We start from the raw sequence: 576,716 nt of genomic DNA, 5'->3' as shown, positions 1-576,716 counted from the left end.
ATTTTTTTTAAGTTATTTTCCTTTTATGCTTGTGGTGATGATGGTGCACAGGATTCATAAATTTGGCACAAAATCAAAAATGTTTTTATTTCCTGTTTTGAACTGATTTTGCAACTTTTGGTAACAAAAAGTCCCAAAAATTGTGTCAAAATTTGAGGAGTACTTGAAAATATGCCAGGGCAGGACTTTCGTTAAAAGATGTATTCAAGACTTTATAGAAAAATAAAAAATGTGCCTAAACTCTTGCAATTTAATAAAGAAAAATGGTCTGCATTCATAAAAGGAGGCGAGGTGCTGGAGGAGTGGATTGTAATCCCCCAAACATCTAGGACTGTTCACCGCAGTCTCAAAATTCAATTTTGCAAGATGATTATCTTAAAAATAATTTTATTCAATAGTGTATATACATTAAAGCAAGATGAATCAGAACAATAGGCAACAAAAATAATAATGTTTCGACCAATCCCGGCTCTTTGATAAAGGTCACAGAATATCTAAAATATAAAATGAAAATACAAATACCAAATACCGTATATACTTGTGTATAAGTTGACCCGAGTATAAGCCGAGGCACCTAATTTTGTCATGAAAAACTAGGAAAAAGTATTGACTCAAGTATAAGCCAGGTATGCATTGTCCCTGCATCCCCATCCTGGTATGCATGGTCCCTCATCCCTATCCTTGTATGCATGGCTCCTCATCTCTCTCCTGGTATGCATGGTCCTTATTTCCATCCTTGTATGATGGCTCCTTATCCCCATCCTTGTCTGCATGGCTCCTTATTCCTGTCCTGGTATGCATGACTCCTCATCCCTATCCTTGCATGCATGGTTTATCAGGGTGGTAAGGGGCCATTGATAACAGACTTTATTCTGGCTGTGTCTTTAGTTAACATGTAATTATAGGATTATTAATGGATAGGTGTCTTATAGACGCTTCTCCATTACTAAACTGTGAGCTTAATGTCACCTTACAAAACAAAGGTGACATCAACCCCACAAATATTACCCCACTTGCCACCACTACAAGGCAAGTGGGAAGAGCCAGGCAAAGTGCCCAAATTGGTGCATCTAATAGCTGTACCTTTTGTGGGCAGCTGCAGGCTGCTATTTTTAGGCTGGGGGTCAATATCCATGGCCCCTTACCAGCCTGAGAATATCAGCTCCCAGCTGTGAGCTTTACCAAAGCTGGTTGTCAATAATGGGGGGGACCCAAGCCATTTTTTAAAATTGTTTATTTAAATAATTAAAAAAACAGCATGGGGACCCCTCTATTCTTGATAACCAGCCTTGCTGAAGCTGAAGAGCTGAGGGTTCCAGCCCCCAGCTGTGAGTTTTGTCTGGCTGGTTATAAAAATAGGGGGGAACCCATGCCATTTTTTTTAATTACCCCATTTATTTACAGCGCAGCAGCAGCAGCAGATGAATACTTCCATTCACCGCTTCTGTTGTCACTGTTATTAGCGGCAGCAGAGGTAGGCTGATGGGAGTAATAGTCCCATCAGCCGCCACCTACTGTCTCTTTTATTACTTTATTCTCACCTACTCGCGCCGATTGCCGGCAGAGCAGGGGAGAATAATGACAGCCATGTTCAGCACCCAGCGCCGGGGAACAGCGCTTACTGTAACGCTTCATCCAGCAACTTCACTGAGTCGTGCATGTGTCCAACCTCTATCATTCATCTTTGCAGCAAATATAATGGTATTTAACTATTTCCAGCAACTTCACTGAGTCCTGCATGTGTCCAACCTCTATCATTCATCTTTGTAGCATATATAATGGTATATAGTTATTTCAACTCACCCTGCTTGCCCTCTTATGCTATTGAGTAGAGCTGAGCGAAACGGGTCGAAAAAATTCAAAAGTCGCCGACTTTTGGCAAAGTCGGGTTTCTTGAAACGAAACCCGACCCTAGGATGAGGTCGGCCACGAGGTCGGAGACTTACGCGCCAAAGTCGCGTTTCAAAAGTTTGTTTTGTGCTCTTTTTCAGCCAATCAGGATCCACGGACACTGTGGGCAACGTGATGACATAGGCACGGGTCACCACCATCTTTCAGAAGGGCATGCAAGTGATTGGCTTGCTTTGGTGGGCGTTACAGGGGGTATAAAAGGGCGTGCACGCCGACCGCCATCTTACTTCTGCCGATCTTAGTATAGGGAGAGGTTGCTGCTGATTCTGTAGGGAGAGCGTTAGGCAGGGAAGAAGACAAAAAAACTGCTTCTGCTGCTAGCGATTTGGCCTGCACAACACACAAGTCACTGTGTGTGCAGTGCAAGGGGAGGCTATATTGTGGTGTATCAGTGGTGTTGGTTGTTGGGCTGCCTTTTAAGGCTTCCTGACACGCTGGCATTGCTGTTTACCCACTGCTCCGCAAACTGCTTTTTTAAAAGCAATCCAATCTCCCTTATCCTCTCGTCACTTTGGTCACAGGCAGCTGTGCCATCGAGCGTGTCACATAGCGCTCAGATATCAGTGGGCCTCACACCATCCACAAGTGTCCAGTGTCCAAAAGTGTACGCAGAGATTCAAAATCTCCATTATCCTCTCGTCACTTTGGTCACAGGCAGCTGTGCCATCGAGCGTGTCACATAGCGCTCAGATATCAGTGGGCCTCACACCATCCACAAGTGTCCAGTGTCCAAAAGTGTACGCAGAGATTCAAAATCTCCATTATCCTCTCGTCACTTTGGTCACAGGCAGCTGTGCCATCGAGCGTGTCACATAGCGCTCAGATATCAGTGGGCCTCACACCATCCACAAGTGTCCAGTGTCCAAAAGTGTACGCAGAGATTCAAAATCTCCATTATCCTCTCGTCACTTTGGTCACAGGCAGCTGTGCCATCGAGCGTGTCACATAGCGCTCAGATATCAGTGGGCCTCACACCATCCACAAGTGTCCAGTGTCCAAAAGTGTACGCAGAGATTCAAAATCTCCATTATCCTCTCGTCACTTTGGTCACAGGCAGCTGTGCCATCGAGCGTGTCACATAGCGCTCAGATATCAGTGGGCCTCACACCATCCACAAGTGTCCAGTGTCCAAAAGTGTACGCAGAGATTCAAAATCTCCATTATCCTCTCGTCACTTTGGTCACAGGCAGCTTTGCCATCGAGCGTGTCACATAGCGCTCAGATATCAGTGGGCCTCACACCATCCACAAGTGTCCAGTGTCCAAAAGTGTACGCAGAGATTCGAAATCTCCATTATCCTCTCGTCACTTTGGTCACAGGCAGCTGTGCCATCGAGCGTGTCACATAGCGCTCAGATATCAGTGGGCCTCACACCATCCACAAGTGTCCAGTGTCCAAAAGTGTACGCAGAGATTCAAAATCTCCATTATCCTCTCGTCACTTTGGTCACAGGCAGCTGTGCCATCGAGCGTGTCACATAGCGCTCAGATATCAGTGGGCCTCACACAATCCACAAGTGTCCAATGTCCAAAAGTGTACGCAGAGATTCAAAATCTCCATTATCCTCTCGTCACTTTGGTCACAGGCAGCTGTGCCATCGAGCGTGTCACATAGCGCTCAGATATCAGTGGGCCTCACACAATCCACAAGTGTCCAGTGTCCAAAAGTGTACGCAGAGATTCAAAATCTCCATTATCCTCTCGTCACTTTGGTCACAGGCAGCTGTGCCATCGAGCGTGTCACATAGCGCTCAGATATCAGTGGGCCTCACACCATCCACAAGTGTCCAGTGTCCAAAAGTGTACGCAGAGATTCAAAATCTCCATTATCCTCTCGTCACTTTGGTCACAGGCAGCTGTGCCATCGAGCGTGTCACATAGCGCTCAGATATCAGTGGGCCTCACACCATCCACAAGTGTCCAGTGTCCAAAAGTGTACGCAGAGATTCAAAATCTCCATTATCCTCTCGTCACTTTGGTCACAGGCAGCTGTGCCATCGAGCGTGTCACATAGCGCTCAGATATCAGTGGGCCTCACACCATCCACAAGTGTCCAGTGTCCAAAAGTGTACGCAGAGATTCAAAATCTCCATTATCCTCTCGTCACTTTGGTCACAGGCAGCTGTGCCATCGAGCGTGTCACATAGCGCTCAGATATCAGTGGGCCTCACACCATGCACAAGTGTCCAGTGTCCAAAAGTGTACGCAGAGATTCAAAATCTCCATTATCCTCTCGTCACTTTGGTCACAGGCAGCTGTGCCATCGAGCGTGTCACATAGCGCTCAGATATCAGTGGGCCTCACACCATCCACAAGTGTCCAGTGTCCAAAAGTGTATGCAGAGATTCAAAATCTCCATTATCCTCTCGTCACTTTGGTCACAGGCAGCTGTGCCATCGAGCGTGTCACATAGCGCTCAGATATCAGTGGGCCTCACACCATCCACAAGTGTCCAGTGTCCAAAAGTGTACGCAGAGATTCAAAATCTCCATTATCCTCTCGTCACTTTGGTCACAGGCAGCTGTGCCATCGAGCGTGTCACATAGTGCTCAGATATCAGTGGGCCTCACACAATCCACAAGTGTCCAGTGTCCAAAAGTGTACGCAGAGATTCAAAATCTCCATTATCCTCTCGTCACTTTGGTCACAGGCAGCTGTGCCATCGAGCGTGTCACATAGCGCTCAGACATCAGTGGGCCTCACACCATCCACAAGTGTCCAGTGTCCAAAAGTGTACGCAGAGATTCAAAATCTCCATTATCCTCTCGTCACTTTGGTCACAGGCAGCTGTGCCATCGAGCGTGTCACATAGCGCTCAGATATCAGTGGGCCTCACACCATCCACAAGTGTCCAGTGTTCAAAAGTGTACGCAGAGATTCAAAATCTCCATTATCCTCTCGTCACTTTGGTCACAGGCAGCTGTGCCATCGAGCGTGTCACATAGCGCTCAGATATCAGTGGGCCTCACACCATCCACAAGTGTCCAGTGTCCAAAAGTGTACGCAGAGATTCAAAATCTCCATTATCCTCTCGTCACTTTAGTCACAGGCAGCTGTGCCATCGAGCGTGTCACATAGCGCTCAGATATCAGTGGGCCTCACACCATCCACAAGTGTCCAGTGTCCAAAAGTGTACGCAGTGATTCAAAATCTCCATTATCCTCTCGTCACTTTGGTCACAGGCAGCTGTGCCATCGAGCGTGTCACATAGCGCTCAGATATCAGTGGGCCTCACACCATCCACAAGTGTCCAGTGTCCAAAAGTGTACGCAGAGATTCAAAATCTCCATTATCCTCTCGTCACTTTGGTCACAGGCAGCTGTGCCATCGAGCATGTCACATAGCGCTCAGATATCAGTGGGCCTCACACCATCCACAAGTGTCCAGTGTCCAAAAGTGTACGCAGAGATTCAAAATCTCCATTATCCTCTCGTCACTTTGGTCACAGGCAGCTGTGCCATCGAGCGTGTCACATAGCGCTCAGATATCAGTGGGCCTCACACCATCCACAAGTGTCCAGTGTCCAAAAGTGTACGCAGAGATTCAAAATCTCCATTATCCTCTCGTCACTTTGGTCACAGGCAGCTGTGCCATCGAGCGTGTCACATAGCGCTCAGATATCAGTGGGCCTCACACAATCCACAAGTGTCCAGTGTCCAAAAGTGTACGCAGAGATTCAAAATCTCCATTATCCTCTCGTCACTTTGGTCACAGGCAGCTGTGCCATCGAGCGTGTCACATAGCGCTCAGATATCAGTGGGCCTCACACCATCCACAAGTGTCCAGTGTCCAAAAGTGTACGCAGAGATTCAAAATCTCCATTATCCTCTCGTCACTTTGGTCACAGGCAGCTGTGCCATCGAGCGTGTCACATAGCGCTCAGATATCAGTGGGCCTCACACCATCCACAAGTGTCCAGTGTCCAAAAGTGTACGCAGAGATTCAAAATCTCCATTATCCTCTCGTCACTTTGGTCACAGGCAGCTGTGCCATCGAGCGTGTCACATAGCGCTCAGATATCAGTGGGCCTCACACCATCCACAAGTGTCCAGTGTCCAAAAGTGTACGCAGAGATTCAAAATCTCCATTATCCTCTCGTCACTTTGGTCACAGGCAGCTGTGCCATCGAGCGTGTCACATAGCGCTCAGATATCAGTGGGCCTCACACCATCCACAAGTGTCCAGTGTCCAAAAGTGTACGCAGAGATTCAAAATCTCCATTATCCTCTCGTCACTTTGGTCACAGGCAGCTGTGCCATCGAGCGTGTCACATAGCGCTCAGATATCAGTGGGCCTCACACCATCCACAAGTGTCCAGTGTCCAAAAGTGTACGCAGAGATTCAAAATCTCCATTATCCTCTCGTCACTTTGGGCACAGGCAGCTGTGCCATCGAGCGTGTCACATAGCGCTCAGATATCAGTGGGCCTCACACAATCCACAAGTGTCCAGTGTCCAAAAGTGTACGCAGAGATTCAACATCTCCATTATCCTCTCGTCACTTTGGTCACAGGCAGCTGTGCCATCGAGCGTGTCACATAGCGCTCAGATATCAGTGGGCCTCACACCATCCACAAGTGTCCAGTGTCCAAAAGTGTACGCAGAGATTCAAAATCTCCATTATCCTCTCGTCACTTTGGTCACAGGCAGCTGTGCCATCGAGCGTGTCACATAGCGCTCAGATATCAGTGGGCCTCACACCATCCACAAGTGTCCAGTGTCCAAAAGTGTACGCAGAGATTCAAAATCTCCATTATCCTCTCATCACTTTGGTCACAGGCAGCTGTGCCATCGAGCGTGTCACATAGCGCTCAGATATCAGTGGGCCTCACACAATCCACAAGTGTCCAGTGTCCAAAAGTGTACGCAGAGATTCAAAATCTCCATTATCCTCTCGTCACTTTGGTCACAGGCAGCTGTGCCATCGAGCGTGTCACATAGCGCTCAGATATCAGTGGGCCTCACACAATCCACAAGTGTCCAGTGTCCAAAAGTGTACGCAGAGATTCAAAATCTCCATTATCCTCTCGTCACTTTGGTCACAGGCAGCTGTGCCATCGAGCGTGTCACATAGCGCTCAGATATCAGTGGGCCTCACACCATCCACAAGTGTCCAGTGTCCAAAAGTGTACGCAGAGATTCAAAATCTCCATTATCCTCTCGTCACTTTGGTCACAGGCAGCTGTGCCATCGAGCGTGTCACATAGCGCTCAGATATCAGTGGGCCTCACACCATCCACAAGTGTCCAGTGTCCAAAAGTGTACGCAGAGATTCAAAATCTCCATTATCCTCTCGTCACTTTGGTCACAGGCAGCTGTGCCATCGAGCATGTCACATAGCGCTCAGATATCAGTGGGCCTCACACCATCCACAAGTGTCCAGTGTCCAAAAGTGTACGCAGAGATTCAAAATCTCCATTATCCTCTCGTCACTTTGGTCACAGGCAGCTGTGCCATCGAGCGTGTCACATAGCGCTCAGATATCAGTGGGCCTCACACCATGCACAAGTGTCCAGTGTCCAAAAGTGTACGCAGAGATTCAAAATCTCCATTATCCTCTCGTCACTTTGGTCACAGGCAGCTGTGCCATCGAGCGTGTCACATAGCGCTCAGATATCAGTGGGCCTCACACCATCCACAAGTGTCCAGTGTCCAAAAGTGTATGCAGAGATTCAAAATCTCCATTATCCTCTCGTCACTTTGGTCACAGGCAGCTGTGCCATCGAGCGTGTCACATAGCGCTCAGATATCAGTGGGCCTCACACCATCCACAAGTGTCCAGTGTCCAAAAGTGTACGCAGAGATTCAAAATCTCCATTATCCTCTCGTCACTTTGGTCACAGGCAGCTGTGCCATCGAGCGTGTCACATAGTGCTCAGATATCAGTGGGCCTCACACAATCCACAAGTGTCCAGTGTCCAAAAGTGTACGCAGAGATTCAAAATCTCCATTATCCTCTCGTCACTTTGGTCACAGGCAGCTGTGCCATCGAGCGTGTCACATAGCGCTCAGACATCAGTGGGCCTCACACCATCCACAAGTGTCCAGTGTCCAAAAGTGTACGCAGAGATTCAAAATCTCCATTATCCTCTCGTCACTTTGGTCACAGGCAGCTGTGCCATCGAGCGTGTCACATAGCGCTCAGATATCAGTGGGCCTCACACCATCCACAAGTGTCCAGTGTTCAAAAGTGTACGCAGAGATTCAAAATCTCCATTATCCTCTCGTCACTTTGGTCACAGGCAGCTGTGCCATCGAGCGTGTCACATAGCGCTCAGATATCAGTGGGCCTCACACCATCCACAAGTGTCCAGTGTCCAAAAGTGTACGCAGAGATTCAAAATCTCCATTATCCTGTCGTCACTTTAGTCACAGGCAGCTGTGCCATCGAGCGTGTCACATAGCGCTCAGATATCAGTGGGCCTCACACCATCCACAAGTGTCCAGTGTCCAAAAGTGTACGCAGTGATTCAAAATCTCCATTATCCTCTCGTCACTTTGGTCACAGGCAGCTGTGCCATCGAGCGTGTCACATAGCGCTCAGATATCAGTGGGCCTCACACCATCCACAAGTGTCCAGTGTCCAAAAGTGTACGCAGAGATTCAAAATCTCCATTATCCTCTCGTCACTTTGGTCACAGGCAGCTGTGCCATCGAGCATGTCACATAGCGCTCAGATATCAGTGGGCCTCACACCATCCACAAGTGTCCAGTGTCCAAAAGTGTACGCAGAGATTCAAAATCTCCATTATCCTCTCGTCACTTTGGTCACAGGCAGCTGTGCCATCGAGCGTGTCACATAGCGCTCAGATATCAGTGGGCCTCACACCATCCACAAGTGTCCAGTGTCCAAAAGTGTACGCAGAGATTCAAAATCTCCATTATCCTCTCGTCACTTTGGTCACAGGCAGCTGTGCCATCGAGCGTGTCACATAGCGCTCAGATATCAGTGGGCCTCACACAATCCACAAGTGTCCAGTGTCCAAAAGTGTACGCAGAGATTCAAAATCTCCATTATCCTCTCGTCACTTTGGTCACAGGCAGCTGTGCCATCGAGCGTGTCACATAGCGCTCAGATATCAGTGGGCCTCACACCATCCACAAGTGTCCAGTGTCCAAAAGTGTACGCAGAGATTCAAAATCTCCATTATCCTCTCGTCACTTTGGTCACAGGCAGCTGTGCCATCGAGCGTGTCACATAGCGCTCAGATATCAGTGGGCCTCACACCATCCACAAGTGTCCAGTGTCCAAAAGTGTACGCAGAGATTCAAAATCTCCATTATCCTCTCGTCACTTTGGTCACAGGCAGCTGTGCCATCGAGCGTGTCACATAGCGCTCAGATATCAGTGGGCCTCACACCATCCACAAGTGTCCAGTGTCCAAAAGTGTACGCAGAGATTCAAAATCTCCATTATCCTCTCGTCACTTTGGTCACAGGCAGCTGTGCCATCGAGCGTGTCACATAGCGCTCAGATATCAGTGGGCCTCACACCATCCACAAGTGTCCAGTGTCCAAAAGTGTACGCAGAGATTCAAAATCTCCATTATCCTCTCGTCACTTTGGTCACAGGCAGCTGTGCCATCGAGCGTGTCACATAGCGCTCAGATATCAGTGGGCCTCACACCATCCACAAGTGTCCAGTGTCCAAAAGTGTACGCAGAGATTCAAAATCTCCATTATCCTCTCGTCACTTTGGGCACAGGCAGCTGTGCCATCGAGCGTGTCACATAGCGCTCAGATATCAGTGGGCCTCACACAATCCACAAGTGTCCAGTGTCCAAAAGTGTACGCAGAGATTCAACATCTCCATTATCCTCTCGTCACTTTGGTCACAGGCAGCTGTGCCATCGAGCGTGTCACATAGCGCTCAGATATCAGTGGGCCTCACACCATCCACAAGTGTCCAGTGTCCAAAAGTGTACGCAGAGATTCAAAATCTCCATTATCCTCTCGTCACTTTGGTCACAGGCAGCTGTGCCATCGAGCGTGTCACATAGCGCTCAGATATCAGTGGGCCTCACACCATCCACAAGTGTCCAGTGTCCAAAAGTGTACGCAGAGATTCAAAATCTCCATTATCCTCTCATCACTTTGGTCACAGGCAGCTGTGCCATCGAGCGTGTCACATAGCGCTCAGATATCAGTGGGCCTCACACAATCCACAAGTGTCCAGTGTCCAAAAGTGTACGCAGAGATTCAAAATCTCCATTATCCTCTCGTCACTTTGGTCACAGGCAGCTGTGCCATCGAGCGTGTCACATAGCGCTCAGATATCAGTGGGCCTCACACAATCCACAAGTGTCCACTGTCCACAAGTGTGTGCAGAAATTCTAAAACTCCCCTGTCCTATAGACACCTTGTACCTTGTTTTACATTACTATATAGTTTGTTGGATTTTGTCTACATTTCTACCAAAAATGAGGAAGGCTGGTGGAAGAGGCCGTGGAATTGGGTGGGGGTTGGCAGCTGGTAATGATGGTGTTCGTGGTGGATCTGATGGTAGTGGCAAGAGCAAAATAGGACCGAATGCAGGAGGTGCTGACCCTGCGTCATCGTCTGGCTACATAAGGCCTCGAACGCTTAGTTTTCTAGGAGTTGGCAAACCGCTTTTAAAGGCAGAGCATCAGGAAAAAGTTTTGTCCTACATTGCTGACTCAGCCTCCAGCTCTATCGCCTCCTCTTCTTCAGTTGTAAAAAGTAAAAGCACTGAGTCGTCATTGGAGGCTCATGTTCATGAACCACACCTTTCCTTGTGTCCTTCACCCCAACCAAGATTGAAGGATGACGCAGGCCATACTACTGATTACTCCATGGAGCTGTTTTCACATACCATGCCTGGATTATCAAGTGAAATGGTGAATTACCCAGGCCAAGATGAATCTGACATGGAGTGCACTGATGCACAGCCGCTGATGGATGATTCTGCTGGTACATTCACTCAGAGCACTACATTGTCCTCGCAGTGTACAGAGCCAGATTCTGACCCTGATGAGACTCAGGTGCCCCTTCCCGCACACTATACCACCATACACGGTGACACAGAGGAAGGTGCACATGACATAGAAGAGGAGGTGATGGATGACCCAGTTGTTGACCCAGATTGGCATCCATTGGGGGAAGAGGGTGCTGCTTCCAATAGCTCAGATGAGGAGCATCCACAGCAGACATCGACATCGCAACAGCTGTTATCTGGCAGGCCCGGAGCACTCCAAAGACAGGTTCCAAACATCAAAAGAGTTGCTGGACAGCTTGTCCAGAGGGTCAAAAGATCACAGCGTGCTAGGCCGCAAAATGTCTGCCAAAGTAGGAAGAGTGCAGTGTGGCACTTTTTTGAACAAATCCTCATGATCAGGCCAAGGTTATCTGTAAGAAGTGCGCAAAGACCTTTAGCCGAGGGAAAAATCTGAAAAATTTGAATACCAGTTGCATGCTTAGACATTTAACCAGCATGCACTTGCAAGCGTGGACACAACACCAAACCTCAAGTGCCACATGTGCAACTGATCACAACGAAGGTAGTCAGCAACGCTACATTGTTTCCCCCACTGTAAGCCCACCGGTTAGCACAGCAGCAAATGTTGAGGTGTCGTTGCAAGGCCACAGCAGTCAGGGAATCCCACTGTTATATCAACGAAAGACTGATTCTAGGCCATCAGAAAGAACACCAACTCCATCACCATCATCAACCCTCTCTCAGTCCGCCCTGTCCACCGCTACTTCCACCATATGCAGCTCTCAAGTCCAGCTCACCCTCCCAGACACTATGAGTAGGTCAAGAAAGTACTCAGTCTCTCATCCGCGTACACTGGGTTTGAACGCCCACATTGCCAAACTAATCTCGTTTGAGATGATGCCCTTTCGGTTGGTGGAAAGCACAGCTTTCCGCGAACTCATGGCCTATGCAGTACCACGCTATGACCTACCCAGTCGCCACTTCTTCTCTCGCAAAGCCATCCCAGCCCTCCACCATCATGTGAAAGACCGCATTGTCCATGCACTCAAGCAGTCAGTGAGCGGAAAGGTGCACCTCACAACTGATGCATGGTCGAGTCGGCATGGCCAGGGCCGTTACGTGTCCATCACTGCGCACTGGGTTAATGTGGTGGATGCAGGGTCCACAGGGGACATCGGTGGTGGGACAGTGCTGCCTAGCCCACGGTATAGGAAACAGTTGGCTGTAGGCGTTCGACCCTCCTCCTCCTCCTCCTGAAGCGAAAGCTCGTCCACAGAGCGCAGTCGTATGAGCACTCTATCTGCAGCTGCCACTGTTGCACACGATGTGTCCCCCTATCGAGCAGCTAGTGGAAAGCGTCAGCAGGCTGTGTTGCAGATGATGTGTTTGGGCGACAGACACACTGCCGAGGTGCTGGCCGAGTACTTGAAGCGACAAACTGAGTCATGGCTGGGCAGTGTACATCTTGAGGCAGGCAAGGTAGTTAGTGATAACGGCCGTAATTTTGTGGCAGCCATAGCCCTTTCAAAACTCAGCCACATACCTTGCTTGGCTCACACCTTGAACCTGGTGGTGCAGTGCTTCCTCAAAAATTATCCGGAGTTAACAGCCCTGCTCCAGAAGGTGCGAAGACTGTGCGCGCACATCCGCCGGTCGCCTGTACACTCCGTTCGTATGCAGAAGCTGCAGCGATTGCTCCACCTTCCCAACCACCACCTCATTATCAACATTGCAACAAGATGGAACTCCACCCTGCACATGGTGGAGCGGCTGTGCGAGCAGAGGCAGGCCATAATGCATTTGTGGGAGGATACACGGCCAGGCACTTTGAGAGCAGACATGGAGTTGACAGGCGTGCAGTGGTCGAAGCTGAAAGACCTTTGTAAAGTCCTTCAGTGTTTTGAGGAATGCACACGGCTGGTAAGCGCAGACGACGCCATCCTAAGCATGAGCATCCCACTTATGCGTCTGCTCATGCAAACTTTGACGCACCTTAAGGAGCAGGCGTCTGCAGCCAATGTTGATGAGGAGGAAGAGGAGGAGGGAATCCTTGATGACATTCAGCCATTGTCTGCTCAGGGACCTCTCCTGGAAGAGGTGGAGGAAGAAGAGGAGGAGGAGGAGGAGGATGATGGGGATGATTACTTAGGGGAGGAGGATGCATCTCGTGGGGCAAGTGAAAATGTTGGCGTGGCAAGGTCTGGTACAGGGTTTGTGCGTGACTGGAGGGATGTGGATTTGCCAGAAAGTGCTCTCCACCCAGCACTCGCAGTGCATCATTGACACCGGGAACATTGGCCCACATGTCAGAATATGCCTTGCGGATCCTAAAAAGGGACCCCCGCATTGCCAAAATGATGAACGATGACGACTACTGGTTGGCCAGCATCCTGGATCCACGCTATAAAGGCAAATTACAAAACATCATGCCACAGGAGAACCTTGACCTAATATTGGCTAATAAACAAGCAACTCTGGTAAATCGGTTGCTTGAGGCATTCCCAGCACACAGCAGCGGGGATGGTTCTCACAAGAGCCGTACGGGCCGGGGGCAGCTTGGCAGAGGTGTTCGTGGTGCACACAGCAGAAGTGGCGTTGGAGACAGGGGTTTCATGACAATGTTGTGGACTGATTTTTCAAATACCGCTCACACAACTGGTAATACTGCATCGATGGAAAGTGACAGGAGACAGCAGTTGTCAACTATGGTTACAAACTACTTTTCCTCCCATATCGATGTTCTCCCACATAGGTCATTCCCCTTTGACTATTGGGCCGCTAAACTGGACACCTGGCCTGAATTGGCCCAATATGCCTTACAGGAGCTCGCTTGCCCAGCTGCAAGTGTGCTATCGGAAAGAGTCTTCAGTGCAGCTGGATCAATCCTGACAGAAAAAAGGACCCGTCTGTCAACCCAAAATGTGGATGATCTAACCTTCATTAAAATGAACCACGCATGGGTTTCCAAGGATTTTGTCCCACCTTCCCCTGATGACACATAGGGTGACAGAAAAATGGCTTGCTTTGGTCCACCTCTTCCTGGTACTTCACCTATTTCGCCTTTTGCATCAGCTGAATGTCCAACATCAACATATGCCACTTTCTAAAACTCCATAACTGTGCTGCCTCCCCCCCCATGGCCGGGGTCACCACCTACCGCACGACACCGTGCGAGTGCCGTTGCCCTGGACAGGTGGGTAGGCCGACTCTTGGGCGCGGGCACTGGCAAAGGGTCCCTCATACTGCAATCAAGTGTCTCTGACGGTGGTGGTGCACACCCGCCGTCAGACACACCGCTGTACTATGAGGGGCCCAGTGCCAGTACCGACGCCCACGAGTGGGCCCCCCTTGCTTGGCCAGGGCCCCAGCATTTGCAATCTTTACCTCTCCCTGCTCCTCCGCTGTGTAATCTGGGCCGTCAAATCCATACTGTGCCTGACACCGTCTGAGCCTGCCTCCTGAGACATATATTTTTTTTGAATGTGTACGCTATCCATACATGTTATCCAGGGATACGGTACCCTTTCTAACCTTTGTGCAATGACGTGCAATCCATACTGGGCCTAACACCGTCTGAGCCTGCCTCATGCTGTATAGACATATATTTTGAATGTGTACGCTATCCATACATGTTATCCGGGGATACGGTACCCCTTCTAACCTTTGTGCAATGACGTGCAATCCATACTGGGCCTAACACCGTCTGAGCCTGCCTCATGCTGTATAGACATATATTTTGAATGTGTACGCTATCCATACATGTTATCCGGGGATACGGTACCCCTTCTAACCTTTGTGCAATGACGTGCAATCCATACTGGGCCTAACACCGTCTGAGCCTGCCTCATGCTGTATAGACATATATTTTGAATGTGTACGCTATCCATACATGTTATCCGGGGATACGGTACCCTTTCTAACCTTTGTGCAATGACGTGCAATCCATACTGGGCCTAACACCGTCTGAGCCTGCCTCATGCTGTATAGACATATATTTTGAATGTGTACGCTATCCAAACATGTTATCCGGGGATACGGTACCCTTTCTAACCTTTGTGCAATGACGTGCAATCCATACTGGGCCTAACACCGTCTGAGCCTGCCTCATGCTGTATAGACATATATTTTGAATGTGTACGCTATCCATACATGTTATCCGGGGATACGGTACCCTTTCTAACCTTTGTGCAATGACGTGCTATCCATACTGGGCCTAACACCGTCTGAGCCTGCCTCATGCTGTATAGACATATATTTTGAATGTGTACGCTATCCATACATGTTATCCGGGGATACGGTACCCTTTCTAACCTTTGTGCAATGACGTGCGATCCATACTGGGCCTAACACCGTCTGAGCCTGCCTCATGCTGTATAGACATATATTTTGAATGTGTACGCTATCCATACATGTTATCCGGGGATACGGTACCCCTTCTAACCTTTGTGCAATGACGTGCAATCCATACTGGGCCTAACACCGTCTGAGCCTGCCTCATGCTGTATAGACATATATTTTGAATGTGTACGCTATCCATACATGTTATCCGGGGATACGGTACCCTTTCTAACCTTTGTGCAATTACGTGCAATCCATACTGGGCCTAACACCGTCTGAGCCTGCCTCATGCTGTATAGACATATATTTTGAATGTGTACGCTATCCATACATGTTATCCGGGGATACGGTACCCTTTCTAACCTTTGTGCAATGACGTGCAATCCATACTGGGCCTAACACTGTCTGAGCCTGCCTCATGCTGTATAGACATATATTTTGAATGTGTACGCTATCCATACATGTTATCCGGGGATACGGTACCCCTTCTAACCTTTGTGCAAAGACGTGCAATCCATACTGGGCCTAACACCGTCTGAGCCTGCCTCATGCTGTATAGACATATATTTTGAATGTGTACGCTATCCATACATGTTATCCGGGGGTACGGTACCCCTTCTAACCTTTGTGCAATGACGTGCAATCCATACTGGGCCTAACACCGTCTGAGCCTGCCTCATGCTGTATAGACATATATTTTGAATGTGTACGCTATCCATACATGTTATCCGGGGATACGGTACCGCTTCTAACCTTTGTGCAATGACGTGCAATCCATACTGGGCCTAACACCGTCTGAGCCTGCCTCATGCTGTATAGACATATATTTTGAATGTGTACGCTATCCATACATGTTATCCGGGGATACGGTACCCTTTCTAACCTTTGTGCAATGACGTGCAATCCATACTGGGCCTAACACCGTCTGAGCCTGCCTCATGCTGTATAGACATATATTTTGAATGTGTACGCTATCCATACATGTTATCCGGGGATACGGTACCCTTTCTAACCTTTGTGCAATGACGTGCAATCCATACTGGGCCTAACACCGTCTGAGCTTGCCTCATGCTGTATAGACATATATTTTGAATGTGTACGCTATCCATACATGTTATCCGGGGATACGGTACCCTTTCTAACCTTTGTTCAATGACGTGCAATCCATACTGGGCCTAACACCGTCTGAGCCTGCCTCATGCTGTATAGACATATATTTTGAATGTGTACGCTATCCATACATGTTATCCGGGGATACGGTACCCTTTCTAACCTTTGTGCAATGACGTGCAATCCATACTGGGCCTAACACCGTCTGAGCCTGCCTCATGTTGTATAGACATATATTTTGAATGTGTACGCTATCCATATATGTTATCCGGGGATACGGTACCCTTTCTAACCTTTGTGCAATGGCGTGCAATCCATACTGGGCCTAACACCATCTGAGCCTGCCTCATGCTGTATAGACATATATTTTGAATGTGTACGCTATCCATACATGTTATCCGGGGATACGGTACCCTTTCTAACCTTTGTGCAATGACGTGCTATCCATACTGGGCCTAACACCGTCTGAGCCTGCCTCATGCTGTATAGACATATATTTTGAATGTGTACGCTATCCATACATGTTATCCAGGGATACGGTACCCTTTCTAACCTTTGTGCAATCACGTGCAATCCATACTGGGCGTGAGAACGGCTGGCGAGCTGTTAAGCAAGCTACAGCACCTGTCCAGACAAGTACAGGGATTCCCTAGCGAGGAGACTTATTTGATTGCTTTCAATGTTGGGACAGCAATTTTTGGGGAGCACTATACTCTGGAGAATGATAGATGGGGCCCACCATACACTGGAACATTCCAAAGGTGGACATCAGACACTGGAGCAGCATTTACAGGGCCCATTATACACTAGAGCATTAGAAATGGGGCCCATTATGTTTGGAGCATTATTTGGGCCCATAAGACAGTGGAGCTTCATCCATGGGGACCAACATATACTGTAGCATTATGTGAAGCTCATCATATACTGTTTCAAACATTATATGGGACCAATGATTTTGTATGGAGAAATAGATGGGCCTCGTCATGAGATGTAAAAAGTGAGGTATTTTTCATTGTACTATACCGCTATTTCTCTGCCGTATCGGAGCATGATGAGTTGTGGTATGTGTTAAAGGGGCGCTCTTTCGCCCAGGGCACATGAAAACCTGCAGCCAGCCCTCCCCCCCACAAATTTAGCCAAATAACCCCCATTTTTCAGTGCGTAACTTGTATTATGAAGTTAATTAAGGTTGACAAGCTTAAGTAAGAAGAATTGATGCTTTTGGCATTCAAATGGGCACTGTAGGTGTGTTTCCTGTCCTCCTCTCACTGCCGACTTTTATTCCCCATTGACTTACATTGGGTTTCGTGTTTCGGGACGACCCCGACTTTTCCCTATAATCGGACGATCTTGCTCGACCCGACTTTTGGAAAAGTCGGGTTTCACGAAACGAAACGCGACCCTAAAAAACCAAAAGTCGCTCAACTCTACTATTGAGGTCAAGTAACTTTTCAAAGTGGTTTATGATCCATGTAGGTCTGGACACTTGTTTATCTGCTAAATACATTTATTGTGTCCTGCTGTCCTAACTTAGTTTGATTGATTGCTAACGAGTAAGGAGAGAAAAAAAAAAAGGAAGATCTTAGAACTGGCCTTCTATAAATTCAGAGCTAGCCCGGGGAAGGCATTTATGCAGGGGGGCATTTATGTACATGTAATCGAAGTACATGTATCAAAGTACGCTGGCATTTATAACATGGCAGTTAGACAGGGCAGGAGACAGGTAAGACAAATAAATAAATCTACTCCCTGTACATTTGGACTACTACAAATACTTACCATATGCACTTGTATGATTTATATCCTGGCCGCTGCATTTACACACATCCACCGCCCTGGCATTAACTCTCTACACTCCTTCCATATTGGCCCCTCACTCCTTTCCTCTCCTATGTATAGCACTCACGCTCTTTTCACATTGCTAAATTGCACAGATCTTTTCAGTCCCACCATTCAACATAAGAGATGCTCTCACAAATCACTTAACCATCTGCTCACTCTTTCTATCCTCCTCCTAGTCGCAGGAGACATTGCTCCCAACCCTGGCCCCCCATGTTATAGAAAGTCAAACCCCCCAACTGCTACACTCAGAAATCCCTCTAATCTTTTTAATATTCCCTGCCTGCCATCTGTCTATCTTAATTGTGCCCTTTGGAATTCTCGCTCAGTGTGTAACAAACTCTCCTTCATCCATGACTTTTTCCTTTCTAATTCTCTTAACCTTCTGGCTCTTACTGAAACCTGGATCCAGCAGTCAGACACTACTGCTGCTGCTGCTCTTTCATATGGTGGACTACACTTTTCTCATACCCCAAGATTAGACAATAGAGCAGGTGGAGGCGTTGGTCTGCTCTTATCACCAAAATGTGTCTTTCAGGTTATCCCTCAACTACCCTCACTTGTCTTCCCACCTTTTGAGGTCCATGCCATCAGACTCTATACCCCCTTCTCCATGCGAGTGGCGGTGGTATATCGTCATCCCGGCCTCTCCCATCAGTTCCTGGATCATTTTGCCACTTGGCTTCCACATTTTCTCTCCTGTGACATCCCTACCCTCATCATGGGCGATTTCAACATCCCCATTGCTCTTCCCCTCTCCCCATCTGCTACTCAGGTTTTATCTCTAACCTCCTCATTTGGCCTTTTGCAGCTTACTAATTCTCCAACGCATGAAGACGGAAACTCGCTCGACTTGGTCTTCTCTCGGCTTTGTGCAGTGGATGATTTTGCAAACTCCCCTCTCCCGCTCTCTGACCACAACCTTCTTTCATTCTCTATCAAGAACTGCCAGGCTGCTCAGGTCACCCCCACTGTCCAAATTTATAGAAACATACAGGCCATTAACACCCAGAAACTTATGAAGAACTTGCAGTTTTCATTGGCCCCTATCTCCTCCCTCCTCCCTCTCATGTCCTGATTCTGCATTGAAGCATTACAAAGAAACACTTCAAAGTGCCCTGGATGAATTTACACCTCTTTTACATAGAGCACCACAACACAGATGGCGACAACCCTGGCACACCCTGAAAACACGCTTCCTGCAGCGGTGCTCCAGGTGCGCTGAACGTCTGTGGAGAAAATCCAACCTACCCGAAGATTTCATCCATTATAAGTTTATGCTTCGAACATATAATACTGCCCTTCACCTCCCAAAACAAACCTATTTCAACACCCTCATCACCTCACTGTCCAATAACCCTAAACATCTCTTTGACACTTTTTATTCTCTACTCAACCCAAGAGTACAGGCCCCAACCACGGAGCTTCGAGCTGATGATCTGGCCAGTTACTTCAAAGAAAAAATTGACCAGATCCGACAGGAAATTATCTTCCAATCACCTCATACAATGGACTGTCCTCCCTCCCCCACTGCATCTAGCTCAATCTCTGATTTTGAACCAGTCATAGAAGAAGTAAGCAGGCTCCTTGCATCTTCTCACCCAACCACTTGCACCAGTGATCCATTTCCATCACATCTCCTCCAGTCCCTTACTCCTGCTGTCACCACTCACCTAACTACAATATTTAACCTCTCTCTCTCTCTTCTGGTATCTTTCCCTCCTCATTTAAGCATGCCATCATACATCCACTACTTAAGAAACATCCCTCGACCAAAACTGTGCCGCTAACTATAGACCTGTCTCTAATCTTCCCTTCATCTCTAAACTCCTGGAACGCCTGGTCCAATCCCGTCTTATCCGCTATCTCTTTGATAACTCTCTTCTTGACCCTCTCCAATCCGGTTTCCGCTCTTTACACTCTACTGAAACTGCCCTCACTAAAGTCTCTAATGATCTACTAATAGCTAAATCAAATGGTCATTACTCCATGCTAATTCTCTAGGATCTCTCTGCAGCATTCGACAGTGTGGATCATCAGCTCCTCCTCACTATACTCCGTTCCTTTGGCCTCAAGTACACCGTACTCTCCTGGTTCTCCTCCTATCTCTCTGACCGCTCCTTTACTGTATCTTTTGCTGGCTCCTCCTCCTCTCATATTCCCCTTACTGTTGGGTTTCCTCAAGGATCAGTCCTAGGCTCCCTCCTCTTCTCTTTGTACACTGCCCCTATTGGTCAAACAATCAGTAGATTTGGTTTCCAGTACCATCTCTATGCTGATGACACCCAATTATATGCTTCCTCTCCTGACATCACGCCTGCCTTTCTAGAAAACACCAGCGATTGTCTAAACGCTGTGTCTAACATCATGACCTCACTATATCTGAAACTGAACGTGCCAAAGACTGAACTCCTTGTGTTTTCTCCCGCTACTAATGTACCTATATTTGACATTGCCATTTCCGTGTGTGTTTCCACTTTTACTCCCCAGCAACATGCCCGCTGTCTTGGGGTCATACTTGACTCCGAGCTTTCCTTTGTCCCCCACATGCGATCACTGGCTCGCTCTTGTTATCTGCACCTCAAAAACATATCTAGAATTCGACCTTTTCTTACTTTTGACTCCGCAAAAACTCTTACTGTTTCTCTTATTCATTATCATCTCGACTACTGTAACTCTTTTCTAATTGGTCTCCCTCTTACCAAACTCTCCCTCCTCCAATCTGTCTTGAATGCTGCTGCCAGGATCATAATGTTAGGCGTCGGATTCCTGGCACTGCACAGCGGGAATCCAGAGCCAGACATCCTGCGGTCTCCCATTCTCCTCCGACCGCTCAGACTCCTGCTCAGCAATCTCGGCGAACCAGGCATTCCCCGCAGACTCGTTCTGTGAGCCTGGATGTTGCTGCCACCTCTGGTGCAGCAATGATAGCGCAACCTGCTTTGCAGGGAACTGCTCCTGAGGCTAAGTCCTCGTGCCGTGCTACTGGGCATGCCCGCAGCTTGTCCTCTCAGTGGAGAGCAGGGGTCACATGTGCAGGTCCTATGTCGGATCTGATTGGTCCTTCCTATAGTACTGGAAGGTCCCGGAAGCGCATGGCTATAAAAAGCCCGCATGGCGGCTCGGCCATGCGCTAGTGTAGCATATTATGCTGTGTGTGTATGGTGATGGATGCATGGACTGGTGTCTGACTTATTATGAAACCCCTTCCCTTGGATATTACGAATGGTGACTGTATGATGGGTTAGTCAGCTCCAGATTGTGGCAAGCTACACGCCACTGAGCCTTCCTCACCTTCACTAGCGTCCGTCGGCGCCCGGCTCCTCCGGCACCGTCGCTTAGCGGCTTCAGTTACGGTCGCGCTGCAGTAGCAGCAGCTTTTGGTGTTCGCGGCTGCGACGCCACACGTCGGCTGACCTGTGCAGCTAACAGGTTCAGCCTTCACATCTATTGTATATTCAGGCGTCTCTGTGACTCAACAGAGTCCGCCCTCAGGCTCTCGGGTGACGTTAACCCGAGCGCTGTATCGCACTCCTAGCGTATCTGCCATTGTCCAGCAGCGGTCTTGTCACCTACCGCACGGTGGACCCCGGGCGGCGAACGCGCCTCCTATTATTTATATCTGGTGCGTTCCTCCGACCCTAACATTACACTAGCGCCAGGGTCTGGCTGGCAATGGCAGACGTGCAGCAGCTGCAGCGCTACATTCGGCAGCTGGAGAGCTGGTTGGTGGCTATTGAGAGCACCAACTCAGCTGCGAATGCTGCGCTGGCTGCTGCTCAGACAGTCGCTGAGGCTGTCTCACGTGCGCCCACACTTTTGCCCCTGCCGACAATGTCTCGCCTCCCACTTCCCGATAAGTTTTCGGGTGATAGTGCCTCCTGTAGGGGATTCGTTAGTCAGTGCTCCATTCAGCTGGAGTTGCTGGCTGCACGGTTTCCTACGGAGCGGGCTAAGGTGGGATTTATTGTCTCTCTGTTGTCTGGCCGGGCACTACAGTGGGCCACGCCATTGTGGGAACGTGATGATCCCGTAGTACAGGGGGCTGCTCAGTTCCTCGTGGCTCTGAAGCAAGTCTTCTTGGGACCACGGGTCACACACGATACGGCTCTCCAACTCTTATCCTTAACACAAGAGTCACTTTCGGTTAGCCATCATGCTGTCCAGTTTCGGACACTGGCTTCCGAGTTAGAGTGGCCGGACAAAGTGTTGGTCCCGGTGTTTTGGAGAGGCCTGGCTGAGCACGTAAAAGATGCTCTAGCTACTAGGGAAATTCCCACCAGTCTGGAGGAGTTGGTCGCCGTTTCCACCCGCATTGACCTCCGCTTCACGGAGCGCGGGATGGAAAGAGCGCAATCCAGACGCAGGGTTAATTTGGCTCCCACCTTTACTGAGCCGCTGATATATCCCGCACAGGAGCTCCCTGCCTCTGAGCCTATGGAGGTGTCTCGCACCGGCACTAAGTCGCGTCCGATGCAGAGCTTTGTGCGCTGTTATCAGTGCCGACAGTTCGGCCACTCGGCTGGCACATGCCCTCAGCGGCCGAAAAGGCGACCACGTTCAGTAGCCGTAGGTGGTGGTCAGTCCAAGGTGGGACCCTTTTCACCAAAACCAGTGTTCCGGGGTACATTACATAGTGGGTCCTCCTCCTGGGAGGCAGAGGTCACCCTGGATTCCGGGGCCGAGGGGAACTTTATGTCCTCGACTTTTGCCCAGAGACACGCTATCCCTCTGGTGTTACTCTCCCAACCTCTGACCATCAGGGTGGTAAATGGGGCACCGTTACCATCTCAGGTGACCCATCAGACAGTCCCACTCGGACTCTCTATTTCACCCTCACACCAGGAGACTCTGTCCCTGCTAATTATGCCCAATGGCATCAATCAGGTGCTCCTCGGAGTTCCCTGGCTTCGTTGCCACTCCCCTCATATTGACTGGGCTTCGGGGAGGATACTGGGCTGGGGCAAGGACTGTGAGGGAAGGTGCCTAAGGGGCAGCATTCAGGTGGCTTCCACAGAAGTGCCTGCGGATCTCTCTGCGCTCCCCAAACCCTACCACCAGTACGCGGACGTCTTCTCTAAGAAGTCTGCGGAGACACTCCCGCCGCACCATTCCTATGATTGCCCGATTGATCTCCTGCCAGGCACAGAGCCTCCCCGAGGCTGTGTTTACCCCTTATCACTCCCTGAGACGGAGGCTATGTCCCAGTATATCCGGGAGAACCTGGCTAGGGGTTTCATCAGAAAATCGGTGTCACCAGCTGGTGCCGGGTTCTTCTTCGTACAGAAGAAGAACGGAGAGCTACGCCCCTGCATCGACTACCGAGGTCTCAATGCCATCACGGTTAAAAACAAATACCCCCTACCGTTGATCTCTGAGTTATTTGACAGGTTGCGGGGGGCCCGGATCTTTACTAAATTAGATCTGCGGGGTGCATACAACCTGATCCGCATTCGCGAGGGAGACGAATGGAAGACAGCTTTTAATACCAGGGATGGCCATTACGAATACCTGGTTATGCCCTTTGGTCTTTGTAATGCGCCAGCTGTCTTCCAAGATTTTGTCAACGACATCTTCCGCGACATGCTCTCTACCTCGGTGGTGGTCTATCTGGATGACATACTCATCTTTTCGCCAGATTTGACCACCCACCGGAGAGATGTCTGCAGGGTCTTTGACCGTCTGCGGGCGAACTCGTTATTTGCCAAGCTGGAGAAGTGCCAGTTTGAGCAGGAGTCCTTGCCGTTCCTGGGCTATATCATCTCGGCCCAGGGGCTGGCCATGGATCCGGCCAAACTACAGGCGGTAATGGACTTGCAGGAACCCCATTCCCTCAAAGCGGTGCAGCGCTTTTTGGGGTTCGTAAATTACTACCGCCAGTTCATACCACACTTTTCCACACTGGTGGCTCCTTTGGTTGCTCTCACCAAGAAAGGAGCTAACCCCAATGCTTGGTCAGAACAAGTCTCAAAGGCCTTCTCGGCTGTAAAATCACATTTTGCTGGCGCTCCCATATTACACCGTCCCGATGTGGAAAAGCCGTTTATCCTTGAGGTAGATGCTTCTTCCGTCGGTGCAGGAGCAGTCCTTTATCAAAAGGATGCTCAAGGTCGGAAGCACCCCTGCTTCTTCTATTCCAAGACCTTCTCACCGGCGAAGAAAAATTACTCCATCGGTGACAGGGAGCTGCTAGCCATGAAGTTGGCCTTCTCTGAGTGGAGACATCTCCTGGAGGGAGCCCGGTTTCCCTTTCTGGTATACACGGACCATAAAAACCTGGTCTATCTACAGACGGCCCAACGCCTGAATTCCCGTCAGGCCAGGTGGTCGCTCTTCTTCTCACGATTCCGCTTCACTCTCCACTACCTCTCTGGAGAGAAGAACGTCCGTGCAGATGCTCTCTCACGTTCAGTGGTCTCAGCGGAAGAAGGAGAAGCTGAGCCTCGGTTAATTCTCCCGCCGGAGAGTTTTACAACCGTGGCTCCAGTTGCCCTCGAGGTGGTACCACCGGGCAAGACCTTGGTGCCTCCTCAGCTACGGCTGGAGGTCCTTGCCTGGGCACATGCCTCCAGAGTGGGTGGCCATTTTGGTAAAAACGGACTGCCGAACTCCTGGCAAGGTCATATTGGTGGCCACATATGGCTCGAGATGTCAAAGAGTACGTGCAAGCGTGTGTTTCGTGTGCTCGGAACAGACCCTCTAGACAGAGGCCGGCGGGGCTGTTGTTCCCCCTGCCAGTGGCGGATAGACCTTGGGAGATGGTTGGCATGGACTTCATAGTTGGCCTGCCCAAGTCTGGTGGCAGTACGGTCATCTGGGTGGTCACCGACCATTTTTCCAAAATGGTGCATCTGGTGCCACTCGCACACCTGCCTTCCGCTCGAGGTCTGGCTACCTTGTTCATTAAACACGTATTCCGTTTGCATGGCATGCCGGACAAAATCGTGAGTGACCGCGGTCCCCAGTTTGCATCTCGATTTTGGAGAGAGCTCTGCAGTTTACTCAGCATCGAGCTAAATCTATCCTCCGCTTACCATCCCGAGACGAATGGCTTGGTCGAGAGAGCCAATCAGACCTTGGTCACCTATTTACGGCATTTTGTCTCTGCCAGGCAGGATGACTGGGCATCCTTGCTACCTTGGGCTGAATTTGCCCTAAACAATGCGGTGGCCGATTCCACTGGTCAGACGCCCTTTCTTCTAAACTATGGTCAACATCCACGTGTCCCTGTCCCGATGCCAGTGTCCTCCACCGACTCCAGGGTGGTAGACTGGGCAGTGGAGGCCCGGGACATTTGGGATCGCACTCAGGATGCTATCTGGGCATCTAAAGAAAGGATGAGGGCGTCCGCCAACACGCATCGGCGGCCCGCGCCAAGTTTCTCCCCTGGCGACGTGGTATGGCCCTCCACCCGAAACATTAAACTGCGGGTTGAGTCTCCCAAGTTTGCACCGCGATACATTGGACCATTCAAGGTCCTCGAGCGACTTAGCTCGGTGGTCTACCGCCTGGCTCTTCCTCCACATTTGGCCATTTCGGACGTGTTCCATGTGTCCCTCCTCAAACCAGTTCACATGGTCCAGTTTTCTGAGTCATCTGCCAGGTCATCAGACTTATCGTCTGATGAGTTTGAGGTTAACGCCATCGTGGGGCGCAGGTTTGTCCGTGGCAAAAAATTTTATTTGGTGGACTGGAAGGGTCATGGGCCCGAGGCTCGGACCTGGGAGCTGGTGGAAAACATTCATGCACCGCTCCTGATCGCGGCCTTTGAGCGCAGTGAGTCTCGGAGGGGGGGCCCTAGGAGGGGGGGTAATGTTAGGCGTCGGATTCCTGGCACTGCACAGCGGGAATCCAGAAAAGACATCCTGCGGTCTCCCATTCTCCTCCGACCGCTCGGACTTCTGCTCAGCAATCTCGGCGAACCAGGCATTCCCTGCAGACTCGTTCTGTGAGCCTGAATGTTGCTGCCACCTCTGGTGCAGCAATGATAGCGCAACCTGCTTTGCAGGGAACTGCTTCTGAGGCTAAGTCCTCGTGCCGTGCTACTGGGCATGCCCGCAACTTGTCCTCTCAGTGGAGAGCAGGGGTCACATGTGCAGGTCCTATGTCGGATCTGATTGGTCCTTCCTATAGTACTGGAAGGTCCCGGAAGCGCATGGCTATAAAAAGCCCGCATGGCGGCTCGGCCATGCGCTAGTGTAGCATATTATGCTGTGTGTATGGTGATGGATGCATGGACTGGTGTCTGACTTATTATGAAACCCATTCCCTTGGATATTACGAATGGTGACTGTATGCTGGGTTAGTCAGCTCCAGATTGTGGCAAGCTACACGCCACTGAGCCTTCCTCACCTTCACTAGCGTCCGTCGGCGCACGGCTCCTCCGGCACCGTCGCTTAGCGGCTTCAGTTACGGCCGCGCTGCAGTAGCAGCAGCTTTTGGTGTTCGCGGCTGCGACGCCACACGTTGGCTGACCTGTGCAGCTAACAGGTTCAGCCTTCACATCTATTGTATATTCAGGCGTCTCTGTGACTCAACAGAGTCCGCCCTCAGGCTCTCGGGTGACGTTAACCCGAGCGCTGTATCGCACTCCTAGCGTATCTGCCATTGTCCAGCAGCGGTCTTGTCACCTACCGCACGGTGGACCCCGGGCAGCGAACGCGCCTCCTATTATTTATATCTGGTGCGTTCCGCCGACCCTAACACATATTCCTCGCCAATCGTTACACCAATGCCTCTACCATGTGCCAGTCATTACACTGGCTACCTATTCACTCCAGAATCCAGTACAAACTTCTTACCCTCACCCACAAAGCTCTTCATGGCTCAGCACCACCCTACATCTCCTCCCTTGTTTCAGTATACCATCCAACCTGCGCCCTCCGTTCTACTGATGACCTGAGGTTAACATCCACAATAATCAGAACCTCCCACTCCCGTCTCCAAGACTATACACATGCTGCACCAATTCTTTGGAATGCACTTCCCAGGTCAATACGATTAGTCCCCAATCCCCACAATTTTAAGCGTGCCCTGAAAACTCATTTATTCAGACTGGCCTACCGCCTCAACACATTAGCCTAATCTATCCCTGGGTGGCACAGCCAAAAGTTTTACCATAACCAGGTTCCCCGTATCATGTTCCCACATGCTTTATGCATCCATTAGCCCTCTGTGTCTGTACTGTTACACACTTAACATTATGGCTGGTCCATACAATCAGGGCAACTGTTACCACCCACCTTTCGTGTCTCCCATTTTTTCCTGATAGATTGTAAGCTTGCGAGCAGGGCCCTCATTCTCTTGGTATCTGTTATGAGCTATGTGATTATTGTTATGCTGTAATGTCTATTGTCTGTACAAGTCCCCTCTGAAATGTAAAGTGCTGTGGAATATGTCGGCGCTATAGAAATAAAATTTATTATTATTATTCTTCCCTGGTGCTATCCATGGAAGTATTACACACATGGACACTGATGTCTCTGGTACAGAAAATAACAGGATGTGTGGAAGAGGCCTATAGCGGGTTTTTATGTTTGGCTGCTGTCACACACTAAAAGACACTTTTTATTGCAAAAAATGGTTTTTGCATCACCACATTTTGAGAGCTATAATTTTTCCATATTTTGGCCCACAGTCATGTGAGGTCTTGTTTTTTGCGAGATGACTTGACGGTTTTATTGGTACCATTTTCAGGCACATGACATTTTTTGATCACTTTCTATTCTGATTTTTGGGAAACAGAATGAACAAAAACCAGCAATTCATGAATTTCTATTGGGGGGCGTTTATACCATTCCATGTGTGGTAAAATCGATAAAGCAGTTTTATTCTTCAAGTCAGTACGATTACAGAGATACCTCATTTATATTTTTGTTATGGTTTGGCGATTTTATACAATAAAAACTATTTTATATAAAAAATAATAATTTTTGCATCACTTTATTCTGAGAGTTATAACTTTTTTGTTTTTCAGCTGATGATGCTGTATGGCAGCTTGTTTTTTGCTGGACAAGATGACGTTTTCAGCTGTACCATGCTTATTTATTCCACTTTTTGTTCGGCAGTATGATGATAAAGTATTGTTTTTTGCCATGTTTTTTTTTCATGGTATTAACTAAAGGGGTTAACTAGTGGGACAGTTTTATAGGTCAGGTCTTTGTGGACGCGGCCATACCAAATATGTGTACTTTTATTGTTTAGATTTTTTTTCATTCAAATATTTATTTAGTGATAGAATATATATTGATTTTTTATTATTATTTTTGATTTTTTTAAATATTTGTACAATTATTTAAAAAATTAAATGGGACTATAATTTTTTTGCAGGCTGATCGCTTCTATATCATGCAGATGAAACAGCATCTGCATGCCATAGAAGCTGTCATGGCTGCACTGATAGGGAGACTTGCTGATCATGCATTGCGCATGATCAATAAGTTTCCTAGCTCTGGTGACCTAGATGTCCTCATAGCGACATCGGGTCACCATGGCATCGATTGGGACCCCGCATCACGCCATGGGGTCTCCAATCCAAAGGCAGAGGGACTGTCAGCCCTGTGCCGGTTTCCAGAATGCTGCGATCATGTTCGATTACAGCATTTCGGGGGTTAACGTGCCGGGAGCTGTCTATGACCGCTCCTGGCACCTAGTGCTGGGTGTCTGCTGTGAGAATCAGCTGACACCCGGCAGCGATCACCCGCGCACCCCCCGTGTGCGCAGCATATTGCGATGGTGTAATGATCCATCCATGGTCAAAAAGACCCAGGTCACATGGACGGATCATTACGTCAGATGTCAGAAAGGGATAAAATGATTATTCCACTGCAGAGTGGACTGAAATAGGAACACTGCTAGGGGAATAAAGTTCATTCTCTTCTCACAGTGTTTGGGTAAGTTACCCCATATCTTCAGGTAAATTTTTTCAGGTGACAGACTCCTATTAAATTACTTCCATTAAAAGCTTTATTCTCAAAATATTTTGCAGTCATAGTATTATATAGCACTGTGTATTTACAATAGATCATTTTTCCTTTCTACCTAGTTTATTTTTTTCTTTCCCATTAGGTCTACTACATCATGTGATTAAAAACAGACTAGCTGAATCCTTCTAAGCTCTATTTAGAAAGAGAAAATCTCTTTTCCTTCCATGAGTCATCATTAGAGCTACAATTTTATGTCAGTGCAAAATCATTGGCAAGGGGAAGGAGCTGGGTCAGGAGTTGAAGAGGGGGATGATTTATACAGGGACAAGAGACTTCATGTTTCTTCATAGAGCTTAGGAGAATTCAGCAAGTCAGTTTTCAATCATGTGACATCATAAATGGATGGAAAACAGAAAAATTAACTTGGTAGAAATGCAAAATGAGCAATTGGAATACACAGTGCCATATAATATGATTTTAATATATTAGGAGGATACAAACTTTGATGGGAGTGCTTCTTTAAATATTATGTCATTATGTGTTTATTCTATGTGCACATAGTCTCGTTCTCCTTATCTCAATGATATATTAATATCAATGTGCCTATTTAACAGTATCGGCAGATTTGACTCCATTTTTAAAGCATTTCTAACAAAGTATTAATATTTTACTAAGGTTTTTTCTCTAGAAATTTAACAACATAGTTAGCCTGAAAAATAATTTAAGGTGGTCACATATGACGTACTGGAATTTCCTAAATATTTCATAAATTACTTATTCAGCATTCTGAGTAAGTCCAGCAGCAGTACACTAGACGCAAATCAGGTGTTACATATTCAAGATGCAAAAATGGAATTCATAACCCTTGGCTACAAACTCTTAAAGCAAATATACAAAGGTATTCGCATTGCATTAATCATTTATCTACAAACGTTTTACCATCATCTCAATTAATGCTTTTTTTTCGGAAGACCTGGAGCGGTGGGTATAGCTCTCAGAAAAACTAAATTCAAATAGTCATTCATCCACACAGTAACATGTAGAGATGCAGCTTTTTCCTCTTAGCTGACCTTGCTCCTTCAACTCAGCAACAAAATGAGCAGATCGGTTAATTAATCCAGTGTTCCTGAAGCTGCTAGACATGATAATGTAGCTCTAGCTCCAGGTTAGCTTGGAACGCCGCACCGGTTCACAGTGTTCAGACTCCAGCCTGATAAATTATACTGACACTGACAGAGTCTGCCTGCTTATTAAGAATGAATTTAACAATGCTAGTATTCTTATTTATCACAATTTATGGTATTGTTTGCATATAATCTGTTCTTTTTTCTACTCTTAATGAAAAAGAACACTATTTTCTTTGCCGGGCAGACTAATAATTTGCACACATAAAATAGGAAATAATATATACATGGAAGGAAATTACGGTAAATCCATTGAAGGAAAACCAGATCCAATGGTATTGCATGCTATTAGGAATGTTTTACCACTTAATGCTATATGACAGCTATAACCGCCTTGAGGATTGGAAAATTTATGCTCCAGGAGAGACATAGCTGGCATGCTGATCAGGCAGATACTCCTCATTGTTAACCACCCCATCACCTTGTAGGAGTAAAATGAGACATGGCCCATAGGTTTTTTAAAAAAAAATTTTATTTTAACATTGCTGTACACAGAGCCTGTGCTGAGTGTCTGTTCTCATGGGTCCACGCAGGGCCATATTTATAACTGGGCACATGATGACACTTGCCTAGAGCAGCTGGAAAGATGAGGTGGCATTTTACAGGGAAACTAAACATTCATTTTTGTTTTACTGTTTTGATTCTAAAGAGGCAATGACTTCTCAACGAGAAAAAAATATTCCTTTTTTGTGGTCCACAACTGATTTGTTAATCACAAAAATATGCCTTTATTTCAGGAGTGAAAGCAATGTCACTGTTTTGAACATGAAGAAGTTTCGGCTCGTTGTCATTAAGCTTTTTCAAAAATTAGCCCTATTTTCAATGCTGTTTCTTAAGGGTTCACAAACATGAGAGTAAAGGTTTCACTGCACAAGTAATACCGTCAAGCACTATGAAACACAGTGGGCAGCCAGATGTGTGACTGCAGTGGCTGTTCAGTGGCTGCAGCAGGAGCAGCATGGTGGAGACTTAAAGAAGCCCTCCCATTAACATTTTAAAACTATTAATACATTGCAGTCATCAATGTTAATTTGATGGTTTAATGGTTAGCACTGTAGTCTTGCAGCGCTCTGGAGTCCTGGGTTCAAATCCCACCAAGGACAACATCTGCATGTACACTGCTCAAAAAAATAAAGGGAACACTCAAATAACACATCCTAGATCTGAATGAATGAAATATTCTCATTGAATACTTTTTATCTGGGCATTGCTGCCCTTACTCCAGGGCCCTGTTGGACGTGGGCCCCCAGTCTCACTAGCTTCCCTCCGGGCCCTGTTGAATGCGGCCAGGCCCCCAGTCACCACTCGCTTCTCCCTGGGCCAGGGGGAGACTAGTGGTGACTGGGGAAAATGGAGTACAGGTCCAAAAATTTAAAATAAAATCATATTTTATTGCATCAAAAAGGCTCAAGAATATACAAATAAATATATCAAAAAAACAACAAGGACTTAATGAAAAAAGGAGGGGAAGGGTAAATGCAGAATAATGTGTCATCTTGGGGTTCAATGTAGATATACAGAGGTGAGGGAGCAGTGAAAAATATAAATATATATGAATATAGCACAAATTACTTTGTACCATATAAGGTGCATATGCATCAATTCAAAGTAAAAAAAAAAATATAGCAAAAAATGCCTATTAATATACGATCAGTATGCAGAACTTCATAATAATCTCAGCACCGTTCTCTAAGGTTCAAATGTAAAAGGGATAATCAAAATTGCTCTTACCCATAGAACCTCTCTGAAGACATGCAGAGCACACAGCCCCAACGCGCGTTTTGCTTTGGCTTCTTCGAGGGATCGTGTCTGAAGTGTGACTTAATTGTCTGTGGCAATTACAACGGTCATCTCAAGTGTGTCGGTGATAACATCACATCCGGCAGTCCATGACGATGCAGATCACGCGGATTGCCATAGACTGCCGGATGTGACTTTATTGCCGGTGCACTTGTGACGACACATGTGCCATTGTAATTGCCACAGATGCGCACAATTTTACTGGGTCTATTTAAGACTAGCATGGACACACTTCAGACACGACCCTCCGAAGAAGCCAACGCGAAACACGCATTGGGGCTGTGTGCTCTGCGTGTCTTTAGAGAGATTCTATGGATAAGAGCAATTTTGATTATCCCTTTTACATTTGAACCTTAGAGAATGGTGCTGAGATTATTATGAAGTTCTGGATACTGATCGTATATTAATAGGCATTTTTTTGCTGTTTTTTTACTTTTGACTTTGAATTGAAGCATATGCACCTTATATGGTACAAAGTAATTTGTGCCATATGTACAGTATATATATATATATCTTTTTTTTTTTCACTTCTCCCTCACCTCTGTATATCTACATTGAACACCCAGATAACACATTATTCTGCATTTACCCCTCCCCTCCTTTTTTCATTATGTCCTTGTTGTTTTTTTTATATATTTATTTGTATATTCATGAGCCTTTTTAGTGCAATAAATTGTGATTTTATTTTAATTTCTTGGACTTGTACTGCACTTTCTTTTTGTGTACTATTATGTTGGGAGTGTCCTTGGAGACTTTTTCCAGGTCCTATTAATGAGGCTGAGGACTGTAATCGATATGGTTTAAAATGTATTCTGTTCTTATTTTCCATGTATTTTAGTTGTGACTGGGGGCCTGGCCGCATCCATCCGTTCCCAGGGGGAAGGCTAGTGGGAACTGGGGGCCCTCATCCAACTGTGCACAGGGGGAGGCTAGTGGGGACTGGGGGCCGCGTCCAACAAGGTCCAGGGGGAGTCTCCACTAGCCTCCCCCTGGGCCCTGTTGGACCCGGCTGGGCCCCCAGTCCCAATTAGCCTTCCCCTGGGAACAGAGATAATCACCACAGGAGCATGGCTAGGTAAGAGGAAAGGGGTTTTTTTTATAATTTTTAGTGAAAGTGGCAATCTGCACTACGTCTCACTGTCAGGATGGAGACACATGGACCATGCATCTCCATCCTGCTCGAGGCAGAATGGAAACATAGGGGCAGGATTGAAGACACGGGGGCAGGATTGGAGACAAGGGTCTTAATGGAGACAGGGGGCAGAATGGAGACACGGGGGCAGGATGGGAGACACGAAGGCAGGATGGGAGACATGGAGGCAGGATGGGAGACAAGGGGGCAGAATTGAGACACAGGGGCAGGATGGGAGACATGGAGGCAGGATGGGAGACAAGGGGCAGAATGGAGACATGGGGCAGATGGGAGACACAGGGGCAGATGGGAGACACAGGGGCAGATGGAGACACAGGGCAGGATAGGAGACATGGGTGCAGGATGGGAGACACGGGGGCAGGATTGTAGACATGGGATAGGATTGGAGACACAGGGGCAGGATGGAGAAATGGTGCAGGATGGAGACATGGTGCAGGATAGAGACATGGTGCAGGATAGAGACATGGTGAAGAATAGAGACATGGTACAGGATGGAGACAGAATGGGCAGGAATATGGTGCAGGAGGGAGACAGATGGGGCAGGATGGAGACAGATGGGACAGGATAATAGGGCAGGATGGAGACAGATAGTGCAGGATCATGGGATGGGACAGGATAATAGGGCAGGATGGAGACAGATGATGCAGGATCATGGGTCAGAATAGATACGATGGAGACATATGGGGCAGGATAGAGACAGATGGTGTATGATCATGGGGCAGGATGGATACGATGGAGACAGATGGGGCAGGATCATGGGGCAGATGGGCAGGATCATGGGACAGATGGGGCAGGATCATGGGACAGATGGGGAAGGATGGTTAGATCATATGGCACAGGATGGGACATCACATGGGGGCAGGATAGGAGAACATATGGCTAGAGCCAGGAATGAAACACACAGGGGCCAGGATAGGGAATGTTATTACCATAGGGGCTAATTAAGGCATATTGAGTATTAACGATTTAAAGGGCTCTCATCCCATCAGATCAGTTCAACGTAAGCCTGAGTTGTCACATAGGCCACGAATGACGTATGGCAATATTTCCTTTTTAGGTAATATGTACATGGTAAGATTTTCCAAATAAGAGTCTCCCTTGTAAAAAACATAATTGTATGGAGCCATTTACATGTCCCGTCACTCGTGGTTATGGATCTGCGACCTACGTTCAAAGTCTCCCTCTATGGCATCCATCACTTGTGTCTGCAGTGATGTATTTATTTTTTGAGGATACTGTTTTAAATGGGGGAGCTGTTCTGTTACTGTGCAGAGCAACACTGTCGCCTTTTTTTCTTCATCTGGTGTAGTTTAGAATTTGGGAAAAAAATGGATTGTGTTTTGCAAGTGGTGCTATAGATAACTGTGTTATTTCCTGGCTGGAAGAAGTGATGGCAGTCTGTGCTGGATGAAGATTAAAAACAAAGATAAAGGACTTCACCTAGAGATGTCACTGGTAAGTCAGTGTGTTATCTGTACATTGACACTATACACTCTATACTATATACAGCGGTCCTGTGTACAATGTCACCAGTGATCACTGTATTACCTTTACATTACACACTATATACAGAACTCCAGTGTAAAATGTCACCGGTGATCACTGTATTACCTGTACACTATGCACATTATACAGAGCTCCTGTGTATAATGTTACCAGTGATCACTGTATTACCTGTACACAGACACTGCATGCTAAGTACAGATCTCCTGTGTATAATGGCACTTATGGTGATATTGTGGTTTTTTTTATTACTGATCAGTATTGTAGTATTTAGCCACTATGTGGTGGTAATATGTTGTCCAGCCATGGTGTGGCAGCATTTGTTCCTTGTATGTGCTATTATTTGGTCACGATATGGTGGTAATATGTGGTCTAGTCATGGTGTGGTTGTATTTGTTCCTTGTATGTGGTATTATTGTTCACCATGTGGTGGTAATATGTGGTCTGTCCTTGGTGTGGTGGTATTATTGGTCACCATGTGGTGGTAATATGTGGTCTGGCCATGGTATGGTGGTATTATAGGTCACCATGTAGTAATATGTGGTCTGGTCATGGTGTGGTAGTATTTGTTCCTTGTATGTGGCATTATTGGTCATCATATGGTGGTAATATGTGGACTGGACATGGTGTGGTGGGATTTGATCCTTGTATGTGCTTCTATTTGGTCACTATGTGGTGGTAATATAGTGTCTGGTCATGGTGCGGTGGTATTTGTCCCCTGTATGTGATATTATTGGTCATTTTAAAAATTGAAAAATAAATAAAAATATACCTAAATTGTATTGGATATTTTAACAAATGTTTAATAGGTTAGAGTAGAGTAGGTCCTGGCCAAAAGAGTCTACCTTGCCGTGGTGGCGGCTTAAAAAATCTCTTGACTGTTGCAGTTTGAGGGGTGGAGGCAGGGCTGGGGTGGAGCCTGGTCGGAGTCTCAAGGGAGGCCCTGAAAATTTTGCCAGTATGGGGCCCAGAAATTCCTAGTGGCAGCCCTGCTTTGTTCTGTAAAAAGTTGAATGTGCTGACAACAAAATCACACAAAAATCATCAATGGAAATCAAATTTATTAACCAAGGGAGGCCTGGATTTGGAGTCACACACAAAATTAAAGTGGAATGTAATGTCATTAAAACAGGTCAAAATGAGGCTCAGTATTATGTGTGGCCGCCACGTTCCTGTATGACTTCCCTACTGTACAACGCCTGGGCATGCTCCTGATGAGGCGGCGGACGGTCTCCTGAGGGATCTCCTCCCAGACCTGGACTAAAGCATCCACCAACTCCTGGACAGTCTGTGGTGGAACATGATGTTGGTGGATGGAGCGAGACATGATGTCCCAGATGTGCTCAATTGGATTCAGGTCTGAGGAACGGGCGGGCCAGTCCATTGCTTCAAAGCCTTCATCTTGCAGGAACTACTGACACACTCCAGCCACATGAGATCTGGCATTGTCCATCATTAGGAGAAACCCAGGGCCAACCGCACCAGCATATGGTCTCACAAGGTGTCTGAGAATCTCATCTCTGTACCTATTGACTGTCAGGCTACCTCTGGCGAGCACATGGAGGGCTGTGCGCCCTCCAAAGAAATGCCACCCCACACCATTACTGACCCATTGCCATCCGGTCATGCTGAAGGATGTTGCAGGCAGCAGATCACTCTCCAAGGGGTCTCTAGACTCTGTCACATATGCTCAGTGTGAACCTGCTTTCATCTGTGAAGAGCACAGGGCGCCATTGGCGAATTTGCCAATCCTGGTGTTCTGTGGCAAAATGCCAAGCATCCTGCATGGTGTTGGGCTGTGAGCACAACCCCCATCTGTGGACATCGGGCCCTCAAACCATCCTCATGGAGTCGGTTTCTAACCGTTTGTGCAGACACATGCACATTTGTGGCCTGCTGGAGGTCATTTTGCAGGGCTTTGGCAGTGCTCCTCCTGTTCCTCCTTGCACAAAGGCAGAGGTAGCGGTCCTGTTGCTGGGTTGTTGCCCTCCTACGGCCCCCTCCACATCTCCTGGTGTACTGGCCTGTCTCCTGGTAGCGCCTCCAGCCTCTGGACACTACGCTGACAGACACAGCAAACCTTCTTGCCTCATCTCGCATTCATGTGCCATCCTGGATGAGCTGCACTACCTGAGCCACTTGTGTGGGTTGTAGAGTCTGTCTCATGCTACCACAAGTGTGAAAGCACAACCAACATTCAAAAGTATCCAAAACAAACAGAAGCTAAGTCTAAAATTGTAAATCTTTATTGCAAAAATTGTTCATAAAAACATGAAACATATAAAATGGAGGACATGACAAATAGGTCACCGCACCATAGGGTGAATAGCAGAGTCAGCAATGCATGTTAAATGGATATATCTATGGAGATATATTATAAATTAATCATATGCATTATACAAAGCGATCAAAAATGCATCATAATTTAGGCCATAAAAATATGTAAACATGTGCCAATAATTATTATGTGATTAATGTACATATGTACAAGATGAATCAATAATAAACTCCATTGAAAAACAGTGAAATGAATGTCTATCATATAACCAACCAGGGGTAACTAGTATCCATAGCTACATAAGAATAATTACATGCCAGTGCAGATAGTGATAGGATATATAGTTAAATAAACTCCGAGGCTGGAGATGGGGAAAGACATTGATGTATAGTCATGGCATATTTACCTTAGGTGCGGGCAGGAGGACCCCGACGCGCGTTTTGCGGTAGCTTTATCAAGGGGCGTGCAATAGAATTGTTTTGCGCCCTTTTTATATAGTAATGGAGTATGGAGAGCAAGCAATGTGGAGCTCTTCCGGTAGGCGGTTCTGTTCATTGCCGTCATGGACCGGCATCATGCAAGCCGCGCCTCCTCCCAGCCTGACGCTGAAAAATGAATAAAAACAAAATTAAAATACATAAAGGAAAAAACAGAGTTATAGAAATCAAAACGTATAAAAAAGGGGCGAAACTGATAACCTCATTGAGACCATTTGGCTGTGTGGATCCTATTTTGGAGATCCATCGCGCCTCTAATTGTGCCAACGCTTTTCTCCAATTCCCACCTCTGACATCAATATGTATTTTATCTATGCCAAAGGCCTTTAGAAGGTCCGCATTACAATTATGTGCCAATTTGAAGTGCCGTGGTATCGGTTTTAGGGAGGAGATGTCTTGTATTTCTGCGGCATTAATGATGTCGCGATAATGCTCTCTAATTCTGGTCTTAAGCGATCTCGAGGTTAAACCCACGTAGATTTTGGAGCATGGACAATAGGCATAGTAAACCACTCCAATTGAGTCACAAGTAATATGCTGTGTGATTGAAAAATTCTTGCCACTGCTGGATTGAAAAGTCATAGTTCGTATCATGTTGGTGCATGCAATACAATTCCCACAGGGAAAAAAGCCCCAAGTAGGACCCTTGGATCCAAAAGCCTTGTCTAATTGGAGTCCTGGATAGTAACTGCGAACAATATGATTTTTTAAGTTGGGAGATTTCCTATATGTAATGGATGGATAATCCAGCAAGTATTTCGCCAGACCTCTGTCCTCCTGCAGAATGGGCCAAAATTTTTTCAAAGAGTTTTGCATCCCACTCCAATTGGCGCTGAAGGTGGTGATAAATCTTACGTTAGAATCTTGTGCAGGCTTAGACTGCGGTTTTAAAAGTTCAATACGATCCGCTTTTTCGGCTGCCTGTAACCCTTTCTTAATACATCTCTGTGAGTATCCCCTTTCCTGAAACCTGTAGGATAAATCATCTGCTTGTTCAATAAAGTTCTTCTCATTGGAGCAGATTCGCTTAAATCTAAGGAATTGCCCCTTAGGTATACTTTTTATCAATGATTGGGGATGGGAAGATGTTGCGTGCAAGAGCGAGTTAACGGAAGTTTCTTTGCGAAAGATGTTAGTTTCTAAGAAGCCACCAGGAGGATTAGTAATTTGAATATCGAGAAAGTCGATAGAGGTCTGGCTGTACTTGCAAGTGAGCTTGATGTTTAGCTTGTTATCATTGAGGATCCCAACAAAATTGAGGAGGTCCTGCTCCGAGCCCTGCCACACCATGAGTATATCATCGATGTAGCGGGCCCAGAACAGGACTCCCTCGATGTGTGCTATGGGCCTAGTGAGAAAGATTTCTCGTTCCCACATGCCCATGAAAAGATTCGCATATGCGGATGCAAAAGCTGCACCCATTGCGGTCCCCTGTTGTTGTAAATAGATGGTCTGCTTGAAAATGAAAAAGTTGCGCTCCAGGGCAAATTTCAACAGCAAAAGCAAAAATTCAATAAAATCAGGACATTGCTGAGACATGTACAAAAAGGTTTTGGCAGTCAAGATACCATCTCAATGCTGGATGGATGTGTACAGGGCTTCCACATCCATGGTGACCAGCCACATATCCTTCTCAAGAGGGATGCCGTCAATTTTTCTCAATACATCCCCAGAATCTTTCACGTAAGAGGGGAGATCGGATACCAACGGTTTCAAATGAAAATCCAAGAATTTTGAAATAATTTCACAAAGACTCCCATTGCCCAAGACAATTGGGCGCCCAGGTGGAATAGAGGCATTTTTGTGTATTTTGGGTATGAAATAAATACATGCCATTTTCGGGTAAAGGGGTGCCAAATGGTCTCTGAGATCTTTAGTAATGAGGCCGTGATCAAAAGCTCGATCAAGAATATCCTGCAATTCACCCTTGAATTTGAGAGTGCGATTAAATGTTAGTTTCTTATAACAGGTCTCATTCCTCAACTGTCGAAAGGCTTCCCTTTCGTACTTTGAGACTGGCCATACCACTACATTGCCCCCTTTGTCTGTCTGTTTCAAGACGACCTCTTTAAGATTTTTTAATTCATTTAAAGCCTTCCTTTGTTGGAAGGTTAAATTATCCCTAGAATCTGATCGTTTTAATTTTTCAAATTCCTTGGTCATGAGTTTGACAAAGAGTCGATGTGAGGGTAGAGATTAAGAGGCGGAAATTTTTTAGGGATGGGGGGATGAAATTTATCATTACCTGCATTGCCTGTAGTATGCTGATTGTCTCCCAACTCTTCAAGAATAGAAATGGCACGTAGTTCATCCTCACTCCAATTTTCCCCTGTTTTGGGTTTATCGTGTAATTTTTTCAGAACTACTTTACGGGCAAAGAGTTGGAGGTCTTTGGTAGCTAAAAATGGGTCAAATTGAGATATTGGTGCTAAAGATAGGCCTAAACTTAAAACCTCCAGCTGTGAGGGAGTCAAGTAGATGGAAGACAAATTAATTACCTGCATTTTTTGTAGAGGTTTGAGCGGGGCGTTCATGCGATTTTGTAGGAGTATTACCTCTTCTGAGATTATCACTTCTCCTTAAATTATACGAGGGGCGAACCAAAAGTAATGATAATCAATAATAAACACAATGAATATAGTAAAAAAAAAATTTATTTCTCTACATAGTCTCCTAACAAGTCTATACATTTAGCCCATCTCTTTTCTAAACTTAGAATTCCCTTCGAAAAAAATTCTTGATCTTGACCCTCAAAAAACTCCCCAACAGCAGTTATCACTTCGCTATTGTCGTCAAATTTCTTGCCCCGGAGGTGTTCCTTGAGCCGAGGAAAGAGAAAGAAGTCACTGGGGGCTAGATCAGGCAAATAGGGGGGGGTGTTCCACCAGTTCAAAGCCCGCTTCTTGAATGGTAGCCATGGCAACTGCAGCTTTGTGAGCTGGTGCATTATCTTGGTGAAACAGCACTCCGGCCCACAGTTTGCCGCGCCTTTTCTCCTTGATAGCCTCCCGCAATCTTCTTATTTGTTCTGCGTAGTAGAAGCCCGTAATAGTGGCTCCCTTCTCCAAATAGTCCACCATAATAATTCCTTCAGCGTTCCAAAAAACGAACGCCATAACCTTCCCTGCTGAGCATGACACTTTGAATTTCTTCGGCTTCGATCAGATTCTAGGGATAATTTAACCTTCCAACAAAGGAAGGCTTTAAATGAATTAAAAAATCTTAAAGAGGTCGTCGGTCGGTTCGTCGGCTCGTTTCCATGTCATCAATTGTTGTTTAGTTTCGGGATCAAAGTGGTGGATCCAGGTCTCATCCATGGTCAATAAACATGACAAAAAATTCTCTTTGTCTGCTTGGAACTTTCGAGATTTGCTATTATAATGTCAACTCGTTTCTTCTTTTGTTCGTCGGTTAACATTTTTGGCACCCAACGCGCAGAGACCATTCTCATATGCAATTCTTTTGCAAGGATTCTTTGAATACTGCCATATGAGATCCCTGTGACCTCAGCTACATGCCTGCTAGTCACTCTTCGATCTGCCAACACAACTTCTTCAATTTTTTTCACGTTTTCTTCATTGAGGGACGTGGATGGGCGTCCTTCGCGATGTTCATCTTCCGTCGATGTTCTTCCCAGCTTAAATTCCTTGGCCCAGCATGCAACTGTGGAATATGGAGGAGAAGAGCCCCCAATGTTTCCACCAAGTCATTGTGTATGTCTTTGGTAGACATTTTTTTCAAGCAGAGGTATTTGATGACAGCTATGAGCTCGTTTTTTTCCATTTTGATGTTCACTACTTGGCAGTTCATATTCAAATGAATGTAGCTCCCGGGAATCGTGGCCTATTTAAGTGATTTTTTTTCCTGGACTAGTGGGTACCTAAGAGAGAACAAAACATTTTATTTTAATTTCTGTGTGCAATAAAAATAACCGATTATCATTACTTTTGGATTGCTCCTCGTAGGTATGTTTTTGTGTTCCATTGCTCTCTCTTGTGGTAAAACAGCTGAAAAAGAAAGAGCGCAATAGGGTCTTACCCGAGTAGAGTTTGATATCAAATCAATTCATTATACTCACCTTATACAGGGGAGATTCAGACACATGGAAGTAGGTAATCCACTAAATGTCCACAATATTGAAAGAATGGCACTTCCATACAATTGCACAAAAAACAATGGAGGCAGCTATTCAAACTGACATCCAAAAAGGAGAAGAGAACCATAAATATGACAAACAATTTTGTTTATTAAACAGTAAAAATATTTAAAAAAGCTACCAATTATTTTAATCCAAACATGTACCCCTGGGGGACAGCACCAACTATAGCATATGTAGATTTACAATATAGTCTTTATATGATAATATCGCTCAATAAACATAAGAGCACAATATTATAAGCACACCATTTATAGCAATAATAAGTGTGTAATAAGAGGATGGCAAAAAGGAATCCAATTAAACCGAGCCACAGTCATGCATACTCACTATGTACCTCAATGTCATATACCTCCAATTATCCTACTCCATGCCCAATAGATAAATGCTATATGCATGAGTATACCCAAATATAATGGTGTACTTACTTAAAATATAAGCAAGGATATGTGCCGTTTGTGATGCTGTCCCCGCGCCCCGACGCGCGTTTCGCCCGCTTGCTTCTTCCGGGGACGCGGCCACGGCGTGGCCCTTTGGATGTGCAGCAGGCTGACTACCTACTTCCATGTACAAAAAACAATGGAGGCAGCTATTCAAACCGACATCCAAAATTGGAGAAGAGAACCATAAATATGACAAACAATTTTGTTTATTAAACAGTAAAAATATTTACTAGGATGGCAAAATTATGTTTTTTCTTAAATGAAGATTTTTGTGGGTCACAATACTAGATATATTTCTGTATAATTGAATTCTCACTATTCATATAGATATTTTTTATATGCTCTAACATTTAGCTTCAATTTTACATCTTATTATATTGGCACTTTTTGTGCACATATACTAATTTGCACATTTAGTCACTTACTTCATTAACATCCCTACTTTTTATGCATTATGCGAACACACCTATTGTCCTTAAATTAATTCACTTATTCACTCATTCATTCACTTATTTAGTATCGATCCCTTTCATGTTGTGCCCAATGAAATTAATATATTGTTCCTCCCTTCCAAGGCAGCAGGACGCGCTCTTGATGTTGTTCGGCCCCCAGCGTCGTCATGGCGATGCATCTCTATGCCGCCGCTTCCTCCTTCCTGCTCTGACGCGTCAGGCTGAGAGGAGGCGCGGCTTGCATGACGCCGGTCCGTGATGGCAATGACCCGAACCGCCTACCGGAAGCTTCTCCACATTGCTTGCTCTCCATACTCCATTACTATATAAAAAGGGCGCAAAACAATTCTATTGCACGCCCCTTGATAAAGCTACCGCGAAACACGCGTCAGGGTCCTCCTGCCCGCACCTAAGGTAAATATGCCATGACTATACATCAATATCTCTCTCCATCTCCAGCCTCGGAGTTTATTTAACTATATATCCTATCACTATCTGCACTGGCATGTAATTATTCTTATGTAGCTCTGGATACTAGTTACCCCTGGTTGGTTATATGATAGACATTCATTTCACTGTTTTTCAATGGAGTTTATTACTGATTCATCTTGTACATATGTACATTAATCACATAATAATTATTGGCACATGTTTACATATTTTTATGGCCAAAATTATGGTGCATTTTTGATCGCTTTGTATAATGCATATTAGAGTTGAGCGACTTTTGGTTTTTTAGGGTCGCATTTCGTTTCGTGAAACCCGACTTTTCCAAAAGTCGGGTCGAGCAAGATCGTCCGATTATAGGGAAAAGTCGGGGTCGTCCCGAAACACGAAACCCAATGTAAGTCAATGGGGAATAAAAGTCGGCAGTGAGAGGAGGACAGGAAACACACCAACAGTGCCCATTTGAATGCCAAAAGCATCAATTCTTCTTACTTAAGCTTGTCAACCTTAATTAACTTCATAATACAAGTTACGCACTGAAAAATGGGGGTTATTTGGCTACAGACTGTGGGGGGGGAGGGCTGGCTCCAGGTTTTCATGTGCCCTGGGCGAAAGAGCGCCCATTTAACACATACCACAACTCATCATGCTCCGATACGGCAGAGAAATAGCGGTATAGTACAATGAAAAATACTTCACTTTTTACATCTCATGACAAGGCCCATCTATTTCTCCATACAGAATCATTGGTCCCATATAATGTTTGAAACAGTATATGATGAGCTCCACATAATGCTACAGTATATGTTGGTCCCCATGGATGAAGCTCCACTGTCTTATGGGCCCAAATAATGCTCCAAACATAATGGGCCCCATTTCTAATGCTCTAGTGTATAATGGGCCCTGTAAATGCTGCTCCAGTGTCTGATGTCCACCTTTGGAACGTTCCAGTGTATGGTGGGCCCCATCTATCATTCTCCAGAGTATAGTGCTCCCCAAAAATTGCTGTCCCAACATTGAAAACAATCAAATAAGTCTCCTCGCTAGGGAATCCCTGTACTTGTCTGGACTCCTCGTCGTCCCCATCTTCCATCTCACTGCACAGTATTTCAACTTTGCAAGTGCTGTGATCCTGAGCAAGCAGGGGGGGCCCACTCGTTGGCGACGGCACTGGCACAGGGCCCCTGATAGTACGGTGGTGTGTCTGATGGCGGGTGGGCCGAACCTGCACTTTCATCTGCAGCTTCCTCTGTCACCGTGTAAGATGGAACTGTATATGGGAAGGGTAACCTGAGTTTCATCAGGGTCAGATTCAGGCCGTGTAGCGTGCGAGGGGAATGTAGTGGTCTGGGTCAATGTACCAGCAGATTCATCGAGCAGTGGCTGGGCATCAGTGCACTTGTGTCACCCCCAGGAGTACGGTCGCCACAGTGGCATTACCTTCTTCCTAGGGAGTGTGATGTCATGCTTGGGAGCAACGAACGATCTCTCTAGCAGGTTAACTGATTGGGAGGCGTTATTCCCACGAGTCATGACCCTCCAAACAGCGTTCATGAAGGCAAAGTGTTTGTTTTACATGGGCAGTATGGTTGCAAAGCTGAACCTTAAAGGAATGTCCAGAAGGGCACCACCAGGAGTGGAGCCTACGGTTAAATTCGACTCCACCTGGGAAACCTCAACCATGCCAGCTACAGAACAGATGCACACATTGCAAGCTTAATTCCGTTAACGATCGAGACTCCGTCATGCCCCGCGGTCCGAGTCCGGCTTACTAGAGTGACACGTGAGGCTCTGGTACATGAGATTGGCCAATAACTGGTGTGTCATGCCCTTACATGTCCGTGGCTGCATGTGCTCTACACTGAAAAGGCCAGCGTTTGTCGCTTACAGGTGCAGATAACCCGCTGAGCAACGTTAGTGATGGGGATCACTGATTACAATTATTACCCGCGAACAATGATTTCCCAGTAAGTGCAGGTCAACCGCAGTTCCGGAATTAGGCCTAACCGTCAATCCTGAAAAAATGAAAAACTTAGGTGTGCAAACCACAGGTGCTGTAGCTTGCTTAACAGCTCGCCAGCCGTTCTCACGCCCAGTATGGATTACACGTGATTGCACAAAGGTGAGAAAGGGTACCGTATCCCCAGATAACATGTATGGATAGCGTACACATTCAAAATATATGTCTATACATCAGGAGGCAGGCTCAGACGGTGTTAGGCCCAGTATGGATTGCACGTGATTGCACAAAGGTTAGAAAGGGTACCGTATCCCCGGATAACATGTATGGATAGCGTACACATTCAAAATATATGTCTATACATCAGGAGGCAGGCTCAGACGGTGTTAGGCCCAGTATGGATTGCACGTGATTGCACAAAGGTTAGAAAGGGTACCGTATCCCCGGATAACATGTATGGATAGCGTACACATTCAAAATATATGTCTATACATCAGGAGGCAGGCTCAGACGGTGTTAGGCCCAGTATGGATTGCACGTGATTGCACAAAGGTTAGAAAGGGTACCGTATCCCCGGATAACATGTATGGATAGCGTACACATTCAAAATATATGTCTATACATCAGGAGGCAGGCTCAGACGGTGTTAGGTCCAGTATGGATTGCACGTGATTGCACAAAGGTTAGACAGGGTACCGTATCCCCGGATAACATGTATGGATAGCGTACACATTCAAAATATATGTCTATACATCAGGAGGCAGGCTCAGACGGTGTTAGGCCCAGTATGGATTGCACGTGATTGCACAAAGGTTAGAAAGGGTACCGTATCCCCGGATAACATGTATGGATAGCGTACACATTCAAAATATATGTCTATACATCAGGAGGCAGGCTCAGACGGTGTTAGGCCCAGTATGGATTGCACGTGATTGCACAAAGGTTAGAAAGGGTACCGTATCCCCGGATAACATGTATGGATAGCGTACACATTCAAAATATATGTCTATACATCAGGAGGCAGGCTCAGACGGTGTTAGGCCCAGTATGGATTGCACGTGATTGCACAAAGGTTAGAAAGGGTACCGTATCCCCGGATAACATGTATGGATAGCGTACACATTCAAAATATATGTCTACACATCAGGAGGCAGGCTCAGACGGTGTTAGGCCCAGTATGGATTGCACGTGATTGCATAAAGGTTAGAAAGGGTACCGTATCCCCGGATAACATGTATGGATAGCGTACACATTCAAAATATATGTCTATACATCAGGAGGCAGGCTCAGACGGTGTTAGGCCCAGTATGGATTGCACGTGATTGCACAAAGGTTAGAAAGGGTACCGTATCCCCGGATAACATGTATGGATAGCGTACACATTCAAAATATATGTCTACACATCAGGAGGCAGGCTCAGACGGTGTTAGGCCCAGTATGGATTGCACGTGATTGCACAAAGGTTAGAAAGGGTACCGTATCCCCGGATAACATGTATGGATAGCGTACACATTCAAAATATATGTCTATACATCAGGAGGCAGGCTCAGATGGTGTTAGGCCCAGTATGGATTGCACGTGATTGCACAAAGGTTAGAAAGGGTACCGTATCCCCGGATAACATGTATGGATAGCGTACACATTCAAAATATATGTCTATACATCAGGAGGCAGGCTCAGATGGTGTTAGGCCCAGTATGGATTGCACGTGATTGCACAAAGGTTAGAAAGGGTACCGTATCCCCGGATAACATGTATGGATAGCGTACACATTCAAAATATATGTCTATACATCAGGAGGCAGGCTCAAACGGTGTCAGGCACAGTATGGATTTGACGGCCCAGACTACACAGCGGAGGAGCAGGGAGAGGTAAAGATTGCAAATGCTGGGGCCCTGCCCAAGCAAGGGGGGCCCACTCGTGGGCGTCGGTACTGGCACTGGGTCCCTCATAGTACGGCGGTGTGTCTGACGGCGGGTGTGCACCATCACCGTCAAAGACACTTGATTGCACTATGAGGGACCCTGTGCCAGTGCCCGCGCCGAAGAGTCGGCCTACCCACCTGTCCAGGGCAACGGCACTCGCACGGTGTCGTGCGCTAGGTGGTGACCCCGGCCATGGGTTGTGGAGGCAGCACAGTTAGGGAGTTTTAGAAAGTGGCATATGTTGATGTTGGACATTCAGCTGATGCAAAAGGTGAAATAGGTCAAGTCCCAGGAAGAGGTGGACCAAAGCAAGTCATTTTTCTGTCACACTATGTGTCATCAGGGGAAGGTGGGACAAAATCCTTGGAAACCCATGCGTGGTTCATTTTAATGAAGGTTAGACCATCAACATTTTGGGTTGACAGACGGGTCCTTTTTTCTGTCAGGATTGATCCAGCTGCACTGAAGACTCTTTCCGATAGCACACTTGCAGCTGGGCAAGCGAGCTCCTGTAAGGCATATTGTGCCAATTCAGGCCAGGTGTCCAGTTTAGCAGCCCAATAGTCAAAGGGGAATGACCTGTGTGGGAGAACATTGATATGGGAGGAAAAGTAGTTTGTAACCATAGTTGACAACTGCTGTCTCCTGTCACTTTCCATCGATGCAGTATTACCAGTTGTGTGAGCGGTATTTGAAAAATCAGTCCACAACATTGTCATGAAACCCCTGTCTCCAACGCCACTTCTGCTGTGTGCACCACGAACACCTCTGCCAAGCTGACCCCGGCCCGTACGGCTCGTGTGAGAACCATCACCGCTGCTGTGTGCTGGGAATGCCTGAAGCAACCGATTTACCAGAGTTGCTTGTTTATTAGCCAATATTAGGTCAAGGTTCTCCTGTGGCATGATGTTTTGTAATTTGCCTTTATAGCGTGGATCCGGGATGCTGGTCAACCAGTAGTCGTCATCGTTTTGGCAATGCGGGGGTCCCTTTTTAGGCTCTGCAAGGCATAATCTGACATGTGGGCCAATGTTCCCGGTGTCAATGATGCACTGCGAGTGCTGGGTGGAGGAGCACTTTCTGGCAAATCCACATCCCTCCAGTCACGCACAAACCCTGTACCAGACCTTGCCATGCCAACATTTTCACTTGCCCCACGAGATGCATCCTCCTCCCCTAAATAATCATCCCCATCATCCTCCTCCTCCTCCTCCTCTTCCTCCACCTCGTCCAGGAGAGGTCCCTGAGCAGACAATGGCTGAATGTCATCAAGGATTCCCTCCTCCTCTTCCTCCTCATCAACATTGGCTGCAGACGCCTGCTCCTTAAGGTGCGTCAAATTTTGCATGAGCAGACGCATAAGTGGGATGCTCATGCTTAGGATGGCGTCGTCTGCGCTTACCAGCCGTGTGCATTCCTCAAAACACTGAATGACTTTACAGAGGTCTTTCAGCTTCGACCACTGCACACCTGTCAACTCCATGTCTGCTCTCAAAGTGCCTGGCCGTGTATCCTCCCACAAATGCATTATGGCCTGCCTCTGCTCGCACAGCCGCTCCACCATGTGCAGGGTGGAGTTCCACCTTGTTGCAATGTCGATAATGAGGCGGTGGTTGGGAAGGTGGAGCAATCGCTGCAGCTTCTGCATACGAACGGAGTGTACAGGCGACCGGCGGATGTGCGTGCACAGTCTTCGCACCTTCTGGAGCAGGGCTGTTAACTCCGGATAATTTTTGAGGAAGCACTGCACCACCAGGTTCAAGGTGTGAGCCAAGCAAGGTATGTGGCTGAGTTTTGAAAGGGCTATGGCTGCCACAAAATTACGGCCGTTATCACTAACTACCTTGCCTGCCTCAAGATGTACACTGCCCAGCCATGACTCAGTTTGTCGCTGAAAGTACTCGGCCAGCACCTCGGTGGTGTGTCTGTCGCCCAAACACATCATCTGCAACACAGCCTGCTGACGCTTTCCACTAGCTGCTCGATAGGGGGACACCTCGTGTGCAACAGTGGCAGCTGCAGATGGAGTGCTCGTACGACTGCGCTCTGTGGACGAGCTTTCGCTTCTGGAGGAGGAGGAGGAGGAGGAGGAGGGTCGAACGCCTACAGCCAACTGTTTCCTATACCGTGGGCTAGGCAGCACTGTCCCACCACCGCTGTCCCCTGTGGACCCTGCATCCACCACATTAACCCAGTGATGGACACGTAACGGCCCTGGCCATGCCGACTGGACCATGCATCAGTTGTGAGGTGCACCTTTCCGCTCACTGACTGCTTGAGTGCATGGACAATGCGGTCTTTCACATTATAGTGGAGGGCTGGGATGGCTTTGCGAGAGAAGAAGTGGCGACTGGGTAGGTCATAGCGTGGTACTGCATAGGCCATGAGTTCGCGGAAAGCTGCGCTTTCCACCAACCGAAAGGGCATCATCTCCAACGAGATTAGTTTGGCAATGTGGGCGTTCAAACCCAGTGTACGCGGATGAGAGACTGAGTACTTTCTTGACCTACTCATAGTGTCTGGGAGGGTGAGCTGGACTTGAGAGCTGCATATGGTGGAAGCAGCGATGGACAGGGCGGACTGAGAGAGGGTTGATGATGGTGATGGAGTTGGTGTTCTTTCTGATGGCCTAGAATCAGTCTTTCGTTGATATAACAGTGAGATTCCCTGACTGCTGTGGCCTTGCAACGACACCTCAACATTTGCTGCTGTGCTAACTGGTGGGCTTACAGTGGGGGAAACAATGTAGCATTGCTGACTACCTTCGTTGTGATCAGTTGCACATGTGGCACTTGAGGTTTGGTGTTGAGTCCACGCTTGCAAGTGCATGCTGGTTAAATGTCTAAGCATGCAACTGGTATTCAAATTTTTCAGATTTTTCCCTCGGCTAAAGGTCTTTGCGCACTTCTTACAGATAACCTTGGCCTGATCATGAGGATTTTGTTCAAAAAAGTGCCACACTGCACTCTTCCCACTTTGGCAGACATTTTGCGGCCTAGCACGCTGTGATGTTTTGACCCTCTGGACAAGCTGTCCAGCAACTCTTTTGATTTTTGGAACCTGTCTTTGGAGTGCTCCGGGCCTGCCAGATAACAGCTGTTGCGATGTCGATGTCTGCTGTGGATGCTCCTCATCTGAGCTATTGGAAGCAGCACCCTCTTCCCCCAATGGATGCCAATCTGGGTCAACAACTGGGTCATCCATCACCTCCTCTTCAATGTCATGTGCACCTTCCTCTGTGTCACCGTGTATGGTGGTATAGTGTGCGGGAAGGGGCACCTGAGTCTCATCAGGGTCAGAATCTGGCTCTGTACACTGCGAGGACAATGTAGTGCTCTGAGTGAATGTACCAGCAGAATCATCCATCAGCGGCTGTGCATCAGTGCACTCCATGTCAGATTCATCTTGGCCTGGGTAATTCACCATTTGACTTGATAATCCAGGCATGGTATGTGAAAACAGCTCCATGGAGTAATTAGTAGTATGGCCTGCGTCATCCTTCAATCTTGGTTGGGGTGAAGAACACAAGGAAAGGTGTGGTTCATGAACATGAGCCTCCAATGACGACTCTGTGCTTTTACTTTTTACAACTGAAGAAGAGGAGGCGATAGAGCTGGAGGCTGAGTCAGCAATGTAAGACAAAACTTTTTCCTGATGCTCTGGCTTTAAAAGCGGTTTGCCAACTCCTAGAAAACTAAGCCTTCGAAGCCTTATGGAGTCAGACGATGACGCAGGCTCAACACCTCCTGCATTCGGTCCTATTTTGCTCTTGCCACTACCATCAGATCCACCACCAACACCATCATTACCAGCTGACAACCCCCACCCAATTCCACGGCCTCTTCCACCAGCCTTCCTCATTTTTGGTAGAAATGTAGACAAAATCCAACAAACTATATAGTAATGTAAAACAAGGTACAAGGTGTCTATAGGACAGGGGAGATTTTGAATTTCTGCTCACACTAGTGGACACTGGACACTTTTGGATTGTGTGAGGCCCACTGAATATCTGAGCTCTATGTCACAGGCTCGATGGCACAGCTGTGACCAAAGTGACTAGAGGATAAGGGAGATTTTGAATTTCTGCAGACACTTGTGGACACTGGACACTTTTGGATTGTGTGAGGCCCACTGAATATCTGAGCGCTATGTCACAGGCTCGATGGCACAGCTGTGACCAAAGTGACTAGAGGATAAGTGAGATTTTGAATTTCTGCAGACACTGGACACTTTTGGATTGTGTGAGGCCCACTGAATATCTGAGCGCTATGTCACAGGCTCGATGGCACAGCTGTGACCAAAGTGACTAGAGGATAAGGGAGATTTTGAATTTCTGCAGACACTTGTGGACACTGGACACTTTTGGATTGTGTGAGGCCCACTGAATATCTGAGCGCTATGTCACAGGCTCGATGGCACAGCTGTGACCAAAGTAACTAGAGGATAAGTGAGATTTTGAATTTCTGCTCACACTAGTGGACACTGGACACTTTTGGATTGTGTGAGGCCCACTGAATATCTGAGCGCTATGTCACAGGCTCGATGGCACAGCTGTGACCAAAGTGACTAGAGGATAAGGGAGATTTTGAATTTCTGCAGACACTTGTGGACACTGGACACTTTTGGATTGTGTGAGGCCCACTGAATATCTGAGCGCTATGTCACAGGCTCGATGGCACAGCTGTGACCAAAGTGACTAGAGGATAAGTGAGATTTTGAATTTCTGCAGACACTGGACACTTTTGGATTGTGTGAGGCCCACTGAATATCTGAGCGCTATGTCACAGGCTCGATGGCACAGCTGTGACCAAAGTGACTAGAGGATAAGTGAGATTTTGAATTTCTGCAGACACTTGTGGACACTGGACACTTTTGGATTGTGTGAGGCCCACTGAATATCTGAGCGCTATGTCACAGGCTCGATGGCACAGCTGTGACCAAAGTAACTAGAGGATAAGTGAGATTTTGAATTTCTGCTCATACTAGTGGACACTGGACACTTTTGGATTGTGTGAGGCCCACTGAATATCTGAGCGCTATGTCACAGGCTCGATGGCACAGCTGTGACCAAAGTGACTAGAGGATAAGGGAGATTTTGAATTTCTGCAGACACTTGTGGACACTGGACACTTTTGGATTGTGTGAGGCCCACTGAATATCTGAGCGCTATGTCACAGGCTCGATGGCACAGCTGTGACCAAAGTGACTAGAGGATAAGTGAGATTTTGAATTTCTGCAGACACTGGACACTTTTGGATTGTGTGAGACCCACTGAATATCTGAGCGCTATGTCACAGGCTCGATGGCACAGCTGTGACCAAAGTGACTAGAGGATAAGGGAGATTTTGAATTTCTGCAGACACTTGTGGACACTGGACACTTTTGGATTGTGTGAGGCCCACTGAATATCACAGCGCTATGTCACAGGCAGAAATTGGCTAGTGTATCACAAACTATAAGGTGTATGTAGAATTGGGCAGAGTAGGAATCTCCCTAGAGTGCAGGTCTGTAAGAACGGAACATGTCCTCGACGTATTCTCACAGAGTGACACAGATAGCTTCACTGTGGCTGTGATAACAGCCGTTACACGGTACTGTGTGAGGAGAGTACACCGCTGTATGGTGTGAAAAAATGCACGCTCAGTACCTCAGCAGGACAAAAAAAAAATTGGGATTGCTTTTAAAAAAGCAGTTTGCAGCTCAGTACCTCAGCAGGACAAAAAAAAAAAAATTGGGATTGCTTTTAAAAAAGCAGTTTGCAGAGCAGTGGGTAAACAGCAATGCAGCTGTCAGGAAGCCTTAGAAGGCAGCCCAACAACCAACACCACTGATACACCACAATATAGCCTCCCCTTGCACTGCACACACAGTGACTGGTGTGTTGTAAAGGCACAATCGCTAGCAGCAGAAGCAGTTTTTTTTTCTTCTTCCCTGCCTAACGCTCTCCCTACAGAATCAGCAGCAACCTCTCCCTATGCTAAGATCGGCAGAAGTAAGATGGCGGTCGGCGTGCACGCCCTTTTATACCCCCTGTGACACCCACCAAAGCAAGCCAATCACTTGCATGCCCTTCTGAAAGATGGTGGTGACCCGTGCCTATGTCATCACGTTGCCCACAGTGTCCATGGATCCTGATTGGCTGAAAAAGAGCGCAAAACAAACTTTTGAAACACGACTTTGGCGCGTAAGTCGCCGACCTCGTGGCCGACCTCATCCTAGGGTCGGGTTTCGTTTCATGAAACACGACTTTGCCAAAAGTCGGCGACTTTTGAAATTTTTCGACCCGTTTCGCTCAACTCTATTAACCACTTCTCTAGGCCTCTCACAGCTCGCAACCTCTGAAACACACAAAGACGGCAACACCCTGGACCTGGTTTTCGCCCGGCTCTGCTCAATCTCCTACCTAGATAACTCACCGCTTCCCCTCTCTGACCACAACATTCTCTCCTTTACACTCACAAATCCTCGCTCACCCCAGCACCCTCCTACCTACCATTCAGTCAGAAATCTACAAGCCATTAACCCTCATACACTTTCAGACTCCCTACACTCATCATTGTCCCCAATCTCTTCTTTATCCTGTCCTGATCTAGCTGTACATCACTTCAATGACACTCTTAGAAGCACCCTTGACCAAGTAGCTCCCCTCTCCCTCAGAACCTCCAAACACAGAGTGAAACAGCCCTGGCTCACATCACAAACCCGATTTCTCCAGCGATGCTCTAGGTGTGCTGAACGCTTATGGAGGAAAACACGCACACCAGAAGACTTCATACACTTCAAATTCATGTTAAGGACATATAACTCTGCCCTTCACCTCGCCAAACAGACCTACTTCACCACCTGATCTCCTCACTATCCAACAACCCCAAGAAACTTTTTGACACCTTTCACTCCCTACTCAGGCCAAAAGCACAAGCCCCTATCACAGACATTTGTGCTGATGACCTGGCCTCCCACATTATAGAGAAAATAGACAATATCCGCCAGGAAATCCGCTCCCAATCACCAAGTTCAGTGACTCCCATCCCTCCCTGCATTTCCCCTGGCTCACTCTCCACATTCGATCCCATCACAGAAGAAGAAGTCTCCAGGCTCCTCTCCTCTTCTCGTCCAACTACATGCACAACCGACCCCATTCCCTCACATCTCCTCCAGTCGTCACAACTCACCTAACTACAATCTTTAATCTCTCCCTCTCCTCTGGCATTTTCCCCTCCTCCTTCAAACACTCTATCATTACTCCATTACTAAAGAAACCCACCCTCGACCCATCCTGCACAAACAACTACAGACCAGTCTCCAATCTCCCCTTCATCTCTATACTCTTGGAGCGCCTGATATACTCCCGCCTTACCCGTTGCCTCTCCACTCACTCCCTCCTAGACCCTTCACAGTCCGGTTTCCGCCCCCTACATTCGACAGAAACTGCATTCATCAAAGTGACCAATGACCTTCTGACAGCAAAACGTAACGGTGACAACTCTCTGCTCATTCTTCTCGACCTTTCTGCAGCTTTCGACACTGTTGACCACCCTCTCCTACTCTCTAGGCTCCAGTCACTAGGCATTAAGGACACTGCTCTCTCCTGGTTCTCCTCCTATCTTTCTGACCGCTCCTTCAGTGTTCTGTTCTCTGGCTCCACTTCATCTCCTCTTTCTCACTGTCGGGGTACGTCAGGGCTCAGTCCTTGGCCCCTTCTCTTCTCTCTCTACACAGCCCCAATTGGACAGACCATCAGCAGATTTGGCTTTCGGTACCATCTTTATGCTGATGACACACAACTATACACATCATCCCCTGACCTTACCCCCGCTGTACTACAGAATGCCACTGACTGTTTGTCTGCAATCTCCAACATCATGTCTGCTCTCTATCTGAAACTCAACCTTTCCAAAACTGAACTTCTTCTGCTCCCGCCATCTACTAACCTCCCTAAATCTGACATTTCCCTCTCTGTGGGTGGCACCATAATAACACCCCTACAGCAGGTGCGCTGTCTGGGCGTTATGTTTGACTCCGATCTCTCCTTCACCTCCCATATACAATCTCTTGCCCGCTCGTGCCGCTTACAACTAAAGAACATCTCTAGAATCCGCCCTTTTCTCACCATGAAAACAACAAAAACCCTCACTGTCGCCCTGATCCACTCCCGCCTGGACTACTGTAATGCTCTATTAATTGGCCTCCCCCTCACTCGACTCTCCTCTCTCCAGTCCATCCTTAATGCAGCAGCCAGGGTTGTCCATCTGGCTAATTGTTTCTCTGATGCGTCCGCTCTTCGCCAGTCGTTACACTGGCTGCCCATTCATTACAGGATACAATTCAAAGTACTTGTTCTCACCCACAAAGCTATCCACAGTGCGGCACCCCCTTACATCTCCTTCCTCATTTCTGTCTATCAGCCTAACCGACCACTGCGCTCTGCAAATGACTTTCAACTAACCTCTGCCCTAATCCGTACCTCCCACTCCCGACTCCAAGACTTCTCCCGTGCTGTGCCAATCCTCTGGAATGCTCTACCCCAAGATATTAGGACCATCCACAATTTGCATAGTTTCAGGCACTCGCTCAAAACACATTTGTTCAGAGCGGCCTATCACATTCAGTAATCAAAGTCATTTTATGCTTGTGTGTGTGTAGCCCATTCACTATCTCCATCTATCCCCCACCCCCTGAAGATGGCTGGACCATCATTGTAAATACATCATTGTAAATGCAAACCTGTGCTTTGTATCGCCCCCACCTCATTGTAGATTGCAAGCTCCCACGAGCAGGGTCGTCTTATTTCGCTTTAATTATTGTATTGTTAACGTTATTTCTTATGACTGTTGTGTTTGAAAATGTTCAACTGTAAAGCGCTGTGGAATATGCTGGCGCTATATAAATAAAGATTATTATTATTCTCTGATTTTGAACCAGTCACAGAAGAAGAAGTAAGCAGGCTCCTTGCATCTTCTCGCCCAACCACTTGCACCAGTGACCCATTTCCGTCACATCTCCTTCAGTTCCGTTCCCCTGCTTTCACCACTTACCTAACTAAAATATTTAACCTCTCTCTCGTTTCTTGTATCTTTCCCTCCTCATTTAAGCATGCCATCATACATCCACTACTTAAACCAAAACTGTGCCACTAACTATAGACCTGTCTCTAATCTTCCCTTCATCTCCAAACTCCTGGAACGCCTGGTCCACTCCCGTCTGATCCGCTATCTCTCAGATAACTCTCTTCTCGACCCTCTCCAATCCGGTTTCCACTCTTTACACTCTACTGAAACTGCCTTCACTAAAGTCTCTAATGATCTTCTAACAGCTAAATCTAATGGTCACTACTCCATGCTAATTCTCTAGGATCTCTCTGCAGCATTCGACACTGTGGATCATCAGCTCCTCCACTATGCTCGGCTCCATCGGCATCAAGGACACCATTCTCTCCTGGTTCTCCTCCTATCTCTCTGAACGCTCCTTTACTGTATATTTTGCTGGTTCCTCCTCCTCTCATCTTCTCCTTACTGTAGGGGTTCCTCAAGGATCAGTCCTAGGCCCCCTCCTCTTCTATTTGTATACTGCCCCTATTGGTCAAACAATCAGTAGATTTGGTTTCCAGTACCATCTCTATGCTGATGACACTCAATTATAAACTTCTTCTCCTGACATCACCCCTGCCTTTTTAGAAAACACCAGCGATTGTCTAAACGCTGTGTCTAACATCATGTCCTCACTATATATGAAACTCAACCTGTCAAAGACCGAACTCCTTGTGTTTCCTCCCTCTACTAAGGTACCTATATCCGACATTGCCATTTCTGTGGGTGGTTCCACTATTAGTCCCCTGCAACATGCCCACTGTCTTGGGGTCATACTTGACTTCGAGCTTTCCTATGCCCCCCACATCTGATCACTGGCTTGCTCTTGTTATCTGCACCTCAAAAACATTTCTAGAATTCGACCTTTTCTTACTTTTGACTCCGCAAAAACTCTTACTGTTTCTCTTATTTATTCTCGTCTTGACTATTGTAACTCTCTTCTAATCAGTCTCCCTCTTACCAAACTCTCCCCCCTCCAATCTGTCTTGAATGCTGCAGCCAGGATCATGCTCCTTGCCAATCATTACACCGATGCCTCCACCTTGTGCCAGTCATTACACTGGCTACCCATCCATTCCAGAATCCAGTACAAACTTATGACCCTCACTACAAAGCTCTCCATGGCTCAGCACCACCCTACATCTCCTCCTCCTCATTTCATTCTACCACCCTACCCGTGCCCTCCATTCTGCTGATGACCTGAGGATAGCATCATCAATAATGAGAACCTCCCACTCCTGTCTCCAAGACTATACACGTGCTGCGCCAATTCTTTGGAATGCACTTCCCAGGTCTATACGATTAGTCCCCAATCCCTACAATTTTAAGCGTGCCCTGGAAATGCATTTATTCAGACTGGCCTTCTGCCTCAACACATTAACCTAACTATCCCTGTGTGGCACAGTCAAAAATTTACCAAAACCAGGTTCCCTGCATCATGTTCCCACATGCTTAGGCATCTATTAGCCCCCTGTGTCTGTACTGTTACACACTTAACATTATGGTTGGTCCAAACAATCAGGGCAATTGTTACCACTCACCTTTCGTGTCTACCTTTTTTTCCTCATAGATTGTAAGCTTGCGAGCAGGGCACTCATTCCTCTTGGTATCTGTTATGATCTATGTGATTATTGTTATGCTGTAATGTCTATCGTCTGTACAAGTCCCCTCTGAAATTTACAGTAAAGTGCTGCGGAATATGTCGGCGCTATTGAAATAAAATGTATTATTATTATTATATCGCACCTTGTGTGCACCTTCTCCACTCTCACCTGCTCCTTCTTCTCCTCCTCTTCTTCCTCCAAATCCTGCATGCGACATAGATCTTCAGGGTCCCCAACAGACACATGGGGAAGGATGCAAATTGGTGTTCTTCCACCATCAACTTTTGCATGCTCATAAGCGTATTTTCCAGGATGAATACATACTTGAAGAATTACATATCTGATTCCACATGCAATTCCATAGGTAATAGACATCCCTCATTTGCTGCCAACATCAGATATCAAAGTAACACCTGCTCCAGTTTGACTGCTGTAACATATACAACATCTCATTCCAACGGGTTGTGATTGTCATGATCCCAGTGCAGGTTGTTGAGATTAATGTTAATGTCTGGAGCTCAGTGCAGGTTTTGACCTGCACACCTGGGGTTAATGATTGTGGCCTCTCTTTGGTTCTGGGAGAGCTTCTTAAACCCCTGAGAAGCTCCAATCCCTGTCAGTTATACTTTTGCCTTTGGCCGAGTGTGGTGACCTCTGTGTGCCTGTGCCTGTTCGTTGTTATAGCTTGTTTATATGGTTCTGACCCGGTTCTGTTCCCCATTGTGAGTTTGCCTACTGCACTATCCTCTCTGTGTATGACTCATTGTCTGTGATCTGACTACTCTCTGCTCGCTCCTCTTGTACCTTGCAGCTATCTCTGTGTATGACTCATTGGCTACGTCCTGACTATCCTCCCTGTCTATGCCCCTTGGTAACTTTGTCTCGCAGTTACCCTGCTAGGAGTTCTCTTGCAGCTCCTAGCTCTCTGGAGTTTAGGCCACACACCCCAGCAGTCACATGCTTCAGGTCCTGCTGTTCTGAAGTACGCACCTACTCGGCTGCTGCCCCCTCCACAGGTATCTTTGAGCACAGTTCGCTTTACTCAGGACACGCACACTGGCTCAGTGAGCAAGTTTAGTGCGGTGTTCCTGACAGTGATTTTGCAAACCAGGTAGTGCTCTGGAAGCCATTATTTTTATTTGCAAAGTTAGGAGAATGAGATTTTCCACTTATGGCTTATTGAAATGGGCTGACATTTTTCTGGCCATAGCCACCACCTTTCTCATGCATGCATACTTGTAAATGGAATCTTCCGCTGTTAAATTCAGGGTGTGGGCCATGCATGTGTGGTGCCCCTGAGGGTTCAGTCGCCACAGAGGTACTGCACTCCTCCTGAGGTGTGGTACCCCATCATTCAGGTAAGGTGGAGACACCTGACCACACTCCAACACCTGCATCCCACACAACATAGTAGTGTAGCAAAGCACCATTGGTGGCTCCCTGCTTGGGACACAAAGAGTGCTGGGAGGTGGGTGGAGCTTAGACTGCACAAGAGAGCGGGAGATTATTAGGACTAGGTCAGTCTGTGAGAGAAGATCCCCTGAGTGGGATGGATGGAAGGAGGTGCTGCAGCAGTCTCCTGTGACCTGGAGCTGCTGGCACGGGAAAGAGATATAGAAAGCCTGATTCTCCATAAGGAAGAAAGATTTGTACGGAACGTGAGGAGAAGAAGAGAACTAAGGACTAGGGTCAGAGCAGGGCCCTTCCTTAAGTTCTAAGCGCATGGACGGGGTCCGGTCCCCGAAGTTGTATGGATACTAATGGTCCTGCAGCAGATACCGGAGGAATAGAAGTTGTCACCACTTTATTTCCACACAAGACTTGGGGGCACAACAGCAACGTGAGTGAGCCGGGACTTGGTAGCAAGGAGTCCCCGAAGCAGGCTACAGCTGTCTGCCGTACAAGTAGAGTTCAAAGGAACATCTTAAAGGAGGAACTTGGGTTTAACACACAACCACAAGTACTTCATTACAAGTGCTAAAAAGGAGACTTTCAGAGAAGGCATATGTTGGCGGAGTGTTGGAACGGAGTACTTCATCTTGCCTGGAGGTTGGCTGAGCCCGTGACCTAGAGGACACAGCTCAGAGGCGGGCACCTGTACGCACAACAGACTGTGAGTAAAGCTTTGGAACTACATGCCCTGGTGTCCTCCGCTTATTCCTGCGCCAACCCACCGAGCACTGCTACATCTCTGTGCTTAACACTGCACCATTACGCTCTCCTCACTAGCTCTTCATCTACTCAGCCCTGGGACTACGGCCCTACCTGTGGAGGGCCACAACATCGTAGCTGCACCGCACCATCTGTCCCAGAGGATCTGTCTGCAGCGTCGGCTTAACACTTTCATTGCCGAACACCACAGGTGGCGTCACGAATCATCCACTTATAAACTTTAATCAGCCACGCTTAACACCATTCCTTTTACATGGGCGCCCAGGGCCACGGACCGGGTCACCACTACTGTGACACCTCCCTCTGAGATACCGGCCCGGTACCGAGTACCCCAGGGCCCTGGCAGGCGACCCACATGCAGATTGGGTTATTGTGCCTGAGTGTAAGTCAACCAGAATGTCGTTTACAACAATTCCAAGTTGCAGTTCATGGACAGTTAGGCAGTGAGCTAGTTGTTTTTTGGTGCACAGCAGCAATGCTTCCTCCTTGTGGCCTTTCTCCCCCAGGCTTTCAAGCTGTAAACTACTTGGCAGCACATTTCCTTGCATGAGTGAATATAATGAGGGAGCTGTGTGGAAGCAATGATTGGTATTTGTTGGAGATCAAGTCAGGTTGGTTGGGCAAGAACTGGAGAAGGTGTAGGAGGAGACAGATAGCCGCTACCTGGAGTGCTGCATGAGTGTGTCTGGTGTTACAAAGCTACATTTCATGGAATTTATCAAGAATTCACGGATATACAATTCTATATTGCAAGGGAAAATGATACTATCACTTTGTGCCCTTGATAGATATGCACTTTTCCAGTATGACAGTGATCTAAAACACATCAGTTGCATTTCTGAACAACAGGATAAGAGTGATTCAGTGATAAAGTATGTCTACTGATCTGAACCCACCCAAAACACCTATGGGGAACTGGGAAGCGAAGAGTTGATCATCACTCTCCATATAGGAACCAGGCTTGAAGAATAGAAAAAGATAGATGCTGCAATATGCCTCTAACTTGATCACTCCATGTCTACAAGATTTAGTGTTATCCTTAAAAATATGAGAGGTTATACAAAATTCTAGACATAGTAATTTTTGATTTGGGGTGTATTAATTTTTTAATCAACTAGTTTGAGTAAAACTGTAGATTTTGTAATAAAATTTACCATATTTTTCGCTTTATAAGACATACCTGATTCTAAGACGCACCTAGTTTTAGAGGAGGAAAATACGAAAAAAAAATTTTTTGCGCTAAATCGTGTGCTAAAACAATTGTGGGATCTGTGAATAGCGCACTGTTATGTGTGATGTGTAGATGATGCACTGTTATGTGGGATCTGTGGATGACATACTTATGGGGGATTAGTGAATGATGCAATGTTATGTGAGCTCTATGGATGAGACACTGTTACAGGGGATCTGGGGATAACACACTGTTATGGGGATCTGTGGATGATGCACTTTTATGTGGGATCTGCGGATGACACACTTATAGGGGATTTATGGATGACGCACTGTCATGTAGGATCTATGGATGACACACTGTTACAGGGGGTCTGCAGATGAAGCACTGTTATGGGGAATCTGTATATTACTCACTGTTATTTGGGATCTGCGGATGACATACTTATGGGTGATCTGTGGATGACGCACTGTTATGAGTGATCTGTGGATGATGCACTATTATGGGGGATCTGTGAATGACACACTGTTATGGGGAATACAGTGCTTGGACAATGTTTACGGTATATTAAATGTGACTAAGGCCCTCATCATCCTTCAGAATACACCTACCGTAAGTACTGCTTCGTCTGGATGCATTCTTAAGGATGACTGGGGTTATTGTCACATTACAATACAGTAAACATTATGACCTATTACCCTAAAGTACACAGCAGGGGCACATTTATAAGATTATCTTAACACAAGGACATTTGTTTTAATTACATCCAATTGTGGAGCTTATTTTTACTCCAAGATCTAGTGAATAAAATGAACTTTTGTTCATGGAAAAATCCCTTTAACCCCTTTCTGACATCAGACGTACTATCCCGTCCATGGGACCCGGGCCCCTATGCCCATGGACGAGATAATACGTCTAGCGCGGTCAGCAGCGCTCACGTGGTGAGCGCTGCTGATCGTGGCCGGGTGTCAGCTGATTATCACAGCTGACACCCGGCACAATGTGTCAGGGGCAGTCACGGACCGCCCCCGACATGTTATCCCCTTGCACACCGCGATCAAACACGATCGCGGTGTACCAGGGGTTAAAGGGAAGCATCGGCAGGGAGGGGGCTCCCTCCGTGCTTCCCTTAGCCCCCCACAGCAGCGCAATGTGCAGCACTGCTGCGGGGGGCTCCATCCCTGCAGGTCCCCAAATCCAAGATGGCGACGGGGACCTTCGGGGGCCTGCAAGGACCTGGCTTCCTCAGTGCCTGTAAAGCGCAGGCACGAGGAAGCCAAGTGCAGTGCCTGTGACAGATCGCTGATCTGTCACAGTGATCTGTGATGTGACAGATGAGCGATCTGTCACATGACAGTTATGTCCCCCCTGGGACAATGTAAAAAAAGTTAAAAAAAAAAGTGTAAAAATAATTTAAAAAAAATTGCTAAATAAATTAAAAAAAAATATTCCCTAATAAAATCATTTTTTGGAAATAAAAAAAAACAATAAAAGTACACATATTTGGTATCGCCGAGTCCGTAAAGACCCGCCCTTTAAAACTGTCCCATTAGTTAACCCCTTTAGCGAACCCCTTAAAAAATAAAAAAAAGAAGCAAAAAATAATGATTTATTATCATACTACCGAACAAAAAGTGCAATAATGTGCGATCAAAAAGACGCATATAAATACCCATGGTACCACTGAAAACGTCATCTTGTCCCGCAAAAAACGAGCCGTGATACAGCATCATCAGCAAAAAAATTTAAAAGTTATAGCTCGCAGAATAAAGCGATGCAAAAATAATTATTTTTTATATAAAATTGTTTTCTTTGCATAAAAGCGCCAAAACTTAAAAAAAGACCTAAATGAGGTATCGCTGTAACCGTACCTACCCGAAGAATAAAACCGTCTTATCAATTTCACCGCACGCGGAACAGTGTAAACGCACCCCCAAAAGAAATTCATGAAACGCTGGTTTTTGTTCATTCTGCGTCACAAAAATCGGAATAAAAAGCGATCAAAAGATGTCACGTGCCCGAAAATGATACCAATAAAAACATCAACTCGTCCCGCAAAAAATAAGACCTCACATGACTCGGTGGGTCAAAATATGGAAAAACTATAGCTCTCAAAATGTGGTGATGCAAAAACTATTTTTACAATAAAAAGCGTCTTTTAGCGTGCGACAGCTGCCAAACATAAAAACCGCCATAAATAGTAAATCAAACCCCCCATTATCACCCCCTTAGTTAGGGAAAAATAATAAAATTAAAAAAATGTATTTATTTCCATTTTCCCATTAGGGCTAGGGTTAGAGCTAGGGCTGAGATTAGGGTTAGGGGTGTGTTGGGGTTAGGGTTGGAGTTATAATTGGGGGGTTTCCACTGTTTGGGCACATCAGGTGCTCTCCAAATGCAACATGATGTCTGATCTCAATTCCAGCCAAATCAGCGTTGAAAAAGTGAAATGGTGCTCCTTCCCTTCCAAGCTCTGCCATGCGCCCAAACAGTGTTTTACCCCCACATATAGGGTATCAGCCTACTCAGAACAAATTGCAAAACAACTTTTGGGGTCCAATTTCTCCTGTTACACATAGGAAAATAAAAAATTGGGGGCAAAAATATCATTTTTGTGGAAAAAAATGATTTTTTTATTTTCACGCCTGGGCGTTATAAACTTCTGTGAAGCACTTGGGGGTTCAAAGTGCTCACCACACATCTAGATAAGTTCCTTGGGGGGTCTAGTTTCCAAAATGGGGTCACTTGTGGGGAGTTTCAATAGTTTAGGTACATCAGGGGCTCTCCAAACGCACATGACACCCGCAGACCATTCCATCAAAGTCTGCATTCCAAAATGTCACTACTTCCCTTCCGAGCCCTGACGTGTGCCCACACAGTAGCTTTCTCCCACATATGAGGTATTAGCGTACTCAGGACAAATTGGACAACAACTTTTGGGGTCCATTTTCTCCTGATACCCTTGGGAAAATAAAAAAATTGGGGACTAAATGATCATGTTTGTGGAAAAAATACGATTTTTTTATTTTCATGCCCGGGCATTATAAACTTCTGTGAAGCCCTTGGGGGTTCAAAGTGCTCACCACACATCTAGATAAGTTCCTTAGGGGGTCTAGTTTCCAAAATGGTGTCATTTGTGGGGGGTTTCCACTGTTTAGGTACATTAGGGGCTCTCCAAATGCAACATGACACCCGCAGAGCATTCCATCATAGTCTGCATTCCAAAACGTCACTACTTCCCTTCCGAGCCCCGACGTGTGCCGATACAGTAGTTTTCTCCCAAATATGGGGTATCAGCGTACTCAGGACAAATTGGACAACAACTTTTGGGGTCCAATTTCTCCTGTTACCCTTGGAAAAATAAAAAAATGGGGACTAAAAGATCTTGTTTGTTGAAAAAATACGATTTTTTTATTTTCACGCCCGGGCGTTATAAACTTCTGTGAAGCACTGGGGGGTTCAAAGTGCTCACCACACATCTAGGTAAGTTTCTTGGGGTGTCTAGTTTCCAAAATGGTGTCGTTTGTGGGGGGTTTTCACTGTTTTGGTACATCAGGGGCATTCCAAACGCGACATGGTGTCCGATCTCAATTCCAGCCAAAAACGTAAAATGGCGCTGCTTGCCTTCCGAGCTCTACCATGCGCCCAAATAGTGGTTTACCCCCACATGTGGGGTTTTATCATACTCAGGACAAATTGCACAATAACTTTTAGGGTCCTGTTACCCTTGGAAAAATAAGAATTGAGGGTGAAAAGATCATTTTTGTGGAAAAAATATGATTTTTTAATTGTACGGCTGTACGTTATAAAATTCTGTGAAGCCCTTGGGGGTTCAAAGTGCTCACCACACATCTAGATAAGTTCCTTGGGGGGTCTAGTTTCCAAAATGGTGTCATTTGTGGGGGGTTTTCACTGTTTAGGTACATCAGGGGCTCTCCAAACGTGACATGGCGTCCGATCTGAATTCCAGCCAATTTTGCATTGAAAAAGTCAAACGGCGCTCCTTCCCTTCTGAGCTCTGCCATGCGCCGAAACAGTGGTTCCCCCCCACATATCAGGTATCAGCGTACTCAGGACAAATTGCACAATAACTTTTGCAGTCCTATTTCTCCTGTTACCCTTGGTAAAATAAAAAAAATTGAACCTGAAGTTTTTTAAATATTCAAAAAATTCCTGTGATGCACCTGAAGGGTTAATAAACTTCTTGAATGTGGTTTTGAGCACTTTAAGGGGTGCAGTTTTTAGAATGGTGTCACTTTTGGGTATTTTCTATCATATAGACCCCTCAATGTGGGTTCAAATGTGATGTGGTCCGTAAAAATAAAATGGTGTTGCAAAAATGAGAAATCGCTGGTCAACTTTTAACCCTTATAACTTCCTAACAAAAAAAAAATTTGTTTCAAAATTGTGCTGATGTAAAGTAAACATGTGGGAAATGTTACTTATTAAGTTTTTTGTGTGCCGTATCTCTGTGATTTAAGGGCATATAAATTCAAAGTTGGAAAATTGCGAAATTTTCAACATTTTCACCAAATTTCTGCTTTTTTCACAAATAAACGCAAGTTATTTTAATGAAATTTTACCATTAACATGAAGTACAATATGTCTCGAGAAAACAATGTCAGAATCACCGGGATCCATGGAAACATTTCAGAGTTATTACCTCATAAAGGGACAGTGGTCAGAATTGTAAAAATTGGCCCGATCATGAGCGTGCAAACCACCCTTGGGGGTGAAGGGGTTAAGGTTAACATTGATTGCCACATCTTTATTTTAACATCCTGAAGTTTACTATTGTTTTTCAACATGATAATGCAAGATCATGTGTTGCACATGCTACTGAGAGCAAGCTGCATAGCCTAAATGTGCTATGACAGCCTGTGGTATCTAAGGACTTGTCTCCATTGAAAACATCTTGAACATCGTTGATCTGTGATTGCAAAAGAAGCTGCCAGCAGATCCTGATTATTTGCATTGATAACTACATTCACCGAGGGACAACATTCCTCAGGCAACCATTAATAACCCCAATGTTAGCATTCCAAGATGTATAAGTGCATGTATTTCAGCCTGTGGCACTTTTACTCAACAGTGAATAAAATGAACTAACAAAAAATGGTTGACGAATACTGTGTAAATACAAAAAACTAGCATGAAAAAACCCTATTAAAAAGATTTATATTTTATTAATATCAATTAAAAGTACACCCAAGAGATAGGCAAAACAAAAGGATATAATGTAATCTGATGAGATATGCTTTCCTGCCTACAGAATGCCCTACCTAGTCACAGAGGTTGGCACCCTAATGAGACCAATGAAGACAGGCGCCCCCTTCTCACCCACGACTATACTGGAAAACCCTAGGGTACCCTAACAATCAAAACATGTGAAAGACAGACTTCGTAAATGGATAAACATCTCATAAAAAATAAGTGTATTTCTGCCGCAAAACACATCAATCCTATTGCAAATGTATATATGTCAGAGCAGACGATCAGATTCACTAATAAACACACAATTTCAAGGGTTCCAACACTTTTGCTTGGCCATGACTGTATATATAAAAAGTTTAAAATACCCCCTTTCCTCAACCCAAAAGTAAAAAAAGATCTAAAAAAATCATATTTAGACTTGCTTCATTACTAAAAGTCCAAATATGAAGTTAATTAATCAACAAGTAAGCGGCAAAAGAGAAAGAATTGAAATACAAGAACTGACATCTTTTGGTCACCACACTGGCAAAAAAAATGCAATACAAATAATCAAAACATCACACGTACCCTAAAAATGATCACAATACAAACTATTGTTTCCAATGCAAAAAAAAAATAGTCTCTCAGACAGCTCCATTGACAAAATAAAAAAAACTATACATTTGGAATAAAAGTAGCCATACTGACTGGTAATATCATATTTCTAGGTCATCTATACAACACATTGCATGCTGGATAAACAACCCTAAAGAACTGCATTTATTCACCATTTTACCCTACTTTTTTATTTTTCTCATGTGTTTTTTTAGTATATTATATGGCAACGTAATTGATATAATTCAAAACTAAAAGTTATCCTATAAAAAACAAGCACTCATACAAGTATGTTGACACAAAAATAAAACTTGTTCCTCTTGGAAAAATGGGAAAAAATTTAGAGGGAAAGAATAGGAGTTGTTTTATATTGTTTACCCATAAATCAGTAGTACAAGTGAAGACTAAGATAAGATACTTTGTAATTTATGTTATCAGAGAAATATGATTTTTTTTCTCTACTTGGACTGATCATTTACTTTATGTTCACTGGAAAACCTGTATTGGGTGAAGACAGATTTTCACTTCACTAAGGCTAGGTTCACGTTTGCGTTTGATTCCGCAGCGTATCATCTGCATACCCAAACACATGTTTACACAGCACTTTTATCCGCATCATCTTACGCATGGCGCCAAAAAAACGCTTAGTTTGCATGCGTTTGTATGCATTTTAGCATGCGTTTGCGTTGTTTATGCTCATGAGTTCGATATGACATCAGACAAAAATGGGCATGTCTCATGGGATTTCATGCATTCCCATAGACAGTAATGCGATTATTTGACGCACTCATCCGCATGAATGCGCATATTTGACGGATTTTTGCCGCTTCCAAAAATCCAACATGATGCGTTCGCCGGACCCCGCCGCACACCGAAAAATGATGCATGCGTATGAAGACGCATGCGAACTGATGCAAATGCATACCCCTGCGTATACCATGTAAATGATAGGGAAACATGATGCATACGGATTGCTGTGGATGAAACGCTGCGCAAACAGACGCAAATGTGAAACCAGCCTAAGTTATAAGATGACAGTTAGTTGCTGTAAACTGTCTGGAGGGAGAAGGGAGGAGGAAGACCTGAAAGCAATCTAAGATCTCATTCAGATGTCCATTGCTATATGTGTTTTTCACGTTATAACGCATACCTATTGTAATCTATAGGACTGGCTTTTCACATGTCTGTGTTCTTTTGCCGACCATGTGTCCGCAAAAAATTCACAGAGACAAATCTGTTTTTGATACAAATCATGGCTCAAAATTATCTCTACGAATCTAGGGACAGCACATGAATGCTATCACTGTGAAATTTGTGTGCTGTTCATGACATTTCGTAGATTCACTGTACCATCCATGTGTGTGCGGCTGTGGTGGGAGACTTTACTGTAAACTACTGGAGCTACTGCTCCAAGCTACTGGAGCTGTAGTTACTGTGGATGCTGTCACCAGATGTGCCCTCCAATAGATTCTCTTTAAAGGATTTAGCCACTCATTCCAATTACAGAGCCTCTAAATTGTCATCTCTTTCAACATGAACTGCTGATTCAGTTGAGGAGTGGTTAATTTTCTTGACTGCTGCCTGCTTTGGATGTGGTAACCATTTATCAGGCTGCCTCTCCAGATTAAAAACCTGGTTCACTGTACTCCAAGGATACCAGCAAGTAATGGAACCCGTACGGTACAGGAGGGTGGTCGAAAGGAAGGGCGTCTCGTTGTGTGAGCGGGCAGGTCCAGAAGCGGCAGGAAGAGAGAAAATACCCCTTGCATGGTGAAGGTGAGGTGAATGGTCTAAAGAGGACACCACGGCTGCCCTGACTCATCAACCAATGTACAAGAGCCAATGCACAGGGTCACTCGGGAAAGGAAAAGAGGGCGTTGAGCCCAATGTGGCGTCACGCTTTCCATGCATTCCTGAAATGGATCAGAATTTTACTGCAATCTGTAACCAAAACTTCAAAGAATGTAATCCAAATTGACTGATTGAATGACCATTCGCAGTTTCACCGTACCATCTGTGTGTATGCATCCGTTGTGGTATAGGGCCTCATGTTCAAAAATGTTTTTAATCCAATCCACCTCACAAACTTTTTAGATTCATCTCAACATTTTTCATTTTAAGGGGAATTCTATATTATTGTAAGTCATTACCTATTCAAATTTGTTTGCAGTGTACTTGTTCTGCTTTTACCCACATTTCGCTTGCTTTTGCAGGCCCCTACCCTTTACTATGACCATTTTACAGCCATTTTAAAGCACAGAAGTTCATGTCGCTATTAACTTTTATTGGGTTCAGATTTGAGGTCAAGTTTGGGGTTATATTCATATACTGAACTGAACTTTCAACTTTTGTTCGGTCGATCCCGAACATCGACGGGTCCGCTCATTGCTATAGGTGACATGAGCAAGCAAGTGATTGGATGAAGGGGGAGAATGAAACATCTGAATCAAGAGTGACCCCAAGACAGAGGGCATGTTGCTGGAGAGTAATGGTAGAATCACATATGGAAACAAAAATATTGGGCGTAGGTAGATTACGGAGGGAGGAAACACAAAGAGTTCAGTTTTTGACAGACTCAGTTTTAGATAGAGTAAGGACATAATGTTAGACACAGTGGAAAGACAATCACTGGTATTTTGTAGGAATGCAGGGATGTGTCAGGAGATGATGTGTATAATTAGGTTTTTTCTGCAGAAATACAGTACTGAAAACCAAATCTACTGATGGTTTGTCCAATAGGGGCAGCATATAAGGAGAAGAGGAGGTGGCCTAGAAGTAACTTTTGTTGAACCCCGACAGTAAGGGTAAGAGGAGCCAGCAAAAGATACAGTCAAGGAGCAGTCAGAGAGGTAGGAGGAGAACCAGGAGAGAATGGTATCTTTGAAACAGATAGAGTGGAGCATAGTGAAGAGGAGCTGGTGATCTACAGTGTCAAAAGCTGCAGAGAGATCGAGGAGAATCAGCAGCGAGTAGATACCATTAGATTTAGCTGTTAGTAGATCATTGGAGACTTTAGTAAGGGCAGTTTCAGTAGATTGCAAAGAGTGGAAACCAGTTTGTAAAGGGTCAAGAAGATAGTTATCTGGGAGATATGGGATTAGACAGGACCAAGTATTCCTGGAGTTTAGAAATGAAAGGAATATTAGAGACAGGTCTGTAGTTAGCAGCACAGTTCTGGTCGAGGGACATTTTTTAAGAAACAGGTGTATACTGACATTGTCACTACAGATGAGCGACTTTGCCTTTTTTAGAGTCGAGTCGGGTTTCATGAAACCCGGCTTTCTCAAAAGTCGAGTCGACCGAAATTGGCCGACTATAGGGAAAAGTCGTGAAAAGTCGTGAAACATGAAACCCAATGCAAGTCAATGGGGAGAAAAGTTGGCAGTGAGTGGAGGACTGTAAACACACCTGGCATGAATTTTAACCCCAGAGGCGGCGAAATCTCTCTCTTTCTCTTCTCTCTCTCTCTTCTCTCTCTCCCTCTCTCTCTCTCCCACTCCCACTCCAGCTACGCTCCCGCACCGCTTCTCTCGTTGGCTGAAAAAAGTTACATGCAAGCATTCGGCGAAACCCGACTTTGACGCTTGGGTCGCCGACTGCATGGCCAACTTCACACTGTGGTCGGGTTTCGTTTGATGAAACTTGACTTTGGCGAAAGTCGGCGACTTTTGAATCTGACCGACCTGTTTCGCTCAACTCTAGTTGTCACAACTCTGTTGTCGGATGTCCCTGGACCAGGGGCTCCTTCCCTGTCCCTAATGCTAAGTGACACCCTAGCTCGCCCTGTTCCCCAAGTTACTTCTGAAGGTGAACATGCTGAGGCCATGTAACTTGCCTTAGCTTCTGAATCTGCCCTCAGTCTCTACCCTCCCCTGTCAGATATGGTCAATTTTTTTTTTTAAATAATTGGCCAGATTGTCAGCGCTGAGGTCGGTGGTGAGGTCCTACACTCTTGGATTGAGGAAAGAATGAAAAGTATCAGAGAGTCATTTAGGATTGTTTGATAGTGCAGTAATAAGGGTGTTGAAGTAGGTTTGTTTGGAGAGATGTCGGACAGTGTTGTATGTTTAAGCATAAACTTATAATGAATGAAATCTTCGGTCAGATTGGATTTTTTCCACAGATGTTCAGCGCACCTGGAGCATTGCTGGAGAAAACTAGTGTGTAACGTACTAACCTTCCCCTCCTTTTTTGTCTACAATGTTTGCTCTTTTCTCCTTGATTTATGGAATTTTTTCCTTTCCAGGTGCCACTGTTCACACAGGTCCGACCATTGATCCAGCTCACTACTTGTAACTTACTGCACAGCAAGGACCAGGATGATCTGTTCTTTGAGGTATGAAGCACAGTAGTGTTTCCAACAGGGATTCCAAGGGGGTTTTCATTGTGATTATCAGGATACAGTCCTTTTTCATGTGTGTATTGCCTGTGGCTATGGTTACTAACTTATCATCTTTTCGCACCTCGCCAATTCAACTTATGCAAATCTCATTTTCACTTTTTCATACATGCTTTACCAGAATTTATTGCAGATACCGCTCATATGCCTATTGCTGTTTTAGTAAAAATGTGCAATAGTTATAGGAGCATGTGCAGTTGTGTTAAGATTGCTAAAAACCCTCCAATTATAATTATTATTCAAATATTGTTCTCATTTGTCTATTGCATCTTTATGGAATTCTGAGTTACATATTCCCTCTCTCTTATATCTGATCTTTGTTGTTTTTTCTGGGTGAGGTCATATGGACAGATACATTTCTATACAATTAATGATTGGCCCATGTGTAATTGCATCATGTGCTTGATTTGTTCCTTCCTCTTCCTGTTGGCTATATATGCAATGGATTTGGACACATTGATTGTCAGGACTAAGAGCCCTAAACTTGAAATGCATAGACATGTGTCCCCCTTTAAATCCCACACTTGTTCGGTCCCCTCTTTTACTTCCCCAATTTATCACTATGTTTCTGTTCTTACCATTTTCATCTTCATTATTAAAAATCATGTTTTATTTTAAACATTAAGGTAGATGCTGGAACCCCTTCCTCTTTCCTTTTGTGGTCAAGAGAGCATGAGAGGGGAGTAAAATCATGCACTGAGCAGAGCCAGGAAAAGATCAGATCCAGAGTCTTCTCATCTTCATGCAAAAGAGTTAGTAAGCTGTGAAAGGCTGAAAATAGAAGATAGAGATAAAAAGTGAGTGGCAGATGGGGAGAGGGGATCACCAATGGGGATGGTAAAATCTATATGAACTACTCCATTCACATTCATTGGTCAGTCTTAAACCAATCCATTCATTTCCACCATACAACACAAGAGACACTCTCACAAATCACAATCTGCTCACTCTCTCCATTATTCTTCTCCTTGTCGGAGGAGATATCTCGCCCAACTGTGGCCCTTATTCTAATAGTAAGTTCTACCTCTAAGCTACTACACTCAGAAACCCAGCAAATCTCTTTAATGTTCCTTACATGCCTTTTGTCTCGTTTAACTGTGCACTCTGGATCCATGTCAGCATGTAACAAACTATTATACATCCATTACTTTTTGCTTTCAAATTCCTTCTAGCTCTTACTAAAACCTGGATCCAGCAGTCGGACAGCACCGTCGCTCCTGCTCTCTCATATGGTGGCCTACATTTGTCACATACCTCCAGATCTGACAACAGACTAGGAGGAAGTGTTGATCTGCTCCTTTCAGAAAAATGTACATTTCAGGTTATCCCCAAGTACCATCACTAATCATCCTTTCTTTTGAGGTTCACGTAGTCAGACTCTACTGACCCTTCTCCCTGTGAGTGGCAGTTGTGCATTGTCCTCTAGGCCCATCCCATCAGTTCTTGGATCACTTTGCCACCTGGCTCCCACAGTTCCTACCCTGTGACATCCCCACCCTCAATTCTCATCATTTTTACACATGGACCAATGGTCTGATTGGAAAAATCTTGCAACATGTACTTGTGTTATCTGATTTCTACTTCAGATTTGCCAATTAAAAGTCAATCTGAGCATAGAAAACCAATCACAAGAGGATTACCATCTGTATTTTTTACAGATCCATTACAACTATTTAGATAGGAAACTGTGTTTGACCAATTATTGTTTATTCAATTTATTAACTGCCTTTCTCAATGGAATACTTTTTGATCACTATTAGTGAATTGCACTGTTATGCATTCTACAGACAGAGCCAGGGTGGTATACTGGATAATACCTGTGGTGCATTTTATGTTAAGGGTGTACTAGGGTCACAAGGAAAAGGTGCCATACCACAGTAACTTAAGGTGCCAGCCTCCGCAGGGAGGCAGGGAATCCATTAGCGAATTCTAGGGCTTATTAGTCTGTACACATTGTGATCTTTTGTTATTTTTTTAAGGTCCTTATGTTTTATTTTTGTATTGTATGTATATCTTACTAATAGACTTGCAAGGTCATCTGTTTTAACTTTCTAATTAAATGTTACATTTTAGGGGTCTATACGTTTGTGTTTTTTTTGCTCTTGATTCGGACTTCAAACCTTTAAGTGTTTTCTAGTTAATCAAGTTGGAATTTGACAAGAATGGTGGTTAATGTTGTTAGGATCTTAAACGAATCTATGAAAAACCTTCCCAGATATTAAGAAAAATATATAAAAAAATTTCACAGATAGTTTCAATCAAATGCTGTAAATCAGGTGCAATTTTCAAGGAAGGTCTAAATAGCTGCACTTACATCTTCACATAGGACTATTACAATTTATTTTCTGTTGTGAAAGTTTTATAATATTTTCAGCGTGGCAGATAAAAAGCTATAATAATATTATCTTGGGACTCGGTAAGATAAAATATTTCCTTTATTAGATTGCAGTGTACGATGTGAAGTGTCTGAAAATAAAGTGTATTGGTTATACATGATGATTTAAATACAATCTGCAGAAATACTTGACCCAAGGGAAAGTTCTCCGTTCTCAGTTTCACTAAGTAAGAACTTAGCTGCCAGTCATGTCCCCAGAAGGTTTATACGGCTGAAATGCAAAGAAGTATGTAAACTGTTGGTTATCTTTAAAATGTATTCTAAGGGCAAGATTACTTCTGCTTTCATAAAACAAAACCAGCAGCTTTCTAGATGGATTTTACCTATTTCCAGATCGAATATGAACCTATTATTTAATTTGCCAGCATATGTGAACTAAAGCGGTCTTGTTTTAATATGAACACACACTGTTGTAATAGGTCATTTTCCCACAGAACGTTTTTTCCGCTCCGTTATTTTGTGTAGAAAATCATTTGCATTTAAGACTTCAAGCAAAGGGGATGTGATTTAACAGCTTATGCGCACTGTGCGTTTACAGATGTAATTGAACTGTGCAGTTTTTCTGCTTTTTTTTCCCTATGGGCAGAGACACACTGGCAAATTTTTCATCCGAGAATCAGATCGTAAAACTTGCCCTGGCCGGCACCACTCCTGACCTGAACTTGACAGCTGCATAGTAATCCATCACGCTGTCATGCTCAGGTCAGGAGAGTTGCCGGCCAGGGCAAGTTTTATGATCCGATTCTCGGACGAAAAATTTGCCAGTGTGTCTCTGCCCTTATAGTTTCTATAGGGAGCTTGAATGCAAAGCATAAAAAAAGTTGCATTCCCAAGTAAAAAATTCCAGCGTTTCTCCACTAAAAATGCAAAAAAAGTATAATATACACCAAAAATGCAATAATAAGAGCAGATAGTTTTGGAACTTTGCTTTTAGAATTTTGCATACTGACAGCCAAGCGATGCCGATGTTGTCTTTTCCATTTATATATGTGGTGAGGGAGGAGAATCCAAGAGCATAATCTGAAAATCTCCAAAGACCATTGGTGCTGTAAAGTGCATTTTATTTTTGGTGTATTCCCTACCTGCTGTTTCTCCTCAATGCTACATATAATTATAAATGTGGGTAATGTACTTCAGGCTTTGTACTGAAATATTACAATGTTGTACATGAATAAGCCTGTTGCTGAGCAGGAGCTCAAATAAATTAAAATTCACTACCTGAATGGAGGTGATATCTGCTTATTCTCAAAGCTAGAAGAACAATAAATGTGTAAGTAATTTTATTTTGTAATGTCTGCATTTATAAAAAATATACAAGGTCTATCAGAAGATTAGCTTGATAGATAACTGCAGCTGCAGTGTAGCAATACACCAAAAAGGAAGGGAAGGGACAAAAAATGAGCCCACAATTGAAAACAATATCTAAAAAAAATAAACTTTATGATGAAAGTAAATCACCATAAAACAGGAGTACAACAGTAAGAGACGTGTCATAAACAGCAGGAGAGGACAATAAAGGTATAAAAAAATGTATACCAGGTAGCCGCAATCCACAATACCATATAGTGCACGTATGTAAAAATCAGGGCATGCAATATCAAATAATGTGCAAAATAAGGCCATGTTTGGTCAGTAATTTACAGCAGTATTTATAAGCCAAAATCAGAATAAAAGTATAATAGAAACATAAGCACTATGTCTGTATTTTTCGCCCACTCCTGCTTTTGGATTACAATTATTGATGTAAAAATTTGAAAACAAATACTGAAGGTGTCAAGGCTAAGTAGTGAGTGGGATCAAATCCATAAAAGTCCTCTCCTGCTGGAATGACAGCTGACAGCACTGTGAGATGGGAGCTGGAAATGACTAGACACTAGCAATGAACAGAAGTGAACAGCACAGCTTCACTCAATGTGAAGTGGCTATTGCCAGGTAATGCTCCTGTTCAAAAATGATGTCAAGTAAAAGAAGAATCAGGAATGATAAACTTCAACAACCTCTTTGTTCTTTTCTGAAATAATCGATTCAGAGGTGTTTAGCTATGATTTTCATCAAAAACATAGGCAAGCTTATATTGTTATTAGAGATGATTGAATCTTTTGAAGTTCAAATTTGCCCACAAAATTTTGATTTGTGGCAAATAAATTTTCACAAATTTCAATACTGGAGAGCTTATAATTGCCAGTAATTGCTCATAAAATACAAATGGGAGAGAGAGAAAACCTTGCACACCATAAAAGGATTATATTTTACAGGTGAGAAAAAGTGGACCCTGTTGAGCAAAAGAGCTTACACTCTACAGAAGACGGAGACTTATCTAGTGACTCTGGAGATAGAAAACGACTCTGTCATGCAACTGTGCTCCATTGGGAACCACTAATCTGTGATGGCCGAGGTACTGAAGACCGCTGAACAAGGTATGATAATCTGTAAGGTGTCATGGCTGAAGGCTATTATAGGGAGGCACGCTTAGTAATGTAAAATGATGTTGCCTGCTCACTGATCCTTCATTACAGTGTGAAATATTGTTAGGTAATTTTTATTTTTTATTTTTGTGAACTGCAAATCAAATATCAAAATGTTTGAATTCTCGTGAAATGGAATTTCAAGAAATTAGATTTGAATTCGATCCCTCACAAATCAATCCACTCATCTATAATTGTTTCATTAGAAAATGGCTTCTGTGACACTTTCACATTACCTTTTAAATGCCTTTTTCTTGCATGATCTCCAGACCAATCTGTCTTGTTCTTCACCATGATAATCTTTGAGAGCAGTGGCAGGATGTCAATGGAACACCAATAGTTAGACTTCTGGCTCTTTACCAAGTGTTGTGGAAGCACATTCCAATGGTTTGTGTAAACTCCTTATGCTTGTCATGAGTTGTTTTGAATCTTGAAGGGATTTCACTCAGGCCAGTTTCACACGTCAGTGGCTCCGGTACGTGTAGTGACAGTTTTCTCACGTACCGGAGACACTGACACACGTAGACAAATTCTAATGAATGTGTGCAAAATACGCTGACATGTCCGTTTTTGTGCAACAGCACGGATCACACGGACCCATACAAGTCAATGGGTCCATGTAAACACGTACCGCACACGGATGGCGTCCATGTGTCATCCGTGTGCCGTCCGTGTGCGTTTTTAGGAGTCATAGCCCATAGGGTTAACATTGAAACCAATTTTTTCAATACACGGACAGCACACGGACAGCATACGTATCACACATGGATGGTACACACGGACATACGGATAGCACACAGATCACACACGGATGGCCTACGTATCCACACGGACACACAGACACGGATAGCTCCGGTATCGGTTTTTCCGGTCCCTGAATTATCTGGATGTGTGAAACTGCCCTTAACTAGAATCAATTCAGAGTCATGTGAGGTAACAGCTTTCAGGCATGCAGCTACATCACTGTTCCAGGCAGAGGTTTATCATAAAGTTAATCAAGCTTCATTCCATCACACAGAGTCACTTCTCTTTATACAATGCTCCCCAGGGGTGGACACTGACAGCTTGGGGCCTCTGTGCAAGAAATGTGTCTGGGCTCCCTCCTTTTTTGGAGACAAAGCTACATATATATAAATGTATACTGTGTGTATATATATATATATATATATCCACACACATACATGTATATATTACATAGTCTTCTTTATTATGTATATTGCTGTCCCTTATTCAGTGCCCTCTCTTGCTATGTACAGCGCCATGTGTGTGTGTATGTCCGGGATTGGCATCCGCACCATTGCAGCTACAGCCACAAAATTTGTCACAGTCACACGTCTGGACCCCGAGAGTGTCATAGGATATGTTGTGAGGTGAAATTTTAACCCCATGCGTTCCAATTCACCAAACAATTTTGCCCCTATCTACATAATGGGGAAAAAGTGTATGTATGTATTGGCATCTGCACCGTCATAGCTACAGCCACAAAATTTTGCACAGTCACATGTCTGGACCCCGAGAGCGTCATAGGCTATGCTGTGAGGCAACATTTTAACCCCGTGCATTCCAATTCATCAAACAATTTTGCCCCTATCTACATAATGGGGAAAAAGTGTATGTACTGGCATCTGCACCGTCGTAGCTACAGCCACAAAATTTTGTACAGTCACATGTCTGGACCCCGAGAACGTCATAGCCTATGTTGTGAGGTGAAATTTTAACCCCGCGCATTCCAATTCACCAAACAATTTTGCCCCTATCTACATAATGGGGAAAAAGTGAAAGGAAAACTGGTGGAGGCAAATTGACAGCTGCCAGATGTGAACAAGGGGGACTGAAAGAATGAGAGCGATGGCGCCAAAGAGCATATACCGTACAGTTGCTAAGGTGGGGCCCTGACATGGGATACTCACCACACACGAGGATATGAACACACACACACAAAATGCGCCACACACTACCGCGTGCTTCAACACATATACCACCCTCAGCACACATTTCACCACACATACACCAACCTCGCCACATAAAAGTCGAAACACAAAAGTCACCATTCAAAACTCGCCACGCTGTCCCAGAGCTGTTTAAAAGATGAAAAATGAGCTGTGATTGGTTGCTATCAGCAACAGTTTTCTTTGTAGACAGTTGTGGTAACTGAGGCCTATTATTCTTATTTCTATAGTGCTATCGTCCTTCTGTAAAGCTGGAAATAACACAATTTATTACCGTGCCAACACAGACCACCCTCTGACACAGACTGCAGGGGGAGCCCAGTATCACAGAGGATAGGATTAGATACACGGCTCAGCAGTCAGTATCACACAGGATAGGATTAGATACACAGCTCAGCAGTCAGTATCACACAGGATAGGATTAGATACACAGCTCAGCAGACAGTATCACACAGGATAGGATTAGATACACAGCTCAGCAGTCAGTGTCACACAGGATAGGATTAGATACACAGGTCAGCAGTCAGTATCACACAGGATAGGATTAGATACACAGCTCAGCAGTCAGTATCACACAGGATAGGATTAGATACGCAGCTCAGCACACAGTATCACACAAAATAGTATTAGATACATGGCTCAGCAGACAGTATCACACAGGATAGGATTAGATACACAGCTCAGCAGTCAGTGTCACGCAGGATAGGATTAGATACACAGCTCAGCATTCAGTGTCACACAGGATAGGATTAGATACATGGCTCAGCAGGCAGTATCACACAGGATAGGATTAGATACACAGCTCAGCAGTCGGTGTCACACAGGATAGGATTAGATACACAGCTCAGCAGTCAGTATCACACAGGATAGGATTAGATACACAGCTCAGCAATCAGTATCACACAGGATAGGATTAGATACACAGTTCAGCAGTCAGTATCACACAGGATAGGATTAGATACACAGCTCAGCAGTCAATGTCACACAGGATAGGATTAGATACATGGCTCAGCAGTCAGTATCACACAGGATAGGATTATATACACAGCTCAGCAGTCAGTGTCACACAGGATAGGATTAGATACACAGCTCAGCAGTCAGTATCACACAGGATAGGAATAGATACACGGCTCAGCAGACACTATCACACAGGATGGGATTGGATACGCAGCTCAGCACACAGTATCACACAGAATAGTATTAGTTACACGGCTCAGCAGACAGTATCACACAGGATAGGATTAGATACACAGCTCAGCAATCAGTATCACACAGGATAGGATTAGATACACAGTTCAGCAGTCAGTATCACACAGGATAGGATTAGATACACAGCTCAGCAGTCAATGTCACACAGGATAGGATTAGATACATGGATCAGCAGTCAGTATCACACAGGATAGGATTATATACACAGCTCAGCAGTCAGTGTCACACAGGATAGGATTAGATACACAGCTCAGCAGTCAGTATCACACAGGATAGGAATAGATACACGGCTCAGCAGACACTATCACACAGGATGGGATTGGATACGCAGCTCAGCACACAGTATCACACAGAATAGTATTAGTTACACGGCTCAGCAGACAGTATCACACAGGATAGGATTAGATACACAGCTCAGCAATCAGTATCACACAGGATAGGATTAGATACACAGTTCAGCAGTCAGTATCACACAGGATAGGATTAGATACACAGCTCAGCAGTCAATGTCACACAGGATAGGATTAGATACACGGCTCAGCAGTCAGTATCACACAGGATAGGATTATATACACAGCTCAGCAGTCAGTGTCACACAGGATAGGATTAGATACACAGCTCAGCAGTCAGTATCACACAGGATAGGAATAGATACACGGCTCAGCAGACACTATCACACAGGATGGGATTGGATACGTAGCTCAGCACACAGTATCACACAGAATAGCATTAGTTACACGGCTCAGCAGACAGTATCACACAGAATAGGATTAGATACATGGTTCAGCAGTCAGTATCACACAGGATAGGATTAGGTGCACGGTTTTTATGTGCAATATAATCATTATAATTTGTTATAACTAACCACAGTTGGTTACTATGCCCAGGCAACACCGGGCTCTTCAGCTAGTTACAGTCATATGTAAAAGTTTGGGCACCCCTATTAATGTTAACCTTTTTTCTTTATAACAATTTTGGTTTTTGCAACAGCTATTTCAGTTTCATATATCTAATAACTGATGGACTCAGTTATATTTCTGGATTCAAATGAGGTTTATTGTACTAACAGAAAATGTGCAATCTGCATTTAAACAAAATTTGACCGGTGCAAAAGTATGGGCACCCTTATCATTTTCTTGATTTGAACACTCCTAACTACTTTTTACTGACTTCCTGAAGCACTAAATTGGTTTTGTAACCTCATTGAGCTTTGAACTTCATAGCCAGGTGTATCAAATCATGAGAAAAGGTATTTAAGATGGCCACTTGCAAGTAGTTCTCCTATTTGATTCTCCTATGAAGAGTGGCATCATGGGCTCCTCAAAACAACTCTCAAATGATCTGAAAACAAAGATTATTCAACATAGCTTTTCAGGGGAAGGATACAAAAAGTTGTCTCAGAGATTTAACCTGTCAGTTTCCACTGTGAAGAGCATAGTAAGGAAATGGAAGAACACAGGTACAGTTCTTGTTAAGCCCAGAAGTGGCAGGCCAAGAAAAATATCAGAAAGGCAGAGAAGAAGAATGGTGAGAACAGTCAAGGACAATCCACAGACCACCTCCAAAGACCTGCAGCATCATCTTGCTGCAGATGGTGTCACTGTGCATCGGTCAACAATACAGCGCACTTTGCACAAGGAGAAGCTGTATGGGAGAGTGATGCGAAAGAAGCCGTTTCTGCAAGCACGCCACAAACAGCATCGCCTGAGGTATGCAAAAGCACATTTGGACAAGCCAGTTACATTTTGGAAGAAGGTCCTGTGAACTGATGAAACAAAGATTGAGTTGTTTGGTCATACAAAAAGGCGTTATGCATGCGCTGTATTGTTGACCGATGCACAGTGACACCATCTGCAGCAAGATGATGCTGCAGGTCTTTGGCGGTGGTCTGTGGATGATGCTTGACTGTTCTCACCATTCTTCTTCTCTGCCTTTCTGATATTTTTCTTGGCCTGCCACTTCTGGGCTTAACAAGAACTGTACCTGTGTTCTTCCATTTCCTTACTATGTTCCTCACAGTGGAAACTGACTGGTTAAATCTCTGAGACAACTTTTTGTATCCTTCCCCTGAAAAGCTATGTTGAATAATCTTTGTTTTCAGATCATTTGAGAGTTGTTTTGAGGAGCCCATGATGCCACTCTTCATAGGAGAATCAAATAGGAGAACTACTTGCAAGTGGCCATCTTAAATACCTTTTCTCATGATTTGATACACCTGGCTATGAAGTTCAAAGCTCAATGAGGTTACAAAACCAATTTAGTGCTTCAGGAAGTCAGTAAAAAGTAGTTAGGAGTGTTCAAATCAAGAAAATGATAAGGGTGCCCATACTTTTGCACCGGTCAAATTTTGTTTATATGCAGATTGCACATTTTCTGTTAGTACAATAAACCTCATTTGAATCCAGAAATATAACTGAGTCCATCAGTTATTAGATATATGAAACTGAAATAGCTGCTGCAAGAAACAAAATTGTTATAAAGATAAAAGGTTAACATTAATAGGGGTGCCCAAACTTTTACATATGACTGTAGATATATAATGCAATGATGTCAGAAGGAGCATGGGAAAGCTTCTTTTATAATGGAGGAGATGATGAACTGGTAGTCTGCTCACCGGCTCCTTCATCAGCAGTCATTTTATATCTAACAAGAGAGCGGACTATGTAATAAATGAGTAATAAAAAACTGCAAGGGACTCAGAAAACAATAAATTCATAGACGGTGCACAAGTAGGGTGTCCGGCCCGTTACATAGAATAATAATAAACTTGGCACTCAAATTAGTGAAAAAACGATAGTTCCATTTTATTGGCATCCAATTAAAGTGTTACTATAAATGTTTTCGGCCAAACATCAGGCCTTCATCAGAGAATTTCTTAAAGATTGCTGTTAGAACATATACAAAAGAAAAAAGACATAATTATAATCAAATATCAATTGATGCCCAAAAAGGAAAAAAAGGAAAAAAGAAAGAGAAGAGACAACACAAAACATTATACGTCTAATCAGCGTTTTTCTATACAACTTGGACTCTGGAGTCTGATCCCAAGGAATCCGTATCTATAACTCTCTCTCTGAGTGGTATGTATAAAAAACAGTATTAAGGAAAAAACAACCATATTCATATTAGTGTGGACACGTAATATTCATATATAGGAGACGTATATAGAACTTATACAAGGTGGAGAAAGGATATAGAGTGCTCCGGAATATTCAGTGTATTCAGTGAAGATCGTGACAGGATCTATGAGCTCTAAGGTCGTGCTTATTGTGGATTTTGTGCGTTGGTCCTCCTGAGAGGAAAAAAACAACATTAGGAAATATATTCTAGGCACTTGTTAGTTACAGTCATATGTTAAAGTTTGGGCACCCCTATTAATGTTAACCTTTTTTCTTTATAACAATTTTGGTTTTTGCAACAGCTATTTCAGTTTCATATATCTAATAACTCATGGACTCAGTTATATTTCTGCATTCAAATGAGGTTTATTGTACTAACAGAAAATGTGCAATCTGCATTTAAACAAAATTTGACCGGTGCAAAAGTATGGGCACCCTTATCATTTTCTTGATTTGAACACTCCTAACTACTTTTTACTGACTTCCTGAAGCACTAAATTGGTTTTGTAACCTCATTGAGCTTTGAACTTCATAGCCAGGTGTATCAAATCATGAGAAAAGGTATTTAAGATGGCCACTTGCAAGTAGTTCTCCTATTTGATTCTCCTATGAAGAGTGGCATCATGGGCTCCTCAAAACAACTCTCAAATGATCTGAAAACAAAGATTATTCAACATAGCTTTTCAGGGGAAGGATACAAAAAGTTGTCTCCGAGATTTAACCTGTCAGTTTCCACTGTGAGGAACATAGTAAGGAAATGGAAGAACACAGGTCCGGTTCTTGTTAAGCCCAGAAGTGGCAGGCCAAGAAAAATATCAGAAAGGCAGAGAAGAAGAATGGTGAGAACAGTCAAGGACAATCCACAGACCACCTCCAAAGACCTGCATCATCATCTTGCTGCAGATGGTGTCACTGTGCATCAGTCAACAATACAGCGCACTTTGTACAAGGAGAAGCTGTATGGGAGAGTGATGTGAAAGAAGCCGTTTCTGCAAGCACGCCACAAACAGAGTCGCCTGAGATATGCAAAAGCACATTTGGACAAGCCAGTTACATTTTGGAAGAAGGTCCTGTGGACTGATGAAACAAAGATTGAGTTGTTTGGTCATACAAAAAGGCGTTATGCATGGAGGCTAAAAAACACAGCATTCCAAGAAAAACACTTGCTACCCACAGTAAAATTTGGTGGAGGTTCCATCATGCTTTGGGGCTGTGTGGCCAATGCCGGCACCGGGAATCTTGTTAAAGTTGAGGGTCGCATGAATTCAACTCAGTATCAGCAGATTCTTGACAATAATGTGCAAGAATCAGTAACGAAGTTGAAGTTACACAGGGGATGGATATTTCAGCAAGACAATGATCTAAAACACCGCTCCAAATCTACTCAGGCATTCATGCAGAGGAACAATTGCAATGTTCTGGAATGGCCATCCCAGTCCCCAGACCTGAATATCATTGAACATTTGTGGGATGATTTGAAGCGGGCTGTCCATGCTCGGCGACCATCAAAATTTACTGAACTGGAATTGTTTTGTAAACAGGAATGGTCACAAATACATTCATCCAGGATCCAGGAACTCATTAATAGCTACAGGAAGCGACTAGAGGCTGTTATTTTTGCAAAAGGAGGATCTACGAAATATTAATGTCACTTTTATGTTGAGGTGCCCATACTTTTGCACCGGTCAAATTTTGTTTAAATGCAGATTGCACATTTTCTGTTAGTACAATAAACCTCATTTGAATCCAGAAATATAACTGAGTCCATCAATTATTAGATATATGAAACTGAAATAGCTGTTGCAAAAACCAAAATTGTTATAAAGAAAAAAGGTTAACATTAATAGGGGTGCCCAAACTTTAACATATGACTGTATATAAATAAATATAAATAGGTATACACCCCCAAAAAGGCAAGTGGGGTATGCATCACTCTAAATCCAATATTGCCATTAAGGGCGAAATAGTGGCCACTTTAGATAACAAAGTCCCAAATAGATGGAAAGTTATAGTGTAGTTAATACTCTACCATAAAAAACAGGGGTGCCCGGGGTGGAGTTAGAGAGTGGATTTAGCGATTCTATTGATGAGAGAGATAACAATCAGTTAGTAAGCATATCGGAATAACAATAGCAACATGCTAATAAAAAGCAAATCACTTATTGCTACATTATGGGGTCACCCCGGATCTCATAGAAAACTCAATATATCATAGACTCTATTTAGTCCCTTCGGTTCCAGTGTCTGGAGAGTAAAAATCCAGTAGGCCTCCCTTCTTTTGAGGGTTTTAGTCCTGTTTTGGCCTCTTCTGCCAGGTTCAATTTGTTCCAAAACCTGGAATTTAAGCTGAGAAACGCTATGCCCCTTGTCATGGAAATGATGTGGTAGAAGAAGATGAGTTTTCTTACACTTGATATTCGATTTTTGCTGGGAAATTCTATCCTTTATCATCTGTGTTGTTTCTCCCACGTAAGCCAGACCACATGGACACTTTATCAAATAAACAACGTGTGTAGATTCACACGTGTAAAATCCTTTGACCGGAATAGCTTGCCCCATTTGAGGGTGAAAAACTTGACTACCTTTCTGTATGTTATTGCATTGTAGACATGCTAGGCATGGAAAAGTTCCCAATCTCTGTGTCCGTAAGAATGTTTGTCTTGGTACAAGTGTACTTGAGCCTGCATCGGCCCTGACTAACCTGTCCCTCAAATTTTTTGGTCTACGATAACATAGAAGAAGGTGTTGTTGGAATTCCGGTATTTCTGGATAACTGTTGGATAGTATATTCCAGTGTCTATTTATGGTGGCCTTTATTTTCCTAGAATATGGATGGTACGTATTAACAAAGGGTATTCGTTTATTAGAATTGGTAGTGCTTGGGGCTCGATTAGATCTAGATTCTATTAAAAGCCCACGGGGATAACCTCTCTCAATAAATTTCTTTGTCATCTCTCCAAGTCTCCGTTCCTTGGTATCCTCATTTGTGACAATCCTCTCGACCCTGCAATATTGGGATCTAGGGATTGATTTCTTAACGGCTGGGGAGTGAAAACTCTCATAATGTAGAATGCTGTTCCTATCTGTTGGTTTGAAATATAGGTCAACTGATAAATCTCCCTTCTCATTCTTACAGACCAATGTATCGAGGAAGCTCATTTTCTCGGTATTGTATTGTAGACTAAACTTCAATTCGGGCCAGATGTTATTGATATGAGCATCAAACTGTAGTAATGAGTCAGTAGGGCCATTCCAAATACAAAAGATATCGTCGATAAATCTAACCCAAACCTTGGAGTATTGTATGAACAATGGGTTCATGCCATGTGGCATCCGTGGTGCCGGACAAAAAACAGACTTGTCTCTGTGTGGATCGCACGGACATGCATGTGATCCACATGAACACATGCTCTGTGGCAAAACACATTTATGTGAAGGAGGCTATTGATTAGTAGTGTACGTATGAAAGAAAGATGAGAAAGAAAGAATGAACAGAGAGAGAACAAAAAGAGGGAAAGAAAGAAAAGGAAAGAAAGAACAGAGAAAGAATGAAAGAACAAAGAGAAAGAAAGGAAGAACAGAGAGATAGAAAGAAAGAAAGATTAGAGAGAGAAAGAAAGAGGGGAACAAAAGAAAGAACAGAGCAAAAGAAAGAACAGAGAAACAGAAAGAAAGAGGGGAAAGAAAGAAGAAAGAAAGAAAGAAATAACAGAGAGGGGGAAAGAAAGAAATAAAGAAATAACAGAGAGAAAGAAAGAGTGGACAGAAAAAAAGAACACAGAGAAAAAGAGGGAAAAAGAACAGTGAGGGAGAGAAAGAAAGAGGGGAAAGAAATAAAGAACAGAGAAAGGAAGAACAGAGAGACAAAGAAAGAAAGAGGGGAAAAAAGAATAGAGAGGGAGAGAGAAAGAAAGAGGGGAAAGAAATAAAGAACAGAGAAAGAAAGAGTGGACAGAAAATACAACAGAGAGAGAAAAAGAAAGAGGAGAAAGAAAGAAAGAAAGAACAGAGTGGTAGAGAGAAAGAAAAAGGGGAAGGAACAGAGAGAGAAAGAGGGGAAAGAAAGAAAGAACAGAGAAAGAAAGTGGGGAAAGAAAGAAAGAACAGAGAGAGAGAAAGAAAGATGGGAAAGAAAGAAAGAAAGAACAGAGAGAGAGAGAAAGAAAGAACAGAGAGAGAGAAAGAGAGGAATGAAAGAACAGGGAGAGAGAGAAAGAACAGACAGAAAGAAAGAAAGAAAGAAAGAAAGAAAGAAGGGCAAATAAAGAGAACAGAGAGAGAAAGAAAGAACAGAGAGAGAGAAAGAAAGAGCAGAGAGAGAAAGAAATATTCTATAAAGATACCATAGCAGCCCAGCTCCGATTGTAGTGCCCACCTGAGCAGGGCATATCATGATCCGCTCACATGGTCGGCATCCCCGATTCCAAGGCGATCCTGCTTTTCGCGCTGTCGGAGGAGGACAAAGTGATGGATCTGAAGCATTCCCTGAAGTGCCTCCATGGTTCCATCAAAATCTCCTCATTTCCAGCACGTCACTTCCAGTAGAACATCACGTGCGAGTTTTAAAGTGCTCCTTGGTGCTTCGTCGTTTATTCCTGTGTCCCCGGGAAAAGTAAGCTCCCAGCTGGGGCAGTCTCTCTCTCAAAATCAAGACTGTCCCGCTGAATCCGGGATGGTTGGGAGGTATGAATGCTCCCCACCATATACCTCGTACACGCACAGCTCCACACACCTCATACTCATACACACACAGTTCCGGTTTGTATGCCTTGTACACACACGCTCCTCTCCGTACACCTTGTACACTCACAGCTCTGCTCTGTACACACACAGCTCTGCTCCATACACACGCGTCTTCACTCCGTACACCCCGTACACACCCGTCTCTGCTCCGCTCCGTAATTACACGGCTCAGTTCCTACACTTTGTACACACAGGGTTCCGTTCCGTACACCTCGTACACACACGGCTCTGCTTCGTACACCTCGTATACACATGCTGAACTCCGTACACCTCGTACACACGTGGCTCCGCTCCGTACACCACGTACACACGTGGCTCCGCTCCGTACACCTTGTACACACATGGCTCTGCTCCGTACACCTCGTACACACACGGCTGCGCTCCGTACACCTCGTACACACGTGGCTCCGCTCCGTACACCTCATATACATGCGGCTCCGCTCCGTACACCTCGTACACACGTGGCTCCGCTCCGTACACCTCGTACACACACGGCTGCGTTCCGTACACCTCGTACACACGCGGCTGCGTTCCATACACCTCGTACACACACGGCTCCACTCCGGTACACCTCGTACACACGCGGCACCGCTCCGTACACCTCGTACACCTCATACACACACGGCTCTGCTCCGTACACACACAGCTCTGCTACGTACACACACAGCTCTGCTACATCCACCCTGTAAACCCCTCCTGACCCCACACAGAAACTTTACCTCATCCAGCACCATGACAACCAGCACAGCAGAGTCCTGCAGACATTGAGGCTTCTGATCATGTGACCCCTGACTCCTCCCCTTCTGTGACCTCATCACAGGTCCTGTGCCAGGAGATAACAGCCCAGCAGCGATGACTCCTTGCTGGCTGCGATGGGGTGCATGGTATCCCAGATAGCGTGAGTGGGCCCCCCATCTCACCAGGGCCCCGGCACTTGCCCGGGTGCGCCTGGTGCTGACGCCGGCCCTGACTTGGTCCATCAGTTCGGCATGACAAACACGGGTGGCCCGTATGCTGCGAAATAGTGAGATCACAGACGTCCATGCATGCACCGTGTGACCCACATTACACAATTCTGGAATGGTCGCTCGAAAAAAGGTGAAGAAGCCTCAACTTCAATATCGTCATAAGAAGCGTTGGTTCAAGTTTGCAAAAAAAAGTACAAAAAGTGGACAGTAAAAGATTGGAAATGGTGATTTGGAGTGATGATGCGTATATCAATAGACTAGAATCCAATGGATACAAATGGGTCTTGGAGAAACAAGGGAAAAAGGGGTAATGGATCAAGAAGTTGAAGAAACTGTCAAGTTCCTTGGAGGAAGCCTGCTGATATGGGGTTGTTTCAGAGCTAAAGGTATTGGGTACTTGACCAGGATCAATTGTGGTCTCAATGCTGAGCTATATGTGAGTAAACTACAAGACAAGTCAGTTCGTACACTCCAGCACCATAGGTATGAAAAAGGACGACATAGTGTTCCAGGAGGACAACGACCTGAAGCATATGTTGAGATTGGTGAACAAATGGTTCAATAACAATGAAGTAGAGGTGTTGGCTTGGTCCCCACAGTTTCTAGATCTTAACCCAATCAAACACTTGTGGGTAGAATTGAAGAAAACGCTGTACACATACCCAAGTGAGTCGATCAGCATGCCTTAACTTTGGGACCGTGTAGACGAGAGCTGTCATCATATTTTGGTTGATACATGTTTGAATCTGATAGAGATCATGCCCAGAAGGATTCAGGTTATGTTGAAGGCCAAAGATAGATTTACAAAATACTAACAAAAATGAAAAATTTAGATTTTGAGGAGCAAAACTGTAACAGTGCAGTGACATGACAGGAATCTGTTTAACTAATCATATGCTAAATAGTTGCAAGTCAAATTTATGTATGAGATAGCAAAGATGATTGTCTATAAAATGACGGTAGTCACATGTTCAAAGCAAGAGTGGATAATGAGATATGGAGCATGAAAGTCAAACGTTCAAAACATTGTTACCCTTTTGCTCATCAGTGTAACTTGTTATAGGTGTTTACCAGTGATTTACTCCCCTGTTTCATTGAAAACACAAACAGGCTAGTGTTGGACTGAGTGTACATATTGTAACTAGCTAGGGTGTTGTAGGGCATCATGGCAGTGACATAGACAGTCCATATAAGGAAAATGTGGGGCTTTATTTTCAGCTAAAAGGTAACAAAGAATAAAGAAACCAAAAACAACTGTTACTTGCTCGGATAGGCATACCATATCTCTTACTCACGATACCAGGGATGTATGAGGGCTTGGCTCTCCAGTCACTCAGCATTTAGCACATTTTATCCTCCTCAGGAACACATCACATCAGTCCGGAGTCTGTGACACTGTGACGCTTTTCCCTCAGCCTTTTCTGTGTCAGTAATGTGAACTAGCATAAATAAAATGGCTCAGCACTTAAGCTGCTGCACCAACTAGTACTACCCGGTTTTAATATCTCTCTCATCTTAATTTTCTGGGTGGGGTATCCACTCCGTCCAGTATCTTTCCTGTCGGCCGCCTACAATGTGTATGGGTCCCGTTTCACTTAGCGACGCACCAGCGATCCCGACAACGATACGACCTGGTAGGGATCGCTGGTGAGTTGCTAAATGATCGCTAGTAAGCTGCCAAGCAGGCAGATCTCTTCAGCGATGCAGCAACGATCCAGCGATCAAACACAGAGATGCATGCTGGCCAGCGGGATGCCTACGATGAAAAAATGGCCCAGGACATTCCTGCACATTCAACGATATCTAGCAGGGGGGCCGGTCGCTGCTGCGTGTCACATGTAGTGAGATCGCAGGCGAGATCGCTGTTGCGTCACAGAATCGGTGACGCATTGCGATCTCGCTATGTGAGACGGGGCCATATGTGTAGGTCAGGAGGGAACACTATTTTCCACTCACCAAGTGACAGTATTTAGGCATCTTTAAAGGCATTGTCCACCATTAAGACAATAATAAAGATGAGGAGGGCACCACCAACAATAAATACTGGGATACACCAATAGTCAGTACAGATAAATGATACAGTAGAAGAAGAAGAAAGCTACTGACCAAACACTGGGATTGCCACAATAAATCACTGAATATATAAATTTTCTTAAATTTCAAACAGACCAAAACACAGTTTAAAAACATTAAAAAAGTCACTCCATGACAATTACAGTACAATTACAGACAATTACAGTAGACCCAAGGGGTTAATAATGTTACCCTGTAAGACTCCCCTATCACCTTTGTACAGTAAGATAAAGACAAATAGCTGGTCAATGTTTTAAATAAATGACAAGATCATGTCAAAAATATCATATACATATGCATTTGAATAAATCCCTTTATCCTTGACAGTAAGGCAAAGAAAAATAGCTGGTCAATATATTGGATAAATGACACGATCATGTTATGTCGAAAATATCATATACATATGCATTTGAATAGAACCCAAGTGGGAACACTAAAAGACCAGAATAAATATGCTACTATATAGTAAAGAAATGCACCAATAACCTAGTTTCCCTATAAATCAGAGAGAAGACATAATACGGAGGTAGAAAACAAAAAGTGCATCTGAGCCCTGATTGCATTAGTTCAGAACCAGGTGACCATCCTCCAAAATAGCGCATACCATGAGCGCTAGGTGCATATCAACAATACCATACCAAAGATGGGGGGAGCCTGTGGAAATGCCCGACGCGTGTCGCTACCGCAAGGTAGCTTTGTCAGGGGCTAGAAGTAAGGTCTGAAAGACGTAGAATATTTATGCTATATAAAGTACAAAATAAGAGACAGCTGCGGTGAATACCTGCACAGTCGCATGTAGAGAGAGGCGGAGTCTAGTAACCAGTCTCGGCCCAGGGGCACCCACAAGCCTCAATTCCTGCGGAAGAAGGTCATTTGAAACGCTGTGGCCGAAATCGGCTAGTGCGCCTGCGCAGAGGAATTTCTGTTATATGTACACAGTTAACTCCCTAAGAGGAAGAAGGTCACTTCACCCATTCAGCTAGTGGCGATGTTACATTGCTGCGCATACATAAAGATAGTGTCATAGGGAGAGAATCATTCTCCCACTGAGTTGATAACGGTACCACATTATTACATATACATCCGCACATAAAAATATATTAAGCGATACCGCATTACTGCGCATGCATCTATACACAGGAAAAGTATCATAGGAAGATAATCATTACTCGTATTGAGTTTGTAGCGATACCGCATTGTTAGACATGCGTCCAAGCACAAAAGTTTTAAGGAAATGTCATACATACAGAGTAATCAAATATATACCTCCCTAAGGAGGGACGCCAATCACACAAATGTGCAGATGGTCAAAAATGCGGCATAAACGTCCACGCAATATATTTATTGAGGCAAAGTATTTCAACTAAATACAAGTAATAAAAAATGCATGACAGACCACTACACAGAGAATGGAGTATACCCTAGGACATGCATGGCATGTACATATGAAAGGGTTACAGAGATATAATCATATAATTACTGCGCATGTGTCCACACACAAACATTGTGCCCTAAGAAGAGAATCATTTCCCCCCCATCAGGTTTATAGCGATACGGCATTATTACGCATGCGTCCGTGCATAGAAATGTTAAGGTAGTGTTAAAAAGTACAAAAGATCATCAAATACATACCTTCCTAGAGAGGAACGCTAATCACACAAAAAATAATATGCAAAAATAATGTGCAAAAAAATGCAGCCTGAAAATCCACGCAATGCATTTGTAAAGGCATAGTCTAGAGACTAAATGCCGATGATATATATGCATAGTAAAACACTACATAGACAGAAATGCGCAAGCACAAGTGTTAAAGTTGTGGAAATATAATTACCACCAACATTTGCAAACTGCCAATATAGCACCTAAGCTACAGTTGTATAATGGTAGTGCAAAAATAATTTACGCTGAATATCAAGGGGCTACAATCATGAAAGCGTATTATGTACCAATTATTCATCCTCTGAGAACTCAGAGACAAAAAATGGAGATATTATACGCTACAACCCAAATAAATGGGAAGAACTACCCAGAGTGATCCCGAACCCATAAAGGGTTCCAAGTCACTATCAATATCCACAGGATCCACCCTCAATGGCATATAGAAATAGTATGGACATAAATAATGTCCCCCATACACCCAACATGATGGAGAAATAATTATATTCAAGCTGTTGACTCGAAACCAGCAGTACTGGACATCCAACGGTGATGTAGGAATCTCCAATCACTACCGGTGCCGACCAGCACACCACGTATTGAGAACAAAAGTAAGTGTATCCCACCCATAAGCGGGTACCTGATGTCTACACTTGCTGACCAACTCAAATCGATATTGTGGGCATATTAAATGGTTATAAAATTGCTCAACATAAAAGAAACAATCCACATTCCAACAGGAGGGCGAGAAGCCAAGGGCACTCTCACATTCCTATTGGGCCGCGGACAGTGGAGATTGTCCACAGGCTCCACCCCAAAGAATATGAGGTGGAATGACCAAAAGAAAGCGGTGGCTCCTATGAACCCAAATCAATGTAGAGAACAAATATTTTTTAAAACTCAAACTGTAGAATTGGACAACATGCAGCTACAAAAGGGGTGTACTGATCTCTACTTTTGGCAGAAGGTATATTATACATAGTGTACAAACAATTCAATAAGTCCACCAATATCAACCATAAAGAGAGTCACAAGTTATTCATCGTCCAAGATATATCAATAGATCTTTATCATCGGCCAATGTCACTAAAAAGATCCAAGATGGATTCGATAACTGTAAGATTATAATGGAAGGAAAGCTAGATGATGAAACCATTATTATACATCAGGAATCCAGCAAAATCAGGTAATGTCCAAAGTTGATAAATGGAACAATAAGATAATGGATCCAAACGATGTCCACAGTTGGTCCAATATTCACTTGTTCATCAATTAAGAAAGGAGGACCATGTATCAAAGGATCTAATAAAGCAGCATAATCTTGAAGAGCATGTTCCACAGTCGGAAATCAATCCGGTTGAAAATTGAAAGATTCTGTAAATAAAAAACACACAAATAAAGATCAGAGATTATCTCACACCTGTTTATAAAAACCGGTGAAGAGAAGATCTTCATTTAATCCCAGTGGTGTCTGGCTCCTGAGATTGAAAATCCATTTAGACTCTCGTTTCAAGAGTTCTAGAGAGATATTCCCTCCACGGATGTCTGGTGATATTGATTCCAGACCCATGACCCGTATACCGGTACAGCAGCTGTTATGATCGCGTAAAAAATGCAAAGCAACTGAACTCAGGGTTTTACCTTTTTCTTTATCGGCTCTCGCCGTGTTAATATTAGAAAGATGTTGCTGAATTCTTTTGCGAAGTTCCTGTGTAGTTTGACCAATATAGATCTTGGGACAGCCAGGGCATACACCAAATTCCTAGACCTACAATTAAAATAGGTTTTAGAAAAAACTGGCGATTTCAGGAAAGGGAGAGTAACCCCTTCTCTACCCACTGTAAGGTGACAAATATTACACCCACCACAGGCAAAAGTACCCACCACTAGACTCCGCCTCTCTCTACACGCAACTGTGCAGGTATTCACCGCAGCTGTCTCTTATTTTGTACTTTATATAGCATATATATTCTACGTCTTTCAGACCTTACCTCTAGTCCCTGACGAAGCTACCTTGCGGTAGCGACACGCGTCGGGCATTTCCATAGGCTGCCCCCATCTTTGGTATGGTATTGTTGATATGCACCTAGCGCTCATGGTATGCGCTATTTTGGAGGATGGTCACCTGGTTCTGAACTAATGCAATCAGGACTCAGATGCACTTTTTGTTTTCTACCTCCGTATTATGTCTTCTCTCTGATTTAAAGGGAATCTAGGTTATTGGTGCATTTCTTTACTATATAGTAGCATATTTATTCTGGTCTTTTAGTGTTCCCACTTGGGTTCTATTCAAATGCGTATGTATAGGATATTTTCGACATAACATGATCATGTCATTTATCCCATATATTGAACAGCTATTTTTCTTTGCCTTACTGTCAAGGATAAAGGGCTTTATTCAAATGCATATGTATATGATATTTTTGACATGATCTTGTCATTTATTTAATACATTGACCAGCTATTTGTCTTTATCTTACTGTACAAAGGTGATAGGGGAGTCTTACAGGGTTACATTATTAACCCCTTGGGTCTACTGTAATTGTCATGGAGTGACTTTTTTAATGTTTTTAAGGCTGGTTTCACATTTGCGTTTTTTTGCGCTGGAAAAAAACGCATACGTGCGCATGCGCTTTTTTCCCCTATATTTAACATGGGCGCGCATACGTGCGCATTGGCATGCGCATGTATGCGTTTTTCGTGCTCTGTGTTTTTTTGTGGTGTGCGATTTTATTTTCCAGACGCTACATGTTGCATATTTTGGTCCGCCCAACCACTTCAAAAAAGCGCATGCGCACATATGCGCACGTTTTGTGCTAAAAAAGGCCATTATGGCCTATGGATGCGCATACGTGCGCACTGGCATGCGCATGTATGCGTTTTTTTAGCGCTGCGGTTTTTTTTGGTGTCCACTATTTAGACAAGTTATAAAATTCAAAAGTAAAAAAAAAAAAAGTCTATATAAAGGAGGTGTCTGCCAACACTGTACCACAACTACAGTGACAGATTGGAGAGCAGACATTCAGCAACGAACCCATCTTCTATCAGCGTCAAGAATGTGAGTATTATTACATCATATGCCTGTCCTTTTAAATTGTGTATGTACTAATGATTTTTATTATTTTTACATGCAGCATGTCTTCGGAATCATAATATTCCCTTTCGCGGCAGGAGTTGGTGCAAGCAGACCGGGAGGTGATTATTTTCTTGCATCTGGTAAGTATATCTGCTGCTACTCCAAATCTCTTACTTTTTTTTTTTTAAGACATCGTCATCTTCTGCGGACGGGACTACTGAGGGCGAAGAGCAGGAGCAGCGAAGCCAAGTCCCGGTGGTGATATAGAATGTATGTATCAAATGATTTGTAATGTTCTTTATTTTTTATCTTCTATTTTTCATCTTTTCTGTATTTTTTTTTTTGTAACTTTTTATTCAATTTAAATTTGATTATAATGAATGTGCTTTGTCTAGGTTCCACAACGGGATGAAGACGTCTACCTGGATAATGAGCAGCTCATCAGCCTGGTCCAGGAGCATGCCCCGTTGTGGGACAGCCGTGACCGGCTGTACAAGGACAATGTGGTGACCCGGCGGCTATGGAATGAGGTGGCCGCAGCGTTGATGGATGGCTGGGACAGCGCCACTGCATCCTCCAAAAAGGCGTTTAGTAAGTATTTCCCTGCTCTGTATTGTGCCGCAGTGACTGTCACTGTTGGGTTTCGTGCTAGATATATTCTAGCAGGAAACCCAACAGTGTCATCGGGCTCTACAGTGACTGCTTTGAGTATTGTATTGCTGTATTGTGCCGCAGTGACTGTTGTCCTTGATGTCACTGTTGGGTTTCCTGCTAGATATATTCTAGCAAGAAACCCAACAGTGTCATCGGGCTCTACAGTGACTGCTTTGAGTATTGTATTGCTGTATTGTGCCGCAGTGACTGTTGTCCTTGATGTCACTGTTGGGTTTCGTGCTAGATATATTCTAGCAGGAAACCCAACAGTGTCATCGGGCTCTACAGTGACTGCTTTGAGTATTGTATTTGCTGTATTGTGCCGCAGTGACTGTTGTCCTTGATGTCACAGTTGGGTTTCCTGCTAGATATATTCTAGCAGGAAACCCAACAGTGTCATCGGGCTCTACAGTGACTGCTTTGAGTATTGTATTGCTGTATTGTGCCGCAGTGACTTTTGTCCTTGATGTCACTGTTGGGTTTCGTGTGAGATATATTCTAGCAGGAAACCCAACAGTGTCATCGGGCTCTACAGTGACTGCTTTGAGTATTGTATTGCTGTCTTGTGCCGCAGTGACTATTGTCCTTGATGGCACTGTTGGGTTTAGTGATAGCATATGTCGTGCATCAAAAACACAAGTGACATGTTGTTGTTTTTTTTTCCCAACAGTGGACAAAGTCCAAACATGTTGGCGCTCGATCAAGGACCGCTTCAACAGTGATGTTCGTGCTGAGGGCCAGGTTCGCAGTGGATCTGCGTCAAGGACAAGAACTAGATATCGTCACTATCACGCGTTGCAGTTCCTAAGACCGGTCCTTGCCACCAGATCGTAAGTATTATAAATTTTGGGTTTTTATTTTTATTAATCTGTGTTTTTCTAATCCACAGCTGATGCTTCTTGTAAAGGCATGGTAGTAATGATTTTCCTTTCTTCCACAGCACCTGGAGCAGCACCCTGCAACCTGGCCCTGGAGCGGTCCTTCCTCGGACGTCCTCTGACCCGTCCCAGTCATCCGACAGCCAGGAAGCACCTTGCAGGTCAGCCACAGAGACAGCTGGTGACCAGGAAGCTGGTCCATTACGTGTTCCCCTGTCCCAGGTCTCTGCCACTGGTTATGCGGGCACTACCCACCAGCGGCAGAGGGCCTTGGACAGGAATGTCTTGCCTGAGTTTATACACTTGAGCGAGGCCTTTAATCCAGCCTCAAGTCGCTGTCCGACAGAGTGGAAAGCGGTTTTGCACTCATGGAACGTGGTTTTAACCACATGGAACACCGCTTCCTTTCTGTCAAACAGCGCCTTGACCGTCTGGAGGCCGACCTCAACAGATCAGCGCACCATTTTTTTAGTAAGATTGAAACCGGCATGGCGGAACACCTTAGTCCTGAGCAACAGCTGAATGTGCTGCAGGCCTGCAACAATGCTTTCTTGCAGGCTATGCAGCATAATCGGTATGGGCAGCAGTCAGTAGTGTCATTTCCACCTGTGCCACCATTGACTCGCTTCACCTCACTACCGACTTGTGCTGCATATCACTACACGGACAACTCTAGTCAAAGCCAGGGACACCCACCGTTACACCACCACAAGTCAGAGTGCAGCTGGTCACTTCACCAAAACCACCATGGCAAGCGCTGCTCCTGTCTGGAGCACCACCGCCACCCCCATGTATGCGTGGAGCACAGCCACCACTAGTTAAACGTGGAACAGCCCTGCCGCTACAACAACATGTAGTAGCCCTGCCACCACCACTCCGCAAACCTGGACCATCACTGCCGCCACCAGTCCTCCTGCAAGGACGAGCACTGCCAACACAGAGCAGCAGCAGCATCCACAGCAGCAACAGCCACCGCAGCAGCAGCCACAGCAGCAGCAGCAGCCACAGCAGCACCAGCCACAGCAGCAGCAGCAGCCACAGCAGCAGACGGGGGACCTACATTCAATATTTGTCCCAAGTTCAAGGCGAAATCAATCAAGGTGGGCATTGGGCCCAAGTAGGTCCAGGCAGACAAGCTTACGGCGACATGCACTTAGAACAAATGTACCTGAACCTATTTCCTCTCCACCAAGTGTTTCGAGTTTAATTCCCTTAACTGGACTACCTTCCCCCACAAGTTTTGTTGCCCCTTCCCCTCAAACACCTTCTTCAACTGTAAGTGTTGCATCTTCCCTGCACACCCCCAAATTGCAACCATTTTCCCCCAAACGCAGAACAAAATAAAGTTTTTTTTAATTTTTGTGGTTAAAAATAAATTTACATTTGTGGTTCACCATAACAAAGTTTGATTAATGTTTTTGGCGCCGCTCACACACACTGCGCCGTACACAAGGCCTAGTATAGTCATATGTTAAATACCAAGGCCTAGTATAATAAATACCAAGGCCTAGTATAATCATGTGTTAAATACCAAGGACTAGTATAGTCATATGTGAAATACCAAGGCCTAGTATAGTTATATGACTATACTAGGCATTTGTATTAAACATATGTTAAATACCAAGGCCTAGTATAGTCATATGTGAAATAACAAGGCCTAGTATAGTCATATTTTAAATACCAAGGCCTAGTATAATCATGTGTTAAATACCAAGGACTAGTATAGTCATATGTTAAATACCAAGGCCTAGTATAGTCATATGACTATACTAGGCATTTGTATTTAACATGTTAAATACAAAGGCCAAGTATAGTCATATGTGAAATAACAAGGCCTAGTATAGTCATATGACTATACTAGGCATTTGTATTTAACATGTTAAATACAAAGGCCTAGTATAGTCATTTGTGAAATAACAAGGCCTTGTATAGTCATATGTTAAATACCAAGGCCTAGTATAATAACTCAATCATGGCCTGGTACACATCAGATTTAACCTGCAGCTTTGCTTACGTTCCAATATATTTCACGCAGACTAGCAATGCTGCATTTTAACTCATATGTGTATTTACCTGCCCAGGTGTGAGAATATCAAAAAATTCACAGGTATACATGGGAAGTTTTTTATTTAATTGGAGTGTAAAAAATATAGTGCACTCAGTAATGGTATCAAATAAGGTTTTTTATTACCATAAACAAACGAAAACATTCTTACAACATTTCATCTTGCCAGTGCACCTGTCCTACATCAGAAATAAAGTAGGCCGCAAATTGGTCCCTCATTTGGCCAACTTCAACGGATGACCTGAGAGGGTGCTGAGTGAATTCAGGCAATGGGTTAGGAGCATCATCGTCCAGTTCAAAGGTCGGGTGCTCTTTAGCCATCACAAAATTATGTAGAACCACACACGCCTTCACCACCTCATCGACCGTTTGAAGTTTAAGATTTATGGCTGTGCCGAGAATTCGCCATCTTGAGACAAGAATCCCAAAAGCACACTCGACAGTTCTTCTGGCCCTGGTCAGCCTGTAATTAAATATTTTTTTGGTGTGGTCCAAGTCCTGGCTGGAGTAGGGTTTCAGTAAGTTTGCACACATTTGAAAAGCCTCATCTCCAACCATTACAAAGGGCAGTGGCGGAGCTTCGGTGTGAGGAAGAGGCCGTGGCATAGGGAAATTAAATTGGTTGCCATACAACCTCCGGCCCATGTCTGAGTTTTTAAAAGCCTGTGAGTTATTACCACGGCCAAATGCTCCAATGTCCACTGCTACAAACATACATCCGGCATCCTCAATGGCCATGAGTACTATTGAAAAGTACTTTTTGTAATTATAGTACTCAGATCCTGTTCTTTTGGGTTTGATGATCCGTATGTGTTTACCATCAACAGCTCCCAAACAGTTGGGGAAATTGCATACTGTCCAGAATTTGTCACCAATTTCCATCCACTTTTCAGCGGTGGGCAGGGGCATAAATTCTGGACAAAGAACATTCCAGAGAGCCCGGCAGGTGTCTGCAACAATTCCAGACAAGGTAGAGATTCCAATACGGTACTGGAAGTGTAGTGAAGATAGGGTTTCTCCAGTTGCCAGGAATCTGTGAACAGAGAAAGAAGTAAAATTAATATTTCTGTATATTATTTTGTAAAACTATAAAATAAAATATTAGTACATTCACGAAAACTAATTACCCAAGGTTTTGAATACTACATTTAAAAAAAACCCATCAGACCGCACCCCTTGGTTTTTAAATGTTACGTACCGTAATGTCACCAGTAGCCGTTCCTCAGGAGGAATCGCACGACGGAGCTGTGTGTCCTGTCTCCGGATGGATTGTTGGACACGAGCAAGCAAATCCCTGAAGCTTTCTTGGGACATCCGGATATAATCTGTAAATTTCTCCGGGTTTGCCTGTAGCTCACTGTAGAGGGTGTGGTAAGCCCCACGGCTCTCCCGGAGTTCAACAATCGGATGTATCCACATACGACGCCGCTGCCGTCTTCGCTGCCTCTCTCTCTTCCTTTGTTCATGGCAAGCAACTGCATACGCCTGAGCCATCACGATGTCCAAATCCAAGTTGAAGTGAAAACTCTTCCAGCGCATATCCATGTTGACACGAGAAGACTCAAGCAAATCTGAAGAATAGTGTAGACAGGGTCTATATATTAACATACCACACCGACATTGACGTCCCATTGGTCTTGTGTGTTGTTGAATGGTTTTTTTGTTTTTTTTTGGGTGTGGACCAAAAATGTGTAAAAAAACGCAAACGCACTAAAAACGCATACAAACGCATAAAAACGCTGCGTTTTTTCCTGCATGCGCATAAAAATGCTTGAAAAAAACGCAGCGCTTGTATGCATTTGTATGCGTTTTTTCTATGCGTTTTTTTGCGCTAAAAATGCGCTGCAAAAAAAAGCAAGTGTGAAATTAGCCTAAACTGTGTTTTGGTCTGTTTGAAATTTAATAAAATTTATATATTCAGTGATTTATTTTGGCTATCCCAGTGTTTGGTCAGTAGCTTTCTTCTTCTTCTACTTCACCATTAAGACAACACGTTCTCATTCCTCCTGTTTGGCCCCGTTAAAATAAAAACACCTATACTCACCTCCAATGTTGGCGCAGATCCAGCACTGAATGGCGCAGGGCTTGTGTGACGTCACAACTAGTGTTGAGCGATACCATCCGATATCGTGAAATATCGGATCGGATTGGATCGAACCGATACCCAAAAGGTATCGGATATCGCCGATTCCAATACCGGAAACCAATGCAAGTCAATGGGACAGAAATATCGGAATTAAAATAAACCCTTTCTTTCCTTGCAGGTTAATTCTACATGAAGAAAAATAACTAATAATAATAATGTAGAATGTATTGAGGGAGGTGGAGGAGACATTAAAGGCATAGAGGTTTAGCCCAATCAAATGGAATAGCAGGAATACTTTTTTTTTTTAAGGATGTTCGGAGTTACAAAGATATTGACTATGTTAACCTTTTTTATATTTTGTCAGATATGTATGTTTCACTACTTCCATGCTCTTCACCTTCTTTTTTACTTCTCCCACACTTTCTCCTTCATGATCCTCAGCAGCAGCATCTTTTTCTTCAACTTCTTCTTCACCTTATTCATCTTCTTCTTCTTCACCTTCTTCCTATTATTCTTTTTTTTTACATTCTTCATATTCTTCTTATTCAACTATTATTCTTCTTCATATTCTACTTCTTCATCTTCTTCCTATTCTTCTTCTTCATCATATTCTTATTTGTGACAGGCATTCCTGTAGTTGTTATCTATAAAAGTTTGAAGATTACATCTTCCGTTCTGCCTGTCACAAAAGATGTACAACAGGATTTGTCCACGTTCAGTTTGGCCTGCAGCAGCAGGCATTTTCCAGGGGCACCACGAGGAGGAACGGACTCACCGCCATATACTGCTTAGTCTTCTTCTGCTTATAATTTAGATAATATCTTTTGCTCTGATTTTTAGTCTTACGCTTAATGTTCTGCTTTTTGTTCGTCTGCTTCTTGGTCTTCTGCTTCTTGGTCTTCTGTCTCTTGTTGTTCTGTATCTTGGTGGTTGTCTTCATGTTCTTTGTCCTCTTGGTCATCTTCTTCAGGGTCATCTTTTTGGTCTTCTTCGGGGTGGTCTTCCGGGTCGTCGTCTTCAGGGTCATCGTTTTCGTGGTCGTCGTCTTCTTCGGGGTGGTCTTCAGGGTCGTAGTCTTCAGGGTCATCGTCAGGGAGATCCAGAATGATAACCAAAAACCATTTCCAAAAGCTTGAACTTGGAAATGTAGCAGAAGGTACAAGAAGGCTGAGGAACTGCTGAGAACCAGCTGACGGTACTGGAACCCAGATGGGTAGCAGAAGGAACAAGAGCCAATGGCACTACCGAGGACCAGCTGATGGTACTGGAGCCCAGTTACTAAGCAGGAGGTACCTGTGCTAGAAAGCACTACGAAGGACCAGCAGACGTTGCTGGAACTCGGATACCAAGAAGGAGGCACCTAAGCCAAAGGCACTGCCGAGAACCAGCTGACGGTGCTGGAACCCGGATGGGTAGCAGAAGCTGCAAGAGCCAATGGAACTAGCGAGGACCAGCTGACGGTGCTGGAACCCGGAGGGGCAGCAGAAGGAACAAGAGCCAATGGCACTACCGAGGACCAGCTGACGGTGCTGGAACCCGGTTACTAAGCAGGAGGTACCTGTGCTAGAAAGCACTACCAAGGACCAGCAGACGTTGCTGGAACTCGGATACCGAGAAGAAGGCACCTAAGCCAAAGGCACTGCCGAGAACCAGCTGACGGTGCTGGAACCCGGATGGGTAGCAGAAGCTGCAAGAGCCAATGGAACTAGCGAGGACCAGCTGACGGTGCTGGAACCCGGAGGGGCAGCAGAAGGAACAAGAGCCAATGGCACTACCGAGGACCAGCTGACGGTGCTGGAACCCGGTTACTAAGCAGGAGGTACCTGTGCTAGAAAGCACTGCCAAGGACCAGCAGACGTTGCTGGAACTCGGATACCAACAAGGAGGCACCTCAGCCAAAGGCATTGCCGAGAACCAGCTGACGGTGCTGGAACCTGTATGGGTAGCAGAAGGTACCCATGAAAAACAAAGTTGCAAGGCCGCGAGCCGGCCGCAGTTACCGAAACCCACAGTCCTACAGGGGGTGCTTGTCCTATTGGCACTACGGAACCAGCCTTTGTTGCCAGATCCCGCAGCCCACATAGGAAGCCCCTAAACTGCAGGCACCATAGACTCGGCTAACCCGACCGCAACACGACAGGACAATATATTGGTGGCAAAGTGACATTGACACTACCAGGAAACAGCAGACGTGCTGGAACCAGGCTGGGCAGGAGGGAGTACCTGTGCCAAAGACAATGCCGGGAAACAGCTGGTGGTGCTGGAACCCAGGGAAAATACTACAAACAGAGTGGAGACAGAGGCCTAATTGGAGCAAGTTTAAAATCTGTAGTTGTGTGAGTGTAGACAGAGCAGGAGAAATTGCTGGACACACAGCTGGGGATCAGATGACATTTCTGAACCCCAATAACACTGGAGCATATGTTGACTGTGCAGACGGTACTTCTGAGCAGCAACTGGCGATGTTGGAGCCCAGGGTCAATCAGGGTGTAGGCTGAGGCCTAATTTCATCAAGTTTAATATTTGTTGTAGACTACTACTGATTTTAAACGTGCTCCAATTAGGCCTCTGGCTCCACTATGTCTCTAGTATTTACCGTGGCCTCTAACACCGCCAGTTGCTACTCAGAAGTGCCATCTGCACAATCAACAACAAGTGCTGATTGTGCAGATGGCACTTCTGAGCAGCAACTGGCGGTGTTGGAAGCCATGGTAAATACTAGAGACAGAGTGGAGCCAGAGGCCTAATTGGAGCAAGTTTGAAATCAGTAGTAGTGTGAATGTGGAGGCAGCAGTAGACATTGCCGGACACACAGCAGGGGAGCAGCTGGCGTTACTGAACCCCACTAACACAGGAGCTAGTGTTTTTCTCTGTGCAGATGGCACATCTGAGCAGCAACTGGCGGTGTTGGAGCCCAGGTTCAATCAGGGTTTAGGCTGAGGCCTAATTGGAGCAAGTTTTATATCTGATGTGGTTTGAATGTGGAGGCAGCAGGAGACTTTACCGGACACACAGCAGGGGAGCAGCTGGCATTACTGAACCCCACTAACACTGGAGCATGTGTTTTTCTCTGTGCAGACAGCACTTCTGAGCAACAACTGGCGGTGTTGGAGCCCAGGGTCATTCATGGACTAGGCTAAGGCCGAATTAGAGCAAGTTTAATATCTGATCTTGGGATGAATGTGGAGGCAGCGGGAGACTTTGCCGGACACACAGCAGGGGAGCAGCTGGCGTTACTGAACCCCATTAAAGGCTACTTTCACACTTGCGTTTTTTTGCTGTGCGTTTTTTGCGCACACAAACGCATGAAAAAAAGTGTCATGCATTCGTGTGCGTTTTTTTGTGGGTTTTGGTGCGTTTTTTTGCGCATACGTGCGCATTACAATGCGCACGTATGCGCACCCATAGACTATAATGGATGTTTTGCTGTAAAAAAACGCATTGCGTGCGCATGCGGTTTTTTTGGGCAAGTCGGACGCACAAAAAATGCAACAGGATGCATTTTGTGCGCCCGAGAGCACACTGCAAAAAACGCATGCGCATACAAACGCATGTGTATGCGCACCTATGCGCACCCATGTAAAAGATAGGGGGAAAAACGCAAGTGTGAAACCAGCCTAACACTGGAGCATGTGTTTTTCTCTGTGCAGACGGCACTTCTGAGCAACAACTGGTGGTGTTGGAGCCCAGGGTCATTCATGGAGTAGGCTAAGGCCGAATTGGAGCAAGTTTAATATCTGATGTTGGGATGAATGTGGAGGCAGCAGGAGACTTTGCCGGACACACAGCAGGGGAGCAGCTGGCGTTATTGAACCCCACTAACACAGGAGCATGTGTTTTTCTCTGTGCAGATGGCACTTCTGAGCAACAACTGGCGGTGTTGGAGCCCAGGGTCATTCATGGAGTAGGCTAAGGCCGGATTGGAGCAAGTTTAATATCTGATGTTGGGATGAATGTGGAGGCAGCAGGAGACTTTGCCGGACACACAGCAGGGGAGCAGCTGGCGTTACTGAACCCCACTAAAACAGGAGCTAGTGTTTTTCTCTGTGCAGACGGCACTTCTGAGCAGCAACTGGCGGTGTTGGAGCCCAGGGTCATTCATGGAGTAGGCTAAGGCCGAATTGGAGCAAGTTTAATATCTGATGTTGGGATGAATGTGGAGGGAGCAGGAGATATTGCCGGACACACAGCAGGGGAGCAGCTGGCGTTACTGAACCCCACTAACACTGGAGCATGTGTTTTTCTCTGTGCAGACGGCACTTCTGAGCAATAACTGGCAGTGTTGGAGCCCAGGGATTACAGTTCAGGTGGTAGAAACATGAACACAACAGGAGACCTGGGTACTGTTGCCAACCAATTATTTATTCTGGAAGAGGACTGGCAAATTCCGGCGAGATCCAGGCCTTGTTCATTTTCAGAAAAGTAAGCCGGTCAACGTTATCGGAAGATATTCGCGTGCGACGGTCTGTTAGTACACCACCTGCGGCTCTAAAGACACGTTCTGATAATACACTAGCAGCAGGGCAAGCCAGCACCTTCAATGCATACTGGCTAAGCTCTGGCCATGTATCCAGCTTAGAGACCCAAAACTTGAAGGGGGAAGAGCAGTCTTGGTGTACACTGAGAGGGCAAGACATGTAGTCTGTCACCATCTGACGGAAACGTTGCCTCCTGCTGGCTGGAGCCGTCTGTGATGGTGTAGACATTTGTGGTGGGCACACAAAACTTTGCCTCATTTGGGCCTTACTGGTCTTGCCTTGTGCTGAGGCACTGCCTCTGCTCCCTCTTTGTGCAGAGCTTCCTCCCCTGCCTCGACGCACAGAGCTGCTATGTAAAGCACTAGCAGCACTGCTCTCGGGTGGAATGGAGAACATGATGGAATGCACCAGTGTGTCTTGGTACTCCCGCATTTTACGCTCCCGGTTCAACGGTGTTATGAGGCTTTGTAAGTTGTCCCGGTAGCGAGAATCTAGGAGGGTGTACACCCAATAATCAGCTGTGTTGAGAATGTGGGTGATGTGGCGGTCGTTTCTCAGGCACTGCAGCATGAAATCAACCAAGTGCTGCAGACTCCCAACTGCCCAAGAAACGCTGTCCCCTGCTTGAGACGTCATCTCTGCCTGCTCTGCATCACCCCACCCTCACTCTAAATACTGACTACTAGAACGTTGTGTACCTCCCTCCTCTGGAGAGATGTCTTCCTCCTCCATTGACTCCTTCTCATCCTCCTCACAAAGTGTCCCCTGCCTAGACCTTTGTGAGGAACCACGTTGCGCAGACTGTCCAGAAGCAGATGGCATTTGTGACTCCTCATCCTCCACCTCTTCCAAAACCTCCTCCCTTAGTGCTTGCAGTGTTTTTTGATGCAGGCAGATAAGGGGGACAGTCATGCTGACTAGTGCATCATCTGCACTCGCCATCCACGTGGAATCATCAAAGGCATGCAAAACGTGGCAGATGTCCTTCATAGAGGCCCACTCAGTGGTGCTGAAGTGTGACCGATGCACAGTGCGACTTGTTTGCGCCTCATGCAGCTGGTACTCCATTACTGTTGCCTGCTGCTCACACAACCACTCCAACATATGTAACATTGAATTCCACCTGGTGGGTAGGTCACATATGATGTGATGTTCCGGAAGGTGGAATCGGCGATGCAGAGCTGCAATGCGCGATCTTGCCATGCTGGAACGCCGCAAGTGAGCGCACTCTATGTGGACCTTGTGCAGCAGTGCATCAAGATCCGGATAGTCCCTCAGAAAGCTCTGCATGACCAAGTTGAGCACATGTTCCAGACATGGAATGTGAGTGAGGTTGCCTAGGCCCAGAGCTGCCACCAGATTTTGGCCATTGTCACACACTACCAAGCCTGGCTGGAGATTCGCTGGCACAAACCACACGTCGCTCTCCTGCTTGATGGCATTCCAGAGCTCCTGCGCTGTGTGGCTTCGATTCCCCAAAGAAATTAATTTCAGTACGGCCTGATGACATTTGGCCACAGCTGTGCTCATATCGGGTAAGCGTTCACGGGTCCATGTGGAGGTAGACCGTGACGGCTCCTGCAGCGCTGATTCTGAGGAACTGGAGTATGAGGAGGAGTCAATGTGTACAGACTGGATTCTTGCAATCCTTGGAGTTGGCAGAACACGTACAGCGCCACTCTCAAGATCTGTACCCGGCTCCACAACATTGACCCAATGGGCAGTGAGGGAAAGGTATCGTCCCTGTCCATGGTTACTGGTCCACGCATCGGTGGTCAGGTGGACCTTGCTACTGACGGCGTTTAGTAGCACATGTTTAATTTTTCCCTCCACATGCTTTTGCAGGGCAGGGACTGCTTGCCTGCTGAAATAAATGCAGCTGGGCACGGTGTATTGTGGGACTGCCAATGCCATGAAGTTACGGAAGGTGTCGGTCTCCACCAGACTGAATGAGAGCATTTCAAGGGCCAGTAGTAGAGTTGAGCGAAACGGGTCGAAAAAATTCAAAAGTCGCCGACTTTTGGCAAAGTCGGGTTTCATGAAACGAAACCCGACCCTAGGATGAGGTCGGCCACGAGGTCGGCGACTTACGCGCCAAAGTCGCGTTTCAAAAGTTTGTTTTGCGCTCTTTTTCAGCCAATCAGGATCCACGGACACTGTGGGCAACGTGATGACATAGGCACGGGTCACCACCATCTTTCAGAAGGGCATGCAAGTGATTGGCTTGCTTTGGTGGGCGTCACAGGGGGTATAAAAGGGCGTGCACTCCGACCGCCATCTTACTTCTGCCGATCTTAGTATAGGGAGAGGTTGCTGCTGATTCTGTAGGGAGAGCGTTAGGCAGGGAAGAAGACAAAAAAACTGCTTCTGCTGCTAGCGATTTGGCCTGCACAACACACAAGTCACTGTGTGTGCAGTGCAAGGGGAGGCTATATTGTGGTGTATCAGTGGTGTTGGTTGTTGGGCTGCCTTCTAAGGCTTCCTGACACGCTGGCATTGCTGTTTACCCACTGCTCCGCAAACTTCTTTTTTAAAAGCAATCCAATCTCCCTTATCCTCTCGTCACTTTGGTCACAGGCAGCTGTGCCATCGAGCGTGTCACATAGCGCTCAGATATCAGTGGGCCGCACACAATCCACAAGTGTCCAGTGTCCAAAAGTGTACGCAGAGATTCAAAATCTCCATTATCCTCTCGTCACTTTGGTCACAGGCAGCTGTGCCATCGAGCGTGTCACATAGCGCTCAGATATCAGTGGGCCGCACACAATCCACAAGTGTCCACTGTCCACAAGTGTACGCAGAGATTCAAAATCTCCATTATCCTCTCGTCACTTTGGTCACAGGCAGCTGTTCCATCGAGCGTGTCACATAGCGCTCAGATATCAGTGGGCCGCACACAATCCACAAGTGTCCAGTGTCCAAAAGTGTACGCAGAGATTCAAAATCTCCATTATCCTCTCGTCACTTTGGTCACAGGCAGCTGTGCCATCGAGCGTGTCACATAGCGCTCAGATATCAGTGGGCTGCACACAATCCACAAGTGTCCAGTGTCCAAAAGTGTACGCAGAGATTCAAAATCTCCATTATCCTCTCGTCACTTTGGTCACAGGCAGCTGTGCCATCGAGCGTGTCACATAGCGCTCAGATATCAGTGGGCCGCACACAATCCACAAGTGTCCACTGTCCACAAGTGTACGCAGAGATTCAAAATCTCCATTATCCCCTCGTCACTTTGGTCACAGGCAGCTGTGCCATCGAGCGTGTCACATAGCGCTCAGATATCAGTGGGCCGCACACAATCCACAAGTGTCCACTGTCCACAAGTGTACGCAGAGATTCAAAATCTCCATTATCCTCTCGTCACTTTGGTCACAGGCAGCTGTGCCATCGAGCGTGTCACATAGCGCTCAGATATCAGTGGGCCGCACACAATCCACAAGTGTCCAGTGTCCAAAAGTGTACGCAGAGATTCAAAATCTCCATTATCCTCTCGTCACTTTGGTCACAGGCAGCTGTGCCATCGAGCGTGTCACATAGCGCTCAGATATCAGTGGGCCGCACACAATCCACAAGTGTCCAGTGTCCAAAAGTGTACGCAGAGATTCAAAATCTCCATTATCCTCTCGTCACTTTGGTCACAGGCAGCTGTGCCATCGGGCGTGTCACATAGCGCTCAGATATCAGTGGGCCGCACACAATCCACAAGTGTCCACTGTCCACAAGTGTATGCAGAGATTCAAAATCTCCATTATCCTCTCGTCACTTTGGTCACAGGCAGCTGTGCCATCGAGCGTGTCACATAGCGCTCAGATATCAGTGGGCCGGACACAATCCACAAGTGTCCAGTGTCCAAAAGTGTACGCAGAGATTCAAAATCTACATTATCCTCTCGTCACTTTGGTCACAGGCAGCTGTGCCATCGAGCGTGTCACACAGCGCTCAGATATCAGTGGGCCGCACACAATCCACAAGTGTCCAGTGTCCAAAAGTGTACGCAGAGATTCAAAATCTCCATTATCCTCTCGTCACTTTGGTCACAGGCAGCTGTGCCATCGAGCGTGTCACATAGCGCTCAGATATCAGTGGGCCGCACACAATCCACAAGTGTCCACTGTCCACAAGTGTACGCAGAGATTCAAAATCTCCATTATCCTCTCGTCACTTTGGTCACAGGCAGCTGTGCCATCGAGCGTGTCACATAGCACTCAGATACCAGTGGGCCGCACACAATCCACAAGTGTCCACTGTCCACAAGTGTACGCAGAGATTCAAAATCTCCATTATCCTCTCGTCACTTTGGTCACAGGCAGCTGTGCCATCGAATGTGTCACATAGCGCTCAGATATCAATGGGCCGCACACAATCCACAAGTGTCCACTGTCCACAAGTGTACGCAGAGATTCAAAATCTCCATTATCCTCTCGTCACTTTGGTCACAGGCAGCTGTGCCATCGAGCATGTCACATAGCGCTCAGATATCAGTGGGCCGCACACAATCCACAAGTGTCCAGTGTCCAAAAGTGTACGCAGAGATTCAAAATCTCCATTATCCTCTCGTCACTTTGGTCACAGGCAGCTGTGCCATCGAGCGTGTCACATAGCGCTCAGATATCAGTGGGCCGCACACAACCACAAGTGTCCAGTGTCCAAAAGTGTACGCAGAGATTCAAAATCTCCATTATCCTCTCGTCACTTTGGTCACAGGCAGCTGTGCCATCGAGCGTGTCACATAGCGCTCAGATATCAGTGGGCCGCACACAATCCACAAGTGTCCACTGTCCACAAGTGTACGCAGAGATTCAAAATCTCCATTATCCTCTCGTCACTTTGGTCACAGGCAGCTGTGCCATCGAGCGTGTCACATAGCGCTCAGATATCAGTGGGCCGCACACAATCCACAAGTGTCCACTGTCCAAAAGTGTACGCAGAGATTCAAAATCTCCATTATCCTCTCGTCACTTTGGTCACAGGCAGCTGTGCCATCGAGCGTGTCACATAGCGCTCAGATATCAGTGGGCCGCACACAATCCACAAGTGTCCACTGTCCACAAGTGTACGCAGAGATTCAAAATCTCCATTATCCTCTCGTCACTTTGGTCACAGGCAGCTGTGCCATCGAGCGTGTCACATAGCGCTCAGATATCAGTGGGCCGCACACAATCCACAAGTGTCCACTGTCCACAAGTGTACGCAGAGATTCAAAATCTCCATTATCCTCTCGTCACTTTGGTCACAGGCAGCTGTGCCATCGAGCGTGTCACATAGCGCTCAGATATCAGTGGGCCGCACACAATCCACAAGTGTCCAGTGTCCAAAAGTGTACGCAGAGATTCAAAATCTCCATTATCCTCTCGTCACTTTGGTCACAGGCAGCTGTGCCATCGAGCGTGTCACATAGCGCTCAGATATCAGTGGGCCGCACACAATCCACAAGTGTCCAGTGTCCAAAAGTGTACGCAGAGATTCAAAATCTCCATTATCCTCTCGTCACTTTGGTCACAGGCAGCTGTGCCATCGAGCTTGTCACATAGCGCTCAGATATCAGTGGGCCGCACACAATCCACAAGTGTCCACTGTCCACAAGTGTACGCAGAGATTCAAAATCTCCATTATCCTCTCGTCACTTTGGTCACAGGCAGCTGTGCCATCGAGCGTGTCACATAGCGCTCAGATATCAGTGGGCCGCACACAATCCACAAGTGTCCACTGTCCACAAGTGTACGCAGAGATTCAAAATCTCCATTATCCTCTCGTCACTTTGGTCACAGGCAGCTGTGCCATCGAGCGTGTCACATAGCGCTCAGATATCAGTGGGCCGCACACAATCCACAAGTGTCCAGTGTCCAAAAGTGTACGCAGAGATTCAAAATCTCCATTATCCTCTCGTCACTTTGGTCACAGGCAGCTGTGCCATCGAGCGTGTCACATAGCGCTCAGATATCAGTGGGCCGCACACAATCCACAAGTGTCCAGTGTCCAAAAGTGTACGCAGAGATTCAAAATCTTCATTATCCTCTCGTCACTTTGGTCACAGGCAGCTGTGCCATCGAGCGTGTCACATAGCGCTCAGATATCAGTGGGCCGCACACAATCCACAAGTGTCCAGTGTCCAAAAGTGTACGCAGAGATTCAAAATCTCCATTATCCTCTCGTCACTTTGGTCACAGGCAGCTGTGCCATCGAGCGTGTCACATAGTGCTCAGATATCAGTGGGCCGCACACAATCCACAAGTGTCCACTGTCCACAAGTGTACGCAGAGATTCAAAATCTCCATTATCCTCTCGTCACTTTGGTCACAGGCAGCTGTGCCATCGAGCGTGTCACATAGCGCTCAGATATCAGTGGGCCGCACACAATCCACAAGTGTCCACTGTCCACAAGTGTACGCAGATATTCAAAATCTCCATTATCCTCTCGTCACTTTGGTCACAGGCAGCTGTGCCATCGAGCGTGTCACATAGCGCTCAGATATCAGTGGGCCGCACACAATCCACAAGTGTCCACTGTTCACAAGTGTGTGCAGAAATTCTAAAACTCCCCTGTCCTATAGACACCTTGTACCTTGTTTTACATTACTATATAGTTTGTTGGATTTTGTCTACATTTCTACCAAAAATGAGGAAGGCTGGTGGAAGAGGCCGTGGAATTGGGCGGGGGTTGGCAGCTGGTAATGATGGTGTTGGTGGTGGATCTGATGGTAGTGGCAAGAGCAAAATAGGACCAAATGCAGGAGGTGCTGACCCTGCGTCATCGTCTGTCTACATAAGGCCTCGAACGCTTAGTTTTCAAGGAGTTGGCAAACCGCTTTTAAAGGCAGAACATCAGGAAAAAGTTTTGTCTTACATTGCTGACTCAGCCTCCAGCTCTATCGCCTCCTCTTCTTCAGTTGTAAAAAGTAAAAGCACTGAGTCGTCATTGGAGGCTCATGTTCATGAACCACACCTTTCCTTGTGTCATTCACCCCAACCAAGATTGAAGGATGACGCAGGCCATACTACTGATTACTCCATGGAGCTGTTTTCACATACCATGCCTGGATTATCAAGTCAAATGGTGAATTACCCAGGCCAAGATGAATCTGACATGGAGTGCACTGATGCACAGCCGCTGATGGATGATTCTGCTGGTACATTCACTCAGAGCACTACATTGTCCTCGCAGTGTACAGAGCCAGATTTTGACCCTGATGAGACTCAGGTGCCCCTTCCCGCACACTATACCACCATACACGGTGACACAGAGAAAGGTGCACATGACATAGAAGAGGAGGTGATGGATGACCCAGTTGTTGACCCAGATTGGCATCCATTGGGGGAAGAGGGTGCTGCTTCCAATAGCTCAGATGAGGAGCATCCACAGCAGACATCGACATCGCAACAGCTGTTATCTGGCAGGCCCGGAGCACTCCAAAGACAGGTTCCAAACATCAAAAGAGTTGCTGGACCAGAGGGTCAAAAGATCACAGCGTGCTAGGCCGCAAAATGTCTGCCGAAGTAGGAAGAGTGCAGTGTGGCAGTTTTTTGAACAAAATCCTCATGATCAGGCCAAGGTTATCTGTAAGAAGTGCGCAAAGACCTTTAGCCGAGGGAAAAATCTGAAAAATTTGAATACCAGTTGCATGCTTAGACATTTAACCAGCATGCACTTGCAAGCGTGGACACAACACCAAACCTCAAGTGCCACATGTGCAACTGATCACAACGAAGGTAGTCAGCAACGCTACATTGTTTCCCCCACTGTAAGCACACCGGTTAGCACAGCAGCAAATGTTGAGGTGTCGTTGCAAGGCCACAGCAGTCAGGGAATCCCACTGTTATATCAACGAAAGACTGATTCTAGGCCATCAGAAAGAACACCAACTCCATCACCATCATCAACCCTCTCTCAGTCCGCCCTGTCCACTGCTACTTCCACCATATGCAGCTCTCAAGTCCAGCTCACCCTCCCAGACACTATGAGTAGGTCAAGAAAGTACTCAGTCTCTCATCCGCGTACACTGGGTTTGAACGCCCACATTGCCAAACTAATCTCGTTTGAGATGATGCCCTTTGGGTTGGTGGAAAGCACAGCTTTCCGCGAACTCATGGCCTATGCAGTACCACGCTATGACCTACCCAGTCGCCACTTCTTCTCTCGCAAAGCCATCCCAGCCCTCCACCATCATGTGAAAGACCGCATTGTCCATGCACTCAAGCAGTCAGTGAGCGGAAAGGTGCACCTCACAACTGATGCATGGTCCAGTCGGCATGGCCAGGGCCGTTACGTGTCCATCACTGCGCACTGGGTTAATGTGGTGGATGCAGGGTCCACAGGGGACAGCGGTGGTGGGACAGTGCTGCCTAGCCCACGGTCTAGGAATCAGTTGGCTGTAGGCGTTCGACCCTCCTCCTCCTCCTCCAGAAGCGACAGCTCGTCCACAGAGCGCAGTCGTACGAGCACTCCATCTGCAGCTGCCACTGTTGCACACGATGTGTCCCCCTATCGAGCAGCTAGTGGAAAGCGTCAGCAGGCTGTGTTGCAGATGATGTGTTTGGGCGACAGACACACCGCCGAGGTGCTGGCCGAGTACTTGAAGCGACAAACTGAGTCATGGCTGGGCAGTGTACATCTTGAGGCAGGCAAGGTAGTTAGTGATAACGGCCGTAATTTTGTGGCAGCCATAGCCCTTTCAAAACTCAGCCACATACCTTGCTTGGCTCACACCTTGAACCTGGTGGTGCAGTGCTTCCTCAAAAATTATCCGGAGTTAACAGCCCTGCTCCAGAAGGTGCGAAGACTGTGCGCGCACATCCGCCGGTCGCCTGTACACTCCGTTCGTATGCAGAAGCTGCAGCGATTGCTCCACCTTCCCAACCACCGCCTCATTATCGACATTGCAACAAGGTGGAACTCCACCCTGCACATGGTGGAGCGGCTGTGCGAGCAGAGGCAGGCCATAATGCATTTGTGGGAGGATACACGGCCAGGCACTTTGAGAGCAGACATGGAGTTGACAGGCGTGCAGTGGTCGAAGCTGAAAGACCTTTGTAAAGTCCTTCAGTGTTTTGAGGAATGCACACGGCTGGTAAGCGCAGACGACGCCATCCTAAGCATGAGTATCCCACTTATGCGTCTGCTCATGCAAACTTTGACGCACCTTAAGGAGCAGGTGTCTGCAGCCAATGTTGATGAGGAGGAAGAGGAGGAGGGAATCCTTGATGACATTCAGCCATTGTCTGCTCAGGGACCTCTCCTGGACGAGGTGGAGGAAGAAGAGGAGGAGGAGGATGATGGGGATGATTACTTAGGGGAGGAGGATGCATCTCGTGGGGCAAGTGAAAATGTTGGCGTGGCAAGGTCTGGTACAGGGTTTGTGCGTGACTGGAAGGATGTGGATTTGCCAGAAAGTGCTCCTCCACCCAGCACTCGCAGTGCATCGACACCGGGAACATTGGCCCACATGTCAGATTATGCCTTGCGGATCCTAAAAAGGGACCCCCGCATTGCCAAAATGATGAACGATGATGACTACTGGTTGGCCAGCATCCTGGATCCACGCTATAAAGGCAAATTACAAAACATCATGCCACAGGAGAACCTTGACCTAATATTGGCTAATAAACAAGCAACTCTGGTAAATCGGTTGCTTGAGGCATTCCCAGCACACAGCAGCGGTGATGGTTCTCACACGAGCCGTACGGGCCGGGGGCAGCTTGGCAGAGGTGTTCGTGGTGCACACAGCAGAAGTGGCGTTGGAGACAGGGGTTTCATGACAATGTTGTGGACTGATTTTTCAAATACCGCTCACACAACTGGTAATACTGCATCGATGGAAAGTGACAGGAGACAGCAGTTGTCAACTATGGTTACAAACTACTTTTCCTCCCATATCGATGTTCTCCCACACAGGTCATTCCCCTTTGACTATTGGGCCGCTAAACTGGACACCTGGCCTGAATTGGCCCAATATGCCTTACAAGAGCTCGCTTGCCCAGCTGCAAGTGTGCTATCGGAAAGAGTCTTCAGTGCAGCTGGATCAATAATAATAATAATAATAATAATAATCTTTATTTTTTATATAGCGCTAACATATTCCGCAGCGCTTTACAGTTTGCACACACATCATCACTGTCCCCCGATGGGGCTCACAATCTAAATTCCCTATTAGTATGTCTTTAGAATCAATCCTGACAGAAAAAAGGACCCGTCTGTCAACCCAAAATGTGGATGATCTAACCTTCATTAAAATGAACCACGCATGGGTTTCCAAGGATTTTGTCCCACCTTCCCCTGATGACACATAGGGTGACAGAAAAATGGCTTGCTTTGGTCCACCTCTTCCTGGTACTTCACCTATTTCGCCTTTTGCATCAGTTGAATGTCCAACATCAACATATGCCACTTTCTAAAACTCCCTAACTGTGCTGCCTCCCCCCCCATGGCCGGGGTCACCACCTAGCGCACGACACCGTGTGAGTGCCGTTGCCCTGGACAGGTGGGTAGCCCGACTCTTGGGCGCGGGCACTGGCACAGGGTCCCTCATAGTGCAATCAAGTGTCTCTGACGGTGGTGGTGCACACCCGCCGTCAGACACACCGCTGTACTATGAGGGGCCCAGTGCCAGTACCGACGCCCACGAGTGGGCCCCCCTTGCTTGGCCAGGGCCCCAGCATTTGCAATCTTTACCTCTCCCTGCTCCTCCGCTGTGTAATCTGGGCCGTCAAATCCATACTGTGCCTGACACCGTCTGAGCCTGCCTCCTGATGTATAGACATATATTTTGAATGTGTACGCTATCCATACATGTTATCCGGGGATACGTTACCCCTTCTAAACTTTGTGCAATGACGTGCAATCCATACTGGGCCTAACACCGTCTGAGCCTACCTCATGCTGTATAGACATATATTTTGAATGTGTACGCTATCCATGCATGTTATCCGGGGATACGGTACCCCTTCTAACCTTTGTGCAATGACGTGCAATCCATACTGGGCCTAACACCGTCTGAACCTGCCTCATGCTGTATAGACATATATTTTGAATGTGTACGCTATCCATACATGTTATCCAGGGATACGGTACCCTTTCTAACCTTTGTGCAATGACGTGCAATTCATACTGGGCCTAACACCGTCTGAGCCTGCCTCATGCTGTATAGACATATATTTTGAATGTGTACGCTATCCATACATGTTATCCGGGGATACGGTACCCCTTCTAACCTTTGTGCAATGACGTGCAATCCATACTGGGCCTAACACCGTCTGAGCCTGCCTCATGCTGTATAGACATATATTTTGAATGTGTACGCTATCCATACATGTTATCCAGGGATACGGTACCCTTTCTAACCTTTGTGCAATCACGTGCAATCCATACTGGGCCTAACACCGTCTGAGCCTGCCTCATACTGTACAGACATATATTTTGAATGTGTATGCTATCCATACATGTTATCCGGGGATACGGTACCCCTTCTAACCTTTGTGCAATGACGTGCAATCCATACTGGGCCTAACACCGTCTGAGCCTGCCTCATGCTGTATAGACATATATTTTGAATGTGTACGCTATCCATACATGTTATCCATGGATACGGTACCCTTTCTAACCTTTGTGCAATGACGTGCAATCCATACTGGGCCTAACACCGTCTGAGCCTGCCTCATGCTGTATAGACATATATTTTGAATGTGTACGCTATCCATACATGTTATCCAGGGATACGGTACCCTTTCTAACCTTTGTGCAATGACGTGCAATCCATACTGGGCCTAACACCGTCTGAGCCTGCCTCATGCTGTATAGACATATATTTTGAATGTGTACGCTATCCATACATGTTATCCGGGGATACGGTACCCCTTCTAACCTTTGTGCAATGACGTGCAATCCATACTGGGCCTAACACCGTCTGAGCCTGCCTCATGCTGTATAGACATATATTTTGAATGTGTACGCTATCCATACATGTTATCCAGGGATACGGTACCCTTTCTAACCTTTGTGCAATGACGTGCAATCCATACTGGGCCTAACACCGTCTGAGCCTGCCTCATGCTGTATAGACATATATTTTGAATGTGTACGCTATCCATACATGTTATCCAGGGATACGGTACCCTTTCTAACCTTTGTGCAATGATGTGCAATCCATACTGGGCCTAACACCGTCTGAGCCTGCCTCATGCTGTATAGACATATATTTTGAATGTGTACGCTATCCATACATGTTATCCGGGGATACGGTACCCCTTCTAACCTTTGTGCAATGACGTGCAATCCATACTGGGCCTAACACCGTCTGAGCCTGCCTCATACTGTATAGACATATATTTTGAATGTGTACGCTATCCATACATGTTATCCGGGGATACGGTACCCCTTCTAACCTTTGTGCAATGACGTGCAATCCATACTGGGCCTAACACCGTCTGAGCCTGCCTCATGCTGTATAGACATATATTTTGAATGTGTACGCTATCCATACATGTTATCCGGGGATACGGTACCCTTTCTAACCTTTGTGCAATGACGTGCAATCCATACTGGGCCTAACACCGTCTGAGCCTGCCTCATGCTGTATAGACATATATTTTGAATGTGTACGCTATCCATACATGTTATCCGGGGATATGGTACCCCTTCTAACCTTTGTGCAATGACGTGCAATCCATACTGGGCCTAACACCGTCTGAGCCTGCCTCATGCTGTATAGACATATATTTTGAATGTGTACGCTATCCATACATGTTATCCGGGGATACGGTACCCCTTCTAACCTTTGTGCAATGACGTGCAATCCATACTGGGCCTAACACCATCTGAGCCTGCCTCATGCTGTATAGACATATATTTTGAATGTGTACGCTATCCATACATGTTATCCGGTGATACGGTACCCCTTCTAACCTTTGTGCAATGACGTGCAATCCATACTGGGCCTAACACCGTCTGAGCCTGCCTCATGCTGTATAGACATATATTTTGAATGTGTACGCTATCCATACATGTTATCCGGGGATACGGAACCCCTTCTAACCTTTGTGCAATGACGTGCAATCCATACTGGGCCTAACACCGTCTGAGCCTGCCTCATGCTGTATAGACATATATTTTGAATGTGTACGCTATCCATACATGTTATCCAGGGATACGGTACCCTTTCTAACCTTTGTGCAATGACGTGCAATCCATACTGGGCCTAACACCGTCTGAGCCTGCCTCATGCTGTATAGACATATATTTTGAATGTGTACGCTATCCATACATGCTATCCGGGGATACGGTACCCCTTCTAACCTTTGTGCAATGACGTGCAATCCATACTGGGCCTAACACCGTCTGAGCCTGCCTCATGCTGTATAGACATATATTTTGAATGTGTACGCTATCCATACATGTTATCCGGGGATACGGTACCCCTTCTAACCTTTGTGCAATGACGTGCAATCCATACTGGGCCTAACACCGTCTGAGCCTGCCTCATGCTGTATAGACATATATTTTGAATGTGTACACTATCCATACATGTTATCCAGGGATACGGTACCCTTTCTAACCTTTGTGCAATCACGTGCAATCCATACTGGGCGTGAGAACGGCTGGCGAGCTGTTAAGCAAGCTACAGCACCTGTCCAGACAAGTACAGGGATTCCCTAGCGAGGAGACTTATTTGATTGTTTTATATGTTGGGACAGCAATTTTTGGGGAGCACTATACTCTGGAGAATGATAGATGGGGCCCACCATACACTGGAACATTCCAAAGGTGGACATCAGACACTGGAGCAGCATTTACAGGGCCCATTATACACTAGAGCATTAGAAATGGGGCCCATTATGTTTGGAGCATTATTTGGGCCCATAAGACAGTGGAGCTTCATCCATGGGGACCAACATATAATGTAGCATTATGTGGAGCTCATCATATACTGTTTCAAACATTATATGGGACCAATGATTTTGTATGGAGAAATAGATGGGCCTCGTCATGAGATGTAAAAAGTGAGGTATTTTTCATTGTACTATACCGCTATTTCTCTGCCGTATCGGAGCATGATGAGTTGTGGTATGTGTTAAAGGGGCGCTCTTTCGCCCAGGGCACATGAAAACCTGCAGCCAGCCCTCCCCCCCACAAATTTAGCCAAATAACCCCCATTTTTCAGTGCGTAACTTGTATTATGAAGTTAATTAAGGTTGACAAGCTTAAGTAAGAAGAATTGATGCTTTTGGCATTCAAATGGGCACTGTAGGTGTGTTTTCTGTCCTCCTCTCACTGCCGACTTTTATTCTCCATTGACTTACATTGGGTTTCGTGTTTCGGGACGACCCCGACTTTTCCCTATAATCGGACGATCTTGCTCGACCCGACTTTTGGAAAAGTCGGGTTTCACGAAACGAAACGCGACCCTAAAAAAGCAAAAGTCGCTCAACTCTAGCCAGTAGTTTTGCAATTCCAGCATTCAGAGCCTGTGCTCGGGGATGGTTTGCCGAGTATGGCTGCCTTTTCTCCCATGCCTGTGCTACCGATGGCTGTAGAGTGGCCTGGGTGTGTGAGGATGACAGGGAATGTGGTGCTGTGCGTGGAATGTCACTGGGTCTCTGGACAACAGTGCCAGAGGTTCTTTCATGGTGATCCTGTGAGGAAGCCGAACCAGCTGTGTGTGAGCTGGAGGAAGAGGCTACAACACGAGTTGAAGAGGTGGTAGGTGGTGCTGTAGGTTGGCCTATGTCTTCAGAGTGTCTTTGTAACTTCACCACGTGCTTGGTCCGCACATGTTTCCACATATTTGTGGTATTCAGGTTGCTGACACTTTTCCCTCTTTTGACTTTCTGATTACACAGCTTCCATTTGACAAAGCAAATGTCATCTGCAGCTGTGTCAAAAAAGGACCACGCACTGCAAGTCCTGGAAGCGCCCGTTTTGGGTTTTGGAAGAGGAATGCTCCTAACGGGTGCCGAAGTGGAGGCTACAGGCAACCAAGTCTGCCCCCTCCCTCTCCCTCCTGTTTTGGCCGTTCGGGGAATCTCTTCCTCAGAGCTGCTCCCACAACCTTCCTGTTCCTCACGCCATGATGGGTCAAGGACCTCATCATCTACACTCCCCTCTTCAAACACCTGCTTCTCCTGGGTAGTCTCTCCAGCACAGTACGCACCAGAAAGTGGCACCTGAGTCTCATCATCTGATGCGTACTGAGGTGTGCTGACCATAGGCACTGGCCCACCCGCCTCTTCAGATTCAGACGGACAAAGCAGTTGCGCATCACTGCATACTCCCTCTTCTTCACATCCTAGAATGCTGCTTAGCTGGCCCCCTGCTTCCAAGCCAAGAGATTCAGAGAACAGAAGTAGAGATGGCTCCTGTCCAGGGCTCTCTGACTGCCTGGGCAATTTGGCAGGTGGTGAAGAGACAGATGGTTGCTCTTCAGTGCTCTGGCCCTGAGAGGATGTGGAAGTCATTGAAGTCGATGCGTTAGCTGCCATCCATCCGACAATGGCTTCAATTTGTTCGTCCCGCAGTAGTGGGGTACGGCGAGGTCCTCTAAAGCTGCGCATAAAGGACTGTTGCCTGGTAAAACTGGGGGATGCTGAGTCACTGGTGCCCGCAGCAGGCACACAATCCCCACGTCGTCGCCCTGCTGAAACTCCACGCCCACGACCACGTGCCTTACTCCCTGCCTTCTTCATCTTGGTAGACTGATAAAGATAGGCAGAAAAGTACAAAGGGGGGCTTATTGTGCTTATTCCTGAACAGCTGCTAAAAGGTATAAGAAACACTAATTTTATAAAGTGTGTGGACTACACTTTAATATGAGCTAATGTGGCCTACACAACTGTCAAGTGGAGTTTGGTGAACTTTATTTACGTGTTTTTTTCAAAAAATCAAAAAGGATGTGACCAAAGATGTGAAAGCGATAGTATCACAAACTTTTTGGAGCTATTACAATGCAGGAAGGTAACCTACAATGCAACAGATGAGGCTCCAAAAAATAGGCTAATACTAGTCTGGCTGCGGCTGCAGGACACAAGCCAGAAAAAAAGCTCCTCTATCTACTCCTATATAGTGTTTGCAACCAACCAATGTAGATGGATACGGATGGAAGCACACTGATAGGAGAAAAAAAATCAGGAAAAATGAGCTGCAATAAAACAAAAAAAGGACTATGTATGAGGCAGTGACACACGCTGAGCGGACTACAACCAGAGGTGGCTGGAGAACACACTACAACGTGAGCTGCACTCACACACAGAGACCTCACAAACAGCCGTGAACAGTGCAGAGAGCTGGGCACTAGCACTGAAAGGCTGCAGAAAGGCTCCGCTGTCTACTCCTATAGTGTTTGCAACCAATGTAGATGGATATGGATGGATGCACACTAATAGGAGAGTTAATGAAAAATGAGAAGCAATAAAGCAAAAATAAATATGTATGAGGCAGTGACGCACGCTGAGCGGCCTACAACCAGAGGTGGCTGCAGGACACACTACAGCATGAGCTGCACTCACACAGACCTTGCAGACAGCTGTGAGCAGTGCTGCAAGGCAAAAGAAAGCTACAGTGATTGATAATGTAGCCTGGGTAAAGCACAATATTATATAGCAAGTCGCTATCTCTAACTGTCCCTCAGAGTCTAGAACAGCAGCCTGTCCCTAACTGAATTCACAGCAGAGTGACCCCTAAATGGCGGCAGCGGCTTTTATAGTGCATCATGACATAATTTCAGCAGCCAATCACAGCCATGCCATTAGTTAACATGCCTACATGCCTAACAGGATGTGCCCACACTTCTGAGGATTCCTCATTGGCTGAATCAAATCAAACTGGCTCATAGCATTATGGGAACTTCCGATTCTGGTGTTCGATATGCAAAAAGTATCGGAACTCAGTATTGGAATTCCGATACCGCGAATATCGGCCGATACCCGATATTTGCGGTATCGGAATGCTCAACACTAGTCACAACCTCATGTGAGCCCCGGGAATGTGAGTGATGACATAATTGCAATGGTACGGGTTTTTATTTTAGCCGGCCATACAAGAGAAATGAGAAGGAGTTGTCCAAGTAGTAGACAATCCCTTTAAGGTAATGATACTGCATGCTGGAAGTGTATGTTTCTGATAGATAAGAATATTTCAGAAAGCAATTAAATTGGTCTCAGTTCCCTTTTGTGTTATTTAATTTTCGGCAGATTAGCTTTGCTCTTTCACAGCTAGTATACCTTTTTACATTGGTTAATTTTTATTACTAATCTTTACTGTATGCATAACATTTTCAAATACAAATGTAACAATGAAGCCATAGTTTATGTATTTACACAGAAATCCTGGTAGAGATCCAATTGATAATTAATCAAGTTTATTGATTGCTTCAGCATTATCTCCTTTTCTACAGACAGCATCAGTAAAAGTGTTTGCCGATTAACTGTGGAAGGTCACCAGGTCACGTAATTCATTTTTAAGCAAATCTGATAAGGAACTGCTGATCACTTGACTGCAAATGTAAAGGTACTGTCACACTTAGCGATGCACCAGCGATCCCGACAACGATATGGATCGCTGGTACATCGCTAAGTGGTTGCTAGTGAACTGCCACACAGGCAGATCTCACCAGCGACATTGCAGCGGTTGGGGGTCATTTCTTTCCTGTCAGACGAGGCGATCCTGACGTTCTCCCGCCCGCGTCCACGCGTCGCTCGTCGTCGCCACAGGTAGCCCAGCAGGAAGCTGACGACGAGAAACGGCCCAGGCCATTCTCGCGCGATCAGCGATAATCAGCGGGGGAGCCGGTCGGAGGTAAGTATCAGACATAGCGATATCGCTAGCAATATCGCTGCTGCATCACAAAACCAGTGACGTTACAACGATATTGCTAGTGATATCGCTTAGGGCCTTTAGCATAGCTTTTTTATGCTATCTTTTTTAGTACAAATAAAACCTATTAATATTCAAATAATGTATACTATGTATAAATTAATTTACTAGAGTGAAAACATGTATAATGCATGGCACATTCATTGACTTAGCAAATTTCTTGGGAGGATTATTTTCATTCTCAACTAGGGATTGTGCTGATGTTATTTGTAATTTATGCATAAATAAAAAATATTTAAAAAATAAAAATTAATGCAAACAATAAATATAGTGCATGCAATGGAATTACAAATATGAAAAATAGTTAAAATAGCAGCATTAGAAAATACTTAAAAACCAGTGAAACAAATGTGACAAATGTGCTGCAGCTGCTCTGTGTCCGGTGCTGCCACTGCCCTGTCTCCATCTGCACATGCGCCACACCCCGGCGTCCATTTTCCCAGAGTCCACTGCACAGGAGACCATAGAACTGCCTGGGGCTCTGGCCTTTCACAAAATGTTGGCAGAGCCCCCCACAGCTCCACCACCACACACAGGGCAGCGGCAGCATGGGACACAGGGCAGCGGCAGCATGGGATACAGGGCAGTGGCAGCACGGGACACAGGGCAGCGGCAGCACTGGACACAGGGCAGTGGCAGCACCGGACACAAGGCAGCGGCAGCACCAGACACACCGCAGAGACAGCATCAGACACACCACAGCGGCAGTACCGGACATCGGAACACCCCCTCATCCCAGTCTGCAGCAACGCTCAACTCTTATCTCCTCCAGCAGCGACCCTGGGACCCCACTTCACCGCAGCCACCACCCCCAGTAAGCAATAAGACGCATGGATTATAAGAAGCACCACCATTTTGTTAAAAAAAAAGTTTTCTCCCTATTTTTCTCCTCAAAATTTGGGGTGCATTTTATAATCCGGAGAATCTTACAATCTGCAAAATATGGTATATTTTGTATATTTTTTATATATGCACTCATATGGACATATCTGTCTCCTTTAATTTGTAAGGTTCCCAAGCACCAATGATAATTAGACTGACACATTATAATTTGCGCTACCTATTTTATGTGAGGACATGATTGGAAGCTTTCTACAGCCAAAATAACATCAGTGTTTCATGAAATTCCTTATTCTCTTTTTCGTTATATGTCCTTACCTGTTATAACTTGAAGGTAGAAAGGACTTGGATGCAGAAGTAAAACAAATCAATTGAAATACCTTCTTGCTTTTTGAATAAGACGCCTAAGTATTTGTACAACTTTCACTGTTTCCATGGCAGCCAAATGCTGGAGCATTCAGTCAACATTTAAGACTGTTTGTAAACTATTCTACATGCAGAGAAATTGCTCATCCGGAGAGTGCGCCTTTGATCCAAAATTATGTTAATTGTGCCACAATATGCTCTCATTTCAGAGGTACGGAAGAGAAGACATTTCAGCGTCTGGTTACATAGTGACATAAAAATGGGATAATTATTTATAGAGTATGTTAATGAAAATACAGCATAGTAGAATAAAGAAATAATTCCGAACCCGCAAATATTACCGAAAGTCTATGATTTAACCCTTTAATGTCCGTCATTGGATGCCTCGCCATGTTTGCTGCGGGCTCCGGCGATGATCATCTGATCAGCTGACATGTGCCCGGAACAACCGCAGGTGGAATCGCAATTCACCCATGGCAGCGGCATTTAACTTGCACGTGCAGGAAGTGCGTCATTACTTCCTCTCATCGGCGCCCATGTCACACGACCATGGGTCACCGATGGGTTGGCATGACAACCTGGGGACAGCAGGAGACCCATGTGGTTGTCATAGCCGGATAGCTATGAGTGCTGCCCTACTCTATGCAACACAAGTGATCGGAAAAGTGCAGCTTCTAGTCTCCCATGGGGACTATTGAAGCAAGTAAAAAGTAAAAAAAAAAAAAAAAAAGTTCAAATCACCCCCTTTTCACCCCATTCAAAATAAAACAAAAAAAATCAAATATACTCATATTTAGTATCGCCGTGTTGAGAATCGCCCGATATATCAATATATAAAAATAATTAATCCAATCGGTAAACGGCGTAGCAAGAAAAAGATTGAAACGCCAGAATTACGTTTTTTTGGTTGCTGCAACTTTGCAATAAAATGCAACAATGGGCTTTTGAAAGATCGTATACACACCAAAATGATATCAATAGAAACATCAGATCGGTGCACAAAAAATAAGCCCAGCCCCAGATCACGAAAAATGGAGATGCTACAGGTCTCGGAAAATGGCAATTTTTTTTTTATACAAACTTTGGAATTTTTTTTCACCACTTAAATAAAAAATAACCTAGAAATGTTTGATGTCTGTGAACTCGTAATGACTTGGAGAATCATAATTGCAGGTCAGCATTTAGTGAACATTGTAAAAAAAAATCCAAAAAGCAATTGTGGAATTGCACGTTTTGATATTTCACTGCATTTGGAATTTTTTCCCCATTTTCTAGTACATGATATGGTAAAATCAAAGGTGCCATTCAAAAGTACAACTCGTCCCGCAAAAACAAGCCCTTAAATGGCAATATTTATGGAAAAATAAAAAAGTTATGGCCATGGGAAGAAGGGAAGCAAAAAATGGAAATGCAAATATTGAAATACTCCTGGTCCTTAAGGGGTTAAGTAATGTTTCTATTGTCTGGCCAATGTGTATGTTTGTGTGTAGCTAATTTGCTCCAAAAACTGAGCACCATAAAAATTACTGTATTTAAGGGACTATAAGATGCACCAGGTATCAGAAAACAGGAAAAACAGATTTCCTTCTATTTAAAAGAGCAGTGGAGGTGTCAAAACCAATAATTGTAATGCACTAGGGAGATAAAAGATCTATTGTTAGTTATTTTCTGCACTACGCATATCCTACTCATACAGCCTTAGAACATGCACATTATGTTCATTCTCAGCAGGACAGGTATACACAACACTGCAGCATGCCCAGTAAATGCACACTAGCTCCACTGAATATTGTACATACCCACACACTCACAACTGTGCAACATACACACAAACAGTTCTGCTACACACATACACTTTCCTTCTACATACACACTACATATATATGTAGTGTGTGTATATACTGTATATACAGTATATATATATATATATATACTGTGCATGTATATACACACACATAAAGCTCTGACACACACACGCACCTGTATGTATATACAGTTGTGTGAAATAGTGTTTGTCCTTTCCTGATTTCCTATTCTTTTGCATGTTTGTCACAGTTAAATGTTTTAGATCACCAAGCAAATTTAAATATTAGACAAATATAACATAAGAAAACACATAAATGCAGTTTTTAAATGAAAGTCTTTATTATTAAGGGAAAAAGAAATCCAAACCTACAGGGCCCTGTGTGAAAAAGTGATTGCACCTTAAACCTAGTAACTGGTTGGTTCACCCTTTGCAGCAGCAATTGCAATCATGCATTTGCAATCACTGCAATGAGTCTTTTACCATGCTCTGGAGGAATTTTGTCCCAACTCATCTTTGCAGAATTGTTGTAATTCAGTCACATTGGAGGGGTTCCGAGCATGAACCGCCTTTTTAAGGTCATGTCACAGTATCTCAATCGGATTCCTGTGAGGACTTTGACTAGGCCACTCCGAAGTCTTAATATTGTTTTTCTTAAGCCATTCAGAGGTGGGCTTGCTGTGTGTTTTGGATCATTGTCCTGCTGCATAATCCAAGTGCGCTTCAGCTTGAGGTCACAAAAATACGGCTGGATGTTCTCCTTCAGGATTTTTTGGAAGAAGGCAGAATTCATACCATGCACCTATCAGACTAATAAATGTCAGCAGGAGTGGAAAGATCTTGGCCACAGGATATATCTCTCAATAATCAGGAAGGATATTTGTCAGCATCAGTATTCTCCTTGATCATAGGAAGCCATCTCCTGGCTAAAAGGCGCATACACATTTTAGCAAGATTTTTTTCTTGCTAAAAGGTGTGTATTAATGTCACAACATAATTAATTCTCAACAGTGTGAAAATGGCTTCCCAAGAAACAAATACATCTCATAATAAGCAAAATCCTAAATAGCCTAATTTTGCCCGAAATGCTTGTTGTGTCAAGAAGGGTTCATCACTGTTGTAAATAAAAATGACTGTTGTCCTAGCATAGTCTGAGAAACCAGTCCTAGAATGTAACAAGTCTGCCTCTGAGACTGGAGGAAAATGGAGAGGGAATATTCCACATTAGAATTGATAAAAAAGATTTGCATAGCTCCCAAGCATCCCGATTCCCGCGGGACAGTCCCGATTTCGGGTCAGTATCCCGCCGTCCCGGCCGGGACGCTTTCTTTCCCGCGATCACGGTCAGATGACCGCAAAATACAAGCAGTCTGACTCTGAGTCACACATCACGTTCCACTGGAAGTGACGTGCTGTAAGCTGACCGCCAGAAAAGGCTGCTGACCTCATTTCCGGCGGTCAGCTTACAGCACGTCAGGAGGAGGTAATTGTTCGGGACTCCGGGAGGACAGAACCGGCGGCCGCGGCAGCGCATTCAGCGCTCCAGTACCACCCGGCTCTCACTCTACTCCATATGATCCCAGGTCCTGCCTGTCTCTCTCTGTCACATGCTGTCGCGGCGCAGCATGGAGCGGCAGCGTTTGAAAGCGAGACAGGCAGGATCTGGGATCATATGGAGTAGAGTGAGAGCCGGGTGCTGTATGGAGCGCTCACTGGGGAGGGATTGTTGTTGACTCATAGACTGCCGGAAGTGTATGAGCTGGTGTCCATGACGATGCATGATTCCCTCTCTCCTCCTGCCGCTGCTCTGTCAGGTTTAACCCTTTTGTTACTTTCCCTCACAGAGACTGGAATGGCCAAAAACTGACAAGAAACTGTCCTGTGCCAGCTATATACGAACCGTCCACACACTGTGCCAGCTATATACGACTGTCCACGCACTGTGCCAGCTATATACGACTGTCCACACACTGGAGCAATGAAGAGATCAGATGAAAAGTAAATGACCAGGTGGAAGTGATTACTGGACAGTTCCAAAATGTGTCGATTAACGAACCTTTTTGGCCACAGTTACGCCAGCAGAGTTGAGTAGAAGAGGGGAACAGAGAGTGAAGCCTCATTGGGGTGTAATACCATCTTAAAACTGTTTTCAAATAGGACTCAAGATAAGCGGCACATTTGAAGGTGTGAGCTGCAAAGACTAGTGAGCTTGTCCATTCACTGCTCGAGAATGTTTTATTCAATTCTTTTTCCCACGATAAAAAGGCTGTCAACTTTATAAAAACATTTTTCATGTCTATTAAATTACAGTATATATGGGGTTTAGGCGCCCTTTATTGGATGAAACATTTGAAAGAATCACTATTAATCCTGAGTTAACCGTTCCCTCTGATATTGGAAAATGTTGCAATGTGTGCCGAATTCGGAGATATTTATAGAACTCTTTATTGGGAATTAAGAAATGATTATGTAAAAAAGCAGAAGAGAGGAGGTTAGAACCTTCATACAAATCTTTCACTAGTACAATACCTCATTTTGTCTAGTCTTTAATATTAAGATCTGGTATTAACTTCTGACAACATGTCTCCTAATTTATGAGCAATAAATTTTGATTTTTTTTTCTGAAAAGGAGAAATGGTCAAAATTAAAAAAAAACATAGTGCTTGCAGACCTCAAATAATGCAAAGAAAACAAGTTCATAATCATTTAGAAACAAAAATACTAATGTTTTCACTCAGGAAGAGTTCAGAAATCAATATTTTGTGGAATAACCATGATTTTTAATCACAGCTTTCATGCCACCCGTCTTTTACACTGCTTCTGGTGCAATCATTTAAGCAGTTCTTCTTTGTTTGATGGCTTGTGACTATCCATCATCTTCTTGATTACATTCAAGAGGTTTTCAATGGGGTTCAGATCTGGAGAATGGGCTGCCCATGACAGGGTTTTGATGTGGTGGTCTCTTAGTTTTTGCCAGAGCTGTATATACAGTGTATATATATATATATATATATATATATATACAGTACAGACCAAAAGTTTGGACACACCTTCTCATTCACACAGTTTTCTTTATTTTCATGACTATGAAAATTGTAGATTCACTCTGAAGGCATCAAAACTATGAATTAACACATGTGGAATTATATAATTAACAAAAAAGTGTGAAGCAACTGAAAATATATCTTATATTCTAGGTTCTTCAAAGTAGCCACTTTTTCCTTTGATTACTGCTTAGCACAACCTTGGCATTCTCTTGATGAGCTTCAAGAGGTAGTCACCGGAAATGGTCTTCCAACTGTCTTGAAGGAGTTCCCAGAGATGCTTAGCACTTATTGGCCCTTTTGCCTTCACTCTGCAGTCCAGTTCCCCCCAAACCATCTCGATTGGGTTCAGGTCTGGTGACTGTGGAGGCCAGGTCATCTGGCATAGCACCCCATCACTCTCCTTCTTGGTCAAATAGCCATGAAACAGCCTGTAGGTGTGCTTGGGGTCATTGTCCTGTTGAAAAATAAATGATGGTCCAACTAAATGCAATCCGGATGGAATAGCATGCCGCTGCAAGATGCTGTGGTAGCCATGCTGGTTAAGTATGCCTTAAATTTTGAATAAATCCCCAACAGTGTCACCAGCAAAGCACCCCCACACCATCACACCTCCTCCTCCATGCTTCACGGTGGGAACCAGGCATGTAGAGTCCATCCGTTCACCTTTTCTGCGTCGCACAAAGACACGGTCGTTGGAACCAAAGATCTCAAATTTGGACTCATCAGACCAAAGCACAGATTTCCACTGGTCTAATGTCCATTCCTTGTGTTCTTTGATAGCCACTCATTTTTCTTTACTTAGCTGCTTTTTTCTTGCCATAATACAAATTCTAACAGTTTATTCAGTAGGACTATGAGCTGTGTATCCACCAGACTTCTACACAACACAACTGATGGTCCCAACCCCATTTATAAGGCAAGAAATCCCACTTATTAAACCTGACGGGGCACATCTGTGAAATGAAAACCATTTCCGGTGACTACCTCTTGAAGCTCATCAAGAGAATGCCAAGAGTGTGCAAAGCAGTAATCAAATCAAAAGGTGGCTACTTTGAAAAACCCAGAATATAAGACATATTTTCAGTCGTTTCACACTTTTTTTTTAATTATATAATTCCACATGTGTTAATTCATAGTTTTGATGCCTTGAAAGTGAATCTACAATTTTCATATTCATGAAAATAAAGAAAACTCTTTGAATGAGAAGGTGTGTCCAAACTGTTAGTCTGTACTGTATATAAATATATATATATATATATATATATATATATATATATACTGTATATATAAACATGTATTATAAAGATATATACTGTATTTCACTGGAAAAATTAGTATATCTTCACACCAGTGAGGATCCTGTTTTTCTAATCTAGTACTGAAAATACTAGGAGTACAGAGGAAAAAACAGATTGCTCACACTGCTGTCCACCCTGTCTTTCTACTCTAATACTGGAGATAGCAGGAGTACTGCAGTAAAAGGAGACTGTTCACACCGTCAAGTGCACAGTTCACAGCAGCACAGGTTCCTATCGTCCATGATCACATTGTACCTGTCTTATTAGCATTCTATGACAGATTTCTATTAGTCTAACAAGACAACAGCCACTTTGATTGGCAATAGTGATTAGCTCTCAAGACAAAACAATTGTGAAAATAAATGTAAGGGTATTTAGGAATTTATTTCTGATTTTTTTCCTTTAACTGACACTATAGCAGTAAGTATAACCTTTTTCTGGGATTTTATTTATATGTATTCGTATTATTTTACAATAGTATCCTATTATTTTATGCAGTGTATACTGAATAAACATTTTTTGAAAATAAAGGTTTTGTAAACTATTAATTGCTTTTTTAACAGTTATTTCATTTTTTCCCCTTGAAATGTAACGTAATAGCATAACCTTATTTTATGTCTCTGTAGAGTAATGGGCTGTCCCCATTATGCCAGCTCTGTCAACTGGGGATTGAAATTGATGATAATGCAATTGTTATATCAATTTAATCTTTTAGGTGATTCCATACAACACAATTGTGTTAAGGTTTTCAAATGGACTAGATGTGTGCCTGATGCTATCACATCGTGAGGGCAGCAACATCATGATGGGGCAGCTTTGTGGCACTGGGGGTGGCAGCCCACCCACTTCCGTGCAGTCACAACCGGCAGGAAAGACGGTGTTTTGTGGCCTGTGCTGGAGATGGTGTGCAGCGCCACCAGAGGGTGGCCACACCCAATCTCCAGCACAGGCCTGAAGCCGCGGTCTGTCCTGCTGGCTGTGACTGCACGGAGGTGTGTGGGCAGGCAGCGGCGGGATCTGGCGCGTGTAGACAGGCGGTGGGTACTGGTGGGGGTCCTTCGGCGGCATCCCTCTCATTACTCCCCCCTCATTACACCCTCTCATTAAACCCCCCTTCATTACACCCCTCTCGTTATACCCCCTTGTTACACCTCTTTCACAGCCTCGTGATCGCAGCGGCGGCCTGAATCCGAGCAGCAGCTTGGATCCGAGCGGTGGCGGGGATCCAAGTGGCGGCCGGGATCCCAGCGGTGGTCGGGATCGCAGCAGCTGTCGGGATTGCAGTGGCAGCCTGGATCCGAGTGGCAACTGGGATCCCAGCGGCATTTGGGATCGCAGCGGTGGCCTGGATCTCAGCGGCGTTCGGGATCGCAGTTGCGCTCTGGATCCGAGCGGCATCACTTGGGTGTTCCAAAATGGCGGTCGGCGTACTTCCGGTACGGCGCGGTGGATTGTGGGATGAGGGGACATCCAGACGGAAGTGGATGACGGACAATTTAAGACAATTATGTATATAGATAATTATATTTGGAGGGTAGTAATTGATCCGGCTGCAATTGACACCTAACTCCAGATGCGGTAAAGGATAATTGTGGTATTTTCTAGTATTCAGTTACAGAATTGATCTGGGGTAGCTGGAGAAATCAGTCAAGCTATACTTTTATATTGAAAGTGAGGCTGATAGAAAGTGCAGCACATATTAGAACATTAATGTTCATGCCACGATGTTATGGACAAATAGTTACTGTGCATTCATAGCTTACAGCCTAAAGCTGACTATAGGAAATGCTACTTGGCACTCGATTGATCATACAAGCCACTGGGAAAATATGCAGAACAATGTGACAACAGAATTTTTTGCCAACTATGCTTCACCACTTTCTATTGTGGGCTGTCAGCACCGACAGAAAGCTTTGATATAGTTTCTTCAGAATACATGCCTGACTTTAGTGTGCAGCTCAATATATGCAGCCCAGACAAGCCAGGCTATTTATTCATTCTCTTTCAATCCGTGAGCTAAAACTGCAAAATACCAATTCCATGATAATAAAGCTATTCATTTTTCCTCATGCTCTCTCTGCCACTAGATGGTTAGACAGCAAAGGCTTCATCACTACTAAGTAAATTGTATTATTCTAAGACCATATACAGAATTTGCCTGACTGATGTCACTGTACCCTGACACAGGCAAGATATACAGTATCTGACTGGCAGACTGGCAACATAACAAAGATAAATATATCTTACTGGAAGGCTGGGCAGCCTTAGTAGCCACAGGACATTAAGGCGGAAGGCATGTACGTCTACATAGATGACTATATGGCTGGCTGGCTGGGCATTTGTACATGAACAGCCAATGTAAGACTGGCACACAAGACTGTTTGGTCATAGCAGTTCTCGATCAGACATAAGATGCTGTGAATGTGATAACAAAGCGAATAAAAAGAGGACAAAATATGGCTTTGAAGGAAAATATAATTAATTATTGACAAAATGGATAGAACCCCATATAGAAAAGCCTCTCTATTAAGCCATAATACTTATTCTTATTTATGTTTAAAATGCAGAGAGGGTATTAAAATATATTAGTAGAAACAAGGATTCAGCTCACCATAGTAGACATCCCGGTTTGTGGAGCATTGAACTGTTATGTCAAAACGTGGAACAATCAAAGCATAAAGATCCAGCTCAAACAAAACTAGTTCACCAGAAACGCGTCAATATCGCATTTCTACTTAATTGTTCTTGCTGATGTCTTTATCCTCCACTGGAAATCTTTAAAAGTGAATAAAAAAAAGAATTTTTTTATTATTTCGATGAGCTGGATCTTTATGCTTGGATTAAATATTTTCCCTAGTCTGCCAATATCATTCTGTTAAAATAACCATTTATATATTCATCTGATGGCACCCCAGGGTGTCACCATTAATGGCTGAATAGGACAATTGTTTAAAAAAGCACACGTTCCCCCAACATGTTTCACCGCATATGTGGCGTCTTCAGGGGATGGGACACTGGAATGAATGGTTGCCAGTCAGACAGACCTTCCATATATAACTTTTGTGTATATCATACAGCCAATGTAAGTACACCTGACAAATTGTGGGGCATGACTTCAAACATAGTGCTACCAATAGTATCTATCAAAAGATCAAACCAATCAAATTGGATGATGACCTGATATAAAAAGCCTGGTGGTACATTACAATGATACACATCATACTGTTTTGCAAAAAGATATACCAGCAATAATCTTGATCAGATACCCATATTAAATGGCGACTCAAATACAGCAATGAAAAAAAGGAGAAACAATGAGTATATGTTGCCACAATTGTATCAAAAAAATCTATAATTTATTAACAAAATGTTATTCAACAATTCATGATTTAATATATATCACAATGATTACATGGGTTTATCTTCCAATATCGTGACTAAAGCCCCGTCACACACAGCGAGATCTTTGCGAGATTGCTGCTGAGTCACAAGTTTTGTGACGCAACAGTGACCTTACAAGGGATCTCGCTGTGAGATCGCTGGTCGTTTAGGAATAGTCTGGATATTTTTTTGGTCGTTGAGGCCCCGCTGGGTAGTATGCATCGTTCTGCTTGACACCTAACCAACGACCTCGCTAGTGACTTGAAACGAGAAACATAGGCGTGTTTAAGCTGTGCCTTTTCCACGCCCCTCAGCTCCGATTGGTGGTCACTACTGCGATCTGATTGGCGTCCTTGCCCTTAAAGAAGCCAACACAGTGGCGCTTTTCTTCTTTGGTCCTGACCCCGTGAAGAAGGCAGCATAGCAGCGTTTGTGTTCTTTGTCCCTTCTTGTTGGTTACAGATTGAATTAGCGTTCTCCGGCTGCGATTCCACACTGATTTTTCTATTCATCAACGGTTCCTCTGACCACAGTAGGTATCATTTGGGGTCGCAACTGCATTTCCATTTTCACAAATTTATAGAACAGCTACCAATTATCTGCTTTCATTGCTCTGGTTGGAGGGAGGGTGTGGTTTCTTTGTCGGAGAGTATGTTTAATGCCTGGTCAGCCATTTTAGTTGTTCTTGTGTGCATGCACCAAACCCCCAACCACACAACTATTGTAACTTTTTTTTTGTTTTGTTTCAGTTTGCACCATCATGAATAATGCGTAGTGTGCTGTCATGGTTGCAGCTTAACTTGTTGAGGAAGCTCAGTGCTAAGAAGAGTCACGGATGCAGGAGAGGTTTTCAAAAAGAAAGCGTCGCATGTGGACAAGGGAATGACTGCAGAAGAGGTCTGAATTGTACCACATGCAGGTGGTGAAAGAGCTTCAGGATAATAATCCTCATGATTTCCGCAATTATCTGCGGATGTCTGAGGAGTCATTCACATTTTTACTTGAAAAAATTACTCCACTCATCGAACGCAAGGATACAGTGATGTGTGCTGCCATCCCAGCAGATGAAAGATTGACAGTCATGCTTCGATTCCTGGCCACCGGATGCTCCTTGCAAGATTTGCATTTTTCTTCCACCATTTCAAGGCCACTGCTGAACGTTCTCATTCCGGAAACGTGTAAGGCGATTTTTAGTTGTCTTCGGAGCTACATTGAGTTTACCACCACGGAGGCGGAATGGAGCAATATCGCCAACGATTTTGATCAGCTGTGGCAGTTCCCAGACTGTGGTGGGGCTTTGGACGGTAAACATGTCCGTATAACTCAACCACCTAACAGCGGATCATATTTCTTCAACTACAAGGGCTATTTCAGCATCATCCTGATGGCCCTTGTAAACGCAAACTACGAATTCATTTATATCGACGTTGGAATGAACAGAAGGGTTTCCGATGGTGGAGTTTTGGAGAATACGTTTTTGGAGAGCGTTTGTATAACTCTGAACTTCACTTGTCTCCCAACTCAAACACTAGAGGAAACCTGAACTTTGTTTTATTGGCGATGAGGCCTTCCCGTTTCATCCCAATCTTATAAAACCTTTCCCTCAAAAAACTCTCACACCGGAACGGAGAAGTTATAATTACCATTTATCAAGGGCATGTTGTGTTGTCGAAAATGCCTTTAGAATCATGGCTAATCGCTTTCGGGTTTTGCACACACCCATTAACATGAAACTTGAGTCTACTGACTCTGTTGTTTTGACCTGTTGTGTGCTTCACAATTTTCTTCGCCGGCGGGATTCTGTTTCATACTGTCCTTCTGGCTTTGTGGACTCTGTGAACCAGAGTAGCGGAGAAGTTCAGCTCGGCGAATGGCGGGCAAACAAACATGCAATTGCTGGCCTTCGACCTTTGGGACCCTCGAAGAAACACACAGGATGCGAAGACCTGCAGAGACAATTACTGTTATTATTTTAACGGTCCTGGTCCTGTTAATTGGCAGCACCAGAGCTTATAGTGGACTACTACTGATATAGTTAACAGTACTTTCATTTTTGTACATATTTGGATAATATAATGTGTTTTTTGCTTATGGATAATTATGTTTCTCTTCAGTTTTTTTACATTTTTCTAATGCTTTGTCTAATAAACTTTGTTTTTTACATAACAAAACCTTGGTTTCTCATTGTTTCTTTTTGTAAGGACCCTTATTATTATTATTATCATTGGCATAGACGTGGTACTGGAATCTGTGGGACTTTCTGTGTCGCCCCAGGCCAAGTGTATAGATTGTGAATATTAGGGGTCCTAGAACAGAGCCTTGGGGGACTCCAACAGAGAGAGGGTGGGATGAGATAGTAGTGTGGGAGTGGGACATGCTGAATGTGCGGTTGGAAAGGGTGAGGTTTTTAATGCCAAAGGAGGAGAGGATTTGTATTAGGAGGCAGTGGTCAACTATCAATTTTGTAAAGTGGTCAATTTTGGTCAGGGCTGTCTCAGTGGAGTGATGGGGGCGGAAACCATATTGTATATTGTAGATTGTCAAAGAGCATGTTAGATGAGAGATGGGAGGAAAGTTCAGCGTGGACATGCTGCTCTTAAACCTATGTATCCTCAATTGTATACCAATATATACATAAAAACATACATATTCCTATACATACACATCTACATGCATATATACAAACACACATATACACACACCCACATATACACATTCAAACTTACAGACATACATGTATGCATACATACATAGTCATATGGATATATGTATATTTAGAAAAAGAGATATATATCCATTCACTAAACATCCTTCATACAGCATCCCAGTGTTATTTTATGACCTCAGAAGGTATATACATGAAGCATCAATTTCAGGACACAATTGCGTCGCAGTAATGAAAGCGAACTCACAGGCAAGTCTTTAGGGAACGCATAAGTGTTCTCTAAGAGCCGCCGAACGTCAATAACACTTATGCGTCATGGGCGTGTCTTAGAATGCTATTGCGGCCTAGTATGTTTACAGAGGCGGCCAGGCGACGTGCATCACAGTGGGGGGAGGCTGAGGTGCGTTACCTCATTGAGGAAATGACTGCCCGAGACTATGAGTGTGCAGAACACTGTGATCATCCGGTTCTGCACAACCAGGATGTGCTGCGCAGGATTAAGCGTGGCCTGGCAGCACAGTTCGGGATTCACCGCTCCACCATGCAGATACGCAAAAAGCTGGCAGATCTGCGTTACAGATCGCATGACCGCCTTGCCAGCATATGCTCACAGAGCGCATCCCATCGTGGTGAGTGTTGTTATAAATAGCCATCATAAGTTTGCCTCCATCAGCAGCACTCACTGCACTTGTGAGATATAAATGGCAGAGGCCTTGTGCTGCGCTTGTCACATCGCTGATCTGACACATCGCTATGCGATGTGCGAGATCGGCGATCTGACACATGCCATCGATGCCCCCCCTCCCCCCTGGACAATGTAATAATAAATTTAAAAAAAAAGGGAATAATGTAAAAAATAAAAAAAACGCCTAACAAACATAAAGAAAAAAAATTGAAAACCTCCCTAATAACAGAATATTTTGGAAAAAAGAAAAAACAGAAAAACATATTTTGTAATGACACGTTCGTAACTTCCCGAAGCATATCTGTTCCTCAACTGATAAATTTGAATCACAGGCCATGGATTTGAAAACTAGATTCAAAGCAAGGGGATTCAGTAATAGATGCATTAAGAGAGACTATTTAAGAGCAAAATATCAATCAAGAGATGATCTGTTACGTCCACACCCAAAAGTAGACAATGAAAATGAAACAATCCGGTTCATTTCAACATACAATGGAGAATGGGCCACAATGAGAAACATTGGGGCATTCTTCTGATGGACCCAACACTTTCCAAATATTTGACCAAATATCCTGCAATGACATCAAGAAGAAGTAAAAATCTTAAAGATTTATTAGTATCCAGTCATTATGTCCCAACATCTAAGCAGAATGTCTTTAGATCTCGTGGTCCACCCAAGGGGTGCTTTATGTGTGGTAACTGCATTTCTTGCACTAATATCTGTGATACCATGGAATTTACATCTACTGATGGTAAAAAGATTTTTCCTATAAAGTCCCACATTGCTTGTGGAACAACTCAGGTTATATATTATGCAAGGTGCAGTTGTCCAAAAGTATATATTGGGTTGACATCGAGACGTTTAAGCACACGAACAAGTGAACATGTGTATGACATGATGGCAGCTGAAAATGTGACAGATGTGACACAATTGAAAACTTTACCTCATCACTTCCTGCAGTTCCACAAGTGTAATCCTAAATTCCTCTTGGTTAGGGGGATTGATCGTGTCCAGTGTGGTATTAGAGGGGGTGACATTAAACGCCTACTTGCACAGAGGGAGTGCAAATGGATTACAACACTGGGCATGATGACCCCTATGGGGCTCCATGAAACTCAGGGATTTTCCTCTTTTTTATAGTATCATATACTTTTACTTAGGGTACTAGTTTTGTTTCTAACTTGTACTATTAGTATTTTAATTTGTGTATTAGTCTTTGTTTTTATTTTTATTTGTTAATGTGCGATGGATGCGTACATTTACAGTTCGAACAATGGCTGAGGGGATTTCTCGTTGATGGGAAGACTGATAAGAACTGAGAAAAACATATGGCTGTGAAGATTGTTAATACCCTGGCTATTGAATGTTTTTTACTGTATAATAATGATGTAAAATAATATTTATATGTGAAATTTAGTTCACTTTGCAATGTGGGAATATACAGCTATAAACCTTATATTATATGTTCTCCCGGTATTTTGCTCTAACTGTCCAATTTATGGTGTCCAATGCATATTTGTTTTTTACTCTTTTTTGGATGGCAATATAGTTGAATCTTCTGTATATACATTCCATATTTTTGTGGAAAATATACTCATATAAATTTTTATGTACTTATTTATATTAATGTAATATTCTCTTTGGATATATTGATGTATGCATTTATGAAATTTATAATATTTATTCACACGGTGCACTTATGGTAATTTTTTCTCAATTTTGTCACTTGTATATAGAATCGCAGATGTGCAGTCTCATTTTTTTCACGCCCGGTGTGATGCCGCACCTGTGTTGCGTGGTGGTGTGCTTCGTGCCGGCCCCCTCACATGAGCGGGATTTGTGTGCTGAAACTGAGGCTTGAATTGGATGAGTGAGGCATTTCCGCGTTTCACGCATGCGCATTTTTTATTTCACTTGCGGTCATGTGACCGGAACGGATCACTATATATATCGGACTGAGGCCCAGATTAGGCCACGCTCCCTGAGGAAGCGACATCTTGTGTACGTGAAACGCGCGTCGGGGTATGTGACCTGCGTAAAGACGGGACCTCCTAACACTTATGGGTAATTACTCTTTGTTAACCCTTTCCTTTACATTCCATATTGTTTATATGGAGCAGCATAGTGTTTAGCAGACAAGCGATAGTCTCTGCACTGGAAAGTTTTCTCCCTTTTTTTCACTATATCTGTTGGCACATGTTTTCAACTATGGAGATATATAAAATCTGTATGTAATGGCAACATTTAATCATATGTTCCATTTGCAATTTTATCCTGTCTTGTATCCTTTGGTCATTTAAACCTATGGATTTAGTCACGATATTGGAAGATAAACCCATGTAATCATTGTGGTATATATTAAATCATGAATTGTTGTATAACATTTTGTTAATAAACTATATATTTTTTGATACAATTGTGGCAACATATACTCATTGTTTCTCCTTTTTTGTACATCATACTTTTTTGTACCCATGGAAAAAGTATCCAATACCGTGGTTTGTTCTCTCCCACACTCCAATCAGACACGAGCACATCACCACACTCGCCATATCGACGTTGTGCGATTTAATTGGTTCTCACCCATTCTCCAATCAGACACAAGTTTACTGTATATTCACACTCGTCATATCGACGTGGTGCGATTTAATTTGTTATGTATGCAACTGTGTCATAATGACATCTAGCTCTCTAATTGACTGAAATCACACTCTCGTCATCGAGATGTCTAACTCACTGCTATTGGATAAAGTGGTGTAGTGTCATCAAACCTTATTGTAACCATTTAAAGTGAGTGCAACGAAGTGGTTTAGTTGGTTAAGGTAATGACCATGTAATAGTGATGTCTTGCTCTCTGACTGAATGAAGAAACAACCACGACATCACGATGTCTAGCTTGTCACTATTGGATAGAATAGCGTCGCATCATGCTGCTATATACCGTATATACTTGAACATAAGCTGAGATTTTCAGCCCATTTTTTTTGGACTGAAAGTCCCCCTCTCGGCTTATATTCGAGCCATATATGCCAGGGGGTCAGAAGGTGAGGGGGAGCAGGTGTGTCAGGTCATACTTACCCCTCCTGATGCTGTCTTTGCAGCCCCCCTACTTGTCCCACAGTCTCCCTTCCTTCCTTCAGTGGTCACATGGTACCGCTCATTAAACTCATGAATATGCTCATATTCATGAGTTTAATGAGTGGTACCATGTGACCACTGAAGGCAGGAAGGAAGACAGTGGGAGAACGGAGCTGCAGAGACCGCGCTAGGACGGGTTAAGTATAGACTATATTCACCTGTCCCCGCTCCATCACTGCTTGCTGCTGTCTTATGTGTCCTCTGTCAGTGACATTCAGACAACAGAGGGCACGGTGATGTGGTTAGTGCGCGCCATGCCCTCTGCTGCCTGAACGTCATTGACAGATGACATGGCAGATAGCGGTGAGCAGCAGTGATGGACACAGGACTAGTGAATGTCTCAGGTGCTGGGTCCTGAGCCAGCAGCAACACCGGCACATGACACCCAGCGCCGGAGAGGTGAGTATGTCATTTTTTTTATTTTTATTTGCAGCGGCAGTGGCAGCATATGGGAGCATAATGTATGGAGCATCTTATGGGGGCAGCATATGGGGCATGATTTATGGAGCATCTTATGAGGGCAGCATATGGGGGCATAATAAATGGAGCAGCATATGAGGGCATAATATATGGAGCAGCATATGGGGGCATAATATATAGAGCAGCATATGGGGATATAATGTATGGAGCATCTTATGGGGGCAGCATATGGGGCATAATAAATGGAGCAGCATATGGGGGCATAATCCATGGAGCTGAATATGGGAGCAGCATATGGGGCATAATAAATGGAGCAGCATATGGGGGCACAATCCAAGGTGCATCTTATGGGGGCAGCATATGGGGCATAATAAATGGAGCAGCATATGGGGGCATAATCCATGGAGCAGCATATGAGAGCAGCATATGGGGGCATAATCGATGGAGCATCTTATGGGGGCAGCATATGGGGCATAATAAATGGAGCAGCATATGGGGGCATTATCCATGGAGCAGCATATGGGAGCAGCATATGGGGCATAATCTATGGATCATCTTATGGGGGCAGCATATGGGGTCATAATCTATGGAGCATCTTATGGGGTCATAATCTATGGAGCATCTTATGGGGGCATAATCTATGGAGCATTTTATATGGCTATAACCTTTATGGAGCAGCATATGAAGCATATTATTCTAGGAAGCATCTTATGGGACCATTATTAACCTTTGTGCAGCATTATATGGGGTGTATTTTGTATGGAGCATCTTATGGGGCCCATCATGATCTGTATGGAGCATTATATGGGGCTCCTGATTCAATATGGCTAATCAAAAACATTTATCCTAATGATGTCTCAATTAATTTTACTTTTATTGGTATCTATTTTTATTTTTGAAATTTTCCAGTAGCTGCTGCATTTTCCACCCTAGGCTTATACGTGAGTCAATACGCTTTCCCAGTTTTTTGTGGCAGAATTAGGGGGGTCGGCTTATACTCGGTCGGCTTATACTCGAGTATACACGGTAATTCCCTAATTAAAATTACAAGCAATCATATCATGATGATGTTAAACTCTTGAGTTACTGTAAACATACACTGTATTTTTCATTCTAATAGGTACACACAAATTTCTTAATTTTCTCATCAGTTGTAAACTACTGATAAGCAATTGGTTTATAAATCTGTCATTATCTGACCATTTGCCTAGATTATTCATTCTTACAGTATTAAATACAAATAGCTCATCAGTATGCTTACAACAATATAAGTATTTAGAAAATATACATTCCCAAATGTGTATATACAAAGGCAACATTAAGAATTATGATGCTTAATTAAAACAATAAAACCAAATACCCATTAGATTGCATGCAATTTTATTTCATTCTCAAAATCTCCCTAATTTTATATTATTAACTAATAGACTGTGAATTTAACTCTCTATCTATAAAAAAGCACCACATAAGAATCCCTCATTCAGACCATCTGGACTTTGAGTTTTAAGACGTTATATCCACTTTGCTTCCTCTTTTAGCAAGAATTGGTCAAGATTACCTTTCCTCTGTTTGAGAGTATATTTTTGGATACTCCAAAATTGTAAAGCCAGATTGTTTTAACTATGATGAAATCTCATATGGCGTGACACCGGAGTATCACAACTATTTCTTAAAAAGTGTCTCTTCAGAGAGGAAGAGGACTAGAACTCTAGTGCCACCTATAGGTGAGTACAACTGTATTTGTTATTTATTTTTAACCCCTTAATGACCGGAGCTTTTTTTTATTTTTTGTTTTCGTTTTTTACTCCCCTTCTTTCCAGAGCCATAACTTTTTTATTTTTCTGTCAATATGGCCATGTGAGGGCTTATTTTTTGTGGGACAAGTTGTACTCTTGAAAAACACCATTGGTTTTACCATGTAGAGTACTCGAAAATGGGAAAAAAATTCCAAGTGAGGTGAGATTGCAAAAAAGTGCAATCCCACACTTGTTTTTTGTTTGGCTTTTTTGCTAGGTTCACTAAATGCTAAAACTGACCTGCCATTATGATTCTACAGGTCATTACGAGTTCATAGACACAAAACATGTCTAGCTTCTCTTTTATCTAAGTGGTGAAAAAAATTCCAAAGTTTGCTAAAAGAAAAAAAAAACATTTTTCGTGATCTCGGGTCGTGAACTTGGGTCGAACTGATGTTTTTAATGATACCACTTTTGTGCAGATACGTTCTTTTGATTGCCCATTATTGCATTTTAATACAATGTCGCAGCAACCAAAAAAATGTAATTCTGGCGGTTTGATTTTTTTACTCGCTATGCCGTTTAGCGATCAGGTTAATTCTTTTTTTATTGATGGATTGGGCGATTCTGAATGCGGAGATACCACATATGTGTAGGTTTGATTTTTTTTTATTGTTTTATTTTGATTGGGGCGAAAGGGGGGTGATATAAACTTTTATGTTTTTTTTATTTTTTATATTTTTAAACACTTTTTTTTTACTTTTGGCATGCTTCAATAGCCTCCATAGGAGGCTAGAAGCCGCCATAGCACGATCTGCTTTGCTACATAGAGGCGATGCTCAGATCGCCTCTATGTAGTAGAATCACAGCATTGCTATGAACGCCGACCACAGGGTGGCACTCATAGCAATCTGCCATCAATCACCATAGAGGTCTCGAAGAGACCTCAGGTTGCTATGGCAATGCGTCGCTGACCCCCAATTACATGACGGGGGTCGGCCATGAGCTCATTTCCGGCCGCACGCCGGAAGTTTTAGTTAAATGCCCGCTGTCAGCGTTTGACAGCAGAATTTAACTAGTTAATAGGAGCAGGCAGATTGCGATTCCACTCTCGGCTATTGCGGGTGCATGTCAGCTGTTTAAAACAGCTGACATGTCGCGGCTTTGAGGTGTGCTCACCACTGGTGCCCACCTCAAAACGGGGGATACTGACTGCTGATGTACTATCCCGTCAGCGGTTAGTAAGGAGTTAAATAAAAAAAGGAAAAGTGTGTTTTGTTTTTATTTCAAATAAAAGACTTTATACTGGCTATGTGTTTACTTGTAATATAACTAGAAATGGTAATGGATAGGCGTTTTATAGATGCCTCTCCATTACTAATCCGTGGGCTTGATGTCACTGGATAACACAAAGATGAAATCAACCACACAAATATGAACCCGACTTTCTACCACTACAGGGCAAATGGGAGGAGTCTGGCAAAGCACCAAGATTGGCGTATCTAACAGATGTGCCTTTTCTGGGCGGCTGTGAGCTACTATTTTAGGCTGGGGGGCAAATATCCATGGTCCCTTACCAGTTTGAGAATACCAGCCCAGCTGTCTGCTTTTGCAAGGCTGGTTGTCAAAAATGAGGGGACCCCACATGCTTTTTTTAAATATGTATTTAACTTAAAAAAACAACAACATGCAGACCCCTCTATTGTTGATAACCAGCCTTGCTGAAACTGGCAGCTGAGGGTTGCAGCCGCCAGCTGTGAGTTTTGCATGGCTGGTTATTAAAAATGCAGGGGAACCCACTCTGTTTTTTTTTCTTTAATTATTTATTTAGAATGCTGGTGCTGGCTGATGAATACTCCCATAAGCCGCTCCTGCTCTCACTGTTATTAGTGGCAGCAGGCGTTGGCTGCAGTCCCATCAGCCGACACCAGTGAATGGAGATAAACTTTATACCTCCGATAATAGCTGCGGGCTCATTTGACAGTGTGGAAACTGCGGCTGTCTGACCGGCGGTAATAATTTTACCATCAATTAGAAGCAGTGTTTGCCCTACTGTCATACTGATGAATACTCCAATAAGTCGCTCCTGCTCTCACTGTTATTAGCGGCAGCAAGCGTTGGCTATAGTACCATCAGCCGAAACCAGTGAATGGAGATAAACTGTATACCTCCAATAATAGCTGTGGGCTCATTTGACAGTGTGGAAACTGCGGCTGTCTGACCGGCGGTAATGATTTTACCACCAATCAGAAGCAGTGTTTGCCCTACTGTCATGTTCATGACAGCATGGCAAACAATGGATGTTTGGGCTCTGGTCCGGGTTTGGGTTCAGGTCGGGGTATTGTTCTGATACCCAAACCCAAACTTTTTTTTAACTGTTCAGCTGAACCTGCCAGACCCTAACATCTAGGGGTCCGCCCATCTCTAACCAGAACACTACTTTAAAAAATCCTCATCTCTCAAGCAATTTCATCTCACTCTCTATACCAATGGAGAAGACTATTAGTTGGGGTCTCCTTTCTGTAGATCTTAGTCTGAATATTTTTGGAGTCAATCCAGATGGTGAGATCCAAGAAATTAATAGATCTAGCATTTATTTCTTTGGTAAATTTCAAATCTAGTTTGTTATTATTAGTATGTGGACAAAATAAAAAAAAAATAGTGATTTAGGTCCTTCCCAAAAGATCAAAATATCAATTTGATTGATTTGTTCTTTTGATAGCTGCTATTGGTAGCACTATGTTTGAAGTCATGCCCTGCAATTTGTTAGATGTACTCACATTGTCTGTAAGGTATACACAAAGGCCATATATAGGAGGTATTTCTGTGAATTTTGTGAAGTCCCATGAAGACTGTGTACCGGGGTGGTTTCCCCAGGATACAGCAGGCCATGGACAAAGAATATGATCAGACAACTATTTTTTAATGCAAAACAGAGTCAGAATTCCTCCAACAACACAAATGAAAACAAAGTAAAGTTTCACACACACCTAATCAGAGTCGACTAAGACCCCGTGTGCTGCACAACCTATAGGCCCAGAATGTTCCATAAAATGTACTATAATTTGCCTCACCTATGATTCTGCCTAATGTTGGAGCTAAGGAGTTAACCAAAGAAAACAATGAAATTAGGGGAGTGCAAGGGGTCGACTTAGTGGTGCAGCAAAAGAGTTCACAAACTTAACAATTTACTAACCAACCCTTTACTCCCACCCACAGGTGATTCTATCTGGGGAGGTTTTGCTCAGTGTATGTGTATATGTTTCTCTCTAACAGTGTATGCAACTAACTCAAGTTCATACAGTTCTGTTAGCAAACAATCTCTCTTTCTAAGAATCTACGTTTGGTGCCAAACTCCCTCTCTAGTTCTGCATGCACGCTCCCACCATAATCACTGTGGTGGGGCCTGAGCTCATAACTTACCAGCCATAACTTGGTCGCTGAGATGGCTGGCTGGTCGTCCATTCAGCATTTAGATGGGAGGCTGAGAAGTGGATGGTGGACTTGTTGCATGAAGCGTGGTTTAGACCAGTAAACTTGCAGAAGGCTATCCACGTAACAGTAAATGGTTTTGGAGAATCCAACTGCATCCAAGCATAGCCATCCCCCCCAAAGTAAATATCTACAGCTACAGTAACAGGCATCACAGGAATAGGCACACGTTTCTTTATCTTTGGTAGTCTGGACAGTTTTGAAACACTATGAAGTCTGAGCTCCAAGGATGGCAGTGGATCTCCCCCACACCTATCCACCTCCTGCCAGCTATCTCCTGGTTCTGAAAAACACTATGTCTGCAACAGAGTCTATCCAAGAGGCGACAGTGACCTCTTGTGGCTGGAGACCTATACTGCAAGTTCATACACCGCCATCTCACACCCATTCAATAGAACCCCCAGGTTTGTGCATCCTCCAGTGCTCCTGTTGGGGAAATATATGCATATATTAAGCACAGTGTATGTCCACCACATTTTTCTCCATCCTTCAGTTCCCCTTGTTCTCACTGTAAGGCCGGAGTTACACTAGTGTATCACATACGATGCGTGAGCATCGGATGCGATATGCTAATGGCAGTAGCCGAATGTCAGTGCACTGTGTTCCGATCCTCTTACATGAGGGGATCCCACCACAGCTGTGGAGGAGACAAAGAAATTAAATTCTCCATCTCCTCTGCTGCCAGCATAGGCAGGAATCGCACTGCACTCTGGTGATACCCGAGTGCAGTGCAAGGATTCACGCGCACCCATAGACTTATATGGGTGCGTGCGATCTGAATTTTAGCCTAAGAGCTAAACTAAACTGAGTGAACCCCTTGTTTAAATTCAAATTGTGAAATAAACAGACAGATAACAGCTTCTCTGTGGAATGCATGCATTTGCCACAGCTTTATTAATGTTCACTAAGGCTAGTTTCACACTAGCATTTGGCCGAGCTGCGGAGGGCTGTAGACATCCTCCGTGAAGCTCTGCCCACTGCCGCACCACCTCCGGTAAGCTCCACCTATGTCTGCATGCGGCCTGCATACCTATCTTTAACATTGGGTATGCAGGCCCTGCGGATGGACGAGAATGCATTTGCATGCGTCGTTTTTATGATGGGGTGATCTCAACAAATTTCAACATGTTGCATTCGACGCAGGTCGCCACATCGTCAAAACGATGCATGCAGAGGCTTCCGCATACATCCGCATGGCCTGTGTACCCAATGTCAAAGATAGGTATGCAGGTCGCATGCAGATGCAGGCGGAGCTGACCGGAGGAGGTGCGGTAGTGGGCGGAACTTCACGGAGGAAGTCCACAGCCCTCCGCAGCTCAGCTGAAAGCAAATGTGAAGCCGGCCTAAGAGAGTCTTTAAAATATGAAACAAAATATGATCATACCAACCACCTGAGCGATGGGCATGCCCCCATATTCAATCAGATGGAATTTATTTACAAGCATAGCTCCTTTTCCATCTGTTGTTACATCACATTAAAATAATGTTGACAAACTTTTTGAATAGTGAATATAAAAAACATAACATTATATAATATTAACGTGAGAAGGCGGGCACAATATCACGAGTAAAGTTGGTTGAAGTAATGCAGAAGGGGTGGCCATTTTATAAATTCTGATTTATGACTGCCACTGATAATGCATCATACTAAGCCTAGGAAAAAGGGGGTTCCCTCCCCTCTATCCAATCTAATATCCAGCCCACTCTGTCAAACAGTGCCTGTATGATCCTACGATTTTGCAGGCCAGCCAAGCGCCTAAGTGGTGGGCATGCATTTGGTGCTCAATCAGATGTTATTTATTTACAAACACGGTTCCCTGTTCACCACAAGCAGTTTCTGTACCATTATAACAAACTCCAACCAACTTCTCTATCAATGCCATCTTGCAAACCAGGCAGAAAGATATTGAGCCCAATAAAATGAAATGGCTGCCATTTCTGGTTATCACCCTGCAAATAACATCAAAAGACAACCACTCTTTCTTTGGCTGTAGCAAATCTAGAATTTATTTGGCGGCAGACCCTCTCAATTGCTGCTGTATTACATACACTATTACTTAGTACTGGATACAATGTATGACCACGTGAGTATGAGGTAGGGGAGAAAGGCTTTGAAGTGAACAATGCCTGACTGAATAATGAACAATATATACTGTGTGCCGTGCCAATTTATACTTGGTGCTTCAGGCCATTAAATGAACAAATGAACACCATCAACGATATACAAGTCGATCGGACCTCCTTGTCAAATTGCTTTTTAACTATTTCTTACAAATCACAGCACAACTGTAAACATATAATCAGAATTTGCTGAATGCAGAATGATATACCCAAGAGAAGTCATTAATGAGGATTTTTACTTCATATCTCCTAGAGTAGAGGTTTAGCAACAGATGCATCATAGTAACACTAACTGGCATCCTCATTCTTGGCTAAAATGTTGGGATATTACTTTAGTTCACCTACCATAAAATGTCTTCTAATCCATTGCCTTCTTTGACTTAAAACCCCATTAGGTCATTCAAGAAGGCTTTGCTTTTGAGGTTTTGACAGCTAAACAGAGAGATTATTTAATTGTGGAACATCCTTCTTTGCCTTCCATGTACAGTCTACCCAAGGTACAAAAAAACTGTGGACCCTCCCCATATGAGACCAATTGTCTCTGACATTGGGTCAGTTACAGAACATCTGGGAGAGTGGTTAGACTATCTTTTATAACCCTGGTACAGAGAACACCAGTATTTTTGAAGGCTTCAAGGGATGTCCTCGATCAATTGTCACATGTAAAATGGTGTCCTAATTTTGTATGGTTGAGTTGTGATGTCATAGCACTATACACATGTATTCCATATGAAATTGCTCTACAGGCATTGGAATTTCACATGTCTCATTTCAGTGCCTATAAAGCTGATTTAATATTTTTCATCTTGCATGTTATACATTTCCTCATAAACAATAATATTTTCATATATGAGGGTAACTTTTTTCTCCAAAGAAAAGGCATCTCCATAGGTGCTAACTTTTCTCATTCTGTCGCCAGTCTAGTTATGTCTTTCTGGGAGACAAAATAGCTGTATTTTTCCTCTAATCCATTTTTGTCAGATTTCTTCCGGTATGGCAGTTACATTGATGACCTCCTATTCATTTGAGGGGCTGATGTATTTACCATACTGGAATTTGTATTCTATATCAATGATAATTTTTGTGGTCTCAATTTTACCTCTGCTTTTCATCCATTTTGCATTTCCTTTCTAAACCTCAAACTGGGGGGGATCTGAACATGGTATTGTTACCTCTACTTTCTCTAAATCTTTATTTTGGAATACAATTCTGCATGCCTTCAGTAGCCATCCCAGGCACACTATTAAGGCTATTCCGGTTGATAAGTTTACATGTCTTAATCAGAATTGAAGCGATAATAGTAAACTAGAAGGTGAATTGCAGGTTTGCAGTTCTAAATTAAAAAAAGGATATCCTGTTTGGACTTTTGACAGAGCTAAAAGCATTATGCAGACTAAACAGCGCTCTAATCTTATTTCTGACGCTTATAAGAATAAGACGCAAGTCAGCTCCAAACCAGTTTTAGCCATCTGTTACAGTTCCCAACTTAATGAAATCAAAAATATTATGTTAAAGTATCTTCCTTTATGGGAAAAAGATCTCACTTTATCTAAAAGTTTAGCCCTGGGCTGTGTAGTGGTTGCTAAGAGGTCTAAAACTGGTGTAGAATGTGTCGATATGCCATGATCACCAAACAATTCTGCAATGGTGATAATTCCCAGAGCCACCCCATTAATCACTACATCAATTGCAGCAGTGACAATGTTCTATATGTCATCATCTGTACAGTATATTATGAAACAAAATGTATGTAGGCTGTACTACCAGGAGACTTAAAAAGCGTATTTCCGAACATCTTACGGATATCTGCAGTACCTCTGACACTAACCATTCCATGTCTCATGCTGCTAGGCATTTTGTCCAGTCACATCATCGCGAAACATCTGTGTTTCAGACCTATGCAATAGAAAAGGTTTCTTCCACATTGAAAAGCGGGGACACTGGAAAGCAGCTTAGAGATTGTGCGGCATATTGTATGTACCATCTAGATACCTGCAGCCCGAAAAGTCTGAACACTCGCAAAGAACTAATGTTCCACTATTGAAAAAAAATATTATTTTATTTGTTTTATTCATCTCCTTGTGTCATAATGGTGTCATATACTTGCATGGGGGCTTTATTCAGTGATTTGCCTTTTTTGTATTTTATTCACACCTGATGATTATGCTGCTTTTAAGTCGATCATGTGATGTTCTATGATGTTCTATATGTGAGTCTATTGGTGGATGACTAGTAAAATGTTTATGTGATCAGTTAGATTGCAGCTCTGACACCATGTGCATTTGAAACACATTGCTGCTATGCTGTCTTTTTATTAGCACTCTCCATACTTTTACATCTTCTCCAATGAATTTAGCAAAATCACTGGAAGCTGGATCAATCTCTTTGATCTGCATTGGATCACATCTAATCTCATGGATTCCGTGCCTCCAAACACCTAGGGCGTGGGTAAGCTGGTGTTTTTTCTAATTTTATCCTCATTCTTATAGGTAACAGAAAGCTTGAGGGAAGACTTTTACCTCTTGAAACTGAGAAAGTTTGTGACTAAATTATTCATCATACCTCCATCAAGTTGGACCGTTGTGTAACTTATGAGCCGAATAATTTGTATCAAGTTATACAAATAAATCCAGAAGACACTCCACATTTTCTAAAACTAAAAAGATTAGAGCTAGTAATCAGACTGTTTCAAGATCTTTACTTCTCTTCTAATAACTTTTTAAAATTCTCTCCCCTTATTTGTTATTTGGTCAGGAGCCATAAAGGACTATATTTCAAAGTAGTCATTTTTGTGTCATTTGTGTAGTGTTTTGCTTTTGTGTTGTGTTTGGTAGACTATGTTAGATATGTGCATATCTGAAAATACCACACTTCAAAAATAAGCATCCCTAAAAAGCATTTCTGTCAGCATTTGGGCCAATACCACTATAAACCAAATGGGGGAGTCATCAGACACAGCTACCATTACCAGTAGTAGCAGCAGGATTGAGTGAGTGCTTTAACCTAGGGATGGGCGAATCCTGCAATACTCGGAATCGCTAGACTCTAACGAGTCCGACTCGGAAACTCGCTATTCGTTGCGAGTCTAGCGATTCCAATGTTAATGAATGGGGATGCGAGTATTGCAGCGATTCCTGTGCTGCCATTTTTTTTGTTCCGCTTACTTCCCGCATGTGGCTGTGCACACCATGCGGAAAGTAAGCAGAACAATTGCGGATGGTACCCACGGTCCGGAGGAGAGGAGACTGTCCTCCGGGCTTTGGGTACCATATCCCTGTAAAAAATAGAATTTAAAAATAAAAAATATTGTTATTCTCACCCTCCGACGTCCCGCGCAGCCTTCCCGCCTCTCCACGCATCCGTTCCCAGTAGTCCTTTGCGAAAATGCCCGCGATGGCGTCCATTCTCGCGGGATCGCGAAGTCTCGCGGTCATTCGCGCGACGTCATCGCGAATTACCGCGAGACATCGCGATCCCGCGAGAACGGACGTCATCGCGGGCATTTTCGCAAAGGATTACTGGGAACGGATGCGTGGAGAGGCGGGAAGGCTACGCGGGACGTCGGAGGGTAAGAATAACAATATTTTTTATTTTTTTTACATTTTATCTTTTACTACTGAAGCCGCATAGGCGGCCTCAGTAGTAAAAAGTTGGTCACACTGGTCAAACACTATGTTTGACGAGTGTGACCAACCTGTCAATCAGTTCTCCAAGCGATGCTACAGATCGCTTGGAAAACGCTAGCATTTTGCAAGCTAATTACGCTTGCAAAATGCTAGTTTTTCCGCGTGAAAATCGCAGGAAATTAAAATGCGATTTTCCTGCGGAATGGAATTCCGTAATTCTTGCGGTAATTTCCGCGAGAGTTCCGGTACGTGTGCACTTAGCCTTATTTGCATTGGACTCGTTACTGTGCGAGTAATCGCTTGGAAACTCGCAGAGTACCGACTCCTGCGAGTCCCCTACTACTCACAGAGTAACGAGTCCTAACGAGTAGATTCGCCCATCCCTACTTTAACCTCTAGAACAGTAAGTCTGCAATTAAACTCTTCATCATATCTCCACCAAGTTATACCCCTGGATGATTAATAAGCAGAATAATTTGTATTGACTTTCAAAAATAAATTCAAACCACATTCAAGTCTCTTTAAAAGTAAGCATCTACTAAAAGACCTGGAGCTTATAACGCAATATTTTTGTGACTCTTCTTTTTATGGTTGCTTTTTTCAAATTTTCTCTCATTACACTGCGCTAGAGTTGAGCGACTTTGGTCGGATCGGGCTTCATGAAACAAAATTTGTTTCAGATGAAACTGGTCCGACTAGGGCAAAAAAAGTCGGAGTTTTGTCCGAAACCTGACCCCAATGCAAGTCAATGGGAAATAAAAGATGAATGTAATCCGCTCAATGCCGACTTTTACTTCCCATTGACTTGCATTGGGGTCGGGTTTCGGACGAAACTCCGACTTTTTTTGCAATAGTAAGACCAGTTTCATCTGAAATAAATTTTGTTTCATGAAACCCGATCCGACCAAAGTCGCTCAACTCTACACTGCGTAAAAAATTTCAGGGAAGTTCTTGTCCCCTGTGAAAATGTTATTGTATCTTATAGATTTTGACGTGCTGAACACGAATATGTGCTCCAAAAGTCTGTATAACGTAAGGTTTTTAAGAAACAACAGTTTATAGTCTACATTATGATGTCCGAGACACTACATACATGTGCATCAATGTCAGTAGCAAAAGCAATTGTTCAAAAGTGTTTTGCAGATGACTTTCGTTTATAATCCATGTAAGATGCTTCTCGCATAAGATTCCAGCAATAGTCAGCCAGCAGTGACGTACTCCACTTTTCCTGGAACTTTTTCTCCATCAGTGCAATGTCTTGGTGAAATCTTTCACCATGTTCATCGCTAACGGCACTAAGATTCGCTGGAAAAAAGTCCAAGTAAGAATGTAGAAAATGCATTTTTTGTGGCATATTGCATTTCATCAAATGATATGCTGTGAGCATGCTGTCCAGGAGTTGTTCAAAGTTCAGTGCCCTGCTGTTGCCAAGGAAATTGAAGGTCACATCTTTAAAGGCTCTCCATGCCACTTGTTCAGCATGTTGCAAAAGACCATCAAAGCTGCTGTCATTCATTATATCTCTGATCTGTGGGCCAATAAAAATACCTTCTTTAATGTTTGCATCACTTATTCTTGGAAATTTCTGTCGCAAGTTAGAAAAGGCTTCTGATTCTTTGTTCAGTGCTTCGACAAAATTCTTCATAAGCCCAAGTGTAATATGCAAGGGAGGGAGAAATATCTTTGCTGGATCAACAAGAGGATTATGCTTAACATTCTTCGGTCCAGCAACCAGGTTTTCACGAAGTGGCCAGTCCTTTCTGAAATAGTGCATTTCTTGTGAACGACTGTCCCATTCACAAATAAAACAACAATACTTGGTATATCCACGCTGCAGTCCAAGAAGTGCAACAACTTTTAGATCACCACATATGTTCCAGTTATAGTTTCTATAATTAATGTGGGTCAACAGTATCTCCATATTCTCATATGTTTCTTTCATGTGTACGGGATGTCCAATAGGTATAGAAAGAGAGATCTTTCCTTTGTGTAGTAAAACAGCCTTCAAACTTAAAACTGACGAGTCAATGAACAGTCGCCATTCCTTCAGTTCATGTTTGCATTGAAGAGCAGCAAGCAACCCCAAGATGTCGTTGCAAAAGGTTAAACTGTCGACATGGTTGAAAAATTGATTAAAGTCTTCTTGACGACTGCAAAAAACAGAAACTCTTGTTCCTGGTAATAAGAGATTCCGTTCTTGTAGCCTGATGGCAATAATTCTGCCTGCCTCTTTGACAATTTCAAATCTCTGACCAAATCACTCAGATCAGCTTGACTGAACAAATGTGGATTAGATGTAGAAGGCTCAAAGTCTGGATCTGCAGCAGTTTCATTTTCCACTGACATTGTTAGTTCTTCTTCGTCGTCCTTCTTTGTCCATACTTTGGGAGGCTTTGGAACATGAAGACTTTCATCGTGTGGCACTTGTTCTTTGCTGAATATCCTGTTACATTTGTAAGGCAGAAGTAGCAATCTGTTACATGATTTCACTGCTCTCTTCATATCTTTGGGACAGCGAACGGCATTGAACATCGTGATACATTCAGCCATGCTCTAAGTGTTAGGGATTGCGCAATGCACTAAATATTAAATAACGTAAAGTGCGTTCACTTCCCGGGGTCCACAGTGCAGAAGGTGTAAACACTGCTGCTAGATAATGGCAGACGTGTAATAAGGCGATATAACGCACGCGGGTTAGACGTCACGGTGCGCTGAGCGATCTCTGCTTATTCACAAACACAAATGGCTGAGCCAGTTAATGTCACAGGTCTCAGAGGAGTGCACAGACGGTATATGGTCACAGGAGCTGGGCCCTAGGCAGAGGGTCAGAGTCCGTCTAGACCTACCGTGCGTGCGGCGTCGCAACTGCGGACGCCAAGAGGAGCTGCAGACTGCAGCGCAGTGACAGACACTGCTGCTAATCGACAATGCCCGGTAGCAGGCTCACTGTCGGACGCTGGCACTGTGGAGGATGCTAATGTGGCTAGTAGCTTGCCACTGGCTGGCGCTGACTCTAAAGCTAAGTCCCTATACACACTCGTAATATCAGAGGGAAGGGATCTTCATGAGTCATTCGCAGGTTCATGCATCCATCATCATTCACACAGTAAACAACTAGAGACTATACTAGCACATGGCCGAGCGGCCATGCAAACCTTTTATAGCCGGGACCTTCCAGAAGCTTCTAGATCCCTGAGATGGACCAATCAGATCACAAGAAGGACCTGGGCATGTGACTCCCGATCTCCAATGGGAGATAGTCTCGTGAGCATGCCCAGTAGAGCGACGGAGGGACTTAGCCTCTGGAGCGATTTGCTGCTCAGCTGCCTGCATTGCTATTGCTGACCCAAAGGTGGCAGCAACTGCCAGACCCTCAGAGCAGAGTATAGGAGTAACCCCGGCACACTAATAACATGAAAGTAAAGTCTTCTCAACGACAGTCTTTAATTGTTGTGATTTTATTGATTGTGAAAAAAAAGGGTGGTGTTACAATCCAAAAAAGGGTGGTGTTACAATCCAACGTTTCAGCTCTACATCTCGAGCTTTCATCAGGGATATGACTAGATCCTTGGTTTTGAGGTGTGTGTATAAGTGGTATAGGTTTGCCTTTGTAGTCCAGCTGCTGGAACAGTACCTATAGTAACCACGATGTGTAGGGTCAGCACGTGACTCCCGTCCTTGAGGCCTCCTCCACACCTGACTAGATTTAGGACACAAGGACGGGAGTCACGTGCTGACCCTACACATCGTGGTTACTATAGGTACTGTTCCAGCAGCTGGACTACAAAGGCAAACCTATACCACTTATACACACACCTCAAAACCAAGGATCTAGTCATATCCCTGATGAAAGCTCGAGATATAGAGCTGAAACGTTGGATTGTAACACCACCCTTTTTTGGATTGTAACACCACCCTTTTTTTTCACAATCAATAAAATCACAACAATTAAAGACTGTCGTTGAGAAGACTTTACTTTCATGTTATTAGTGTGCCGGGGTTACTCCTATACTTTAGTCTTGTTTTTTCCCAGAGCACCTAAGTTGGGGTTTGAGCCTGTCATATCTACTTTATATTAGACCCTCAGAGCAGGACTGGGCAGAGCATCTGGGACGCCGGGACTGCTGAGCAATCTCCTCTGCGGTCGATAGATAATGGGAGACCGCAGAATATGAGGCTCTGGATTCCTGTTGAGCCACTGCAGGAACCCGACGCCTAACTCTAAGTATGTCAGTATTGTCTTTTGATTCCTCCCTTGTCCACACATGGACAGCAGAATAATTCACTGTGTCTGAGCAGAATTCGCATAATAAGTGCTTGCATATGTGTAGATCAGTGATTTATGTTATTTCATTGGAAAATTCAGAATATACTGTTTCAGAAAAAGTTCATATATATGAGTTTTTAGAATTATAACAGAATATTATAATGTTTCATATCATTTCTCAAAAACCTTACATGATAGGAAAAATCTGAAGTCATTTCTGAAATCTGCATGAAAAAATCTATCAGGAACACTCAAAATTGTCTGAGGGACAAAACCTTGGTAACACAGTGGTATTAACTATTAATTGTTGGGTGACAACAAATACCTTATGTTTGATAGTAGTTTTAATGTATTTTTTCCCACACTTCACTGTATACATATGTACCCAAAGGTGCCATTCCTGACAACATTTGTGCCTATCTCCACCTGGAGAGTCAACAAACATTGCTCACTTGTCCAGTTTAGCTAGTACATTTTTAAGAACTGTAAGAATCTCACCTTCAAAATTAACCTGGTTAACGGAAAATGCATTGGCACATAACTCATCAGACATTGCAGCTTGAAGAGTAAGTGGACCAAGTGTCGAGTCTGGTAGACGGGGGCAGTGAGCTCCTGAAAAAAACTTCTGCCTCCGGTTGAGCATCCTGTACCTCTTTCCTTTGCCTGACATTCCATTTTTTGCTCACATTGTCATCTAATGGAGCAATCAGGGTCATTAATAGATATCATAAAGGATGAAGAGTACGACTAAGCCCTGTCATGTTGGGACTTCTAGAAATGCTTTCTGTGTTTCCTCTTGTCATGATTAATTGATGGGCTGTGCTTGTAGTATCTAGCAGAATCTAAATGTGTGGAACCATGGCATCTTTTGTGATTGTTGTCATATCACCCATTGTCTGACTCCCACTGGTCAGCACAAAAAAATCATCAGCAAAGGTAATATATCTGTTTTATGGAGTTTGATGTGCTGATTACAAAATATGCTTAGTTTTGCTCTATCACATAAGGTTACTGAGATAGAAGTATTTTTGTTATTTCGTTATTTCTGCATTTTCAGTGTATGTGGTTTTTCCTATGTTATTCCCATTTCTTTGCTTGTCTTACTTAATTGTGAATTTTCTTACAGGGACAACATTAGTGAAGGTTTTAGTGAGTTTTATGGGAAGGAGTATTGACAGTACAGTCAACCAATGACTGTTTCTCGGAAAGTCACATGTCATGGGGAGGAGCTAACTGTTATGAGGTGGTAAGATTTGAGTCAGTCAGAAAAGGATGGTGATGGCAGCAAGGACTGGTATGTGAGACTCTGACAGGAGACTGGCCTCTACAAGGATCTGAGAAGGGAAGGCAGCGGACAGCCGCCATTGTAAGAGGATTTTCTCTGCATTTCTTGGATGGCAAGTTGCCTCAGAGGGAAGAAAACAGCTCAGCCACTGAGGTGTAACTGAGTGAGTGTCTCTACAGAGAGAGAGCCTGAAAGCAGCTAATATCACACTGAGAAACTGCCTGTCTGTAAATGTTCATCTGTAAGGAATAGGCTGACCCGTTCACCTCACAGCTGTATATAGTTATCTACCAGATTACCTTCAGTAAAATCAGTTGTAAATACAAGCTGCCTCTGTCATCTCTGGGGAAATATCTACATGTAGTCAGTCGGATCATCACATTTTTTTTGAGTTTGTCACCACCATTGAACTGAACTTACTTTACTGTTTGATCTGATTTAAAGGAGAAAAATACCCCAACAGTGTATCAATCATCCAAACAGATTCTGCTATGTGTGTGGTTCTTTTACATTCAAAAGTCCAAGTATGTTCAATTACTCATGATATTAAAAAGATATACCATATTGTATGTAATGCTGTCTGCAGAACCGGCAGGGCACAAAACAGATTATCTAAAGCTGACAATGAATTGAGGCTTGCAAGAGATGTCAAAAGCAATAATAAAGGATTTTGGGGATATGTCAAAAGTAAAAGAAAAGTCAAAGATGCTATAGGATTTTTACAGGATGAAAATGATGAAATGGTAAGACAGGATGTTGAGAAGGCCGAACTTTTAAATTCCTATTTTGCATCTGTTTTCTCTCAGAAAGGGAATGTAACATCAACTGTTCTTCACTGTCCTATTAAGGGAATAGAAGAATCCAGGATATCTATAAACAGAAAGATAGTGAGGAAACACTTAGCTAACCTAAATGAATTCAAGTCTCCAGGTCCAGATGAACTACAAGAAATTTTTGAACCCCTCTCCATAATCTTTGAAAATTCTTGGAGAACAGGAGAAGTCCCAGAAGACTGGAGAAGAGCAAATGTTGTTCCTATCTTCAAAAAGGGGAAGAAGGTGGACCCAGGCAACTATAGGCAGGTGAGTCTGACTTCTATACCAGGAAAGATCTTTGAACAAATTATTAAACAACATGTATGTCAGTACCTGGATAAGAATGAAGTGATTAAACAGAGTCAGCATGGGTTTGTAACTAATAAGTCATGTCAGACTAACTTAATTTCCTTCTATGACGGAATCACTGATTGGGTGGATCAAGGAAATGCTGTAGATATAGTATATCTTGACTTCAGCAAAGCATTTGACAAAGTATCTCATACAATCCTTATTGAAAAAATGACTAAGTATGGAATGGACAAGGCAACTGTTAGGTGGATTCATAACTGGCTTAGTGATCGGACCCAAAGAGTGGTCATAAATGGCTGCACATCCAGTTGGAAGAATGTCTCAAGTGGGGTACCACAGGGCTCTGTCCTGGGCCCTGTATTGTTCAACATCTTTATCAATGATTTAGATGAAGGAATTGAGGGTAAACTGATTAAATTTGCTGATGACACAAAGCTAGGAGGGATAGCTAATACTAGAGAAGAGAGAGAGAGGATTCAAAAAGATATAAATAAACTGGAGAAGTGGGCAGCAACTAACAGAATGGTTTTTAACAGGGAAAAATGCAAAGTACTACATCTGGGCAATAAAAATGAAAAAAGCATATACAGAATGGGAGGAATAGGCCTAAGCAACAGCACATGTGAAAAAGACTTGGGTATACTAATAGATCACAGACTGAATATGAGTCAACAGTGTGATGCAGCAGCAAAAAAGGCAAATGCAATTCTAGGATGTATTAACAGAAGCATACAGTCTAGATCACGTGAAGTCATTATTTCCCTCTACTCCTCTTTGGTCAGACCTCATCTGGAATATTGTGTCCAGTTTTGGGCACCACATTTTAAAAAAGACATCAACAAACTGGAGCAAGTTCAGAAAAGAGCAACCAGAATGGTGAACGGTCTGCAAACCCTGTCTTATGAGGAAAGGTTGCAGGATCTGGGATTGTTTAGTTTGCAAAAGAGGAGACTTAATAGCTGTCTACAAATATCTAAAGGGCTGTCACATTGTAGAAGGATCAACTTTATTCTCATTTGCACAAGGAAAGACTAGAAGCAATGGGATGAAACTGAATGGGAGGAGACACAGATTAGATATTAGAGATAAACTTTTTGACAGAGTGATCAATGAGTGGAACAAGCTGCCACGAGAAGTGGTGAGTTCTCCTTCAATGGAAGTCTTCAAACAGAGGCTGGACAGACATCTGACTGGGATGATTTAGCGAATCCTGCTTTGAGCAGGGGGTTGGACCAGATGGCCCAGGAGGTCCCTTCATACTCTACGATTCTATGATTCTATAATTCTACTTTAAGTGTCCACTTGGCGATCAAGACAAAAGCTGGGCCCCTCATGTGATATGCTCAACTTGTTCAAATGGTCTTTGTGACTGGTTTACTATGAGGAAAGTGGCTATGCCATTTGCTGTTCCCATGATTTGGAGAGAACCCAAAAATCATAGTGATAACTGCTACTTTTGTTTTGTCAAACTGAAGGGCTTTTCTACAAAGAACAAACATAAGATTAATTACCCTGAATTTGAATCTGCGATTAGACCAGTTCCACATGATGGTACCTTGCCAGTTCCTGTACCACTGTTGTCAGGTTTGGATGCAAATGAAGTAGAATATGAAGACTATTGAGCTGATGCTACTGACATAGAGACCTCTAGTCAAGATGAGTATGTACCTGATGGAGCAGCCAGAACACTTTACTCAACATGAATTAAATGATGTAATCAGAGACCTTTCATTGTCAAAAGATAAAGCTGAACTTCTTGCATCTAGGTTGAAACAGAAGAATCTTCTTCATGATGATGTCAAAGTTTGTTATTACCGAAACAGAAGTAACACTTTAACACAATTTTTCACAGTTGATGGACCAATGGTGTACTGTAACAATGTTAATGGCCTCTTTGAAGAACTGAATCAAGAGTATTTTGTTGCAGATTGGCGATTGTTTATTGACTCATCCCAGAGAACTTTGAAAGCAGTGTTGCTTCACAATGAAAATATGAAACCATCAATCCCAATTGTTGAAAATCTGTCAGTTGTTTTGGATGCTATACAATATAAGCATCATCAATGGAATATCTGTGGAGATTTGAAAGTGATTGGTCTGCTAATGGGAATGCAAGGAGGTTTCACAAAATATTGTTGCTTCTTGTGTTTATGGGACAGTAGAAATACAGTGGAGCATTATGTTCATCGTGATTGGGGACAGAGAAACATCTATGCTCCAGGTAGAGACAATGTTCAGCATAATCCTTTAGTTGCTCCAACAAAAATTCTTGTTCCTCCACTACATATAAAGTTGGGATTATTTAAAAACTTTGTGAAAGCCATGGCAAATACAAATTCACAAGGGTTCCAGTACATTTCACAGAAATTCTCCAGAATTTCACCAGCAAAACTGAAGGAAGGGGTATTTGTTGGTCCTCAGATCAGAGAGCTTATGAGAGATGATGTGTTTGAAGGAACTCTAAATGATAAGGAATTGAGATCTTAGAAAAGCTTCAAGTGGATCTGTGAAAACTTCTTAGGAAAACAAAAATCTCCAGAATATGTTGAAGGTGTTGAGGAACTCCTAAATGCATGCCAGTGTCTTGGATGTCACGTCTCTGAAAATGCACTTTTTGCATTCACATTTAGATTTCTTCCCTCAAAATCTTGGGGATGTAAGCGATGAACAAGGCGAGCGGTTTCACCAGGATATTAAAGTAATGGAACACCACTACCAAGGTTTTTGGAATGACTCAATGATGGCAGATTACTGCTGGATGTTATCAGGCCCAGATTGGTAATATAACCAACCAGGCATTTTCCCGCTTGGCCGCTGTCATGTGGGCTGCGGGCGGCAGCACCAGATCATCTGGCCGCTTGCCAGCTGATGCGGCCACTGGCCTGGCTGTTGCTCCTGCCACCGTGCCCGCAGGCACGGCGGTTATAGTTTCCAACCCTCCCGCACTGCAGGGAGATAAGCCGCCATGCCCCCCCATGCACCCCATCCTCGCCGTAGCATGACACCTCCCCCCCGCAGCCACTCACAGCGTTGCTTGCCTGCTCTCTTCTCTGTTCACAGGACCTGTGATGAGGTCACAGGAGGGGAGGAGTCAGGGGTCACATGATCTTGTGACCCCTGAATCCACCCCTCCTGTGACCTCATCACAGGTCCTGTGCGCTCAGCCTTGCTTCTTGATGTCTGCAAGACTCTGCTGTGCTGTTGTCATGGTGCTGGATGAGGTAAGTATGTGTGGGGTCAGGAGGGGTTTACAGGGTAGATGTAACAGAGCTGTGTGTGTATGAGGTGTACGGAGTGGAGCCGTATGTGTACGAGGTGTACGGAGAGGAGCCGTGTGTGTACGAGGTGTACGGAGCGGAGCTGTGTGTGTATGAGGTGTACGGAACAGAGCCACGTGTATGAGGTGTACGGAGCGGAGCCGTGTGTTTGAGGTGAACGGAACAGAGCCGTGTGTACGAGGTGTACGGAGCAGAGCCGTATGTGTACGAGGTGTACAGAGCGGAGCCGTGTGTGTACGGAGCGGAGTCGTGTGTGTATGAGGTGTACGGAGCGGAGCCGCGCGTGTACGAGGTGTACGGAGCGGAGCCGCGCGTGTACGAGGTGTACGGAGCGGAGCCGCACGTGTATGAGGTGTACGGAGCGGAGCCGTGTGTGTATGAGGTGTACGGAGCGGAGCTGTGTGTGTACGGAGCGGAGCCGTGTGTGTACCAGGTGTACGGAGCGGAGCCGTGTGTGTACGAAGTGGGATTATTTAAAAACTTTGTGAAAGCCATGGCAAATACAAATTCACAAGGGTTCCAGTACATTTCACAGAAGTTCTCCAGAATTTCACCAGCAAAACTGAAGGAAGGGGTATTTGTTGGTCCTCAGATCAGAGAGCTTATAAGAGATGATGTGTTTGAAGGAACTCTAAATGATAAGGAATTGAGATCTTGGAAAAGCTTCAAGTGGATCTGTGAAAACTTCTTAGGAAAACAAAAATCTCCAGAATATGTTGAAGGTGTTGAGGAACTCCTAAATGCATGCCAGTGTCTTGGATGTCACATCTCTGAAAATGCACTTTTTGCTTTCACATTTAGATTTCTTCCCTCAATATCTTGGGGATGTAAGCGATGAACAAGGCGAGCGGTTTCACCAGGATATTAAAGTAATGGAACATCACTACCAAGGTTTTTGGAATGACTCAATGATGGCAGATTACTGCTGGATGTTATCAGGCCTGGATTGGTAATATAACCAAAGGGGCATTTTCCCGCTGGGCCGCTGTTATGTGGGCCGCGGGCGGCAGCACCAGATCATCTGGCCGCTTGCCAGCTGATGCGACCACTGGCCTGGCTGTTGCACCTGCCGCCGTGCCCGCAGGCACGGCGGTTATAGTTTCCAACCCTGCCGCACTGCAGGGAGATAAGCCGCCACGCCCCCCCCACGCACCCCATCCTCGCCGTAGCATGACACCTCCCCCCCCGCAGCCACTCACAGCGTTGCTTACCTGCTCTCTTCTCTGTTCACAGGACCTGTGATGAGGTCACAGGAGGGGAGGAGTCAGGGGGTCACATGATCATGTGACCCCTGATTCCGCCCCTCCTGTGACCTCATCACAGGTCCTGTGCGCTCAGCCTTGCCTCTTGGTGTCTGCAAGACTCTGCTGTGCTGTTGTCATGGTGCCGGATGAGGTAAGTATGTGTGGGGTCAGGAGGGGTTTACAGGGTAGATGTAGCAGAGCTGTGTGTGTATGAGGTGTACGGAGCAGAGCCGTGTGTGTACGAGGTGAACGGAGTGGAGCCGTATGTGTACGAGGTGTACGGAGAGGGGCCGTGTGTACGAGGTGTACGGAGCGAGCCGCGTGTGTATGAGGTGTACGGAACAGAGCCGCGTGTACGAGGTGTACAGAGCGGAGCCGTGTGTGTATGGAGTGGAGCCGTGTGTGTATGAGGTGTATGGAGCGGAGCCGCGCGTGTACGAGGTGTACGGAGCGGAGCTGCGCGTGTACGAGGTGTACGGAGCGGAGCCGCGCGTGTATGAGGTTACGGAGTGGAGCCGTGTGTGTATGAGGTGTACGGAGCGGAGCTGTGTGTGTACGGAGCGGAGCCGTGTGTGTACCAGGTGTACGGAGCGGAGCCGTGTGTGTACGAAGTGTATGGAGAGGAGCCGTGTTATGAATGGGTCACCGAGGAGAAAAATGCACAACAAGCTAAGTCACAGAAAACCAGAGAGGTTGGTAACTATGCAGATTGCAGATCCCTGACCTTACAACACAACTAGCAGTAGCCGTGGAGCGTGCCTACGATGTTCCTAGACGCATCGTCACGGCCGGCGGACTAAAGCAAGAAAAGGGAAAACTAACTGCCCCAGAGCAGACACCAAAGGAATAGATAGCCCCCACACATGTATTGATGGTGAAACAAGATGAAGGCACAAACACAGGCAGGAAAATAGGCTGAGCAAATGATGGGGCCCAAACTAACAGGAAAGGAAAGGAAAGACACTGTCTGCAACCTGCAAAAAAACCCTACAAAAATCATGTCCAACACTTCTGATAGCAAAATTAACCCTGAAGTCACTAGACTTCTCCCACTATATCAGCACTCTGAAATATTCTGAGACAGAGCAAAAAGAGACCGAACTAGTAAGGGACAAAAAGCCAATTGGCAAAATACTGATAAATAAGAGTGGAAATTCAGCACAGCTCCCAGCAAGGGCTGGCTGACCACACCAAAAAACTGAATCAACAAAATCAAGTGTGAACATTAGCAGAAAAACTTAGCTTTAGATGACTGGAACAGAGCTGAAAACCAAGAGCTGACAAGCCAGAAGGAATCACCAGCAACTGAATAGGGCGTTGGCTGTCTTAAATCCAATCTGAGACTCCTGAGATCCAATCGTCATCCTCATTCTCAGGTGGCAGATTTCCACCGATCAAATCAGCCTCTCTACCTCCTGGTACCACCAGAGGGAGTCTGGAAGGAGAACTCACAACTGGTGAACCAGAGAATGAACTCACAACAGTACCCCCCCTTGAGGAGGGGTCACTGAACCCTCATCCATGCCACCCAGCCAATCAGGATGGGCCCGGTGAAAGGCATGAACCAATCTATTGGCATGAATATCGGAAGCAGAGACCCAAGAATTATCCTCCTGACCATAACCCTTCCATTTGACCAAATACTGGAGTCTCCGTCTAACCAAACGAGAATCCAATATTTTCTCTACCTCATATTCCACATTGCCTTCAACCAACACAGGGTCAGGAGGTGCTGCCATAGGAACCACTGGCTCAACAAACCTCTTCAACAGAGATTTGTGAAACATGTTATGGATCTTGAACGTAACTGGAAGAGCCAATCGAAACGAAACAGGATTAAAAATTTCCAAAATCTTATAAGGACCAAAAAATCTTGGCTTAAATTTAGGAGATGCAACCTTCATAGGAATATTCCTAGACGACAACCAAACCATATCACCCACTTTGAACCGGGGACCAATTGTCCTATGCCGGTTGGAAAATCGCTGGGCCTTTTCCTGAGAGAGTGACAACTTATCCACCACTTGGTCCCATATCTGATGCATTCTCTTAACCACAGTGTCCACACCTGGGCAGGACAAAGATTCCACTTGCCCTGAAGAGAATCGAGGATGAAACCCAAAATTACAGATAAAGGGTGACATCAAAGTGGCAGAACTAGCTCTATTGTTCAGTGCGAATTCGGCCAAGGGCAAAAATGAGACCCAATCATCCTGATCAGCAGATATAAAACATCTCAAATAAGACTCCAAGGTCTGGTTTGTTCTCTCAGTCTGTCCATTGGTCTGGGGATGAAACGCGGAGGAGAAGGATAACTGAATTCCCAGATTGGAACAAAATGGCTTTCCAGAATCTGGAAACAAACTGGACTCCTCTGTCGGACACAATATTCTCAGGAATCCCATGTAACCGAACCACCTGTTGTAAAAACAAGGGCACCAACTCAGCGGAAGATGGCAACTTTGGGAGTGCTACAAGATGGACTATCTTCGAAAATCTATCACAAATCACCCAGACAACAGTCATTCTCTAAGAGACAGGAAGATCAGAAATAAAATCCATTGAGATATGGGTCCATGGCCTCTTGAGCACCGGCAAGGGCATCAGCAACCCACTGGAGTAGCATCAATACCCCTCAAAGGAATAGGCGTCCGCAGCGGCGTCATGGAAAAACCACAACGTTTAGCAAAGTCCAAATCCATCAGATTCAACGCTGCTCCTGAATCCACAAAAGCCTTCGTGGAAAACGTGGATAAGGAGCAGATCAGAGTAATTGCCTAAAGAAACTTAGGTTGTATACTGCCCACAGCAAATGTGTGTGCAAAACGTTTCTCTCATTTTGGGCAGACAGAAATAATATGAGAGGCGTCTCCACAGAAAAAACACAGCTTATTACGCCTTCTAAACTCCTGACGTTGCGCCCTAGACAAAACCCCATCACATTGCATAGGTTCAGACGTTTGTTCAAAAGGTGGCAGCGCCTCCCGTGTAGTTTTATGTTCACATAAACGCCGATCAACTTGAATGGCTAATGACATAGAATCATCCAGACCGGAGGGAACAGGAAATCCCACCATAACATCTTTTACGGTCTCTGATAAACCCTTCCGAAAGAGAGCTGCCAATGCTCTATCATTCCATGTAGTAAGGACCGCCCACTTTCGGAATTTTTGACAGTATAACTCTGAAGAATCCTGACCCTGGTTTAATGCCAACAGGGTTCTCTCAGCTTGATCAACAGCATTAGGTTCATCATACAACAACCCCAAGGCTTGAAAAAATGCATCCACATTAGTCAGAATAGGATTTTCAGGTGTCAGAGAAAAAGCCCAATCCTGTGGATCGCCGCACAGCAAGGAGATGACAATTTTAACCAGCTGAGGAGAGCTCCCCGATGAGTTAGGCTTCAAGGCCACAAATAATTTACAATTATTCTTAAAATTCAGAGATTTAGACCAATCCCCAGAAAACACATCAGGAGTAGGGATCTTGGGTTCAGCAGCATGTGACTGAATAAGGTAGGTGGAAATTCCCTGCACTTCAGCAGCCAGCTGCTCCACACGATCATACAATTGCTTAATCTCCATTAGGAAAAAGAAAAAATCCTCCTACGGCCCCAGAGAGAAAAGAGGAAAAAATATATGAAAAAAAAAATTCTGACACTTTTTTTTTTTTAACAACTTTTTCCTGCTTTTGAGTACCCTAGAATCTGCGGTATGGCTGATGATTCTGTTATGAATGGGTCACCGAGGAGAAAAAAGCACAGCAAGCTGTCACAGAAAACCAGAGAGGTTGGTAACTATGCAGATTGCAGATCCCTGATCTTACAACACAACTAGCAGTAGCCGTGGAGCGTGCCTACGATGTTCCTAGACGCCTCAAGACGAAAGGGGAACAGCATCCACTCCAGGTGAAGAGGTAAATATCTTTTATTCTGCCAAAAATAGATACAACGTTTCAACCATAAGGTCTTTATCAAGTACAACAAATGGCAACATGAGCGGCCATATATTGTGTGGACGAACCAATCACCATATTGGAAACGCCCCTATATCAAAATACATACACATTTCAAACAAAACATCAAGTGTATAAAATAGGTAATATAATATAAAAAACACAATATGCAGTTATATGGATCCAAATATTCCCATAAATAGAGGAAAGAAGGCGAAGGTAAACACAGAGACCAAAGCGATCACCCAATCAACTCCCAGCATCATTGTTGCTATGACCACAATGATCCAATCACTATGATCCTAACATGGCCCACCTGCACCAACCAATAAAGGCGCTCTAAACCATTAGCGCCAAAATTGTGACCAATCCTTATAATCATTATATGACACTTAACAGAGACGCTGTCATAGATACCTGTGCATGACATAGCCAATAGCTGGCGGTGGCGCCGCGTCGCCGCAGGAGAAGCCCACACATGGCAAAGTCTCGCGAGAAGTCAACGTCAGGAGTATCGCGTGAGCACGATCTCACAGACGAGACGTCATCACCGAGAGTCCGCCCCACCAGGCCCATCCGCAGCCGCGCATGCGCACATGCAACCCCCATATCAAAGTGCCATATCCATAGCACTAATATATCGATTCAGCTAAGGATGCCACCCAGAGGCAGATGCGTTACATGACCGGTCACATGTGCAGTCACATGGACCATCATGTAAACAATCAACCGCCACCGGAGCATACAAAAACCAAAACACAATTACCCAAAATTATTTTTAGAATTTAAAAAGTTGCAAAATCACCAAATTGCCTAAGGTATCTAGGAAATCCAATCACATATAAAAATTGTAACAAACTTTATTTACTCATACAGGATACAACATAGTCACATAAGAGAATTCCGCAGCGGCACCTAAGGGAATAGAGGGCACATTCTCAGGTAGCAGATTTCCACCGATCAAATCAGCCTCTCTACCTCCTGTTACCACCAGAGGGAGTATGGAAGGAGAACTCACAACTGGTGAACCAGAGAATGAACTCACAACAGAGCCGTGTGTGTATGAGGTGTACGGAGCGGAGCCGTGTGTACGGAGCTGAGCCGCGCGTGCACGAGGTGTACGGAGTGGAACCTCGTGAGTACGAGGTGTACGGAGCGGAGCTGCGCGTGTACGATGTGTACGGAGCGGAGCCGTGTGTGTATGGGGTATATAGAGCGGAGCCGTGTGTGTACAGAGTGGAGCCATATGTGTACGGGATGTATGGAGCGGAGCCAAGTGTGTACGAAGCATACAAAGCGGGCTTTTCCCACAGACACAGGAGTACATGGCGGAGCCCCGAGGAGCATTTTAAAACACACACATGACATTCCACCTGAAGTGAGGTGCTGGAAGCGGACCGGAAATTAGATAATTTCTTGAGGAGATTGTGACGGAACCAGGAATGCTTCAGATCGATCACCGTGTCCTCCTCCGACAGCGCAGACAGTAGGATCGCCTTGGAATCGGGGATGCCAGCCATGTGAGCGGATCATGATATGTCCTGCACCGGGAGGCTCAGGTGGGCACTACTATGGAAGCCGGGCTGCTATAGTATCTTTATAGAATCTTTCTTTATTTCTTTCTCTCTTTTTCTTTCTTTCTCTGTTCTTTCTTTCTCATTCTCTGTTCTGTCTTTCCCTCATTTTTTTTCTCTCTCTGTTCTTTCTTTCTCTCCTAATCTTTCTTTATTCTCTCTCTCTGTTCTTTCTTTCCCCTCTTTCTTTTTCTTTCCTCTCTTTCTTTCTCTCTGTTCTTTCTTTCTTTTCTTTACTTCTTTCTTTCTCTCTCTGTTCTTTCTCTGTCTCTCTCTGTTCTTTCTTCCTTTCCCCTCTTTCTTTCTCTCTCTTTTTTCTTTTTTCTCTCTCTCTCTCTGTTTTCTCTTTTCCTTAGTGCCAGTCAGTGAGCCCATAATGCCAGCCACTGTGCCCTCAGTACCAGTCAGTGTGAGCAGCAGTGCTAAATGGGTGCGATTAGGCGTGGACATGGGTGTGACTAGTTGCGAAATGGATGTGGCTGGGGCGTGGCCTAAAATTTGCAGCGGTGCACTGTGCGCGTCACAGTCTTTGTCCCTCTTGCCCTTCTTCAAAAGTTGAGAGGTATGATAGGGGCAGCTATGATGAGGGGGTCTGGTTGCCCAATGGATAGCAGTTCTGCCAGGAATTCTGTCACCGTGCGTACAAAAGGGGACAGAGCTTTGGGAGGAGTACTGTACCTAAAAGCAATAAATAGGACTGAGCTGAAATACTGGGCACAGCTCTAACTACATGTTATATAGTCGTGTTAATCTCTCACTTCTTGTTACCTACAAGTGTACAAAGATATTATATAGTCACCATGTGACTAGTGGGCCTGTGTAACTTCAAATGCCAGGGCTGAATTTTAGTCCCAGTCCGGCCCTGGATGTTATATAGGGACAACCCTGAAAAATCGTATAAACGACAGTCTAATGTTAAGTACTTTTAATTTCTGCTCATATTTTGGTTTCTATTTTGCATGTGAAATTATTTTGGTTCAATAAAAACTGTTTTGTAAGGTGAAGCATTTTTGTCTGATACGTAGATTACTGTTTTCTATACCTTATAATAATGATGCTGCTCCATGGAAACTATACGTGCTGCATAAAAACTATATACATTTTTGAAATCAGGACAAAAAGATGATTCAGAAAAGTACAAAGTTACCTGCGATGACTACAAAAATATTTTTTTATCGACCTGTCTAAACCAAATCAGAGATTGAGATTTTTAAGTTTAGGGGTTACCTGCTTAGCTAAGGGATCTTGGACAGTTAAAATTATGCCTATGATGCACAACATGAAGCTCACCTTCCCCTACTTAATCAAAAAATTGGTCCTCCTCGTAAGAGGTCCCATGGGGGTTTTATGCATTTTTGAGCATGCTTTTCATGTATTTATCTGCCAGTAATAGCTGAAACTGCAGACATATAATGCTGAGATGTGTGGAATGCACAGTAGTGGCAGGGAGAGAGCTTTTATTAGATGCATTATGGTAGTGAGGGGCTTGTATTGCAGTAACTGTGCTATCACTGATTCAGGCACACATTGTGTTGCACATCCTGGATCAAAGAGCACATTATTCATACTTGGCTGCCTGGCTGCCAGCACAGAGTGGCTGCATGCAACAGCAGCAGAGGCAGAGGGAGCTGAAGAAGCAGCAGCTCTGACATCGCAGCTTGCGGCTTCTATTGAGCAAGTGACTGAGGTTTTCTGGCCGGGTTTTTTTTGTCACCATCCTCTGAGATGAGATGGGAGATCCAGGCAGAACCATGCTAAGCAATTTTGTCCCTTAAGAGTGACATGAGAAATTAGTTATCTACCAACATAAGAGCACTGGACGTCACCGGGGCTGAAGCCGGGTGAGGTAGGGCAAGAAGGAGATGCAATTTTATTAACTCTGGGGCCCCTCCCCGCATTCCGACTGCCGCCAATGATGCGTCGTACTAAGCCCGGGAAAAAGGGGGTGCCCTCCCCTCTGTCTAACCCAGCCCCCAGCTTTCACAGTCAGACGGTGCCTGCACGAATTGTTATGGCACCATAAATCTGGCAGGTTCAGTCCTGGCTGCAGCCTCTCGGATTCTGGATGAGGGAGAGATGGAGGCAGCGCCGACCTCTGGGAGCTGAGAGCCCATTGATACCATGCAGAATATGTAGACAGAGGCATCTTGCTGCACCTTTTCTCAATGGTAAGCCCATGCCAGCCTTCTTGTGCTGCTCTTCAATGTCATGTGCATGTTTATGTATAAACCATAGCATTTAGTGACCCTGTTATGGACCACTTCAATCCATTCATGATGGCATCTAGATTTACAGATTAGGTACCAGAATTACTAGGGGTGATTATGATTGGCACATTACTATTGGCTCATGGATTCTAGCTATGATGAATGGGGTAGTATTCGGCATCTGCACCTGATAAGGAGAGTAAATGTCAAGGATAGTGTAACCGGCTATTCCTCTATGCATTTAGACCTTGGAAGCCACCTCTGCAGAGGCAGGTGGCACAGACTTGTCGGGAAGAATGGACCTACCTGTGCCTATGATGGGTACTGTGATGGTCCTCCAGTGCAGACGTTTGGAGAATTGTATTTTAGTTTGTGGACATGTGTCTGGTCCATGAGATGTCTTTATCATTGCTGGATCCAATCTCTTGAGTCTTAGACCCATAGAAGCATATGACATGAGAGCAGCTGCATGTACCTCATGGTCTGTGTCCAGTTATTCCTCCAGTGGTCAACATTGACACCAAATATTTCCTGTGGTTTTTTTTGTTTGCTTACATTTTAAATGCTACTCTTGCACTGAAGACTTGACATACTTTGTTTTAGATTTTACCCAGAGGTTGTCATGTGAATCTTTAAATATAATGCGGATTACTTTAATATAAAATATAATAATAAGAAATATTTAATATGTGTCACCTATTTTCTCCCTAATGTTGACCTGGAAGTATTGTAGCAGATAATAATAATAATAATAATAATAATAATAATAATAATAATAATAATAATAAAAATGGCAATATTCATAATAATGGTATCAAACATCACAAGGATACATTTCATATGTACATTTTAAATCTAAATAAAAATTTATGGAAAATTCTATTAATCAAGAAAGAGTACTAGCAATAATCAAATCCTATTTTATATGCACAGCACACTTTAATGCGAGTCACAGCTAAAGTTGGTATATTTCCATCTGTGTGGGTGAGATGAGCAGTCAGTGCAGACAAATGTTTCAATGAGTCTGGACCATAAAACACAGAAAGCTGTGTACAGGGCATTTGTTAGATCCCAAACTTATAGGGACTGTCCTTGTAGATGGCTGTTGTATGAGGCTGTAATAGGACAGTATATAGCATTGAGTGACATTATTAAATAAGAAATACATTACTCTCTCTTGCAGTCCTAGCACATTTTTGCTGGACCATGTATAAATGACTGCTTTGTTAGTCGTGTTTGTATGTCAGGCCATTGTCCCCATTGGTACTGATTGCTTTTACATGTGAATTGATCATTTTATGCTAGACAATGTAGAATTGTACGAACAGACTGCTTATACTATATTTATTCCATGTATTCCTCTATAGCCAGTATTGCATCGCACTCTTCATCTCTTCAGATATTGCACATATTGCTTTGTGACATTGGGATGTAATGGTTCTGTTCTTCTCATACACATTTAATTTTATCCAAACTGTTAGTCTGTCCCAATGAGGATTGTCTTCCAGATTGTAAGCTTCGGCTATTCAGGTTGATCTATTGCAGCACGCTGTCCATCTAGATGGGTGCTGAAATAGGAATCATTTCTTCACATGGTTAGACTTTTATGCCTGCATTTTAAATGACTATATTGAAAGAAAAGGAACAATTATGTCTTTGATTGTCTTGGGGTCCAGAGGAAAGTTACCATTCTGTGTTTCTCAATGCTTTCTTCAGCTGCAACCTGCTTATATTCTATTTTGGCTTCAAAGTTTTCATTGTGTTCTGTGCAAGTGACTTCAATTTAGAATTTCTGCATTGAGATATTCCGTTGTGACTGGTACTCCTTATTAGCAGTTTACGCCCTGGATTTTTCAATTTGTGACATAAAATGTTAAGATTTTATTGTTTAGACAAAGCAAAATAAATATAACCATTAAAGGAAATTCAGTACGTGAGAAATGAGATTATATTGTTGATGTAGAAGATCTGAATTTCTCACTTCTTTCTTTGGTTTGTGAGCAGCTTTATTATCTATTAAGGCTGCGTTCCCACAATGAGTTTCTGGTGAGTTTTTTACGCTGCAAATATGTCAAAAAATTGCAAGTAACCTATATTACTTAATGGGTGGGTGCGGTAATGGTGCAAAAAATCTGACAACATCAAAAACTCACTGAAAGCTCATTGTGGGAGCATAGTCTTAGACAACTCTGTAGATATAAACTGGCCTTAAACGTAAGGTTTTTATTAGTGAATCTCACACACTTGAGAAACTTTCCCCTAATATCAGCAGAGACTGCCAGACAGCGTATCAATATTACCCCTCTTGTTTTTTCTCCTGAAGCTGCATCTAAAAAAGTCCGGTGGTCACTTATCACTCTTCAGAATTAGAATAATGCTCCATTTACTCTAGCAGCTTCTCTCATCTTCTATATTTGGAAAATGTATTCTTCTTCCTTTCTTGTATGTGGAAGAGCAGATCTCCTAAATATCGAATGTTTATTTTCATACATTTTCAGGTTTTTGCCATTGAAATATGTCTAAGGCTACTTGCACACTTGCGTTCCTTGGAGCAGCGTCAGGCTGCGCATGGCCACCACTAAGCTCCACCCCCTGCCGTGTCTCCTCCGATTAGTTCCACCTATGTGTGTATGACGTTGCATGAGACCTGCGTACCCTATCTTTAGCATTGGGTACACAGGCCGTGAGCAGGTATGCGTTTGCTGGCACATGTGTCCTTTTGACGGTGCACCGACATGCGCCAAACGTACCCTGTTGCATTTTGGTGCGCTCGGCGCACCAAAAAAAGGACACATGCGCCGGTAAATGCATACCTGCACACGGCCTGCTTACCCAATGCTAAAGATAGGGTACACAGATTGCATGCAGCATCATGCGACCATAGGCGGAGCTACGGAGGAGGCATGGCAGGGGGTGGAGTTTAGTGGCAGCCGTGCGCAGCCCGACGCTGCTCTAAGGAAGAGCAAGTGTGCAAGTAGCCTAAACAAATTGATGGGGTTTTTAAAGAGAATCAGTCAACATCAGTTTTTGCTGTCCCATCTGAGATTAAAACCATTTAGGAGCATAGATCCTGGTTCCGGCAATATGTAACTTATTTGGTTTCTTTCTATAAATTTTGATAATTTTTGTTTTATCGCCTAGTTCTCGCAATGATAGTTCTGTATAACCTGGCCTACAACATTAGCCACTTGAGGACTGGACCATTTCTAGTTTTTGCCCTTTCACTTTTTCTCCCTCTTCATCCAAGAACCATCATTTTTTTTCTAATTTTCCCTCGACAGTAATAGGAAGTGTTGTTTTTTTGCAGGATGAGTTGTAGTTTTGAATGACATAATTAATTTTACCATAAAGTGTACTGAAAAATGGGAAAAATAAATTTGAAGTGGGATGAAATGGTGAAAAAGAATGCCATTGTGTTTACGGCATTCATTTCTTGGTATGAATGAACTATAAACATGATTCTCCAGGTCAGAATGATTACATTATACCAAGCTTGCTTTGACTTTTGCTATTATTTAAGTGGTGCAAAAAAAATCTGAAGTCTGTTAAAAAAAAAGTTTGGTTTGTGTTGCCATTTTCCGAGATCAGTAACGGTTATATTTTTCCATGTACTGTATGGAGCTGGGATTTTCATAGATACCATTTTGGGGTTCATCTGATGTTTTAATCACCTTTCCCTGTATAAGAAAGTGTGGTGACTTAAAAATGCATTTCTGAAGTTTCAAGTTTTTTTCTCTTTATTGTGTTTACCAACCGACTTAATTTATTTAAAATTTTGATTGCTTAGACTTTTACAGACATGGCAATACCAGATATTTTTATATTTATATTATATTTTTAAACTCTTTGACCCCCGATTCATCATTTTGGATGATCCACTTTTCTGGAATAATTTGCTCATAGTGGCTTTAGTAATTCCGCTTTATTCTATATATGTTTTGTATCACTTTTTAAATTGTCTTTCTTTTTTAAGTCTCTTTTTATTCTTCCTTGACAACTTTGCTTATCCAGATGTTTTAGACAGATTAATAAAATGTGACTTTTTCAAAATGTCCCTTTTTGGCACATCTCATTCCAGTTCCTACCTGGAGTAAGGCTTCCAGCAGCGTTTTCAATTTAGTGCATTTTCAAAACTTTTTTAAAGACTTGGGACTTTTAGTGCTAAGTAATTTTAAAAACTGGTTAAAAACTGAAACAAAGGGATTTTGTAAATTTATGTCAACCTCATGAACCATGTACGCTATTTAGAAAAATTTGGAGCAAAAAACATTATAACCGATTTTATTTATATTTTTTAAAAAACATTTTTTATATATTTCAAAACTTTTTTCTTTGTCTATTATTAGCTTTTAGGGGACTTGCTCCTGTGACTGTCCAATACTGTACACCAGTAGAGCAATATATAGTATAAATCTTGGTCTCTTTTGAAGCTAAACATAGCTGAGCTTCAAAGGAGTGCCAAGATGGCAATGAGTGGGGCCTTCAGCAAGACCCTGGCTGTCATGGTAACGCATTACTGTGCCTTGATTGCATCATAAGGGGTGATGGGAGCCAGTTTGTGTGTGCGCTGACAGAGAAGCAATTTCAATGCTGCTCTCAGTTTTCATGGCTTTTAGAGACAGATGCTGGCTATTTAAGGCTGGTTTCACACTTGCGTTTTTTGCGCTGCTTTTTAGAGCAAAAAAACGCATGCGTTTTTTCCCCTATACTTTAACATGGGTGCGCATATGTGCGCATACATATGCGCACGTACGCTTTTGTATGCGCATGCGGTTTTTTTGTAGTGTGCGCTCGAGCGCACAAAATGCATCCTGTTGCATTTTTTGTGCATCCGACTTGCCCCCCAAAAAACTCATGCGCGTGCAATGCGTTTTTTTACAGCAAAACACCCATTAAAGTCTATGGGTGCGCATACGTGAGCCTTGTAATGCGCACGTATGCGCAAAAAAACACATGCGGTTTTTTAAAAAATGCACCAAAACCCACAAAAAAACGCACACAAACGCATGATGCGTTTTTTGCATGCGTTTGTGTGTCATAGTCACCCACCACAGTAAGTACAGTTGCGTCCATATGCACAGTGGGGTTAATTGACAACTTTGTCTACATAGAAAATAGACAATCGATGGTGTGTGGTAGGGATAGGCAGAGCCTTTTAATTTCAAAGACTATATTGCTTCAGGTTTGCAAGTCCTCTCAGTGATAATCAAACTAAAGCAAGCAACCCAGTAAGTGATATACAGCTCTGGAAAAGAATAAGAGACCACCACATCAAAACCCTGAGATGGGCAGCCTATTCCCAGACCTGAACCCCATTGAAAACCTCTGGAATGTAATCAAGAGGATGATGGATAGTCACAAGCCATCAAACAAAGAAGAACTGCTTACATTTTTGAGCCAGAAGCAGTGTGAAAGACTGGTGGAAAGCATGCCAAGATGCATGAAAGCTGTGATTAAAAATCATGGTTATTCCACAAAATATTGATTTCAGAACCTCTTCCTGAGTTAAAACATTGGTATTGTTGTTTCTAGATGATTATGAACTTGTTTTCTTTGCATTATTTGAGGTCTGCAAGCACTGGGGGGGGTTATTTTGACCTTTTTTTGACAGAAAAAAATACAAAATTTATTGCTTGGAAATTCAAAGACATGTTCTCAGTAGTTTATAGAACAAAAGAACAATTTACATTTTGCTCAAAATTATACCTATAAATAGGAAAATCAGACAAACTGAACATTTGAAAGTGGTCTCTTAATTTTTGCCAGAGCTATATTTTTTAAATCGGTGTCTCTGCCCCTACATTATACTATTCTCAGATGAGTTACCAAATGTTCATCCAGAATCCCTTTAAGCTGAGATCTCCAACTATCACTAGAATAAAGTTTTGTGTCAAGACAAAGTACTTTTTTGGATTTAGCTCATAGATCTCCAGAAGTTGCTCCCAATCAATGAATTTAAGTTTAAATCCACAAATCCTAAAGTTCATTATTTTTTTGGATAGGATTGTCTCTTAAGAACTTTTTATATCATCTCTAGCCAAACTATTGGAGTGATTTTTTTTAGAACACTATTTATTAAACTTAATGTATAAATTAAACTCTGGTAGTATATCCATTAGATGTTTAATTCATATATTTCAAACTCCTTAAAACAATTTTCCAGGATACAAAAAACATACCAGCTTTTTTTTCCAGATACAGTGCCACCTAGTAATGGGCTGTGTCTGGTGGTGCAGCTCAGCTCCATTGAAAAGAATAGGTCTGAAACACCACATACAATCTCTTGACAGGTGTCACAAGGTTTATGTATGAAAGCAACAATTTTGCATAGCTATATAATTAGGTAAAGGAGAATTCCTGCTTGAAGAGATAGAGTTTAATTAAAACTTGTAGAATTTTCCAATAATATCCATTAAATAATTAATTACTCACAATTTTCAATATCTCTGCCTGCAGTCATTCAGTAGGAGACCTCATTGTTTACCTCTATAGTCCTGATTATCATACTTACTTTATACTTTTCTCTTTGATATGCAGAACTTCTTTAACAGAACTTATACACATAGCTATTTGTCAATTATGCTTTCAGGCTGCAATGACCTATGACATTAGGGATAAAATATTTCCTACATGCATACATCAGTATGAGAGTAAATTTATATACACACAAATATCAAAATATCCAATACGTAATACAAACCAATAAAAGTCACTTAAATTAACCTATCAGTAGGATTGTGCTTAGTAACCTACAGACATTGTCAGGTCAGTGCTGTTATAATGATTAAAATGATACCTGGGGTGGTGAAATCCATCTTGTGGTTGTTGTTTAATCTTTATCTGCAGTTTTCAGTTAATGAGATTGTCATGCTTCAGGGTGGCCTGTGCTTGGGGCTTTCTGTGGTGCTCTGCTTACATATACATCTATACGGGCTTATGACAGGTCATTGATCTTTCCGTGACCCGCCCCCTATTTTACATACTGTATAGAATATTGTGTGGAAAAAAATTAACATTCAGCATGCAGGTGCTGGTGGCGGCGCCTGCGCTGTAGCATGATACAGCCCCCGAGGAAACCCACGCGAAACGCGCATCAGGGCTGCACTGGACACACGTTGGCAGGCAGTACTATGGGTAAGCTGAGCAATTTTAGTGACAATATTAACCTTGGCTTCTAAGATACCTCAAATTAACATTTATGTCCAGATATATACAGTGCCTACAAGTAGTATTCAACCCCCTGCAGATTTAGCAGGTTTGATAAGATGCAAATAAGTTAGAGCCTTCAAACTTCACACAAGAGCAGGATTTATTAACAGATGCATAAATCTTACAAACCAAAAAGTTATGTTGCTCAGTTAAATTTTAATAAATTTTAAACATACAAGTGTGGGTCAATTATTATTCAACCCCTAGGTTTAATATTTTGTGGAATAACCCTTGTTTGCAATTACAGCTAATAATCGTCTTTTATAAGACCTGATCAGGCCGGCACAGGTCTCTGGAGTTATCTTGGCCCACTCCTCCATGCAGATCTTCTCCAAGTTATCTAGGTTCTTTGGGTGTCTCATGTGGACTTTAATCTTGAGCTCCTTCCACAAGTTTTCAATTGGGTTAAGGTCAGGAGACTGACTAGGCCACTCCAACACCTTGATTTTTTGCCTCTTGAACCAGGCCTTGGTTTTCTTGGCTGTGTGCTTTGGGTCGTTGTCTTGTTGGAAGATGAAATGACGACCCATCTTAAGATCCTTGATGGAGGAGCGGAGGTTCTTGGCCAAAATCTCCAGGTAGGCCGTGCTATCCATCTTCCCATGGATGCGGACCAGATGGCCAGGCCCCTTGGCTGAGAAACAGCCCCACAGCATGATGCTGCCACCACCATGCTTGACTGTAGGGATGGTATTCTTGGGGTCGTATGCAGTGCCATCCAGTCTCCAAACGTCACGTGTGTGGTTGGCACCAAAGATCTCGATCTTGGTCTCATCAGACCAGAGAACCTTGAACCAGTCTGTCTCAGAGTCCTCCAAGTGATCATGAGCAAACTGTAGACGAGCCTTGACATGACGCTTTGAAAGTAAAGGTACCTTACGAGCTCGTCTGGAACGGAGACCATTGCGGTGGAGTACGTTACTTATGGTATTGACTGAAACCAATGTCCCCACTGCCATGAGATCTTCCCGGAGCTCCTTCCTTGTTGTCCTTGGGTTAGCCTTGACTCTTCGGACAAGCCTGGCCTCGGCACGGGAGGAAACTTTCAAAGGCTGTCCAGGCCGTGGAAGGCTAACAGTAGTGCCATAAGCCTTCCACTTCCGGATGATGCTCCCAACAGTGGAGACAGGTAGGCCCAACTCCTTGGAAAGGGTTTTGTACCCCTTGCCAGCCTTGTGACCCTCCACGATCTTGTCTCTGATGGCCTTGGAATGCTCCTTTGTCTTTCCCATGTTGACCATGTATGAGTGCTGTTCACAAGTTTGGGGAGGGTCTTAAATAGTCAGAAAAGGCTGGAAAAAGAGATAATTAATCCAAACATGTGAAGCTCATTGTTCTTTGTGCCTGAAATACTTCTTAATGCTTTAGGGGAACCAAACAGAATTCTGGTGGTTTGAGGGGTTGAATAATAAATGACCCTCTGAATAAACTTTTCACAATTTAAAAAAAAATTAAACAAAGAAATAACATTCTTTTTTGCTGCAGTGCATTTCACACTTCCAGGCTGATCTACAGTCCAAATGTCACAATGCCAAGTTAATTCCGAATGTGTAAACCTGCTAAATCTGCAGGGGTTGAATACTACTTGTAGGCACTGTATATATATATATATATATATACTCTTTTTGCAATCCATCTTATTTACCATCTTTAACTTAGGGTACCTTTAGTTACAATCCAATACCGCACCTTACAAAGCACTAGGCACTTTTGAGCAGATCTATACCTCTTACTCAGCTTTTTCTCTTGCTCTCTCCCTGTGATTTAACCAATGGTTTTTTGTCCTTCACACAAGAGCTGTCTATGTACTTTGTCTCTTTAGCTGTTTATTGCATGTGTTGCATTTTTGTAATTTATACTTCAATAAAATTTATTCATTTTTAATCTTGATGGTTTGGAAAATAACTCCTTGAGCTCTTGTAGGATCAAAATTTGTTTGTAGTGTCCATATATACTGATTCTGGTCATTAAGGCAGACATATGGCCAGTTTGATTTATATATACAGTTGTGGATTTTTCTTACAATGTATAACATGCGTATATGCATTTATTATTTAGGCATATAGTATTATGGGGAGAAAAAAATGAAATATTTTCATCAAAATGACACCGGTGGCCGCTCCTGTGCAGCAGTATCTATCTCGCTCTGATAGATGCTACTGCACAGGCGCCTCTGCCGCTGCCATTTTGCTAGAGGAGAAAAAAACATTTGGCCCCATCAAGATGACACTGGCGGCACCTGCACAGTAGCATCTATCGTCTATAGATGCTACTTTGCAGGTGCCTCCGGCGCCATCTTGATGGAACCAATTTTTTTCCTCTAGAAAATGGCGCCTGTGGAGTTGCCAGTGTAGAAGCATCTATCGGAATGCGATAGCTGCTGCTGCGTAGGCGTAGCCACCAGCACCACTTGATAAATGATAACTAATAAATGCATATAGGCAGGTATCATGCCTGCGTGATGAATATTAATTTTTTTCTCCACACGATATGACATGTAGTATGTAATATAGGAGGTAGGTCACTGAAGGATTAGTGACCTTTCATAAACCCATAAACATGCATACTTAAGCATAGCACCACATGAAGACCCCCTCACAGTTAGCTCCAGAACATGAAAATTTCATTAACTGAAAACTGCAAATAAAGATTAAACAACAACCACAAGATGAATTTCATCAACCAAGGTATCATTTTAATTAGTATAACAGTGCTGACCTGACATTGTGTGTAGGTTACTCTGCACAATCCTGCTGACAGGTTCACTTTAAACTTCTGTATTGTTACTAATATATTAATATTTATATTTATTTTATAAGTAATCTGATTTAATCCCTTAACGTCCAATGACGGACATAACTCGTCATGGCCGGGTGTCTGTTCCCGCACTAGGTCGGACTATGTCCATCATGACTTTGAACCGTTACTGCATGTAAACACGCAGTGACAGTTCATTGCCGACAGTTGTCACAGGCAGCTGAGGGGCATGGGAAGAGGCATGCTGTCGTTCTCCGCACGCAGATCGCTGTGATCGGTCAGTCAATCTGACTGACCGATCACAGCATGATCGCGCAGGAGATGCTGAAATATCAGTGCAGCAGTTCAGCTCTGCCAGTGGCCGAACATCTGTACAATGTCAGGAGTGGTGTCAGCACCGCTCCTGGATGTTAACCCCCTAAATGCTGCGAGTGCGATAGAAACATTCAGGAGGCACCCCCACGACATCATTGTGGGGGCTGACCGTTGCCATGGTAATCCGGGGTCATCATGACGACCCCCGCCGGGTCACCAAGCTACAGAAATCTTTTGAGACCATGCTCACAGCTTGGGGTCAGAAGCTTGGTATAATGCACTGCAATGATAGTGCATTGCAATGCACTATACCTGCAATAAAAGTAAAAAAGTGAAAGTCCTATGGATGCACTAAGTAAAAAAGTTTAAAAAAGTAAAAAAATAATTAAAATATGTAAAAAAATACATAATAATAATAATAAAAAATATTACACTAATAAATACACATTTCTTTGTAAAAAAAATAAACAAAAAAGTATACGTGTTTTGTATCGCCAAGTCAAGAACATCCCAATTTACTGCATAAGAGTGTCACACTAGTTAACCCCTTCAGTGAGCACTGTAAAAAAACCACAAAAAAATAGCTATAGCTATGCTTTATCATCATACCGCTTGGAAAAAGTGGAATAAAACTTGATAAAAAAAGACAAATGTAAATAAAAATGGTATCACTGAAAACACCATGTTGCCCTTCAAAAACCTTGCCCCAATACAGCTCCATTAGCAGAAAAATAATAAAGTTATAGCTCTCAGAATAAAGCGATGCAAAAATAACTTCCGTATATACTCGTGTATAAACCGACCCCTCTAATTTTGTCACAAAAGACTGGGAAAACTTATTGACTCGCGTATAAGCCTAGGGTGCACAGTGAGTGGCCCCAGTTATGCTGCACAGTGAGTGGCCCCAGATAATGCTGCACAGTGAGTGGCCCAAATTTTGCTGCACAGTGTGTGGCCCCAGATAATGCTGCACAGTGTGTGGCCCCAGATAATACTGCACAGTGAGTGGCCGCAGATAATGCTGCACAGTGAGTGGCCCCAGATAATGCTGCACAGTGAGTGGCCCCAGTTATGCTGCACAGTGAGTGGCCCCAGTTATGCTGCACAGTGAGTGTCCCCAGTTATGCTGCACAGTGAGTGTCCCCCGTTATGCTGCACAGTGAGTGGCCCCAGTTATGCTGCACAGTGAGTGGCCCCAGTTATGCTGCACAGTGAGTGGCCCCAGTTATGCTGCACAGTGAGTGGCCCCAGATAATGCTGCAGTGAGTGGCCCCAGATAATGCTGCACAGTGAGTGGCCCCAGATAATGCTGCACAGTGAGTGGCCCCAGATAATGCTGCACAGTGATTGGCCCCAGATAATACTGCACAGTGAGTGGCCCCAGATAATGCTGCACAGTGAGTGGCTCCAGGTAATGCTGCACAGTGAGTGGCCCCAGATAATGCTGCACAGTGAGTGACCCCAGATAATGCTGCACAGTGAGTGGCCCCAGATAATGCTGCACAGTGAGTGGCCCCAGATAATGCTGCACATTGAGTGGCCCCAGATAATGCTGCACAGTGAGTGGCCCCAGATAATGCTGCACAGTGAGTGGCCCCAGATAATGCTGCACAGTGAGTGGCCCAAGTTTTGCTGCACAGTGAGTGGCCCCAGATAATGCTGCACAGTGAGTGGCCCCAGATAATGCTGCACAGTGAGTGGCCCCAGATAATGCTGCACAGTGAGTGGCCCCAGTTATGCTGCACAGTGAGTGGCCCCAGTTATGCTGCACAGTGAGTGGCCTCAGTTATGCTGCACAGTGAGTGGTCCCAGTTTTGCTGCACAGCGTGTGGCCCCATCATGTTGCTGTTGCCGCTGCCTCCGTTACCAAAAAAAAACTGTATACTCACCTCTGTCGCTGCCCCCTGCTCATCAGCGTTGCGGGCTTTGCAGTGACTGTGCAGGCAGAGGGCGCAATCGTGCCCTCTGACCTGAATGTCACTACAGAGGACGCAAGACAGCAGAGCGATGCACAGGGACAGGTGAATATGCCTCCCCCCCTTCATACTCACCCCCATCAAGGCGCTTGTCTCTGCAGTGCAGCCCCCCTGCTTGTTCCATGTTCTCATAATAAATGAAAACCTGGCACTCAACTTAATGCTTAGTGAGACAATTTATTATAGCACCAGAAAACGTTTCGGTCAGTATAGACCTTCATCAGTTACTACAGTGTGAGAAAATAAACAAATAAACAAAAATAAATATAAATAAAGTATATACAAAAATAGCAGAAAATACAATCTGGTCATAGTTATGTATACAGTATAGTACAAGAGATAATACAACAGAGACCAAAAAATTCATTGAGTGCTCAGATTGAAGGAGAAAAAAAAAAAGGTAGGACATACCGTGCTAGTATGTTTGAATGCAGTTTAGAGGAGGGCGCTTTTTATGATTCTCTTTGGTAAAGCCTTAAAGAAAAGTGATTGGCGCTGTTAAGGTATACATGTGCAGATCAGTAAGATAGTGTAGGCTAGTACGTACCGGTAATCAGATAATCAGAATGCTGCTGTAACGCAGAATGATCTGTAAGACAAGTGTCATGTAATGACATGAGTCAGCGGTAAAATATGTTATGTATACAGACAGAGAATATCGCTATATGTGGCGAGGTAATTACCTTATCAGTGGGCAGTATAAGCGCAGCCTGGTCCTCCTGGATGTGGGTGTGCACCGCTTGTCAGTGGAGGTGACCGCACGCTGGACGAAGTGGAGGGAGGGCGGGACCAAAATCCTGACGAGCAGGAAGGTAGGACCAGTGAGAGAGAGCAGGATGGTGACGTCAGCAGAACTAAGATGGCCGTGCACTCCATTACAACACAGGATACATTTCAATGCAATAAAGGATTATAAAGTCAGAGTACAAGGGGTACTATCTGTGTGAAATTTATGGCGGTATAGGAGAGGGGATTATAAGGAAGGTGTATGCAACAGTATGAATCAAATATGTGGTAATATTATTATCCTTATGTTGTGAGATTGCGCATTACTATATGAGGGAGGTAAATATATGTAATGAGTATGTACAAGACATTATTGCGTATAGGAGCGGTTAACGCTAAGCGTTTTCTAAGCTTTTAAAAACGCATGCATTGGCACAAGAAGCCAAAAATGCATTCAATTTAATTGGAAGCTTCTTTTAAGCATTTCTGCAGCGTCTGATCCGGCACAAACACTGCGGAAACGCTTAAAAAAATGCAACGTGGGCACACAGCCTAAAGGGACTTCACACTCATACATAAACTGTCTCACAGACTGTCCAACAGTCCAATTCATTAAAAGTGGCAAAATACACCAGAAATGTTAATTTCTGTCCAAGTTCGCAGAGGCGCATGTCACTAAGGGGTTCAGCACATCTTATTTTGGAATGACTTTCATTAAGACTAGCATAGAAAATGCTGGTCTAAATCAATCAGGGTCAAAAAGCTCAGTTTGATGCACAAATTTGGAATCATGTGACTCATGTGACTGCAATCGATTAATATATTGACACCTTTGCACTACGCTACACTTTCATTTATACAGGTTTAGAGAATAATACAAAACAGGAGTGTTTCTTTAAACCCTTCACGACATCCGGTGTACACTGTGGGAGGTGTGTTCCTGCAAACCATCATACATGTACAGCGTGATAATTGCATAGGCTCACTCTGAGCGGGTGTCTGGCCGAAAGTATGTGTAACTCAAACATACCCTCCAGTCCCAGCTCAGAAACCGGCTATTCCCCACAGTGCACAGTGCATGCACTCATAAGTCTACAGTCACATAGAGTGACTGCAAACTTATAGATTTGGACCGGACAACCCCTTTAAGGATAAAACCTGAATATCGCATGCTTAAACAACTTTAATGATTAAACATTTTCATCTTGTATCTGTTAAAATGGATATTATGATTTAAAACTTTTTAATGTTTTTTTCATGACAATTAAGGCTTTTTCTCTTTCCTCACATAGTATTTAATATTGTTATAATTATAGTTTTTTAGAGTGTGACAGAGCTTCAGTTTTTTATTAAATTACATAAAAGAACCTTAAAAAAGAACATATATGTGTCTAGTAGGATCTTTTCATGTGTAACAATGTCTTGCAAGTGAAAATGTGTTGGGCTAAGATATGAATAGGTTTTGTAAAACAGTTTATTAAGCATTATTATTATTAATTTAATTTTTTCCTTTCTTTTTTTTATGCATTTTAAATTATCTTCACAGAAGGTAAAATAAAAAGCTTAATTTAGGAGTTATAATTTATTTATGTATTATGTATTCATTTTTGCAATAATTTTTTTCTCTAACTGAGACTGTCACAATGATGGCTGTCCTGGGTGTATTTTAGTTAGATAAACCAGCGCTCTCATTCAACAGTTCATGTTCTCTCCAGGATTAAAGGAAAATGGCTGAGACCTATTGAGACTGAATTCCTGGTTTGGCTACATATGTACGCAGCATTTTCTGAGCACTGCCTGTCAAGAAGGCAGAAATGTTTAAAAAAAAAAATAACTTGGATCAGATCTGTCTCTCCCATCCAGGTTCCTGACCAGTGAGCGCACAATCCTTCATGTATCCATTATTCAGCAGTGCCATGCTTTCACAGTATTACAGACTAAGGGTACCGTTACACTTAGCGATGCACCAGCGATCCCGACAACGATATGGATCGCTGGTGCATCGCTAAGTGGTCGCTAGTGAGCTGCCACACAGGCAGATCTCACCAGGGACATCGCAGTTCTCGCGCGACCAGCGATGAGCAGCGGGGGAGCCGGTCGGAGGAAAGTATCACATATAGCGATATCGCTAGTAATATCGCTGTAACGTCACAAAATCGGTGATGTTACAGCGATATTGCTAGTGATATCGCTGTGTGTAACGGGGGCTTTAAGCTACTTAATATAAATCTGTCACCAGATATAATTTAATCTGAGAGATCCTGATACCAGTGGTGTCACCTACTGGGCTGCTTGCTGTAGCTTTGATAAAGCCACTGATTTATCAGCAGGAGAGTATCACTAGAGGACTAGTAAACCTGCTGTCAGCTATTCTTCCAAATTCAGGAGCTTTCTATAACCCCGCCCCCACCACCGATTTTCAACTTACTGCCTATGAACAGTGTACACAGAAAGCTGCCAATTTGTGGTTTGGGTGGGTTTATACAGAGCTCAGAATTCAGAAACTTTGTATAGATCTCATAGATCTGATAAGACTGCCCTACCTATTTTGAAAATCCAGGTTGCAGTGCCTGTAAAATTCTTTGCTAAGGTTTCCTTGTCTAGTATTCAAGGGGTATTGTTTCTCCTTGTGGTGATTGACATGTCAAGCATGCCAAGGTGAGGAGACTTAAAACCGCAATGCTCCTCTGGTAAATATGCAAATTGTCTCTTAAAAGAGGAAGAGGACTTGAACTCTAGTGCCACCTATTGGAAGTAGCAATCTAAGAAGTCAATGTTGAACCTTTAATGAGCCTTGTGACGAGGGGTATTGCCCCTCATCAGTGCAAAGTATGAGGGTTTGACTGTGTGAGAGATGGCTAACTGGGATCCTAGCATTAAAATTTTTTTTTTTTAGTTCAGTTTTACTTGGACTCATAAAAATAATTTGAGGATTATTCAGTTATTCTGATGTGGATTTTCAATGGCGGTATATCAGGTATATGAGATCTTTTTAATATTCTATTACACTTATAAAATGACATCTGATGATGGATCCACTTTAAGGAATGATTTTGTCATTCTGAGAAATTGTGTAGTCTATCACCTACCTTCAGTTTGAGTGCTAGTTTTCACTTCCAGCCTCTCGATATCTCTGTATGCTGTAACTGGCCTTTAGTGCTCTTCTATGGGAATTTGGTAGTTTATAGAAAATTTGTTTACAGGACTTTTTATCTTACACCCTATTTATAACTGTTTGAAGTGTTGGTGGAATTGATCAGCAGAGGAGTGGAAAGTGATCATTAACAAAAAGAAAGGTGAGAGGATATTTTCTTTGGGGGACCAATATATCATTTGTCTTGTCCTTTTAAACAGACCCCTTACTATATGTTTATATTGTTTATATTTATGTTTTGAATATAGAATTTACTATTTTAGAATTACTTCCCCCATGTTTTCTATTTGTCTAGTTTAAGATATGACTGTAATTGATACTGCTATCATGAGTTAGACATTTTGACTATATGATTCCCGTTTCCCTTGTCACACCAGTTTTCCACTTCCAGCAAAGTTGCATAAATTTAAATTTCCCCATCCGATGTGCCCAATAGTGGTGGCCATTAGTTTCCTAAATGAGAATGCCAGTTGCTGGGTGGACAGTTTACTCCACCACTGGTTAAGGACACGTCTAGATTTCTGAGGTATACTTAAGATGGTTATGTAGATAAAAATTGCCAAGTTTTATTTAGATAATGATATAACCTGGATATTTACAGTTATCTTCCATAGTAAGGCTTTGACTTAGCTGCTGGATGAACATAGCACCTATTCAGTAGAGTTTAAATACTTAGTATCGGGAAGCAGTGGCTTAGTGGTTAGCATTGCTGCTTTGCAGCGCTGGAGTCCTGGTTTCAAATCCCATCAAGGACAACATTTGCAAGGAGTTTGTATGTTCTTCCTGAGATTTTGTGGGGTTCCTTTCAATTCTCCGGTTTCCTCCCACACTACAAAGATGGTGATAGGGAATTTGGATTGTTAGAACCAATGAGGACAGTAATGTCTGTAAACTATTTAAAAAACTTGGATCTACATTGCTTTTGCAAGTACGTGCATGGCAGGGAAAAATAAATATTTTTTCAACCTCCTACTTGTGATTTTCGACATTCTCTGTTCTGGTATGACTGTTTTATCACTGATATAGGGTGTTAATGTGGTGGTCATACCTACCTTCATAGCATATCTAAAATATAACAATCTGAATTTAATATTTTCTTAAGAAGCATAGGAGTCAGAGGTACTGCTAATTGATTTTTACATCAAGTCATTTGAAGTGATGTCAGGAAAGTTACCAGCATTATATTTCATAAACATTAGTCCCTATAACTGTTCTGTCACCCAAAGCATTTTAAAAAGGTAATTCTCATTGTTGGGTTATCCAGGGTGAGTAAAAACTGGTCTGATGATCTGTTAGGAATGTGGAATAGGAAAAAGTTCATTACAGGTTGGCCAGGAGGGACTAAAACAGATAGTCTATTGAGATGGTAGAAAAGATGTTAATTGCAGGAATGAGACTTTAAAAGGAACTAGACAGCTGATACATGGTGCCCAAACCACGGGCAGCTGCATGATCTCACCCAGATATGCTTGAATCTGAAATGCTGCATTGTTTCATAGAAAAACATATTTTACAAATTGCCAAGGACCAAGCTACAAGGGAGGCTAGTCATACAGGCAGTTTCCTTGTGACTTCTCCCCACCCGCTCCCCTGGAATGACAGCTTTCCTCCTATACACACATACATGCATACACCTGTCACTCAAGTGAATTTTGCAGGGAGAAGTCACCAGGGACCCACTTGTCCAACTAGTTTCCCAAGCAGCAAGGTCCCCTGTGGCTTTCAAAGTATGTTTTTTCAGGGTTTTAGAGTTCCATGTATGTTTCTGTAGTATGCAGCCAGTGTCTGATACATGCTGCCCGTAGAACAAGCAGCATGTATCAGATGTTGGGTTCACTATAATGCTGGTGAAAGACAATCTTACACAAAGTTCATTTGTGAATGGGAATATTGATTTATTTTTTTTTACTCCACACAATTAAGGATTTAATTTTTTAAACCCTACCAATTTTGCATCAAAACATTATCTCAAGACATCTAATTCAATGTGAGGTAAAGGTTATCCCCCCAAAAGAACATCTACCATAGTGGAGATGGTGTGTCTTGGCTTATTTACTAGTGATAAGAAGAGTGCAACTTGGCTGAATGTTAAGGGACACTATAGATGTGGACATGGCATGTGTAAGAATATTGTGGTGGATTCCCATCACTAGTGAGTGGCAGCAGCTATAGCATAAGCACTTACATTACCTTTCACTCTATCTTCATTGCATATTAAATAACTTACAAAGATTGTAGTGTACAATATACAGGTTGCACAAACTCTCCATTAAAGAAATGCATGCAGAAGAAATCAGGTAGAAGGCAGGAAGACATCCAGCAACCACACTATTTATTAGTAACTATTAATGTAAAAAAAGATAAAAAATAAAAATAAACACAATAGACCTACACATTTTGAGCATCAAAGAAGTTGTCCACTACTTGGACAACTCCTTGTCATTCCCCACACTTGGCCCTGATAAAATAAAAAAAGCCTGTACTCACTTCTCGTGCCGGTGCCATTCCCGTTAACCCCGTGTCAAGACTCACTCTCTCCAGATCTCCCGTGCAGTTCTTGTGGCACATGACACCAGCTCCCAATCAGCGCTCGCGTCACTGTCTCCACATTCTGTCGAATTGAACATGAAGAGTAAGTCAGATCAGCTGCAGACCGGACTTCCTTTTTATGTTCAATTCATATGAAGGTGGGGACAGTGACTTGGGCGCCGGGCTCACATGTCACAACAACTGCATGAATGCCCCGAGACCCCAAGTGCCGACACACCAGGAACAGCTTGGGCACAGGAGGAGAGAATAGCTTTTTTAATTTTATTGGGGCCAAACATTTAGATCAAGAATGGGTTGTCCTAATTGTGGACAACCTGCACTTAATCATAGCACTCTTTCTTATATTTCCCTTAAATATGCATGTGAAAGCACCTGTCAGATAGTGTTAATAGAAATCCTAACAACTCTAAAGTCATAGGGTTGCACAGTATCATATGGGGGAAGGGAAGTCATTCCACTTTATTGTTATGAAGTGAGTGAAAGCATCAGATCACAGTGGGGATCAAAGGATAAAGTTACTTAGCCATAAGGCATATTGGATCTTTACTTTAGTAACTAGAGACCAAGCATGGTTGGATTATATGTGCTTAGATGTTTCATTATTGAGGATAATACAATAGTAATGCAAATAATTTTTGTATGTAATGATAAAAGATGCACTTTATTTTTCTTCCATCTGTTTGATCTCAGAATAATAACAGAAAAATCATGTTATTATGTTTTTCTGACTATGATGATTATATTATATGATTCATATTTATGTTATTTCATGTTTCTATGTTGTTGTATATACTTACACTCATTAAGCTCGGTGTGCTCTGGCCTCGTATTAGCAGTTTTGGTAATTGAGGAGGAGCACAAAAATGGCACTTAACCCCTTTACGTCCATTGACGGACATAGTCCGTCATGGCAGGATGTCAGTTCCTGCACCATGACGAACTATGCCCATCATGCATTTAAACTACCACTGCATGTAAACACGCAGTGTTATTTCAGTGCCGACAGCTGTCTATGACACCTGAGAGGCACGGCAACGCGTACAGGGACCCATGCCGTCAGTCCCTGCACCCAGATCACTGTGATCAGTCAGTCAATCTGACTGACCGATTACAGCATGACCGCACAGGAGATGTTGAAATATCAGCACCTCCTGCCCAGTCAGTGAAGGAGCTCAGCACTGCCAGTGGCTGTGCTTCTGCATTAGCAGCCAGAAGCAGCGTCCACTCCGCCTCTGGCTGTTAACCCCCTAATTGCTGTGATCAAGTGCAATCGCAGCATTCAGTGGGGAGGCAGAGGGATGGGAGCTCCCTCTGCCTTCTGATTGGGGTCCTCGTGACGTCATCTTGGGGCCTGATCTTTGCCATGATGACCCGGGGTTGTCATGATAACTCTCAGGTCATCCAGCTATGGAAAGCCTCTGAGACAGTGGTCAGATTTTAAAATTAAGGCCTGGTCATAAACCTACAAAGCGGCATGGTCCTTAAGTTTTAGTCACTTATAAATAAGAAAGGTTAATTTGAAACGCATTCAGTGTGGGGAATTGGTGTTTTACCTGTATGTGCTAAATAAAGTTGCAAGTTTTTAAGCAGAGTAGGCTGTAAACCACATGATCTATACTGTACTAATGTCTGTGTACTCAGCGGGCTCATGCCGGATCCGTGCCATGACCAATAAACAGAACTGCATTGCGAATATGGTGTTTGTTAGTTTATCTGTAATCTAACTAATGTTACACTAGCCTTCTGTGTTTTCTGTATCTGCTCGTGAATGGGACACGTTAAAAATAATGATTACATAATTTCTATACAGCATTGCAGAAATTTTATCATATTTTCGTTTTTCAACGTAACCTGAAATATTACATTTTTGCATGTATTTCCTGGAAACATTTGATTTCTGAAAGTCATTTACGCTATAGGTAAAGTGCTACCAATTAAGACAATAAGTTATTCATTTCTTGAAAGATATTATAGTTAACAGGAACCAGCCCTCTTTAAAATTATTGGTGCATTTGACAAACTAGTACTGGAAAGAAATAATATTAATGTTAAAAATATGCTTAGTACTTTTATATGGCTCTAATCTTTTACGCTGAAAGCATCTGGGTTTCACTGTTAATTGTACCTCCTCTGCTATATATTATACTTATGACATTGTGTTAGAGATGTTGCGGATTAGTAATAATTTGTCACCCACCATATGACAAACGTATTATTATGATCCCATTTGATATAATTACATCTTTTAGGTCTTTTAAAAGCATCTAATAAAATATTTTCCTCTTTGTGAATTTCTGTTAGTTAACCGCTTCACCCCCAAGGGTGGTTTGCACGTTCATGACCGGGCCAATTTTTACAATTCTGTCCACTGCACCTTTATGAGGTCATAACTCTGGAACGCTTCCATGGATCCTGGTGATTCTGACATTGTTTTCTCGTGACATATTGTACTTCATGTTAGTGTAAAATTTCATTCAAATAACTTGCGTTTATTTGTGAGAAAAACGGAAATTTGGTGAAAATTTTGAAAATTTTGCAATTTTCCAACTTTGAATTTTTATGCCCTTAAATCACAGAGATATGACACCCAAAAAACTTGATATTATTTATTTTATTATTTTTCCCTAACTAAGGGGGTGATAACGGGGGGTTTGATTTACTATTTATGGCGGTTTTTATGCTTGCCGGCTGTCGCACGCTAAAAGACGCTTTTTATTGTAAAAATAGTTTTTGCATCACCACATATTGAAAGCTATAATTTTTCCGTATTTTGACCCACTGAGTCCACCCATGTGAGGTCTTATTTTTTGCGGGACGAGTTGACGTTTTCATTGGTACCATTTTCGGGCACGTGACATTTTTTGATCGCTTTTTATTCCGATTTTTGGGACGCAGAATGAACAAAGACCAGCATTTCATGAATTTCTTTTGGGGGGGTGCGTTTACACCGTTCTGCGTGCGGTAAAATTGATAAAGCAGTTTTATTCTTCGGGTCAGTACGGTTACAGCGATACCTCATTTAGGTCTTTTTTTATGTTTTGTCGGTTTTATGCAATGAAAACTATTTTATATAAAAAATAATTATTTTTGCATCGCTTTATTCTGTGAGCTATAACTTTTTTATTTTTTCGCTCATGATGCTGTGTGATGGCTCGTTTTTTGCGGGACAAGATGATATTTTCAGTGGTACCATGGATATTTATATACGTCTTTTTGATCGCGCGTTATTACACTTTTTGTTTGGTGGTATGATAATAAATCTTTATTTTTTGCTTCGTTTTTTATTTTTATTTTTTCAGGGGTTCCCTAAAGGGGTTAACTAATGGGACAGTTTTATAGGGCGGTTCGTTACAGACGCGGCGATACCTAATATGTTTACTTTTATTGTTTGTTTTTTTTATTTTCAAAAAATGGATTTATTTGGGGGAATATTTTTTTTTTTGTAATTTATTTGGCGATTTTTTTAAAATTATTTTAACACTTTTTTTTATTTTTTTTACTTTATTAAATAGTCCCAGGTGGGACATCACTGTTCTGTGACAGATCGCTGTGACAGATCAGCGATCTGTCACAGGCAGTGCACAAGGCTTCCTCATGCCTGCGCTTTGCAGGCACTGAGGAAGCCAGCTTCCTGCAGGCCCCCGAAGGCCCCCGTCGCCATCTTGGATTCGGGGGCCTGCAGGAAAGGAGCCCCCGGCAGCAGCGCTTCACATTGCGCTGCCGTGGGGGGCTCAGGGAAGGACGGAGGGAGCCCCCTCCCTGCCGATGCTTCCCTTTAACCCCCAATACACCGCGATCATGTTTGATCGCGGTGTGCAAGGGGTTAACGTGTCGGAGCGGTCCGTGACTGCCCCTGACACATTGTGCCGGGTGTCAGCTGTGATAATCAGCTGACATCCGGCCGCGATCAGCGGCGCTCACCACGTGGGCGCCGCTGATCGCGGTAGACGTACTATCCCGTCCATGGGCATAGGGGCCCGGGTCCCATGGACGGGATAGTACGTCTGATGTCAGGAAGGGGTTAAAGAAGCACTCCTATGAAAGTTTTTATCCTCTTAATATATATAAGTCTTCATATTATATAGCACTGTGTACTTACAATTGATCTTTTTGCCTTTCTACCCAGTTAATTTTTCTGTTTTCCATTAGGTCGTCACGTGACTAAAAACTGACTAGCTGAATCGTTTTGAGCAATATGTAGAAACAGGAGATCAATGTTCCTTGTATGAGTCATAAGTCTCTGCAAATGTCTATAGCAGTGGGATGAAGGGAGCAGCTGGGTCAAGAGTTGAAGAGGGGGATGATAAATGGAGGGACAAGAGTGCTCCTGTTTCTACATAGAGCAGAGAAGAGAGAAGAATTAGCTTGGTAGAAAGGCAAAATGAGCAATTGTAAGTACACAGTGCTATATAATATTTGCAATATATTAAGAGGATAAAAACCTTGATGGGATTGCTTCTTTAACATTACAAAATAGAATGTAGTCAGTCTGCCCTAATGTTTTTTTCAGCAAAGAGAAATGATTGTACAATAAAAGCCATTAGTGGTATTCGATGCACTGTAAAGATGATACACATGTTCTATAATTTACATTCCATTCACATCTGTTGATTTATTATAGAACAAACTTTGTTTGATTCTTGATATATACTGTAGTTTGTTTCATAGATATTTCAATTATGAAACAAACAATTATTCACCCCCTTAAATTGACCTTATACAATTAGGATTTCTTTGTCATCAGTATTCCAAATTTGATATTGATTTTTCATATTTCCACATCAACAATTAGATATTTCCCTCCAATAAACACTTTCACTTTTTTCTCCCAGATCAATGTAAAACCTTGTAATGAACTTACTGCAGCTAAATAAGGTATTCTGATATGTCATACAGTAAATGTCTAATAGCTGGGAGTCTGAGTGTCTCAGCTGTGGAACAACCCAGCTATTAGGAGAATGGTTGTCTTTTTTCCTCCCTTGTTTTTTCTAAATTAGCTATCAAGAAAAGTAAAAGCAGGAACAATTATCAGGCGCACAGCTGTTAACATAACTCTCCATAGACTTTTAAGAAGTTTCCCAGACCTATCATATTGATGACCTATTAGATAGTTTGGGGACCAACAGCAAGCACTCACACTGAACACCTGTTGGTGGCCACATTAAAACAGTGTTCTGTGTACTGTGTTGTTGCCTTTTCCAGGTACTGCAGATCGGCTCCTGATCTTGTAGCACTTGAGAATAGCCACTACACAGTGAACATGCTGTACATTGATTACATCCAGTGTTGCTGGAGCTTATATCAGCTGATTGGTGGTGCTGCCAGGTGTCGAACACCCACTGATCTGATATTGATGACCTATCCTATGGCTAGATCATCAACACACGCACGGAAAACCCCTTTAATAGCAATTACACATGCTTAATTTTCCTCAGTATGTTTCTTTATCTGCGTCAAAACTTGAAGGCATTAAGGGGTCAAAGGAACTCTATTTTTTGGCTGTGTCTAAACTGAGCGCTCTCTCACGCTGATAGCAGAACCAGTTTGGAAGAATGGGAGACGCTCGGGGAAATTAAAACTGGTTAGATCCCGCATTCCATAAAGCTTCAGAATGTCACTTGCATGTTCTAAAGCAAAGAGCCTCCTTGTGGTTCATGCTTCTTACCTGGGTACCTGGTCCCTCTGTGATGGTAAGGTTTCCGGGAACATAGTCATTGTGCTTTAGTCTATAATAATAAATGTATAATAATAATAATAATAATAATAATAATAATAATAAAAGTTAAATTTTTTCATTCTTGAGAGTGGTAAGGATTTTCAATAAGAGGTAAATTACAAATAGGTTTTCTCAATACTTTAACTATTTATCCCTTTAAGGACAGTAAGTTGATTCAATAAAATTGGTTTTCGTTTAAAGATGTGGGACAAATATTGATCCTTAATGCAAACCTGTCAGCTGATACATGGTGCCCAAACTGTGGGCAGCATATATAGTACCAGCCACTGGCTATAGGATAACAGCCACATATGTTTGTCCCTGAAATGCTGTGGCTTTTCAGAGAGAAACACACTTTTAATAGCCACCGGGAATCAAGCCATACTATTAACTAGTCTTACAGGCGAGTCCCTTGCATCATTGCCCCATTTGCTGACAGTTGCTGGCAAGTTTCTGCCTACAGGAGTATTTAGGAATAAACATAGCAAACACTGTCAGTGGGTGGGGAGAAGCCATTGGTGACCCACTTGTATGACTAGTCAATAGCTCGATTCGGTCCCCATCAGCTATTAAAAGTATGTTTGCTGTGGCGTTTCAGAGTCAAACATGCATAGCTATGATCCTACAACGAGTAACTGATACATCCTATCCACAGTTTGGGCAGCATGTTTTAACTAACAGGTTCCCTTTAAAGGTTTAAGGAACTTGAGACAATAGAAAAGCCTTTATCTTATAGTGTTTTTTTGGGGGTAGTTTTGGACTTTTATAACAACTGACACTAAAGCCCCCATTACACATAACGATGTCCCAGCAATCCCACCAACGATCCGACATGATGGGATCGCTGGGACATCGTTAGGCTGATCGCTGGTGAGCTGTCACAAGACAGCCCCAGCGATCAGGATCAGCGACGCTGGACGCTGGTTTCTAATGTAAACATCGGGTATCCAGGAGCCACGGCTCCTGGATACCCGCTGTTTACCTTGGAAACCGGCGTATAAACGCTGGTTTCCAAGGTAAACATCGGGTATCTAAGAGCCGCTCGACTCCTGGATACCCGATGTTTACATTAGAAACCAGCATCCAGCGTCGCTGATCGCTGGTCTCTCGCTGCCACACATAGTGATGCGTGCTGGCCAGCGGGAGACCAGTGATCGAAAAACGGCCCTGGCCGATGCTGCACAATCAGCGATAACCGGCAGGGGGTCCGGTCGCTGATCCCCGTCACACACAGCAATCTCGCTGGTGAGATCGCTGATGTGTCACAAAATCAGCGATCTCGCTAGCCTTAAGAGAGATCAAGCTTTTTTGGAAAGGGCTAAAAACAACTTTATTAAACAAGAATAAAAAGAACATATATAAATCATATACAAAAATTTCCACAATAAAACAAGAGGAGAATACACAGGAACAAGAACAGAAATGGTAGGACACCTGGATACACAAATAATATTTATATCTCATCTACTTTGCTTAATTAGATAGGACATTCATATGTATGATACATGGAGCCAGAATATTTCCAAGTACAGCTATGTATGAATACCATGGCCAGGAACCATATAGCCAAAAAAAGGTAAAAGGTATCAATTAAAGTGCAAATGCAAATAAGCTAAAGTGCTTAAGTTTAATAAAGATGTTTTTAGCCCTTTCCAAAAAAGCTTGAACTTTCTCAGTGTTAGTTTCTTAAATATGCTTTTGGGGGCAAATATTTGGGATCTCGGAGATTGGTGCTTTCATATCAACTGTCTTAAATAAAAAAAAATTACTGAACCTCTAAAGTACAACATGGTGTTATCCAGGAAAATTTATGAAAATCTATTTTGTTTAGATATGATTCAGCTGTTAATTGTTGCTTGAACTTGCACTTGGCTTTCTTGCTGGGAGAGGGGAAGAGAGAGCTGTATTATTTATAGTCTTGACGCTCAGATGTTTGCATGATTATTACAGTAAACATTTATCAATTAAAAAATAAAATGTAAAGATTTTGTATGTTTTCTGATTGTAGTTGCTGTAAAGACTTCCTGTATAGCATTTAACTTCCATTTCAGTTCTAAGAACACCTCACACACATATTTTTAAGCATAGATCTGTGCACAGTTAAGGCTGTTAGTCCCAGCAGCTTGCTCAATGCAATATTAAAAGTCATATTATTGACCTGAATGGATTTCCATTGCTGTAGACCAAGATTTTGTTTCTTGCTCCCCATGGAGACTTTGCTTGTTTAGCAGTTGACCGATAGTCTCAATGTGGGTTATAATTATTAATTAATTAACTAGCACTTTCATGTGTTTTAATTGTGTTTACATTGTTTAGGGATATTTGCATCTACTGTTCATTAGATCTTAATTGCATTGTCTACTTTCAGTGTATTTTATAGGTATGGACGGTACACCAAGGAACCGAATTGTGTTTCTTTATGCTCAAGTTTTGATGTCATATGTACTGGCTAAATATTTTTTTGTCTCTTTTTATACCCTGTCAAAAAAAAGTTCTGATATTCCCAGAAAATAACACATACAAATTTTATTTAAAAATATTACTAAGTAACTAATGTACAAAATAAAATTGTGAGATATACTTCCTATAAGAAAAAACAGAAAGCAGTGGCTCTACATTATAGATGAATCCGTGGATAAAATAAAACAACTAATTAAGACACAAGTATTACACATATAAAACTTCACAGCTAGTATACAGAGTAAAATGTGAAGAGCGGCTTTTGGAAATAAAAATAAAACGTAAAATGTTATCATTGTACTAATTAAAGTATATATCATATAATTAATAAAACATAAAATTTAATTTAGATTGTGAGCCCCATCGGGGACAGTGATGAAAAATGTGTGCAAACTGTAAAGCGCTGCGGAATATGTTAGCGCTATACAAAAATAAAGATTATTATAAAATGCTATCATTGTAATGATTAAAGGATATATTATATGATAAAGAAAACATACATTTTCACAAATTAGCATAATTGTAGATAGTAAAAATGGCACAATATATTGCATTCACATAATTACAATGGTTAACCCCCCAATTTTGTCAAGTGTGCATACAATTAGGATAAGCCCATGTACTGTTAAGCCCCCGTTACACACTGCGATATCGCTAGCAATATCGCTGTAAAGTCACCGATTTTGTGATGTTGCAGCGATATTGCTAGCGATATCGCTGCATGTGATACTTACCTCCGACCGGCTCCCCCGCTGCTCATCGTTGATCGCGCGAGAAGCTGCTGGACCATTCCTTGTCGGTCACTTCCTGCGGCGCTTCCTGTGGAGAGACGAGCGACGCGTGGAGCCGGGCGGGAGGACGCAGGATCGCCGCGTCTGACAGGTAAGTAGCGATCCCCGTCCCCAGCGATGTCGCTGGTGAGATCTGCCTGTGGGGCAGCTCACTAGCGACCACCTAGCGATGCACCAGCGATCCTGACCGTGTCATATCGCTGGTCGGGATCGCTGGTCCATCGCTAGGTGTAACGGTACCCTAAACGTCATGAGATAACCCTATTAAGGGGTCCAGATACTGAAATTTACTGTGCTAATTTTGCAGGATTTTACTAGGGTAGAGCTGTTTTACTTGTTCCTATGACCACTTGAGAAATAGGGGAAAATCCATGGTCCTAGATTTCTGGTCCTCAGTGTGTAGTCTATTATGTCAATGGGATTTTGATGTTAATTATATTTAACCTGAATTTTGATTTAAAATCAAACTGCAAAGTAAAGGGGATGCCCCACATTTTTGGTTCAATTGACACAGGGCTTCTCTGTAAAATTTTCCCATAAAGTAATGTATGCTGCAAACTTAAATAAGCTTAATTTATACAAAACTGTTGATTCTGTTCTAGTTTAGGATGCAATGACAAAAAGGACAGATGAATTATGAATTTTAAAATATACATGGACCTCAGGCCATATCATTTTTATGTGACATTGAGAAGAGATCGCTTAGAAAAATACGATGGTGCAGTTATAATTATTGCAGCACAGAAATACTTATTTTGATTCACTGCTGATTGCATATTTTTACGGTAATTTCACTTTTACAAAACAGGGATAATTAGAACACAGGCATTGCTCATGAGTTGTAATGCGTGAGATTACAGGATCCCTACTTAAAATCTTGAGAGAAAAGCATTTTATTTGCATTGCACTGTCTAAGTACAAAGCAGTAAAGCTTTGCAATGTATGGTATATACAGTATGTATGGGCGCAATGCATGTAGGCTCCTATAGCGGAATTCATCAATGTAACAATGTTAGTATATAACATGTGCTATACAGTAGATGGGACAAGAGAGCACACACAGGGTGATACCTTTTAAAGAGAGAAGCGAGGCACGTATGCTTGTGCTCACCTTGGGGTGCTGTGTAAAGGTACAGCTCCTGCAGAGCTTTCAAAGTCAGGAGAATATTGATGTAAGGGACAAAAACATGGTTAAAAAGATGCACTGCTGGAAATGAGGAGTCTTCGGATGAGATGAAAAGAAATTTTTTTTTTCATATGCGTTTCGACTCCTGAATGTCTTCTTTTCCAATACAATAACAAGAATAATAAACATTCTGTTTTTGCCTTGAAAATAAAGCCAGTCCAGTTTGTAAACCCATGGGCAAATATAAATCTAATTTCATCTGATAATCCTTAATCTCCTGGAGTTCCACTTTTTTATCGTGTTTTTAACCCTTTCATCAATGTTAGTATATAGCCATCGCCCCTTTGCTGGTATTCCTCAGATCAGATTGTTTATTGTATTGGAGGTAGCTGCTCCTAGTTGTCACCTGTTCACATTAGCTTGGAAGTGCCAGTAAGTCTTTTTGTCATTCCTCATATCAGTACCTTGGAATCAAACTTTGAAAACATTTTTATTACAATATGTAAAGAATCACACCCAGTGGCAATAGGAGACACTGAGGTGGAGAGGTGGACACACAATCCAGATCCACTAAACAAAGAATCTTCCAATTCCACTAAATATTTTTACTCTAATTTTATTCCCTACTAGCTGAAGAGCCCGGCGTTGCCTGGGCATAGTAACCAACTGTGGTTAGTTATAACAAATTATAATGATTATATTGCACATAAAAACCGTGCATCTAATCCTATCCTGTGTGATACTGACTGCTGAGCCGTGTATCTAATCCTATTTTGTATGATACTGTCTGCTGAGCTGTGTATCTAATACTATTCTGTGTGATACTGTGGGCTGAGCTACGTATCTAATCCTATCCTGTGTGATATTGTCTGCTGAGCCGTGTATCTATTCCTATCCTGTGTGATACTGACTGCTGAGCTGTGTATCTAATCCTATCCTGTTTGATACTGACTGCTGAGCTGTGTATCTAATCCTATCCTGTGTGATACTGCCCGCTGAGCTGTGTATCTAATCCTATCCTGTGTGATACTGACTGCTGAGCTGTGTATCTAATCCTATACTGTGTGATACTAACTGCTGAGACGTGTATCTAATCCTATCCTGTGTGATACTGACTGCTGAGCTGTGTATCTAATCCTATTCTGTGTGATACTGTGTGCTGAGCTGTGTATCTAATCCTATCCTGTGTGATACTGCCTGCTGAGCTGTGTGTCTAATCCTCTCCTGTGTGATACTGACTGCTGAGCCGTGTATCTAATCCAATCCTGTGTGATACTGGGCTCCCCCTGCAGTCTGTGTCAGAGGGTGGTCTGTGTTGGCACGGTAATAAATTGTGTTATTTCCAGCTTTACAGAAGGACGATAACACCATAGAAATGATAAGAATAACAGGCCTCAGTTACCACAACTGTCTACAAAGAAAACTGTTGCTGATATCAACCAATCAGAGCTCATTTTTCATATTTTAAACAGCGCTGGGACAGCGTGGCGAGTTTTGAGTGGAGACTTTTGTGTTTCAACTTTTATGTGGGGAGGTTGGTGTATGTGTGGTGAAATGTGTGCTGAGGGTGGTATATGTGTTGAAGCACGTGGTAGTCTGTGGCACATTTTGTGTGTGTGTTCATATCCCTGTGTGTGGTGAGTATCCCATGTCAGGGCCCCACCTTAACAACTGTACGGTATATACTCTTTGGCGCCATTGGTCTCATTCTTTAAGTCCCCCTTGTTCACATCTGGCAGCTGTCAATTTACCTCCAACACTTTTCCTTTCACTTTTTCCCCATTATGTAGATAGGGGCAAAATTGTTTGGTGAATTGGAACGCGCGGGGTTAAAATTTCACCTCACAACATAGCCTATGAAATTCTCGGGGTCCAGACCAATGACTGTGTAAAATTTTGTGGCTGTAGCTACGACGGTGCAGATGCCAATACATACATACACTTTTTCCCCATTATGTAGATAGGGGCAAAATTGTTTGGTGAATTGGAACGCGCGGGGTTAAAATTTCACCTCACAACATAGCCTATGATGCTCTCGGGGTCCAGACGTGTGACTGTGCAAAATTTTGTGGCTGTAGCTACGACGGTGCAGATGCCAATACATACATACACTTTTTCCCCATTATGTAGATAGGGGCAAAATTGTTTGGTGAATTGGAAAGCGCAGGGTTAAAATTTTGCCTCACAACATAGCCTATGATGCTCTTGGGGTCCAGACATGTGACTGTACCAAATTTTGTGGCTGTAGCTGTGACGGTGCGGATGCCAATCCCGGACATACACACACACACACATACACACACACCCACATTGAGCTTTATATATTAGATGTATGATAAAATTTATAGGTGGTATATTTCTTATGTCCTGAGATATTTTAGACGTAGAGGAAAGTAAAACACTACTTCGACATCATAGCTGTGCTTAGGCTATTTCTTACTAGTGTGACGAAGGTCTCAGAACTGATAACTTTCATCACTTATGGATTATCCTGTACTGAACATCTAAAATGTGTAGTAAAATAACAAAAATAAACAATATGATTGAGAATGTGTAAGTTTCTTGTATTTTTTTACAGTCTTGGAGAAGTGGCGGTGCTTGGTCTATTAACCCTGTTTGATAGAAATAAATTTGCACTTTGTAATACATATTTTATTATGGAAAAATTGCCTATATGTATATATATATATATACAGTGGGGCAAAAAAGTATTTAGTCAGTCAGCAATAGTGCAAGTTCCACCACTTAAAAAGATGAGAGGCGTCTGTAATTTACATCATAGGTAGACCTCAACTATGGGAGACAAACTGAGAAAAAAAAATCCAGAAAATCACATTGTCTGTTTTTTTTTCATTTTATTTGCATATTATGGTGGAAAATAAGTATTTGGTCAGAAACAAAATTTCATCTCAATACTTTGTGATATATCCTTTGTTGGCAATGACAGAGGTCAAACGTTTTCTGTAAGTCTTCACAAGGTTGCCACACACTGTTGTTGGTATGTTGGCCCATTCCTCCATGCAGATCTCCTCTAGAGCAGTGATGTTTTTGGCTTTTCGCTTGGCAACACGGACTTTCAACTCCCTCCAAAGGTTTTCTATAGGGTTGAGATCTGGAGACTGGCTAGGCCACACCAGGACCTTGAAATGCTTCTTACGAAGCCACTCCTTCGTTGCCCTGGCGGTGTGCTTTGGATCATTGTCATGTTGAAAGACCCAGCCACGTTTCATCTTCAATGCCCTTGCTGATGGAAGGAGGTTTGCACTCAAAATCTCACGATACATGGCCCCATTCATTCTTTCATGTACCCGGATCAGTCGTCCTGGCCCCTTTGCAGAGAAACAGCCCCAAAGCATGATGTTTCCACCACCATGCTTTACAGTAGGTATGGTGTTTGATGGATGCAACTCAGTATTCTTTTTCCTCCAAACACGACAAGTTGTGTTTCTACCAAACAGTTCCAGTTTGGTTTCATCAGACCATAGGACATTCTCCCAAAACTCCTCTGGATCATCCAAATGCTCTCTAGCAAACTTCAGATGGGCCCGGACATGTACAGGCTTAAGCAGTGGGACACGTCTGGCACTGCAGGATCTGAGTCCATGGTGGCGTAGTGTGTTACTTATGGTAGGCCTTGTTACGTTGGTCCCAGCTCTCTGCAGTTCATTCACTAGGTCCCCCCGCGTGGTTCTGGGATTTTTGCTCACCGTTCTTGTGATCATTCTGACCCCACGGGGTGGGATTTTGCGTGGAGCACCAGATCGAGGGAGATTATCAGTGGTCTTGTATGTCTTCCATTTTCTAATTATTGCTCCCACAGTTGATTTCTTCACTCCAAGCTGGTTGGCTATTGCAGATTCAGTCTTCCCAGCCTGGTGCAGGGCTACAATTTTGTTTCTGGTGTCCTTTGACAGCTCTTTGGTCTTCACCATAGTGGAGTTTGGAGTCAGACTGTTTGAGGGTGTGCACAGGTGTCTTTTTATACTGATAACAAGTTTAAACAGGTGCCATTACTACAGGTAATTAGTGGAGGAAAGAGGAGACTCTTAAAGAAGAAGTTACAGGTCTGTGAGAGCCATAAATCTTGTTTGCTTGTTTCTGACCAAATACTTATTTTCCACCATAATATGCAAATAAAATGAAAAAAAACCAGACAATGTGATTTTCTGGATTTTTTTTCTCAGTTTGTCTCCCATAGTTCAGGTCTACCTATGATGTAAATTACAGACGCCTCTCATCTTTTTAAGTGGTGGAACTTGCACTATTGCTGACTGACTAAATACCTTTTTGCCCCACTGTATATATATATATATATATATATATATATACACACACACAGACAGTACTGATAGATACTATGTGTGAAAGCTAGATAAGTTATTCAAAACCCACCTAGTTCATTCGTACTGTTGTTTTTGGGACCGAAAATACATTGAAGAGGACTCATGAAATTTATAAATCAAAGAGATAAACCAATTATATATGACAGCAGAAATTTACACTTAAAAATACAAAAACCCTTCTGGGTCTAATAAATATAAATTTAATGTTGATTTAAAAAATTGATACCAAAATCCTAGTAAGTCACCTCACTCATCTAATTCATGGCAAGCTGTAGTGTACCTGAAGTCTTACTCCAGACTCTGACTGGATTAAGAATTGTGGCGAGGCTCACAGAGGTGCACACCACTTTTAAAGTATGCCGACTTCATTACTAGGCATGTGCCTCTTAGGCTATGTGCCCACGTAGTTTTTAGTGCTGCGGATTTCTCCCTGCGGATTTTGTAAAATCCGTAGGTAAATCCGCAGGTCAAAAGACCTGTGGTTTACCTGCGGATTAGCCTGCGGTTTTGCCCTGCAGTTTCTCACCTCACAATGGTGAAGGTAGGAAACCACAGCAAAATCCGCACAAAGAATTGACATGCTGCGGATTGTAACCTGCAGCAAATCCGCGCGGAAAATCTGCAGCATGTGTACTGCATTTTTTTATTTCCATAGGAAATAAAGGTACTGTACAACGCAGCAGAATCCGCAGCGTGTGCACATACCCTTAATGAATCAGGAGTGTCTGACATTAGCAGGCACCTTCATCAAGACAGGCATCAACAATGGTAGTCTTGGTAAATCTGGGCCTTTTCCTTTATTTGATCAATGAAAAAAACATTATGATAGCATAACAACATGGTGCCCTTTCAGTCATATAGTAATGCTTTTGTTTTCCATTAGGTCTGTGACATCACATGATTAAAAACTGACTAGCTGAACCCTTCTAAGCTCAAAAATATAAAAGCAAGTTGCTTATACAAGGACAGAGCTTGAGTCCTGCATAGTTTTTGTAGATCTTGGTTCTGGCTTATCGACAAGTGGCCCAAGATGTGTACCCCTCTCTAAGACTTCCATCCAAATGATAAAATCTAGAATCACAACATTATCATTAATGCTGAACTCATTTTTGTGACACAGGATTTATTGACTTGAAAGTTCTTCCTAACAGGAGATGCTGTATTGCAGACAGAAGGCTAGCACCATCAATTGGTGTGGAGGGGTGGATGAGAGTCATGGTTCATGTTGGCAGAAGTATGAGGAATGTGTTCCTATAGAGGGTAAGAATTGGCACAAAAGAAGGCACCACTATGAGATCAGAAAGATATTTGCTATGTTATAGCAGTATAATTCAATCATATCATGATGGTATGTTGTAATGATATGTGACAAGAATCGTCATGAAAATGGCATTATTAATTATTAATGGTGTGATGAGAATATGTGGTAAAATACTGGCCAAATATTGAGGTAAAATGCTGACCAAGTACGAAAGTAAAATACTGATCAAACACTGAGGAAAAACTAAAACACTGAGGTAAAATGCTGACCAAGTACTAAAGTAAAATACTGATCAAATACTGAGGAAAAATTAAAACACTGAGGTAAAATGCTGACCAAGTATTAAAGTAAAATACTGATCAAACACTGAGGGAAAAAACTAAAACACTGAGTTAAAATGCTGACCAAATACTGAGGTAAAATGCTGACCAAATACTGAGGTAAAATACTAATCAAATACTGATGTAATATACTGACCAAATACTCTTTAACTCTTCTGACAGTTTGAGTCAGGGTCACATATCTAGCCTGCTGCCCAGGTAGGGAGGACATCAGTGCTGGGCAGCCTGCACCTACACACAGACTACATCTGCCTGCTACATTCACCTCTTGCAGTGAGGAATCCAGGCCATTTTTACCTTGTGCTCTGGGTGACTAAATGCTACAGCACTATTTCCCAGGGAGGCTTGTGTAATGCTAGCAATAGGGGAGACTCTCGAGCATGCGCAAAGCCACTCTTCTTGTACATACCGAGGCTGGAGTGGGCAGAACTGACACTACACCTGCAGCGCAGCACCACAGTCAGTGGACAGCTCCGCTCTGCAGTCCAACGACCCGTTAACTGGTGCCCTGCTCATGCCATAGCCCCCCTCCAGGCATCGTCCTCCCCTCAACCATCATCATTTGGTGCATCCACACACAGCATCAATCCCAGAAAGGCTGCAAGGAGCATTCTGAGCTAACAATGTGGGCCGTGTGGACAGGGCTTTGTGTGTGGAGTGTGTGTGGCTATGCAGAGTAGGCGGGGCTATGTGAAGTGGGCGTGGCTGGATGCATACACACATACATGCACTCAGCTTTATATATAGATAGCAGGCAACTTTTTTTAAATTATACTTTGAGTTTAATATTTGGTTATGGCACAGAGATATTTTTCACTATAGCAAAAGTATATACTTGCATAGTAGTCGGCTTTTATGCTATGTTTGATCAAATACAGTATTACTAAGAACTCTGTATGATTTAAACGCACTTTTGCTTTTTACTTATTTAATTATGGCAGGGTTTTTTTTTCACTTTGTCTTTTGTAGGCTTTGTATGCTTTTTGGCCACATGAACATGCATTTATATGCTGCATGTGTACCAACTCAAACCAAGCTCAATTTTTGTGTTTTTTGCATAGTACTATTACAATTAAGAGAGGATCATACAACTGTATAAAAAAAATCAGTCATAGTCTCATCCAGAAAAGTGGGACAATTTTTCTCACTTTCTACAGCAGCATCTATTAATAATTTACAAGACCATTTCAAATTTCCTATGTTACTGAATTGTGTCTTTAAAACTTGGATTCTAAACTGTGATTGCATGGTATCTGATTTTTTTACACACCCATAAAATTGAAGGTGCGAGTCTCATCTGATTTAAATAAGAAACTAGTGCAGGCTGAAATTTTTTTCACATGCAAATTCAGGCAGCAAAAAAAAAACCACTCAACTTTATTGCCCCAATGAATAATATCAGTCATAGTGCTGTCCGTTTCTTTCAGAGAAAGCACTCAGACTGGAAACATGGTTGTGTAAACAAGCCATTATTATTATTGTTATTATTATTTAGAAGTGAAGATTAATAGAGATGAGAGAATCTTTTAACATAAAAATTTGTGAAGTGCCCCAAAGTCTCCAATCGCCCTTAAAAATGTGTATGCCATTATTCTTGTTATCTCACACACTAATCTTTTTCACTGCTGTACTTTAACACATAATTTATCAGTTGTGCACACACTGTATGTAGTTTGTTTTCCCTCTACCATTGTAGAAACACAATATCTTTGCCACAATTTTCAAAAATTGCAGCAAAATAATACAATGCAGCTGCAGTTTCTTCTGTGTTTTTATGACTTTTTCTCCCTACCTTTATGACTAAGCTGTAAGCTAAGGCATCCTTTATTGTCAAGGTTCACCATGAAAATAGCTGCTGCACTCCCTGCCTTTCCTTTTTTACAGCTCATGACAGTCCCTCCTATGTACAGTGTTTAAAATAAGTATTGAACATGTCACCAATTTTTTAAGTAAATATATTTCTAAAGGTGCTGTTGACATGAAATGATCACCAGATGTCGGTAACAAGCCACCCAATCCACAAAGGCAAAAAAAAAATCAAACCATAGATGTCCATGAATTAAATTATATGAAATAATGAGAAATGACACAGGGAAAAAGTATTGAACACGCTTACTGAAATTTAATTAATTCTTTTTGCACAAGCCTTTGTTGGTGATGACAGCTTCAAGATGCTTTCTGTATGGAAAAATTGGTCGCTTGCATTGCTCTAGAGGGATTTCCATTCTTCCACACAAACACTCTTCAAAATCTGAAGGTTCTGTGGGCTCCTTCTATGAACTCGGAGCTTTAGTTCCTACCAAGAATTTCTATTAGATTTAGGTCAGGTGATTTCCTGGGCCGTTCTATCAGCTTTTTTTTCTTTCTCTGAAATCAATTGAGAGCTTCCTTGGCTGTGTGTTTGAAATCATTGTTGTGCTTAAATGTTCACCCTTGTTTCAACTTCATCATCATTGTAGACGACAGCAGATTTTTATGAAGAATGTCTCTGTACATATTATACAACAGTCAAGGATTCTTTACCTTTTTCCGGGCCACCATTCTAGATTTGTGTAATGAGCATCGCACGGTGCTTGCACATCTGTGATCTCACTATTACAAAGCATGCAAGCCATCTCCACCATCATGTTTGTTTTGCCAGAATGGATAAACTTTGTGATGAGCCAAATTATTGCCTCTCATATTTTACCCACCTCTTGGCTTTTGAATGGATGGAGGGAATTCATTTGGTATTCTTCCAACTGTCATGGCACTCACACTCACATGATGCAGTTCGGCAATTTTCTTGGCCGAGAGACCGCTATCGACTTGCTGGATGATGCTGTTTCTCTTTTCTTGGGAAATCTTTTTCATGGTTACTCCTCGATTTGAACCAGTGACCTTTAGATTGGGAATTAATCTAATAAGACACTGAGCTATTAGAGAATGAGAGTGTAGTACACAGGGAGAAAAAGATTTATCACCACCTGGAGCAAAACAATAACAATGTAGTGACATGACAAGAATCTGCATAACTATTCATATGCTAAATAGTTGCAAGCCAAATTTATCTATGAGATAGCCAAGATTACTCTCTATAAAATGATGGCAGTCTCATGTTCAAAGCAGTGGTGGATGATAAGATATGGAGCCTGAAAGTCAAAAGTTCAAAACATTGTTACCTTTTGCTCATCAGTGTACTTATAGATTTCAACTGGCGTCATGACTTTTCATGGCTTTTGCACCTCTTTTTCTTCATGTGTTCAATACTTTTTCCCTGTGTTATTTCTCATTATTACACATACCGTATTTTCCGGCGTATAAGACGACTTTTTAACCCTGAAAATCTGCTTAAAAGTCGGGGGTTGTCTTATACGCCGGGTGTCGTCTTATACAACGAGTGCATACGGGGGGAGTGGTCCCGATGAACAAGGGAGGGTGTAAGTGGTGTTATCATCCCCTTTTACCTCATTGGTGGCAGCGGTGCGGCGGCTCCTCCTTCAGCAGTGTGGCGGCTCTGTGCTGGGGGTCGGCGAAGGCTCCTCTTTGTTCAGCATGGGGGTGCTGTGCTGGGGGCGGCTGCGGAGGCTCTCTGTCCAGCGTCGGGGTTCCTCCGGCATTTCCCCAAAGCCCGGAGGCCCAGGCAGCTCCATTGCTGCGATGCGGTGGCCTCCCTGAAAATGGCCACCGGAGCCCACGCATGCTCAGTTTCAGATCTCGTCCCAAGATCTCGGGAGACGAGATCTGAATCTGAGCATACAAGGGCTCCGGCGGCCATTTTCAGGGAGGCCACCGCATCGCAACAATGGAGCTGCCTGGGCCTCCGGGCTTTGGGGAAATGCCGGAGGAGCCCCGACACTGGACAGAGAGCCTCTGCAGCTGCCCCCAAGCACAGCGCCCCCACGCTGGACAAAGAGGAGCTGCCAATCCCCAGCACAGTGCCGCCACAGTGCAGATGGAGTAGCCGCCAATCCCCAGCACAGAGACCCGCAGACAGCACCGCTGCCACCAATGAGGTAAAAAGGGATGATAACTCCACGTACACCCTCCCTTTGTCATCGGGACCACTCCCCCGCACCCGGCATATAAGATGATACATGGCATATAAGAAGACCCCCGGCTTTTAAGAAAATTTTCTATTTTAGCTGGAAAAGTTGGGGGGTCGTCTTATACACCCGGTCGTCTTATACGCCCAGTCGTCTTATATGCCGGAAAATACAGTAACTTAATTCATCGACATCTTTAGTTTGATTTATTTGCCTGTGTAGATTGGACGGGTTGTTACAGACATCTGGTGAGAATTTCATGTCAATAGAACCTTTAGAAATATATTTATTTAGAAAATTGGTGACGTGTTTAATACTTTTTTCAACTGCTGGATTGTATGTTTCTAGTCAATTCATTCATTTCTAGTAGAGAATTCAATACTTATTTATGATGAAGTTAAAAGTGGAAATCATTACTATGTAGAAAATTATCTCCGTGATTGCCCAATATACCAGCGCCCCAGACTTTCTTTCTTAAAAGATTCAATACATCATTGTGTTTTGCATCCATTCTGACCTATATAATGCATTTTACACAGTGACATTAAGAAATAATTGAATATAATCTGTTGAAAGGCAAATTACTGATAAAACAGCATTTGTATTTACGATTGTTATTTCTTTTCTGGTTGTAAATGATGAAAGTGATAAACATTCATTATGTTAGGTAAAATGGGACCAGCAGTTTCATTAGCTCTCATTTTTACGCAAAACAAAGACCTTAATTAACCCAGACAGACAAGAAAACTAGCACAAAACAACTCGTACTTGAACTGTTACCAAAAGAACACTAGTAAAACAAAGCCACATGAGAACAGCCCAAAATAACCATACATTAACTCCCCATTAATGATCCACATTTATATGAAGACCACATTTATCAAGCCTGTGACAGCTGGTAAGAATAGTAAGAAGTGTGATGTATTCTAACCTTATTTATGCACAGTTTGTATGCAGCATTAGTGATTCTGAAATACAGCAGCAATGACGTGGATCAGAAGATACTATCCATCGGAACAACATGCTGTTCTTCTGTACATACCAATGTATTTCCTGAAGGAAGAAGAAAATCTCTAGGCAAAAAGATGTGGGGTCAAAATCTTCATAAAAAAGTCATTTTATATTGCACTGTGTGTATCCAGTACAAACAACCTGAAGAAGATCTTTTCCTTTACTGATTAAAGGGAATCTGTCAGCATGTTTTTTCTATGTAATCTGAAGACAGTTGAAGACAGCAGGAGATAGAGGCTGAGACACAGAGTTCAGTGATGTGTCACTTGTTAACGTACTGTCACACTAAGAGATATCGCTAGCAATATCGCTATAACTTGTGACGTTATAGCGATATTGCTAGCGATATCACTGTGTGTGATACTTACCTACAACCCGCTCCCCCGCTGGTAATCACTGATCGCGCAAGAACGTTCAGGACTGTTGGACGCGTGGAGCCGGGCGGGAGGACGCAGGATCGCCTGGTGTGACAGGTAAGTAGCGACTCCCATCCCCAGCGATGTCGCTAGTGAGATCTGCCTGTGTGGCAGCTCACTAGTGACCACTTAGCGATGTACCAGCGATCCTGACCGCGTCATATCGCTGGTCGGGATCGCTGGTACATCGCTAAGTGTGACAGTACCTTTACAGTGTGTGCTGTTGTTTACTAACTCTGAAGGATTAACATTTCCGGACTACACTAGTCTGACCACGCTCCTTTCTGTGGTAAGCACCTCACTGTCTATGGACTTTGTACACACAGAGTCTGGTATGGGCTGGGTAAGCATTCTCAGCTCTACTTCACTCTAAATCTAAAAGCTCTTATTGTGTCACAACTGTTTCACCCACTAAACTAAGTGATACATTATTGGATTCAGCTTCTCTTTACCTATATTATGTTGCTCTCACATGATATAGTAAAACCTGCTGACAGATTCCCTTTAAGTGACATACATTTCAGCAGCTGTAAATTTTATATGTTAAAACTTGAGCCCCAGTTTATTAAAGCACCACTCCAGTGTTTGTTTTTATTTCAGCACTGGAGTGGTACTTTTAATTTAAGGTCTATTACCTTAGTCTTATACTTACCCGTCACCATCTTTACCTTTTATCAGCGCCACTCCGGTCAGTCTTCAGAAGGTTGTGACCTGCTGGATCTCTCCAGTGTTTGATGGAACGAACCGGAGGTCACTTTTTAATGCAAGTCTATGAGAGCCTCTTTCTGGCTCTCGTAGACTTTCACTGAGAGCTTGTGACGAATTATTCAGATGTTGCTGTCATCAGATAGAGCTGATAAAAGTTGAATACGGCGATAGATATGCATGAAACTATGTCCAGGGACCTAAGATTAGGAGAACCACTCCAGTGCTGAAAAACAATATGTAGAGAAAAAGAAGTATGCATAACCAAGTGATCAACTACAAATATCAAGTTTTATTAAAACATAAGCCAAGACATATATTTAAAAAAATTTAAAACACATAAAAGAAATAACCAAATAAAAAGCTGAAAGTAAGGCTTTAAGGTACTGTCACACTTAGCGATGCACCAGCGATCCCGACCAGCAATATGACCCGGTCAGGATCCCTGATGCATCGCTAAGTGGTCGCTAGTGAGCTGCCACACAGGCAGATCTCACCAGCGACATAGCAGTGGCCGTGGGTCGCTATTTACCTGTCAGACGAGGCGATCCTGACGTCCTCCCGCCCGCGTCCACGAGTCGCTCGTCGGCGCCACAGGAAGCCCAGCAGGAAGCTGACGACGAGAAACGGTCCAGGACGTTCTCGCGCGATCAGCGATAACCAGCGGGGGAGCGGTCGGAGGTAAGTATCAGACATAGCGATATCGCAAGCGATATCGCTATAACGTCACAAAAACCAGTGACGTTATAACGATATTGCTAGCGATATCGCTTAGTGTGACAGGCCCTTTAGTCTCCCCTATGTTTCTCAATAGGGAACCACTACAAGAAATGACCAGCCAATATTATGAATATAAATATAAATAACATTGCAATGAATGCGGAAATTACTAATATGGCCAAAAAATATAATAATGAAATATGATCCTAGTACATATGAATTTGTAATAACCACAAAATCAATGTAAGAGATCAATAAAGCAACATACTACCAGCACGGCCAAAGAAGTTGATGAACAATCCAAACGGAAAATCTTGTGGCCAGGTATAAAAAGATATAGTGAACAAATAGGGGTACTCTTATATTTTGTACTTCCTTTGGTATTTTCAAGGTTGATCCCTTCTTATTAGGTGCTCCCTTTGTTAAATGAAAAAAACAACAAAAAAACACCGGAGAGGTGCTTTGAGACTGGCGTTTCTCACACCAGTTTAATGATGGTCGTACATGAATAAGATATGCCTAATTCATTAAGAAGTTCACACCACTTAAAGAATTCAGCACATCACTGGCTGGTGGCCAGGTACTGGAGTGACATGTTTGCCATAAGGTACAACACAACTTTCTGTCCCGCCACACCTTCTCCCCAGTTTCGACCATTTTGGCAGAGTTGGCTAAAACTGAAGTGAAAATGTAAAAAATTGCTAATTTTTTGGGCAACTTTGTGTTGAGCAAAAATTTTGCAACATTTGAAAATGACATAAACACTTTTATAAGTTGGTGCCTTTATCTGTAAAAGTATTTTTTTTCTATAATTTTCCTTTTCTCTTGACATTTTAAAGGTCTTGGAACTACTGCCTAGTTTTCTATAGAGTTAGGGGCTGAAGTTTCAATGTTTTCAGCTTACAATGATCATTCCAGAGCAAATGAATATTGTTATATGAGTTAGCACTGTAGAGCATGTTATGAGTAGTACAGGGCCTGAGAGGGTGGTGGACACAGAAATTTAAAGACCATCTTTAGAGAATACATGTTCCCGACGTCTGTCTTATCTGTTTTATGATAACTCAACAGTAACCTAAATAAACAACAACTTGACCGATATAGAAATTCCACTTCATGTTTGATATTAATTTGCGATGTCGTGGTTTTATAGCATGCATTAGATACTTTTCTATCAGCAAACGTGCTATGCTAATACCAGATTAAGGGATTTGGGGATGAATCCCGTTAAGTACATTTAGATTTTTGTGCCGAGCCAAACTAAAAATATTGCTGAGAACACCGTTCCATATGAAAAGATTTACGATGCCAAAAAAAGAGTATTGGATGAGGAGTAGCTGCAGCCTCAGCTTGGAAAATGGCACAGTAATGTTAGGAAAACTGAAATTGTTTGGATAGTTCCTCATTATTTTAGTTTTTTTTTGTTTTATGGACCTGGAGGAAATCTACCGCAGAAAATAATTTACAAAAGATCTCTTATGTGTGACATGGCCTTATAGAACAAGTGACACTTCGGAATTTTGAATGATTTTCTAGGATTTAAGGATATCGTTTTCTACATGACCTTCAGTATATGTATGAAGAAGAAAGTATAACGGAAACATGTCTCGAATAGTTTAGAAAGCAAGGTTCGTACTCATGTTCATAGATTTGCTATGTTTTGTTTTTTTTGCAGTAATAAAGATGAGGCGGCTTCTTCTAAAATGTTGCATAAACTTCCTGAATACGTCCATCTCTTCATGGACAAATGGAAATGTACTGATGTAAATAAAAATGGACTTTACTTAAAGAAACAAATTTGTGAGATATTCCAAAAACTCCAACATTTCAGCTGGGAGCTGATATCGGTACTATTAACCTTTCCCTGAAATCGCGAAATTCCATTTTTGCATTTTCTTTCCTCCTCCTTCTGCCAAGAGTCAGAACTTTTTAATTTTTCTGTCCACATAACTGTGCAAGGTCTTATTTTTTGCAGGGCGAGTTGTATATTTCAATGACACTATAAATTTTACCACACAAATTACCGTATACACTCGAGTTTTTCAGCACATTTTTATGCTGAAAAAGTCCCCCTCGGCTTATTCTCGAGTGAGGGTCCCCCAAGATGTAGGGGGAGTGGCAGTGGAAGAGCAGCGGGTCACAGGAAGCAGGAGGTGGCTGCTGCGGCTAAAGCCTGTGCCTGCTGCTAAAGAGAAATGAATATTCACTGTGCTGGCAGTGAATACTCATTTCTCTTTAATAGTGGGCACAGTAGTCACAGCTGCCAGCTTCTTGCAGCGGCTGGGCACTCACGTGTGCCGGCTACTTAAGGGAATGAATATTCACTGCCCTCCACTCCCAAGGGTGTGGAAGACAGTGAATATTCATTCCTTGTAGTAACAAGCATACATGATTGCCTGACCACTGCAGGAAGAGCAGGATAGTTTTACCACAAAAACTGGGAAAACTTATTGACTAGAGTCTAAACCTGCATACATTGTCCTCTCATCCCTTTCCTGGTATGCATGGCCTCCTCATCCCCATCCTTGTATACATGGCTCTTCATCCCCATACTGGTATACATGGCTCCCTCATCCCCATCTTGGTATGCATGGCCTCCTCATCTCCATCCTTGTATGCATGGCTCTTCATCTCCATCCTGGTATGCATGGCTCCCTCATCCCCATCTTGGTATGCATGGCCTCCTCATCCCCATCCTTGTATGCATGGCTCTTCATCTCCATCCTGGTATTCATGGCTCCTCATCCCCATCCTGGTATGCATGGCCTCCTCATTGTGCCTCGGCTTATATTCGGGTTGACTTATACTTGAGTATATATGGTACTGAAAAACAGGAAAAAATTGAAAAGTGCATTTAAATTGACCAACACAATTCTGACATTGTTTTTTGGCACTGTTTTTACGAAGTACATTGTGTTGTAAAAATGACCTACCAATTTTATTCTCCACATCAGTATAATTATGAATCAACAAATAGTCCTTATACCAAGTATACTGGCACTTCATTAACCACAAGAATACAAAAAATGTCGAGCTTATAAACTCATATTGCCGAACTGAAGAGACCCAGCAATAATAAAGACACAACGTTTATTGAAATGGTTTAAAATTATTTAAAAAAGACAAAATACTCAGCAGGAGGAATTAAACGTCCAAAACGTAAAAAAAAATTATTATCAATATATAGGCAATCCTATACATGATTCCATATATCCTAGGCAAATAAGAATAAATTAGCAGCTGAATGTACAGACACAATATTAGCTATATGCTAATTGCAAGTAAACCTAGATACTATAGTACACAAACGGTGCCAACACAATAATAGCAATAGTGCTAATTATGTATGAACCTAGACCCTAAATTCCAGTCCCATCAACATAACTAACGTCATCATGGATAACATTCCTAAGTGCAATGAAGAAATATAAAGGGACAATTACCTCATATAAGCAGGCGTCTGTGACAGTGCGTGGCGTAACCTCCCCAACCCCAACGCGCGTTTCGCAATCACTTCTTACGGGGGCGTCAGTTATGTTGATGGGACTGGAATTTAGGGTCTAGGTTCATACATAATTAGCACTATTGCTATTATTGTGTTGGCACCGTTTGTGTACTATAGTATCTAGGTTTACTTGCAATTAGCATATAGCTAATATTGTGTCTGTACCTTCAGCTGCTAATTTATACTTATTTGCCTAGGATATATGGAATCATGTATAGGATTGCCTATATATTGATAATATTTTTTTTTGTGTTTTGGACGTTTAATTCCTCCTGCTGAGTATTTTGTCTTTTTTCATTAATTTTAAACCATTTCAGTAAACGTTGTGTTTTTATTATTGCTGGGTCTCTTCAGTTCGGCAATATGAGTATATAAGCCCGACATTTTTTGTATTCTTATCAGTATAATTATGATGAGTTCCACATTTGTTCAGGTTTTTTATTATTTAATTAATAGTGAAAAACATTGGAAATTTCTAAAAAAAAAATATTTTGGGTTGTGTCTCCATTCTTTGAGACCTGTAACGTTTTCATTATTTAGTCGATGAAGTTGTGTGAGGCCTTATTTTTTGAGGGGCCAGACAATGTTTTTATTTATGCTATTTTAGAATGGATATGACATTTTGATCACTTCTTAAAGCATTTTTTTGCTGTGTTGTGGCGACCAAAAAAACATAATTTTGTTCAATCCACTGATTTTTTTTTCGTTCTATTCACTAGCCTCTTCTGGCTCCTACAAAATAGATATAATACCATATGTTGATATTACATATTTCTGGCAGCACACCAGGGGTAATAAGTAGTAAATCCGCACATTACAGCAGTCTGTATTCCTTTGTACAGCACTTGCACCTTCCTGGGTCCACCCTACCACTTATATATAGAGAGAAAATTGTAATCAACTCATGGACAGCATGAAATATATTTGGTAATTCTCATAATCATCTACTTAAGAAACCAAGAAGTAAAAAGTGCTGCCGCTATTCAATGTCAGTCCATGCCAGCATATAAAAATGATAAGTTTTGCAAGATTAATGTCAATTACTATACCTTGTTTTCAATCTTTTTTGATGAAACATAAAGATGTAAAAAATTTTGGAAGTTTTTTAAAATGCATGTGGAAAATACTTAACGCACACGTGCCAAAAGAATGTTTATTTATAGAGAAAAAGCAGGATGGAATTAGCATATCCAATTCACAATATTATAATCTGGCTTGATTGTAAAATACATGAAGAAATGATTGATGGAAGAACCATATTTAGCAAACTATCAAATTGAAGAGCTAAAGACTAGAGTTGGGCGACTTTGGTCGGATAGGGTTTCGTGAAACTTGACTGAAACAAAATTTGAGTTGGATGAAACTGTTCCGACTAGGGAAAAAAAAGTCGGAGTTTCATCCGAAACCCGACCCCAAAGCAAGTCAATGGGGAATAAAAGTCGGCATTGAGTGGATGAATGTCATCCGCTCAATGCCGACTTTTATTCCCCATTGACTTGCATTGGGGTCGGGTTTAGGACGAAACTCGGACTATTTTTGCCCTAGTCGGACCAGTATCATCCGACTCAAATTTTGTTTCAGTCGAGTTTCACGAAACCCGATCCGACCAAAGTCACTCAACTCTACGTAAGACATATTCTTTCCCATTTCAAGGACTTGCATGTGCCAAGAAAATAGTTATTAGAGAAAATGTAAGCCCATACATGCTGTTGAAGAATACCCTTGCCAGCCGGGCCTCCATGGAAATGGCCAAGAGGCGCCTCTTATTCCGCCTGTTCAATCCCTTTCATACATCTGAAAGGCAAGTAGCTTGTCAATGTTTGGAAGTGCAAAAAAAATAAAAACGTAAGTTGAAAAAATTGCCTTTTCACGTTAAACAATGGTTTAATAAAGAAAAAAAACAATTCTTACACTTACCAATTTCAAAGTCTTTTAATGGTTGTATTGTTGCATCTTGTTCAATACATATGAAAAATTAATTTAATTTTAAACAACCTCAGTACATATGTGTCTATTAGGCATCTTAAAAGTTTATCATTCCCAATTTTCCCCAATACACAAAAAAAATACCTATCCACAGGATAGAGAGTAATTTGCTGATCACTGGTGGCCTGACTGCTTGGAACCTTAGCAATCCTGAGATCAGGACTGTGGAACCCCTAGAATGGAGCAGTTCTGCATCCCTGTCCTAAATGGAGCAGAAGTGAGCATGCTTGGTCTCCGCTCTAATGGTTGTCAATGGGACTGTCATAGAATGCAAAGTACATTGCTCCTTTCATGGCAGGGCTGAAGTGCACAGTTTTCAGGGGTATAGTCCCAATCTTGAGATTTCATGGGATTCCAGCTGTCAAACACCCAGTGATCAGCAAGTTATCACCTATCTCATGAATAGGTGAAAGCTTTTTTTTTCTGGGACTAAGCCTTTAACATAACATTAAGGCTGGTTGCACACATCAGTGTCTCCGGTATGTATAGTGACAGTTTTCTCATGTACCAGAGACACTGACACACGTAAACCCATTCAAATGAATGGGCCTATGCAGATGTCAGTCGGTTTTCACGGGCCGTGTGTCCGTGTGCAAAACACGGAGACATGTCCATTTTAACATGGACACACGGCCCGCAACACGTGCAGCACACGTGCACACGGAGAACTGTTCACACAGTCCTCCGTGCTCACGTATGGTCACCGGGAAGAAGCGGCTACTATAAGTGCTGTTCCTGGTGGCTGGTGCTGACCGCGGCTGTGATTCTGCTCTCCTGCTCTGCCGGCAGGAGAGCAGAATGAATGAATGAAAACCCGACATGGGGTTCCCCTCATTTTCAGAACCAACCAGACGAAACTTACAGCTGGGGGCTGCATCCCTCAGCTGTCAGCTTCAGCCAGGTTGGTTGTGAAGAATAGAGGGGTCCCCACGCTGTTATTTTAATTATTTAAATAAATTCCCCCCTATTTTTGGCAACCAACCTGACTAAAGCTGACAGCTGAGGGCTGATATTCTCAGGCTGGTAAGGGGCCATTGATCTTGCCCCCCCAGCCTAAAAACAGCAGCCCCCAGCTGCTCATAAAAGGCGCATCTATTATATGTGCCTTATCTGAAGCTTTGCTCAGTTCTTCCCACTGCCCTGTATCAGTGGCAAGTGAGGTAATAAGAGGTTAATGGCACCTTTTGATTTTAAGGTGCCATTAAGCCCGGATTAGTAATGGAGAGGTGTCAATAAGACACCGATCCATTACTAATCCTACAGTAAAGAAAGGGTTAAATAAACACACTCACACAATAAGAATAAATTATTTTAATGAAATAATACAACACACATTTTTACAATCTTTATTACACTGGTAATTCCTTAGCGAAGCCCTCCTTCTGAAAAAAGTTGAAAATAATAAAACAAATCTATACATTACCTGTCCGGCGCTCAGTCACGTCCCACGGCGTACATCCATCATGGGGGTTAATATATTTACAGTTGGAGCGCTGCTAATACAACAGCTCACGACTGTAAATGACTGGGGAATGAATGGAGCAGAGCCAGACTCAGTGATGAGCGGTGACGTTACCGCTAGTTACTGAGCATGCGCCGGCTGCTCCCATTGCCACACGGAGGTACCACGTGTCCACACGGACACATGGACACGGATAGCTCCAGTACCGGTTTTTCCGGTACCGGAATTATCTGGACGTGTGAAATCGCCCTAAGTAATAGCTGTAGAGGTTTGTGGTTCATAACCTTTATATATGCTACTACCATCATTACCACCTTTAAACCTGATTGATCTAGTCTTTTCATGGATTTTTCATAACATCTTAATAATGCCTCCAGCACTTAACAACGCTTCTTTTGGCTCCCAGTAGTATGTGCTCATTTCCTATTACTCAAAAATACTGTCACTTGTGATTTGATAAGATTCATATTTCTTGTAGCTTAAACACAAGTTTTAAAAAATCACATTTTTTGACTGCAGAATAATTATCACCCAAGTGCAATAGAGGAAATATTTTTGACAATTGATGAATATTATTTGACACTGTAAAACTCAGTCTGAATTTCTGTCTTTTTGGTGACACAGTTTAAGTGTGCAGCCTATAATAATAATAGTTCACGATAGACATATTCCTACTTGACACTTATTCTTATGACTGTTACATGAGCTAGTAATAGTGTATAGAAAAGGGTGGATCCTTATTTTCTTTCAAGGTAAGGAATTGTCGCTAATAATGTTTCAAAACTTACTAAAAGGTATGATTCACATGCCAATACTAGAACATTTCATATTGCTGCATCTCTTTTTCCACAGTCATCATTTTCAATATTTTTGCAAATGTATCATTTAGATGGTTGGATGTTAATTAGCAGATGATTTGGCTTTTAAGTGTTGTCTTTTCCCAATGACTACCTCAAAACAAATGTTACTAAATTGGCTAATGATTTTTAACTTGTAGCCTGAGATTTTCAAATATAAAGCTGCTGGTACATAAAAAATTAGAGTTGGGCAAAGTGAAGAATTTCAACTAAACCAGTCAATGATTTTGTGGAAATTATTGTTTACCATGACTGGTGCCAATTCACTGTAAGCTAAAAAGGTCAGTGATAATGTTGGAGTTTTCCTTTTATTCATTAAGGTAAGTAGACCGAGTCTAATCCAGGGCGAATAGTTCCAAAAGTCACAGTTTATTCCAAAATCATATACGGTAACAATGTTTTGACCTGTTATAGGTCTTGACACACAGGAATGGCTTATGAAGTGTGGTTTACAGACATACACCAATCACCATGAAGGCCAAACTCTCTTATATAAAAAGCATCAATTACAAAAACATCAATACAAGGGATATAGTCCCAAATAGAGTTGAGCGACTTTGGTCGGATCGGGTTTCATGAAACAAAATTTGTTTCAGATGAAACTGGTCCGACTAGGGCAAAAGTCCGAAACCCGACCCCAATGCAAGTCAATGGGAAATAAAAGTCTGCATTGAGCTGATGACATTCATCCACTCAATGCCGACTTTTATTCCCCATTGACTTGCATTGGGGTCGGGTTTCGGACAAAACTCCGACTTTTTTTGCCCAAGTCGGACCAGTTTCATCTGAAACAAATTTTGTTTCATGAAACCCAATCCGACCAAAGTCGCTCAACTCTAGTTCCAAACAGTGACACATACTAATACCAGAAAACACTGACTCAAGTGGACAGAGCACTTTACACTCAGCCACAGAGAAAACCACTCCAAAATGAGCATTGTGAAAGAGGAGAAGCACAGGAGTGTTTAAAAATGTACAAAAATACTTTATTAGAACCAAAAAATATTACATTCTAATCACACACAAACAAATGCAAAATAAGCACACACATTAGTGGTTATCCACAGAATTGTATAATTACAGAAGCATACGTAAACAACCCACGTTTCACCCACTAAATCGCCATGCTTTCTCAAGGGGGTCCTTATTTTGCACTTGTTTGTGTGTGATTTGTATGTAATATTTTAGGTGCTAATAAAGTATTTTTGTACATTTTTAAACACTCTTGTGCTTCTCCTGTTTTATAGTGACACATACTAGCAACATATTGTAAAATAAAAAGGTTGAAAATTATCCCTATAATTGTCAATAGGAAAAGGATTGGAAGTCCAACGAGGCATATGTGGTAAAGTCCAGAAAAAAGTTTTATTATCAAAAATAGTCACCATCCTTGTTCTTGAATTTTATTTATTTTTGATAATAAAGTTTTTTCTGGATTTTACCGCATATGCCTCGCTGGATTTCCAATCCTTTTCCTATTGAAGATTTTGCCTTGCTCCAGGCCATCCATGTGGGACTTCTCATCTGTATTCCTACAATGTGGTCAGCTGACTTTACTTCCACTTTTTTTCATAATTTTCAATACCTACATTATTTACATTGAAGCATGAATATGTAATTAACCCCTTATGTGGAATCAATAGGAGGGTTCCTAAAAACGTGCACCAAAACCAAAATATGAAGGCATATTCAGAGTGTATCCTTCATCATCCAATAATATTAAGGCATCCACATTATCAAGATGACACTAGCCCCACTAGTGCTCTGATCTCTAAATATTACTATGCATGCGTGCGCAGCCAACACAATTGCTAACACACGTCACAGGGGAGCGACTACATGACCGCGGTCACATGATTGCAATCCAAATGACATGCGGGCACGGTGCGCATGCCGGTGCTGGAGAGCATCCCCAGGCGTTAGCAAGGCCGTGGTCAAATGATCACAGCAAATGAGACAAATCATCACATAAGAATATTCAAAACACAGAATGAGAAAGAGAAAGGTAAGGGGAGGAGTCACAAAGTGCAGACATAGTGGAAATTGTGATAAGTGTTCATTATATCCATAATAAATATATTTGTAGTCTCTATCCAGTCGCATCTGCTGAACTCAGTCCCCGCACCTTATCCAACTCTATCTTGGTTTTGTAAGGAGACAAGTCATCTATAATAAAAAAAACAACAATATTAAAAACATATACTGATGACACAGAAATTTACAGAGGAGGTTTAGGGCAAACAATCATGTAAATAATATTCAATATTTAAACGTTTAGGCTGTAAACTCAAAAATCCACCTTGATTCCTTTCTTTTCAAAAGTCTGTTCCCATCTCTCCTCTGTACAGTGACATTATCTATGACCCTAAATCTCAATTTGCTCACTGAGGTTCTGTTATAAAAAAAGTATTTTGGGACTGGAAAATTGGTGAGTCTAGTCCTAATGGTGCTTTTATGCTTTCTAAACCAAGCTCTGATCTCCATTATGATCTCCCCCATATAAACTATAATAATCTTTATGTTTTATATAGCGCTAACATATTCCGCAGCGCTTTACAGTTTGCACACATTTTCATCACTGTCCCCAATGGGGCTCACAATCTAAAATCCCTATCAGTATGTCTTTGGAGTGTGGGAGGAAACTCACGCAAACACGGGGAGAACATACAAACTCCTTGCAGATGATGTCCTTGGTGGGATTCAAACCCAGGACTCCAGCGTTGCAAGGCTAACCACTGAGCCACCGTGCTGCCCTACTAACCTACAACCTAACCTACATGTGCAGGAGATCATTATTAAGGGAAAAACAAATCCAAACCTACAGAGCTCTGCATGAAAAAGTGATTGCCACCCCTTAAATCATAAACTAAACTAATTCTGCAAAGATGCAAAGATGAGTGGGTCAAAGTTCCTTCAGAGCATTGTAAAAGACTCATTGCCAGTTATCGCAAATGCTTGATTGCAGTTGTTGCTGCTAAGGGTGGCCCCATTAGATATTAGGTTTAGGGGGCAATCACATTTTCACACAGGGTCCTGTAGGTTTGAATTTCTTTTTCACTTATTAATAAAGACCTTCATTTAAAAACTGTTTTGTGCTATCTTTGTCTAATATTTAAATTTTGTTTTGGTGATCTGAAACATTTAAGTGTGACAAACATGTAATGTAATAGGATATCAGGAAGGGAGCAAAGACTTTTTCCCACAACTGTATATTACAGTCAGAGGAGAGAGAAATGTCTGCAAGCACCCCTCAGTACCACCGTCATCCCCCGAGCCCTTCTGCTCTGTCCCACGGCCCTCCGCCTCCTCTTCATGAAGAAATATGGCGGGTGCATGTGTAGTGCACCCGCCGAGATCTGCTGACCAGCACCCAGCAACAGCAGGGACTTTTCCTGTTGGTTCATGACTTTTAATCACTGTGATAGACCCTTTCACATAGATCAAAAGCCGAGTTAGTAAATCATTCCCCCGTGTCATCCCATTAGTCAGATTAATTTTTTAATTTATTTTCGAATTTTTATTTAATTTCATTCCTAGGGTTAGAGTTGGGGTTAAGTTTAGGGTTGGGCTTAGGGTTGGGGTTAGGTTGTTTTTAAAGTTAAAAAAAATATGATGACGATATGATGAATAGTGTTGAGCGCAAGTGCTCTCTATTCAAGTTTGCGTCTGGTTTTCATGAATGCACGAAGTATAACGATTGCTCAAGTGACATGCTTGAGTCCCCACCCCACATGTTTTGTGTCTGTTAGACACCCAAAAGATATGCGGGGATTGCCTACCAATTACCATACCTAGGCAATCACGAAAATTGCTATATTTTCATAAATAAATGCAAGTCATATCAAACAAACTTTACTAGTATCATGCATCACAATATGTCACGAAAAAACATCTTAGAATTACTGGGATTGTAAAATTTGGTCTGGTCTTCACAGTCAAAATAAGCTTGGTCGCTAAAAAGTTAAAATCTAAGGACATTTAACAACATTGTAATTGGAGTTAAAGAGAACCAATCTGAGTGTCACATGGACACTGTTAGTAGTCACCTGGCATCTCTAAAATGGTTTTCATGAACAGGTTTGGGGCAAACTACTCTGTTTCCCAGAAAAAAGTAGCAGTATCCACCTCCTAATAAAATTCAAATCCTTTATTATAGAAAATTAAAAATATACTCCATGATGATGGTGCAGCAAGGCATAGTTTAGACAGACAAGTTATTCAGCTAAGCGTTTCAGATGTACTCTGGCATGAATAAGGCTCCTTAGTCGAAACGCTGGTGACTCCTTTGTTTTTGAAGTTTATTCATTTTTGATAATGAAGTTTTTTTCTGAGTTTTACCACATATACTGTACCTCGCTGGATTTCCTAGGCATTTTAAATTAGCAAGATTAACCCCATAGCATCTGGACTGACCAGAGCCATGAGTCCCAGAAACAAAATAGGATTAATGCTATCAAGCACTACCCACAACAACTGTGTGGCGCCGACTAGCAGCCAAAGTAGAGCAGATATCGGCTCAGATTTTCCCATTAGGCTGCCCTTATTGTTTAATTAAAGGAGTGAGCAGTCACTGACTCGTGACTTTTATAAATATCATCATAGTAACAAAGCCACTCAGAAGGGACTTTAGAGCCCCACAAAGGTCAGGCCAATCTTCTGGCTTGTGTGTTCCCAGCATTTCATATTGATTTTGAATGCATATAGCATTTGAAATGAGTTGATTATCAGTACTCTACCAACCACTCAACACTTTTCTATGAATTTTAAATGTTTGAAACAAAGTGTTAATTTTAACCTATTTGGATCTAGCTGAACAAACCCACCTCCTATTTCCAAGAAATAGAAAAACAAAAAGTCAGCTCACCCATCAGTTGCTACTGGTCTCCCAGCACGGAAACTGTAGTGCAACAGGAAAAGCAATGATCCAGGGTATAATCCAGCTCAAAAAAGTCCGTTAAAAAAAAAAATATATATTTTTCATAAAACAATGGTCACACAATGTAAAAAATCATAACCGTCATGTGGGAATAGTAGGGTGTAGAGTTGAGCGACTTTGGTCAGATCGGGTTTCATGAAACAAAATTTGTTTCAGATGAAATTGGTCCGACTAGGGCAAAAAAAAGTCGGAGTTTCGTCCGAAACCCGACCCCAATGCGAGTCAATGGGGAATAAAAGTCGGCATTGAGTGGATGAATGTCATCCGCTCAATGCCGACTTTTATTCCCCATTGACTCACATTGGGGTCGGGTTTCGGACGAAACTCCAACTTTTTTTGCCCTAGTCGGACCAGTTTCATCTGAAACAAATTTTGTTTCATGAAACCCGATCCGACCAAAGTTGCTCAACTCTAGTAGGGTGACCACGCTACTATTCCCACATGGGGGTTATGATTTTTTTACACTGTGTGACCATTGTTTTATAAAAAAAAATGTTTTCAATAAAGATTTTTACTATTTCCAAGAGTTTTGTGTCATGCCTGGAAAACCTCTTTAATGCTTCCTAGATTATGGAGGATATAGATGCTTCTAAAGGATTTATCTTCAAGAGGAGAACATAGCTGCTTATAAAAAGTTAATCTGCAGACACAATTCACTCCATGTTATGCCTTAATCTGATTCAATAACTGTATGCTCTATATGGAGCACCCCACAGAGCCTTAGATTACTTGGTACCGGGCCGGTCAGGTTCTTTAAAGGGGATGTGTCATGGTGGCAGTGACCCGGTCCGTGGCCCTGGGCGTCCAGTAAAGATGGATGCTTAATGGGGGAAAGATGATAGGAAAAAGGTAGGGAAATGGGAATCGTAATGCCACCCGTGGTATTCGGCAATGATAGCCGACGCTGCAAAGCAGATCCTCTGGGATGGTGTCAGGGCAGCAAAGATGGTGAAGCTCTACACGTGCAGAGCTGTGTCCCAGGGCAGTTAAGATGGTAACAGGTGAGCCGGTGATGGTGAAAGCGGTGTAAGCAGGCGAGATGCAAATGACACGAAGTGACACAGATGGGTGCAGTTTCAGAGTTTTTACTCACTGTTGTCTTATGCACACTGGTGCCCGCTTGGTGCCATGCTCTTCGGGTGAGGGGTCCAGCCAACTCCCAGGTAGATTGGTAACACCATTTCAGAACTCCTCTTTATGTTCTCCTATTTAGGCTGCCTCTCTGCGCTGGTCTTTACTTTCTGTCCTGCCCTGCGCCTACACCAGCAGTGTCCCTGAGCCGGCAGCCACGGACCTTGCCGGGCGACGTGGGTCAGACCCCAGGGTCCTTTTTCTCTATAGCTTTTTTTTATAACTTTTGGGGAATTACGGTGGTTGCGGCTGAGGCACCTGCAATTACCTCAGCCTCCGGCTTGCTAGTTGAGCCTTTGATGTTCTCTACTAGTCTCAGGGGCCGACTCCCCCACTGCAGCCTGGTCCCTCCAGTATTAGATACGGGCCCCATGGGTGGCTTCCCGTACTTCCCATGCCCCAAGGACCCCTTCTTTCTGGCTAGGAGCTTCCTCAAGATGTTCCTCACGCTTCTTTGACCCACGATCTTCCTACAACAGTCCTGCCTCTCCGCTGTCCTGCCACTGACTTACTGGATCTTTCCAGAACAATCCTTTTTACCTCAGGACTAACTCCGCCCACTAACTGTCACCTCACACTCACGGATTGGATGTCCTCAATCACCCCATTTCCTAAGCTCTGCCCCTTCTCTACCTTTCCCCACTGCCTCCCTAACACCCTTTCCTGGCCAGCCTGGTGTGTGTTGGGTGTAGTGTTAGGAGTCCTGCTGGGTGGTGCTCCCTCCTTACCTGAGGGTGGGATACCACACCTCTGGATGAGGTGCAGTACCTCTGTGACGAATGGACCCTCGGGGGTGCCACATTCCCCCCCATTGAACACAGCACGTCCGCGGGCTGGAAAAGAGCAAAAACAGGTGTCACAAGAAACAAGCAAAATTTTCAGTGATGCATCACAACAAGTAAAATTACTAACTCATCTTCCCTTGATGGGAGGCACTTTTTCTTGAATGTACAAATAACTACTATTTGATAAATAAATGCCCTATAAAGATAAATTGATGAAATACTATATATTAAAGATAAATATCTATAGTAGATATAAATAATAGCATTCTATATACATCTGCATATACATCATTTACATGAGCAGGCGAGACACAAATGACACAGCGGCGTGCAGTTTCACAGTTTTTACTCACAATTCTTGTGCACACTGTGACCTGCTTGACACTGTGTCCTCCGGGGGATGGGTCCAGCCAACTCCCAGGTAGATTGGGAACACTTTTTCAGGACTCCCCTTGATGTTCACCTTTCTAGGCCACCTCTCTGCACTGATCTCCACTTTCTCTCCTGCCCTGTGCCTTCACAAGCAGTGTCCCCGAGCCGGCAGCCGTGGACCCTGTCGGGTGACATTCTCAGTGTCCCCTTGTTCCTATTTTGGCTGCCTTTTTAGGGAATAATTGTGGCTGTGGCTGAGGCACCTACAGTAACCTCAGCTGGGTGCTAGCTGAGCCTCGTTTATTGTTCTCCACTAGGCTTAGGGGCCAGCTCCCTCACTGCGGCCTGGTCCTTCCATTTCTGGATATGGGCCGCACAGGTGGCTTACCACACTACCCGTGCCCCTAGGACCCCTTCTATTCTCCTAGGAGCTTCCTTCCAGATGTTTCACCTCACTCCTTCTCTCTCCCCACGTCACTCCTGCTCCTCCGCTGTCCGATCACCAACTCACCTGTTACCACCTTTACTGCCCTTGGACACAGGTCTACCCATGGAGAGCTTCACCATCTCTGCTGCCCTAACACCATCCCAGAGGATCTAAATTGCAGCGTCGGTTACCCTTGCCGAATACCACGGGTGTCGTCACGATTCCATTTTTCCTGACACATAACAAAACCTAGACATGCAGCATAATAATCAATAGAGCCTATGCTTTTGCTTGCATCAGAGATACATGAATCAATTTGGGGCATACATTACATTTATTTGTTCCTCAAATGGAACAAGCATAAATACTAACAACATGCGTGAAAACAGCATACATACAGTAGCATGTAAAAGATTAAGCAAGTTGAAGATGAAATGATCTCTAATAAAAGGGCTAAAGTTAAAGATGACACATTTACTTTGTATTTTAGGCTATATATTGTAACGTTCCACACTGTCTGTGGATGGGGATTACTCACTTTGCAGGTCTTGGAGGTAAACTCTGGCACACTCAGGGTTAAAACGAGTCCATTTGGTTTATTATTCGCCAGTATGCAGCAGCCATTTCACTGTCTGATACACATTCAGCTTTACCAAAATGAACACAGTCTCTGACTGACCCCGGTCAGCATAACACGGACTCTGTTCCGTTACCTGTTGGCCACTCAGGTTCTCGGATCCCTCTGATCTGCAGAGGTATCCCATAAATCTCATTTTTGGGGCTTAATGTGAAATTATGTCTAATTTGTATTTTTTCCTCTTATTTTACATACTATATACAAAGGAAATAAACATGGGTTTAACAAAACATGTGTAATTGCAATTTTTGGGGAGAAATACTTCAATTTCTTTAACAATTTCAAGGGTGCCATCACTTTTGGCCATGACTGTATATGAAAGTTTGGAAGGTTGTTTGCAACAAAAAGTCACTTGTTTGATATGCATTTTTGTTGAATCAGACTTTCTGTTCATACTTCCACATGCTAATCATTTAATCTCATAAAAGGATTAAAAGATTATGGAAAAGTCAGCAACAATCCATATTGATGTATGATGCAAATCTAAATTAGCTGTAGCACTGATTATGATGAAGATGAAAAAGCTAATTATTAGTTTGAAAATTTGAAAAGCCGTGTCTAAAGGACAACAAAATATTGAATTTGTATCCTATGGAAAGAAGTACAATCTGGCTACATGCTTTCAGAATGATCACTGGGGTAGGCTTAGCACTGTATAATAATGCTAATGAGTAGAGTTGAGCGAAACGGGTCGGTCAAATTCATAAGTCGCCGACTTTCGCTAAAGTCGCGTTTCAAGAAACGAAACCCGACCATAGCGTGAGGTCAGCCATGAGGTCGGCGACCAGAGCGCCAAAGTCGCGCTTCAAATGATGCTTCCAGCGCCCTTTTTCAGCCAATGATGGAGGACGCACACTGTGGGCAATGCGATAATATGGGCAGCGGTCACCACCATCTTTGAGAAGGGCATGCAAGTGATTGGCTTGCTTTGTGTGGTGTCACAGGGGCTATAAAAGGGCGTGCACGCCGACTGCCATCTTACTTCTGCCGATCTTAGCATAGGGAGAGGTTGCTGCTGCTGATTCTGAATAAGGGAGAGCGTTAGGCAGGGAAGAAGAAAAAAAAACTGCTTCCGCTGGTAGCGATTTTCACTGTACAACACAACAGTTTGTGTGCAGTGACAGGGGAGGATATATTTTTGTGCATCAGCTCTGCTGGTTATTAGGCTGCCTTATAAGACTTCCTGATAGCTGCATTGCTGTTTGCACACTGCTGTGCAAACTGCTTTTTTAAATTCAAAAATACTTTTCTTCCTCTTTTCTGCACAGCTACTAAGCGTTCATTTTTCCACACTTTTGTGTGCAGCAGTTCTGCTTATTAGGCTGCCTGCTGCCATACTTTGATTGAGAGCATCATTGTCAGCCTCCTAAAATCTCTAGGGAGATTCAAATTCTCCCCAATACTATATACACCTTGTACCTTGTCATACACCAGCCATTTTTAGCCTGATAAATTGAGGTGTAATCTATTGTGGGCCTGAGATAATAGTTCAGCCTCCCAAAATCTCTAGGGAGATTCAAATTCTCCCCAATACTATATACACCTTGTACCTTCTCATACACCAGCCAATTTCAGCCTGTTACATTGAGGTGTAATCTATAGGGGGCCTGAGATAATAGTTCAGCCTCCTAAAATCTCTAGGGAGAGTCAAATTCTCCCCAATACTATATACACCTTGTACCTTGCAATACACCAGCCAATTTGAGTCTGTTAAATTGAGGTGTAATCTATAGTGGGCCTGAGATAATAGTTCAGCCTCCTAAAATCTCTGGGGAGATTCAAATTCTCCCCAATACTATATACACCTTGTACCTTGTCATACACCAGCCAATTTCAGCCTGTTAAATTGAGGTGTAATATATAGTGGGCCAGAGATAATAGTTCAGCCTCCTAAAATCTCTAGGGAGAGTCAAATTCTCCCCAATATTATATACACCTTGTACCTTCTCATACACCAGCCTATTTCAGCCTGTTAAATTGAGGTCTAATCTATGGTGGGCCTGAGATAATTGTTCAGCCTCCTAAAATCTCTTGGGAGATTCAAATTCTCCCCAATACTATATACACCTTGTACCTTGCCATACACCAGACTATTTCAGCCTGTTAAATTGAGGTGTAAACTATAGGGGGCCTGAGATAATTGTTCAGCCTCCTAAAATCTCTTGGGAGATTCAAATTCTCCCCAAGTACATTTTGGATCATACAGATGAACTGCACTCATATGTCCGGATTCTTTTCATGGACTTTAGCTCAGCGTTCAATACCATTGATCCGAATTTACTTCATAAGAAAATGGTAGCTCTTGGAGTCCCTCTTAACTTATGCTTGTGGATTTATAACTTCCTGACAGCCAGGATACAGAGTGTAAAAGTTGGACCATTCACTTCGGACACCTTGGTCACAAACATCGGGGCACCTCAGGGGTGTGTTTTGTCCCCGTTACTGTTTTCTCTCTATACGAATGATTGCATCTCTTCAGCAGACTCAGTAAAAATCTTGAAATTTGCCGATGATATGACACTGATTGGTCTCATCAGGGGAAATGCTGAAGACTTGTATCGGAGTGAGGTGGAAAGAATATGTGACTGGTGTAAAGCCAATAATCTTGTACTCAACACTAAAAAAACTGCTGAGATGGTTGTGGATTTTAGGAAAGATCAACATGAGATACTTCCAATCTACATCCATGACGAAGTGGTTCTTAGGGTCATAGAGACCAAATTCCTTGGTGTTATCATCTCTCATGATCTTAAATGGGGGAAAAACGTGGATGCTGTTATAAGAAAAGCACAACAGAGGATGTTCTTCCTGCGTCAGCTGAAAAGATATGGTTTGTCTAAGAATCTGCTGATCTTATTCTTTAATGCTGTCATCAGATCTGTGATTTGTTCCTCTCTGATAGTCTGGTATGGGGGAGCCACTGCGCATGACAAACTCCGCTTACAAAGGACTTTCAGAACAGCAGAGAGAATTATAGGTTCCCCCCTGCCTAAAATCCAGGATCTTTATGATAAGAGTATTCGATCCCACGCATTGAAAATTTCATCCGATCCCTCTCACCCTGGACACTCCTCATTCCAACTACTCCCTTCAGGACGTCGCTTCAGAGTCCCCAAATGCAGCACCAACCGCCATATGAACAGCTTCTATCCACTCTCTGTTCAACAATTAAATCGTCATGTGTAGACTATATACTGTATCTGTCTTGTTAGATGTTACTTGTTGTATCTGTTGTTATATATTATGTTGCCTCTTTGCCACAAAGAATTCCTTGTATATATGTAATATGTACTTGGCGATAATAAATTTGATTTGATTTGATTGACCTTGTACCTTGTCATACACCAGCCAATTTCAGCCTGTTAAATTGAGGTGTAATCTATAGGGGGCCTGAGATAATAGTCCAGCCTCCTAAAATCTCTTGGGAGATTCAAATTCTCCCCAATACTATATACACCTTGTACCTTGTCATACACCAGCCAATTTCAGCCTGTTAAATTGAGGTGTAATCTATAGGGGGCCTGAGATAATAGTCCAGCCTCCTAAAATCTCTTGGGAGATTCAAATTCTCCCCAATACTATATACACCTTGTACCTTGTCATACACCAGCCAATTTCAGCCTGTTAAATTGAGGTGTAATCTATAGGGGGCCTGAGATAATAGTCCAGCCTCCTAAAATCTCTTGGGAGATTCAAATTCTCCCCAATACTATATACACCTTGTACCTTGTCATACACCAGCCAATTTCAGCCTGTTAAATTGAGGTGTAATCTATAGTGGGCCTGAGATAATAGTTCAGCCTCCTAAAATCTCTAGGGAGAGTCAAATTCTCCCCAATATTATATACACCTTGTACCTTCTCATACACCAGCCTATTTCAGCCTGTTAAATTGAGGTGTAATCTATAGTGGGCCTGAGATAATTGTTCAGCCTCCTAAAATCTCTAGGGAGATTCAAATTCTCCCCAATACTATATACACCTTATACCTTGCCATACACCAGCCAATTTCAGTCTGTTAAATTGAGGTGTAATCTATAGTGGGCCTGAGATAATAGTTCAGCCTCCTAAAATCTCTTGGGAGATTCAAATTCTCCCCAATACTATATACACCTTGTACCTTGCCATACACCAGCCAATTTCAGCCTGTTAAATTGAGGTGTAATCTATAGTGGGCCTGAGATAATAGTTCAGCCTCCTAAAATCTCTAGGGAGAGTCAAATTCTCCCCAATATTATATACACCTTGTACCTTGTCATACACCAGCCAATTTCAGCCTGTTAAATTGAGGTGTAATCTATAGTGGGCCAGAGATAATAGTTCAGCCTCCTAAAATCTCTTGGGAGATTCAAATTCTCCCCAATACTATATACACCTTGTACCTTGTCATACACCAGCCAATTTCAGCCTGTTAAATTGAGGTGTAATCTATAGGGGGCCTGAGATAATAGTCCAGCCTCCTAAAATCTCTTGGGAGATTCAAATTCTCCCCAATACTATATACACCTTGTACCTTGTCATACACCAGCCAATTTCAGCCTGTTAAATTGAGGTGTAATCTATAGTGGGCCAGAGATAATAGTTCAGCCTCCTAAAATCTCTAGGGAGAGTCAAATTCTCCCCAATATTATATACACCTTGTACCTTCTCATACACCAGCCTATTTCAGCCTGTTAAATTGAGGTCTAATCTATGGTGGGCCTAAGGTAATTGTTCAGCCTCCTAAAATCTCTAGGGAGATTCAAATTCTCCCCAATACTATATACACCTTGTACCTTGCCATACACCAGACTATTTCAGCCTGTTAAATTGAGGTGTAATCTATAGTGGGCCTGAGATAATTGTTCAGCCTCCTAAAATCTCTTGGGAGATTCAAATTCTCCCCAAGTACATTTTGGATCATACAGATGAACTGCACTCATATGTCCGGATTCTTTTCATGGACTTTAGCTCAGCGTTCAATACCATTGATCCGAATTTACTTCATAAGAAAATGGTAGCTCTTGGAGTCCCTCTTAACTTATGCTTGTGGATTTATAACTTCCTGACAGCCAGGATACAGAGTGTAAAAGTTGGACCATTCACTTCGGACACCTTGGTCACAAACATCGGGGCACCTCAGGGGTGTGTTTTGTCCCTGTTACTGTTTTCTCTCTATACGAATGATTGCATCTCTTCAGCAGACTCAGTAAAAATCTTGAAATTTGCCGATGATATGACACTGATTGGTCTCATCAGGGGAAATGCTGAAGACTTGTATCGGAGTGAGGTGGAAAGAATATGTGACTGGTGTAAAGCCAATAATCTTGTACTCAACACTAAAAAAACTGCTGAGATGGTTGTGGATTTTAGGAAAGATCAACATGAGATACTTCCAATCTACATCCATGACGAAGTGGTTCTTAGGGTCACAGAGACCAAATTCCTTGGTGTTATCATCTCTCATGATCTTAAATGGGGGAAAAACGTGGATGCTGTTATAAGAAAAGCACAACAGAGGATGTTCTTCCTGCGTCAGCTGAAAAGATATGGTTTGTCTAAGAATCTGCTGATCTTATTCTTTAATGCTGTCATCAGATCTGTGATTTGTTCCTCTCTGATAGTCTGGTATGGGGGAGCCACTGTGCATGACAAACTCCGCTTACAAAGGACTTTCAGAACAGCAGAGAGAATTATAGGTTCCCCCCTGCCTAAAATCCAGGATCTTTATGATAAGAGTATTCGATCCCACGCATTGAAAATTTCATCCGATCCCTCTCACCCTGGACACTCCTCATTCCAACTACTCCCTTCAGGACGTCGCTTCAGAGTCCCCAAATGCAGCACCAACCGCCATATGAACAGCTTCTATCCACTCTCTGTTCAACAATTAAATCGTCATGTGTAGACTATATACTGTATCTGTCTTGTTAGATGTTACTTGTTGTATCTGTTGTTATATATTATGTTGCCTCTTTGCCACAAAGAATTCCTTGTATATATGTAATATGTACTTGGCGATAATAAATTTGATTTGATTTGATTGACCTTGTACCTTGTCATACACCAGCCAATTTCAGCCTGTTAAATTGAGGTGTAATCTATAGGGGGCCTGAGATAATAGTCCAGCCTCCTAAAATCTCTTGGGAGATTCAAATTCTCCCCAATACTATATACACCTTGTACCTTGTCATACACCAGCCAATTTCAGCCTGTTAAATTGAGGTGTAATCTATAGGGGGCCTGAGATAATAGTCCAGCCTCCTAAAATCTCTTGGGAGATTCAAATTCTCCCCAATACTATATACACCTTGTACCTTGTCATACACCAGCAAATTTCAGCCTGTTAAATTGAGGTGTAATCTATAGTGGGCCTGAGATAATAGTTCAGCCTCCTAAAATCTCTAGGAGAGTCAAATTCTCCCCAATATTATATACACCTTGTACCTTCTCATACACCAGCCTATTTCAGCCTGTTAAATTGAGGTGTAATCTATAGTGGGCCTGAGATAATTGTTCAGCCTCCTAAAATCTCTAGGGAGATTCAAATTCTCCCCAATACTATATACACCTTGTACCTTGCCATACACCAGCCAATTTCAGTCTGTTAAATTGAGGTGTAATCTATAGTGGGCCTGAGATAATAGTTCAGCCTCCTAAAATCTCTTGGGAGATTCAAATTCTCCCCAATACTATATACACCTTGTACCTTGCCATACACCAGCCAATTTCAGCCTGTTAAATTGAGGTGTAATCTATAGTGGGCCTGAGATAATAGTTCAGCCTCCTAAAATCTCTAGGGAGAGTCAAATTCTCCCCAATATTATATACACCTTGTACCTTGTCATACACCAGCCAATTTCAGCCTGTTAAATTGAGGTGTAATCTATAGTGGGCCTGAGATAATAGTTCAGCCTCCTAAAATCTCTAGGGATATTCAAATTCTCCCCAATACTATATACACCTTGTACCTTGTTTTACAGTACCATATAGCTGGTGGTATTTTGGGTACATTTTCCCAAAAATGAGGAAGTATGGTGGAAGAGGCCGTGGAAGTGGGCGGGGGTTGCCAGCTGGTACTGATAGTGGTGGTGGTGCATCTGCTGGTAGTGGCAAAAGCACAATAGCACCTAAGGCAAGAGGTGTTGAACCTGCGTCATCGTCTGGTTCCACAAGGCCTCGAAGGCTCCCTCTTCTGGGAGTAGGTAAACCTCTTTTAAAGCCGGAGCTTCAGGAACAAGTTTTGGCTTACATTGCTAACACATCCTCCAGCTCTCTCGCCTCCTCTTCTGAAGTTTCAAAAAATAAAAGCACTGAGTCATCAGTGGAGGCTCCTGGTCAGGAACAACACCTTTCCTTGTGTCCATCACCCCTACCAAAAGTGAAGGATGCGGCAGGCCACACTACAGATTACTCCATGGAGCTCTTTTCACATACCATGCCTGGGTTATCAAGTCAAATCGTGAATTCCCCAGTCCAAGATGAATCTGACAAGGAGTGCACTGATGCACAGACACTGCTAGATTTTTCTGGTGGAACATTCACTCAGAGCACTACATTGTCCTCGCAGCGTACTGAGCCAGAATCTGACCCTGATGAAACTCAGGTGCCCCTTCTCGCATACTATACCATCTTACACGGTGACACAGAGGAAGGTGCACATGAAATTGAAGAGGAGGTGATGGATGACCAGTTGTTGACCCAGATTGGCATCCATTGGGGGAAGAGGGTGCCGCTGCCAATAGCTCAGAAGAGGAGGAGGAGGATCCGCGGCAGGCATCAACATCGCAACAGCTGTTATCTGGCAGGCCCGTAGCAGTCCAAAAACGGTTTATAAAAACTCAAAGAGTTGCAGGACAGCTTGGCCAGATGGTCAAATTAGCACAGCGTGCAAGGACTCAAAATGTCTTCCATAGTAGGAAGAGTGCAGTGTGGCACTTTTTTGAACAAAATCCTAATGATCAGGCAAAGGTTATCTGTAATACGTGCGCAAAGATCTTTAGCCGAGGGAAAAATCTGAGAAATTTGAATACCAGTTGCATGCTTAGACATTTAACCACCATGCACTTGCAAGTGTGGACGGACTACCAAACCTCACGTACCACATGTGCACCTGCTCTGAATGAAGGTAGTCAGCAACGCTACATCGCTTCCCCCACTGTAAGCCCACCGGTTAGCACACCACCAGCAGCAAATGTTGAGGTGTCATCGCAAGGCCAAAGCAATCAGGGAATCACAATGTTATTGCTATGAAAGACTGAATCTAGGCAATCAGCAAGACCACCAACACCACCACCATCACCAACCCTCTCTCAGTCTGCCATGTCCACCGCTAGTTCCACCATATGCAGCTCTCAAGTCCAGCTCACCCTACCAGAGACTCTGAGTAGGACAAGAAAGTACTCATCCTCTCATCCGCGTACACTGTGTTTGAACGCCCACATTACCAAACTAATCTCGTTAGAGATGATGCCCTACCGGTTGGTTGAAAGCGAAGCTTTCCACGAGCTCATGGCCTACGCTGTACCACGGAATGACCTACCCAGTCGGCACTTCTTTTCTTGAAAAGCCATCCCAGCCCCCCACCTGCATGTGAAAGACCACATTGTCCATGCACTCAAGCAATCAGTGAGTGGAAAGGTGCACCTCACAACAGATGCATGGTCCAGTAGGCATGGCCAGGGCCGTTACGTGTCCATCACTGCGCACTGGATTAATGTGGATGCAAAGTCCACAGGGGACAGCGGTGGTGGGACAGTGCTGCCTAGCCCACGGTATAGGAAACAGTTGGCTGTAGGCGTTCGGCCCTCCTTCTCCTCCAGAAGCTAAAGCTCGTCCACAGAGCGCAGTCGCACGAGCACTCCATCCGCAGCTGGCAGTGTTGCACACGAGGTGTCCCACTGTCAAACAGCTAGTGGTAAGTGTCAGCAGGCTGTGTTGAAGATGATGCGTTTGGGTGACAACAGACACACCGCAGAGATACTGGCCGACTACTTGCAGCGACAAACTGAGTCATGGCTGGGCAGTCTACATCTTGAGGCAGGCAAGGTAGTTAGTGATAATAGCTGTAATTTTGTGGCAGTCATAGCCCTTTTAAAACTCAGACACATACCTTGCCTGGCTCACACCTTGAACCTGGTGGTGCAGTGCTTTCTCAATAATTATCTGGAGTTAACAGCCCTGCTCCATAAGGTGCGAAGACTGTGCTCGCACATCCGCCGGTTGCCCGTACACTCCAGTCGTATGCAGAAGCTGCAGCGATTGCTCCACCTTCCCAAGCACCGCCTAATTATCGACGTTGCAACAAGGTGGAACTCCACCCTGCACATGGTTGAGAACAGAGGCAGGCTGTAATGCACTTGTGGGAGGATACACGGGCAGGCAGTTTGAGAGCAGACATGGAGTTGACAGGTGTGCAGTGGTCGAAGCTGAAAGACCTCTGTAAAGTCCTTCAGTGTTTTGAGGAATGCACACGGCTGGTAAGCGCAGACGACGCCATCATAAGCATGAGCATCCCACTTATGCGTCTGCTCATGCAAACTTTGACGCACATTAAGGAGCAGGCGTCTGCAGCCGAGGAGGAAGAGGAGGAGGGAAGCGTTGATGACAGTCAGCCATTGTCTGCTCAGGGAACTCTCCTGGACGAGGTGGAGCAAGAAGAGGAGGAGGAGGATGATGGGGATGATTATTTAGGGGAGGAGGATGCTTCTCAGGGGGCAAGAGAAAATGTTGGCGTGGCAAGGTCAGGTACAGGGTTTGTGCGTGACTGGAGGGATGTGGATTTGCCAGAAAGTGCTCCTCCACCCAGCACTCGCAGTGCATCATTGACACCTGGAACATTGGCCCACATGTGTGATTATGACTTACAGATCCTAAAAAGGGACCCCTGCATTGCCAAAATGATGAACGATGACAACTACTGGTTGGCCAGCATCCTGGATCCACGCTATAAAGGCAAATTCCAAAACATCATGCCACAGGAGAACCTAGAGCTAACATTGGCTAACAAACTTGTTTGAGGCATTCCCAGCACACAGCAGCGGTCATGGTTCTCCAACGAGCCGTAGGGGGCAACATGGAAGAGGTGTTCGTGGTGCACACATCCGAAGTGGCGTTGGAGACAGAGGTTTCATGACCATGTTGTGGACTGATTTTTCAAGTACTGCTCACACGACTGGTGATACTGCATCGATTGAAAGTGACAGGTGACAGCAGTTGTCAACTATGGTTACAAACTACTTCTCGTCCCATATCGATGTTCTCCCTCACAGGTCATTCCCTTTTGACTAATTGGCCTGTAAACTGGACACCTGGCCTGAATTGGCACAATATGCCTTACAGGAGCTCGCTTGGCCTGCTGCTAGTGTGTTATCCGAAAGAGTCTTCAGTGCTGCTGGATCAATCCTGACAGAAAAAGGACCCGTCTGTCGACCCAAAATGTTGATGATCTAACCTTCATTAAAATGAACCATGCATGGGTTTCAAAGTATTTTGTCCCACCTTCCCCTGATGACACGTAGGTTGCCAGAAAAATGGCTCGCTTTTGTCCTCCTCTTCCTCGGACTTCTCCAATTCCTCCATTTGCAGCTGCTGAATGTCCAACATCAACATATGCCATTTTTTAAACCTTCCTAACTGGGCTGCCTCCCCCCAGGGCCGGGGTCATCACCTGGCGCACGCACTCATGTGAGTGACGTTGCCCTGGACAGGTGGGTGGGCCCACTCTTGGGCGACAGCACTGGCACAGGGTCCCTCATAGTACAATCTAGTGTCTCTGACAGTGGGGGTGCACACTCGCCATCAGACACACCGGTGTACTATGAGGGGCCCTGTGCCAGTGCCGTTTGCCAACGAGTGGGCCCCCCCTGCTTGCTCAGGATTACAGCACTTGCAAAGTTGAAATACTTACCTCTCCCTGCTCCACCACTGTGACGTCTTCCGCATTTCCTGACAGTGACATTCTGGTCAGAGAGCACGATGACATCACGTCTGTACACCCTCTGCCTAAACAGTCCAAGCGCAGACTGATGGAAGATGGGGATGACGAGGAGTCCAGAGTACAGGGATTCCTAGCAAGGAGACTTATTTAATTGTTTTAAAGGTTGGGAGCAATTTTTGGGGAGCACTATACTCTGGAGAATGATATATGGGGCCCACCATACACTGGAGCATTCCAAAGATGGACATCAGACACTGGAGCAGCATTTACAGGGCCTATTATACACTGGAGCATTAGAAATGGGGCCCATTATATATGGAGCATTATTTGGGCCCATAAGACAGTGGAGCTTCATCCATGGGGACCAACATATACTGTAGCATTATGTGGAGCTCATCATATACTGTATCAAACATTATATGGGACCAATGATTCTGTATGGAGAAATATATGGGCCTCATTACTCTGTATGGCGCACTATGCGGTGGCCATAGTACTGTATGGAGTAATATACTGTCTGTTTTTGGAGCTATTGGAGAATTTAAAATGGATATCAGTCATGTGATGTAAGAAGTGAAGTAATTTTCATTGTACTATACCGCTATTTCTTTGCCGTATCAGAGGATCATGAATTGTGGCATGTGTTAAAGGAGCCTAGTGACACTCTTTGGCCCAGGGCCCACGAAAATCTGGAGCCAGCCCTACCCCCCCCACAACTTTAGCCAAATAACCCCCAGTTTTCAATGTCTAACTATTATTATAAAGTAAATTAAGGTTGACCAGCTTAAGTAATAAGAATTGATGTTTTTGGCATTAAAATGGGCACTGTAGGTTTCCTGTCCTCCACTCACTGCCGACTTTTCTTCCCCATTGACTTGCATTGGGTTTCATGTTTCAGTCGGCCTTCGACTTTTCACGATAATCGGCCAATTGCGTTCAACCCGATTTTTGCGAAAGTCGGGTTTCATGAAACCCGACTCGACCCGAAAAAAAGGCAAAGTCACTCATCTCTACTAATGACTGATGTGTTCTATACTTGCTGCAGATTAGAGATGGGTAGTACAAATATTTACAGAGCACTAATCATTTCCTTGAGATAGGAATATGAAACCATTCAAAACACCCCAATTTTATAATATGCATAGTTTTTACATGAGTAGTACAACTTTTTAGAATCAAACAAGCCAGATATGTCACTCTATCACCAAGCCATGACTTGCCTACTTTGGACACATCATATCAAGAGAGTAATCACTGGAGAAGGACATCATGGTCGAACGAATAGAAGGAACAAAGGGAATAGGAAGATCAGCAACCCGATGGCTTGATACTATCAAGTTAACGGCAGAGAAATCCCTGGTGGACCTATATACTGTAGTCTTGCACAAAATCGAACGTTCATCCATCAAGTCGCCATAGTTCAAGATCGAGCTGAAGGCCATTAATAATATTAGTACAATTTTGCACTGCATGTTTTTTATGGCTGGTAGGATAAGTAAAACACTTAGGCTTTTTATCCAAAATGAAAATGCAGTCTAGGAGTCATCAATAACAAAATTAGATATTGTTCTTTTAGATCTTGAGTCATCATGGAATTTATTTAGCTGAGGCAAAATGTGTAACTGAAAGAGCATTTTGGTTGAATCATTTATTTAGCTTTCTTACTATACCTGTGAAAAGATAATAATCTCTCTTTCATATCTTTAAAATATGCCATATTATTGTCAAATGTAATTTCCGTAACACAAATTGCATCTTGCCTTTACTATTCTGCAATGTATATGTACTGTACATTAAACTTAAAGCTTCACTCCAGACATTTTTCTTTTCAGCACTGCAGTGGTGCTACTAATCTAAGGTCCCTGACCGTAGTCTTATACTTACCTGCTGACGTCTTCACCTCCGATTCTGAGGTGCCATCTTGTGAATTCAACTTCTGATTGGTCGGAAGTCAGAAGCTACGTCATTAGATCCGGCAGGTCACAAACTTCTGGACTCCAACTGGAGCAGTGCTCATTGAAGAGGAAGACAGCAGTGGGTTAGTATAAATCTAGGTGAAGGGACCCTAGATTAGTAGCACCACACCAGCCCTGCAATAATAAAAAGAAAGATAAAGTGGCGCTTTCTTATGTGAAATTTCTACATCAATGAATAATATATCTTTCTAGAATATCTGCTTGCTATGTCAGACCATAAATTAATACTGTGAGTAAAGTTATGCCAATGTTTTAAATCAGCTTGGCTTATGAGTGGCGCTAAATGACGTGATGTAGTAAGAAAACTATCTAATACCTAAAGAACAGTGCACAGAACTGTAAATGCAAACAAAAGGCAAACAAAAAGCATAAGAAAACATGTAGACCCTGATTCATCAAAGCAATTATGCCAGGAATCGTGTGTAAAACGCTTTTTAAAGGCACAAAATTTTGCTCAACACATAGTTCCACAAAAATGTTGCCACTTTGGTGATATCACAAAAGAGCTGCCAAAATGTCTGGAGCTAGGAAAGAATGGCTGTCCATCTATTTCATGAAGAGCTGTGACGTACCTTACACCAGAAATATTACTACAGTCCCTGACTGGAGTAAGATTTGTGGTGAGACGCATGCTATTTAACACATGTGCCTCATTTATTGAGAAGCATGCACCTCTTAATGAATCAGGTGCATCTGACTCCAACACACCCTCTCATCAAGTCCTACATACATGAACAACCATTTTATTTACATTCTACCTATGAAACCTCTCTCTCAATAAATGTAATATAAGGTTCCTAAAAACCTTCAACCAACCAAAATCCCTCTATTATATAGGAAATCTAACAATAATGCAAAATACTTTGTCACTCACTTTATTGAGAGTGCTCCTGATATACCTTATGAGGCTTATAAGGCATTATAAAAGACATTACATATAAACTAATATTAAAGATTTGCAAGCTACACGTAAAAAAGCATTTCTTCCAGGTTAAAAAAGAGAGATGAGATGACACAAGAAGAAATTACAAACTTCAAGAAAAGTCAAAGGGCTAACTGATAGCTCGATATGCTAATTGTCTGTTAAACTCTAAGCCAGGTGCCTACAGTGGGTACGGAAATTATTCAGATCCCTTTAAATTTTTTACTCTTTATTTCATTGCAGCCATTTGGTAAATTCAAAAAAGTTCATTTTTTTCTCATTATTGTGTATTTTTTCAATCTTGACTGAAAAAAAAACAGAAATGTAGAAATTTTTGCAAATTTATTACAAAAGAAAAACTAAAATATCACATGGTCATAAGTATTCAGATCCTTTGCTTAGACAATCATATCTAAGTAAAATGCTGCCCATTTCCTGGTGACCCTCCTTGAGATGGTTCTACTCCTTTATTGGAGTCCAGCTGTGTTTAATTAAACTGATAGGACTTGATTTGGAAAGGGACACACCTGTCTATATAAGACCTCACAGCTCACAGTGCATGTCAGACTAAATGAGAGTTATGAGGTCAAATGACTTGGCCAAGGAGCTCAGAGACAGAATTGGCAAGGCACAGATCTGGCCAAGGTTACAAAAGAATTTCTGCAGTACTCAAGGTTCCTATGAGCACAGTGGCCTCCATAATCCTTAAATGGAAAAAGTTTGGGACCACTGGAAGTCTTCCTAGACCTGGCTGTCCAGCCAGACTGAGCAATCCTGGGAGAAAAACATTGGTGAAAGAGGTGAAGAAGAACCCCAAGATCACAGTGACTGAGCTCCACAGATGCAGTAGGGAGATGGGAGAAAGTTCCACAAAGTCAACTATCACTGCAGCCCTCCACCAGTTGAGCCTTTAAGGCAGAGTGGCTTGACGGAAGCCTCTCTTCAGTGCAAGACATCTAAAAGCCCGCATAGAGTTTGCTAAAAAACAACACATGAAGGACTCCCAGACTATGGGAAATAAAATTCTCTGGTCTGATAAGACGAAGATAGAACTTTTTGGTGATAATTCTAAGCGGTATGTGTGGAGAAAACCAGGCACTGCTCATCACCTGCCCAATACAATCCCAACAGTGAAGCATTGTGTTGGCAGCATCATGCTATGGGGGTGTTTTTCAGCTGCAGGACAGGATGACTTTTTGTAATTGAAGGAAACATGAATGTGGCCAAGTACAGAGATATCCTAGATGAAAACCTCTTCCTGAGTGCTCTGGACCTCAGATGTGGCTGAAGGCTCACCTTCCAACAAGCCATTGACCCTAAGCACACAGCTGAAATAACAAAGGAGTGGCTTCAAAACAACTCTGTGACCATTCTTGACTGGCCCAGCCTGAGCCCTGACCTAAACCCAATTGAGCATCTCTGGAAAGACCTGAAAATGGCTGTCCACCAACGTTCAACATCCAACCTGACGGAACTGGAGAGGATCTGCAAGGAAGAATGGCAGAGGATCCCCAAATCCAGGTGTGAAAAACTTGTTGCATCATTCCCAAGAAGACTCATGTCTGTACTAGGTCAAAAGGGTGCTTCTACTTAATACTGAGCAAAGGGTCTGAACACTTATGACAATGTGATATTTCAGTTTTTTTTAATAAATTTGCAAAATTTTCTACATTTCAGTTTTTTAAGTCAATATGGGGTGAAGAGTGTACTGTGCATTAATGAGAAGAAAAATGTACTTTCTTGAATTTACCAATTGGCTGTAATGAAACAAAGAGTGAAATTTTAAAGGGGTCTGAATACTTTCCGTACCCACTGTACAACCCGCAACTAGCAGTGCTTTGAACGCAGCGCAGGTTCGCTGCATCCAAAGTGCTGCCTTCTATTGAACGCAGGTAAATCCGCATGTTTTCACTGAACTATGCGGATTCACCACGTTCAATACATTCTATTGATGAAATTTCATTTGTGGAGAGTAGTGTCTCTGCAAGAAAAAATTGACATGCCACTGTCTGGAAAGACGCACCACATGTCAGTCTCCGCATGTGATCCGTAGGCATCTGTGGACATGGGATTTCTCCACTATGCTGTTATATCAGGCCGCTGCGGGTTTGACACTGTATAAATATGCAGCATCAAACCCGCAGCAGTTCCTGATCGTTGGCACATACCCTAACATGTAATCAAATGATTTCATGTAAAAGTCCCCTTGTAAGTCAAAGTTCCTAAAAAGAAAAAAAGAACAAAAAAATATTTTTAAGTGTTAAAAAAATGTAAAAACTTAAATCACAAAATCACAATGTTTACCTTTTACCATTTATCTTTTATGGCACTATAATTAAATGTTGACAATCTTCTCAACCCCAGTTTTTCAACCCTTGGCAAAAGGTACATAATAAGAAATGTTTAGTAGGTACACGTACAGAAAGCAAAATGTGGCAGCGGGTCATCACAATATAAGTGTGTTATGTACGGTTTTCAAATTGGACTATTGAATCGGTCTGCAAAACCATATACAGTGGGGAAAAAAAGTATTTAGTCAGTCAGCAATAGTGCAAGTTCCACCACTTAAAAAGATGAGAGGCGTCTGTAATTTACATCATAGGTAGACCTCAACTATGGGAGACAAACTGAGAAAAAAAAATCCAGAAAATCACATTGTCTGTTTTTTTTTCATTTTATTTGCATATTATGGTGGAAAATAAGTATTTGGTCAGAAACAAGCAATCAAGATTTCTGGCTCTCACAGACCTGTAACTTCTTTAAGAGTCTCCTCTTTCCTCCACTCATTACCTGTAGTAATGGCACCTGTTTAAACTTGTTATCAGTATAAAAAGACACCTGTGCACACCCTCAAACAGTCTGACTCCAAACTCCACTATGGTGAAGACCAAAGAGCTGTCAAAGGACACCAGAAACAAAATTGTAGCCCTGCACCAGGCTGGGAAGACTGAATCTGCAATAGCCAACCAGCTTGGAGTGAAGAAATCAACTGTGGGAGCAATAATTAGAAAATGGAAGACATACAAGACCACTGATAATCTCCCTCGATCTGGTGCTCCACGCAAAATCCCACCCCGTGGGGTCAGAATGATCACAAGAACGGTGAGCAAAAATCCCAGAACCACGCAGGGGGACCTAGTGAATGAACTGCAGAGAGCTGGGACCAATGTAACAAGGCCTACCATAAGTAACACACTACGCCACCATGGACTCAGATCCTGCAGTGCCAGACGTGTCCCACTGCTTAAGCCTGCACATGTCCGGGCCCATCTGAAGTTTGCTAGAGAGCATTTGGATGATCCAGAGGAGTTTTGGGAGAATGTCCTATGGTCTGATGAAACCAAACTGGAACTGTTTGGTAGAAACACAACTTGTCGTGTTTGGAGGAAAAAGAATACTGAGTTGCATCCATCAAACACCATACCTACTGTAAAGCATGGTGGTGGAAACATCATGCTTTGGGGCTGTTTCTCTGCAAAGGGGCCAGGACGACTGATCCGGGTACATGAAAGAATGAATGGGGCCATGTATCGTGAGATTTTGAGTGCAAACCTCCTTCCATCAGCAAGGGCATTGAAGATGAAACGTGGCTGGGTCTTTCAACATGACAATGATCCAAAGCACACCGCCAGGGCAACGAAGGAGTGGCTTCGTAAGAAGCATTTCAAGGTCCTGGAGTGGCCTAGCCAGTCTCCAGATCTCAACCCTATAGAAAACCTTTGGAGGGAGTTGAAAGTCCGTGTTGCCAAGCGAAAAGCCAAAAACATCACTGCTCTAGAGGAGTTCTGCGTGGAGGAATGGGCCAACATACCAACAACAGTGTGTGGCAACCTTGTGAAGACTTACAGAAAACGTTTGACCTCTGTCATTGCCAACAAAGGATATATCACAAAGTATTGAGATGAAATTTTGTTTCTGACCAAATACTTATTTTCCACCATAATATGCAAATAAAATGAAAAAAAAACACACAATGTGATTTTCTGGATTTTTTTTTCTCAGTTTGTCTCCCATAGTTGAGGTCTACCTATGATGTAAATTACAGACGCCTCTCATCTTTTTAAGTGGTGGAACTTGCACTATTGCTGACTGACTAAATACTTTTTTCCCCACTGTATGCAGCGTTAAATATATTTTAAAAATTCCTTTTTTTTTAAGGATTCAAATCTCTTCCCAAAAGTTTTTTATTAAGCAATACTAGCTAGCACTTGCAACAGTGCTCTGTGTTTTTGTCGCGTGAATCTATGTAAAATTTGACTAGTAAGACAGATGTGCAAAAAAAAAAATTGTCTGCGACAGACACACTTTGTGAGGACAGTCACAGTTAAACTATCTGTGTTACAAACTAATTTCTGGTCTGGCCTCTGCTCCATCTGCTCCGGTCCGTTTAACTTTCTGGCAATCAACGTCTGGCTTTGCAGGTGGCCTCGCGTGCTGTCATATGATGAACTGCCTGAGCCCATTTAAGGGCTTCTAAGACACACACTTGGGTCTTGGTATTACTTCTGTGACTGACTTGCAGATTGTGTGTGCACAGCAATCTGGCTGCAGGCTGCAGGATGTCGCCTGTAGACCAGCAGCTTTTATTGGCTTTTCCTATTATCTGCAGCTTCTACTGACTCCAGAGTTCTGTCTGCTACCTGTCCCAAGGTCTCCTGGACTTTCCCTCTGTGTCCACCTGCTGCTTCAGGATGTCTTACTGGCTACGTGTGGCTTCCTTGGTTGCTGACTTTCCCTTTACTCCAGAGTGTTATTTGCTACCTGCCTGTCATTTTCTGCACTCGACCTGCTTGCCTGCATTTTTTTTACATTCTTTGATTGTTTGCAGTTTCCAGAAGTCCTCCACTTGCTTGCCTGTGGTTTCCTGCTCTCCACCTGCTTGTCTGTGGTTTACTGACATCCTCCACTTGCAAAATTGATGAAGAAAGGTTGAACTTCATGGGCCTAGGTCTTTTTTCAACCTATGTAATTATGTGCGACAGTATGTCGGACAGGTAAGGGATATTGCTGTTTTTTAGTTTTGTTTTATTACAGGAGAACAGGGCTTAAATGGAATAGGCATTAGGTGAATATTTTTGTTGTTTATTATTTTCTAATTTTTACTGGGGACCTTGGCTTCAATGAAATATAGTGTAAGGTGAGTATAACTGTGTTTGTTATTTTTCCATAGACTTGTTTTATTACAGGAGAACAGGGCTTAAATGGAATAGGCATTAGGTGAATATTTTTGTTGTTTATTATTTTCTAATTTTTACTGGGGACCTTGGCTTCAATGAAATATAGTGTAAGGTGAGTATAACTGTGTTTGTTATTTTTCCATAGACTTGTTTTATTACAGGAGAACAGGGCTTAAATGGAATAGGCATTAGGTGAATATTTTTGCTGTTTATTATTTTCTAATTTTTACTGGGGACCTTGGCTTCAATGAAATACAGTGTAAGGTGAGTATAACTGTGTTTGTTATTTTTCCATAGACTTATAAAACTGTGTGCATTTTTATTCCAAATAAAGGACTTTATTCTGATTGTTTTTTATTGGCAATATGACTATGGGGTAAGGCTGGTTTCACACTTGCACTAGCAGAGCTGCGGAGGGCTGCATAGCTCCTCCATTAAGCTCCGCCCACTGCCGCACCTCTTCCGTTCAGCTCCGCCTATGTCGGCATGCATCCTGCGTACCTATCTTTAACATTGGGTACGCAGGCCATGTGAATGTATGCGGATGCCTCCGCATGCGACGTTTTGATGCTGCGCCGAACTGCGTTGAACACAACAAATTGCATTTTGTTGCGGTCGGCGCAGCATCAAAATGACGCATGCGGAGGCATCCGCATACATTCACATGGCCTGCATACCCAATGGTAAAGATAGGTACACAGGGCTCATGCCGACATAGGCGGAGCTGAATGGAAGAGGTGCGGAAGTAGGCAGGGCTTAATGGAGGAACTACACAGCCCTCCGCAGCTCTGCCCAACGCAAGTGTGAAACCAGCCTTACTAATGGATATACAGTACCTCTCTCCATTACTAATCTGTGGGCTTGATGTTACCTGAAAATACAAAGGACAATACAATGGTGACAACAACCCCACAAATTTGAACCCCACTTGCCACCGCCACAGGGCAAGTGGGAAGAGCTGGGCAAAGCGCAAGAATTTAATAAATGCTCCTTTTTTGGGGTGGCTGCGAGTTGCTATTTTTAGGCAGGGAGTTCAATATCCATGGCCCCTTACCACTCTGAGAATACCAGCCCCAAGCTGTCTGCTTTAGTTGTCTTGCTGTCAAAAATGGTGGGGACTCCATGCTGTTTTTTTAAGTTCTTTATTTAGATAACTACAAAAATGGCATGGGGACCCATCTGTTCTTGATGACCAGCTATGATAAAGCTGACAGCTAAGGGTTGCAACCCACAGCTGTCAGTTTTGCCTAGCTGGTTAGAAAAAGTAGACTCCACGTAATTTAAAAAAAATGATTTTATTTATAGCCAAACTAAAAAACATCAAGGCAATACAAGCAGCATCTCTAATATAGTATGCTTCTTAGCGGCCCAATTTCTCCAGGACTGTGTATTAGCAGTGTTATTTTTTTCCACAGTCAGATACATTTCTCCAATACCTTTTCTGGCTCACTCTCCAATGTGGAAGAGCCTTGTACCGCTTTGCTTGTTAATTTGCTACGGAACTGTAACATGCCTTACTCCTGGGGATTGCTTATTTGCCTAACAACCTGAAAAGATGGCAAATGCTACATCCTACTCACTCCTCATGATCTAGACCCAAACTGTGTTTATCTTCAAATTACTCATTAATTTACTGATTGAAAGTCTCTTTCTGCAACTCCACAGTTAGAACCATCCTGGAACTAAACTTATCCTAACAGAGATGCAACTGGACCACAAGTGTTCATCTGCAATCTGAACTCCTGTAGTGGTAACTACTGATGGGTGAGCATACTCACCACTGCTCGATACTCAATCGAACATTGAGGTGCATGGGTATGCTCGTTACACCCCGCCCCACATCTTTTGCAGCTGTTAAGACAGCTAATAAACATACAGTGATTGCCTGCCCAAAACAGTAATGCTGTAGCCATGTTAGCTAATTGCATTACTGTGATTGGCCAGCCACATCGCATCATGGGGTCTTATATAAGTCCTGGTGATGCGATGCTAGGCACACTCTCCTCTGAAAGCAGTTCAGGGAGAGTTGTTATAGGAGGGAGAGCCTATTTAAGAGCAGGTATATAGGCATTATTTAATTGCTATTGTTGTATTTGAATACCGCTGCTGCACCTTTAACACAAAAGTCCTTTTCAGAGCTACATACTGTCCTTTCTCTAGTAAGACCACTGTTACCTGCCTTCAGTGTAAGGATAGCTGGTGGAGGAGGGATAGTTTTGGATTAGAGGCATATAGACAGGGTTTATTGACTTATAGTCATTTCAAGTTCGTATACTGCTGCAGCAAACTAATAATGAAAGTTCCTTTCAGGGCTACACATTTTCTTTTCCCTATTAATACTGGAAAGTTTGCAGGCATATAAAATATACCTAATTAAAAATGTGCATTGCATGAGGCTGTAGCTCAAAATTTTTAGAGGGTCATCATGCAGCCCTCTCTCATAATATTTAGAGGGCCATCATGCGACCCTTGCTCCTAATTTTTACAGGGTGTGTATGATGCCCTTCTTCATAATTTTTGCACAATGTGTATGAGGCCTATTTTTACAATGCTTATATATATATATATATATATATATATATAGTAACTACCGGTGGGTGTAGTTTTATTTTCCCATCTACTATATCATCTACTGTAGTCATAGGCGATGGGGAAATACGGTGAGAAATAGCCCAGCAATTAAGGGGTGGAGGAGACTTTTTTCTCTTTTCAATGTTTCTTTATATTCAAGTCACTATCTAGGAAATAATGTTTACTAACATTTTTTACTGTAAAATCCATTTTCTCTTTTTGTATGTTTTATTGTCAGTCCATAAAAGTGGAGTAATACTCTGACAATATTGCTCCCAGCAGCGACCTGGGAGTCAGAGATGCATCCAGGCGTCTTCTTCATGCTGTTACCATTCTATTTGAGTGCTGTTTCCATCCATTTCAGTGATTTTCCTGGCTTCCAAGCCCTACTGTTAGGGTTTTCTGGAAAAATGATTAAGTTTCCCATTGACTTCCATTGTACTTGGTATGCGAGTTGAGCCCGTCCGAGCGTCCGACCGCCTCGATTCAAGTACCGAGCACTCAAGCATGTTAGTGCATGGTTATCACTAGTGGTGACCATTCTTACATATGTAATCTTGATTGCTCCCTTCTAGCTTAATTTTAATCCACCTGTTTTGCCAAATACAGTATATTTCATGCTATGTACAGTTGTGGCCAAAAGTATTGACACCCCTGCAATTTTGTCAGATAGTACTCAGTTTCTTCCTGAAAATGATTGCAGACACAAATTCTTTGGTATTATCTTCATTTATTTTGTCTTAAATGAAAAAACACAAAAGAGAATGAAGCAAAAAGCAAAACATTGATCATTTCACACAAAACTCCAAAAATGGGCCAGACAAAAGTATTGGCACCCTCAGCCTAATACTTGGTTGCACAACCTTTAGTCAAAATAACTGCGACCAACCGCTTCCGGTAACCATCAAAGAGTTTCTTACAATGCTCTGCTGGAATTTTAGACCATTCTTCTTTGGCAAACTGCTCCAGGTCCCTAATATTAGAAGGGTGCCTTCTCCAAACTGCCATTTTTAGATCTCTCCACAGGTGTTCTATGGGATTCAGGTCTGGACTCATTGCTGGCCACCTTAGAAGTCTCCAGTGCTTTCTCTCAAACCATTTTCTAGTGCTTTTTGAAGTGTGTTTTGGGTCATTGTCCTGCTGGAAGACCCATGACCTCTGAGGGAATCCCAGCTTTCTCACACTGGTCCCTACATTATGCTGCAAAATTTGTAGGTAGTCTTCAGACTTCATAATGCCATGCTCACGGTCAAGCAGTCCAGTGCCAGAGGCAGCAAAGCAACCCCAAAACATCAGGGAACCTCCGCCATGTTTGACTGTAGGGACCGTGTTTTTTTCTTTGAATGCCTCTTTTTTTCTCCTGTAAACTCTATGTTGATGCCTTTGCCCAAAAAGCTCTACTTTTGTCTCATCTGACCAGAGAACATTCTTCCAAAACGTTTTAGGCTTTTTCAGGTAAGTTTTGGCAAACTCCAGCCTGGCTTTTTTATGTCTCGGGGTAAGAAGTGGGGTCTTCCTGGGTCTCCTACCATACAGTCTCTTTTCATTCAGACGCCGACGGATAGTACGGGTTGACACTGTTGTACCCTCGGACTGCAGGGCAGCTTGAACTTGTTTGGATGTTAGTCGAGGTTCTTTATCCAACATCCGCACAATCTTGCGTTGAAATCTCTTGTCAATTTTTCTTTTCCGTTTACATCTAGGGAGGTTAGCCACAGTGCCATGGGCTTTAAACTTCTTGATGACACTGCGCACGGAAGACACAGGAACATTCAGGTCTTTGGAGATGGACTTGTAGCCTTGAGATTGCTCATGCTTCCTCACAATTTGGTTTCTCAAGTCCTCAGACAGTTCTTTGGTCTTCTTTCTTTTCTCCATGCTCAATGTGGTACACACAAGGACAGAGGTTGAGTCAACTTTAATCCATGTCAACTGGCTTTTCGAACAGTGCCAATACTTTTGTCCACCCTCTTTTTTATGTGTGGTGTGGAATTATATCCAATTTGGCTTTAGGACAATTCTTTTTGTGTTTCTTCATTTAAGACAAATTAAATGAAGATAATAATACCAAAGAATTTGTGCTTGCAATCATTTTCAGGAAGAAACTGAGTATTATCTGACAGAATTGCAGGGGTGTCAATACTTTTGGCCACAACTGTATACAGGATTTTTTTCTTCTTTCTTTGCTTTTTATATTTGTTATCTTGGGCTTGACTCTTATGTCTATAACATTAGATGCTAGTCATGCTCTCCTTGCAGAGAGTTCTTAGATATGTTTTACACACTTGGTTAGTGTGGTTTTGCTTCATTTTTCATTTTAGTTTTCAGTTCATCTAAGACTTTGTCTCTTGGGATTACTCCTGTGAAGATTCTTCAATTTGTTAGTCTGCCTCCGCAAGTTATTGTTTCTCTCATTATACTTATATAATATTATTTACCAGATGTTTTTCTCTATCCTACTATCCGGTCTATGAGGTTTACAGCTGATCTTTCTGCTTTCTTCACCCCAAAGGAGCAGCCTGGTACATTATCAATTCCCACCAGCAATTGCATTTCTACTTATCATCTTGCATAAGGTATGTTTTCAGCCAAATTCTTACTTCACAGACTCGATATACAGTAGATAAGCCCTCAATCTATGATTTCAAAAGACTAAACTCCAACATCAAATGAAACCAAACACTACAAGAGCTCCGTACATTGAAAGCTGTTAGGGTATGTGCACACATTGCAGATTTAGATGCGGATCCGCAGCGTTTTTGGCCGCACGGATTCGCATCAAATCCGCAGTGTAGTGCACAGCCAATGTAAATCTATGGGAAAAGGAGATTTGTTGTGCACATGCTGTGGAAAAATCCACGCAGATTTGCAGCGTTTTTTTCCTGCAGCATGTCAATTCTTTTGCGGATCTGCAGTGTTTCTGCACCCATTGACTTCTACTGAGTCAGGCACATCCGCAGCAAAACCGCAGATGTTAAAAAGCTCTGCAGATTTGCTGTGGATGTGGGTGCTAGAAATGCCGCAGATCGGGAGGAGGGAAGTGTGTGGGCGGAGACTGTGCGCGTGTCAGTGTGTGCGAGGGTCTGCGTGTTTGTGTGTGTGTGTCTGTGTGTGCGTGTCTGTGTGTGCGTGTATCCCTGTGTGTGCTGGTGTGTGCGGGTCTGTGTAAGCAGCCATTGTTTGATGGAACTACTGCTCCCATCCGGCAATGAATACTCACAGTGATAGCATTGCCGATGATGGGAAAGTAGTCCCATCAGACAATGCATGTGTTCAGTAGTTAAAAAAAATAAAAAATATAAAGAACATACATATACACATACATTACAGACAGTACATACAACATATAACATAGAGTACATACTCACCAATCACCTAGTCCCCGAAGTCCTCGATCTCTTGTAATGAAAATAAAAATAATAAACCAAACCTATAATTACCTTTCCGGCCTAAATCCAGTTAATAGCAAGTGTCCCATGATGATCTCCCGTGTAGAACACTGACATTGGGCGATGCCAGTGCTCTGCAGGGGCTTCCACAATGAACTGACAGGCGGAGGTAATATTCTGCGATGTATCCCTCTGCCGCCGGGAAAGAAGTCCCCTAACCCTAACCCTAATTCTCACACAGCATTGCCATAAAGTGAGATCCTGAACTCAGGTAACCTGTTCAGTGATGCACTACAGGAGCCATTGTCTCCTGTCAGTGCATCATGGGAGGATCTGTAGGAGACACCCTTTAAAAACAGGGTGGCACATGTTAAGGAGCTGAAACTCCTAAACCCTTCATCCAATTTTAATGTGGATACTCTCAAATGAAAGCTGAAAGTCTGAACTTCAACTGCATCTGAATTGTTTTGTTTAAATTTCATTGTGGTAATGTCTAGAACCAAAATTAGAAAAATGTTGTCTCTGTCCAAATATATATGGACCTAACTGTAGATGAGCCATTTCTGGGGCGGCTGGGGGCAGATGTTTGTAGCCAGGGGGGCCAATAACCATGGTCCCTTCCTAGGCTATGAATATCTGCCCCCTCTGTGGTGCAGAAAATTATTATTATTATTATTTATTTATATAGCACCATTGATTCCATGGTGCTGTACATGAGAAGGGGTTACATACAAATTACAGATATCACTTACAGTAAACAAACTAACAATGACAGACTGATACAGAGTGGAGAGAGGCCCCTGCCCTTTCGGGCTTACATGCTACAGGATGGTGGGGAAGGAGACAGTAGGTTGGTGGGTTGCAGCAGTTCCAGTGTTGGTTGAAGTGATATCACTGGTAGTGGTGAGAGAGAAGGAGGTAGTGGGGTCATTGCAGGCTGTAGGCTTTCTTGAAGAGGTGGGTTTTTAGGTTCCGTCTGAAGGATCCAAATGTAGTTGATAGTCGGACTTGTTGGGGCAAAGAATTCCAGAGAATAGGGGCTATTCGGGAGAAGTCTTGGAGGCGGTTGGGTGAGGAACGAATAAGTGTGGAGGAGAGAAGGAGGTCTTGGGAGGACCGGAGATTACGTGAGGGAAGGTATTGGGAGATTAGTTCAGAGACATATGGGGGAGACAGGTTATAGATGGCCTTGTAGGTCAGAATTAGTCATTTGAACTGGATACGCTGAGGGAATGGGAGCCAGTGAAGAGATTTGCAGAGGGGAGAAGCGGAGGAGAGAGATGAATTAGTCGGGCGGTAGAGTTAAGGATGGACTGGAGAGGTGCGAGGGTGTTAGCAGGGAGACCACAGAAAAGGATGTTGCAATAGTTGAGGCAGGAGATGTTGAGTGCATGCACAAGCATTTTAGTAGATTGAGGGTTGAGGAAAGGACGGATTCTGGAAATATTTTTGAGCTGGAGGCGACAGGAGGTTGAAAGAGCTTGGATGTGCGGTTTGAAGGACAGGGCAGAGTCAAAGGTTACTTCGAGGCAGCGGACTTCTGGTACTGGGGAAAGTGTGATTGTCATGGTCCAGTCCGGAGTTTATCTTCTGCTGTCTTCACTCCGGACTGGTCATGTGGGGATTAATCTCTTCAGCCTCGTTCTGGAGCTAGCTGGGCTATTTCAATCCCTCACAGCCTGCTGACCAGTGTTAGTGATAGCTCAAGCTTGCAGTTTAGAGCCGCTGACCCTTGTACCCTGGTGATCCTCCTGCCTTTGACTGATATTCACGTGTATGACCTGGACTGATTTCTGACCCCGTCTCTTGGTATTCGTCTCTGCTGTTACGTTCCCTCTCTGGCATCTGACTCTCTGGCTTGTTCCCCGACCACGTATTTCGTCTCACGTTTTGGACCCCGTGCTCATGTTCTGGCTTTCTGACTCTCGGCTTTGGTATTTTGACTACGTGTATTGCTGCTCCTTCTGGTACGTCTGCTCCTGCTAGTTTCTGACTCGGTTCGTCTGACTATTCTCTCTCGTTACCTGTGGCACCTGTGCTGTTGCTCAGGGTTGCTGCTCTTAGTGTGTAACCTCTCTTCCCTCACCAGCTCCCCCTGGTGGAGGTTTCACTACATTATCACTAACCACACATTTAAACGGGATTTTGCATTTTTTTTTCTTTGCCCATGGATCTGCTGCATAACTTGGCAGATCAAGTGTCCAGTTTGACGCAGATGGCGCAGGACTTTTCTGTGAATCATTAGTCCCTTGTCATGTCTCAGACCCACTTACAGAGAGAACTGACTGAGACTATTAAGACCATGCAGGGAAACACCTCTCATATTGTTTGTCCGCCAGGTGACTCTGTAGATGTTATTTTGCACTCTCCTGAACCCTCAGTTAAACTTCCTGACACATTTTCTGGCGAAAAAGATAAATTTCATATATTCAAGGAGAGTTGTAAATTATGGTTTTCTCTTAGACCCCGATCGTCTGGGGATGAGACTCAGTGGGTGGGGATTGTTATCTCCTTACTTAGGGAGGGTCCCCAATCCTGGGCTTTTTCGTTGCCCCCTACTGCCCCTGAACGGATGTCGGTAGATAGGTTCTTTGAGGCCCTAGGACTTATCTATGACGAACCGGACCGTGTTAGGGTGGCAGAGGACACTATTTTGGGTCTGGGGCAAGGGAAGCACTCAGCCGAATGGTACAGCTCCGAATTCCGTCGATGGTCCACTGAGGTGTCCTGGGACGACTCTGCACTGAGATGTCTGTTCAGGAAGGGACTGTCGGATTGCTTGAAGGACGCTCTGGCTCTCCATCCACCTCCCAGTTCATTGGAGGAGGCTATGAGTCAGGCTATCTGTATGGATCGGAGACTGCGGGAAAGAGGTGTTACTCAGCGAGGGTTTCCGTTTTTCCCTGCTAACCCGGATGTTTTGCTTCCATCTGAACCTATGGAGGTGGGAGCCACCAACCCCCAGGAGAAAGAGAGGAGACGGCGACGTGATGGAAAATTGTGTTTTTACTGCGGAGATCCCGGACATTGGAAAAAAGACTGCCCCTCCTGTCCTCCGACTAACAAGCGGCTGAGTCTGGGTGATAATCGTGGAGGTCACCCAGACTCTCAGGTACTTTTTTCTTCCTTTTCAAGAGTACTGCTAAAGGTGGAACTTGGTGTTGAGAACGGCTTTTTTCATACTTCGGCTCTTGTAGACTGTGGGTCATCCCTGAACCTGATTGACTCTAAGCTGGTGGCTCGCTGTAGATTAGGGACAGTTAGGTTGGGGACTCCCTTAAAAATTGTGGCTATTGATTCTACACCTCTCACTAAGGATGGTCTCCATTTCAGTTCTAAAGAATTTACCCTCAGGGTGGGGGCCCTACACCAGGAGCGCATGTCATGCTTTGTTTTGGATAACCTCCCTGCTGGTCTGGTGTTAGGGTTTCCCTGGTTGCAACGGCATAACCCAGTTATTGACTGGGGGTCCCGGGATATTGTTAAATGGGGACCTGGGTGTTCTGAAAATTGTCTTGCTACTGTGTCTATGTCATCCGTCAACCTGGAGGGTATTCCGGAGTACCTAAAGGGTTTTAAAGATGTGTTCTCCGAAAAGGAGGCTGAGGTTCTACCACCACACCGCCCATTCGATTGTGCCGTGGATCTTGTTCCCGGTGCCAAATTGCCCAAAGCCCGGCTGTACAATCTCTCCGGCCCTGAGCGGGCTGCTATGAAGGAGTATATCTCTGAGAGCCTCCGTAAAGGGCATATACGGCCATCTGTCTCTCCCGTGGCAGCGGGGTTCTTTTTTGTAAAAAAGAAGGATGGTGGTTTACGCCCATGCCTCGATTTTCGAGAACTGAATAAAATAACCATAAGAAACGCTTACCCTCTCCCACTGATACCTGATTTGTACAATCAATTGTCGGGGGCCAGGTGGTTCTCTAAGTTGGACCTCAGGGGAGCATACAATCTCATCCGTATGCGGGAGGGGGATGAATGGAAAACTGCGTTTCTCACCTCTGAGGGTCTGTTTGAAAATTTGGTTATGCCCTTCGGTTTGACTACCGCACCAGCGGTATTCCAGAATTTCATTAACCATGTTTTTTCTGATCTTATTGGACATTTTGTAGTTGTTTATCTTGACGATATACTTATATATTCTTCTGATAGACAAAGTCATATGGGTCATCTTCATGTGGTTCTCCAGAGGCTCAGGGAGAACTCACTCTTTTCCAAATTGGAGAAGTGTTCATTTTTTACTCAAGAAGTGTCCTTTCTAGGGGTCATCCTGTCCGCTGAGGGGTTTCGTATGGACCGTAGGAAGTTACAGGCCATTGTGGATTGGGTGCAACCCAGAGATCTCAAGGGTCTTCAGCGATTTCTGGGTTTCGCCAATTATTACAGAAAATTCATCAAGGGGTTCTCTCAAGTGGTCAAACCCCTCACTGATCTCACCCAAAAAGGAGCAGATCTTAAAAAGTGGTCAGCTCCAGCTGTGGCGGCGTTTTCTTTGTTAAAAGAACGTTTCATGACTGCTCCGGTACTGGTGCAACCTGACTTGTCTAAACCATTCATCGTAGAAGTGGATGCCTCTGAGGTGGGAGTGGGAGCTGTGTTGTCCCAGGGGCCCACCACATTAACAAACATAAGACCCTGTGCCTTCTTTTCGAAAAAAATTTCCTCTGCTGAAAGGAATTATGATGTGGGTAACCGAGAGTTGTTGGCCATTAAATTGGCTTTTGAAGAATGGAGGCATTTTTTGGAGGGGGCTGTCCATCGTATCACCGTCATTACAGATCACAAGAATCTGTCTTACATCGAATCCGCCAAACGTCTGACTCCGAGACAGGCAAGGTGGTCACTTTTTTTTTCCCGATTTCAGTTTTCCATCACTTTCAGACCAGGTTCCAATAATGTGAAGGCGGATGTCTTGTCTCGCAGCCTAGATCCGGTATCGCCTCCGGAGCCTCCTTCCTCCATTCTTCAGCGCGGGGTGGTGGTGGCTTTGGTGTCCCAGAGATTGGAGCAGGAGATTCGTGAGGCCCAATCTCTTGCTCCCCCATCCATACCTGAAAATAAGCTCTTTGTGCCTGTCCAGTATCGGTTAAGGGTGCTTCGGGAGTTCCACGACTCAGCTCTGAGTGGGCATCCAGGAATCTCGGCCACTCGTAAAGCCATCACTAGGCTGTTCTGGTGGCCCTCGTTGACTTCTGACGTCACTGGTTTTGTGTCCTCCTGTGAAACTTGTGCCCACGCTAAAGCCTCTCACAACCGGCCGGCCGGGGAATTGGTGCCACTGCCAATTCCGGATAGACCATGGACTCACCTGTCCATGGATTTTATCACCGATCTCCCACCCTCTAATGGCAAAACCGTGATCTGGGTAGTTGTGGATAGGTTCAGTAAACAAGCACATTTTGTACCCTTAACGGGCCTTCCTAATGCTGAGACTCTATCTAAGCTATTCATTGAGCATGTGATTCGGTTGCATGGTGTGCCTGTCAGTGTGGTGTCTGATAGAGGGGTGCAATTCGTGTCAAAATTCTGGAGAGCTTTTTGTAATAGGCTGGGCATCAGTCTGACCTTTTCATCGGCCTACCATCCCGAGACCAATGGTCAGACTGAAAGGACCAATCAGTCTTTAGAGCAGATCATGCGGTGTCTTGTCACATCCAGACAGGATGATTGGTGCTCTGTGATACCGATGGCGGAATTCGCCTTCAATAATCGTGTCAATCAGTCTACTGGTACTTCTCCTTTCTTCTGCAACTATGGGTTTCACCCTCATTTTGGTGAATTCTCCAGACTAGATTCGGAGTGTCCAGGGCTGATTCAGCCTTTTTGCGGTTGGAGGAGGTTTGGAGGGAGGTACAGAGAAACATTGGGGAGGCTCAGGGCAAATATAAGTTTTTTTTGCGGATAGACGACGCTCGGTGGGGCCGACTTATCAGGTGGGGGATAAGGTATGGTTATCCACCAAAAACATAAGGCTGAGAATTCCCTCTGCTAAGTTGGGTCCCAAGTTTATTGGTCCGTATGAGATCCTAGAGGTGATTAATCCTGTGGTTTTTCACCTGCGGTTGCCTCCGTCATTACGGATTCCTAATGTGTTCCATAAAGCGCTTCTGAAGCCGTCGGTGCCTTCCTCTGACGAGTCTCCCTCGCACCCGCCGCCTGTTATGGTAGATGGGCAGACCGAGTACGAGGTGGAACAGGTGGTGGATTCTCGCATGCTCCGTCGTTCACTTCAGTACTTGGTCCATTGGAAAGGATATGGTCCTGAGGATCGGTCATGGGTGCCGGCGCGTTCGGTCCATGCGGATCGGTTGGTCCGGGCCTTTCACGCTCATCATCCAGGGAAGCCTGGGAGTCCAGTGGCCCCCCATTGAGAGGGGGGTACTGTCATGGTCCAGTCCAGAGTTTATCTTCTGCTGTCTTCACTCCGGACTGGTCATGCGGGGGTTAATCTCCTCAGCCTCGTTCTGGAGCTAGCTGGGCTATTTCAATCCCTCACAGCCTGCTGACCAGTGTTAGTGATAGCTCAAGCTTTCAGTTTAGAGCCGCTGACCCTTGTACCCTGGTGATCCTCCTGCCTTTGACTGATATTCACGTGTATGACCCGGACTGATTTCTGACCCCGTCTCTTGGTATTCGTCTCTGCTGTTACGTTCCCTCTCTGGCATCTGACTCTCTGGCTTGTACCCCGACCACGTATTTCGTCTCATGTTTTGGACCCCATGCTCATGTTCTGGCTTTCTGACTCTCGGCTTTGGTATTTTGACTACGTGTATTGTTGCTCCTTCTGGTACGTCTGCTCCTGCTAGTTTCTGACTCGGTTCATCTGACTATTCTCTCTCGTTACCTGTGGCACCTGTGCTGTTGCTCAGGGTTGCTGCTCTTAGTGTGTAACCTCTCTTCCCTCACCAGCTCCCCCTGGTGGAGGTTTCACTACAGTGATGTCATTAATTGTTATAGCTAGGTCGGGTAAAGAAGATCTGTGAGATGGCGGAAAGATGATGAGTTCAGATTTGTCTACATTGAGTTTGAGGAAGCGAGAGGAGAAGAAGGAGGATATGGCTGATAGACACTCTGGGATTCTGGACAGCAGAGAGGTGACATCTGGGCCAGAGAGGTAGATCTGAGTGTCATCAGCATAAAGGTGGTAGTGGAATCCATGGGACTTTATGATTTGCCCCAGACCAAGTGTATAGATTGAGAAGAGTAGGGGTCCTAAAACAGAGCCTTGGGGGACTCCAACAGAGAGAGGGTGGGATGAGGAGGTGGTGTGGGAGTGGGAGACGCTGAATGTGCGGTTGGAAAGGTATGAGGAGATCCAGGATAGGGCAAGGCCTTTGATGCCGAAGGAGGAGAGGATCTGTAGTAGGAGGCAGTGGTCAACTGTGTCAAATGCAGCGGACAGGTCTAGAAGCAGGAGTATAGAATATTGTCCATTTGATTTGGCTGTAAGCAGGTCGTTAGTAATTTTGGTCAGGGCTGTCTCAATGGAGTGATGGGGGCGGATACCAGATTGTAGATTGTCAAAGAACAAGTTAGATGATAGGTGGTAGGAAAGTTCAGCGTGGACATGCTGTTCCAGGAGTTTGGAAGCGAATGGAAGCAATGATATTGGGCAATAGCTGGACATAGCGGTTGGGTCGAGGATTGGCTTTTTAAGGATAGGCGTGATTGTGGCATGCTTGAAAGCAGAAGGGAAGGTACTGGATGTTAGTGATAGGTTGAAGAGTTGGGTTAGGGATGGGATAAGTGAGGTGGTGAAGTTGGGGAGGAGGTGGGATGGTATTGGGTCAAGTGCACAGGTTGCCCGGGAGCACACACCATTTTTTTTTCCTTTTTTCAAAATGAAACATATTGTTCATTAATAAAGATCAGCCTTGGTATTACAGTTGTGGCCAAAAGTATTGACACCCCTGCAATTCTGTCAGATAATACTCAGTTTCTTCTTGAAAATGATTGCAAACACAAATTCTTTGGTATTATTATCTTCATTTAATTTGTCTTAAATGAAAAAACACAAAAGAGAATGAAGCAAAAAGCAAAACATTGATCATTTCACACAAAACTCCAAAAATGGGCAAAACAAAAGTATTGGCACCCTCAGCCTAATACTTGGTTGCACAACCTTTAGCCAAAATAACTGTGACCAACCGCTTCCGGTAACCATCAATGAGTTTCTTACAATGCTCTGCTGGAATTTTAGACCATTCTTCTTTGGCAAACTGCTCCAGGTCCCTGATATTTGAAGAATGCCTTCTCCTAACTGCCATTTTTAGATCTCTCCACAGGTGTTCTATGGGATTCAGGTCTGGACTCATTGCTGGCCACCTTAGAAGTCTCCAGTGCTTTCTCTCAAACCATTTTCTAGTGCTTTTTGAAGTGTGTTTTGGGTCATTGTCCTGCTGGAAGACCCATGACCTCTGAGGGAGACCCAGCTTTCTCACACTGGGCGCTACATTATGCTGCAAAATTTGTTGGTAGTCTTCAGACTTTATAATGCCATGCACATGGTCAAGCAGTCCAGTGCCAGAGGCAGCAAAGCAACCCCAAAACATCAGGGAACCTCCGCCATGCTTGACTGTAGGGACCGTGTTTTTTTTCTTTGAATGCCTCTTTTTTTCTCCTGTAAACTCTTTGTTGATGTCTTTGCCCAAAAAGCTCTACTTTTGTCTCATCTGACCAGAGAACATTCTTCCGAAATGTTTTAGGCTTTTTCAGGTAAGTTTTGGCAAACTCCAGCCTGGCTTTTTCATGTCTCGGGGTAAGAAGTGGGGTCTTCCTGGGTCTCCTATCATACAGTCCCTTTTCATTCAGATGCTGACGGATAGTACGGGTTGACACTGTTGTACCCTCGGACTGCAGGGCAGCTTGAACTTGTTTGGATGTTAGTCGAGGTTCTTTATCCAACATCCGCACAATCTTGCGTTGAAATCTCTTGTCAATTTTTCTTTTCCATCCACATCTAGGGAGGTTAGCCACAGTGCCATGGGCTTTAAACTTCTTGATGACACTGCGCACGGTAGACACAGGAACATTCAGGTCTTTGGAGATGGACTTGTAGCCTTGAGATTGCTCATGCTTCCTCACAATTTGGTTTCTCAAGTCCTCAGACAGTTCTTTGGTCTTCTTTCTTTCCTCCATGCTCAATGTGGTACACACAAGGACACAGGACAGAGGTTGAGTCAACTTTAATCTATGTCTACTGGCTGCAAGTGTGATTTAGTTATTGCCAACACCTGTTAGGTGCCACAGGTAAGTTACAGGTGCTGTTAATTACACAAATTACACATGATTTTTCGAACAGTGCCAATACTTTTGTCCAACCTCTTTTTTATGTTTGGTGTGGAATTATATCCAATTTGGCTTTAGGACAATTCTTTTTGAGTTTTTTTCATTTAAGACAAATTAAATGAAGATAATAATACCAAAGAATTTGTGTTTGCAATCATTTTCAGGAAGAAACTGAGTATCATCTGACAGAATTGCAGGGGTGTCAATACTTTTGGCTACAACTGTATATGTCTATCTATCTCTCTCTCTCTCTCTCTCTCTCTCTCTCTATATATATATATATATATATATATATATATATATATACACAGTGGGGAAAAAAGTATTTAGTCAGTCAGCAATAGTGCAAGTTCCACCACTTAAAAAGATGAGAGGCGTCTGTAATTTACATCATAGGTAGACCTCAACTATGGGAGACAAACTGAGAAAAAAAAATCCAGAAAATCACATTGTCTGTTTTTTTTTCATTTTATTTGCATATTATGGTGGAAAATAAGTATTTGGTCAGAAACAAAATTTCATCTCAATACTTTGTGATATATCCTTTGTTGGCAATGACAGAGGTCAAACGTTTTCTGTAAGTCTTCACAAGGTTGCCACACACTGTTGTTGGTATGTTGGCCCATTCCTACATGCAGATCTCCTCTAGAGCAGTGATGTTTTTGGCTTTTCGCTTGGCAACATGGACTTTCAACTCCCTCCAAAGGTTTTCTATAGGGTTGAGATCTGGAGACTGGCTAGGCCACTCCAGGACCTTGAAATGCTTCTTACGAAGCCACTCCTTCGTTGCCCTGGCGGTGTGCTTTGGATCATTGTCATGTTGAAAGACCCAGCCACGTTTCATCTTCAATGCCCTTGCTGATGGAAGGAGGTTTGCACTCAAAATCTCACGATTCACGATTCACGATTCACGATTCATTCTTTCATGTACCCGGATCAGTCGTCCTGGCCCCTTTGCAGAGAAACAGCCCCAAAGCATGATGTTTCCACCACCATGCTTTACAGTAGGTATGGTGTTTGATGGATGCAACTCAGTATTCTTTTTCCTCCAAACACGACAAGTTGTGTTTCTACCAAACAGTTCCAGTTTGGTTTCATCAGACCATAGGACATTCTCCCAAAACTCCTCTGGATCATCCAAATGCTCTCTAGCAAACTTCAGATGGGCCCGGACATGTACAGGCTTAAGCAGTGGGACACGTCTGGCACTGCAGGATCTGAGTCCATGGTGGCGTAGTGTGTTACTTATGGTAGGCCTTGTTACATTGGTCCCAGCTCTCTGCAGTTCATTCACTAGGTCCCCCCGCGTGGTTCTGGGATTTTTGCTCACCGTTCTTGTGATCATTCTGACCCCACGGGGTGGGATTTTGCGTGGAGCACCAGATTGAGGGAGATTATCAGTGGTCTTGTATGTCTTCCATTTTCTAATTATTGCTCCCACAGTTGATTTCTTCACTCCAAGCTGGTTGGCTATTGCAGATTCAGTCTTCCCAGCCTGGTGCAGGGCTACAATTTTGTTTCTGGTGTCCTTTGACAGCTCTTTGGTCTTCACCATAGTGGAGTTTGGAGTCAGACTGTTTGAGGGTGTGCACAGGTGTCTTTTTATACTGATAACAAGTTTAAACAGGTGCCATTACTACAGGTAATGAGTGGAGGAAAGAGGAGACTCTTAAAGAAGAAGTTACAGGTCTGTGAGAGCCAGAAATCTTGATTGCTTGTTTCTGACCAAATACTTATTTTCCACCATAATATGCAAATAAAATGAAAAAAAAACAGACAATGTGATTTTCTGGATTTTTTTTTCTCAGTTTGTCTCCCATAGTTGAGGTCTACCTATGATGTAAATTACAGACGCCTCTCATCTTTTTAAGTGGTGGAACTTGCACTATTGCTGGCTGACTAAATACTTTTTTTCCCCACTGTATATCTATCTATCTATCTACAGTATAGATATATCCATAGAGATAGATCGATAGATAGATAGATAGATAGATAGATAGATCTATAGATAGATAGATAGATAGATAGATCTATTGATCTGTGTGTAATGGAGTATACAAAATAAGAGGTTGGACAAAAATGACATCATAACTCTTTTTTCGTTAAATAATAGATCTTTATTTAGCATACAAATCCGCATCAAATCGGAAATAAAAAAAAAAAGCATCAAATCCGCACAGATTTTTAGCTGCGTTTTCTGCCAAGAGATGCAGATTCTGTGCAGAAAATTCTGCAGGCAAATCTGCAACGTGTGCACATACCCTTATAGTTTTTTTTTTATTTTGATTCCATGACTTCCTTTACATTTGTTAAACATTGGTCCCCCACTGTTTATTCAGCAAATTTGTTACAGGGAAAAAAAAATTGTCTCCTCCAAGATGGTCCCCCCCACAGACCACCCCGAAGCATGATCATATCATTAACTAAAATCTGAAAATAAAGATTAAACAACAACCACAAGGCAGATTTCATCAACCAATGTATCATTTTAATCAGTATAACGGCGCCATCATGACACCATCTGTAGGTTACTGTGCATAATCCTGCTCACATTTTAAATAATTAAAAGCAAAGCCACAGAAAGAGGAATTTAAATTCCCCCAAAATTCAAGAATTAACCCAGCAGAAAAGGGCAACAGTGTTTACCTTCCCAGATCGCAGAAACTAAGGCCTCTTTCACATATCCGGCATTGGAAATCCGGCGTGGTGCGGCGAAAAGATGGAGAGCCGGATGCGGCTGGGAACGCAGGGTATGCGGCGCAACTTACGGCGCCGGATTAGCTGTAAAGAAGTCGGGGAAAAAAGCGAGGCCGGTGAGGAGAGCGGGGAAGAAAAGCGAGGCCGGTGAGGAGAGCAGGGAAAAAAAGTGAGGCCAGTGAGGAGAGCGGGAAAGAAAAGCGAGGCCGGTGAAGAGAGAGAGAGAGGAGAGAGAGAGAGAGGAAGGAGAGAGAGAGCACTCCGGGCATGCGCACAGGGTCAAATGGTGCATGCGGCGGCCGGATCAGGTGTAAGCCTGATCCGGCGGCCGGAATGTGCCATAGAGTAACATTGTTCCGCAGAGCCGGGTGGGCCGCATCCGGCCATGTCTGGCTTTTTGCGCCGGACAAAAAAACGCTGCAGCATGCGTCCTGTACAGCCACCGGACGGGAGAATTCTGCCAGATCCGGTAAAAACCGGAACAAACGGAAGCACATGCAGCGCAATCCGGCGCATGTGCTTCTCAATGACAAAAAAACACATCCGGCATTAAAAAAAAGGATCCGTTTTTTTTACACACATGCCGGATTGTACCTGACGGCACAAACCGGATGTGTGAAAGAGGACTAATGCACTAAAAGTGTGAATCAAACTCTTTTAATAAAGATGGAGGCAACACGGGTGCCAAATACTGAAGAGACAACCACTCACAGCCTACCAATTCATGGAGGGGTTATTGCTTAGTAATAAAATTACAGCAAAACCAACCTGAGCCAGACCAAAAGCTAGTATACTTGCAAAGTTTAAGAGACCGTTCACATGTTGGCAATTTCATAGACAAAACCCAGGAAAAAAAATAAAAACAAATGAACATAGACCCTACAACAAGTAAATGAGTAAATAGTACATGGAAATAACATAGGGTACTTTGCTAACACTATTTTGATAAAAAAAAAACAAACAAACATAAAAAGCCATCCCACCACATCACGGTCCAAACCTGTCCAGTATTAAAACCTTTCCATGTGTCATACGACGTCAATATGAAAAAGTGCAGAGCAGGATAGTGCCTCAAATAAGACACCTATCCATGGGAAGTTACACAGATGGAGTAGTTAGCTCAGAAAAAGAGGCCATGCCACATTACTGTTTACTCATTTACTTGTTGTAAGGTCTATGCTAATTTGTTTTTAGCTTTTTCTTGGGTTTTGTTAACAATAAAATTGTAGATAAAAATTACTTGTATAAGGTGCTGGTCACACACAGGTAGTGCACCAATCTATTAATGACGCCTATACTATTAGATTAGGCAGGCTGCCCAGCACTATATAAGTGAACCCCACAGGGACAGTCACACTAGTTTGCGACATGGATGTTCTTGGCTGCACCGTGCATAGAAATGTAACATGCCAAAAAATGTACATAATATGTATGAAGTATTGCAACCCATGTCAAGAAAAAGTAAAGAAAATTAAAATTAAAAGCATAAGAATTATTATTCATTTGGTTATCTGTAATCTTCCAAGATTCTCTGAGACATTTTGCTAACATTGTGTAATATATATGCTCCAAATTCAAAACAATTTAGTTTTCTGAAGGTGATCTTAGGCCCCATTCACACATTCAGTATTTGGTCAGTATTTTACATCAGTATTTGTAAGAGAAAACCAGGAGTGATGACGTCTTTTTATTATAAATTTACTTTGATTGTTCCACTCTTGATTTTGGCTTACAAATTCTGATGTGAAATACTGACCAAATACTGAGAGTGTGAATGTGGTCTAACAGAAACTATCCTCCTTGTGGGACTCCATTCTGTTACTTGATGAAGATTTTATGATGGTATTGTAAGGGTTGGCCAGGACTATAATCGTGGCCAGAGACCCTAAAGCATCAGTGTCCCAGCCTTCCCTCACTGAAAATTGCATTCACTCTACCTGTACCTGCGTCTCCAGGTTCGGGTCCCCCTGGGCATCTCCCAAGTGGCGATGGCCCTTCTCCGAGGCGACTCCCAGTAATTGAGACACAGTCCATAGTAACTTGAACGGTTTCTTACTGATTACTTTACACAATATATCCACAGTTGGCACATCATAGGTTACAAATTCATCTTTACTTGCTTCCTCAGCTCTCCCTACTTTGCTGACACTTCTATACGGCACAAGTCCGGACAGGACAGTCTTAGACTGCTTCCCAACTTCTTCCTGGCCTTACTTCGCCATGATGACAATTCTTTCTGCTTGTTTCACCCCAGACTTTAAATCATCCACCACCCGGTTTGGCTGCCTCTGGAAAAGCATCCGGCCTGTCTGTACCGCTCCCTGCAAAGCTTCAGCATCCTTCTGTTCCTCACTCCAACCGACTCCCGCCCTAAAGGCATCCTCCCAGGCTATGAGTCACCACATCTTCTCTCTACTGTACTGGCTCACTGTTTTGATAATGTGGGCTGTCGTTGCTTAACATTGCATGGCTGCCGAGCTGTCCTGGGCCTATAGCCCATGTGGACACTTCGGGCACCCTGGCCTCGTCTGACCTAACTTTCCTTCTACTCTAACCTTATCTCCCGGCAGCCCCTCCTACACTTTACCCTATCCTACTACAAGTTCTATACACTAGAATGTCCCCCCAAAAAAGAGCACTACGCTTTCCCTATACAGTAAGTGACTAACCATGAAATGCAGTAAGCATTATCACAACTATGTGCAAATAATAGCAATAATACAACAAAACGTAAAGACAAAACAATGGTGATATCCAGAAGGGGTAGCAGTACCATTTCATACGTGCGGTAATACATGTAAACATGTAGCAGTACCAGTTAGCAAAGAGTAATAAATACAACAATGAGCATTTTTACTTAACCCTTTTACGGTATTCTCAGAGCAAAGGGATCATCATATCCTCACAGCCCACATACTCCAACATGTCTCATGACTCTCTGCAGGTTACAATGACTTTATGACCTCTGGCGAGTTGGCAACTCAATTACTCATGTGAACCTTATTAGAGGAGACATTGGTCCAGTTTCCTGGTTGGACTATAGTGATATCATGTTTCTATTATTGTTACAGTTTTCTACAAACCCTCTCACTACTGGAGACTAAATTAGTTTCTTTTGATGAACCCAGCTCCACATATTGAACTTTTGACTTTAAGTGCACAATTTTCCCCATCTGATGCTATTCTATGCTTTTCCATGGAATGTCCACAAACTGTTTTTCAAGGGCAACTACATCCCTATTGATTGCAGTCTAAAAAAGTAAAGCTACCAGGAGTTCACAAAATGTGAAAGTCAGCTTAACCAATAGGAAAGTGTTACAGGGTTACTGCAACAGGGAGGATCCAGAAGACAAGACTGCAGCATTTGATTGCTCCTACTCCTACGCTGAGAAGAACTTTTCCTTCTTTTTAATTGTGTATATTTCTTTTGGAAGAACAGGGGTTAATCACCCATGTTGGAAACTCTGATCTCTCAGCTGAGCTTAGTTAGCCACTCCCATCCCCTTTATAATCTGGGTCCTGATGCTTTGACTTTTGCGTGGTTTATAAGTGTGGTAATTCCCTTCCTTCCTCTACTTTGTTTATTTCCCCATCCTTCGCTCCATGATGCATTCCTGTGTTATATGTGAGTGAATATTTTGTATGCCTGGTGTTTTTAGTTTACCCTTGTTTGTGTAGCCTTGTTTGTCGGATTGGTGTACTGCGGTTCACAGTAGCCTCCCTCTTCCCTGGGTGGGGGAAGAGAATAGATGGAGGGCTGACTCAGGAGATACAGCAAGGGTGGCGGCCCTGGCATCTTCACCTTCAGAAGTATCCCAGGGAATAGAATGAGCTAAGGCGCCCCCTAGTTTTAGGGAAAGGAAAGGAGCCCCTGGTCCCGGGTAACTTGACAGCTGAGTCATACACTCAGTTTCATTTACAATTTTTCAGACGGCTTTTGAATCTGAACTCAAATCTTGAAATTATCACACACTCTAAGTAGAAAACTTAATATGTTACACAAGAAAACACTTTTATGAATATGGCAAAAAAGCCCAACTATTAGTAGCCCATCAATTTCATAATACAACAGCCACCTTGACTCCCAATGCCGATAAGGATAAGATTGATATGCTTCACTATGACTCTTACAAGTAGTTAGGTATTAACAGCTCTCTACTCCACTCCCTCTACTTCCTTACCTCTTACATTTCTATTAGTAATCAAAATTTTGGTTATTTGTTCTCGTGTTCTCTACCTGAAGCCTTTTCCTTCCTTAATCAACACAACTTAGTTGACAAGTTTTGGGATGTCTTTGAAGATCTCCTGTGTTGTAAATGTTATACTTGTACTTTAAAATATTTGGGAATATTTGACCTCTTTGTAAGATACACTTATTTGGCTCTGACTCATTCCTGCAAGGTGCGACTATATCCTTAGGTCCCCAAACCAAGGAGAAATCCCCAGGAGTAGAGATGAGCGACTTTGCCTTTTTTCGGGTCGAGTCGGGTTTCATGAAACCCGACTTTCACAAAAGTTGGGTCGAACAAAATCGACCGACTATAGGGAAAAGTCAGAGGCCGACTGAAACCCAATGCAAGTCAATGGGGAAGCAAAGTCAGCAGGGAATGAAAGACAGTAAACACACCTACAGTGCCCATTTCAATGCCAAAAGCATCAATTCTTATAACTGAAGCTTGTCAACCTTAGTTTACTTCCTAATAATAGTTACGCATTGAAAACTGGGGGTTATTTGGCTAAAGTTGTGGGAGGGTTGGGCTGGCTCCAGGTTTTCGTGTGCCCTGGGCCAAAGAGTGTCAGTGCATCCCTTTAACACATATCACAACTTATGATGCTCCGATACGCCACAGAAATATAGGTATAGTACAATGACACATACTTCACTGCTTACATGACATGACTGATCTATTTTAAATTGCACAATAGCTCAAAAACAGGACAGTATATTACTCCATACAATGTTATGGCCACCACATTGTGCGCCATACAGAATAATGAGCCCAATATATTTCTCCATACCAAATAATTAGTCACATATAATGTTCCATACAGTATGTGATGAGCTCCACATAATGCTCCATATATAATGGGCCCCATTTGTAATGCTCCAGTGTATAATGTGCCCCTTAGATGCTGCTCCAGTGTCTGATCTGCCCCATTTACATTGCTCCAGTACATGATGGGCCTCATGGATTCATGGATGATGTTCCAGTGTATGATGGGCTCCGATAATGCTCCATATATAATGGGCCCCATTTGTAATGCTCCAGTGTATAATGGGCCCCTTAGATGCTGCTCCAGTGTCTGATCTGCCCCATTTACATTGCTCCAGGACATGATGGGCCTCATGGATGATGCTCCAGTGTATGATGGGCTCCAATAATGCTCCATATATAATGGGCCCCATTTGTAATGCTCCAGTGTATAATTTGCCCCTTAGATGCTGCTCCAGTGTCTGATCTGCCCCATTTACAATGCTCCAGTACATGATGGGCCTCATGGATGATGCACCAGTGTATCATGGGCCCTAATAATGCTCCATATATAATGGGCCCCATTTGTAATGCTCCAGTGTATAATGTGCCCCTTAGATGCTGCTCCAGTGTCTGATCTGCCCCATTTGCATTGCTCCAGTACATGATGGGCCTCATGGATTCATGGATGATGTTCCAGTGTCTGATGGGCTCCAATAATGCTCCATATATAATGGGCCCCATTTGTAATGCTCCAGTGTATAATGGGCCCCTTAGATGCTGCTCCAGTGTCTGATCTGCCCCATTTACAATGCTCCAGTCCATGATGGGCCTCATGGATGATGCTCCAGTGTATCATGGGCCCTAATAATGCTCCATATATAATGGGCCCCATTTGTAATGCTCCAGTGTATAATGGGCCCCTTAGATGCTGCTCCAGTGTCTGATCTGCCCCATTTACATTGCTCCAGTACATGATGGGCCCTATTTTTAATTAACCCAGGCATGGTATGTGGAAAGAGCTCCATGGAGTAATCTGAGGTGTGTGCTTCCATTTCCTTCACTTTTGGTGTGGGTGAAGGACACAAGGAAAGGGGTTGCTCCTGACCAGAAGCCTGCAGTTATGACTCGGTGCTTGCATTTTTTACAGCTTCAGAAGAGGAGGCGATAGAGCTGGAGGCTGTTTCAGCAATGTAAACCACAAACAGTTCCTGATACTCCAGCTTTAAAAGCAGTCTACCTACTCCCAGAAAAGGGAGCCTTACAGGCCTTCCAGAGCTACACCATGACGCTGGCTCAACACCTCCTGCCATAGCTGCTATTGTCTTTTTGGCACTAGCAGCAGATGCACCACCACCACCATCAGTACCAGGTGGCCCTCCACGCCCACATCCGTGTCCTCTTCCTCCATACTTCCTCATGTTTTTGAAAATGGACCCAAAATACCAGCAGATATATGGTACTGTATCAGAAGCGTACAGCTCTATACAATCTATGGATAACAGTAAATCTCCGTATATATTTCATGAGGCAGATGCTCACAGGCTCAGTATGGATTACCCAATAAAATAACAAGTTGAAAAAGGGTACAGTATCACCAGATACAAGGTCTATATAGTATAGTGTAAACATTCTGATTCTCCGTATACATTTCAGGAGGCAGACACAAACGCTCCCAGGCCCAGTATGGATTACACAAGAATATGAAAAGCTGTAAATGGGTTATGTAACACAAGCGTACAGCTGTATACAGTGTTGGGGTAATCTTAAAGTTCCCAATATATTGCCGGAGTAACAGACAGATGTTTACAGGCTCATTATGGATTACACCAGAATCTACATAGCTAAAAAGGTTACTGTATCAGAAGCATTCTGCTGTATACAGTGTTGGCCAAATTGAAAATATCGGTCTATATTTCCGTAGTCACTCTCAGACGCTCACTCAGTTTGGTTTTGACCATAATAAAAAATGTTGTAAAAAAGGTCCTGGATAACAAGATAGCAAGTATATATATTTTTAGGGGACAATTGAAATCTGCTTATAAATAGTCCCGTAGTCACTCTCAGATGCTTGCACAGTATGGATTTGACCGTAAAGCTAAATGTCGAGCAAAGGTACTGTATAACAAGATACAAGCTGTATCGAGTATAGTGTAAAAATTTGTTTCTCCGATTCACCGTATATATAGAAGGCATAACCCACACACGCTCACTCACTATGGATGATGTAGGGAAGGTGGACTGACAGACAAACCAGCCTGTAGTGAGAAGCAGAGGTGTAGTGCAGTGTAGGTGTGAAACCGCTAAGTTTAAGAGAAAGGGTGCAGTGTTTTAGCTTGCCCTTTGGAGGGCAGTGGAGAGTGTAGGAGTGGGACTGAATAACTGCCATTGGTCAAAGAAACTGTTAGGTCAAGGTGGGCGGAGTTACAGAACTGGAAGTATAAAAGGCTGTGGGAAGGTTCTGGAAGAGTCAGTCAACGAAGGGAGCACAGTAAAGAGGAAGTTCTGCTGAGGAAATAGAGACAGTGGAAAGGCTCCAGAGAGGACTGACAGTTGATGCGGTCACGGGGGGGTGGCCTAGAGGACGGTAGCTGCAGACGGCCTGGGGCTATCATACGGACGGTGTGCTCAGACTGGTGCAGCGCTGTGGTGGTTGGGCCTAGGCCAGCCACAGTGGAAGAGCCACAGAGGACGCCACGATTATAGTTACAAAGGAAGTGAAGGTACCGGGGCCTGTGTAAAGAGAAATGTGAAACGGCTGTGGTGAATTGCTGTTGTCGACAGAAGGATGGGCATTAAAAGCGGACCTGTTCAGTACAAACTCTGTCTCAGTCTCGTGTTTGTCTGTGGCAAGAAGAGAGTCCCCCCCCACAGTTGGTTATCCTACAGATGATACCTTAATACAAATTTTTGAAACAAGGTACTGTATCAGCACATACCAGGTGTGTCCAGTCTAGGGTTAAATTTCCGTCTATACTTCCGGAGTCAGACACAGACACTCACAGGCTCACTATGTATTACAACATAATTAAAAAAGTTGAAAAAGGGAAAGGTATTCATAGCGTACACCAGTATACAGTGTTGTGGTACTTATAAATCTTCGTATATATTTAAATCTCAGTAAGCCAGTCAAGAATCTCCGCTACTGGAAACTACATGGATACAAGTATAGATACAAAGTCAAGTGTTAGCAGAAATTTAAAATTACTCATTGCGGGGAAACCTCCCGATATATGTTGCAGAGGCGATGCAGACCCTCCATTACTGTGTCTGTGGAGAAAGCGAAAAAGGTTCTTTGTGAAGAAAGGATTGCTTTATCGCAGTAGCATGGATCACATCACCGTTACTCGTCTCCATCAAATTGTGATCACAGGGAGAGATGTCCCCATGATCCTCACTGCCTTTCATGATGTGTCTGGTCATTTTGGAGTGCAAAAGACAGAAGCCACAGGCCGTAGGCAATTCTATTGGATTGACATGAGAGGAGACATTGAAAAATGGTGGCAGAAATGTCACACGTCTGTAACTATCACAACTGTGAAAGGTGATCATAAATCACCACTGCATCCGCTTGTAAGTTGACGTCCATTTCAAATGGTAGCCATTGATCATCTGAAGGTAGAGGCCAGCAGGACAGGCCATAGCTACATCTTAACCATCATTGATCAATACACCAAATTTCGAGTGGCTGTCCCTGTGAAGGATTTAACTGCCCAGACTACACAGCGGTGGAGCAGGGAGAGGTAAGTATTGCAACTTGCAAGTGCTGTGGCCATGACCAAGCAGGGGGGCACAATCGTGGTCGACGGTACTGGCACAGGGCCCCTCATAGTACGCTGGTGTGTCTGACGGCGAGTGGGCCCTCCCACCATCTGAGACACTGTATTGTACTATGAGGGTCCCTGTGCTATTGCCGTCGGCCATCAGTGGGCTCATCCACCTGTTCAGAGCATTGGCACATGCCTGGGTGCGCCAGGTCTTGACCCCAGCCATTGGGGGAGGGGTGGGCAGCCCAGTTAGGGAGGTTTAAAAATTGGCATATGTAGATGTGTTGGCTGCACATTCAGCTGCTGCAAAGGGCGTAATTGGGCAAGTCCGAGGAAGAGGAGAAAAAAACCAAGGCACTTTTCTGGTAACCTATGTGTCACCAGGGGAAGGTGGGACAAAATCCTTTGAAACGCATGTATGGTTCATTTTAATGAAGGTTAGATCATCAATATTTTGGGTCGACAGACGGGTCCTTTTTTCTGTCAGGATTAGTGTTGAGCATTCCGATACCGCAAGTATCGGGTATCGGCCGATACTTGCTGTATCGGAATTCCGATACCGACTTCCGATATTTTTTCAATATCGGAAGTCGGCATCGGAATTGGAAGTTCAAAGTTGATTGACAGCCTGACGTCATCATGATGCGCGGTGTTTGCGCATCATGATGCGCCGTCATTTTGGGCCTTCCGGGGGTCTCTGCCGGCCTGCCGGGGGGCTGTGCCTGCCTGCCGGGGGGCTGTGCCTGCCTGCCGGGGGGCTGTGTGGACTGCCCGGGGTCTGTACCGGCCTGCCGGAGGGCTGTGCCGGCCTGCCGGTGGTCTGTGCACCCTGTGGGGGTCTGTACCGGCCTGCCGGGGGGCTGTGCCGGCCTGCCGGTGGTCTGTGCACCCTGTGGGGGTCTGTGCCGGCCTGCCGGGGGGCTGTGCCGGCCTGCCGGGGGGCTGTGCTGATGTCCGGGGGTCTGTGCAAGCATCGTCCGATGGGACTACAAGTCCCATCTGGCGATGCCTGCTACCATGACAGTGATTGACACATTAGCCAATGATGGGACAGTAGTAGTCCCATCATCCGGCTAATGTGTTAAATGTTAAAAAAAAAAAAAAAAAATACTACATACATACTACATGCATGCTACATACATATTACATGCTACATACATACTACATACATACTACATACATACTACATACATACCACATATATACTACATACATACTACATACATACTACATACATAACACATATATACTACATACATACTACATACATACTACATACATACTACATATATACTACATGCATGCTACATGCATGCTACATGCTACATACATACTACATATATACTACATACATACTACATACATACTACATGCATGCTACATACATACTACATGCTACATACATACTACATATATACTACATGCATGCTACATACATGCTACATACATACTACATATATACTACATACATACTACATGCATGCTACATACATACTACATGCTACATACATACTACATATATACTACATGCATGCTACATACATACTACATGCTACATACATACTACATATATACTACATACATACTACATATATGCTACATACATACTACATATATACTACATGCATGCTACATACATACTGCATGCTACATACATACTACATGCTACATACATACTACATATATGCTACATACATACTACATATATACTACATGCATGCTACATACATACTGCATGCTACATACATACTACATGCTACATACATACCACATATATACTACATACATACTACATGCATGCTACATACATACTACATACATACTACATACATACTACATGCTACATACATACTACATATATACTGCATGCATGCTACATACATACTGCATGCTACATGCATGCTACATACATACTACATACATACTACATGCTACATACATACCACATATATACTACATACATACTACATACAATACATTCATACAATACATACATAGACATACAGTACCTATAACATAGAGTAACATACTTACCAATACTTGTCACATTGTTCCCCGAAGCCATTGTCTTTTACGGAATAAATATTAACATAACAAACCACAAAAATACTCACCCACGATCCGAAGCAGTCCACGAGTGTGTCCCACGACGATCTTGGGTAGAGAACTGCAGCATCAGCTGTTGCTGCCGTTCTCTACGGGCTGCAGGAATCCAATGACGGAAGGTAGGTATCCTTCCGCACTGTATTCCTCCGCCACTTAAAAAAAAAAAAAGTCCCTAGTCTCACTTTATGCCATTGCTGCGTGGGAATTTCCCACACAGCAATGGCATAAAGTGAGACTAGGGACTTTTTTTTTTTTAAGTGGCGGAGGAATACAGTGCGGAAAGATACCTACCTTCCGTCAATGGATTCCTGCAGCCCGTAGAGAACGGCAGCAACAGCTGATGCTGCAGTTCTCTACCCAAGATCGTCGTGGGACACACTCGTGGACTGCTTCGGATCGTGGGTGAGTATTTTTGTGGTTTGTTATGTTAATATTTATTCCGTAAAAGACAATGGCTTCGGGGAACAATGTGACAAGTATTGGTAAGTATGTTACTCTATGTTATATGTACTGTATGTCTATGTATGTATTGTATGAATGTATTGTATGTAGTATGTATGTAGTATATATGTGGTATGTATGTAGCATGTAGTATGTATGTAGTATGTATGTAGCATGCATGTAGCATGCAGTATGTATGTAGCATGCATGTAGTATATATGTAGCATGTAGTATGTATGTAGTATGTATGTAGTATGTATGTGGTATGTATGTAGCATGTAGCATGCATGTAGTATGTATGTAGTATATATGTGGTATGTATGTAGCATGTAGTATGTATGTAGCCTGCAGTATGTATGTAGCATGCATGTAGTATATATGTAGTATGTATGTAGCATATATGTAGTATGTATGTAGTATGTATGTAGCATGTATGTAGTATGTATGTAGCATGCATGTAGTATATATGTAGTATGTATGTAGCATATATGTAGTATGTATGTAGTATATATGTAGTATGCATGTTGCATGCATGTAGTATATATGTAGTATGCATGTTGCATGCATGTAGTATATATGTAGTATGTATGTTGCATGTAGTATATATGTAGTATGTATGTTGCATGTAGTATATATGTAGTATGCATGTTGCATGCATGTAGTATATATGTAGTATGTATGTTGCATGTAGTATATATGTAGTATGTATGTTGCATGTAGTATATATGTAGTATGAATGTAGCATGTATGTAGTATGTAGTATGAATGTAGCATGTATGTAGTATGCATGTTGTATGTATGTAGCATGTATTTTTTTTTTTTTTTTTACATTCAACACATTAGCCGGATGATGGGACTACTACTGTCCCATCATTGGCTAATGTGTCAATCACTGTCATGGTAGCAGGCATCGCCCGATGGGACTTGTAGTCCCATCGGACGATGCCTGCACAGACCCCCGAAGCCTGCACAGCCCCCCGGCAGGCCGGTACAGCCCCCCGGAGCCTGCACAGCCCCCCGGCAGGCCGGCACAGCCCCCCGGCAGGCCGGCACAGCCCACCGGAGCCTGCACAGCCCCCCCTGGCAGGCCGGCACAGCCCCCCGGCAGGCCGGCACAGCCCACCGGAGCCTGCACAGCCCCCCTGGCAGGCCGGCACAGCCCCCCGGCAGGCCGGCACAGCCCACCGGAGCCTGCACAGCCCCCCTGGCAGGCCGGCACAGCCCCCCCGAAAGGCCCGTACAGACCCCAGAGAGGCTGTACAAGGGAAAAACAGGATTTTTCTTATTCCGATACCGGAAGTCCCATAGACTTGAATGGGACTTCCGGTATCGGAATCGGCGATACCGATACTTTTTTTTAAGATCGGCCGATCCATTCCGATCCGATACTTTGAAGTATCGGACGGTATCGCTCAACTCTAGTCAGGATTGATCCAGCAGCATTAAAGACTCTTTCAGATAACACACTAGCAGCAGGGCAAGCTTCTGTAAGGCATATTGTGCCAATTCAGGCCAGGCGTCCAGTTTAGAGGCCCAATAGTCAAAGGGGAATGACCTGTGAGGGAAAACATCGATATGGGAGGAAAAGTAGTTTGTAACCATAGTTGACAACTGCTGCCTCCTGTCACTTTTAATCAATGCAGCATTAGCAGTCGTGTGAGCGGTACTTGAGAAATCATTCCACAACATGGTCATTAAACCCCTGTCTCCAACACCACTTCTGCTTTGTGCACCACGAACACCTCTTCCATTGTGCTCACTACATCTCGTGGGAGAACCAGCACCGCTGCTGTGTGCTGGGAAAGCCTCAATCAAACGGTTTACCAGAGTTGCTTGTTTGTTTGCCAATATAATCTCTAGGTTCTTCTGTGGCATGATGTTGTATAATTTGCTTTTGTAGCGTGGATCGAGGATGCTGGCCAGCCAGTAGTCATCATCCCTCATCATTTTGGCAATGCAGGGGTCCCTTTTTAGGATCCGCAAGGCATAATCGCACATGTGGGCCAATGTTCCAGGTGTCAATGATGCACTGCCCGTGGTGGGTGGAGGAGCAGTTTCTGGCAAATCCACATCCCTACAGTCACGCACAAACACTATCCCTGACCTTGGAACGCCAACATTTTCTCTTGCCCCCTGAGAAACATCCTCCTGCCCAAAATAATCATCCCCCTCCTCCTCATCCTCCTTCTCTTCCTCTAACTCGTCCAGGACAGTTCCCTGACCAGACAATGGCTGACTGTCATCAAGGCTTCCTTCCTCCTCCTCCTCCGCTGCAGACGCCTGATCCTTAATATGCGTCAAACTTTGCATGAGCAGACGCATAGGTGGGATGCTCATGCTTATGATGGCGTCGTCTGTGCTTACTAGCCGTGTGTATTCCTCAAAACACTGAATGACTTTACAGAAGTCTTTCAGCTTTGACCACTGCACACCCAACAATTCCATGTCTTCCCTCAAACTGCTTGCCCGTGTAACCTCCCACAAATGCATTACAGCCTGCCTCTGTTCGCACAGCCTCTCAACCATGTGCAGGGTGGAGTTCCACCTTGTTGCATCGTCTATGATTAGGCGGTGCTTGGGGAGGTGGAGCAATCGCTGCAGCTTCTGCATACGACTGGAGTGTACGGCCGAGCGACGGATGTGCGAGCACAGTCTTCGCACATTATGGAGCAGGGATGTTAACTCCGGATAATTATTAAGGAAGCACTGCACCACCAGGTTCAAAGTGTGAGCCAGGCAAGGTATGTGTGTGAGTTTTGCACGGGCTATGGCTGCCACAAAATTATGGCCGTTTATCACTGACTACCTTGCCTGCCTCAAGATGTAGACTGCCCAGCCATGACTCTGTTTGTCGCTGCAAGTAGTCGGCCAGTACCTCCGCGGTGTGTCTGTTGTCGCCCAAAGACATCATCTTTAACACAGCCTGCTGACACTTACCACTAGCTGTTCAATAGTGGGACACCTTGTGTGCACCACTGCCAGCTGCGGATGTAGTGCTCGTGCGACTGCGCTCTGTGAACGAGCTTTCGCTGATAGACGAGGAGGAGCGATAGCCTACAGCCAACTGTTTCCTATACCGTGGGCTAGGCAGCACTGTTCCACCGCCGCTGTCCCCAGTGGAGCCTGCATCCACCACATTAACTCAGTGTGCAGTGATAGACACGTAACGGCCCTGGCCATGCCTACTGGTCCATGCATCCGTTGTGAGGTGCACCTTTCCACTCACTGACTGTTTTAGTGCATGGACAATGCGGTCTTTCACATGCCGGTGGAGGGCAGGGATGACTTTTTGAGAAAAGAAATGCCGACTGGGTAGGTCATAGCTTGGGACAGCGTAGGCCATGAGGTCACGGAAAGCTTCGCTTTCAACCAAACGGTAGGGCATCATCTCTAATGAGATTCGTTTGGCAATGTAGCATTCAAACACAGTGTACGCGGATGAGAGGATGAGTACTTTCTTGTCCTACTCAGAGTGTCTGGTAGGGTGAGCTGGACTGGAGAGCTGCATATGGGGGAAGTGTCGGTGGACCGGATGGAGTGAGAGGGGGTTGGTGATGATATTGGTGGTGATGGGCTAGATTCAGTGTTGTGTTGCAAAACCATTGTGATTCCCTGAGTGCTGTTGCCTTGCGACGACACCTACACATTTAGTGCTGGTGGTGTGCTTAATGGTGGCGGTGGTCTTACAGTGGGGGTAGTGATGGAGCGTTGTTAGCTACCTTCAGTCGGAGCAGGTGCACATGTGCTCTCTGAGGTTTTGTAGTCCGTCCACGCTTGCAAGTGAATGTTGATTAAATGTCTAAGCATGCAGCTGGTATTCAAATTTCTGAGTTGTTTACCTCGGCTAAAGGTCCTTCCGCACTTCTTACAGGTAACCTTTGCCTCACCAGTAGGATTTTGGACAAAGAAGTGCCACACTGCACTTTTCCTACTATGGTAAACATTTTCTGGCCTTGCACGCTGTGCTAAGTTGACCGTCTGGTCAAGCTGTCCTGCAACTCTTTTAGTTTTTGTTCCACGTTTTAGGACAGCTACGGGCCTGCTAGATAACCGCTGCTGCGATGTCAATGCCTGCTGCCGATCCTTCTCCTTATCTGAACTATTGCCAGCGCCACCCTCCTCCCCCAATGGATGGGGGGATGGTACTGTATGAGGAGCATCCAGCTGTGTAAGGTGTATTAAACAAATTAAATCAACGTATATATTATGTTAGTCACAGACGCTCTCACAGTATGTATTGGACCGTAATTCTACAAGCAGATATACGAAACTGTATCAGAAGTGTAAAGCTGTATATGATTTTTGTGCAACTAACAATCTCTGTATATGTATTTACGGAGTGTCACACACACATGCTGACTAGGTTTAAAAGTGACTATAATGCGAACGGAAGATATACAATACTGCTGGAGAATCGGACAGCTCTATACGATGTGTGTAAGGAAAATTGTCAAGCTCCGTGTATTTGTATACGGACTGACACACGCTGTCTCTGTCTAATTTTGACTGTAATCAAACAGCAGATATACGAAACTGTTTGAAAAATGGACACAACTCTAAGGTGTAGGTCTGGAAAAACGGACAAACTCCTCGGCTTTTTCTTTCAGAGTCACACCCAGATAGCTTCTATTTGTCCATGATACCAGCCGGTACACGGTAGTGTGTGAGGAGCGTACACTGCTAGACGGTGCCTGTATGGAAAATTGTCAAGCTGCGTGTATTTGTATACAGACTGACACACGCTGTCTCTGTCTAGTTTTGACTGTAATCAAACAGCAGATATACGAAACTGATTGAAAAATGGACACAACTCTAAGGTGTAGGTCTAGAAAAATGGACAAACTCCTTGGCTTTTTCTTCCAGAGTCACACCCAGATAGCTTCTATTTGTCCGTGATACCTGCCGGTACACGGTAGTGTGTGAGGAGCGTACACCGCTAGACGGTGTGTGAAAAAATGAATGCTCAGTAACTCACCAGGATAAAATAATAAAATTTGGATTGCTTTGAAAAAAGCAGTTTGAACAGCAGTGTGCACACAGCAATGCAGCTAGCAGGTAGCCTTAAAAGACAGCCTAATCACCACCAGCGCTGCTGCACACAAAAAAAATCCTCCCCTTTCACTGCACACTAACTGTACAGTGAAAAGCGCTATCAGCAGAAGCAGTTTTTTTTTCTTCCCTGCCTAACGCTCTCCCTGTTCAGAATCAGCAGCAGCACCTCTCCCTATTGTAAGATCAGCAGAAGTAAGATGGTGGTCGGCGTTCACAGCCTTTCATACCCACAGTGACGCCACACAAAGCCAGTCAATCAATTCAATGCCCTTTTCTGAGATGGTGCTGGCCGCTGCGCATGTCATCGCGTTGCCCACAGTGTGCGTCCTCAATCATTGGGTGAGAAAAGGCGCTGAAAGTATCATTTGAAACGCGACTTTGGCGCGCTGATCGGTGACCTCATGGCCGACCTCACGCTAGGGTCGGTGTTCGATCGGCGAAACCCGACTTTGGAGAAAGTCGGCGATTTTTTAATCTGACCGACCTGTTTCGCTCAACTCTACCCAGGAGTGTTCTAACTACCAGCATTTTTACATTTGGACTTAAAATCCTTTACTAACCAACCAGCTTATTCACTTAAATGGACAACCCCTTCTTGATCTAAATGTTTGGCCCAGAATAAATAAAAAAGCTTATACTCACCTCCTTTGCCGGCGTCATCCCAGTGGTGTAAGCACTTGCAGTCCCCGGGCTCTCATGCAGTAGTTGTTACACGTGACCCCGTGCCCAATCAGCACTAGCATCATTGTCCCCTTCTTTTGTCAAACTGAACATGAAGAGGAATCTAGGGCTGCAGCTCATCTCTGACTTCCTCCTCATGTTCAATTCGACAGAAGGCGAGGACAGTGACGCCAGTGCTGAGTGGACACTGGGATCATGTGCCACAATATCTGCACGGAAGCTCCAGGAAGATCAAGTGCTAACACCGCGAGACAAGCATAGGAGGTGAGAATAAGTTTTTTTATTTTATCAGGGCCAATCGTGGGGAAAGAGGAGTTGTCCAAGTAGTGGAAAACTTCTTTAATGTTTGCTTTGATTAGGTAATTCATAAATACCAGTTGGGTGTTAGCCCATTTTATCAAGCTGGATTATTATAACACCTCAAACCCAGAGGCCTTACCCCTTCATATCTCATCCCTCCTATTGTTTACACTTCAAGCCACCTTCCATTAGTCTTGGAGGAACTCTTTAAATATTAGAATGTTAAAATGATGCCCTCTTACCCTTCATTATTCTTGCCTAATTTTTCTACTTTACTGAAATAGTTCAAGGTACTTTTGCAGAAATGGAAATGTTTACCTCTCTCTGTGTTGGGATGCATTGTGTATACTAAGTATTTGTACTTTTCTAAAATAATGCTAGTCAAGTTTCTAGAGTGTTTCTTACATTTGCTCAGTCTGTGTCCCTGGCCTTTTTTTGGAACACCAAACAAAATGAGATACCTAAATACATTATGAAAGTTTTTATGTCTTATGTATCCTAACTAGTGATGAGCGAGCATACTCGTTGCTCGGGTTTTCCTGAGCATGCTCGGGTGTCCTCTGAGTATTTTAGCGTGCTCATAGATTTAGTTTGTGTCGAAGCAGCTGCATAAACTTACTCATCACTAATCCTAACATCTTGACCTACTTTACCTGCTTGCAATATGTCGAGGTGGAAGTTGAAAAATGATGGTTAGATCCATCCTTGTGTAGAGTCGGTGGTGGGGTGCCGAGCTGGGGGGGTGGTCCTACTTTTATACCGCGCAGAGATGACAACAGAGACACGATGGAGGCAGATTCTGGGTGCAACAGGTCCAAGTTTATTTCTTCACTTGCCGTCCGACTGACGGCACACCTCGCGGCCCTCCGTTTCCAGAGCCGCTTCTCACACCGTACACTGGAGACGTGTCTGCACACACCGTCCCCTCCTTTACTGTCGATGCTCCTGAGAGTTCCGTCACTGTGGCCGCCTTAGGCCCATTAACCAACAGCGCTTCTACTGCTCAGTCGTCGTGTCACATACGGTGTCTTACACCCAGTACCTCGTCTCAACTGAGGTCCTTTCCTGTCAGGACCACCCCCCTGACATTCTCTCTCCTCAGTCCCCCTGGTCTGGATTCTCCTCAGAGTGCACAGACTGTCGTAGTCCTCCTGTCACTTGAGCTCCCCCTGGGGACTGGAACTTTCTGGAACCCTCCCTCAGTATTTATAACTCCCCCGGTTCCTTGAAACTGTCACTCTAACTGTCACCACGCCCCCCATGACCAACGGTTTCTAAAGCCCTATGCTGCTGTAAAGTCCTTTGCTCACACTCCACCCTGCCATCTAATGGTCATCCCAAGGTACTGCACGTCCACTACACTTTCCTAGTTGTTTCCCCACTGTAATCACTGACTCCTACCTACACTGTGCAAACCTATCTTTCTTCACTCTGACTAGTCCGTCCGTCCGTCAGGTCACCTTCCCTACACTTGCTCTTTTAATATGAGGTCCATTCTCTAATATGAACTCACAAGTTGCATTAAGCTCAATGAATTTCACAAGGTAAATTAGGCGGACATCACCAATATAATTTGAAAGTGAGAATTTCCACCATACTTGTGGCAAATCGTGGCATAATTAAAAACTTCACTTCAGACTACAACAGACAAATTCAATTATATGGAAACAAAATAGGAGAGAGGAGGGAGCGCTCCTTGTGTGATACCCGGTGGTCAAATAGAGTAGGTTAGGAACAAAGTACACTAACCTACCATGGTTATGCTGCCAGCATAACCATGTTTGCAGAGTCTGCAGTGCTTATCGTGCACCATTCGTCATCCTCGCTTCCAGGTTCCAAGGTTGGCTGGTCACAAGGGGCGTCATGTGATGCTGATGTCACCACAAGTCCTCCGTCTTTCAGGTCTTGCAGGATGGTTGGAAGCCTGCTGGGTCCGTGCTGCACCAAGCCGCTCACACAGAAGGGTGTAAAATACAAGGAAAGAGAAGTACGGCTGATTAGGGCTCTCAGACCAAGACAGACACTTGTTTTGGTGGAAAAGAAACTTCTTTACTTGATGAAGGCGGATTCACCTCTGAAAAGCTTTGTGAGGACATAATGACCAAGTAAAGAAGTTTCTTTTCCATCCAAAACAAGTGTCTGTCTTGGACTAAGAGCCCTAATCAGCCGTACTTCTCTTTCCTTAAATTCAATTATATGGACCTCTGGGAAGTCTATTCTTCTTATATGCGATTGTCGTACCAGACTCTGGTTATCTAACGTGTCCAATAGCATGTGAGCAGACTTGCTTAGTTTTTTCTTAATCTTTTTCCATCTTTCATTTCTTTTTCTAACTTCTCAACATGCTGCATGTTTTCCATATTTAATGATTTTGAATAGTTTAATATTGCAGATTAATTTTCAAGTTAAGGTGCATCAGTTACCACAGTATTTGGAATTTAGGTACCATGATCTGTGCTGATTTTCTTGTGCTTTAATGGCTGATATGATATTTTGGGGGTTTTCATTTTTGATATTCTTAGAAGAAATATTTTTTTTAGTTGTCTTCAATGACCACAGGCACAAAAACATTGGGACTTTTCATTTACATAATTGTTTATCCATTAAAAATGATGTCTTTCTCACTGATTATTGTAATCAATAAATGACACTACTTATACATCACTATGCAAGTGCTGCTTGCAATTATTCAAATCCTTTCCTCATAGTCTCTAGTGTACAGCCCTGCTTCTAGTGTCTGATGTTGGATTATTATTAACTAACGGCAATAATGATTTTATCAGGTAACATCTGAAAATAGTTTGTTCAAGCTTAATACAATTATTTTGTGAGAGTAAAATCATTAATCTTCCCAAACAAAAAGTAAATTATGCTTTACTATCTCTTCTAGTGCATCAATTATAACCATGACAGCCATGCAGATACTTTTGGCTGCCATGATAATAGCCCTATTTTATTCTTGATTTAATTTCTTTGAATAATTAATTTTTGTTTTTATTTTACTCATTTATACAGCTCCATTAATTCTACCGCGCTTTATAGCTATCATCACTCAGAATATAGATTCCCTTCTCAGTATGTCTTTGGAGTGCGAGAGGAAATCCAAGGAGACTCACGCAATCAAAGGGAGAACATACAAACTCCTTGCGGATATTGTCCTCGGTGGGATTTGAACCCAAGACCCCAAAGCAACAGCAATAACCACTGAGCTATCAGGCAATGTTTGTGTTGCTGCTATTTCTACATTTGTAAATTTTCTATAAAGTGTTGCTTTGGGATGGAGCATATTCAATCTGGTAATCTTAAATTAGGAAATGGATTGTGGCATGTGCAGATTTTTTTTGCAGTTTTTTTTTATGCAAATAAGATGCTGCATTTTACAGTGCCAGCAAAAGCTATGACATTTCAGAAATCTCAAACACACGCTTAATTTTTTTCCTGACTGAATTTGAAAACTGCTGCTTTTTAGAAAAAAATCTGCAGCAAGTAACAAATTCAAAAAAAGATCTAAAAAGTCAGCTAGAAAGGATAGAGAGTATAGGAATCTGGCCAAACATACTGTAGATAACATGGAAGTTTATTGCTTGTTAGACAGAAAAGATTAGGCATGTTTAAAATCAATATGTCCAACCTTTCTTCCCTGGACCTTTGTCGATGGCAGAGAGTCGGGTCACCCTCATACAGAAGTAGTCGGTTGATCCTGTTGACATTGATGTTGGTATCATTTAATTTCGTTCCTCAGCTTACTGGTAACTATCAGCCGATGCTGGCATAGCATTCAGGGAATATGACTTTTACTAGATGACCACTATACTTTCAGGAAACTTGATCACATTTTATCTCTAAATGGACTATTTGAAGATATCTTTATTTACAAACTAGAAAAAGGCTAGATGCTATCACATTAGGAGTGTGCAGTAACAGCCGTGTCGTTACAGCGCATGCGCGGGTAAAGCGTGCAGTTGTGGCTGTTACTGCGCATGCGTGGGAATAGTGGTGACGTGAATGTCACTTGCGCAGGCGCAGTTCATGGCCTTGCGCAATAGCGTAGTAACGACGCGGCTGTTACTGTGCCTGCATGGGAATAGTGGAGACGTGTTTGTCACTTGCGCAGGCGCAAGTGACACTGACACGGTGCCTTATGGGATTCGAGGACAGCGGCCGGAAGTCCTAACTGGCGATTATATATATAGATTTTTTTTAACCTTTAAAAAAATCACTGTAAAGAGTCAGACAATAGATGTCTCCCTTCAGTCTAACTTGCTGTTCATTTCTTGCTGTCTGTCCATAGCAACAAAGATGTCAAGATGGATTATAGGAAGGCAGGTCTTTCTGTCTCTACTCCTGTCTGCTTAACTGCACACAAATATAACAGAGATACTGACTTTCAGTTCAGGACAAGCAAGCCTCAATGGCAGGTGTAATTGTTTAAATGAAGTTTTAGCACCTGTAGTGCTGGTAGTATTCTATTTAAAGGTTAAACAGCATGACATTGGTGCAGCTCCTGGACATATTAGACTCGTATGGCATCCAGAAACAGTCTTGTATTGTTGAGCTTCTATAAGTTTTGTGTTAATGGACAGTTTTGTTTTAAGGATGCTATTTTCTCCAGCATAGCAGGTAGACAAAGGTTATTACTAGAGTTGAGCGAAACAGGTCGGTCAGATTCAAAAGTCGCCGACTTTCGCCAAAGTCGGGTTTCATGAAACGAAACCAGACCACAGTGTGAAGTTGGCCATGCGGTCGGCGACCCAAGTGTCAAAGTCGGGTTTCGCCGAAAGCTTGCACGTGACTTTTTTCAGCCAATGAGAGAAGCTGAGCGTAGCTGGAGTGGGAGTGGGAGTGTAAGGCGTCGGATTTCTGCATTTACTCCACAGGGATCCAGACCCTCACATTCTGCAGTCTCCTGCTGTTTATCTACTGCAGAGGAGATTGCAGAGGAGATTGCCTTGCAGAAAATCTCTCCTGAGGCTAAAGGGGGTTTTGCACATAGCGATATCGCTAACAATATTGCTAAAGCATCACCGATTTGGTGATGCAGCAGTGATATCGCTAGCGATATGACTATGTGTGATACTTACCTCCGACCGGCTCCCCCGCTGTCCATCGCTGATCGCGCGAGATCGCGCAGCTCCATTTCTCGTCGGGCGCTTCCTGCTGAGCTTCCTGCTGGCGCCGACGAGCGATGCGTGGACACGGGCGGGAGGAAATCAGGATCGCCGCGTCTGAAAGGTAAGTAACGACCACTGTATCGCTGCGGCATCGCTGTGAGATCTGCCTGTGTGGCAGCTCATTAGCGACCATTTAGCGATGCACCAGCGATCCTGACCGGGTCATATCGTGGTCGGGATCGCTGGTGCATCGCTAAATGTAAAGGGGCCTTAAGTCCTTCTGTCCTCCTAATGAGCATGCTCATGGGATGATCTCCCATTGGAGATCGGGAGTCATGTGCTCAGGTCCCGCTCCAGATCTCATTGGTCCATCTTAGAGATCAGTAAGCTTGCGGAAGGTTCCGGCTGCTATAAAAGGTGTGCATGGCTGTTCTGCCATGCGCTAGTATAGACTTACTTGCTGCTGTGTGTATGAGGACGGATGTATGATTCTGGTGAATGACTCATTATAAAACCCCTTCCCTCTGATATTACGTATGTGGTTAGGGACTGAGTTAGAATCAGCGCCATCGCTCCTCTGCTGCAACATCCACATTGCGCTTGCGCCTTAACTTTGTCGTTTAGCGGCAGTGTCCACGCCATCATGCAGTAGCAGCCCCTTTGCATCCGCAGTTGCGACGCTCTGCACACGGTAGGTATGGACGGACGTAGTGCCGCCGTCTTGGGCTACTCCTGTGACCTCATACCGTGTGTGCATTTTTACTGAGTATTGTGACCTCAACAGGCTCAGTCTTTTGTGTTTGTACTTATTTGGCATCTCTTTGAATTAACTGAGATTTCTCTGCGCACCTGGGTGAAGTTTAACCCTGTGCGCATTTCCGCCATATTGCTCCTGCCACCACTTAGCAGCGGTTATATCACCTACTGCACGGTGGACCCCGAGCGGCGAACGCACTTTATTATTACTTTTATTTAGTGCGTTCCGCCATTCCTAACAGGGAGTGGGAGAGAGAGAGAGGGAGAGGGAGAGAGAGAGAGGAGAGAAGAGAGAGATTTCGCCGCTTCTCGGGTTAAAATTCATGCCAGGTGTGTTTACAGTCCTCCACTCACTGTCGACTTTTCTCCCCATTGACTTGCATTGGGTTTCGTGTTTCACGACTTTTCCCGACTTTTCCCTATAGTCGGCTGATTTCGTTCTACTCGACTTTTGAGAAAGTCGGGTTTCATGAAACCCGACTCGACCCTAAAAAAGGCAAAGTCGCTCATCTCTAGTTATTACGCTTATAGACCAGCTTTACCGCTGGAATGGACTGCATTGGCAGGCAACGATGAACACTATCATTACCTTGACAAGTTACAATTTATTTTATTTTTTGGAGGAAAACTATCCAGGGGGATAATGTAGTTTTGAAAAGAAAACATTCGATTGTCATAAAGAAATCAATTTGGTATGGATAGGTGGGTAAGAAAGTGACTTTTCAAAACTGTCAGAAGTGAACTTAAGGATTGTCCCTCTTTCTCTCCATGTGACATGATGATAAATACTGTATGCGTCTCATTTAGAAAGTGAAGAATGTTCCTCTGGATTTACTGCGCACTAGTTATGTAACGACTATTATTAACGGGCTGGACAGATTTACAGAAAATGGACAGATCAGATACTACGTTGTTTTTCATGATCTTTTCGATTCCTAAATTTCTTTTGCAGAAGCTGCCAATCACAGTTTTCTGCTAATTATATACTTTAATAGATACTTTGCCTTTATCTCCTCTAATCCACTGTCCACTTCAGCCTTGGCATTCACATTGTGCAATGGCTGCCTCATTCGCATTTGTATTTCATTTTGAATCTAATGAACCGACTATTGTATATCTGACGCCCGGCAGAGGATAACAGGAGTCCAACTCATGCCATATACATTAATACCTAAACACGTAACATTAAAAAATGTGCTGATAATTTACTGTCCAGCGTAGGAAGATATGTATTGTTCTACCATGAATGAATATAGTATACATCCATTGTGTCCCCTTTGTCTGCCATTAATATGAGCCATGTATTATTGAAGTTGATGTATGGTTGCAAAGAAAGACAGATCTGTGGCGGATACTGAAACGAAGTATACAGATGGAGCTTAGTATATAATATTGTATATTGCGTTCTGTGATAGATGGCAGCAAGTTTAAAGTGACACCTTCATGAGACAATTTTAAGATGGTCATCTATAAGAAGTTGTATGATGGAATACATCATAGGATGTGGGGGCAGCTCCATGGTCCAACATGAAAGACTTTGCCTATACGCCGCTTCTACTATTCTCTATATTATTTGCTTTCTAAGTGCACTGATGTTCCCAATGCCATAATGTACTGTAAGTAAAATAACATGCTTTGCTTTTAACCCTTTGGAGAGACAGCCTTTTTATAACTTCTCATTTCTCTTTTTCACCTTCGCAGAGTACCATCTTTTATATTTAACTTTTCTTCTGCTTGTTTTTTTTTGCAGTACAATGTGCAGTTGTGGATGATACCATTCATTTTACTAGAAAAAAAAGAGGTGGGATTAGGAAGAAAAATGCTTTCTTTTTGCATTTGTCTTTGCAAAATGTACTTGGCTTTAAAAGATGACATGGTAACTTTCTTTTAAGGGTCAGTACAGTTTTTTAAAAAAATGGTTTGTGCCGCCAATTTCTGAGAAGCTTGTTTCTGTCTGTGGTTTCTTTGGAAGTCTGAGTGATAAATAAAACATACAGTACTACTTTTATTAGATTTTGTTTTTTACATTTCAGAAAAAGAGAAATAGTGGTAACTTTTTATTTATTTATTTTACGTACATATTTAAGTATTTTGACTTCATTTTGCATTTTGTATTCGTTTTTCTAACAGACTGATTTGATCACTTACACAATACACTGCCATAAACTGCAGTATATGGTACAAATGTCAATCCCCATGAGGGCCAATGTCATATATTTATCTAGCTGTGGTTCGGATATGCTTGTCTCCGCTGTCAGGTGCCACGGTTTAGACTCTGAGCGGTGCTGACACCAAGGGAAGTGGGGCTGATATCGTTGTACAGTATGCTCGCCACCCAGCTTGGGCACGGAGATTGTGCTGTTTCTGCTGTGAAACCTATATTGATGCCCAAGATGATAATAATTTTATTAATGTATATTAGGTCTTGCTGTTTGGCACATGACAAGGCTGGTAGACAGACCAACTTCTAAATATAGTACCCTATTTAAAACTTTCCTGATACTCAGGTATTGCCAGATAGAAATGTATACTGATGATTGTCCCATTCTCCTGTTGTTTGTACTCAAAACCTGGCTTAAATTTTACCTTCTCTTGCCTGCTGACGTTGTCATTGGTTCTGCTCTTCTGACGTTCACCATGGATTTTGTCCAGATTATGCTATTGTTTGCTGAATTTGTCATTCCCTTTGTACCTTTTACCTGGCTGCTAAACTACTCAACCTGTAATTCGCTCTGCCATCCAGTAACTTCTTTTTCTTCTTTTTAAACAATCAAGGGTCATTCGCAGTAAATGCTAGATCCCTGTACAGGAGTGAGAGGGTGACAATGAATGCATCTCTAGTTCTTGTTAAACTAGCTCTTAAGATGGTCCATGGACTCTCTCTTAAGAACTGCCAGATTTTCATATAAAGTCTATAGCACTTGGGGCAGACAAAGAGCGTTGTGGGCCCGTTTGCAAAACAGTATATGAACTCCCTTTGAACCTATAGATCTAAATAAAGCACCTTTTTTCTATATAGCAATACACCAATAACTATGAGCTACAGTGGAACCTCCAACTGATTGGACCCCTGTTCAGCTGCACACATTGCGCCAATGTTATATGACCTACACTATAACTAAGGCACAGAAACCAAACGGTAAGTAAATAGCAACATATGTAAAAAAAAATTACGTAGTTAACTTTTTAATAAAAAAAAGTAAAAGCCATCCCACTGTGACAAAGTGTACTTAATCAGAATGGTCCTGTCACGGATGTGTCAGAGGCTGCAGACAGTTGCACTGCATCTAGCTGCAGAAGGTCTCAGTGGTTGGCCTTGCAGACTCCTTCCTAGTTCCTCTGACTTTAGGACCCAGTGGCAACCTCCCCCAGCTCTAGTTGACACACCAGGACTGGGGTGTTGATAACGCCAAGCTTTCTGATGGGAGTAGCCAGTGATATTTCCATTTCCATTTCACTACTGAGGCTTGGAGCTACAGCAGTCAGCTATCTTCCGTCTTGGTGTTTGGAGGGCGTCAGTGATTATCTCTGAGTCTACTCAAGCTAATGTTCCTCTTGTTTGTGTATCCCATCTGTCTTTAGTGGTAGAGGGGATTAACTATTGCTCATCCCATTTTTCCCTATGCAGGGCTTATCAACAGGGTCAGGCAGGGGTTCGGTACTCTGCTCGGCGATGCATGTGTAACCAATATAGGGACACTTAGGGCAGACAGGGTGATGTTAGATCTGCCTAGGGCTCTCCACTCCTTCCTTCACTAGTGTTGGGTTCCCTTCCCCTTACCCCTTCAAATGTGCTTAGTCTTTCCTACACTGTGCGTGACAGGTCCCTTTCTTTAGTAACTCACCTCACTAATAGATGGGTTAGAACAGGACTCAAACTTGACTGTGTTCAACATCTGCCTGTAGAAAGTGGAGTAGATGAGGACTACCAATGTTATGTCCGCTCCTGCATCATTTGGGCTTCATTGAAATACAAAGATGGTCTTCATTAGACCCCCAGCTGCCATGACAACATCGTCAGAACCCTGTGATTATGTTGCAAGGGAGGCAATGAACGTTGAAAAGCCAGTGCCCCTTTTCAAAATAGTTTAAACTTTTATGCAATCCTATCAGTTTAAATTATTTTGAAAAGGGGCAGTGGCTAACTCTGATTGATGCAGTTAGACTCAGACGCTGATTCTATAGCGCAGCTAACACCCACATGATATTGAGCAGGCTCAGCTCCTGAACACAATACATACAAGTAGGGTGCCAATGAGAGAAGGTAGAATCTTGCATTTAGTTTTTAGTAACAGTTTTTGATGCAGCTTTTTGAGCCAAAGTCAGAAGTAGATCAAACAGAGAGAAGTATAAAAATATGATACTTTATTTTTTTTGTACTGTATCTACTCATGTGTTTGATAGAAAAAAACTGCATCGAACCCTGCCAAAAAATTCCAGTGCAGTTACAGCCTTATTGTATCAAAAGCCAGATTTATACTGCCTATAGTGTACTCAGCGTGAAAACAGATGGTCCCTGATCAGAAAGAACACAAGGAGCTAGAAACACTAGTCCAATATGGTCCCAAGAGCATAAACAAAAGCACTGATAATTTCTGATATATTTAAGCAGATATTGCATTTTAATGAAGAGACAAGAATTGAAATCAAACATATTGATGCACTAACATTAATAGTTGCTTCTGCTTTTTGAGTAGCTATTTTGAACAAGTACTGTCATTGCTCAACTGAAATAGTCATTTTTTCACTCTAAGAAATGAGAAAAAATGCCAATATCAGTGTAAAGACTAATAAACATTATTGCCAAAAAAAGAAGAACCAACCAGTCTCTCACTGCAGGCTATTTATTTAGCTCTCAAGGGCCTAGTAGCCCAGTTGACAGTTGACTTATAGCAGAAATCTATTGACCGAATATTCTCGTTAAATTACAACTGTACTAATCCTTGAGACAAGTTCATTGTACAGTACACAACATTAGAATATCTATGGAAGCATGGCTTCTCTCTTTGGACCTCATGTAAAGTGTAAACAGTTTTGTGAAAGAAATTGAATACTAAGCTTATTTTATAAGGTTTGTATGTAACTAGAGAAAAATGTTGTGAGTTCATTTTCCCCTTCACCATTGAGGTCTGATGAACTCCCTCTTCTGGTGAAGGAAGGTAGTGAGGCTGATTACCAAGCACCTGAGCAGGATGATGATGACTGGGTGACTGGAATTGCTGACTGGATATAAGGCAGCTGACGCCCTTCTGCCTTGCTGGTGATTTCCCTGAGGGATTCTAGGAGACCAGTCTGATTCCTGCTCCTCAAAAGCTAAGTTTTCTGCTCTGCTTTTTGCATTTGTGCTTTGGTTTTGTTTTGCCTTGTTTTTCTGGATTTCTGCCATTCCCTGCTGGGGTGAGCTGAATTCCTTTTTGCTCTGCCTTCAGAAAATACCTGAGTACTGATATATAGAATTGATCTTCAGCTCACCTGGTCCAGCCTGCCCAGTCCTCCTTTCCATGATCTCGGTGCACGGAATGAATCCATCCCCATCTGGGAGAAAATTCTTGGTGAAAAAAAAACTTTTGTAGTTCTAGCACACGATATAGGAAAATTAAAAAAAGCCTTTATTTAGTCCATCATTAAAAATTACAATACCAAATGTAATAAAAGCATGTGTAGCCTTACGCATTTCGGATCATATTTGGGTCAAATATGATCCGAAACGCGTAAGCCTACACATGCTTTTATTACATTTGGTATTGTAATTTTTAATGATGGACTAAATAAAGGTTTTTTTTAATTTTCCTATATCGTGTGCTGGAACTACAAAAGTTTTTTTTTCACTGAGTACTGATATAGTCTTTTTGAAGCCTAGCGTCTTCAGGGCTTTTTTCCCTATCAGTCTGTTGGCTCTTGTTTTGATAGGGTTTTGGCGGATTGCAGACAGCAGCTTTTCTATCCTGTCCTATTTAGTTAGCTTTGGCCCCATCATTTGCTCAGCCTATCTTTCTATCTGTGTGAGTGTTTTTTCATCTTGCTTCACCGTCATTATATGTTGGGGGCTGCCTATTGCTTTGGGGTCTGCTCTGGGGCAGTTTAGATTTCCCTTTCTGTATTTAGGCTATTTAGTTCTCCGGCTGTGATCGAGGGGTCTAGGGCACCGTAGGAACCCCCCACGGCTACTGTTAGTTGTTGTTTATAGGTTCAGGGGTCTGCAATCCGATAGCTGCCAACTTCTCTGGTTTTCAGGACTTAGCTAGTATTTCTGTTTTTGCCTCCTACGGTGACTCATTTATAACAGAAAAAGGTCCTACTTGTAGAAAAAAATGAAAAAGTCTATAGTCGCTCTGAGTGACTGCAGACTTATGAATCCACCCAGCGCACAGTGCGGGGATTCGCCGGTTTCTGATGCAGGAACAGGGGGTATGTACAGTATACATTATAGATACTCCTGGCCTGAACCCGACTAGTGAGACGGCTTCGGTCCATATACTCATATTGTCTAATGATGCGGCTGTCCACTGGATGTGGCCCGTTAGTGAGAATGGCCATCTAGTTGGCGCAGTCTCGCTCCATGCAAGTGTATGGAGCGAGACTGTGCCCATTAGTCAGGTTCTGGCCAGGAGTATGCATAACGCATACAGTACGTTATCCCTGTTCCTGGCTCAGAAACCATGACCTGTGGGATTCATAAAGCTGTGGTAATACAGAGTGACCGCAGACTTATCGATTTGGACTGGACAACCTCTTTAATGCTACTGATTACCTTGGGTTACAAAGGTTACAGTGTGTTCCATGTTGCTATCTTCCTTCCATCATTCGTATATTTTCGACATGAGAAAATAATCATTGATGTGAGCTGCCCAATAGAGTGACATTGAGCCGAGTGCAATCTGATTTTTTTTTATCAGATTGAACTTGTCCGATTTCATTGCAACTGTGAGTGAGCCCTTACAGTGAGAGAAGGTATACAGTGGGGGAAATAAGTGTTTGATCACTTGATGATTTTGTAAGTTTGCCCACTGACAAAAACATGAACAGTCTGTAATTTAAAGGGTAGGTTAATTTCAACATTGAGAGTTAGAATATCAAAAATAAAATACAGAAAATCACATTGTATAAATTATATAAATTTATTTGCATTCTGCAGTGAGAAATAAGTATTTGATCCCTCTGGCAAAAAAGACTTGGTGGCAAAACCCTTGGTGGCAAGCACAGCAGTCAGATGTTTTTTGTAGTTGATGATGAGGTTTGAACACATGTCAGGAGGAATTTTGGTCCACTCCTCTTTGCAGATCAACTCTAAATCATTAAGATTTTGAGGCTTGGCATCTCGGCGCTTCATCTCCCTCTATAAGTTTTCTATGGGATTAAGGTCTGGAGACTGGCTAGGCTATTCCATGACCTAATGTGCTTCTCTTTGAGCCACTCCTTTGTTGCCTTGGTTGTATGTTTTGGGTCATTGTCTTGCTGGAAGACCCAGCCAAGACCCATTTTTAATGTCCTGGTGGAGGGAAGGAGGCTGTAACTCGGAATTTTACAGTACATGGCTCTATCCATTCTCCCACTGATGTGGTGAAGTCATCCTGTGACTTTAGCATAGAAACACCCCCAAAACATAATGTTTCCACCTCCATGCTTGACAGTGGGAATGGTGTTCTTTGGGTCATAGGCAGCATTTCTCTTCCTCCAAATACTGCGAGTTGAGTTAATGCCAAAGACCTCAATTTTTGTCTCATCTGACCACAGCACCTTCTCACAATCACTCACAGAATCACCCAGGTATTTATTGGCAAACTTCAGATGGGCCTGCACATGTGCCTACTTGAGCAGGGGGACCTTGCAGGCACTGCAAGATTTTAAACCTTTACCTTGTAATGTGTCACCAATGGTATTCTTGGTGACTGTGATCCTAGCTGCCTTGAGATCATTAATAAGCTCCCCCCGTGTAGTTTTAGGCTGATCTCTCACCTTTCTCATGATCAAGTATACCCCATGAGGTGAGATTTTGTATGGTGCCCCAGATTGATGTCGATTGACAGTCATTTTGTATTTCTTCCATTTTCTTACTATTGCACCAACAGTTGTTTCCTTCTCACCCAGCGTCTTACTTATGGTTTTGTGGCCCATTCCAGCTTTGTGCAGGTGTATGATCTTGTCCCTGATATCCTTATAAAGCTCTTTGGTCTTTCCCATGTTGTAGAGGTTAGCGTCTGACTGATTAATTGAGTCTGTGGACAGGAGTCTTTTATAAAGGTTGACTATGTAAGACAGCTGTCTTTAATGCAGGTAACAAGTTGATTAGGAGCGTCTAACTGGTCTGTAGAAGCCAGAACTCTTAATGGTTGGTAGGTGATCAAATACTTTTTTCTTACTGCAAAATGCAGATAAATTTATATAATTTATACAATGTGATTTTCTGGATTTTATTTTTGATATTCTGTCTCTCAATGTTAAAATTAACCTACCCTTAAAATTATAGACTGTTCATGTCTTTGTCAGTGGGCAAACTTACAAAATCAGCAAGTGATCAAATACTTATTTCCCCCACTGTAGGAGGAACGGAAAGAGCTGACATAGATAAAAGCAATGTGCTGGAGGATCTTTTCAGATTTTACACTGGTACACTGGCTATAAAAGAGCAACATATAGTGAAATTTTTAGTGAAGATTATTTGGAAAGTTGCTTCATTTTATATCTAGGATAGAAGGGGACAATAAAAATGGAACTGCAAAGATATTAGTAGACTTTAATGTATGGGCTCATTTTGAATGAATTCCAACATTCTAACAGAATTGCTTTAAAAATTATAATACATTAATGAACCTCTCATTAAACAGTTGGAAACATACCAGTAATAAAATAGTAGTGGCAAATTAATTTAATAACTGGTGGTGTGGGCAAGCTGCAACTGGTATACTGTAAAAGCTACGGTATATCCAAAATAATTTCTGAATGCCAAAAACGTTTAGGAATAATAAAATATGGCAAAATGCTAAATTCAAAATGGACCTACACTTTGCACCTTGTTATGCAAATCCTGTAAGTGTTTAATGTACTGCAGTGCTGAATTAGTGCAGTTTGGATCTGCCTGCAGATGGCTTTGTGTATTTTGGACCTCGCTTGTGTTGTTAAATTGGCTTACAGATGGTTTCGGCACCAAGCGCAGAGCTGGCTTACCTTTCTGTTGGGTTTGCACAATTCTTTGCTATTTGTTTTTAAATGTCTTCGGTTTTGCATTTGCAGTTAAAATCTGCAACATCCACAGAATAATTTGCATGCAAAGCACCAAATTAAAGAAAATTACCATCTGTGATTCAGTGACTCAGAATCAGGCATCACTGGCTCTTTTATTCTGGAATACAGATGTCCAACTTTGAATCAACATTTCTGAGTCATTTCCAGGATTGAATACACATACAAATGTAAAATACTAGCAAGTCAATACATGGCTTCTGTAAAAAAAAAAAATTGTAGTAGAGAATAGTAATAAGCACAGCTGTGTACGATTGTGCCGCTTTCCAGTGTCGGCTGTATGGACGTAGTCTTATATAAGTTATGATGTTAATTTATTTGATCAAATCCTGAAAGCGTAATATGATGTATTGTGATGCACAATTGACTCTGTGAATTTTACTTCTATAGAAAACACCTTTGGGGGGATATAGATCTAACACTGCACGGTTAGACCCTGTCATTGCCATAGGGCAGTGTTCCTAGGTTTTTCTCTTTTCGAATGGATCACTAACCACAAAAAATACATTATTATTAATAGACTCTACTACTGATACGCAAGTGGGATTTCTGGTTTGACTCAGAAATTTCACGAAGCGAACGTGCTAAAGCTGCCGGTGGGGGGAAGATAATTGAAATAGAGTTGAATTGCCGGCTATTGGGTTATAGACAAGTGAGGCCAATAACTAGAAAAGACGACAAGTCCGGAGAACCACACACATCTACAGTACACTAAGTGTTTGTAGCTTAAAGTAAATGTGCTGTAAATATTGTTCCAGGGGGAATTATAGAAAAATCGCAGTCTGCAGTCCCATATCTGTTACACACTATACAGTATATATATATTGTATTCTGGCAAAATAGAAAATGATTAAATTCAGCTTACCTACTATTTAATATTCTTTGAGCTATTCGCCATTATTAATCTCCAGCCGGGAAGGGGAGATTCCCTATCAATAAAATGTCAGACTGAATTGTTACATTACTCACGCTAGAAGCTTACAGTTATTAGAACGATACAGCAGTAATCATGGCAACACATGACTCCTTGCCTGTAGGCAGCAGTCAGAGGGGGACTATGACTAGATGTTCAGAGTCTTCTGAATGAAGCAAATGGCCAGATGCCTTCAACATTTACAGATGTCTGATGATACCTAAAGTCACAAGGTCGGGGGACATAAGATTATATTTTAGTTCTTTACATAGATCACAATATTCTGTAGTATGAATGTCTTATATACCCTCAGTATTACCCCCGAAACATTCAAATTTCTATACTGCTTTACTGAAAATGTAATGTGGGGTGCAGTGTTTGGTAATGTTCCCCAGTATGTATGTGACAGATTTTGGGAGCCTCTCAACAAACTTTTTCACAGAGAGAGGCATCTCATAGCAGTATAAAAAATCCTAATTAGACGGCCTTGAAAAAATGGCACTTCCAAACAAGCATATCATCCAAAAAGTAGAGGAAGCATAAAGCCATAAAATCACACAGCTTTATTAAGTTCATTACAAAAAGACATAGACAATTCTAAAAGGAGATACATATCCAATATAATACCACAAAGTACATGTATCAAAAGGCAACAAGCAATAGTGGACTTATTACCACAGTACGTTCAGAAAGGACACCTCCATTAAACCAATACATAAATACTGTAGATTTAAATCTCAAAGCTGCTGACAAAAATCATGCACAATAATGTGCAGAAATGGTCAAAAAGGTACAAAGGACCCCTAAGATGTGTACATAAACATAAAAAGGTATAGTACCAAAAAAGGAACAATAGAATCCTATCAAATATTTACAATGTAAACCTCTAAACAATGGCTAATGCTTACTAGTTTAAAAATTAGTGCAAAACATGTAGTTCTATTATATAAAGTAGGCAGTGCCTACAGTACAGCATTAATTAAGCATACAAAATATAAAAAAAGTGCTCCTTAATATATGTGCTGCCCGCAGCCAAACAACAATAATAGGGCAATTGTATTTGCCTCACACAGGTAAATTTACATATGTAAAGATGCGGTGCCTATAGGAACAAATATGTCCTTTTGGTTAGCTACAGTTTCAGCCCTAGGCTGGTGACACACGAGGTTACAAAGATAGCAGCTATAAAATGGTAAATGGCAGTTCTCCTGTCAATTCAAAAAGTAATACCTACTATATGGCATAAATTAAGTAAAAAAATTATATGAATATATTGCTGTGCATTCATCATATACAAATAATGCCATCATAGCAGTAGTGGAGCATATGCATCATGGATCTGTAGATATGCTCATAGTTGGCAAAGTGCCTGAATAAACTGTCCATAGGACCTGTGATGTACACCGCTACCACTCCTAATGCATATGAACATAGCTCCAAGGTAAGGAATATACTAGGAACATACAACCTTGTGGTATCCCGGTCCCTGACGTGCGTTTCACATTAGCTTCGTCTCAGTGGGTAATTGAGTGACACTTACCCCCTGAGATGAAGCTAACGCGAAACGATATAGTTGCATAAATATCTACATCCTTGAAATTAATATTTTGTTAAAGTACTCATTGACTTTATGTCAACATTCAGTCATTTTTGGTAGTAGACTATCAGCATGGCACACCTCTAATCTTTGTAATCTTTGCAAATACTTCCTATTAGTAGCGTTCCAAATCTGTCAGATTGTGAGGGCATCGTCTGTGTGCATCTCTCTACATGTCAACCCACAGATTTTCAATTGGATCCAGGTCCAAGCTCTTTCTAAGGGTGGTTTCACATTAGCGTTTCCAGCAGCAGCGTCGGCCTGTGCATGGAAGCCGCTAAGCCCCGCCCCTGCTGTGCCTCCTTCGGTAGCTCCGCCTAGGGGCGCATGACGCTGCATGCGACCTGCGTCCCCTATCTTTAGCACTGGGGATGCAGGCCGTGCGCAGGTATGCGTTTGGCGGCACATGTGTACTTTTGACGGTGCGCCGAGCGCACAAAATTGCAACAGGTTGCGTTTGGCGCTGGTCGGCGCACCGTCAAAAGGGCGCATGCGCTGCCAAACGCATACCTGCGCACGGCCTGCGTCCCCAGTGCTAAAGATAGGGGACGCAGGTCGCATGCAGCATCATGCGCCCCTAGGCGGAGCTACCGGAGGAGGCGCAGCAGGGGGCGTGGCTTATCAGCGGCCGTGCGCAGGCCGATGCTGCGGCCTGAAACGCTAATGTGAAACCACCCTTAGCCATTCCAAAACTTTGGTCATCTTCTGGCAAAGCCATTATTTTGCTAATGTGGAGGTATGAGTAGTATTATGTTCTTGGTGAAAGGTTAAATTCCTCCTCATATTCAGCTTTTTAGCAGAGGCCTAAAGGTTTTATTGCAAAATTGCCAAAAATTAGAAGCTATTCATAATTCTCTCCACCTTGACTAAAGCCCTTGTTTACAGCCAAAAAAAACGAAAGCATAATGCTACCTTCATGCTTCACTGTGGGTATGGTATTCTTTTAGTTATTATGCTTAGCATAAAGCTAACACTGAGCATATTTGGAATTATGGTCAAAAAGTTTTACCTTGGTTTCATCAGAGCATAACACATTTCGCACAAGCATTTGGCAGACTTTATGTAGGTTTGGGCAAAACATAGCTTGGCTTGGATGTTTTTCTATGTAAGATAAAGCTTCTGTTTGCCACCCTTCCCCACAGGCCAGACATATGAAAAATACAGGAGATTTTTGCCACATGCAATACACAAGTACATCAGTTTTTTAAGGAACATACAGCTCTAGGTGATGTCACTGTTTGTCAATATTAAGCCATTTTTTATGTCTGTCTTTAGTGTTCCATGTTACAACTAATGCTTCTGAAATTTTTTTGTACCCTTTTCCTGACTGATAGCTTCAACAATAAGATCCCTTTACGTTTTGTAAGTTGTTTAGGACCATGGCTTTTGCTGTAAAATGCAAATAAGAAAATGTGAAGAAAATCCTACTAGAACGGCTGATCTTTATATGGGATTAATCAGAATCACTAATTGATGCCAGCTGTCAACAGTCACACGACTGTTTTTTTTGGTCCAAGTGCTGTACATGAATATACGTACTGCACTTGGACCAATGTTATTCAGTGTGGCAGTGCAGAAGAGCAATTTTTTTTCACTGACCAAATCTGCATGTGAAAAAAATGCAGCATGCACTAATTTTTGTGTTGGATGAGACTCACCCATCTAAGTCCATGGCTGAGCCATCATGTAGCATCTGTTTTTATGGATACATTGCAGTTCTCTAACATAGGAAACTTTGAATTGTCTTGAAAATTAGTAGTAAAGGCTGCTGTAATACAGCGGATTGTATATGTATTGCACAAGGATGACAAGTGAGAAAAAACATTGTGAGTTTTCTGGCTGAAACGCTGATGATTTTTTTATATCGTTTTTGTGACCTTAGCCTAAATGTAATTTTCTAAATCTGAACACAACCAAATCCCTGATTACAAGAGGGTGTTTACTCTTATGCAATCCCATTTTTTTGTTTTGTATTTCTTACTTCCCTTCTCAAAATGATTTCAGTTTGTTTTACAGTGGATTTGTGCAGATTGTGGGTGATGTTAAAGGTGAAAAAGCTCTGAAATAATTTTTGGTATAATTTTTTTCCTAACAAAAACTTGGCATTTTGTCCATTGTATGCCATTTTTATGCATCATATGTACTTTTGTGCCTTGGTAGTCGCTGCTTGACACTTGTTCCTACAGTTAAACTTACTGTTGACTTGTTATACTTACGTTACAAAGTTTTTCATTGGCAAAATGTGTATTTTACATTACAAATCACTCCACCAGTAACAATGACCCAATATAAGCACTATATATCCTGTATTAACCACCCTCTGTTTTCTGTTACTAAGCCAGATATATTTTGAAATACTTGCTCATCAATACTGTTATTGATGATACCGTATTTACTCGTTCTTTCTCATCTATAATGTCCAATGACTTATCCCAATCCAGTCTAGAACTTACTTCCTCAAAGAAAATGATCAGAGTAGTTCAGCCACTCCCTGCTAAATCCATACTTACATAGAGTGGTGCATTTATTGTAATGAATATCTTACAGACTAGTATCTCATAAAGACCTTCAAGGTTAAATGTACAAGTTTGTAGGCTCACTTTTGACCCCTTTTTGAACAGTAGAGCCACATTGGTGCATTGGAACAGACCCTGTTACTAAAGTGCTTAAATATTTCCTTAGAATAATGGGGTGCGTACCATCTCAAGCTGGTGACTTGGCCATTTTGTTTCTTTTAAGCATTGCTGTGCATCTTTCTGGGTCACACAGGTGATATTTAATAGATAGGTTATCTTATTCATCTATATTTCACTTAACATCTTCCTATACAGTGGAGAGAGAAATTCAGAATTTCAATAAATTCATTTTCTTGTCATCATCTTCCACAAACGTCCTCCTTCATTAGTTTTATTAAAGGTCATGACTTTCAGTTCTAACCGCCTTACTAATACTTAATTGAAGAACATTGCATTTGTTTTTACATAATTTGCCCATCTTGTTATAGTTAAACCTCTTCACTGCCTCCATTCTTTAGTAGCTTACATGCTTTATCTTTGTTATCTATTGTACCCTTTACATTTTTGTATATTTTTACATTTATGTACCCAAATTGGTTTTCTAGTTTCCAGCTATTTTATTCCCATAACATATTGACCTTTCACAATAGAAATCTAAGGGTCTTTAAAAAAATATCCTCTCCTCTATAGCTGTGCTTCAATGTTTTAGAACATTGTCCAAGTAAACGAGGCACCTCTAGGCTGATCATTGTCATCCTGAAGTTTAGTGTTTTAGTGGCTCCTTGACCAATCATCTCATTGAATGACAAATTGAAATTTATTAGGTTATGCTCATTTTCTTGAGACCCAACAACGTGCATCTTAGTTATTCTGATAAAGAGCCTTTCCTCTAGTTGGTTCTTGTACCAGTTGGGAAAGTTAATTAGTTTTCTTTATAAGATGCAGACAGATTCCCAATTTCTATCTAGTCCCCACTACCTCATTGTGATTTGCTGTCTCATTTATTTACTGTTTCAATAGAGTTTGGTGAACTTTGTGGTCTTTATTGGATTGTAGCAACCCTGTATTTTATTAACTATTTTATCCTTCTACCCATAGAGTATCTCTCACAAGTATCTTTGAACACTGTGAGTTATAGACGGAACTATGCATAAAGGTAAACTCCACACCCTTTCTAGTTTTTACAATACTTATGAATAAACTGTAGCGTTGTAAGTTAACGTAAGTCATGGCTACCTTCCAGCCAGTTATGTTATAGTTTCCCTCTCATTAATTATTAAATGGGTTGTTCCCTTTTAGAAAATCTTGATTCCTGGGGGATGTTGTAAAAAACAAAAACAAAATACAAACAAACTTTAATCAATGTTCACAGGTTATGATGGACACTGGGAGCAGGAGCAGAGACTCAGGGGACCCGGGGATGGTGAGTTAAGTGTGGTTTGTTATCTTATACCATACTGCACCTAGAAACCAAGATTTTCTGAAAAGAGAAAATCCTATTAACCCCAGTTCATCATTAAATTGGCAAGTCTGCTTGTATTGGACATCATGTGATTTACAGGTTTTTGATTATTTATTATTTCACATTTATTTGAGCTTCACCCCTATCTTTTGCGGCCATGTTTTCTGAGTTCTCTTTCCCTTTTTATTCCCATCTTCCAAGACACATAATTTTTTTTTATTTTTCCACTGACATAGTCGTATGAAGGTTTATTTTCTTGCATAGTCTGAGCTTGCTTTTTTGAAAAGTGTTCAGCAGTTTTTTGGTATTACCTTGGGGTAGATATATCTTTTTGATCATTTTTCTTCCATTTTTTAGGAGGCCAGGTGATCAAAATGTGGCATCTCTGGTATTATTTTAATCAAAGTGCAAGATAAATAATTTACTAGTCTAAAGCTATGTGCACACGTGTGGAATTCCCACAGAAATTTCCAGAAATATGCGAGAAAATCGCATTTTAAATTCCCGCCTATTTCCCGCGAAAAAACTAGCGATTTGCAAGCGTAATCAGCTTGCAGAATGCTAGCGTTTTCCAAGCAATCTGTAGCATCGCTTGGAAAACTGATTGACAGGTTGGTCACACTCATCAAACATAGTGTTTGACAAGTGTGACAAACTTTTTACTATTGAGGCTGCCTATGCGGCATCAGTAGTAAAAAGATCTAATTTTAAAAATAGTAAAAAAAATAAAAAATCGTGTTTTTCTCACCTTCCGACGTCCCACGCAGCGTTCGTGATCATCGCGATGCTCCCGGCAAGTCCTGGTCCCAGCGATGCCTTGCGACAATTACCTTTGATGACATAGCGGTCTCGTGAGACCGCTATGGTATCGCGAGACCGTGACGTCATCAAAGGTCATTGTCACTATGCATCCCTGGGAACGGGACTTGCCGGGAGCATCGCTGAGGCCTGCTGATGCTGCGAGGGACGTCGGAAGGTGAGAATATGATGATTTTTTATTTTAATTCTATTTTTTACAGGGATATGGTACCCAGATCCTGGAGGAGAATCTCCTCTCCTCCAGACTGTGGGTACCATGTGCAAATGTTCTCCTTACTTTTTGCATGGTGGGCACAGCCATATGCGGAAAGTACAGTCATATGTTAAAGTTTGGGCACCCCTATTAATGTTAACCTTTTTTCTTTATAACAATTTTGGTTTTTGCAACAGCTATTTAAGTTTCATATATCTAATAACTGATGGACTCAGTTATATTTCTGGATTCAAATGAGGTTTATTGTACTAACAGAAAATGTGCAATCTGCATTTAAACAAAATTTGACTGGTGCAAAAGTATGGGCACCCATATCATTTTCTTGATTTGAACACTCCTAACTACTTTTTACTGACTTCCTGAAGCACTAAATTGGTTTTGTAACCTCATTGAGCTTTGAACTTCATAGCCAGATGTATCAAATCATGAGAAAAGGTATTTAAGGTGGCCACTTGCAAGTAGTTCTCCTATTTGATTCTCCTATGAAGAGTTGCATCATGGGCTCCTCAAAACAACTCTCAAATGATCTGAAAACAAAGATTATTCAACATAACTTTTCAGGGGAAGGGTACAAAAAGTTGTCTCAGAGATTTAACCTGTCAGTTTCCACTGTGAGGAACATAGTAAGGAAATGGAAGAACACAGGTACAGTTCTTGTTAAGCCCAGAAGTGGCAGGCCAAGAAAAATATCAGAAAGGCAGAGAAGAAGAATGGAGAGAGCAGTCAAGGACAATCCACAGACCACCTCCAAAGACCTGCAGCATCATCTTGCTGCATATGGTGTCACTGTGCATTGGTCAACAATACAGCGCACTTTGCACAAGGAGAAGCTGTATGGGAGAGTGATGCGAAAGAAGCCGTTTCTGCAAGCACGCCACAAACAGAGTCACCTGAGGTGTGCAAAAGCACATTTGGACAAGCCAGTTACATTTTGGAAGAAGGTCCTGTGGACTGATGAAACAAAAATTGAGTTGTTTGGTCATACAAAAAGGCGTTATGCATGGAGGCTAAAAAACACAGCATTCCAAGAAAAACACTTGCTACCCACAGTAAAATTTGGTGGAGGTTCCATCATGCTTTGGGGCTGTGTGGCCAATGCCGGCACCGGGAATCTTGTTAAAGTTGAGGGTCGCATGGATTCAACTCAGTAACAGCAGATTCTTGACAATAATGTGCAAGAATCAGTGACGAAGTTGAAGTTATGCAGGGGATGGATATTTCAGCAAGACAATGATCCAAAACACCGCTCCAAATCTACTCAGGCATTCATGCAGAGGAACAATTACAATGTTCTGGAATGGCCATCCCAGTCCCCAGACCTGAATATCATTGAACATCTGTGGGATGATTTGAAGCGGGCTGTCCATGCTCGGCGACCATCAAACTTAACTGAACTGGAATTGTTTTGTAAACAGGAATGGTCACAAATACCTTCATCCAGGATCCAGGAACTCATTAATAGCTACAGGAAGCGACTAGAGGCTGTTATTTTTGCAAAAGGAGTATCTACGAAATATTAATGTCACTTTTATGTTGAGGTGCCCATACTTTTGCACCGGTCAAATTTTGTTAAAATGCAGATTGCACATTTTCTGTTAGTACAATAAACCTCATTTGAATCCAGAAATATAACTGAGTCCATCAGTTATTAGATATATGAAACTGAAATAGCTGTTGCAAAAACCAAAATTGTTATAAAGAAAAAAGGTTAACATTAATAGGGGTGCCCAAACTTTGACATATGACTGTAAGCAGAACAATGCATTCCTATGTGTGTGGATTTTCCCGCGATTCTGCACAAAGAATTAACATGCTGCGTATTTTTCCGTGATGCAATTCCGCCACAGAAAAATCCACAGCATTAGCACAGCATGTGCGGAATGCCATAGGATTGCATGGGATGCTTTTTTTGTGTTTTCGCGGCAAAATCGCGTGTTTAATATCACCGCGAAAATGCAAAAAAAGCTATGTGTGAACACAGCCTAATACTTCAGAGTTTTCATCTTCCATTAGCAAAAGCACTAAGGCACACTAAGGCCTAATACACAACCTCTTAGCTATATGGAGCTGGAGTACTTTACTCTTTCTTTGGGCTCTATTGTATGTTTCCAAGCCTCCTGTTTCATACAGTGGGTTTTTATAAACTCTACTGAAAAAAATCATGGTATGTTCCATTGGATGCAATTTTATGATGGCATTCTTCCCTAAAGGCATATGTGCTCCATATAGCACCATATTGCAGCACATAGATTTTCTGCAGCTTAGTTGCACAAAGCCACAGGGAAATTTGTGTGCCATCTCAGTCTTCTGCACACACTTCTGGCCTGCATATGAGACCTCAGAACAACATGTATTATTACATTTACCGTTTTATTACTAAATATCTCCAAATATGTTCAAATATAGTAATGAGCAGATCAATTGGGATTCAAATTCTTATTGAATTTTTGCCAAATTGAGTGTCCCTTATTATGTTCTGGGGTCTTTCTAAATGCCACCGCATAATAAATGTAAGGTGCAAAAAAATTAGTAAGCTAATCTAAGTGTAAGGCCTGTTTCACACTTCCGTTTTTTGACGTCAGTCAAAATCCACCAATTTTTGAAAAAAACGGATCCGCCAAAAAAGGGGCAGATCCGTTTTTACCCCCATAGACTTACATTAGCGGTGGATCTTGACTGACGGTCATCCGTCCCACCCGTTTTTTGACGGATCCGTCAAACGTTTAGCGTCTCCCGGGCGGATGAGACGGACTCTGCAAAATTTTTTCCGAGCGACGGTACGCTAATTTATATTGCGCATGCCCAGCAGATTCGCTGGAGCAGGGCTTTTAACCCTGAGTAGCGTTCCGGAACAGCCGTGCAAAGAAAACTCTCTCTCTCTCCTTTTTTCCCCAAGCTCGTTTTCTTTTAAATTTCGGTCACTACCTGCTAAAGCGGATCCGTACAAAAACGGATCCAGTGGCATCCGTTTGTGTCACAACGCTGACGGATCCGTTTTTTAACAACCTGGCAGATTTGGACTGACGTCAAATAAATGAAATGTGAAACAGGCCTTAGATGTAAAAAAAAACAAACTAATACCTCTCTGATTGTCCTCCTACTCGCTGCCCGCCTCTCTGGCCTCTTCTCATCACTGCATGTTGTACAATCAAATTCATAACATGATGTCATGACAATGCAACCTTACGACACACAGCGCCCCCCCCACTTTGTTATGGTTGGAAGTCATGGTGTATAATGAAAAGGTCAGCAATGGAAAGAACAGGACTAAAAGGCGGGCAGGTGAGCGGTAAACTGAGTATTACTAGGTTTCTTTTTTTTTACCATTTGCTGGCCTCATATGATTCACCAAAATGGAAGTCAGGCTTTTTTTTGTCAAACTGAATCTCAAAGTATTTAAAATCACACAAAACTGCTAATTTCAAGAAATTCGACTCAACCTCGAACCTGCTCTGATCGATCTGCTAATTTCTTATCAGACACATATCCTATCTTTATGAACTGATGCACCGAACATTTTTTTTTCTGTGTAACATATAAAACACTCATTGTATTGAAACAACAACACAAAGCCTAATAAGTGACACATGTCTGAAATCAGTGTCTCAGCCCCTACCTAATGCTGTCCTCAGATTACATATGAAAAACCTGCTGATAGATTCCCTTTATTAGTAATGACTAACTTTCTGCAAGTGCAATATAAAGTGCGTCATCATGTTACCTATTATTCTGGCTTCTTTGGGAAAAGTCAGCGATAATGACTCAAATATCATCTGTAAAAACTGGTTGCTTTCAATAAATGAAATTTCAATTATAACAGATTTTTTCCTACAATTGTAAAGCATCTTGTGGTCTGTACAATACTTTCTCCTAACATATTGTAAAAGGCCCCCATTCACTGCTGAGGAATTGAGATATAGATGAAATGGATTTTTCTTACTATTCACATTCATCAGTTTTTATGTCTACCCACCTTGAAAAGCACTGCAGCATTTCCGAACTTGAGAGCGACCCATAAAGTTGTGAACATTGGCAACCGATAACATCCTTTAGGATTTTTGGTATTGTTTCTCTGAACCTGCAGCTCCTTGAGATTAATGAGCTGTCATCTTTGTCTCCAGAACTTTTCTAAGTCGTGATTTGTGAAGCAATCAGAAGGAGATGATGGCTTTCCAGGCAGCCTCTGGGACGATTGAGAACACATTAAACCTCAATACCTTACTTTGCTAGTGTTGCTTACTCATATGATTTGAAATAATTTTGCATTATCATTGCAATGACAATAATGTGGAGATCATCTACCTATTATGGACCCCAAAGGCAATGTTTTTTCCAGTAGCCTTCAATATGCCTAAGGTGAAATAATAGAGAAGGTCAGCCATTATTAAAAGCAGCCCAAAAGGTGAAAAAAGAAGCAAAAGTTGGAGAATAACATTTTTATTGTATTTTATGTGTTTGAAAATTGCATAAATTTCCTCTGTATACGGTGGGTATAGCAGATCATCTTAATATACACCTGCAGCTGAAAGATTTGAGACCAAAATTCTGTATATTGACTATTAAATCTATGTACCGTATATACTCGCGTATAAGCCGAGATTATCAGCCCATTTTTTGGGGCTGAAAGTCCCCCTCTCGGCTTATACGCGAGTCATATACCGCAGGTCGGCGGGGAGGGGGAGCAAGGGTGTCAGATATCATACTTACCCCCCCAACGCGTCTCTGCAGCCCCCTGCTTCTCCCATGCCTTCCTTTGCTCACCTATCTGGCACCATGGTAGTGATTCAGAAACTCTTCAGGTATAGTGTGCATTTAATATGGTCTTGCTTTTAATACATTTAGGTGGCCATAATGGCACAGCGAATATAAAAAACGTAGAGTAGGACTACCCCATATGAGATTACCTTGGCATGGCGGGATAGCTCAAATGATTGATCAATTTTTTGCTAAATGTCTCATTTTGAAATACAGTTAGAAATCAATATGTGCATATGCACTTTATGTATTGCGTTCTGACCACAAGCAGCGCTGGCTTCTCCCCTTTGTTACATGATAAATGATTGATATGGTTTATATGAAGGTAAAGTTAAATGTAATTTTATGAAGTCCCCAATTATAAGTAATTAGGGGTACAGTACATTCCACTACAGGGAAAACTTAAAGCCCCACTCAGGTAATTTTTTTAATTTGCCCGTTTATCAGGGATCATATATGTAATTGTAATTATGGCAGTAATATTCTCAACAGTCAGCGTCTTCTCGCAGTCCCTGCTGAAAATGGCGGATTATAGTGATGCTTACACATGATCGCTCACAAATGGGCAAATAAAAAAAATCACCCGAATGGGGCATCAATGTATGCCCATTGGTACACAGAGGGCGTGAGATCTACTGTTGATATTCATATGATGAATAAACATGTTCTTCACAAAAGGGGTTGTCCGGTCACAACAAATAGGTTACCTACTCAGTGAATAGGTCATCAATGTCCGATGGGTAAAGGTCCAAGGTCCGGCACTCCCACTTATCAGCTGTTACAAGCTTTTTTTAATAGAAGCTCTACACATTGTGGCTGTTACACACTGAATATAGTTGTGATCTGCAGCTCCGTTAGATATGTTTATACTGCTGGAGTTGATAACAGCTGAAATCACATCGGTGGTGGGTCCAACACCCGGAACCCCCCACAAATCTGTTATTTATGTATTATGCAGGAAAAGTCATCTTGCCTATTTAAAGATAAAATGAGCTGCAAAGAAGTCTTCTAGCGCTGAAAGTTCCAGCAGGATTTTAAAAAATGTAAATTCAGTATCAAGGTCCTCTTATTATGGAAAAAAAATTAGGAAATATTCAAAACCAACACCAGCATAAGGTATATCATAAATGCATTTCAGAGAGATCTTAGTCATTACGGAAAAATATTGTTGATCTATGGATAAGTGATCAATTTGTTGTGACCAAGGAGAAGTGGATATTAGTTTATTTTTTCTCAGTCCTCTCCCAGCAGATTTGATTCACACCAAACTTATTTGATTAGAATAAAATAGCTTTTCATCGCCCCTCCCACCTTCAAATCTCCCCAAATCTAATTTCAGGAGATGCACTCAGCTCTAATATATGAGAAAAGTCTTGGGACTGAACGCTAAAAGATGAGTATTTGGTTTTTTTTATCTCCTAGAAAAGCACAGATGAAGTCTCACAGTACTGTTCTCTCCATATTTGACTGGTTTAAGTACCGTCACCACCACTTTTCTATGATCATTACTAAGTAATAGGCTGAATGTTGAACCTGGAGAGATAAATTTATAAAACAACCCAATTTTCTTGAAAGAGTAATGATGAATTTTATAACTGTTGTGGATCTAAAAGATAGTGCTTGAAATTATGCTAATTAGGCATGGTTTTCTTCCAGACTGAACTTCCAGACTATGCTGTATGTAGATTATTAAAGCTATAGCTCACAGTCATATATAATTACTTTTCTTATTTCTTCCATTCCTCCTGATATCTCCGCTGCTCATTAATTTTACTCTGTTAAGCATAGCTTGCTCAAAACACTTTGCAATTTACAAACTAATACCAACTATATTTAGTAATTGCAAAGAATACTGTAGTTTGAATATCGCTTAAGGGGGTATTTTCATGTTACTAAATTACTTTAGTTAATTAGACTGCATGAAACTGAGTAAGTGGCTAGCTTTTTCTTCCTGCTTGCATTATCCTGCTGTGAGCTTTTATCTTACATAGTGTACTGCTTGTTTTCATAAAGATCTGCAAAATGGATCATAGTGAATAAAAAAGCATGATTGAAATACCTGATGACCATGATTGGACATTCTAGAGAGGCCCTATTCATACAGTCAACAGGGGTTGAAATCAGCTTTATCATTAGACCCCATTAAAGAGGAGACATTACCAGATTACACACTACAATCTGCATATATTAATAAATAGATCTACTAGACTTGAAAAGGCGCTCGCGACGACATCACATCGGTGAAGTGAGTTCAATGGCCATGAACTTGCAGGACTTGTCAGATGGCACCTCGAGCAGGAGAACTTTCTCATGCTGGTGGTGCCCTCAGACAGGGAATAGCAGTTCACAGGCAGACACCGAGCACACAATCCTCAGTGTCTCCTGGATGATGGGCTGCATGATCGCATCGTGCAACCATGTAGCCTGTCATCTAGATGTAGCAGAGCTAGACCCGTCGTGGGAAAGGTGAGGAATATTATTGTTTGCTTTTTTACCTCTTTTGCAGATGACGAGTACATCAAAGGAATGGGCGAGGTCATAAGTATGGCTTAATTAAGAATATTAAAGGAGTCTTTGTCATTCTTTAAATTAAAGGACTTTTTTCTGTGATTCTGTCTTTTCTTACAATGTGACTATCGGGTTAGTAATGGTGATGTCTTATTGACGCCTCTCCATTACTAACCTTGGGGCTTGATGTCACCTGACAATACAAAGGTGACATCAACCCCCCAACTATCACCCCACTTGCCACCGCTACAGGGCAAGTGGAAAGAGTAAGGCTAAGTACCAGAATTGGCGCATCTTAGAGATGGACCTTTTCTTGGGCAGCTGAGAGCTGATGTTTTTAGCCTGGAAGGGCCAGTATCCATGGCCCATTCCTAGGCTATTAATATCAGCCTGCAGCTGTCTGCATAGCCTTTGCTGGTTAATAATTATCGGGGAACCCCACGTCATATTTTTTGGAGTGTCCCCCATTTTAATAGCCAGTAAAAGCTAATTATAAATCTGTGAGCTGATATTAATAGCATGGGAAGCTCCATGGGTACTACCCCCTTCCCAGGTTATAAACATCAGCCCCAGCCGTTGGCTTTCCCTCTGCTGGTTACGAAAATTGTGCGGGAGCCCACGCCATTTTTTTCCAAAAAATAATCTTTTATTAATTAAATGCATGTACAGTAAGCTGCACATACACTGTTCTAATTGTATTTGTCACAGACATCTATATATCTACCTATTCTACTGTATTTGCATTTGCTGTATGTAATCCATTTCTTCTATCCTGTTGGCTCCTGCAGTGATTTTATAATACACGGCAGATGATTTGCGAGCTTTTCTTCTATCTATCTATCTATCTATCTATCTATCTATCTATCTATCTATCTATCTATCTATCTATCTAATGTATATACATATATATGTGTGTGTCACTGACATCTATATATCTATGTATTGTATGTGTATATATCTATTCTAACCTATCAGTCTGATTTTGCTGTACACGGCACATAAATTGCCAGCTTTTCAAAGGACACGGGTGCGTTAAAAATCGAACAGCACTCGCATGGTCCAAATGCTGTGTGATTTTTTTTCTTGCACCCATAGGCTTGCATTGGTGTGTCTTTGACAATATATGCTGCGATTTTACACGCATGGTGAATATGCCTGAAAAAATAAACACTGATGTGACCTGCCCCATAGATTAACACTGGGCCGAGTGCTATGCGATGTTTTCTCACATAGCGCTCGCCCATATTCTATGGTAGTGTGACGCCAGTCTAAATGTGTGCCTGGACAGTGGGAGTATTGCTTCTTTATTTTATGATTTTTCATTTTATAGGAAGTATATAATTATTTCAGTTCTTTGTCACTTTGGTAGAATCATATTGTCACACTGACAGCTCGGTCCAGGAAATTGCAGTATGCTAAATGTAATCTGCCATCAAACTTTCGCCGTAAATATTCAGATTGTAGACTTGAAGGGGTTATTTCTATTTTATATGGGTTGATCTTCGCTCTGAACATTATTAACATTTTCTCTTGGACACCATCACTGTGTGTCAGATTTACAAGTTCACTTAATGTGACTCTTTTATTTTCTTCCACGTGCCGTTACCTTCTCAGTCATCGTTGCATTATATGGGTATGCTGATGCTCCTATTTATTGCTTTTTGTTATTTTAAAGGATTTTCTTCATCAACAGTTTAACTGTTTTTTACCATCTAAAAAAAATAAATACTCTAAAAACTGTTTACCTATAAGATATACACTAAAAAAAACCAGAAAATTGTTTTTCTCCGAGTGCTTTAGGGCAGTACTGATTGGAAGGGTTAAATGATCTGAAAAGTCTGCCATGAAATCGCACGGCTGTTGAGCACACTATAAGACAAGCTTAAAAGTCCTGTGTAAATCCTGAGCTTTCCTCCAGAATTAGGAGATTTATCCAATTAGTAAGAGGCAATGCTGTAAGCAGAAGGTTTTAGCATTCAGCTACACACTGTGGGAGAACTGCGGAGCACTGGTTTGGTAAAAGTGCATTTGTGCTGTGACTGCATATCTCAGCAAGACAGACTGGTGGGGGTATTCACCCAGAACATAGGAAAAATCAATGCAGGAACACATACATTTTAACAAATATTGTATACTGCACTTAAAAAGCAGTGCAAGCAATGGAGTAGTTATCCAAGTCACCCCCAAAGCATACCAAACCCTTCACAGTCCAGCATCAAGATCTTGAAAATAGCCAGCATCTGTATATTTTATCCTATGGTGCGTACAAGGTCATAGCACTAAGTCGCATGGGCAGCGTCGCCTTCAGTGTCCTGATGCTGACCGTGATCAAGACCTTTGTGCAGGTCGCTACATGGACGAGAAAAGCTAGAAGAGAGAGCAGGTCATTAAATACCTTTTTTGTTGTACCTTGGGTGTTATTAATTTTGGGGAAATGGTGGTGGATGCAGTGATAGGACTGAATTCCTTCTTGTAATAAAATATAGCTTTTATTGAGCCATTTTAAAAGAAGGCATACACAAAAATGTGGTCCACTAAATGTACTGCTGGCATATTAACAGCACAATACACAAAAAACAGGTTTTATTACAAAAGGAATTTAGTCCTATCGCTGGATCCACCACCGTTTTCTCCTGTTCCTCCTCCGGATGCTCAGCCAGGATCTGTGCGAGGCTTGGACTTTAGGAACCATTGACTAGACCAGGTGAGATGACTATTACTGCATTTGTTTGCTTATTAATTTTGGGGTCTGGTCTGGTCTGGGGTCAGATGAGCATATGAAACATCACCCAAGATTTATCGAGGCAATTCTGACGATTTTCATCCATATTGTCATCCTGCTGTTCCATCCATGATTTTTATGTCTGTTTGCCATCCACGTGGCATCCATTTGCCACCTTTGTGTCTGTTTTTTAAGTCAGCGTGACATCGGTTTTTATACACTACCATTCAAAAGTCTGGGGTCACCCAGACAATTTTGTGTTTTCCTTGAAAACTCATACTTTTATTAATCAAATGAGTTGCCAAATGAATTTAAAATCTAGTCCAGACATTGACAAGGTTCGAAAAAAAAGATTTTTATTTGAAATAATAATTTTCTCCTTCAAACTTTGATTTTGTCAAACAATGCTCTCTTTGCAGCAGTTACAGCATTGCAGACCTTTGGCATTCTAGCAGTTAATTTGCTGAGGTAATCTGGAGAAATTTCACCCCATGCTTCCAGAAGCCACTCCCACAAGTTGGTTTGGCTTGATGGGCACTTTTTGCGTACCATACGGTCAAGCTGCTCCCACAACACCTCAATGGTTTGAGGTCTGGTGACTGCGCTGGCCACTCCATTACAGATAGAATACCAGCTGCCTGCTTCTTCCCTAAATAGTTCTTGCATAATTTGGAGGTGTGCTTTGGGTCAATGTCCTGTTGTAGGATGAAATTGGCTTCAATCAAGCGCTGTCCACGGGGTATGGCATGGCATTGCAAAATGGAGTGATAGCCTTCATTATTCCAAATCCTTTTTACCTTGTACAAATCTCCCACTTTACCAGCACCAAAGCAACCCCAGACCACCATATTACCCCCACCATGCTTGACAGATGGCGTCAGGCACTCTTCCAGCATCTTTTCAGTTGTTCTGCATCTCAAAAATGTTCTTCTGTGTGATCCACACACCTCAAACTTGGATTCGTCTGTCCATAACACTTTTTTCCAATCTTCCTCTGTCCAATGTCTGTGTTCTTTTTGCCCATATTAATATTTTCCTTTTATTAGCCAGTCTCAGATATGGCTTTTTCTTTGCCGCTCTGCCCTTAAGACCACCATCCCGGAGTCACCTCTTCACTGTAGACGCTGACACTGACGTTTTGAGTGTACTATTTAATGAAGCTGCCAGTTGAGAACCTGTGAGGCATTGATTTCCCAAACTGCAGACTCTATTGTACTGTACTTGTCTTGTTGCTCAGTTGTGCTGCGGGGCCTCCCACTTCTCTATCTACTCTGGTTAGAGCCTGTTTGTGCTCTCCTATGAAGGGAGTAGTACACACCGTTGCAGAAAATCTTCAGTTTCTTGGCAATTTCTTGCATGGAATAGCCTTCATTTCTAAGAACAAGAATAGACTGTCGAGTTTCACATGAAAGTTCTTTTGTTCTGACTATTTTGAGGGTTTAATTGAACCAACAAATGTAATGCTCCAGATTCTCAACTAGCTCAAAGGAAGGTCAGGTTTATAGCTTCTCTAATCAGCCAAACTGTTTTCAGCTGTGCTAACATACTTGCACAAGAGTTTTCAAGGGTATTCTAACCATCCATTAGCCTTCCTATACAGTTAGCAAACACAAAGTACCATAAGAACACTGGAGTGATGGTTGTTGGAAATGGGCCTCTTTACACCTATGAAGATATTGCATTACAAACTTGACATTTGCAGCTAGAATAGTCATTTACCACATTAGCAATGTATAAAGTATATTTCTGAATCATTTAATGTTAGCTTCATTGGAAAAAATCTGTGCTTTTCTTTCAAAAATAAGGAAATTTCTAAGTGACCCTAAACTTTTGAACGGCAGTGTACATCATCACTTTAAAATGTACTTGAAATATATTTTCCTAGGTTAATAATGACAATATATCCAGAAAAATCGCATGTTACACAGATTACACAGGTCCACAAAAAAAGTTGCTAAGGTATTTTGGGTGGATTGAGGGTGTTTTAAGTGTGATGAATTAAAAATATCACATTGCTTTTGCTGAATTGGTTCTGGTTTTTGAGATAATTCATCAATGAAAATAATGCATTCCCCCAATGCAACTTGTGTGATAACAAATGCAATAGCTTTTGGTCTGTTCACTCTTTAACAGTGTCTTAGGTAAAGAAATATCCCATATAATTATTTTGTATTTCAATTTGTAGATTACAATGCTATAAAAGCGACATTGCTGATGCCAGAATTCTACTGTAATTAATTAATTGAACGGGTTGTGCCACAAGCAAAGTTAATTTTAATCAATAGATCTTAGAATAAAAATAAGTTCCAGAATTGGATGTGTTAGAAAAAAATGTTCCTGTGCTGAGATAATCTTATAAATGTCCCCTGCTGTGTACTGTGTAATGGCTGTGTCTCACCATGCAGGAAAATGGTCTGATCATACCACAGCTCCTGGGCAGGGGAGGAAGCAGAAGAGAATATACCAACATTACATTTTAAACAGGTAGTGAAATGTTTTACCTCACAGAGAGAATGAACTGTGATCCCCTGCTGTAATGTCTGTATACTCTTTTGTTTCCTCCCCTGCCCAGGAACTGTGATATGATCAGGCCATGTTCCTGCATGGTTAGACACAGACAGTGCACAGCAGGGGCACATTAATAAGATTTTCTCAGCACAGGAACATTTTGTTTTAAGGTATCCAATTCCGCATTTAAATCACAAAAAGTCTTAGCTCTGCTACATCGACATCAAACAAAACAGCTTCTGCCAATAGTGCAGAGCTGGAAGTGATATAAGAAAAAACACTGTGAAATAAGACGTACTTTTAGCAACATAACACTGGCTGTACATTCCTGATCTCTAGGGGTTCTTTCCTATATTATAAAAAACATCATGGAAAATTTATCTTTAGGGGAACCAAAACATAATAATAGAATTCACCAGTGTAAGCTGGATTAAAATACTGTAACTCCAGCAGTCCAAGCCACCACTACCTAGCCATTACTGTTGTGAGTTCATTTTCCCCTTCACCTTGGATGTCTGATGAACTCCCTCTGCTGGTGAAAAGAGGTAGTGAAATTGATTGGGATGGGAAGAACCTGTCATCTGAACAAGCGGAGTGTGATTGGACATCTGGAATTTCTGAGTGGATATAAGGCAGCCGACGCCCTGCAGGGTTTGCTGGTGATCCTTTCTGCTCTGAGCTCTGGCATCCAGGTTTAGTTCCTGTCTACTAAAAGCTAAGTTTTTGCCCTGCGATTATTCCATGAGATTTTGTCTGGTTTCCTTAGTGTTTGTATTCAGCCAGTCCTGGTTGGGACTGGCTGAATTCCATTTTTGTCTCTGATCAGTTGATCTCTTTGCTCTGTTTTCAGAATATACCTGAGTGATGATATAGTGATTTTGAAGTCTAGCGACTTCAGGGCCTTTTTTCCTATCAGACGGTTGGGACATTTTTGTAGGGTTTTTTGCGGATTGCACCCAGCATCTTTTCTGTCCTGTCCTATCTAGTTAGTTGGGCCCCATCATTTGCTCAGCCTGTCTTTCTGTCTGTGTTTGTGTTTTCATCTGTTCTTTCACCGACAATACATGTTGGGGGCTGTCTAATGCTTTGGGGTCTGCTCTGGGGCAGTTTAGATTTCCCGTTTCTTTCTTTAGGCTTATGTAGTTCTCCGGCTGTGACGAGGGGTCTAGGGCACCGTAGGAACCCCCCACGGCTACTGTTAGTTGTGGTGAATAGGATCAGGGGTCTGCAACCGATAGCTACCAACCTCTCCGGTTTTCTGGACTTAGCTTGTATTTTTGTTTTCTCCTCCTCCGGTGACTCATTCATAACACATTACTAAGCCACTACTGCTATTTAAGTAGAAACAATAATGATTACAATGGAGGACCGAAGAGCAGTCTTCAGAATTTTTACAGCCGCCATCCTAACGTCATCGGTGAAAAGCCAGTGCTATATTTTGCAGAAATTATCCTATTGCAATAATCAGCACACATTTAGTACATTAAGGCACTAAACCTTAATAATCTATTATTTTGTGGAAGTACAATTACCATAGTTGTGACAAAAGTACTTAGCACCGACTTTATGACTGAGTGACATATAATGATAATGTACAGTGACATGTAAAAGTTTGGGCACCCCTGCTTAAAACTATTGTTATTGTGAAGAGTTAAGCAAGCTGAAGATGCAATGATCCCTGGAAGGCCTAAAGTTGAAGATGACACACTACCTTTGTATTTTATGCCCAAAAATACATGTTGCCATTTTTTACAATTCAAACATTATACAAAAAGGAAAATGGGGCGATGCAAAAGTTTGGTCACTGTTGGAGATTTGTGTGCTCAGATAACTTTGACTAAGAATTCAGACCTGTATGAGTTATGCCTTTTACACCATCATCGTTAGGAAAGTCCAGGTGATGCAAATTTCCCAGGTTTATAAAAACTCAGCCTCGTTTAGCCTTGTGTTAAAAAACTGCAGCCATGTGTTCTTCTAATCAGTTGACTAGCAGTCTGAAAATGAAAATGGCGGAGGCCCACAAAGCAATAAAAAGCTTTAACAAGATAGCAAAGTGTTTTCAAGTTGCCCTTTCCTCAGTTTGAAATGTAATAAAGAAAATGCAGTTAACGGGAACAGTAAAGGTCAAGATAATGTCAGGAAGACCAAACAAAATTTCAGTGAGAGCTGCTCTTAGGATTGACAGAGATGCAAATCAGAATCCCCACTTGAATGTAAAGATCATCAGAAAGATTCAGCATACTCTGGATTGTGATTGTGGTATACTGTTTTACTGTTCATTGACACCTGCACAAATATGGCCTTCATGGAAGAGTTATTGGAAGAAAACCTCTCCTGCGTCCTCACTATAAAATTGAGTGGCAGAAGTATGCAAAAGAATATCTAAACAAGCTTCATGCATTTTGTAAACAAGTCCTGTGGTCCGATGAGATTAAAATAGAACTCTGTGGCCACAATGATCAAAGGTGAAAAAAGGCACAGAATTTCTGGAAAAGAACATCTCGCCATCCATTAAGCATGGGGGTGGATCAATCATATTTGGAGTTGTGTTGCAGACAATGGCATGGGGAACATTTCAAGGGTAGAAGGAAGAATGGATTCAATGAAATTTCAACAAATTCTTGATGCAAACATAACACGATCTGTAAAATAGCTGAAGTTGAAAAGAGGATGGCTTCTAGAAATGGATAATGATCCTAAACACACTAGACTGCCTCAAAGGAAATGTGTCAGCTTTAACTTTAGGCCTTTTTGAGATGATTTCACCTTCAACTTGCTTAACTATAAACAATAACAGTAATTTTGAACAGTGGTGCCCAAACTTTTGCATGTCACTGTATGTTGAATAATAGCAAGCATTATGCTATAAATAATTTTGTTTTATTTGTTGCAATTATGTTTATTTATTTTTTAAATCAATTTTTTCATATCTACCATTCATATTTGCTGTTCTTTTACTAAAATGACCCAAAGTTAATTCTGCTCTGCTGGTAGTTTAGTACATTGCGCGACCTCTGTTACCGATAGACTGTGCGGTCAGAAGCTGTAATACGGAGCTCGCTGTGCAGATTTTAATTCTGTCTTTCTGTTTCCTGGCTCTGATCCTCTGTGACCCTCTGCTGGTTTTTGGTCTCCTTGCTGGTGGTTTATTAGTGGAGAACTCACACAAACTGGCAGATAAGGTCTCGCTAACATCAGTGGGCCTATAAACTCTGACAGGGCTTATGCCACTGCTCTCATCATCTCAGCAATGCATCACATAAGTATCAAACCTCCTGTGATGAATATTCTTCAGGTTACACTAGATATGTAAAAATTGTATTTTCTTAATGTGTATTACTCACCGCTGCTATCAAATGTCATGTTTGTTTTGATGCTTCAGATTGTTATTAAGCTTTGCTTATATAGCACTATCATATTCCATAGCGCTTTACAGCCATCATCACTGTCCCCATTGGGGCCACAATCTAAATTCATTATCAGTATGTCTTTGGAATGTGGGAGGAAAAGAGAGAACCTGGAGGAAACCCACAAAGGCATGGGGGACAACATACTAAACTCCTAGCAGATGTTGTCCTTGGTGGGATCTGAGCTCAGAACCCCAGCGCTGCACCACTACAGTGCTAACCACTGAGACTCTGGGCTCCCCCTATGAATATTACGCATACTGAATGTATAATTGAACTATGTTCGTAATGAAGACGAGCTGAATTAATAATTTCCCACTACTTGTTTTGAAATCACAATTCTCGATCTGTGTTTTCACATGGGACACCAGTAAATCTAAATGATCTTAGTGATAGCCCAGTGTTCATGTTTAGGCATTTACCCCTATAACAATAGCTGCCCTGCAGCCATTACAATGACAGCCACAGTTTAATTTGAAGGTCCTATACCCCAAGACACCGTCTGAATTAGGACTTTTTACCTACTATTTGCCACATAACTTGTTGTCTTATGTCAGAGGGACTTTTGTGTTACCTTCAAGGTCTAGGATCTGGTTCCACATTATGTGATCTCATGACATTCATGACACCTCATGTTACTGCACTGAGGCCAGGGTGCCACCAATGCAGTAACATCCACAGCACCTTCATTACAGTAACAGCTACACCCCGGATGTCACACTCTGTGCTGCAAAGCAAGAGAAACGATGCAAAAATAAAACTTACAGTCGGTTGACATACTTCTGGGTAATCAGATCTAGACTTGTATTTACAGCAGCCCCTGATTTAGGCCACGTTCACACATTCAGTATTTAGTCAATATTTTACCTCAGTATGTGTAAGCCGAAACCAGGAGTGGAACAATCATAGGAAAAGCATAATAGAAACACATCACCACTTCTGTATTTATCACCTAATACAGGTTTACATATACTGATGTAAAATACTGACCAAATACTGAAAGTGTGAATGTGGTCTTAGACTCAATTCCTGCACCGCTGTCCAGCTCATCAGTGCAGATGAAGACAAGGAAAATCTGAGCAGTAATGCACAGGGATTGAAGATCTCATATACAATACCAAATCAATAGTCACTTGCCCAAGCCATATGCACATAGACGCAGGTGGAAGAAAAAATGAATTAGTCTCTTCACATCACATTACTGACTTCTGTTTAACATATACTGGTAGAAAAATTGCAAACATATACCTCCATTAAAACCTATACTGTATCCCACTATATGCACTAGGATGCATCGGCAAGTCAAACATTTTTACTGTATATCTTACTATGGCCGGCCATATAATAGTGCAAGCCGAGTCACCATGTCCTTTGTGGTGCATCATTTTAGGGCGTTTGTGCGTACAGGAGGTGGATACTCAGAAGTAGTAGACTATGTCTCAGTGCCTGCCAACAGTGGGTGTGTACGCCTGAAAATGATGCACGACAGCGCGCACGGTAACTCCATCTGCACTACTATAATTAATCCGGTTTGCTGGGGGTACATCTGTAAGCCCCGATGGGACCACTGAAAGTGAAGCAGAACGCAGTGTTAAAGGCTCCAAATTAACAAAAGAAAGGACTTTTGGAAAAGTTCTTCTTTTCAAACACTGTGAATAGTTGCTTTGACGATTATGTGAGCATTGTGGGCCGTCACTGCGATAAGTAGTGGGAAATTATAGTACCAAGAGGCCGCCACACTATTTTTACTCCCTATGATACGAGAGAGCTATTTTCCTGGGTAGTTGTTCTTTGATGGACTGATCCTGTGGGACCTTCCCATTGTTTTGTTAGGGATGTAATGGTACACAATATAATAGTCCAATAATATATCCATTATCGCTTTACCTTTAAGAAAACTGTCAAGTTAATTGCCACCTATGGAGTTTAAAATGATATGAGGTCAGTGTAGTTTTATTGCACACTTGTCCCTGAGTTGTGTCTGTGTCCGTGGAAGTGAAGCTGAGCTTCAATGTCAGAAAGAACCTATACACAGATGTGGTGATGTTTTTGGAAGAAAGTAGCCATGTTTTTGTAATCTTTGAAAGCCAGCAAGTAGAAAAAAGAGGAATGCAGATCCTTTTATACAATATTTAGTTCAGCTTCGATAGTAGTATTAACAAGTAATGTTGCCAGGATGAAAATCTTGTACATCAATAATACACAATGCCATATAAATTATTTACTGAGAATGTTCTCTTTATTGTATTCATTTTTCTTTTATATGAAAAGCTCTAATATTTCTTTTTCAATAGGACTTTAAATCTTTACTTCTGGCCTTACTTTATATATTTCAGTTGTGCACCCTTCCTTTATGCCCTGTCATAACTGACTACTGACAGTATCTTTTTTATGTGAAATTGGATTGATGCTAATAAATTTTCACATCAGAGGACTCGAATACCTCTATATCAGATTTCATGATGTTATTTACATATGTCTTCCAGAATTCCTAGCATGCCCTCTTCTGAAATATAAACTGGTATGCCATCATGATATCCACTGTAGGGGACTTTAAGGCTGCTTTTCCACATAGATTTCTATGGAGCCGCAAAATCGGCCCGCAAAAATTCCACGGTGCGCCGTACGACCGTAAGGGCCGTATTTGCTGCCATGATAAAAGATCGAGCTTGCTCGATCTTTTTCACGGCGTATGGACACAGCCTCCATTGTAAATCAGTGGGGCCGCAAAAACAAATGTAAGTTTGTTTTTGCGGTGCACCGTCACTTCCGGTTTTTGCGGAATGCCGTTTACATAGTATTGGAAAAATGAAAAACAGCGATCCACAATCTTTTTTGCGGTCCGTTATTGCGGCAGACCGTAAAAACTGTGGCGATACGGCCCGCAAAAACAGGCTGCAATAACAGGCCGCAAAAAAGCGGTAAGTGTAAAAGTAACCTAAGGGTCCCCTTTTGGACTTTATGATATATCTGACTCCAGTTCTGTACTAACACGAGAGTACAGTGCCTTTTCCCTCTTGCCGAGCCAATGATCATGTAAGTGCACAATAGAATACCAAAATAATAAAGTAAAGCCTATACAAACATATTTCACTCCAGTAACACCCAACTATTTGTCCTTATACTGTGTCAGTATACAGTGCTGTGCAAAAAACATGATCTATTCTGTCTGTCTGTCTGTAACGGAAATCCTGCCTTGCTGATTGGTCGCCGCTGTTAGACCGCGACCAATCAGCGACAGTCGCTTAGTCGTCGTGGCAACACGGCCGCATCGCTTATTGAAAAAGGAACATTACAGCCGTTAAAGGCATCACTGCTGCGTCACTCATTACACAGGCACAGTCCTGTACATATTCTAGAATACCCGATACGTTAGAATCGGGCCACCATGTAGTACTATATAATAGCACACATTGGAGCTTCGATTAGTATAATCACAATTGCAGCAAAATAGAACTCATCAAATGCAAAAATTCAATTTAGGGTAACTGTATGTGAACACTATTTGTGCATATGTGATTTCTATAGAATATATATATATATATATATATGTCCACAAATTCCACTCCACCTGTAGGAGTGTAGTAAAGCAAACATCCAACACAAATTAGGCTTTTTGTGACTCGGAGATTTGCTCCACTACACCCTCACAGGTAATGTATATTTGTCATACATACGAGGGGTGTTAATTAAAGATTTCCATTTGGGCAATATGTGAGTTGTGAACTGGTGCATTGTCTTGGAGAAGGCGAACACCTTTTGGCAAATATATCACGTCTCTTGGTTTTGATGGCTTCCAGCAACTTCCGCAGCAGTGAGGCATAGTATGCCACAGTGATCATAGTACCCTTTGCTAGGAAATCTATTAATACTTCTCTGTGCTGGTCCCAAAATACTGTGAGCATGACCTTGTAGGCACAATACTGAGGAGATGTTCCAGTAACTTTGACCAAAGGATAGTTAAAATCAAAAGACTTTATTCAAAAAAAATTATTAAAAACAGGATAGATGCATAAAAAACATATGGTTCACCAATGTGACAGACGCTTACACGTTTCGGACTAGAGGGTCCTTACTCATAGATGAGCTATGAGTAAGGACCCTCTAGTCCGAAACGCGTAAGCGTCTGTCACATTGGTGAACCATATGTTTTTTATGCATCTATCCTGTTTTTAATAATTTTTTTGGAATAAAGTCTTTTGATTTTAACTATCCTTTGGTCGAAGTTGCTGGAACATCTCCTCAGTATTGTGCCTACAAGATTTTCCGGAATCCAAGTTCCCTGCACCGCCCAGGATTGATTGCATTCCTCCAGACTTCGCATTTGCTACGGTTTGGTGAGCTGACAAAAATTTTTTTTTCCTTTGTGAGCATGACCTTGCCTGCTGAGGGTTGGGCATGTGCCTTCTTTGGAGGCGGTGAGTCATCATGCTTCCATTGCATAGACTGGACTTTAGTCTCAGGATTATAGTGATGGACCCAGCTTTCATTCTGTGTGATCAGTCTGTTCAAAAGTCCTCCTGGTTTCCATGGCATATCGTCATTAGAGCCTAAGAGCATTTGACTTGTTCCTGCTTCTGGAAAGGTGTGAGCAGCCGCGGACCCCATAAAGTGGATACCTTATGCATGTGAAGATTGTCTTGAATGATTTTTTTCCACAGACCCCACAATAATATTGACATTTTGGGCTATGTGGTGAATGGTTGCGCAGTGATTTTCCAAAATGGCAACCTCCACTTCCTGGAGTATTCAGTATCCTGTGATAAATAGAAGTGAATCAAAGAAAATCTTTAATGAATACCCCTCATATATACATCTACATTCCACTGTATATATATATATATTTGTTTTGTTTGTTTATATATATATATATTTAAAGAGTTCCTTCTACCCCGCACTGGGGGTGGTCTTTGTTGTCCTTTCTCACTCTCGGGTCTGGGAGTTTGAGGGTTCTGCACAGGATCGTAGTTGTTGCTAGCATTGCACTTTTCTGGACAGATAGCTCAGATGTTGCTCCTGGGATTTGTTGTAGCCATTTTCCCAACTTAGAGGTCACAACCCAAGTGCTCCTATGACCACTGGAATCACTGTTGCCTTCACCTTCCACATCTTCTCCACTTTTTGAGGCCCTGGTATTTCTCCAGCTTCTCATATTCCTTCTTTTTGATGTTGCTGTCACTTGGTACTGCCACATTTATTATCATTATTATTGCTGTTTTCTGGTCCTTGTCTACTATCACAATGTGTGGTTGGTTAGCTAACACTTGCCTAGCCATCTGGATCTAGATGTCCCACAGGATTTTAGCCCTCTCATTCTCCACCACTTTCTCTGGGGTCTCCCACCTGGACTTAGGGGGACTTAGCCCATATGTTGTGCAGATGTTCCTTTATATAATTCCCGGTATTTGGTTGTGTTATTCAGTATACACTGTTCCTACTTGCATTTTGCATCCTGCCAATATGTGTTGGACAGTTTCTGAGATTTATTTGTATAGTCTGCACCTTGGATCTTGTCTTGTGTGACAGATTCCTGCTTCTATGGATCTGGTACTTAGAGCTTGCTCTTGTGCCGCTATGACTAGTGCCTCTGTGCTGTCTATACAGTGTATATATATATATATATATATATATATATATATATATATTGTGGTGTAGTTACCACTATGTCAGCTAGGGGGCGCTGCGTGGGTGTCCCAGGACGGGTGTACAGGCACATTCAGTGTGGTAACAGGAGCAGGGTCCTAAATGACCATTATGGGTCTCAAGGTGGGTGGCCTTGGGATGCAGGCTCCAGGGTGTATTGATCAGCAGAGGTACTGCTGATCTTTCTGTTACACTGTGTCAGGGAAGCCTGTGTGTGTCTATACAACCTTTAGTGATGTCATATTCATGTGATCACCTGTGGGTGTGGTTACAGGGCTATGTAATTGAGGTGTTTGGCACATGTGAGAGAGAGTGTGAGGGAGTCTGTCAGAGTGTGGACAGACTTCCATGTGTCCAGGTGGGACACTACAGAGAGTGTATATGGGGAGGACTACAGCTCCCAGCATGTGCTGAGACTCTCAGTCCGAGTCTGAAGCCACGGACATTTCTGTTCCTTTGCCTGAAGTGAAGGTTACATTTCAGTGTTATGCTGTCTATGGTTTATGGAGTAATAAACCTGGTGAAATTTTAAAGGAACGTGCCTCATGTTTGTCTCCCGCTGCACCTAAGCGAGTCAAATCCCTACAATTGGTGGAGAATGCGGGCAGCGATTCCCAGAAGCACGTGTGGCAGCGCTGGCGATTCTGAGCCAGGAGAGCAGACGGTCTGACAACCGTGAGTAATACTGACCGAGGTCAGAGAACGTGACTGTATTAAAATTTGTGGGATACCTCTGGAGGAGAAGAGGCGTCCAGGAACCTGTGTGGCCGACACAGGTAACAGACAGGAGTCTGTGTTGCACTGACCAGAGTCAGTGAGAGACTGTGTTCCTGGAGGGGTCAGTGAGCAAGGTCCTGGAGGGTCAGTGTTGGGAGGTTCTGGGAGAGGAATCGGATCCCTGGAACACGTGCTATGACCTTGGACCTGGTGAGGCGTGTGTTGGGCAGTCTCAGGCGGAGACGGATGTCCTGAAGAGCACCCGCTGAGCCCCTGGACCTGGTGAGGCTGGTGTGTTGGGAGACCCTGGGAGGAGGGTCGGCTCCCTGAATAGCACCCGGTGTGCCCTGTGTGTTGGACGGTCTCAGGTGGAGACGGTACGTCCTGAGTGGCACACGAACAGGACATGTGAGAGACTGTGCATGTGTTTTTTTTCTTTTTTTTTCTTTTCCTCTGCAAAACCTGAAGGTGCTTGCTGTGGCTCAGTGGGGTCACGAAGGTCTCGCAGCACAAGGACCTGGTGTTTTCTTTAAGGGATCTGCCCTGGGAGCATTGGTAGCAGACGCTGTCTGTCTACACCATCCTGCTGCAGCTTTATTGCATATGACTAAGCGGATACAGTAGTTGTGGCTTTACACAACTATTGAGGGTTACCCTGTATGATTGCTTCATAACCCATTATACCTGCACTGGTAAGGCCCTATGGGCGTGCTTTTGTGGTTTTTATCTTTGAGGGTGACAAGCGGTTTCCGGTAACCCGGCGGGGTTAAGAAGGGGACAAGCGGCTTCTGGTGGATCGGTGGGTCCACAAAGACTGCGCAGCAGGAACTGCAGTGACACCAGCCGCTGTGTGTGTGTGTGTGAACAGCAGCCGGAGGTGCCGGTGATCAGTGACAGCAGGAGCTGTGGTGGTGCCAACAAAGACTTGTGTGGTATCGTTAAAAGACAAACTGTACTGTGTGAACTGTGGCATAAGAAGTTCTGCAGAACGGACATGGGGAAATCCCAAAAGGGGGCGGTGACCCAAAAGGGAGTGGTAACCAAAAAGGGGTGGAGTCCCAAAGGGGGCGGTGACCCAAATTGGAGTGGTAACCCAAAAAGGGGTGGGGTCACAAAAGGGGGCGGTGACCCAAATTGGAGTGGTAATCCAAAAAGGGGTGGAGTCCCAAAAGGGGGCGGTGACCAAAATTGGAGTGGCAACCCAAAGTGGGGTGGTGGTCCAGAAAGTGGCCAAGTGTGAAGAAGTGACAGCACTGGGTGACTCAGTAGGTATGTCTGGAGTACCGCAGTGTATGTGCAGGTCTTTTTCAGAATGTGGAATATCCTTTCCGGGTAGTAATGACGGGCCACAGATGTGTACAGTGATGCTGCACCGGGAAGGAGCCTTTGGTCGGCTGGACTCAGAGAGTCAGGTGACTCTGACAGGAACGCCTCTCGTTTTCTCTCTGACCGAGAAAAACGTCAGGGTTCGCTGTAAACACGGGGTCACGGTGAACTACGCAGTAGACACAGTAGTGTTTGAGGGGACCAAAGGTGGTGAGTGCCAAGGTAGAGGGATACCACGGGACTTAGTCTATGCCTGGGAGAGGGGCCGGGACTTTCTTTTGTTTGATGACGTTTGGTCGGACGGTGGAGATGCTTCGACTGTGGGGCAAGCAGACACTGAAACAGTGACGGCTCCTGACATGGACAGGTCAGAGGTAGAACTGACCAGAGGAAGAAGTACATCTGCCCAACTGACGGACCTGACGTCTCGTGATAAGACAGATGGTGGGCTGGGAGATGAGACTACTGGACTAGACACATTGGTGCTGGACGGTAACTGGAGGGTTCACTCGACTGGTGTGACTGACCCAGTGGTATCCTTTGATGATATAATTAAAGAGGTAGTGGTGAGACACGTGCTGGCCAAAAGAGAACAAGATCGTGAGATACAGCTGATAAAGGAGACTGTAACAGAACATGTCGAACGGGAAAGAGTCCTAAGGCAAGCAGCTGAGCACAGAGTGGATGAGCTGGAGAAGGAAGTCTCTGAGCTCAGAGGTCACCTGTCAGCATGTAAAACCATGAACAAGACCCTGTTGGAAGATATGGAGGTGCTCAGAGAGGCCCAAGAGAAGCATCAACAGGAGATTCTCAGAAGAGAGGATCAGCGTCGCTACCTGGCAGAGGAGCGAGATAAAGTTCTGCAAGAACTCAGTGGAGTAGTAAAAGGTCTTCTACAGGAGAAGAAGTGGATGGGCGAAGACGTACAGTGGCCTTGCCCGACTGATAGCAAGGCAGAACTGCCAAAGCCCATCTTGGAAAAGGGTCCTGAAGACTGTAAATCTCAGGAAGATGGTGAGCCAAGAGCTGCACAAGACAGTCACCCGGTCTTGGCAGATACCTTGAGGGAAGTGTCCGTGGGGAACCCAGAGCCATCTGTCCAGGATGAGAGCAAGTCCATGGCCTTCAAGTGCGTGATGGAGGTACCCGAAGATGTGTGAGAAGCGTGTGCCAGCGAAGGTGTGCATGAGACCTTTAAAAAGGCAGTAAAGGCCTATAGTGTGAGCTGGGCACCAGAAACAGACCAGTTGGTGATACTGGCAGAAACGGAAGACACAGAGAGAAGGGTGGCTGTCCTGAAGGAGATGCACCTACAATGTCTCCGCACGAAACAGATGCTCGTGGAGCGTAATAGGAAAGCCGCTCGACGTCTGGAGCTTGCAAGGGAAGCGCAAACTCGGCTGGGCTTTGTGGAAGACATAATTCCGGTACCCAAAAATCTGGTGGGGAAAGTTGTGGGCAGACTTGGAAAGGTAATGCAGGAGATGGTGAATCGATCCAGTGTGAAGAGAGTGAGGATCCCACCTGCTGCTGAAATCCAAGTCGCTGTTGAAGATGACATGGTTCCTGTCATTGTGGTTGGTTCGGTGGAAAGCATTGGGAAGCTTCGCATGCTCCTGGAATATCGGGTAGCGTACCTGAAGGAGATTGAGCAGCTAAGACAGGATCGACTGCAGGTGAATAAGCAGATACAGAATGTCAGGTGGCGTCCCCCTCCAACCCAAGGTGTAAGGACCCGAAGGGATCCTCCAAGGAATGAAAGGACAGGTAGTCGAAGGCAAGAACGTCGAGAGTCCGCAAGTGGCCGGTCTAATCTTAGTAACATAGGCACGAGACTTGGTGGTGGACATAGCGACAGAGGGTCAGACTCAGACCAGCCAGTTGGCCCAGCTGGACGTGGGACTCATGACCGTGCGAACTGGGAGAGCCAGTCAGTGAGAGAAAGGTCGCGTGATGGAGCACACTGCAGACAGGCGGAGACTAAAGAGTGTCTGGTCACACTGACGGACATTGACGGGAAGGCCCAAGGCCGAGATACTGACCGCTGGGGGCAGGGGAGGCCTAACGTAAATATGCAGTATGACTACCGAAACAGACGGAGATGGTCCTCCCGACTGGTAGGGCAAGGTGACATGGGTGCCAGGTCTCAAGATCCCTGGGTGTTGTCATGTGTTCAACCCCACAAGTTTGAACAGAGGGGGGAGGTATGTGGTGTAGTTACCACTATGTCAGCTAGGGGGCGCTGCGTGGGTGTCCCAGGACGGGTGTACAGGCACATTCAGTGTGGTAACAGGAGCAGGGTCCTAAATGACCATTATGGGTCTCAAGGTGGGTGGCCTTGGGATGCAGGCTCCAGGGTGTATTGATCAGCAGAGGTACTGCTGATCTTTCTGTTACACTGTGTCAGGGAAGCCTGTGTGTGTCTATACAACCTTTAGTGATGTCATAGTCATGTGATCACCTGTGGGTGTGGTTACAGGGCTATGTAATTGAGGTGTTTGGCACATGTGAGAGAGAGTGTGAGGGAGTCTGTCAGAGTGTGGACAGACTTCCATGTGTCCAGGTGGGACACTACAGAGAGTGTATATGGGGAGGACTACAGCTCCCAGCATGTGCTGAGACTCTCAGTCCGAGTCTGAAGCCACGGACATTTCTGTTCCTTTGCCTGAAGTGAAGGTTACATTTCAGTGTTATGCTGTCTATGGTTTATGGAGTAATAAACCTGGTGAAATTTTAAAGGAACGTGCCTCATGTTTGTCTCCCGCTGCACCTAAGCGAGTCAAATCCCTACAATATATATATACAGTATATATATATATATATATATATATATATATATATATATTTATTTATTTATCCACTATGCTGAAAATAGTATTAACATACAGTATTGTGCAAAACTTTAATCAGTAACAAGTTTTCAGTGTTTGAATGTTGGTATAAAAAAAGTACTGTGCAAAAGTTTAAGTCAGGTGTGGGGAAAATGCTGTAAAGTAGGAATGCTTCCAAAAATAAAAGTCTGGTGTGAGCAGTGCACCATTTGCCTTCAAAACAGCATCAATTCTTCTAGATACAGAGTGTATACAATGAATCTCTATGAGGAAAAGAGTGTAAGCGCTATCGCACAGAGTGCATAAAATAAATCTCTATAAAAAACAGAGTATAAGCGCTATTACACAGAGTGTATATAATGGATCTCTATGGGGAACAAAATATAAGCGTTATTGCATAGAGTGTATAAAATAAATCTCTATAAAAACAGAGTGTGAGCGCTATTGCACAGAGTGTATACAATGAATCTCTATGAGGAACAGAGTGTAAGCGCTATTGCACAGAGTGTATACAATGGATCTCTAGGGGGAACAGAGTGTAAGCGCTATTGACAAAGTGTATACAATGACTCTCTATGGGAAACAAAGTGTGAGCGCTATTACACAAAGTGTATACAATGAATCTCTATGAGGAACAGAATGTAAGCACTATTGCACAAAGTGTATACAATGGATCTCTATGGGGAACAGAGTGTGAACGCTATTGCACAGAGTGTATAAAATAAATCTCTATAAAAAACAGAGTGTGAACGCTATTGCACAGAGTGTATAAAATAAATCTCTATGAGGAACAGAGTGTAAGCGCTATTACACAAAGTGTATACAATGAATCTCTATGAGGAACAGAATGTAAGCACTATTGCGCAGAGTGTATACAATGGATCTCTATGGGGAACAGAGTGTGAGCACTATTGAACAGAGTGCATACAATGGATCTCTATGGGGAACAGAGTGTGAACACTATTGCACAGAGTGTATAAAATAAATCTCTATAAAAAACAGAGTGTGAGTGCTATTGCACAGAGTGTATACAATGAATCTCTATGAGGAACAGAGTGTAAGCGCTATTGCACAGAGTGTATACAATGGATCTCTAGGGGGAACAGAGTGTATGTGCTATTGCACAAAGTGTATACAATGACTCTCTATGGGAAACAAAGTGTGAGTGCTATTACACAAAGTGTATACAATGAATCTCTATGAGGAACAGAATGTAAGCACTATTGCACAGAGTGTATACAATGGATCTCTATGGGGAACAGAGTGTGAGCACTATTGAACAGAGTGTATACAATGGATCTCTATGGGGAGCAGAGTGTGAACGCTATTGCAGAGTGTATATAATGAATCTCTATGAGGAACAGAGTATAAGCGCTATTGCAGAGTGAATAAACTAAATCTACTATAAACAACAGAGTATAAGCGCCATTACACAGAGTGTATATAATGGATCTCTATGGGGAACAAAGTGTGAGTGCTATTACACAAAGTGTATACAATGAATCTCTATGGGAAACAAAGTGTGAGTGCTATTACACAAAGTGTATACAATGAATCTCTATGAGGAACAGAATGTAAGCACTATTGCACAGAGTGTATACAATGGATCTCTATGGGGAACAGAGTGTGAGCACTATTGAACAGAGTGTATACAATGGATCTCTATGGGGAGCAGAGTGTGAACGCTATTGCAGAGTGTATATAATGAATCTCTATGAGGAACAGAGTATAAGCGCTATTGCAGAGTGTATAAACTAAATCTACTATAAACAACAGAGTATAAGCGCTATTACACAGAGTGTATATAATGGATCTCTATGGGGAACAAAGTGTGAGTGCTATTACACAAAGTGTATACAATGAATCTCTATGGGAAACAAAGTGTGAGTGCTATTACACAAAGTGTATACAATGAATCTCTATGAGGAACAGAATGTAAGCACTATTGCACAGAGTGTATACAATGGATCTCTATGGGGAACAGAGTGTGAGCACTATTGAACAGAGTGTATACAATGGATCTCTATGGGGAGCAGAGTGTGAACGCTATTGCAGAGTGTATATATTGAATCTCTATGAGGAACAGAGTATAAGCGCTATTGCAGAGTGTATAAACTAAATCTACTATAAACAACAGAGTATAAGCGCTATTACACAGAGTGTATATAATGGATCTCTATGGGGAAAAAAGTGCGAGCGCTATTGCACAGAGTGTATACAATGGATATCTATGAGGAACAGAGTGTAAGCACTATTGCACAGAGTGTATACAATAACCTTCTATAGGGAACAGAGCGTAAGTACTAATGCACATCAATAAGATCAAAAGTTTCTCTACTAAGCATAAATGAGAGAGCTAACCATATTATAATTACCTAGGCCAAAAACTATTAAAGTGCAGAGTGCTGGTGGCGTCTTTTCCTCACCCCAACGCACGTTTTGTCATTTCTTCCTCAGGGGGCATGTATAAGTCTAGGGGATCACATGGTATTATATACAGCAGACCGGCCAATCACTGCTTACATGCGAGCAATGTGTTAATCTAATTAAACAATCAGCTGTGTCAGAGATCCGTGTGTCCAGGTATGTATCAGCACGGGCAGTGTATTAACCTAATTATGTGGTCAGCTGTGTCGGGAAGCCTTGTGTCCGGACATATATCGGCGCGCCAGATGATGTGCGCATGACCAGAAATCAGGCGTCCTCAGCCTGCGGTATAGGGATGCAGAGAGGCAGCACCGTCCATTGAGAGACGGCGATGCATCGCAACATGCCGCGAAACCGGAAGTCATCGGACCCAGGTCACCGCCCACACATTCAGCGTGCTCCCCCAAGACAATTGCTTGCCTGGCAATCCTGAGCCTTTGAAAATAATTCTTTGACCATTACAGAAAACAATTATGGACATTATTAAGTGAAGTGCATAGTGTGCATAACAATATTGTGAATTATTTAAAAAGAAATTGTTGTTTTAAAAAGAGAAAAAAAAGGAGATAAAAATGAATAGTGCTACATAAAATAACAAGTGACTTATAATATGACATTCAAAATGAATATAAAAGCAATAACAATATCCAAATTACCACATAATAAAAAAGATATATTACTGTAAATAAAACATTTTATATATAACATAGGGCATACAGCCACTGTGTTGTGATTAGTCTTCATTTTTCGTTTGTTCACTCTCATTTCTCATACTCTTCAGTGCAATATGCAATAAAGTGTTTAGATGATGTCCATAATTCATTCATTTTCATAAGCCATGTTCAAGAAAATATTTATGGAAAATATGAAATATAGTAGACATCATCCCATAATGGCAAATATGTAATAGGAATAGAACAGATATCAATTAGTTCAAAAACACAATAAAATCATAAAAACTAAATAAAACCTCAAACCCTAATCCCACACTAAAACTAGGATGCTACGGTAATTATGCACATGCATGTTTACAATTATATAATAATCTACAAAAACGCTCTAAAGCCGAAATTTTCATTTAGACCTTGGGGAGAAAGAGTCCTCAATCTATATATCCATTTACTTTCCATCTGGGCTAGGATTCTTCCCAGATCACCACCTCTGGAACCAAGAGAGACACTGTCAATCCCTTTTACTTTCAGTAAACTAGTGTTACTATGATGGTGGATAAAAAGTGTTTTGGAAGTGTTTTTAAACCAGAGGGTTCATCCACAGATGCACTTTTTTCGATGTCTCTCACATGTTCCCTGGTTCTAATCCGTAGTTCTCTCGTGACTAAACCAATATAAATTTTGTCACAGGGACATTGAGCATAATATATGACCCCCTTGGAACCACATCACAGGTGAAGTCTGATCGTATATGTTTTATCCCTTTTGGCATTTGTGAGTGTCTTGCTTTTCACCATATTGCTGCATGCTTTGCAATGACCGCATGGGTAAAAACCTTTTATTGCCAACCAATTAGAATCATCATTATCCTTAAGCGGTTCATAATGACTTTTGACTAATAAATCTTTCAGATTTTTTGACCGCCTTGTCGTTATCAACAGTCTTTCAGGAAGACATTTTTGCAGAGTGGGGTCAGATAAAAGTACAGGCCAATGTTTGTAAATAATTTTAACAAAATCAGAACATTGGCTATTATATGTTGTTATTAGTGTTGAGCGATACCTTCCGATATCGGGAAACATCGGATCGGATTGGATCGGACCGATACCCCAAAAATATCGGGTACCGCCGATTCTGATACCTGAAACCCATGCAAGTCAATGGGGCACAAATATCGGAATGAAAATAAACCCTTTCTTTCCTTGCACATCCAGGTCGGGAGGGGGGAAGAGTGTGGGCGGTGCGTGGGCGGAGACTGTGCGTGTGTGTGTGCGGGCGGGGTCTGTACGGGCCTCTTGGGGGTCTTTGCGGGCCTGCCGGGGGTCTGTACGGGCCTGCTGGGGGTCTGTGCAGGCCTGCCGGGGGTCTGTGCGGGCCTGCCGGGGGTCTGTGCGGCCCTGCCGGGGGTCTGAGCGGGCCTGCCGGGGGTATGTGCGGGCTGCCGGGGGTCTGTGCGGGCCTGCCGGGGGTTGTGTGTGTGTGCAGGCATCGTCCGATGGGACTACAAGTCCCATCGGGCTATGCCTGCTACAATTACAGTGATTGACACATTAGCCAATGATGGGACAGTAGTAGTCCCATCATCCGGCTAATGTGTTGAATGTAAAAGAAAAAAAAAACATACATACTACATACTACATACATGCATACTACATACAGTCATGGCCAAAAGTATTGACACCCCTGCAATTCTGTCAGATAATACTCAGTTTCTTCCTGAAAATTATTGCAAACACAAATTCTTTGGTATTATTATCTTCATTTAATTTGTCTTAAATGAAAAAACACAAAAAGAATTGTCCTAAAGCCAAATTGGATATAATTCCACACCAAACATAACAAAAAGGGTGGACAAAAGTATTGGCACTGTTCGAAAAATCATGTGATGCTTCTCTAATTTGTGTAATTAACAGCACCTATAATTTACCTGTGGCACCGAACAGGTGTTGGCAATAACTAAATCACACTTGCAGCCAGTTGACATGGATTAAAGTTGACTCAACCTCTGTCCTGTGTCCTTGTGTGTACCACATTGAGCATGGACAAAAGAAAGAAGACCAAAGAACTGTCTGAGGACTTGAGAAACCAAATTGTGAGGAAGCATGAGCAATATCAAGGCTACAAGTCCATCTCCAAAGACCTGAATGTTCCTGTGTCTACCGTGCGCAGTGTCATCAAGAAGTTTAAAGCCCATGGCACTGTGGCTAACCTCTCTAGATGTGGCCAGAAAAGAAAAATTGACAAGAGATTTCAATGCAAGATTGTGCGGATATTGGATAAAGAACCTCCACTAACATCCAAACAAGTTCAAGCTGCCCTGCAGTCCGAGGGTACAACGGTGTCAACCCGTACTATCCGTCGGCATCTGAATGAAAAGGGACTGTATGGTAGGAGACCCAGGAAGACTCCACTTCTTACCCCGAGACATAAAAAAGCCAGGCTGGAGTTTGCCAAAACTTACCTGAAAAAGCCTAAAACATTTTGGAAGAATGTTCTCTGGTCAGATGAGACAAAAGTAGAGCTTTTAGGGTAAAAGCATCAACATAGAGTTTACAGGAGAAAAAAGAGGCATTCAAAGAAAAGTACACGGTCCCTACAGTCAAACATGACGGAGGTTCCCTGATGTTTTGGGGTTGCTTTGCTGCCTCTGGCACTGGACTGCTTGACCGTGTGCATGGCATTATGAAGTCAGAAGACTACCAACAAATTTTGCAGCATAATTTAGGGCCCAGTGTGAGAAAGCTGGATCTACCTCAGAGGTCATGGGTCTTCCAGCAGGACAATAACCCAAAACACTTCAAAAAGCACTAGAAAATGGTTTGAGAGAAAGCACTGGAGACTTCTAAGGTGGCCAGCAATGAGTCCAGACCTGAATCCCATAGAACACCTGTGGAGAGATCTAAAAATGGCAGTTTGGAGAAGGCACCCTTCAAATATCAGGGACCTGGAGCAGTTTGCCAAAGAAGAATGGTCTAAAATTCCAGCAGAGCATTGTAAGAAACTCATTGATGGTTACCGGAAGCAGTTGGTCGCAGTTATTTTGGCTAAAGGTTGTGCAACCAAGTATTAGGCTGAGGGTGCCAATACTTTTGTCCGGCCCATTTTTGGAGTTTTGTGTGAAATGATCAATGTTTTGCTTTTTGCTTCATTCTCTTTTGTGTTTTTTCATTTAAGACAAATTAAATGAAGATAATAATACCAAAGAATTTGTGTTTGCAATCATTTTCAGGAAGAAACTGAGTATTATCTGACAGAATTGCAGGGGTGTCAATACTTTTGGCCATGACTGTACATACTACATATACAACATTCATACAACATACTACATACAAAGTATCGGAACTCCGATACAGGGAATATCGGGCGATACCCGATATTTGCAGTATCGGAATGCTCAACACTAGTCGTTATTAGTTTCAAATCATTAAATTTTTCCTTTCTCTTATTATTTTTATATAAGAGTTCACCACTTGGTGTATTTTTTGCCCGACTATAACCTTTTTGGATCATACGGTTTGAATAGCCCCTATTTTTGAAACGCCGTTGAAGATCAGCCACCTGCTTTTCAAATAGCTGATCATTGGAACAAATCCGTTTGACCCGTAGGAATTGTCCAGTGGGGATCCCTTTGATGGTAGAGGGAAGATGGGAAGAGGAAGCATCTAACAAGGTGTTAGTTGCCGTGGGTTTACGATATACATCCTGTGGTGTAGTGACCACTATGTTCGCTAGGGGGTGCTGCGTGGGTGTGCCAGGATGGACCTACAGGCATATCCATTGTGGTAATGGGTATAGGAAGCAGAATGACCGTTATGTATCCCAAGACCATAGGTAGCCTTGTGATGGAAGCTTGAATATGTGTATTGATCAGCAGAGGTACTGCTGACGTTTCCGTTACAATGTATCAGGGAGGCCTGTGTGTGGCTGTGTGTGTAATAGGACCTTTAGTGAGGTCATAGCCATGTGATCACCTGTGGGTGTGGTTATGGACCATATAAGATACCTGAGGTCCGGTCACATGAGAGAGCGCATGGATCTGATTGGGCCATGTGGAAGGTCCCGACAGGCCTAGGTGGAGGAAGGTGGGCTACCTTCCTGAAGACCACGTGCTGAGGCTGCTGACCCAGTGATGCCTATGTATGCTGGCTGTATGTGAGGAGGGATAAGCCTCCTGTGTTTTGCTGAGGCACCAGGACTGAGCCTGAAGTAATGGACATTTTTATGTTCTTTTCTGCCTAAGCTAGATGCTATTTTTGGTGATATGCTGATTTATGGTTTATGGTGCAAATAAACAGCATGAACTTTAAAGGAACCTGGCTCTTGACTGTCACCCGCTGCACCTGAGCGAGTTGAATCCCTACAATCCATATTGACATCACCACTAGAAGTGGTACCAATTTGGATATCCAAGAATTCAAGACATCAACCTGTTTTGTGGGTAAGTTTAATATTTCTGTCATTTGAATTCAAATTGGACATTAGATTTTCCAATTCCAAGGTGCTCCCCTCCCAAATGAACCATACATCGTCGATGTATCTCATCCACTCATGGACGTGTTCAATCCCTGTCACTGGGTTTAGAGATTTTCCAGAGATCTAGTGGACTATAAAACTAACAAGGTGTTTCGGGGGCAATATGCTAAGAAAACTAAAAGAACTTTGATGTCTAGAAGTGAGTCCAATAGCTCTATAGCATCTGTGGCTGAGAGCAATGTGTCTAAAAGTGATAATGAAGGTATGTCCAACTCTGGCCCAGTCACAAGATTTTCAGAGAGAAGGGGATTCTTTCAACAACCCAAACAACAAAGGAGAGAAAGAAAATACAATCATGACAAGAGTAAGGTAATTAACCTCTCAACGCATGTTCTTTCTCATACCCAAAATTCACAAGGACCCCCAGGACCCCCCGGGAAGACCCATAGTCTCAGGAAGTGGGGTCTTTGTGAATTGGTGTGTGATACTGTGGATATCTTTCTAAAACCTCTCATAACCACCTTGCCATCATACATAAAGGATACCACATCTGCCCTACGACTTGACTATATAAATCTTACCGATGATATGGTCATGGTCACGGCGGATGTGGAATCCCTTTATACTTCAATTAAACATGAAGATGGTCTTGCAGCTGCCTCCTTCTTCTTACAATCTAGCAATTTGGAACCGCGTTTGACAACTTTAATCCTGATACTTTTGGAATTTATTTTGACACATAACCGTTTTATTTTCAACAAGCAGATATTTCTTCAATTACAAGGTACCGCCATGGGTGCTTAATTCGTGCCATCCTATGCCAACCTGTTTATGGGGGCTTGGGAAAGAGATATCTTTTCATGTAACCCAGTGACAGGGATTAAACACGTCCATGAGTGGATGAGATACATCGACGATGTATGGTTCATTTGGAAGGGGAGCACCTTGGAACTGGAAAATCTAATGTCCAATTTGAATTCAAATGGCAAAAATATTAAACTTACCTACAAAACAGGTTGATGTCTTGAATTCTTGGATATCCAAATTGGTACCACTTCTAGTGGTGATGTCAATACGGATGTATTTCGTAAACCCACGGCAACTAACTCCTTGTTAGATGCTTCCTCATCCCTTCTTCCCTCTACCATCAAAGGGATCCCAACTGGACAATTCCTACGGGTCAAACGGATTTGTTCCAATGATCAGCTGTTTGAAAAGCAGGCGGCTGATCTTCAACGGCGTTTCAAAAATAGGGTCTATTCAAACCGTATGATCCAAAAAGGTTATAGTCGGGCAAAAAATACACCACGTGGTGAACTCTTATATAAAAATAATAAGAGAAAGGAAAAATCTAATAATTTGAGACTAATAACGACATATAATAGCCAATGGTCTGATTTTGTTAAAATTATTCACAAACATTGGCCTGTACTTTTATCTGACCCCACTCTGCAAAAATGTCTTCCTGAAAGACTGTTGATAACGGCAAGGCGGTCAAAAAATCTAAAAGATTTATTAGTCAAAAGTCATTATGAACCGCTTAAGGATAATGATGATTCTCATTGGTTGGCAATAAAAGGTTTTTACCCATGTGGTCATTGCAAAGCATGCAGCAATATGGTGAAAAGCAAGAAATTCACAAATGCCAAAAGGGATAAAACATATACAATCAGACATCACCTGTCATGTGGTTCCAAGGGGGTCATATATTATGCTCAATGTCCCTGTGACAAAATTTATTTTGGTTTAACCACGAGAGAACTATGGATTAGAACCAGGGAACATGTGAGAGACATTGAAAAAAGTGCATCTGTGGATGAACCCTCTGGTTTAAAAACACTTCCAAAACACTTTTTTATCCACCATCATAGTAACTCTAGTTTACTGAAAGTAAATGAGATTGACAGTGTCTCTCTTGGTTCCAGAGGTGGTGATCTGGGAAGAATCCTAGCCCAGATGGAAAGTTAATGGATATATAGATTGGTGACTCTTTCTCCCCCAGGTCTAAATGAAGATTTCGGCTTTAGTGCGTTTTTGTAGATTATTATATAATTGTAAACATGCATGTGCATAATTACCGTAGCATCCTAGTTTTAGTGTGGGATTAGGTTTTGAGGTTTTATTTAGTTTTTATGATTTTATTGTGTTTTTGAACTAATTGATATCTGTTCTATTCCTATTAGATATTTGCCATTATGGGATGATGTCTACTATATTTCATATTTTCCATAAATATTTTCTTGAACATGGCTTATGAAAATGAATGAATTATGGACAGCATCTAAACACTTTATTTCATATTGCACTGAAGAGTATGAGAAATGAGAGTGAACAAACGAAAAATGAAGACTAATCACAACACAGTGGCTGTATGCCCTATGTTATATATAAAAAATTTTATTTACAATAATATATCTTTTTTATTATGTGGTAATTTGGATATTGTTATTATTGTTTTATATTCATTTTGAATATCATATTATAAGTTACTTGTTATTTTTTGCAGCACTCTTCATTTTTTCTCCTTTTTTTCTCTTTTTAAAACAACAATTTATTTTTACATAATTCACAATATTGTTTTGCACACTATGCACTTCACTTAATAATGTCCATAATTGTTTTCTGTAATGGTCAAAGAATTCTTTTCAAAGGCTCGGGATTGCCAGGCAAGCAATTGTCTTGGGGGAGCGCGCTGAATGTGTGGGCGGTGACCTGGGTCCGATGACTTCCGGTGTTGCGGCATGTTGTGATGCATCGCCGTCTCTCAATGGACGGCGCTCCCTCTCTGCATCCCTATACCGGAGGCTGAGGACGCCTGATTTCTGGTCATGCGCACATCATCTGGCGCGCTGATATATGTCCGGACACAAGGCTTCCCAACACAGCTGACCACATAATTAGGTTAATACACTGACCGTGCTGATACATACCTGGACACACGGATCTCTGACACAGCTGATTGTTTAATTAGATTAACACATTGCTCGCATGTAAGCAGTGATTGGCCGGTCTGCTGTACATAATACCATGTGATCCCCTAGTCTTATAGGCCCCTGAGGAAGAAATGACGAAACGTGCATTGGGATGAGGAAAAGACACCACCAGCACTCTGCACTTTATTATTTTTTGGCCCAGGTAATTATAATATGGTTATCTCTCTCATTTATGCTTAGTAGAGAAACTTTTGAACTTATTGATGTGCATTAGTACTTACACTCTGTTCCCTATAGAAAGGTATTGTATACACTCTGTGCAATAGCGCTTACACTCTGTTCCTCATAGAGATCCATTGTATACACTCTGTGCAATAGTGCTCACTCTGTTCCCCATAGAGATCCATTGTATACACTCTGTGCAATAGCGCTTACACTTTGTTTCCCATAGAGATCCATTGTATACACTCTGTGCAATAGCGCTTATACTTTGTTCCCCATAGAGATCCATTGTATACACTCTGTGCAATAGCGCTTATACTTTGTTCCCCATAGAGAGTCACTGTATCCACTTTCCATTTACATTTATTTTGATACGGATAGTTTGTGTATACTCTCTTTTACAATTGTTATTAAGGGATTTTATGTAATAGCGCTTATATTTGGCTTATTCAATATCTCTATAGTGACCTTATATTCTCTGCCTACTTTTTCCTTCCTAACAAGTAAAACTTTATCTTTAGGGATTTTGTGCATATATTTTTTTTATAGTAGATGTTCTTGAGTGATAATTCTTAGCACCAAAAGACAATTTATCTGTACTTTGCACATTGATTTGTGATTTCATCTATACATAGGCCTTTGAAAGATATCCAATATGAAGATAAATTATTAATTTAATTACCTTTCTCAACTATAGTACAAAAAGGTTTTTTTCTATGTAATCTATATTGGATGTTCTATTCATCTTTATATGTATACATTGCATGGTGGTTCTGTTTCCTTTAAATTTAGAGGCACCTGATATATGATTTTTTGCTGTTAAATTGGTTCATTAACTTTTAACATTAATTAATAAAAATTATTTTAAACATAACCAATTGCTTTCATGGTTCATGTTTTGTGCTCTGGACGGTGGTGATTGTCTGGATTCACATTGTTGATTTGAGATATAGGCTATAGCAAATCTTTCTGGATCTTCTTATAATCCCAGACAGACTTGATGATGTTGAGTTCTGGGCTCTTTGAGGTCCATATCATCACTTGCAGATGCCTTGTTTTTATTTATGCTGAAGATAGTTCTTAATGAAATTGTCTGTATGCTTGAAATTTGGAGCTGTTGTCCTGCAGCAAATACATTTGAAGCCAATCTGATTGTTCCCTGATTTATCACATGAAAGATAAGTACCTTCCTTAATTTCACAGCATGGAAAACACCAAGTAATGAGCAACTTTGAGGACCGTCGATGCAGAAGTCAGCCAAAAAAAAAAAACAGATAAAAGATACTTCATGCATACTGCTCTAAGAAATTGTAAGATGTAAAGTAGTTGTATAAACTCAGAACCGGCAGCCACCAGTGGGACCCAGCTATACTATTCTATTGTTTGGAGAAGTCAGCCCAGAAGCTGTCTTTGTTGAAGAACTGCGGCCGAAAACCATACGTTGACATGGAAACAAGACCAAGTGACTCAAATATGAATGAAAATATGGAAGATAAGGTGCATAAAAATTGTGCACTGAACTAATTAATCAAAACTTGAAATACTTGGATATAACAAAAGGTGTTTTGTTTGCAGAAGGCCTGGAAAGCGGAATAATAATGAGTATTTGCTGGAAACAGGTAAGCATTGAGCTTGTTCAGTGCAAGTTTGTGGCTACAGTTCAGCAAACAGAGTTGGTGATTTGGTGAAAAATATTGGTATCCTAAGTTCTGACAAATACAGGCAGAAATGTATCCATTATGCAATAGAATCAAAGAGGTGTCTGCTTGGTTCCAAATTTATTCTGCAGCAGTACAACAACCCCAAATATTTAACCTATGTAATTAAGAACTATCTTAAGCATAGAGAACAACAATGAGTCCTAGAAAAGATAATGTGTCCCGTCCAAAAACACAAAGCCCCATTCACAGGGGCTAATTTTGTGTAGGGATCTTATGGTATTATGAAGAGATGAGCAATTTGACTCTAGCTTTGTCCATTCTGGAATCAAATCTTCACTTCTGCACCTGCTATTTTTGGCCCAGCATTTTGTGTGGAGGATGTCGGGTACACTTATTAGACCTCGCGTTGTCATGGCAGGGCAAGGCACGTCATGATGTAATGAGGCCTAATGTTGTTACCAGGCAAAGGAAGCGGCCAGTGGACCCCCAAGCTGAGGATGTTGGGTGCAGAAGCTAATGAAAAATCAGACTGGAATGTTCATCTTTAACATGATGCCATTTCTGCCACCTGCTACACCCTTTGCAATGTAAAACATTTAATTGGTGGAACACTAAGAATACACAAAAATAACATAAATAAAATAAACCCAAAAATATGAACTATTAGTCACTATCATATTAAAACTAGTCAAACACTATGTTTGCCCGTTCAGTGAAGCAATGTATGTGTATTAATTTTACTACTAAAACACCTTTTTTAGCATATAAAGTAATACCTGATATAGGGATTCGGTACTTTCTGATTCATACAACCATTAGTAATAATGTCCTATTACCTCCAAATTCGGAGATTTTTAATACCAGCTGCACTGCTCAATTAAATGAAAACCCTATAAAGTATCATGATTTCTGCAATGTAGTACAAAATAAATTCTCACTTTGCAGTGATGAACAAAGTTTTGCTTACTGAAGCAATATATTATATGTTTCTGATGATAGAGCATTTAGATGGAAAAGTACAGCAGTAATAGCTATGATGTTTTTAGTAGATTTAATAAGCAATTCCATTTGCTAGAACGCTCTGGACTGCCACAAAATGCCATGTTCATCATTACAGCATTGAATTATATAAACACCCTCTCACCCCCTTTAAGTATTAAGGGACGTCAGTGAAGGCTGACTACTGTTAGGAACAAGTTTTCATAAATGGAAATTTCGCGTTTTGTTTGTGAAAAATCCACAGTACAGAAATGAGAGAGAGGAACTTCGAAATTTTGGATCTCTACAGTGGATCATTTTAATGTTTTCTATGGCTTAGTAATAAAATAAACCTTTATGATTAAGCTGCCTGGTCATGGCTTTCCTATAATTGGAGGTTAGTGAAGAAGTCTAGAAGGAACCTGAACTCTGCAGTGTCCTGGATTTATCGGTGATAAAGTGGTTTAATGTTCTCCAGTGAACAGAGGCTTCTAACAGGTATCTTAGTTATATGTTTCTTGAACCTAGGCTTGCCATTGGTCTGCCTTGTGGCTCAAACCAAGTTAAATGTTTATTTTTTGTAATATCTGCTGTTTAATAAAAGTTCTCGATGATAAAAACATTTCTAAAACTTTTCTAGGTTGCATTAAGACTTTTAGACATTTGAGACTACCTCACAATAATAACCTAACTGCTTGTAATGTAGGACTGGAAAAAGCAACTATTACTATAAAACCTACTGTGTTGGATATTTGCTAGGACTTCCATTTTAATACTCAAGTAAGAAGCATAAACCTGTTGATATTTTTTGCACATTTTGGGCTTTAATGGTAGAAGAAATCTTCATCTGCAATGAGTTAAGGAAGAATTTCACGACAATTTGCCTAATTTCTTGTGCAGGTGAAAACTTGTGCAATGCTAGTAATAAATCTTTCTATGACTTCTTTCTAGGGATGAGCAAGCACTAAAGTGCTCGGATGCTCGTTACTCGTACCGAGCAATTCCTAATACTCATGTCCTCTTTTCGAGTAATGAGTATAGTGGGAGTCAATGGAAAATCCAAGCATTTCTCCGCCAGGCCATACAAGGTGGTCTGGGGGGCAGTGAAAATGTTGAAATGGATGGAAAAAGTGCTGAATAGAAGGAGAACATCATGGGGAAGACCCCTGAAAGCTACTCTGATTTCCATATTGCTCCTGAGAACAATGGTGTCACACATTTACTCCACTTTAAGGACTGACAATAAAACATTCACAATTGATGATAAAATCAGAGTTAGCAGGAAAAAATGTTAAGAAACATTACTTCCTGGAACACTTGTACATAAAGCAAAATTTTTAAATAATTTTAAAAAAATAAGCCAAATTTCTTTTATTAATTTTTATTACATTTTTCTTCACTTTTTATTAAAAAATTGCAAATTTCACTGTAATTTATGAAGGAAGCAAGAACTTCTAAACATTAGATAGAAGAGAGACTTAGAGTGTATTGGTACTCCTACACTCATAAAGGCTTTGCATAATGTACACAGCCAGGAAAAATGATATGGAGGGTAATACAGTCATCCATGGTACCTTGAAGATAACAATTTGAGAGCCTCATTAAATTGCTTGATCATCTTTAAAAAAAATTCCTTCCTTAATAAAAATACCTGGTCATCAGGGCCTGGACACTTGGAGGATGTCATGAAATTAGCCAAGGCCTTTGACAGTGTACATCTGCCTTTGCTGTACCTGCTGTCTGTCTCCCTCATCTCTCCTCCTTGGTTGGACAAGGAAGCTTGCCCCCTTCAGCTAGTGTTGTCTGATGGGAATTTTTTCTACATATTTTCCACAATGGCCTTCTGGTATAGCAACATTTTAGTAGACCTCTCCACTTCAGAAAGGAGAGATGCAAGGATCTCCTTGTAGCATGGGTCAAGTAGGATGAACAACCAGTACTCTTCTTTTGCCAAGATGAATGTAATGCGAGGGTTACAGGGAAGGCAGCAGTACATAAAAAATATTAAGTCTGCCAAATGTGCCAAGGTCCCTACAGTCAGCACTTCCCTGTCTCCACCATAATGACTACTCTCCATCTCCTCCTCTATCTCTTCCTCCTCAGTCCATTCAAATAGGAGAGACAGGACAAAACTTGTGTGGGTACTAGCCTCTGTTATGCTATCAACCAGTTCCTGTTCCTCCTCCTCTTCCTCAGTCTCAACCTTCTCATTGTTACCGAATCTGTGCTGAGCAAATGAGATGAGGCTGGACTGGGTAGTATCTCCCTGTCTCATGTCTTCCTCCGTTTCCACCTGGTCTACATGCAAAGTTCTATGCTTAATTGTCAGCAGCGACTGTTTAAGTAGGCACAGAAGTGGAATTGTTGAGCTGATGATGACGTCATCACCACTCACCATCTTTGTGGAGTCCTCAACGTCTTGGAGAACTGCACAAATGTCAGACAACTATGCCCACTCTTCATTTGGTAGGTGCGGAGGCTGACCAGAATACCGATGGACATGTTGGCATGTTGGAGCTGGTATACCACAACTGGTCTCTGCTGCTCACAAAGCTTTGCCAACATGTGCAGTGTGAAGTTCCAGGGTGTGGTCACATTGCATACTAGTTGGCAGCAATTGTAGCTAACTCATGAAAATGGCGCTGACACAGCGTACCTTGACCAGAAACTCTGGCAAATCTGGATAGGATGTCAGAAACCGCTGAACTACCAAGTGGACCATATGGGCCAAGCATGGTATGTGTTTGAGCTTGCCAAGCATCACAGCTGCCACCAAGTTATGGCCATTATCACACACGACGGTGCCTGGTTGTAGGTTCAGCTGCAAGAGCCACAGATCCATCTTCTCTGTTATTCCTGTCAATAACTCTGCTGTGGTGTGCGGTTTGTCTCCTAGACAAATTAGCTTCAGCAGAGCCTGTTTCCACTTCACTGAGGCAGTGCTGCTAGGCTTCCAGCTTATGGCTGATGTGGACGACATGCTCTGAAATAGCACATGGGGGATGGAAAATGAGGAGAAGCACGAGGGGGTGCAGAAATTGCTGTAGGAGGTGAAAGAAACCTTGATAGTAATAGGGCCAGCAATCCTCAGTGTCTGTCAGCATATGTGCTGTGCCACATTGGGACTTGGCCCCAGTCTCCACAATGTTCACCCAGTGTGTCATTAGGGAAATGTACCATCCTTTGTCACAAGTGCTTGTCCATGTGATGGTCATTAAGTGGACAATCCCAGTAACCGCATTAGTAAGGGCAAGGGTGATGTTTCTGGACAAGTGCTGGTACAAGGTGGGGACACCACACCAGGAAAAATAGTTGAGGCTGTGGACCAAGTACCAAGGGACAAAATTTGTACACCTGTAGCAGGCCAATTTTGGTTTTTATTTCAAACCAAAGAAATTTCACACAAACCAAGTACTACAATATATATGACAATAGTCAATTTTTGAACAACCAAATTTGTACACCTGTAGCAGGCCAATTTTTTCTTTTTATTTAAAAAACCAACATAATTTCACACAAAGCAGGTTATACAGTATGTATGACATTAGTATATTTTTGAAACAAAAGCATTTTGTAAATTCTACCGGGCCAAGTGGTTTTTAAATAATTTAAACCAACCAAACTTTACACATATCATGTTAAACTGTATGGATGACTAATTGAATCCAGGAACAAAATTTGAACTTTTTTTAGTTTTATATAAAACTTCATAATGCAACAATAGCCTCATTAACTGTGTGGATGACTAATTGAAACCAGAAAAATAATGTAAACTTTTATTGGAGTATTTTGATCTTTTTTTGTTTTAGATACCATCGAAATGTAATATAAAGCATGGAATACTTTATGCATGACTAGGTGAATCCAGAAAAAGTCTTGAATGCTTTTTTGGAGTATTATATACCATCGAAATGTAAAACAAAGTACATAATAGTCTATGAATGACTAAATGAATCCATAAAATATTTTTATGCTTTTTTTGAGTGTTATATACCACCGCAATGTACCCCAAAGCATGTAATACTCTATGGATGACAAATTGAATAAAAAAAAAAGTAACACTTTTGTTGAATGTTATATACCACCAAAATTTAGCAGAAAGCTATACTCTATGGATGATAACATAGTCAATTTTTCCACCACCCTTCCCCCCCAAAAAAAATTGTGGTCACGTGTAGCAGATATATATTTAGCACCAGACTGCAAAGGTCTTTCTCTTGCCTAGAGGCTGTATTCTGCCACTCTCCCTGCTTCTGCAGCTATTCCTAGCCTAAATACAGAATGTATCACAAACAAATAGAAAAAGAACAAGATAAACCCTTAGAAGGGTTGTTAGTATGATGGTTCAGTTTCAGTACCAGTGTCAACACTACAGGACTCTGTTTAGTTATACTGTGCACACACAGGCCTGGACAAGCACTCTCTCCCTCCAATAAGATCTTTCCCTGAGCTGTGCAAAGGGGTCAGTAAGACGAGCATAGTGGCACCTGTCCTTTTATAACCTCTGATGAGGTAAAGCGGCCAACCAATCACAGTAATGTCACTACCAAAATAACTGCAGCATTACAGTGACTGGCAGGAAAAACCCACATGCTTACTGGCTGAGTAACAGAAGCCAAATATGCAGGGTGGAGACTCAATATTCAAATCATAGAATCATAGAGTTGGAAGGGACCTCCTGGGCCATCTGGTCCAACCCACTGCTCAAAGCAGGATTCACTAAATCATCCCAGACAGGTGTCTGTCCAGCCTCTGTTTGAAGACTTCAATTGAAGGAGAACTCACCACTTCTTGTGGCAGCCTGTTCCACTCACTGATCACTAACTGTCAAAAAGTTTTTTCTAATATCTAATCTGTCTCCTCCCATTCAGTTTCATCCCATTGCTTCTAGTCTTTCCTTGTGCAAATGAGAATAAAGATGATCATTCTACAATGTGACAGCCCTTGAGATATTTGTAGATATCTATTAAGTCTCCTCTCAGTCTTCTCTTTTGCAAGCTAAACATTCCCAAATCCTTCAAACTTTCCTCATGAGACAGGGTTTGCAGACCGGTCACCATTCTGGTCGCTCTTTTCTGAACTTGCTCCAATTTGTTGATGTCTGTTTTAAAATGTGGTGCCCAAAACTGGACACAATATTCCAGGTGAGGTCTGACCAACGAGGAGTAGAGGGAAATAATGACTTCACGTGATCTAGACTGTATGCTTCTGTTAATACATCCTAGAATTGCATTTGCCTTTTTTGCTGCTGCATCACACTGTTGAATCAGAGCACGAGTCAATGCTCCTCGAATGTTGAGCACATCCAAGGACCCAGATACAGTGATTCCAGACTTTATAAACATGTTAAGCCCAGAAAACAATCCTTATAAGCCCCCTTGCATTACATAAATAAAAGAATAAGAAGCAGAGGTTCTCCATATGTGAAATCAGTGGGATAAAACTGAGAATTAGATATTCAAGGGAGCCACTCACTTGGTAAGGTTGTGCAAAATTGCAAGAACAACACTGCACAGGGCTTGAGGAATAGTAGTACGTCGTGGCTGCTGCTTCACCTGTTGAACCTGACCAAGTCTTGCATGGACATTGCGGACAAAAAAGAATGGAAATGTGGTATTTGCAGGTGCTGCTGGGTCCAGAGGAACAGGGTAATCAGGAGATTGGAAATAGGGGAATTTTATTGACAACACGTTAAGTGAGTTACAATAACTCTGAAATGCATTATCAATAAAATTCCCTTATTCCCTGGTCAAAATTATTGTTATTGTGAACAGTTAAGCAAGTTGAAGATGAAATGATCTCTAAAAGGCCTAAAGTTAAATATCACACATTTCATTTGTATTTTAGGCAAAAAAAAATATTTAGTAATTTTTACAGTTTTAAAAGTTATGAAAAGGGAAATGGGTCAATGCAAAGCTTGGGCACCTATGCAGATTTGTGTGCTCAGATAACTTTTGTATCTTCACCATAAAATTTATCATCAGCATTATGCAAAAGAACATTAAATGTGGCTGATGCATTTTGGACACAAGTCCTGTGGACTGATGAGGTTAAAATAGAACTCTTTGGCCACTAAACATGGGGGTGGATCAATCATGCTTTGGGGTTTTGCTGCAGCCAAAGGCACGGGGAACATTTCATGGGTGGAGGGAGCAAAGGATTAAATGAATGTTCACCAATTTCTTTATGCAAACATAACACCATCTGTAAAAAGCAGAAGTTAAAAAGGGGATGGCTTCTACAAATGGAAGATTATCCTAAACACAGGTCAAAATTCACAGTAGACTACCTCAAAATGCACAAGCTGAAGGTTTTACAATGGCCCTCACAGTCCCCTGATCTGAACATCATTGAAAATCTGCAGGTAAAAAAAAAAGAAGAAAATCTGCAGGTAGACGTCATAATAGCAGTACATGCAATGTGACCCAGGAATCTACATGACTGGAAGAATTTTCCAAGGAAGAATGGATGAAAAACCCTCACACAGGAATTGAAAGACTCTTGGCTGGTGCCCTATTGCATTGGTCCATTTTCCTTTTTGAAGTTTTTAAAATGTAATAGATAAAAATATATATATATATATGTTTGCCTAAAATACAAAGGAAATGTGTCACCTTTAGCTTTAAACCTTTTAGAGATTATTTCATATTCAACTTGCTTAACAGTTCACAAACTTTAACATGCCACTGTATGAATCAATGATACATAATTTATATTTATGGGTAGCTTATGGACTTATTACTGGTAAGGAATAAATTAGTAATTTCTGAATATATGATTGTATAAGCTATTTACTGCAAAGGGTGTATGGTTTGCTTATCCAACCAGGAAATAATATTTTGAATAAAGCACAGAACTCTAAAATAACAAGTCATGATATAAATCACTAACGACCCAGTGCTCTGGTTCACATGTATCTGGGGTGCTACACCGGGGGTCTACTTCCTGCTCCCGACCCAGATATGTCATCAAAAAGCTTTTTTCACATTTTGGTTTATGGCATACACCAATTAAATATTGCATGCTCTTGCTGAATATCTCTATTTAACTTACTTTGTGATCTTCTTAAAACGCCTTAGAATCACTAAATATAACTCTAAGAAAAGCTGAACATGTGAAAATGTGTTTCATTTGGAAACTAACAGAATAGAATTCTAAGGCTGCACTGAGATGTCTGTAATTACTCTGGTACATAAGAACATGGACTGTTGTCCATCAGTGTTATGGCTATCAGTTTCATCAGCTTGGTCAGTATCAGTTTTTACTATTAGTGATTTTCACTGATTGAATCTACTATATAATCATCTAATTCTGTCTTTCTGTCTCTCTGTTTGTAACGGAAATCCCGGCCTGCCACGACCAATCAGCGACAGGCACAGTCCGGCCGCACAGTCCGGCCACAAATCCCGTGTCCGTGATTGGTCGCACCCGGCCGGTCGTGACCAATCAGCGGGCCCGGCTAGCCGTGACCAATCAGCGACAGGCGTAATCCGGCCGTGAATTGGAACGGAATTCGAACGGCGCATGCCACCCCTACCGTCGGGAGATCTGCGGTGCCGCAGGTCATCTCCTGCCTCATGGAGGTCAGCGGCGACGCAGCCGGGAGATGACCGGCTCTAGCCTGATTGGTCGCGGCTGGCCAGGTGTGACCAATGATACCTGATGCGTTACAATCGGGCCACCATCTAGTAATAAATAAATCACAAACGTCTCCTAATCATTGCAATATTAATCATGGACAACACACCTATTGCCCACTGTTGCCAACCGCGTGCCGACCATGATTTTCATGGACCCATTGACTTTTCACTCGAATTAAAACCGGACATATCTCCAGGGTTTTGTGAACCACTCTGTCCACAAAAAAAACACTATGTGAACAGCCCCATAAACAGCAATTGGTAAGTGTTCTGTGAAAACCACGGCTAGTGCATGTACGTGAGCCATGCGTGTATGAATAAGGCCCTAGTTATACAATGTGACCTTCACACAATGTTGCTCCAGGCACATAGTCAGTATTGCACCACTGGTTTGAAATGGAAGTTTTACAGTATTTTTTATATTATTTCTTATTAAACAAATGAGGGTTACTTACTGCTGACATTGGGCATATCTGTTATTTTATATTTCATTAGAGGATACAGTATGACTATAATTGCTGAGCCTTGTACTTTAGCAACGACACATTTAAGTGTTATTCCTCCAATATTATATTTCTGATAAACATTTTTATTTTTTCGCCATTTTCCTACTCTCCTGCACATAAATGGCTCCTTTATGATTTGAAAGGAAGAAGTTTCAGGTCTGAAATTAATTTTACATACTGCCGACACTGTGCATGATGAATGAACAGCTGGGTGATTTTACAGTATGATATAAGTGCAGCAGCTACCGGCAGTTTAATGGTTTCTTCAAGGTTACTCTCTGCCGTGCCCTGGAACACAATCATGATTTCCTTGATGAGGACAAACATGAAGCATTTTACTTAGAAATCCCTTAACAGCATTAGATATTTTTATACCTCAGTAATTCTCCAGCCTATCATGAGACTGCTTTGTTAAAGCACATTGCAGTGTATCAGAATGAACAGTGCATGGTTAAGGCTTATGGAGATTGTTTTCTTTTCATATAAAAAATGAAGTGCATGGGCTACCTTGTTTAGATGGTGAATCATAGAGAGTAACAAAAACAGCAGACCTTGAAGTGCAATATTCTGTGTTCATAGATCTCTTAACATGTCCTCAATGCTCTATACAGTATATGATAGTGAACTCCAAATACCCCAACTAGAGATAGATTTAAATAGATTGTCCAGGACTATTTTTTTTTAATATGGCCTAAAAATTAACAGAGGCAACAACCTGCCTGCTCTAACTGGCGCCAGCTCAAAGTGGTCACTGACTGCTCATGCCAGCGATTCAGCTGCTCCACATCAATAAAGCAGTTCTTCTTCTTCTTCCAGGCTTTTCTGTCAATAGGGCATTAGAGTTGAGCGACTTTGGTCGGATCGGGTTTCATGAAACAAAATTTGTTTCAGATGAAACTGGTCCGACTAGGGCAAAAAAAGTCGGAGTTTCATCCGAAACCCGACCCCAATGCAAGTCGATGGGAAATAAAAGTCGGCATTGAGCGGATGACATTCATCCACCCAATGCCGACTTTTATTCCCCATTGACTTGCATTGGGGTTGGGTTTCGGATGAAAGTCAGACTTTTTTTGCCCTAGTCGGACCAGTTCCATCTGAAACATATTTTGCTTCATGAAACCTGATCCGACCAAAGTCGCTCAACTCTATAGGGCATCACTGCAGACAACAGCTGGCTCCCCCCAGTTAAGCAGCAAGGAGCTGGCTGTCAATCAGTATGATGTTGGTAGTCATGCCCCTTCAACAGAGCAGAAGGGAAGCTGCTTCTCTGTCATTGCGTTGTCAGCGTAATCTGCTGAATCATTGGTAGGAGCGGTCTGGGAATACACTTTGCCAGCAGAGATCGGCTATGGGCACAACAGGCAGGTAGTTAGCAGCAACCTGTCTGTACCTGTCTGTAAGTTATTAGGCCAAGAGTAAAAAAATGAAATAGTCCCAAATAACCCCTTGAAATAATAAAATTCAGATTACCTGTAATCACCTCTAGAGGGAGCTTATGGGAATATTGCATACTGTTTATGAATTGAACGCAATGATAAAACAGTATGCATTAAGGCACTCAGAGCTCAGTATCTGCCCCAACTAATATCATAACTATATCCCGAAATTAATTAGTGTGGAAGGTTGGACACATGAAGGCTGAAACAAAGAAAAAGGTCAAGGGTGATATTTACTTTCTTTAAGGCATTTCTGATTTTATGCAAATAAAGCTTAATTATTATATAACTAAAAGTTCAACATTTCAATAGGTTTGAGTTTTAATTGCCTTAATTGCCCAGCATTTGTAAAATTTCTGCAGATTGTGAATGAATCAGGTTCCTGTTTACATAGCCGGCTGAAAACTTTTACCGACAGCTATGAGTTAGCGTCAATCGTATTCAGTATAGGCAATGCTCTGTGTGATACATAAGCAGCACAAATCTTTCTCTTGTCTCATGTTTGCTACACTGTAGTAACGCATGTGACATGTAGAAGACTGGAACAAACGTCAATGCATTACATATAAAGGTTTAGCTATCCAAACCAAAGGTAATAAAAATGACTGTAAGCAGGAGATTAGCTTAAGGGAAATCTGTCACCAAATTTTTGCTACCTAACCTGAGAGCATCATAATTTAGGGCCAGAGACTCTGATTCCAGGAATGTGTCACTTACTGTACTGATTAGTGTAGGTTTTATAAATTGACAATTTTATTAGCAGGAGATTATCACTAGGCCAGGTAGTCCAACCACATCCGTACCACTGATTGGCAACTTTCTGTGTACACTATGCATAGGCAGAAGGCTGCCAATCAGTGGTGTGATCTGGGTTATATAGAGCTCAGCATTCAGAGAACTGCTAGATCTGCAGCAGATAAAACAACTTTTAATCAAAACTGCAGCAAGCAATAAAGTAAGTCGTACATCACTGGAATCAGGGTCTTTGACCCTACATCATTTTGCTCTCAGTTGGGATAGCAAAAATCTGATGGCAGATTACCGTTATAATTCCTTGGACACAAATAGTTTCAGGTATGTCCATGTAGTTGGTTAGTCATCTCAAAACTGTAGTTTTCTGCTGTCAGTAAATGTTTCAGTATTGCAAATGCTGGAGAGCCACAGGTAGGAGAATATTGCATCAAGGTATTATAAATGGATTATTGTCATTTCTTCATTAATAAATCTTGATATTGGAAAATGGTTGTGCTGGTTGTCCCCATATGTAGCAGACACGATATGTAACATCAGGGTCATCAAGAGGAAGCTAAAAGAGTTAAGGGCACACCATAACAATGTGATCGCTTAAGTTTTTTTATTATTAATTGTTTCCTTTTAATATAACAGACCAAGCAAAAAAGCAAGCTATTCAGTTTAATCTTTCATATGCTCAAACTGGAAGCAGAGCCTAACAATAAATTCCATTATTTAGCACCTAATGGGTAAAAATGGCGCTAAGCGGTAACAAATTAAGAGAAATACACCACAACTCAGAAGCCGTGCAGCGTAAATTTACCAGGCTGCCTTGTATATGTTAAGGAAATGTCATCTATTACATAACAATATTAAAGTATGATACTTTATTTCAGCAAGTATAAGAAAGTATGCTCTGTATGCAAACTAAAAACCTTACCCTGCAGAGACACCCCGAATAGCATGAATGAATTCTTGTAACGTAGATCTGTGTGATGCTTATTATCTATGCTCAATCCTGGGCTGTTTTTCTCTTCATATCTCTTAAAGGAGTTGTTTGGCCTTAAGTTCACTCTATATTACCGAAAACTTGTGAATATTCAAATTGAGCACATTGCGAGCTGTGAGGATTTTCTGGCAGCAGCAGCCAGTGCTCATGTGATTGCAAGTATACGATTTGCATACTTATGGATACATTTTGATTAGACTTGATTAGACTTGTCTGGGCTTGTCCATCTAGTCAGCACTTGACCCTATGTCTACAAATCACATACTTGCTGTTCCGTCTTCAGCTAAATGAGCGGGATTATATAGCTTATACGGGCAGCTAAACTGCTATACCGAGGGTCCAATAAGAAGACTGTAGGTTGAATCTGTGCTTTATTGAACGTGATGGTATATTGGGCGGTGAAACTGCAAATAAACGTACAATACAATCAATCAGTATGGGTACATACAAATACATAATAGACATTAAACAGATTACCTGCGCTGTTATGAATGAGTCACCGAAGGAGGAAAAAACAAAAATACAAGCTAAGTCCAGAAAACAGGAGAGGTTGGTAGCTATCGGATTGCAGACCCCTGATCCTATCACAACAACTAACAGTAGCCGAGGGGGGTTCCTATGATGCCCTAGACCCCTCGATCACAGCCAGAGAACTAAATAGGCCTAAAGAAAGAAAGGGGAAATCTAAACTGCCCCAGAGCAGACCCCAAAGCTATAGGCAGCCCCCAACATATAATGACGGTGAAGCAAGATGAAAACACTAACACAGATAGAAAGATAGGTTGAGCAAACGATGGGGCCCAAGCTAACTAAAAAGGACAGGATAGAAAAGCTGCTGTCTGCAATCCGTAAAAAACCCTACCAAAAAATGTCCCAACCGTCTGATAGGAAAAACAGGCCCTGAAGTCGCTAGGACTTCAAAATGACTATATCAGCACTCAGGTAAATCCTGAAGACAAAGCAAAGAGCCAAACTGATCAGAGACAAAAAATGGAACTCAGCACACCCCCGACCGAGAATGGTTGAACTCCAAAAAGCAAAGTAAACAAAACAAAACTAATGAGTTCAATAGCAGAGCAAAAACTTTTCTTTGGGAAGCAGGAATCAGACTAGTCTCCAAGAATCCAGCAGAGAAATCACCAGCGACTCAGAAGGGCGTCGGCTGCCTTATATCCAGTCAGAAGTTCCTGTTACCCAGTCATCATCTACCAGCTCAGGTGTTTGGTAATCAGCCTCACTACCTTCCTTCACCAGAAGAGGGAGTTCATCAGACATTGACGGTGAAGGGGAAAATGAACTCACAACACTGCGCTAATAGCTAACCAGGGGAGAGCTAACTAAGGGGTCATCTAAAACAGGGATTAATGTGGGAGCATGGTTACTCACCAACGATGCTGACCCAGGGGAAGATGAGGGATGAGGTGCTTCAGCATGCAAGCCTGGTAGAAAATGGCAGACTGGGCAGAAAAAGGGGGCTGGATTAGACCATGATGCCTTGTAAACTTACCCAGGATATATTGGAAATTGGAGGGAAAATCATATTTCCTTCCCTCTGTTGTCACAGTACCTGCACATGTCTTTAATGAGTAAAGAGTGCTTGGCCCTTTAATGTTGAATAGGTCAAAGAATGTTGATCTAGCCAGGGATCGATTACTTTGATAATCCAAGATAGCATAGAGTCTCACAGCTTTGTCTCTATGGCCCTTTGGGTACATTCTGACGAGGCATATTTTAGAACAAGATCTACTGTCTATTGTCCCTTTACAGACTTCAGTACATTGTGAAGTGATCTCTGGCATAGCTGCATCAGTGCTCTTTTCCTCCCCGCCATGCTCACTGTCAGCTGGCGTATTTTGTGCACTCCATGTTGCTGGGCCAGGGTGTAGGGCAGTGCTGTGATCTGTGGTACCACATTCTGTGCATTTTACACTGACCTTACAATCCTTGGCGAGTTGAGTGGTGGATGAGCAGCATTTGTAGCAGATACCGTTCTTTTTCAGGAAGCTTCAGCGATCCGGCATATATTTTCCTCTGAAGGCTCTGACTTTCAGGAGAGGATGAGGCTTCTGATGGAGCGGGCACTGCTTGTCAGGTTCTTGTAGCTTTGTCTCTGATTGAGAGCGGCCAGCAGACCTGTAATTGGAACTTTGAGAAGAAACATTAGTCTTGTGCACTGCCACAGATGTTCTGCGTGGGTTTGCAGCTGGTGGGGGTGTAGCATATGACATTGCAAAGTCAAAGCTGGGATCATTTCTGATTTTGCTTGTTCATGTATAAAGTCTACAAAAGCAGAAAAGAGAGGGAATGAAACACTGTGTTTGTATTTGTACGTGGAACCACGTGTGAGCCAACTCTCCTGTAGATTGTAGGGCAACTTTTGTACTATAGGGTTAACACCTTTGGTTGTGTCAAGGAATTCAAGTCCTGGTAGGTCAGCTTCACATTTGGCAACTAGGACCTCTTGTAGCAGGTCACCTAGCTCTCTAAGTTTTGGGAGACCTTTGTTAGATATTTTAGGAAAGTCATCAATTCTTTTGAACAAGGCTCTCTCTATTACCTCTGCTGAGCCGTAACACTCATCTAACCTCTTCCAGATCTCTTTGAGACCGATTTGAGGGTGATTTATGTTAATGTCTCTGATCCTTACTGTGTGTTTGACTGACTCCTCTCCTAGGTATTTGACTAAGAGGTCTATCTCTTCCCTGTGTTGCAGCCCCAAGTCTCTAGTAACATTTTGGAAGGAAGCTTTCCAAGCTCTGTAACCTTCAGCGTGGTCAGTGAATTTCAAGAGTCCCTTAGTAACCAGATCACGTCGTGTGAAGATCCTAGCAAGTTCTGACATGAACCGGTTGTCAGCAGAGTATACTGGTGATGGGTCACCCTGATAGTGATGTGAGGTGCATTCATACCTGTTAGTATCCTCAGGGTGACTCCAGCTGGTGTCATATTGCTTTGGTCTGACGTGCGGTGTGTCAGCAAGGTGATTCACGTTGGTTACCTGGTGAGGGGCAAGGTAGACAGCAGAGTTGCTCTGCTCCACGTTTCCCTGGAGCTGAGCCTCATGATGACTCTCACTCGTTTCACTGGATGTGTCGTGATCTTGGTTATAGTTTGGATCAGGAAGTTCATTAACATATTGAGATGTGCGTTGTGGTGAATCTTGCAGCGGCAACTTCAGACTTGACGCACTGCTACGGCGATGCAGCTCAGGGTTGTGTGTGGCTTCCAGTGCTTCTGCCTCTGCCAGTGCTGCAGCCACTTCCTTTTTGGCAGCTAGGCTCTCTAAGGCTGCATCCACTCGCGCCTTCTCTAACTGCGCCTTTCTCGCTTGATCGGCTCTCTCATTATCTATGCATGCTTTCTCTAACTTAAGTTGCATCTCTTCTTCAGCATACCTTGCTCGCATTTTGGCGGCCTCAGCATTTGCGCGGGCAATGGAGACCACGCTGCTGATGGATACAGTCTTTGAGGAGATGTATGTAGCAGATTTTGTCCTGTGTGATTTGTGGGACATGGTGTCTTGGAGGGAATGCTTGGCTGTGCAGAGATTGCTGTAGCTGTATCAGTCTCTGTGTAGCAGGTGACTTGAATCTCACTAGATGGATTTCTGCAGTTTACTAGTTCCTGCAAGCTGGATGAAGGGTTGTCCTTTCCCTGAACTGTACTAGCTGGATGGCACTGTGTAACTGGCCTCTGCAGGATGGAAGACTCTTCTATCTTTGAGTTCCCATTAGCTGGAGAGCCGCTGTCCTCTATGATCCTGCAAGATGGAAGGCTCTTCTCTCTGTATTCCCACTAGCTGGAGAGCCATCATTTCACTTTTCCGTCTTCAGCTAAATGAATGGGATTTTATAGTTTATACGGGCAGCTAAACCGCTATACCGGGGGTCCAATAAGAAGACTGTAGGTTGAATCTGTGCTTTATTGAACGTGATGGTATATTGGGCGGTGAAACTGCAAATAAACGTACAATACAATCAATCAGTATGGGTACATACAAATGCATAATAGACATTATACAGATTGCCTGTGCTAATAGCAAACCAGGAGAGAGCTAACTAAGGGGTGATCTAAAACAGGGATTAATGTCGGAGGGTGGTTACTCACCGTCACCGACGATGCTGACCCAGGGGAAGAAGAGGAATGAGGTGCTTCAGCATGCAAGCCTGGTAGAAAATGGCAGACTGGGCAGAAAAAGGGGGCTGGATTAGACCATGATGCCTTGTAAACTTACTCAGAATACATTGGAAATTGGAGGGAAAATCAAGAAAGAAAATGAAACTAACACTGTAGTTATTGTTTTTGGCCACTACATGGAGCTGGAAACAATGAACATTAAAATGTATGGCAAACTGAGCATTATCACTTAATTTATGTTATGAAAATTAAACAGTTAAGAGTCATTAATTATGTCAGAGACAGAACACTTGCAGTCATGCACCCACCGCTCCCGGCACCAGCACTGCTAGCAATGCGCACTGTATGCAATGTAAGAATTCACAATTCTGCAGTCACATGGAGTGACTGCAGACTTGCAGCCTAAGGACAGATAACCCCTTTAATACAGCCAGATTTGGATTTCAAATCTCTTTGGCATTTGAAAGTATGCAAACGAGTGGTTCTTGTTTCCTGCAAGTAGCAAAACCAACAGTGCCATTACAGCCTAATACTAATTATATGTATGCCAATGTATTTCCAAAAATGATTTCTCTATTTTACCTCTTTTAGATCAAGAAATATTTCAGGATCAAATGAGTCTTGATTTCAACATATCAATAAAAATGTCCAATGGTTCTGGAAGCTTAAGATACCAAACAACCTGAATCCTTTATTATCCAGTTGGGCTCCATAAACAGATGACTCAGAAGGACAAAAAGTGAAGGTAATGGCACATTTGCTTTCTTCTTTCTTTTGAGCAATTTTTGCATTGTATATACTACTTCACTTCGATTTTATGAAATCCAATAAAGCCACAAGAGGCTATAGTGCCATACCCCTACATCCATATGTAAAAATGTGCTGACTTCCATATGTAAAATTGTGAACAATGTGAATAAAAATCTGAAAAAAAATCTGTAAAAATTTGAAAAATGTAAAAAATGTGCTGACTTCCATGTGGAAAAAATGAGTCCCTCTTAAACAATTTTCCCAAAATAGACTTGAATGATTATAAAACAAGTCATTACATATCACATTCTTGACAGTTTATACCTTCCTTGATCTTGAGGAGCTAGTTCTAGTACATCCATCCACTGGAGAGTTTCCTACAAATGCATAAATATAATAAAGGGATGTTGTGAACACTGCCTATGACAGACTGGCTTTAGTGAGAGGTCTTAGTACATGGCTTCATATTGGCCAAGAGTCTCTTTTTTACGAGGACAGCCATTACTTCTCACCTATGCCTCTTTGTACCTCCTTGCTCTTCTACTGTAATATGACTGTTTTTGATCTTGGAAATAGCTTCTGAAAACTCTCCAAACTCAGACAAGATCTCAGATCTCTGATCTTCTCATTTTATGATTCGGCGCTTAAAACTTCTAAATTTAAGCAATATTCCAACCTTAATCGTCCCTCCCGGTATATGACAAATAGGCTTAAAAAGCTCAGATGTAGGAATAGAATCGATGCCATCTCTTCCCCCAAAGGAATACTCTTATCTCATCCCCAAGAAATAGCTAATTCATTTGCCAAATTTTTCCATGATCTATATAATATTAATCAAAATTCCCCTCAGCTACAGCCAAGTCAATTGGATGTCCAATTTTTTTTATCATCAGTAAACCTTCCCAAATTAGACGATACAGATATAGACTTCCTTTCTTCACCATTTTCTGAAAAAGAAATCTTAGACACTATAAAACAGTTAAAAACTTTCAAAGCCCCTGGTCCAGACCGCTTTACCAATGACCACTATAAAACTTTTGGTCCACTTTTAGCTCCCCACCTCACAAAAATCTTTAATTCTGCCTCTGAATCAGGTAATTTCCCAAATGAAATGCTTGAAGCCACAATAATCCTCATACCCAAATCTAACTCAGATCATACCGAAATGAAAAATTTCCGGCCCATCTCCCTGATAAATACTGATGTTAAAATATTTTCTAAAATATTAGCAAACAGATTAACTCAGTTTCTTCCAAAGCTCATAGCAAACGATCAAATAGGTTTTATTCTTAATAGGCAGTCAGTTGATGGCACGAGAAGATTAATAAATCTAATTAAATTAATAAATTCCAACAGGATTGGGGCCACTATAATATCTCTTGACGCTGAAAAGGCCTTTAACCGCCTCAATTGGAACTACTTGATCACTACACTACAGAAATTCGGTTTTACTTCAAAAATTCTCTCAAGCATCTCGGCTCTATACTCTAATCCTACAGCAAAAGTCTGCATTAATAATCATTTATCCTCTTCTTTCAAAATAACCTATGGCACAAGGCAGGGTTGCCCACTTTCGCCTCTCCTCTTTGTTCTGGCAATGCAGCCTTTGGCCCAAATGATAAGAGTAGACCCGGACATCCAAGGTATTAAAGCCAGGCTTAGAGACTTCCGAATCAGCCTATTTGCTGATGATATTGTAATGACAGTCTCGAATCCATTCACTTCAATTACTAAACTTCAACTTCTACTCTTAGAATTTTCAAAGATCTCATACTTCAAGGTAAACGAGTCTAAATCTAAAATATTGCCTTTAAACCTAACTAACGCTCAAATAGAGGAAATCCAGCATATTTCCCCATGGAGTTGGACATATAATCATATTACTTACCTAGTGTCATGATCACGTGTGTCAGGACGCAGATGATGCCGCAAGGCGAACCCATAACACACGTGACCCTGGATACACCGCCTCCAGTGGGGCGCATTTAAATAATAAAAACGTGCAGGTGGATACGCCGCCTCCACCTGGCGAATTTAGGTATTACACGTTATACAATAAATCAAATGATAAAGGGGGAACCTGGGAAACTTTAACAATGGTGGGCCCTGCAATAGGGAAAAGGGAATTGGAGACCTCCTGAGCTCCCCTGAGCCAGTGTCCCTGCACTCCTAACGTTCCCTATGCCGGTTTCGCACCGGGCGCCGCACGCGTACCTCAACGCCCTTGCTAACCCTGAACCTAAACCCTCACTAGGGAATGGGTCGGTGCGGAGACTAATCCCACCACTGCACTAATAACACACATGAGGAAAGAGACAATACAGGGGAAACACCACTTAGCTTTGCTCTGTTGCGTGCGCTCCTAGCAACAGAGCCCTCCACCTGAGTGCATCTTCTCCTCCACCTGGATCCATCAACATAACAGGATCCTTCACCTTAGTGCAGCCTTGGAGCAGAGTCCAACACCAGTTGCAGCTGCTTAGAACCAGAGTCCCAAGGATGAGTTCAGCTGCTGACACGAAGTCGAGCATGCTTGAGTCCAGCTCAGCGGCCAAGTCCCACATGGTGAGTGCCACTCTCCATAGTCGCCACTCCACCAGCCCATGCAGACACTTCCCGCTGACACCATCACTGCGACTCCACCACGCCATGCCAGCCCTTCGTCCAGACACCATAGCTGAAACACATCCCCCCTGGCTAAGCTGCGCAGGACTCCTCACCAGCTCCATCCTTCATCCAGGCTCTCCAAAAACAGAGTGAACACAAACTCACAATATCACAGGCAGTGATTGCACACCTCTAGCACACCTTTATAGGGTGTCACACCTGATACCTAATTAAGTGCACAAAAACCCAAAGTGCAATACCACAACCACCACCGGGGACAGTCAAAACACCTTTGAACTTAACCAAAGTAAAAAAAGTTCACTTTGTGCTTTTAATACCGCCAGATCCAACACTGGATCATGACACCTAGGTTTAACATTTTCTAACAATGTCAACTCAATAATACCCCTAAATATGTCCTCTCTCATTCAATCTATTTCCAAAGACATGGCATCATACAGCGATAGGGAACTCTCGTGGTGGGGTAGGATCTCCACCTTTAAATCATACATTTTACCCAAAATCCAATATGTTTTTCTCTCCCTTCCCCTACCAATATCCACACCATATCTTACAAGCTTACAAACCAGAGCCCATAGCTTTATATGGGGAGATAAAAAAGCAAGGACGTCATCAAATATTTTATCCAAACCTAAGCGTTTTGGAGGAGTCGGGCTACCTAACATTTCAGCTTACTATTACACTTTTCTGATCAAACAAAGTCTTGCTTGGTGGCCACAATCCAATCCTCCATCCTGGTATGATCTGGAATACTTTTTTAATAGTAACGTCCCACCCTTTCACTTAATCTTAAACTGTCTTCTTCTCAAGAAAGATCCCCCCCCCCCACATCCCATTTTTCATGCCACAATTTAGGCCTGGATGATTTTATCTAGACCCAAAAGAGGACAGAACTCGTATCCCCTTTAGCCAAATTAGAGAAAAGTTCAAAATCCCCTTTTCATCATTCTGCCACTATACAATTTTAAAAGACCTAATTGATTGCTTTTTACAAGCAAAACCCAGAATCTCTGAACCGGTGGCTAATCTTTTTAATAATCTTAATCATAGTATATTTTGGTCTTCTTATTATCTGTATAATTGGCTGAATAAAAGTTTTGAATTTGTAAAAACGCACAACATTCTGAAATGGGAATCAGATTTTCGCATAAATCCAGACCCTGCTGAGTGGGAACATGCTTGTGAAATTTCTTACGTCTCCTCCATCTCAATGTCCTTGTAGGAGACTCATCACAAAATTTTGTCGAGATGGTACTATACTCCTGCTAGGCTCTCTATGATCAATCCCGAATTCTCCCCGGATTGCTGGAGGGGTTGTGGTCACTATGGTACCATATCTCATATCTTTTGGTATTGCCCCCTTCTTAAGCCCCTATGGAAAGATATATCAAACCTTATTAATTCGTTGCTCATCAAACCCATCTCCATCACTCCCCAACTAGCTCTCCTTTCTCTCAATTCAGGCAATATAGATCATCCAACAATCCCCCTAATTATTCACATACTGCTAGTTATAAAAAATTCAATCGCTTTTCACTGGAAACGGCCCGATCCACCCAAATTTCAGGATATCACGGATATGTTAACCCTCCATAGATCCTTTGAACATAAGATCGCTATGATCAACAACAACCTCACTAAATTCACCAAACAGTGGTCACGATGGACGGAGTTGTTTCCCTAGGGAGCACTCCATTCACTTTGCCTTTTATTGTAGTTATGGTGAAATGGGTATTCATTGTAGTTACTGTTCACATTGTTATATGTTACAAGTGTTTTATATGACTTGTTATCTTTTGTCTATTTTGACATTTGGGGCCAACTGGTCCTTTTCCCTGTTTACTCCCTTCCCCCTCTCTCCTTTCCCTTCCTTTATATTGTTAAAACCCCAATAAAATGTTTGGAAACGGAAATAGCTTCTGAAGCCATAATGTAGGATTTATTGATGCATCTTTATCTGTCCGTTTTCCAACTGTAATTGAGACCTCAGCTTCTTATTTCTTATTTTGTTCTAATAGTTAAATGAAAAAAACATTTAAAGACGCACTCCCATCAAACGTTTTATCCTCTTAATATATTTCAATCCTCATAATATATAGCACTATGTGCAGACAATCGCTCATTTTGCCTTTCTACCTAGTTAATTCTCTTTTCCATTAGGTCTATGACATCACATGATTAAAAACAGACTAGGTGAATCCTCTTAAGCTCTATGTAGAAACAGGAGATCAATTTTCCTTGTATGAGTCGTAAGTCACTGCAAAATTCCCTGGCAGGGGGGAGGCGAGGGCAGCAGAGCCAGGAGTTGAAGAGAGGAATGATAAATGCAGGGACAAGAGACTTTTTGATTCTACTTAGAGCAGAGAAAACAGAAGAATTAACTGAGTAGAAAGGCAAAATGAGCAATTGTTAGTACACAGTACCATATAATATGATGACTGCAATATAATAAGAGGATAAAAACTTTGATAATAGTGCTTCTTTAAGCATTTTTTATATATGTGAAACATGTATAATTCATACATGACCCATTTGACCATCCAAACAGTTGTGAAATCTGTTGACTTCAACCAATTCCATCACACTTCCCTGAAATGTCTTTCTCACATTTAAAAAAAAAAAAAAATCTGTTTTAAGAAAATCACTTAAGGGAAACAATTGAGACACAGCAGTATATCCATACATAATATTCATATCCATACATAATATTCATGTGTGTGCTAGGTGTATACATATATATTGTGACAGTTCAATCTTATCTACAGCCTGTTTCCTTAAATAACCTGCTCATATAGAACACACAACATGGAACATGACTGGGAATGCCTATGTATATTAAATATATCAGTTGGTTTCAGCCTTAGGCGTGCCACTGTGTTCTTTTAACCATACATTCATCATACGACCAAAGTTTTAATTTAAGAACAATAACAAATATAAAATATTATTGACTAACAGATTACACTGAAAGCATGCTATATCTGTGTTTCAGTTATTATGCTTATTTTTGTGCAGCTGCTAGTTTTAAAAAAAATGCTATCAATTAAGTATTATTTAAATGTATAGTATGCGCTATCATTGGGAAAACGCAATATAGAACCAGAGGGGATGCAGCATAATAAGGGACAGTGCTATATATAACGAGAGAGGATGCTATGTAATAAGGGATAGTGTTATACATAATAAGAAAGTGAAGAGAATGGAGAAAACCTGCTTTCATCCGAGATAGCAAAAGATCAAAAAAGTGTGCTAAAAACTTTTAAATAATAAAAAATTTGTAATATGGCATACAGAATATTAAAACACATTGCATTTAGGCTGTAATGGCTTTATCACCTCCCACTAGCACAAGTTTATAGGGGATGGGGAATGGAACAAGTGAAATGAGCTGATTTAGTAATCAGTCCGCCCTCCTCCAGCACTAATGCACTAATGAAAGGTATACACACGTGGTCAAAATTGTTGTTACCCCTCGTGTAATGACAGGAAAACCCACAATGGTGACAGAAATAACTTGAATCTGACACATGTAATAAATAAAAAATCTATGAAAATGAACAAATGAAAATCAAACATTGCTTTTCAGCCATTCTTCCACAGGATTTAAAAAATGATAAAACCCATCAAATAGGCCTAGACAGAAATGATGGTACCCTTAACTTAATATTTTGTTGCACAACCTTTCGAGGCAATCACTGCAATCATACAATTCCTGCAACTGTCAATGAGATTTCTGCACCTCTCGACAGGTATTTTGGCCAAATCCTCAAGAGCAAACTGCTCCAGTTGTCTCGTGTTTGAAGGTTGCCTTTTCCAGATGGCATGTTTCAGATCTTTCTGTCATTACATGGGGGTACCAACAATTTTGACCACGTGTGTAAATAGGTTCTATGGATCATACTAGACATACATCAGCTGGTTGAATAATTGAAACGTGATGTGTTTTAATATTCTGTATGTTTTATTCTCGCTAAGGCCGGTTTCACAATTTGCGCTTCAGGGTGCATCGACGGCCTGCGCACGGCCGCCGCTAAGCCCCGCCCCCTGCCGCGCCTCCACCGGTAGCTCCGCCTCTGGGCGCATGACGCTGCATGCGTCATGCGTACCCTATCTTTATCACTGAGGACGCAGGCCGTGCGCAGTATGAGTTTGGCGGTGCCTGCGTCCTTTTGACGGTGCGCCGACCAGCGCCAAACGCAACCTGTTGCAATATAAGAACAGACTTGTATTTTCTGTGCTGAGCATCCCGTGTTGGAAATGAATGCTATTTATTCAGTTCAAAAGGATCGCTCATCAGAGTAATATTGAATGAACAAATCCTCTAGTGCAATCACTTTAGTCTTGCTTTTGGTAATACGTGATAGTGATATCCATAACAAGAGAGGATGCCATGTAATAAGAGACAACAATATACATAATATGAGTTTCTTTCACAAACAAAAAATGTAATTGCATATTCCCTCTGAAAGTCATAAGGTGCCGTCACACTATGACGCGGTCAGGATCGCTGGTGCATCGCTAAGTGGTCGCTAGTGAGCTGCCAAACAGGCAGATCTAACCAGCGACATAGCAGCAGTCGGCGTTCGCTACTTACCTGTCAGACGAGGCGATGAAGACGTCCGCCCGCCCGCGTCCACGCGTCGCTCGTCGCCACAGCAGGAAGCCCAGCAGGAAGCTGACGACGAGAAACGGCCCAGGCCGTTTTCGCGCAATCAGCAATAATCAGCGGGGTAGCCGGTTGGAGGTAAGTATCACACATAGCGATATCGCTGCTGTGTTACAAAACCAGTGATGTTATAGCGATATTGCTAGCGATATCGCTTAGTGTGACAGGGCCTATAGTGTAGATACACAATAAACATTTACTTCCAGTAGCTTACTGATGACGTCTTATCTGATTACATGTCCTCCCTTTCTTTCATTATAATTACATGTCCTACGCATCCCCATTCATTACAATTACATCTTCTTCCTTCAATTTTATTATAATGACTTCCCCCTAATTCATTATAATTATATCCCCTTTCTCAATTCATCTTGTAATTACATGTCCTCCTCCTTATTCATAATAATTGCATGTTCTATTCCCCTATTCGTTATAATTGCACGCCCCCCCAATTCATTATAGTCACATGTCCTCTCCACCCCATTTCCTTACAATTACGTCTTCTCCCCATAATTTAGTTTAATGACTTCCCCCCACTCATTATATTTACATATTCTCCCTCCCAATTCATTATAATTACATGTCCTCTCCACCTCCCACCCCCGATTCATTATAATTATATATCCTCTCTCCCAATTAATTAAAATTACATGTCCTCTTCCCTGATTCAAAATAATTACGTCATCCCCTCATGATAATTACAGTACATGTCCTCTCCACCCCAATTCATTACAGTTATGTCTTCTTATCCCCAATTTATTATAATTACTTCCCCACAATGCGTTATGATTAAATGCTCTATTTTTTACTGTTGTCATCTTCATCCGCTAGTTCTAGCAATGACGAGACTCAGCAATGGTACAGCAGGTGAGAACATGCTGAGAATAATGCTAGTGCCACTGTAAATGATTGTGTGCTCATGGCGCCATACACTCCATGTGTGCCAGAATTTACTTCTGTCACGGGCATCCATGTGGGCACCACAGGGTTTAAGAAGGTTGATTTTTAAATGTTTCGTCTGTGAAGAACAACTAAATTTAATGATTGACCAGACCAATTCATATGCTGCTCAGTTCATTGCCTACCACCCCACATCCTATTACTCCAAAAGTAGTAACTAGAGACCTGTTAATGTGGCAGACATTTTAAAAATGTCCAGCCTACTTCTCAGCATGCATCTGATAAAAAAAACACTATCAGATCTTATTGGTCATCTGATGTCCTGTATGACAACCCTATGTACACAGAGGTAATAGACCAGCAACGATTTGAAAGTATTCTGATTCCTTCGCAGAAAACTCAATTTGCCCCTCTCCTAATGACCCCAGCCAGGCCCCTAATAAATAATTTCAACTATAAATTTTCCCACACATATACCCTCGAAAAATATATCTGTGTGGACGAGTCTCTGATCGTTTCAAGGGCAGGCTGCATTTCAAGCAGTATTTGCTGAAAAAAAGGTCCTGGTTCGGACTGAAAATCTATAAATTGTGTGAAAGCGACTCTGGCGACTCAGGTTGTATTAGGGGAAAGGCGCCCAAATTGTTCTTCCCGAATGCTCAGTTGAATTTTCACTGAACATAGCTGTGAAAATTGTCTTAGACCTGATGCATCCCCTTTTAGATAAGGAGTACAACTTGTACATAGATAATTATTATACAGGTGTACCCCTCTTAAGTTGCCTGTCTGCCAAGAAAACAATGACATGTGGTGCATCACATTCCAGAATCAAAGACCGTTGCCCAAGACAAGCGAAATTCAGGTGCTTTGTAATGAGGACATGCTTCTTGTCAAATTTCATGACTAGAAGGATGTCCTCATGTTAACATCTATTCATGGTGGCAGAAGCAGCCAAATATCTGTACGCAGGGCAAGTTCTACTGTCTGGAAGCCTGGCTGCGTACAAGATTACAATAAATGTATGGGTGGCGTGGACCTTGCATACCAGATGCTGCGGTCCTACAGCACTGTTCGCAAGGTTTGCGTACAAAACAAAAAAAATTGCGGAACACCTAATCCAAGTGGCCACATATAATGTGTTTGTGTTGTACCGAAACACTGGGATCCAAGGATCTTACCATGAATTACAAGAAAAAGTAATTAAACAGCTGATATTTGCAGACCAAGGGAGGGTGGGGAAGAATTTTCCATCGCAAGTGCTTCCTACAACCAAAAAAGGCCAACCTCAGAAAAGATGCAGGGTGTGTTAAGGCCCCATCACACTAAACGACGCACCAGCAATCCCGACAATGATACGACCTTGTCAGGATCGCTGGTGCCTCGCTACATGATCGCTGTTGAGCTGCCAACCAGCTTCACCAGCAATCAGGACCAGCGAGGACGCTGGTATCTAAGGAAAATATTGGTAACTAAGCGCGTGCGTCACTTAGTTACCCACTGTGTACCTTGGATACCTGCGTGCTCATGCTAGGACACTGGTATCTAAGGTAAATATCGGGTAACTAAGCGTGCACGTCACTTAGTTACCCGATATGTACCTTGGATACCAGCTCCCAGCATCTCCCAGCGCCAGCATGCAGGTATTCAAAGTACATAGCCCAGGTCATTTGTGCATGATCAGCGATACCCGGTGGGGGGGCCGGTCGCTGATGTGTGTCACACACAGTGAGATCACTGTCGAGATCGCTGATGCATTACAAAATCTCGCTAGTGATCTCACTGTGTGTGACGGGGCCTTTACAGAGATGGAGGTAGGAGGGAAACCAGTTACCAGTATGACACATGTCGTGACAAACCTGGCCTCTGCATTATGGAATGTTTCCATCACTACTACACATTCCTAGAATAACTAGATCTATATTTTTGTTTTTATCCATGCCACCTTCTGCCATTTTCTCTCTATTCACTTTTTATTTCTTCATCCCCATTTATAAAATTGAAATAAAAAAAGAATATTGGTCACTATACTCCTTTATTAGTGTTTCTCAACTCCCGTCCTCAAGACCCACCAACAGGTCAAGTTTTCCAAATTTCCTTAGTGTTGCACAGGTGATAGTTTGACTATGACGTGCCATATAAAGCAGTCATTCTGAATCTTTTTACCATTTGGTGTTATAGACATGGCATTTTCACATGGTGGATACCTAGTACACAAGCTGTTCCTGGTCTATAAAGAATGGGCTTTCTTATTATTTTATTCGTGTATTATAAAACCCGTTACACCTGCTAAAGCTGACCACAAGTACTGTAATATAGTGCCTATTTATATATTCTCTAAAAGGATTGGTGATTCTGTGCACATGGTGGTTCCTACCTTCCCGATCAGGGACCTGTTATAGTGTGCCAGCGTAACATAGCACATCCATCCCTCATACACTGTAGGGATTGATTGTGCTATAGAGATGCAGCACAACTAGTCCCTTTTTTTTTAAAAAAAAGAAAAAGAATGGCAGCAGTCCTGGATGTTCTATTATCCTGTGAACATGCTCAGCTTTGCGACATTGTTAAACTCTTCCATTTTGAAACATGCTACCTTTTATTTGAATGCAATTTTTTCTAGCTCTTATGAAATAGCGGTGGCATGCTTTGTCAGCACAATATAGTCATATTTACGATGCTGGGGGAATCATGCAAATATGATGCTGGGGACATTGTACAACATTTATATAACTTAAAAAGCCATGGGGTGCCCATCCCCTTTGGGCCCAATCGTTGAGTCACAGTATACTAATGGGGTTATGTTTGAGAACAGGAGGAATAGCTTACTAATTTTAGGGTCCATTTCCTTACCTCTCGCTACTATGTATGAAAACATTGTCCTAAAAATGACACTTTTGAAAAAAAATTAAATTTTATTTTCTCACACTCATTTTGAACTAAAACCTTTAATAAAATGTGGACTCAAAAGACTCATTACACAGACAACTGAATTCTTTAGTGGATGCAGTTAAGAAAATGTGGTTAGTTGTGGAGTTCCTGCTGTTTTGGCATATCAAGAACTATTTTCAGCCAAATTTGCGTTCCAAAATTCAAATAGTCCTCTTTCTGTTCTGAGTCCTGCCGTTTATCAAAACAGAGGTTTCTGACCACATGTCGGGTATCGTCACATTCAGAAGAAAGTGGGTAACAAACTGAATGGTCCTTTCTATCATGTTATCGCTTGCAATATAGAAAAAATTGGGGATAAAAAAACATTTCTGTGAAAACATTTAAATATTTCTTTATGATGACCTTATGCTATAAAATTGTGTATAATATTTGTGCTGAAAATTCTTACTATACCCCTGGATAACATCTTTGAGGGGTTCAGTTTCCAAAATGGGGTCACTTGTGTTGAGTTTCCACTGTTTAGGCACCTCCAGGGACCGAGGTCTCCAAATGCGACATGGCATCCGCTACTGACTCCAGCCAATTTTACGATCCAAAAGTTCAATGACGCTCCTTCCATTCCGAGGCTTGCTGTGTGCCCAAAGATTTTCCACCACATATGGGGTATCGGTTTACTCAGGAGAACTTGCACAACAAACTATATAATCCTTTTTCTCCTGTTACCCTTGTGAAAATGCAAAACTTAGGGGTAGATAACATTTTTGTGGGAAAAAGTAAAAGGTTAATTTTTTCAATTCACGTTCCTGTGAACAAACTGAAGAGTTAATAAAATTCTTGGAAGTGTTTTTTGAAGTTTTTAGAATAGTGTCACTTTTGTGTATTTTCTGTCAAATAGACCTCTCAAAGTCACTTCATATGTGATATAGTCCCTAAAAAAATGGTTTTGCAAATTTTGTTGAAAAAATTAGAAATTGCTGATCAACATTTACCCCTTCTTACTTCTTAACCCAAAAAAATATGTTTAAAAAATGGTGCAGATGTAAAGTAGACTTGTTCTAATTGTTATTTATTAACTATTTAGTGTGATATAACTCTGGTTTATTGGCATAAACAGTCAAGGCTAGAAAATTGTGAAATGTTCTAATTTTTTGCCACATTTTTTATATTTTCCTAAATAAATGAAAATAATATTGACCAAAAATTTTCCACTAACATGTCACGAAAAAACAATCCCATAATCACTGGGAGAAGTTCCAGAGTTATTACATCATAAAGTAATCAGATTTAAAAAATGAGGCTTGGTCATTAAAGTACAAAGTGGCTCTGTCCTTAAGGGATTAATATACAGCAATGATTACCTTCTTAGACAAAACGGACAAGACAGCAGCCATTTAATTCTATAGTGCTTACTTCCCTAGACAAAACAAGTATAATTTGCTAATTTAATGCATTTAGGAATGTATCCTTTATTTATCTTATTTCTGTAGAACCTCATTAATACATTAATACTCAGTAAGGATAAATACATCATGGAGCATATCAATGTGTGTGGAGCAGGCCTAGGAGGGGAACCAGCTCTACACAGAGCATACAAGCTGTTTGTGATGCTGAGTCACATCTCATGGCCAAGCCGGGAGATGGGATAGTGAGGTGTTAGAGGACAAAAGTCAGGACGGTACATCATAATCAGAAGGAAAAGATAAAGGCGTAGTCAGGTAACGTTCCACGGTCAGAATACAAGGAGAATAGTGGATCAGAGTAAAAGGGGTTAAACAGATGGATGGTCAGAATGAGGTCCAAAGTCAGGCAACGAAAGATCTACAAACAGAGCACAAGGCATAGAGAGACAAACAACACAGCGGCTGATTGTACATCTGGCAAAGGTTTGGGAGTAACAGCCCAGCTAAGTAGCCTGGCAATCACCTGGAATAATGAACACTTAGAGACAGCCAGCGCCTCCCAGTCTCAGATTTGACATCCGAGCTGTCAATCAACACACTAACAGTTCAGCACAACCCTGCTCCAGACTGGTTGACTGAGCTGTCAATCAAAGTACTGACAGCTTGAGCATGCTCCTGTACCAGATTGGACAGCTGAATTTTCAGCATCTGCATCCCAGACAAACTGAGGGATGGAACCTTGACACTGTCTTACATAGCAAACATCTGTCTCTAACATCAGCAATCATAGATAGCTTCAACAATTCCAATTAACTTCTTAAATGCTACAATAACTAGAGTTACATTTAAGCTGCATTATTTAGTCATTGCACTGTTCCAGGTGTCTATCACCCCCATTATATGATAACAGAGTGCAATAGGATTGATTTGGCAATTGAGAGCTGTTGAAGGCCCCTTGTCATCATATAACAATAAAAAAGTATATAAAAATAACCTAAATATTCAAATTGCCCCCTGTTTTCCCCAGTGAAAAGTAAACCACAAATGTATATGTTAAAATTACTAAATTGTTTAACACGATCGCCATACCACCTATAAAAAATGGCATAAAATGCCATCTCAACGTAGCATGCAGCCCATTTAAAAACTACATTTCAGTGCACAAAAAACAGCCCTTAAACAGCTTTAAAAACTAAGAAAGCTACAATTATTGCAAAATGGTGGCACAAACCAATTTTTTAAATTTTTGTTCCAACTTCAGATTTTTTTTGAAGCTGTTTAAATAATAAGAAAAAATACATGTTTTATATTGTTAAAATTGCACAGACTTCAAGAATCATGTTACCAAGTCATTTTTACCACACAATTAAAACCATAAAAACATCATTTCACCGAAGTTGGATTTTTTTTTCTTGTTTTTCATGCATTTTTTGGTAAAGTGAATGGTGTCTGTGAAAACTACAAGAAAAAGCAAATTCTTGCCTGTTGACAAAACGATAAAAAGATATTGCTATTTTAAAGTTGGAATGAAAACGCGAAAATGAAAATTGGCCATAAAATAAATGTTTCACCTAAAAATTGCTCCATTCAGTCCTGTGGGAGTACTGCTTCATTCTCCAATGAGACTTTGAGACACCCTTTGTGATAATTATTGGGGACCCAGTAAGGAGATCCCTATACTGCAAAAGAGTGGTTGTTGAAAGCTCAACACGTTGCTTGATATTCAGTGCTGAGAAATCTGTGACCAGTGGGTGCCGATTCTGCTGGTGGAACACAGCATTCCATAGGAACAAAATTGGAAGGTTTTAAGACACCACCATCAGGTGAATAAAGCAAATGTTTATTGAAAATATTAAAAAAGAGATGGATCCATCAGATGCAATTTAAAACTGACTCACTTTTGGCTGTAAATGCACTTAGTTGTAGTATGAAATAAGACTACAAGAAAGAGCCTCTTTTTAAATACAGAGAAACTAATCACGTTTAAATACAGAGAAACTAATCACGTTTGAATACATAGGAACCGATCACATTTGAATACATAGAGATTAGAGTTGAGCGAAACGGGTCGAAAAAATTCAAAAGTCGCCGACTTTTGGCAAAGTCGGGTTTCATGAAACGAAACCCGACCCTAGGATGAGGTCGGCCACGAGGTCGGCGACTTACGCTCCAAAGTCGCGTTTCAAAAGTTTGTTTTGCGCTCTTTTTCAGCCAATCAGGATCCACGGACACTGTGGGCAACGTGATGACATAGGCACGGGTCACCACCATCTTTCAGAAGGGCATGCAAGTGATTGGCTTGCTTTGGTGGGCGTCACAGGGGGTATAAAAGGGCGTGCACGCCGACCGCCATCTTACTTCTGCCGATCTTAGCATAGGGAGCGGTTGCTGCTGATTCTGTAGGGAGAGCGTTAGGCAGGGAAGAAGACAGAAAAACTGTTTCTGCTGCTAGCGATTTGGCCTGCACAACACACCAGTCACTGTGTGTGCAGTGCAAGGGGAGGCTATATAGTGGTGTATCAGTGGTGTTGGTTGTTGGGCTGCCTTCTAAGGCTTCCTGACAGGCTGGCATTGCTGTTTACCCACTGCTCCGCAAACTGCTTTTTTAAAAGCAATCCAATCTCCCTTATCCTCTAGTCACTTTGGTCACAGCTGCGCCATCGAGCCTGTCACATAGCGCTCAGATATTCATTGGGCCTCACACAATCCAAAAGTGTCCAGTGTCCAAAAGTGTGTGCAGAGATTCAAAATCTCACTTATCCTCTAGTCACTTAGGTCACAGCTGTGCCATCGAGCCTGTCACATAGCGCTCAGATATCAGTGGGCCTCACACAATCCAAAAGTGTCCAGTGTCCAAAAGTGTGTGCAGAGATTCAAAATCTCACTTATCCTCTAGTCACTTAGGTCACAGCTGTGCCATCGAGCCTGTCACATAGCGCTCAGATATTCATTGGGCCTCACACAATCCAAAAGTGTCCAGTGTCCAAAAGTGTGTGCAGAGATTCAAAATCTCCCTTATCCTCTCATCACTTAGGTCACAGCTGTGCCATCGAGCCTGTCACATAGCGCTCAGATATTCATTGGGCCTCACACAATCCAAAAGTGTCCAGTGTCCAAAAGTGTGTGCAGAGATTCAAAATCTCACTTATCCTCTAGTCACTTAGGTCACAGCTGTGCCATCGAGCCTGTCACATAGCGCTCAGATATCAGTGGGCCTCACACAATCCAAAAGTGTCCAGTGTCCAAAAGTGTGTGCAGAGATTCAAAATCTCACTTATCCTCTAGTCACTTAGGTCACAGCTGTGCCATCGAGCCTGTCACATAGCGCTCAGATATCAGTGGGCCTCACACAATCCAAAAGTGTCCAGTGTCCAAAAGTGTGTGCAGAGATTCAAAATCTCACTTATCCTCTAGTCACTTAGGTCACAGCTGTGCCATCGAGCCTGTCACATAGCGCTCAGATATCAGTGGGCCTCACACAATCCAAAAGTGTCCAGTGTCCAAAAGTGTGTGCAGAGATTCAAAATCTCACTTATCCTCTAGTCACTTAGGTCACAGCTGTGCCATCGAGCCTGTCACATAGTGCTCAGATATCAGTGGGCCTCACACAATCCAAAAGTGTCCAGTGTCCAAAAGTGTGTGCAGAGATTCAAAATCTCACTTATCCTCTAGTCACTTAGGTCACAGCTGTGCCATCGAGCCTGTCACATAGCGCTCAGATATCAGTGGGCCTCACACAATCCAAAAGTGTCCAGTGTCCAAAAGTGTGTGCAGAGATTCAAAATCTCACTTATCCTCTAGTCACTTAGGTCACAGCTGTGCCATCGAGCCTGTCACATAGCGCTCAGATATCAGTGGGCCTCACACAATCCAAAAGTGTCCAGTGTCCAAAAGTGTGTGCAGAGATTCAAAATCTCACTTATCCTCTAGTCACTTAGGTCACAGCTGTGCCATCGAGCCTGTCACATAGCGCTCAGATATTCATTGGGCCTCACAAAATCCAAAAGTGTCCAGTGTCCAAAAGTGTGTGCAGAGATTCAAAATCTCACTTATCCTCTAGTCACTTAGGTCACAGCTGTGCCATCGAGCCTGTCTCATAGTGTTCAGATATTCATTGGGCCTCACACAATCCAAAAGTGTCCAGTGTCCAAAAGTGTGTGCAGAGATTCAAAATCTCCCTTATCCTCTAGTCACTTAGGTCACAGCTGTGCCATCGAGCCTGTCACATAGCGCTCAGATATTCATTGGGCCTCACACAATCCAAAAGTGTCCAGTGTCCAAAAGTGTGTGCAGAAATTCAAAATCTCCCCTGTCCTATAGACACCTTGTACCTTGTTTTACATACTATATAGTTTGTTGGATTTTGTCTACATTTCTACCAAAAATGAGGAAGGCTGGTGGAAGAGGCTGTGGAATTGGGCGGGGGTTGGCAGCTGGTAATGATGGTGTTGGTGGTGGATCTGATGGTAGTGGCAAGAGCAAAATAGGACCGAATGCAGGAGGTGTTGAGCCTGCGTCATCGTCTGGCTACATAAGGCCTCGAACGCTTAGTTTTCTAGGAGTTGGCAAACCGCTTTTAAAGCCAGAGCATCAGGAAAAAGTTTTGTCTTACATTGCTGACTCAGCCTCCAGCTCTATCGCCTCCTCTTCTTCAGTTGTAAAAAGTAAAAGCACTGAGTCGTCATTGGAGGCTCATGTTCATGAACCACACCTTTCCTTGTGTCCTTCACCCCAACCAAGATTGAAGGATGACGCAGGCCATACTACTGATTACTCCATGGAGCTGTTTTCACATACCATGCCTGGATTATCAAGTGAAATGGTGAATTACCCAGGCAAAGATAAATCTGACATGGAGTGCACTGATGCACAGCCGCTGATGGATGATTCTGCTGGTACATTCACTCAGAGCACTACATTGTCCTCGCAGTGTACAGAGCCAGATTCTGACCCTGATGAGACTCAGGTGCCCCTTCCCGCACACTATACCACCATACACGGTGACACAGAGGAAGGTGCACATGACATAGAAGAGGAGGTGATGGATGACCCAGTTGTTGACCCAGATTGGCATCCATTGGGGGAAGAGGGTGCTGCTTCCAATAGCTCAGATGTGGAGCATCCACAGCAGACATCGACATCGCAACAGCTGTTATCTGGCAGGCCCGGAGCACTCCAAAGACAGGTTCCAAACATCAAAAGAGTTGCTGGACAGCTTGTCCAGAGGGTCAAAAGATCACAGCGTGCTAGGCCGCAAAATGTCTGCCAAAGTAGGAAGAGTGCAGTGTGGCACTTTTTTGAACAAAATCCTCATGATCAGGCCAAGGTTATCTGTAAGAAGTGCGCAAAGACCTTTAGCCGAGGGAAAAATCTGAAAAATTTGAATACCAGTTGCATGCTTAGACATTTAACCAGCATGCACTTGTAAGCGTGGACACAACACCAAACCTCAAGTGCCACATGTGCAACTGATCACAACGAAGGTAGTCAGCAATGCTACATTGTTTCCCCCACTGTAAGCCCACCGGTTAGCACAGCAGCAAATGTTGAGGTGTCGTTGCAAGGCCACAGCAGTCAGGGAATCCCACTGTTATATCAACGAAAGACTGATTCTAGGCCATCAGAAAGAACACCAACTCCATCACCATCATCAACCCTCTCTCAGTCCGCCCTGTCCACCGCTACTTCCACCATATGCAGCTCTCAAGTCCAGCTCACCCTCCCAGACACTATGAGTAGGTCAAGAAAGTACTCAGTCTCTCATCCGCGTACACTGGGTTTGAACGCCCACATTGCCAAACTAATCTCGTTTGAGATGATGCCCTTTCGGTTGGTGGAAAGCACAGCTTTCCGCGAACTCATGGCCTATGCAGTACCACGCTATGACCTACCCAGTCACCACTTCTTCTCTCGCAAAGCCATCCCAGCCCTCCACCATCATGTGAAAGACCGCATTGTCCATGCACTCAAGCAGTCAGTGAGCGGAAAGGTGCACCTCACTACTGATGCATGGTCCAGTCGGCATGGCCAGGGCCGTTACGTGTCCATCACTGCGCACTGGGTTAATGTGGTGGATGCAGGGTCCACAGGGGACAGCGGTGGTGGGACAGTGCTGCCTAGCCCACGGTATAGGAAACAGTTGGCTGTAGGCGTTCCACCCTCCTCCTCCTCCTCCTCCTCCAGAAGCGAAAGCTCGTCCACAGAGCGCAGTCGTACGAGCACTCCATCTGCAGCTGCCACTGTTGCACACGATGTGTCCCCCTATCGAGCAGCTAGTGGAAAGCGTCAGCAGGCTGTGTTGCAGATGATGTGTTTGGGCGACAGACATACCGCCGAGGTGCTGGCCGAGTACTTGAAGCGACAAACTGAGTCATGGCTGGGCAGTGTACATCTTGAGGCAGGCAAGGTAGTTAGTGATAACGGCCGTAATTTTGTGGCAGCCATAGCCCTTTCAAAACTCAGCCACATACCTTGCTTGGCTCACACCTTGAACCTGGTGGTGCAGTGCTTCCTCAAAAATTATCCGGAGTTAACAGCCCTGCTCCAGAAGGTGCGAAGACTGTGCGCGCACATCCGCCGCTCGCCTGTACACTCCGTTCGTATGCAGTAGCTGCAGCGATTGCTCCACCTTCCCAACCACCGCCTCATTATCGACATTGCAACAAGGTGGAACTCCACCCTGCACATGGTGGAGCGGCTGTGCGAGCAGAGGCAGGCCATAATGCATTTGTGGGAGGATACACGGCCAGGCACTTTGAGAGCAGACATGGAGTTGACAGGTGTGCAGTGGTCGAAGCTGAAAGACCTCTGTAAAGTCCTTCAGTGTTTTGAGGAATGCACACGGCTGGTAAGCGCAGACGACGCCATCCTAAGCATGAGCATCCCACTTATGCGTCTGCTCATGCAAACTTTGACGCACCTTAAGGAGCAGGCGTCTGCAGCCAATGTTGATGAGGAGGAAGAGGAGGAGGGAATCCTTGATGACATTCAGCCATTGTCTGCTCAGGGACCTCTCCTGGACGAGGTGGAGGAAGAAGAGAGGAGGATGATGATGGGGATGATTACTTAGGGGAGGAGGATGCATCTCGTGGGGCAAGTGAAAATGTTGGCGTGGCAAGGTCTGGTACAGGGTTTGTGCGTGACTGGAGGGATGTGGATTTGCCAGAAAGTGCTCCTCCAACCAGCACTCGCAGTGCATCATTGACACCGGGAACATTGGCCCACATGTCAGATTATGCCTTGCGGATCCTAAAAAGGGACCCCCGCATTGCCAAAATGATGAACGATGACGACTACTGGTTGGCCAGCATCCTGGATCCACGCTATAAAGGCAAATTACAAAACATCATGCCACAGGAGAACCTTGACCTAATATTGGCTAATAAACAAGCAACTCTGGTAAATCGGTTGCTTGAGGCATTCCCCGCACACAGCAGCGGTGATGGTTCTCACACGAGCCGTACGGGCCGGGGGCAGCTTGGCAGAGGTGTTCGTGGTGCACACAGCAGAAGTGGCGTTGGAGACAGGGGTTTCATGACAATGTTGTGGACTGATTTTTCAAATACCGCTCACACAACTGGTAATACTGCATCGATGGAAAGTGACAGGAGACAGCAGTTGTCAACCATGGTTACAAACTACTTTTCCTCCCATATCGATGTTCTCCCACACAGGTCATTCCCCTTTGACTATTGGGCCGCTAAACTGGACACCTGGCCTGAATTGGCCCAATATGCCTTACAGGAGCTCGCTTGCTCAGCTGCAAGTGTGCTATCGGAAAGAGTCTTCAGTGCAGCTGGATCAATCCTGACAGAAAAAAGGACCCGTCTGTCAACCCAAAATGTGGATGATCTAACCTTCATTAAAATGAACCATGCATGGGTTTCCAAGGATTTTGTCCCACCTTCCCCTGATGACACATAGGGTGACAGAAAAATGGCTTGCTTTGGTCCACCTCTTCCTGGGACTTGACCTATTTCGCCTTTTGCATCAGCTGAATGTCCAACATCAACATATGCCACTTTCTAAAACTCCCTAACTGTGCTGCCTCCCCCCCCATGGCCGGGTCACCACCTAGCGCACGACACCGTGCGAGTGCCGTTGCCCTGGACAGGTGGGTAGGCCGACTCTTGGGCGCGGGCACTGGCACAGGGTCCCTCATAGTGCAATCAAGTGTCTCTGACGGTGGTGGTGCACACCCGCCGTCAGACACACCGCTGTACTATGAGGGGCCCAGCGCCAGTACCGACGCCCACGAGTGGGCCCCCCTTGCTTGGGCAGGGCCCCAGCATTTGCAATCTTTACCTCTCCCTGCTCCTCCGCTGTGTAATCTGGGCCGTCAAATCCATACTGTGCCTGACACCGTCTGAGCCTGCCTCCTGAGACATATATTTTGAATGTGTACGCTATCCATACATGTTATCCGGGGATACGGTACCCTTTCTAACCTTTGTGCAATCACGTGCAATCCATACTGGGCCTAACACCGTCTGAGCCTGCCTCCTGAGACATATATTTTGAATGTGTACGCTATCCATACATGTTATCCGGGGATACGGTACCCTTTCTAACCTTTGTGCAATCACGTGCAATCCATACTGGGCCTAACACCGTCTGAGCCTGCCTCCTGAGACATATATTTTGAATGTGTACGCTATCCATACATGTTATCTGGGGATACGGTACCCTTTCTAACCTTTGTGCAATCACGTGCAATCCATACTGGGCCTAACACCGTCTGAGCCTGCCTCCTGAGACATATATTTTGAATGTGTATGCTATCCATACATGTTATCTGGGGATACGGTACCCTTTCTAACCTTTGTGCAATCACGTGTAATCCATACTGGGCGTGAGAACGGCTGGCGAGCTGTTAAGCAAGCTACAGCACCTGTGGTTTGCACACGGAAGTTTTTCATTTTTTCAGGAATGACGGTTAGGCCTAATTCCGGAACTGCAGTTGACCTGCACTTACTGGGAAATCATTGTTCGCGGGTAATAATTGTAATCAGTGATCCCCATCACTAACGTTGTTCAGCGGGTTATCTGCACCTGTAAGCGACAAACGCTGGCCTTTTCAGTGTAGCGCACATGCAGCCACGGACATGTAAGGGCATGACACACCAGTTATTGGCCAATCTCATGTTCCAGAGCCTCACGTGTCCCTCTAGTAAGCCGGACTCGGACCGCGGGGCATGACGGAGTCTCGTTCGTTAACGGAATTAAGCTTGCAATGTGTGCATCTGTTCTGTAGCTGGCATGGTTGAGGTTTCCCAGGTGGAGTCGAATTTAATCGTAGGCTCCACTCCTGGTGGTGCCCTTCTGGACATTCCTTTAAGGTTCAGCTTTGCAACCATACTGCCCACGTAAAAAAAAAACTTTGCCTTCATGAACGCTGTTTGGAGGGTCATGACTCGTGAGAATAATGCCGCCCAATCAGTTAACCTACTAGAGAGATCCTTCGTTGCTCCCAAGCATGACATCACACTCCCTAGGAGGAAGGTAATGCCACTGTGGCGACCGTACTCCTGGGGGCGACACAAGTGCACTGATGCCCAGCCACTGCTCGATGAATCTGCTGGTACATTGACCCAGACCACTACATTCCCCTCGCACGCTACACGGCCTGAATCTGACCCTGATGAAACTCAGGTTACCCTTCCCATATACAGTTCCATCTTACACGGTGACAAAGAGGAAGCTGCAGATGAAAGTGCAGGTTCGGCCCACCCGCCATTAGACACACCACCGTACTATCAGGGGCCCTGTGCCAGTGCCGTCGCCAACGAGTGGGCCCCCCCTGCTTGCTCAGGATCACAGCACTTGCAAGGTTGAAATACTGTGCAGTGAGATGGAAGATGGGGACGACGAGGAGTCCAGACTAGTACAGGGATTCCCTAGCGAGGAGACTTATTTGATTGTTTTCAATGTTGGGACAGCAATTTTTGGGGAGCACGTTACTCTGGAGAATGATAGATGGGGCCCACCATACACTGGAACATTCCAAAGGTGGACATCAGACACTGGAGCAGCATTTACAGGGCCCATTATACACTAGAGCATTAGAAATGGTGCCCATTATGTTTGGAGCATTATTTGGGCCCATAAGACAGTGGAGCTTCATCCATGGGGACCAACATATACTGTAGCATTATGTGGAGCTCATCATATACTGTTTCAAACTTTATATGGGACCAATGATTCTGTATGGAGAAATAGATGGGCCTCGTCATGAGATGTAAAAAATGAAGTATTTTTCATTGTACTATACTGCTATTTCTCTGCCGTATCGGAGCATGATGAGTTTTGGTATGTGTTAAAGGGGCGCTCTTTCGCCCAGGGCACATGAAAACCTGGAGCCAGCCCTCCCCCCCCCACAGTTTGTAGCCAAATAACCCCCATTTTTCAGTGCGTAACTTGTATTATGAAGTTAATTAAGGTTGACAAGCTTAAGTAAGAAGAATTGATGCTTTTGGCATTCAAATGGGCACTGTAGGTGTGGTTCCTGTCCTCCTCTCACTGCCGACTTTTATTCCCCATTGACTTACATTGGGTTTCGTGTTTCGGGACGACCCCGACTTTTCCCTATAATCGGACGATCTTGCTCGACCCGACTTTTGGAAAAGTCGGGTTTCACGAAACGCGACCCTAAAAAACCAAAAGTCGCTCAACTCTAATAGAGATTAATCATGTCTAGAAAGCAGGAATAATGTTAAACACAACCTGGAAGAAAACAGACATCATATATGAACCTATAATGTGCTGATATACCATTCAATGTACAGTGTGTAAAAAAAAAGATCATTCTTAAGGTTCATATCTTTTGGAACTTTAGTGTTAATTGCTAAAATCCAGACTGCTTTACGTAACATAAGAAATCTCTGCCAACCTCCTCCTCTTTAACCCCTTTACCCCCAAGGGTGGTTTGCATGTTAATGACCAGGCCAATTTTTACAATTTTGACCATTGTCCCTTTGTGAGGTAATGACTCTGGAACGCTTCCATGGATCCTGGTGATTCTGACATTGTTTTCTCATGACATATTGTACTTCATGATAGTGGTAACATTTCTTTGAAATGACTTGCGTTTATGTTTGAAAAAAATTGAAATGTGCCGAAAATTTTGAAAATTTTCCAATTTTTCAACTTTAAATTTTCATGCTCTTAAATCACAGAGATATGTCACACAAAATAAGTAACATTTCCCACCTGTCCACTTTGCAACAGCCCAATTTTGGAACCAAAATTGTTTTTTGTTAGGAAGTTATAAGGGTTAAAAGTTGACCAGCGATTTCTTATTTTTCCCTCAAAATTTACAAAAAAAATTTTTAAGGACCACATCACATTTGAAGTCACTTTGAGGGGTCTATGTGATAGAAAGTCTCTAAGGTGCACCCTAGAGATGGGGTGCACCTTACGAAGACTGGAAAACATGTATTTGGAAGTCGCCTTGCTACACTTCTAAGGAGAGCTTTAAACTAGAACAACATGGGAAGGGAAGTAAAAGACCAGAAAAAGCCATACACCTGACAAATGCTATTGAGAACTCTGCTATTAAAAGTGGAAAGGAAGAACAAAGACAAAAGAATCTAATTAATAAAAATATTGGAGAAAGAGAAACCAATCACAAACTAAAATGTTTCTATACTAATGCACAAAGCATGGGCAACAAACAAGGAGAATTGGAACTACTAACACAGGAAAAGAAATATGATGTCATTGGAATCACTGAAACTTGGTGGGACAATACACATGATTGTAATACAAGACTAAAAGGATACAACTTATTTGCAAGAAACAGACTTGATAAACGAGGAGGAGGTGTCGCATTGTATGTTAGAAACGCGTATATCTGCACAGAGATTGAAGCTTCAGAGACTGGGAGTTCTGTGGAAACTGGGTAAGAATACAAGGACAGAACAATGGAAAGGACACCATTGTAGGCATTTACTACAGGCCGCCTGTGCAAGCTGAAGATATGGATGAACTCTTTATGCATCAAATGGCCAAGTTCTCCAAAAAATATGACATAGTTGTCATGGGAGATTTCAACTATCCAGACATTTGTTGGGAATCTCTCTCAGGCAAAACTAACAGGTCAAGGAAATTCTTATCCTCTCTTGCTGACAACTTTATCTTCCAAAAGGTAGGGGAGAAAACAAGGGCAACTGCTACCTTGGATCTAATCCTTATAAACAGGGAGGAAATGGTTGAGGAGGTAAAAGTGGCTGGGACCCTAGGAGGTAGCGACCATGCTATTTTAGAATTTTGGATAACTAGAGGAGGAAGACCTGTGAAGACTCAGACGTCAAGGTTACATTTCAGAAAGGCAGATTTTAAGGGATTCAGAAAGAGAATTGGAGGGATCCAATGGCTTGATATCCTTAAAGACAAAAATGTCCAGGAAGGATGGGAAATCTTGAAAAATGAAATTCTCAAAGCACAATTGTTAACAATTCCAAAAAGAGGGAAGAATAGGAAGCATTTAAGGAAGCCAGGATGGATGAACACAGAACTTAAGCACATGCTAAAAAGGAAGAAAAAAATGTTTATAAAATGGAAAGAGGGAAGCATATCTAAGGAAGAATATAATGCTGTCTGCAGAACCTGCAGGGCACAAATCAGATTAGCTAAAGCTGACAATGAATTGAGGCTTGCAAGAGATGTCAAAAGCAATAATAAAGGATTTTGGGGATATGTCAAAAGTAAAAGAAAAGTCAAAGATGCTATAGGATTTTTACAGGATGAAAATGATGAAATGGTAAGGCAGGATGTTGAGAAGGCCCAACTTTTAAATTCCTATTTTGCATCTGTTTTCTCTCAGAAAGGAAATGTAACACCAACTGTTCTTCAATGTCCTATTAAGGGAATAGAAGAATCCAGGATATCTATAAACAGAAAGATAGTGAGGAAAAACTTAGCTAACCTAAATGAATTCAAGTCTCCAGGTCCAGATGAATTACACCCCAGAGTACTGAAGGAGATAGCAGAAGAAATTTTTGAACCCCTCTCCATAATCTTTGAAAATTCTTGGAGAACAGAAGTCCCAGAAGACTGGAGAAGAGCAAATGTTGTTCCTATCTTCAAAAAGGGGAAGAAGGTGGACCCAGGCAACTATAGGCCGGTGAGTCTGACTTCTATACCAGGAAAGATCTTTGAACAAATTATTAAACGACATGTATGTCAGTACCTGGATAAGAATGAAGTGATTAAACAGAGTCAGCATGGGTTTGTAAGTAATAAGTCATGTCAGACTAACTTAATTTCCTTCTATGACGGAATCACTGATTGGGTGGATCAAGGAAATGCTGTAGATATAGTATATCTTGACTTCAGCAAAGCATTTGACAAAGTATCTCATACAATCCTTATTGAAAAAATGACTAAGTATGGAATGGACAAGGCAACTGTTAGGTGGATTCATAACTGGCTTAGATCGGACCCAGAGAGTGGTCGTAAATGGCTGCACATCCAGTTGGAAGAATGTCTCAAGTGGGGTACCACAGGGCTCTGTCCTGGGCCCTGTATTGTTCAACATCTTTATCAACGATTTAGATGAAGGAATTGAGGGTAAACTGATTAAATTTGCTGATGACACAAAGCTAGGAGGGATAGCTAATACTAGAGAAGAGAGAGAGAGGATTCAAAAAGATATAAATAAACTGGAGAAGTGGGCAGCAACTAACAGAATCATTTTTAACAGGGAAAAATGCAAAGTACTACATCTGGGCAATAAAAATGAAAAAAGCATATACAGAATGGGAGGAATAGGCCTAAGCAACAGCACATGTGAAAAAGACTTGGGCATACTAACAGATCACAGACTGAATATGAGTCAACAGTGTGATGCAGCAGCAAAAAAGGCAAATGCAATTCTAGGATGTATTAACAGAAGCATACAGTCTAGATCACGTGAAGTCATTATTTCCCTCTACTCCTTTTTGGTCAGACCTCATCTGGAATATTGTGTCCAGTTTTGGGCACCACATTTTAAAAAAGACATCAACAAACTGGAGCAAGTTCAGAAAAGAGCAACCAGAATGGTGACCGGTCTGCAAACCCTATCTTATGAGGAAAGGTTGCAGGATTTGGGATTGTTTAGTTTGCAAAAGAGAAGACTGAGAGGAGACTTTATAGCTGTCTACAAATATCTAAAGGGCTGTCACATTGTAGAAGGATTATCTTTATTCTCATTTGCACAAGGAAAGACTAGAAGCAATGGGATGAAACTGAATGGGAGGAGACACAGATTAGATATTAGAAAAAACTTTTTGACAATTAGAGTGATCAATGAGTGGAACAAGCTGTCACGAGAAGTGGTGAGTTCTCCTTCAATGGAAGTCTTCAAACAGAGGCTGGACAGACATCTGACTGGGATGATTTAGCGAATCCTGCTTTGAGCAGGGGGTTGGACCAGATGGCCCAGGAGGTCCCTTCCAACCCTACGATTCTATGATTCTATGAAAATACCCAAAAGTGACACCATTCTAAAAACTTCACCCCTCATGGTGCTCAAAACCACATTCAAGAAGTTTATTAACCCTTCAGGTGCTTCACAGCAATTTGTTTTTAAAAAATGAACATTTAACTTTTTTCGCAAAAAATTTACTTCGGATCCAATTTGTTTTATTCTATCAAGGATAACAGCAGAAATTGGACCCCAAAAGTTGCAAAATTTGTTCTGAGTATGCTGATATCCCATATATGTAGGTAAACCACTGTTTGGGCGCATGGCAGAGCTCGGAAGGGATGGAGCGCCATTTGACTTTTCAATGCAAAATTGGCTGGAATTGAGATCGGACGCCATGTCATGTTTGGAGATCCCCTGATGTGCCTAAACAGTGGAAACCCCCCACAAGTGACACCATTTTGGAAAGTAGACTCCCTAAGGAACAGTTCTAGATGTGTGGTGAGAACTTTGAACCCCAAGTGCTTCACAGAAGTTTATAATGTAGAGCCGTAAAAATAAAAAAAATCGCATTTTTTTCACAAAAATGATCTTTTAGCCCCCAATTTTTTATTTTTCCTAGGGTAACAGGAGAAATTGGACTTCAAAAGTTGTTGTGCAATTTGTCTTGAGTATGCTGATACCCTATATGTGGGGGTAAACCACTGTTTGGGCGCATGGCAGAACTCGAAAGGGAAGGAGCGCCGTTTGAATTTTCAATGCAAAATTGTCTGGAATTGAGATCAGACGCCATGTTGCGTTTGGAGAGCCCCTGATGTGCCTAAATAGTGGAAACCCCCATTTCTAACTCCAACCCTAACCCCAACACGCCACTAACTCTAATCCCAACCCTTTCCATAACCCTAACATTAAACCTAACCCTATCACACCACTATCCCTAATTCCAACCATAACCCTAATCCCAACCCTATCCCTAATCCCAACTGTAACTGTAATCCTAACTTTAGCCCCAACCCTAACCCTAACTATAGCCCCAACCCTAACCCTAGTCCTAACCCTAACCCTAATGGGAAAATGGAAATAAATACTTTTTTAATTTAATTATTTTTCCCTAACTAAGGTGGTGGTAAAGGGGGGTTTGATTTATTATTTATAGTGGGTTTTTATGTTTGGCAGCTGTCACACACTAAAAGACGCCTTTTATTGCAAAAAAATAGTTTTTTGCATCACCACATTTTGAGAGCTATAATTTTTCCATATTTTGGCCCACAGAGTCATGTGAGGTCTTGTTTTTTTGCAGGATGAGTTGACATTTTTATTGGTGCCATTTTCGGGCACATGACATTTTTAAATTGCTTTTTATTTCGATTTTTGGGTGGCAGAATGAAAAAAAACCAGCAATTCATGAATTTCTTTTGGGGGGGGCGTTTATACCATTACACGTGTGGTAAAATTGATAAAGCAGTTTTATTTTTCGGGTCAGTATGATGACAGCGATACCTCATTTATTTTTTTATGTTTTGGCGCTTTTATACAATAAAAACTATTTTATATTATAAATAATTATCTTTGCACCCTTTATTCTAATAGCTATAACTTTTTTATTTTTCCAGTGATGAAGCTATATGCGGCTTGTTTTCTGCGGGAGAAGATGACGTTTTCAGCGGAACCACGTTTACTTATATCCGTCTTTTTGATCGCGTGTTATTCCACTTTTTGTTCGGCGGTATGATGATAAAGCATTGTTTTTTTGCCTTGTTTTTTTTAATGGTGTTCACTAAGGGGGTTAAAACGTGGGGTTAAATAGTTTTATAGGTCAGGTCGTTATGGACGCGGCAATACTACATATGTGTACTTTTGTTTAGATTTTTTCATTTAACTATTTATTTATTGATGGAATAAATATTGATTTTTTAGTATTATTTTTTAGTATTTTTTAAAATATTTTTGCAATTATTTAGCTTTTTTTAATTCTTACTTTTACACTGCGTCCCAACATGGGATACTCGTTTTGTGCAGACTAATCACTTCTGTAACATGCAGATCTATAGCATGCAGAATATTGCAAATTCGGCAAACGTAATTCAAGCCGAACATTGAAATATTCGCTCATCTCTAGAGAAAATGAACCCAAAAATGTGTTGTACATTTTCTACTGAATAGGCTGATACCCCATATGTGGGGAATACTACTATTTCGGTGCATGGTATGACTTGGAAGGGAAGGAGCACCGTTTTACTTTTTGAACACAAAATTGTCTGAAATCGAGAGTGGATGCCATGTCATATTTGGAGAGCCCCTGATGTGCCTAAACAGTGAAAGCCCCCAACAAGTGACTCCATTTGAAATCTACACCCCTCAGGGATTTTATTCAGGGATATAGTGAGCATTTTGAACGCACAGGTACTACACAGAATTTGACAACATTAGGTTGTCATATTGAAAATTTTTATTTTTTTCACGAAAATGTTGCTTTAACCCCAAATTTGTAATTTTCACAATGGATAATAAATAGAAGAAAAAAAGACCCCATAATTTGTTGCACAATTTGTCCCAAATGCGACTATATCCCATATATGGTCAAAACCTTCTGCTTAGGCAAATGGCAGGGCTAGTCAAGGAAAGAGTGCCTGGGATAGATTGTGAATGCCATGTTGCATTTGAAGAGCCCCTGACATGTGAAAATACCAGAAATCCCTCACAAGTGACCTTATTTTGGAAACTAGATCCCTCAAGGAATTCATCTAGGGGTGTACTGAGTATTTTGAACTCATAAGTGCCTCACCGAATTTTATAACAATGAGATGTGAAGATATGACATTTTATTGGTATATATGTAATTTTCGTATTTGCTGCAAATTTGTCAGGTACACAAGGCTTAACAGGTGAGACAATTTAATGTGCAATTTTTCCCAAACACGGTGCTGCCCCATATGTTGTCACAATTTATTGTTAGGCCACACGTCAGAGCTGAGAAGGAAGGAGCACTATTTGGTTTTTGGAGCAAAGATTTTGCTAGAATAGTTTGCAGACAACATTTGCGGAGCCCCGAAGGTGCCAGAACAGCAGACAAAAGCAAAAGTGACCCCATTGTAGAAACTGCACCTCTCAATTAATTCATCTATGGCTGCAGTGACTATTTTTTAACATCCATGCCATGCTTTTTTTCTACAGAATTGCAAATCTGCCAGTCTAGCACCCATACATTGTGTTCCCATGAAGTATAGAGCCCCAGTATACTGTAGCAGCCCCATACACCGTGCCCCGCTTGTGCTTCTGGTGACACACACCCTGTAAATTGTTAATTGCTCTCTCCCCACTACAATAATGCTAAACATGTGGCCACTTACTGTGGTATAAGCACAGTGGGGCTCAGAAGGAGGTGAGCATTTGGATTTGGGAGCGCAAAATTCACTGGATTTTATTTGAGGCGATAGGAGTCATGTCGTTTTTACAGAGTCTTTGTTCTGCCGGTAGCATGGGAACTCCCTATAGTTCCAGTGACAAATGACAGACCTGAGTGGCATCTGGTTTTGTGCGGGATAAATTAGGGTTTTATTTTTAACATTTTTGGGGAAAATAATATTTTTTGATCTCTTCCAGTATAAGACTGGGATCACATTCTTTTGATCAACACTGAACACTTGGGTCAGGGTTTCCGTGTAAATCCCACAAAAATGCAATTCAGACGAAACCCCAACTAAACCACCCATCATAATGGGGCAGATAGAGACACTTTGTACTCCATTTGGTGTCTGCTCTGGTGGTATCCATCTTTTTATGCATGCACACTTGTGCACTAAAAAGACATCTAAAATGATGGAACACCGCTGGAATACAGACCAGTTGGCCATAGTGACTTCATCTGCCTCATAAGTGATTGGCTCCATCTGGGGTTTTGTGTGAATCGCAGTTTTGGGGTAATTACACAAACTTTATTCCAAGTGACGCCCCAATTTTCAGTTTTTGAATTTCCACAAAAATTTAAAATAACCAATAAATTTCATTCAAATTCACAATTGTGTCCCACTTGTTGTTGATTCTTCACTAAAAATTTTCATTTGGTATCTTTATGTTTGAAGCATGATATGTGGGAAAAGGTTGAAAAGTTCCAGGGGGCCGAATACTTTCGCAAGGCACTGTATATATATTACATAGATAGATAGAAGAAAAGCTGTCATTCACTTCATGTGCCGTGTACTGTAAAATCACAGCAGGAGCCGACAGGATAGAATAGATGGATTACATACAGTATATACACATAGAATTGATAGATATATCGATGTCAGTGACACACACATATATATATGTATTTATGATAGATAGATAGATAGATAGATAGATATATAGATAGATTCAGTGGTGAAAAAAAGTATTTAGTCAAACACCAATTGTGCATGTTCTCCCACTTAAAAAGATGAGAGAGGCCTGTAATTGACATCACAGGTAAACCACAACTATGAGGGTCAAAATGAGAAAACAGTCCAAAAAATCAGGCCTGCTAACATAAAAAAATAAAAAAAAAATCACATAACATACAGTTACGGCCTTTCCAAAACCCTGTCTGATGAACAAATGCACTACTAGCAGGATGCAGCAGGCCTCCACTAATAAAAGCAAGGGGCAGCACAGGTGCAATAAAAACAGCCATCCCACACCCACTAGATTATGGTGGGATTGACTGCCTAGTAGAAAACAAGGCACACTAATAAGGTTTGCATAAGATGCCGTTCACACAGATAAGTGCGATGCAATGTGTCTGGTTCACAGCCTATTAATGACACCCATAGGTTTATCAGGCGGGCTGTCCAGCACTATAATATGCACCACACAGTGACAGACGCCCTATTAAACCAAGCCAACAGAAAGAGACCTAGCTGCATCCTGCAAAGCAATATGATAAAAAGTCCAAAAAATTAATGCATATGATAAATACATTACATGAGGTATTGGTTAATATTTTGGTCAAAATAGATAAGCTCGCAACCCACGTCACGGGTCCTCAAAGTTCCAAGTCCTAACACTAATATCAAAAGCTGCTAACATAAAAAATTCAAAAAAATCACATACCATACAGATTAATAATCATGTTCATCACAACCTGAAAATATGTTGCAATACATTCATAACATTACAATCCCTAATAGGTCAAAAACTGCTATAACACCCACAAAACAAATGGGCATCCATGGTATCCCCATAATAAACGCAGGAGATAAGTAATGGCCAAAAAAATATTAATGACGAAAATTCTTTACAGTCAAAAATTGCAGGCAGAAAAACAAAACCCTTTAAAATTTTTAGATAGGCTCAAATATAGTCAAATTGTTTGCCAATAGGGGTCTCTGCCACCGAACATTTGGGCATATATACTATCCTATATGACTCATAATCTCATAGTCATAGGTACAGTTTAATGGAACATTCTCACCGCAAAATAGTAGGCTCAATGTCACAGCATCTTTCTCTATTTAGCATGTGGTGGAAGTTCCAACCGACCTCCCGACGTGTTTCGTCTCATCCGACTCATCAGGGAGCTGTTGGTGAGGCTTCTATGTTCGTAGTATCCTCGTTTTTCTTGCCAGTCACTTTTTCTAGACAAATTTGTGCAATATTCTATTTAATTACCAATTTAAAGGAACTGAAAAATATTTACTGACTTTTTAACATCCCCAGAGTGGTAGACACAGAGATGTTTGTCTTAATAGTGTAGTGCTGACTGATCAGCAGTTGTACCTTCCAGATACGGGAGTATGGAGACTGCACACAGGTTATTATCACTATTTGTCTAGTTACTGTATGTGACAGTTAAACCCAGTTGTCTTTTCTATTGTTGAAATGGATGTGTAATTTTGTTGACCTGTTTGCGCTAATTATAACAGTGTAGTATGACTTTGTCAAGGATTTTGCTGAATTTGCATCAAAGCTCTGCAAAAAAAAATTACATTGTGCGATCAAATTGTATGTGATCTATTATTACATTGTTAAAGAGTAACCACAATTGTTTTCTATTTTTGTCATAAGTCAATAGAACTCATGAAAAGCTTTGTAATATAGTGCTTTGAATAAGTATTCATGCTCTGTGAACTTTTCCACATTATTTCACATTGCGCCCAGAAGCTTAAATGTATTTTATTGGGATTTTCTGTGGTATACCGACACAAAGTAGCAAGTATTTGTGAAGTGTAAAGGAAATTATACTTGGTTTTCTAAACATTTTAAAAATATAAATATGAAAATTGTGATGTGCATTTGTATTCAGCCCCCCTGAATCAAAACTTTGTATGACCATCTTTCCCTGGAATTACCACTGCAAGTTTTTTGGGGTACGTGTCCAGCTTTGCTCATCTAGAGGCTGAAATTTCTGCCCATTCTTCTTTGCAAATTAGCTCTAGCTAGCATTTTTTAACATGACAGGTTGCCTTTAAGAAGAAAACAGAACATTTCCAACATGTCTCGGATTTTTTTTTTTTCTGTTTTACAGGATTCACTCTGTGAAACAAGAGATTAAGTTCTCAACTCAGATATGCTATATAAGTGACCACGGCAGGAACTTTAAAAGTATAAACAACATTGGGGCATTAAAATAGACCCAAATAAGAGTATATTGTGCAGATAAATTTTTAACTAAGCAATATGCGATATACAATTTAACCCCTTAGCGACAGAGCAAGTTTGCAGCTTAATGACCAGGCCAATTTTTACAATTCTAACCACTGTCCCTTTATGAGGTTATAACTCTGGAACGCTGTAATGGATCCCGCTGATTCTGAGAATGTTTTTTCATGACATATTGTACTTCATGTTAGTGATACAATTTCTTCGATAAGTCTTGTGTTTATTTATGAAAAAAACGGAAATATGGCGAAAATTTTGAAAATTTTCCAATTTTAAAACTTTAAATTTTCATGCCCTTAAATCAGAGAGATGTGTCACACAAATTTCTTAATAAATAACATTTCCCACATGTCTACTTTACATCAGCACAATTTTGGAAGCAATTTTTTTTTTTTGTTAGGAAGTTATAAGGGTTAAAATTTGACCAGCGATTTCCCATTTTTACAACAAAATTTACAAAACCATTTTTTTTAGGGACCACATCATATTTAAAGTCATTTTGAGGGGTGTACATGACAGAAAATACCCAAAAGTGGAGCCATTCTAAAAACTAGACCCCTCAAGGTGCTCAAAACCACATTCAAGAAGTTTATTAACCCTTTAAGTGCTTCACAGGAACTAAAGCAATGTGGAAGGAAAAAATTAACATTTAACTTTTTTATTTTCACAAGTGTTAACCCCTTCACCCCCAAGGGTGGTTTGCACGTTCATGACCGGGCCAATTTTTACAATTCTGACCACTGTACATTTATGAGGTCATAACTCTGGAACGCTTCTATGGATCCCGGTGATTCTGACATTGTTTTCTCGTGACATATTGTACTTCATGTTAGTGGTAAATTTCATTCAAATAACTTGCGTTTATTTGTGAAAAAAATGGAAATTTGGCAAAAATTTTGAAAATTTCGCAATTTTCCAACTTTGAATTTTTATGCCCTTAAATCACAGAGATACGGCACACAAAAAACTTGATAACTAACATTTTCCACATGTTTACTTTACATCAGCACAATTTTGGAACCAAAATTTTTTTTGTTAGGAAGTTATAAGGGTTAAAAGTTGACCAGCGATTTCTCATTTTTACAACACAATTTTATTTTTAGGACCACATCACATTTGAAGCCACTTTGAGGGGTCTATATGATAGAAAATACCCAAAAGTAACACCATTCTAAAAACTGCACCCCTTAAGGTGCTCAAAACCACATTCAAGAAATTTATTAACCCTTTAGGTGCGTCACAGGAATTTTTTTGAATATTTAAAAAAAAATGAACATCTAACTTTTTTTCACAAAAAAAATACTTCAGGTTCAATTTTTTTTATTTTACCAAGGGTAACAGGAGAAATTGGACTGCAAAAGTTATTGTGCAATTTGTCCTGAGTACGCTGATACCTGATTTGTGGGGGGGAGCGACTGTTTCGGCGCATGGCAGAGCTCAGAATGGAAGGAGCGCCGTTTGACTTTTTCAATGCAAAATTGGCTGGAATTCAGATCGGACGCCATGTCACGTTTGGAGAGTCCCTGATGTACCTAAACAGTGGAAACCCCCTACAAGTGACCCCATTTTGGAAACTAGACCCCCCAAGGAACTTATCTAGATATGTGGTGAGAACTTTGAACCCACAAGGGCTTTACAGAAGTTTATAACGTACAGCGGTACAATTAAAAAATCATATTTTTTCCACATAAATGATCTTTTCACCCCAATTTTTATTTTCCCAAGGGTAACAGGACCCTAAAAGTCATTGTGCAATTTGTCCTGAGTATGCTGATACCCCACATGTGGGGGTAAACCACTATTTGGGCGCATGGCAGAGCTCGGAAGGGAAGCAGCGCCATTTGACGTTTTTAGCTGGAATTGAGATCGGACATCATGTCGCGATTGGAAAACCCCTGATGTACCTAAACAGTGGAAACCCCCCACAAATGACACCATTTTGGAAACTAGACCCCCTAAGGAACTTATCTAGATGTGTGGTGAGAACTTTGAACCCCCAAGGGCTTCACAGAAGTTTATAACATAAAGCCGTACAATTAAAAAATCATATTTTTTCAACAAAAATGATCTTTTCACCGTCAATTCTTATTTTTCCAAGGGTAACAGCACCCTAAAAGTTATTGTGCAATTTGTCCTGAGTACGCTGATACCCCACATGTGGGGGTAAACCACTATTTGGGCGCATGGCAGAGCTCGGAAGGGAAGCAGCGCCATTTGACGTTTTTGGCTGGAATTGAGATCGGACACCATGTCGCGATTGGAAAACCCCTGATGTACCTAAACAGTGGAAACCCCCCACAAATGACACCATTTTGGAAACTAGACCCCCTAAGGAACTTATCTAGATGTGTGGTGAGCACTTTGAACCCCCAAGTGCTTCACAGAAGTTTATAACGCTCGGGCGTGAAAATAAAAAAATCATTTTTTTTTCCACAAAAATGATATTTTTGCCCCAATTTTTTATTTTCCTAAGGGTAACAGGAGAAATTGGACCCCAAAAATTGTTTTGCAATTTGTCCTGAGTAGGCTGATACCCTACATGTGGGGGTAAAACACTGTTTGGGCGCATGGCAGAGCTTGGAAGGGAAGGAGCACCATATGACTTTTTCAACTCAGAATTGGCTGGAATTGAGATCAGACGCAATGTTGCATTTGGAGAGCCCCTGATGTGCCCAAACAGTGGAAACCCCCAATTCTAACTCCAACCCGAACCCCAACACACCCCTAACCCTAATCTCAGCCCCAACCCTAACCCTAGCCCTAACCCTAGCCCTAACCCTAGCCCTAACCCTAACCCTAGCCCTAACCCTAACCCTAACCCTAACCCTAGCCCTAACCCTAGCCCTAACCCTAGCCCTAATGGAAAAATGGAAATAAATACATTTTTTTAATTTTATTATTTTTCCCTAACTAAGGGGGTGATAACGGGGGGTTTGATTTACTATTTATGGCGGTTTTTATTTTTGGCAGCTGTCGCACGCTAAAAGACGCTTTTTATTGTAAAAATAGTTTTTGCATCACCACATATTGAGAGCTATAATTTTTCCGTATTTTGACCCACCAAGTCATGTGAGGTCTTATTTTTTGCGGGACGAGTTGACGTTTTTATTAGTACCATTTTCAGGCATGTGACTTTTTTTATCGCTTTTTATTCCGATTTTTGGGACTCAGAATCAACAAAAACCAGCGTTTCATGAATTTCTTTTGGGGGAGTGCGTTTACACCGTTCCGCGTGCGATGAAAATTGATAAAGCGGTTTTATTCTTCGGGTCGGTATGGTTACAGCGATACCTCATTTAGGTCGTTGTTTTATGTTTTGTCGGTTTTATGCAATGAAAACTATTTTATATAAAAAATAATTATTTTTGCATTGCTTTATTCTGCGAGCTATAACTTTTTTATTTTTTCGCTGATGATGTTGTGTTGAAGCTCGCTTTTTGCGGGACAAGATGACGTTTTCAGCGGTACCATGGATATTTATATGCGTCTTTTTGATCGCGCGTTATTACACTTTTTGTTTGGCGGTATGATAATAAATCATTATTTTTTGCTTCGTTTTTTATTTTTATTTTTTAAGGGGTTCGCTAGGGGTTAACTAATGGGACAGTTTTATAGGGCAGGTCGTTACGGATGCGGTGATGCCTAATATGTGTAGTTTTATTGTTTTGGTTTTTTTTTATTTTCAAAAAATGAATTTATTGGGGAATATTTTTTTTTTTTTTACTAATTTATTTGGCGATTTTTTTAAAATTATTTTTAAACTTTTTTTTAATTTTTTTTTTACTTTATTACATAGTCCCAGGTGGGACATCACTGTCCTGTGACAGATCGCTGATCTGTCACATCACAGATCACTGTGACAGATCAGCAATCTGTCACAGGCAGTGCACAAGGCTTCCTCATGCCTGCGCTTTGCAGGCACTGAGGAAGCCAGCTTCCTCCAGGCCCCCGAAGGCCCCGTCGCCATCTTGGATCCGGGGGCCTGGAGGAAAGGAGTCCCCTGCAGCAGCGCTGCACATTGCGCTGCCGTGGGGGGCTCAGGGAAGCACGGAGGGAGCCCCCTCCCTGCCGATGCTTCCCTTTAACTCCCGGTACACCGCGATCATGTTTGATCGCGGTGTGCAAGGGGTTAACGTGTCGGGGGCGGTCCGTGACCGCCCCTGACACATAGTGCCGGGTGTCAGCTGTGATAATCAGCTGACACCCAGCCGCGATCAGCGGCGCTCACCATGTGGGCGCCGCTGATCGCGCTAGACGTACTATCCCGTCCATGGGCATAGGGGCCCGGGTCCCATGGACGGGATAGTACGTCTGATGTCAGGAAGGGGTTAAAAGAGAAAATCAACCACAAAATTTGTTGTACAATTTCGCCTGAATACGCCGATACCCCATATGTGGGGGTAAACCATTTTTTCAGCACACGGCAGAGCTCGTAAGGGATGAAGCACCGTTTGACTTTTTCAACTCAGAATTGGCTGGAATTGAGATCGGATGCCATGTTGCGTTCGGAGAGCCCTTAATGTGCCTAAACAGTGGAAAACTCCAACAAGTGACCCCATTTTGGAAACTAGACCCATTAAGGAACTTATCTAGATGTGTGGTGAGCACTTTGTACCTTCAAGTGCTTCACAGAAGTTTATAACGTAGAGCCGTGAAAATAAAAAATCCATTTTTTTTCCACAAAAATGATATTTTCGCCCCCAAATTTTTATTTTTACAAGGGTAACAGGAGAAATCATACCCCACTGTTGTTGTGCGATTTGTCCTGAGTACGCCGATACCCCATATGTGGGAGGGAACCACTGTTTGGGTGCATGGGAGAGCTCGGAAGGGAAGGAGTGCCATTTTGGAATGCAGACTTTGATAGAATGGTCTGCGGGCATCATGTTGCGTTTGCAGAGCCCCTGATGGGCCTAAACAGTGGAAACCCCCCACAAGTGATGCCATTTTGGAAATTAGACCCCCTAAGGAACTTATCTAGATGTGTGGTGAGCACTTTGAACCCCCAAGCGCTTCACAGAAGTTTATAAACGCAGAGCCGTGAAAATAAAAAGTCTTTTTTATTTCCACAAAAGTGATTTTTTTAGACCCCAATTTTAAGACCCCCAAAGTTGGTAAATAGTGGAAACCTCTCAATTCTTGCTCCAACCCTAACCCCAACACACCCCTAACCCTAATCCCAACCCTAACCCTAATCCCAACCCTAATCCCTAATCCTAATTCTAACCCTAATCCTAGTTTGCCCTAACCCTAATTCTAACCCTAGCCCTAACCCGAGCCCTAACACTAGCCCTAGCCCTAACCCTAGCCCTAGCCCTAACCCTAGCCCAACCCTAACCCTAACCCTAGCCCAACCCTAACCCTAGCCCAACCCTAACCCTAGCTCAACCCTAACCCTAACCCTAGCCCAACCATAACCCTAGCCCTAACCCTAGCCCAACCCTAACCCTAGCCCAACCCTAACCCTAGCCCTAGCCCTAACTCTAACACTAATGGAAAACTGAAAAAAATATATTTTCTTTATTTCATTATGTTTGCCTATATAAGGGGGTGATAAACGGGGGGGTTATGTAGTATTTTTTTATTTTGATCACTATGATCGTTTATCACAGTGATCAAAATAATGAATGGAATCTGCCAGCCGGAGCCGGCAGATTCCCGGCGGGCGCACTGCGCATGCGCCTGCCATTTTCAAGATGGCGGCGACAATCGGAGGACGCCGGCAGGACGCAGGACCACCGGGAGGGAAGTGAGGACCACGGAGAGGTACCGGGGGGGATCGGGGACCCTATTTCTCTTTCCTCTGATGTGCGATCACATCAGAGGAAAGAGAAATTTAATGCATAATCGCTGCTTTTTTTTTTGCGGTCGCCGTTATAGGGTTAATAACGGCGATCGCAAAAGCGGGGTCGGTAAAAAACGACCGATTCATGTTCTCTGGGGTCTCGGCTACCCCTGGCAGCCGAGACTCCGGAGAAAATCTGACACTGGGGGGCGCTATGTACTTTCTCCACAGCTGTGGTTTTAGTACCCTTAATTACCGCCGTTAAAAGGCGTATCGGCGGTCGTTAAGGGGTTAAAATACAGCCTATATATCTATACCGTATTTTTCAGATTATAAGACTCTTCGGATTATAAGATGCACCACAAATTTTGAGGAACAAAATAGGAAAAAAACTTTTTTTTAATAAAATGGTGATGCTTCTTATAATTCATTCATCTTATTGCTTACCAGGGGAGGTGGTTGTGGTGAAGCGGGGTCCCAGGGTTACTGCTGGAGGAGGCAAGAGTGGAGCGTTGTTGCAGGCCGCAGGCTGGGATAAGGGGGTGTTCCGATGTGCGGCGCACTGCTGCGGATGTCTGATGCTGCTGCTCTGTGTCCGGTGCTGCTGCGTTGTTTCCGATGCTGCCACTGTGCTATGTCTGGTGCTGCTGCTGCCCTGTGTCCGATGCTGCTGCTGCCCAGCCCTGTGTCCGGCAGCGCTACGGGGGGCTCTGCCAACATTTTATGAAAGGCCAGAGCCCCCCCGGCTGTTCTATGGTTTCCTGTGCAGTGGACTCCGGGAAAATGGCCTCTGGGGGGTGGTGCATACACAGATGGCGATCTTGGCACCAAGATCTCAGGAGATGAGATCTCAGCGCTGAAATAGCATAGTATGATGGCCCAACATCTGTAATCCCTCATATATAGCATGATGGCCCCACAAAGTACTGATTGATATATATAAAACAAAAAAAATTACTCATCTCTCTTCCTCTCTTCATTCCCTGCTGCTCCAGTCAGGCAGTGGCTGCAGCATTACTTGGGCCATGGATGGGAGATCAGAGTGCATGCTCACTGCCCACAGACAGTGCTGACACATAACAGCCACATGTGCGTTGACACATTCAGATGATGAACACTGCGTGCATACGCGTGCCCCGCCCCAGTGATGATGAACCACCAGGGCAGGCACCTGGAAAATTAAAGGGGCCGACAGCCATAAAAAAGGGGTGGAAGCCCCCAAGCAGTGCCACACCACGGCCCATCGGGCAAGTGTCCGTAAGGGCAGATTAGCAGTCTGGGCCTGCAGTGTGCTGCCGAAAGGTGTGTTTAGTCAGTTTTCAGTGCTGGTCTGCGGTGGCACCACGGACCGGCAAAACAATACCCAACGGCCCGGTCCTGGTCCGCGGACCAGTGGCTGGGGACCCCTGTCTGAAATAACACTATTTTTACATTATGCAGGTCAGGCATAAACACATTGTATAAGGTAGTACCGGTAGTAATCATATAAAGTAAAGTGCAATCAAATTAAGAAATGATACTAACTGGGAGCTGCCAGATGTTTAGACTGCAACAGATTGATTCTGGCTGTGAATCCATGAATTTTAGTAATAGACTGGACTGCAAAGCCATAGATTAGATAGCGTGCATTTGCAATGGAGATGAGTAGGAATAAGAAGTATATATTTACCCAAGATGTGAACGTGTGACCGGGTCCCCTGCGCGCGTTTTGGCACTTGCCTTCTTCTGGGAGGCGCCCCCGGGAAGAAGATTCAGCTGTTTTATATATTGTATTAATATTTTTTAAACAAAACTTAGCATTTTTTAATATTATTTTGTAGCATGGTCTCTTTTTACACCATTTCTTTATATGATCCACAAACTATGGAGCACAGTATAGGCTTGCTACCGACAGTGCCAGCCTATTTGCCTTGGAAAACCTCCCCAATGCTGTTGCTTTTAGGTCTTGAGGTCCCAATGTGATTCCCTTGGAAAAAGCAGGCAACGACTCCTGAATACTTCAGCTAGGGATAATGAAATTGTACTTTGTTTCTATTTTCTTGTTTGTTGAAACTGGAGCCATGATTAAGAGGGGACCTGGTGTAACATATTGTAAAGGAACTGGAGGCGCTCCCAGCCATCCAATCTCAAACTGCCTCTACTTGTTCTGCCCCTCACCATCAGTACAACAGTACTTTGGCCTACAAAATTAACCAAAACAACAACATTGCACGGTGCACACATGATTTTGTCCACAACATTACCATGGGGCAGAGTAATGCCACAGAAGCTGATTAAAAATGTAATCCACAGAGCATGGGGCAGAGTACCCCCACAGAACCTGATTAAAACTGTAAACCCAAGATAATGTGGCACAGTACGCAATGGGTAATGGGTTGCAGAGTAAATAAAGCAGCTTAAAGGCACAGTACAACCCCAGGTGGTGTTGCAGAGTACACACAGAGGCCTTTTGGATAATATTCCCACAAATATGAGTACAGAGTACACACAGAGGCTTTTTGGATAATACTCCCACAAATATGGGTACAGAGTACAGACAGAGGCTTTTTGGCATAGTACTCCCACAGATATGGGTGCAGAGTACACACTGTGGATTTTTGGCACAGTACTATCACAGACATGGGTGAATTATAGTAGAAAAATTTGTTTTGGAGCACAGTACTATCAGAGACATGGGTGCATAACAGTAGAAAATTTTGTTTAGATGCACACGAGTCGCACCAACATCGTTGCAAAATAGAACAACTTTTGGGTACATACAGTACTTTTAGGAGTCGGATTCCTGTGTTTACTCAGCAGGGATCCAGATCCTCACATTCTGCACTCTCCTCCTATTTTTCCACTGCAGAGGAGATTGCAGAGGAGTTTGCCTTGCAGCAAATCTCTCCTGAGGCTAAGTCCTTCTGTCCTCTTACTGGGCATGCTCATGGGACTATCTCCAATTGGAGATCAGAAGTCATGTGCTCAGGTCCCGCTCCAGTTCTCATTTGTCCCTCTCCGAGATCTGGAGGCGTGCAGAAGGTCCCGGCTACTATAAAAGGCGCGCATGGCTGTTCCGCCATGCACTAGTATAGTCATACTTGCTGCTGTGTGTATGAGGACGGATGCATGATTCTGGTGACTGACTCATTTGAAACCCCTTCCCTCTGATATTACGCATGTGAATAGGGACTGAGTTAGTATCAGCGCCAGCGCTCCTCTGCTTCAGCTTGCACAGCTGCTAGCATCCGACATTGCGCTTGCGCCTTGCCTTGTTGTTTGGCGGCAGTGTCCATGCCGCGCTGCAGTAGCAGCCTTCTTTGCATTCGCAGTTGCAACACCGCGCACATGGCAGGTCTAGATGGACGTAGTGCCGCCTTCTTGGGCTACTCCTGTGACCGTATACCATGTGTGCGTTTTTTACTGAGTCCTGTGACTACAACAGACTCAGTTATTTGTGTTTGTACTTTTTGCATCTCCGTGAGTTTAACTGAGACTGCTCTGCGCACCTGGGTGGAGTTTAACCCTGTGTGCAGTTCCGCCATATTGCTCCTGCCACCACTTAGCAGCGGTTATTTCACCTACTGCATGGTGGACCCCGAGTGGCAAACGCACTTTAATTATATTTTTATTTAGTGCGTTCCGCCGTTCCTAACATTATACTAGCGCCAGGGTCTGGCTAGTGATGGCAGAACAGCAGCAACTCTTACAGTGTATTCGGCAGCTTGAGGGCCGACAGGCCACTCTTGAGAGGGCTCTCTCAGCTGCACAATCCACCGAAGCTGCTGTAAAAGCAATCTCAGACGCGGTTTCCCATATGTCCACATCTTCCCCTGCGCCGACAGTTACCCGCCTCCCGTTGCCCAATAATTTTCTGGCGATGGCGAGTCCTGTAGGGGTTTCATCAGCCAGTGCTCCATTCAGCTGGAGTTACTGGCTGCGCAATTCCCTACGGAATGGGCCAAGGTGGGGTTTATTGTTTCCCTGCTGTCGGGCAAAGCGTTGGAGTGGGCTACGCCACTATGGGAGCGTAGTGACCCAGAGGTCCGGACCACTGCTCACTTTCTAACAGCTATTAAGCAGGTCTTCCTCGGTCCACGGGTCACGCATGACACCTCTCTTCAGCTTTTAGCTTTGACTCAGGGTACTCTCTCGGTTAGCCAGTATGCCGTCCATTTTCAGACACTGGCTTCCGAGTTGGAGTGGTCTGATAAATCCCTAATCCCTGTGTTTTGGAGAGGTTTGGTGGAGCACGTTAAAGATGCTCTCTCCACTAGAGAGGTTCCTGCCAGTTTGGAAGAGCTGATTGCCATTTCCACCCGCATTGACCTCCATTTTTCAGAGCGTGGTATGGAGCGTGCTCAATCCAAATGGAAGGTTCCTCCGGCTCCCAATTTTTTTGAGCCTCTGGAACTACCCGAGCCAGAGGTTCCACCCCCAGAGCCCATGGAGGTGTCTCGCGCCGTTCTCCAGACGTGTCCGGCACAAGACTCCAGTCGCGGACTTATTTGTCAACACGCGGGGTCTCAGAACAACAGTGCCCCGCAACGGCCAAATTCTGTGCCGCCGGGTAAGACCCTTGTTCCTCCCCACCTTCGACCGAAGGTTCTCGCGTGGGCACACGCGTCCAGCAGGTGTGGTCACTGTGGCTATATGCAGACCACAAAACTCCTGGCAGGGTCTTACTGGTGGCCGCACAGGGCTCGGGATGTTAAAAAATATATTCGGGCCTGCGCCTTATGTGCTCGGAATAGCCTCCTTAAGCGAAGAGCGGAGATGCCCGCCGACACATGGTGACGTTCCACTTTAATTTCTGCTCCCGCTGTCTCCCACAGGTCCCTTCTCAGACCTGGCGATCTTGCCACCCTGAGGCCTTCCTCGTGTCCCGGGTCTCTCTGTCATCTGCCGGGATGTCAGACTTGCCTGCGGACGAGTCTGAAGCCTATACCTCAAGTTTTTGGATCGTAAGGCTCAGGGAGGGGGGGCCTTAGGAGGGGGGTAATGTTAGGAGTCGGATTCCTGTGTTTACTCAGCAGGGATCCAGATCCTCACATTCTGAACTCTCCTCCTATTTTTCCACTGCAGAGGAGATTGCAGAGGAGATTGCCTTGCAGCAAATCTCTCCTGAGGCTAAGTCCTTCTGTCCTCTTACTGGGCATGCTCATGGGACGATCTCCCATTAGAGATCAGGAGTCATGTGCTCAGGTCACGCTCCAGTTCTCATTTGTCCATCTCAGAGATCTGGAGGCGTGTAGAAGGTCCTGGCTACTATAAAAGGCGCGCATGGCTGTTCCGCCATGCGCTAGTATAGTCATACTTGCTGCTGTGTGTATGAGGATGGAAGCATGATTCTGGTGACTGACTCATTTGAAACCACTTCCCTCTGATATTACGCATGTGAATAGGGACTGAGTTAGTATCAGCGCCAGCGCTCCTCTGCTTCAACTTGCACAGCTGCTAGCATCCGACATTGCACTTGCGCCTTGCCTTGTCGTTTGGCGGCAGTGTCCAGGCCGCGCTGCAGTAGCAGCCTTCTTTGCATTCGCAGTTGCAACACCGCGCACTCGGTAGGTCTAGACGGACGTAGTGCCGCCGTCTTGGGCTACTCCTGTGACCGTATACCGTGTGTGCATTTTTTACTGAGTCCTGTGACTACAACAGACTCATTTATTTGTGTTTGTACTTTTTGCATCTCCGTGAGTTTAACTGAGACTGCTCTGCGCACCTGGGTGGAGTTTAACCCTGTGTGCAGTTCCGCCATATTGCTCCTGCCACCACTTAGCAGCGGTTATTTCACCTACTGCACGGTGGACCCCGAGCGGCGAACGCAATTTATTTATATTTTTATTTAGTGCGTTCTGCCGTTCCTAACTCAGTACTGTCACAGACACGATTGATGAGTACACATAGTGTTTCTGTAAAACTGCACGCACACAAAACCTAGTACTGTCCTTCACTACAGCTGTGTCCTGTCCTTATACTAAGCAGAGCAGAAATAAAAAATAATAATCTTGAACCATTAGCAAGAGGTCCAAGTGGAGGTGGAGGAGGAAGAGGTGGAGGTGGACATGGTGGAATAGGTGGAAGAGGAAAGAGTAATCCAACACTGTAATTTTTGTTATGTAACTTACTTAAAAAATTTAGAATTAACAAAATTAAAGCTAGCAATATAAAACCAGAAGTCGTACATCCAAGTGGAGGAAGAGGTGGACGTTGCGGTATGGGTGGAAGAAGTGATAGAGAAGTAGAAATGGCCCTTGATGGAACGGGGCAATACAAGGCAAGATGGCTGGTTGGGTCAGTTGTTCAGGAAACTGAATGGACAACTGGTTAGAGTTGAGCGAAACGGGTCGAAAAAATTCAAAAGTCGCCGACTTTTGGCAAAGTCGGGTTTCATGAAACGAAACCCGACCCTAGGATGAGGTCGGCCACGAGGTCGGCGACTTACGCGCCAAAGTCGCGTTTCAAAAGTTTGTTTTGCGCTCTTTTTCAGCCAATCAGGATCCACGGACACTGTGGGCAACGTGATGACATAGGCACGGGTCACCACCATCTTTCAGAAGGGCATGCAAGTGATTGGCTTGCTTTGGTGGGCGTCACAGGGGGTATAAAAGGGCGTGCACGCCGACCGCCATCTTACTTCTGCCGATCTTAGCATAGGGAGAGGTTGCTGCTGATTCTGTAGGGAGAGCGTTAGGCAGGGAAGAAGACCAAAAAACTGCTTCTGCTGCTAGCGATTTGGCCTGCACAACACACCAGTCACTGTGTGTGCAGTGCAAGGGGAGGCTATATAGTGGTGTATCAGTGGTGTTGGTTGTTGGGCTGCCTTCTAAGGCTTCCTGACAGGCTGGCATTGCTGTTTACCCACTGCTCCGCAAACTGCTTTTTTAAAAGCAATCCAATCTCACTTGTCCTCTAGTTACTTAGGTCACAGCTGTGCCATCGAGCTTGTCACATAGCGCTCAGATATTCATTGGGCCTCACACAATCCAAAAGTGTCCAGTGTCCAAAAGTGTATGCAGAGATTCAAACTCTCACTTATCCTCTAGTCACTTAGGTCACAGCTGTGCCATCGAGCTTGTCACATAGCGCTCAGATATTCATTGGGCCTCACACAATCCAAAAGTGTCCAGTGTCTAAAAGTGTGTGCAGAGATTCAAACTCTCACTTATCCTCTAGTCACTTAGGTCACAGCTGTGCCATCGAGCTTGTCACATAGCGCTCAGATATTCATTGGGCCTCACACAATCCAAAAGTGTCCAGTGTCCAAAAGGGTGTGCAGAGATTCAAACTCTCACTTATCCTCTAGTCACTTAGGTCACAGCTGTGCCATCGAGCTTGTCACATAGCGCTCAGATATTCATTGGGCCTCACACAATCCAAAAGTGTCCAGTGTCCAAAAGTGTGTGCAGAGATTCAAACTCTCATCCTCTAGTCACTTAGGTCACAGCTGTGCCATCGAGCTTGTCACATAGCGCTCAGATATTCATTGGGCCTCACACAATCCAAAAGTGTCCAGTGTCCAAAAGTGTGTGCAGAGATTCAAACTCTCACTTATCCTCTAGTCACTTAGGTCACAGCTGTGCCATCGAGCTTGTCACATAGCGCTCAGATATTCATTGGGCCTCACACAATCCAAAAGTGTCCAGTGTCCAAAAGTGTGTGCAGAGATTCAAACTCTCACTTATCCTCTAGTCACTTAGGTCACAGCTGTGCCATCGAGCCTGTCACATAGCGTTCAGATATTCATTGGGCCTCACACAATCCAAAAGTGTCCAGTGTCCAAAAGTGTGTGCAGAGATTCAAACTCTCACTTATCCTCTGGTCACTTAGGTCACAGCTGTGCCATCGAGCTTGTCACATAGCGCTCAGATATTCATTGGGCCTCACACAATCCAAAAGTGTCCAGTGTCTAAAAGTGTGTGCAGAGATTCAAACTCTCACTTATCCTCTAGTCACTTAGGTCACAGCTGTGCCATCGAGCTTGTCACATAGCGCTCAGATATTCATTGGGCCTCACACAATCCAAAAGTGTCCAGTGTCCAAAAGTGTGTGCAGAGATTCAAACTCTCACTTATCCTCTAGTCACTTAGGTCACAGCTGTGCCATCGAGCTTGTCACATAGCGCTCAGACATTCATTGGGCCTCACACAATCCAAAAGTGTCCAGTGTCCAAAAGTGTGTGCAGAGATTCAAACTCTCACTTATCCTCTAGTCACTTAGGTCACAGCTGTGCCATCGAGCCTGTCACATAGCGCTCAGATATTCATTGGGCCTCATACAATCCAAAAGTGTCCAGTGTCCAAAAGTGTGTGCAGAGATTCAAACTCTCACTTATCCTCTAGTCACTTAGGTCACAGCTGTGCCATCGAGCTTGTCACATAGCGCTCAGATATTCATTGGGCCTCACACAATCCAAAAGTGTCCAGTGTCCAAAAGTGTGTGCAGAGATTCAAACTCTCACTTATCCTCTAGTCACTTAGGTCACAGCTGTGCCATCGAGCCTGTCACATAGCGCTCAGATATTCATTGGGCCTCACACAATCCAAAAGTGTCCAGTGTCCAAAAGTGTGTGCAGAGATTCAAACTCTCACTTATCCTCTAGTCACTTAGGTCACAGCTGTGCCATCGAGCCTGTCACATAGCGCTCAGATATTCATTGGGCCTCACACAATCCAAAAGTGTCCAGTGTCCAAAAGTGTGTGCAGAGATTCAAACTCTCACTTATCCTCTAGTCACTTAGGTCACAGCTGTGCCATCGAGCTTGTCACATAGCGCTCAGATATCAGTGGGCCTCACACAATCCAAAAGTGTCCAGTGTCCAAAAGTGTGTGCAGAGATTCAAAATCTCACTTATTCTCTAGTCACTTAGGTCACAGCTGTGCCATCGAGCCTGTCACATAGCGCTCAGATATCAGTGGGCCTCACACAATCCAAAAGTGTCCAGTGTCCAAAAGTGTGGGCAGAGATTCAAAATCTCACTTATTCTCTAGTCACTTAGGTCACAGCTGTGCCATCGAGCTTGTCACATAGCGCTCAGATATTCATTGGGCCTCACACAATCCAAAAGTGTCCAGTGTCCAAAAGTGTGTGCAGAGATTCAAACTCTCACTTATCCTCTAGTCACTTAGGTCACAGCTGTGCCATCGAGCTTGTCACATAGCGCTCAGATATTCATTGGGCCTCACACAATCCAAAAGTGTCCAGTGTCCAAAAGTGTGTGCAGAGATTCAAACTCTCACTTATCCTCTAGTCACTTAGGTCACAGCTGTGCCATCGAGCCTGTCACATAGCGCTCAGATATTCATTGGGCCTCACACAATCCAAAAGTGTCCAGTGTCCAAAAGTGTGTGCAGAGATTCAAACTCTCACTTATCCTCTAGTCACTTAGGTCACAGCTGTGCCATCGAGCTTGTCACATAGCGCTCAGATATTCATTGGGCCTCACACAATCCAAAAGTGTCCAGTGTCCAAAAGTGTGTGCAGAGATTCAAACTCTCGCTTATCCTCTAGTCACTTAGGTCACAGCTGTGCCATCGAGCTTGTCACATAGCGCTCAGATATCAGTGGGCATCACATAATCCAAAAGTGTCCAGTGTCCAAAAGTGTGTGCAGAGATTCAAAATCTCACTTATTCTCTAGTCACTTAGGTCACAGCTGTGCCATCGAGCCTGTCACATAGCGCTCAGATATCAGTGGGCCTCACACAATCCAAAAGTGTCCAGTGTCCAAAAGTGTGTGCAGAGATTCAAAATCTCACTTATTCTCTAGAAACTTAGGTCACAGCTGTGCCATCGAACTTGTCACATAGCGCTCAGATATTCATTGGGCCTCACACAATCCAAAAGTGTCCAGTGTCCAAAAGTGTGTGCAGAGATTCAAAATCTCACTTATTCTCTAGTCACTTAGGTCACAGCTGTGCCATCGAGCCTGTCACATAGCGCTCAGATATCAGTGGGCCTCACACAATCCAAAAGTGTCCAGTGTCCAAAAGTGTGTGCAGAGATTCAAAATCTCACTTATCCTCTAGTCACTTAGGTCACAGCTGTGCCATCGAGCTTGTCACATAGCGCTCAGATATTCATTGGGCCTCACACAATCCAAAAGTGTCCAGTGTCCAAAAGTGTGTGCAGAGATTCAAACTCTCACTTATCCTCTAGTCACTTAGGTCACAGCTGTGCCATCGAGCTTGTCACATAGCGCTCAGATATTCATTGGGCCTCACACAATCCAAAAGTGTCCAGTGTCCAAAAGTGAGTGCAGAGATTCAAGCTCTCACTTATCCTCTAGTCACTTAGGTCACAGCTGTGCCATCGAGCTTGTCACATAGCGCTCAGATATTCATTGGGCCTCACACAATCCAAAAGTGTCCAGTGTCCAAAAGTGTGTGCAGAGATTCAAACTCTCACTTATCCTCTAGTCACTTAGGTCACAGCTGTGCCATCGAGCTTGCCACATAGCGCTCAGATATTCATTGGGCCTCACACAATCCAAAAGTGTCCAGTGTCCAAAAGTGTGTGCAGAGATTCAAACTCTCACTTATCCTCTAGTCACTTAGGTCACAGCTGTGCCATCGAGCTTGTCACATAGCGCTCAGATATTCATTGGGCCTCACACAATCCAAAAGTGTCCAGTGTCCAAAAGTGTGTGCAGAGATTCAAACTCTCACTTATCCTCTAGTCACTTAGGTCACAGCTGTGCCATCGAGCTTGTCACATAGCGCTCAGATATTCATTGGGCCTCACACAATCCAAAAGTGTCCAGTGTCCAAAAGTGTGTGCAGAGATTCAAACTCTCACTTATCCTCTAGTCACTTAGGTCACAGCTGTGCCATCGAGCCTGTCACATAGCGCTCAGATATTCATTGGGCCTCACACAATCCAAAAGTGTCCAGTGTCCAAAAGTGTGTGCAGAGATTCAAACTCTCACTTATCCTCTAGTCACTTAGGTCACAGCTGTGCCATCGAGCTTGTCACATAGCGCTCAGATATCAGTGGGCCTCACACAATCCAAAAGTGTCCAGTGTCCAAAAGTGTGTGCAGAGATTCAAAATCTCACTTATTCTCTAGTCACTTAGGTCACAGCTGTGCCATCGAGCCTGTCACATAGCGCTCAGATATCAGTGGGCCTCACACAATCCAAAAGTGTCCAGTGTCCAAAAGTGTGTGCAGAGATTCAAAATCTCACTTATTCTCTAGTCACTTAGGTCACAGCTGTGCCATCGAGCTTGTCACATAGCGCTCAGATATTCATTGGGCCTCACACAATCCAAAAGTGTCCAGTGTCCAAAAGTGTGTGCAGAGATTCAAACTCTCACTTATCCTCTAGTCACTTAGGTCACAGCTGTGCCATCGAGCTTGTCACATAGCGCTCAGATATTCATTGGGCCTCACACAATCCAAAAGTGTCCAGTGTCCAAAAGTGTGTGCAGAGATTCAAACTCTCACTTATCCTCTAGTCACTTAGGTCACAGCTGTGCCATCGAGCCTGTCACATAGCGCTCAGATATTCATTGGGCCTCACACAATCCAAAAGTGTCCAGTGTCCAAAAGTGTGTGCAGAGATTCAAACTCTCACTTATCCTCTAGTCACTTAGGTCACAGCTGTGCCATCGAGCTTGTCACATAGCGCTCAGATATTCATTGGGCCTCACACAATCCAAAAGTGTCCAGTGTCCAAAAGTGTGTGCAGAGATTCAAACTCTCACTTATCCTCTAGTCACTTAGGTCACAGCTGTGCCATCGAGCTTGTCACATAGCGCTCAGATATCAGTGGGCCTCACACAATCCAAAAGTGTCCAGTGTCCAAAAGTGTGTGCAGAGATTCAAAATCTCACTTATTCTCTAGTCACTTAGGTCACAGCTGTGCCATCGAGCCTGTCACATAGCGCTCAGATATCAGTGGGCCTCACACAATCCAAAAGTGTCCAGTGTCCAAAAGTGTGTGCAGAGATTCAAAATCTCACTTATTCTCTAGTCACTTAGGTCACAGCTGTGCCATCGAGCTTGTCACATAGTGCTCAGATATTCATTGGGCCTCACACAATCCAAAAGTGTCCAGTGTCCAAAAGTGTGTGCAGAGATTCAAAATCTCACTTATTCTCTAGTCACTTAGGTCACAGCTGAGCCATCGAGCTTGTCACATAGTGCTCAGATATTCATTGGGCCTCACACAATCCAAAAGTGTCCAGTGTCCAAAAGTGTGTGCAGAGATTCAAACTCTCACTTATCCTCTAGTCACTTAGGTCACAGCTGTGCCATCGAGCCTGTCACATAGCGCTCAGATATTCATTGGGCCTCACACAATCCAAAAGTGTCCAGTGTCCAAAAGTGTGTGCAGAGATTCAAATTCTCACTTATCCACTAGTCACTTAGGTCACAGCTGTGCCATCGAGCTTGTCACATAGCGCTCAGATATTCATTGGGCTTCACACAATCCAAAAGTGTCCAGTGTCCAAAAGTGTGTGCAGAGATTCAAACTCTCACTTATCCTCTAGTCACTTAGGTCACAGCTGTGCCATCGAGCTTGTCACATAGCGCTCAGATATCAGTGGGCCTCACACAATCCAAAAGCGTCCAGTGTCCAAAAGTGTGTGCAGAGATTCAAAATCTCACTTATTCTCTAGTCACTTAGGTCACAGCTGTGCCATCGAGCCTGTCACATAGCGCTCAGATATCAGTGGGCCTCACACAATCCAAAAGTGTCCAGTGTCCAAAAGTGTGTGCAGAGATTCAAAATCTCACTTATTCTCTAGTCACTTAGGTCACAGCTGTGCCATCGAGCCTGTCACATAGCGCTCAGATATCAGTGGGCCTCACACAATCCAAAAGTGTCCAGTGTCCAAAAGTGTGTACAGAAATTCAAAATCTCCCCTGTCCTATAGACACCTTGTTTTACATACTATATAGTTTGTTGGATTTTGTCTACATTTCTACCAAAAATGAGGAAGGCTGGTGGAAGAGGCCGTGGAATTGGGCGGGGGTTGGCAGCTGGTAATGATGGTGTTAGTGGTGGATCTGATGGTAGTGGCAAGAGCAAAATAGGACCGAATGCAGGAGGTGTTGAGCCTGCGTCATCGTCTGGCTACATAAGGCCTCGAACGCTTAGTTTTCTAGGAGTTGGCAAACCGCTTTTAAAGCCAGAGCATCAGGAAAAAGTTTTGTCTTACATTGCTGACTCAGCCTCCAGCTCTATCGCCTCCTCTTCTGAAGTTGTAAAAAGTAAAAGCACTGAGTCATCATTGGAGGCTCATGTTCATGAACCACACCTTTCCTTGTGTCCTTCACCCCAACCAAGATTGAAGGATGACGCAGGCCATACTACTGATTACTCCATGGAGCTGTTTTCACATACCATGCCTGGATTATCAAGTGAAATGGTGAATTACCCAGGCCAAGATGAATCTGACATGCAGTGCACTGATGCACAGCCGCTGATGGATGATTCTGCTGGTACATTCACTCAGAGCACTACATTGTCCTCGCAGTGTACAGAGCCAGATTCTGACCCTGATGAGACTCAGGTGCCCCTTCCCGGACACTATACCACCATACACGGTGACACAGAGGAAGGTGCACATGACATAGAAGAGGAGGTGATGGATGACCCAGTTGTTGACCTAGATTGGCATCCATTGGGGGAAGAGGGTGCTGCTTCCAATAGCTCAGATGAGGAGCATCCACAGCAGACATCGACATCGCAACAGCTGTTATCTGGCAGGCCCGGAGCACTCCAAAGACAGGTTCCAAAAATCAAAAGAGTTGCTGGACAGCTTGTCCAGAGGGTCAAAAGATCACAGCGTGCTAGGCCGCAAAATGTCTGCCAAAGTAGGAAGAGTGCAGTGTGGCACTTTTTTGAACAAAATCCTCATGATCAGGCCAAGGTTATCTGTAAGAAGTGCGCAAAGACCTTTAGCCGAGGGAAAAATCTGAAAAATTTGAATACCAGTTGCATGCTTAGACATTTAACCAGCATGCACTTGCAAGCGTGGACACAACACCAAACCTCAAGTGCCACATGTGCAACTGATCACAACGAAGGTAGTCAGCAACGCTACATTGTTTCCCCCACTGTAAGCACACCGGTTAGCACAGCAGCAAATGTTGAGGTGTCGTTGCAAGGCCACAGCAGTCAGGGAATCCCACTGTTATATCAACGAAAGACTGATTCTAGGCCATCAGAAAGAACACCAACTCCATCACCATCATCAACCCTCTCTCAGTCCGCCCTGTCCACCGCTACTTCCACCATATGCAGCTCTCAAGACCAGCTCACCCTCCCAGACACTATGAGTAGGTCAAGAAAGTACTCAGTCTCTCATCCGCGTACACTGGGTTTGAACGCCCACATTGCCAAACTAATCTCGTATGAGATGATGCCCTTTCAGTTGGTGGAAAGCACAGCTTTCCGCGAACTCATGGCCTATGCAGTACCACGCTATGACCTACCCAGTCGCCACTTCTCTCGCAAAGCCATCCCAGCCCTCCACCATCATGTGAAAGACCGCATTGTCCATGCACTCAAGCAGTCAGTGAGCGGAAAGGTGCACCTCACAACTGATGCATGGTCCAGTCGGCATGGCCAGGGCCGTTACGTGTCCATCACTGCGCACTGGGTTAATGTGGTGGATGCAGGGTCCACAGGGGACAGCGGTGGTGGGACAGTGCTGCCTAGCCCACGGTATAGGAAAAAGTTGGCTGTAGGCGTTCCACCCTCCTCCTCCTCCTCCTCCTCCTCCAGAAGCGAAAGCTCGTCCACAGAGCGCAGTTGTACGAGCACTCCATCTGCAGCTGCCACTGTTGCACACGATGTGTCCCCCTATCGAGCAGCTAGTGGAAAGCGTCAGCAGGCTGTGTCGCAGATGATGTGTTTGGGCGACAGACATACCGCCGAGGTGCTGGCCGAGTACTTGAAGCGACAAACTGAGTCATGGCTGGGCAGTGTACATCTTGAGGCAGGCAAGGTAGTTAGTGATAACGGCCGTAATTTTGTGGCAGCCATAGCCCTTTCAAAACTCAGCCACATACCTTGCTTGGCTCACACCTTGAACCTGGTGGTGCAGTGCTTCCTCAAAAATTATCCGGAGTTAACAGCCCTACTGCAGAAGGTGCGAAGACTGTGCGCGCACATCCGCCGGTCGCCTGTACACTCCGTTCGTATGCAGAAGCTGCAGCGATTGCTCCACCTTCCCAACCACCGCCTCATTATCGACATTGCAACAAGGTGGAACTCCACCCTGCACATGGTGGAGCGGCTGTGCGAGCAGAGGCAGGCCATAATGCATTTGTGGGAGGATACACGGCCAGGCACTTTGAGAGCAGACATGGAGTTGACAGGTGTGCAGTGGTCGAAGCTGAAAGACCTCTGTAAAGTCCTTCAGTGTTTTGAGGAATGCACACGGCTGGTAAGCGCAGACGACGCCATCCTAAGCATGAGCATCCCACTTATGCGTCTGCTCATGCAAACTTTGACGCACCTTAAGGAGCAGGCGTCTGCAGCCAATGTTGATGAGGAGGAAGAGGAGGAGGGAATCCTTGATGACATTCAGCCATTGTCTGCTCAGGGACCTCTCCTGGACGAGGTGGAGGAAGAAGAGGAGGAGGAGGATGATGATGGGGATGATTACTTAGGGGAGGAGGATGCATCTCATGGGGCAAGTGAAAATGTTGGCGTGGCAAGGTCTGGTACAGGGTTTGTGCGTGACTGGAGGGATGTGGATTTGCCAGAAAGTGCTCCTCCAACCAGCACTCGCAGTGCATCATTGACACCGGGAACATTGGCCCACATGTCAGATTATGCCTTGCGGATCCTAATAAGGGACCCCCGCATTGCCAAAATGATGAACGATGACGACTACTGGTTGGCCAGCATCCTGGATCCACGCTATAAAGGCAAATTACAAAACATCATGCCACAGGAGAACCTTGACCTAATATTGGCTAATAAACAAGCAACTCTGGTAAATCGGTTGCTTGAGGCATTCCCCGCACACAGCAGCGGTGATGGTTCTCACACGAGCCGTACGGGCCGGGGGCAGCTTGGCAGAGGTGTTCGTGGTGCACACAGCAGAAGTGGCGTTGGAGACAGGGGTTTCATGACAATGTTGTGGACTGATTTTTCAAATACCGCTCACACAACTGGTAATACTGCATCGATGGAAAGTGACAGGAGACAGCAGTTGTCAACCATGGTTACAAACTACTTTTCCTCCCATATCGATGTTCTCCCACACAGGTCATTCCCCTTTGACTATTGGGCCGCTAAACTGGACACCTGGCCTGAATTGGCACAATATGCCTTACAGGAGCTCGCTTGCCCAGCTGCAAGTGTGCTATCGGAAAGAGTCTTCAGTGCAGCTGGATCAATCCTGACAGAAAAAAGGACCCGTCTGTCAACCCAAAATGTGGATGATCTAACCTTCATTAAAATGAACCATGCATGGGTTTCCAAGGATTTTGTCCCTCCTTCCCCTGATGACACATAGGGTGACAGAAAAATGGCTTGCTTTGGTCCACCTCTTCCTGGGACTTCACCTATTTCGCCTTTTGCATCAGCTAAATGTCCAACATCAACATATGCCACTTTCTAAAACTCCATAACTGTGCTGCCTCCCCCCCATGGCCGGGGTCACCACCTAGCGCACGACACCGTGCGAGTGCCGTTGCCCTGGACAGGTGGGTAGGCCGACTCTTGGGCGCAGGCACTGGCACAGGGTCCCTCATAGTGCAATCAAGTGTCTCTGACGGTGGTGGTGCACACCCGCCGTCAGACACACCGCTGTACTATGAGGGGCCCAGTGCCAGTACCGACGCCCACGAGTGGGCCCCCCTTGCTTGGGCAGGGCCCCAGCATTTGCAATCTTTACTTCTCCCTGCTCCTCCGCTGTGTAATCTGGGCTGTCAAATCCATACTGTGCCTGACACTGTCTGAGCCTGCCTCCTGAGACATATATTTTGAATGTGTACGCTATCCATACATGTTATCCATGGATACGGTACCCTTTCTAACCTTTGTGCAATCACGTGCAATGCATACTGTGCCTGACACCGTCTGAGCCTGCCTCCTGAGACATATATTTTGAATGTGTACGCTATCCATACATGTTATCCGGGGATACGGTACCCTTTCTAACCTTTGTGCAATCACGTGCAATCCATACTGGGCCTGACACCGTCTGAGCCTGCCTCCTGAGACATATATTTTGAATGTGTACGCTATCCATACATGTTATCCGGGGATACGGTACCCTTTCTAACCTTTGTGCAATCACGTGCAATCCATACTGGGCCTGACACCATCTGAGCCTGCCTCCTGAGACATATATTTTGAATGTGTACGCTATCCATACATGTTATCCGGGGATACGGTACCCTTTCTAACCTTTGTGCAATCACGTGCAATCCATACTGGGCCTGACACCGTCTGAGCCTGCCTCCTGAGACATATATTTTGAATGTGTACGCTATCCATACATGTTATCCGGGGATACGGTACCCTTTCTAACCTTTGTGCAATCACGTGCAATCCATACTGGGCCTAACACCGTCTGAGCCTGCCTCCTGAGACATATATTTTGAATGTGTACGCTATCCATACATGTTATCTGGGGATACGGTACCCTTTCTAACCTTTGTGCAATCACGTGTAATCCATACTGGGCGTGAGAACGGCTGGCAAGCTACAGCACCTGTGGTTTGCACACGTAAGTTTTTCATTTTTTCAGGAATGACGGTTAGGCCTAATTCCGGAACTGCAGTTGACCTGCACTTACTGGGAAATCATTGTTCGCGGGTAATAATTGTAATCACTCAGTGATCCCCATCACTAACGTTGTTGAGCGGGTTATCTGCACCTGTAAGCGACAATCGCTGGCCTTTTCAGTGTAGCGCACATGCAGCCACGGACATGTAAGGGCATGACACACCAGTTATTGGCCAATCTCATGTTCCAGAGCCTCACGTGTCCCTCTAGTAAGCCGGACTCGGACCGCGGGGCATGACGGAGTCTCGTTCGTTAACGGAATTAAGCTTGCAATGTGTGCATCTGTTCTGTAGCTGGCATGGTTGAGGTTTCCCAGGTGGAGTCGAATTTAACCGTAGGCTCCACTCCTGGTGGTGCCCTTCTGCACATTCCTTTAAGGTTCAGCTTTGCAACCATACTGCCCACGTAAAACAAACACTTTGCCTTCATGAACGCTGTTTGGAGGGTCATGACTCGTGGGAATAACGCCGCCCAATCAGTTAACCTGCTAGAGAGATCCTTCGTTGCTCCCAAGCATGACATCACACTCCCTAGGAGGAAGGTAATGCCACTGTGGCGACCGTACTCCTGGGGGCGACACAAGTGCACTGATGCCCAGCGACTGCTCGATGAATCTGCTGGTACATTGACCCAGACCACTACATTCCCCTCTCACGCTACACGGCCTGAATCTGACCCTGATGAAACTCAGGTTACCCTTCCCATATACAGTTCCATCTTACACGGTGACAAAGAGGAAGCTGCAGATGAAAGTGCAGGTTCGGCCCACCCGCCATCAGACACACCACCGTACTATCAGGGGCCCTGTGCCAGTGCCGTCGCCAACGAGTGGGCCCCCCCTGCTTGCTCAGGATCACAGCACTTGCAAGGTTGAAATACTGTGCAGTGAGATGGAAGATGGGGACGACGAGGAGTCCAGACTAGTCCAGGGATTCCCTAGCGAGGAGACTTATTTGATTGTTTTCAATGTTGGGACAGCAATTTTTGGGGAGCACTATACTCTGGAGAATGATAGATGGGGCCCACCATACACTGGAACATTCCAAAGGTGGACATCAGACACTGGAGCAGCATTTACAGGGCCCATTATACACTAGAGCATTAGAAATGGGGCCCATTATGTTTGGAGCATTATTTGGGCCCATAAGACAGTGGAGCTTCATCCATGGGGACCAACATATACTGTAGCATTATGTGGAGCTCATCATATACTGTTTCAAACATTATATGGGACCAATGATTCTGTATGGAGAAATAGATGGGCCTCGTCATGAGATGTAAAAAGTGAGGTATTTTTCATTGCACTATACCGCTATTTCTCTGCCGTATCGGAGCATGATGAGTTGTGGTATGTGTTAAAGGGGCGCTCTTTCGCCCAGGGCACATGAAAACCTGCAGCCAGCCCTCCCCCCCACAAATTTAGCCAAATAACCCCCATTTTTCAGTGCGTAACTTGTATTATGAAGTTAATTAAGGTTGACAAGCTTAAGTAAGAAGAATTGATGCTTTTGGCATTCAAATGGGCACTGTAGGTGTGTTTCCTGTCCTCCTCTCACTGCCGACTTTTATTCCCCATTGACTTACATTGGGTTTCGTGTTTCGGGACGACCCCGACTTTTCCCTATAATCGGACGATCTTGCTCGACCCGACTTTTGGAAAAGTCGGGTTTCACGAAACGAAACGCGACCCTAAAAAACCAAAAGTCGCTCAACTCTACAACTGGTATTGTAAAGGGTAAACAGGCTTGAGCTTTGGCTAAGCAGCAGTTTTTGCTTTTAAGTAAGAATAGATTGTTACATGAGTTACTGAAGTTCGGTTATCTATGTATTAAAGATTTTAATAAAGGCCGTGGCCAAATATTTTCCACTAAGTCAATGTGTTCTTTGTAGTTATTATTTTTATCTCTAGATATGGGTATGATAAAGGACTTATTTATTAATATGCCATGGAGCTAATGTCTAATGGCAGCACTCTATTTCCTGCTATGAAGAAAACACCAGGCTACAGGAAAGTATGCATATGTCCAGATGGTTGGGGGCTACACAGAAAGGCTCCTGCTATAATGTGCAGTATTCCATCAGAACCGTCTTTAGCTCTACTAATAATATATATGTCTGCATTCATATCATCATCCACTACAGTTTTTCGTAGGGCTTAGAAATAACATGTTTTTTGGAATTGAAATAAAAAAGATGTAGCATGTCAGTCCTATAAACCCCGACTTCAATCTGCTTAGATTCCGCTTGAGTTGAATAAATTGTATTGAATGTGAAAAATAATTTTATCTAATTTGTGGCTGCCAGCAGAGTTATTAGCTTCAGTGGTATTTACATAATCATGCTGCAGAGATGAGCAAGGAGCCTTGAATACATATTCAAGAAGGAGCTATCTCTTGTATTCAATTTATCTTAGCTTGATGTTCTCCTCAGATGTGCGTCTCCTGCTGACCTCTATGGAATTAGCATACACTGTGTGCTATAGCTATCTTCATAAATAACCATTTACTTCTACCAGAGATACAATCTAACGCCAGAGCCGATCAGCTTCTTATTATTCTTCCATTTCTAAAAACTGGATAAAACAGAATAAAATTAAAATCACAGAGGAACATGAGCACAACTTAACATAGAAATGTAATAAAGAAGTCCACCGTGAACATGCTATTTTGTGGCATTATTACGTATTATCCACACTCTTGGTGTCTGCTGTTAAAAACTATGCACAAAAGCCATTCTTCATTCCTTCTTTGTACAGATAACCCGAGAGATATAACGAGGTGAGATTATTGTCTGAGGGGGCACTGTGACTGCAAGTTTTGCAATAGCCACTAATGTTCACATCACTTGTTCCTGCTGAGCGCTCCAGAGGTAGCTATACTCTTCTAATAAGATAACTTTATATATACTTTCCATGGATCTCTTCACATAGGCATTAGTCAAGGATTTCAGCACTATTGGTGGTGGAGATATTCTTCCCATCAACATTTTGAAACCCCCTTCAGATCCATTGATCAATGTTTGTATCTGATGAATGGTGAATCCATCACAGCATCGAAGTTATAAATTTGAGGCTAGCGTGTATATATTAGAGTCCTATTACCAAAAATGTAACAGTAAGGCTAGGTTCACATTTGCGGATGGCTGAGCTGCAGAGGGCTGCGGACTTCCTCCGTGAAGCTCCGCCCACTGCCGCACCTCCTCTGGTGAGCTCCACCTATGTCTGCATGCGTCCTGTGTACCTATCTTTAACATTGGGTACGCAGGCTGTGCGGATGCATGCGGATGCCTCCGCATGCATCATTTTGACGATGCGGCGACCGCATCAAAATTGAAACATGTTGGGTTCGACGCGGGTCACCGCATCATCAAAACGACACATGCGGAGGCATCCGCATATATCTGCATGGCCTAAATACCCAATGTTAAAGATAGGTACGCAGGCCGCATTAGGATGTAGGAAGAGTTGACCAGAGGAGGTGCGGTAGTGGGCGGAGCATCACGGAGGAAGTCCACAGCCCTCCACATCTCGGCCATCCGCAAATGTGAACCTACCCTAACTTGGCCAGCCTTAGGCTCTCTTTACATCACCATAGAAGCCTCCATTAGACAAAATGATGCAAAGGATTGAATTGTCAGAGATGGTGGAAATCCAAAAATCTGCAAATCTTATATAGAATGGTCACTAAATGAGCGCAGAGAGTGTAGAAACAGCAAATCCTAACAGTGAGTACTGTTATGAGCTCATTTTCTGCTCCACCAGCTGGGAGTTCTCCTTCCGTTCTCCCTCTGGTAGTGACAGGAGGTAGTGAGGTTAGTTTAATTGGTAATGGTCTGCCACCTGACGAGGAGGATAGTGATTGGATCTCTGGAGTATCAGACTGGATATAAGACAGCCAACACCCTATCCTGTTGCTGGTGATTCAGTCTGTTTCTCAGGTCTTGGACTTCATCTCTGCTCCAGTCATCTCAAGTTAAGTTTGCTTTTTGCTAATGTTCACACTTGCTCTTGTTGGTCAACTCAGTTTTTGTGTGGTCAGCCAGCCCGGCTGGGCTGTGCTGAATTTCCACTCTTATTTATCTGTATTTGCCAATTTGCCTTTTTGTCCTTTATTAGATTGGCCTCTTTTTGCTCTGTCTCAGAATATTCCAGAGTGCTGATATAGTGGGAGAAGTCTAGTGACTTCAGGGTTAATTTTGTTATCAGAAGCATTGGACATTATTTCTGGTAGGGTTTTTTTGGCAGATTGCAGACAGTATCTTTCCTTTCCTGTTCTTTCAAGTTAGTTTGGCCCCATCATTTGCTCAGCCTATTTTTCTGCCTTTGTTTGTGTTTTCATCTTGCTTCACCGTCAATACATGTGGGGGGCTGTCTTTCCTTTGGGGTCTGCTCTGGGGAGTTAGTTTTCTTCTTTTCTTACTTTAGGCTTATTTAGCTCTCCAGTTGTGACGAGGCGTCCAGGACCACCGTAGGCACGCTCCACGACTGCTTCTAGTTGTGTGTTAAGATCAGGGCTCTGCAGTCTGCATAGTTACCAACCTCTCTGGTTTTCTGAGACTTGGTGTTGTGTTGCTTTTTTCCTCCTCGGTGACCCTTTCATAACAGAGTACATTACACACTGTTAGGACTCAGCACATTATAGTCCCAGTTAAATTCTATACATGTCCCTGACAACATTTTTTACAGAGTAATCCTGTATGTCCTGTACGAAGCATAACATGTCGTATTTGTTATTGTGGCTACTATTGTTTACTTAAAAGCAATCTGTCAGCAGCTGTTTTCAATGGAATCTGAGGGCAGCATGAGGTATGGGAAAAAATACAGAATTGTGTGGTGTTGTTTATTTAGACTGAAAGATTAATCTCCTTGTGATTATCATTGCTGTGACTGGCTGGCACACACTTCCAAGTTTCACTTCACTCCCTCCTGTGATAAGCAGCTCACTGTTTATAGAAAATTTTAAATGAAGAGCCTAGTGTGGGCGGGGGGAAGCTTTCTGAGCTTTGCTGCATTGCTAAATATAAAAACTTTGATTGTGTCAGAACCACTGCACTCAGTAAAGTACATGACATATTATTGGATTCAGCTTCTCTTTTCCAAAATTATGCTGCTCTCAGATGAGGCAACAAAAACCTGTGGAGAGGTTCCCCTTATGGGCTCATACTCATTTGCGAGAAAAACAGACGAGTGCAATCCGAGAAAAAAAATCGGATTGCACTCTGATTGTTATTCAGTGGGTGACATCTCATCTGTGATTTTCTTTCTCAGCTGTAATCAGACTGAGAAAAAAAATCGCATGTTGCGTATTGCTGCGTATCTCGGACGAGATTCGCCAATGCAAGTCAATGGGTGCGAGAAAAAAATCGCACAGCACTCGCACCATGCGAGTGCTGTCTGATTTTTACGCACCGGTGTCCTTAGAGAAGCTGGCAATTCATGTGTGGTGTACATACAGTAAAATCACACTAAGTTTAGAATAGAATAGATATATACACATAGAATACATACAGCTCTGGCAAAAATTAAGAGACCACCACACAGTTTTATAAAAATCAGCTTCTCTACATGTCTGACAGCCATTCCATTCCAGTGTCAGTTGAATTCCAACCAGAGTGCACCTTATTGTACTGTGCTTCTGATTAGGTGATCACCTGAACCAAATCTTATTTAGCGAAGGAAAGTATAAAAAACCCTGCTGTGGTGTTCACAATCCTCTTGCAGTAGGACAAGCTGGATGGCAAAATAAGTGCTAGTGATATCCCAAAAGTAATAGGAATGAAAAAATAACTTTTCACCATGCCAAAGGAGTTGAAAAGGAAAGTCTAGAGTGAGGAAAAGAAGAGCTCAATTCTGGCTTTACTGAGCATCATGTTGCCTCCATCCTTAAAATGTCTAAGATGGCAATCCATTACAACAAGGTCAAGCAGCAGACATTGGGGACAACAAAACTACAGACCGGCAGAGAACGAAAACAACTTTCCACTGACCAGGATGACACTCATCTTATGTGAATGTCACTCAGCAACCGCAGGATGACATCAAGTGACCTACAAAAGGAATGGCAAATGGCAGGTGGGGTGAAGTGCATGGCAAGAACAGTTTGTAACAGGCTCCTAGAGGCAGGGCTCAAGTCATGTAAAGCTAGAAAAAAGCCTTTCATCATTGACAAGCAAATGAGAGCCAGGCTGAAGTTTGCCAAGACCATAACGATTGGACCATAGAGGACTGGAGTAAGGTAATCTTCTCTGATCAGTCTAATTTTCAGCTTTGCCCAACACCTGGTCATCTAATGGTTAGACGGAGACCTGGAGAGGCGTACATGCCACAGTATCTTGCACCCACTGTGAAATTTGGTGGAGGATCGGTGATGATCTGGGGATGCTTCAGCAAGGCTGGAATTGGGCTGGTTAATCTTTGCGAAAGACGTATGAATCAAGCCGCATACAAGGTTATCCTGGAAAAACAGTTGATTCCTTCTGCTCAGGCAATGTTCCCCAACTCTGAGGACTGGTTTTTCCATCAGGCCAATGTGCCATGCCAGACAGCTAGGTCAATCAGTGTGTGGATGAAGGACCACCACATCCAATCCCTGTCATAGCCAGCCCAATTTCCAGACCTGAACTTCATTGAAAACCTCTGGAATGTAATCAAGAGGAATATGTATAGTCAAAAGCCATCAAACAAACATGAATGCCTAAATTTTTGTACCAAGAGTGGCATAAGGTCACCCAAAAGCAGTGTGAAAGACTGGTGGAAAGCATGCCAAGGCGCTTGAAAGCGCATGAAAATATTGATTTCTGAAATCTTCCTGAGTTAAAACATTAGTATTGTTGTTTCTAAATGATTATGAATTTGTATTGTTAGCATTATTTGAGGTCTGCAAGAATTGCATTTTTTTTTTATTTTGACCAATTCTCATTTTCTGAAAATAAATACAAAATTTAGTGCTTGGAAATTCAAAGACATGTTGTCAGCAGTTTATAGAATAAAAGAACAATTTACATTTTACTCAAAAATATACCTATAAAGAGAAAAGTCAGACAAACTGAATATTTTTTGCAAGAGCTATATATACATATATATATATATATATATATATATATACACTCACTGGCCACTTTATTAGGTACACCATGCTAGTAACGGGTTGGACCCCCTTTTGCCTTCAGAACTGCCTCAATTCTTCGTGGCAGAGATTCAACAAGGTGCTGGAAGCATTCCTCAGAGATTTTGGACCATATTGACATGATGGCATCACACAGTTGGCGCAGATTTGTCGGCTGCACATCCCTGATGCGAATCTCCCGTTCCACCACATCCCAAAGATGCTCTATTGGATTGAGATCTGGTGACTGAGGAGGCCATTTGAGTACAGTAAACTCATTGTCATGTTCAAGAAACCAATCTGAGATGATTCGAGCTTTATGACATGGCGCATTATCCTGCTGAAAGTAGCCATCAGATGTTGGGTACATTGTGGTCATAAAGGGATGGACATGGTCAGCAACAATACTCAGGTAGGCTGTGGCGTTGCAACGATGCTCAATTGGTACCAAGGGGCCCAAAGAGTGCCCAGAAAAAATTCCCCACACCATGACACCACCACCACCAGCCTGAACCGTTGATACAAGGCAGGATGGATCCATGCTTTCATGTTGTTTACGCCAAATTCTGACCCTACCATCCGAATGTCGCAGCAGAAATCGAGACTCATCAGACCAGGCAACGTTTTTCCAATCTTCTACTGTCCAATTTCGATGAGCTTGTGCAAATTGTAGCCTCACTTTCCTGTTCTTAGCTGAGAGGAGTGGTACCCAGTGTGGTCTTCTGCTGCTGTAGCCCATCTGCCTCAAAGTTCGACGCACTGTGCGTTCAGAGATGCTCTTCTGCCTACCTTGGTTGTAACGGGTGGCAATTTGAGTCACTGTTGCCTTTCTATCAGCTCGAACCAGTCTGCCCATTCTCCTCTGACCTCTGGCATCAACATGGCATTTCCGGCCACAGAACTGCCGCTCACTGGATTTTTTTTCTTTTTCGGACCATTCTCTGTAAACCCTAGAGATGGTTGTGCGTGAAAATCCCAGTAGATCAGCAGTTTCTGAAATACTCAGACCAGCCCTTCTGGCACCAACAATCATGCCACGTTCAAAGGCACTCAAATCACCTTTCTTCCCCATACTGATGCTCGGTTTGAACTGCAGGAGATTGTCTTGACCATGTCTACATGCCTAAATGCACTGAGTTGCCGCCATGTGATTGGCTGATTAGAAATTAAGTCTTAACACACAGTTGGACAGGTGTACCTAATAAAGTGGCCAGTGAGTGTATATGTGTGTCTGTGACACACATATATTTATATGTATTTATATTGCATAGAGAGATAGATAGATAGATAGATAGATAGATAGATAGATAGATAGATAGAAAAAAAACGGTAATACATCTGCCGGGTTCTGTAAAATCGCTGCAGGAGCTGACAGGATAGAAGAGATGGTTTACATACAGTAATTACATACAGAATAGGTAGATATATACATGTCAGTGACAAACACAGTTGGTACAGTGTGTGGAAATTTCTGTACATGTAGTTAATTAATAAAAGATTATTTTAACAAAATAAATGGCGTGGCCTTCCGTACAATTTTCGCAATCAGCAGAGGGAAAGCTGACAGCTGGGAACAGATGTTTCTATCTTGGGAAGCGGGTAATACCCTTGGAGCTTCCCAGGCTATTAATATCAGGTCATAGCTGCATACTTAGCCTTTCCTGGCTATTAAAATGGTGGATCTCAAAAAGAAATTATGTGGGGTCCTCTTATAATAGCAAGCAAAGGCTATGCAGACAGCTGCGGATTGAAATTAATAGCCTAGGAAGGGGCCATGGATACTGCCCCCCTGGCTAAAAGCATCAGCTCTTAGCCACCCCAGATAAGGTGCATCTCTAACCCATTAACCCCCAAGGGTGGTTTGCACGTTCATGACCGGGCCAAATTTTACAATTCTGACCACTGTCCCTTTATGAGGTAATAACTGAAACGCTTCCATGGATCCTGGTGATTCTGACATTGTTTTCTCGTGACATATTGTACTTCATGTTAGTGGTAAAATTTCATTCAAATAACTTGCGTTTGTGAAAAAAATGGAAATTTGGGGGAAATTTTGAAAATTTCGCAATTTTCCAACTTTGAATTTTTATGCCCTTAAATCACAGAGATACGGCACACAAAAAACTTAATAAGTAACATTTCCCACATGTTTACTTTACATCAGCACAATTTTGGAACCAAAATTTTTTTTGTTAGGAAGTTATAAGGGTTAAAAGTTGACCAGCGATTTCTCATTTTTGCAACACCTTTTTATTTTTACTGAACACATCACATTTGAAGTCACTTTGAGGGGTCTATATGATAGAAAATACCCAAAACTGACACCATTCTAAAAACTGCACCCCTTAAGGCCGGTTTCACATTAGCGCTTTTTAAGCGCACGAACGGCCGGGGGTAGCTCCGCCCCCGAGCCGGCTCTCTGCCCGGCGTGCCCGCCCCTTGCTTGTAGCGCCGCCTCCTAGCGGACAGCGGCGCCTGCGATCGGCGCACCCTATCTTTAGCATAGGGTGCACAGATCATGCACAGGCCATGCGCTAGTTGCACTTTGACCTGCGCTGCGCACTTTTGACGGTGCGCCGCGTGCGCCAAAATCGAACTTTTCGGATTTTGGCGCGCACGGCGCACCGTCAAAAGTGCACAGCGCAGGTCAAAGCGCAACTAGTGCACGGCCTGCGCACGATCTGCGCACCCTATGCTAAAGATAGGGTGCGCCGATCGCAGGCGCCACTGTCCGCTAGGAGGCGGCGCTACAAGCAAGGGGCGTGCACGCCGGGCAGAGAGCCGGCTCGGGGGCGGAGCTACCCCCGGCCGTGCGTGCGCTTAAAAAGCGCTAATGTGAAACCGGCCTAAGGTGCGCAAAACCACATTCAAGAAGTTTATTAACCCTTTAGGTGCATCACAGGAATTTTGTGAATATTTTAAAAAAAAATGAACATTTAACTTTTTTTCACAAAAAAATATTTAGGTTCAATTTTTTTTTTATTTTACCAAGGGTAACAGGAGAAATTGGACTGCAAAAGTTATTGTGCAGTTTGTCCTGAGTACGCTTATACCTGATATGTGGGGGGGAACCACTGTTTCGGTGCATGGCAGTGCTCAGAAGGGAAGGAGCGCCGTTTGACTTTTTCAATGCAAAATTGGCTGGAATTCAGATCGGACGCCATGTCACATTTGAAGAGCCCCTGATGTACCTAAACAGTGGAAACCCCCCACAATTGACCCCATTTTGGAAACTAGACCTCCCAAGGAACTTATCTAGATATGTGGTGAGAACTTTGAAGCCACAAGGGCTTCACAGAAGTTTATAACGTACAGCGGTACAATTAAAAAATCATATTTTTTCCACAAAAATGATCTTTTCACCCCCAATTTTTATTTTCCCAAGGGTAACAGGACTCTAAAAGTTATTGTGCAATTTGTCTTGAGTACGCTGATACCCCATATGTGGGTGTAAACGACTATTTGGGCGCAGGGAAGAGCTTAGAAGGGAAGCAGCGCTATTTGACTTTTTTGGCTGGAATTGAGATCGGACACCATGTCGCGATTGGAAAACCCCTGATGTAGCAAATGTACCAAAACAGTGAAAACCCCCACAAATGACAACATTTCGGAAGCTAGACCCCCCAAGGAACTTATCTAGATGTGTGGTGAGCAATTTGAACCCCCAAGGGCTTCACAGAAGTTTATAACGCCCGGGCGTGAAAATAAAAAAAATTGTGTTTTTTCAACAAACATGATCTTTTAGTTACCAATTTTTTTATTTTCCCAAGGGTACCAGGAGAAACTGGACCACAAAAGTTGTTGTGCAATTTGTCCTGAGTACGCTGATACCCCATATGTGGGAGAAAACTACTGTATGGGCACACGTCAGGGCTCGGAAGGGAAGTAGTGACGTTTTGGAATGCAGACTTTGATGGAATGGTCTGCGGGTGTCATGTGCGTTTGGAGAGCCCCTGATGTACCTAAAGTATTGAAACTCCCCACAAGTGACCCCATTTTGGAAACTAGACCCCCTAAGGAACTTATCTAGATGTGTGGTGAGCACTTTGAACCCCCAAGTGCTTCACAGAAGTTTATAACGCCGGGCGTGAAAATAAAAAAATCATTTTTTTCCACAAAAATGATATTTTTACTCCCAATTTTTTATTTTCCTACGGGTAACAGGAGAATTTGGACCCCAAAAGTTGTTTTGCAATTTCTCCTGAGTAGGCTGATACCCTATATGTGGCGGTAAAACACTGTTTGGGCGCATGGCAGAGCTTGGAAGGGAAGGAGCACCATTTGACTTTTTCAAAGCAGAATTGGCTGGAATTGAGATCAGATGCCATGTTGCATTTGGAGAGCACCTGATGTGCCCAAACAGTGGAAACCTCCCAATTATAACTCCAACCCTAACCCCAACACACCCCTAACCCTAATCTCAGCCCTAACTCTAGTCCTAGCCCTAGCCCTAACCCTAGCCCTAACTCTAGCCCTAACCCTAGCCCTAACCCTAAATAAATACATTTTTTTAATTTTATTATTTTTCCCTAACTAAGGGGGTGATAATGGGGGGGTTGATTTACTATTTATGGCAGTTTTTATTTTTGGCAGCTGTCGCACGCTAAAAGATGCCTTTTATTGTAAAAGTAGTTTTTGCATCACCACATATTGAGAGCTATAATTTTTCCATATTTTGACCCATCGAGTCATGTGAGGTCTTATTTTTTGCGGGACGAGTTGACGTTTTTATTGGTATCATTTTCAGGCACATGACTTCTTTTGATCGCTTTTTATTCCGATTTTTGAGGCGCAGAATGAACAAAAACCAGCGTTTCATGAATTTCTTTTGGGGGGTGCGTTTACACCGTTCCGCGTGCGGTGAAATTGATAAGGTGGTTTTATTCTTCAGGTCAGTACGATTACAGCGATACCTCATTTATGTTTTTTTTATGTTCGGCGCTTTTATGCAATGAAAACAATTTTATATAAAAAATAATTATTTTTGCATCGCTTTATTCTGCGAGCTATAACTTTTTTATTTTTTTGCTGATGATGCTGTATGGTGGCTTGTTTTTTGCGGGACAAGATGGCGTTTTCAGCGGTACCATGGATATTTATATGTGTCTTTTTGATCGCGCTTTATTGCACTTTTTGTTCGGCGGTATGATAATAAATTATTTTTTGCTTCGTTTTTTATTTTTATTTTTTAAGGGGTTCGCTAAAGGGAACCCCCACTAATGGTACAGTTTTATAGGGCGGGTCGTTACGGACGCAGCGATACCAAATATGTGAACTTTTATTGTTTTTTTATTTCCAAAAGATGAATTTATTAGGGAATATTTTTTTTTTAAATTTATTTAGCGATTTTTTAAAAATTATTTTTACACTTTTTTTTTATTTTATTACATTGTCCCAGGGGGGACATACCTGTCATGTGACAGATTGCTGATCTGTCACATCACAGATCACTGTGACAGATCAGCAATCTGTCACAGGCGCTACACAGGCTTCCTCCTTGCCTGCGCTTTGCAGGCACTGATGAAGCCAGCTCCCTGCAGGTTCCCGAAGGTCCCTGTCGCCATCTTGGATTCAGGGACCTGCAGGGATGGAGCCCCCCGCAGCAGCGCTGCACATTACACTGCTGTGGGGGGCTCAGGGAAGCATGGAGGGAGCCCCCTCCCTGCCGAGGCTTCCCTTTAACCCCTGGTACACCGCGATCGTGTTTGATCATGGTGTGCAAGGGGTTAACGTGTCGGGGCGGTCCGTGACCGCCTCTGACACATTGTGCCGGGTGTCAGCTGTGATAATCAGCTGACACCCGGCCGCGATCAGCGGCGCTCACCACGTGGGCGCCGCTGATCTCTGTGACGTACTATCCTGTCCCTGCGAATTAAGTCCCAGGGCACATGGATGGGATAGTACATCACATGGCAGAAAGGGGCTAAGATGCGCCAATTTTGGCACTTAGCTTCCGCTTTTCCCACTTGCCCTGTAGCAGTGGCAAGTGGTATAATTGTTGTGGGGATTGATTTCACCTTTGTGACATCAAGCCCCGAGGTTAGTAATGAAGAGGCATCAATAAGACGCCCCTATTACTAACCCCATTGTCAAATTGTAACTAAAACACAGCCACCCAGTAAAAAAATCCTTTAATTGAAATAAAGACAAAGAAGATTCCTTTAATATTCTTAATTAAACCATACTTACAACCACTCCTAATTCCTGCAAATCCCTCGATCTCCTGTAATAAAAGTAAAATAATAAACCAACAATATACCATGCCAGTCCATCGTTGTGTCCCACGCAGTAATCCATAACTGGGGTAGAAATAGTTTTCAACCTGGACGGCACCAAGATGCGACCGCCCCGGCTGAAAACCACTGGTGAATGAGGAGATGCTAGGAGCGGAGCTTCAGTGGCTAGCTGTGACATCACTGAGTCTGTGCTCCCTCACAGCCTGAACTGCTGTGACCTCTGTTCCAAAGGAAAATGCCTGTGAGGAGAGCACCGCAGTTCATGCTCAGTGTATTCACAGCTGATCACTTTGAGAATTTTCTCATGGTGATTTGCTGTGAATAATCTGAGCATGAACTGCATTGACCTCATCACTGGTATTTTCCCACGTTCACGAGGTCACCACAGTTCAGGCTGTGATGGAGCACAGACTCAGTGATGTCACTACTAGTCACTGAGTCTGCGCTCCCAGCATCTCCTCATTCACCAGTGGTTTTCAGCCAGGATGATCACATCTTGGCACCGTCCTGGTTGAAAACTATATATGCCCCAGATATGGATTACTCTGTGGGAAGAGCAAGGCTAAGTGACAGAATTGGCACATCTTAGAAATGCGCCTTTTCTGGGGCAGCTGAGAGCTGATGTTTTTAGCCAGTATCCATGGCCTCTTCCTAGGCTATAAATGTCAGCCCACAGCTGTCTGCATAGCCTTTGCTGGCTATTAGTTATAAGGGGGACCCCACATCATTTCTTTTTGGGATCCCCCATTTTAATAACCAGGAAAGGCTAAGTATACAGCTGTGAGCTGATATTAATAGCCTGGGAAGCTCCATGGGTATTACCCTCTTCCCAGGCTAGAAACATCAGTCCTTAGCCATTGGTTTACCCTCTGCTGATTGCAAAAATTGTTCGGGAGCCCATGCCATTTTTTTGGGAAAAATAATCTTCTATTAATTAAATACATGTCCAGTAATTTGCACACACACTGTACTAATTGTTTTTGTTACTGACATCCATATATCTACTTATTCCATTTGTCTTTACTGTATATAAACCATCTTTTCTATCCTGTCGACTCCTGCAGTGATTTTAAGGAATTCAGCATGTATTACCGGCTTTTCTTCTATCTATCTCTCTATAAAATATAAATACATTTATATATACTGCATATATAGCATGTGTGTGTCACTGACATCTATATATATACTACAGTGCCTTGCAAAAGTATTCGGCTCCCTGGAACTTTTCAACCTTTTCCCACATATCATGCTTCAAACATAAAGATACCAAATGTAAATTTTTGGTGAAGAATCAACAACAAGTGGGACATATTTGTGAAGTTGAACTAAATTTATTGGTTATTTTAAATTTTTGTGGAAATTCAAAAACTGAAAAGTGGGGCGTGCAATATTATTCTGCCCCTTTAACTTAATACTTTGTTGTGCCACCTTTTGCTGCAATTACAGCTGCAAGTCGCTTGGGGTATGTCTCCATCAGTTTTGTACATCGAGAGACTGAAATATTTCAGCGGCTATTCTGCTATGAAGAACTGTATGAATTATAAATGTATATATAAATATATATATGTGTCTCTTCTCTATGACATGTATATATATATATATATATATGTATTCTATGTGTCTATATCTATTCTTTCCTTTGTGTTGGAAAACCTGTCATTGTTCTCTATTATATGTCAGTTTTGGAAGCCTGCGAGAAAATCTCGGCAGACGGGTGTCAAACGGATGCTTAGATGCGATTAAAATCGCATCATCACAGGAAATTCGGATGACAGACGGATCACTGGTCAAGAAACCTTTGTGCGATTTCGGACCATAAAAATTGGACTGAATTATTAATGGTTGTGTGTGACTCCAGCCTTAGAGAGATATTTGTATTGTCCCCTTATATACTTATACATGGTTATTAGATCGCCCCTCTGTCATCTTTTTTCTAGACTAAATAATCCTAGCTTTGTGTTTCAGTGTTTCATCAGTGTTTGGTCAGTGGCACTTTTTAGCATCAGTGTAAAAATAAATAAATGACAAAGCTTCTCTTATATATTACACTGTTAATTAAACACAGCACACGGTCTGCACACTAATGCTATCCGTGTGCTATGCATGATTTTTACTGACCCATAGACTTGTACAGGTAAATTTAATCTTGACGCAGATTAAAAACAAGTCTCTGGGATTTTTTGGTGGATGCACAGTCTGCAAAAAAACACGGACATGTGAACAGCACCATAGACTATAATGGTTATGTGTTCTATCCAGAAAAAACATGCCTAGAACTTGTACATGACTCATAGACATTTGAAGGAAGCCTTAACTGGTTTCACTGACTTCGCTTTGTACCGTCAGCTCTGCATCCTTTTGTCCTATGGCTTTTCTTTTTCTAAAACTCACAACTGATTGCTAATTTGCTATGTCGGAAAGATCACTAAAGTAAAATATTTATTGCAATCTTTCAGCTTGCTAGTTTCGATTGAAATTGAAAGATCTGATGGTTTTGACCATGTTTCATGTGAAATCCAATAACATCTCATCTGGTTTTCTAATAAGAAAATCTCTAGTAGGTCTTTGTGCAAGCCAAAAAATCAATGATGTTATCATTGTTCCTTGAAGTGGTATGAACAGCATTGCACCTTTAATCTCCTGAAAACACATTTCATGCCCATTTTTCTGGGTATATTTCCAATCACACCTTGGCAGCATAATGGAAACCTTAAAATACTTTACGCCTAAAAAAAAGCTTACCTTTTATTTTTTTGAAACAACTTGCAAAAAATGCAATTACTATGGCAGGAGTAACTGCTATAGCAGTAGCGTAGCTACCGGGAGGCAGAGGGGGCAGTGGCCCCGGGCCCCGTGCTCTGAGGGGGCCCACCGGGCTACGCTGCTGTAACTGTATCTGTGGCAGAGAAAGGAGAATCGATCATCTCCCTGCTCTGCTGCGCTATGTTCTCTTCTCTGCCACAGGACCTGTGATGAGGTCACAGGAAGGGAGGAGTTGAGGTCACATGACCAGGGGCCTCTCAGGGTATGCAGGACTCTGCCGTGCTGGATGAAGGGAAGTTTCTGTGTGGGGTCAGGAGAAGTTTACAGGGTGGATGTAGCAGAGCCATGTGTGTACGAGGTGTACGGAGTGGAGCCGCGTGTGTACGAGGTGTACGGAGCGGAGCCGTGTGTGTACAAGGTGTACGGAGCAGAGCCGCGTGTGTACGAGGTGTACGGAGTGAAGCCATGTGTGTACGGAGTGGAGCCGTGTGTGTGCGAGGTGTACAGAGTGGAGCCATGTGTGTACGAGGCATACAAAGCAGAACCAAGGTGTATGATGGGGAGCATTCATACCTTCCAACCGTCTCGATTTTGAGAGAGAGTCTGCCCCGGTTGGGAGCTTACTTTTTCCGCGCACACAGAAGTGCACTGCAGAGGCCCGAGCAGCACTTTAAAATTTGCATGTGACGTTCCACCGGAAGTGACTTGCTGAAAGCTGACCGGAAATTAGGCAATTTCGGGAGGATATTGTGACGGAACCATGGAGGCACCTCAGGGAATGCTTCAGATCCATCACCGTCTCCTCCGACTGTACTTTCTTTCTAATCTTTCTTTCTCTCTAATCTTTCTCTCTCTCTCTTTTTTCTCTCTCTCTCTGTGTTCTTCCTTTCTCTATCTCTGTTCTTTCTTTCCTTCTCTCTGTTCTTTCTTTCTCTCTCCCTCTCTGTTCTTTCTTTCCTCTCTTTCTCTCTCTCTGTTATTTCTTTCTCTCTGTTCTTTCTCTCTCTCTGTTCTTTCTTTCTCTATAATGTAGCCCCCTTCATATGGTATAATACAGCCCACCAAAGAATATAATGTAGCCCCTTCAGAATATAATGCAGCCCCCCTCATAGGGTGTCATGCTGCCCTCCCTTATATGGGTATCATACTGCCCCCCTTATACGGGGAATCATGCTGCCCCCCTCATGTGGGGTATCATACTACCCCCCATATGGGGTATCATGCTGCCCCCTCCTCATACGGGGTATGTCATGCTGCCCCCTCATACGGGTATCATGCTGCCGCCCCCCCATATGGGGTATCATAATCAGGCAACCAGGACTCACTTTATAAATTAAAAAAAAACTGTACTCACCTCTCCTCCTCGCTCCCACACTGATTTCGGCGGCGGCTCTGCTCTGATGTCAGGAGCTGCAGTCAGACTTGCACACAGCGGGGATGCAATGAAGTGATGTCATTGCACACCTGCTGCGTGTCAGAGGAAGAGAGTAATGATGAGAGAGGGAGCATCATGTGATGCTCTCTGTTCCATTATTGCGGCACGCACTTAGGGGCCACACTGATGCCGCAATAATGGAATATATATATATTATTTTTGGCAACAGCGCGGTCATCTGCTGAGGTTCTCTGGTTAGGGGCCCACTCAGAAGTTTCACCCCCCCGAACCAAAACCTTAGCTATGCCTCTGTGCCATAGGTATAACTGCGGTAACAGTACTGTAGCTGCAAGGTCATGAATAAACCAAAATGTGTAAATCAGTTATGTGACAGCGAGAAAATCTTTAAATATCTTAAAAGGTTTCCAGTACTCGGACAACCCTTTCTCATTATTTACAGTATGTTTGTCCCCAGTAAAATATTAACACTTTTATTCATCTCCGGTGCTGTTCCATTGGTGTCGGCATTGACTCTTCCAGGGATCGCCTGACCTAGTTATGTCACATGATCGGTCCAGCCAATCAGCGGCCGCGTCACTTTCATTGCCTTCGGACACATGTCACATACAAGCGGAGGAAGTGAGAGAGCAGATGTTATTTGTCTGAAGGAGGGGAGAATGAAGCAGTTGCTGATTGGCCGCAGGGATAGCATGACATAATAATATCACTTAATCCCCAGGAAAGCCATTGCATTCACCACTGGAACAGCAAGGGCACCGTAGGTGAGTGTAAGGGTGTGTGCACACGCTGCGGATTCTGCTGCGGTTCCACAGCAGTTTTGGTCCTGCAGATCCATTAAAATCAATGAAAAATGAAAACCGCTGTGCAGATAGTGTGGATTTTTCCGCGCAGATTTGCTGCGGTTTCAAAACCGCAGCATGTCAATTCTTTGTGCGGATTTTGCTGCGGTTTCGCACCTGCTCTATGGCAGGTGTCAAACTGCAGGGGAAAACCACAGGCTAAACCGCAGAAAAACTGCAGATAAACCGCTGGTCTTTTGACCTGCAGATTTACCTGCGTTTTTTGACAAATCTGCGTGGAAAAATCAGCAGGACAATCCGTAGCGTGTGCACACAGCCTTAGGCTGGAGTCAGACACAACGTATAAAAATACTGACCGTATTTTACGGTCGTAATACGCAGAAATGTTCCCTGAACAGTGATCCGTATGTCATCCGTTGGCAAGGCGTGGCTGCGTTTTTTGCTCATGTAAGCATCTGTATGATATCCGTATGGCATCCGTATGCCTAGATTTTCTCGCCGGCTTGGAAAATGGACGTATTATGGAGCCCAATGACAGGTTAAAACACAAACGAAAGAATAGTTATAGACACATAGAATACATATACACTCACTGGCCACTTTATTAGGTACACCATGCTAGTAAGGGGTTGGACCCCCTTTTGCCTTCAGAACTGCCTCAATTCTTCGTGGCAGAGATTCAACAAGGTGCTGGAAGCATTCCTCAGAGATTTTGGACCATATTGACATGATGGCATCACACAGTTGGCGCAGATTTGTCGGCTGCACATCCCTGATGCGAATCTCCCGTTCCACCACATCCCAAAGATGCTCTATTGGATTGAGATCTGGTGACTGAGGAGGCCATTTGAGTACAGTAAACTCATTGTCATGTTCAAGAAACCAATCTGAGATGATTCGAGCTTTATGACATGGCGCATTATCCTGCTGAAAGTAGCCATCAGATGTTGGGTACATTGTGGTCATAAAGGGATGGACATGGTCAGCAACAATACTCAGGTAGGCTGTGGCATTGCAACGATGCTCAATTGGTACCAAGGGGCCCAAAGAGTGCCCAGAAAAAATTCCCCACACCATGACACCACCACCACCAGCCTGAACCGTTGATACAAGGCAGGATGGATCCATGCTTTCAGGTTGTTTACGCCAAATTCTGACCCTACCATCCGAATGTCGCAGCAGAAATCGAGACTCATCAGACCAGGCAACGTTTTTCCAATCTTCTACTGTCCAATTTCGATGAGCTTGTGCAAATTTTAGCCTCAGTTTCCTGTTCTTAGCTGAGAGGAGTGGTACCCAGTGTGGTCTTCTGCTGCTGTAGCCCATCTGCCTCAAAGTTCGACGCACTGTGCGTTCAGAGATGCTCTTCTGCCTACCTTGGTTGTAACGGGTGGCAATTTGAGTCACTGTTGCCTTTCTATCAGCTCGAACCAGTCTGCCCATTCTCCTCTGACCTCTGGCATCAACATGGCATTTCCGGCCACAGAACTGCCGCTCACTGGATTTTTTTTCTTTTTCGGACCATTCTCTGTAAACCCTAGAGATGGTTGTGCGTGAAAATCCCAGTAGATCAGCAGTTTCTGAAATTCTCAGACCAGCCCTTCTGGCACCAACAATCATGCCACGTTCAAAGGCACTCAAATCACCTTTCTTCCCCATACTGATGCTCGGTTTGAACTGCAGGAGATTGTCTTGACCATGTCTACATGCCTAAATGCACTGAGTTGCCGCCATGTGATTGGCTGATTAGAAATTAAGTCTTAACACACAGTTGGACAGGTGTACCTAATAAAGTGGCCAGTGAGTGTATATATATATATATATATATATATATATATATACAACCCCTGGCAAAAATTATGGAATCACCGGCCTTGGAGGAAGTTCATTCAGTTGTTTAATTTTGTAGAAAAAAGCGGATCTTAAACATGGCACAAAACTAAACTCAATTCAAATGGCAACTTTCTGGCTTTAAGAAACACTACAATAAATCAAGAACAAAAAATTTTGTAGTCAATAATGGTTACTTTTTTAAACCAAGCATAGGGGAAAAATTTATGGAATCACTCAATTATGAGGGAAAAATTATGGAATCATGAAAAGCAAACCAACAAAAAAACACTCCAACACATCACTAGTTTTTTTTTACACCACCTCTGGCTTTTATAACAGCTTGCAGTCTCCGAGGCATGGACTTAATGAGTGTCAAACAGTACTCTTCATCAATCTTGCTCCAACTTTACCTGATTGCTGTTGCCAGATCAGCTTTGCAGGTTGGAGCCTTGTCATGGACAATTTTTTTAAACTTCCACCAAAGATTTTAAATTGGGTTGAGATCCGGACTATTTGCAGGACATGACATTGACCTTATGTGTCTTTTATCAAGGAATGTTTTCACAGTTTTTGCTCTATGGCAGAACGCATTAAAATCTTGAAAAATGATTTTATCATCCCCAAACATCCTCTCAATTAATGGGATAAGAAAAGTGTCCAAAATATCAACATAAACTTGTGCATTTATTGAAGATGTAATGACAACCATCTCCCCAGTGCCTTTACCTGACATGCAGCCCCATATCATCAATGACTGTGGAAATTTGTATGTTCTCTTCAGGCAGTCATCTTTATAAATCTCATTGGAATGGCACCAAACAAAAGTTCCAGCATCATCACCTGGCGCAATGCAGATTCGCGATTCATCACTGAATATGACTTTCATCCACTCATCCACAGTGCACGATTGCTTTTCCTTAGCCCATTGTAACCTTGTTTTTTTCTGATAAGGTGTTAATGATGGCTTTCGTTTAGCTTTTCTGTATGTAAATCTCATTTCGTTTAAGCGGTTTCTTACAGTTCGGTCACAGAGGTTGACTCCAGTTTCCTCCCATTCATTCTTCATTTGTTTTGTTGTGCATTTCCTGTTTTGGAGACATATTGCTTTAAGTTTTTGGTTTTGACGCTATGATGTCTTCCTTTGTCTACCAGTATGTTTACTGTTATGAGTTCATTTTCCCCTTCACCATTGAGGTCTGATGACCTCCCTCTTCTGGTGAAGGAAGGTAGTGAGGCTGATTACCAAGCACCTGAGCTGGGAGAGGATGACTGGGCGATGGGGATCTCTGACTGGATATAAGGCAGCCAATGCCCTTCCTCCTCGCTGGTGATTTCTCTGTGGAATTCTAGGAGACCAGTCTGATTCCTGCTCCTCAAAAGCTAAGTTTTCTGCTTTGCCTTTTGCATTTGTGTTTTGGTTTTAGTTTGCCTTGCTTTTCTGGATTCTGCCATTCCCTGCTGGGGTGAGCTGAATTCCTTTTTTGTCGGTTGCTCTGTCTTCAGAAAATACCTGAGTACTGACATAGTCTTTTTGAAGCCTAGCGTCTTCAGGGCCTTTTTCCCTCTCAGTCTGTTGGCTCTTATTTTCATAGGGTTTTTCGCGGATTGCAGATGGCAGCTTTCCTATCCTGTCCTGTCTAGTTAGCTTGGGCCCCATCATTTGCTCAGTCTATCTTTCTATCTGTGTTAGTGTTTTTTCTTCTTGCTTCACCGTCATTATATGTTGGGGGCTGCCTATTGCTTTGGGGTCTGCTCTGGGGCAGTTTAGATTTCCCTTTCTGTCTTTAGGCTAATTTAGTTCTCTGGCTGTGATCGAGGGGTCTAGGGCATCGTAGGAACCCCCCACGGCTACTGCTAGTTGTTGTTGATAGGTTCAGGGGTCTGCAATCCGATAGCTGCCAACTTCTCTGGTTTTCTGGACTTAGCTAGCATTTCTGTTTTTGCCTCCTACGGTGACTCATTCATAACAGTTTACCTTTAACAACCTTCACATGTTGTTTGTACTTGGTCCAGATTTTAGACAAAGCTGACTATGAACAACCAACATCTTTTGCAACATTTACCCTCTTTTAAGACTTTGATAATCCTCTCCTTTGTTTCAATTGACATCTCTCATGTTGGAGCCATGATTCATGTCACTCCACTTGGTACAACAGCTCTCCAAGGTGTGCTCACTCTATTTTAGATGCAGACTAACAAGCAGATCTAATTTAATGCAGGTGTTAGTTTTGTGAATGAAAATTTAGAGGGTGATTCCATAATTTTTTCCTTCAGAATTGAGTGATTCCATAATTTTTCCCCTTGGTTTAAAAAAGTAACCATTACTTACTAACACATTTTTTTCCTTGATTTTTTTTTTAGTGTTTCTTAAAGCCAGAAAGTTGCCATTTGAATTTACTTTAGTTTTGTGCCATGTCTGTGATCTGCTTTTTTCTACAAAATTAAACAGCTGAATAAACATCCTCCAAGGCCGGTGATTCCATAATTTTTGTCAGGAGTAGTATATACATGTCATTGAGATATATATATATATATATATATATATATATATATATACTGTATATATATATATATTTCATAGAGTTCTACATAGCAGAATAGCCGCTAGATCAGTTGTCGGCTTCTGTAAAATCAATACAAAATCCGACATGAAATGACACATGGTTTACATACAGTAAACCACTTCATTTCATTTAGTTTTTTATATGTCTTTGACTAATAATTAGATTAGGGTATGTGTGTAAAATTTTGGACGTGTAGCTGTTAAATTAAGGGGTCAATTTGTTGAAAAAAATTGTGTGGGCTCCCGCGGTAATTTCTCAACCAGAGAGGGAAAGCCAGTGAGTGAGGACAGATATTAATAGACTAGAGTGGGACCATTGTTTTTGCCCTCCCGGCTAAAAAAATCTGCCCCCAGCTACCCCAGAAAAGGCGTATCTATAAGGTGCGCCTTTTGTGGCACTTAGCCTCTCTATTCCCATTGCCCTGTAGTGGTGGCTAATGGGTTAATAATGGGTTAATGTCACCTTGCTATTGAAAGGTGACATTATGCCGGATTAATAATGGAGAGGTGTCAATAAGGCACCTATCCATTATTAACCCTAGAATAGTAAAGGGTTAAAAAAACACACACAGACATTAATTAAAAATTATTTTAATGAAATAAACACACCAAGTCTTTGACCACATTTATTCATCTGCTAACCCAAAAAAAGCCGTGGATCTGTAAAAAAAAATAAAATAAAAAAACAACACTATACATACCTCTCCGCTGTTCAGTAAGGTCCCCTGCTGCAATCCATCAGAAGGGGTTAACTGGTTTACAATGGGACTGGTGCTAATGCAATCATCCCCGCTGTAAACCACTGCCAAATGAATTAGTTCATCTCTGCGCAGCCTTCCGGCTGACCGGAGATGAACTAATAAGCATGGGAAAGTTTCTGAAATTTTTCCCACGCTCATTAGTTCATCTGCGGTCAGCCAGGGAGTCTGCGCAACCTCAGTAGTCAATGAGACTGACTATTTTTCACCCAATCCTGGGTTTTGGCTAACAAATACTGAGGTAAAATCTTGACCAAAAATTAAACGTGTGATAGTGGCCTTAGTGTTATTATTTTACAAAGGGAAAGCATAGTGATTGAGATGGTGTTGCTCGAGTATTGGACAAGTCCCTTAACACCTTCATGACTGGAGCTCTTTTTGGTTTTGCGTTTTTATTTTTCGCTCCCCTCCTTCCCAGAGCCATAACTTTTTTATTTTTCCATCAATACGCCAATGTAAGACCTTGTTTTTTGCGGGACGAGTTGTACTTTTGAACGATACCATTTGTTTTACCATGTCATGTACTAGAAAACAGGAAAAAAAATACAAGTGCGGTGAAACTGCAAAAAAAGTGCAATCCCACACTTGTTTGTTTGGCTTTTTTACTAGGTTCACTAAATGGTAAAACTGACCTGCCATTATGATTCTCCAGGTGATTAAAAGTTGATAGATAACATACATATTTTTTTATCTAAGTGGTGAAAACAATTTCCAAACTTTGTTAAAAAAAAGTGCCATTTTCCGATACCCATAGCGTCTCCATTTTTCGTGATCTTGAGTTGGGTGAGGGCCTATTTTTTGCACGCCGAGCTGCCATTTTTAATTATACCATTTTGGTGCAGATAAGATCTTTTGATCACCCATTATTGCATTTTAATACAATGTCTTGGGAGCAAAAAAACGTAATTCTGGCGTTTTGACTTTTTTCTGTCTACGCCGTCTAGCGATCAGGTCAAACCTTTTTTTTTGATAGATCGGGTGATTCTGAATGCTGCGGTACAAAATATGTGTATGTTTGATTTTTTTATTGTTTTACTTTGAATGGGGCAAAAGGGGGCTGATTTGAACTTTTTTATTTTTTATGTTTTTAAAAACTTTTTTTTACTTTTGGCATGCATCAGTAGTCTGCATGGGAGACTAGAAGCTGCCACAACCCGATCAGCTGTGCTACATACAGGCGATCACATCGCCTCTATGTACTAGAATTACTCACTTACTATGAGCGCTGACCACTGTGTGGCGCTCACAGCAAGCCGGCAGTGACAGCCATGGTTATCATGCCTATGAACCGATGACCCGCGATCACATGACGGGGTCAGCAGTGGGCAGATTTTGGCCCGATGGCCGGAAGCGCGAGTTAAATGATGTTGTCAGCATTTGATAGCGGCATTTAATGGGTTAATAGCCGCGGTTGGATCTCAATTCCACCTGTGGCTATTCCAGGCACATGTCAGCTGTTTAAAACAGCTGACATGTCCTAGGAAAGATGTGAGCTCACAGCCGGAGCCCACATCAAAGGGAGGGAGTCCAACGTCAGCATACTATTACACATGATGTCAGAAAGTTTAAAACCACCACTGAAAATATTCTTTGGTTCTAATAGATAATGAAGGGATTTTCCTCTTTTAGAAAAGTAATAAGGGATTATTCAGAACATTACTTATTTTTTGGTATGGAGCAAAGCACTTACTGGCAGATAGTTGTGAACTACCTGCCTGTTCTACACTGCAACCATCTCTGCCAGCTCAGAGCGGTCACAGGCCACTCCTGGCACTAATTCCGCGGCATCTAGTGACATCACATCATCTGAGGACCTTCTTTTCTTCAGTTCTACTCTGTGAATGGGCATCACTGTCAATGTCATGCTGATTGACAGCCAGCTCCATGCTGACAATCTGAGGGGACTGAGTTTCAATCAGCATGATGACCCCAGTGATGCCCCATCAACATAGTTGCTCTTTTGACACGAGATCAAAACAATCAGGAGAGTCACCATCTTAGCAGGGCAGAACAGGCAGATAGCTAGCAACTAACTGCTTTTTAGTTCTTTGCCACATACCAAAAAATAACCAAAGTCCCAGAAAACTCTTTCTAGAATCAGGCATATGCCAATTTTGTAGCTCTATTTTTTACCAAACCATAATAAGCCTACCATAGAAACACATGAAGCTGCTTATGTGCCTTCCTATGTTTCTGAAAACATAAGGAGCACACAGAATTTCCTTTATTGTATTATTTCCAAATTCTGCAAAAAAAATGGCATATTCTATTCCACTCCATATGTACAGAGATATTATCATTTTATCAACAAGTGCGGAAGTACGCAAAAGCTGTTCTATACTAAGCTAAAGAAGCTATACAGGCTCAGTGCACTGGGAAGGCTCTATACAAGTGTGCATGAGCCTTAAAAAGGATTTTCTACTAACATCAAATAATTACCTAACATAAGTTGTTGAAAATTATATTGACTAGTGATGATCGAGCTCTAAAATGCTCGAGTGCTCAGTACTCGAATCGATTAGGCCGGATGCTCGGATTGGCTCGTGTTGAGTAGCGAGTATAATTGAAGCCAATGGGAAACTCTAGCCATTTTTTGGAAGATACTAAAAGGAGGTCTAGGGGGTCAGGAAAATCGCTGAAATGGATGGAAACAGTACTCAATTGTAATTGGAACAGCATGGGGAAATCGCATGGACGCATCTCTGACTCCCAGATTGCTGCTGTTACTAATGTTGTCAAGTATTACGCCACTTTTATGGACTGACAATAAAAGAAACAAAGCAAGAGAGAAAATTGATTTGACAGGAGAAAATGTTAGGAAATAATATTTCCAGTCCAATGACTTGTATATAGGTCAAAATTTAAAAGTGGAAAACAAAAACTCCTATTCCAACACTTAATAGCTGGGCCATCTCTCACCTTGTTTCCTCGTTGCCTATGGCTACAGTAGATGATATTGTAGAGTGTGAAATAAAACTACACCCCCAGTAGTTACTGGTAAATGTAATTTTAATATTTTACTACCTTTATACACATTCTGTTAAAATTGTTAATTAGTGGGATTCCAAGACAGAAAAAGGTTATGCACTAAGTACACGCACTGCCAACAATTAGAAGAAGAGACTGCAGCACACCCTAAAAGACACGTAGAGGAAGGCCTCAAAACATTTTTTTTCCCATTTTTAAGGAGTGGGACTCCTAGACGGATAAAGCCTATGCAAGTGCAAGGGCTGAAAAACATTTACGCCTGGGGGGTATTTATACAACACATAAGTACATCTATGTAAGAGAATTGTAGAGGTAGGCCTCATACACATCCTGTAAAAAATTTTGAAGAAGGGCATCATACACACCCTGGAAAAATTAAGAGTGAGTGTTGCATGATGACCCTCTGAAAATTTTGATTGAGTGCTGCATGATGACCCTATAAAGATTATGAGTGAGAGCCGCCTGACAACTCTTAAAGTCATTCACACTGAACAGAACGGATGAAGTTGGTGTGGGTAGTACACTTAGTGGTGCAGGCAACCATCTCCTGTTCCTCCTCCTGAGCCTCCACCTCATTATTATCAGCCAATCTTTGCTGAGAAGATGAGATGAGGCTGGGTAGTATCCCCATGTGTAGTGTTGAGCGATACCTTCCGATATCGGGAAATATCGGATCGGATTGGATCGGACCGATACCCCAAATATATCCGATATCGCCGATTCCGATACCGGAAACCAATGCAAGTCAATGGGACACAAATATCGGAAAGAAAATAAACCCTTACTTTCCTTGTAGGCTAATTCTACATGAAGGAAAACAACTAAGATTAATGTAGAATGTATTGGGGGAGGTGGAGGAGACATTAAAGGCCTAGAGGTTTAGCCCAATCAAATGGAATAGCAGGAATTAATTTTTTTTAAGACGTTCGGAGTTACAAAGATATTGACTATGTTAAGCTTTTTTATATTTTGTGAGATATTTATGTTTCACTACTTCCATGCTCTTCACCTTCTTTTTTACTTCTCCCACACTTTCTCCTTCATCATCCTCTTCAGGGTCATCTTCTTGGTCTTCTTCGGGGTGGTCTTCAGGGTCGTCGTCTCCAGGGTCGTCATCTCCAGGGTCGTCATCTTCTTCGGGGTGGTCTTCAGGGTCGTCATCTTTAGGGTCATTGTCAGGGAGATCCAGAGTGATTACCAAAAACCATTTAAAAAAGCTGGAACTTGGAAATGTAGCAGAAGGTACAAGAAGACTGAGGAACTGCTGAGAACCAGCTGACGGTACTGGAACCTGGATGGGTAGCCGAAGGTACAAGAGCCACTGGAACTACCGAGGACCAGCTGATGGTACTGGAAACTGGTTACTAAGCAGGAGGTACCTGTGCCAGAGAGCACTACCAAGGACCAGCAGACGTTGGTGGAACTCGGATACCGAGAAGGAGGCACCTAAGCCAAAGGCTCTGCCTGGAACCAGCTGAAATTACTGGAACCCAGGGGGAAAAATTCAAGATTGACTTCCAAAGAACCAGCTAATGGTACTGGAACTCAGATAGGCAGCAGAAGGTACACATGAAAAAAAAAGTTGCAAGGCCGCGAGCTGGCCGGAGTTACCGAAACCCACAGTCCTACAGGGGGAGCTTGTCCTATTGGCACTACGGAACCAGCCTTCATTGCCATATCCCGCAGCCCACATAGGAAGCACCTAAACTGCAGGCACCATAGAGTCGGCTAACCCGACCGCAACACGACAGTACAACGTATTGGAGGCAAAGTGACGTTGACACTACCCGGAAACAGCTGGCGTGCTGGAACCAGGCTCGGCAGGAGAGAGTACTCGTGCCAAAGATACTTCTGAGCAGCAACTGGTGGTGTTGGAGCCCAAGGATTACAGTAGAAACAGAGTGTAGCCAGAGGCCACATTGGAGCAAGTTTAAAATCTGTAGTAGTGTGAATGTGGACAGAGCAGGAGAAATTGCAGGACACACAGCAGGGGATCAGCTGACGTTACTGAACCCCAATAACACTGGAGCATGTGTTGACTGTGCAGACGGCACTTCTGAGCAGTAACTGACGGTGTTGGAGCCCAGGGTAAATAATAGAAACAGAGTGGAGGCAGAGGCCTAATTGGAGCAAGTTTAATATCTGTAGTAGTGTAAATGTGGACAGAGCAGGAGAAATTTCCGGACACACAGCAGGGGATCAGCTGACGTTACTGAACCTCAATAGCACTGGAGCATGTGTTGACTGTGCAGATGGCACTTATGAGCAGCAACTGGCGGTGTTGGAGCCCAGGGATTACAGTTCAGTTGGTAGAAACATGAACACAACAGGAGACCTGGATACTGTTGCCAACCAATTATTTAATCTGGAAGAGGACTGGAAAATTCCTGCGAGATCCAGGCCTTGTTCATTTTCAGAAAAGTAAGCCGGTCAAAGTTATCGAAGGATAGTCACATGCGACGGTCTGTTAGTACACCACCTGCGGCACTAAAGACACGTTCCGATAATACACTAGCAGCAGGGCAAGCCAGCACCTCCAATGTATACTGGCTAAGCTCTGGCCATGTATCCAGCTTAGAAACCCAAAACTTGAAGGGGGAAGAGCCGTTTGGGAGAACACTGAGAGGGCAAGACATGTAGTCTTTCACCATCTGACGGAAACGTTGCCTCCTGCTGACTGGAGCCGTCTGTGATGGTGTAGACATTTGTGGCGGGGGCACAAAACTTTGCCACATTTGGGCCATACTGGTCTTGCCTTGTGCTGAGGCGCTGCTTCTGCTCCCTCTTTGTGCAGAGCTTCCTCCACTGCCTCGACGCACTGAGCTGCTTTGTAAAGCACTAGCAGCACTGCGCTCGGGTGGAATGGAGAACATGATGGACTGCACCAGTGTGTCTGGGTACTCCCGCATTTTACGCTCCCGGTTCAACGGTGTTGTGAGGCTTTGTAAGTTGTCCCGGTAGCGAGGATCTAGGAGGGTGTACACCCAATAATCAGCAGTGTTGAGAATGTGAGCGATGCGGCGGTCGTTTCTCAGGCACTGCAGCATGAAATCAATAATGTGCTGCAGACTGCCAACTGGCCAAAAAACGCTGTCCCCTGCTTGAGGCGTCATCTCTGCCTGCTCTGCATCACCCCACCCTAGCTCTACATACTGACTACTAGAGCATTGTGTACCTCCCTCCTCTGGACAGAGGTCTTCCTCCTCCATTGACTCCTCCTCATCCTCCTCACAAAGTGTCCCCTGCCTAGGCATTTGTGAGGAACCATGTTGCGCAGACTGTCCAGAAGCAGATGGCATTTGTGACTCCTCATCCTCCACCTCTTCCACAACCTCATCCCTTAGTGCTTGCAGTGTTTTTTCAAGCAGGCAGATAAGGGGGAGAGTCATGCTGACTAGTGCATCATCTGTACTCGCCATCCGCGTGGAATCATCGAAGGCACGCAAAACGTGGCAGATGTCCTTCATAGAGGCCCACTCAGTGGTGGTGAAGTGTGAACGGTGCACAGTGTGACTTGTTTGTGCCTGATGCAGCTGGTACTCCATTACTGCTGCCTGTTGCTCACACAACCTCTCCAACATATGTAACGTTGAATTCTACCTGGTGGGTAGGTCACATATGATGCAATGTTCCGGAAGGCGGAATCGGCGCTGCAGAGCTGCAAGGCGTGATCTTGCCATGCTGGAACGCCGCAAGTGAGCGTACTCTATGCGGACTTTGTGCAGCAGTGCATCAAGATCCGGATAGTCCCTCAAAAAACTCTGCATGGCCAAGTTGAGCACATGTGCCAGACATGGGATGTGAGTGAGGTTGCCTAGGACCAGAGCTGCCACCAGATTTCGGCCATTGTCACACACTACCATGCCTGGCTGAACATTCGCTGGCACAAACCACACGTCGCTCTCCTGCTTGATGGCATTCCAGAGCTCCTGCGCTGTGTGGCTTCGATTCCCCAAAGAAATTAATTTCAATATGGCCTGTTGACGTTTGGCCACGGCTGTGCTCATATCGGTCGTAATAGGTATGCATTCATGGGTCCATGTGGAGGTAGACCATGACGGCTCCTGCAGCGCTGATTCAGAGGAACTGGAGTATGAGGAGGAGTCAATATGTACAGACTGGATTCCTGCAATTGTTGGAGTTGGCAGAACATGTACAGCACCACTCTCAAGATCTGTACCCGGCTTCACATTTACCCAATGGGCAGTGAGGGAAAGATATCGTCCCTGTACAGTTGTGGCCAAAAGTATTGACACCCCTGCAATTCTGTCAGATAATACTCAGTTTCTTCCTGAAAATTTATTGCAAACACAAATTCTTTGGTATTATTATCTTCATTTAATTTGTCTTAAATGAAAAAACACAAAAAGAATTGTCCTAAAGCCAAATTGGATATAATTCCACACCAAACATAAAAAAGAGGGTGGACAAAAGTATTGGCACTGTTCGAAAAATCATGTGATGCTTCTCTAATTTGTGTAATTAACAGCACCTGTAACTTACCTGTGGCACCTAACAGGTGTTGGCAATAACTAAATCACACTTGCAGCCAGTTGACATGGATTAAAGTTGACTCAACCTCTGTCCTGTGTCCTTGTGTGCACCACATTGAGCATGGAGAAAAGAAAGAAGACCAACTGTCTGAGGACTTGAGAAACCAACTTATGAGGAAGCATGAGCAATCTCAAGTCCATCTCCAAAGACCTGAATGTTCCTGTGTCTACCGTGTGCAATGTCATCAAGAAGTTTAAAGCCCATGGCACTGTGGCTAACCTCCATAGATGTGGACGGAAAAGAAAAATTGACAAGAGATTTCAACGCAAGATTGTGCGGATGTTGGATAAAGAACCTCAACTAACATCCAAACAAGTTCAAGCTGCCCTGCAGTCTGAGGGTACAACAGTGTCAACCCATACTATTTGTCGGCATCTGAATGAAAAGGGACTGTATGGTAGGAGACCCAGGCAGACCCCACTTCTTACCCCGAGACATAAAAAAGCCAGGCTGGAGTTTGCCAAAACTTACCTGAAAAAGCCTAAGGCTGAGTTCACACGTAGCGTTTTTTTCGCGTTTCCGCGGCGGTTTTAACCGCGCGATTTTGCCGCGAAAACGTGAAAAATAAGCATCCCATGCATTCCTATGGGATTCCGCAATGCTGTGCTAATGCTGCGGTTTTTACCGCGGCGGAATCGCTTCGCGGTAAAAACCACAGCATGCTCATTAATTTGTGGAATCGCGGCGATCCCGCACCCATAGGAATGCATTGTTCCGCTTATTTTCCGCATGTGGCTGTGCACACCATGCGAAAAGTAAGCAGAACATTTGCGGATGGTACCCACGGTCCGGAGGAGAGGAGACTGTCCTCCGGGCTTTGGGTACCATATTCCTGTGAAAAAAAGAATTTAAAAATAAAAAATATTGTTATTCTCACCCTCCGGCGTCCCGCGCAGTCTTCCCGCTTCTCTCCACGCATCCGTTCCCAGTAGTCCTTTGCGAAAATGCTCGCGATGACATCCGTTCTCGCGGGATCGCGAAGTCTCGCGGTCATTCGCGCGACGTCATCGCGAATCACCGCGAGACGTCGCGATCCCGCGAGAACTGACGTCATCGCGAGCATTTTCGCAAAGGACTACTGGGAACGGATGCGTGGAGAGAAGCGGGAAGACTGCGCGGGACGTCGGAGGGTAAGAATAACACCTTTTTTTTTTTTTTTTTACATTTTATCTTTTACTACTGATGCTGCATAGGCGGCCTCAGTAGTAAAAAGTTGGTCACACTGTCAAACACTGTGTTTGACGAGTGTGACCAACCTGTCAATCAGTTCTCCAAGCGATGCTCCAGATCGCTTGGAAAACGCTAGCATTCTCCAAGCTAATTCCGCTTGCAAAATGCTAGTTTTTCCGCTGGAAAATCGCGGGAATTTAAAATGCGATTTTCCCGCGGACTGGAATTCCAGAACTCTCGCGGTAATTTCCGCGAGAGTTCCGTTACGTGTGCACTTAGCCTAAAACATTTTGGAAGAATGTTCTCTGGTCAGATGAGACAAAAGTAGAGCTTTTTGGGCAAAGGCATCAACATAGAGTTTACAGGAGAAAAAAAGAGGCATTCAAAGAAAAGAACACGGTCCCTACAGTCAAACCTGGCGGAGGTTCCCAGATGTTTTGGGGTTGCTTTGCTGCCTCTGGCACTGGACTGCTTGACTGTGTGCATGGCATTATGAAGTCTGAAGACTGCCAACAAATTTTGCAGCATAATGTAGGGCCCAGTGTGAGAAAGCTGGGTCTCCCTCAGAGGTCATGGGTCTTCCAGCAGGACAATGACCCAAAACACACTTCAAAAAGCACTAGAAAATGGTTTGAGAGAAAGCACTGGAGACTTCTAAGGTGGCCAGCAATGAGTCCAGACCTGAATCCCATAGAACACCTGTGGAGAGATCTAAAAATGGCAGTTTGGAGAAGGCACCCTTCAAATATCAGGGACCTGGAGCAGTTTGCCAAAGAAGAATGGTCTAAAATTCCAGCAGAGCATTGTAAGAAACTCATTGATGGTTACCGGAAGCGGTTGGTCGCAGTTATTTTGGCTAAAGGTTGTGCAACAAAATATTAGGCTGAGGGTGTCAATACTTTTGTCTGGCCCATTTTTGGAGTTTTGTGTGAAATGATCAATGTTTTGCTTTTTGCTTCAATCTCTTTTGTGTTTTTTTTTATTTAAGACAAATTAAATGAAGATAATAATACCAAAGAATTTGTGTTTGCAATCATTTTCAGGAAGAAACTGAGTATTATCTGACAGAATTGCAGGGGTGTCAATACTTTTGGCCACAACTGTACATGGTTACTGGTCCACGCATCGGTGGTCTGGTGGACCTTGCTACTGATGGCGTTTAGTAGCGCATGTTTAATTTTTCCCTCCACATGCTTTTGCAGGGCAGGGATGGCTTGCCTGCTGAAATAAAAGTGGCTGGGCATTTTATATTGTGGGACTGCCAATGCCATGAAGTTACGGAATGTGTCAGTCTCCACCAGCCTGAATGAGAGCATTTCAAGGGACAGTAGCTTTGCAATGCCAGCATTCAGAGTCTGTACTCGGGGGTGGTTTGCCGAGTATGGGCGCCTTTTCTCCCATGCCTGTGCTACCGATGGCTGTAGACTGGCCTAGGAGTGTGAGGATGACAGGGAACGTGGTGCTGTGGGTGGAATGACACTGTGTCTCTGGACAACAGTGCCAGAGGTTCTACCATGGCGATCCTGTGAGGAAGCCGAACCAGCTGTGTGTGAGCTGGAGGAAGAGGCTACAACACGAGCTGAAGAGGTGGTAGGTGGCGCTGTAGGTTGGCCTAGGTCTTCAGTGTGTCTTTGTAACTCCACCATGTGCTTGGTCCGCACATGCTTCCACGTATTTGTGGTATTGAGGTCGCTGACACTTTTCCCTCTTTTCACTTTCTGATTACACAGCTTGCATTTGACAAAGCAAATGTCATCTGCAACTGTGTCAAAAAAGGACCAGGCACTGCAAGTCTTGGGAGCGCCCATTTTGGGTTTTGGAAGAGGCATACTCCTAATGGGTGCCGAAGTGGAGGCTACAGAGTCAAAAGTAAGAAAAGGTCGAATTCTAGAAATGTTTTTGAGGTGCAGATGACAAGAGCGAGCCAGTCATCAAATGTGGGGGGCAAAGGAAAGCTCGGAATCAAGTATGACCCCAAGACAGCGGGCCTTGTGCTGGGAAGTAATAGTGGAACCACACACAGAAATGGCAATGTCGGGTATAGGTACATTAGTAGAGGGAGGAAACACCAGGAGTTCAGTCTTTGACAGGTTCAGTTTCAGATATAGTGAGGACATGATATTAGACACAGCGTTTAGACAATCGCCGGTGTTTTCTAGAAAGGCTGACGTGATGTCAGGAGAAGAAGCGTATAACTGGGTGTCATCAGCATAGAGATGGTACTGGAAACCAAATCTACTGATTTTTTGACCAATAGGGGCAGTGTACAAGGAGAAGAGGAGGGGGCCTAGAACTGATCCTTGAGGGACCCCAACAGTAAGGGGAAGGTAAGAGGAGAAGGAACCGGCAAAAGATACAGTAAAGGAGCGGTCGGAGAGATAGGAGGAGAACCATGAGAGAACGGTGTCCTTGAGGCCAATGGAACGGAGCATAGTGAGGAGGAGCTTATGATCCACAGTGTCGATTGCTGCAGAGAGATCCAAGAAAATTAGCATGGAGTAATGACCATTTGATTTAGCTGTTAGCAGATCATTAGAGACTTTAGTGAGGGCAGTTTAAGTGGAGTGTAGAGAGCGGAAACCGGATTGGAGAGGGTCGAGAACAGAGTTTTCTGAGAGATAGCGGATAAGACGGGAGTGGACCAGGCATTCCAGGAGTTTAGAGATGAAGGGAAGATTAGAGACAGGTCTATAGTTAGCGGCACAGTTTTGGTCGAGGGATGGTTTTTTAAGTAGTGGATGTATGATGGCATGCTTAAATGAGGAGGGAAAAATACCAGAAGAGAGAGAGAGGTTAAATATTTTAGTTAGGTGAGGGGTCACAGCAGGGGAAAGGGACTGGAGGAGATGTGACGAAAATGGGTCACTGGTGCAAGTGGTTGGGTGAGAAGATGCAAGGAGCCTGCTTACTACTTCTTCTGTGACTGGTTCAAAATCAGAGAGTGAGCTAGATGCAGTGGGGGAGGGAGGACAGTGCATGGTATGAGGTGATTGGGAGATATTTTCCTGTTGAATCTGGTCAATTTTTTCTTTGAAGTAATTGGCCAGATCGTCAGCTCGGATCTCTGTGGTTGGGGCCTGTACTCTTGGATTGAGTAGAGAATGAAAAGTGTCAAGGAGACATTTCGGGTTATTGGACAGTGAGGTGATGAGGGTGTTGAAATAGGCTTGTTTGGAGAGGTGAAGGGCAGTGTATGTTCTAAGCATAAACTTAAAATGGATGAAATCTGTAGATTGGATTTTCTCCACAGACGTTCGGCGCACCTGGAGCACCGCTGCACGAAACATGTTTGCACCATGTGCCAGGGTTGTCGCCATTTGCGTTGTGGTGTTCTATTTATAGGGGGTGCAAATTCATCCAGGGCACTTTGAAGTGTTTCATTGTAATGCTTCAATGCAGAATCAGGACATGAGAGGGAGGAGATAGGGGCCAATGAAGACTGCAAGTTCTTCATAAGTTTCTGGGTGTTAATGGCCTGTATGTTTCTATAAGTCTGGACAGTGGGGGTGACCAGAGCACCTGGCAGTACTTGATAGAGAATGAAAGAAGATTGTGGTCAGAGAGCGGGAGAGGGGAGTTTGCAAAATCATCCCCTGCACAAAGCCAAGAGAAGACCAAGTCGAGGGAGTTTCCGTCTTCATGCGTTGGAGAATTAGTAAGCTGCGAAAGGCCAAATGAGGAGGTTAGAGATAAAAGGTGAGTAGCAGATGGTGAGAGGGGAAGAGCAATGGGGATGTTGAAATCTCCCATGATGAGGGTAGGGATGTCACAGGAGAGAAAATGTGGAAGCCAAGTGGCAAAATGATCCAGGAACTGATGGGAGGGGCCGGGAGGACGATATACCACCGCCACTCGCATGGAGAAGGGGGTGTAGAGTCTGATGGCATGGATCTCAAAAGAAGGGAAGACTAGTGAGGGTAGTTGAGGGATAACCTGAAATGTACATTTTGGTGATAGGAGAAGACCAACGCCTCCACCTGCTCTATTGTCTGATCTTGGGGTATGAGAGAAGTGTAGCCCCCCGTATGAAAGAGCAGCAGCAGCGGTAGTGTCTGACTGCTGGATCCAGGTTTCAGTAAGAGCCAGGAGGTTAAGAGAATTAGAAAGGAAGAAGTCATGGATGAAGGAGAGTTTGTTACACACTGAGCGAGAATTCCAAAGTGCACAATTAAGAGAGACAGATGGCATGCAGGGAATATTAATAAGATTAGAGGGATTTCTGAGTGTAGCAGTCGGGGGGTTTGACTTTCTATAACATAGGGGACCAGGGTTGGGAGCAATGTCTCCTGCGACTAGGAGAAGGAGGATAGAAAGAGTGAGCAGATGGTTAAGTGATTTGTGAGAGCGTCTCTGATGTTGAATGGTGGGACTGACTGGGTCTGTGCAATTTAACAATGTGAAAAGAGCGTGAGTGCTATACATAGGAGAGGAAAGGAGCGAGGGGCCGATATGGATGGAGTGTAGAGAGTTAATTCCAGGGCGGTGGATGTGTGTGAATGCAGCGGACAGGATATAAATTACACAAATGCATATGGTATATATTTGATGTGCTCCAAATGTACAGGGAGTAGATGTATATAAATGTCTTACCTGTCTCCTGTCCTGTCTAACTGCCATGTTATAACTGCCAGTAGTACTTTGATACATGTACTTCGATTACATGTGCATAAATGCCCCCTGCATAAATGCTCCCCCTAGCTATGTCTGAATATATAGGAGGCTAAGGCTAAGATTTTTTTTTTTTTTGCTCTCTCTCTTCTCGTTAATCAATCACACTAAATTGAGACACCAGGACCCAATAAAATGTTGTGGTCAAATTTTCTGTTAGTATAATAAACCTCATTTGAATCCAGAAATAAAACTGAGTCCATCAGTTATTAGATATATGAAACTGAAATAGCTGTTGCAAAAACCAAAATTGTTATAAAGAAAAAAGGTTAACATTAATAGGGGCGCCCAAACTTTAACATATGACTGTATATAGTGTTTGCAAATATTCTAGCTGGATACAGATGGAACCACACTAATAGGAGAAATCTGGAAAAATGAGCAGCAATAATGCAAAAAAGGACAATGTATGAGGCAGTGACACACGCTGAGCGGACTGCAACTGGAGGTGGCTGTAGAACACACTACAGCGTGAGCTGCACTCACACACAGAGACCTCGCAGACAGCCGTGAACAGTGCTGCAAGGCTGCAGAAAAGCTCCTCTCTCTACTCATATATAGTGTTTTCAAGCAATCTAGCTGGATACGGATGGAACCACACTAATAGGAGAAATCAGGAAAAATGAGCTGCAGTAATGCAAAAAAGGACAATGTATGAGGTAGTGACGCACGCTGAGTGGACTACAACCGGAGGTGGCTGGCTGCGGAACACACTACAGCGTGAGCTGCACTCACACACAGAGACCTTGCAGACAGCCATGAACAGTGCAGAGAACTGTGCACTAGTGCTGCACGGCTGCAGAAAGGCTCCTCTATCTACTCCTATATAGTGTTTGCAAGCAATCCAACTGGATACGGATGGAACCACATTAATAGGAGAAATCAGGAAAAATGAGCAGCTCTAATGCAAAAAAGGACAATGTATGAGGCAGTAACACATGTTGAGTGGACTACAACTGGAGGTGGCTGGTGCAGAACACACTACAGCGTGAGCTGCACTCACACACAGAGACCTCGCAGACAGCCGTGAACAGCGCTGCAAGGCAAAAGAAAGCTACAGCAGTTGATAAAGTAGCCTGGGTAAAGCACAATATAGCAAATCGCTAGGTCACACTGTCCCTCAGAACAGCAGCGTCCTATCCCTAACTGAATTCACAGCAGAGTGAACCCAAAATGGCGGCGGCAGCTTTTATAGTGCATCATGACATCATTTCAGCAGCCAATCACAGCAATGCCAGTAGTTACATGCCTAACATGCTCTAACAGGATGTGCCCACACTTCTTAGGATCCTCATTGGCTGAATAAAATCAAACTGGCTCATTGCATTATGGGAACTTCCGATCCTGGTATTCGATATACTAAAAGTATTGGAACTCAGTACCTGAATTCCGATACCGCGAATATCGTCCGATACCCGATATTGCAGTATCGGAATGCTCAACATTACCCATGTGTACTTTCTTCTTCCATCTCCACCTGTTCCACATGCCAAGCTTCCTCTTCAATTGTGAGCAGCAAGCGTTTCAGTATTTTCTTTTCTGTTCCAAAGCCTGGGATAGGGACAGCTCAACACCGCACTGGGACAAGGGATTGGACGTGGTTGCTGATGGTGCTTGCGAATGGTCAATGACAAGAAAAGGGCAGAATGCATTCACTCATACATCCGGGACAGAGAATTGGCAAGGATGCAGCACAGGGGAAGAGGCAGTGGTATCACCCACAGACACTGATTGTGGACCCAGGCTTTCAGCTCACCTAGTCACATGCTTTGATGACGTTTGCCTGAGCTTGCTGGTGGTGGTCAGGCACCTGCTGATCTTGGTATGGCACAGATTGCTAATGACCATTCTTTCATCATCCACACTTACTTTAACCCATTTCCTATATAGGGTGTAATAGTACACAGATGTGGGACTCCCTCTCTTTGATGTGGGCTCCGGCAGTGAGCCCACATCTTTCCCGGCACATGTCAGCTGTTTTGAACAGCTGACAAGTGCCCGCAATAGCCATGGGTGGAATTGCGATTCACCATTGGCTAATAACTACTTAAATGCCGCTGTCAAATGCTGATATCGGCATTTAACTTGCTCTTCCAGCCATCGGGCCAGAAACCTACCCACCGGTGACCCATGTCACATGATTACGGGTCACAGGTTCACTAGCATGACAACCAGAGGTCTCCCAGAGACATCTAAGGTTGTTGGTGCCGGCTTGCTGTGAGCGCCACCCGGTGGTTGGCTCTCACAGCAAGTGAGTAATTCGGCTATATAGAGGCGATCTGATCATTGCCTTTATGTAGCAGAGCCGATCTGGTTGTGGCAGCTTCTAGTCTCCCATGGAGACTATTGTCGCATGCCAAAAGTAAAAAAAAAGTTTTAAAAAATATAAAAAAATTTAAAAAATATAAAAGTTCAAATCACCCCCCTTTTGTCGTAATCAAAATAAAACAATAAAAAAATCAAACATACACATATTTGGTATCTTCACGTTCAGAATTGCCTGATCTATCAATACAAAAAAGGATTAACCTGATCGCTAAAGAGCGAGAAAAAAGTTAAACACCAGAATTATGTTTGTTTGGTCGCCATGACATTGCATTAAAATGCAATAACGGGTGACCGTATCTGCACCAAAACGGCATCATTAAAAACATCAGGTTGGCACACAAAAAATAAGCCCTCACTCAACTCAAGATCACAAAAAATTGTGACGCTACGGGTATCGGAAAATGGTGCAATTTTTTTTTTTTTTTTTTTAAGCAAAGTTTTTTTTTGCCACTTTGATAAAAAAGAACCTAGACATGTTTGGTGTCTATGAACTCGTAATGACCTGGAGAATCATAATGACAGGTCAGTTTTAGCGTTTAGTGAATCTAGTAAAAAAGCCAAACAAGTGTGCGATTGCACTTTTTTCAATTTCACCGCACTTGGAATTTTTTTTCCCGCTTTCTAGTAGACGACATGGTAAAACCAATGGTGTCGTTCAAAAGTGCAACTTGTCCTGCAAAAAACAAGCCCTCACATGGCCATTTTGATGGAAAAAGAAAAAAGTTTTGGCTCTGAGAAGAAGGGGAGCAAAAAACAAAACTGCAAAAACGAAAAAAGCTCCGTTGTTTAAGGTTTTAAAACGCGCAACCTAACCCTTGGCCTAGGAACTTGACATGTGTGTGTGCTATGAGGAACAGATGTCCACGTCTGACAACTCTACTGCCTCTTCCTGCCTGTTCAGGTACTGTGGATCCCTTCTGCTCTGTGATGCTGGCTTCACTCTGCATGGCACCTTCCCAGGTTGGGTCAGTGACTTCATCGTTTACCACCTTGTATTCCACTTCCTCACTTTGGTCATCCTGACATGTTGACTTAACAACATCACTTGTTGGCAGCTGTACTTCATCATCATCTACATCTTGAGACACTAATTTTCTTCCCCACCATCATATTCTTCTGACCATGGCTGCTTATATATTTAGACATCACTACACAGGAGCTCCTCATGTCCTTATTGAAACCCGCAGGGCGAGAGGCCAAAATCAATAAATGGAAATGTAAAGAGCTCCTTGGAGTGTGTGAGTGTGGAATCACTTGTCTCCTGGGACTAATCATGTTGGGAAGAAGGAGGATCAGGTTGATGATTATTTGGTCCAGACTCGGCTAGTGAAACTCGACCGTGTGGAAAACAGGGTGGTGCTGTAAAACATACTGGAAGCATTATCTGCCATCCAACCGACCACCCATTCACACTGTTCTGGCTAGAAGAGTGGTGTCCCGTTTCTCCTGCAAAGTGGGACAGGAAGCAAGGTCTCGTGGATGAGCATGATTTTTGTGCTCCTATTTCCTTGTTCCTTGCTGCATGCCTTGCACATTTTAATGGGAACCTGCCAGGTACCCAGCAGCATTCACCTATGTATGAGAAAATTTCCTGCCTAACCAGCCCTGTATAATGTTATTGAATGGAAACAAGGTATGAAAAAAGCATTTATAATGTCCCCTTTTGCTATGCTAATGAGGGCTTTGACTAGTTGATGTGGCGTTAGTTGCACCAGACTAGACAGCCCTCTTTCCATGTTATCATGCCTCTGTGGGCGTGATATCATAATTTGCACAAGCAGCGTCATCGCCACACATGCAAATGTAGCACATGAATATTTAGCCCTGATAAAGACTGTTGTTTTAATGGTGCAGCAGCGGTATACAAGTTCTTCAATAGCAATATTACACCCTGACTAGATGCCTCTAATCCTAAACATTACCTCCACTGAATGCAGGTAACAGTGGTTTCACTAGAGAAAATAAAATATTTAGCCCTGAAAAGGACTGTTGTTTTAATGCTGCAAGAACAGTATACATGTGTAAGGGGGTAAGATATGATGTCTCTTATGCCTCCCTTCCCTCTGATTGTCTTGCAGTTCTTAATGCTTACAGATATGTTTTATGATAATTGCCTGTGGTCCTGCTAAATGTATAATTTTGTATTACCGCTCATTGCTAATGGTATTGCCACTTGAATGTGTTACCATTGTATGGATAACTCTATATATTGCCTCATGTTCCTGTATGATAATATTGCATGTATATTATGTGTCATTTGTATATGTACAGTCAGGGAAAGTTAGTGCATCCTTTATTGAGACATTAGAAGAGGGCATTCCTAGTATATAGTTTCCCCATAGGCTGGGTAGCTGTAGTTATGTTACGGGCCATCAGGTGGGAGTATACTAGTGGGATTTAATAATCGGTTCATAGAGGGATAAGTGTAGGAGGGGCTGCTGAGAGTTAAGGTTAGTGATGAAGAGTGGTTTAGTCAGAAGGGGCCAGGGCACCCGAGAGTCCACATGGGCTATAAGCCTGGACAGCTTGGCAGTCACGTTACATTAAGCCATTATTGCCCATGTTACCAACAGCCACTGCAGGTCTTAGCAGTGGGTCAGAACAGGAAAAGGAAGATGTGGTGTCTTACTGCCTCGCAAATGCTTTTAGGGCAGAAGTTGGCTGGGAAAAGGAAGTGAAAGGAGTTGGCACTTCAACGAGATCGGTACAGATGGACCGGATGCTTCACCGGGGGTCACCAAATGCAGTGATTGATTAATTCATGTCTGGAGCGAAACAGGCTGAAGGAAATGTCATTATGATGAGGTCAGACCTGGAAGGAACTTGGAAGCAGTCTAGTACGGTCCGGGCGTGTACTGCACAGAAGTGACAGCAAGCAAGGGAAAGATCAGGAAGCAAGCAAATGTAATGATGTACCAACTGTGGATGTAACGTACAAAATCCTAAGTAAAGAAAGTGTTAAAGTTGTCTCAGGCTGTGTCTCCATTGATGCTGGTCACCTTGAAGAGGGACCATTGTGGCCTAGGAAGTGCCCGGGTGAAGATGAATCTAGAGATGCAGGTATGCCGAGGAGCATAATATGGTTTCATGTAGGGAAGAGCTGGGCGCAGCTGCCACCGGAATACAGGTCACGACTATGGTCCTGGTACTCTCTTACACATGTACTGCTATAGCAATATTATTAAACGCTGACTATATCTCTGTTCTAAAGTACGCTCTTCCTCCTATAAAAACTGTCTCTGAACGTCTTCCTGAACACAGTATGCCAATCATTTCGTCACAGGGTCTTATATAAGACTCAATGACGCGATGTAGCCTGCCATTTACAGTAATGCGAGTAGCTAACATGGCTATGGCATTACCGTGTATGGTGGACAATCCCCACACGTCCATTGGCAGTCTAACAGGCACCAAACATGTGGGGCAGGAACTTGAGGATAACACTCGAGCACCCACGATACTCGATCGATTAACGAGAGTGCTCAAGCACCCAATGCTTGATTGAGTGCTTCACTCACCTTTTATCTCTAACTTCCTCGTTTGGCATTTCGCAGCTTACTAATTCTCCAATGCATAAAGACGGAAACTCCCTCGACTTGGTCTTCTCTCGGCTTTGTGCAGTGGATGATTTTGCAAACTCCCCTCTCCCGCTCTCTGACCACAATCTTCTTTCATTCTCTATCAAGAACTGCCAGGCTGCTCAGATCACACCCACTGTTCATAATTATAGAAACATACAGGCCATTAACACCCAGAAACTTATGAAGAACTTGCAGTCTTCATTGGCCCCTATCTCCTCCCTCTCATGTCCTGATTTTGCATTGAAGCATTACAATGAAACACTTCAAAGTGCCCTGGATGAAATTGCACCCCCTATAAATAGAACACCACAACACAGACGGCGACAACCCTGGCACACCCTGCAAACAAGTTTCCTGCAGCGGTGCTCCAGGTGCGCCGAACGTCTGTGGAGAAAATCCAATCTACACAAAGATTTCATCCATTATAAGTTTATGCTTAGAACATACAACACTGCCCTTCACCTCTCCAAACAAACCTATTTCAACACCCTCATCACCTCACTGTCCAATAACCCGAAATGTCTCTTTGACACTTTTCATTCTCTACTCAACCCAAGAGTACAGGCCCCAACCATGGATCTCCGAGCTGACGATCTGGCCAATTACTTCAAAGAAAAAATTGACCAGATTCGACAGGAAATTATCTCCCAAATCACCTCATAGCATGCACTGTCCTCCCTCCCCCACTGCATCTAGCTCACTCTCTGATTTTGAACCAGTCACAGAAGAAGAATTAAGCAGCCTCCTTGCATCTTCTCGCCCAACCACTTGCACCAGTGACCCATTTCCGTCACATCTCCTCAAGTCCCTTTCCCCTGCTGTCACCCCTCGCCTAACTAAAATATTTAACCTCTCTCTCTCTTCTGGTATCTTTCCCTCCTCATTTAAGCATGCCATCATACATCCACTACTTAAAAAACCATCCCTTGACCAAAACTGTGCCGCTAACTATAGACCTGTCTCTAATCTTCCCTTCATCTCTAAACTCCTGGAACGCCTGGTCCACGCCCGTCTTATCCGCTATCTCTTTGATAACTCTCTTCTCGACCCTCTCCAATCCGGTTTCCGCTCTTTACACTCTACTGAAACTGCCCTCACTAAAGTCTCTAATGATCTACTAACAGCTAAATCAAATGGTCATTGCTCCATGCTAATTCTCTTGGATCTCTCTGCAGCATTCGACACTGTGGATCATCAGCTCCTCCTCACTATGCTCCGTTCCATTGGCCTCAAGGACACCATTCTCTCCTGTTTCTCCTCCTATCTCTCTGACCTCTCCTTTATTGTATCTTTTGCCGGTTCATCCTCCTTTCACCTTCCCCTTACTGTTGGGGTTCCTCAAGGATCGGTTCTAGGCCCCTTTCTCTTCTTCTTGTACACTGCCCCTATTGGTCAAACAATCAGTAGACTTGGTTTCCAGTACCATCTCTATGCTGATGACACCCAATTATACACTTCTTCTCCTGACATCACGCAAGCCTTTCTTGAAAACACCGGCGATTGTCTAAATGCTGTGTCTAACATCATGTCCTCACTATATCTGAAACTGAACCTGTCAAAGACTGAACTCCTTGTGTTTCCTCCCTCTACTAATGTACCTATACCCGACATTGCCATTTCTGTGTGTGGTTCCACCATTACTCCCCTGCAACATGCCCGCTGTCTTGGGGTCATACTTGACTCCGAGCTTTCCTTTGCCCCCCACATTTGATCACTGGCTCGCTCTTGTCATCTGCACCTCAAAAACATTTCTATAATTCGACCTTTTCTTACTTTTGACTCTGCAAAAACTCTTACTGTTTCTCTTATTCATTCTCGACTATTGTAACTCTCTTCTAATCGGTCTCCCTCTTACAAAACTCTCCCCTTTCCAATCTGTCTTGAATGCTGCAGCCAGGATCATATTCCTCACCAATCGTTACACCAATGCCTCTACCTTGTGCCAGTCATTACACTGGCTACCCATCCACTCCAGAATTCAGTATAAACTTATTACCCTCACCCACAAAGCCATCCATGGCTCAGCACCACCCTACATCTCCTCCCTTGTTTCAGTATACCATCTTACCCGCACCCTCTGTTCTACTGATAACCTGAGGTTAGCATCCTCAATAATCAGAACCACCAACTCCCGTCTCCAAGACTTTACACATGCTGCGCCAATTCTTTGGAATGCACTTCCCAGGTCAATACAATTAGTCCCCAATCCCCACAATTTTAAGCGTGCCCTGAAAACACATTTATTCAGACTGGCCTATCGCCTCAACACATTAACCTAATCTATCCCTGTGTGGCACAGCCAAAAGTTTTACCATAACCAGGTTCCCCGCATCATGTTCCCACATGCTTTATGCATCCATTAGCCCTCTGTGTCTGTACTGTTACACACTTAACATTATGGCTGGTCCATACAATCAGGGCAACTGTTACCACCCACCTTTCGTGTCTACCTCTTTCCTCATAGACTGTTAGCTTGCGAGCAGGGCCCTCATTCCTCTTGGTATTTGTTATAATCTATGTGATTATTGTTTTGCTGTAATGTCTATTGTCTGTACAAATCCCCTCTGAAATGTAAAGTGCTGCAGAATATGTCGGCGCTATAGAAATAAAATGTATTATTATTATTATTTTGAGTGTTGAACAGTGGCAAGCATGCTCACTCATCACTAATATTACTAATAAGTAACCTTTTTTTGACTTATATCTCTATTCTGTCACTGAATAATGATTTCTATGACACCTCCCACTGGATTGTCATACAGATTTCACTTCATACCTAGCATACATCCTAAGGCATGACCAGCGAGTTAACTAGAACATGTGTGCCTTGTGTACAATTTTGATACCAACAGTCTCACAAGAGGCAATGGCTTTTTCAAAATCAGATACAGTATGAGATAACGCGCTTCTTCAAATCATGCATCAGCAAACAGACTTCCTTTGGTGTGGCTATCCCCACTCCTCTCCCATTGTGGTTGGCTAAATTTCTCATTATCTAAAACCCTGGGGCAATGCACTTTGTACAGGAGGGGCACCAGCTAACACAAATGTAAATGCACACACAGGTAGCTTTATTCATGTAGATGGCAGAATATAAATTTGATCAGGCAAGGTAATGTGTAAGAGCAGAGAGTACACAGAAGAATTAAGTGAATTCTACACTTAGATTAGCTTGATAACTCAGAGAGATGGTCGAGTGACAGGAGCACACACGAGAGGGGGAGAGGTCTGCAGCACTAAGGAGAAGCAAGTGCCGCTGGCAATTTTAGTTTTAACAGTGTACAAATAGGAGCACCCAATCAGCTACATATGTGAAGCTGAATGCACTGAAGGGCAAATAGAAATTAAAAAGATACAAAGGACAAGAAAGAAACTTTAAGTTGGTCTGTATGAACAACAACTATATTCAGAATTGAGAGTCCTCAGTGGTTGATACCTTTTAATGGCTAGCTGAAAAGATGGTAACACATTGCAAGCTTTCAAGACTACTCAGGTCTCTTCATCAGACATTGAGCCTGAGTAGTCTCGAAAGCTTGCAATGTGTTACCATCTTTTCAGTTAGCCATTAAAAGGTATCAACCACTGAGGACTCTCAATTTTGAATATTCTTCTATCTACTGGCTAACACGGTACAAAGATATACATTTTTCCTGTTAACAACAACTATGCATTTACTGTGCTCTGTAAAAAATAATGCAATTGGTGGAATAACCCTTTAGCTGTTGTAAGAGAGTTGCAGATATTTTCAATTTTGCTTCAGATTTTCACCCAACACTATGCTTATGTATAATATTTCATAATCAAAAAGTCACAATTATCTTTAAATATAAGAGGCAAAGTAAATTCTTGACCTTTTGCTGACTTCACGAGATCTACTTGGATTTTATCGTTTATCTCAATAATCAATACCACAGTTGTTAATAATACACACCATCATAACACAATTCTGCTTCTATTATTAAGATAAATTACTGTGCTGGAGAAACCAAAGGGCTACGTGCCTGAATAGTTTAATCATGGTGGTCTGATGTAATGGAGGAAAAGGCATGTTCACACAGGAGAACAAATTATACAACCATCGATTTGTTTTTTAAACTATTTTCAACAATAATTAGAAAAAATGTACAATTTAAAAAAAAGAGAAATCCGTTAAGAGAACTCTTACTGTTCCCAAGATTTTGCTATTTACTTATATTATAACACAAAGGCTCCAATTCATTAAGATTGGCATTGTGCATGCCCGTCTTAAAATGGTCAGGATCTTTTTTTTAAACAATGTGCCTAAAAACTAACAAACAGGTAATTGCCAACTATCTGCCTGTTGCAACTGGTTCCAAACTTTGCCAGCACAGAGCAGCCACCTACCACTCCTTCCTGCAAGCGATTCAGCGCTTTCTGAATCGCCAGAAAGCGTGATCTGTGACCATTCTGTGCCGGCGGTCTGTCAGACAGTACCTGTCTGTTAGTTTTTTGGCGTATGTAATCAAAAAAGTCCTGGAAACATCGTTAATGATTTGAATCACTTGAGTAAAGTGTGTCTAATTCATTAAGAGGTGCAATAAATTTAGTGCACCTTACATCTGACATGGGCCTCCATGAACCAACACTAGAAATGTTACTCCAGTCAACAAAAGTAGCATGAATTTTGAAGTTTTATACAGGTGGACTTAGACATTCCTTCATCGTGCCAATTTTGGAAGAGCTGACCAAAACTGAAGTAAAAATGCCAAAAGTTGTAAAATTTGGGTGCAGCTTCAAGTTGAATCAAATTTTTGTGGCTTTTGAACATGTTTTACAACAAAATTCTGGCATAATTACTTTTATGAATAGGGTCCAAAGACTTGGAAGTTTCTGTTCCAACTATCTGTCTCTCAGTTTAGATTCACATTCCTAGGGACATTATCACCATAATGATATTGTTTGTGATATCATAAAAAATCCTGAGAGAGTTGTCATACTTCATGTTAGTATAGTATGATTGATCCTGACCATATAAAATAGACAATTATAACAAAATAGAACATTAAACAAAAGACAAATCAATGGCTTTAGCCATGAGAATGTCAAAAAAACTCAAAGCCAAAGGGACATTGCCACAATGTCTGAGTAGATACATGGCAATGCATGTTTGTTTACCTGTAAAAAAGTATATAAAGGTTTTTAGAACTCTTATTCATTTCAGTGTGGAAGGAATAGATACTTCCTCATCAGGAACATAGAATTCGGACCAAAAGCAGAATGAGAAATTATGGGGTCCTATAGCATAAAATGCAATTGGGTCCAAATGCTTTACAGTTAGAAAACTAGCCATGCTTTTTAAATAAAAATATCAGTATTTTTATCAGTCCGATGATATCATCCCTCCTCCACCACTTCCACTTTTCACAAAATTACTTCATAGGGCTCAAGCAGACGTCCATTCAAATTGGTCCAAGCATAGACCACTAATGCACAAACTGGCCAGAGATCTCCTGATTTAAAAAAAAACAACAGAATTAATTTATCAAGAGAGTGGTCCCAATACGTTCGTCTATATAGTGTATGTTATATATTAGCAATCGTAAGAAACTGAGCAAAAAGGTAATTTATTAAAATAGCACAGTGAATATACTAGAAAAGAAAGCAAACAATTATTGGGATTTCTTTTTTCTTGACAAGAACATAGTTGTGCATCTATACAAATCTGTAGTCAGACCACGTTTGAAATACTGTGTGCAATTTTGGGCAGCAGTGTATAAGAAGGACATGGCTAAACAGAGCAGATGCAGAAGAGGACAATCAAGGTTAGTAGAGTAGAGGAATGGATGGTGTTCAGCATGAATGAGTAATCAAACTAGGAGTTATTCCGTTTGTAAAAAAAAGAGAGGTTAGCTACAATCTAATTACATGATACAAATATATATCATATACTACTGAGGTTTTGTAATGATCATTGCTATTTACATGTAACCCTGTAAAGCTGGCCATACTCACTAGGCCTCCTTGACATGCCCATATAAAACACGCACATTAAAAACCGGTACCGGTGTCATCAGTGTTTTCCATCAGAGCAGTAATCCGTGTATCCGTTTTTACCATCATTGCGTCAGTGTACAGCACACAGACTGTGTACTTATGCCATCCGTGTGTTGTACGTGTTTTTCACAGACCCATAGACATATATTGGCCCTTGTCATCAGTGTTGCTGGAAAAAATGGGCATTTCTCCGTGTGACTCCATAGCCAACGGCTAAGCATTCCTGTGCTCTCTATAACAGAGACACTGCTAGAATCATCTTCCACTGGTTTATTTTCTTGCCAAATAGCAAGATTGAATGGTTGAATTCTATGCCCCCGTGACATAATTCAGTAGAACCTAAACATATTAAATGGTTATTCGATCCCCTGTACTTACTTTTGCCTGGGGCCATTATTATGACATCTGAAGCCAAGAAAGTTTCATCATTATAATAGAAGGGGATAATTTATTGTAAGTACAGTGATAATTTGGAACCCTGCGCCACAGAATCTTCAAGTGAGAACAGGAAGTCTTTCTTGTAAGACATATTACAAGTTATGGGTACTCCATTTTTGTAGATGAGATGTTAAAGGGAACCTGCAGCAGGATTGTGCACAGTGACCTACAGACAGTGTCAGGTCGGCGCCGTTATACTGAGTAAAATGATATCTGGGATGTTGAAACCCTTCTTCTGGCTATTTCTTAATCTTTATTTCACCCTTCGCCACGACAGCACCCACTGGAGAGAGGGATCCGCCCATAGGAACAGGAAACCTACAGAGATAAAAGAGGGCGGTCCACCTTTCCTCCTCAGTTGGTTTCCTGTTCCTGTGGGAAACAGCAGAATTCTTCTACAGACATACCTGGGCCAAGGAACCGCCTGTGCAGTCTCTGTGGGAACGGCAGGGGTTCTGGTCCAGAAGCAGCAACGGGGGAGTGCTGTAATCCGGCTCCCTCCTCATCTGAACAGCCACAGCAGCGATGGCAGAAACAACGGGTCCTGGTGAGGCCGCCCGAGGTTCTCCTGCATATACACGCCACCGGGGTCCAGAGATGGCCGTCCCGGTCCGTGTGGGAGTGCGGAACCATAGGGAACAGATGCAGCCTCCGTTTTCCCATGGCTTCAGCTCCCAGAGGGAGGACGCATATGCAGCGCCGATACCGGAAGTGTTAAGGGGGAACTTCCGGGTCACCGGAGAATCCCCAGCAGCAGGGCGCACGCGCTGTCTCAGGAGCATCGCGAGACTGCGCATAAGCATGTAAAGCACTCCCCGCCCCCTCCCTGCAGAAGCTGCAAGAGAAAAAAAGGGACAATATTCAGCGGTGCGGCGCGGCGGCTGTATACCAGGCTAAGCATGCGCAAATTAGCTGCGCCTACCCTAAGGAGGTGCTCCCGGGGGGAGGTACCGGCAAAATAATGGTGGATCACAAAAAAAATACCCCTGGCAGAGGTTCCTCGGACAGAAGCCACAGAAGCCACACCAACAAACCCCCATCTCAGCCTGCTGATACGGTACCTACAGCTTCTCTGGGTGAGTGGACGACTCTCTGCCTATCAAGCTGACAAATACCTCTCTCTCTCTCTCTCTTCCTCTCTCCCTCTTCTCCTCTTCGCTACGTCTCCTCCCTCAGGCTTAAAAAAAAAAAATGGCTATGTAGAAAATGCATTAATGAGACTGCGAAACAAGCATCAGCGTCAGCCACAGAAGTTACGGGCCTTAACCCAGTCTAGTAGTACACCTACACATACTAAGACTAAGAAACCGTCTGTGGCCAGCTTAGACTCTGACGAGGCTGTGATCTCTGATAGCTCTAACGCATCCACATCATCATCCTCCTCAGATATGGAGGGGCATTCGTGTTTCCCCTTAGAGAACATGGACAACTTAGTTAAGTCCGTGAGAAACACCATGGGGTGCACAGACACAAGGGAGCCGCAAACAAATAATGTTTGCAGGACTAACTGATAGGAAGAGGAGCGCCTTCCCTGTTATACCAGCCATAAAAGCCCTGGTTAAGATAGAATGGGAGAAACAGGACCAGAGAGGTTATCTCCCCTCAGCCTCAAGGAGAAGGTACCCCTTCAGTGACAAGGAGTTGGTAACGTGGTCTAAGGTCCCGAAAGTGGACACTGCGGTCGCCTCTACCCCAAAACACTCAGTCTTACCGGTAGAGGATGCAGGCGTACTAAAAGATCCACTAGACCGAAAGGCCGATGCCTCACTGAAAAGGGCATGGGAGGCAGCTACCGGCATGTTTAAGCCGTCAATAGCCAGCACTTGCACGGCCCGTTCTAGGCTGGTCTGGATTGATCAACTAGACCAGCAAATAGACCAAGAGGCCTCCAGAAACAGATTACGAGCCGCTGTTCCCATGATCCGTGGCGCGGCTGCGTTTATAGCGGACGCTTCTGCTGACTCATTACACTTGGCAGCCAGGACAGCATGCTTACGTAATAACACCAGGCTTAGTCTATGGCTTTAAAGCCGGAGAGGCGATACCCAATCCAAGGCAAAGCTCTGTGCCATCCCTTGTGAGGGTGAGTTTCTGTTTGGAAAACCTTAGATGAGATCCTCACCAAGGCGAAAGAAAGGAAAAAGGGTTTCCCTAACCCCTCTCTCCCATTTTATAGGAGGGAGTTTGGGAGACGACCATTTGGCAGAGGAAGGCCAATGGAAAACCAGAATCATTGGGCCATAAAGGAGGACAAGATCCTCCCGTAGAGGCAGAAACTAAAGGGCTAGTCCCTCCAGTAGGAGGAAGACTAACATTTTTTTCCTCCGAGAATGGGAAAAAATCACAGCCAGTTCTTGGGTCCTGGACATTGTTAGAAATGGGATAAAGATAGAGTTCCATCATGTCCCCCATAACTTGGTTATTATAGCATCTCTCAACTCACCAATCCAACAGCAGGCCCTGGAAGTTCAGATTCTAAGCTTGTTGGACAAAAAAGTATTGGTCCATGTGCCCAAAGGGCAGGAATGGAGAGGATTTTACTCCCCTCTTTTTCTGGTACCTAAGCCAGATGGCTCTTTCAGGACAATCATCAACCTGAAAAAGCTAAATACATTTGTCAAAAATCAACTATTTAAGATGGAGTCTATTAGATCTACAATTAAACTTCTCTTCCCCAATTGTATGATGGCAGGCCTAGATCTAAAGGATGCTTATTATCATCTTCCCATCCATTACAGGTATCAGAAATACCTCAGAGTGGCGGTGTCCCTCGATGGCACCATACACCATCTCCAGTTCACAGCCATGTCATTCGGCCTCTCCATTGCACCACGGATCTTTACAAAGGTGATGCTGGAAGTAATGGCCTTCCTACGCCAGAAATACAGCTTGATAATACCCTATCTGGACGACTTCTTAATAATAGGGAACTCAACTCGACAATGTAATAGACGAGTTGCTGATGCAATCTTATCCCTACAGGCTCTAGGTTGGATAATAAACTTCAAGAAGTCCAGAGTCGAGCCACAATCTGTCCAGTCTTTCCTAGGTCTCCAACTAGACTCCATAAAGCAAAAATGTCTGCTACCACAGGTAAAGATTGCAATGATCAAAACAAAGATCACATTAGCAATGGACAAACCATGCCTGTCCTTGATGGAAGCAATGTCCCTCTTAGGGTCCCTTACCTCCTGCATCCCAGCGGTTCAGTGGGCCCAGTTCCACACCAGGGAACTGCAACACCAGATTCTCCTAGAGGAGGTTTGTGTCCGAGGGAATTTGGCAAAGAAAATCACCTTATCCCAAACAGTCCTTACTTCCCTAGTATGGTGGTTAGATGACAAAAATCTATCGGGAGGAGTGCCATGGGTGATAACACCTTCCCGTATAGTTACTACTGATGCCAGCCCTACAGGATGGGGGGCTCATATGGGAGGGGCCTTCTCCCAAGGCCAGTGGGATATAAGCGAAAGACAAGATTCCTCAAACTTAAAAGAGCTGAATGCGGTTAGTCATGCGTTATATCACTTCTTTCCACAGCTACAAAGGAAACACATGAGAAACCTTTCAGACAACACCACAGTGGTAGCATATCTGAACAGGCAAGGTGGAACTCGATCGAACAGCCTAATATCTTCCGCAAGAAAAATCTTATTCTTAGCCGAAAAGCAAATTTTGTCTCTCTCGCCTCTCCACATAAGAGGAAGAGACAATTCAGAAGCAGACTTCCTAAGTCGCCACACGTTACGGCAAGGAGAATGGTGCCTGAGCTGGCAAATATTCAAACACGTCGTGTCACTGTGGGGTCTTTCCCAAATAGATCTCTTCGCCACCAAACAAAACAGACAGGGGCGAAGGTTCGCCTCCCTGAACATGACAGACTGTCTGGAAATTCTGGATGCCCTCCAAGCCCCATGGCAATTCAGATTGGCATATTCCTTTCCCCAATCATACTACTGCTGCAGGTTATCTGGAAGATCAAGGCAGAAAAGGTGAGAATAATCTTAATAGCGCCATTTTGGCCCAGGAGGCCATGGTTTTCGTGCCTACAAGCAATGTCAGTGACAAACCCTTGGGTGCTCCCTCAACCCACAAGCTCCTCTCTCAGGGGCCATTCTTCCATCCTCAAGTGGACAATCTCCACTTGACGGCTGGAACTTGAATGGGAAATGTTGAGAGCAAGAGGGTTCACGGAGAGACTAGTCAATACCCTCCTACAGAGTCGAAAATTGGCTACTACAAAGATTTATACCAGGGTATGGAGGAAGTTCCCAGAGTTCCACACAGCTCTCGACTCTAGAGAAATCCCGATAACACCCATTCTACAATTTCTACAAAAGGGAAAGATCGAGGGCTATCCGTCAACACACTAAAAGTTCAAGTGTCTGCTTTAGGGACCTTCTATAGTTATAACGTGGCAGGTAATAGATGGATAGCCAGATTCATCTCTGCCTGTGAACAGAGCGAACCATTACACATACCCAGAGTGCCTCTCTGGGACTTGAATCTGGTACTAGATGCCCTAACGCGCTCCCCCTTTGAACCGCTAGACTCAATATCCCTTAATCACTTATCACTTAAGACGGTACTGCTAGTGGCACTAACTTCAGCCAGAAGGGTCAACAACATACAGGCACTTTCAATAGAACCTCCATTCCTGTTAACATTCCAGGATCAGTTGATATTAAAACCAGACCCCTCATATCTGCCAAAAGTAGCGGGGAAATTTCATAGGTCACAAGAGACCCACCTCCCTTCATTATACAGTAACCCTTCTAATCCAGAAGAAGAAAAATTCCATACACTAGACGTTAGAAGAGCAGTATTACAATACATCGAGAAGTCTAGCAGCTGGAGGAAGAGTAGGGCTCTGTTTATTTCCTTCCAGGACCAAAGAAGGGATATGAAGTCACAAGGGGTACCCTGTCTCGGTGGATCAGGGACGTGATCTGTCTGGCAGACTCCACGAGAAATAAAGATCCTCCGGAGGGTATCAGGGCACATTCCGCCAAAGCTATGGCATCCTCGTGGGCGCAGAGGGGAGACATCGCAATCGAGTCTATATGTAAGGCCACAACGTGGTCGACGCCCTCTACTTTTTATAACCACTATAGGCTTGATTTATCATGCTCATCTGACCTTGCCTTTGGTAGAACGGTCCTCAGCATGGTGGTCCCTCCCAGGTAAAGGTCTCTGAAAGTCTCTCCAGTGGGTGCTGTCGTGGGTGCTGGCGAAGGGTAAAAAGCTGGATTACTTACCGGTAATGCTCTTTTAATGAGTCCATGACAGCACCCACTCACTACCCTCCCTAGAAGGTAACATAATGTATATACACCTTCTTAGATATAAAATTGATAAATTAAAATATTGAATAATATAATGGCCTAATAATTGGTGGTCCTCCGGGTACTCTTAAATCCAACTGAGGAGGAAAGGCGGACCGCCCTCTTTTATCTCTGTAGGTTTCCTGTTCCTTTGGGCGGATCCCTCTCTCCAGTGGGTGCTGTCATGGACTCATTAAAAGAGCATTAACAGTAAGTAATCCGGCTTTTTCAGTTTTGTGTTAATGATATGCTCGTGTCCTAAGGCTGGGTTAATTTATGTGGTGCTCTGATTAGGTATTCATAATGAAGACTGCTGACAGGTCACTGAACTCTCACTGACCCACCCACTAGTTATCATAATGAATACCATCACATACTGAATTAAAAAAACGCTTCTTCGGCAGGTGTCGGCCGTGGCACCTGCGCTGCAGCATAATTGCATGGTTGCTGTGCACTTAATCCCTTTTGAAGATTTACTTGAGCAAGGAAAAAAGTCATTTTGAAAATGGCACCCACCGCGCCTGCTCAGTAGCAGCTATCAGTTTGTATAGAGATCCGATAGCTGCTGTTGCGCAGGCGCCGGCGGCGCCATCTTGCTGAAGAAAAAATGTCCTCCACCAAGATGGCGCTGCCCTCGCATGCGCAGTAGCAGCTTAAACAACAACCACAAGACAGATTTCATCAATCAAGGTATCATTTTAATCAGCATAACGGCGCTGACCTGACACAGTGTGTAGGTTACTGTGCACAATCCTGCTGACAGGTTCCCTTTAAGCCATGAATTTATTGCCAGAATTGGAGTCAGGAAGGAATCGATGGGGATATTGGTATCTGCTTAGAAGTTTTTGCTCTGGATCAGCACATTAGGATTATATGTTGAAATTGATAAATTTGGGTCTTATTCCAGTTGTAATAATAACCAAAATCTGCCATCAATAAGCTTAATAATTATAACCTTCCATGTATTACATGTCCTGTCACTTATTCTAATAAACACTATGGTTGTATGCAGCAGCTCTGCTGGGAAAATGTCTAGCTGGTCTCAGCTCCTATTTAAAAAGGGTTGTATGTGATAGCTATTTATGCTGGTTTATGTAGCACCATCATATACCGCAGTGCTTCACAGACATTCTCATCACCGTCCACATTGGAGCTCACAATATAAATTCCCTATCAGTAGGTTTATGAATGGTGGAAGAAACCCTCAGGGAGAAAGAACATGCACATTACTTGCCTATGTCCTTGGTGAGATTTAAACTCAGTACCCTAGTGTTGCAGTGCTAACTACTGAGCCACCTGCTCTTCAACATTTCATAATCCATTGATATACAGTGTACAGTCACTGTCCACCACCAAGAGGCACCTTTTATAATGAATGTGGCCGCCTCAATGCGGGGCACGATAGCAGCAGCTGTGCATGGTCTTCTATAGCTAAAAGTTGAGTTTTTGAGAACAGTATTATTGGTCATAACTTTTATGTTTATAATGGAAATGACAAGAGTGGACTGTTCTTATTGCTAAAGAAACCACTAAAATCCTATTAGTCTTAAAGGACACACATTAAAACAAGTTATTGATCTTATTGTGTTCAGATCAGGCTTTCATCAGATTCAAACTGATGGAGCTCTAGTCTCAAGTCGACCATGCTGGTGCAGAAATGTGATTCATATCTAGCCTTTGATTAATAGTCTGTTAGGCAGTGGCTTTTCTGGCAGAGTGAGATTTCAGCACAGAGGCTCAAGGAGATTAATTGCAACCAGACTGATTTAATCCAGCCTTTGACTGTATTCATTGAAGCCAGAGCTGCAGTGTTCATGAAGGGTATATTTGTAACTTTCATCTAATAACTATGAAGCTACAGGGGAATCTTCATTATATAGTTATTAGATAGGTAGACACAGATAAGTGTTATTACAACTGACATTGCACAGGTTGTCAACACTATAGACTTAAAGAAACACTTTGTCATTTTTTTCTTTGCACATATAGAGCCTGATTCATTAACACTGACATTCTGTATGCCAGTCTAAATGAAGGCACCACTGGAGTAAGATGCACCTAATTCTTTTAAAATGGCAAACCATTTAATGAATTAGACACAACAGCCTCCGCCAAAGATCTACTGCATTCAAAAGTGCCACTAAAGTGGCATTAATTTTCATGAATATTCTAAGTTCGATACACACCATCCCACCCAAGCTGTGCCTACTTTGGTGGCACAGGCAACATTTTTGTGCAACTTCAGGTTGCGCAAAAAGATTGCAACATTTCATGCTGTTTTATGCCACAACACATTGATGAATGAGGCTCATTTTGCTTACTCACCATCCATATTTTGGCGGTTTACTAAATCCCACATTAGTTACATCTATACTTTTTTCCCTCTTTATGATAGAAAGTTGGATCATGTGATTTCCAGTCTGACAAAATATTTAATACATATACTAATGTATAACCTGGATGCCAGTCTATGACTTCCAGTAATGACATCTATCAAATACCTTCTAGAAGCTATCAGATATCTCTCCAAATAGAAATAATGATTAGAATATGTCCACAGTAGGGCAAGAAATGGAGCATTCCATGCTTTCTTTTCTTATGGATTCATGCAGAATCTAAGAAAAATGTATAACAATTCCAAAAAAGTTGAGACACTGTGCAAAATCTTATGAAAACAAGAATGCAATGATTAGGAAATCTCTTATTGCCACTGTCACAGCCCAAGACGTGGGGTGCGTCTGGAAGGGTTAACTTATCTCCTCATTCAATAGAGCTCTAAACCTTTGTTTTAGGCTAAAAAGTGAGCAAAAATCACACCCAGGCACATTCCACACACCCCAGTTACTAAACGCACGCTGCCATCACTCATCAAACATATGGGTTGATCTGTCCCAAAACTATATTACTGTCTGGCAAACAAAAGGTCACATGCTCTCTCAAAGGCTAAGGATTCTTTAGATCAAACAAGGATCAACATTTTTAAAGATATTAAAGGGAATCTGTCACCCTTTTTTGGCCCTATTAGCTGCCGGCATAGACTTCGGGGGCTTATCTACAGCATTCTGTAATGCTGTAGATAAGCCCCCGATGTAACCTGAAAGAGAAGAAAAAAGATTCATATTATACTCACCGAGGTGGGCGGTCCGGTCCGGTGGGTGTTGCGGTCTGGTCCGACGCCTCCCTTCTTCATGCGCTGACGTCCTCTTCTCCCATCCTGAAATGGCTCCGGCACAGGCGCATTGCTCTGCCCTGTTGAAGGCAGAGCAGAATTCTGCAGTGCGCAGGCGCCAGACCTCTCCCGACACCTGCGCACTGCAGGACTCTGCTCTGCCCTAAAACATAACTCCTTTTTCTTACAGTCATATGTTAAAGTTTGGGCACCCCTATTAATGTTAACCTTTTTTCTTTATAACAATTTTGGTTTTTGCAACAGCTATTTCAGTTTCATATATCTAATAACTGATGGACTCAGTTATATTTCTGGATTCAAATGAGGTTTATTGTACTAACAGAAAATGTGCAATCTGCATTTAAACAAAATTTGACCAGTGCAAAAGTATGGGCACCCTTATCATTTTCTTGATTTGAACACTCCTAACTACTTTTTACTGACTTCCTGAAGCACTAAATTGGTTTTGTAACCTCATTGAGCTTTGAACTTCATAGCCAGGTGTATCAAATCATGAGAAAAGGTATTTAAGGTGGCCACTTGCAAGTAGTTCTCCTATTTGATTCTCCTATGAAGAGTGGCATCATGGGCTCCTCAAAACAACTCTCAAATGATCTGAAAACAAAGATTATTCAACATAGCTTTTCAGGGGAAGGATACAAAAAGTTGTCTCAGAGATTTAACCTGTCAGTTTTCACTGTGAGGAACATAGTAAGGAAATGGAAGAACACAGGTACAGTTCTTGCTAAGTCCAGAAGTGGCAGGCCAAGAAAAATATCAGAAAGGCATAGAAGAATGGTGAGAACAGTCAAGGACAATCCACAGACCACCTCCAAAGACCTGCAGCCTCATCTTGCTGCAGATGGTGTCACTGGGCATCGGTCAACAATACAGCGCACTTTGCACAAGGAGAAGCTGTATGGGAGAGTGATGCGAAAGAAGCCGTTTCTGCAAGCACGCCACAAACAGAGTCACCTGAGGTATGCAAAAGCACATTTGGACAAGCCAGTTACATTTTGGAAGAAGGTCCTGTGGACTGATGAAACAAAGATTGAGTTGTTTGGTCATACAAAAAGGCGTTATGCATGGAGGCTAAAAAACACAGCATTCCAAGAAAAACACTTGCTACCCACAGTAAAATTTGGTGGAGGTTCCATCATGCTTTGGGGCTGTGTGGCCAATGCCGGCACCGGGAATCTTGTTAAAGTTGAGGGTCGCATGGATTCAACTCAGTATCAGCAGATTCTTGACAATAATGTGCAAGAATCAGTGACGAAGTTGAAGTTACGCAGGGGATGGATATTTCAGCAAGACAATGATCCAAAACACCGCTCCAAATCTACTCAGGCATTCATGCAGAGGAACAATTACAATGTTCTGGAATGGCCATCCCAGTCCCCAGACCTGAATATCATTGAACATCTGTGGGATGATTTGAAGCGGGCTGTCCATGCTCGGCGACCATCAAACTTAACTGAACTGGAATTGTTTTGTAAACAGGAATGGTCACAAATACCTTCATCCAGGATCCAGGAACGCATTAATAGCTATAGGAAGCAACTAGAGGCTGTTATTTTTGCAAAAGGAGGATCTACGAAATATTAATGTCACTTTTATGCTGAGGTGCCCATACTTTTGCACCGGTCAAATTTTGTTTAAATGCAGATTGCACATTTTCTGTTAGTACAATAAACCTCATTTGAATCCAGAAATATAACTGAGTCCATCAGTTATTAGATATATGAAACTGAAGTAGCTGTTGCAAAAAACAAAATTGTTATAAAGAAAAAAGATTAACATTAACAGGGGTGCCCAAACTTTAACATATGACTGTATCTTTCAGGTTACATTACAGAATGCTGTAGATAAGCCCCCGATGTCTATGCCGGCAGCTGAAAGGCCAAAAAAAGGGTGACAGATTCCCTTTAAGCTTTAATGTAAAAATATACATTGCTTACAATAAAATATTTAAAAAGGCAAAAATAAAACAAAGCACAAATATGAAAAACAGTTATAAAATTAAAAGTGAGAAATAACAGAGCCTTTTCCTTCTACAGTTATCTTCTGGTTCCTTGAGGGAAGGAGAAATGAATTATCAGGCCTCTAGGAAGACCTCACGTGTGAAAAAATTATTTTGTGTCGCCCTACCCAGCTTTTTATAGTCCTGACCATAGGCTTATATTTCCAGGATGACCAGATTGGCCCATTTAAAAGTTGCTGCTTGTGACTGGATGATGTGCTTATTTATGGCCTTACATTTCAAATATCCTGTGTCTCCCCCCCTTCTCTCTATGCAGTGAATAGGAAATATTCTGCTCAGTTACAAACCATTTGCTAACTCCTTTTGAAGCTCCCATATATGACACCTCTCAGTATTCTTCCAGAAGCCCCCCCATGTGGTTCTGAGTTCAAGCAATAAGAGTAGGCCAATGTTATCTCCTTTGTGTAGAGTCTGTATGTGGATGCAGCCTTAACTAGTTATTTTACTGGTATTATAGTTTCCCTTACAATTATAGATTTCATTCACAGCCACGTTTTATCCACAACAAAACATAGAATACAGATTAGAAGTTGAAAGTTGGACATGTTTCCATTTCATTTGAAAAAAACTCATTTAGAAATTGATGGCAGCAACACTTCTCAAAAAAGTTGGGACATGGTTATCAAAAGTCTGGAAAAGTGTTGCACAGTGTTACCGTTTTATATATAACTAGCTGAAGAGCCCTGCGCTGCCCGGGCATAGTAGCTAACTACGGTTAGTTATAACAAATTATAATGATTATATCTATATCTATATATATATAGATATAAAGCTGAGTATATAGCCCCGCCCACTCCGCATAGCCACATTCACTATAATATCCCACATCATCCTTTCAGACAGAGCCACCGGACTACTACCCCTAATATCCCACATCGTCCCATCAGCCATAGCCACCAGACTACTAATATCCCACATCATCCCTTCAAAGCCACTGGACTACTACCCCTAATATCCCACATCATCCCGTCAAAGCCAGTATAAGTAGAATAGTGAAATTGCACAGAAACATGGTTCACTAAGATCCCAGGTTTTCTACTGATCAAGCTGATTTTCTCACTTATCTGCCACCATAAATATCACAGTCATGCTTTTCACCAATGGACAGGCACAAACCTTATACATTAGTACAGTAGAGAAACCTTCAAGCACATTTTCATGCACCGTCAACTTGTAATTTGTCCCACTGAGTTGCTCATGGATGTACAGCATCTGTATGCAGTATAGTATCATATTTAATGGGTTGTTATGGGAAAAGCATTACATATTATATGGGTATATTCAGGTGAATTATGGGGAAAGTAGCACTTTAAAAAAACTCACAGCATCAGAGCACAGTAACACATCAATAATGCATAAAAGTGTCTGTGAGAAAATATTAAATCCACATGACATTTAATATGTGCACTTTCCTACATTCGTGTGTGTCACTTAATGATACCACACGGGAGGGGGGGATTCATTTCTGTCATGTACTCACTGTTCCTTTCTGAGGGACAGACGATGGCTGGAGCTTTTGTTCCTTGGGATGCTAGATTTCTCCCACCGTGTCAGTGTCTGCTGAGGTGTTGTCAAGTGGGAAAACTTGCTCATATCAACCAATCCCAGCTCAGCTACTTTTAACCAGCTCTGGTGAAATGAGAGATGCTTAGTGATTGGATGCAAGGAAAACTGTTGGTCATAGCAACCAATCACAGCTTAGCTTCTTTTGAACAGCTCTGGTGAAATGAAAGTTGCTTCGTGATTGGTTGGTGATACACACACACACACACACACACACATTGATTTTTATATATAGAGTTAGGCTATTGTAGTATTACAAATTCATATACACAAATCCATAATACAGCCATGTAGGTGGGGATTTAGATAAACCACTGCAGAAATAGTCACAATTTTATCTGTATTGCAGTAAAGATCTGCAGATTTTACTGTTCCATTGACCAATGTATTCTGTTAGAGAAACATATGATCATGGACCCCGGAGCCGAGCAGGAGTTGTGTCTTATGCTCAGAGGGCTATACAGATCTATTAAGGAACATTGCATTGTACAGTTGCTCGGGAACATGTTTTACAGATTTTCTTTTTTTCTGTCTAGAGACCAGATAAAAGAAAATATCAAATGAACATTTAGAATCATCACATCCAGACCTGCTCTTTACAGAGGAGCTACCAAATGTCTATTCAGTCTGCTGCTTCTCTTCAGGGATCTGAAGCACATCTCTATTTAGCGACACTAGAATAAAAAATGTAGAGAGCACATATTTTGGTTCACTCACAGCGCTGCTACAATCTGTATAAATCTAGTTTAATATTTGTCTTTTTAGAACAAAGACTGTGTTTAGGTTTAAGAAAATCCAGTGCAAGATTATTTTGGCAACCGTCACATACTAATTTAATAAATGTGATACTATTTTAGTAGTAGAACCATGTAATAGTGTTACATAGCATACTCTGATATAACAATGGAACTTATTGTGCTCACATCGGAACTGGAGAGGATCTGCAAGGAAAAATGGCAGAGGATCCCCTAATCCAAGAGTGAAAAACTTGTTGCATCATTCCCAAGAAGACTCATGGCTGTACTAGCTCACAAGGGGACTTCTACACCATACTGAGCAAAGGGTCTGAATACTTATGACTAGAGTTGAGCGACTTTTGGTTTTTTAGGGTCGAGTTTCCTTTCGTGAAACCCGACTTTTCCAAAAGTCGGGTCGAGCAAGATCGGCCGATTATAGGGAAAAGTCGGGGTCGTCCCGAAACACGAAACCCAATGTAAGTCAATGGGGAATAAAAGTCGGCAGTGAGAGGAGGACAGGAAACACACCTACAGTGCCCATTTGAATGCCAAAAGCATCAATTCTTATTACTTAAGCTTGTCAACCTTAATTAACTTCATAATACAAGTTACGCACTGAAAAATGGGGGTTATTTGGCTAAAGTTGTGGGGGGGTACGGCTGGCTCCAGGTTTTCATGTGCCCTGGGCGAAAGAGCGCCCCCTTAACACATACCACAACTCATCATGCTCCGATACGGCAGAGAAATAGCGGTATAGTACAATGAAAAATACTTCACTTTTTACATCTCATGACGAGGCCCATCTATTTCTCCATACAGAATCATTGGTCCCATATAATGTTTGAAACAGTATATGATGAGCTCCACATAATGCTACAGTATATGTTGGTCCCCATGGATGAAGCTCCACTGTCTTATGGGCCCAAATAATGCTCCAAACATAATGGGCCCCATTTCTAATGCTCTAGTGTATAATGGGCCCTGTAAATGCTGCTCCAGTGTCTGATGTCCACCTTTGGAATGTTCCAGTGTATGGTGGGCCCCATCTATCATTCTCCAGAGTATAGTGCTCCCCAAAAATTGCTGTCCCAACATTGAAAACAATCAAATAAGTCTCCTCGCTAGGGAATCCCTGTACTAGTCTGGACTCCTCGTCGTCCCCATCTTCCATCTCACTGCACAGTATTTCAACCTTGCAAGTGCTGTGATCCTGAGCAAGCAGGGGGGGCCCACTCGTTGGTGATGGCACTGGCACAGGGCCCCTGATAGTACGGTGGTGTGTCTGATGGCGGGTGGGCCGAACCTGCACTTTCATCTGCAGCTTCCTCTTTGTCACCGTGTAAGATGGAACTGTATATGGGAAGGGTAACCTGAGTTTCATCAGGGTCAGATTCAGGCCGTGTAGCGTGCGAGGGGAATGTAGTGGTCTGGGTCAATGTACCAGCAGATTCATCGAGCAGTGGCTGGGCATCAGTGCACTTGTGTCGCCCCCAGGAGTACGGTCGCCACAGTGGCATTACCTTCCTCCTAGGGAGTGTGATGTCATGCTTGGGAGCAACGAAGGATCTCTCTAGCAGGTTAACTGATTGGGCGGCGTTATTCCCACGAGTCATGACCCTCCAAACAGCGTTCATGAAGGCAAAGTGTTTGTTTTACGTGGGCAGTATGGCTGCAAAGCTGAATCTTAAAGGAATGTCCAGAAGGGCACCACCAGGAGTGGAGCCTACGGTTAAATTCGACTCCACCTGGGAAACCTCAACCATGCCAGCTACAGAAAAGATGCACACATTGCAAGCTTAATTCCGTTAACGAACGAGACTCCGTCATGCCCCGCGGTCCGAGTCCGGCTTACTAGAGGGACACGTGAGGCTCTGGCACATGAGATTGGCCAATAACTGGTGTGTCATGCCCTTACATGTCCGTGGCTGCATGTGCGCTACACTGAAAAGGCCAGTGTTTGTCGCTTACAGGTGCAGATAACCCGCTGAACAACGTTAGTGATGGGTATCACTGATTACAATTATTACCCGCGAACGGTGATTTCCCAGTAAGTGCAGGTCAACCGCAGTTCCGGAATTAGGCCTAACCGTCATTCCTGAAAAAATGAAAAACTTACGTGTGCAAACCACAGGTGCTGTAGCTTGCTTAACAGCTCGCCAGCCGTTCTCACGCCCAGTATGGATTACATGTGATTGCACAAAGGTGAGAAAGGGTACCGTATCTCCGGATAACATGTATGGATAGCGTACACATTCAAAATATATGTCAATACATCAGGAGGCAGGCTCAGACGGTGTTAGGCCAAGTATGGCTTGCACGTGATTGCACAAAGGTGAGAAAGGGTACCGTATCCCCGTATAACATGTATGGATAGCGTACACATTCAAAATATATGTCTATACATCAGGAGGCAGGCTCAGACGGTGTTAGGCCCAGTATGGCTTGCACGTGATTGCACAAAGGTGAGAAAGGGTACCGTATCCCCGGATAACATGTATGGATAGCGTACACATTCAAAATATATGTCTATACATCAGGAGGCAGGCTCAGACGGTGTCAGGCACAGTATGGATTTGACGGCCCAGACTACACAGTGGAGGAGCAGGGAGAGGTAAAGATTGCAAATGCTGGGGCCCTGCCCAAGCAAGGGGGGGCCCACTCGTGGGCGTCGGTACTGGCACTGGGCCCCTCATAGTACGGCGGTGTGTCTGACGGCGGGTGTGCACTACCACTGTCAGAGACACTTGATTGCACTATGAGGGACCCTGTGCCAGTGCCCGCGCCCAAGAGTCGGCCTACCCACCTGTCCAGGGCAACGGCACTCGCACGGTGTCGTGCGCTAGGTGGTGACCCCGGCCATGGGGGGGAGGCAGCACAGTTAGGGAGTTTTAGAAAGTGGCATATGTTGATGTTGGACATTCAGCTGATGCAAAAGGCGAAATAGGTCAAGTCCCAGGAAGAGGTGGACCAAAGCAAGCCATTTTTCTGTCACCCTATGTGTCATCAGGGGAAGGTGGGACAAAATCCTTGGAAACCCATGCGTGGTTCATTTTAATGAAGGTTAGATCGTCCACATTTTGGGTTGACAGACGGGTCCTTTTTTCTGTCAGAATTGATCCAGCTGCACTGAAGACTCTTTCCGATAGCACACTTGCAGCTGGGCAAGCGAGCTCCTGTAAGGCATATTGTGCCAATTCAGGCCAGGTGTCCAGTTAAGCGGCCCAATAGTCAAAGGGGAATGACCTGTGTGGGAGAACATCGATATGGGAGGAAAAGTAGTTTGTAACCATAGTTGACAACTGCTGTCTCCTGTCACTTTCCATCGATGCAGTATTACCAATTGTGTGAGCGGTACTTGAAAAATCAGTCCACAACATTGTCATGAAACCCCTGTCTCCAACGCCACTTCTGCTGTGTGCACCATGAACACCTCTGCCAAGCTGCCCCCGGCCCGTACGGCTCGTGTGAGAACCATCACCGCTGCTGTGTGCTGGGAATGCCTCAAGCAACCGATTTACCAGAGTTGCTGGTTTATTAGCCAATATTAGGTCAAGGTTCTCCTGTGGCATGATGTTTTGTAATTTGCCTTTATAGCGTGGATCCAGGATGCTGGCCAACCAGTAGTCGTCATCGTTCATCATTTTGTCAATGCGGGGGTCCCTTTTTAGGATCTGCAAGGCATAATCTGACATGTGGGCCAATGTTCCCGGTGTCAATGATGCACTGCGAGTGCTGGTTGGAGGAGCACTTTCTGGCAAATCCACATCCCTCCAGTCACGCACAAACCCTGTACCAGACCTTGCCACGCCAACATTTTCACTTGCCCCACGAGATGCATCCTCCTCCCCTAAGTAATCATCCCCATCATCATCCTCCTCCTCCTCTTCTTCCTCCACCTCGTCCATGAGAGGTCCCTGAGCAGACAATGGCTGAATGTCATCAAGGATTCCCTCCTCCTCTTCCTCCTCATCAACATTGGCTGCAGACGCCTGCTCCTTAAGGTGCGTCAAAGTTTGCATGAGCAGACGCATAAGTGGGATGCTCATGCTTAGGATGGCGTCATCTGCGCTTACCAGCCGTGTGCATTCCTCAAAACACTGAAGGACTTTACAGAGGTCTTTCAGCTTCGACCACTGCACACCTGTCAACTCCATGTCTGCTCTCAAAGTGCCTGGTCGTGTATCCTCCCACAAATGCATTATGGCCTGCCTCTGCTCGCACAGCCGCTCCACAATGTGCAGGGTGGAGTTCCACCTTGTTGCAATGTCGATAATGAGGCGGTGGTTGGGAAGGTGGAGCAATCGCTGCAGCTTCTGCATACGAACGGAGTGTACAGGCGACCGGCGGATGTGCGCGCACAGTCTTCGCACCTTCTGGAGCAGGGCTGTTAACTGCGGATAATTTTTGAGGAAGCACTGCACCACCAGGTTCAAGGTGTGAGCCAAGCAAGGTATGTGGCTGAGTTTTGAAAGGGCTATGGCTGCCACAAAATTACGGCCGTTATCACTAACTACCTTGCCTGCCTCAAGATGTACACTGCCCAGCCATGACTCAGTTTGTCGCTTCAAGTACTCGGCCAGCACCTCGGCGGTGTGTCTGTCGCCCAAACACATCATCTGCAACACAGCCTGCTGACGCTTTCCACTAGCTGCTCGATAGGGGGACACCTCGTGTGCAACAGTGGCAGCTGCAGATGGAGTGCTCGTACGACTGTGCTCTGTGGACGAGCTTTCGCTTCTGGAGGAGGAGGAGGAGAAGGAGGGTGGAACGCCTACAGCCAACTGTTTCCTATACCGTGGGCTAGGCAGCACTGTCCCACCACCGCTGTCCCCTGTGGACCCTGCATCCACCACATTAACCCAGTGCCCAGTGATGGACACGTAACGGCCCTGGCCATGCCGACTGGACCATGCATCAGTTGTGAGGTGCACCTTTCCACTCACTGACTGCTTGAGTGCATGGACAATGCGGTCTTTTACATGATGGTGGAGGGCTGGGATGGCTTTGCGAGAGAAGAAGTGGCGACTGGGTAGGTCATAGCGTGGTACTGCATAGGCCATGAGTTCGCGGAAAGCTGCGCTTTCCACCAACCGATAGGGCATCATCTCAAACGAGATTAGTTTGGCAATGTGGGCGTTCAAACCCAGTGTACGTGGATGAGAGACTGAGTACTTTCTTGACTCATAGTGTCTGGGAGGGTGAGCTGGACTTGAGAGCTGCATATGGTGGAAGTAGCGGTGGACAGGGTGGACTGAGAGAGGGTTGATGATGGTGATGGAGTTGGTGTTCTTTCTGATGGCCTAGATTCAGTATTTCGTTGATATAACAGTGGGATTCCCTGACTGCTGTGGCCTTGCAACAACACCTCAACATTTGCTGCTGTGCTAACCGGTGGGCTTACAGTGGGGGAAACAATGTAGCGTTGCTGACTACCTTCTTTGTGATCAGTTGCACATGTGGCACTTGAGGTTTGGTGTTGTGTCCACGCTTGCAAGTGCATGGTGGTTAAATGTCTAAGCATGCAACTGGTATTCAAATTTTTCAGATTTTTCCCTCGGCTAAAGGTCTTTGCGCACTTCTTACAGATAACCTTGGCCTGATCATGAGGATTTTGTTCAAAAAAGTGCCACACTGCACTCTTCCTACTTTGGCAGACATTTTGCGGCCTAGCACGCTGTGATCTTTTGACCCTCTGGACAAGCTGTCCAGCAACTCTTTTGATTTTTGGAACCTGTCTTTGGAGTGCTCCGGGCCTGCCAGATAACAGCTGTTGCGATGTCGATGTCTGCTGTGGATGCTCCTCATCTGAGCTATTGGAAGCAGCACCCTCTTCCCCCAATGGATGCCAATCTGGGTCAACAACTGGGTCATCCATCACCTCCTCTTCAATGTCATGTGCACCTTCCTCTGTGTCACCGTGTATGGTGGTATAGTGTGCGGGAAGGGGCACCTGAGTCTCATCAGGGTCAGAATCTGGCTCTGTACACTGCGAGGACAATGTAGTGCTCTGAGTGAATGTACCAGCAGAATCATCTATCAGCAGCTGTGCATCAGTGCACTCCATGTCAGATTCATCTTGGCCTGGGTAATTCACCATTTCACTTGATAATCCAGGCATGGTATGTGAAAACAGCTCCATGGAGTAATCAGTAGTATGGCCTGCTTCATCCTTCAATCTTGGTTGGGGTGAGGGACACAAGGAAAGGTGTGGTTCATGAACATGAGCCTCCAATGACGACTCAGTGCTTTTACTTTTTACAACTTCAGAAGAGGAGGCGATAGAGCTGGAGGCTGAGTCAGCAATGTAAGACAAAACTTTTTCCTGATGCTCTGGCTTTAAAAGCGGTTTGCCAACTCCTAGAAAACTAAGCCTTCGAAGCCTTATGGAGCCAGACGATGATGCAGGCTCAACACCTCCTGCATTTGGTCCTATTTTGCTCTTGCCACTACCATCAGATCCACCACCAACACCATCATTACCAGCTGCCAACCCCCGCCCAATTCCACGGCCTCTTCCACCAGCCTTCCTCATTTTTTGTAGAAAAGTAGACAAAATCCAACAAACTATATAGTAATGTAAAACAAGGTACAAGGTGTCTATAGGACAGGGGAGATTTTGAATTTCTGCACACACTTGTGGACACTGGACACTTATGGATTGTGTGAGGCCCACTGAATATCACAGCGCTATGTCACAGGCTCGATGGCACAGGTGTGAAAAAAGTGACTACAGGATAAGGGAGATTTTGAATTTCTGCACACACTAGTGGACACTGGACACTTTTGGATTGTGTGAGGCCCACTGAATATTAGAGCGCTATGTCACAGGCTCGATGGCACAGGTGTGAAAAAAGTGACTACAGGATCACAGAGATTTTGAATTTCTGCACACACTAGTGGACACTGGACACTTTTGGATTGTGTGAGGCCCACTGAATATCAGAGCGCTATGTCACAGGCTCGATGGCACAGGTGTGAAAAAAGTGACTACAGGATAAGGGAGATTTGGAATTTCTGCACACGCTAGTGGACACTGGACACTTTTGGATTGTGTGAGGCCCACTGAATATCAGAGCGCTATGTCACAGGCTCGATGGCACAGGTGTGAAAAAAGTGACTACGGGATCACAGAGATTTTGAATTTCTGCACACACTTGTGGACACTGGACACTTATGGATTGTGTGAGGCCCACTGAATAGCACTGCGCTATGTCACAGGCTCGATGGCACAGGTGTGAAAAAAGTGACTACAGGATAAGGGAGATTTTGAATTTCTGCACACACTAGTGGACACTGGACACTTTTGGATTGTGTGAGGCCCACTGAATATCAGAGCGCTATGTCACAGGCAGAAATTGGCTAGTGTCTCACAAACTACAAGGTGTATGTAGAATTGGGCAGAATAGGAATCTCCCTAGAGTGTAGGTCTGTAAGAACGGAACAAGTCCTCCACTTATCCTTCCACAATGACACACAGATAGCTTCACTGTGGCCGTGATAACAGCCGTTACACGGTACTGAGAGGAGCGTGCACGTACACGGCTGTCCGGTGTACGTAAAATTGTCAAGCTCCGTGTTTTTAAGTATACGGACTGACACACGCTGTCTCTCTATAGTTTTGAATGTGATCAAACAGCAAATATATTTAACTGTTTGAAAGCTAGACAAAACTAGTAGGTGCAGGTCTGTTAGAACGGAACATGTCCTCGACTTATTCTCACAGAGTGACACACAGATAGCTTCACTGTGGCCGTGATAACAGCCGTTACACGGTACTGAGAGGAGCGTGCATGTACACGGCTGTCCGGTGTACGTAAAATTGTCAAGCTCCGTGTTTTTAAGTATACGGACTGACACACGCTGTCTCTCTATAGTTTTGAATGTGATCAAACAGCAAATATATTTAACTGTTTGAAAGCTAGACAAAACTAGTAGGTGCAGGTCTGTAAGAACGGAACATGTCCTCGACTTATTCTCACAGAGTGACACACAGATAGCTTCACTGTGGCCGTGATAACAGCCGTTACACGGTACTGAGAGGAGCGTGCACGTACACGGCTGTCCGGTGTACGTAAAATTGTCAAGCTCCGTGTTTTTTAAGTATACGGACTGGCACACGCTGTCTCTCTATAGTTTTGAATGTGATCTAACAGCAAATATATTTAACTGTTTGAAAGCTAGACAAAACTAGTAGGTGCAGATCTGTAAGAACGGAACATGTCCTTGACTTATTCTCACACAGTGACACACAGATAGCTTCACTGTGGCTGTGATAACAGCCGTTACACGGTACTGTGTGAGGAGCGTACACCGCTGTATGGTGTGAAAAAATGCACGCTCAGTACCTCAGCAGGACAAAAAATAAAATTGGGATTGCTTTTAAAAAAGCAGTTTGCAGAGCAGTGGGTAAACAGCAATGCAGCTGTCAGGAAGCCTTAGAAGGCAGCCTAACAACCAACACCGCTGATCCACCACAATATAGCCTCCCCTTGCACTGCACACACAGTGACTGGTGTGTTGTACAGGCAAAATCGCTAGCAGCAGAAGCAGTTTTTTTTTCTTCTTCCCTGCCTAACGCTCTCCCTACAGAATCAGCAGCAGCAACCTCTCCCTATGCTAAGATCGGCAGAAGTAAGATGGCGGTCGGCGTGCACGCCCTTTTATAACCCCTGTGACGCCCACCAAAGCAAGCCAATCACTTGCATGCCCTTCTGAAAGATGGTGGTGACCCCTGCCTATGTCATCACGTTGCCCACAGTGTCCGTGGATCCTGATTGGCTGAAAAAGAGCGCAAAACAAACTTTTGAAACACGACTTTGGCGCGTAAGTCGCCGACCTCGTGGCCAACCTCATCCTAGGGTCGGGTTTCGTTTCATGAAACCCGACTTTGCCAAAAGTCGGCGACTTTTGAAATTTTTCGACCCGTTTCGCTCAACTCTACTTATGACCATGTGATATTTCAGTTTTTCTTTTTTAATAAATTTTCAAAAATTTCTATATTTCTGTTTTTTCAAGTCAAGAGTGTACATTAATGAGAAAAAATGAATTTATTTGAATTTACGAAGTTTTCTGCCTCATTTCATTTTTTTTTTTTTAACGGTTGTTAATGAGGGGATTGACAAGTGGGGCAGTTTTATAGGTTGCGTCGTTCCAGACTCAGTGATACCAAATATGTGTACTTTTTTGTTTATTTTTATTTTTACATAAATACCGTAAATGTATTTATTGGCTATATATTTTTTTTTTTTCTTTATATATATTTTTATAATTTTTAACAATTTGTTTTACTTTTTTACATTGTCCCAGAATATGACATCAACTTTCCTTGCACTGATCGCTGATGTAATACTCTGCAATGCTTTTGCATTGCAGGGAATTAGATGAGCATCTATCACACAGGGAAGAGGCATGTCAGCTCTCACTCTGAGCAGGGGCCATCTTTCAGCCCGGGATCTCCATGGAGACCATTGGAACAACGTGATGGCAATCACTTTATGCCAATGGGAGCAGAGAGGGAGCTCCCTACCTCTGTGATTCCCCTCAATGTCACTGTCACTATTGACAGCAGCATCACAGGAGTTAAACACCTACGATCGGTGCTAGCACCGATTGTGGGTGTTGCTGCAGCGTGTCATCTCTCACATTGAGCTGACACCTGCATTTGATCGCTGCGGTGCTCAGTGTGAGCCCACGCAATCATCACACCATATATATACTGCGATTTGCAGGAATGCAACTCTCACAGTGCTGTATATACAGTATATGGCGCATGTCGTGAAGGGGTTAAGCTCTGGAGGCAGATTCCCAGGGAGATCTGTATCCACCCTTGATCTTACCAGCCGATTTACATATTAAGAAAAATGCGGATTTCTCAGGAACAGGATATCAAATCACAGATATCAATTTGTCAACTTCTATGATCTACAGTGCCATATAGACAGATTAGGAGGGTTGATCTTATTTACTCTTGATTCCCTTTAATGTCATAATGAAAAAAGAGCCACAAATAGCATTAAAGAGTTTTGTTAAAGTAACATAATATCCACTCACCAAATAGAGATATATAGAAATATCATGGTTTCTGTTACAATGAGAAGATGAGTATGTGATACATCATGAGGTCATGAGGTCTAGTCATCTAGGTACTAGATAGAACTAGACTTCTCCCTATCCCGACACTTCATCCAGCTGGCTACAATTATCCCTATAAGGTACCTGATTCCGAGATGATTAATGCTTTATGGAATAAACACATTGGGGCATAACAACTCCTGCAGAGAATCACAGAGCATTTATCTATCCTAATACCCCCTGTTATCCAGAAGGAGGTCTTTGAAACCACTGAGAAAACCTGAGGTTGCGTGTAATATGAAAGATCGGTAAGACAATTAGTTTATTCTTGATATACTAAAGTGGGGAGACGCTATTAGCCCCAGACATTATAATCATTATTGGAGTATAAATAATTTTTGATTGTCCCCCTAATATTCAACCATCTTTCGTTGTAACAGAGGTCATGTTATTTCCAAATGTCTCTATGTGGTAAGTGGATGTTACGTTACTTTAATAATATTGTGTTGTGGTTTATGTGGCTCTTTTGATATATGCAAGCTTCCCGTTCTAGAGTCACTAATGTAACCCCATACCATCATGCTTTTGAGTTGTGTGCTGATAACAAGCTGGGTTGTCCATATTCTCTTGAGGCCACAGGACATAGCATTTGTGTTTCCAAAGGAATTTCAAAATTTGATTCATCTAAACAAATCACAGTATTTCATGTAGCCTCAGACCATTGTAAATTAGCTTTGTCCCAGAGAAGACAACAGCATTTCTGAATTGTCTTGAAATATGAATCTTCTTTCCATGATAGAGCTTTAACCTGAATTTATGGATTGCATGGCATACTGTGTTCAGACAATGATTTGTGGAAGTATTCCTAGGCCCCTGCAGTGATTTGCATGATTGAATCACACCTATTTTTAACGCAGTGCCATGTGAGGGCCTGTAGATCATGAGCATCCAATATTGGCCATCCGCCTTGTCCATTCCGCACATTTCTGTCAGAAAATATGACGGCTAGGAAAAATACAATAACTATTCTCCTTTTTCCTCTAAATCCATACATTGAGCTGTACTTTGGTCTGATGCTCAAAAATAACTCAATATTATAACTCAACATATTACAATATTGAGAAAACTATTGAACTATTGAATGCTTCTTCTAGCGGCTCAGACCAAGTTGTGTCAGTGCTGGCCTCAATAAATCATATCAGTGATCAATGTTAAGAATTTATACACTTAACACGGCTTTGTAATCAACCTTCCTTCTGCACCATATTGTGGTGACTGTCTTGGTTTTCGATCCAACATATTTCTTTATGTATTTTTTCTTTGCACTCTGTTTCTCTAAAATAGAGTTTCAAATCCCCTGTATGTGTAACGTGGACCAGGGCTGTAGTCATGGCTAACGGTGGCTGCTCTGGCATGCCCTGACCCTCCATCACATAAATACATTTTCCCTTCTGTGGTGCACTTGGTGGTCCACTTACTTGTACATCAGGGTCCATCTTAGTCTACTGGGGCTTCTTTCCTTTAAGCACCACGTAATGACAGGCAGAGTCCAAGTCCAGTTTTAACAAAACAAGTTTACTCAGTTTAGTCACAGAAACAGGAAAAGGTTCTTCACAAAATAACATCATTCCATTCCCTGAACTGTCCCTCACTCCTCCAGGAATATTGCAAGGTTGTACTGTCGCCTTCAGTACTGCAGCTTCCTGACTGGTTAGACTAACCGGCTTCAAGAGTTCCCTGTCTGCTTCGCCTCGGACGTTTAGGGATGTTCCCAAGAAGTTAGCTGCTGCCATATTGATGCTGCCCTGTATTCCTCCACCACTGTGTGACTGTCAGCCCATAGGCCCTGGACAGCTGGGCTCTTCTCCTTAAACATTACGGGACTCAACTGTCCTGTCTGGGCTCCCAGCCCCTACTGCCTGAACCCAGGAAGCTCCCCCACCTACCCTAAGTAGGCCCCTCCTAACTAGCTAAGTCCTATTGGCTTAACCTACTCCTATCTTACTCTATTGTACCCCCCCAGTGGACTAAATCCTATACTATCCCTATCCCTTTACAGTACAAAAACATCAGTACATTCGCAATATATGAACATAAGCACAGCGTAATAATATATATATACATTACACAACACATGGAATATACTGTTTCTCTCAGGACATATTTACATGCCAGGGACGTATGCAAGGAGTGCAGGGCTTTGAACTGGCCCCATACCCCTTACACATGAACATAGCATTAAATGACAACATGTATAAGATAAAGTTCTATAAAGAAATTAATAAGCACAGAATTTTAGACCTTCCTAGATGAGGAAAACAAGAGTTTACTTAAACTCATCTTTTGCATATGATTGATTTTTAGCTGTTAACAAATGCTTTACTATTGATTTACTTTTACTGAATTTCATTTCACATCTCTATGACTGTTAAATGGTCACTTTACCCCATGCAGCACACTTCTGTCAAGGTCTTCTCAAAGTTTGATATATCATGGAGGAGGTGTGCTTCACAGAATTGTACTTATGCTAAGTATTCACATTGTTCATTCAATATTATAAACACCAAACCCTTTTAAGATTGAAACAGTCACAAAATAATCATTTTACCCTAAAGAAATCGAACTGTGACAGAAGAGACAAATAATGATGAGCGCCCTCAGAACTTTGACATTTTGCTCTTGCATACATCTGTCTGTCCATCTGCTTTCTTTGGGTGTTAGACAGTATTTGTGAGTAGAAAATGTAACATTAGTAGAAATCCTTAACAATCATTCTAACATTGACTTATATTGACTGTAATCTCCTGTTATATATAAGGATACAGGGTCTTGCCAATGAATTGAAGCATACAGTCAGGACTTGGCTCTCATTATACCTGATTTTCCTTTTAATTGTTGTGTTCTAGGCCACTGTACATCTGGTGGCAAGTACTTGCACGATCCATAAAAAACAGCTTGTATCACTGTGACGCTATCAGGGCATCAGGAGATTTTTAGTCGGTGCACTAAACTGTAAGTAACATGGAGAGGCAGTGAAATGTACCATAGATCATATCCTCTCGAGAGAAGCAGTGTAGCCAGAATGTGCAGCATTTGATGGCTATAATTAATGTCTTCTTTTTTAGGTTGAAAATCTAAAAAGGAATAATCATTATATAAGCATATATGTAATATAATTCTAATTTCCAATATGACAGCCATCATTAATAGGAATTAGCAAATTCATCTCCAAAAGTGCAGTTCATGGGCAATGTTCCTGATACACAGTGGTTAATACTAATAATTAAACCTTTAACATTTTTGTTTATATTTAAGTTCCATTTTAATTGCAAGCAGGTTGGTGAGAGTTCAGGTCATGAGACCCCCATCTGCAACTGAGCAAAAAAAAAAACTGAGAGTTTCAAAGCTCAGGAAACAGGAGAGGACACCTTTTCCCTCAGCGCACCCCAGTAGATACAGATTCAACACAAAGCATAGGCGCAAAACCTAGTGTTTCTATTGAATACATTCCCTACTGTATCGGAATGTTCAGGGGAGAGTTCATCTCTGTGTTAGCACAACGCCGGAGTCCTGCTCTGACAGGCAGGGTCTTCGGCTCGTCACTTCACTCACCCGCACTGCGGTCGGTTCTTCTCTTCACCATGCTTTGCATGCTCCCAGCAGAGCTTCCAGCCGGGCTTCCAGTCATTCCTTAGGGCACGCACGTGGGCTCCTGCCCTCTTAAAGGGCTAGTGCGTGCACTTGCTATTTCCTCCCCAGCCAATGGCTGAGAGGCATTATGTATATATTGCTTCCTCCCCACTGGGGAGGTGCCTGAGCAACCTTCCTGTTTTGCAGTCTAAGTTGTGTAAGGTTGCATACCAGTCCCTGCTGCACTCTGGTGCAGATCCTGCCTGCTGCACCCTGGTGCAAATCTTGCCTGCTGCACGCTGGTGCAGACCCTGCCTGCTGCACTCTGGTGCAAATCCTGCCTGCTGCACTCTGGTGCAGATCCTGCCTGCTGCACTCTGATACAAACTCTGCCTTCTGCATTCTGATACGAACTATGTCTGCTGCACTCTGATACGAACTCTGCCTACTGCACTCTTATACAAACTCTGCCTGCTGCTCCATCCTGTCTGTGCTTCTGGGTCCAGCTGCAGCGCGACCATTGGTCTGTCCTAGAGTGGCACCTGGCGTTCATTGGGAGCCAAGTCTAACCTCACCATCAGAGGCTTTAGTGAAAAGTCAGGTGATCGCTTAGTCACTCCCCTCCAGGCTCTCCACGGTCCGTGGCACAGTGGTTCAACATACTACGTCTGTGACATTGTGTGATTGGAGAAGAAAGGCTAGCCTTCGCGCTCCATACTCTTCAATCAGCCTCAGGTGCCTATGACCATGATGGTGGTTAAATATGTCTCTGCACATGAACCGCTTTAATAAATTGAACTAATTATTTACTTTTTTTTATATTTGAGTCCCCTTTTAATCACCAGCAGATTGGTGAAGCTACTGATCCTGAGATCCCCACCAATTGGTCAAAATAAGAAAAAACAAGAGGTATTCAGCTCAGGCAAGACAAGAGTGCACATCCTCAGCCTTAGAATTCACCCCAAGTGGAGTACGGTGATTTTTGTGAGGACTTGGCTCAAACTCTGTCAGAGATTAATCCGAGAGTCATCTTACTGTGCAGCGCATTCTCTCGCATGATAGAATCATAAGAAAAGCGTCGTGAAGATGGAGAACTTAATTTCTCCATCTACTCCATTGTCTGTGTGTGTGTATATTGGACTCCACTCAGATGACATTCACTGTTTCACATGCACACATAGAATTGAATAGATGAGTGCCGTCTAATTTATCGGATGCATTCATAGCATGCTGTGATTGTTTCCTCATGCTGAATCAGCATGAGAAAAAAAAATACAGATGTGCACTGCCCCATAGTATAACATTGGGCCAAGTGCTATCCAGTAAAACATCAGATAGGAGAGCCTAGAGCCTAGCCAACCACCTCATTCCCCCCAGTATGGGTGGAGACCGTCATGACATTGGTTAGGAGGTAGGGGGTACTTATCAGATACAGAGGGGTGGGCCCAAATTTGGCAGATTTATAGGGACAAAAAGGGGAGAGGTCTAACATTATCACATTCTCAGAGTTCAGCAACAGTCCTGCCCGCCCTCCCTTAGGGTCTAATATTTGGGATTGTTGGTATTCAGGGACAATTTTGTGTCATGGTTGTGACTGTCGATTAAAGAAATCCATGAAGTTGGTTCTAAATTGGTCTGAGAGATCCATTAAGGTATGGATTCCTCAATTGGAAAAATATGCTTTTTGATCTGGCGAATTTGGGGGGATTTACGGCAATAGAATGTCTGGTCCCTGGAAGTTTAACACAATGGACCCCTTTGAGTTATGGTGCTCCTGAGCCAGTGGGGTAATGGCTAGGAGTAATTATGGTTTATGGTTTCTGTTTTCGCTAATTACCAGATTTTGGAGCATTAAGGTCCTTACAATTATTATCTGTTTGTTTAAATAAAGGCTGTTGTGGACAAAATTATCCAAATTACAGTGTCATGGTTTTTATTAGTAAATCATAGTTGGGGAGGATTTCAGAGTAGGGAATAATAAGGGCTGATAATACGGTTATTTTGTGCGGGGGGTACATAAACTATCCTTATCCTCCAAACTTGTACCGGCTTATTGAGTATATTTGTATAATTGTGTATAGATTGTTTACTCGTAATGATGTATACAGAATCCGTTATGGTTTGAAAACAAAGATTTCATGGTGTTGACTTGGTCTCCTTAGCCCTCAAATCTAAATCCAATAGAAGAGCTATGGACTGTGGTTGAAAAGCAAAACTAATCCATAAAGATCCTATGCTGTCACTTCTATGATTTAAGCTACGTTTCCACGATCCAGAATTAGCATAGCAGGGCTTTGGACGCAGCATATGTTCTCTGCCTCAGAAGTGCTGCCTACTATTGAACGCAGCATGTGTTCACTGAAACATGTGGAGTTACCGCATCCAGTACATTCTATGGATTACGTTTCTGTTGCGGAGATTAGCGTCTACGCAAGAGAAATTTACGTGCTGCAGTCTGGGGAGATGTCTCTGCAGGTGTCAAACCCACAGCAATTCCTGATTATGGGAACATACCCTTATAGTATCTGCTGCCAGCAAAGTGGTACCAGATAATATAGCACGGATTCAGTCTTTTTAGAGTCCAGTCATGTAGAGTCCATGCTTTAGCTATTCACAGCTGTTTGGGCAGCATAATAGGGGTCTACATAGTATGAGGCATATAAAGATCTGTAGTTTCAGACTAGCACCACATTCCTCAAGCTTAATCATAAAACTGTCCGATGAAGGTCACAAGACCAAAAATGTTTATATAAACTCTGTTGTCCCATTTGTAAAAAAAATTACATGCTGATCAAATTCGATTCTTTGTGCAGAGTGTTATATTTGCTATTGTTTAACAGAAATGTTGGCTAATTTGCCTCATTAGCATAAATAGTTCTCTGCTTTAGATAATTCCTATTTGTTAGAAGGTGAAAGGTCATAAATAAGATTACAAAGTTTCCCCAAGTCTGACACCTCTTTAGAATGAATGGTACCCAAAGAACAGTTTTCCAGAGTGAAAGAATTTCTTTGTAGCCACTCTGCACAATTGCAAAAGATCCCTCTACACTACGTCTGAATTCACAAATAGGGTAGAAATGGGGGATTAGACCTGTTTCTGGGTCATTTGTAGCTGCTCAGTCAGGGAGCTCTGCGGTAATTTTTTTACTCATTCTTGTAAGCCCTGGGCAATGCTAACTTCCATTTCAACCTTTGACACTGATTTCCAGTTCAAGTTTTTCTCTGGTTCGGTCCCTGTGCTATCTGTTCCTGCTTTGCTTGTTTAAATCCCTGTTGTCTGACCCTGGCTTGTTTCCTGACAACTTTTTTGTCTTCTGATTTTGTGCCTTCTCGATTCTTACCTGGCTATCTTGACTTTTCACATGTCTGGTTCGCTCCTGCGGCCACCCGCTCTTCTGTGGAAGCAATCCTGTGGATCCCATTGAAAGATCAGATCTGTCTGTAATCTGCCAGATGGAGTAGCTAGCTCCAAGTCTGTCTGAGGTAGCTTTTTTGAACCTATGGTCTATGGCAGACGTTGTGGGAAGTTTAATGTGATTGAATGGTGTGTGTGCTGTGGTGGATTGTTACATTTTATTGTGCACCATTATTTTGTCCTTCTTGAACAATATCAGTTCAGTTCTTAATTTTTTCAAGCTGCCAGTATTCTTTCCTTAAAGAGAATCTGTCACCTAATTTTCAGTCTATCAGCTGCCAGCACCGCCATCAGGGGTTTATCTACAGCATTCTGTAATGCTGTAGATAAGCCCCCGATGAAACCTGAAAGATAAGAAAAACACGTTAGATTATACTCACAGGGGGCCGGGGCGGGTGCGGTGGGTGTCGCAGTCCGGTCCGGAGCCTCCCATCTTCATATCATGATGTCCTCCTCCTTGCTTCTTCCTCGGCTCCTGCGCAGGCGTACTTTCTCTGCCCTGTTGAGGGCAGAGTAAATTACTGCAGTGCACAGGAGCCGGGAAAGGTCAGAGAGCTCCGGCGCCTGCGCACTGCAGTACTCTGCTCTGCCATCAATAGGGCAGAGAAAGTACGCCTGTGCAGGAGCCGAGGGAGAAGCAAGGAGGAGGACATCATCGTATGAAGATGGGAGGCGCCGGATGGGACGGCGACAACCATCGGACCGGACGGAACACCGGGGTGAGTATAATCTAACTCTGTTTTCTTATCTTTCAGGTTGCATAGGGGGCTTATCTACAGCATTACAGAATGCTGTAGATAAGCCCCTGATGGCTACGGCCGCAGCTGATAGGCGAAAAATGGGGTGACAGATCCCCTTTAAGTCAGGGCACAAAAATGTTATCACCTACAATGGAAAATCAAGTAACTTTAGAGCTTATTCACAAATACTGTACTATTGATTTTGGTTTTTCCTGAAGGAATGTCAATACAGTTCAACTTAATTCTTTCGCACTGTAAAACAAGCCAAACTTACTTCACTGTTGTTTATAAGGAAAATGCTAGAAAAAATAAAGCAGAAGAACCAATATAAATTAACTATGACTTGTTTGCTAGGTTATGTAAAAGTTCAAGCTATCGTACAGCACCTTTGATTTTTACATTTAGAGATGCTGCTGCACGTAGGGAGGGACGGTTTACATACTTTTTAATGCACTCCCTAATGTTCTTTTGATTCCCTCTCAGGACGTCCTCCACCAGTACATGTATAAAGTCCCATCACATGGATCCTTAAAGGGCTCGTTCTAACAGCCATGTGATTGGTCAGTGTGCTCTCCAAGTGCTTAATGATAACTAGTATGCCTGTGAATATACAACAGTTTTTCACACAGATTTATGGCCCATGTAAAAAAAAATCACAGCATGCACTAATCTGATCCAATCTACAGACCAGACTAGCCCGTTTCAATAACAAGCAGCTCCTGCACCCAACTGCTATGTTCGTGAGCACAAGAAGATGCTAAAGAAGCCAGTCACATACTCAACATGAAGAAATCATTATCTTGAGTTTTAGTATGGCTGTCTGAAACCAGCCTTAGGCTAGGTTCACACGTTCTGTATTTGGTCAGTATTTTACATCAGTATTTGTCAACCAAAATCAGCAGAAGAACAATCAGAAGAAAAGTATTATAGAAACACATCATCAATTCTTATTTCTGACCCTCTCCTGTTTTTGGCTTACATATACTGATACGAAATATTCACCAAAATACTGCCATGTGTTGATAGGCTTATACACGAGTATAGCAGTGATCCCTGCTAATGTAAAGACCAGCTAATGAGGATAGGCATACTAAAAGCTGTATCTTCTCATCAGCACTGTTAAGGTGTGTGCACACGCTGCGGATTCTGCTGCGGTTCTGCAGCGGATTTGGCCCTACGGATCCACAGCAGTTTCTGCTGCGGGGTACAGTACCATTATTCCCTATGGGAAATGGAAACCGCAGAGCAGATGCTGCGGAATTCTCTGCGTGGATTTTCTGCGGTTTCTAAACCGCAGAAAGAATTGACACGTCAATTCTTTGTGCGGATTCCGCAGCAGTTTACTATCTCCTCCATTGTGGAGATGGTAAAACCGCAGGGCAAAACCGCAGGATAATCCGCAGATAAACCGCAGGTCTTTTGACCTGCGGATTTTCAAAATCCGCGCGGATCAATCTGCAGCAGATTCCGCAGCGTGTGCACACAGTCTTAGATGTTCGAAGAGGGAATCAAAAGAATACAAGGGGCAGGGCTGTATCTGGCTTTCATGCTGCTTTAGAAACTTTATGGCCATGTAGGGAAGGTGACCTGACGGACGGACGGACTAGTCAGAGTGAAGAAAGATAGGTTTGCACAGTGTAGGTAGGAGTCAGTGATTACAGTGGGGAAACAACTAGGAAAGTGTAGTGGACGTGCAGTACCTTGGGATGACCATTAGATGGCAGGGTGGAGTGTGAGCGAAGGACTTTACAGCAGCTTAGGGCTTTAGAAACCGTTGGTCATGGGGGGCGTGGTGACAGTTGGAGTGACAGTTTCAAGGAACCGGGTGAGCTATAAATTCTGAGGGAGGGTTCCAGAAGATTCCAGTCCCCAGGGGGAGCTCAAGTGACAGGAGGACTACGACAGTCTGTGCACTCTGAGGAGAATCCAGACCAGGGGGACTGAGGAGAGAGGACGTCAGGGGGGTGGTCCTGACAGGAAAGGACCGCAGTTGAGACGAGGTACTGGGTGTAAGACACCGTATGTGACACGACGACTGAGCAGTAGAAGCGCTGTTGGTTAATGGGCCTAAGGCGGCCACAGTGACGGAACTGTCAGGAGCGTCGACAGTAAAGGAGGGGACGGTGTGTGCAGACACGTCTCCAGTGTACGGTGTGAGAAGCGGCTCTGGAAATGGAGGGCCGCGAGGTGTGCCGTCAGTCGGACGGCAAGTGAAGAAATAAACTTGGACCTGTTGCACCCAGAATCTGCCTCCATCGTGTCTCTGTTGTCATCTCTGCGCGGTATAAAAGTAGGACCACCCCCCAGCTCGGCACCCCACCACCGACACTACATTTGGCGTAGTCGGCAGGATCGCCACCGCTAATACCCCATCTTCTGCGGCAGACCTGCCTCAAAGAATGGAAAAGGACTTGGACTACTCTGTTTGGATTACAATTACCTGTGGATTACAAATGACCAACCTGTGGAATACAAATGGGAAGCGCTGTGGCGGATCTGTGTGGCCAGCAGAGGATCTGGGGCGGTACCAGGTACTGTGCAGTATGGCGGTGTTGCTTCAGCGCAGAGGAGAGGTCCGGGTGTTTGCAGTCGTGTTGAATGGACTGGGACCCCCTCCAACGTACCCCAAAAGGAAGCAGTATGTGCCTGGAAATCGACGCTTCCATATATTGGACCATGACAGGATGGTGGAGAGGCCTGCCGACACCTCACCTCACAGAGGGAGTGGCACAGAAGAAAAACTTGGCTGCGGCTGTCTGATGCCATTCGAGTGCTGCCCAACGGACGGTATGAGACTCTGCAGGTGTCGGGGCATCGGCCGCCTAGAGTGGCAGTGGCGGCAGGGGATGGAGCTGTGCCAGAAGTCGCCCTCAGAGCCACGGGAGAGCAGCGGGATGCTGAGCTGGGGAGCGGAGCCTGAGCGGAGTCAGCGAAAACGGCCGCCACCAATACCAGCAGAGGACTTCTCAGCGGAGCCCCCGGGTTTAGGGGAAAAACCCGGGGGACAGTGGAGCGAGGGACGGAGGCTGCGGGTGAAGCCACGTATTGATGTGATGGAGGCCGCAGCGCCGGGGAAGGTGAGAGTACCCCCGGCACCACCAGTGCCTCCGCCAGCGGCCCTCATCATTCCGCCGCAGCACGCTGCCCCCTGCGCACCGGAAGGCCTGGGTACATCGGGCCCAGTGGTGTATGCAGAGTTGTGCGAAGCCCCTACTCAAGTCCCTGAGGTACCCCGCCTGGAGCCGCCAGTGCGGAAGTCATCCAAAGAAGACGCTGCTGCGTTCCCCCTGCTGATAGCAGCTGCGTTGTTGGAACCGGCCGTTACTCCGGCTCCATTGGAAGTAGTGGATGCGGCCTGTCCTGAGGCCGCGGTTATGCCGCTGCTGAAGTCGACTGCGGCCGACTTAGTGGGCCTTGTGATTCCAGCCTCCAAGGACCCGGTTGTCCCCATTTGCCACCTGGCCCCAGCGGCTGTTGAGCCGCAGGAATCATCGGCCGCCTCTGATCCACGTCCTTCCTCGGTTAAGTCCCGCCCACCGGACTCCAGGGCTCATGCCGGACCCTCTGTTTGGGTCGCAGGAGTTATAGAGAAGAAGAGGGCCAGGGGGCAGGAAGTCTGGAACCTGCTCCATGAGAGGGGAGAGGCTGGCATGGCGGCTGCACGACCCCCGGGACAGCTCGTTTATACTATCTTGCAGAAAGGGACACTTCTTGCATCCTGGGAGCTCCACGGTTGTGGGGTCCCATACTACTGACCACCGAAAGGAGGATTGAACTGTCAGGAGTTCGTTGCACCGTTGTGCAGGTCAAAAGGACAGTTCGCGGTCAGCTTTTAAAAAAAAAAAAAGAAATGTTTATCTGTGATTTTTATGTCTGTTTTTCTATGTTCCTCTTACAGGATAGTTTGTGTTTACTTGTTAGACTGACAGAGCGGGGATACTTAGAAGAGAGGGAGTGTCCATGTCCAAGGAAGGGGGGAGAAAGAAGACATGCAATGTTATGTTGTTATATGTTGGTTTTAAAATGAGCAAAAGAAAACGGAAAAAAAAAAATTATAAAAAAATGGGGTACTTGTGCTATTATAAAGTTGTATGATGTATAATATGCAAAGTAAAATGCAACAGGTCCGGGTAAGGGAAGGTCTGCGGGACCAAAGGAAAGTGTGAGATCCGGTAGGGATCTAAGAGTTGAGGAGGTCTGGGAGACCGGGACGCCGACCATGACATGTAATTGAAAGAAGGAAAATGAGTTGGAAGACGTGAGAAAGACAGCCGTCCTAGGTCAGGTCCCCAACACCACGGACACCCCTGAAGAAGGAAAGGCGGGCGCCGGCAATGATCTGGTAGGTGAGTGGCCTCGATCATGGCGTACCGGATAGTGAAAGGTAACAGTAGGGGAGAGTAGGGGAAAGATACACGCCGTAGAGAGAATACGGGTGTACCTTGCCCAATTTGAAAGACGTTGTCATGTGGCGTGCGCGCTGGTGAGTAGCAGTAGGCTGCTCAGAGCATAGTGCTCCCAGTATGGTTCGGCCCCCGCAGATAGTGGGTTTGGCTCAACTTCTGGTCCGACAACAGAATGTAGGTGTAGATTCAGAACGACGAAGGCAGGGATGACGATTGTCGAGGACGACAATGGACAAAGGAAGGTGGAGTGTAGGGAAGGTAACCTGACGGACGGATGGACTAGTCAGAGTGAAGAAAGATAGGTTTGCACAGTGTAGGTAGGAGTCAGTGATTACAGTGGGGAAACAACTAGGAAAGTGTAGTGGACGTGCAGTACCTTGGGATGACCATTAGATGGCAGGGTGGAGTGTGAGCGAAGGACTTTACAGCAGCTTAGGGCTTTAGAAACCGTTGGTCATGGGGGGCGAGGTGACAGTTGGAGTGACAGTTTCAAGGAACCGGGTGAGCTATAAATTCTGAGGGAGGGTTCCAGAAGATTCCAGTCCCCAGGGGGAGCTCAAGTGACAGGAGGACTACGACAGTCTGTGCACTCTGAGGAGAATCCAGACCAGGGGGACTGAGGAGAGAGGACGTCAGGGGGGTGGTCCTGACAGGAAAGGACCGCAGTTGAGACGAGGTACTGGGTGTAAGACACCGTATGTGACACGACGACTGAGCAGTAGAAGCGCTGTTGGTTAATGGGCCTAAGGCGGCCACAGTGACGGAACTGTCAGGAGCGTCGACAGTAAAGGAGGGGACGGTGTGTGCAGACACGTCTCCAGTGTACGGTGTGAGAAGCGGCTCTGGAAACGGAGGGCCGCGAGGTGTGCCGTCAGTCGGACGGCAAGTGAAGAAATAAACTTGGACCTGTTGCACCCAGAATCTGCCTCCATCGTGTCTCTGTTGTCATCTCTGCGCGGTATAAAAGTAGGACCACCCCCCCAGCTCGGCACCCCACCACCGACACTACAGCCATACACTCTAGATAGCAGTTGAGGTTCCTCAAGCATTTGAGACTAATGTCAGCCAAACCTACTGATATCAATGGATAAGGCAGACAGTAAAAAGGCTATATACACACATCTGTATGAGTGTTACTATCCGAGAGAAACAGACCTATTTTTTCTCAGCTGTGATCCTAGTTGCTTCAATTTTTTGTCTTCTGATTTTTTTCACTGAAGAGGTGTGCTTGCTTCCAAGCCAAGAAGCCCATTGGAAGGTCACATGTTTTTATTCAACTTTATCACTAAGCAACAGATCCATAAGACACAGATGCAAAACAGGAGCCTTCCGATTTGCATTCGTTTTTCATGGATCCCAATAGACATGAATGTCAAAATCTAATCTATGAGTCACACAGATCTCACTCTCAGATCCCTGATTTTAACGGATCTGTGAACACATCCATTCTACTCTATGCGTCCAAATACTGTCCGAGAAAAAAAAAAAACCATAACAGAACTCAGACATGTCACATGGATGTATGAATGTAACCCACGATGAGTATTTGGTGCATTTTTGATACTGCAGATTTTCTGCAATAATTCTGTACCTATTAGCTAAATGAGATTACTTTTGTTTTTCCATTGCCTTTTTGAGTGTCCTTTTTGCTTCTTTTTAGTATGTCATGATTTAAATAAAACTGCTTTATTCTGAATTCTTCCTTTTACATAACTTTGATAAATTTTCATTGATAAAGTTATGTGGAGATTGCATGCATTTTATTAAGTTTCCACTGAAGAAACACTAATAACACATTAGTTGCCTCTCTGAGGAGGCAAATTGCATAATAACAAGTCTACAATCTGCAAATAGAACGTATACTTACCGCAATAGAAATTAACGTTGCAGAACTCAAAATCGCACCATAGGTCAGTTTACACAGCATAAAAACAAAGCACAGTGGGCATGAAATTTATATAAATCTCACACAATGCTGGAACTGTAATTCAATGTGTTTTTTGCTAATAAAAATATGCAGTGGAAAAAAATGAGCCAAATTCTCATTGTGGGAACATAGTTTAATGTGCATGTGGTCCCCTGACAGATGATTGTTGGATGATAAGGATCTGGCATGTCAGACTTAGTAAAAGTTTACAAAATCACTGTCATATGATGCCATTTTGGAGGAGCTGGCAGAAACTTGCATGAAAATGTCAAAAATCAGAAAATTTAGGCTCAACTCTGAGTTGCACCTAAATTTTGCAACTTTGAAAAACTAGCATTAAAACTTTGATGACTTGGTCCCATATTGTCATGGCTCGGTTGGGGGGGGTTCAATCTGGTGACCACTTGCTCCATGTTAGATTCTCTTGTCTACTAAACTATTGCTCTTTTCTTCCCTGTCCTTATGCTGATGGTTCCTGTTGCCTTTATTTTTCCTTTCTGGATTTGCTCCTTTGCAGCTGTCTTGCATTGTCCTGTTTGGGTTGCCCTATCACATTCTTGATTGGGTTATATATATTCTCCCTTCACTACACTTCCTTGCTGGCTATACTTCTAAGTGGATTAGTGCTAAGGAGTTCAAGCCCTTCAGTGAAGGGATTTTCAATGCTAGGCAAACAACATTTGTTTTTCTGCTGTGTTTGCTTATCTGCCTTCCCAGCACCTTTTCTTTATCCTCAGTTAGGTCGGTGGGAGATTATTCTTGTTTCATTTATTATTCTCCTTAGTTCTCCTTATATACCCTTTGTGCATGTGCTGTAAGTTTCCTTACCCTGGGTCCTCATATTCCTCTGCACATTTTCCTTCTCCTTGTTAGCTATGCACAGCAGCCACCACTCTGGTACCCCAGTATGATATGACAAACCCCTCGAAGGCCTTTTAGGGAGCCAGGTTTGAGCTGGTGGGTTAATTGTACAGCTAAGGATTGTCAAGGCTGTACAGGGACCAGTAGGGTGTGGGTATGGCTTTTCTGTGTTGCAGGCTTTATTATTCCTGTTACTCGTGTGTGAGTGAGTTATGTGCATAACCCTTAGTATGCAGGAAGCTTCTTTTGCTTTCTCTTTGTGCTTATAACTAATCTTTAGATATACTTTTATTGAATATACTTGTACTGTGTCATCACTGTACACATTATCCTTATAAAGGACAGTGACATCAGTGTCCTATGACTTAAAGGTAATTTATCACCAGGTGCTTTTATACCTAATCTGAGAGCATTATAATGATACAAGCAATGTGTCATTTATTGGCAAATTCATTGTTTTATCAGCAGGAGATTATAACTTGAGTAATAAACCTGCTGCTTTGTAGTCCAATCAAGCCCCCAACTACTGATTGGCAGCTAAATGACTGCAGAGTAGTGTTGAGCGATACCGTTCGATACCCCAAAATATCGTATTGGATGTTATCGCCCGATGCGAAAAAAATATCGGGTATCGCCGATTCCGATACCGGAAGTCCCATTCAAGTCAATGGGACTTCCGGTATCGGAATTTAAAAAAGCCTTTTATTTCCTTGTTGGCTAATTCTACATAATTGAAAACAAATAAGAATCATGTAGAATGTATTGTGGGAGGTGGAGGATACATTAAAGGCATAGTGGTTTATTCAAATCACATGGCATAGCATTAATTCCAATTTTTTTTTCAAGGCGTTCGGAGTTAAAAAGATATTGACTATGTTAACCTTTTTTATATTTTGTCAGATATGTATGTTTCACAACTTCCATGCTCTTCATCTTCTTTTGTACTTCTCCCACACTTTCTCCTTCATGATCCGCAGTAGTAGCATTTTTTTCATCAACTTTTTCTTCACCTTATTCATCTTCTTCTTCTTCATCTTCTTCCCATTAATTTTTTTTTTCCATTCTTCATATTCTTCTTATTCAGCTATTATTAATTTTCATATGCTATTTCTTCATCTTCTTCCTATTCTTCTTTTTCTTCATTTTCTTATGGTGACAGGCATTCCTGTAGTACTTATCTATAAAAGTTATAAGATCACACCTTACGTTCTGCCTGTCACAAAAGATTTACAACAGGATTTGTCCGCGTTCAGTTTGGCCTGCAGCAGCAGGCATTTTCCAGGGGCACCACGAGGAGGAATGGACTCACCCCCATTTACTGCTTAGTCTTCTTCTGCTTATAATTTTGATTTCTTCTATGCTGATTTTTAGTCTTATGCTTAATGCTCTTCTGCTTTCTGTTCTTCTGCTTTTGCTTCTTCTGCTTCTTGTTCTTCTGTCTTTTGTTCTGTATCTTGGTGGTTGTCTTCATGTTCTTTGTCCTCTTGGTCATATTATTTAGGGTCATATTTCTGGTCTTCTTTGGTGTGGTCTTCAGGGTCGTCGTCATGGAGATCAATACGGATTACCAAAGACAATTTCAAAAAGCTTGATCTTGAAAATGTAGCAGAAGGTACAAGAAGGCTGAGAAACTGGCAAGAACCAGCTGACAGTACTGGAACCCGTAGTGGCAGCAGAAGGAACAAGAGCCAATGGCACTACTGAGGAACAGCTGACGGTGCTGGAACCCAGATGGGTAGCAAAAGCTACAAGAGCCAATTGCACTACCGAGGACCAACTGACGCTGCTGGACCACGGTTACTAAGCAGAAGGTACCTGTGCTAAAAAGCACTACTAAGGACCAGCTGACGGTGCTGGACCTCAGATACCGAGATGGACGCACCTAGGCCAAAGGCTCTGGCGAGAACCAGCTGACAGTGCTGGAACCCGGATGGGTAGCAGAAGGAACAAGAGCCAATGGCACTACCGAGGACCAACCGACGGTGCTGGACCACGGTTACTAAGCAGAAGGTACCTGTGCTAAAAAGCACTACCAAGGACCAGCTGATGGTGCTGGACCTCGGATACCGAGATGGAGGCACCTAGGCCAAAGGCTCTGGCGAGAACCAGCTGACAGTGCTGGAACCCGGATGGGCAGCAGAAGGAACAAGAGCCAATGGCACTACCGAGGACCAACTGACGGTGCTGGACCACGGTTACTAAGCAGAAGGTACCTGTGCTAAAAAGCACCACCAAGGACCAGCTGACGGTGCTGGACCTCTGATACCGAGATGGAGGCACCTAGGCCAAAGGCTCTGGCGAGAACCAGCTGACAGTGCTGGAACCCGGATGGGTAGCAAAAGCTACAAGAGCCAATGGCACTACCGAGGAACAGCTGACGGTGCTGGACCACGGTTACTAGGCAGGAGGTACCTGTGCTAGAAAGCACTACCAAGGACCAGCTGACAGTGCTGGACCTTCGGATACCGAGATGGAGGCACCTAGGCCAAAGGCTCTGGCGAGAACCAGCTGACAGTGCTGGAACCTGGGTGGGTAGCAGAAGGTACCCATCCAAAGCAAAGTAGCCAGGCCGCAAGCCGGCCGCAGTTACCGAAACCCACAGTCCTACAGGGGGTCCATGTCCCATTGGCACTACGGATCCAGCCTTCAGTGCCAGTTCCCGCAGCCCACATAGGAGTCACCTAAACTGCAGGCATCGTAGAGTCGGCTAACCCGGCCGCAAGACGACAGGACAATGGATTGTTGGCATAGTGACCTTGACACTACCCGGAAACAGATGGCGTGCTGGAACCAGGCTGGGCAACAGGGAGTACCCGTGCCAAAGACACTGCCGAGAGCCAGCTGACGGTGCTGGAACCCAGATGGGTAGCAAAAGCTACAAGAGCCAGTGGCACTACCGAGGAACAGCTGACGGTGCTGGACCATGGTTGCTAGGCAGGAGGTACCTGTGCTAGAAAGCACTACCAAGGACCAGCTGACGGTGCTGGACCTTCGGATACCGAGATGGAGGCACCTAGGCCAAAGGCTCTGGCGAGAACCAGCTGACAGTGCTGGAACCCGGGTGGGTAGCAGAAGGTACCCATCCAAAGCAAAGTAGCCAGGCCGCAAGCCGGCCACAGTTACCGAAACCCACAGTCCTACAGGGGGTCCATGTCCCATTGGCACTACGGATCCAGCCTTCAGTGCCAGTTCCCGCAGCCCACATAGGAGTCACCTAAACTGCAGGCACCGTATAGTAGGCTAACCCGGCCGCAAGACGACAGGACAACGGATTGTTGGCATAGTGACCTTGACACTACCCGGAAACAGATGGCGTGCTGGAACCAGGCTGGGCAACAGGGAGTACCCGTGCCAAAGACACTGCCGAGAACCAGCTGACAGTGCTGGAACCCAGATGGGTAGCAAAAGCTACAAGAGCCAATGGCACTACCGAGGAACAGCTGACGGTGCTGGACCACGGTTACTAGGCAGGAGGTATCTGTGCTAGAAAGCACTACCAAGGACCAGCTGACGGTGCTGGACCTTCGGATACCGATATGGAGGCACCTAGGGCAAAGGCTCTGGCGAGAACCAGCTGACAGTGCTGGACCCCGGGTGGGTAGCAGAAGGTACCCATCCAAAGCAAAGTAGCCAGGCCGCAAGCCGGCCGCAGTTACCGAAACCCACAGTCCTACAGGGGGTCCATGTCCCATTGGCACTACGGATCCAGCCTTCAGTGCCAGTTCCCGCAGCCCACACAGGAGTCACCTAAACTGCAGGCACCGTAGAGTCGGCTAACCCGGCCGCAAGAAGACAGGATAACGGATTGTTGGCATAGTGACCTTGACACTACCTGGAAACAGATGGCGTGCTGGAACCAGGCTGGGCAACAGGGAGTACCCGTGCCAAAGACACTGCCGAGAACCAGCTGACGGTGCTGGAACCCAGATGGGTAGCAAAAGCTACAAGAGCCAATGGCACTACCGAGGAACAGCTGACGGTGCTGGACCATGGTTGCTAGGCAGGAGGTACCTGTGCTAGAAAGCACTACCAAGGACCAGCTGACGGTGCTGGACCTTCGGATACCGAGATGGAGGCACCTAGGCCAAAGGCTCTGGCGAGAACCAGCTGACAGTGCTGGAACCCGGGTGGGTAGCAGAAGGTACCCATCCAAAGCAAAGTAGCCAGGCCGCAAGCCGGCCACAGTTACCGAAACCCACAGTCCTACAGGGGGTCCATGTCCCATTGGCACTACGGATCCAGCCTTCAGTGCCAGTTCCCGCAGCCCACATAGGAGTCACCTAAACTGCAGGCACCGTATAGTAGGCTAACCCGGCCGCAAGACGACAGGACAACGGATTGTTGGCATAGTGACCTTGACACTACCCGGAAACAGATGGCGTGCTGGAACCAGGCTGGGCAACAGGGAGTACCCGTGCCAAAGACACTGCCGAGAACCAGCTGACAGTGCTGGAACCCAGATGGGTAGCAAAAGCTACAAGAGCCAATGGCACTACCGAGGAACAGCTGACGGTGCTGGACCACGGTTACTAGGCAGGAGGTATCTGTGCTAGAAAGCACTACCAAGGACCAGCTGACGGTGCTGGACCTTCGGATACCGATATGGAGGCACCTAGGGCAAAGGCTCTGGCGAGAACCAGCTGACAGTGCTGGACCCCGGGTGGGTAGCAGAAGGTACCCATCCAAAGCAAAGTAGCCAGGCCGCAAGCCGGCCGCAGTTACCGAAACCCACAGTCCTACAGGGGGTCCATGTCCCATTGGCACTACGGATCCAGCCTTCAGTGCCAGTTCCCGCAGCCCACACAGGAGTCACCTAAACTGCAGGCACCGTAGAGTCGGCTAACCCGGCCGCAAGAAGACAGGACAACGGATTGTTGGCATAGTGACCTTGACACTACCTGGAAACAGATGGCGTGCTGGAACCAGGCTGGGCAACAGGGAGTACCCGTGCCAAAGACACTGCCGAGAACCAGCTGACGGTGCTGGAACCCAGATGGGTAGCAAAAGCTACAAGAGCCAATGGCACTACCGAGGAACAGCTGACGGTGCTGGACCACGGTTACTAGGCAGGAGGTACCTGTGCTAGAAAGCACTACCAAGGACCAGCTGACGGTGCTGGACCTTCGGATACCGAGATGGAGGCACCTAGGCCAAAGGCTCTGGCGAGAACCAGCTGACAGTGCTGGAACCCGGGTGGGTAGCAGAAGGTACCCATCCAAAGCAAAGTAGCCAGGCCGCAAGCCGGCCGCAGTTACCGAAACACACAGTCCTACAGGGGGTCCATGTCCCATTGGCACTACGGATCCAGTCTTCAGTGCCAGTTCCCGCAGCCCACATAGGAGTCACCTAAGCTGCAGGCACCGTAGAGTCAGCTAACCCAGCCGCAAGACGACAGGACAACGGATTGTTGGCATAGTGACCTTGACATTACCTGGAAACAGATGGCGTGCTGGAACCAGGCTGGGCAACAGGGAGTACCCGTGCCATAGACACTGCCGAGCACCAACTGGCGTTGTTGGAACCCAGGGACAATCATGGTGAAGGCCGAGGCCTACTTGGTGGTAGTTTTAGATTGTTGGCTACAACAGACTGTCAACGTGCTCCAATTAGGCATCTGTCTCCACTCTGTTTCCAGGATTTCACGTGACCACCAACACCGCCAGTTTATGCGTACAGTAGCCGTCTGCCCAATCCACACGTGTTCCTGTGTTACTGGGGTTCTGTAATGTCAGCAGATCCCCTGATGTGTGTCTGCCACTGTCTCCTGCTCTGTCCACATTCCCACCGCTTGCAGTGGGAAGGTGGACAGCGCAGGAGACAGTGCCGGACACACATTGGGGGATCAGCTCACGTAACAGAACACCAGGAACACAGGAACAAGTGTGGAATGCGTGGACGGCAACAGTGAGCAGGAACTGGCGGTGTTGGAGGTCAGGGGAAATACTAGAGACAGAGTGGCGACAGAGGCCAAATCAGAGAATGTTTAAATCTGAAGTAGTTACAATTTGGAGGCAGCAGCAGTTTGCCCTCCACACAGCAGAGGATCAGCTGACGTTACCGAACCCCACTTTCACATGAACGAGTGTTTTTTTCTGTGTGGACAGCACTTCCGAGCACCAACTGGCGTTGTTGGAGCCCAGGGACAATCATGGTGTAGGCCGAGGCCTACTTGGTGGTAGTTTTAGATTGTTTGTAGGCTACAACAGACTGTCAACATGCTCCAATTAGGCATCTGTCTCCACTCTGTTTCCAGGATTTCATGTGACCACCAACACCGCTAATTTATGCGTACAGCAGCCGTCTGCCCAATCCACACATGTTCCTGTGTTACTGGGGTTCTGTAATGTCAGCAGATCTCCTGATGTGTGTCTGCCAATGTCTCCTGCTCTGTCCACATTCCCACCGCTTGCAGTGGGAAGGTGGACATCGCAGGAGATAGTGCCAGACAAACATTGGGGGATCAGCTCACGTAACAGAACACCAGGAACACAGGAACAAGTGTGGAATGCGTGGACGGCAACTGTGAGCAGGAACTGGTGGTGTTGGAGGTCAGGGGAAATACTAGAGACAGAGTGGAGACAGAGGCCAAATCAGAGAATGTTTAAATCTGAAGTAGTTACAATTTGGAGGCAGCAGCAGTTTGCCCTCCACACAGTAGGGGATTAGCTGACGTTACTGACCCCCACTTTCACATGATCGAGTGTTTTTTCTGTGTGGACAGCACTTCCGAGCCACAACTGACGATGTTGGAGCCCGGGGATAGTCATTTTGTAGGCTGAGGCCTACTTGGAGGCAGTTTAAGATAAGACGTTGTTTGAATTTGGAGGCAGCAGGAGAGTTTGCCGTACACACAGCAGGGGATCAGCTGACGTTACCGAACCCCACTTACACATGAGCGAGTGTTTTGTCTGTGCGTACAGCACTTCTGAGCACCAACTGGCGGTGTCGGAGCCCAGGGAAAATCAGGTAGTAGGCCGAGGCCTACTTGGAGCCAGGTGTAAATCTGAGGTTGTTTGACTGTGGAGGGAGCAGGACACTTTGCCATACACACAGCAGGGGATCAACTGACGTTACCGAACCCCACTTACACATGAGCGAGTGTTTTGTCTCTGTGGACAGCACTTCTGAGCACCAACTGGTGGTGTCGGAGCCCAGGGAAAATCAGGTAGTAGGCTGAGGCCTACTTGGTGGCAGTTTTCGATTGTTTGTAGACTACTTCTAACTGTCAACGTACTCCAACTAGGCCTCTGTCTTCATTCTGTTTTGAGTATTTCCTCTGGCTTCCAACCACGCCAGTTGCTGCTCTGAAATGCCGTCTGCACAACCCACACTTGTTCCTGTTACTGGGGTTCTGTAACAGCAGCTTCTCCCTAGAGGTGAGTCAGACATTGTCTCCTGCTCTGTCCACTTTTCCACTACAAGTAGTGGGAATGTAGACAAAGCAGGAGACATTGCCGGACTCACCTCTGGAGATGAGCAGATGTTACAGGACCCAGGTAACAGGAACAAGTATTGATAGTGCAGACGGCACTTGAGAGCAGAAACAGGCGGTGTTGTAGGCCGGAGGAAATACTCAAAACAGAGTGGAGACAGAGGGCAAATCAGAGAACATATTAAATCAGTGGGATTCCACTGATTTACCACTGATTTTCCACAGTCAGAAGTTGTAGGCAGCGGGAGAGTTTGCCGTACACACAGCAGGGGATCAGCTGACGTTACCGAACCCCACTTACACATGAGCGAGTGTTTTGTCTGTGTGGACAGCACTTCTGAGCAACAACGGTCGTTGCTGTAGCCCAGGAAATAAAGTTCAGGTCATAGAAACATGAACACAACAGGAGACCTGGATCCTGTTGCCAGCCAATTATTTATTCTGGAAGAGGACTGGCAAATTCAGGTGAGATCCAGGCCTTGTTCATTTTCAGAAAAGTAAGCCGGTCAACATTATCGGCGGATAGTCGCGTGCGACGGTCTGTTACCACACCACCTGCAGCACTAAAGACACGTTCCTATAATACACTGGCAGCAGGGCAAGCCAGCACCTCCAATGCATACTGGCTAAGCTCTGGCCATGTATCCAGCTTAGAAACCCAATACTTGAAAGGGGAAGAGCCGTCTGGGAGTACACTAACAGGGCAAGACAAGTAGTCTGTCACCATCTGACGGAAACGTTGCCTCCTGCTGACTGGAGCTGTCTGTGATGGTGTAGCCGTTTGTGGCGGTCCCACAAAACTTTTCCACATTTGGGCCATACTGGCCTTGCCTTGTCCTGCGGCACTGCCTCTGCTACCTCTTTGTGTAGAGCTTCCTCCACTGCCTCTACCCACATGGCTGCTTTGAAAAGCACTACCAGCAACACTTGCAGGGGGAATGGAGAACATGATGGCCTGCACAAGTGTTTCTTGGTACTCCCGCATTTTACGCTCCCGGTTCAACTGTGGTATGAGGCTTTGTAAGTTGTCCCGGTAGCGAGGATCTAGGAGGGTGCACACCCAATAATCAGCCGTGTGGAGAATGTTGGCGATGCGGCGGTCATTTAACAAGCACTGCAGCATGAAATCAACCATGTGCTGCAGACTGCCAACTGGACCGTAAACGCTGTCCCCAGCTTGAGGCAGCATCTCAGCCTGCTCAGCATCACCCCACCCTCGCTGTACACACTGACTACTAGAGCCTTGTGTACCTCCCTCCTCTGGAGAGATGTGTTCCTCCTCCTCCATTGACTCCTCGTCATCCTCCTCACTAAGTGTCCCCTGCCTGGGCCTTTGTGTGGAAGCACATTGCGCAGACTTGCCAGAAGCAGATGGCATTTCTGACTCCTCATCCTCGACCTCTTCAAAAACCTCCTCACTTAGTGCTTGTAAGGTTTTTTGAAGCAGACAGATAAGGGGGACAGTCATGCTGACTAGTGCATCATCTGCACTGGCCATCCGCGTGGAGTCATCGAAGGCACGCAAAACTTGGCAGATGTCCCTCATAGTGGCCCACTCAGTGGTGGTGAAGTGTGTCCGGCGCACAGTGCGACTTGTTTGCGCCTGATGCAGCTGGTACTCCATTACTGCTGCCTGCTGCTCACACAACCGCTCCAACATATGTAACGTTGAATTCCACCTGGTGGGGAGGTCACATATGATGCGATGTTCTGGCAGGCGGAATCGGCGTTGCAGAGATGCAATGCGCGATCTTGCCATGCTGGAACGCCGCAAGTGAGCACACTCTAGGCGAACCTTGTGCAGCAGTGCGTCAAGATCCGGATAGTCCCCCAGAAAGCTCTGCATGACCAAATTGAGCACGTGTGCCAGACATGGTATGTGAGTGAGGTTGCCTAGGCCCAGAGCTGCCACTAGATTTCGGCCATTGTCACTCACTACCAAACCTGGCTGGAGATTCGCTGGCACAAACCACACATCGCTCTCCTGCTTGATGGCATTCCAGAGCTCCTGTGCTGTGTGGCTCCGATTCCCCAAAGAAATTAATTTAAGGACAGCCTGTTGACATTTGGCCACACCTGTGCTCATATCTGGCCTAACAGGCTCATGCAGTGCTGATTCGGAGGAACTAGAGTAGGAGGAGGACTCAATATGTACAGACTGCATTCCTGCAATCCTTGGAGTTGGCAGAATACGTACAGAGCCACTCTCCAGATCTGTACCCGGCTCCACAACATTGACCCAATGGGCAGTGAGGGAAAGGTATCGTCCCTGTCTATGGCTACTGGTCCACGCATCGGTGGTCAGGTGGACCTTGCTACTGACGGTGTTTAGTAGCGCATTTTAAATTTTTCCCTCCACATGCTTTTGCAGGGCAGGGACGGCTTGCCTGCTGAAATAAAAGCAGCTGGGCACATTGTATTGTGGAACTGCCAATGACATCAAGTTCCGGAAGGTGTCAGTCTCCACCAGCCTGAATGACAGCATCTCAAGGGCCAGTAGTTTGGCAATGCCGGCATTCAGAGCCAGTGCTTGGGGATGGTTTGCCGAGTATGGCCGCTTTTTCTCCCATGCCTGTGCTACCGATTGCTGGTGAGTGGCCTGGGAGTGTGCTGATGACTGGGAACGTGGTTCAGTGGGTGGAATTTCACTGGGTCTCTGGACAACAGTGGCAGTGGTTCTTCCATGGCGTTCCAGTGAGGAAGCCGAACCAGCTGTGTGTGAGCTGGAGGAAGAGGCCCCAACACGAGCTGAAGAGGTGGTAGGTGCTGCTGAAGGTTGGCCTACATCTTCAGTGTGTCTGTGTAACTCCACCTCGTGCTTGGTACGCACATGTTTCCACATATTTGTGGTATTGAGGTTGCTCACATTTTTCCCTCGTTTAACTTTCTGATGACACAGCTTGCATTTGACAAAGCAAATGTCATCTGCAACTGTGTCAAAAAAAGACCACTCACTGCAAGTCCTGGGAGCGCCCGTTTTGTATTTTGGAAGAGGATTGCTCCTCACGGGTGCCAAAGTGGAGGCTACAGGCAACCAAGTCTGCCCCCGCCCTCTCCCTCCTCTTTTGGCCGTTCGGGGATTCTCTTCCTCAGGGCTGCTCCCACCACCTTCCTGTGGCTGACGCCATGATGGGTCAAGGACCTCATCATCTCCACTCCCCTCTTCAAGCACCGGCTGGTCCTGGGTTGTCTCGCCAGCACCGTATGCACCAGAAATTGGCAACTGAGTCTCATCATCATCAGATGAGCACTGAGGTGTGCTGACAATAGGCACTGGCCCACCCGCCTCTTCAGATTCAGAGGGACAAAGCAGTTGCGCATCACTGCATACTCCCTCTTCTTCACGCTCTAGAATGCTGCTTGGCTGACCACCTCTTTCCAAGCCAACAGATTCTGAGAACAGAAGTAAAGATTGAGATGGCTCCTGTCCAGGGCTCTCAGACTGCCTGGGCAATTTGGCAGGTGGTGAAGAGACAGATGGCTGCTCTTCAGTGCTCTGGCCCTGGCAGGATGCGGAAGTCATTGAAGTGGATGCGTTAGCTGCCATCCATCCGACAACGGCTTCAATTTGTTCGTCACGCAGCAGTGGGGTACGGCGAGGTCCTACAAAGCTGCGCATGAAGGACTGTTGCCTGGTAAAAGTGGGGGATGCCGGGTCACTGGTGGCCGCAGCAGACACCGAATCCCCACGTCCTCTCCCTGCTGAACCCCCCGTCCTCTCCCTGCTGAAACTCCACGGCCACGACCACGTGCCTTACTCCCTGCCTTCTTCATCTTGGTAGACTGATAAAGATAGGCAGAAAAGTAAAAAAGGGGTGGCTTAGTGATCTTATTCCTGAACACCTGCTAACCAGTATAAGAAACACTAATTTGGCTAAGAGTGTGTGTACTACACTTTAATATGATCTAATGTGGCCTACACAACTCTAAAGTGGAGTGTTTGGTGAACTTTATTTCCTTTTTTTTGGGGGGGGGGGAAAGAAAAGGATGTGACCAAAGTTTGAAAGCTATAGTATCACAAACATTTTGGAGCGATTACAATGCAGGAAGCTAACCTACAATGCAATTGATGAGGCTCCAAAAAATAGGGTGATACTAGTCTGGCTGGCCCTGAAGGGCACAAGCCAGCAAAAAGGCTCCTCTATCTAATCCTATATAGTGTTTGCAACCAACCAATGACAATGGATGTGGATGGAAGCACACTAATATAGGAGCAAAAATCTGGACAAATTAGCTGCAAAAAAGGACTATGTATGAGGCAGTGACGCACGCTGAGCGGACTACAACCAGCGGTGGCTGTAGAACACACTGCAATATGAGCTGCACTCACACACAGAGAGACCTATCAGACAGCCAAAAACAGTGCAGAGAAATGGGCTATAGCACTGAAAGGCTGCTGAAAGGCTCCGCTGTCCACTCCTTTAGTGTTTGCAACCAGCGTATATGGATACGTATGGAAGAACACTATACAGGAGAAAAAAAAGCAGCAATAAAAGAAAAATGTGTATGAGGCAGAGACACACGCTTGGCGGCCTACAAGCAGACGTGCCTGCAGGACACACTACATAGCGTGGGTCTGCACTCACACAGCCCTTGCAGACAGCTATTAAAACAGAGCTGCTGGGCTACAAAAATGCTACAGTGGTGGTTTATGTAGCCTGGGTAGAGCAATAGATATGTTTGATGATTGCTATTTATAACTGTCCCTCACAGTCTTCAACAGCAGCCTGTCCCTAACTGAATTCACAGCAGAGTGAACCCGAAATGGCGGCTGCTGCTGTTTTTATAGTGCATCATGACATCATTTCAGCAGCCAATCACAGCCATGCCAGTAGTTAACATGCCTACATGCCTAACAGGATGTGCCCACACTTCTGAGGATCCCCATTGGCTGAATCAAATCGAGCGGGCTCCTAGCATTATGGGAACTACCGATTCCGGTATTCGATATGAAAAAAGTATCGGAACTAAGTATCGGAATTCCGATACAGCGAATATCGGCCGATACCCGATACTTGCGGTATCGGAATGCTCAACACTACTGCACAGTGCAAACAGAAAGCTGCCAATCACTGGTGTAGACAGTGTTACACATAGCTCATCAGTCATAGAACAAGTAGATCTGAAGCAGATAAAACAGTTTTAATCAAAACTGCAGCTCCCAATAAAGTAAGTAATAACTCACTCGAATCAGGGTTCCTGCCCTTACCCCATCTATGGGGTACTGTATGAGGAGCGTACAGCTGTATAAGGTGTAGGGAAAAATTTAAATCTCCGTATATATTTCCTTAGTCACAGACGCTCTCCCAGTATGTATTTGACCGTAATCCAACCAGCAGATATACGGTACTGTATCAGAAGCAGACAGATCTATATGGTGTATGTATGGAAAAATGAAAATCTACGTCTATTTTTTTCCGTAGTCACACACAGACGCTGTCTCAGTGTGGATTTTACCGTAATCTAAACAGCAGATATACGGTACTGTATCAGAAGTGGACAGCTCTTTACGGTGTATGTATGGAAAAATGTAAATGTCCGTATATGTATTTACAGACTCACAAACACATGCTGTTTCTGTATAGATTTGACCGTAATCCGAACAGCCGATATATGATACTGCTTGAGAAGCGGACAGCTCTATACGGTGTATGGAAAAATGGAAATGTCCGTATAAACATCTGACTGGGATGATTTAGCGAATCCTGCTTTGAGCAGAGGGTTGGACCCAGGAGGTCCCTTCCAACTCTATAATTCTATGATTCTATGATATGTATTTCCGGAGTCTCATACACACACGCTGTCTCTATATTGATTTGACCGTAATCCAAACAGCAGATATACGATACTGTTTGAGAAGCGGACAGCTCTGTATGGTCTATGGAAAAATAGAAATGTCCGTATATGTATTTACGGACTCACACACACGCTGTCTCTGTATAGATTTGACCGTAATCAAAACAGCAGATATACGATACTGTTTGAGAAGTGGACAGCTCTATACGGTGTATGGAAAAATGGAAATGTCCATATTTGTATTTCCGGAGTCTCACACACACATGCTGTCTCTGTATAGATTTGACCGTAATCTAAACAGCAGATATACGATACTGTTTGAGAAGCGGACAGCTCTATACGGTGTATGTATAGAAAATTTTAAATCTCTGTCTATTTTTTTCCGGAGTCAACAGCAGATATACGATACTGTTTGAGAAGTGGACAGCTCTATATGGTGTATGGAAAAATGGAAATGTCCATATATGTATTTACGGACTCACACACATATGCTGTCTCTGTATAGATGTGTCCGTAATCCAAACAGCAGATATACGATACTGTTTGAGAAGTGGACAGCTCTATATGGTGTATGTATGGAAAATTTTAAATCTCCATCTATTTTTTTTCCAGAGTAATACACAGATAGCATGTATTTGTCTGTGATACCAGCCAGTACACGGTAGTGTGTGAGGAGCATACACCTCTATCGGTGTGTGAAAAAAATGAACATTCGGTAACTGTGCAGAAAAAAAGAATAAAAGTATTTTTGCTTTGAAAAAAGCAGTCTGCACAGCAGAGTGCACACAGCAATGCAGCTATCAGGTAGCCTAATAAGGCAGCCTAATAACCACCAGCGCTGCTGCACACAAACAATCCTACCTTGTCACTGCACACTACTGTACAGTGAAAATCGCTATCAGCAGAAGCACAGATTTTTTTTTCTTTCCTGTCTAACACCCTCCCTTTTGAGAACGAGTGGCAGCAACCTCTCCGTATGCTAAGGTCGGCAGAAGTAAAATGGCGGTCGGCTGTCAGGGCTTTTATAGCCACTGTGACACCACACAAAGCAAGCCAATCACTTGAATGCCCTTCTCTAAGATGTTGGTGGCCGCTGCCCATGTTATTGCGTTGTGTTGTGAGTTCATTTTCCCCTCCGTCACTGAGGCCTGGTGAACTCCCTATTCTAGTGAAGGAAGGTAGTGAGCCTGATTATCAGGCACCTGGGACTAATGAAGACGATTGGCTGAGTGGAGTCACTGACTGGATTTAAGGCAGCCTACGCCCTTTCTGCCCTGCTGGTGATTTCTCTGTGGACTCTTGAACACCAGTCTGATTCCTGCTCTCCTAAAGCTAAGTTTTCTGTTTTGCCTTTTGCATCTAAGATTTGTTTTTGTTTTTCTTGCTTTTTGGATTCTGCCACTCCCTGCTGGAGTGTGCAGTGTTCCGTGAGCTCTGTCTTCTGAAAGTACCTGAGTGCTGATTTAGTTTTTGAAGCTTAGTTGCTTCAGGGCCATTTTTATATCAGCTTGTTGGCTTTTGTCTCTGATAGGGTTTTGGCAGATTGCAGACAGCAGCCTTCCTATCCGTTCCTATCTAGGTAGTTTTTGGGCCCCGTCTTTGCTCAGCCTGTCTTTCTGTCTGTGTAAGTGTTTTCATCTTGCTTCACCGTCATTATATGTGGGGGGCTGCCTATTGCTTTGGGGTCTGCTCTGGGGCAGTTAGATTTCCCCTTTCCTTCTTTAGGCCTATGTATCTCTCCGGCTGTGATCGAGGGGTCTAGGTCATCGTAGGAACCCCCCACGGCTACTGCTAGTTGTGTTGATAGGTTCAGGGGTCTGCAATCTGATAGTTGCCAACTTCTCTGGTTTTCAGGACTTAGCTAGCATTTCTGTTTTTGCCTCCTACGGTGACTCAATCATAACAGCGTTGCCCACAGTGTGCGTCCTTGATCATTGGCTTAGAAAAGGCGCTGGAAGCATTATGGGAAATGCGACTTTGGCGCTCGGGTCGGCGACTGCATGGCCGACCTCACGCTATGGTCAGGTTTCGATCGGCGAAACCCGACTTAGCGAAAGTCGGCGACTTTTGAATTTGACCGACCTGTTTCGCTTAACTCTAGTTAACATGTTAAAGGGAGTCTATCAGCACAAAAAGATTATAAAAACCAAGTGCAGGAACTTGGTGTAACCTTGGTATGATGTACTTGTTTTCAATCCATCTGAGTCTCCTCCTTAATTGACAGCTATGCTTTACAGGAGCCAGAGGAAGGTGGAAAATGATGGAAAACAAGTAGGTGGGAGTCCCACTCAAAAATACTGTGGCCAATGGCCACACAATTATTTATGTAATACCTTTTAGCTGGTTTTAGCTGCATGTAGTTGAAGTTTCAGCCATATATGGCTGCTGCATGTTGTATATCCAGCCGAACAGCAGTCAGTAGAGTTGGTGCATATCAATTCACAGTACCAGTCCCATTAGCTACATCAGTAATCTGTGAATGCTAGATGAGAGACCTCAGAACCACTTCCTACCTTCCAAGATCCCCATTTCTTCTTTTGATTATCTGGCCTGGCATGAAATCATAGTCTCAGCTTAATGCAAGTCCAACAGGTCGAAAAATCAAAAATAAGAGTCGTGGATGCTGTCAGGTTAGAGGCGGTTCCCAAGGCTCTCATCCATCGACCACAGATTACCAAAGTGGCCACTGGATTGGGTCCTAAAAATTGATTTGCACCAACTCTAGTAATCAGGGCGCATTAGCTGATTATAGGTAAAAGTGTGGCGTCCCTGGGGCTCAGTCGCCACAGAGGTACTGCACCTTCTTCTAAGGTGTAGTGCCCCACCATCCTGGTAAGTTGGGAGCTCCTTTCCGCACTCCAACACCTGCATCCCACACACAGGATAGTTCAGCACTGATCACATTGCGGCTCATGCTTAGAGGGTAGAAGAGCACCTCTGGTGATTCCTTGCTTCGCAACACGTGATGTGCTGGGATGTGGGTGGAGTTGAGATTCATAAAAAGAGTGGGAAAGTTTAGAGTTCAGTTCAGTCTGACAGAAGGTCGGCGGAGTAGGAAGCCACTCAGTGAGGAGTGGGGAATCCCTGGAAGAAGGGATGGAGGAAGGAGTGCTGCAGCTGCCTCAGTGACCTGAGCCAGCTGGCATGGGAAAGTAAGAAAGGTGGAGAGACGTAGGACTGCAACCTAAGCTTCCATAAGAGAGAGAAGGAACAGCGCAGAACAAAGGAGTAGGAGAACAGAGAGGAGGAGTGAGTTGGATAGGAACCTTGCCTATAGGTTCTCAGCGCAAGGCCGGGGCCCGGTCCCCGAGGTTGTATGGACACTTATGGTTCTGCAGCAGACACCGGTGGAGTAGTTGACTGTAAATCCACTACTCCCAACCAAGACTTGGGACACAACAGCAACACGGATAGAGAGCCGGGATCCAGGAGGTCCCTGATCAGGCTACAGCTGTCTGTCATACAAGTAGAGTTGTTAGGAACTTCTGACAGGAGGAACTTCAGGGAACCATGGTACTGGAGTTCTTCACACTAAAAGACGCAATAGAGGAGTCGTTCAGGAAAGGCACATGTTGGCGGAGTGTTGGAGAGGAGAGCCCTGACTTGCCTGGGAGGTTGATTGAGTCTTTACCCCGGAGGACACGGCACTGAGGCAGGCACCAGTGTGCACCACGAACTGTGAGTAAAGCTTTGAAACTGCAAGCTCTGGTGTCCTCCATTCATTCGTCACTAGCACCTTCAGCACCGCTACATCTGGGTACCAGCATCCACATCGTCCTGCACCTATCCTCATCCATAGCGCCTACACTGCCCTGGGACTACAGCTCCACCTGTGGGGAGCTACACCATCTTTGCAGCATCACACCATCAGTCCCAGTGGATCTGCAAGCAGCGTTGGCTTAACATCTTACTTGCCAAACACCACGGGTGGCGTCACAAACTTTCCATATAAACTACATTACAAACATCACCGCCATTGATATTGGGTGCCCAGGGCCATGGACCGGGTCACCGCTGCTGTGACACATCTCCCCCTGACACCGGCCCGGTACCAAGTACCCCACAGCCCTGGGTGAAGCCTGGGAGGGTGACCCAAAAGCAGTGGCGTAGCTTTAGGGGTTACAGACAATAATTCAAAGAGGAACTAGCACAAGACTGGCAGACTTCAACCACCAGGCCAGATGGAAGATGGATAATCACCCTGTTTGCAAAGATGATTACTAAAAGTAGGGGGTTATATGGAAATTAGTAGAAAAAAGGAATTTTTCTTACATTGTTAAATGGCATACTGTCAGATTTAGACAAACTTAATATATGTAGATGCTCTAGCTTTGCGCTGAACAGCAGCTGACTACTTAAACAGGTACATCTTTAGATTGCCTCATATAACATAAGCACCAGAATTGAATACCCTCCATGGACACAACTCCCCTGTAATGAGAAGCTCAGGCATCCATAAGTAATAATCATCGGCTGTTTACATATCTTGTCCTGTGCACCTATTACACTGCAGATGGGAAAAGGTAATAAAAAAGACAATTTCATGCAATCTGTGCTGTTCCATGCAGAATTTTACTCATACTACAATCGTACTGTCAATAAATACATAGATGTTCCACGTGGCATCAATTTATAGCAGGAAAACGAACAGAATAAAGCCCATCTGTGGGCAGTAGAAGCAGAACATGATTAGTAAAACATGATGATGATTTTTCTTTAAGATTGAAGTTAATGTCTCATCTTCTGATCCTGGAAGGGACATTAACACATCTAATCACCATTAGCATCATGGATTATATATAGCGGCAGTAAGAGTAGTTCAATCTGGCAACCGTACAGGAAACCTTTAAATATTCAAAACATTAACATTTCGAGATGTTGGTTTATAATCTCCCGTCTTCCTGACTTGACAGTATTGAAGTCATTATGCAACTTTTCCAAAACAAAAATTTATTGTGAAATCTTTATGGCTCTTTCCTGACACTAGTTCAGCACAATGACAGTGAAGAATGGGCTGAAACAGCATCTTAAAGTGACTAATGTCTTATTTCCGTTCAAGAAGCTGATAAGGATTCAAAATACTAACTGCGGTCATTAGAACATTTCAATGTTACATTATACCTAGACAGTGAAAGAAGCGCAAGTGGGCATATAACAGCTATCACATGGGCCAGCTGGGCATTGACAGAGGGGCATGATGTTTATATTACCCTCTGCTGGGTTTCGAAGAACCTTGGCCCAATTGTATACCCATACGGTTTTATATTGCTTAAAAGGCGAGTGCTGCAAAAGTTCTCAACACCAAGTGGCGGAGAAGATGGCACTAACCAGGGCTGAGAACTCTCGCAAGGGCCACTAGCAGCTGCACTATAACTGCAAGTATGTGATTTGCATACATGTGGTCATGTGCCGATTAGATGGACGCAGACTTGCTCAATGCAAGTGCATTGAGCAAGGCTGGACAGGCTAGTCGGAAAGTGGCCAGAAGAATGCATATTTCATACTTGTGTTGACGTGACTGCCCTCCCCCTACAGCGGGCCCGGCGAATCCTCAAAGCACGCAGTGCAGACAATGTCAGGATTCACAAGTCTGCAGTCACATGGAGTGACTGTAGACTTGCAGCCTAGGGCCAGATAACCCCTTTAAAGAAATTCACAGAATAGTACAGGTAATGCATCTTAATTGTTAGGCTGGGTTCACATTGCGTTAGAGCAGTCCATTCAACGCATGCGTTAATCGGACTGCCCTATCGCAACTGACTTTTTTGATTATGTTATGCAATCGCGCTAGCATTGATGGACCCTCGAATGCTGCAGACCGCGTCCGAGGGTCCGTCACAGCATGATGGCACATCGCTAACGCATGCCGATTATGACATGCGTTAGCGATTCGCTGCGTTATGGCAGTCTATGGGTGCAATAACGGATGCGTTACATCGCATTAATGCCCCGTGTAACGCAATCCGTTAGACGGACTGCCATAACACAATGTGAATCCAGCCTTAGGGTGACACATCTGTATTTATGTCATTGCACATAGAGCATTATTCACACTAAATATATTGCCAGTGAAGATAGTTCTTGCTTTAAACCTTGGGGTCCATTGATTCTTAATCAGGGACTCCCACATGGTTTTTCCCTTTTATAGTAGGGATGGTAAACTGTTTCCAACTGACTCAAACATTTCTTACAGCAAATAAATGTGAACCATGTGATAACACTGTACTAGAATATTTTATTCAATGTTGACCCCCCTACTATATCAAGCTTGTCTGAGACTGGAATGAGAGGTTTGGAAAGACTTTACAAAATTCTAGATTTAGATATTTTTTCTTATCCTCTAATTTAAGCACCACCGTGGCGTCTCCATAGTGCTAACTCAGCTGCATTTCATCAGCAAAGAAAGCAAGAAACAATTCCTGATGCTATTCCATATTTGCAAAATGTAAATCACGAGGAGGTAAAATAGTGTAGCTGCATACAATGCAAATATGAACAATTTTTAATTGGATTTTGGTTCCTTCATGTTTCACCTTCATGCTTGCTCACAGCCTCAATACAAAAGTGCCTGTTATACTGATATTACTGTTAAAACATTCTCTGCAAATATAAAAGGTGCACACGTATATCAGTAGTAATTCAGGCATGCTAATAAGCAGATGAGCGGTTTGCATTTTAGAATTTCATACTCATTGTTTCTCATTATACGCTATTGGAAATGAGTATAGAGTATAGAGCATCTCCCTTCTCACATTCACAATATATGCATGTACTTTTATGCACACTGTTTGGGTTTTCCTGCCACATTGGACCTGCTACATTCAGCAGATTTATGAAAAAGTCTCAGTTTTTGTGAAAAGTTATAGATTTAAATTACCTCCAACAGCTCTGGAGTGTTAGAGCTCAGTCATATCCTATGTCAGATGGAGGACATCATCTATCGAATCAACACAGAGTAGAAAGAAAGTAGGGCATGTGGCCAGTAATAGGCTGCAGTAGTTACGGGAGAATTTTGGCTGGAGTTGTGAGCGATATAACCCCTGCAGGAAATAGCCATTTTTTTGCTTTAATTTCTCCTCCCCTTATTCTATGAGCCATATACTTTTTTATCTTTTTATTGAGACATAACCACCTGAGGGACGATTTGTAGTTTTGAATTGCATATATTGGGGTTATCATATTACATAGCACTGTGCACTTACAATTGCTCATGTTACTTTTCTACCCAGCTAATTATTCTCTTTTCTCTGCTCTATGTAGAAACAGCAAGTCTCTTGTCCCTGCAGAAATCATTCCCCTCTTGATCTCCTAACCCAGCTGGTCACTCCTCCCACTGCCAGGGACTTTTGCAGTGACTGATGAGTCATGCAGGGAAAATTGACCTCCTGTTTCTACATAGAGCTAGTCAATTTTTAATGACATGATGTCATAGACCTAATGGAAAACAGAAGAATTAGGTGGGTAGAAAGGCAAAATAAGTAATTGTAAGTACACGGTGCTGTATAATATGATGATTGTAATATATCAAGAGGATAAAAATTGTGATGGGAGTGATTCTTTAAGATTGCAATAGGAATGGGTTCCATTAGTAAAAGGTATTCTATTTTGGAATTCTCTTTTGTGACTCATTAATGGAAATATAACTCTAGTGAATTATGACATCGTGAAAATTGAATCAGGAAAAAACTGTCATCTCATTAATGAAAGCGAATGTCAGAGCCAGAGTAGGTTAAGGTGAGGAGGACACCAAATTCTATATATACATGGAAGTTATTTTTGGAAGAGGATACACTGCATAGCAAGCCAAGAGCATTGTCAGGTACAATTTTCTGTTGAGACCATCAAAGTGATCGCACATTATAGAAGGCTAGCTAAACAAGTAGATACTAAAAAAAAAGTTGAAAATCATTTTCAAAGCATGGCTTATGTTAGAAAATGTTATTCTTAATGAGTGAGGCTGTGAGAAGCAATTTCGAACTGTCCATCATTAAAAATCTCTTATTATCACCCTGATATAATCATGTTATAACATTTGTCCAATTTTGGAATTTGAGTCTGTCCAGTGCGATGTTCTTTGTCGCATATCTAAGTCTCACATTCTGAACTAATTTAAAATCCCTGTTGGCAGGTTATTTTTTAAGACTGTTCCATCTATCCCTAAGTCTTGCCCAGAAGTGAGATATGAGGCTTTGTGTTATGAAATTTCTTATCTCTCGCTGATTCAATCTAGCTCTGTGTGCGCTTGTGATAGAAGAAGCTTGCTGCTATCTCCTCTCTAGATAGTGGCAGAGAGAAAATGTAAGTATCTACAAAAAGGACGCGCAATATAAAAAAAATGTTCCATTATACCCCAGGAGAGCTCACACTGTACACGTAGAAATCTATTTTTGTTATAAATGGTACTTCGAGAACTAAAAATTTTAAACATAGTCAAAAGTTAAAAAAATGAATGGCAGAATAGCCAGATCCTCTGCAAAAACAATATTTTACCCATAAAGTAAGGATATAGAGGCTTAAAAAAGCTGACTCCATCACCAACTCACTGCAGTTTTGATAAAACCACTGTTTATCTGCTACAGATCTACTAGTCTATGAATTCTGAGCTCTATATAACCCCGCCCACACCATTGATTGGCAGCTTTCTGTGTGCACTGTGCATAAGCGGAAAGCTGGGGGCGGGGTTATACAGAGCTCATGAATATGCAGGACTACATGACAGCAGGTTTACTAGTCCTCTAGTGATAATCTAAGTTTATTTTATGCAGCGCCATTAATTTCCATAATGCTTTACAGAAATCACTGACTCTCTCGCCACTAGAGCTTGGTGGGATTTGAACCCTGGAATCCAATATTGCAAGAGTTTCCATTTGACTGCACTTGTCTTATTCACTGGGATGTAGGAAGGTGAGGTATGTGGAGTTATGTGCCAGAGTGGTACTTACATTACAGAACTTTGTCACAGGACCATTTTTCTAGAAAATTATCCTTTGTAACATTCACTTTAAAGGGGCTGGCCAGCTTAAAAATGTATCTTTAGATGAGTTGGGGAAGGTCAGCTCACCTGAGGAATTCAGGAATCCAATTGCACAGAGACATGTAGTACAGCAAGACAAAAAGCTATCAAAAGAATCATTAACGCAATGACTAAAGACTATCTGAAACGCGTCTGATTTTTCTATGTTGTTGTATTCATTTTTTTACTACATGATTCTTAAGATGCTTCAATGAAAGTAAGTTTTTAAAGATTCATTTGCTGGATTTTTGGCTCTCCTCTTTTTTTAGATTGTTTCAAACTGGAATATATACAACTTACTCATTTACTTTCATAATGAAATGTCAATTGACTGCAAGTGTCGTGCCAGTAGAGAGCTTCATGTGTTTGCACATACACAGTGCTGTCTGCTCTTCTGCTAAAAGTCTGCAGCTGCTGTCAGGATTCTCCGGTGTCGGCAGTGAGTACATACAGTATACTCCTGGTCACATTCCAACTAGACATGCCCAGCATCGCTCAATACAAGCGAATTGCACGTCTAGTCAGAATGTGGCCAGAAGTATGCATTTCGCATACTTCCAGTCATGTGACTACCCGCGTTCACCACTGACACCAGAGAATCATAGTAGTGTGCAGTCACATAGAGTGACTGCAGACTTTTAACAGTGACTGCCTAAATGACCACTTATAACAGCTAATTCAGTCCTCTTCTTTGTCCACAAATCAGTCATAAAAGAAAAAACCCTGGCATTGCAGTTCATACGTTCAGTTTTTGTGGTCTAATTCTAAGCTACACATGGCACTTTGAATTTGTGCTCAAAACTTATACATTTTTCTAAACATGGAATTCTTATTGTTTTGCTGTCTGGATGAACACAATAGAAGAATGAGATTAGATACCAAATAATAATTAGAACCACAGACTTAAAAAAAAACCTAAAGGTCTAGAAAACCAATTTATACTGTGAGATTCTGTTCACATCAGTGTTTCTTCATTTTGTTATACTCCATCATAGGAGAGACGAGCAAGATTAACCTCTTCCAAACCATGGCCACGTTTTGGAGCTTTAAATTAATTCTCTCCTCTTTCAAGAGTCATAACTTTTTTTATTTCTCTTCCATTGATTTTTTTATTTTTCCACTTGCTGTTTGCCGGGCGAGCTGTAGTTTTGAATGGCTAGTATACTAAAAAACAGGGAAAAAAATTCCAAGTGAAGGAAATTAATGTAAAATACACAATTCCAACCATAGTTTTTTTTATGTTGCTTTTATGATGTTCACTGTGTGGTACAATTGCTTAGAAACATGATTCTCCAGGTGAGTCTGGGTTCGTATCAGTGCATTGAAATTATCCATTTTATCACAAGTTATTAAAGAAGCACTCCCATCAAAATGTTTATCCACCAAATTTATATCAATCATCATATTATTTAGCACTGTGTACTTACAATTGCTCCTTTTGTCCTTCTACCAAGCTAATTCTTTTCATTTCCATTAAGTCTCTGACATCACGTGATTAAAAATGTAACTAGCTGATTCCTTCTAAGGGCTATGTTGAAGCTGGGAGTCAATTTTCCCTGCATAAGTCATGAGTAATTATCACAGCCTAATGAAATAAAAATTGCAAACATCCAAAATACAAGAATAATGCACACAACTCCAAAAATGAATGGAGAAAAAAGGATGACTGAAGCAAAAAATAATACAAAAATATTTTTATTGTAAATTTTTTTTTTTATATCCATAAGAATCATATCAAGAGGTGAAAACCACAAATCAAAGGACACGGATCAAGGGACGTAGTAAATGCCACGGTTATTTTCACACAAAAAAATGGTAAAATATATATTATGACCTACAATAAGGCTATGTGCACACGTAGCGGAACTCTCGCGGAAGTTACAACGAGAATTCCGGAATTCCATTCCGCGGGAAAATCACATTTTAAATTCCCGCAATTTTCCTGCGGAAAAACTAGCGATTTGCAAGCGTAATTAGCTTGCAGAATGCTAGCGTTTTCCAAGCGATCTTGAGCATCGCTTGGAGAACTGACTGACAGGTTGGTCACACTCGTCAAACATAGTGTTTGACGAGTGTGACCAACTTTTTACTACTGAGGCTGCCTATGCGGTAGTAGTAAAAGAAAAAATGTAAAAAATAATTAAAAAAATAAAAAATATTGTTATTCTCAACTTCCGGTGGAACAATGCAATCCTATGGGTGCGGGATCGCCGCGATTCCGCTAAATTAATGAGCATGCTGTGTTTTTTACCGCGAAGCGATTCCGCCGTGGAAAAAACCACAGCATTAGCACAGCTTTGTGGAATCCCATAGGATAGCATGGGATGCTTATTTTTCGCGGCAAAATCGCGCGTTTAAAACCGCCGCGAAACCGCAAAAAAACCACGACGTGTGAACTCAGCCTAATAATTGGTATACCAAAATTTCTGCAATAATAAGAGGTCATAAATGTATATACCAAACCCCACAAGAAATGTTCAAACAATACTGTTATAAAATTATTATAAAGTGCTAAGTGCATAAATGGGGTTAATCTTGTGCAAAAAAAAAAAAATCCTATGTATATAAAACTAATGATAAATCACACACAAAGTTGAAATATATATACATAGAGAGAGAGAGAGAAGAGAAAACAGAATAATTAGCTGGACAGAATGGCAAAAAAAGAGAAATTGATGCGTAGACATAGTGATGTAAGTAAATGTATTACGTTCGCCTCTTCGCCACGATACCAAACTTAAAATATGTCTCCCATAACTACAGAGCCAATGCCTGTCACAAAAAAAAACAATATTCATAACTGGACTTCAGCTCCAAAGAGTCTGCTTGTAGTTCTTTTGAATATAGAAAGGCCAGGAACTAAAATTGTCTCCTCCCAGTCTTTGCAGCATTTGTATAGGCTTCATGTCTGCTCTCCAACTGATAACGTACTTCAATTACATGTTCAAAGCAGGAGATCATAACTGAATGGGGGTCATGTGGAGTGTTTAGCGTGCTAGCTCTTTTTCCCTTCAGGTTATGATGAGGCCATGCTTCGTTGTTCAATATAAGGGTGACACATCCCCTCTCAAGAGACGGTTTTGATATTGGTCCCATTTAACCATTACATCTTTAACAGTCCTCCTGGTGACTTCAACCTGTGATTTTTCGATCACTAATTCTATTTCCTATAAAAAATGACTGTCCCTTATGAATTTTAGCACTTGGCTGGGCTTTGCAGGAGGACTAAGTTGGCAGTGATGGCGTCCTTTAACAGTCTCATGGCTATCATGACAACCCATCCTCACCCCACAATTACATCATCTGCATGCCATTGTCAGTGATTGACAGAGGCATTTAAATGGTAATGCACCAGAGATCAGAGCAAACACTGACTGCTGCTTTTATAGCAGAATCCAACTGTCTAAAGGTACTGTCACACTTAGCGATGTACCAGCGATCCCGACCAGCGATATGACATGGTCAGGATCGCTGGTACATCGCTAAGTGGTCGCTAGTGAGCTGCCACACAGGCAGATCTTACCAGCGACATCTCTGGGGACGAGGGTCGCTACTTACCTGTCACACCAGGCGATCTTGCGTCCTCCCGCCCAGCTCCACGCGTCGCTCATCGTCACAGCAGGAAGCGCCGCAGGAAGCAGACGACGAGAAACGGTCCAGCCTGTTCTCGCGCGATCAGCGATAACCAGCGGGGGAGCCGGTTGTAGGTAAGTATCACACACAGCGATATCGCTAGCAATATCGCTATAACGTCACAAGTTATAGCAATATCGCTAGCGATATCTCTTAGTGTGACATGCCCTTTACACAGCTGCCATCTTTTGGGTAATAGTGTGGGCTCAGCACTAGTGCGTGTTCCATACATGGGGACCCAATGTAGGACATACTATTACAGGGCAGCCTTCATTTCTGTGGCCAGCATCCTTGGTCCCAGTAACCAGTAACACGGGAATTTCTAGCAGCTGCAATGCCTAGTAATCAAAAGAAGTGCCCAGAATGCCAGGTTGACGATGTTGGCTGCAGAAATGAAGATTGCTATAATCTGGCTGCCATACAGAAGCATACTGGACTCCAGACTATGGTAGCATAGATCTTTTTTCTCAAAGACTGCCATGAAACAATTTTTGAGCTAGAAAATAAATTTTTGGTTGTAATATTTATTTAAGATTTTAAGCAAATTGAACTTCACACCCAAGAGGGTTTTATTTGAAAAGTGATCTATATGTAATACATTTTTAGCAATATATCTTTGCTTGTGTTGTATATATTATTTATAGGTAATAAAAAAAAACACTGATGTTCATATCTAGCAAGGAAGTCTTTTATCACAGGGCCCTTGGGCAAGTTCAAGACAATTTCCTGTATATAAACCGATTGCATCTTCAGATGTTGGTATGCCAGGTATAGTTCAACGTGAAATAGCTTTATGCTTCAATGACTGTCCACAGTAACTGCAAAAAAATAGCTCCCTTGTTCAGCTTCTAGTTCAGAGCAACCGACATTTGTTCCCATTTGTCTCCATTTATGTAACCCTAATTCCAGTTGATAGGCACTTCATGTTGCTTTTTTTAGTTTAACAAATTGTCTTACTTTTGCTTGAGCACATAAGATTTTTTTTCGAAAAGGAGTGTCTCAGGTATTTTTGCTTTATTTTGAGTTATTAGATTTACATACGTAGAAGATAAATTATTCTTAGAGGGTGTCTCAGGATTAGAAAAACATAGCTGCTGTCGTCCAGAAATAGTGCCATACTTATCAAGCTCCTTTGACGTGAATAGGGCTGAGGACAACTTGTACCACATACAATTTGTGAATAGACGTGGTGCTGTTCTTGGAAGAAAGGAAATATATTTTTCCCACTGCCGTATAAAAACACAAACTTTCGTTCTGTATTATTTGTGCGAAACATGCCAGAGTTTGTTTTCTGTATGGCAGCTGCAATAAACCAGAGTCTATTGGCAGAAAAATGTCATAAACCATTACAGTCTCCAGGAAGGGGTAGAATACGACTTCCTCCAACAGAGAAAAGAAAAATAAAGGGGATGATGCATGCAGAACATTACCTGTGCCTATAGTATATATGAAAAATTATGGAATAATACAGAATTTTCTCATGCATTGGGCTCTGTAAACGGAACCTCTAATGTCATAAAACACTATAAACCTGCAGATTAGTAGTTAATCACCGTGGTGACTGAAGCCGCGCCGACACACCGGGTGGTGACTGAAACCCAGAGGCTGTTGGGAGGAGTAAAGTTAATATCCTCTAGGTCTCTGGGCGTCCAGTCCAGTGCGGCTATTACTTGGCAAAGTAACCCCATATCTGCAGGTTAATAGTATTTTATGTATGACTGGTTCCCTTTAATCATGCTGTATATGTGTGTGTTCCTTATTATGTATATTACAGATGTTAATACAATTTTTGTATTTTTGTTTTTCAGGGCAAATTATGACATCAACATCTAAAGGCATCTTTCGACCATTTCTAGTTGTCTGCATCGTGCTGATTTGCTTCACAGTATGTTTACTGATATATGTCAAACCAACAAACAACTGGATCTCCAGCCCTATAGAATCGGCTAATTCTATGCTAAAAATGAAAAATATTTTCTCCACTAAAAAAGATTATTATAATGATACTATCATTCTTATTTGGGTTTGGCCATTTGGACAAACTTTTGAGTTGCAGTCGTGCGAAGCTCTTTTTAATATCCATGGGTGCCATCTGACTACTGATCGTGCGCTCTACAACAAATCCCATGCAGTGCTAATACATCATAGAGATATCAACTGGGATCTTACCAATCTCCCAGTGCAAACAAGGCCACCATTCCAGAAATGGATTTGGATGAATCTCGAATCTCCAACTCATACTCCACAAAAAAGTGGCATTGAACATTTATTTAATCTCACGTTGACCTATCGGCGTGATTCAGACATTCAAGTGCCTTATGGCTTTATGGTCGTAAGCACAAAGCCCTTTGAATTTGAAGTGCCAAGTAAAGATAAATTGGTCTGCTGGGTTGTAAGCAACTGGAATCCAGATCATGTTAGAGTGAAGTACTACAATGAACTCAACAAATACATTGAAATCCTAACCTATGGCCAGGCGTTTGGTGAATACTTGAACGACAAAAGCTTGATTCCAACCATCTCTACTTGTAAATTTTACTTGTCTTTTGAAAACTCTATTCACAAAGACTATATAACTGAAAAACTTTACAATGCACTACTTGCTGGATCTGTGCCCATTGTGCTAGGACCTCCAAGAGAAAACTATGAAAACTACATACCAGCAGACTCTTTTATTCACGTTGAAGACTTTCTCTCTCCGAGAGAGTTGGCAGATTATCTGTTAGTGTTGAACAAAGATACTGAGCGGTACCTGGCATACTTTACCTGGCGGAAACATTACACCGTGAACTTGTCCCGTTTCTGGGAATCTCATGCTTGCCTAGCATGTGACCATGTTAAAAGACATAAGGAATACAAATCTGTCAGTAATTTGGAGAAGTGGTTTTGGAACTAAACCCCCTCTATCATATTTGAGCACTTTCTGAGAAGACATTACAACAGTTACTTGCATCAAGATAAAAATCTAGTGCTTTGTTTCACCGTCTACTGCTGTCGAATAAATAATTTAACATTAACTTTGTCAGACATGAAAACCTCTTTCCAGCATCAGTATCATCATTCCCAGACACTCCATATGTAGCAGCAGTTTCTGTGAACGCAGAGCAATTTCCTTACTCTGTGTTAACCATTTTTACATAACCCCTTTTTAAAGAACTGAGTCTCCATATTACTGTATGTAGCAGACTGGGATCACCATCATTTCCACACAATTGTCCTGAATCCAAGCTGGAGGTCATACTGGCAGAGGTCATATGAAGTGCTATATCACAATTCCATATGTATATTGTTGAGGTGGAAGAAGTAAACTATTTACTTGGTGAGAGCGCAGAAATGTGTGACTTTACTCTTTAACAGATTTTCCATTTCATTGAAAAGCAGTTTTCAGTTCTGATAAGTCATCTTCATCCAAGATCAGCTGCAAGTAACACTTCAAAGCCATTCTCACCCTTGAATCAATCTCACACATGGTTCTGTATTTAGGAGTCTCACTTTTACGATCATATTGATCTGATGTGCTGCTATGTTTGTTTTAGACTCACACGCTATTTTCAATATTTTTTTAAAATGAAGAATGATCTTTATTTTCTTATAAGTAATTCTGAACATCGTAACCCCTCTATGTTGTCATTGTGAAAAATGAAAGCATTTTTTGAAGCTAGCCCATGGCAACCAACTGGCCGTAATGGTTCTTCAACAGTCGTGGCATACATTGGATGCCTATGATTATTTACAAAAGGCATTGCCTTGATGGTATCTTATTTGTCCCATAGACAAAGTGATGTTATTCTACAAGTGTATTATATTGTACAATGAGGTAGCAGTACAGATTTCAGCACAAACCCCCTCATTTTGAGTAATGGTGGAGAGCAAACACAGAACATTTCTTCCAGTTTATCATTTGGAGAAAAACATTATTCCTTTTCTGAATTAAATTATTATTCTGTATGATGGATAACCATAGAGATTATAAAGTGCTTTTACTTGATCAGAATATTGAAACCTATTGTTTAAATAGGCCATCAATATCCGATCAGCGGAGTTCTGACTCCCAGCATTCTGAGAATCAGCCACTTAAAGGGACATTTGGTAAGCGCTGTGGCCTCTTTCAATGTACACAGTAGGAGTGAAACATACTTTGGGGTGCTGGGCAGTGTGCTGTATATATAGTGCAGTGGCTTAACTTGAGGCTTGTGGGCCCCAGTGCAAAATCAACAAACATGGCACACAAATATCACAGGCCTTTAATAGTATTGGTCTTCTCATAGAGCCAAAGGGACCTTTTTGGCCCCCTAAGACCCAGGGCCTAGGTGCATCTACAAGCCCCTGCACCCACTAGTTACGCCCGAGGATATTGTGACAACATAGCGTTTGATGGGTAACTCAGCTGATGTATTGATTTTTTTTAAAGTACTATGTTGTTTCTCTATTTGAGACTTTTTGTCCTCTATAACATTTATGCCCTGCGGAAATTTGTAATTATGGTGAATTGTGAGATATGAAGAAAGGATATTTATCATTTTGTACACTGCCTTATATGATTTTGAATGTGTTTTATGTACTATTTGTTGTTAATTTGTTGTTAGGTTTTCTTTTTGGGGCATTCCTTGTATTATGGGAAATGAATTATTGGTGTATGGTGCTAGGATTATTGGTTTACAATGGAGCAGAAGGGGCTGCAGTGCTTATCAAATTCTGCGACCACTTCAAACAGCTGATTGGCAATAACCCCACCAATTGGATATTGATAACCTGTCCGAAACATGGGTCATCAATATTGTGAGCCTGAAAACCCCTTTAAATGCTGATGTTTAGTCAATATAAACCATCAATTGTTTGAAAACATTCAGGATTTCTGCAGATAACAGTAAGGCTCATTTACAGATATGCAGGAGCACAGAATACATGCTATTCTTCATTACTACTGCTAATTTTGCACCGAGACGATTCTTTACCTAGATTCATGATCATTTTGGTTGCTTACATATCAGCTAAAAGGCTTAAAAACTGCATACAGAAGTCCTCATTGCTTATTACTTCCACTAATGTAATATGTATTGGAGGTCTTGAATCTCCCCCACAAAATCAGAAGTAATCCCCAGCAATGTTTAAAGACCTACATACTCCTATTGTCAAAGTATAACAACTGGAACATAATGGCTAGATAAAGAAGGCTGTAGGTTTCTTGACATGTTACATAAAATGTGCCTTACTGTTTCTGTGGAGTAGTTCTCATGTCTGTCCTTTACGGTTTTATTTTGCCATTGGCAGGTGTCAGCCAGATATGATAATCACAATGACAACAGTTGTCACAGTGAGATAGGTATAAAGTAGAGCGTAACTGGATTTGACCTAGATTCTCTTTAAGGTGACTAACTGCATGTAGGTATGGGCAAGCCGGATCTATAAACTTGGCCGGCAACTGATTCAATATTGCACTATAAGGTTCTACATGATTTGAGAAGATGCAGACTATGAGTAGCATGCTACTATAACCGGGGCATAAGTATAGTGTGTACAGGGGTTGCAGTCTCATCCGGGCCATGGAGCCTAGGGGAACCCAAAAGTACCTTATACTCTAAAAGATTTGTGACAGTTGAGGGCCCTGTTAGAAATTTTGCACTGAAGAAGATCATTCTTGGGGTTCACCATGTATAAGTGGTACTAACAGCAGAGTTTATCTCCCATCTTGTCAAGCTGATAATTGGGGAATGAGCGTTCATAGGAATAATTGTTCCCAATTATCGACTTGTCGAAAAAATCCAGTAATCACCGGACAAATCAGCAAAATGCTCATTTGTTGAGTGCAATGATGTTTAGCTTACTTTAAAATCATCATTCATGCAACATATCATTTTGAGTAAACAGTAAGTGAACTGCTGCAATGCAGTGCCTGCCAGGGCCCACTAGTGGATCCTTCAGTTCTCTGGAGGGCCAGTCCAATGCTGCCGGTGTACCATAGTATAGCAGCACAGCGTGCCTCACTGTTTTCAGTAAGTTCTTTTCACAGCAGTTACATGTCATATATTCTGACGTCACCATTGTAGCAACCAATTTACGACCACGGTTACATATCCATGTATGACATGATTGTGGAACCAAAGACATAATGGGGAACCATGGCAAGTGACATACTTGATTGTATCTACTGACATCTTCACTGTGGTTAGAAATTGGCAAAATGTCATCATATGTCCATGTACAACATGTGACCATCCTGCCAAAGCTAGAAATTGTTTTTTAGACATTTAGGGCACAATGGGCATTATTCTTAACACTTCATTCCTGCTTTTTCGTTTTATGTGACAGTCCACAGTGTTATTATAACATTCACTTTGATCCAGAACACTTTGCCAAGTCTACGAGCTGCAGGCTAACGCCAAGTTACGTTCTGCTTACTCAAATCTATAATAGAAATGGGCAACATTATTTTTTTATTCCATATATAAGATGCAGATTTTAACAAAAGCATTTGTCTACAATATATGTATAATGGGTTATTGAGCAGCTTTACAAGCAAGCGTGCATTAAGGGGTATATGTCCATTCCCTATGATAATTTGGACACATTATATATGTACTGTGTAACTTTGCTTTGACATCAAATATTTTTCTTTTCATCTATTCACAGTTTTTCCAATTCAAAAACTTCAAAAGTTTTTCTTTTTCTGCATTTCTTTCAGATGTAACCAACTGAATGTTAAATAAGCACAATTGATTCGCCACATTTGTAGTTAGGGACAATTCATTTCTTTGGTATTTTTACTGTGTTATTATAAATCAGAATGAACTGAATATGATTACGGTATGTTGATGAAAAAAATGTTCCCTTGGAAATGTGGTTTTAGAGAATTTATTTAAGGAAATGTTCTGGATAAATGATTAAGATACTAAAATACAAAATGGTCACATCTAAAGTTCTGAAGATGAAAAGTAATAGGCTTGCCAGTGAGCATCAGCAAAGATATTGTTTTACGTATTCTACCCTACCACGCAATATAATAGTTAAGACCTGATTGGGTGCTGAAGGATGAAACATGGTCTAGTATATTGAATATTAACCTATTTATTAGAGTAAAAAGAATCATGGTGCCTTGGTCTGCCATCCTGTCCAGTCCTCAATACCTGCTGGACTACTGTAGTAGGAGTAGACCACTTTGGTAGTAGGCATCTTCAGTCTGGCATCCTGGACATCTCTAATAATTACTAGGTCAAGACATCATGGCATAATTCACTTTAGGACATCACATAAGGTTTATTAACTCATATGACATCGCAGGACCTAGATAATGCTAAAGATGTCCAGGATGCCAGCCATAGTAGTTAAGACAGCCCGGGTTCAGCTGCCATGGGAGACAGGATTGAACGTTGGACCAGAGCAACACAAATCGTTTTGCTCAACTGTAGTATTTTTATATGGCAGATAACTTATCATACTTATCAAGGAAAATTGTAAAAGTAGATCATATATGTGAGTTAAATTTTGTTAAATGGACCTAACTATATCATATCTAACTATAAAGGAATTGTACCAAGTTTCGAAGTTATTCCCAATCCATGTAACAGGGCGGTCCAACCGCTGCGACCACCACCGACCACTAGAAACAGGGCTCTGAAAAGCAACTTGGTGGTCGATCATGTGCACTTCCACTCTATTTATTCTTAATTGGAAGTGCCAAAGACTAGCCGAATGCTGCACTTGTCTATCTCCCGCAGTCCCATTTAGAATGAATGGAGCTGAGATGCACCTGATCAACCACCTATTCCATTCATGTTCTTGGGAGCCAAACCTCTTTAATGTTCCTCTAGACCAGGACTTCTCAAGCATTTTTTTATTGGCGGTATCTCACTGACAAAGATTATTCCTGAACCTCACCATAAAAACCCAATTTTACTTATTTTCATGTCTTGAACCGAGTAAGGCCTCTTTCACACATCAGGTTTTCGCCGTCAGGCGCGATCCGGCGCTTTTGACAGAAACCGGATCCTGCGAAATGCAATGCCGGATCCGGTTTCCCCCCCATTGACTTGCATTTGCGCCGGATCGCGCCGGATGGCCATGCGTTTCATCCGGTTTTCGCCGGATCCGGCAATGTGTCGCGATCCGGCGTCTGGAAAAAACGGCTACTGTAACGTTTTTTGTCTCCGGCGAAAAAGCCGGACACGCCGGATCCGGCACGTCCGGCTTTTTCACACAATGAAAGCCTATGAGCGCCGCAATGCGCCGGATCCGGTTTTTTGGTCTGAGCATGCTCAGTAGCTCTGCCCACAGGAGATATATAAAAGCAAGACAATGGGACCCTCAGCCACACCCAACATGCCACCCAAGCCAAGAACCAGGAGCAGGAGAAGGCAGCAGACATCTGCAGCAGCAGCACCATCAGCACCACCCCAAATGGAGCAGCAAATGGAACATGCTGAGGAGGGGAGTCCAGCAGCAGATGAGAGACGGTAATTATCAAATCCCCCATTCCTCCAAACTAGGGCCATGGAATATCAAGATATTCATTGGCCCTTTGTTTCTCTTTATTCAACAGCCGCCAAAGAGATGCAGCAGCAGCAGCAGAAATGGCATCACTGGCAGCAGCAACAGCAGCAGCAATACCCACAGCCATGGAGTCTGGCCATCAACAGGACAGCACATCTTCTTCTGGGAGCCCTCCCTCGCATTGTCAGCGTTTGAAGGTAAGTTTTTATTTCCAAAATCCATCATCTCTGTAATATATGTCTATTCATTGCCTTTTATTTCAAAACAGGAATCACAAGATGAAGAGGAGCTCCCAGAAGAAGAAGGAAGGGGTGGACAGACACCTGGAGTGGGCTCACAATTGGTAAGTTTTTTGCATCAAACGCAGAAACACAACATCACACTACACACAACACATAGAAAACAATGTTCTGCAGACCACACACAGCAAACAAATGCCTACATCCAAAGACATAACATTTTTTGTTTTCTTCTCTAGTCTTCCCAATCTGGTGCTCGGCCAAGAGGTCTTCGCAGTGCCTCCCAGGGTTGTCGGCGACAGCAACGCGGCGGTCACCAGCGTGTAAGTATAAATATTTTTGCTTTGTTTTTTTGCACTTTTTATTTCATTTCTTTTGTGGAGGCTAATTATGTTATTTTTGTCTTTTTCTTTAACAGCCTTCACAGCGTGCTCCCGACTCTGACGGTGAGGATGGAGGGATTGATGTGGACCGCCTCATCGATCTCGTCAGAGAAAGGGAGCCGCTCTGGAATATGGCTGACCGCCGCCACGCTGACCTGATCGTTACCCGACGACTCTGGGAGGAAATCTGTTCGCTCCTTGTGGGCCGCTGGGAGGACCTCGATGTTCGGGCCCAGATTAAAGAGCGTAAGTATATACAGTACCGGTTGCTTGATGTAAACCAGTGTTTCCCGAACTCCAGTCCTCGTGGTCCCCACGGATCATGTGTTCAGGATTTCTATTTACTATGGAAATCCTGAAAACATGACCCCTGGGGACCATGAGGACTGGAGTTTGTGAAACACTGATGTTGTATACTAACCACTCCTTTCTCGTTTCAGGGAACAGAATTGTGAATCGGTGGCGGTCTGTGAGGGATCGTTTCAAGAAGGAGTTCAATAAATAGATGCGGGCCCCGAGTGGATCTGGAGGACGCAGGAGCAAGTACAAGTACGCACAAGCCCTGTCGTTCCTCCGGGAAACAATGCTCACCAGAAGGTAAATATTACACACCACATGTGAAAAAAATGTTAGATATAACTTTTTTTTTTCAGCCAGGGCCATACCATGTCAGTATTTTAATTGTTTTTTTTTCTCTTTATTCCACAGCACGGTGAGCAGCACTCGGGAGCCTGCACGATTGGACCCTTCTGAGGCGATCCCTGAGGAGACCGGCACCGAGGGACACTTCGACCGCCCCGGTACATCTGCACCTTCCCAGCCTTCCCACACATTCGACCCATCTGTCCCATCCACCAGCACAGGAGCATCGTGGCCGCCTACATTACATGAAGCTGCTGGTGAGGAGATCGCTTTCCCTTTACCCCACCCTTCTGCCCCTGCCACCTCTAGTACACCTGCGGGTACTGGGCGGCAGCGGCAGAGGGGTCAGGAAAAGAGTTATGCGCAAGAGTTCTTGCATCTGAATGCATCTTTCCAGAACTGTCTAAAAGTCTTGTCAGAGCAAATCTCCGCAGGCTTTCAGCAGATCAACTCCAGCATTCTGGAGGTGAAGACACTTCTGCAAACCATGCATTCAGAAGCAAGATCTTCGCCAAACCACACCTTTTTCAGGTCTGTTGTGGAGCGCATGGCAACACTATCTCCTACCCAGCAGATGCATGTAATGCATTCGTGCCACGGTGCTCTACAGCAGGTTACCTCCCAACCTCCACCTCCCACCACTGTAGTTCCTCCACCTGCACCCCCTCCAGCCACTTTCCATCCTCCCCCTCCTATTACATCTGCACCCCCTCCAGCCACTTTCCATCCTCCCCCTCCTATTACATCTGCACCCCCTCCAGCCACTTTCCATCCTCCCCCTCCTATTACATACCAGCAACCTCACCAGTACCAGCAACCTCCCCAGTACCAGACATCTCCCCACTTCCAGCAACCTGCCCCGTACCAAACTCCTTCCCCGTACCAAACTCCTTCCCCGTACCAAACTCCTTCCCCATACAACTTTCCATCAACATCATCTGCTCCTACAGTCCCTGCCCAACCCTCCACTCCACCGCCCACCACCTCTTCTGCCTCGCACATGTCCACCCATTCTGTAGCTTTTTCCACACCTTCACCTCTAACTGGTCCTTCCCCACCACGATCCCAGTCCTCTCTCCACACACCCAGTGTCGAAGTGTCCCGCAGCCCCTCCAGCAGTATTTCCACCCCACAGTACACAGATTTGTAATGTGTGTTTTTTGTAATAAAAATGCCCATTGGGTTTAAAACCTTTATTAAAAAAGTTTTTTGCACTTTAAAAACATTTTACAAAAAAAAAAAAATTTTAAATAAAAGTTAAATTATCGTTTCACAATGGTTGTCTGTCATTTCTTTCTGCGGCGAACTATGTTTAAAAAAAGGTTAAATACAGGGTATTTCAAAGGTAAAAAGGTATTCAAAACCAGGTATATAACTGTGGGTAAATTTTAGCTTTTTGCCACAGTTGTGTTCCTGGTTGTGTTTGAAGCAAAGTATTTCACCTAAAAAGTTGTGTTTATTGTTGGTGATTTCCTACCAATGTACACAACTTTTGTTAAAAGGTGAAATACTTTGCATAAAACACAACCAGGTACACACCTGTGGCCTAAAGGTAAAAATAGTAAGACCATGACAAGATAGCCAACTTTGGTTGGCAAAGGTATATACTGTTGGTCCAGAAGGTACACAAGTTTGGTTAGGGCACAAATCTTTCACACTCTGTCATCCCAGTGTACTCTGCCTTGAGGTGACATAAAGTATAGTGGAAAATTGTCCCTGAAACCGTCACAGAACTTCTAGTGGTAATATTTCCAATGACAGCATCCATCTTCGCCAGTAACTTGCTCTTCTCTCCAACCTGCACTTTCTTCTCTACAACCTGTCAAAGAAGGGCTGTAGGAACATGCTATATATAGTTTTCCAGTAGCCAATCCCGTTCGGAAGGCCACAAGGGTCAATTTTAAAAACCGGATCCGGCGTAATCCGTCGAAAAACGGATAGAAAAACGGATGAACCGGATGAGACGGATCCGGTTTTGTCTGTCAAGAACAAGACGGATCCGGCAGAAAACCGGATCCGGCACATCAGGTTTTACAAAACATTTGCCGGATCCGGCATTCCGGCACGACGCCGGATCGCGCCTGACGCCGAAAACCTGATGTGTGAAAGTAGCCTAAGACATTAAATTAAGGGCAGAATGAGTCAATTCTGAAGCTAAAATAAAAAAAATGTTACAGTCAAATAAAGATGTGTGCAGAATATGATCAAGTATATGAAAAGTCCCTCCTCTGCTGTCTCACCAATTCTGCAAAACAATGATACAAAGTCAGATATGTAGCCAAAATGGCTCATGCACATGGTCACTGAACTGTTCTGTGTATGAGCTGTGTATACCTATGAGAAATGCATGTGCTGATGTAGTTAGGTGACCGGCTGGGGGGTGGTCCTCTTACCGCCATGAACAGACTGAGACGGAGACTGAAGTGCGTCCATCCGGTCCTCTTTATTGGCCGTCCTCTTGACGACCACAGCAACATACAGCAGCAGCTAGACACTCTCCGCACACAGGCCCGGGTACCTTCTTTTCCTTCTTACTTCCATATGACGGCCCTCGCGGCTCTTTCACTGCAGCTGCCCTAGGCCTACCACTACAGTGCTTTGCCTGCCCTAGTCCGTCCGTCTTGTGGTACCCCCAGGCTCTCTCCGTCTGCGGCTTCTCTTGTCTCTCAGTCTGCGGCTTCTCCTGTCTCTCCGTCTGCAGCTTCTCTTGTCAAGGCCACCCCCTGACTGTCTCAGATGTCAGTCCCTTCTAGAGCTTCACCACTGTACTTCTCTTCCTCAGGTCTACTCTTCTCCTCAGCTCCTCTCTCTGGACCGACTGCTTCTAGAACTGTCTACCTGCTTTTTATCCCCCTCCTTGAGGAATCCTCCCAGAGTTCCTGTAACCTCGCCCCCATGACAGTGCGGTTTCCCCTACACTCTCCCTTCCTTTGACCATTGTCGTCCTCGACAATCTCGCTTCCCTTTCTTTGTTGTTCTGAAGCTTTGACACCGTCCTTCTGTCTAGCCGTTTGTCAAGCAAGCACTAAGCCCTTTTGCTCTATGTAGGCGTGCTGAATAAAACCGGGAGCATCCATGCCCCGAGTAGCTTATGGCTACTGGCCGGCGTGTACCCCTTAAAGACAATTCCCACTGGTTGGGCCAGGTCTTCCCGGACTTCTCTACTGGTGCGTTCCTCCCACTTCTCTCCCATTCTGCAACATTCTATAATTTGGGGCGCAATGACCGAGGCTGTAGCCTACAAGGTCACAGACCGCTTCCCTCCTTTGCTTTGGGGTGCTTATGGTACTGGGGACTTGACCTAGGGACCACTGTCTGTTTCTATTTCACTCATCTCTTTGTCCTTTCAAAGTAAACAAGTCATGGTTGGTGGTTTTCTCTTCACACTTAGTACCCGGGGGCCGGGACCTGTTGAACATTTTCATTTTTTTACATATGACATTTCATCAACTATCTATAGTTTCAACTATGCCATGTTTAATACAACCATGGTTAATTTTTTTGTGTTTTGCATCTTTTTCAAGTAAAACATAACATTTTCCTTTTTCAAGTAAAACATAAACATGGGTGCTCCCCCTTCCTTTATAGAGAGCACTCCCCCATAAGCATCCCTGCCACAACAGGAGCGGGCAAATTGTACCCATTTTGTGGATGTCAAACTGTCCCCAGGATGTGCAACAGCACACAACAGTCCCGGAAGTCCTTTGATAAAGATACTCAGGGCCACCTCCTGGCAGCCGATGTTTCGCCAATCAGCAGAGAACTCCACAGCCATGAATTCCATGGGATTAGAGTTGAGCGACTTTGGTCGGATCGGGTTTCATGAAACAAAATTTGTTTCAGATGAAACTGGTCCGACTAGGGCAAAAAAAGTCGGAGTTTCATCCGAAACCCAACCCCAATGCAAGTCAATGGGAAATAAAAGTCGGCATTGAGCGGATGACATTCCTAGTCGGACCAGTTTCATCTGAAACAAATTTTGTTTCATGAAACCCGATCCGACCAAAGTCGCTCAACTCTACCCGGGATGCTTGAAGTGCCTCTGGGCCCCGAGTGTTCCTGATGCCCGAGACCCAGGAGTCCTCTTTTATGGGGGCTCATACCTCTTGGGGTAAGCGATGACTGCCACCGCATAGTAGCCGCGGGGGCAGTATTCCTTGCAGTAGGAGACCAGGTCTCCCTCCCACAGAGCCCGCCCATGTTTAATGGAAGCCACATTCAGGTATATTTTGTGGCCGGTTGCAAGGTCCCGAATAAAGCCATAGCCCTTGGCCGGGTTGGTGTGCACAAGCCGCCCAGTAGACCGGGGGATGGTCATGGCTGCTTCCCCCTTGGCATGCAGCAGTGCCCAGACCTCCCGCTCTTTGGCCTTCTTCTGCTCAATGACCTCCGCAACCCAGGCGGAGGGTCTGGTGTAGGCCTCGGGGCCTGGCAGGTGGGCCACAGCCAAAGCCAGGAGCAGGCCGGGGTGGCTGCAAGTGCCAGCGGACCAGCCACAGCTGGGGCCAGACATGGGGTAGGAGCAGCCGCGGGTACCTTCGGGTAGGCCACAACCAGAACCACGAGCGGGGCAGAGGCGGCCACAGGCATCGGCGGGTAGGCCACGGAGTAGGCCGCAGCTGAGACCAAGGCGGCCGCGGGCTCTGACGAGTAGGCCGCAGCAGAGGCCGCAGATGGAGCAGAGGCGGCCGCGGATGCCGGTGAGTAGGCCCGGCGATCTGGGGCGGGGCCGAAGTGGCGGCAGGCCCTGATGGATAGGCCGACGCCAGAAGATGGAGCGTGGCAGGGACTGCCACAGGTCGGTTCTGCATCGATGACACGGAACAAGGTGCCGCCGGGTGGGGCGGCTCAGGATCGTTGACAGGAGCTGCGAAATCATCCAGGGCCAGGGTCGCTGGAGAGCGGGAGGTCGGGCAGGGAGGCCAGGCAGGGAGGCTGAGGGCCTGTGTTAGGGCCCTGGGGCCTGTCTTGTGCATGGGGCATGGGGGCGGGATCTGCTTGCGGTGCCGCCGGCTGGGCCGGGGGAACGCTCACCTTCCTGGGCACCGCGGCTCCTGGCAGCCTTTCCCGCAGCTCCTTCAGCAGCTGTTGATCTTTACCCTGCCGTCCGGCAGGGCTGGCCTCCAGGCCCGATGGTTCCGTGGGGAGAACTCATGAAGATTTCTCCAGCGCCTTTTCCAGCAGGGTCCGGGTTTGCTCCTCTTCCCTGGCAGACATCCGAGGTACCGAGAGTGGCTCCCAGGGGCAGGTATCCTGACAGGACTCGATCTCCTGACGCCATCGCCATTCCAGGTGTCCAAGGCCACGGCAGCAGCAGCATCGCATCTCGTCCGAGTTCCAGAAGCTTAATGGCGCCAAGCAGCCGCACCCAGCCTCTCCACCTAGGCCACTCCTGTTCATGGGTGGAGCGTTGATTGACCCCTCCACCCATCTTCCAGGGTCCAGCATGAGGGGGCAGCTGTCTGCATATGTAAGCCGCTCCCTCCAGGGGCGGGTGCAACATAGTCCCAGATTGTCCAATGTGGCTGCAAACTCCTGTGCTTCTTTTGCCACAGCCATTTTGACAAGGTCTTTTCCGCTCTGGATCCACCTGACGGAAACCAGCAATCCGGAACACAGTCCAGGTTTGTAATCCACAGGAAAAAATCTTCAACCCGTACAGCTTGGGGTCCTTTGGTTCTTCAGTGCAGGCTTAACACAGAAGATGATGTATTTGCGGCAATAATCCTGCCGACTACGCCAAATGTAGTAAGGTGACCGGCTGGGGGGTGGTCCTCTTACCGCCGTGAACAGACTGAGATGGAGACTGAAGTGCGTCCAACAGGTCCTCTTTATTGGCCGTCCTCTTGATGACCACAGCAACATACAGCAGCAGCTAGACACTCTCCGCACACAGGCCCGGGTACCTTTGCTTCCTTCTTACATCCATATGATGGCCCTCGCGGCTCTTTCACTGCAGCTGCCCTAGGCCTACCACTACAGCACTTCACCTGCCCGAGTCTGTCCATCTTGTGGTACCCCCAGGCTCTCTCAGTCTGTGGCTTCTCTTGTCTCTCAGTCTGCGGCTTCTCCTGTCTCTCCGTCTGCAGCTTCTCTTGTCAGGGCCACCCCCCCTGACTGTCTCAGATGTCAGTCCCTTCTGGAGCTTCACCACTGTACTTCTCTTCCTCAGGTCTACTCTTCTCCTCAGCTCCTCTCCCTGGACTGACTGCTTCTAGAACTCTCTACCTGCTTTTTATCCCCCTCCATGAGGAATCCTCCCAGAGTTCCTGTAACCCCGCCTCCCATGACTGTGTGGTTTCGTAGCCATAAGCTGATGTTAAGTCCATTTCTCACAACTCTCTCTACTCCCATCTTGTGGCCAAACTTCAGTATTGCACCCATCTCACTATTTCAGCTGTCACCCATCTACAAATGCAACAGTCCACCTAAAGCACACTATACCTTTACCTTCCCACTGCAGACAGGTCCGTATGTCTGTCCACCTCCCCTACACTGAAATGGGGTCCAGATGCCTGAGTCATATTGTGGGTCACTCTCCTTACAGAGAACTGCACCACATTACCTACTACGTCATTATAGTTAGAGTCTACCAAATAATTTAATAATATATATTTTATAGAGAATCTCTTTTTTTCTGACTTGAAAATTGATAGAAGAATATTTATCTGTATACAGTACAATCTCAACTAGGAGGAGCTAGATGTACATGGATTAATATAGGTAGATAGAGGGAATCTGTTTTCAGGTTTTTACTATGTAATGTGTGAGGAGCGTGAGGTATGGGCTGAGAACAAGTGATGTGTCATTTGCTGTCCTGCGTGCTGTCATTTTGATTGAATCACAGTTTCCTCTGCTGCAGATCTAGCAGTGTTCAGAATGCTGAGCCCTGTATAACTCTGCCCACACCAGCGATTGGCAGCTTTCCGTGTACACTGAACATTGACAGAAAACTGCCAATCAGTGATAAGGGCATGGTTACAAAAAGCAGTTGACTAGGAGGCAGGCGACAGCTAGTCCTGTAGTGATAATCTCCTGCTGATAAAACACTGATTTTATTGAAACAAAAACACACAGCCTAGTAAGAGACATATCACTAGTATTAGGATCTTTGCCCCTATATTTGGATGTTCTCAGATTACTTAAACACTTGCTGACATTTCCCCCTTAGTGTGTATCACCCAACCAAGGTACAGTTGATTGCCAAAGGCTCCATCACCACTCTAACCCCCAGCATGAGAACAGTGGTCCCAATCCTCTACACTCATTGATCTTTTCTTCAGTTGACAATGAATGGATGAGCACATAATCGCTGCTGCTCAATTCAGTCTATGCATCTGCTGTATCCAAAACTATTGCTTGGCTATCTCAATCAGTAGCAGAGACATAATTAGATAGCAGCAATTATGTGTGACCATGTCAATTTATTCAATATCGACCACAGAAAGGCACAATGAAGAATCAGGACTACCATTCTTCTGATTAATGGGGATTCCAGCAAGTATTAGCCATTTATCTCTTATCCTGTGGATATTACCCATCTTAAGGCTCTTCTATGACATCAGTTTACCCAGCCCTACAGTCTGACTGCCAATTTGAAACGTTGGACAATGACTGTCTATGCCAGATTTTAACTGTATCAAAAGCAGTAACAACATAAAAAGTAAAGTACTTGGCCCCGGCATCTCCAGGAGTCATGATGTTTCATGATGTATGCCATTTTAGATGAAAAGTGGCTCAAATCTTCTTTAGAGAATATTTTGTCTTCTTTTGATCTGGAAGGGTTACGGGGAAACAAATGTCTCTTGTTTGATGTGCAAGAGGCACTAGAAAAATCAATTTTTTTCATCATACATATTGGTAAATTACTTGGTAGCAGCAAAGTATGAAGTTTACTATTAAATGAAAATGAGTTGCTTAAAGTTCATTTATTTTCCTTTTTGGCCAGAGCAAAATATGCCAGATTCCATTTCGTCTAATTGTACTATAAGAAAGCTGACATCTACTGAACATTTAAATGATTTGCAAAGTACCAGTCATTACTGCTCCTGAATATGAGTCTGCCATCTTCTATCTACTAAATCAGGTCCTGTATCTTTTATGAATTGGTCTCGGTGCCAGTGTGCTGAACGTGACCTAGTTTTGTAGATGAGTATACACATAAACGGCCTCTTTAAAGTGTCATTTAATTCCAAATGATTTGTTGTTGTGCTGTTCAGAGAAAAGCTCGTCATTCTGGGTAGCATGAAGGAGGTATTCAATAATTCTTCAGAGCACAAAATAACAGCAGACCATCTGCCACCTAATTATGGTCACTACCGGGTAAGCAAGTTTGCGCTCTCCTTGTAATTTTCTCCATGCAGGGCTCTTAGGACATCATGTTATTGTTGACTTAAAGGGAACCTGCTAGTGATGAGCGAATGTGCTCGGATAGTGTGTTATCTGAGCATGCTTGTGTATTATCCATGGATCTTGGGCGTGCTCGAATAGTATGTCCGAGTTCCTGTGGCTGCATGTTTTCCGGCTGTTAGACAGTCACAACAAGTGAGGATTACCTGCATGTTAGGCAATCCCCACGTGTTGAGGCTAACAGCCGCAAAACATGCAGCCGCAAGGACTCGAACATACTATTCGAACACGCCCAAGATACTCGGATAACACCCGAGCATGTTCACTCATCATTAGATCCTGTAACTTCCAAAAAATGCTGTTTACCTGCAGACATCATGGTTATCTGCAGGAAAATAGCATTTGAATTATATCTGGGTGCCTTTCTTGAGAAGGAAGGAAGTGAAGTTATGTTCTCCCTGGAGCTGCTAGCTTTAAGTCATTGAGGCAGTGCAAGGGGCTGTAATCACTCCCCTTGACTAACACACACACACTGTAGAGCAGGCTGTCAATCCAAGTAACAAGGTCTGATTATGGTGTGCTCTAATGACACCCTGCACCTCCCTGATGACTGGAAGTCAGCAGCTGCAGGGAGAATTTCACTTAATTTTCCCCCTGTAGCCTGACAGATATGATTTCAACACTATTTACCTGCAGATTCCCTCTATTTCTAGGTAAATTTCATTTTGGCGATGACAGGATCCCTTTAAGCCATCTCTACAACACATCCATACAAAAGTAAATGAGTGCATACCTGACAAAATCAGATAAACATTCCATTTCATGGAGTAATAAGCCTGTGCCTTGAGGTATAATCTCTCTATGAGATTAGTCACCCCTTTCTGCACAGAACGTGCCTCACTTATCAAGCACGGTGCTTTGGTTTGCTTACAATGATTGATTTAGTATCAGAAGATTATCATTGTATGACTAGCTGATTGCACACATGACCTTAGTTTGACATGCCCCCTCCTGTGATAGGCAGCTCACTGTCTATGGATATTGTGTATACACGGCCTGCTGTGAGCAGGGGAAGCTTTCCTGTAAACTAAGTGAAACATCGTGGGATTCAGCTTCTTTTCCTGCATTATGTTGCTCTCAGAAGAGGTAGCAAAAACCTGCCGACAGATTCCCTTTGAGGAATAATAATAATAATATACCTTGCCCTAATTTTAAGCTACAAGCTCTTCTCCCATCAGGTACACTTTCAGTTTTTAGTCAACAGAGAGCAGCCCTTCCTGTGTCAGCCTGTGGACTAATCATTGTGATGGTAGCTAGCTGACTGCTCATTCCAATGGCTAAGCCAACCCCCATCTGTCTGTATGTCATCTATAACAAAGAGGTTGGGCGGTCTACCTATTTATTTTATCAGTCAGCCAACACTCTTCACACTGCTGTGGCCATGTGCCATACGTATACAGCAACGGTGTATATTTATGTATCTTTTATGTATCTCCATAGTTACAGATGACAAACTGTGATTTCGCAGTGGTGCCTCAAGTTCCTTCCATCTGATTCCTTGCTAATCTAGAGACAAAGAGATGATGGATAGAAGGGAGTAATACACATAACTGCTGGATCAAGAACTATATCTAATGTGTAACCATGGAGACACATGGGTCTGCATAGGAGCTGTAGACAAAAAGAAAAAAATAGGATATATATAAGAGCAGGACTCTTCCTAAAGGTTCTTTGTTTATTTAGTGTCACTTTAATGACTGAGAAAATCACTACATTATACAGTATATATAAAACTTACCGTTTGTGTTACCAGTTGCTTTCTTTAATTAAACTCATTACTCTGCGATGATAACTTAGTAAGTTTGTCACTATGGCCACTTTGACGCATTTATCAGTGTCTTCTGAGTCACTGAAAACTGATTAATTGGAGAATAAGTAATAAAAGATTACAGCTGTGAAGTCCTAATAAATATGTAGTCACTCATCTCGTTAACGGTTCCCAAGACCTTACAGATGCAGTTCCCTGTCATAGGCACACAGTGTGCGTGTAGTCTGCATCATTATGCTGCAGCAATTGGGCCCCCAGGAGGAGAACTCTGGGACAGCGGCGAGAAGCTTTGATGTCTTTGCTTACATGCAGCATGTCCACAGAGGAGGAACGCCAAGAAGACTTCTAATAGAGATGGAGATCTCAGATATTTTGTTCTCCAGGTTTCATAAGAAATGAAGAGGTTTTTATCGTTACACAGAGATAGGTGGTAAATAATATCAGAACTTAATATTAACATGTCTAGAGCATAGGTAATGCATGTCATTGACCATGCAGAGAAGACCAGTCCTGTCCTTGCTACTGTCTCCTGGCATGTGTCTGAGATCACAGTGGAAGGAGGAGCTGGTACTGGAAAACATCACTGGAATTCTAGAAATACCATTCCCTAGCCATTACTCCTTCATACAAAGGAGTGACACCAATCTCCAGAACATAAAAAATGGAAAAATTTAAGTAAGGGTATGTTCACATGTTGAAGTATTTGATGGGTTTTTGCCATGTTTCTTTCCCGCACAGTTTTGTCACCAAAAGTAAAAAATTTCCATCTACCAGCAAAGTGAGTGAGATACCTGAAGTCTAATGGACATGATACTTATTTTTTCCTTGCAGTTTGGAAGCACTTTCGCAATTCTGTCAGCATTTTTGCAACAATTTTCACCTATTCAAATGATTGGAGGAAAAAAATGCATAAAAAATGCATCCAAAAATGAGGCTAAAATACATTAATTTTATGCTGCGTTTTTCCTGCCAGCACTTTAGTATATGTAGCAGGAAATGCTTAACGTTTGCATATTCCCCAATACTCACCTCACCGCTCACCTCTACTGTCACCATAGACTCCTGTCCAGGCCTTCACGCAGCTCCCTCGGGGCTCTTCGCTCCTCTAACATTATGTACAACATCTGGTGCACAGTGAAGATACAGGTAGGGGACATCACACGTGGTGCCAAAGGAGAGAAAAAGCCATACGGAGCATTAGGAGGACAGAATTAGAGATGAGCGCATTTGTTCAGATTCGGTTCCAAATATGATCGGAATCGAATATTGTTTTTGCAATATTCGCCGAACACAGCCTAACGTCATTAGAGTCAATGGGAGTAGAAATGACCAAATATGTTCGGAACTGATCATAAGACAAATATTCAGCACGAATAGTGTTCGAATATGGCCCGAATATGTCAAAATCAGTTTCGGGACCAAAATCGAATAAATTCGCTCATCTCTAGACAGAACGGGGCTGCAGCAGTCATACAGGTGAATCTCAAAGACCCTTATTATGGTCTTCAGTACTTTTCTTGACATCTTCAGACCAGTAAAGTTTAGTTGGGCCACCCATCAATGTGCCGAATGCACACAAAGGTTATCGCAAAAAAAATTGGATAAAGAAGAATCCCAATTTTTGCAAAAGTTTAGGCAAATTAAATTTACCAGATGGATCATCTCTATCCATGCCTAAAAAGCAGGTACATTCTTTGGTTCCAGGGGCTTGGTAAGGAAATATTATAGAATGTATCACCTCTTCCTTTAACATAAAAGAGGTAGAAGAGTACAAGCATTTTAAGACTGTTGTTTCTACTAATATATATGTGAAACGGTCATGCACTTGGTTGGTCTTTATATATTGCAGTACTGGGCACCATTAGAGGCACACATCACCAATGTTAAAATTGAACCTTTTTCACTAATGAGATTTTATGTTAATCCTAATTATGGAAGTCTTTTTAACTACTTGACTGCCATATGCAGATTCTCTACTATTTAAACAAGCCTAATTTAATCATTATTTTGTTATTCACTGCAGCAAGATGCAACACCAGCACTTTAATGGCAAAAAATGAAGCACCGGTTATCTTTGAAATGAATAAATACTGCTATAATTTATTATCACCTGTATATTTTATCTGGAAGAAGGTCTTCTGGCAAATATGTTCAGAGACCATAAAATGGCAAAAAAGAGTCTTACGTGCCAAACTGTGAAAGCACAAGAAGCTATTAGTTGAGTTAATGTATTGTAAAAACCATCTGTTGTCATTTGTCTTTATGCATTGTATTGTTGCACTACTTTATAAAGCTATACATACTTGCCAAATGCATATAATGTGGAATTCTCTTTTAGATTTATGGTACCGCACTTTGGTCATTTCATGTATTTTGTGAAATGTTATTATGTCACTTCTTCTGCCGCTGAACTTACTACACCATTGAACAAATGATTTTTTTGCTTTATCGTTTGAATGATTTTTTTTCATTATTTGTTATATATTTTATTGATTTTGTTTGTCACCGATTATTTATTCAAGCCAAATGTGTAACTTTAAGATTCAGTAAGCAGCAATTAAAAGTATATTTACAGATGAGATAGAAGTGATATGTTATTATTTCTTTCCTTTTGCCTCTATAGCAATAGAATTGGGCAAAATGTATCCGAGTGGAATTGAATTCTAGTCGAATTTAACAGAAATGCATATTCTCTTAAATGCAGATCATTTTACACTTCGCTCTGAGAGAAATCAGCAAAAAAGCAGCCAGCCGTCAATTTGTCAGAATATAGAGGGCCAATAAAAGCTTAAAAAAATAAAACTACTATAAAAATACCTTTGAAACAAAAAATAAAGCTAATACTCACCTCACTGGTCATGTCTTTCACCAACCTCTGCTGCTCACTATTCCGCCTAAGGTCCTCAGCGCATCTTCCCACTGTCGCTGCTGCACGCTACTTCTTCACACTAGGTTGGGACTTCCAAACTAACCATCACCGTGACCTTACAATGGGCATGTGCAGAGACATCCTGGGCATAGTTATGGCCAAAAGTGCTTGCCTAGAGAGTGCAACTAAGCTTGGGACATCTTTGCATATGTGCATTGTTAAGGTCGTATATATTGTGACGTCATTACATGTGCCACAATCTTACGATCTGCACTCAGAAGTGAAGGCCAAGCGAGAAAATGCAGCACTGAGCTACTGTAAAAAGATGCGCCAAAGCACATATAGGGGATAGTGAGTAGTTAAGATGAGCATTGAGGTGAGTATTATATTACCATGTATTCTTTGTTTCTACACATTTTCAAAACACGTCTTTGTTGCAAATGAGGCTTAAAATTTAAATTTCCTCTCTGAATCACCTGCACAATAGTTGCAGTTTAAAAGAACGCCAATTTAGCAATTGGTATAAAAAAATTTTGACGTGGAAGATAAGATAATTGAACTGACAGGAGGAAATTAGAAAAGAGCAATTGAAAATGAGTTGGGTGCAGGCAAATCTAGTGAAATAGCAACCTTCAAACCACCATTTTGTTGGATTTTAGAGGATTGTAAGAGGGGTTTAAAAAAATAAATCTGGTAATCACCTATCTACAGCCTGTATGTGTCCCACTTCTGGTTCTCCAGAGTTTCTATGCTCTTTCTTCTATTTTTGTTCTGGGTGGCCAGGTCTACCATTCCCTACACCCCACGATGTCACTTGGGGCTAGATGCACATCAACAAAGAAGATGGAGGAAAGAAGATAGAAGAGCAGATTGAAGGATGGGAGGTTGTGGGACAGGTAAGGGGAGGATTTTCCCTCTCAATTGAGCGAATCTACCCAAATAGAATTTTGGAAACTCTATGGGAAACCCATAAAGACATAGGATAACATACAAACTCAACTCTGGGCTCTGTAGCCATCATGTTGCACCGTCCTATTTGGCAATCATAGGTCAGCACTGTTAGTGGTATGACTAGCTGCCAAATCATTAGAGACAAGACATGATGGGAATTAAGGCATACACATCAGTGAGTATCAGTTGCATGTATTGCTTCTAAAGAGTACTAGACAAATTGTATTATTGGAGTATAAAATGTATTATTAGAATATGTATTGATGGAATATAGGACAGCTCTATCCTTCATACAGTCCAGTTTATAATACATCTCCATGTCTTTAGTTGACACGAGTAAATATTTTTGCAGTATATGGAGAAAATCTTCAAAAACTGATAGTTCTTCAGCAACATAAAAGTAATAAAAATATTTCCAAGATTATAAATACATGTCTGCCTACTTTCTGAAGCAGCACCACCTCATATCTTCAGGTTAGATGTGTTATTAAAACTCTGCATCATTCACTTTAATGAAGCTAAGTTGTAATAGCAAACCCAAGCTGTAGCAAGAGGTGGCACTTCTTTAACCCCTTCACTCCAAGCCTGTTTTCACCTTCATGACCAAGCCAAATTTCACAATTCAGATCAGTGTCACTTTAATAGGTAATAATTATGGAACACTTCAATGGATCCCAGTGATTTTGAGAATGTTTTATCGTGATATATTGTACTTCATGATAGTGGTAAAATTTGCTCGATATTTCAAAATTTCATTTTTTATGCTTTTAAAACAGAGTTATGTTACCCAAAATCTTGATAGCTCAAAAGCGTTAAGTATGATGTGCATGGCCAACTGCTTTTACCACACAGAAAGGTCAACTCCCCCATGTTCTTGTTGTACAACAGGACACAGTCTGGTTTGGTGACCTGTGTAAAAGTTGCTTTTACGGTGGTTGGGTTGCTACCATCAACTTGTATGGTGGTGAACTAAAGGACATCCTTCTTATCCTTGTACTTGACTACCAGCATGATGTCACCACATTGGCCTCTGCTCTCACCCTTTCTTAGCAGCTGCCCAATTAGCATCTTAGGGAGGACTTTCTGATTTTTATGGACAATACTGCAGACTGTTGTAGTTCGTGCAGAGAGGGACTTGAAGAATCGGATGTTGGCATAAGAGTTTTCTACCTAGGAGGTGATAACCTTGATCCAGCAAGGGTGGGTGTACTTGTGTGGGTGTACTAAATCCCACATAATTTTCCCACTCACTCTCAGGACAGGGGGACATTCAGGGGGTTCAATTCGAGTGTCCTTCCCTTCGTAAACACTAAACCTGTGGGTGTACTCCGAGGTACCCTCGTACAGCTTGTAGAATTTGACTCAATACCTGGTTCTCTTACTGGGCAGGTATTGGAGTTTGAGCCTCCCCTTGAAATGTACTAGGGTCTTATCCACACAGATAAAAATCAAAAAAGCATATACAAAATGGGAGGAATAGGGCTAAGCAACAGCACATGTGGAAAAGACTTGGGTATACTAATTGATCACAGACTGAATATGAGTCAACAGTGTGATGCAGCAGCAGAAAAGGCAAATGCAATTCTAGGATGTATTAACAGAAGCATACAGTCTAGATCACGTGAAGTCATTATTGCCCTCTACTCCTCTTTGGTCAGACCTCATCTGGAATACTGTGTTCAGTTTTGGGTGCCACATTTTAAAAAAGACATCACCAAACTGGAGCAAGTTCAGATAAGAGCGACCAGAATGGTGACCGGTCTGCAAACCCTGTCTTATGAGGAAAGGTTGCAGGATTTGGGAATGTTTAGCTTGCAGAAGAGAAGACTGAGAGGAGACTTAATAGCTGTCTACAAATATCTCAAGGGCTGTCACATTGTAGAAGGATCATCTTTATTCTCATTTGCACAAGGAAAAACTAGAAGCAATGGGATGAAACTGAATGGGAGGAGACACAGATTAGATATTAGAAAAACTTTTTGACAGTTAGAATGATCAATGAGTGGAACAGGCTGCCACGAGAGGTGGTGAGTTCTCCTTCAATAGAAGTCTTCAAACAGAGGCTGGACAGACATCTGTCTGGGACTGGACAGACATCTGTCTGGGATGATTTAGCGAATCCTGCTTTGAGCAGGGGGTTGGACCAGATGGCCCAGGAGGTCCCTTCCAACTCTACGATTCTATGATTCTGTGATTCTATGTCCCTTTGGGGAAAGTACACCTCTGAAAACTTGTTGCTGAAGTGCTCAATGACATGCCAAACTTTGAAAGGACAGTCAAAATTGAGTTCATCTTAGGGAGGACACCATGCACTATCGTTGTAATGCAAAAATTTGTGGATAGCCTCACAAAAGTTTATGGGTCATAGCTAAGCGGAACAGTGGAGTGTTGTATAAAACATCAACACTCCAATATTGCAAAAGTTATGGCTTCTTCGCAAACCTCATATGAAGAACAAGGCCCCCAAATGACTTCATTTCTTCTGCATCTACCGGGGTCCAGTTAGAAAATGAGGTAGTGATGTTTTGAGCTGAAAATTGCTCGACGTACAAATTTGTCTAGGCCACCATGAGGTTTACAAAATTCTCAAAGATGACTTCCGGTGCTCTCCTGCAATATTCAACAGGTACCTGAATGCGATTGCAATGACTGCAGTCACGGTGCCACATTTTAGCCATGGCATACCCAGTGCGTCCAATGTCAGTATGTACTTACCAACCAAGATGTACTGGGTAAGTCTAAGTTCAGGAAGGGGTTAAACAAGAGAACTATGATTTTTATAAGCCCCTTTAAGCATGTACATACAATATACCTACAACTACTGTAGATGGCATCTTGACATTGTTGGGTTAACGAATGCAATCTTAATTTAATACCTAAAGTAGATATGACAATTATTATACTGTAGGATGTGCTGAATCTACTCATTTTTAGTTCAGTGTAGTCAACCTGAATGTCTGTCCATCTGAAAAAATCACAACCTTTTTTATGAATAAACTCTAAAACTGTGGTGAATGATAAAGATTATAGGTTATATTTGTACGAAATTACCAAACTTTACTGTAAAAAAAATCAGACACTGGGAAAAGAGATTGTAACTTTGACAGACAAAAAAAAACCCTTTCAATATTTTTTATTCTTAAAATGGCTTGTAACTCAATTTCAGCACAGCATATTTCTCCTTGAAATGTCAAAGAGCGGACGTAGAAATTAGTATTCTTGAGACTTGTTTGAGATACGATACAAGGTTGTGAAATTGCTATATTTTAATGCAATGTGCTATGCTTCACTGGGTCCACAATATCTTTGTCACTAGAGTCAACCGGAAAATAACATCACCCTGCTATAGACAGGCTGTACAATATTTTCCACATCATTAGTAACACTTATTAAGTGGAAATATTAAGTGGAAATAACCATAGCTGCAGAGACATTAAGTGACATTGTTGTGTTCAGGAAATTCACTATTGCTGCCTGTGGCATATTTTACGTTCGTATCCATTTACCTGTAATAATACGCTTGCAGGCTGAGATGTCAGAGATCTGTCAGTATGTTCAGCACACAGACGAATATTATCTTTTATAATGCTAAAAATATCATGCATTAGCCTTTTATTTGCATAGTAAGGGTTCATCACAATGTAATTGAACTCCATTATGACATTGGAGATAGCAACTTACCATACAGCATACTACAATACCTGAGCATCGCAGTACATAGTCCAAAGTGATCATACCATCGCAAGTTAAAGTCCTATAGAGGGACTATAAAAAAATGGAAAACTATTTCAATTTTTTTTAACATAAAAGTTTGAAGTATCCCCTTTTTCTCAATCCAAAAATAGAAAAGAAAGAGCAAAATAAGGAGGCTAAAAATTAGTGATGAGCCAACGTGCTTGACAACCGTGTTATCCAAGCATGCTCAGGTGTTATTCAAGTATCTTGAGCATGCTTGGACAATACATTATCCAAGGACATTTGCTCATCACTAACAAATATATTTGGTATTGCCACTCCCATAAAAGTTTAATCAAAATATAATTAGTTATTACAAACAGTAAATATCGTCAAAAATAAATTTGAAATGTCTGCTGATTTTAGGTGATCAAACCACCTTCCAGAAATGGAACTAAAGCCAGAGAAACAAAAAGAATAAAACATTTTTTTATCAGGGCTAATTGCAAAATTGATTTTATTTTTCATTTTAGATACATCTTGACTTAAAAAATAATTTGGCAACAAAGATGTCCACAGTTTATAACTATAACTTTGCCTGCACAATTCTGTGATGTACAACTGTCCACATAGTTCTAACTATGAGATATATCAGTCACCCATAGTGCAATGACAAAATACATGAAAGATGTAAATGTCAAATGGCAGCAAAGGTTGACAAGTTGACAAGTCCCCCACCATAATACTGACTACCAGAGATGAGCAGATCTTTTGGCATTTGAATTTGCTGACATTGCCTACTTTTCTCCAAAAATTGCATTTGCAGCGAGTACATTTGTGTGAATCTTAATACCGCAAAGCTTGTAATTTCTCAGAAAATACACAGAGGGAGAGGAGCAAGAGCAAGACAGAACCCTGCTGACTATAAGAGCTTATGCTATCCATAGAGAGACTTATCCAGCGGCCCTTGATATGGAAACCAACAAACAGTGCTCTGCGAACCACTGATCTGTTATGGTCCAGGCAGGGAAGGGGCAAGGTATTTTGGTGCCCTAGGCAGATGAAGTAAGTGTGGCTTCCCTCACTGCGAGCAAAGGAATGGTCAGAAACAAAGGTAACAGGACACCTAATGAGCACTCCCCCCATCAGTCAGGTAACAAGTTCACACAACCACATCAAATAGAATAGTTGCCTTTTTCAACTTTAAAGTTAGATTAGGAATCGTTCAATTATTCGCTGTTTGCAGACGATTTACACAATACGAAGGACACATAGTGATATTCAACGCTGACATCCTATATTTTAAATGTCAAACCTAAGGACAGTCGTGGATTCTAATATAGCTTGACTATAACTGGGGTCGATTGGTTTCAAAGATGGTGTCCAACATTTGGCAGATAGCCAGAAACTAAACATTCCCCATTATAGATGAAGGGATACATATGATGGTTTTTACGTCCGTCATGTGACAAATACCGCTTGCAACAAAACTGATGGTTGGTGGTTCTGGTGACATATTCATGTACTGATAGTGATGATGTATTCAAGGAGTGATGATGATATTAGTAATGTATTCATAACAATAACCATCATTAGTATATAAATATGAAGTCAAAGCCATCATCAGTACCTAAATAGAGCACCAGAGCCATGAACAGTACATGAGTACAGCAACAGAACCATCATCATTAAATAAATACCTCAACAGAACCACCATTAGTAAATGAATATGTCACCAGAACCACAATCAGTGCATTAATACATCACCAGAATGATCATCAGTACAGTAATACATCACCAGAACCACCATAAGTACTTGAATACAAGAACCAAGCTTAGTACAGCAATCAATTGCAATGTCAAGTCAGCCCCATACACATTTATATTGCATAACCCTACAACTCCCAATATGTTCTTAAAAATGTCAAGGAGATACTTGGAGACTGTGGACTATGTAGGAACCAAAGGATTGATGATATGCAGGCAAGATCACACAACAACATTTACTTCCAAGTAACTTATTGATGACATCTCCTCTGATTGACTTGTTCCCTTTCTTTTTGTCTCCATCTTGTCCTGACACCATGATGACTTTCCACAGCCACAATTCTACTCTGCAGACTTCCATCTTCTCCAGACTTTTGCAGCACATCCCAACACGGTGCAATTAAAAATTAGAGATTTATTAAAATGTCCAATTAAAAAGGAAAAATGGGTTCCAGTTAAAAACGAATCCTTTATTGGGAAAAGTTAAAATATCAATTCCATGTAAATGGGGTCAGGAATATGATGGACTAACAGCGACACATTTCAGATGCACTTCGGCATGCTATCTAGAAAGTTTCCCTGGTAAGTAAGCATCTCCTGTGGTCTCCTCCGCTATTATATCTTCTGACTCTCTATACCAAAAACTTGTAAAGATGAAGTTTGTCTATGATGGTGGGTGATATGGTTAGAGGCGTGTGATATTGTGCGGTTGGTGCTGGTAACGCGGACTATGTTTGTAATGTGTTCAGAAATCAAAATTTTAGTTTGCGTGAAGTGCAACCCACATAAATTGTATGGGAAATAGAGCAAAAATAGCTAGGTGAAACAATGTCTCCAATAGTAGTTGCTCTTTTTGCTACATTGGAACATCATTGTCTCAAAACAGAGGACAGAATGGGGTCTTCATACAGAATAGGTAATAATTTGCAAATAACAGATTTAATACAATTGAATTGGGGAATATATTTTATAAATAAAACAGACTTAGCTGCTTTTTTCAAATTTTTAGTTTTTATCTCATTAAACATTATCTGTTTTTGGTTTGAACAATTTTGGACGCTCCATTTAAAATCCAAGGTGGATAACCCCTACTTATGAATCTGGAGCCTGATTTCCCAATTTCTCTGTCTAAACTGTTTTGTTTGCTACAATTTCTCTTAACTCTAATTAATTCTCCAAACTGGGATAGAATGAATTGTCTGTCATTGTGGCTGTTGCGGGTATGTAGAATTGTGTTGCCCATAATAGCTTTGATGTAGGTAGAGGTGGAAATTATATTACCTGTTATGACTTTCAATAGCAGATCTAAAATTGAAATCTGTGTAGTATGAGATGTAAATTTAAATGGAACCTGTCACATCATTTTTCGCTATTAAACTGACACTAAGGGTGGTTTTACACTTACCGCATTTTTTGCGGTTCGTTGTTGCGGCCCGTTTTTGCAGGCCGTATCACTGCATTTTTTGTGGTGTACCACAATAACGGGCCGCAAAAAATGGGCCGCAGAGAGTTAGGTCAGCCAAAATAGTCCAAATAGTTAATAAATAATATTTCCCACATGTCTACTTTACATCAGCACAATTTTTGAAACATAACTTTTTTTTTTTGTTAAAAAGTTAGAAGCGTTAAAAGTTGACCAGCAATTTCTAATTTGAAGCAATGGGAAGGATGCACACTCAGCATGCCATCACTACACCAGGCTCTCCTACGCTCTAATATGGGAAACTTCACCACTGCATAAACGTGCCAGGCAGCCACCCAATTATATATACTACCAAATCATAGCAATATCTGAAAAAGACCCAGGCAGGGTCGAAATGTAACTTGCTATTGCCAGTTACCTACTGTTTTGAATGTTGTGGTGTACAACTACTAACTGAACTTATACAATTAAATAAATTTCCTGCTAAAAATCTATGTGAGCGCGGCTGCTTTACCTTAACCTACTGTGAGAATCAGCAGGCACCTTAATGCGATCACTGTGACTGCGGTCATGGTGCCGCATTAAAGATATGATGTTTAAGATCGGTAAGTACTCCCCAACCTGGATATATGGATATGTCAAAGGTCGTGAAGAGTTTAAGATACCTAAGTCTAAGTTAAGACTTTTTGAAAATTAGACAGTCCTGGTAAATCTGCCCCAATGTAATACTAAATAACAATACTAATAATACCATAATATGGAAAGATAATAATGATATCGTGATGGTCTGGAGTTTTCATTAGACAGTACACTTACATCTTGTGAAGTTATTAGAAATGTAATCAATAATTATGCTATTTGTGTCGCCGTGTAATCAACACTGAAGATTACCTTGATATTCATTACCATATTTTGGATAGTTTTTAGGATGACTCAGTTTGATGGGTATTGTATTATACCAATCAAACACATTTTTTTTCTCTTTTCTGGCTCCTTTTCAAAATTACCTTTGTACGTGCTTCCAAAATTCAAGCGATAGGCCTATCTTCAAACCTTTTTATAATGGTCCTGCATTGACTGACATGCCTGGCTTGAGAAAATGCTTATTCTTATCCAGACCTTTTGAAGAAAATGATTGTTGGAAAAAGAAATTATATCTGAATAAGTCTGACCTCTAGAGTAAGTATTGAACTAATGTCCAGAAACCTAATTACGTTCGAGCAAGATTATAAGAGCCATCGCAACGAGTCACAGTTCAAGATTCAACCCACAAGCTACTCAAGGCTTACTACATGTTATCCTTCGTCTTTTCTCATATACAAGTTAAAGAAGCAAGAACCTGAGCTATACTTTAACAGGGCTTAGACTTTTCTATCAAGAACTGCTGTATTCAATACTATTTAAAGTGGATGAGAAGACCATGCTGATTTACTGATGAGATTTGTGTCTATCCTTGTTTCAAGGCCTATGTATTTTACTTAATACAGATAAATTGGAAGAAATTATTTTTTTTAAAGAGCTATACAGTATATCACATTCAAAACATACATAAAGGACTTTTCTAAACAGCTGTTTTTCAAGACCAAGTTTCGTCTATATTTTGATTAGCTAAAAACAAATTTGAAGTCAGCAGAATAAAGATAAATAGTTATGAGAATTTTTCATAAAAATACATATGAAGAGACCCCAAGTGTCCAGACCAAAGATCTATAAAAAGCCTTTATATGTTTATTAATGTACAGGGTGGGCCATTTATATGGATACACCTACATGGAATGGTTGGTGATATCAACTTCCTGTTTGTGGCACATTAGTATATGGGAGGGGGGAAACTTTTCAAGATGGATGGTGACCATGGTGGCCATTTTGAATTCAGCCATTTTGGATCCAACTTTATTTTTTCCAATGGGAAGAGGGTCATGTGACACATCAAACTTATTGAGAATTTCACAAGAAAAACAATGGTGTCCTTGGTTTTAATGTAACTTTATTCTTTCATAAGTTATTTACAAGTTTATGACCCCTTGTAAAATGTGTTCAAAGTGCTGCCCATTGTGTTGGATTGTCAATGCAACCGTCTTCTCCCACTCTTGACTCACTGATAGCAACACCACAGAAGAAATGCTAGCACAGCCTTCCAGTATCCATTGTTTCAGATGCTGCACATCTTGTATCTTCACAGCATAGAAAATTGCCTTCAGATGACCCCAAAGATAAAAGTCTAAGGGGGTTGGTTGTACACACGTGGTCAAAATAGAATCATAGAATCATAGAATCATAGAATCGTAGAGTTGGAAGGGACCTCCTGGGCCATCTGGTCCAACCCCCTGCTCAAAGCAGGATTCGCTAAATCATCCCAGTCAGATGTCTGTCCAGCCTCTGTTTGAAGACTTCCATTGAAGGAGAACTCACCACTTCTCGTGGCAGCCTGTTCCACTCATTGATCACTCTAACTGTCAAAAAGTTTTTTCTAATATCTAATCTGTGTCTCCTCCCATTCAGTTTCATCCCATTGCTTCTAGTCTTTCCTTGTGCAAATGAGAATAAAGTTGATCCTTCTACAATGTGACAGCCCTTTAGATATTTGTAGACAGCAATTAAGTCTCCTCTCAGTCTTCTCTTTTGCAAACTAAACATTCCCAAATCCTGCAACCTTTCCTCATAAGACAGGGTTTGCAGACCGGTCACCATTCTGGTCGCTCTTTTCTGAACTTGCTCCAGTTTGTTGATGTCTTTTTTAAAATGTGGTGCCCAAAACTGGACACAATATTCCAGATGAGGTCTGACCAAAGAGTAGTAGAGGGAAATAATGACTTCACGTTGTCTAGACTGTATGCTTCTGTTAATACATCCTAGAACTGCATTTGCCTTTTTTGCTGCTGCATCACACTGTTGACTCATATTCAGTCTGTGATCTATTAGTATACCCAAGTCTTTTTCACATGTGCTGTCACTTAGCCCTATTCCTCCCATTCTATATATGCTTTTTTCATTTTTATTGCCCAGATGCAGTACTTTGCATTTCTCCCTGTTAAAAACCATTCTGTTAGTTACTGCCCACTTCTCCAGTTTATTTAAATCTTTTTGAATCCTCTCTCTCTCTTCTCTAGTATTAGCTATCCCTCCTAGCTTTGTGTCATCAGCAAATTTAATCAGTTTACCCTCAATTCCTTCATCTAAATCGTTGATAAAGATGTTGAACAATACAGGGCCCAGGACAGAGCCCTGTGGTACCCCACTTGAGACATTCTTCCAACTGGATGTGCAGCCATTTACGACCACTCTTTGGGTCCGATCACTAAGCCAGCTATGAATCCACCTAACAGTTGCCTTGTCCATTCCATACTTAGTCATTTTTTCAATAAGGATTGTATGAGAGACTTTGTCAAATGCTTTGCTGAAGTCAAGATATACTATATCTACAGCATTTCCTTGATCCACCCAATCAGTGATACCGTCATAGAAGGAAATTAAGTTAGTCTGACATGACTTATTAGTTACAAACCCATGCTGACTCTGTTTGATCACTTCATTCTTATCCAGGTATTGACTTACATGTTGTTTAATAATTTGTTCAAAGATCTTTCCTGGTATAGAAGTCAGACTCACTGGCCTATAGTTGCCTGGGTCCACCTTCTTCCCCTTTTTGAAGATAGGAACAACATTTGCTCTTCTCCAGTCTTCTGGCACTTCTCCTGTTCTCCAAGAATTTTCAAAGATTATGGAGAGTGGTTCAGAAATTTCTTCTGCTATCTCCTTCAGTACTCTGGGGTGTAATTCATCTGGACCTGGAGACTTGAATTCATTTAGGTTAGCTAAGTGTTTCCTCACTATCTTTCTGTTTATAGATATCCTGGATTCTTCTATTCCCTTAATAGGACAGTGAATAACAGTTGGTGTTACATTTCCTTTCTGAGAGAAAACAGATGCAAAATAGGAATTTAAAAGTTCAGCCTTCTCAACATCCTGTCTTACCATTTCATCATTTTCATCCTGTAAAAATCCTATAGCATCTTTGACTTTTCTTTTACTTTTGACATATCCCCAAAATCCTTTATTATTGCTTTTGACATCTCTTGCAAGCCTCAATTCATTTTCAGCTTTAGCTAATCTGATTTGTGCCCTGCAGATTCTGCAGACAGCATTATATTCTTCTTTAGATATTCCTCCCTCTTTCCATTTTATAAACATTTTTTTCTTCCTTTTTAGCATGTGCTTAAGTTCTGTGTTCACCCATCCTGGTTTCCTTAAATGCTTCCTATTCTTCCCTCTTTTCGGAATTGTTAACAACTGTGCTTTGAGAATTTCATTTTTCAAGATTTCCCATCCTTCCTGGACATTTTTGTCTTTAAGGATATCCAGCCATTGGATCCCTCCAATTATCTTTCTGAATCCCTTAAAATCTGCCTTTCTGAAATCTAACCTTGACGTCTGAGTCTTCACAGGTCTTCCGCCTCTAGTTATCCAAAATTCTAAAATAGCATGGTCGCTACCTCCTAGGGTTCCAGCCACTTTTACCTCCTCAACCATTTCCTCCCTGTTTATAAGGATTAGATCCAAGGTAGCAGTTCCCCTTGTTTTCTCCCCTACCTTTTGGAAGATAAAGTTGTCAGCAAGAGAGGATAAGAATTTCCTTGACCTGTTAGTTTTGCCTGAGAGAGATTCCCAACAAATGTCTGGATAGTTGAAATCTCCCATGACAACTATGTCATATTTTTTGGAGAACTTGGCCATTTGATGCATAAAGAGTTCATCCATATCTTCAGCTTGCACAGGCGGCCTGTAGTAAATGCCTACAATGGTGTCCTTTCCATTGTTCTGTCCTTGTATTCTTACCCAAACAGTTTCCACAGAACTCCCAGTCTCTGAAGCTTCAATCTCTGTGCAGATATATGCGTTTCTAACATACAATGCAACACCCCCTCCTCGTTTATCAAGTCTGTTTCTTGCAAATAAGTTGTATCCTTCTAGTCTTGTATTCCAATCATGTGTATCGTCCCACCAAGTTTCAGTGATTCCAATGACATCATATTTCTTTTCCTGTGTTAGTAGTTCCAATTCTCCTTGTTTGTTGCCCATGCTTTGTGCATTAGTATAGAAACATTTTAGTTTGTGATTGGTTTCTCTTTCTCCAATATTGTTATTAATTAGATTCTTTCGTCTTTGTTCTTCCTTTCCACTTCTATTAGCAGAGTTCTCAATAGCATTTGTCAGGTGTTGGAACCCCTCGTTTAATGACAAAAAAACTTACAATGGTGAGAGTTGTAACTTGAATCTACAAAAGTAATAATAAATCAAAAATCTATGAAAATGAACAAATTAAATTCAGACATTACTTTTCACCCATGCTTTCACAGAATTTTAAAAAAAGTAAAACTCATGAAATAAGCCTGGACAGAAATGATAGTACCCCTGAAAATAATGTGACAAAAGGGACATGTTAAATTAAGGTGTGTCCACTAATTAACATCACAGCTGTCTACAATCTTGGAATCAGTGAGTGGGCCTGTATAAAGGGCTACAGATACTCACTGTGCTGTTTGGTGACAATGTGTGTATCACACTCAACATGGACCAGAGGAAACTAAGGAAAGAGTTGTCTCAGGAGATTGGAAAGAAAGGTAAACTTTATAAGACCATCTCCAAGCAGCTTGATATTCCTGTGACTACAGTTGCACATATTATTCAGAAATTTAACCTCCATGGGACTGAAGCCAACCTCCCTGGACGTGGTCACAGGAGGAAAATTGATGACAAAAATACGGATAATACTGTTAGGGTTTTTAAACGCTCAGGAAACTGATCCCCTTCCCAGAAAACACGCGTCTTTTTTCCACGCATTTCTTGCGCGTTTTTTGCACAAAAGACGTGCATTTTTGACGCGTTTTTTGACGCGCATTTTCTGGAAGCATTGGGGAAGTCTAAAAACGCTCAGCAATGTGGAAATTAATGAGCATGCTGCGTTTTTAGCCGCTAAGTGATTCCTGAGCGTTTAAAAATGCATGTATAGGCACAAAAAGCCAAAAACGCATGCAAATTAATTTGAAGCTTCTTTTAAGCGTTTCTGCAGCATCTGAGCCAGCACAAACGTTGCAGAAATGCTTAAAAAAATGCAACGTGGGCACACAGTCTAATGGTAACAAAAGAGCCCAGAAAAACTTCTAAACAGATGAAAGGTGAACTTCAAGTTCAAGGAACATTAGTGTCAGATCGCACCATCCGTCATATGGGCCAAAGTGGACTTCATGGGAGACAACCAAGGAGGACACCATTGTTGAAAAAAAATCATAAAAAAGCCAGACTGGAATTTGCCAAACTACATGTTGACAAGCCACAAAGCTTCTGGGAAAATGTCCTGTGGACAGAAGAGACAAAAATGGAACTTTTTGGCAAGGCACACCAACTCTATGTTCACAGATGGAAAAATGAAGCATATAAAGAAAGAACACTGTCCCTACTGTGAAGCATGGAGCTCTGTTATGTTCTGGGACTGCTTTACTGCATCTGGCACAGGGTGTCTAGAATCTGTGCTGGGTACAATGATATCTCAAGACCATCAAGGGATTCTAGAGAGAAATATGCTGCCCTGTGTCAGAAAGCTTGTCCACAGTCGCAGGTCATGGGTCTTGCAACAGGATAATGACCCACAACTCAGCTAAAAACACCCAAGAATGGCTAAGAGGAAAACATTGGACTATTTTGAATTGGACTTCTATGAGCCCTGACCTAAATAATATCGAGTATCTTTGGAAAGAGCCGAAACATGCCATCTAGAAAAGGCAACCTTGAAACACGAGACAACTGGAGCAGTCTGCTCCTGAGGAGTGGGCCAAAATACCTGTCCAGAGGTGCAGAAGTCTCATTGACAGTTACAGAAATCATTTGATTGCATTGATTGCCTCAAAAGGTTGTGCAGCAAAATATTAAGTTAAGGGTACCATCATTTCTGTCCAGGCCTATTTCATGAGTTGTATTTTTTTTAATTCTGTGGAAGCATGGTTGAAAAGCAATATCTGACTTTCATTTGTTCATTTTCATAGATATTTTATTTACTATTACTTTTGTCAGATTCAAGTTATTTCTGTCACCATTGTGGGTTTTTCTGTCATTAAATGAGGGGTACCAACAATTTTGACCACGTGTGCATATCATTAATGTTCTGACAACAGCCTGCTTTTCCGTTAGAAGGTTGTATACATGTTGATCTTTATTTCATCACTAGTGCAGCACTAATGGTACTATGGTATCACATCGAGGCTGAAGGATTTTTTTTCTTGTAGTAATAGTAGAATTTATTTTTGCCTAAGCCTAGTAGGTAATAGAAGTATGCTGCATTAAAGCTTACGTACATATTGTGTTCAGAATGATTGGGTACATACATGTCTGAAAGGTTTACAATGACTATATAGACAAAACAACTAGTTTATGCTACAAAAATGTTACACATATGCCTCCAGTCTCCATTTAACATTTCCAGCCATGAATTGGAGACTTTGATAATTACAGAACCTAGCAGAAGTCATATATCATTGATAGAAAAATATTCAGAATTGAGAGTCCTCAGTGGTTGATACCTCTTAATGGCTAACTGAAAAGATGGTAATACATTGCAAGCTTTCGAGACTACTCAGGTCTCTTCATCAGGCATAGACTAATACAGCCACTGAGGACTCTCAATTCTGAATATTTTTCTATCTATTGGCTAACACGGTACAAAGATATACATCTTTCCTATATCATTGATAGTAACAGAGTAGTGACAGCCATAAAAATTGAAAAAACAACTGTATGCAAAATTAATAGCTTCTACGAATACCTTAACTAACAGACACTTAGCCCTTCTCTTGCTCTCAAGTCGTCAACCCAGTAACTAAAATGTACCACCAACGAGATTCCATATTTATATTTTGCCAATTCAAGTGGCCCAAGTTGGCCTAACAGAAAAGCTACTCCATTCTTTTTGGTGTTATGTGGGAACAGTTCATATTTTTCAATGTTCAAAGTGTGCCTTTTGTTTAGTGGATCTATCCCTGGGTCAAAGTGGGCAGTTTTGCTCTTACTTTCTTTCTGTTGCTCCTCTGATTATTCCATTGTTTGTTTGTTTTTTAAATCCACCATATGGTTCAGAGACATGGACCATATTATTTAGAGCAAAGTTTTGTGATCTTTACTAAGGGGGTGGTGCTCACAGGGTATTAAAGCATAGGAGCCTAAAGACTCACCCCCACAGAATTCTGTGAGTAATGTCCCCTTGTTGAAAATCATGAAATTGAGCACTAAATAAAAAGGGCCAAATCAGTTAAACCATTTGGCAGATTTGAAAAAAAAATGGAATAGTTAGGGAAACAATGGGAGTAAAATATTAGCAAAAACTGGACATGTTTGAACTGAAGATGGGTCATCTTTAAATATACAGGGTGGACCATTTATATGGATACACCGAAAGGCTACTTTCACACATCAGCTTTTTCCCGACAGGCAGCATGCGGCGTTGCGCCTAAGGGACAGATCCGGCATCATCTGGCGTCAATTTTGAAAACCTGATGAAATGGATCCAGTTTTTCGCCAGATCCATCTACCGGATCCGGCAAAAAACTTGATCCGTTTCATCAGGTTTTCCACCCGTTTCTTCCGCTTTTTTATCCATTTTTCGACGGATCCGGTTTTTAAAAACGCCCATGGGAGGCTCCCAAATGTGATTGGCTACTGAAAACCTATATATACAGTGTTCCGACAGGCCATATTTGACAGGTTGTAGAGGAGCAAGTGCAGGTTGTAGAGGAGAGCAAGTGGCTGGCGAAGATGGAAGGCGTAATAGCAAACATTCTTAAGATTAACGTTGATTTTACTCTTGAGGCGAATTGTTTGAAAGCGATTGTTCTGGAGAAGGAGCGAGAGAAACAGCAGTGCATCATGCGTCTGCACTGAAAACGTTTGTGGATCCACCCCATCACAGCCAAGAGATTGACGCGTGGGGTGTATTCTATACTATACGTGGAGTTACGATGAAACCCGAAGAAATTTTTCTCATATGTTCAGATGCAAATGGAGAACTTTGATTTTTTTTGGTAGAACGAATTGTACACCTCATCAGAAGAAGTGACACATATTGCCGCTTCTCCATTTCACCACCGGAGCATCTGATGGTCACTCTTTCGTAAGGCATTTTTATTGTATCTCTTCCTTGTAAAGCACACTTCTAACTGTAATTTTGTTGCTGGTAATTTTTAATATTTCTTTTTATTGTATCTCCAACTGTTAAAGCTGACTTATAAGTGTAATGTTATTTTTTATTTTGTACTCATTTTTCCCTTTTTTGTGACAGATTCCTTGTAACTGGCGAATCCCTTTCGTCACTCCATTTCCTGTTCAGACTTGGGATTTCGACCATCTCCGGAATTGTGAAGCAAACATGCCGTGCATTGTGAGATTCTTTACATACTGAGTTTATACCACATCCCACAATGGAGAGTTGGCTGGAAATTGAAGATACATTCCAACAAATCTGTCAGTTTCCCAATTGCTTGGGTGCAGTGGACGGGAAACATCCACATCGTCAAATCTGCTGGATCTGGATCAGAATATTTTAACTATAAAAAATATTTCCCCATTGTGCTCATGGCCATCGCTGACGCTGATTACAAGTTTATAGCGGTTGATATTGGGGCCTATGGCCGCTACAATGATTCCCAAGTTTTCAAATTGTCTGCAATGGGGCATCATCTCTATGGAAACACCTTCCAATTTCCACCCCCAAGACCGCTGCCTGAAACCTCTGGGCCACTAATGCCATTTGTTTGTGTTGGGGATGAAGCCTTCCAACTATCGGAACACCTGCTGAAACCATACTCCAGTAGTAGATTGACTCCAACTAAAAGAATTTTTAATTACCGCCTCACACGAGCACAAAGAATGGTGGAGCGTGCTTTTGGGATTCTGACAGCCAAATGGCTCATAACCAAATAAAAGACCAAAATTTTAAACAAACTGGTTTTTTTATTAACAAATTATTAAAAAAAAAATTACAAGCCCCGCCGCTCATTATGATGTCATAATGGTTGACTATGGGATGGAGGATGTGTGATGGGTATATGGGCACTGGACTATGGGATGGAGGATATGTATGATTGGTATATGGGCACGGGACTATGGGATGGAGGATGTGTGATGCGTATATGGGCACTGGACTATGGGATGGAGAATATGTATGACGGTATATGGGCACGGGACTATGGGATGGCGGATATGTGTGATGGGTATATGGGCACGGGACTATGGAATGGAGGATATGTATGATGGTATATGGGCATGGGACTATGAGATGAAGGATGTGTGATGGGTATATGGGCACTCGACTATGGGATGGCGAATATGTATGATGGGTATATGGGCATGGGACTATGGGATGGAGAATATGTATGATGGGTATATGGGCATGGGACTATGGGATGGAGGATGTGTGATGGGTATTTGGGCACTCGACTATGGGATGGAGGATATGTATAATGGGTATATGGGCATGGGCCTATGGGATGGTGGATATGTATGATGGGTATATGGGCACGGGACTATGGGATGGAGGATAATTTTCATTTGTTATAACTAACCACAGTTAGTTACTATGCCTGGGCAGCGCCGGGCTCTTCAGCTAGTATATATATATATATATATATATATAAAATGTATATACTAGATGATGGCCCGAGTCTACCACATCGGGTATTCTAGAATATGTATGTAGTTTATTTATGAAGATTTAATAATAATGCAATATTGCACCCCCCAATCCTGATATGCATGGTTTTCTCACCCCCCAATCCTGATATGCATGGTACCCCTCACCGCCCTATCCTGGTATGCATGGTCCCCTCAACCCCCCAATCCTGATATGTATGGTCCCCCTCACCCTCCTGTCCTGGAATGCATGCTCCTCTCACCCCCCAATCCTGGTATGCATGGTCCTCTCACCCCCCTTTCCTGGTAAGCATGGTCCCCTCACCTCCCTTTCCTGGTATGCATGGTCCCCCTCACCCCCCTTTCCTGGTATGCATGGTCCCCCTCACCCCCCTTTCCTGGTATGCATGGTCCCGTCACCCCCCTTTCCTTATATGCATGGTCCTCTCACCCCCCAATCTTGGGATGCATGGTCCCCCTCACCCCCCTTTCCTGTATGCATGGTCCTGTCACCCCCCTTTCCTGGTATGCATGGTCCTCTCACCCCCCTATCCTGGTATGCATGATCCCATCGCCCCCCAATCCTGGTATGCATGGTCCTCTCACCCCCCTATCCTGGTATGCATGGTCCCCTCACCCCCCTTTCCTGGTATGCATGGTCCCCCTCACCCCCCTTTCCTGGTATGCATAGTCCCGTCACCCCCCTTTCCTGGTATGCATGGTCCTCTCACCCCCCTTTCCTGGTATGTATGGTCCCCCTCACCACAAGGAAACTGCACACATACAAAAAAAACATTTATACTCACCCATCTTTCCTGTGGTCCATCGCTGACATGTTCTGCCGGATGCTGGGGGAGCAGTGTGGCACTGGCGCAGGAGTACACGCATGCCCACACCGCGCTGTCCGGCGCCATTTTCCTGAAGACACACTGCAAATGTGTCTTCAGGAAAATGTCACGGGATAGCTCTATGTGCATGCGCGATTCTCATGCGCACTCCTGCCCCAGCATCTTCCGATCCCAGTAGGGCTTAACGCGAAGGACCGAAGATGACATCAATCTCAAGAGAGCGCGACGTCATCAGCGGTCTTTGGCGCAAAGGATTACTGGGACCGCGATGCTGAGCGCGTGGTTAGAGAAGGGAAACAGTCCGGGAGCCGTCCGAAGGAGAGTATATCACTATTTTTTATTTTAATTCTAATTTTTACAGATTTATGGTACCCAGGGTTCTGAGGAGTCTGGCTACCATCCGCACATTAGGCCGCGACCAATCGGCAATGCGGGATTTCCGTTACAGACAGACAGACAGAAAGACAGACAGACAGAATTAGACGATTAGATATATATAGACTGTATATATGTTTTCACGAATATTTGAAGCTATGGACCCATTATATGTCCATTTTGCAAGCCGCGTCCGGATACCATACGGATGTCACACAGATGCTAAGATGTGAGGAAATCACATGCCCGCGTTGCACACGGATGACATACGGTTCACTGTTCATGAAACATTTGTGCGATTCTCGGCAGTGAAAAACGGTCCAATTTTTTATACGTCGTGTGTGACTCCGGCTTAATAGAAAGTGTAGGAAAGCCCCATACAAAATCTTTAACAGGGTAACAAGGCCTCCACCTAACATGTATTTACATACTGCTGTCTTCTTGTTTGGCAGAGGGGCTTTTGACACTGACACACACACATATCATACACATATAACTCACAACACATTCCTCACACACACATCTCACACACAGTGGGTACGGAAAGTATTCAGATCCCTTTAAATTTTTCACTCTTTGTTTCATTGCAGCCATTTGGTAAATTCAAGAAAGTACATTTTTTTCTCATCAATGTACACTCTGAAAACCATCTTGACTGAAAAAAACAGAAATGTAGAAATGTTTGCAAATTTATTAAAAAAGAAAAACTGAAATATCACGTGGTCATAAGTATTCAGACCCTTTGCTCAGTGTTGAGTAGAAGCACCCTTTTGAGCTAGTACAGCCTAGAGTCTTCCTGGGAATGATGCACCTGGATTTGGGGATCATCTACCATTGTTCCTTGCAGATCCTCACCAGTTCTGTCAGGTTGGATGGTGAATGTTGGTGGAAAGCCATTTTCAGATCTCTCCAGAGATGCTCAATTGGGTTTACGTCAGGGCTCTGGCTGGGCCAGTCAAGAATGGTCACAGAGTTGTTCTGAAGCCGCTCTTTTGTTATTTTATGGCTGCAATGAAACAAAAAGTTAAAAATTTAAAGGGGTCTAAATACTTTCCGTACCCACCCCCACCACATGGAACACACACATCTCACACACCACACACACCTCACGTCATACACAAACAAAGAGCACACATGCCTCATACACCATACACCTCATAGACACCACACCATGCACACATACTCACACAAACCTCACATAGATACTCCTCACACATATACACACACTTGACACACCACACTCACCACACAAATGTCTTACACATACATACACCTCACGCACCACACACGTCATAGACACCACACCATACACACACAAACATAGACAAACCTAACATACTGTATATACACCTCACACACATACACACATGCTTGACACTCCACACATGTCTTACACATACACATGCCTCACACGTACACACAAACACACACAGACCTCACATGCCCACCACTTAGAACACACACATCTCACACACCACACATACCTTACATCATACGCAAACAGCACACATGCCTCACACACCACACACCTCACCACACAATACATACAAACATACACAAACCTCACATGCATTCACCTCACACACCATACACACACAAACATACACAAACCTCACATACTTACACCTCACACACATACACACATTCTTGACACACCACACTCACACCATACACATGCCTTACACATACATGCACCTCACACATAACACACATTGCAGGGCTCATGAGTACCCTATCAAATTTTGACCCTGTCTTTAATAGGAGGTTCAGAGGTTATCAGTTCTGACAGAGTTATTGGATACATAAAACATAATAAATCTGGAATAATGTATGCTGAGCACAACTGTCAAGTAGCGGATTCAGATGCTAACTATGCATTTTAAAGATTTCTTATCTACTGCAGGTTTCTCTTCATCAGTTTTGTCAGCTTGCTTTTTTATTAGTGCTTACAAAAGACACGTTTAAGTCTGTACATGTTTGTAACTTCATAGCATGAATTGCTGATTAAAGAGAAAACGTGTCAGATCTATTCTCACCTCCAAATTGAGACATCTGTACAGATCAGACGGAGATGAACCGCAGAACTACTTGAAGTTGGGTCACCAGAATACATTACAATATGCAGAGGGTGGTTAGAATATATTTAAATATTTTAATGACTTGATTTGTGATTAACAATAAATGTCTTGCTGCCAATAGAAAAATGGGCTTTATCTTTCTGTTGCTTTGTACAGTAAAGGCACTACTGTAGTCAGCAATGAGCAATGCAATACAGCAACCATGAATTTATTTCTCATTCTCAATATAGCATCAACATATTCCAAAGTGGATTGCATGTCATCAGTGGAGCTCACCGTGCAGTTTCCTTAATCTTAGAACTCTGGAAAATTACTTCTTTTCTTTGTAAAGATCATGCTGTTAAGTCTAAAGACTTAGGGAGTTATTCTCCCTGGGAAAAAGTATGCAAAATTGTTCTTCTAAAGAAGAAAGTAAACTCTCTTTGTAGTGATGTGAGGGGAGCCAGGGCCGTAGTCGTGGCTGACATAGATTGCTCAAACATGTCCTGGTCTCCCGCCACATACATACAATGTCCCCTTTGCAGCTTACCTTCTTTAATGCCTTCGGTACCATCAAGGTCCCCTCTGGTCTGCTGTTGGTTCACGCCTATTGGTTTTACACAAATAAAGACAGTGTCACAATCCATTTTTGGATCTGTGTCAGAGTCTGGATTCTCTTTTATAAACCTTTTTCCTTTCAGGCCCTTGGGGGTTAATATGGGTTTTTGCCCCCGGTGGCCGCTGGTATTACTACAAGTTTAGTGAGTCTGCTGCTGGGTTTCCTCCCCGGTGGCCGCTGGTGTTACTACATGTTTAATTAGTCAGCAGGTGGTGACCACCCCCCTCCTTCCTATAAAAGGCCATCAGGTGCTGTAGCTCACTGATGGTAATACTGGTCATTTGCTAACCAACCTTGGTGAAGACTGGACCTACCTGGTGCAGAGGAGGTTCAGCTTATCTGGAGCAGTGCCTTACTCTGCTGCTTGGAGCATTGGCAGCAGATAAAGCTAAGTTTTGGTTTTTAGTTGCTTTTACCCCGTGGTGTCCGTTTTATCTTTCCTTTCTTGTTATTGGTGCAGTTCACTTTATTCCCTGTCTCACCTCCTGGGGAGGGGGTTGGGGGTTTAGCTCAGGGCTAAACAGGAGATAGGGACAGGTCGGGGACTTGGGCCTCACTAGCATCAAGTGTACCCCCAAGTTAAGGAGAGTCAGGGCACCCCCTTAGCCTGAGGGGCAGTTC

The 576,716-nt window shown here is 43.3% G+C and overlaps 1 protein-coding gene and 1 long non-coding RNA gene across 2 annotated transcripts; both read left to right on the top strand.

Moving 5' to 3' along the window:
- Positions 1-169,717: 169,717 nt before the first annotated feature.
- Positions 169,718-533,926, top strand: FUT9 (fucosyltransferase 9). Its single transcript, XM_073589540.1, has 3 exons — positions 169,718-170,306; positions 360,767-360,920; positions 532,718-533,926. The coding sequence occupies exon 3, from the start codon at positions 532,726-532,728 to the stop codon at positions 533,803-533,805; it is 1,080 nt and encodes a 359-aa protein (XP_073445641.1). The 5' UTR covers positions 169,718-170,306; positions 360,767-360,920; positions 532,718-532,725; the 3' UTR covers positions 533,806-533,926.
- Positions 533,927-539,440: 5,514 nt separating this feature from the next.
- On the top strand, positions 539,441-540,942 carry LOC141100849 (uncharacterized). The gene is made up of 3 exons (XR_012234800.1): positions 539,441-539,958; positions 540,054-540,264; positions 540,459-540,942. It is a non-coding gene; the product is annotated as an uncharacterized lncRNA (long non-coding RNA).
- The last annotated feature ends 35,774 nt before the right edge of the window (positions 540,943-576,716 follow it).

Source organism: Dendrobates tinctorius, unplaced genomic scaffold (genome assembly GCF_039654945.1).
Source record: "Dendrobates tinctorius isolate UK_male_01 unplaced genomic scaffold, ASM3965494v1 ptg000111l, whole genome shotgun sequence".
In the NCBI taxonomy this organism is placed as follows: Eukaryota; Metazoa; Chordata; class Amphibia; order Anura; family Dendrobatidae; genus Dendrobates; species Dendrobates tinctorius.
Note: the sequence above shows the minus strand (reverse complement) of the source record. Positions and strands in the feature narration are given on the sequence as shown.

What these genes read in the sequence shown, in the direction of transcription:
- FUT9 (XM_073589540.1), top strand. Translation starts at nt 532,726, where the DNA reads ATGACATCAACATCTAAAGGCATCTTTCGACCATTTCTAGTTGTCTGC.